General features: G+C 51.9%; 163 protein-coding genes across 184 annotated transcripts; 87 read left to right on the plus strand and 76 right to left on the minus strand.

The window, feature by feature from the left end:
- Positions 1-318: 318 nt before the first annotated feature.
- On the plus strand, positions 319-1,328 carry PV09_06651 (uncharacterized protein; the record flags this gene model as incomplete). The annotated part of the gene is made up of 1 exon (XM_016360325.1): positions 319-1,328. The coding sequence occupies one exon, from the start codon at positions 319-321 to the stop codon at positions 1,096-1,098; it is 780 nt and encodes a 259-aa protein (XP_016211664.1). The 3' UTR covers positions 1,099-1,328.
- Positions 1,228-2,630, minus strand: PV09_06652 (uncharacterized protein). Its single transcript, XM_016360326.1, has one exon. It carries the CDS (start codon positions 2,502-2,504, stop codon positions 1,452-1,454), a length of 1,053 nt encoding a protein of 350 aa, XP_016211665.1. The 5' UTR covers positions 2,505-2,630; the 3' UTR covers positions 1,228-1,451.
- Positions 2,631-2,933: 303 nt separating this feature from the next.
- On the minus strand, positions 2,934-4,805 carry PV09_06653 (uncharacterized protein). Its single transcript, XM_016360327.1, has 3 exons — positions 3,429-4,805; positions 3,279-3,364; positions 2,934-3,210 (listed from the first exon to the last, which is right to left on the minus strand). The coding sequence occupies exons 1-3, from the start codon at positions 3,900-3,902 to the stop codon at positions 2,976-2,978; spliced, it is 795 nt and encodes a 264-aa protein (XP_016211666.1). The 5' UTR covers positions 3,903-4,805; the 3' UTR covers positions 2,934-2,975.
- A 1,380-nt stretch (positions 4,806-6,185) lies between these two features.
- Positions 6,186-7,319, plus strand: PV09_06654 (uncharacterized protein; the record flags this gene model as incomplete). Its single annotated transcript, XM_016360328.1, has 1 exon — positions 6,186-7,319. One exon carries the CDS (start codon positions 6,186-6,188, stop codon positions 7,317-7,319), a length of 1,134 nt encoding a protein of 377 aa, XP_016211667.1.
- On the minus strand, positions 7,225-8,932 carry PV09_06655 (uncharacterized protein). The gene is made up of 4 exons (XM_016360329.1): positions 8,852-8,932; positions 8,746-8,801; positions 7,609-8,693; positions 7,225-7,546 (listed from the first exon to the last, which is right to left on the minus strand). Exons 1-4 carry the CDS (start codon positions 8,903-8,905, stop codon positions 7,392-7,394), a joined length of 1,350 nt encoding a protein of 449 aa, XP_016211668.1. The 5' UTR covers positions 8,906-8,932; the 3' UTR covers positions 7,225-7,391.
- Positions 8,933-9,069: 137 nt separating this feature from the next.
- On the plus strand, positions 9,070-12,954 carry PV09_06656 (uncharacterized protein). The gene is made up of 3 exons (XM_016360330.1): positions 9,070-9,244; positions 9,296-12,501; positions 12,555-12,954. Exons 1-3 carry the CDS (start codon positions 9,113-9,115, stop codon positions 12,865-12,867), a joined length of 3,651 nt encoding a protein of 1,216 aa, XP_016211669.1. The 5' UTR covers positions 9,070-9,112; the 3' UTR covers positions 12,868-12,954.
- A 26-nt stretch (positions 12,955-12,980) lies between these two features.
- PV09_06657 (uncharacterized protein) lies at positions 12,981-15,782 on the minus strand. The gene is made up of 4 exons (XM_016360331.1): positions 14,696-15,782; positions 14,515-14,633; positions 13,855-14,452; positions 12,981-13,796 (listed from the first exon to the last, which is right to left on the minus strand). The coding sequence occupies exons 1-4, from the start codon at positions 14,732-14,734 to the stop codon at positions 13,089-13,091; spliced, it is 1,464 nt and encodes a 487-aa protein (XP_016211670.1). The 5' UTR covers positions 14,735-15,782; the 3' UTR covers positions 12,981-13,088.
- Positions 15,783-17,364: 1,582 nt separating this feature from the next.
- On the plus strand, positions 17,365-18,341 carry PV09_06658 (mitotic-spindle organizing protein 1). The gene is made up of 4 exons (XM_016360332.1): positions 17,365-17,601; positions 17,655-17,732; positions 17,807-17,898; positions 17,947-18,341. Exons 1-3 carry the CDS (start codon positions 17,518-17,520, stop codon positions 17,873-17,875), a joined length of 231 nt encoding a protein of 76 aa, XP_016211671.1. The 5' UTR covers positions 17,365-17,517; the 3' UTR covers positions 17,876-17,898; positions 17,947-18,341.
- Positions 18,342-18,406: 65 nt separating this feature from the next.
- Positions 18,407-19,743, plus strand: PV09_06659 (uncharacterized protein). Its single transcript, XM_016360333.1, has 4 exons — positions 18,407-18,532; positions 18,596-18,763; positions 18,815-18,918; positions 19,064-19,743. The coding sequence occupies exons 1-4, from the start codon at positions 18,460-18,462 to the stop codon at positions 19,358-19,360; spliced, it is 642 nt and encodes a 213-aa protein (XP_016211672.1). The 5' UTR covers positions 18,407-18,459; the 3' UTR covers positions 19,361-19,743.
- Positions 18,911-19,989, minus strand: PV09_06660 (uncharacterized protein). The gene has a single exon (XM_016360334.1). The coding sequence runs from the start codon at positions 19,925-19,927 to the stop codon at positions 19,547-19,549; it is 381 nt and encodes a 126-aa protein (XP_016211673.1). The 5' UTR covers positions 19,928-19,989; the 3' UTR covers positions 18,911-19,546.
- Positions 19,990-20,091: 102 nt separating this feature from the next.
- PV09_06661 lies at positions 20,092-22,868 on the plus strand. 2 transcript variants are annotated; one of them, XM_016360336.1, is made up of 4 exons: positions 20,092-20,765; positions 20,823-21,212; positions 21,278-22,534; positions 22,584-22,868. In XM_016360336.1, exons 1-3 carry the CDS (start codon positions 20,562-20,564, stop codon positions 22,325-22,327), a joined length of 1,644 nt encoding a protein of 547 aa, XP_016211675.1. In that variant the 5' UTR covers positions 20,092-20,561; the 3' UTR covers positions 22,328-22,534; positions 22,584-22,868. The 2 variants fall into 2 exon arrangements, with proteins under 2 accessions (XP_016211675.1, XP_016211674.1); XM_016360335.1 differs by having other exon boundaries at positions 21,278-22,868.
- A 343-nt stretch (positions 22,869-23,211) lies between these two features.
- PV09_06662 (uncharacterized protein) lies at positions 23,212-24,327 on the plus strand. Its single transcript, XM_016360337.1, has 2 exons — positions 23,212-23,674; positions 23,850-24,327. The coding sequence occupies exons 1-2, from the start codon at positions 23,318-23,320 to the stop codon at positions 24,024-24,026; spliced, it is 534 nt and encodes a 177-aa protein (XP_016211676.1). The 5' UTR covers positions 23,212-23,317; the 3' UTR covers positions 24,027-24,327.
- On the minus strand, positions 24,097-24,972 carry PV09_06663 (uncharacterized protein). The gene is made up of 4 exons (XM_016360338.1): positions 24,909-24,972; positions 24,780-24,850; positions 24,688-24,719; positions 24,097-24,627 (listed from the first exon to the last, which is right to left on the minus strand). The coding sequence occupies exons 1-4, from the start codon at positions 24,909-24,911 to the stop codon at positions 24,305-24,307; spliced, it is 429 nt and encodes a 142-aa protein (XP_016211677.1). The 5' UTR covers positions 24,912-24,972; the 3' UTR covers positions 24,097-24,304.
- A 99-nt stretch (positions 24,973-25,071) lies between these two features.
- Positions 25,072-26,482, plus strand: PV09_06664 (uncharacterized protein). The gene is made up of 2 exons (XM_016360339.1): positions 25,072-25,360; positions 25,476-26,482. The coding sequence occupies exons 1-2, from the start codon at positions 25,175-25,177 to the stop codon at positions 26,265-26,267; spliced, it is 978 nt and encodes a 325-aa protein (XP_016211678.1). The 5' UTR covers positions 25,072-25,174; the 3' UTR covers positions 26,268-26,482.
- Positions 26,483-32,504: 6,022 nt separating this feature from the next.
- PV09_06665 (Ras-like protein) lies at positions 32,505-35,318 on the plus strand. The gene is made up of 4 exons (XM_016360340.1): positions 32,505-33,044; positions 33,306-33,420; positions 33,538-33,813; positions 33,905-35,318. Exons 1-4 carry the CDS (start codon positions 33,033-33,035, stop codon positions 34,132-34,134), a joined length of 633 nt encoding a protein of 210 aa, XP_016211679.1. The 5' UTR covers positions 32,505-33,032; the 3' UTR covers positions 34,135-35,318.
- PV09_06666 (uncharacterized protein) lies at positions 35,172-36,936 on the minus strand (the record flags this gene model as incomplete). Its single annotated transcript, XM_016360341.1, has 2 exons — positions 35,172-36,181; positions 36,289-36,936. The coding sequence occupies 2 exons, from the start codon at positions 36,934-36,936 to the stop codon at positions 35,333-35,335; spliced, it is 1,497 nt and encodes a 498-aa protein (XP_016211680.1). The 3' UTR covers positions 35,172-35,332.
- A 968-nt stretch (positions 36,937-37,904) lies between these two features.
- Positions 37,905-39,218, minus strand: PV09_06667 (uncharacterized protein; the record flags this gene model as incomplete). The annotated part of the gene is made up of 1 exon (XM_016360342.1): positions 37,905-39,218. The coding sequence occupies one exon, from the start codon at positions 39,216-39,218 to the stop codon at positions 37,905-37,907; it is 1,314 nt and encodes a 437-aa protein (XP_016211681.1).
- Positions 39,219-39,905: 687 nt separating this feature from the next.
- On the minus strand, positions 39,906-46,043 carry PV09_06668 (calcium-translocating P-type ATPase, PMCA-type). 3 transcript variants are annotated; one of them, XM_016360345.1, is made up of 5 exons: positions 45,284-46,043; positions 45,105-45,223; positions 44,443-44,566; positions 43,331-44,379; positions 39,906-43,270 (listed from the first exon to the last, which is right to left on the minus strand). In XM_016360345.1, the coding sequence occupies exons 2-5, from the start codon at positions 45,190-45,192 to the stop codon at positions 40,671-40,673; spliced, it is 3,861 nt and encodes a 1,286-aa protein (XP_016211684.1). In that variant the 5' UTR covers positions 45,193-45,223; positions 45,284-46,043; the 3' UTR covers positions 39,906-40,670. The 3 variants fall into 3 exon arrangements, with proteins under 3 accessions (XP_016211684.1, XP_016211683.1, XP_016211682.1); XM_016360344.1 differs by having other exon boundaries at positions 45,105-46,043; XM_016360343.1 differs by having other exon boundaries at positions 43,331-44,566; positions 45,105-46,043.
- Positions 46,044-46,795: 752 nt separating this feature from the next.
- Positions 46,796-47,095, minus strand: PV09_06669 (uncharacterized protein; the record flags this gene model as incomplete). The annotated part of the gene is made up of 1 exon (XM_016360346.1): positions 46,796-47,095. The coding sequence occupies one exon, from the start codon at positions 47,093-47,095 to the stop codon at positions 46,796-46,798; it is 300 nt and encodes a 99-aa protein (XP_016211685.1).
- Positions 47,096-48,928: 1,833 nt separating this feature from the next.
- On the minus strand, positions 48,929-51,304 carry PV09_06670 (uncharacterized protein). The gene is made up of 2 exons (XM_016360347.1): positions 50,803-51,304; positions 48,929-50,750 (listed from the first exon to the last, which is right to left on the minus strand). Exons 1-2 carry the CDS (start codon positions 50,954-50,956, stop codon positions 49,114-49,116), a joined length of 1,791 nt encoding a protein of 596 aa, XP_016211686.1. The 5' UTR covers positions 50,957-51,304; the 3' UTR covers positions 48,929-49,113.
- Positions 51,305-56,628: 5,324 nt separating this feature from the next.
- Positions 56,629-60,407, minus strand: PV09_06671 (uncharacterized protein). The gene is made up of 3 exons (XM_016360348.1): positions 60,253-60,407; positions 57,178-60,193; positions 56,629-57,111 (listed from the first exon to the last, which is right to left on the minus strand). Exons 1-3 carry the CDS (start codon positions 60,345-60,347, stop codon positions 56,812-56,814), a joined length of 3,411 nt encoding a protein of 1,136 aa, XP_016211687.1. The 5' UTR covers positions 60,348-60,407; the 3' UTR covers positions 56,629-56,811.
- Positions 60,408-60,561: 154 nt separating this feature from the next.
- Positions 60,562-62,124, plus strand: PV09_06672. Of its 2 annotated transcripts, XM_016360349.1 has the most exons (3): positions 60,562-60,592; positions 60,654-61,166; positions 61,253-62,124. In XM_016360349.1, the coding sequence occupies exons 1-3, from the start codon at positions 60,586-60,588 to the stop codon at positions 61,732-61,734; spliced, it is 1,002 nt and encodes a 333-aa protein (XP_016211688.1). In that variant the 5' UTR covers positions 60,562-60,585; the 3' UTR covers positions 61,735-62,124. The 2 variants fall into 2 exon arrangements, with proteins under 2 accessions (XP_016211688.1, XP_016211689.1); XM_016360350.1 differs by having other exon boundaries at positions 60,562-61,166.
- Positions 62,125-67,715: 5,591 nt separating this feature from the next.
- On the plus strand, positions 67,716-68,743 carry PV09_06673 (uncharacterized protein; the record flags this gene model as incomplete). The annotated part of the gene is made up of 3 exons (XM_016360351.1): positions 67,716-67,960; positions 68,015-68,536; positions 68,593-68,743. The coding sequence occupies 3 exons, from the start codon at positions 67,716-67,718 to the stop codon at positions 68,741-68,743; spliced, it is 918 nt and encodes a 305-aa protein (XP_016211690.1).
- A 2,060-nt stretch (positions 68,744-70,803) lies between these two features.
- Positions 70,804-71,752, minus strand: PV09_06674 (uncharacterized protein). Its single transcript, XM_016360352.1, has one exon. It carries the CDS (start codon positions 71,396-71,398, stop codon positions 71,090-71,092), a length of 309 nt encoding a protein of 102 aa, XP_016211691.1. The 5' UTR covers positions 71,399-71,752; the 3' UTR covers positions 70,804-71,089.
- Positions 71,753-73,571: 1,819 nt separating this feature from the next.
- Positions 73,572-76,421, minus strand: PV09_06675 (uncharacterized protein). Its single transcript, XM_016360353.1, has 3 exons — positions 75,373-76,421; positions 74,703-75,265; positions 73,572-74,612 (listed from the first exon to the last, which is right to left on the minus strand). The coding sequence occupies exons 1-3, from the start codon at positions 75,439-75,441 to the stop codon at positions 73,745-73,747; spliced, it is 1,500 nt and encodes a 499-aa protein (XP_016211692.1). The 5' UTR covers positions 75,442-76,421; the 3' UTR covers positions 73,572-73,744.
- Positions 76,422-76,624: 203 nt separating this feature from the next.
- Positions 76,625-90,181, plus strand: PV09_06676 (uncharacterized protein). Its single transcript, XM_016360354.1, has 3 exons — positions 76,625-77,004; positions 77,056-89,342; positions 89,398-90,181. Exons 1-3 carry the CDS (start codon positions 76,698-76,700, stop codon positions 89,866-89,868), a joined length of 13,065 nt encoding a protein of 4,354 aa, XP_016211693.1. The 5' UTR covers positions 76,625-76,697; the 3' UTR covers positions 89,869-90,181.
- Positions 90,178-91,818, minus strand: PV09_06677 (uncharacterized protein). Its single transcript, XM_016360355.1, has one exon. It carries the CDS (start codon positions 91,781-91,783, stop codon positions 90,488-90,490), a length of 1,296 nt encoding a protein of 431 aa, XP_016211694.1. The 5' UTR covers positions 91,784-91,818; the 3' UTR covers positions 90,178-90,487.
- Positions 91,819-92,584: 766 nt separating this feature from the next.
- PV09_06678 (uncharacterized protein) lies at positions 92,585-96,045 on the minus strand. Its single transcript, XM_016360356.1, has 3 exons — positions 95,844-96,045; positions 93,527-95,782; positions 92,585-93,422 (listed from the first exon to the last, which is right to left on the minus strand). The coding sequence occupies exons 2-3, from the start codon at positions 95,461-95,463 to the stop codon at positions 93,296-93,298; spliced, it is 2,064 nt and encodes a 687-aa protein (XP_016211695.1). The 5' UTR covers positions 95,464-95,782; positions 95,844-96,045; the 3' UTR covers positions 92,585-93,295.
- A 2,197-nt stretch (positions 96,046-98,242) lies between these two features.
- Positions 98,243-100,709, minus strand: PV09_06679 (uncharacterized protein). Its single transcript, XM_016360357.1, has 2 exons — positions 98,697-100,709; positions 98,243-98,643 (listed from the first exon to the last, which is right to left on the minus strand). The coding sequence occupies exons 1-2, from the start codon at positions 100,590-100,592 to the stop codon at positions 98,467-98,469; spliced, it is 2,073 nt and encodes a 690-aa protein (XP_016211696.1). The 5' UTR covers positions 100,593-100,709; the 3' UTR covers positions 98,243-98,466.
- Positions 100,710-100,888: 179 nt separating this feature from the next.
- On the minus strand, positions 100,889-104,027 carry PV09_06680 (uncharacterized protein). Its single transcript, XM_016360358.1, has 4 exons — positions 103,785-104,027; positions 103,226-103,721; positions 102,380-103,142; positions 100,889-102,324 (listed from the first exon to the last, which is right to left on the minus strand). The coding sequence occupies exons 1-4, from the start codon at positions 103,926-103,928 to the stop codon at positions 101,259-101,261; spliced, it is 2,469 nt and encodes an 822-aa protein (XP_016211697.1). The 5' UTR covers positions 103,929-104,027; the 3' UTR covers positions 100,889-101,258.
- A 702-nt stretch (positions 104,028-104,729) lies between these two features.
- On the plus strand, positions 104,730-108,020 carry PV09_06681. Of its 2 annotated transcripts, XM_016360360.1 has the most exons (4): positions 104,730-105,020; positions 105,350-105,777; positions 105,828-106,433; positions 106,492-108,020. In XM_016360360.1, the coding sequence occupies exons 2-4, from the start codon at positions 105,386-105,388 to the stop codon at positions 107,699-107,701; spliced, it is 2,208 nt and encodes a 735-aa protein (XP_016211699.1). In that variant the 5' UTR covers positions 104,730-105,020; positions 105,350-105,385; the 3' UTR covers positions 107,702-108,020. The 2 variants fall into 2 exon arrangements, with proteins under 2 accessions (XP_016211699.1, XP_016211698.1); XM_016360359.1 differs by having other exon boundaries at positions 104,730-105,777.
- Positions 107,802-109,705, minus strand: PV09_06682 (uncharacterized protein). Its single transcript, XM_016360361.1, has 3 exons — positions 108,813-109,705; positions 108,210-108,716; positions 107,802-108,148 (listed from the first exon to the last, which is right to left on the minus strand). Exons 1-3 carry the CDS (start codon positions 109,374-109,376, stop codon positions 108,002-108,004), a joined length of 1,218 nt encoding a protein of 405 aa, XP_016211700.1. The 5' UTR covers positions 109,377-109,705; the 3' UTR covers positions 107,802-108,001.
- Positions 109,706-110,084: 379 nt separating this feature from the next.
- Positions 110,085-113,133, plus strand: PV09_06683 (uncharacterized protein; the record flags this gene model as incomplete). Its single annotated transcript, XM_016360362.1, has 2 exons — positions 110,085-111,294; positions 111,348-113,133. Exons 1-2 carry the CDS (start codon positions 110,465-110,467, stop codon positions 113,131-113,133), a joined length of 2,616 nt encoding a protein of 871 aa, XP_016211701.1. The 5' UTR covers positions 110,085-110,464.
- Positions 113,134-113,463: 330 nt separating this feature from the next.
- Positions 113,464-115,459, plus strand: PV09_06684 (uncharacterized protein; the record flags this gene model as incomplete). The annotated part of the gene is made up of 2 exons (XM_016360363.1): positions 113,464-113,683; positions 113,739-115,459. Coding segments are annotated over 2 exons (1,352 nt in total), but the record flags the coding sequence as incomplete, so codon positions are not given.
- Positions 115,460-116,289: 830 nt separating this feature from the next.
- On the minus strand, positions 116,290-118,279 carry PV09_06685 (uncharacterized protein). The gene is made up of 2 exons (XM_016360364.1): positions 118,228-118,279; positions 116,290-118,167 (listed from the first exon to the last, which is right to left on the minus strand). Exon 2 carries the CDS (start codon positions 118,083-118,085, stop codon positions 116,583-116,585), a length of 1,503 nt encoding a protein of 500 aa, XP_016211703.1. The 5' UTR covers positions 118,086-118,167; positions 118,228-118,279; the 3' UTR covers positions 116,290-116,582.
- Positions 118,280-118,582: 303 nt separating this feature from the next.
- On the plus strand, positions 118,583-119,167 carry PV09_06686 (uncharacterized protein; the record flags this gene model as incomplete). Its single annotated transcript, XM_016360365.1, has 1 exon — positions 118,583-119,167. One exon carries the CDS (start codon positions 118,583-118,585, stop codon positions 119,165-119,167), a length of 585 nt encoding a protein of 194 aa, XP_016211704.1.
- A 423-nt stretch (positions 119,168-119,590) lies between these two features.
- Positions 119,591-121,397, plus strand: PV09_06687 (uncharacterized protein; the record flags this gene model as incomplete). Its single annotated transcript, XM_016360366.1, has 1 exon — positions 119,591-121,397. The coding sequence occupies one exon, from the start codon at positions 119,591-119,593 to the stop codon at positions 120,968-120,970; it is 1,380 nt and encodes a 459-aa protein (XP_016211705.1). The 3' UTR covers positions 120,971-121,397.
- A 336-nt stretch (positions 121,398-121,733) lies between these two features.
- Positions 121,734-122,882, plus strand: PV09_06688. Of its 2 annotated transcripts, XM_016360368.1 has the most exons (4): positions 121,734-121,866; positions 121,924-122,015; positions 122,076-122,495; positions 122,560-122,882. In XM_016360368.1, the coding sequence occupies exons 1-3, from the start codon at positions 121,806-121,808 to the stop codon at positions 122,427-122,429; spliced, it is 507 nt and encodes a 168-aa protein (XP_016211707.1). In that variant the 5' UTR covers positions 121,734-121,805; the 3' UTR covers positions 122,430-122,495; positions 122,560-122,882. The 2 variants fall into 2 exon arrangements, with proteins under 2 accessions (XP_016211707.1, XP_016211706.1); XM_016360367.1 differs by having other exon boundaries at positions 122,076-122,882.
- Positions 122,883-123,158: 276 nt separating this feature from the next.
- PV09_06689 (uncharacterized protein) lies at positions 123,159-123,848 on the plus strand (the record flags this gene model as incomplete). Its single annotated transcript, XM_016360369.1, has 1 exon — positions 123,159-123,848. One exon carries the CDS (start codon positions 123,159-123,161, stop codon positions 123,846-123,848), a length of 690 nt encoding a protein of 229 aa, XP_016211708.1.
- Positions 123,849-125,300: 1,452 nt separating this feature from the next.
- PV09_06690 (uncharacterized protein) lies at positions 125,301-127,253 on the plus strand. The gene is made up of 3 exons (XM_016360370.1): positions 125,301-125,872; positions 126,142-126,900; positions 126,956-127,253. The coding sequence occupies exons 1-3, from the start codon at positions 125,683-125,685 to the stop codon at positions 127,069-127,071; spliced, it is 1,065 nt and encodes a 354-aa protein (XP_016211709.1). The 5' UTR covers positions 125,301-125,682; the 3' UTR covers positions 127,072-127,253.
- PV09_06691 (uncharacterized protein) lies at positions 127,098-128,130 on the minus strand. Its single transcript, XM_016360371.1, has 3 exons — positions 128,000-128,130; positions 127,925-127,941; positions 127,098-127,694 (listed from the first exon to the last, which is right to left on the minus strand). Exons 1-3 carry the CDS (start codon positions 128,063-128,065, stop codon positions 127,343-127,345), a joined length of 435 nt encoding a protein of 144 aa, XP_016211710.1. The 5' UTR covers positions 128,066-128,130; the 3' UTR covers positions 127,098-127,342.
- A 573-nt stretch (positions 128,131-128,703) lies between these two features.
- On the minus strand, positions 128,704-130,168 carry PV09_06692 (uncharacterized protein). The gene has a single exon (XM_016360372.1). The coding sequence runs from the start codon at positions 130,162-130,164 to the stop codon at positions 128,875-128,877; it is 1,290 nt and encodes a 429-aa protein (XP_016211711.1). The 5' UTR covers positions 130,165-130,168; the 3' UTR covers positions 128,704-128,874.
- A 271-nt stretch (positions 130,169-130,439) lies between these two features.
- PV09_06693 lies at positions 130,440-131,663 on the minus strand. 2 transcript variants are annotated; one of them, XM_016360374.1, is made up of 2 exons: positions 130,829-131,663; positions 130,440-130,737 (listed from the first exon to the last, which is right to left on the minus strand). In XM_016360374.1, exon 1 carries the CDS (start codon positions 131,410-131,412, stop codon positions 130,891-130,893), a length of 522 nt encoding a protein of 173 aa, XP_016211713.1. In that variant the 5' UTR covers positions 131,413-131,663; the 3' UTR covers positions 130,440-130,737; positions 130,829-130,890. The 2 variants fall into 2 exon arrangements, with proteins under 2 accessions (XP_016211713.1, XP_016211712.1); XM_016360373.1 differs by having other exon boundaries at positions 130,440-130,753.
- A 732-nt stretch (positions 131,664-132,395) lies between these two features.
- Positions 132,396-134,107, plus strand: PV09_06694 (uncharacterized protein). Its single transcript, XM_016360375.1, has 2 exons — positions 132,396-132,942; positions 132,996-134,107. The coding sequence occupies exons 1-2, from the start codon at positions 132,438-132,440 to the stop codon at positions 133,490-133,492; spliced, it is 1,002 nt and encodes a 333-aa protein (XP_016211714.1). The 5' UTR covers positions 132,396-132,437; the 3' UTR covers positions 133,493-134,107.
- PV09_06695 (uncharacterized protein) lies at positions 133,500-134,033 on the minus strand (the record flags this gene model as incomplete). The annotated part of the gene is made up of 1 exon (XM_016360376.1): positions 133,500-134,033. The coding sequence occupies one exon, from the start codon at positions 134,031-134,033 to the stop codon at positions 133,500-133,502; it is 534 nt and encodes a 177-aa protein (XP_016211715.1).
- Positions 134,108-135,387: 1,280 nt separating the features above from the next.
- Positions 135,388-136,068, minus strand: PV09_06696 (uncharacterized protein; the record flags this gene model as incomplete). The annotated part of the gene is made up of 1 exon (XM_016360377.1): positions 135,388-136,068. One exon carries the CDS (start codon positions 136,066-136,068, stop codon positions 135,388-135,390), a length of 681 nt encoding a protein of 226 aa, XP_016211716.1.
- Positions 136,069-136,612: 544 nt separating this feature from the next.
- PV09_06697 (uncharacterized protein) lies at positions 136,613-139,149 on the plus strand. The gene is made up of 4 exons (XM_016360378.1): positions 136,613-137,870; positions 137,939-138,258; positions 138,314-138,675; positions 138,732-139,149. Exons 1-4 carry the CDS (start codon positions 137,051-137,053, stop codon positions 138,763-138,765), a joined length of 1,536 nt encoding a protein of 511 aa, XP_016211717.1. The 5' UTR covers positions 136,613-137,050; the 3' UTR covers positions 138,766-139,149.
- A 351-nt stretch (positions 139,150-139,500) lies between these two features.
- PV09_06698 (uncharacterized protein) lies at positions 139,501-145,047 on the plus strand. Its single transcript, XM_016360379.1, has 2 exons — positions 139,501-144,275; positions 144,371-145,047. The coding sequence occupies exons 1-2, from the start codon at positions 139,743-139,745 to the stop codon at positions 144,677-144,679; spliced, it is 4,842 nt and encodes a 1,613-aa protein (XP_016211718.1). The 5' UTR covers positions 139,501-139,742; the 3' UTR covers positions 144,680-145,047.
- Positions 144,826-146,101, minus strand: PV09_06699 (uncharacterized protein). The gene is made up of 2 exons (XM_016360380.1): positions 145,762-146,101; positions 144,826-145,709 (listed from the first exon to the last, which is right to left on the minus strand). Exons 1-2 carry the CDS (start codon positions 145,922-145,924, stop codon positions 145,069-145,071), a joined length of 804 nt encoding a protein of 267 aa, XP_016211719.1. The 5' UTR covers positions 145,925-146,101; the 3' UTR covers positions 144,826-145,068.
- Positions 146,102-146,411: 310 nt separating this feature from the next.
- PV09_06700 (uncharacterized protein) lies at positions 146,412-149,278 on the minus strand. The gene is made up of 3 exons (XM_016360381.1): positions 148,582-149,278; positions 147,979-148,528; positions 146,412-147,927 (listed from the first exon to the last, which is right to left on the minus strand). Exons 1-3 carry the CDS (start codon positions 148,985-148,987, stop codon positions 146,712-146,714), a joined length of 2,172 nt encoding a protein of 723 aa, XP_016211720.1. The 5' UTR covers positions 148,988-149,278; the 3' UTR covers positions 146,412-146,711.
- A 4,017-nt stretch (positions 149,279-153,295) lies between these two features.
- PV09_06701 (3-hydroxyisobutyrate dehydrogenase) lies at positions 153,296-154,961 on the plus strand. The gene is made up of 3 exons (XM_016360382.1): positions 153,296-153,705; positions 153,757-153,914; positions 154,115-154,961. Exons 1-3 carry the CDS (start codon positions 153,573-153,575, stop codon positions 154,844-154,846), a joined length of 1,023 nt encoding a protein of 340 aa, XP_016211721.1. The 5' UTR covers positions 153,296-153,572; the 3' UTR covers positions 154,847-154,961.
- Positions 154,962-156,869: 1,908 nt separating this feature from the next.
- Positions 156,870-160,831, plus strand: PV09_06702 (uncharacterized protein). The gene is made up of 3 exons (XM_016360383.1): positions 156,870-158,806; positions 158,855-159,714; positions 159,771-160,831. Exons 1-3 carry the CDS (start codon positions 158,090-158,092, stop codon positions 160,327-160,329), a joined length of 2,136 nt encoding a protein of 711 aa, XP_016211722.1. The 5' UTR covers positions 156,870-158,089; the 3' UTR covers positions 160,330-160,831.
- On the minus strand, positions 160,645-162,765 carry PV09_06703 (uncharacterized protein). The gene is made up of 4 exons (XM_016360384.1): positions 162,582-162,765; positions 162,245-162,508; positions 161,237-162,151; positions 160,645-161,096 (listed from the first exon to the last, which is right to left on the minus strand). Exons 1-4 carry the CDS (start codon positions 162,672-162,674, stop codon positions 160,980-160,982), a joined length of 1,389 nt encoding a protein of 462 aa, XP_016211723.1. The 5' UTR covers positions 162,675-162,765; the 3' UTR covers positions 160,645-160,979.
- Positions 162,766-162,981: 216 nt separating this feature from the next.
- PV09_06704 (thioredoxin) lies at positions 162,982-163,950 on the minus strand. The gene is made up of 3 exons (XM_016360385.1): positions 163,619-163,950; positions 163,454-163,558; positions 162,982-163,380 (listed from the first exon to the last, which is right to left on the minus strand). The coding sequence occupies exons 1-3, from the start codon at positions 163,825-163,827 to the stop codon at positions 163,194-163,196; spliced, it is 501 nt and encodes a 166-aa protein (XP_016211724.1). The 5' UTR covers positions 163,828-163,950; the 3' UTR covers positions 162,982-163,193.
- A 514-nt stretch (positions 163,951-164,464) lies between these two features.
- PV09_06705 (uncharacterized protein) lies at positions 164,465-165,521 on the minus strand (the record flags this gene model as incomplete). Its single annotated transcript, XM_016360386.1, has 3 exons — positions 164,465-164,955; positions 165,008-165,217; positions 165,272-165,521. 3 exons carry the CDS (start codon positions 165,519-165,521, stop codon positions 164,465-164,467), a joined length of 951 nt encoding a protein of 316 aa, XP_016211725.1.
- Positions 165,522-166,265: 744 nt separating this feature from the next.
- On the minus strand, positions 166,266-167,365 carry PV09_06706 (uncharacterized protein; the record flags this gene model as incomplete). The annotated part of the gene is made up of 4 exons (XM_016360387.1): positions 166,266-166,341; positions 166,408-166,977; positions 167,024-167,076; positions 167,184-167,365. Coding segments are annotated over 4 exons (879 nt in total), but the record flags the coding sequence as incomplete, so codon positions are not given.
- A 982-nt stretch (positions 167,366-168,347) lies between these two features.
- Positions 168,348-169,119, plus strand: PV09_06707 (uncharacterized protein; the record flags this gene model as incomplete). The annotated part of the gene is made up of 2 exons (XM_016360388.1): positions 168,348-168,792; positions 168,827-169,119. 2 exons carry the CDS (start codon positions 168,348-168,350, stop codon positions 169,117-169,119), a joined length of 738 nt encoding a protein of 245 aa, XP_016211727.1.
- A 32-nt stretch (positions 169,120-169,151) lies between these two features.
- Positions 169,152-170,708, minus strand: PV09_06708 (uncharacterized protein). The gene has a single exon (XM_016360389.1). It carries the CDS (start codon positions 170,540-170,542, stop codon positions 169,424-169,426), a length of 1,119 nt encoding a protein of 372 aa, XP_016211728.1. The 5' UTR covers positions 170,543-170,708; the 3' UTR covers positions 169,152-169,423.
- A 1,134-nt stretch (positions 170,709-171,842) lies between these two features.
- On the minus strand, positions 171,843-173,760 carry PV09_06709 (uncharacterized protein). The gene is made up of 3 exons (XM_016360390.1): positions 173,545-173,760; positions 173,488-173,494; positions 171,843-173,427 (listed from the first exon to the last, which is right to left on the minus strand). The coding sequence occupies exons 1-3, from the start codon at positions 173,720-173,722 to the stop codon at positions 171,903-171,905; spliced, it is 1,710 nt and encodes a 569-aa protein (XP_016211729.1). The 5' UTR covers positions 173,723-173,760; the 3' UTR covers positions 171,843-171,902.
- A 1,074-nt stretch (positions 173,761-174,834) lies between these two features.
- PV09_06710 (uncharacterized protein) lies at positions 174,835-175,661 on the minus strand (the record flags this gene model as incomplete). Its single annotated transcript, XM_016360391.1, has 2 exons — positions 174,835-174,933; positions 174,990-175,661. 2 exons carry the CDS (start codon positions 175,659-175,661, stop codon positions 174,835-174,837), a joined length of 771 nt encoding a protein of 256 aa, XP_016211730.1.
- A 1,816-nt stretch (positions 175,662-177,477) lies between these two features.
- On the plus strand, positions 177,478-178,007 carry PV09_06711 (uncharacterized protein; the record flags this gene model as incomplete). The annotated part of the gene is made up of 2 exons (XM_016360392.1): positions 177,478-177,697; positions 177,775-178,007. The coding sequence occupies 2 exons, from the start codon at positions 177,478-177,480 to the stop codon at positions 178,005-178,007; spliced, it is 453 nt and encodes a 150-aa protein (XP_016211731.1).
- Positions 178,008-179,559: 1,552 nt separating this feature from the next.
- PV09_06712 (uncharacterized protein) lies at positions 179,560-183,433 on the plus strand. The gene is made up of 5 exons (XM_016360393.1): positions 179,560-180,094; positions 180,158-180,351; positions 180,409-181,661; positions 181,722-182,120; positions 182,178-183,433. Exons 1-5 carry the CDS (start codon positions 180,026-180,028, stop codon positions 183,002-183,004), a joined length of 2,742 nt encoding a protein of 913 aa, XP_016211732.1. The 5' UTR covers positions 179,560-180,025; the 3' UTR covers positions 183,005-183,433.
- A 606-nt stretch (positions 183,434-184,039) lies between these two features.
- On the plus strand, positions 184,040-184,865 carry PV09_06713 (uncharacterized protein). Its single transcript, XM_016360394.1, has 2 exons — positions 184,040-184,432; positions 184,531-184,865. The coding sequence occupies exons 1-2, from the start codon at positions 184,157-184,159 to the stop codon at positions 184,768-184,770; spliced, it is 516 nt and encodes a 171-aa protein (XP_016211733.1). The 5' UTR covers positions 184,040-184,156; the 3' UTR covers positions 184,771-184,865.
- Positions 184,866-186,040: 1,175 nt separating this feature from the next.
- PV09_06714 (uncharacterized protein) lies at positions 186,041-188,457 on the plus strand. The gene has a single exon (XM_016360395.1). The coding sequence runs from the start codon at positions 186,081-186,083 to the stop codon at positions 188,241-188,243; it is 2,163 nt and encodes a 720-aa protein (XP_016211734.1). The 5' UTR covers positions 186,041-186,080; the 3' UTR covers positions 188,244-188,457.
- On the minus strand, positions 188,138-191,238 carry PV09_06715 (uncharacterized protein). The gene is made up of 3 exons (XM_016360396.1): positions 189,924-191,238; positions 188,648-189,874; positions 188,138-188,560 (listed from the first exon to the last, which is right to left on the minus strand). Exons 1-3 carry the CDS (start codon positions 190,738-190,740, stop codon positions 188,544-188,546), a joined length of 2,061 nt encoding a protein of 686 aa, XP_016211735.1. The 5' UTR covers positions 190,741-191,238; the 3' UTR covers positions 188,138-188,543.
- Positions 191,239-191,495: 257 nt separating this feature from the next.
- On the plus strand, positions 191,496-193,547 carry PV09_06716 (pantoate-beta-alanine ligase). The gene has a single exon (XM_016360397.1). The coding sequence runs from the start codon at positions 192,237-192,239 to the stop codon at positions 193,374-193,376; it is 1,140 nt and encodes a 379-aa protein (XP_016211736.1). The 5' UTR covers positions 191,496-192,236; the 3' UTR covers positions 193,377-193,547.
- A 54-nt stretch (positions 193,548-193,601) lies between these two features.
- Positions 193,602-196,402, plus strand: PV09_06717 (uncharacterized protein). Its single transcript, XM_016360398.1, has 2 exons — positions 193,602-193,709; positions 193,767-196,402. Exon 2 carries the CDS (start codon positions 195,005-195,007, stop codon positions 196,229-196,231), a length of 1,227 nt encoding a protein of 408 aa, XP_016211737.1. The 5' UTR covers positions 193,602-193,709; positions 193,767-195,004; the 3' UTR covers positions 196,232-196,402.
- A 777-nt stretch (positions 196,403-197,179) lies between these two features.
- PV09_06718 (uncharacterized protein) lies at positions 197,180-199,011 on the plus strand. Its single transcript, XM_016360399.1, has 4 exons — positions 197,180-197,446; positions 197,499-197,569; positions 197,631-198,098; positions 198,193-199,011. Exons 1-4 carry the CDS (start codon positions 197,331-197,333, stop codon positions 198,690-198,692), a joined length of 1,155 nt encoding a protein of 384 aa, XP_016211738.1. The 5' UTR covers positions 197,180-197,330; the 3' UTR covers positions 198,693-199,011.
- On the minus strand, positions 198,917-199,761 carry PV09_06719 (uncharacterized protein; the record flags this gene model as incomplete). Its single annotated transcript, XM_016360400.1, has 1 exon — positions 198,917-199,761. A coding segment is annotated over one exon (769 nt), but the record flags the coding sequence as incomplete, so codon positions are not given.
- Positions 199,762-199,798: 37 nt separating this feature from the next.
- Positions 199,799-200,538, minus strand: PV09_06720 (uncharacterized protein; the record flags this gene model as incomplete). The annotated part of the gene is made up of 2 exons (XM_016360401.1): positions 199,799-200,036; positions 200,215-200,538. The coding sequence occupies 2 exons, from the start codon at positions 200,536-200,538 to the stop codon at positions 199,914-199,916; spliced, it is 447 nt and encodes a 148-aa protein (XP_016211740.1). The 3' UTR covers positions 199,799-199,913.
- Positions 200,539-200,868: 330 nt separating this feature from the next.
- On the minus strand, positions 200,869-205,842 carry PV09_06721 (uncharacterized protein). Its single transcript, XM_016360402.1, has 2 exons — positions 203,423-205,842; positions 200,869-203,362 (listed from the first exon to the last, which is right to left on the minus strand). Exons 1-2 carry the CDS (start codon positions 205,656-205,658, stop codon positions 201,102-201,104), a joined length of 4,497 nt encoding a protein of 1,498 aa, XP_016211741.1. The 5' UTR covers positions 205,659-205,842; the 3' UTR covers positions 200,869-201,101.
- Positions 205,843-206,161: 319 nt separating this feature from the next.
- On the plus strand, positions 206,162-207,832 carry PV09_06722. 2 transcript variants are annotated; one of them, XM_016360403.1, is made up of 4 exons: positions 206,162-206,587; positions 206,654-207,249; positions 207,311-207,474; positions 207,551-207,832. In XM_016360403.1, exons 1-4 carry the CDS (start codon positions 206,322-206,324, stop codon positions 207,701-207,703), a joined length of 1,179 nt encoding a protein of 392 aa, XP_016211742.1. In that variant the 5' UTR covers positions 206,162-206,321; the 3' UTR covers positions 207,704-207,832. The 2 variants fall into 2 exon arrangements, with proteins under 2 accessions (XP_016211742.1, XP_016211743.1); XM_016360404.1 differs by having other exon boundaries at positions 206,654-207,474; positions 207,566-207,832.
- A 708-nt stretch (positions 207,833-208,540) lies between these two features.
- On the plus strand, positions 208,541-210,921 carry PV09_06723 (uncharacterized protein). Its single transcript, XM_016360405.1, has 3 exons — positions 208,541-209,799; positions 209,854-210,389; positions 210,447-210,921. Exons 1-3 carry the CDS (start codon positions 209,447-209,449, stop codon positions 210,779-210,781), a joined length of 1,224 nt encoding a protein of 407 aa, XP_016211744.1. The 5' UTR covers positions 208,541-209,446; the 3' UTR covers positions 210,782-210,921.
- Positions 210,922-212,232: 1,311 nt separating this feature from the next.
- Positions 212,233-213,063, minus strand: PV09_06724 (uncharacterized protein). Its single transcript, XM_016360406.1, has 2 exons — positions 212,981-213,063; positions 212,233-212,921 (listed from the first exon to the last, which is right to left on the minus strand). The coding sequence occupies exon 2, from the start codon at positions 212,860-212,862 to the stop codon at positions 212,473-212,475; it is 390 nt and encodes a 129-aa protein (XP_016211745.1). The 5' UTR covers positions 212,863-212,921; positions 212,981-213,063; the 3' UTR covers positions 212,233-212,472.
- Positions 213,064-213,178: 115 nt separating this feature from the next.
- Positions 213,179-215,007, plus strand: PV09_06725 (serine/threonine-protein phosphatase 4 catalytic subunit B). The gene is made up of 4 exons (XM_016360407.1): positions 213,179-213,429; positions 213,485-213,608; positions 213,688-213,959; positions 214,048-215,007. Exons 1-4 carry the CDS (start codon positions 213,413-213,415, stop codon positions 214,913-214,915), a joined length of 1,281 nt encoding a protein of 426 aa, XP_016211746.1. The 5' UTR covers positions 213,179-213,412; the 3' UTR covers positions 214,916-215,007.
- A 576-nt stretch (positions 215,008-215,583) lies between these two features.
- PV09_06726 (uncharacterized protein) lies at positions 215,584-218,111 on the minus strand. Its single transcript, XM_016360408.1, has one exon. The coding sequence runs from the start codon at positions 217,977-217,979 to the stop codon at positions 215,706-215,708; it is 2,274 nt and encodes a 757-aa protein (XP_016211747.1). The 5' UTR covers positions 217,980-218,111; the 3' UTR covers positions 215,584-215,705.
- A 76-nt stretch (positions 218,112-218,187) lies between these two features.
- Positions 218,188-220,398, minus strand: PV09_06727 (uncharacterized protein). The gene is made up of 3 exons (XM_016360409.1): positions 220,293-220,398; positions 218,555-220,078; positions 218,188-218,504 (listed from the first exon to the last, which is right to left on the minus strand). The coding sequence occupies exons 1-3, from the start codon at positions 220,386-220,388 to the stop codon at positions 218,328-218,330; spliced, it is 1,797 nt and encodes a 598-aa protein (XP_016211748.1). The 5' UTR covers positions 220,389-220,398; the 3' UTR covers positions 218,188-218,327.
- Positions 220,399-224,347: 3,949 nt separating this feature from the next.
- PV09_06728 lies at positions 224,348-226,106 on the minus strand. 2 transcript variants are annotated; one of them, XM_016360411.1, is made up of 3 exons: positions 226,073-226,106; positions 225,369-226,010; positions 224,348-225,318 (listed from the first exon to the last, which is right to left on the minus strand). In XM_016360411.1, the coding sequence occupies exons 2-3, from the start codon at positions 225,885-225,887 to the stop codon at positions 224,437-224,439; spliced, it is 1,401 nt and encodes a 466-aa protein (XP_016211750.1). In that variant the 5' UTR covers positions 225,888-226,010; positions 226,073-226,106; the 3' UTR covers positions 224,348-224,436. The 2 variants fall into 2 exon arrangements, with proteins under 2 accessions (XP_016211750.1, XP_016211749.1); XM_016360410.1 differs by having other exon boundaries at positions 225,369-226,106.
- Positions 226,107-226,360: 254 nt separating this feature from the next.
- PV09_06729 (uncharacterized protein) lies at positions 226,361-228,878 on the plus strand. The gene is made up of 5 exons (XM_016360412.1): positions 226,361-227,048; positions 227,103-227,313; positions 227,363-227,721; positions 227,771-227,972; positions 228,026-228,878. The coding sequence occupies exons 1-5, from the start codon at positions 226,709-226,711 to the stop codon at positions 228,813-228,815; spliced, it is 1,902 nt and encodes a 633-aa protein (XP_016211751.1). The 5' UTR covers positions 226,361-226,708; the 3' UTR covers positions 228,816-228,878.
- Positions 228,879-229,000: 122 nt separating this feature from the next.
- PV09_06730 (uncharacterized protein) lies at positions 229,001-230,673 on the minus strand (the record flags this gene model as incomplete). The annotated part of the gene is made up of 5 exons (XM_016360413.1): positions 229,001-229,420; positions 229,474-229,730; positions 229,793-230,021; positions 230,071-230,261; positions 230,313-230,673. The coding sequence occupies 5 exons, from the start codon at positions 230,671-230,673 to the stop codon at positions 229,001-229,003; spliced, it is 1,458 nt and encodes a 485-aa protein (XP_016211752.1).
- A 3,741-nt stretch (positions 230,674-234,414) lies between these two features.
- PV09_06731 (uncharacterized protein) lies at positions 234,415-237,134 on the plus strand (the record flags this gene model as incomplete). The annotated part of the gene is made up of 5 exons (XM_016360414.1): positions 234,415-234,751; positions 234,811-235,000; positions 235,175-235,390; positions 235,447-236,274; positions 236,379-237,134. 5 exons carry the CDS (start codon positions 234,415-234,417, stop codon positions 236,890-236,892), a joined length of 2,085 nt encoding a protein of 694 aa, XP_016211753.1. The 3' UTR covers positions 236,893-237,134.
- A 524-nt stretch (positions 237,135-237,658) lies between these two features.
- Positions 237,659-238,901, plus strand: PV09_06732 (uncharacterized protein; the record flags this gene model as incomplete). Its single annotated transcript, XM_016360415.1, has 2 exons — positions 237,659-238,013; positions 238,090-238,901. 2 exons carry the CDS (start codon positions 237,659-237,661, stop codon positions 238,773-238,775), a joined length of 1,041 nt encoding a protein of 346 aa, XP_016211754.1. The 3' UTR covers positions 238,776-238,901.
- Positions 238,902-240,459: 1,558 nt separating this feature from the next.
- PV09_06733 (calcium/proton exchanger) lies at positions 240,460-244,199 on the plus strand. 4 transcript variants are annotated; one of them, XM_016360419.1, is made up of 5 exons: positions 240,460-240,768; positions 241,118-241,352; positions 241,509-242,301; positions 242,477-243,396; positions 243,469-244,199. In XM_016360419.1, exons 2-5 carry the CDS (start codon positions 241,349-241,351, stop codon positions 243,567-243,569), a joined length of 1,818 nt encoding a protein of 605 aa, XP_016211758.1. In that variant the 5' UTR covers positions 240,460-240,768; positions 241,118-241,348; the 3' UTR covers positions 243,570-244,199. The 4 variants fall into 4 exon arrangements, with proteins under 4 accessions (XP_016211758.1, XP_016211756.1, XP_016211757.1 ...); XM_016360417.1 differs by having other exon boundaries at positions 241,118-241,133; XM_016360418.1 differs by having other exon boundaries at positions 240,460-241,352.
- Positions 244,200-245,173: 974 nt separating this feature from the next.
- On the plus strand, positions 245,174-249,645 carry PV09_06734 (the record flags this gene model as incomplete). 2 transcript variants are annotated; one of them, XM_016360421.1, is made up of 5 exons in its annotated part: positions 245,174-246,950; positions 247,002-247,389; positions 247,444-249,159; positions 249,236-249,482; positions 249,544-249,645. In XM_016360421.1, the coding sequence occupies 4 exons, from the start codon at positions 245,174-245,176 to the stop codon at positions 249,375-249,377; spliced, it is 4,023 nt and encodes a 1,340-aa protein (XP_016211760.1). In that variant the 3' UTR covers positions 249,378-249,482; positions 249,544-249,645. The 2 variants fall into 2 exon arrangements, with proteins under 2 accessions (XP_016211760.1, XP_016211759.1); XM_016360420.1 differs by having other exon boundaries at positions 249,236-249,645.
- Positions 249,646-249,843: 198 nt separating this feature from the next.
- On the plus strand, positions 249,844-253,692 carry PV09_06735 (uncharacterized protein). Its single transcript, XM_016360422.1, has 5 exons — positions 249,844-250,382; positions 250,484-250,505; positions 250,637-251,665; positions 251,717-252,085; positions 252,141-253,692. Exons 1-5 carry the CDS (start codon positions 250,184-250,186, stop codon positions 253,216-253,218), a joined length of 2,697 nt encoding a protein of 898 aa, XP_016211761.1. The 5' UTR covers positions 249,844-250,183; the 3' UTR covers positions 253,219-253,692.
- Positions 253,693-254,281: 589 nt separating this feature from the next.
- PV09_06736 (uncharacterized protein) lies at positions 254,282-256,535 on the plus strand. The gene is made up of 2 exons (XM_016360423.1): positions 254,282-254,707; positions 254,762-256,535. The coding sequence occupies exons 1-2, from the start codon at positions 254,556-254,558 to the stop codon at positions 256,260-256,262; spliced, it is 1,653 nt and encodes a 550-aa protein (XP_016211762.1). The 5' UTR covers positions 254,282-254,555; the 3' UTR covers positions 256,263-256,535.
- An 894-nt stretch (positions 256,536-257,429) lies between these two features.
- PV09_06737 (uncharacterized protein) lies at positions 257,430-260,940 on the plus strand (the record flags this gene model as incomplete). Its single annotated transcript, XM_016360424.1, has 2 exons — positions 257,430-257,811; positions 257,909-260,940. 2 exons carry the CDS (start codon positions 257,430-257,432, stop codon positions 260,938-260,940), a joined length of 3,414 nt encoding a protein of 1,137 aa, XP_016211763.1.
- A 526-nt stretch (positions 260,941-261,466) lies between these two features.
- Positions 261,467-263,161, plus strand: PV09_06738 (uncharacterized protein; the record flags this gene model as incomplete). The annotated part of the gene is made up of 2 exons (XM_016360425.1): positions 261,467-261,894; positions 261,955-263,161. 2 exons carry the CDS (start codon positions 261,467-261,469, stop codon positions 263,159-263,161), a joined length of 1,635 nt encoding a protein of 544 aa, XP_016211764.1.
- A 12-nt stretch (positions 263,162-263,173) lies between these two features.
- PV09_06739 (uncharacterized protein) lies at positions 263,174-264,382 on the minus strand. The gene is made up of 2 exons (XM_016360426.1): positions 263,630-264,382; positions 263,174-263,568 (listed from the first exon to the last, which is right to left on the minus strand). The coding sequence occupies exons 1-2, from the start codon at positions 264,344-264,346 to the stop codon at positions 263,203-263,205; spliced, it is 1,083 nt and encodes a 360-aa protein (XP_016211765.1). The 5' UTR covers positions 264,347-264,382; the 3' UTR covers positions 263,174-263,202.
- Positions 264,383-265,042: 660 nt separating this feature from the next.
- PV09_06740 (uncharacterized protein) lies at positions 265,043-267,833 on the plus strand. The gene is made up of 2 exons (XM_016360427.1): positions 265,043-265,482; positions 265,544-267,833. Exons 1-2 carry the CDS (start codon positions 265,182-265,184, stop codon positions 267,805-267,807), a joined length of 2,565 nt encoding a protein of 854 aa, XP_016211766.1. The 5' UTR covers positions 265,043-265,181; the 3' UTR covers positions 267,808-267,833.
- A 473-nt stretch (positions 267,834-268,306) lies between these two features.
- PV09_06741 (uncharacterized protein) lies at positions 268,307-270,743 on the plus strand. The gene is made up of 5 exons (XM_016360428.1): positions 268,307-268,683; positions 268,750-268,836; positions 268,887-269,164; positions 269,216-269,858; positions 269,936-270,743. The coding sequence occupies exons 1-5, from the start codon at positions 268,546-268,548 to the stop codon at positions 270,692-270,694; spliced, it is 1,905 nt and encodes a 634-aa protein (XP_016211767.1). The 5' UTR covers positions 268,307-268,545; the 3' UTR covers positions 270,695-270,743.
- Positions 270,744-270,977: 234 nt separating this feature from the next.
- PV09_06742 (uncharacterized protein) lies at positions 270,978-271,905 on the minus strand (the record flags this gene model as incomplete). The annotated part of the gene is made up of 2 exons (XM_016360429.1): positions 270,978-271,844; positions 271,891-271,905. 2 exons carry the CDS (start codon positions 271,903-271,905, stop codon positions 270,978-270,980), a joined length of 882 nt encoding a protein of 293 aa, XP_016211768.1.
- A 1,164-nt stretch (positions 271,906-273,069) lies between these two features.
- PV09_06743 (uncharacterized protein) lies at positions 273,070-274,174 on the minus strand (the record flags this gene model as incomplete). Its single annotated transcript, XM_016360430.1, has 2 exons — positions 273,070-273,965; positions 274,021-274,174. The coding sequence occupies 2 exons, from the start codon at positions 274,172-274,174 to the stop codon at positions 273,070-273,072; spliced, it is 1,050 nt and encodes a 349-aa protein (XP_016211769.1).
- A 480-nt stretch (positions 274,175-274,654) lies between these two features.
- Positions 274,655-276,569, minus strand: PV09_06744 (the record flags this gene model as incomplete). 2 transcript variants are annotated; one of them, XM_016360432.1, is made up of 3 exons in its annotated part: positions 276,549-276,569; positions 276,010-276,214; positions 274,655-275,947 (listed from the first exon to the last, which is right to left on the minus strand). In XM_016360432.1, the coding sequence occupies exons 2-3, from the start codon at positions 276,175-276,177 to the stop codon at positions 274,655-274,657; spliced, it is 1,461 nt and encodes a 486-aa protein (XP_016211771.1). In that variant the 5' UTR covers positions 276,178-276,214; positions 276,549-276,569. The 2 variants fall into 2 exon arrangements, with proteins under 2 accessions (XP_016211771.1, XP_016211770.1); XM_016360431.1 differs by lacking the exon at positions 276,549-276,569 and having other exon boundaries at positions 276,010-276,249.
- Positions 276,570-276,678: 109 nt separating this feature from the next.
- Positions 276,679-278,099, plus strand: PV09_06745 (uncharacterized protein). Its single transcript, XM_016360433.1, has 2 exons — positions 276,679-276,862; positions 276,927-278,099. The coding sequence occupies exons 1-2, from the start codon at positions 276,815-276,817 to the stop codon at positions 277,851-277,853; spliced, it is 975 nt and encodes a 324-aa protein (XP_016211772.1). The 5' UTR covers positions 276,679-276,814; the 3' UTR covers positions 277,854-278,099.
- Positions 278,100-278,111: 12 nt separating this feature from the next.
- Positions 278,112-279,789, minus strand: PV09_06746. 2 transcript variants are annotated; one of them, XM_016360435.1, is made up of 5 exons: positions 279,604-279,789; positions 279,464-279,548; positions 278,998-279,407; positions 278,759-278,941; positions 278,112-278,585 (listed from the first exon to the last, which is right to left on the minus strand). In XM_016360435.1, the coding sequence occupies exons 1-4, from the start codon at positions 279,674-279,676 to the stop codon at positions 278,793-278,795; spliced, it is 717 nt and encodes a 238-aa protein (XP_016211774.1). In that variant the 5' UTR covers positions 279,677-279,789; the 3' UTR covers positions 278,112-278,585; positions 278,759-278,792. The 2 variants fall into 2 exon arrangements, with proteins under 2 accessions (XP_016211774.1, XP_016211773.1); XM_016360434.1 differs by having other exon boundaries at positions 278,112-278,941.
- A 524-nt stretch (positions 279,790-280,313) lies between these two features.
- PV09_06747 (uncharacterized protein) lies at positions 280,314-282,567 on the plus strand. The gene is made up of 4 exons (XM_016360436.1): positions 280,314-280,476; positions 280,546-280,976; positions 281,025-281,775; positions 281,837-282,567. Exons 2-4 carry the CDS (start codon positions 280,746-280,748, stop codon positions 282,481-282,483), a joined length of 1,629 nt encoding a protein of 542 aa, XP_016211775.1. The 5' UTR covers positions 280,314-280,476; positions 280,546-280,745; the 3' UTR covers positions 282,484-282,567.
- Positions 282,442-283,413, minus strand: PV09_06748 (uncharacterized protein). The gene has a single exon (XM_016360437.1). The coding sequence runs from the start codon at positions 283,333-283,335 to the stop codon at positions 282,598-282,600; it is 738 nt and encodes a 245-aa protein (XP_016211776.1). The 5' UTR covers positions 283,336-283,413; the 3' UTR covers positions 282,442-282,597.
- A 2,047-nt stretch (positions 283,414-285,460) lies between these two features.
- On the minus strand, positions 285,461-288,030 carry PV09_06749 (uncharacterized protein). Its single transcript, XM_016360438.1, has 2 exons — positions 287,961-288,030; positions 285,461-287,909 (listed from the first exon to the last, which is right to left on the minus strand). Exons 1-2 carry the CDS (start codon positions 287,995-287,997, stop codon positions 285,604-285,606), a joined length of 2,343 nt encoding a protein of 780 aa, XP_016211777.1. The 5' UTR covers positions 287,998-288,030; the 3' UTR covers positions 285,461-285,603.
- A 137-nt stretch (positions 288,031-288,167) lies between these two features.
- Positions 288,168-290,630, plus strand: PV09_06750 (uncharacterized protein). Its single transcript, XM_016360439.1, has 3 exons — positions 288,168-288,651; positions 288,703-289,981; positions 290,035-290,630. The coding sequence occupies exons 1-3, from the start codon at positions 288,207-288,209 to the stop codon at positions 290,339-290,341; spliced, it is 2,031 nt and encodes a 676-aa protein (XP_016211778.1). The 5' UTR covers positions 288,168-288,206; the 3' UTR covers positions 290,342-290,630.
- PV09_06751 (chorismate mutase) lies at positions 290,327-291,618 on the minus strand. Its single transcript, XM_016360440.1, has 2 exons — positions 291,433-291,618; positions 290,327-291,356 (listed from the first exon to the last, which is right to left on the minus strand). Exons 1-2 carry the CDS (start codon positions 291,501-291,503, stop codon positions 290,627-290,629), a joined length of 801 nt encoding a protein of 266 aa, XP_016211779.1. The 5' UTR covers positions 291,504-291,618; the 3' UTR covers positions 290,327-290,626.
- Positions 291,619-291,725: 107 nt separating this feature from the next.
- PV09_06752 (uncharacterized protein) lies at positions 291,726-294,204 on the plus strand. The gene is made up of 3 exons (XM_016360441.1): positions 291,726-292,006; positions 292,062-293,750; positions 293,834-294,204. The coding sequence occupies exons 1-3, from the start codon at positions 291,938-291,940 to the stop codon at positions 294,104-294,106; spliced, it is 2,031 nt and encodes a 676-aa protein (XP_016211780.1). The 5' UTR covers positions 291,726-291,937; the 3' UTR covers positions 294,107-294,204.
- Positions 294,205-294,276: 72 nt separating this feature from the next.
- Positions 294,277-295,798, plus strand: PV09_06753 (uncharacterized protein). Its single transcript, XM_016360442.1, has 2 exons — positions 294,277-294,515; positions 294,597-295,798. The coding sequence occupies exons 1-2, from the start codon at positions 294,437-294,439 to the stop codon at positions 295,496-295,498; spliced, it is 981 nt and encodes a 326-aa protein (XP_016211781.1). The 5' UTR covers positions 294,277-294,436; the 3' UTR covers positions 295,499-295,798.
- Positions 295,799-296,475: 677 nt separating this feature from the next.
- On the plus strand, positions 296,476-297,895 carry PV09_06754 (uncharacterized protein). The gene is made up of 2 exons (XM_016360443.1): positions 296,476-297,080; positions 297,137-297,895. Exons 1-2 carry the CDS (start codon positions 296,646-296,648, stop codon positions 297,305-297,307), a joined length of 606 nt encoding a protein of 201 aa, XP_016211782.1. The 5' UTR covers positions 296,476-296,645; the 3' UTR covers positions 297,308-297,895.
- PV09_06755 (uncharacterized protein) lies at positions 297,822-300,990 on the minus strand. Its single transcript, XM_016360444.1, has 3 exons — positions 300,655-300,990; positions 298,176-300,603; positions 297,822-298,121 (listed from the first exon to the last, which is right to left on the minus strand). Exons 1-3 carry the CDS (start codon positions 300,945-300,947, stop codon positions 298,002-298,004), a joined length of 2,841 nt encoding a protein of 946 aa, XP_016211783.1. The 5' UTR covers positions 300,948-300,990; the 3' UTR covers positions 297,822-298,001.
- A 221-nt stretch (positions 300,991-301,211) lies between these two features.
- On the minus strand, positions 301,212-303,201 carry PV09_06756 (serine/threonine-protein phosphatase PP2A catalytic subunit). The gene is made up of 5 exons (XM_016360445.1): positions 302,649-303,201; positions 302,534-302,575; positions 302,373-302,478; positions 301,718-302,324; positions 301,212-301,663 (listed from the first exon to the last, which is right to left on the minus strand). Exons 1-5 carry the CDS (start codon positions 302,805-302,807, stop codon positions 301,591-301,593), a joined length of 987 nt encoding a protein of 328 aa, XP_016211784.1. The 5' UTR covers positions 302,808-303,201; the 3' UTR covers positions 301,212-301,590.
- Positions 303,202-303,581: 380 nt separating this feature from the next.
- On the plus strand, positions 303,582-305,487 carry PV09_06757 (uncharacterized protein). The gene has a single exon (XM_016360446.1). It carries the CDS (start codon positions 303,792-303,794, stop codon positions 305,268-305,270), a length of 1,479 nt encoding a protein of 492 aa, XP_016211785.1. The 5' UTR covers positions 303,582-303,791; the 3' UTR covers positions 305,271-305,487.
- Positions 305,488-306,305: 818 nt separating this feature from the next.
- On the plus strand, positions 306,306-309,986 carry PV09_06758 (dimethylhistidine N-methyltransferase). Its single transcript, XM_016360447.1, has 6 exons — positions 306,306-307,107; positions 307,174-307,853; positions 308,009-309,149; positions 309,200-309,474; positions 309,527-309,608; positions 309,667-309,986. Exons 1-6 carry the CDS (start codon positions 306,755-306,757, stop codon positions 309,731-309,733), a joined length of 2,598 nt encoding a protein of 865 aa, XP_016211786.1. The 5' UTR covers positions 306,306-306,754; the 3' UTR covers positions 309,734-309,986.
- Positions 309,987-310,682: 696 nt separating this feature from the next.
- On the plus strand, positions 310,683-312,632 carry PV09_06759 (uncharacterized protein). The gene is made up of 3 exons (XM_016360448.1): positions 310,683-310,819; positions 310,883-311,018; positions 311,066-312,632. Exons 1-3 carry the CDS (start codon positions 310,783-310,785, stop codon positions 312,441-312,443), a joined length of 1,551 nt encoding a protein of 516 aa, XP_016211787.1. The 5' UTR covers positions 310,683-310,782; the 3' UTR covers positions 312,444-312,632.
- A 456-nt stretch (positions 312,633-313,088) lies between these two features.
- On the minus strand, positions 313,089-316,427 carry PV09_06760 (uncharacterized protein). Its single transcript, XM_016360449.1, has 3 exons — positions 315,914-316,427; positions 314,162-315,829; positions 313,089-314,106 (listed from the first exon to the last, which is right to left on the minus strand). The coding sequence occupies exons 1-3, from the start codon at positions 316,036-316,038 to the stop codon at positions 313,365-313,367; spliced, it is 2,535 nt and encodes an 844-aa protein (XP_016211788.1). The 5' UTR covers positions 316,039-316,427; the 3' UTR covers positions 313,089-313,364.
- Positions 316,428-316,938: 511 nt separating this feature from the next.
- PV09_06761 (uncharacterized protein) lies at positions 316,939-319,524 on the plus strand. Its single transcript, XM_016360450.1, has 3 exons — positions 316,939-317,489; positions 317,562-318,648; positions 318,725-319,524. The coding sequence occupies exons 1-3, from the start codon at positions 317,442-317,444 to the stop codon at positions 318,790-318,792; spliced, it is 1,203 nt and encodes a 400-aa protein (XP_016211789.1). The 5' UTR covers positions 316,939-317,441; the 3' UTR covers positions 318,793-319,524.
- Positions 319,525-319,844: 320 nt separating this feature from the next.
- PV09_06762 (uncharacterized protein) lies at positions 319,845-322,513 on the plus strand. Its single transcript, XM_016360451.1, has 2 exons — positions 319,845-320,307; positions 320,374-322,513. The coding sequence occupies exons 1-2, from the start codon at positions 320,112-320,114 to the stop codon at positions 321,867-321,869; spliced, it is 1,692 nt and encodes a 563-aa protein (XP_016211790.1). The 5' UTR covers positions 319,845-320,111; the 3' UTR covers positions 321,870-322,513.
- A 92-nt stretch (positions 322,514-322,605) lies between these two features.
- Positions 322,606-323,885, plus strand: PV09_06763 (deoxyhypusine hydroxylase). Its single transcript, XM_016360452.1, has 2 exons — positions 322,606-323,188; positions 323,253-323,885. The coding sequence occupies exons 1-2, from the start codon at positions 322,716-322,718 to the stop codon at positions 323,776-323,778; spliced, it is 999 nt and encodes a 332-aa protein (XP_016211791.1). The 5' UTR covers positions 322,606-322,715; the 3' UTR covers positions 323,779-323,885.
- PV09_06764 (uncharacterized protein) lies at positions 323,194-324,698 on the minus strand. The gene is made up of 2 exons (XM_016360453.1): positions 323,918-324,698; positions 323,194-323,853 (listed from the first exon to the last, which is right to left on the minus strand). Exons 1-2 carry the CDS (start codon positions 324,313-324,315, stop codon positions 323,835-323,837), a joined length of 417 nt encoding a protein of 138 aa, XP_016211792.1. The 5' UTR covers positions 324,316-324,698; the 3' UTR covers positions 323,194-323,834.
- A 198-nt stretch (positions 324,699-324,896) lies between these two features.
- Positions 324,897-331,291, plus strand: PV09_06765 (uncharacterized protein). The gene is made up of 3 exons (XM_016360454.1): positions 324,897-325,231; positions 325,439-325,625; positions 325,673-331,291. The coding sequence occupies exons 1-3, from the start codon at positions 325,006-325,008 to the stop codon at positions 331,089-331,091; spliced, it is 5,832 nt and encodes a 1,943-aa protein (XP_016211793.1). The 5' UTR covers positions 324,897-325,005; the 3' UTR covers positions 331,092-331,291.
- Positions 331,292-331,531: 240 nt separating this feature from the next.
- Positions 331,532-332,938, plus strand: PV09_06766 (uncharacterized protein; the record flags this gene model as incomplete). The annotated part of the gene is made up of 1 exon (XM_016360455.1): positions 331,532-332,938. One exon carries the CDS (start codon positions 331,532-331,534, stop codon positions 332,936-332,938), a length of 1,407 nt encoding a protein of 468 aa, XP_016211794.1.
- A 581-nt stretch (positions 332,939-333,519) lies between these two features.
- PV09_06767 (uncharacterized protein) lies at positions 333,520-334,315 on the plus strand (the record flags this gene model as incomplete). The annotated part of the gene is made up of 2 exons (XM_016360456.1): positions 333,520-333,588; positions 333,659-334,315. The coding sequence occupies 2 exons, from the start codon at positions 333,520-333,522 to the stop codon at positions 334,313-334,315; spliced, it is 726 nt and encodes a 241-aa protein (XP_016211795.1).
- Positions 334,316-335,092: 777 nt separating this feature from the next.
- PV09_06768 (sulfite reductase (NADPH) hemoprotein, beta-component) lies at positions 335,093-340,900 on the minus strand. Its single transcript, XM_016360457.1, has 4 exons — positions 340,057-340,900; positions 339,832-339,971; positions 335,373-339,749; positions 335,093-335,310 (listed from the first exon to the last, which is right to left on the minus strand). The coding sequence occupies exons 1-4, from the start codon at positions 340,085-340,087 to the stop codon at positions 335,281-335,283; spliced, it is 4,578 nt and encodes a 1,525-aa protein (XP_016211796.1). The 5' UTR covers positions 340,088-340,900; the 3' UTR covers positions 335,093-335,280.
- Positions 340,901-341,081: 181 nt separating this feature from the next.
- Positions 341,082-342,903, plus strand: PV09_06769 (uncharacterized protein). Its single transcript, XM_016360458.1, has 3 exons — positions 341,082-341,681; positions 341,799-342,210; positions 342,317-342,903. The coding sequence occupies exons 1-3, from the start codon at positions 341,434-341,436 to the stop codon at positions 342,602-342,604; spliced, it is 948 nt and encodes a 315-aa protein (XP_016211797.1). The 5' UTR covers positions 341,082-341,433; the 3' UTR covers positions 342,605-342,903.
- Positions 342,904-343,269: 366 nt separating this feature from the next.
- On the plus strand, positions 343,270-346,375 carry PV09_06770 (the record flags this gene model as incomplete). Of its 2 annotated transcripts, none has more annotated exons than XM_016360459.1 (3): positions 343,270-343,547; positions 343,622-343,636; positions 343,708-346,375. In XM_016360459.1, exons 1-3 carry the CDS (start codon positions 343,490-343,492, stop codon positions 345,987-345,989), a joined length of 2,355 nt encoding a protein of 784 aa, XP_016211798.1. In that variant the 5' UTR covers positions 343,270-343,489. The 2 variants fall into 2 exon arrangements, with proteins under 2 accessions (XP_016211798.1, XP_016211799.1); XM_016360460.1 differs by having other exon boundaries at positions 343,604-343,636; positions 343,708-345,989.
- PV09_06771 lies at positions 345,987-347,809 on the minus strand. Of its 2 annotated transcripts, XM_016360461.1 has the most exons (4): positions 347,269-347,809; positions 347,037-347,050; positions 346,357-346,973; positions 345,987-346,288 (listed from the first exon to the last, which is right to left on the minus strand). In XM_016360461.1, the coding sequence occupies exons 1-4, from the start codon at positions 347,360-347,362 to the stop codon at positions 346,213-346,215; spliced, it is 801 nt and encodes a 266-aa protein (XP_016211800.1). In that variant the 5' UTR covers positions 347,363-347,809; the 3' UTR covers positions 345,987-346,212. The 2 variants fall into 2 exon arrangements, with proteins under 2 accessions (XP_016211800.1, XP_016211801.1); XM_016360462.1 differs by having other exon boundaries at positions 346,357-347,181.
- Positions 347,636-350,135, plus strand: PV09_06772 (uncharacterized protein). Its single transcript, XM_016360463.1, has 2 exons — positions 347,636-348,288; positions 348,354-350,135. Exons 1-2 carry the CDS (start codon positions 347,799-347,801, stop codon positions 349,163-349,165), a joined length of 1,302 nt encoding a protein of 433 aa, XP_016211802.1. The 5' UTR covers positions 347,636-347,798; the 3' UTR covers positions 349,166-350,135.
- PV09_06773 (uncharacterized protein) lies at positions 348,961-350,882 on the minus strand. The gene is made up of 3 exons (XM_016360464.1): positions 350,579-350,882; positions 350,161-350,359; positions 348,961-349,955 (listed from the first exon to the last, which is right to left on the minus strand). The coding sequence occupies exons 1-3, from the start codon at positions 350,659-350,661 to the stop codon at positions 349,479-349,481; spliced, it is 759 nt and encodes a 252-aa protein (XP_016211803.1). The 5' UTR covers positions 350,662-350,882; the 3' UTR covers positions 348,961-349,478.
- A 159-nt stretch (positions 350,883-351,041) lies between these two features.
- Positions 351,042-352,452, plus strand: PV09_06774 (uridine kinase; the record flags this gene model as incomplete). The annotated part of the gene is made up of 2 exons (XM_016360465.1): positions 351,042-351,212; positions 351,268-352,452. The coding sequence occupies 2 exons, from the start codon at positions 351,042-351,044 to the stop codon at positions 352,450-352,452; spliced, it is 1,356 nt and encodes a 451-aa protein (XP_016211804.1).
- Positions 352,453-353,386: 934 nt separating this feature from the next.
- On the plus strand, positions 353,387-353,752 carry PV09_06775 (uncharacterized protein; the record flags this gene model as incomplete). Its single annotated transcript, XM_016360466.1, has 1 exon — positions 353,387-353,752. One exon carries the CDS (start codon positions 353,387-353,389, stop codon positions 353,750-353,752), a length of 366 nt encoding a protein of 121 aa, XP_016211805.1.
- Positions 353,753-354,514: 762 nt separating this feature from the next.
- PV09_06776 (aspartate-semialdehyde dehydrogenase) lies at positions 354,515-356,298 on the plus strand. The gene is made up of 4 exons (XM_016360467.1): positions 354,515-354,633; positions 354,795-355,227; positions 355,295-355,561; positions 355,642-356,298. Exons 1-4 carry the CDS (start codon positions 354,582-354,584, stop codon positions 355,997-355,999), a joined length of 1,110 nt encoding a protein of 369 aa, XP_016211806.1. The 5' UTR covers positions 354,515-354,581; the 3' UTR covers positions 356,000-356,298.
- A 2,471-nt stretch (positions 356,299-358,769) lies between these two features.
- Positions 358,770-359,959, minus strand: PV09_06777 (uncharacterized protein; the record flags this gene model as incomplete). Its single annotated transcript, XM_016360468.1, has 2 exons — positions 358,770-359,425; positions 359,490-359,959. The coding sequence occupies 2 exons, from the start codon at positions 359,957-359,959 to the stop codon at positions 358,858-358,860; spliced, it is 1,038 nt and encodes a 345-aa protein (XP_016211807.1). The 3' UTR covers positions 358,770-358,857.
- A 1,697-nt stretch (positions 359,960-361,656) lies between these two features.
- Positions 361,657-364,013, plus strand: PV09_06778 (uncharacterized protein). Its single transcript, XM_016360469.1, has one exon. It carries the CDS (start codon positions 362,026-362,028, stop codon positions 363,901-363,903), a length of 1,878 nt encoding a protein of 625 aa, XP_016211808.1. The 5' UTR covers positions 361,657-362,025; the 3' UTR covers positions 363,904-364,013.
- A 252-nt stretch (positions 364,014-364,265) lies between these two features.
- On the plus strand, positions 364,266-365,869 carry PV09_06779 (uncharacterized protein). The gene is made up of 4 exons (XM_016360470.1): positions 364,266-364,512; positions 364,850-364,924; positions 365,100-365,227; positions 365,279-365,869. The coding sequence occupies exons 1-4, from the start codon at positions 364,493-364,495 to the stop codon at positions 365,449-365,451; spliced, it is 396 nt and encodes a 131-aa protein (XP_016211809.1). The 5' UTR covers positions 364,266-364,492; the 3' UTR covers positions 365,452-365,869.
- Positions 365,870-366,629: 760 nt separating this feature from the next.
- On the plus strand, positions 366,630-369,202 carry PV09_06780. 2 transcript variants are annotated; one of them, XM_016360472.1, is made up of 4 exons: positions 366,630-367,395; positions 367,584-368,101; positions 368,257-368,539; positions 368,678-369,202. In XM_016360472.1, the coding sequence occupies exons 1-4, from the start codon at positions 367,007-367,009 to the stop codon at positions 368,922-368,924; spliced, it is 1,437 nt and encodes a 478-aa protein (XP_016211811.1). In that variant the 5' UTR covers positions 366,630-367,006; the 3' UTR covers positions 368,925-369,202. The 2 variants fall into 2 exon arrangements, with proteins under 2 accessions (XP_016211811.1, XP_016211810.1); XM_016360471.1 differs by having other exon boundaries at positions 368,257-369,202.
- PV09_06781 (uncharacterized protein) lies at positions 369,029-370,493 on the minus strand. The gene has a single exon (XM_016360473.1). The coding sequence runs from the start codon at positions 370,133-370,135 to the stop codon at positions 369,284-369,286; it is 852 nt and encodes a 283-aa protein (XP_016211812.1). The 5' UTR covers positions 370,136-370,493; the 3' UTR covers positions 369,029-369,283.
- A 147-nt stretch (positions 370,494-370,640) lies between these two features.
- Positions 370,641-372,242, plus strand: PV09_06782 (uncharacterized protein). The gene has a single exon (XM_016360474.1). It carries the CDS (start codon positions 370,798-370,800, stop codon positions 371,818-371,820), a length of 1,023 nt encoding a protein of 340 aa, XP_016211813.1. The 5' UTR covers positions 370,641-370,797; the 3' UTR covers positions 371,821-372,242.
- A 734-nt stretch (positions 372,243-372,976) lies between these two features.
- On the minus strand, positions 372,977-373,848 carry PV09_06783 (uncharacterized protein; the record flags this gene model as incomplete). Its single annotated transcript, XM_016360475.1, has 2 exons — positions 372,977-373,461; positions 373,587-373,848. 2 exons carry the CDS (start codon positions 373,846-373,848, stop codon positions 372,977-372,979), a joined length of 747 nt encoding a protein of 248 aa, XP_016211814.1.
- A 1,637-nt stretch (positions 373,849-375,485) lies between these two features.
- PV09_06784 (uncharacterized protein) lies at positions 375,486-376,994 on the minus strand (the record flags this gene model as incomplete). Its single annotated transcript, XM_016360476.1, has 3 exons — positions 375,486-376,373; positions 376,438-376,847; positions 376,931-376,994. 3 exons carry the CDS (start codon positions 376,992-376,994, stop codon positions 375,486-375,488), a joined length of 1,362 nt encoding a protein of 453 aa, XP_016211815.1.
- A 782-nt stretch (positions 376,995-377,776) lies between these two features.
- Positions 377,777-379,986, plus strand: PV09_06785. Of its 2 annotated transcripts, none has more exons than XM_016360477.1 (2): positions 377,777-379,147; positions 379,227-379,986. In XM_016360477.1, exon 2 carries the CDS (start codon positions 379,236-379,238, stop codon positions 379,938-379,940), a length of 705 nt encoding a protein of 234 aa, XP_016211816.1. In that variant the 5' UTR covers positions 377,777-379,147; positions 379,227-379,235; the 3' UTR covers positions 379,941-379,986. The 2 variants fall into 2 exon arrangements, with proteins under 2 accessions (XP_016211816.1, XP_016211817.1); XM_016360478.1 differs by having other exon boundaries at positions 377,777-378,300; positions 378,392-379,986.
- A 362-nt stretch (positions 379,987-380,348) lies between these two features.
- On the plus strand, positions 380,349-382,640 carry PV09_06786 (uncharacterized protein). The gene is made up of 3 exons (XM_016360479.1): positions 380,349-380,672; positions 380,820-380,983; positions 381,039-382,640. Exons 1-3 carry the CDS (start codon positions 380,483-380,485, stop codon positions 382,416-382,418), a joined length of 1,734 nt encoding a protein of 577 aa, XP_016211818.1. The 5' UTR covers positions 380,349-380,482; the 3' UTR covers positions 382,419-382,640.
- On the minus strand, positions 382,562-384,358 carry PV09_06787 (uncharacterized protein). The gene is made up of 2 exons (XM_016360480.1): positions 383,860-384,358; positions 382,562-383,701 (listed from the first exon to the last, which is right to left on the minus strand). The coding sequence occupies exons 1-2, from the start codon at positions 384,035-384,037 to the stop codon at positions 382,731-382,733; spliced, it is 1,149 nt and encodes a 382-aa protein (XP_016211819.1). The 5' UTR covers positions 384,038-384,358; the 3' UTR covers positions 382,562-382,730.
- A 134-nt stretch (positions 384,359-384,492) lies between these two features.
- PV09_06788 (uncharacterized protein) lies at positions 384,493-385,574 on the plus strand. The gene is made up of 2 exons (XM_016360481.1): positions 384,493-384,798; positions 384,853-385,574. Exons 1-2 carry the CDS (start codon positions 384,536-384,538, stop codon positions 385,424-385,426), a joined length of 837 nt encoding a protein of 278 aa, XP_016211820.1. The 5' UTR covers positions 384,493-384,535; the 3' UTR covers positions 385,427-385,574.
- A 148-nt stretch (positions 385,575-385,722) lies between these two features.
- On the plus strand, positions 385,723-389,521 carry PV09_06789 (ATP-dependent helicase HrpA). The gene is made up of 2 exons (XM_016360482.1): positions 385,723-388,462; positions 388,529-389,521. The coding sequence occupies exons 1-2, from the start codon at positions 385,775-385,777 to the stop codon at positions 389,471-389,473; spliced, it is 3,633 nt and encodes a 1,210-aa protein (XP_016211821.1). The 5' UTR covers positions 385,723-385,774; the 3' UTR covers positions 389,474-389,521.
- Positions 389,522-389,957: 436 nt separating this feature from the next.
- Positions 389,958-391,131, plus strand: PV09_06790 (uncharacterized protein). Its single transcript, XM_016360483.1, has 2 exons — positions 389,958-390,096; positions 390,147-391,131. Exon 2 carries the CDS (start codon positions 390,179-390,181, stop codon positions 390,956-390,958), a length of 780 nt encoding a protein of 259 aa, XP_016211822.1. The 5' UTR covers positions 389,958-390,096; positions 390,147-390,178; the 3' UTR covers positions 390,959-391,131.
- Positions 390,965-392,417, minus strand: PV09_06791 (uncharacterized protein). The gene is made up of 7 exons (XM_016360484.1): positions 392,088-392,417; positions 391,982-392,029; positions 391,832-391,919; positions 391,710-391,772; positions 391,639-391,659; positions 391,554-391,571; positions 390,965-391,495 (listed from the first exon to the last, which is right to left on the minus strand). The coding sequence occupies exons 1-7, from the start codon at positions 392,249-392,251 to the stop codon at positions 391,469-391,471; spliced, it is 429 nt and encodes a 142-aa protein (XP_016211823.1). The 5' UTR covers positions 392,252-392,417; the 3' UTR covers positions 390,965-391,468.
- A 297-nt stretch (positions 392,418-392,714) lies between these two features.
- On the minus strand, positions 392,715-395,343 carry PV09_06792 (uncharacterized protein). The gene is made up of 4 exons (XM_016360485.1): positions 395,276-395,343; positions 393,366-395,175; positions 393,075-393,306; positions 392,715-393,018 (listed from the first exon to the last, which is right to left on the minus strand). The coding sequence occupies exons 2-4, from the start codon at positions 395,165-395,167 to the stop codon at positions 392,944-392,946; spliced, it is 2,109 nt and encodes a 702-aa protein (XP_016211824.1). The 5' UTR covers positions 395,168-395,175; positions 395,276-395,343; the 3' UTR covers positions 392,715-392,943.
- A 353-nt stretch (positions 395,344-395,696) lies between these two features.
- Positions 395,697-397,344, minus strand: PV09_06793 (uncharacterized protein). Its single transcript, XM_016360486.1, has 2 exons — positions 396,872-397,344; positions 395,697-396,766 (listed from the first exon to the last, which is right to left on the minus strand). Exons 1-2 carry the CDS (start codon positions 397,290-397,292, stop codon positions 396,024-396,026), a joined length of 1,164 nt encoding a protein of 387 aa, XP_016211825.1. The 5' UTR covers positions 397,293-397,344; the 3' UTR covers positions 395,697-396,023.
- Positions 397,345-397,410: 66 nt separating this feature from the next.
- Positions 397,411-398,739, plus strand: PV09_06794 (uncharacterized protein). Its single transcript, XM_016360487.1, has one exon. It carries the CDS (start codon positions 397,520-397,522, stop codon positions 398,504-398,506), a length of 987 nt encoding a protein of 328 aa, XP_016211826.1. The 5' UTR covers positions 397,411-397,519; the 3' UTR covers positions 398,507-398,739.
- PV09_06795 (uncharacterized protein) lies at positions 398,446-399,520 on the minus strand. Its single transcript, XM_016360488.1, has 2 exons — positions 398,988-399,520; positions 398,446-398,932 (listed from the first exon to the last, which is right to left on the minus strand). The coding sequence occupies exons 1-2, from the start codon at positions 399,344-399,346 to the stop codon at positions 398,827-398,829; spliced, it is 465 nt and encodes a 154-aa protein (XP_016211827.1). The 5' UTR covers positions 399,347-399,520; the 3' UTR covers positions 398,446-398,826.
- Positions 399,521-400,845: 1,325 nt separating this feature from the next.
- On the plus strand, positions 400,846-402,233 carry PV09_06796 (uncharacterized protein). Its single transcript, XM_016360489.1, has 3 exons — positions 400,846-400,986; positions 401,046-401,282; positions 401,339-402,233. Exons 1-3 carry the CDS (start codon positions 400,912-400,914, stop codon positions 401,894-401,896), a joined length of 870 nt encoding a protein of 289 aa, XP_016211828.1. The 5' UTR covers positions 400,846-400,911; the 3' UTR covers positions 401,897-402,233.
- On the minus strand, positions 401,821-402,639 carry PV09_06797 (uncharacterized protein). Its single transcript, XM_016360490.1, has 3 exons — positions 402,493-402,639; positions 402,317-402,442; positions 401,821-402,230 (listed from the first exon to the last, which is right to left on the minus strand). Exons 1-3 carry the CDS (start codon positions 402,541-402,543, stop codon positions 402,066-402,068), a joined length of 342 nt encoding a protein of 113 aa, XP_016211829.1. The 5' UTR covers positions 402,544-402,639; the 3' UTR covers positions 401,821-402,065.
- A 432-nt stretch (positions 402,640-403,071) lies between these two features.
- Positions 403,072-405,590, minus strand: PV09_06798 (uncharacterized protein). The gene has a single exon (XM_016360491.1). The coding sequence runs from the start codon at positions 405,541-405,543 to the stop codon at positions 403,144-403,146; it is 2,400 nt and encodes a 799-aa protein (XP_016211830.1). The 5' UTR covers positions 405,544-405,590; the 3' UTR covers positions 403,072-403,143.
- A 1,038-nt stretch (positions 405,591-406,628) lies between these two features.
- Positions 406,629-408,738, plus strand: PV09_06799 (GMP synthase [glutamine-hydrolyzing]). Its single transcript, XM_016360492.1, has 3 exons — positions 406,629-406,706; positions 406,770-408,056; positions 408,108-408,738. Exons 2-3 carry the CDS (start codon positions 406,838-406,840, stop codon positions 408,533-408,535), a joined length of 1,647 nt encoding a protein of 548 aa, XP_016211831.1. The 5' UTR covers positions 406,629-406,706; positions 406,770-406,837; the 3' UTR covers positions 408,536-408,738.
- Positions 408,739-409,194: 456 nt separating this feature from the next.
- On the plus strand, positions 409,195-411,579 carry PV09_06800 (T-complex protein 1 subunit alpha). Its single transcript, XM_016360493.1, has 8 exons — positions 409,195-409,374; positions 409,422-409,450; positions 409,509-409,592; positions 409,645-409,686; positions 409,738-410,319; positions 410,380-410,470; positions 410,531-410,557; positions 410,609-411,579. Exons 1-8 carry the CDS (start codon positions 409,332-409,334, stop codon positions 411,445-411,447), a joined length of 1,737 nt encoding a protein of 578 aa, XP_016211832.1. The 5' UTR covers positions 409,195-409,331; the 3' UTR covers positions 411,448-411,579.
- A 10-nt stretch (positions 411,580-411,589) lies between these two features.
- Positions 411,590-414,166, minus strand: PV09_06801 (uncharacterized protein; the record flags this gene model as incomplete). Its single annotated transcript, XM_016360494.1, has 1 exon — positions 411,590-414,166. One exon carries the CDS (start codon positions 414,164-414,166, stop codon positions 411,590-411,592), a length of 2,577 nt encoding a protein of 858 aa, XP_016211833.1.
- A 284-nt stretch (positions 414,167-414,450) lies between these two features.
- On the minus strand, positions 414,451-419,187 carry PV09_06802. 2 transcript variants are annotated; one of them, XM_016360496.1, is made up of 5 exons: positions 418,222-419,187; positions 417,521-417,709; positions 417,395-417,448; positions 415,807-417,163; positions 414,451-415,604 (listed from the first exon to the last, which is right to left on the minus strand). In XM_016360496.1, the coding sequence occupies exons 2-5, from the start codon at positions 417,686-417,688 to the stop codon at positions 414,973-414,975; spliced, it is 2,211 nt and encodes a 736-aa protein (XP_016211835.1). In that variant the 5' UTR covers positions 417,689-417,709; positions 418,222-419,187; the 3' UTR covers positions 414,451-414,972. The 2 variants fall into 2 exon arrangements, with proteins under 2 accessions (XP_016211835.1, XP_016211834.1); XM_016360495.1 differs by having other exon boundaries at positions 417,521-418,136.
- A 117-nt stretch (positions 419,188-419,304) lies between these two features.
- Positions 419,305-419,604, plus strand: PV09_06803 (uncharacterized protein; the record flags this gene model as incomplete). The annotated part of the gene is made up of 1 exon (XM_016360497.1): positions 419,305-419,604. One exon carries the CDS (start codon positions 419,305-419,307, stop codon positions 419,602-419,604), a length of 300 nt encoding a protein of 99 aa, XP_016211836.1.
- A 421-nt stretch (positions 419,605-420,025) lies between these two features.
- PV09_06804 (uncharacterized protein) lies at positions 420,026-422,569 on the plus strand. Its single transcript, XM_016360498.1, has 4 exons — positions 420,026-420,692; positions 420,761-420,800; positions 420,925-421,367; positions 421,486-422,569. Exons 1-4 carry the CDS (start codon positions 420,518-420,520, stop codon positions 421,953-421,955), a joined length of 1,128 nt encoding a protein of 375 aa, XP_016211837.1. The 5' UTR covers positions 420,026-420,517; the 3' UTR covers positions 421,956-422,569.
- Positions 422,570-423,157: 588 nt separating this feature from the next.
- PV09_06805 (ATP-dependent protease La) lies at positions 423,158-426,747 on the plus strand. The gene has a single exon (XM_016360499.1). The coding sequence runs from the start codon at positions 423,739-423,741 to the stop codon at positions 426,535-426,537; it is 2,799 nt and encodes a 932-aa protein (XP_016211838.1). The 5' UTR covers positions 423,158-423,738; the 3' UTR covers positions 426,538-426,747.
- A 604-nt stretch (positions 426,748-427,351) lies between these two features.
- Positions 427,352-430,783, minus strand: PV09_06806 (uncharacterized protein). The gene is made up of 2 exons (XM_016360500.1): positions 427,720-430,783; positions 427,352-427,631 (listed from the first exon to the last, which is right to left on the minus strand). The coding sequence occupies exons 1-2, from the start codon at positions 430,561-430,563 to the stop codon at positions 427,575-427,577; spliced, it is 2,901 nt and encodes a 966-aa protein (XP_016211839.1). The 5' UTR covers positions 430,564-430,783; the 3' UTR covers positions 427,352-427,574.
- Positions 430,784-431,363: 580 nt separating this feature from the next.
- PV09_06807 (uncharacterized protein) lies at positions 431,364-432,384 on the minus strand. Its single transcript, XM_016360501.1, has one exon. It carries the CDS (start codon positions 432,238-432,240, stop codon positions 431,410-431,412), a length of 831 nt encoding a protein of 276 aa, XP_016211840.1. The 5' UTR covers positions 432,241-432,384; the 3' UTR covers positions 431,364-431,409.
- A 3,363-nt stretch (positions 432,385-435,747) lies between these two features.
- On the plus strand, positions 435,748-438,446 carry PV09_06808. Of its 2 annotated transcripts, XM_016360503.1 has the most exons (2): positions 435,748-436,903; positions 436,961-438,446. In XM_016360503.1, exons 1-2 carry the CDS (start codon positions 436,348-436,350, stop codon positions 437,491-437,493), a joined length of 1,089 nt encoding a protein of 362 aa, XP_016211842.1. In that variant the 5' UTR covers positions 435,748-436,347; the 3' UTR covers positions 437,494-438,446. The 2 variants fall into 2 exon arrangements, with proteins under 2 accessions (XP_016211842.1, XP_016211841.1); XM_016360502.1 differs by having other exon boundaries at positions 435,748-438,446.
- A 779-nt stretch (positions 438,447-439,225) lies between these two features.
- PV09_06809 (uncharacterized protein) lies at positions 439,226-440,559 on the plus strand. Its single transcript, XM_016360504.1, has one exon. The coding sequence runs from the start codon at positions 439,277-439,279 to the stop codon at positions 440,363-440,365; it is 1,089 nt and encodes a 362-aa protein (XP_016211843.1). The 5' UTR covers positions 439,226-439,276; the 3' UTR covers positions 440,366-440,559.
- PV09_06810 (uncharacterized protein) lies at positions 440,332-443,684 on the minus strand. The gene is made up of 2 exons (XM_016360505.1): positions 441,399-443,684; positions 440,332-441,345 (listed from the first exon to the last, which is right to left on the minus strand). Exons 1-2 carry the CDS (start codon positions 443,644-443,646, stop codon positions 440,627-440,629), a joined length of 2,967 nt encoding a protein of 988 aa, XP_016211844.1. The 5' UTR covers positions 443,647-443,684; the 3' UTR covers positions 440,332-440,626.
- A 153-nt stretch (positions 443,685-443,837) lies between these two features.
- Positions 443,838-444,806, plus strand: PV09_06811 (uncharacterized protein). Its single transcript, XM_016360506.1, has 2 exons — positions 443,838-444,041; positions 444,093-444,806. Exons 1-2 carry the CDS (start codon positions 444,009-444,011, stop codon positions 444,405-444,407), a joined length of 348 nt encoding a protein of 115 aa, XP_016211845.1. The 5' UTR covers positions 443,838-444,008; the 3' UTR covers positions 444,408-444,806.
- A 4,424-nt stretch (positions 444,807-449,230) lies between these two features.
- PV09_06812 (uncharacterized protein) lies at positions 449,231-450,533 on the minus strand (the record flags this gene model as incomplete). The annotated part of the gene is made up of 3 exons (XM_016360507.1): positions 449,231-449,514; positions 449,562-449,843; positions 449,897-450,533. The coding sequence occupies 3 exons, from the start codon at positions 450,531-450,533 to the stop codon at positions 449,231-449,233; spliced, it is 1,203 nt and encodes a 400-aa protein (XP_016211846.1).
- A 1,291-nt stretch (positions 450,534-451,824) lies between these two features.
- PV09_06813 (uncharacterized protein) lies at positions 451,825-453,590 on the minus strand (the record flags this gene model as incomplete). The annotated part of the gene is made up of 6 exons (XM_016360508.1): positions 451,825-452,030; positions 452,087-452,429; positions 452,484-452,570; positions 452,632-452,866; positions 452,916-453,382; positions 453,444-453,590. 6 exons carry the CDS (start codon positions 453,588-453,590, stop codon positions 451,825-451,827), a joined length of 1,485 nt encoding a protein of 494 aa, XP_016211847.1.
- Positions 453,591-455,926: the final 2,336 nt, after the last annotated feature.

Below are 455,926 nucleotides of genomic sequence, written 5' to 3' on the forward strand. Positions count from 1 at the left end.
CTTGCATCCACTAACAAACTGCGACCATTTGCACTCAGACCCTCAGAGGGTTTTCGAAATAACGGCATCTAATTGGTGCAGGAGTTTAAAGGAGTTTAGTGCGAAAAGCCTTACCCCATAGGGTAAGGCACGAAACGCCCTCTGAGGGTCTGAGCCTGCTGAGATAAGAGAAAGTGACTTGAATGCTTGCTGAGTCACGTGGCATCATTCTGACAAGAGTGACCATGTACCACTCATCGGCAAGCTACCATGATACAAACAGCGCCATTAAAGCTTCAAACCAACACGTTGACACCCGTGTGCGCCAGAAGAGAAAACATGGCTTCTTCTGAAACGGCAAGCACGAGACTCTTCAGAAGTCCTGAACTCGTCGATCTCGTCTTCGAACATCTGAACAAACAGTCTCTATTTCAGATGCAGTATGTCTGCCGCTTCTTCAATTCGCGTATCAAGCACGTGAAGTCTCTTCGCAGGAAACTGTTTCTCTACGCTGATCAGTCTGAGATCATCGATAACAGGGGCAATAACACCACGCGGATCCACAGTCTAAAGTTGAACCCGTTCCTCTACTCCATAAACGCTGGCCATAAACCACATGATGATGATCCAGACTCTGTGTTATGTAGGCTGCCTTTTCCGCAACGCTTGGTCGTCTCACCTGACACGAGTATCCGCTGGGCCATACATAGGACATGCTTCCTGCTCTTTGTTCCAGCCTCGCTGAAGCACGACGTGGTTGTTAAGGCTTCCTACCGTGACATGTATCTGACTCAGCCACCAGTCACGCGAGTTCTTCTTTACTGTCCTGACAAGGTCGCCATCGATCGTGGCGGCATCGCTGACCGTCAGGCTATTTCGACTCCGTTGGATAACGACGCTGGGATTAAGGTCGGAGATGTCATTGATGCGATTCTCGAGTATGCTGACCGTGAATATCTGCGAATTGCACCTTACGCGATTCAAGTCGTCTATTCAAACTTAGGTGAAGACGGACGCAAGTTGTACAAGACACTTGTCGAGCAACATTACTTCGATTGGAAGGCTGAATTTGGGCTCGGCCGAACGCACGAGGCTCTCGCTTCAGATAGTGAAGAGTGAACGATTTGTCTTGGGACCCTTTGTGCTCGCCACAATACAAAGTACCAAAAAGCTAATCAGGAGAAGTGCAGAATTCACATCAAATGCAGATGAGCAGCACTCTATCACAGAAACACGGCTTTAACCCTCACTCGTAGCATAATCTTTAGCTAGCTTTATGGACTAGAAGGGTCACTTTTCTCCATCCACCACACATGCAGTGGCGTCGCATGCTTGCAATGCTCCGGTAGGAAAGTGCCAATGCATTGATTTTCACAAAACTGACTGGGACAATATCACACTTCTCTCCAATAACTAGGCTCTGTGTGATAGCAGATAAAAAGGAAGAAATAGGGAAACAAATGAAGAAATTATCATGCTACGATGCTTCTCCTTTGCGTTGCCACTGGCCTATCCTTCCAATCTGCCCAGCTATCCAACAAGGCCAACACCAAGAAATTGAAAAACAGGAACGACCCCATGCTCGCGACAAAGGATATACTCCATATACTGAACCATCTGAATGCGTAGCCCATATGCGCCCATCCAGCGCCCAGCCCGCCTCCGAACCCAGCTTCCGGCAGATTGTTGTGCGCGTCAATTGGTGCTTCCGACTGTCTGACGGCAATGGCAACTTGCATAGCAGAGAGAACGACGGAGAAGGTGGCGAAGACGAACAAAGTGGGGGCGTAGAAGCGGGTAAAGTATGCGTTGTACCTGTTGCGATGTATGCGAAGGTACAGTTTGCGGTGACGGAAGCACGACGCGCGGTTCAGCGTCTGCAGTTGCATCTCGCCCAGGGTGTAGCGCGGGGTGACGGCCGAGTCGGGCAGGTCAGCGAAGTGCTGCAGAAAGAGAACAAGCGCGTCGAAGTCCCAGTCTTCGGGGATGAGGTGGTGCTTCCTCGCGATGTGAAAGTCGGACGGGTGCGTGATGAGCGTCGAGTACGAGCGCAGGAACCCGTTCGCCGCGGCGACGAGATCTCTGTGGGAGGACCCTGCGGCTTGGGGCACGGAGAGGAAGTGCCAGAACGCGTGCGAGGCGAGATACGGCGGGATCGGTTTGATGAACATCTTGTCGTCGTCCCAGACGCAGTGGAGCTTTGGGTTCTCCGTCACGACTATGGACCGAGACAGGACGGCATATTCTGACAAGGAGTGTTGCTTCTCGTTGCAGAGTCGAATAGACAGCCGTCCACGGGCCAAGCTGTCGAATTCAGGCGTGCACAGTTCTTCCGAGCAATACTCGACTACCCTCGCTGTGTTGTACAGTTCAATCTGCGGTCGTCCCGGCAGTCTTGGCCGTCTGAAGTTCTTGTTGCGCAACCCGAGTTCCTTGGCTATGAACTCGAGATCGTCACAAAGCTGTGCGGACGGGGGGAAGGGCGGCTCCCCATGATAGTCTTCTGCGAATGATTCTTTCTTCATTGTTCTTCTGTCAATTTCCCGACCTGGAACTTCGCAGCAGCTGCTGAAAGGCCGAGCGAGTCGAAGATCAATGTGAGCTGTCGCGGGGACATCGTGCTCGACGTCTCGATATGCGCGATTTAAGCTTGGAGCGTGACGGTGATCGTTCTCGTATTGCTCCCTTTGGTGGGGTTTCTGTATTGGGGAATCACTGCAGCCTTGCGCTGCTTCACACCGAGCGTTAAGGGTCCAAAAGCAAAGGACCAATGAGATGAACGGATTAGGAAACAAGATTTCTCGTCATAAATGCTTCGCATTTCATGAAGCACACGCCTTTCCCGTGCTAAAGAAAGCTGTGAGCTAAATGCGATGTAATGGTACAAGCGGCCTGTCCCATTCTCGAAGGGCAACAATGCGCACTTATATACAATGGTAACATCTCCGAGAAAGAAACCCCCCCCCCCCTTTTACTACCTATTTCACTCCTCCCATTTAGTTGCCCTTGTTGCCCTTGCCCGCTGCGCCTGCAGCAGCGCTGGCAGCGGTTGCGGCACCAGCCTTTCCTGCCTTGGTAGCACCGTTTGCGGCACCTGCGGCACCGTTTGCAGCACCGCCCTTTCCAGCCTTGGTCGCGCCGTTGGCGGCGGTCGTCGCAGTAGCAGCGGTTCCAGCAGCAGTGGTACTCGCCTTCTTACCTACGACGGCCTTGGCAGCGGCGTTAAGAGTGCTGCAAAAATCGTCAGTCACATATTTCTTCACCTAAAGGTTGTGTCTCTCTTTTGAGCAAGGACTCACCCGCCGGTGCCAGCAGCAGTGTTTGGTAGCTGGTTTGTCTGGGCCTTGGCGCAAAGCTGCGAGTAGGCGGCAAGCGAATTTGGACCCTTTGCCCATTGTCAGCGGCGAGTTCTTTCTAGGAGCATCCGCTCAAGCGGCTGATACACTTACGCTGCTGGCTGGGTTGATGACGCCAACCATGTTGACCTGGCAATGTTGGGCCTGCGCGCAGTAGAAGACCTGGGGCTGCGTCGAGGTAACCTTGTAGACAAAGTTGGGCAGAGTGTTCTGGCGAACCTCGAGAGCACTGCGAGAGTCAAAGATGTTGTTCATGCCACGGACGATGAAGTTGCCCTTGGTCTTTGCGGCATTGGCGCCGGCGGCGTTGCCCGCGTTGGCAGCTGCGCTGGATACGGGGATGAAGCCGGAGTTGAAAGTGCCATCTGGGGCGCAGCCGGTGTTTGGAGTGCCGGAAGTGACGGTATGGTTCTGGGTGAGGAAGGTCCACGTGACGGTGTCGCCAACGGCGGCGTTGACGGTCTGTGGCGTGAAGGTGAGGCCGCCGTTCAGGCCGACGAGGATGTTGTGGTTTGCCGCGAGGGCGGTGGAGGCGAAGGCGACAACGGCTGACTTGGAGAAATGCATTGTGACTCGAGGGATCTTTCTAGCGTTGTAGCGGGTCGTGAAAGAAACGTGGGTATATGCCAAAAATCGGACAAAGAATGTGGTTTATTCAAAGAATGACTAGCCAGTAGTTCTGCAAGAATCGAAGCGAAGCCAAGTAAGAAGTCGAGCACAGCTCTGATGGAAGAAGGTAAACGAAAGTGAAGCGGTTGAAGATGGGAAGCTTGAGGGATGCCCAGAAAACCGTCTTGGCTCAGCACACTTATATACTGTGTCGAAGGCATCTAAGCTACACCGCTTGGCTATGGTCTGTACGCAGATGGGCCATCAAGATTCAGTAATGATGATCTCCCTGTTTGGCTTGGACGTCAGACCAGCGCGATGCTGGACGTCTAGACGGCAGTTTCAGCCGCATGTTTGACAGGCCCCGACCGACTGCAGCGCCGTCCAGAGCCATCCAGAGAGCAGTGCTGAGTGTTGTGGTGATGGTGTCGCCTTTGGGAAGCAGAGGCCCGGCGCAACGCCCGGCAGTCTTCGTCCCGAGCGGAGTGCGTTTCGTGGCGTCGAGCCTCTCCCGCCTCGCACGCTGGCGACTTGAAGCAGTGCCTGCGTCAAGCAGGCGGAGACAGCTGCCAACAGGCCAAACATAACCTCGCACAAGCACTGTCAGCCATCCTCTCGGCGTCTTGTGTTTCTGGGCGCTGAGATCATGTTTTGCGCGGGAGTCACAGACCACGGACGTCAGCGGGCCTTTCATCAATGTCGCCCTCAGCTGGCTGCAACGCGAGAGCCAGGGTTTCTCGCGTGCTCGCTCGTCCCGGCGACGCTCAGGCGACGCTTGGGATCCTGGCGAGGAGACTGCCAGCACCGCCTTGGAAACAGGCGGCCGTGATCAGAGCTGCTTGACCATCTACCCCACAATTCTAATTATCCCTCGCTGTGGTGTGTCCGCGGGTGTAAAACTGCTTCACTTGGCGCAAGGCTTGGCGCAAGGCTTGGCGCAAGGCTTGGCTCATGCTCATCAAAGGCTTCGCTCATGCGTTGACGACGCCGCCAGAACTCTGCACAGAAAGGACGTCGTCGAGTAAAATCTGAGCACTCTGCCGCTGCAGATGCCGTATTGCTACGAGTCTGCAACAAGAAGGTACGGAAGCACAAAGACTTCTTGGACAGCGCTTTTTCGCCCCCGTGGCTTTGCTCCTCACGGTGCAGGCCGACGCCTGTGGCAGACTCGTGCAGATTGGCGGAGCCCCTTGTCTTCTGAGACGGCCTCGGTCTCAAAACACCACACACACTCACACACCCTCACTCTCTACGGACCCGCCTGTGCACCGTTGGGCTGACAGCCATCAGAAAGCGCTGTGGGCCGGTGCGAGGTGATTAGAATGTTATGCAAATTTTCATAATCGCTACAAATACAAACAGGCCCGCTCTTAGACTGAACAAAAGTCAATTTCGTTCGTTCATGCTACGCTTCGTCCTCGCCGTCGTGAACGCCGGCCGTTTTGCTCATCCTGTTGCAAAAAGGGAACTTCGTCGAACTTCATTACGGTCTCTTTCCCATCCGATCTGCCTCTTGCATACGGAATTGCTCGTTCCTACACGTTGTTGACCTCACCATTCCTGAGGGCGCGTTCCGGCCTAGTGATCGCGGGCGCCACGTTCCCTTATTTGGATCCTCCTCCCCTCCCCAGTCTCCACCACCGTTTCGACTCTTTCAAAACGAATCGCCATCAGGTTTAGAAACTCAAATTTTAGTCACGTCGAGGCCCAATGCGGTAGCTCAGAAAGACCCCGTGTAGCAAAGCAGCGAAACCTCTTTCGTTCGTGTGATGTTCTTCTTCTATTTCCCGATTCCATCGGCCCTGCTGGAAAATTGTCGGGTAACGCTCTAAGGTGCTTGCACTGAAGTGCTTGGCAACCCCTTCGCTTAGAATAATTGTCACGAGATATGGAGAAACCCTCCTCACAATCCCTATCCATCTTGCATCCAGTGCATCTAGTAGAGTGCTTAAACTCCACCCATGTTCAGCGCTGGGCTGAGTTCTGCTTGATAATGCAGTGTACGTGATGCGTCTGGTTGTCACCTGGGCACAATGAACACTCGTTAAGTTAGTACGAAAACTTTCCAAAAGGTCTTGGTTCGTAAACCCAAAACGGTTCAGCACGTGATACGTTATGTCCGATATCGTCCTGTTCTTCAGAACCTTTTTCCATCGGTCAGTCTCAGGAAATTCGTTTCGCCTCAAAAAGAGATCCGACATTACCTAAAATAAAAATCCCTGGACCAAATCAAAACCGCCAATGGCCTCCAACCCTTTTCACCTCGCCCTTCGGACTAGCTTGGGGATCCTTCCCTCCGATCTCCTAGTCGCGATCCAGGTTACCATCGACGACTTGGTCGAGTCAACGCCAAAATCGTTCTCGATCTACTGTCCGCTTCTCCTGCTGCCGAGCCACGCCTTTGCATCCGACAAATGGATGCGGCTCTTTGAGAAGTTGGGAGGTGAGGGGAGAGACGGCCTGATGGAGAGGCTTGCTGCGAACATGAACGTGACACACATAGCGCTGAACGCACCCATAGCGCCGGTGCTGAAAGCGACGGATCGCGAGGCCGCGAATGTGCAGCGCAGACCCAACATCGCGCCGCTGTTCGGTGACTTCGGTCCGTTCGTCGCAGAGGCGCCCACCACGCAGGATCTGAGCTGCGCATTATGGGTTTCCACTCGCCAGAACGGCATCACGCAGACGTGGGCCCCGCTGTACACCATGTTCTCGCGAGGTAATATCACCGAGAAAGCCCGCCTGCTCGGCTTGCCGGCTGTGAAAGTCAGCGTCGAGGCACCTCAAGGGTGCACGGCCGTGGACATGTACGCCGGGATAGGGTACTTTGTTTTCTCGTACGTGAAAGCCGGCTGCGAGAAAGTCTTGGGGTTTGAGCTTAACGCCTGGAGTGTGGAAGGATTGAGGCGAGGTGCCGGGGTGAATAAATGGTCGTGCAGGGTAGTCAGAGCGGACGAACTTGGTGCAGACCTTGACCTTGACTTTGCGGATCGCGTCACCGTTTTCGAGATGAGCAACGAGATTGCCGCGAGCGTCGTTGCTCGGAACAGAGGCAAATTGCCGCCCGTAAGACACGTAAATCTTGGGCTGTTGCCCACGTCGAGAGGTGCATATGCCGGTGCGGTGCAGTGCCTCGATCCTGAACTTGGAGGGTGGCTGCACGTGCACGAGAATTTTGCTACCAAAGAGATAGCTCTGAAAAGTGAGGACGTGCGGAAGCGGATACAAGTGCTGGTCCGCGAGTCGAGGGGCAGCGAGTGGCGGGTAGAGCTCGAGCATGTTGAACGAGTAAAGACCTACGCCCCGGGCGTGATGCATTGCGTTCTCGACATATGCGTGATACCAACGGAGAGTAGAGAAACAACTGGTCACTAATATTCTAGGCACACATGTTGCAATATGATACCCAAGCGGAACTCCTTGCTCGCTAAACACTTGGGCCTGAATCTATTTCTTCTTGAAAAAATTCATGAGGTTGCCTTGGCCCTTCGGCACCGTAGCACTCTTCTTCGCAGCATGGGGAGCGGCGACGTTGACCTTCGGCTTCCTCTGCTCGGGTTCCTCTTCGCTGAAGGATTCCCATACAGCCTCTTCCTTTGTGACTATGCTCAATGTCAGCATTGCCCAAGCAGAAGCCGTGGCATACAATCGAAAATGGCCTTACCCAGATAACCGTCCTCATCCTGATACGTTCGTTTCTTCATCACTTTTCGTCGTCCTCTTCGCCTGCCACCTGAGACCGTGACTTCTTCCTTCTTCTCTGGCTCTTTGGGCCTGTCCAAGGCGGCTGAATCATCGAGAGCCTCAGGTGGCAGCTCCTCGGCAACTGCAGTGGAGTCTGCCATCTCTACATCATCATCATCGTCCATCATCTGCTTCAGCCGCTCCTCCTTCTCCTTCCTCGCCTTCCTCGCTGCATCCGCCCTTTCAGCCTCGGCAGCCATGGCCGCCTCGTCTATGTCTGATGGAGGCTCATCTTCGGACATGCCCAGCATTTCTTCATCCTCCTTGTCTACAGGGCTCGGGTTCAGGGATCCTGAGGCAGATGTAGCGTTGCTATCTGTGCTCTTCAGTTTGGGCGGCTTCGATTTTGCAAAAGACTTGAACAGATCCGACGATTGACGTTTTATGTTTGCAGGTTTTACGTTCGTAGTAGACTTGGCTGAATTTTCCGCCTTTATCTGCGGAGCACTTGTTGCTGCCTGTGGCTTTGCATTCGCAGATACTGGCGCTGGCGCTGACGCTGGTGTCGCATTCGGAGGCGGCCGCGTACCAGTCCTTCTTCTGACATCTTTGTTTGTGATGAGGCCGTATTTCGGATATGCTTTTAGCGGGTCTTCCGCCCAGAATTCCGTAGTTACGTCTCGATTGCACTGTGCAAGAAGTTGGAAATCTTTCAGCGGTCCTGGTTCAAGACTATACACAAAGATCGAGTGTATCTCATCAAAGTCTGCCTTAGACTCCTCTAGCTCCTCTTCCCGCACTAGCAAAACAGTTGTGTTTTGGACAGGTTCTTCTGTGGGCTCGGCGTCGTCGCTTTCGAAGGAAGGTACCGGGTCTGGCTCTGGGTACGAGGAAGGAAAAGGTGAGCTCTCCATTGGAGTATCTTCGTCAGGTTGTGATACCGGCTCATGGTTTGGCTTTGCAATTTGTTCCTTCTCGGAGCGAAGAATCCCCGCAATATAGTACGTTGCGTGCACAGTGCCCGATTTCTTCGCATTCTGCGTGTGATGGAAATCATACAGCATCCTGAAAAGTGTCAATATGCACATCATCCCGCGGATCAATCGAGCTAACGTACTGCTTTGCGAGGTGCGTATGAACCTTTAACACTCTACTCAATTGCCGATAATTGATCTGCGGAGCCATTAGCCTCAAATGCTGAGTACATGCGATTCACGTCATACAATTGCATCTTCATTAAGGACCTTGGTGGCCAGGTATTTTCTGTACTCGTTCATGGTGCTCGTCTCATTCACAAGTTTTTGGGGGCAAACAGCTCGAGTATAAGACGCGTGCTGCGTCACGTATATTCCACATACGCTATCCGAATTAGGAATGGTGATTGCGGGCTTCCCTGCGTCACCTTCGAAGTCACGGGGTCAGGTATCATCCAAGTTATCCCGTCAACATTGAGACAGTAACAACGGCGGAGCTGCAGATGGGAAATGGATTCAAATACCGACGATGACGACATTACTCTACTGCGACAATCTCGGAAGTTCCTGCAAGAGCTCGGTGATGCATTTGCTCACGTTGAAAATGTTAACGAGCGAGATCTCGAAAGCATCATTCGCAAGGTAGATTCGATTAAACGGCATTTCCCTCTTCCACCCTGACAACATGCGTAGATCGAGCCGTATCAAGAAGACCCACAACTTCTGGATGCGGAGTTAGGAAGGTTTATTCCCCTCCTCAGTGACAAGTTCACGCAAAATTTGCAAAATCAAGATGCACTGCAGAAAATGTCCAAAATCTTGTACACTTTTTGCAAAGTGCGTGGCGAGAAGGTTATCTTAGGTCTTTTCAACAACGAGCCTAGATGGATTGAGCCGCTTCTCGCGGTCTTCAGTGAAAATGAGCAGCTGCCGTGGGAGCAAAGCTACATCCAACTGCTTTGGATGGCCCACTTGATGTTAAGCCCTTTCGACCTTGCCACCATCTCATCTTTCACGGACAATGACTTTCAAGTCGATCCGAGGTTACCTGATGGCACCCCTAGTATCACCAGCCAGGTCATCAAAATTTGTACAAAGTATCTCAGCGCTGCAACGATCGAGCGGAAAGCAGCCGCGAAGCTTTTGGTGCGAATCTGTATTAGACAGGATATGTTGAACCTCGGGATTCTCGGAATCATGACAAAGTGGGCGATCTCTAAGTTCCAGAAGGCAGCGCGAGAGTCACAAATACACACGTGCTTGGGCAGCCTTACATTTCTTAGTGGACTCGTTGCGTCAGGAGACCAAAAGATGCTTGGGCCGTTCCTTGCTTCGATCTTTAGGCTCAGTCAAGAAATTTTAGACGGTGGATCATTGGAAGCTATCAGAAACTCGGCTATGGCACGGAAACTTGTCATAAAGATCCAACGAAGCACCATCATTCATTGCCTTCAAGCGGAGCAGACCGAGCTCGACACAACTGAAGTCGTCGAGCAAGTCATCGGCTCCTTGATAGAGTTGCTAGCAGATGTAGACACACCTGTGCGCATGACTGCCTCGAAGGCTCTGAGTCTGGTCACGCTCAAGTTGGATCCAGAAATGGCCGCTGAGGTGGTGGAAGCCATCATTGCCTCATTCACAGAAGAACTTAATGGAGATGATACGAAGGCGTTTTGGTCTGTCAATGCAGCTAAGTGGCATGGAATCGTTCTAACGTTTGGTCATCTACTGCATCGACGAGCTGTTTCCATCGAGCAAGTACCTGAGGTACTGAAGTCAATACTTTATGCGCTCTCATTTGAGCAAAGATCGACAACGGGCAAGTCAGGGGGCTCAAACGTCCGTGATGCTGCTAATTATGGACTCTGGGCGCTTGCTCGGCGATGCACATCGAAGGAGCTCGAATCTATTTCCACCAGCCTATTTGCAATCCGAGATGAATTTCGGACTTTGAGTTCAATACAATACATTGCACTTGATTTACTTCTTTCGGCCTGCTTTGATCCAGATGGGAATGTTCGACGCGGCTCCTCTGCCGCTCTGCAAGAACTTATTGGGCGACATCCAAATACAATCATTGAGGGCATTTCCCTTGTGCAAGTAGTCGATTACCAGGCGGTCGGACTTCGTCCAAGGGCTGCTACCAAGATTGCTCATGGAGCCGCACAGCTGGACAAATTGTATGAGAAGGCGTTCATTTTGGGTCTCTTTACATGGCGAGGCCTCTTTGCTGCAAGCTTATCAAACAGGAGTGACTGTTCTCTTTTTTTGGGCCAATTCATTGCTGGCCATTTGCTGGGGAATGGTATAGACGTAAAATTGGTACAGAATTTACACGATCTTTCACAGACTGTCAACGAGCTCTTTGTTCGAATCCGGAAAGAACTATCCAAGCTCAGATCGCGGGACCAGGAGGAACGGCAAGGTTTGATTTTGGCAGCGTCATGGATATTGTCGGCTCTGAACTACAGAATAACCAGCGACATATCATTTTTCAATGGAGATCACGCTGCCATTGAACACTTGAGTACCTCCCTGTTGAAACACGATCCCTTATCGACGCCTGAGTTTGACTACGTTTTATCCGATGATTTCAAACCACGTTCCCCTCGCTCCGAGCTCGTCATATCTGCTGCTTTGCGGCTTACGGGTCAGTTAGCAGGCTTTTTGCGAGTCTTACAGGCTCTGGATCCTGGTCTCCGTTGCAATTGGGATAAGCGAAAATATTTTGCACTAATTGACAGATGTCTTTCGAGAAACGACGAGATTGTGCTCGAACAAGTCCCTGCTGCCGTTAGACTCTCAGTCTCCCTACTAGGCCCGCTCAATTCAGCTGAGTTAGTGCAGCACTGGCTAAATGAGCTTGCACCCGAGAACCGTAAGTCGGGCCAGTCGGCGGATGCGCGAATTCTTGCTCTCGGGGCTGCCTTCAATGAGATTCCCTCAGAAGCCACAGGTACGAACATAGATGTTCATAGAGCGATCTTGCAGTTTATGCTACATCGATATGTTCACGTGGACACGGAAGCAAGGATTTCAATATTGGAAAGCCTGAAACTGATACTACAATCATTTCACCAGCATTTCTTGCTTAATTCGCAACGAGAGAAGTACGTTCCTGAAATTTCGACGATTTTGCTTCTTGCTCTACACGATTACACCATTTCGGAACGAGGTGACGTCGGCTCCTTAGTCAGACTGGCGGGTTTGGCTGCGGTGCGTGAAGCTTGGTCACACGGTCTTCTGCTTTGTGGGAAAGTAATTGAACCACCTGATGGCACGAATATAAAGTACCTTGATGCCCTGCAGTTGCACCATTATGCTGCCGGCGCTTCACAGTCTGAGCACCTCCTTGCTACCGTACTGAAGTTGAGCCTGGAAAAATTAGATAGAGTTCGTTTAGCCGCCATTGACTGCTGGAACAGCCAAGGCCTTGTTTCCGTGGAAAATGAGAAGGTATCTCCGCAACCTCGACTTTCAGATATTATCATCGATCATGATACACTGCACCTGCTCGAAAATGGTGCACCGCTACCGCCGAAGACGCAATCGTGTTATGACATCTATAGCGTCAAGTACTTCTACTTCTTTCTCCAGCTCCTCGTTCGGAAAACGACTCAGTCACTGATAAAGCTCCGCGTTATGGAGGGCTTCTGTTCCACGGCTGGTGGCTCAGGTTCTGGGGCCTCACAAAATCTGCTTAATGCTAGACAAGCCTTGGAGTTCTTTCTTTCAGAACCAAACAACGCGGAAATAAATTCTTCAACGGTACTACAGTTGCTGAAGGAGATCACAGATATCAACATCAGGCTAGAAAATGATCAGCGCCTTGTTGCCATCTTGGAGGTGGTCGCTTTCACACTTGATACAGGACTTTTGCTCCAAGCTAGTGCATTACAGTAAGTTTGAAGTATTTCGAAACTGTCTATTCAGAATACTGACGTGCTTGTAGGTGGAGACCCTTTTTCATGAGCGTACAAAAGGCACACTACAAATCAAAGAACATCACAAAATTGCATGTCTGCCTGGACGTATACCGCGGGCTCAGTAGAGCATCAGAGATCAGGACTGAAGCGATAAGGAAGATTGCGAGGATGCTCTTACATCCTATTCCCGCAGTGCGAGTTTATGCGGCAGAAACACTTGTTACCCTGTGCGATGTTAACGAAGCTGTAGATTTGCTAGAGAGGGAAGAGTGGACAAAACCTGCCAAGGATCTTAAGGAAAAGGTGGAGAGAATACGCACAGTCCTTTGTGAAGAGTAGAACATATTTGAGGTTTTCGGCACATGATACGAAGTTCGCTTTGACATCCATTCCAACAACAAATCTGCCACGAAAGTAGAATCAACAATATTTTAAAATTTATTACTGATATACTCTGAATTAATTTGAGATTCCATTCTGACAGGTATCATTGAAGATTAGCATCACAGAGCTAACCCAGCCTTCAAGCACGTGTCCACCACGAACAATTTGTTCAGCCTCTAAGCTGTCTTGGTAGTCTCCTTGACATGCTCCGCGTCGTGGGTGCTGCCAGCGGAAGAGACTGGTTGACTCTTGCCGTGAACAAGAGTAGGGGCGGCCTGCTCGAAAGCAGACCAGTCACCAATCTGCTCGTCGAAGAACTGATCGATATCCAGACCCATCATTTCGGCCTCATCAGAGACACGGAGATGCATGAAAGGTATGTACTTGAGGATGAGGAGGAGAAGAGCTGAGACAACGAAGGAGTACGACGAGATAGCAGTGATCTCAGCGAACTGCTTGCCCACTTGTACACCAACACCGTCGAGGCCACCAGGAGCGAGGGTGGCACCATCGAGGGCAGAGACCCATTGCTGAGCAAAGATACCTGTGAAAAAGGATCCACACATGCCACCAATGCCATGGAGCTTGAAGACATCCATGCCTTCGTCGATGTGAAGCCACTTGTTGATGTCCTGAACTGACGAGCAGACAATGGCTGTAAGGAAACCGATGAGAGCCGCGATCCAGGGCGAGACATAACCTGCAGCTGGTGTGATGCCAACAAGACCGGCGATAGCACCAGAGCAAGCACCCACGACAGAGAACTTGCCCTTGAAGCGGATATAATCGACGATAACCCAACCGAGAACGCCAGTGGAAGCCGCGGTGTTAGTGTTGAAGGCGGCAGCCATGGCACGAATGGAAGCGTTCAGCGCAGAACCGCCCTGTGATACGATGTTAGTTCCAATCATTGCGTGTAGGACAGGCGGGTAAGAAACTTACGTTGAAGCCGAACCAGCCGAACCAGATGAGGACTGTGCCCAAGAAGACTAAGGTCGGATTGTGTGGCTTCTGGTGCGAGGCCTCACCGACGTGCTTTCTCTTGCCTAGGACGAGAGCATAGGCGAGAGCAGCCCAACCGGAGGCAATGTGGACAGGTCCACCACCGGCGAAGTCAAGCGACGGGAGGTTGAACAGCCAGCCATTGGAGTTCCAGGTCCAGCAAGCAATTGGGCAGTAGACGATGGTGGCCCAGAAGAAGCCGAAGACAAGGGATGGCAAAATACGGCCACGCTCGAAGCTACCACCGATGACCAGCTGCACGGTACAAGCACAGAAGAGAAGCTGGTACAAGCAGAAGACGATCTCTGGAATGTTTGGATTGCCTGGAGATGGAGCGGACATGACGTTCTTCATGCCAAAGTTTGCCATGTCGCCAATAAAAGGACCAGCGGTGCGAGAGTAGGCCAAGGTGTAGCCCCAGAACATCCACTGGAACGTGGTGACGGCGGCAACCATGATGGACTGGAAGAGTAGCGCGAGAGCGCTCTTTCTACGCGCGAGACCGCCATAGAGCAGGCCGATACCAGGGATAATCAGCCTGTGGGCCTTGTGTTAGAGATATGCCGATAGCACCTATGGGGCTTCCTTGATACAACGTACCAGACGATGAAGCCGCAAAAAACCAGATATGTATAGTGGAACTCAACACCGGCATACTGGGCGTTCACGTCGACGTCCAGAGAGTCGCCACCATTGGGATGAGCGGGATCAAAGGTCGGCTAGGTATAGTCGCGATATGTCAGCAATCGCCCTGTCAATCTGCTTTCCGCGGCCTACTTACAACCGCTGGGTAGGGTGCAGCTGATGTCTCGGTAGCCATGTTTTTGGCCAAGGTCGGCTCGGGACCTGATTAACGAAGCAAAATAGATAGAAGACGAAGGGAAAGGAACGGGATGAAGAAGGAACAGACTTCAACCACAATGTTCGGAGAGAACACAATCTTGTCAAGGGGCCCAGCTACTGATATAGATATTACCATTGGGACATTTGCCCAGCAACATCCTTCCCCAAACATTCCATTTCTGATCCGTCTCCACCGTAGTCGAAGCTTCCCGCCTCGCTACCAGCACCGGACCACGATGCATCGCACGCCCAGAGACAGCGGCGAGATGGGTACTGAGAGCTTGGCGAGATAAGGGCAGCGCGTCGGCCAACCGTGCGCTCACAGAGAGAGCGAAGGAATCGGGACAAGATCCACTCGTGGCCGAGACAAAGCGTCTTGACAGGCAAACTCAAGCCTCTTGCCAAGCAGATAATCTGTTCTTAAAGTATGGGGCGTTCGTACATGTATGGTTGGAACGACGTTCGACAGTGGAGGCGATGAGCAAGGACCCTGTCGTCGTCTGACAAAGGCTGGCTTTCTGTCCGACGCCGAAGTCTCCCGCTGATAAGCAGCCGGCAGCGTGGCCGCTTGAGGGTGAGGTGAGACTTGGCCGGGCGCTGGCGCTGGCGCTGCAGACGATCGCGTCGGCTCTTCCTCGCTCGCGCGCACTTGAGGTTGACAATGCACGCTCGCGGAATGGTCCGTTGTCCGCTGCTTGTCTCGACTCCAGGCCGAGCAACCTTCCAGAACCGCCAGACGGCCTGCATATCACGTTCCGCGCTCCGCTGTTCCTGCGAAGATCCCACGCTGTAGCCTGCCGTCCCGCCCCGTAGTGTCTCCTCGCTCGCTTACGGTCTTGGAATCAGCCAGAGTGGAGGATCCGGCGTGCAGCGGTCGAGTCTTGAGGCTCTTGGCGGCTCTGCTTGGCCCAGCTCGCTGGCGCCAGGGGCCGCTGAGGTGCTGGTCATTCCTCGCTGTCATGCGCTGCGCCGATACGAGCGCCGGACGATAGGCACGCTTGTTGTAGTAACATGAATCGTTTTCATCCGCAAAGACAATCTGATATCGCGCCACGCCCCGGCCCTTTTTCCTCCGCCTTCATTGGAGCGCATCGCCAGATGACGACCGTGCCCCGGGTCCCATACGGTTTTTCACACCAACATCGCGGAAAGACAAGACCGAGGAGCCCAAAATGTCCGTCCTTTCGAGGTCTCCGACAAAAGTCCACGCTGCAGTGCGCCTCTTTCGGCCTTAGCTGCAGGCCTTGGTCGACTGATTTGTGCTCTTTTGACATTTTGGATCATGATCTTGGTTTGCGACCTCTTCGCGTCGCTATCTTGCCATGCCAATCCGTTCGCGTAATGTCGTCGACTTCACCAGCGAAATTGCCATGTCCCAAAACGCTTTTCAATCATTGGCCATGGCGTGCCCCGTCTGTGCTTCCGTCTCTCCTGCCCTACAGTCCTAGTTTATCGAACATATCTTTTACATTCATTTTCTTTTGTAAAGCGTTTCTCGCGTTGATATCGGATGAGTAGATGAAATTGTATTCATCAATACTTCTTCCGCCTGGGTATTGACTATTCCGCTCTCGTCGACAGACTCGGCAGAGTAAAGAAATAAAAGCCGAAAAAAATGCCACTTCCAGCAAGCAAATCCTCAATGAAGGACCCAGGTTCAGCGTCGATTGAAATAAGAATTTGTTCACTAGTGTTCCAGAGAAAAGTTTAATGGTGACGTCTCTCATATTCGTTGTGGTGGTATTATTGCCTGGACGCAAAGCATTCAACACGACTACCCGTCAGCTTGGCAAAAATCCAAGCGAATACCCAAGCCTTATATTCTATGTCGACTCCGCGATGCAATAGCTAGGTGATCCACTCTATCTTCTCCACGAAACTCGTCTATTTTGGACCCTTCGCCTTTGTGCCTCTCGAACAAAACCGCGTTCTGCCATGGTGCTGGCAACGCCTTCAATGGTTTTTAGCCAGCGGCTCATTCATGCCCCGTGGCTGCCTTCTTGCTCTCCAGTACGGCAGGCATCTCGTTACCGGCGCCGGTGATGACTTCATTCATTATACTGACACCTTTGTGAGAGCATGGCGTGTCGCTGAAATCATGGGCGGCACCCAGATAATTGAGCCCCTTGACAAGGTGGTTTGAAGAGTGAACTTAGTTGAAGATTGAACTTAGTCGGTGCAAAGATTTGACTTGATGTTACGGGCTTGGTCTGGATCAGATGGAATAGAAATTTCATCCCTGACCATGTCTTCCAGGAAACCACGTTGTGAAGTGTCTAAAAGTGGCCTATAAGGCCAATGCATCGGGCACTTTCACTTATAAACCCTTCTCAGTTGATGGTTCTTAGATTAAAGTTACTGGAATGGTTTGAATGAGGCAACAATCATTGAAATGGTTTAAAGTGCTTAAACTCAACTCCTGTTCCCCTTAAAGCCTTTATTTCATACACAGTGGCTTTTCTAGCTTGAGATGGTGAGATAGCAATTGCAGGCTGGAGAAAACGTAACAAGTATGCAGCCTATAAGGCTAATATAAGATCGCCAAATGCGATTTCTCGACAGTTCGCGAGTCCGCCACGCGGGTCGCTTCCGCCACCAATCAGCCCACGCGTCTGCGAACAACAAACGCCTGCATCATTCACCACAGCAACGACATGCACCCTTAGATCGTGCAGCGGGCGCATTGAATTCCTTTGATCATCTTTCAATTCCTCGCTGTGGATAAATTCAGCGAAGCATCTGCAAAGCGACGAGTTGATTATGGCGCCGTCACTAGAAGTAGCGGAGAAACGTCAGGCAGCACGCGAGGTTATAGATATTCTTCATGAGATAGCAACTCTCCTGGTATCTATATACGCGAGAGAAGTTAGGGGATATCTCATTGACATCATATTCAGAACACCGGGTTGAACCGTCAGCAGCTTTCGTACTGCGTTTCGCTAATCGAGAATGGCGTTAATCCCGAGGCTCTGGCTGTGAGTAACCATTCTAATACCACCTCTAAATTTCACGCACATGTTACGGTTCTTGGTGCTGACGAAACTTGTAGAATGTCATCAAGGAGCTTCGTAACCGATATCCGGAGCCTCCTCAAAGCGAGGGCGAAGAAGCGGCATGAGCGAACGCTCTTGCAGAGTCTATGTAGTTGACGTGCTTCAACTGCAAACTTTCTTCTTACAAAGCACTTAGGAGCAGCCGCGGTATGGAAGGAAACAGAGAGTGCCGTGCTTTCATTTCGCTTCACGAAAGAGAGCCAGAATGCCCACACCAGAGATGTAGCGAGCCTGTCCCTCAGTGGATCCCGAATCAGAAGGATTAGAGCAGATATATGACGCGTACCGAGTTTGTTTTTGATCATCAAATGTATGGTGGGTGATGATACGTCCGGCTTGGTACGAGTTGAGAGGCAATGAATAAAATCTTGTGCAAAAGATTCTATGGGCTCGTATTGCGGTCCTGGAGATGTCGCCACTATCACTTGCGTCTTTTCGAAGTTCGTGAAGTGATCAGCTCTACAATATTCATCGTATATAGGTTGCTCCAGTCAACAACACGGCCACAAACCTGTAGCAAAGAAATGCCGAGTTTTGATTGGCTCACGTACGAGGTCACGCTTTTTGCAACTTCTCGGCCTGTGACTTTTACCAACCTTCGGCAAAGTCCCACTTAAGGCCCCCGTCACCCTCATTCGTCTTTCTCAGTATGGTGTATTATTTTACAAGCAACGTGGTGGACCCTCCCGCGTTCATCTATGTAGGCAAGGACAAGGTCGAGAGTCAGTTTCAAATATCAAGCTTGATCCAATTTCGAAAGGCTGACGAACTCCATTTGTGACTAGACGAAGAGCTGATCAAATACGGATGGGAGGAGGATGTGTGGTTTCACGTCGACAATTTGTCGTCTGCCCATATCTATGTGCGACTGAGGGATGGTGAAACCTGGGACCAGATACCAAAGGACCTCATTACAGACTGTGCGCAGTTGACCAAGGCAAACTCCATAGAAGGTACATACAAAGCTGTGCTAGGGTGTTGAGCTCTGCTTTGACAACCTTTAGGAAACAAAAAGGACAACGTTACGGTTATTTACACACCGTGGTCAAATTTGAAGAAAGATGGCAGCATGGCAGTAGGTCAGGTGGGATTCAAGGATCCGAAGAAGGTGAGTGATTCATTTGATTCTATTTGTAGCTAATTCGTCCATATTCACCCTTATATCTTTGACTCACTTCTGGCCATTCTTGTTGGCCTTCCACCAGTCTCCTTTATGAACGATCCTTCGCAGAAAGCTCATAAAACCCTATCAGGTCAAAAGAGTCCACGTCGAGCAAAGACTGAACCATATCGTCAACCGTCTCAACAAAACTAAGGTCGAAAAGTTTCCTGATCTCCGTCAGGAGCGTGAGGATCGCAAGAAGGAGCTGCGAGCCCGTGACCGAGCTGCCCAACAGCAGCGGCAGAAAGAAGAGAAACGCCTGGAGCAGGAGCGCAAGAAGAAGGCGTACGAACGCGACCACGCCTATGATTTCATGAATGACGAGGAGGCAATTGCCGCTAGCAGCAACCAAGATCGCGCAAGTGATTTCGAGGACGACTTTATGTGAATGTAGGTGGGAGCGAGTACGTCTCGATTCCGCGATCGACGTAGTCGGTTAGAAGCTTCACGGTGCCTCTTGATGTTTGCTCCTCCATGCCCTGAGTGGAAGTCCTTCATGTAGACAGCTCAAGACGTTCCGATCCGTCCAACGCTCTTCTGGAGTGTATTACAAATGTAGCCATCCGCGACTTGCTCACTTAAGGCATAGACCCATTGATTCATTCAACATCCTCAGCGTATGATGAAAGCAGTCATATGCCCTCATGCGCGCAACCCTGTCAACCTTATCCCTAGCATTCCCTCTCTTAGCCCACTGGTAAGGCTCAAAGTACCAAGTCATTAGCAAGCTGCGCAGAACTTTATGCTCCAAACCATTGCTTTTACGAGCACCATCCAAGAACTCGAGGGTATTGGCGATGCGATGTGGCTCGAAGTCCTCGATGGGGCATTCACGAAAGGCTCGACGAAGACGATCGCGAATGGTGTAACGCGCAGGTGCGGAGTATTGGACGGCACGAAGACCCGAACGGTACAGAGAGCGGTATGCACCGATGATCGCCTCTTTGGAAGCCATTATACAAAGAAAGAACGAGAACCCTTTCCAACAGCAAATGCTGCGTACATGTCCAAGATTGTGTAGGAACCAGAACAAGCTTAGCGCTACGCCAAGGCACGACGCCGCCACCTACAAAGTTCTTCCGCGCTTGACTCCACCTCCAACCTCCTCCAACCTTTTATCCACATCTGAAATCCTCGAAATCTAGAGCTTTTGCTGAGCCATTCTGAGACTGGCGGCCCGCTAGCGTCGAGCGATATCGATGCGTATTGTTTTCGTCGATCCATCGTTTCCGATGACATAGCGGTTGTTCACCATCTCGAGCGCAGGCGAAAGAGGCCACTGCAGACACCCCGTATAGCCGGCTAAGTTGCCCATACCCAAAGTGACGACCATCGAAAGGACGCGGTGAAATCAGCTCCTCTCTTCTGGTCTTGTCTTTCCCCTTTTTCGTTCAGGCTGTTCTCTCCGTACTCCCTTTGACCTCGGCAGCTGCCTGCGCCGCAAGGCAAGCAAGCAAGCACGACGTCTTTTCTGATCAGGTGTTTCTTCTCGGAATGTTTTGAACCCGTCACAAATATTTAATCATTGGCATAATCCATTTCGTTGCTCTATTTCCTTGCTAACACGTTCTGCTTAATGTTCTTCCAACATGTCCACAACTCTTATTGCGCCCATGAGCGCTTCCCGTGCTGTAGGTGTCCATCAGGCGAACAGTGTATACAATCAGTTCAGCACCATCAAACGACTACGCCACGATGAGACTTTTCCCTCAAGCGGAGAGCCGCCAGCAAAACGGTATAAATATAAAACCACGATGACAGAGGTTCAAGTGAAGAAAAAACCCTTAGAACTCGTTAGTTGCAGTAATCACAGGCACGTTGGAGCACTTGTGCTAACTCGATCGCTTTAGAAATATGATTCGAATGTTCCCTCAGACTACAGCCTTGTTAAGTACGGTCGTAAGGATGTTACAGAGTTTCTTCTCAACTTGTCTCGCAAGCATAAAAAGCCTGTCTGGGTTGCCAATAGCACTGTGCAGAGTCAGCGCGCAGAAGCTCAAGCTCCCGACACGTCTCGTTCAGGCTATCATGTAGGCCGTGTCGGATACTATTTCCACAAGGATCTCATTGCAAATGCCTGCAAATGGTTCGAAATCCGTATCCAAGGGGGGCAAATCAAAGATGACCGAAATGCACACCGACCTAAACTGACAAAGAATGACTTAAAGGCCTGTCTGGAAGAAATCTATCCACACATTCCCGATAGAGATCGCAACACAATCATTGGTCGACTTAACCCGGTAAAAGCGCAGCCTCTTTAAGATCAATTTCAGTCATACATTCACAATTGCTAACTGTTGTTTAGAAAAATGGGTCCTCGATCGGCAAGGCTGCCAATCTCAACCCTTACAAGCAAGTAGAGTTGGCCGTCATTTCTCATATCCGACATGCGCATACAGACTATGACAAGTTGCTACGTTATGGCAATAAGAATGAGGCTCGCAAATCCATACAGCCTGAGCTTCTTGCTAAGTTGGCTGAGTGGAAAGGAGAAGACAAAAAGGACGAGTGGGACACGGAATTCCAGGAAGTTGTTAATCTCGAAGAGGAGCCCGAAGTGGTCCTTGAAGAGGATGACGAACACTACTCACCTCCCCTCCCACAAGATTGGGTCCAAACAGGCCGTAGCACAGAGACTCCAGGAGTTCTATCCAGACCAAGTACAAGACACCATGAGGTTGAACAGCCCAATCCGTCCAGAGATCCATCACCAGCTCATTTTGGGACCCATGGCCTTCAGGGATACCAATTTCGCTATCGGCCATTGCCTCAAGTAGTTGATTTGACAAATTCCTCACCTATTCGTCCCGGTGTGTGTGTTGTTGATGAAAGCCCAAAGTTACCTCAGCATTATACACAACCACATCCGAATGGACAGCATCCCGCCGCCCGTCTCTATTTTCGGAAGCTATCCCCTACTGAAGAACTCCCACCTCCACCTCTACCGTTGCAAGAGCCACGTGCGAAACTCCATCGTTCTGAGAGGCTTAGCTGGGTTCCACGTGATGAGGATCCGTACTCGCGGCATCCGCTACCCCCACCCCCTGTACCATGGAATGCTTCGGGAACAGGTTCAAAGAACAACTTGCATATGGAGTCTAGCCTTGCAACTCCTATACATCCGAATATCCACTGGAGGCCACTTCCTCCAGTGAACCAACCAGCAATCCGCCTTCGTCCATTACCAGGCGGAGAGGGTGAGTTCCCAGCATTACCATCGGACATGAGATTTAGGCCGGTGACTCCGGAAAATGTATTACCATCGAGAGAGCCGCATTCACCACTCAACCCTCGCATGCGAACGAGACCAGCTGGCTTCGACGACTACCCCAGACGGCTCCCTATCGGCCATTAGAGGCCACAGTGCTTTAAAGGATATGCGCATTGTTATAAGATGTCGCATTATTTGCCTTTACAAAATCTACCGCCTTTTGGTTATTGCTGATAGCATTGTTAGCAAAGGAGAACATGGGGCTATCTTTTTGGTTGATGCGTTGAGCAACCACAATCTTTGCGTAGTCGCGTTGATTAATTAGACATAATCAGGCGATGTTACCTTCTGGTGAGTCTCTCTAGTCTTTATTCTATTATGCAATCTTCTCATTCTGCAGCGACGTGTCTACTTTTGGATATCACTCTCTGCATAGAAAAAAATTCTGTGCGGTATTTGGCTCCCCATGACGAGCTTAAAAGAGTTGGAGTCACAGTTCAAATGTTTTGCATAGTCACGGCGTTCATCTTGAATACGAGAGCATCTGATATACCCAATATGCATAAAAGCATAGGACGCTTTTCATGAAAGCAATGACGGGCATCAAACCATGTGTGATTTTACTGAGGTCGTCCTTGGTCGAGTTATCAAGCTCGAATCTCTACAACTCAGAGCTGTTTTGGGGGGGGGGGGGGGGGAGCACATGTTATCACATGTAACTAAATATACAATATAACAGTAATGATGAAAAGCTTTTGAGAATGCCAATATCACACGTGCATATTTATCTCCGGGGATGACAAGCAGAGGTGAAGTGGACATTGTCAAAGTTCGGCTCGTTTTTGTGTCGATGGACTGATTGAACGGAGTGAAGATCTAAGCCCCCAGAATATGTCATTGTCTCAAAGGCCAAGAGCGCGTGTAGCGAATCGTTGGGTGCTTCAATTATAGACGCGTTCGATAACTTCACGTCTCCGACACATCAAGTATTCTGCTTTTTCTCTTTTGAACGTGGTGGTGAGCCATTGCCGTGGCATGGGTAGCGGAGATTTACGTCATCTGCCCAACACGGAAATGTAGGAGATTTGCTAAACCTGTTGGCGCGCAACACCTAGAACCAATGCAACAGCAAAGATGATCATACAGGTCGCGCGGGCGACCGCCCGCTCTCTCCTTCCCGACGTCGCGCCCGCGATACGACGCCAATTCGCCACCTCGAAGCCGGCGCTCGCGAAGAATCGTATCTACAACCCGCCGAGAAGCGAGGACGAGTGGTCCACATTGCTGCTCCTCTCGACGAGTTCTCGACGGCCGCTGATCACGCTGTGGACCACGGCGGGGTGCTCTTCGTGTGCGGTTGTGCTTCCCATGGTCAAGAGCTTGATCGAGGACGAAGGAGTGGGTGAGAAGGAAGGGGGCGTTGGCTTTGCGGAGGTGGACGTCGAGAGCGTGTTGCTAGGTGGCGCGGCGGGACTAGCAATGACCTACAGCGTACGTTCTCCTTCTCCTTCTTTCGTTCTTCTTCTTCTTCTTCGTCATCTCCCCCAACACTCCTCGATCGCACGCAATCGCAGATCTGTACACGAGCACGGCTTGCAGACATGTTACGCTTTCCAAACGGCTAGGGGATTACGTGGATATGCTAACGGGTCGGGTCGGTGAGCAGATCAACTCGATCCCGACGCTGATGGCGTTTGACAAGTCGGAACCACAGGTTGAGACGAGGGTCACGAATCTGAAGGATCTGAAGAGCAAGGACTTCTTGAGGAGCTGGATCGAGAAGGAAGCAAGCAGGCAGGGTCACGGAGGTGCGGGCGGCAAATTCTGGGGGCTGTTTGGATGAAGCTGTGGATCAGACGGCTGGAGAGGTAGTGATTTTGGCGGGATTGCACGCGCGGAGTCCAAGGCTTGTTGGCTCACGGTGGCTTTGTCTCTCCGGAGGACGATCGGTCCATTTTCAATGGTACTGTATGATCAAGAAACAGAAGAAAGACATTCCTCTGACATGTCATTGCGGTCGTGTTCTGCATCCTGCGTGCATCTAAGCCCAAAGCCCATCTTGACCAGAGCTCTGCGGCATACATGTGCTTTTCCGTCCCCGTATTTACATCCGACTCAAACTCAATCTTCGCCCTTAAGCTTCTCCTCAATATCCTCAACCTCCTCTGCCTCAGTGATCTCAATGATCTTATTCACCTCCGCCGTGTTACGCATGAGCTCTTTTGCGCCGGCGTACAGCATCCTAGTCTCCTGATTCGTCGTCGCCGGTAGATAATTCAACATGACGTACGGAACGCTCATGCGTCCGCTAGACAGCGTCATGGGATATGAGAGGAGCACGAAGCGTGGGTTGTTGTCGGGGAGCTCATCGGAAACGTCCGTCAACTTGGTAAAGACCTCGTCGGAGGCAGGCTTTATCTCAAGGGTCTTTTTGTCGATTTGGTCTACTCCTTGCGGAGGCGGTCAGCGGAATTGCGACGAGGAACTGAGGTGACAAAGTGTACAGATGACTGCTTGCGGATCTTTGGCTCGAGACCTAGGTACAGTAAGTTAGTGAACTCAGTCATGCCGGCAGCAAGAGCAACTTGTGTCGTACGTTCCAAGTCGAAACTTTCGCAGCTTCTCTTTCGTGTCCGAGGAGAATGTGTAGAGCCGGGCTTCGGAAGCCTGTGTCATGAGTTAGACTCAGGACAGCTGTGAATTAACGCATCCAGTCATTACGTACCATTACGACTGCGCGGCCGGAAAGGTCTCGTGTAGCGAATCTACGATGTTGAAGTATGCAAAACTCATTGCCTTAAGACTTCTGCGGAGCCTCGAGCCCCACATCAATCTATAGTGGGGTGGGTGGGCGGCATCGGTAAGATCCACGTCCCAATCTATGATGTCGTGCATGAACGGAAGAACATTCACCACTGCGTCCCCAACTATACAGCCCTTGCGCGGGCTCTGCTCATGTCACAGCCTTTCTAATGTGGAGCTAGCGTCCATATGTTCAGTCGACTGAATCAATTGGCCCGGCACCTCTCGCGACCACTTCCTAATTACGCGCACCTATCTGCCGCTTCGCCTTCCTCGGCAGCATTTGCAAGCACCCAGAGCACAATGGGAGACAGCAAGAGGTTGATACAAACGGCGGCTTGTCTGATCATAGGAGATGAGGTGCTGGGCGGCAAGGTGCGTGGTACTTTGCAGATGCTGCCCGTCGCTGTCAAACCGGGCGGCAGCGCAAGCCGAGCCTTTCTTTTTCGTTTAAAGCTGCACTTTATTAGGCTGACGCGACGGGGTGCAGACGGTTGATACGAACTCGGCGTATTTTGCCAAATTTTGCTTCTCCCTCGGCATAAGCCTCAAGAGAATAGAGGTCATCGCGGACGACGAGGACGAAATCATAGAGGCGGCGAGGCGCATGAGTGAAAAGTACGACATGGTTGTGACATCGGGAGGCATTGGCCCCACCCACGACGACATAACGTACGCCTCCATAGCGAAGGCCTTTAACCTGCCTTTGATCCTTCACGAGGAGGCATTCGCTCGCATGAAGAAACTGTCGCGTCCCCGCCCCTCACAGCAGAACTTCGACTGGGAGACTCCCTCCGCCGCGTTGACGGCGAAGAAGCGCATGGTCGAACTACCGATCGACACGTCAAAGCCCATCGACGAACAGGTCGTGTTCGTGTCGGACGACCTGTGGGTTCCACTCGCGATAGTCAACGAGAACGTGCACATCCTGCCTGGCGTGCCGCGGCTCTTTGAGAAGATTTTGGACTGCTACAAAGAGAAGATCATGCCCAGGCTGGCGGATCCAGAAGGCAAAGGCGTCTACAGAATCTTGATCAGCACGCCGTTGCCCGAGAGTGAAGTAGCCGAGGCGCTCACGACTCTAGCAAGAGAAGTTGAGCCCAAGGGAGTAAAAGTAGGGAGCTATCCGAGGTGGGGCAAAAGTCGTAATACAGTTACGCTGGTGGGGAGAGACAGAGAGTACATGGACAGTCTTGTAGAGAGAGTTGAAAAGGATGTCAAGGGACGGCGAATCATGGTGGAAGGTGAAGACGACGATGCAGGAAGTGATAAAGACGCGTAAAATGACTGCCAGTCTCTTAATTCCAACAGTCAAAAGACCTTCTCATGTCATTTGTTTGCTTGTTTTTACTTTCAGTAGCGTTCTTGGTTATAAAACATAGAGCAAGAGGCTGTTGAGTAATTTTCTATTTACGCCATGATTTGGGTATTACAGGCAGCGTGAGGATCCATTGCTACTTTCAGTATCAGCATTATTCTGATTTTATTCCTCCCCCCCTTCTCCTGAAGAACCCGTTGGCCGAAATGATCATTTTACGTGCCTCTGAATCTTCTCATTGAAGCCAATACTCTGCAAACATTTGAAAAGGGAATTAGAGGTTCAACGATCTTGATTAAATTGAAAGCAAACTAATCTTTGGTCTGTTTGCCGCTGTCGTTTGACTCGCGATCGGCGTTCTCCACGATTCGAACAACTACAGCCAAGGCGTTTCATGATGCACAGGTCGAAGGTAACGATCCATGTAAATCGCTATGTTAAAATTGGATACCCAGGACGACACAGTTACCGTATGAGCAAGGAAACAAACTGTTCGTTGTGGGCCTCTGTGGGTGGTGCTTGTTAATGTGTTGGCGCCAGCTTGGCGCTTGGGTGAAACGACATGTTGCAGCTCGATTTTGTGCATCTGTATTTCTTTGAACAAGTTTTCGGTTTCTGTGACTTCTTGTTCGCATCTTCGGAGTAGACATCTTTGCTTGAAGAACAGAACGCTTACTGGATCCTGCCTGCTGTATCATAATCTTGTCAACAGTCTGGACAAAGGAGTGAAGTTAGCGCCTCTTTTGATGAAAGACTGCTCAATAGTTTCTCAGAATCGCGTTTTGAGGAGAACATTGTTTGCAGGCTGTTTCCAGGGAATAAGAGACTGTGACGGTCGAATGCAATCCCTTGGCATGGCTATCACGCTCTGGTACAGCAGGCTGTTTCGTGATAAATTCTCCAGGAAAAGCGTCTTCTGGACCCCTTATATCCTACTTTTAAAGTGATTTCTCTACGCCGTAAACGCGATTCTCACCTGTTTACACCAATAATGCAGCACATGACCCATACCCGTCGGCAGTCTTGAGATGATAACCAAATTCAAGTCAAGTCTATCCTTTAGAGGGTCAGCACGTTGAGAAGTCGGAGAACCACTCCAGAAAGGACGATTATCGCTTCAAAATATGTTTGAGATTGGGTAGGCAGGGATTGAACTCCCGTCAAGGGGTCGTCAACAAGGCTGCATGCTTCGCTATGTGTTCTTTTTAAGGAGTAAATGCATGTGTAGAGAAGAGTTGATCGTGAGATCTCGCGACGTTCTTAGCCTTTTATACAGGAGAAGATGACATTGAATTTACTTGGTTCGGCCGAGAATTTGGGGAGGCATAGCAACAAGATGCTATCGAATGGTGAGAACTTAATCTGTGATTTGTCCAATTACGAGCTTTTTGTATGATGGGATACCCGGCGCCAACATAAGTCGTACTGGAGCCAGAGAGATATTCCTATTCTAAGCAAATTAAAAAAAAAAATTCGAGCAGCTTTGATTTCCCTAATACGCTTCTGATAAGGTCGTACAGGAACCATGATTTAGCCAGTGCGGAATGAACAGAAGGTTTCCTAATCGATCAACACCGGAGACCTCAGCCTCTCCATATGGCTGGCTTGTTGTTGCCATGGACGACTTTTTCTATCTGTGCGTATAGCCTAATTGTCTGTAGAGCGTTGCCAGCTGCTCTTGTCAGCTGGTTTTCTATGCATAGGGGTACTTATGCCCCACATTGCCACGAAGACTCGTCCAGGACTACGTAGTCAAACGTTTGAACCAGGGCATTTCCCCGTGGGGAGAAAAAAAAAGGAGTCTTGGAGAAATATATTAACCTCAGCACGCGACACCGCGCGTTACCATTATCCATGCGTTCGGTTAAGGATTTGGGTTCCAGAAGAACGGGCTACCTCGGGGACATGAGGATGTGCTCAAGCGAAAAGCCTTGCTTTTGCATGTGAGGCCGTTCCCACAGGATTTTCGAATCCGCTCTTGCCGATCCTTGCAGTGAGGAATCTGAACTTGCAACGCAAGGCTATGTAAACATGGTCTGAAGCTAGATCGTTCCTACAGGGCTTTTGGAAAAAAAAGAAAAAAAAAAGAAATCCTCAATGCCGGTGATTTTCTCACCGTTGATGAGCTGGCATCAAGGGTTCTTTCCCTGTTTATATCTTTTCTTCTCAATGATTGCTTTGTCTACTCCGTTGCGGGTTACTAAACTATCTTCGCAACTGGCCGATCGGCATATCCCAATTAAATGTTGGTTTTGGACATTCTGATCTTCAGTCTACGTTTTCGTTGCTACTGGATAGGATTCGTCGCGTTAGGGAGGAATTTTTCTTGGAATACAAGGCTTGTAGAACCGAATGCTATGGCAATTTACTATAGAGACACGGAAAATGTCTTGGTGATGACATCAGGTAGAACCTCAGGTGGTAGTACGCATCAGACGGCCCAAGCATCCATATCCATTCACTAGTCGATTGTTGGACGTCCAGACCTAGATGGCAATCTACATCCTTTCAGACGGTGGCCAAAAGTGCTCCGAGGCGAGTAACATGCTAGTCGTCAGTCACCGTAGCGACTGCAATTGGGGAGACGGCAATGCACGTATGAACTCCCGTTGTTGAAACAATCATGGAGCTGATATATCGATGCCTCTTTGTTACTATATCCGCTGCTAAAGGATCTACCCGAATAGTCCAACGAATCATGGTACGCTAACGCAGGTTGCGATCATACCACTCCTGACGTTAGCTAGAAGGTTGAGAGCTTCGAAGTGGTAGCTGTCCGTGCTCTTGTACGTCACTGACACCTGGTGCATCGGTCATGACTGAGCTCGAGGCGATTCTCAGGTTTGCGGTAAGCTAGCTGTGGGAGAGCATCTTTCGTCAGAGCAGGCGTGGGCTGGTCAGCATTCTGATTTCTAATAAGGGGCGAAAAGGCTGAACATTTCCGCGACAAGGTGCACTGTTTGGATAGCTTTTGATGAATCATTACGAGAGTCGCTCTGCCGGTCAGGCTTAATGAGAAGCTACGGCCATCCTCGCCCTCGACGATGCCTAAAGAAGTTGAACAGTAGTGGCGCCGCCGCGAACCGTATCTTGGCGCACCACGGTGAACTCGCAACCGCACAAGACAGGAAAAGGAAAAATAAAAATAATAGAATGTCCCACAAACTAGCTGGCTCGTCGTTGCGCATCAAATCTCCGGGCCGTCAACTGAATTCGTTGTCTTACGGTCTCGGGAAGTTGTTCGCGATCCAAGGCCAGCGGAACACAACGGAAGCGAGGGGACGGGCAGGTCTCACATGGCACGTAAGCCGTTATCCAATGTCGACGTGGAGCGCAATAGCAGCGTGGAGGGGGAAATAAAAAAGAAGCAAAATAACGACGACACAACGAGAAGGAGAACGAGGCTGGGAACGGGATGAGCAAAATCGGAACATGGGCACCAAACAGGGAAGGAAGGATGGGGGAGCGGCGCTCCACAAGCCAGATGACGCCCATGGCTAGTGCGGGAGCTTCGGAAGACGGAAGAGCACGCTCCCACGGCGGCCCAAAGCCGTGATGAGCGGTGGTGTTGCCTGAGGAGGGGACGAACAGGCGTGCAAGAGTAGTAATGGCACAGGAGCAGTAGCAGTAGCAGCAGTGGTGAAGAGACAAGGTGTTGTTTTTTTGCCTGGACGGAGCATTGCTTGGTGGGTTTGCCAGAGGCGTTGGCGTCGTGACCTTTGCCTCCGTTAGGTCAGAAGCACGGATAAGCCAGTATGCAGGCACCCATCGAGCGGCGTAGCCTCTCTCTCTCTCCCTACTCTCGCGGACGGGAGGCATAAATTGGCTAAGAGAAAAGCGAGCTGGCGCGTGGCGAGCAGGCATTGCGACGAACAGGCCGGCGAAAAAAAAAATCCAGCAGCGAACGAAGCACAGGTGGTGCGCTGGGCTAAAGAAACACGCACGACATGGGAGGAACGTGGGAACGACGGGAGCCTGGGACGGTGATCCAAGACTTTTTGTCTGCGATGCTGGAGGGGTGTGTTTTATTTTTTTTATTTTATTTTTTCTTTCCGTTCGTTTCTTTGTTTCATCCGGGATCGTTGTCGAGAAGAATGGCTGCGAAGATCAACGTCGAGTAGTGTAAGCAGCGGACTTACTCGCGCGCGCATACAAGTATTATCAGCGAATGGGACGAAGAAGGGGGAGGGCGTTTTGGCGAGGAGAGGGGCGCTGTTCCGCTGCCAACGGAGCGTGTGGAGATGGCACCACGGGGCGTTGCCATACGACGGCTGCTATCGCCTTGAGAAAAGCGTTGGCATTATTCAGTTTGTAACGTTTGTCCATGATTGCCTCTCTATCTCGACCGTTTTTGCCTCTCGGACTGCCACCCGCCGCAAAGGGAAAAAGCAAATAATGCCGTTGCTTCTTGCTTGTCTTGCGTGTCCACCACACGGACTTTCACAAAAACGCTCGTGGTTGTCTGCGCTTTGAACTTCAGTCCGGGCTTTGAGGACGACGGGCCGTTGCGACACTCGATCTGTTTCGCCCCATGAAAGGCGCGATGTGCGAGTCTGTTTAGCTCACGACTACGCAGGCCGCTTCATTCTTCTGTGAAAGTTGACGGTGGTAATGTTTTCTTTGGTGGCGCAGCAAGGAAAGCGCTGAGAGGGGGAGGCAAGCGAATGATAAGGGCCAGAGAGGGGTCTTCAAGTCTAAACCAGGAAAGTAAGCGATCGATGGTCACAGAAGGCGGAGATCGTATCATATCAAACATCCACTCGTTGCAGAGGAATCAGCCCTCGATGGGGCAGTGGGGTGCGCGAGGCTGGAATGAGGGCGTGTGGTGGTGGGCCAAGGGCACAGAAACAGAAAGAACACCGTACAGAGCGCGAGACGGCGAAGAGTCTGAGGATGTGCGCTTGTGTGAGCGGGTGATGTCCGACTGGCTCGGCTGGGGATGGGCAGGCAATGGGCGATGGTGGGCGCGGTTACGATGGAGAGCCACAGGGCGAAAACACCAGATCATGGCCACGCTGTGCACATATCCATCCATCCACCCACACACGCACGCTCGCACACATACCCACACGCTACTGCACACGGAGAACGCACAATATTGACCGTCACTCGACCAGGCGAGGCGCGTAGCCGACCAAGCGAATCCGCAACGCAGGCACACGCTGCAGGGCCGAGGGGTTGGATCGTGCCGTGGAAGTTCTACGTTCTGCATCAGAAGGACCTTTGCAGCGCATCCTTGCTTCCTGCGAACGATGTCGCCCACCTCCCTTTGCACCGGCTGCTTAGCGCGTAGCACACAGGACGGCGGCCGGGGGTTGTGCGTGGTGGGCTGGCTGCTCAAGGCCGACACGCCACTGCTGTCCTAATCTGCGTACGCTTCGATGCGGCGCCTGTCATTGCTCTGCGTGCCGTGCCTATCTGCGTCGAACGCATTCTGCATGCTGGAGCAAACGGCGGCGGCCATGGCCGTCGTCTTTGCCAGCCTCGGGGGCTGAGAACGAGCGGGTCTGGCTCATGGGGGGGAAGTGATGCCGGATGAAGAGAAGGGAGCTGCCCTATGGAATGTCCGCGGGCACGTTTCTCACTTCGTTGCGCGCGGCCGGTCGTGGGCAAGGAGAACAAGCGGTAGCAAGGAGAGCAGCCAGCAGCAAGCGATGCGCGCACACAAATCAAAGTCTCGACTCTGTGCACGCAAGCACGGCAAGGGCCGAGGGGTAAGGGCTCGGGAACAGCAAGACGCATGTAGAAAGAAGGTAGCTCAGATGTGCATCACGATCCGTGGAGAACAAAGAACGAAGCGTCGTTCAAGGTGGTTTCAAGAGCGTTCCATGCTTGCCGAAGACCGCAGGCCGGCAACGACTCGGTAGCGCGCCAGGCGTCGAGAGTCCAGCCGTGGCAGCGGGCCCACGGCCCCGGCAGCATCGGAGGGAGTGTTGCTGGCACAGGTGCGCAGCGCGACGAGCCAGAGCCAGCGCCCGCGCCAGAGCCAGCGCCAGAGCCATAGCCGGAGCCAGCACCTCGCTGCCCCGCTGCACCACCCAGCTCGCTCGCTCCAGCACAAGCACGCGCGCTTCCCTTTATGCTTGTCCAGGCGCCATGCCCAATTCGGCAGCCCTGCTGGATGCGAAGAATGGGGGGTGCTGGTTGTGGTGGTTGGACCATGCCCGGCCGTCCCTTCCCCCCCCCATCCCTACCTACCTACCCAACCTACTGCTACCCTCTGAGAAAACCATCCACACTCACTCCTCTTTTGGGCCGATCCTGACTTGCTGCGAGCAACCAAACATCGTCAGCAATTGCGCCAGCCACCCAAACACACCTCCTTGCTTCTTCCTGCTTGCTCTTCTTCTTCTTCTCCTTCGCCTCCGCGCCACCGCACGCCGACAATTGTGCTCCGCCGCCCCCCTTGGATTGTTGCTACTCCACCTGCGCTTCCGACCTCCTCCTCCTCTCTCGAACACCACAACCAGCGGCTTCTCCTCCTCCTCTGCTCCTCCTCGTGCCGCCTCTCTTCCATTCGCAACTGCATACGGCCGCTGCTGGCTCTGTCTTCGCGAAGAGACTGCCGCACTACCCCAATCAGCGCTTTCTCTTCCTCTTTCTTTTTTTGGGTTCCATTTTCCTCACTCAATTCCCACCTAGTGCTGTGCACGCTCTCGCTACGACCCGCCTATCCTCGGTTTCTGGCGGTCGAGAATTTCCAGCAACGATTATACCCAATACGCAATCATGGCATCAAAGGTTGCTCACACCCGTTTTTTCCCCTTCCCTTCTCCTCGCTTCTATTCCGCTTTTCCTTTCTTGTACCGCATCCGCCTTGGCTCATGTGCGAACGTCGCCTCCACATTCCTAAGCTCGCCGCGGCAATGTGTTTGCGCTACGAGCTCCGCTTTCCCTGGTCATTCTTCTCCTGTATCTTGAACGCTCGGCCTACTGCCAGATCGGAGCGTCGGCTTGTTTGCGAGGATTGAGCTTGTGCTGACCAAGTCTCTTTGCCTGCAGTTTCTTCGGGAATACAAACTTGTCGTAGTCGGCGGCGGCGGTGTTGGCAAGTCATGCCTGACCATCCAGTTGATTCAAAGTCACTTCGTCGATGAATACGATCCGACAATCGAAGGTACGAATTCCAGCCCTTCTCTTGCGCACCCTGCTCGTTGCGCCAGACCTCGCGCAATGTTTCGGTACAAAAAAAAGATCTTCTTTTCAATTCGCTAACAGGACTGGCGTGCAACAGACTCGTATCGCAAGCAATGCGTCATCGACGACGAGGTCGCGCTCCTCGATGTCCTTGACACTGCAGGTCAGGAAGAGTACTCGGCTATGCGGGAGCAGTACATGCGCACGGGCGAGGGGTTCCTGCTTGTCTACTCGATCACGTCGCGCCAATCGTTTGAAGAAATCCTCACATTCCAGCAACAGATTCTGCGCGTCAAGGACAAGGACGTGTTCCCCATGATTGTGGTAGGCAACAAGTGCGATCTGGAGAGCGAACGTGAGGTCACAACAGAAGGTACGTACTCGAAGCTGGCAACTTTCGCTGCAGCCTAGTCGTGTTTGCCATGAATCCAGAGCGAATACTCACACAAGCTTAAATATCACAGAGGGACAAGCCCTAGCGCGACAGTTCGGATGCAAGTTCATCGAGACATCGGCCAAGTCCCGCAAGAACGTCGACCAAGCCTTCTACGACATCGTCCGCGAGATCAGACGGTTCAACAAAGAGATGAGCTCGTATAACCAGGGTGGCTCCGGCTCTGGCGCTGTCGGCGACAAGTTCGAGATGGACGGCGAGAAGGACAGCAAGTCGTGCGGGTGCTGCACGGTCATGTAAAAAGGAGATGCAACTCCGTCCATTCCATTTTTCTTCTCTCCGTTCTTGTCTCTCTTGTCTTGTCGACCGACCTGGTTGAATTTGATGAGCATGGGCACTTTTCTAGGGCAGCAAACTGGGCAAACGGGAATCTGACGTTTTTGCTATTGCTTTCTCCAAAAAGAACATGGACCGAGCAGCCTCTGGTCCCAAGACGTCGTTGGGTTTTTCATCTCGCACATATCATCACTCTCACTCTCAGCACGCACATACACGCGCACGCAGACATATATCGATCCATACATGACATGCTACCTGCAGTCGCAGTAGTATGAGGGGTCCCAAGGAACGCATGGGGAAGGAGCCCGCTGTGAAAGGTGTGGACGTAGACATGCAATCATGGTCGCGCTTGGCCAAGACAGGAATGAATGGGAAAGAAGGACGACGGGATCGGTTGGATCGCTCTTTCTTCTCTCGGACATCATCTTGTTCCGCCGGGCAGGCACGAAGGATGGGGATGAAAAAAGGAAACATTGTCCACGTGATGGATAAAGGCCTCGAATGGCGGCGCTGCATCAAAGTTTCTTCTCTTTTGCCCCTCCCCCCAATGCTTGCTTGCTTGCTCGCGTCCTCGAATGCGCCTTGTTGTTTCTAACACTGACGACATCTCTTCTCCCCCTCTCCGATCACGTATCTAGGCTTGTGGCTTTTGTACTTCTTTTATTTCCCTTCTTCAACCCCCCTTGGCCAAAAAAATTCTTTTCTCAGCCACTTCTTATTTTCTTATCCACGGTTGAACGTTTCTTCCCAAGGTTACTCTTCACATTGAACGGGGTTCTTGGTGTCTATTACGGATCAAGAATTGGTGTTCGCACGCCGCCACTACGAGGATGCCATTCGTGGTTCTTTTCATAGGATAATGTTGAAAGATCTCTTTACCCTGCGATCTCCTTTTCTACTGTCGTGCTGAACTGCTTACTTTTTCTCTTAGTTGTTCTCCTCGCCACTCAAGTTTACTGACGCAGATGAATGAGAAAAGGGAGCTGTTTCCTTCGGGGAAGAAGTCCAAGAAACTCTGATTATTTCAAGGTTGGCATAGATTACACTCCTCACACTAGGAATGCTGATTCTCCACACGCACGCAGCCACGCTCCAACTATCAAGACATTGCTACATGCAGACATGCGCACACAAGAGAAATAAAGCCCTTCTACCCGACTCACTTGAGTCTGTCCGTCAAGTCAGCCAGCATGTCATCTTCCTGCCCGCTTTTCGCAACTTCACGTTCTGTCTCCTCCTTTATCCTCCTCCCAAGGTCTTCCCTTATCCTACTGAACATGCCGTACGTCCTCTCCCTGACTTCGGCAACGGCTCCGCACAGATGGACAGCCACGTTGTGCACAAAGTGGTCCTGCTGGCCGTCCTGCCTGCCCAGCACGTCCCAAAGCCAGCCGGCCTGGATGAAGTCCTCGTCCGTGACCTCTTGCAAGTCGTATGTGGCCTTACCAACCCACCGCTCGTGGGCGACATTTGTGTCGACGGCCTTGTACGTGAGCGGTGCAAGAGGCGACGGGTAGTTGGGCGTTGCGCCGTAGTTGCCATTTACGGCCCCAGAGCCGTCGCGCTGAAAAGGGCTGTACACATGTAGCGGCCTGTTTACGGGGATTTGTTGGTAGTTGACACCAAGGCGGTAACGCTGCGTGTCGGAATAGCTGAACAAGCGAGCCTGCAGCATGGGATCAGCACTGGGTTCGACCCCGGGCACCAGGTGCGCAGGCGAGAATGCGATCTGCTCGACCTCGGCGAAGTAGTTGTCTGGGTTTCTGTTCAGCGTCATTCGCCCGATCGGCCGGATTGGCACCTCCCCGTGTGGCCAGATTTTGGTCACGTCAAAGATGTTCCAGCGGAAGGTCTCCGCTTGCGCGGGACTCAAGACCTGCACGCCGATGTCCCAGGAGGGAAACTCGCCGCGGGCTATTGCCTCGAAAAGGTCCTGAGTCTGGAAGTCCGGATTGACGGCATTGAGGCGGGCGGCCTCTTCGTTGGTTAGGGTTTTGTTGCCTTGGTTCTGGAGAGCAAGAGCAGCAGCACATTAGCTTTGATAACGGCTCGTTCAGACATTTGCGTGTGCGTGCGCGTTTGATCGCGCAGAAGATAGAAGGGGGAGCAGCTCACCGATATAACGTGGATCTTTACATAATGGTACGTGCCATCCTTCTTTGTGAACTTGAAGGTGTGTCCACCATACATATTGATATGTCTGTAACTGAGCGGCGTGCCGCGGTCGCTGAACAGCTGCATGACTTGGTGCGCGCATTCTTGGTTCGAGGACAGCCAGTCCCAGAAGGCGGTCGGATCCTTCAGGTTCGTTTTTGGATTGCGCTTCTGGGTGTGGATGAACATGGGGAACTTGACGCCGTCTCGGATGAAGAAGACGGGAGTGTGGTTGCCGACAATGTCCCAGTTGCCCTCCTCGGTGTAGAACTTGACCGCGAAGCCGCGCGGGTCTCTGGCCGAGTCGGACGATCCCTTTTCGCCACCCACGGTGCTGAAGCGCACTGCGACCCTAGTCTTCTTACCGATCTCACTGAACACGTCGGCGTCACAGATATCGTTGATGTCGTGCGTGACCTCGAACTCGCCAAAGGCTCCGGCTCCCTTCGCGTGCACTACACGCTCGGGAATGCGCTCCCTGTCAAAGTGGGCTAGCAGGTCGATGAGGTGGAAGTCCTGGAGCAGGACTGGGCCGCGGCGGCCAACGGTCTGCGAGGCCTTTGCGTACGTGACCGGGCGGCCGTTGGACGTTGTGTACACCGCCGCCATGTCGACCGATTGCTATCCCAATCGTCTTAAATGCGTGACACGAAGGTGAATGAAGTTTGTTAGAACAGTGGAATGTTTGACTTACGATGAAGTTGTACTCTCGGCGAGGAGAGGAGACTGGCGGCTGAAAAATGGCATATCATATATACAAACCCCACATTCAGCGAGCGAGCCTGAACTTGCAACGATCCAGCGTGCGATGAGCCCGTCAAAGGTCTGGCCCATAAGCATTGCTAATACCGCTCAATCGAGCCAGGCAAAGACAAAAAAAGTCGTACGCACCCAGCCTTTCTTACCTCTTGTCCGTTGTCATTCCGTTCCGTTGCCACGTTCTCAAACGGGAGGGAGCCTACGATTTGGGATTACTCAAAGGCTGCAGCACGCGCGAGGATTATATATCAGCGAGCCCGATCTGGAGAGCCGGTGATGGTCTCCTTGGCGGCCATCCTTGCTCGAAAGACGTTTCTTGAACGGGACGTACGTCTGAAGGCTGAGCCTTTTCTAATCAAAGGTGACGTTGGGATGTTTCTGCCGGCGTCGGAGCTCTTCGCATGAGGAAGTCAGGATTGTAAGCGCTGAGCAGAGAATCGTGGGAAAGGTCCGCTTTCAGGGATCTGGTGAAGACCGGAGGGCAAATACAAGGCCAGCGTTCGCGAAAGCACAAACGCGACGTAATCTCGCATGACATTCCTCCCCTTAGAACTTCTCCGGCTGAGTGTTATGCAAACAGCGTGCGAGCCGGCCGAATATTTCAGACCACTCTCCAGCCGAACGCTCCTCACTGAGCAAAAAGTTATACCTTTAGGAAACGCGCTTAGAACACGTTTGATCTCGTTTCATTCTACGTACTCATTATCACTATGTACAAAGGTCGTGCTTGGCGCTTTATACACTGGGGTTTAAGGACGTCGTGCGAACGGCAGCACGTCCAAAGAGCCTTGATCTTTCTCATCCTGCAGCCCACATGTTTAAACCTTATACTTGGATGGGTCAGGGCCAGCCAAGCTGAAGCAGTTGGCAAAGTAGGTCACGGTCGAGGACCAGTCCGAGAACAGGCCGATGATGCCGATCTCGTTGCCCAAGACGTTGAGCACATCGTACAGCTGGCCATCATACTTGGTGGCGTCAGCGATGGTGAAGTAGTAGTAGTCGTCGTTGAGACCGGCGCCTTTTAGCGGGCCCGAGCGCTCGAAGCTCCAGGCGATGATGTCAAGGCCCGCAGCCTTTGCAGCAAGAGCATACGAGGATGGGACGATGGTGCTGTTCTTCTTGTCGCCGTAGGTAAGAAGATACGGAAAGGGAGGGGAGATGATGTTGACACCCTTAGCCTTGAGCTCGGGCAGGCGAGCGACCGCGGCGGTATAGTTTGGGCCCGGAGCGTCGTCGCCATCCTCGTCAAGAAAGACGGCCTGCTTGCCAAAGGCAGGGTACTCCTTGATCCACTGATAGATGTCCGGGGGGTTGAACGACTGTGCGTAGACTCGGTCTGCGTCGATGCCCTTTTTGATAAACATCTCGATCATGTCGCGTGCGTACTGCTCTTGGGTATATCCATTGAAGGGCATCGGCACGGCTGACGGGGGAGTCTTGAGTTCCGGGGTGAAATTGCGGTATCCCGGGAGCGAGTCGACCAGGTCGATGTAGCTTTCGAGCGTCATGACGGTTCCGCACGTGTCGTACAGCTCGGTCCGCCATTTTGGTGTTCCGTACTGGTAATCCTTTGGCGTCGTTGCGCTCGCGTTGAAGCCATCCTGCTTTCCACAGAGAGTAGTGAACTCCTTGAGAGTGATGTCGCTTGTGCAGCAAAGCGCACTGGCGGAGTGTGTGGCATTGGCTGGGGTGAATGGCTTTGTGCACTTGGCCGCTAGCTCTGGTCGGAGCAAGATATCCGTGGTCGTATGAAGATCGCAAAGAGAATGGCGGCAGACGAGCTGCTTGTCTTTGGTGAAAGCGACGTCGCACTCGAGAATTCCTGCGCCCATACGAGCACCGGCGACGGTGCTCTCCACCGTCTCCTCAGGAAATTGGAGGGTACCACCCCCACGATGACCGATTGACCAAGATGAAATCGCAAAAGGACCATTCTCGCAGCTCTCCAGCTTACTTCTCAGCGGACCCTTGGTCATGTTATTGATTATATAGTAAGGCCGCGGATCAAAAGAGACCATATAGTCCGTCTTTGGCGTTTGTTTGACAGCAGGCGTGTGGTACCAGGGAAGCGCAGCGACTCCATTGGCAAGCAAGGCCGACGCCGCCAGGCTGAGTGGAGAAGAAATGTGCATCGTGTTAAATGAGCTGGAGCGCAGCACAACAGCAGCCACAGAAGATCGACAGATCTACACTAACCTGGTTCTTGAGGAGATCGAGTTGATGATTCAAGACCATGGGGGCACATCTTGAGAATCCAATCCACCTTTTGTATCACGGTCATGCTTCGTGTCGTGATAAGCAAGCGATGTTGAGGCCTAGTCTCAATTGCGACATTGTCAGGTTCCATCCGCGTAGCTCTGGCCCACGTGTGGTAAGGCAATGATTTGAATGCATCCTGCTGGTGAGGTCAATCTCGTGTTACTAAAAGCACGCGTGCATCATTACTGAGCCTGAAAGATAGAAATAGTATATGATAGCCAATCAGTGCTCCTAGCCTTTCACCGTGCCTATCTGTGCCAAGGCGAACTCTGGGTAGGAATAAGACTTGGCACCTCTAGCTTCTTCGCAATACAGGTTTTGGGAGAGAAGTCGGTGGTGCTGAGAGCAGCCGAGGACAGAACCTGAGGCTTGAAAGTTCCTGGATACTTGAAGCTCAGCTCTTCCTTCCGCTCGCGCAATCTCGAATTAGGCTAGCAGCGGTGCTACCATCAGAAATGCGAACGTAGCGTCTCGTAGAGCTGACGAAAACGTTATATCTCTTTACAGCCACGACGCTGTAAGGCAGCGCACACCATGTTCTCGTCAGCGAGAAGTCAAGTCGGAAAAGAAGAGTCATTTGATCACAGCGTCGACAGCCAACCTACGAAGAATCACAGCGGACAGCCAATATGCACAGGCCAGAGGTACAGTATCCAAAAATAAAAGTCTTGTTGTGCGAGATGTCACACAATCTCGCTTTTTGCCCAATCAGAAAATATTTTTTTACATGAAGAATACACGGCGTTCTTTCTAGTGCCGTACTCAAATGCGCCGCCTCGACACCATGCCCATGCTTTCTGTATGCTGCTAAAACGTCTGTGAAATGACAAAGCGAGAGTGTGCGGTTTCGACCATGCTATGTGAGATGAGATAAGGATTTGTGGGGCAATTGGATGCCGTCTTGGTTGTGAAAAGCATTCCTGTCTCCGCAGACAAGAATCCGACCCGTGTCATGTTTAAGATATACACAATCCACAGAGTCCAGCGCGATTTTGGTTTCTACCTTTCGGAACCCATAGCGTCTTCCGATAAGATCTATAAATTCGGCATTGGTAAGTTGAAAGCTACTTCCTTGCACATGTTGTGCAAAGGCTGCAGCGGAGGCGTTCGTGATAGAGCGGCCAAAACTCTCAGGCAGAGACCGCGAGGTTTCTGTCCATGATGGCGGGTGCCAGGATCCTGACGATTTTCTATCCTCAACTTTGAATGCAGCATGATACGACGGCTATCGTTGATGCTGAAAAGCAGGATGCTATTTAGCACATTGTTCTCCACGATCTGTGGACGCGGATGCATGCTTGTGTTCCTGTTGACACGTTTGTGTATCAAACATGCTCTCGAGGCTTTGCCTCTCCTGCCGACTCTGGACTCAAAGTACTGTGATCTCTAGAGTGTATTGGCCGTTCAATTGGACTCAGCCCGGCAATGCTACCAGCTAGCAAGCCAGGCATACCCAAGGCGGACTGCATTGGCGAACTACTAAGCCGGCTCCCAGAACGTGAACGCTGGAGAATTTCTTTAGGATGTTGTATCTTGTGCTTCAGCTGATTGATCCTGCCGCCACGGACCCGCTTGAGAAAGGCAAGATCGTCACGAACATCGAAAAGTGCACGCGCAAGATCGTAGGAGCCACCTTCAGTATCCTCAACACGAACACGTCTGCGTCGTAATGCTTCCGGGATAAGCTTGTCGATGAACTTCGAGATCCACCTATCTGGGATTAATCTGACTAGAAGACCACACGGGATAGATAAGAAGCCTAGGACAATGGAGATGCCCCATTGAGGGCCTGTGAGCTTCGTGACGACGAAAGCTTCACCGCCAACGAAGATGATAAGAGTCTGACCACCAATCATGATAAGCAGAATGACTATGAAGATCCAGTTCTTGAAGAAGCCCTCGAAGATGTTAAAGCTGTTATCAATACGACGAGCATTGACAGCGTTGAAAATCTGCATCCAGACAAAGACGTTGAAGACAAGAGCGGCTTGCTGACGTGCTGGGTAGTGGAACCAACCCGGACCCGCAAAGTAAAGTATGAATGTGACAACGAGCTGGAATATGCTTTGTCCAATAATCATCTTCCACATGGTGAGTGAGATAAGGGAGGAGTTTCTTGGTTCGGGTTTACGATCGAGCAGAGATCCTGCAGGGGGATCCGTAGCAAGAGCCAACGCAGCAAATGTGTCCATGATAAGGTTGACCCAGAGAAGTTGCACGGCATTTAGCACAGCTTGACCTTCATCGTTGGCAACAGCCGAAACAAACGTTAGAATGACGGCGGTGATGTTGACCGTGATCTGAAACTGCAAGAACTTCTTAACAGCATCGTTGATTGTGCGACCCCACATGAGTGCCTTGACGATTGACGCGAAATTGTCATCCATGAGGATAATGTCCGATGCCTCTTTTGCGACTTCAGTTCCCGTAATTCCCATAGAAAACCCAACATCGGCTGCCTTGAGTGCAGGTGCGTCATTCGTACCGTCACCCGTGACAGCGACAACCTGATGGAGTCTCTTGAGCGCCTTTACGAGGATACGTTTGTCTTCCGGGCTGGAACGAGCAAGGACGCATAGATCGAGCACTTTGGCATCCATCTCCGTCTCGGAGAGTCGTCGGAATTCGGGGCCTTCCATGACCAATCCATCCTTTGGAAGAATATCACATTCTCGAGCAATGGCTTTGGCCGTTTCGACGTTGTCACCAGTGACCATCTTAACACGAACCGAGGCACGTTTGCAGTCCTGCACCGCCTTTGGCACGCTTGGTCGAACAGGATCCTGAATACCCACGATGCCCATCCATATCATTTCGCGGAAGGCGAACGAGAATTCTACCAGATCCGGGTTGTCCTGCAATCTGCTCGCCTTGGCTGGCGGCCACTGCTCGTAGTCTGCATACGAGAAACCAATCGTACGCAGAGAGAGCGAGGCATAATGAGACTGGATAGCCTTGATTTCATTCCTGTGCGAATCCCGGATCGGAACATCACTAAGCTTCTCCGATGGATCCTCCAAAATTCGATTGCACTGAGGAAGCAATATCTCGGGTGCACCCTTGAAGAACACGCGATACGTGTTATCAGAGACTTTGACAACGACACCCATACACTTGTGTTTCGAATCGAACGGGAACAACTGCACGACCGGGAAGTTGGAACGTTCAACGCTGAGGGTGCCCAGGCCAAGGCATAGCTTAGCCCAATCCAAGAGAGCAGTCTCGGTTTTCGTGCCCACGAATGCAAACTTGCCGTTCTCTTCGCCTTCGAAAGCAGTCGTGTTGATCGCAATAGCCTGCTTAAATAGATCTCTCATCTCGGGGCTGAGCTTGTTGGAAATCTCGTTCATTGTGACCACCACGTGAGGGCTCTGCGATGAGGCCACGGACATCCGTTTCTTTCCTGAATCAGTAGAGGGACGTCCTTCAATATCAGAGACTGGTGAGATGGGATCCGCTTCGCCGCCGGTTGGGCTGCTTTCGTCTGAAGCAGCAAGGTTCGGCTCCCTTTCATCCGTTGTCTCGTTGGCATCTTCAGGCACTTTATTCTTGTCGCCAAACCGAAAGCCACCGGATCCAAGTGTGCCCACGACCACGGTCATGACATTCTGAGTCAAAGTGCCAGTCTTATCGGAGCAAATCACCGTAGCGTTGCCCATGGTCTCACACGACTGCAGGTGTCGCACCAAGTTGTTATCCTTAGTCATACGTTTGGTGGCAAATGCCAAGGCGAGCGTGACTGCAAGAGGCAAACCTTCAGGCACAGCCACGACGATGATGGTCACAGCCGTGATGAAGAGGCGTAGGAATTCCTGTGCTTTGCCTTGTGCATCCTTATCGTTATTCGGAAGGCGGGCTAGGAATTCGATAAAGGTGACCGTGAACAAAAGTAAGCCCGCTGCGGAACCAAGTTTTGCAATGTAGCCTGTGTTCTCGTTAGGACACCGATGTGGATGTTAAAAATAGTGAAATGATGTTAGCTCACCAGCAAGGATATTCAGCTTGTACTGGAGAGGAGTCACTTCGTTGTCCTCCCTCAGAGCCATCATGGTCTTGCCGTAACTCGAATGCACACCAACAGCAGTGACGAGGAATGAGCCAACACCTTCAGCAACCTTCGCGCCAGAGAGTATGAATGGATCCATCTTCTTTAAACTGCGACCTTCCTGCATTGCGCGCCAAACCTCATTTGCTGGCGTCTTCTTCATGAGATCAGACTCACCCGTGGCTGAAGATTCGTCGCAGCTGACATTGTAGCCGTCGATAAAAATGCCATCAACAGGCAGAACGTCGCCCTGTTCGAGAATCATAACATCGCCTACGAAGCACTCATAGACGCTGACCTTCATCGTCTTTCCCGATCTGATGACCTTCACAAGCCTGTCGTCCTTCTTCTTGTTTAGCTTCATGAACTGCCTCTCCTTCTGCCAGTCATTCACAGCGCCAACCATCACTACGATAAAGATAGCCACAATAATGGCCACGCCTTCAACCCACTCGACCTTGGCTCCAGGCTCGGTACCCGCAAACGTTTGATACAAGCCAAGTGCTAACGAGACGACGGCGGCAACGCTCAACAAGATCAGGATCTTGTCCTGCAGCGCTATCCACGCCAGTTGCAAGATGTTTTTCGGCTTCTTTTCCGGCAGCCTGTTCTCGCCAAACACTCGTCTGCGATCTTCAAAGGCAGATTTGGCCACTTTCGTAGGCGTGATCGCGTCATCACCACCCGAGACCGCAGGCTTTACCGCTGATTTTCGTGTCGTATCTGATGCTTTGGCCCTTGCCTCTTCTATTGTGACCTTGCCGTCCAGCTTTTGCTCGTCAGGGCTCAGACCTGTCTTGATGTCCGTTCGCAGGCCGTACTCCAGACCTCCTAAACCCCCGACTGCCTTGAAAGCCTCCAAGCTCTTTGGGTTGTAGAGACGGGACATCTGACCGGGCACGAACGCGAATGGATTGTCTTCGATGTTGAACGTCTCGTCTTCTCCCTCCCGGGGAGCTAATACATCCTCTTCGCCCATCTCGGAGTAACTGGATCTCGATCTTTCAGAACTCTGATATTTAGATGCTGATGCCGGAATGGACTCAACGTACGTTTGACTACTAGCTCCGGCTGACGAGAATGAATCCACAGAGCCTCCTCTCGTTCTGTTTCCGGTCGGCACAGCTAGCGTGTTCGTGTTACCGGAGAACGTGGATGGCGAGTTAACTTCGATATCTGGATGAACCATGTTAGAAAAAAAAATAGAGAGCAACGTCATGTGGCAAGATGTGTGGTTAAAGTTCATGCTGCCTTTTACGGCCGGTCATGCAGCGAGGATTGAAGAATGACTGCACCGCAAGACTTGGCATATGTGGCAAGAGATCGCAAGAGAAGCCGCGGCCGGCCAAATGTGCAGCAGCCATCGTTCGTTTCGCATGCGGATGCTTTTGTCGACGAAGTCGCGATTCGCAAGACCGCAGTCAAACTGGCCTTTGCTTCGGCACATGCACACTGATTCACCTCGCAGGCACGCACATAAGCACAAGCCTTGACAGGCTTGCGCCTTCCAGCAACACGTAACTCCTTGCGGCTTGCAAGCCAGACGGCAGCATTCGCCACGGTGTGCTCTCTTGGCGCTCATGGTAATCGTGCGCCACGAATCGCTGAAGCTGTGATGCGCAGCATTGCCTCATTCTTCCGGCGTTTCCAGCGGAGTTCTCGCAGGCCATCGAACGGACCAACCATCGAAAAGGGAACGAAGATTTTCACATACCATGATGCTCGTTCACGTTGGACGTGTCGACAGTTATTGTAGGAGCGCGCGGCCGCCTCAATGCCGCCGGCTTGTCTTTGTCCCCCATATCGAAGAATTGTCTCCGTACACTTCCAGCCCTACGGCTCTCCGTTAGCCTTCACAGCGGGCACAGCACAGTAGCTATCCTGTCTTCTCACTGTCAGATGGCCGATCTGCCCGCTCGACTTGCTACGGTCGCAGCGCGGGTCCCGTTACGTTATCGCTGGAGGCGGCACCGCCGTCGACCGTACTGAGCAACTAGGGGTATGATCCCTCTTGAAAACTGGATTCCAAGGTGGAAAAGCATAAATTAGGGGGTTTATCAAAAGGTGTCGAGCTCTTCTGACCGGCAACTGGGTGCAATCCGATTGACGACGAGTGGTGCTAGGCTGACGGGGTATCCTCGGGGAGGACGCTAGTATGAGAAGACAAGTATAGTACAAAGAGATGATAGTGAGGTTCGGCCGTGTCCGCAGCGACGGGTTGAGCAATACAACTGTCTGGGTATAGGCCAGGCGCAAACGTGCCGACCGGTATCGACAACACGGGCGCAAGGCTGTCTGGCGAGTCGAATTGGGATTTGCGGGAGCAGCGGAAGTAGAAAAGACGGGAGTTTGTGTCCTGAGATTGTGGCTTAGCTGTGTTGCCGCCGGCACGTCTCCAGGATCAACCAGCGGTTCATGGCAACGCGGAGGCCATGATGTCTCGACTCAAGGTGGCAATCTTGGGAGTGGGAATGGAGAAAAGCGCGAAAAGCAGTGGACTAGAGAAGGTGTGAAAGTTGGAGAGATGTGCTCGAAACAGGAAAGTTGACTGTCTTGCGGGAGCAGCCAAGAGAGCATAGCCTCAATGCAGTCGCGCGCCGAGCTTTGGCGGGTCTGAGGGCCCAATGGCGACACGGCACATACGCCAATCCCAGCACCCTCACGCATGCTCAGGTCGCCGCTCGGACCGGACCCGGCAATTGTGCAATTCACTGGCCTGTCTGGCGAGCGTTGGGCGTGGTGGTGGTCGATCGGCGGAGCACAGAGAGCACCTCTTGCGCGGAGGACGGACGGGCTGCTGCGGCGTTGCGTGTAGCGGATGTGGTCGCAGGAGGCCGTGGTCCAGGCCTGGCATAGCGCGCTTCGTCGCTCTCGCTGCTCTCTCCCAAGGCGTACATAAGCACCGTCCACCGTCGTCTGCGCGCTCACCTGCTTGCAAGCTGATCCTGTTTCCTCCTTCCCTTCCTCGCCCCTTGTCTTCTTGTCCCTCCACGTCAGTGTGTCATCGATGGGCTGCCTCGTCCTTGACGTAGTCCAGCGCGTGTGAGCTTGCTTAGTCGTCCAGCTACTTCGACTCCTGCCAACCCGCCTCGCAAGCGTCGCCGTAGACTGTTGCGGTTTGGTATTGGCCAACACTTGGCAAGACCCAAGACCTGGAATTGTGTCAACGCCGACTTGGCGACTCAATCATCATTTGCACGCTCTCATTAGACATGATATCAGCACCGTCTGACTTGTCTTTAGCGCCGCAGCCGTACAAGCCCAGCTGCGTTGCAAGCTGGGCTTGGTCAACCGCCCCAACGCGAGCGTGATGTTATCCCATGGTATTCGCAAGGCATCGGTTCCTGACGAGCCAGGGGAGCTTTCCACATGCATCCTTTGTCGCAGCAGGACACAGTCGTCATCCTACTCCTCCCACTCCTGCTCCTGCTGCTGCTGCTGCTGCTCCTCTATCTCAGCATCGTCATCGCCAATGTCGTAGCGGGCCCTGTCCTTCAGCACTGCTTCGCCTGCACGTCGCGACGCCACGTCGAAACGTGTGATGCCCTCAGCCAAAGCAGGCGTGCACAAGCGACGCGGCAGTTCCGCCTTTTCGGCCTGGCTGCCTGAGGACCCGCGAGCGGTACTTGAGGGCAGGCAAGAGCTTCCCACCAGTTCCTTCTGCGCGCTGCACAGCCTCGCTCTAGACAAGCTCTGCTGCTGCATGGCAAACTACCGTCAGCTTTCTTGAGAGCTTTGCCTTCTCTTGTGTGCGCGATTAAATTTTTCGTTCTTAACTGTCTCCTGGACACCCTGGCCTCTCAATCTCAGAGATAACACCCAAGAACCTTTGCCTTCGTGGCGCCAATTTCCCCAAGATCCGTTGGGTTGGCCGACGTCGGTGGCACTGGGAGATCCCGCCGCGCGACACAAGCAGCCAGATCAGGACTCTCGCCATGGCGACAAATTTCGGCTGGCCTCGTTGAGTAGCCATTTCCCGACTGACGTGCTGCGATATGCTGGCCAGCGTTGGATGGGTCATCGTCATCTTCATCCGTGCTTCTTCTTGTCCCGTGATAACTGCTCTTCTCCTCTGCTGGGCATTTTGTGGGTGCTTGTCCCACCCTTGGCCGCGTTTCTCAAAAGCCAGGACTGCAAAAAGTGGATTTGTTTCATTCCAGAAGAATTCAGATCCTCGACCCACGCATGCTGACCTCCGTGTACCTCTGAGACGCTCGTGTCCACTTGTTGGACACGATATTGTTGTCTGATCGTTCCCCTGCTAGACGATCTTGATAATCATTGGCGGATCATATGCCTCGTACTGCAAGCGACTTTCCAAATGCGGCCATCTCACTCTCTCCGCGAGCAACCGACCATACCTATACGCTAACCGTACCCACGCACTGGACACGTACAGGAAGTATGTCCCAGTTCCGACTCGTTCTCCATACTGTACTCTGCCTTTTGAGGAGAAGAGGCAGACAACCGCTTATTATGGCACAGCCTCGAGAATCGCAAGCACCCCACCGTGCAAACTGTGTCCCGACCCAGTCTATGATCTATCCTGCAGGTACCATCAGTGACACGCACATGTCTCTGATCTAGCGTAGTCGCGCCTGTGACTTCCCTGGCTGGCCTCGACATTCCAGCAACATTCTTGGATCACCGCTTCAGTTCTTATGTCTTTCTTGGGCACAGAGGGGCTGAGTCGCTATTCATGTCGAATTCTGCCTCGTTTTACCGTGAGCGTCAGGGTTCCTGATACCAAAGGATGCTTAGAACATGGCTTCGTAACCGTGTCTTGTCCGTGTACGACGACATCACGAGTGTTGCAACCAACTTTACGTGTTAACAAGTTCGACATTGTGCAGACGTGGCGAGACGGCCGACTGCGCCCCAATCGGAGTCAGCCGTATTCTCAGGCAAAACTCAGCCCATTCAGCTTGACAAAATCTCTCCATTAGGGAAGCCCAACGAATGAAGTTGAAAACCACAATGCGTTGTCATTGACAAAGAAGAATGTACTCGTTAAGTTTGATGACTTTACGTCGAAGATTCCGTTCCGTGAGTACGCTTGCCCAGGCTTGGCACAACTCGTGTTTAAGTCCAATACACACATGACTAGTCAAGTCCATTTCTTTACCATTTGAAGCCAACGAAGTTCCGCTTATCTCGGACACGATGTGAAGGGAAAATGCTGACAAGAACTACGGGGTGCTAAGATGGTACACAGCCTCTTTTAGTGGATGAATGCACATTTTTCTTCTTCGATCGAAAATCATCTCCTTCGACGCGAGCTATAATATGCTTTGACACGCCGAAGGAGGTGCAAAGATGTCTCACTAGGACAGTCATCAGGGCACTCCGTTCCGGATCACTGGACCAAGCAGGCAGGTTTCTGAGAATCTGTCGTTCGTTCTGAAGAGATTTGAACGCCGAAGGCCAATTTCTGTCCCCCAGAAGCGGAGACTTGCACGATAACTGTCACGCCCTAGTGATCTGCACCGTGAATTTGGATTTAAAACATGCGTAGTGTTGGTCAAGATAAAAAATGCTTTTTGATTTGCAGACGTCGCTGGTATCTGCTAAGCATGACTTCTGTCAATCGCAGAATTATTCATTATACAATAAACATTGAAATCCTCCTGGTATCTCTCACGTAGTTCATCCCATCATAAGTCAAACCCTCCAGAAAAGAAAAAAAAACGCCGTACCGTGTTACGAGTGTTCTAAGCCGAAGCTCAGTACGTCTCCGGGAGGCTACCGAAACTCGGTACCGGTTGCGAGCAGTCCCAATCGTGCTGATAGGCGATGGGCGGCATGAAGCCGCCTTCAAGTGCGGCCTGATAACTCCATAGCGGTGCCGACTCGGTTTTCCACGTCCAGTAAAACCATCCCCAACCTATCTCGAACGCGCTCATCTGGGCCTCCGCAAATGTCTTTAAGAACAGTTTGTAGTCTGCCGAGAAGGTCGACGCATCGGCGTTTGCAAGGTCGCAGCTGCACTGTTTGTCGTGTGTTGGACAGTTGGGCTGGCTCCCGTCTGCGTTGAAGGTGTCTAGCCATCGAGAGCCCATGCCAACGCCATTCAGGTACTTCTGACAGTCAGTGTCCGCCTGCGACCACTCCCCCACCATCGTGGGGCCAAAACCGGTCGCGGTGTTTATGCTGGCGGTCATCGTTTCTTTGTAGGTTTCGCAAGCAAACCCGACCTTTTCCGCGTGGGTCTTGGAGATGAGAGCGTCGTCGAAGAGCAAATACTCGTGGACGTCGAGAGCCAAACTGTTGCCGTAGCCCTGCAGCTGGCCTTGCCATGCGGGTAGACCTCGCAGGGCTTCGCTGAAGACCTGCGTGGAGTTGAACCCTGCGCCGTGGATGACGTTGTAAGCTTGCGATGTCCAGGCTTCGAGCTCGTTCAGCGGAATGTCCTTGCTCGGCTCGTTTACGAGACCGTAGAAAGTGACGACGTTGTTGTATCTTGGCTGCGCAAAGAAGGTTGCAAGCTGCTGATGTATGTCCAGCGAGCGCTGCGCGTTGAGTGCGCCGTCCGGACCCACGATCCAATCGACGGACCCTTGCCTTCCACTGTGGTTCCAGCCATTCTGACTGCCAGGAACGGCATGAAGATCCAGGCTGACGCGAAGACCGTACTTCCGAGCCCATTCGATGGCTCGTAGCAGGTAACGCCAAGACACGTTCGCAACGTACGGATCGCCGTCGTACGTCCTCACCGCCCAATACGAATACGGGATACGGACATGGTCCAGACCGGCGGCGGCGATGGCCTTGAAGTCGTCCTCCGTGATGAACGTCGAGTAGTGCTCCTCCAAAGTCTGCGCGGCTTTCGTTCCCAGTTTCTGGCACAGCGTGTACTCGTCTACCGCTCCGGGAACGGCATCAAATAACGAGGGCGTTATGAACGGTTCCAACGAGAGCCAGCCCCCGAGATTCACGCCGCGGATAGGCAGCGTGCCGTAGGGCCATGTCTGGTTCAAGGCCGGAACGTTTGGATTCGCCCGAGCGGTGTCGTTCCAGGTGGAATTAAGGCCCGCGATTGGGAGTCCGCCGACCATTTTATCGGTGAACGTGCAGTTGAAGTCCCTCATGTCCAACCAGCTCGTCGTGTCGAGCCAGGTCCCTTTGGCGTCACTGGGAATATCGTCGGCGGTAGGGCACGTGCTGACTTTGGAGGTGCTCGTCGCCACGGCAGAACTGGTGGGCGTCGGGCTCGTTGACGTGGTAGGCGACCCACCGTCTGCCGCCAGTTGTGAATCCGATTCCATGTTCGACTTCGTGTGTACGACCTTTGCTGCGAATAGTGCACCTATGGTGGTACCAACGATGGCCACTATGACGGCCATCATAGCGAGCACCACCCCTGTTCTAATGTCAGACACGTCTCCACATAAACCGATGTCGAACCAACGTACATAGTCGGCTATGCTTCCTCGTTCTAACCGGAGGCGCAAATGTGTACTGTGCTGTCACGCCAAACGGCTTTTCTGATCTTTCAGTTGTGTGCAAGATATTGTCGGTACTGGTGTTCCAGTCCGGCAGAGGCCAAGCTCCTTCTCGTTCTGCCATGGCCCGCAGATACCTTTTACACGCCTCAGCAGCGATGCTCAGGTCATAAAAACGGTGCAGCGATACCCAAACTGCTGCTGCGGACCCGACGCTGTGCGTATAAAATGCAGCGAAGCTCTGCGTTTCGTTTTGTCTACACTCGACTGGGCTCTACCAAATTTCCGCGGGGTTGCAAGGCGTCCTAGATGGGCACGAGTTCCGAATTTCTCGTATTCTCAGCCATACGCGAGCAGAGGCATGGACATCACGACTGTAACGACTGGAGGGCGGAGACACGCGAGAGGAAAACGGAAAGATGAAAGGGAACGGAGAAGGATAGAAACTCAAGACGTTGGGAGATCCTAAAAGAGGCTCCCATGGTGCTTTCGGCGGCGGTTGGTCTCTCGCCCAAATGCTACCACCGTACAGGGCGTAATTTCGTGGCGCCACGCCCAGGGCTAATGATTCCGGTACGGAGGGTCAGATCATTGTCAGAGCCGACATTTGCTAAGCATGCACGACGTCTTTCGAGAGCTGTGCAACTAGTCAACAATCATATGTCTGGACATTTGCGGTGCTTTCGCCGCCTCCACTGAGGAAACGAGAATGTGAGCATTCAGCGCTGGCTGTCAGAGTGAGTTGGAAGGCGCAACGCTCAGCCGCATGCGAAGTCTAAAATTCGGGGTCCGGGCGCGGGAACGCTTGGTAAGAGCGATCGGCGCGCGCCCCGACCGTGCCACCAGCTGCACGTGCTTAGGCACTAACCATTTCTGGCTGGCGGTTCTCCTATTCTTCACTTGTGACCTTCCTACCTCTTCGCCTCCCTCTGCTCATACAAGTATGTGCCGCCCGCAGCAGACGGGTTGGCTGCATCCCCTGGTCTGCTAGTCATGATAACTCATTTATTCTCAACGACGCTGCAGTGCGTATTTGGCCGCAAACGCTCAGACATGCGGTTGTCCCATGCGATCAAAGCGGGAGCATGCGAGCTTCATGGCCGTATGAAGACTTTCCGCCGTACTCTGTTCTTCATCACTTTTGACAATTGCGAGAAGATCTACAAAAGAAAATGCCTAAGCCACACATGACTAAGCTACCGAGTGCAAGGCGGCTTTCATAACGTCGAATGGTGTTGTGCTGAGCAGGCCCTTGCTGACTGCTTTGGCTACTCCTGAGTTGACACCTCATTGCCAAGACTAATTTTCGAGTGCACGGCTGAGCAAGGCCATGAGGACAATGTATCGCTGGCATTGAGGGGCATCCACGTGCTATCTCTATCTGGCCTACGTTGAGGCAGCTGACGATGCGAATCAATATAGTAACGAGCACCCTGTAGAAAGCAACATCTCAACTTCAACATGGGTCTCGAATCGTTGGACGTTGTATGAGCACAAAGCATGCTGTGTTCTTCAGGGATTGTCTTGAAATTGTCACACGGCAGAGCCTCATGATGGCCATTACGGAACATCCCAGCATTTCCAACTCTATAGTTGCTTGCTCTGATCCGCGTGGTTCCTCAGAGGTACAAGAATCGACCCAGCAGTCCATCCCTCAAAGGTCTTAAAAGTATTACATACCCGATATGTCACAAAGGGTCTTCTGCAAACCTTTGCACTTGCTATGTGATGAAGAGCCAAATGCACTGAATCAACCCCAAGACATGACTATTGTGCCATCTGACGACTTGAATCATCTCCATTAAGTATGATCATGATCCATGTTTCTTGTTTCAAGAGGTCTTCGCCTAGTTTGCAGCCAACTTTATATCATCTTCTCTTAGAAATATGTCGATTAAGGCTTAAAGGTGCCTCCCATTAATGAAGCTATTTGAAGAGCTGTCACATATCCCTGTCTTCGCCTTGCCCTGCAAGGCTGGTCTAGATGGGCTGAAAGTCAGCGTAGAGATGCTACGGCATGCAAACAAGTATGGAAGGGTAGTCTACCGATTATGGCAGCACAAACGGCGCTGTTAAAGGACACCACTTCTGAACCCCAGTCTGAACTTTGGCTGTTAAGAACAGAGGATTTCGCCTTGCTGGAGATAAGCTGAGAATGTATTTATTCTCCACACGCGCTTTGACGCGAATCATAGGGCCGGGGAGCAAGACAGGGCTTCTTATTACCCTAACGTACGCACTGGATGCAGCAGTCAGATTTAAGCGCTTCATAGAATCCATTAACGCCTAAAATGAAGGTATATCTTTTATGATTCGAGTCCTTAGGACGCTTCTCAAACTTGTATTGTCCTTGTTTGCTAACATCACTTAAGCGGCAAGACGAATCTATCACATCCATCCACATACCGAGTCTTTTCCGAAATTGCCAAATGCTTTACAAATACCCTCCTTTAGCATACGCAACCTGTACCGACATTGTTGGTATGTAGACGCAATGCTACGTGCGATCCCTTTGGCTCAGCCTTGTGGACAAAGGCTAGAAAGCGTAGCTCATCGCGGTAAAATGGCCGCAGATGATTGGTTGGCGAACGCATTCGTCTCCCAGTGCTGAGCTCGTCTCATTAGAACTCTGCCACAACGTCTCCATGACCTTTGCCATCCATCCTTCGCGTCAACGTAAAACATGTTGCTCTTCTAGAGAAAATGTACTGGGGAGAATTGTCTCTACAAAGCACAAATTTCACACTATATTCACGTTGTCTTGTAGAATATTTCAAAATCACCCATCTTCCGTACTTGTTTGCAAAATCTTCACTGCTTCGCAAAATCACTTACCCGCAATTTTAAACCTACATCTGGTATTACCATGGTTTCGTTGCCCGGGAGGTCAGTTACTAGCTCGGCTTGTAATTATTAGCTCTTCCTCCCCATTACCATACATTTTGCGCGTCGGAAATGACGAAAGACCGTTTCGTGCAATTCTCAATTCCCCCATTTTCAAATTTCTCAAACGACCCGTCACACTTCGCGGTCCAGCAAAATGTTGATTCGGATGCAAGGAGTCCACCTTGGGCCAGTGACAAACAGAGTGTATTACTTTCCGTGCGATCGACTCTGCGCCAGTAAGTACCCCTATGAGGTGAAAGTCGTTCGATTATTAGATGAGCATAGCCTAGCTCAATGGCTTTCCTGCTCCGGAGATTTTTCACAAACTATACATAGTACACATACTTTGACGGACTACTGCGCGATCGAATGGCAACTGCGGTCTTCATCAGCATGGTTCATTGTATTAAGCAAGCGACTCTTCTGCGTGAAAACTCGCCCGCAGCTGCAAATTGGCAGACTTCTTTTCCGTGTGCTGATAATTACAAGTTATGCTAAAGATACGACACAGTTTTAGCCCAATGAAAGGCATCCGACGTCAAAAAAGTAAGATTTATTGCTCTTCGTGCCAAAATTATCAAATTTATAAAGCGACAACGTATAGTCAGTACTCTGATTCTATCTCCCACGGAAGCAGCACTCTTTCTCGATCTCTTCACACCTCTCTACCAGTTTCTTACACCTCAGACCCATATCAGGCCTAAGCTCGAATGGCTGCCGCTTACCAACGTCGATGAGTCTCGGACACGATAGAGATGTTTTTCAATGGGGGTAATTGGCCCCAGAGTTTAGATTATAGGCTTGAGTTGGATAGGATTCAGGATGATTCGCACCCTTTGGATCGGTTTCAACCTGCCCAGCCAAGAGAGTATTTTACTCCTCCCTTATTTACATCTCTTTTTAGTCTTAAACACTTTTAGTGCATCGCCCGATCGAGACAAGATTGATTGAGGAGAAAATCCGGGGTTCTTCAACAGTCGTTCGACCAGGCGGAGAATCCGACGAGAATTCTGCAGAGGAAGATGAAATTGACGATTATATTAAATTCGATGTTCAATTCGCCGCAGAAGCCATTCTTTGGCTGATTATCAAGCCCGTTCTGAACAGACACCGAGACCAGGGTGAGAAACTTTGTGTGAACATTTAAAATATGTACTACCTCAAAGAAATTCATCAATCCGTAGCCACGTCAGCGACAATACGTCCTCATCAAGCGGCAGTTCCGGAACCAAGCCTCTGTGCTCACCGAAAAAGATGAGGAAAACCAATTCAGGTGCTCGCCGTAGTATTGCCAATGAGGAAGGTGGAGATGACAACGAGGGAGGGGATGGAAATAACCGCAGAGCCTATGGCCCTAAGCCTCAACTGTCCATAAGAGTGCTTGCAAACGGGCGTGTCCTTTTTCCAAGAACAATCCAGCGAAGTATCAAAATTGGAGACAATGTCCTGGGCCTGGATGGGAAAGTATATCTCGATTGCAGTATGTCTTCTCTGTTCCACTTGTGCCCTCTTACAATGTAATTTTGATTCAATTGCTAATTCAATGCAGAAACCAGTTATAGAAGAAACATCGAAAGCATAGTCAATGTCCAAGGTGCTTTCGGGCATTCGTTGGCAAGGAATTATATGACTAGCATGTCGTAACGTCAGAAAGATGTGAGCCTCAGCCAAAGGTCAGAATCGATGGCATTGACGACAACCAAGTGAATCGCATCAGGAGCAAAAGGCGACGTCCAGGAATCATAACAACAAGCGCAAAGTGGACCAACATTTACAAATTATCCCTTCCGACGCAACGGACATCCCTTTCTCATGTAAGAAACTCTTGAAAATATTGAATTCAGAGTCTAATTTCTTTATGAGACTACCAAAATGTCTCTGACCATCACGAGAAGTTTCGCCATAGGACTTGTCTTCGACTTTGCATAGTGTTTTCGAAAGGCGGCTTAACCATCCGAAAACTCATCGAAAGCGCCATGAACGAAGTTATGGATCTGTCTCGAGCGAAGCACCCAATGTTGCAGAAGAATGCAGAGAAATCCAAATGGGTGATCCCGGACTTTCATGTGGCTCCGAGCTTGCCGATATTGGATACTTTTACTTGCCAACAGAAGGTCTTATTTCTCATTTCTTTACAAAATCAGGACGGACTTTTAGTACAATCTTCTCCATATATACGTAATATTGATTTAGCGGCCCTTCCTCACACAGACGTTGAACTTCTGATCATTTGTATTAAATCGTGATTCTCGGCAAATTGGCGAGCTGCTTGGCCAGAATTTGTTACTCGGGAAGCCAACAGAGCCAACGGTCGTATTTGAGATGCTGCCATGCCACATCGTGGCCACAATGACGAGGGGTGATTGTCGTCATTTTTCGACTCTCAGCCCAACTTCCTCTTTCTTTTGTTGGTGAATACGTGCGTGCCTCGATTTCATGTTGGTGTGGCCGTCAGGTTGTTAGGTAATTTCTGCCAGAAAGGTGTGCGGACCTTTCTAAGATAAGCACTCGAGAATCGGCCGCGGCATGTGGTATTCACGGAAGAAGTTCAAAAACAATCAGATACGACGATGCAAGTGGTTTTAGCAAGTGTGATTGTATTCTGGTTTAGAATGAAAGCGCAACCAGATCGTTTCCCATCTTAGAGCATGGATCGTGTTTCGAATCGACTGTGGATTCGGAGTTCTCTGAAGAAAGCCGCCAAGGAAGCTTTGGGATGGATTTCATTCCAGATTCGTGCTCGAGAGCTTGCAAACGGTGGCTTGATTATCCAGCGGTGTTGACTCGTGATATCAAAGTTGCTATAGGATTTTGTCCAGCTATATGAATGCGCGCTAAGACATCCTCTCAAAATCAGGATACTCAAAACATTCACTTAAGTCTTGTATATCTGCTTACTGAAAGTGCTTCAAGATCAAATATACTATAACGGAGGAGCATAAGCACAGTGTAGCATATATCTTCCTCCCAAATGTGGGTTTCTCCCGTGGAATGGCAGAATGAAAGCTGCACAAGAGACTGATGAGGCCAGCGAATCGATCATCGTGTCATTTTTCTAAGCTCGGGCATCTTGTGTACCTCGAATTCTAACAATCAATGCAGCCTTCGTAATCCTTCCACCAGCTCCTTTACTTCATCCACCCCAATTCCTAATCCCTTCACAGCTTGCAGTTGTACTTCACTGCTAGCATCTAGGAACCTCTCTACTAGCTCTCCATCCACAAATCTTCTAGGTTCTTCCTCCTCTCTGACCTGATTCTTGAATGCCCTGTACTTGTTGAAATCGATTCCACCGGGAGATTGCACCAATTCGGCAAGATTATCTTGAAGCTGGATGAGAATATTCTGATGGGATGGAGAGATAAGTCCAAAGAGGTAAGTGGAGCCCTCGACCTGTAATTTCAAAAGATGTTAGCTTCCAGATGAATGGAATGCGAAAGAAAGTGATCGAAAACATACTGTGCCTAAGAAAGCCTTCGGAATGACAGGAGCTCCATTCTGGACCTGCACATCCACAGACCTGATCCGATTAACCATTTCGCCCAATGCCATCTCGCTGGTGACTCTGAGTCTTCTCCTATCTTCCTCGGTGGCGCCTTCTGTATCCCTTGCAAGCACAAGCAGGTTCTCCTCGCTATCCGCGACCACCCAAGTGTCCTCGTCCACATCACTCACGGCCGTAGTCCAAAGAGTCTGATAGTGCCTAGCCACTTCAACTAGTTCATCGAGTCTGGCTGCTGCTTTGGATTCGGGACGATACTCCAGTATTGATAACGATTTCATGAGATCCGCGACGGCAATCTTATTATTTCCTGATATACAAAGATCGATCGGGGCAGTAGATGTTCGGTACGTCGCATTTTTTTGAAATGTTGGGGTTGATGCAGTGCGATATTGAAAGTCGAATATAACAATGGTCTTCACAAGCGCCGCTACGATTTTGCCATTTGGGAGAACAGCGAGTCTTCGGCAGGCACCACGAACCGGATGTTCGGCTATTTCCTTGAGAATACGGTCCTCCGTGACTTCAAATACAATTATTCTGCCGTGGTGCTCGCTGGCCTCGTCGTCATCGACGATGCTCGTACCCACGATGAAGCGTTCGGCAGTGTCTCCGGTGCCATCGTTGAGTTCAGCACGGATGACTGTTTCCACAATCTCATTATCATGCAATCGATATGTGTCGAGTTCTTTAAACATCACCTCATCTGCTAATTTGAAATGGCTTGTGAGCGTCTCAACTCCATCCCTCAGTGTTAGTTTAATCGTGCCGAGACCAAAAGCTCGAAGTGTAGGTGAATACGCTATTCTCCTGACTGTTTCGCCTACAGCCAAGGTTTGTACATGTGTCGTGCGCTCCGTATCAATTATGGATATTCGTAAGTCATCGGCTGTAGCAATGGCCACGGCTCCTTGGTACGCTGCGGCATCAAAAGCACAAACTGAGACTGCCTTTTCTGCCGTTACAGCTGAGAAGACAATACGTCCTTCGGAGGAGTAGATGAGCGATGGATGGTCGCATGTAGCGAATACACTAAAAAGACCGTTGCCACGCGGTATGGCCCTGAAGCTTGCTTCTTGTGTGCCGAGGATTGTGCTCTTCTTTGAGCTGAGCTGGTATGATGATGAGTCGATGTCAAAGGTAGTAACATTGCCATCAGCCGTGGCCACAAGAAGTGTGGGTGCATGTGGTGCTTCAAAAAGACGGGTGATGAGCAAGTTGCGAGGGATCGCGATAGAGTCCTCGCTGACTTGTACGGTCGCTTGAACGTCAAGGTCGGAAAGCGAAAGAATAGAGACCGAAGAGCCTTGCCATTGTCCTACAATGCAAATTTCGGGCAGTTCTGAGGAGATTGCAACACAAGAAAGCTGCTTGGTTGCCGAAAAGTCCCTTGAACATTGTATAACAAGATTCCGGGCAATATCGAGAACGACCAGCAACGTCCCATCGACGGAAACTAGCACCTTTGATTCTGTTGCTGACACGGCGGTGATTGATCCAGACGATGGTGACCACTGAGATATGCTCATCCCACTTTCCAGCTCGTTGATCACAACAGAGGATGGGGTAACCTGTAACAGATGCCCATCTGCCAAGCTCTTTGCAAGTAATGTTTGCGCGTCCAGACTTAGCCCCTTATGGTCAGGTAGTTCTTCGACGTCACCTTCAGGATGGAAATAAAACACTCTGCTTTCGTTGATGAAGCTAACCAAGAGTGTGTCGTCGAACTGCGAGCTTGGATCCGTTCTCAGGCTAAACAAATCGGTGATGTGACTCATTTCGCCAATAATGCCTAACTCTTGCATCCCCACGCCGCTTCTCACACTTCTTAGACTGCCATCGGCGAAGGCACCACTGCCTGTCACAAGCCTTGCCTGGCCTGAAGAGTATTCATTCGTCTGTCCTTCGCCAGTCCGATTACCCATGTCCATAATGGTAAAGTCCAGAATGGGTGCGATATTCGAGAAAGTCTGGACGGTCTCAATGGCACCTCCACCTTTTCCTTCCATTATTCTAACGACTGTCGAATCACCTTGATGCGAACCTACGAATAAGCAACCAGCATCTAGGTATACTAACGCTGAAGCAACGGGGATATCACCCAATAAGTCTAATTTCCACTCTTGGACTTTATCCTCAAAATCCATGATCAGCATCAGAAGATATAATTTGCCGTAAATATCGCCAAGCACGTATCGTTGATTGTCGATTCGCTCCCACGTTTTGAATACCGTCGCCTCGTCAAGGGGTCGAGTAATGATGGTGAAGTTCTCGTCGTGGAAATATGATATTTGCGTTTCTGCTAGAATAAGAAGCCCGTATGGGGGCCCGTTGATTGGTATCAGGATGTTCGCTCCCATATCCATAGGCAATGACGGTAATCGCTGAGGGTCATCCTCGAACTCAACGGAGGCTTCGCCCCCACCGGCAGAAGTATATGCCAGGTTTCTTATCCGCAGTTTGACTTTCCCTTCATAGTCTTCATACAATAATGCATGTCTCGGCTTTTCGTTCTGTCCTGGTGGTCTTGGTAGAAATGCGGAGCTACGCACTATGAATTCTGGTATTCTTGCCGCAACCGGTTCACCCAAGACTCCACTTTCCAGGATTTCCTTCTTTCTGCCTTTTCGTACGAGCGGGATGGTCGTGATGATACCTTCATACACTTCAAGCGTGAGGAATTCTTCGGTGGGGTCAATTAGGCACCGCTGTTCCGTTTGAACCTCCCTCGCAGTGTTGTCGGCCAGATCCATGTAGCTCTTTTCGGTCCGCAATTGCTTCTCTTCTGGATCCCATGATAGAGTAAAGTACATGTGGCGAGCGGTCCCTACAAAGATATGCTCTCTCCGCGAAGTTGAGGGCTTGATCTTATTTAGTACAGTGATTTTGCCATGCAGCAAACGTGAGTGTCGGAGTTGGAGAAAGCCATCATCTTCAGGAGACTGCGTGTAAAACTCTAGGCGGTTTGATTTACTGCAAGTGGTATCAGTGCTGTGTTCGTCGGTCTGCCGCAGGGAGGATTTTGTGCTCACGCAACAACTAAGCAGTCTTCGTCTGGGTCGAGAAATCGCAGCTTAAGCGCATGCCGGACGCTGCTCGGTCTATGGATGGGCGCAATGTAGGCCATCTCTCTGACTTAGATAAGAGTTGTACTGGTCGTGTTGGTGGTGAGAAACACGGGCAAGCCTCTGTCTATGCGCTTCTCCACTACTTACGTGCATGACGCGCCGGCGTTAAGATGGAGCTACCAAAGCTATGACCAGAACTGCGGCGCGCAAGATGCCAAGATTTCGACCCGCTATAATTTGTCAAGCCTTTGTATCAAATTTGGAAATTCACCACTACAACCACGAAAGGCGATCAAGATGTCTTGTAAGCATACAATACGGAATCGAATACGCTCAAATCTCAGAGCTGACCGTGTTTTGAGCAGCCATGGAGGTCGATTCCGATGACGACCCCGTCGTCGCGGAGTACAACGTATATATTACTCCAGAGCTAAAGGAGCAACTTTATCTCCTTCAATATCCCACACGCAAGCGTCAAGATCCATTCAATGCCGAACATGGCACTTTACCCACCGAAATGCGTGTAAAACCTAAAACAGGATTTCTTGAAGTTGACATCGGAATTACCCCAGCAAGGCGATTCGATAAGCTGAAAGGTCTTCAATGGGGCCAGGCTCTCAAACATGCTAAAGACGCCAAGGCGAAAGGATTTGGGCTGAGCAGTGGCTTTGGGAGAGGGAATGAGTTAGAGAGCGGAATGAAGGTACTCGTCAGTGGCAGTGGATCAGGTAAAGGGAAGTCTGGTTACGAAGATCCCCTAAACGATTTTGAGGCCCAAGTCGAGCGAGGTGGAGTGCTTATGAAGCAGACATTCGGAGGGACGATTAAGAAACCTGATGAAGGAAGGCCGTACTACATGGCTGGCACTTTTAGAGGGAGTGAGTGCTATCACGTGACATAACACCCCGTTGCAGTGCCTCACAACACGATCTCAAGAAAAAACTCTAACGAATCATGCAATCAGATGAGCTCCACCTCACTGAAATCACGGGAATAGTCCAGATGCGGCCCCAATTTCATCACATTGACGCCCAAGCTCAACTAGCCAAAACCACCCTTTCACGAAATGCGTCCAAATCACTTGCCAAGCCACAGCAGCCCGTCTCTGCAACAGCACTTGCAGCGCAGCGCATCAAGGCCGAATCTGACACCCAGGTATCGACGACGTATGAAGCTACCGAAAAGTTCTTGGACGCTGCATCCGACGAGAACTGGGTCAAGCTCGGATATCGAGACGAGGAAGATGTGGCGAGCTTCGAGCTGTTTGACGAGACCATGATCTTGAAGGACGTAAACGGCGCAAATGAGCTGAAAGCGGAGTGGAATGCGACACAGTATCTGGATGCTATCAATCGACCCATCATCGAGGAGAAGAAGGCCACAGCCAAGAAGGCGAAAAGCGTGAAGAAACCTGCTGATCGTCCACACGGCCCGGTGCGGAAGTAGTCTGTATCATTCTCTTAAGATTGTTATCTTGGGAAGGGCGATGTCCGAGAAAGCATAGCGTACGGCGTTTCTTGTGAAGTTTGATCGGAATCAGGAGGATACACGGGATATTTCAAAGGGAAATCTAGGGGCTCATGTAGACGCAATCCTCTTTGAAACGAAGATATCATGGAGATGTTCAAGTGCGTGACCTGCTTATCTAGCATGCAAGCATATATCACATAAGCTGAGGACACGTCAACCAACGTATTTTGTCTTATGCCTCCTTCCATCCCCGCGTTGTCAGTGGTGCTAGTTGGGGAGATGTATGGCGAACCGAATATACAACTCTGTGCGCTCTCAACATATGCACAGCCACCATGCTGCAAGTGAGATGTGCACGACCTTGTCGACGAACCGCGACTCTCGAGAGGCGGTCGAGTCGAACGCGTACGCTGACTGAAAAAGGCACTGTTACGTACGGGCGTCATGTCGGTTCTTCTCCACCAACCGCAGCACAACCTCGTGACATTCGGCACGGCAAAAGAGCGGCCACGTTCGTGCCAGCACAGGAGTTGGCCCTGATCATTAAAAGGGAAAAGGGGGTCCACGCGAGCGTTGGACGGCCCTTTTGTGCGTTCTAGGCACAGCCTTCGAAGGTAGTTCTCTTATGTTTAGATAGTAGGGACGAAGCTGACGCGTTCATACGCTCTTCAGAGGGGGAGGAGGACCTGTATCTACGGGGAGAAGCAATGCAAAGTATCTTGCGGATCATCGGGATGAAAGCGAATGGTTCACAACGCTCTACTCTATCAAGGAAGCCTGTCCGTTGCGCTTGGTGAAGAAGTACCGCTTCGGTCAGGAGAAGCTTGAGCAGTACTAACTCTCCAACGCCGGCTTGAGCAGTCACTAGCCAGACCTTACGTACATCGCTACGTCCCAAAGCCGTGCAAAAAATATCTCAGAGAACTCTGCCCCTTACAGATATGGAATTTGACACTGCAAGTGCGGATTCTTGGAGGGAAATTCACAGTTGGGAACATCCACACCATCCACCTTGCAACTGGAAATACGATCTCAGACGCTTCACGAGCGTCGTCTCTGCGAGGCTCTTCCTCTCATCCTTCTCCGTCCTGAAACGTCGAAAATACCCAATCTACTATGGTCTATGGCATGTAATGCGTAACATCAAGGTCTGATCGAATGTTCCACCGGCATTCATAGAAGATAACGCTCGAGGGACGTCAGTCAAAGAACCGATAACTCGGAAACGACCGTCAAACTTAGCAACAGACGCATCTAGAATCATGACATGCATCGAAGCTTAATTGAAACAGAGAACTTCTCGAATGAGCTCAATCGATCTATGATCGTTCTGCAGGAAACGGCTGTTGGCTGATCAGGAAGTCTTTTAGTCCAAAAGGGCTTGCTTTACGGACGTACATCGAACTATGTTGATAGGTCTGTTCTCAGAGACCTAAGGTCGCTTTTCTTTGGACAAAGCCCATGTCTCATATCGTTCTCGTGTCCATAACCTAGCGAAGTCTATATCTGCAGCACGTCTTCGAAAGTAGTCACAGTATTCACTTCTCACGTCACAGGGCAGTTCTTCTCGAAACAGACTCTTCCGTGATTTTATAGTGTTGTAGTCTCTGGATAGACCTTCGATTGCTCTTTCAGATGTGTGAAGGTCTAACCAACGATGAACAAAGGGGTGGAAGGGGGTTGGTGTTCTAAGCATCGCATCACAACTAGTAAAATGCCGAAGCGAAATTCGATATGTGGAGACACTGGAGATGATTTAGAAAAAGGAGACGCGTATCGCGCTTAAGGACCGACTTGATAGCCTCTTCTTATTTATTTTCTGTTTCCCAAGGGATGTCAAATCCAAGCAAGAAATGTACGCCGAATTGCGATAGCTTGATAAGACGTGCAAAGATCCCAGGAGATCTTAATGTAGCCGCCCATGCGACAGCCATGTCGCCGACCGTACGGGGCAGCGTGAATGCGATTCCCACGAGGCGGTGTATACGAGCTATGCTGGGGAAGCAGCCACAGGCAGCAGTCTACTGGGTTCTTGGATCGGCACTCCCAATCGCTGGCCGTACCAGTCGGAGCTCGTTCCTGGAACTGCATGATCAACAAACAGCCCGTTCGTGTGTCTTAGAAACGCACGGCTTTACGCGTGCCTTCTGACATCCGAGACGGTGAGATCACCCTAAAGTAGCCTGTCTGGTCATCGAACCGACAAAGCCAACCACGCAATGCATCTTTGTCACTCGGTAGAGCTCCATAAAAACATTATCGTTGACGTTCCGAAGATCACGCTCAGGTTCGCGACCAATTTCGAATTCCGTTGCCATCGAAAATCATGCCACGGCAAGGCCGTGATTCGAGAATGGATCTGATTCAACCCCAAGTCTATTTTCGCAAGGCCGTCTTTCCGCTCCGCGGGCGGGCAAGGAATCCTATATACCGCGAGATGCTGGTCCTGGAGCACAACGGATGGCATGGCCATGCTGCGGATGGTGCGTGCGCTCAGATGGGCGGGAAATCCAGGTACCTGGGTAACATAATTGGAAGTCAGGAATATGCCTGAAACGCGGAGTGGATTAGATTTTTTTTTATTTCATTTGGCCCATTATCCTCAAACAGATGCACTCCTTCTCCGTAACAAACTGAAGACTTTCTGAAAGCTCCCCTTTCACTTCAGAGAGTACCTTAATATCACGTTCGGGAATAAAACAGTATGCCAGGCCCTAGGTAAGGAGGGACCATTGTCCAAAGCTGGCTTAAGGTTTATTGGGTGTCAGGGTTCAAAGCAAGGAAATTTCGGAGATATTGTGAGGTCTACCCTAGTCGATGACTCTACGCTCGCGTTTGGACTGGTCAGAACGATGCATTATTGTTGTCACTCGCCGTGATTGTCTTCCCCGGAGCGCAGACTTGAACGGTCTTGGGATGAAGCAACGTCCACAAGACGATTGTAGAACCGACTGCGTGGTTCCAATCGACAGGTGGACTGTGGGTTCGCGGTCGCGCACGGCTCCTCGTGGATCAGGCGATGTCGACTGAGGATGCACAATCAGAACCTCCGTACTTGGACGAGCCTTTCTCGATTGATGTCGGACTGCATGGCGGAAATGAGCACAGAGTGTCAAGATAGCAGCGACTGAATCATATTGTACTCGTTTTGGGACACGTAGGCTGGAACGCAGTCCTCTTACTCGGCAGCCGCCAAGCGGAAGACAGCCCCCTTGGAGAAATCGCTTGGATGCAAACCAGGGTTTGCGGGCATGATTCGCCTTATGACGGACAAATGCGTGCGGAGAGAAAGTTCCACGGGCCCAAATATCCATGTTCAGCGGCAAGCGCGCGTCGATCGTGACGTGTGGGAAATGTTCCGATTGAGGAGCACAAACGCCTTCTCAGTCGTGTTCGCAGCAGACGTTGAGTCGGTACCGACGAAACTGTCGAGTTCCCATCTGCCTGGCTCATCTTTTGTGGCTGAAAGACGAGAGAGATCCCAGGAACCTAGACACGTACAATCCTGCGCACCGCGAAGCTGGGACTAACGGTGAACTTCTTTCGCAACAAGAACGATGTGTTTTGGCCGGGCGCCTACATGCGCAAGCCCCTTTCATGGCCGGGAATGTCATGCGTAGAAGATGAAAAGCCACCTGGTGAGGGTTCGGCCACGCCGTTGGGCCTCACACGTGGAAACGAGAAAGATGATTTGCGAGACAAGATTTCCCCCTAGGACGATCTATTTGTCATGTACAATGGCCACAAGTGCTGCGTTCGAGGCTGGGGATGGATAAGCCTTGTGTTGCTGGCGTTTTTGTGACACGGTGCGAAGCATCCAGGCAGACCATCCACTGCACGGAAGGTCTCTTCGACCTCTCGGCTACGCTGTGTGGATTCTCGAGCACAGGGATCTGGACTGCAAAGCACGATCTCTACCGGACCGCCTTCCCGGAAAAAGCTGGAGCATAAAGGCAAGACTGCGAACGGAGAGGCCGTCCAAGAAGGAAGCTCTTTAAATGACGGGCTGCGATGGACGAGGAGACGGGTGGCAGATTCAATGACGTGTATGGCATTTTTGGCCGAAAGCTACTCGCCGCTCGACCTTCTCTTTTGATTCAAAGCCTCAAGCGCCTGATGCGGGTTGTCAGCCATTGTTGCTTTTCCCAACCACGATCGGCATGAAATACTGGATATACAAGTACAGTATGGCGTGCGCGGTGGGCCACTCGCAAGCGTCCTGGGGCGACGCGGAAGCTAAAATCCATCCCGCCCACGTCGCCGAGTCAAAGCTGCTGCTGCGACTGTTTAGAAGCATTGTCTGGAAATAATCAAGCAGTGGCTCCAAAAAAAAAAAAAAAATTGAAATGGGGTGAGCCGAGCACGTTCCTGCTGCCACGACCGGACGGCCGTGCAGCACAGTGCAGGTCGAGTACAGTCCAGCTCGACACAGCACAGCTTCCGCTCGCGGCAAAAATGCAGCACATGCTTCCACTTTTCTCTGCAGCAGGGAGCACGCCCATCTGCAGCCCGTGTGCCGATAACCGCTGACCTGTCCTACGTTTCGTGAAAGTGGTAGCAGTGCAAGCCCCCGCGAGCGTCCTTTTCGGCAAAGCTAAGTCAAGCTAAGTCACTTGGCTGGGATGACAGGAGGAAGGCTGTACTGATTCGGCGATCCGTTCAGAAGAGTATTGGTAAGGTGGAGCGAACGCGCGCGTGGTGGAGAAGCGAGGGCATGTATCTCTTCGCAGCAGTAAGAGGCAGATTAAGGAATAGGCCCGACGAGGGCTACAAGTAAGACAGTGGTATCGGGGTTCCATGCCCACGAACCACGCTACGATGGTGCCGAAGACAAGCAGCGACCGCCTTAGGCTATAAGAATCGAGAGGGCACGCGAAGGCGGAAAAGGACAGTGCCTTGGCGAATGAGGTGGCAGCGCAGACGCCGCGAAGAATGCGCCATGTCTGGAGAGAGAAAGAGTCGGGGCGGGGAATGCCGTGGTAGCATTTTGGGCTTGTACTGTACGGAGTAGAACCGTATCACTGCCATCACAGCAGCCACGACCGCTACCACAGGCCCAAGTACCTGTACGTTTCAGAACGTGTAAGCGTGGTGAGGATGAGCATAGGGTGATGTAGGGTGCGGCAGGGGCGGTCTCTGGTGGCTCTGGCGTGATCTTCCGTCGCTCGACAGTCGCGCGAAGAATGGGCGCCAGAGCACAGCGGACCATGACTGTTCTTGCAGCGCAAAGGCAGGCGCTTGGAGAGGGACGAGTGGACGGCGGTGCAAGCGAGATGTGTGAATCGAGCAGCGTGCAGCACGCGGTTTCACGCAGCGAAGGAAAAGGCTTCAGCGCGGGAGCGTGAGTGGCCTGCCAGGACCCCCCTACTGCCACCGCGCAGTGCCCCCAATCGGCCGCGCGATCCAGCATGGGCCGTCCTGCCCGACAGGCCCGGGGTCTCCTCACCCGCCCAGCTCGCTAAATACCAGAGCCCATCCCGTCCCAAGTTGCTGGGTCTCGCTTTCGCCACGGCCACCACCACGAACCACCAGCCAAACCACCACCACCACCGCAAACCACTACTTACCCGCCCACCCCCCCTTCAAACACTGCGCTGCTGCTCCTCTCTGTCCTCCTTCTTGTTCCCTTTCCCGCCTCGCTTGTCCTACCTTCGTTTTCGTGTGCGTGCTGCAGCGCTCTGCTGTGCTTTGAGCTTCGCACCGCGCCGTGTCGCTCCGGGCCCCGTCGGCCATTCGCACTGTCCCGCCTGATTGGTGTGCCCCGACCGGCGCCCACGGAGCTCGCTCAGTCGTCGTCGCCCCCCGCTGTGCGGTCGCGCAGCCCCAGTCCGGCCATCCTGCGGCGGATGCTGCAACTTGTTGCCTCCTTTCAGCTTCTGCCTTAACATCCGCCTGTGTTTTGCTTGCCGATCGTTCATCGCACTCGATTTTTTGGGAGTCGAATCTCCTCGGCCGACATGGAGTCTCAACCCGACCCAGCTCCTCCCGCGCGCCCGGTCGAGACCGACCCGTCCTTGAGGAGACGAACCAGCTGCTTCGATGTGCTCAAGAAATTCGGCAAGTCTGCTTGGAGAAAATTCGGTGCCGCCGCCAAAGATTCCAGGACCAATGTGCCTGCACAGCCCCAGCCGCCCATTCAGTCTTTGGTCGTCGACGACAACGAGGAAAATGTCCCGCCCACCGAAAACGATCCCAGCACAGGGTATGCAGAGCACGCTCGATCCTTTCTCGCTGCCACATTGCTGATTATCTACAGGAATCGCTTGGAGGTTGATCCAAATGAGACATTCGAGTTAAATTTCAAGATTACGCCATTTTCAACTCTGCCTAATGCCGCCACTCGTGAGCGTCTCGCTGTGCTGTGTGCTCGTTACGGCCTGCAGTACGATGACGGAACTTCAGACGCTCCGGGCCAGCTACGCGTTCCAAGGAAGACCAAGCAACGCGTTCGTGTGTCGTGCCACGTCTGCAAGTCCGTCTTCAAAGGCGAGCGTGTTTGCCAGAAATGCGGACACGGCAAATGCGAGGATTGTCCGCGACGGTCTGTGACCGAGCCCAGGCCAACACCTGAAAGTGCCGTCGTTGTATCCATCGATTCGTCTTCGGATGACGACGAGCAGTCGGCGAAAGGCGCGAAGGATGCGGAGCCGCGGCCAGAAACCTCAAAACCAGACGCTTCCCTGCCAATCGTTGAATTTTCCAAATACACTTGCCACAAATGTTCTGGCGAATTTGCCTCTGTTACGAACACACCTTGCAGCAACTGTGGACACGAAAAGTGCACTCGCTGTCCTCGTGAGGTTGTACACATCTCGTACCCCCTCATTGAGGCAGGCGGTCAGGTCAATGGGCCACAACAGCTCCGAGTATATCGACCATGCAGGCAAAGGGTACGGCATTTTTGCCATCAATGTGGTACTTTGTTCGGGCCAAGGTCGAGGACCTGCAGCCAGTGCATGCATACTCGGTGCAAGTCCTGCACTAGACAACCAAGCAAGAGACGGAGACTGGAGACACGTCCCGAGCCTACCGCCGCGGAGGAGACAGCACCAGCACCAGAACCAGCACCAGCATCAGAAGCCGTCGCTCAGTCAGTGTCGTGATGTGCAGAGTCCGTCATCGGAATACGAGTTCATGATTCTTGCTTGGTTTGATGGAGTTTTTTTGAGCGTTCTAGTGGCGTCAAGATATACCTGTTTGCAAAATACGCAGGCACGTCGTTGTTCAAGTCGCTGCATAATAACTCGTAGATCAAATTACAGGTGGACGTTGGGGCCGGGTGCTTATGGGAGACACTTTGGCCGAACCAAAAATGTGGAACAGAAAGAGGGACAGGGCTTACGGTACGAAAAGAATGGTCAGGCAGACTTGAGACTGTGCTATCATGAACACAAGAGGAAGAAAAGGGAACCCCATCTCTGCCTCTCAATACAGAGACTCATCGCTCTTGCACATTTCCGCCTCGAAACTTCCACCTCTTTACCAAATTGTTTCTCCATGATCTTCGCATCCATCCACTTGAGTCGGCTTGTGCACACTTCCGTTGGCCCCCATCCTGATGTTCGATCCGAATGCGGGTTCGAGTTCTTTGTCTTTGCCGATCCATCCTCGCGTTCTGCTTGGTGTGGCTTTGCATACGTGATTCAGATGGATTTCCCTTCGAAGTCGACAGGTGGTCTGATCTTGCTCGTCGGTGGTAGGGGGGTTCGGTGGTCCAAGCTACTTTGGTCTGGATGCTATTGGCGTGTGTACCGTGTCTCTGCAGTGTAAGTTGCAACTACGAGTCCGGCGTCTCTGTGCTTCTGCTAGGCGCCACGGAACGGTGGAGACGTATCCCACGCCGTGCCAGTTGTCAGTGCGTGTGGAACTTCTCTCAGGAGCAGACAAAGTCTCCACGACCGTGGCTCGTGAAGTGATCTTAGTGTCCTCTTGACTGAAATGGAATTCGTTTCAAGGCACGCTACCTCTGCACTCTAAAATTGTTCGCTCTGCACCTGCCTCCGAGGGAGCGCCATAGAATTGAATACTCGTCTGCATGCGTGAGAAGCTCTGCCGTACCTGAAACAGGGAACGGGCAAAGGCGATTTCAAATAGATCGAGCGTTGGCGATACGCTATTCGTTCCGATCTCGACGTTGCCGGCCGTTGGGAGATGGGCAGCACCGACGAGCAGGACGCTGGGAGAGACGGCGCGGCGGCAGCAGTGCGCTGGTGCGAATGCTTCCTGCACTTTGTGCATATTGCAATTTCCCAGAGGGATCGAGCAAGCGCACGATGCAGAAACGAGCTTCCCACGAATGCAGACACGGTCCTTGCATGACCGTGAAACTCGAGCACGAGTCGACGGCCAAAGTCGTGTTGAAGCCGTCTGAGCATTGTGATACTGCATGCGCTGGTACAGTAGCGCTGGTCCACCCGACGGCGTGGTAGAGAGTCATGGGCGCCCACGGTAGGGCACGAGGTTTTACTGATCAAACGACGTTGGTGGCACTGTTGGAGAGGACAAAGAAGGGCCGACGTGGTGAACTTCGCCACCGCCTCGACGACGGGGTGTACGTACCGGTCCCCAAAACCGCTGACCTGTGGCTCGCCGTTCTTCTTCTTCTTCTTCCCCCCAACCCACGCGTTTGGGGTCAAAAAAGCACAAATGCGCAGGGAGCAAACAAGCAAAAGCGAAGGCCGGGCCTCGGCTCCTGCCGCTCGTTTGTCCCAAACAAGCTTGGGGCATCTGTGCCCATGCCTTCCCTGCTCCTGGGCTGGCGCCATCGTTCCGCCTTTGGCTGGCTCCAGGAAGCCGGGAGAACTGGAAACCTTCGGGAAAAGTGGAGGCGACCGGGCCACGGCGCCAATGAGCGGGCTCGGGCGTGCACGTCGCCCGAACAGGGAGCGGAACGAGATCGATGCGTGTGCTTTTGGATTAGCGCCACGTCTGGGGGGAGGGACGCCCATGTCTGCGCCAATTGATGACGACGATGGTGATGATGATGCTCCTCGCAGGCGAGCGTGCGGACGGGACGGGAGTACTTCTGTGTTCTTAGGAGTAGATGACGATGGTCACGGCTGGAGAGGCTACACGAAGGGTTGAATAACGACGCAAAATAACGTCCTTGTGTCTTGGAAATCCTTCCACCTCATCCAGGCGACTCTGTAACACCACGGACCTTGCTCACATTGACACATGGCTTTAAGGCCGACAGTATCCTCACCAATCCCTCCGGGTGACTGGCCATGCAACAGTGGTCCCCAGCTAGCTCGACCCGTCCCTAGCTGCTCTTCCGTCCTCAAGCACTGCCTTTAAGCCGCCGACTTTGCCGCTGTATAGTCTTGTGCTTTCATCGATTTGTTGTTGCAGCCACGTTGAAAGCAACACGCGCCTTGTCGAACTGTATGAGCCTGTCATGGTTGGCCTGTTCGTTGAAATGCGTTCGGAATTCACATGTAGTGTACCTGCTCCTCTTTCGAACGAAGTAGAGGCAGCGGAGAGACATACGCTTTATCGTCTGCGACCTTTGAACCGTCGCCGTCTCCCATGACCAAGTCCTGGACAAGCATCCCGGTTCCTGTGGACAAAAGACCTGCCGGATAGACAAAAGATGCCTCAAAGCCTCCCGTGTTCCCTTCCGTCGTTCCACTATGCCCATGCCTTTGTCTGTTTCTTCGATCACCAACCCGCCCCTAGAAGTTTGCTACCAGGAAACGACGTGAAGCCGCTTGGGCTGCAGAAGGAACGAACTTTGCTTCGCATGCGCTCTGCATCGTCTTCCAGCCGGGCAAGTCGCCCTTTGCTCACTTGCCCGCGGACGGAAGGTCGACGAGATGGACCTGGTCGCCCTGCCGGTGAAAATTCCGCCTCGACGTCGTCGAAGAGCAGCCCTTGCGCCCACAAGGAAAAAAAGGCGAGAAAAGCAGCCCGCGAAAACGCACAAGAACGCAAAATTGTTCACACGCCCGTTTGCCATTCGTGTTGATTTTCGCATGGCGAGGCGAGTCTACGGGCATGGGCCGGCCCGGTTCTTCTGGCGAAATCTTGTTTGTACATGTTTTTTAAGGTTTTGGAGTGGGGGTGGGAGGGGGGGTCTGGGCGGCACAAGAACATGATTTCTACGACCACCGATCGTCCCCGCCGCGAAAAGAAAAATTAAATTAGACGAGAAGCAAATGGGGCTTCCATTTCTGACGTGCATCGGGACGCATCCTTCTGGAGCGGCATCGTACAAAACAGGTTTGCAGGATCAGTCTGGCGGATGTACTCCGCATGCTTGACAGGTTGTCGGGCGTGGAGGCAGAACATCACCTGCTGATGTCCGCATGGGGAGGCGCGGGAGGAGCGCTGCCACCCGCTCCGGCGAAAAACTACGGGGCCTCCGATCCTGCTCCGCGGAGCGTGGCGGCAGCCCAATGAACAGCCGATCGTGGCCGGAAGGCGGCCAACCTTCCCGTCCGCGAACCATCGTCTGACTCGGCAGCGCCCCAACTACCGCATCATACCTGTGCCGTGCAAGTAGCTGATGGACCATCGTTCTCGGCGCGGGATCCGCGCCGGGTGCCATCCTTTCTGACAGCTTCACCAGCACCTCTTTGAACTGTTGGCCTTTCGCCGTTACGAAAGGTTTTCTTTCTTGCGCGCTTATTTTTCCCCCCCCCTTCTTCTTTCGGTGCGCGCTCCGTCACGGCGAGCGTCCCGCGACGAGACCCCAAAAAAGATGTAGGCAATAATCAATGTGCGCAGGCAAAAAGAGAGAAGGAGAAATTCGGCGTTCGCGTACGGTTCGTTCGGGTGCGCGGAAACGCGTAGCGTAGCCGATGGGCGTTTGCAAAGCCAATCCTCTTCCGAGAGACTTTTTTCGCGATGCCTGCGCACCGTTCTGCCGCAGTGCGCAGCTAAACGCATCCATTTGCTCAATTTCTTTCTTTCTTTTTTTATTTTTTTTATTTTTTATTTTTTTTATTTTTATTTTATTTTATTTTTTTTCCAGGCTGCGCGGAAAGGGGGATCTTGCTGAACGATGTCATCGTTTGTTCATTACGGTATAACTTAGCGATTCGTGACCGAAAAAGGGCGAGCGTCGCTTTGACGCACCAACATCAATGTTGCTGAGAGCCGGCCCGTGGCTTGCGTCCACGACCGTTACAGATCGCTGCTCGTGGAAGCCTTGCGATTCTTCATTCGATCCTTCCTATGGCGCTCTCGCACCATCGCTGCGAAGGTATATCGCTCCGTGTCCCTGACCGCGTCGCCAATCGGGATCGCCCGTTCGAAGCTCGACGAAGAAAAAAGAAAAAAAGTGATATCGCCCGCAAAATGCGACCCGAACAACGAGGCTGAAAGTCTTCGTTTTTGCACTCGCCAAAGAATAATGACGATCGTCGCGTTCCGCCTGCGGAACGTGAGACCCGCGTCGCCGCCCGCTCTCGCCGTTCTGCGGTAGCTACATGTACTGCTGCGTGCTGGAGGCTGGCCGCGGACACGACCTTCTTCGAGAAGCAGGCGCACCGAAATGAATAAAGTTCTTCCCCCCTTTTTTTATTTGGTCGGACTATCCTTTTGGGAAGCTTTTGACACGTGGAGATAGTTCCTTTTGGGGGACTCTGTCGTGCTGAGAATGGAAGTGATCGTCGCATTGCACGCACAAAAGGGAATGGGGCAGCTGGCCACTATCCTTATTGCGCTATTCTTCCAATTCTTAGATTACTGACGTGAGGCGAAGCTTACTAGTTCCTGCTGTCGGATCCAAGCAAAGCGCAAAAGGTAAGACCAACCCTGTGACGGAGGACGTCCTTTTGTTTCTCACGAGATTACTGTAACGTTAAAAAAAGGGGGAGATAGGGAAGGGCTCAGGTGGAGAGGAGCAAAATGAAAACGAAAAGCAAATTCACCTTGTCATTACTCGTAGCGCTACTCTCTTGCCAGCTATGGCGGGGGATAGCGCACAGCTGGCTGATATTCGTCTCTAGATGCAGCTGCGAAAGCGTCGTTATGCAATTCGTCATCGGCGCTTTACCGTCAATTTCACCATCAGCGGCGGCTTCTCATACAGTATGAAGGCTTTCTGCTCTCTCCAATTTCTGGACTCGTCGCAAAGTTCCAGGTCAAAGTTCCACAGGAGCCGAGCCAGAATGATTCTCATCTCCATGTAGGCCAGGTTGCGTCCCACGCAGTTTCGCGGTCCGTAGCCGAATGGCTGACACGCGTCTCGGACGTCGTTTGCATATCGCGCGTCGCCAAGCCAGCGTTCGGGGACGAACGCGTCGGGGTCGCGAAAGTTCTTGGGCGAGCGGCATGCGGCTGTTTGGTAGACGGACACGGCGGTACCAGACGGCACCCACGCGCCGTCGATTATGGCACCCTTGTCACCGGGAACGGCCCGGGGCAGAGCACCTGGCACGGGAGGATAGCAGCGTAGCGCTTCGTTGAGGACTGCAAGCAAGTATTTCAGGTTGGACACGTTTGCGAACGTGATCTCATTTTCGCTCTTGAAGCTCGACCGGATCTCCTCCACGAGGGTTTCCAGCGTCGCGGGGTTGGTGAGCAGATAATACACGCAGCCTGAGAGCAGTGTCGCTGTGGTTTCTGAGCCGCCGATGATAATCACGTAGCTGTTGGCTTGGATCTCTTCTACGCTCATACCGGTTTCCTTGCCGTTGTGCTTGATGATGTAGGACATAATGTCGTTCCGGTCCGTCCTCATGGCGAGACGTTTGTTCGCTTGTGCCACGGCCAGTTGCATGTGCGCCTGGCCCTCTTCTATGACCTTCTTGGGCGTGATGGACATGAGCAGTTTTGTGAGACCGGGTATTTTTCTCGCCGCATTGCCGTAGACCATCAGCTTCAGGTTGTTAAAAATCATTGAGATCCTGTCGCCCGTGTCAGCAAGCGTTGCAAGCTAGTACACAATGCTACCGCCCCTCCCACTGGACGGACTTGGGGCGCAGCGGTAGACGTACCATGGATGATACTGCGACTGCTGCAGGCAGTGGAACGACTCGCTAAAGGCAAGGTCGCCCATTAAATCGAAGGTGGTAAAATTGAACCACGAAACAATGTCGATTTTCTGGCCAGCGCGCTCGTGCAGCTTGTCCATGAGCAAGTCGACATACTGCTGAATGATTGGCTCCTGCTCCCTCATGGCTTTGTCGGAAAACGCATGAGCAACCAGTCTTCGCATCCTCGAGTGATCTTCGATGGTGGCATTGGTCATGTTCAGCCTTCCAAAGCCCTCCGAATTCTTCTCTGGACCGCCGTGTTTAGGCATCTGGCCCAAGCCTGGTCGCGAGCTGTAGATATCACTCCACGCCTGAGCGGTGTTGTAGGACAGTTCGTTCGGAGCTATGCGCACGACGGAGCCGTACTTTTCATGTAACGCAGCGACGTCCCAGGCAATGTTGCCCTTCACGGACGAGAGTATTGACGGTAGTTCGGAGGCGCCCCAGGACTTCGGTCCTGGATATTTGGCCAGCGGATGGAAGAAGGCATTGTAGAAGAGCCGGCCAATGAAGAAGGCAACGACCTGGTTTGGCACGTTAGATTGGCTCAATTGTGCGGCGCGGCCGTTGTTGTGTCACCAGCGCTTGAGAGGCAGAGAGAGCGCGAAGCTCTCTGTAGAGGGGCACGAACCGCAGCGACGGATCCAAGCAGAGCCTGGAGCGACGTGACGTTTGCCACGAGGTCTCTGTACTGTGTCATGGCATTCGCACACCGGTGTGAGGTGTCGCAAGCTCCAGCGTGCGTGTGTGAGAGAAAGAGAGGCTGCAAGTGCAACTGCGAACAAGAGGCGCATAACCATTATGTAGTATCACGGCCAACCGGTTTGCGTCCTAATTCACGTTCTGCGCTGGAGACACCAGAATCCAGTGATCGGGAACGTCGTCTGTGCCCTCTCGTTTCTGCATCCTCCGTAGGCTAAAGGCCGCTAGTTTGGGGGGGTTGGGAAGCAAGGACTTCCCGCCTGGCCAGCCTATTCCCTCTCTTGTCGCCAGGCTTTGAGAGACTTTTTGTCACTGCTCGACCTGCAGCCGGATCTAACTCACAAAGTGTGCACTGTACTACTGCCCGATGGTTGCACGCGATTCGCTAACCTGCCTGGGAAGATAAGGAATGCCGCATCGCGAGAGCACAGGACCAGGGACCGTTCGGAATGGCCTCTGGCCCCGATCGAGCGAAGGCGAGTGTGACAATGGCAACGCTGAGCGCATCGACAGGACTTTACTGGCATTCCCCAGATTTTTTTTTTGTTTTTTTTTCGTTTGCTGGCGCATTGCGAGACATGTTTGCGTGGGCTGTCTTTGAGGTTTGACGTAGCTGGGGCTGTTCGCCTTAATTATGCTGCGGTAGAGAGGTTTCTCTGTGAGAGGAAAGGGCGCTGTATTACACGACAAACAACGGGTCAGCAGCAGGCTGAGGACAGTGCGCTTGACATTTGCATTCGCGTATTCTTTGGATCCTTCTTATGTCATTATCGCCGTTGAGCTGGACCAGAGGTTCAAGAGCTATTCTTCCGCTCCCCCTTGCGCTCTAGACAGACCTGGGTAAACGCAAAGAGGGAGTTGGACATGTGATTGAGACTTTCGCCAAAATCGACGAGCGCGATCGTTGAGGCCAAAGTTCGTGAGCCACGCCTCCTGTCAATTCTTCCCAGCAAGCGCGTCTTTCATCACGACGGAGCGAGAGAACGTGTATGTATCCAGTACACAGCCTTCGTCGAGGCAAGGTGAGCGTGGCAGAACCCCGAGAATTGTCTTGTGTCAGCATCATGTGATTTGGCTTCCCAACTCGTGCTAGCGTTCCTGGAAGTAAGCTAAACTACTTTCACGCGACGCGAGCTGTGATACTCCCTGAACTCAACAATCCCCATACTCCCCACGCAACTATTTTTTTTGAAGCCTCACTCGAGAGCATCAACTACATCTATGCGCCGCCAGCCGAGTCGGTAGTGTCGCAATATGGATGGCCCGGTCGCCGTCGTCACAGTTAACGGCAACGGGTTAAACGAGACCGTGGCGTCGACTATCGATCCAGAACAGCTGGTCTCCTACCTCTCGAGCGTCCTCCAGGCACTATTTGGAGCGACGGAACACGACTTGAAGGCGCACGGAAGTCTCTTACACCCTCTGAGACGGCCGGAAACACTCCAACGATGCTCGCGATTTGCCCAGGAGGCCCAGGCAGCCGCGTTGTACATTTACAAGACACACTCCCTGAGCGAACCCACCGAGGACTCGGACGAAGATGGCGTGAACGGTGTCACTGGTGCGTTCTACGCTCCTAGCAAAGATTTGTCGTCTAACTGTGCCGTCGTAGATGGATTCTCAGATTACTCCTATTCGATATCGTCAGACCTCGCCTACCCCCCTCACTGCGTTGCCTGCTTCGGCATCTTCAAGGATGGCTCGCCACTTGACATGAACACACCCCTTGCGAACCAGGTACGGTTCATGACGCTGCCTGCCTTCGATTCCTCGAATGCCGAGCGACCGTCATCGTCCTCAGGCTTTGAAGACTTCCATTCCATGCTGCGGCTTGGTTTTGCACCTTCTTTTGACGCGTACACGAAAAGAAACGATGCCGCCTCACAGCAGAAGGCCTATGGGCGCGGTGAAGACTCACGAGTCGGCGGGATTCCCGCCACGCGGAAAAAGATGGAGGAGCTCATACAGGCTTTGCTCAACTTACAGCAGAACATAGATATTCCTGCACCTACACTTCAGGTCGATCCGATAATACAACTTGCGTTAGACGAAGCGGCACGAAAGGGCGTGCCCCCTTCCATAGAGTTCATAGATGCGAAGCACTTGTCCGACAGTTCTTTCATGAACCGCCTCCAAGGTCAGGTCAACGGTTGGATTCAAGAGATACAGAAGACCACGAGAACTGACCGTGACCCGGCCGCCGGGTCGGCTCGGCAAGAGATCAATTTCTGGCTGTCTATGGAACATGCTCTCAAGCTTATCGAGGAGCAACTGAAAAGCGAGGGAGTCGTTCTCACGCTTGAGGTTTTGCGACATGCGAAGCGATATCAGGCCACTGTCAGTTTCACAGCAGATACCGGGTTGAAGGAGAAGTTTGATATCGTCGAGAAGTATAACCTAGTTATGCGGGACTTTCCTCTGGACGAGCTGGAGACTGCTACAACCCTTGACAAGGTTGCTGAGGCCATTAGACTGATCTTCAGCCACCTTAACAAGAAGATTCGTCTTAGCACTTATCCAATACGCAGGGCCTTACCCCTTGTCGAGGCCATATCTGCAGACCTAGACACGCGAATTCACTCGATTCTGAATGGCCGTATGCTTATGCACTTCGACTATCCTCAGTTCCAGAAAGAGATGGCAGAAGCAGAAGCAGTGTTCCGCGCGTGGAATGAACACCAGAAGGAGTTCACCAACGTTGCCCGAGAAGTGTTAAAACGACGAAACGAGAAGTTCATCCCTATCAAGATCAACCCAAAACACATGGGAACCAAGGATCGACTTGAGTACATCGCCAGATTCCGAAACAACCACGAGCAGCTGCAGCGGACGATCGTCAATGTGCTTGGCGCATCTGCATTCAAGGATGGAACATCCGGAAACGACGGCATCGGTGCCGTCATCGTCGACGAGCTCGGCGATGTTGATGCCGTGGAAGAAGTTGCACAAGCATATGCGGCTCTGAAAGACGTTGATGTGCTTGACTTGTCTCCAGAGGGCACCAGGATCTGGGAGAGCGCAGAAGCCACCTACGACGAGCGGACTTCACGAGTGGAGAATTCGATCATTGCGCAGCTTCGTGATCGTCTTGCCACCGCAAAAGGCTCCGCAAATGAGATGTTCCGTGTCTTCTCGAAGTTCAATGCCCTGTTTGTGAGACCAAAGATTCGAAGTGCCATCTCTCAGTACCAGACACAGTTAATTGAGACGGTGAAAGAGGATATTGATAAACTGCACGAGCGTTTCAAGCAGCAGTATGGTTCTTCGGAAGCGCATGCCATGGCTCAGCTGCGAGATTTGCCGCCTGTATCTGGCGCCATCATATGGGCTCGACAAATTGAGAGGCAACTAGAGGGCTACATGCGGAGAGTGGAAGATGTGCTTGGTCCTGAGTGGCGATTGCATACGGAAGGCGAGCAACTCGATGCAGACAGCCGAAACTTCAGACAGAAGCTTGACACAAAGCCGATTTTTAACACTTGGTATCAAGATGTTGCTAGGAAAGACATCGCTATTCGCGGACGTCTCTTCAAAATTGAGAGAATCCGTTCGCTCGGCAACACCTACGAGCTCATGGTGAATTTTGACCCACAAGTCATCACACTGTTCAAGGAAGTCCGAAATCTATGGTGGCTAGGGTTTCAGGTCCCGCACGCCATCAACAACGTTTCCAAGGACGCGAAGCGGGTCTATCCCTATGCCGTCACGCTAATGGAAACTGTTCGCATCTTTACGCAAACGGTGCGCAATATTGCAGATATCGCCGAAGTGTCGCCCCTGCTTCACGGCTATCAGAACGAGTCCGAAGCGCTCATCCAGAAGGGTATTGCGTTGAAGTGGGAGTCATTCGTCAACGTCTACGAGGTTGTAACCAGAAGCACTTTCTCTGGTCCTGCTGCAGCTCCAGTCGGCAAGCGAAACGAGAGCATGCACGTCAAGTTTGTGCAAGACTTCGCCTCAGCCATCTCAACGCTACAGACGAAGACTTCTACGCTTGCATCAATACACGCTACCGTGCAGACCACGCTGAAAGATCTGGAATCGTGTCCCTATGTTTTTAAGGAGTTCGAATCGAAGCTACAGATCATTCAGAAGGCGGTAGATCAGCTCAGTCTTGAGAACTACTCCAATCTGCAATGGTGGGTAGACCAGATGAATGCTCGGCTGAACGAAATTCTCATCAGCCGTCTGAATCATGCCATCAAAGACTGGCTTGAAGTCTTCGAGAGTCCGGACGGGGAGCATAAGCTGCCTGAAGCGGACTTTGAAGAAAAACAGAAAGTCCTACCCCAATTCGAGCCACTTGCGCACGAGATCTCTATCCGCAACCAGACCATCTTCCTCAACCCACCCTTGAACTTTGCGGAAGCACGATGGCTCGTCAATTTGGAGAACTGGCTTGCTGTTGTCTGCTCGCAGAAGCAGCTCAACGCTTCCCGGTACAAGCTACGGCTTGGACTTGACGTTGAAGAGACAGAGTCTTACTTCTCACACTTGCCTGCACGATGTGTGGACTCGCTGCTGAACGTGCATTCCGCAATCAAGCGAAAGCTTGCCGTTGTTGCGGAGTATGTTGACATCTGGCTGCAGTATCAATCTCTGTGGGATCTTCGTCCAGAACAAGTCTTTGACGAGCTGTCGGAAGACCTGTCTAAATGGCTTCAGATCATCTCGGAAGTCCTCAAGAATCGAAACACTTTTGACACTTCAGATGTTAGCAAGGAATTCGGACACATCACGATCAAGTATGAACAGGTGCAGAACAAGGTCAACAGCCGCTTCGACCAATGGCAGCAGGAGATTCTGGTCAAGTTTGCGCAGTTGCTCGGTGGACGTATGAACCTGCTGTACTCTGAGATTTCTGAGGCGCGCAAAGATCTAGAAGGTCAAGCTCTGGAGGCGTCCTCAACGCAGCAAGCCGTTACCTTCATCACAACTGTGCAACAATGCAGACGGCGTGCCAAGGCTTGGGCTACCGACGTGGATCTCTTCCGGCAAGGCGAAACCACGCTTCGACGACAGCGCCGTCTACCTCAGAAGGATTGGCTGTCTATGGAGCAGATCGACAATGAGTGGCAAGCACTCACTCAAGTCCTTGAGCGAAAGACCAGAATCGTGGAGGAACAGAGTGACGCTCTGCGGGCCAAGATTCAAGCCGAAGATACACTCGTGAACCAAAAGATTGAAGAGATCAAAATTCAGTGGGCTGAAGACAAACCATTGTCTGGCACCATTCCTCCAGATGAGGCTCAGAAGGTGCTTTTGGACTTTGAGTCGCGGCTTACGAAGTTGCGAGATGAAGCTGAAGGCGTGTCCAAGGCAAAGGAATCGCTCGACCTACAGCCCTCCCCCGAAAACATTCTCCCATCTGTGCTTGAGGAATTGCAAGATCTCAAATCTGTCTGGGCAAGCTTGAAGACCATCTCGGATAATCTCAACGAGCTCCGTGATCAGCTGTGGGCAAGCGTTCAGCCCCGCAAGTTGCGTCAGCATCTTGAAGGCGTGATGAAGATGACAAGAGATATGCCACCACGAATGCGTAACTATGCTGCCTTCGAGCACATGCAAAACAGAATACGTCAACTGCAGAAGGTACAGCCGCTCTTGAATGACCTTCGCTCGGATGCCATGCAAGACCGACATTGGATCAAGCTTTTCAAACAGCTAAACCCAAGCAAACGCTACACCAAGAGCTCGCTGACGCTTGGCGATGTCTGGGATCTTCAGCTGCTTGCTAATGAGGCAACTGTTAAGGATGTTCTCGTGCAAGCCCAGGGTGAACTTGCACTCGAGGAGTTCCTCAAGGACGTTCGTAAGACGTGGCAAGAGTACAGTCTTGATCTTGTCATGTACCAGAACAAATGCAAACTCATCCGTGGCTGGGACGATCTCTTCGCGAAGTGTAGCGAGCATCTTAACTCCTTGCAGGCCATGCGACATTCGCCGTACTATAGGGAATTTCAGCAAGAAGCATCGCGATATGAAGACCAGCTTAACCGAGTCCACGTGCTCTTTGATGTATGGATCGATGTACAGCGTCAATGGGTCTATCTTGAGGGAGTTTTCACTGGTAACGCAGATATCAAGCACTTGCTGAAGACAGAGAGTGCACATTTCCGAACGATAAACAGCCGCTTCTTTGACATCATGAAGCAGGTCGCCAAGTCGCCCAACGTCATGGATGTCCTCGACATCGAGAACATCCAGAGCCGTCTTGAGGAGCTAGCCGTTCTTCTTGGGAAGATTCAAAAGGCTCTCGGAGAATATCTGGAGCGCGAACGTTTGTCATTCCCACGATTCTATTTCGTTGGTGACGAAGATCTGCTCGAAATCATTGGCAACAGCTCGGATACAACGCGTGTGTCGAAGCATCTACGGAAGATGTTCGCTGGCATCGCAAGCCTCGTCACCGATGAGGAAGACGAGTCGAACATCGTCGGTTTCCTGTCGAAGGAGGGAGAACTAGTGTACTTGCGAAAGGAAATCTCTCTTACGCGAACTCCCAAAGTCAACGAATGGCTTGCTGCTCTTGAGCAGGGCATGAAAATGTCTCTTGCTGCACATCTGTCTGACGCGGTTAAGGAGTACGCGGACATCATGCAAGCTGAAACCGTAGACTCCGAGGACTTTGACCAATACATCAATGGCTATCCCGCGCAGATCGTCGTTCTTGCTTCACAGGTCTGCTGGACAGATGAGGTTGAGATTGCTCTCAGCGAAGGTGGCGCGTCACTTCAGCGCTTGTATGAACGACTGATTTCCCTACTACAGCTTCTTGCCAATGCTGTACTTGGAGATTTGGAGCCGCTCACCCGTCGCAAGTGCGAGCATCTCATCACTGAATTCGTTCATCAGCGAGATTGTGTCGTAAAGCTGCAGAAGGCTGGCGCGGACTCCCCGCAACATCCATCATGGCTGCTTCAAATGCGCTACACGTATAGACCCGACAATGAGCCTCTCGACCGACTACATGTCAAGATGGCTAACGCCAGTATTGTTTACGGCTACGAGTATCTCGGCGTACCAGATAGACTTGTCCGCACTCCACTGACGGATCGATGCTTCTTGACTCTGACTCAGGCTCTGTGTCAGCGTCTTGGTGGTTCGCCCTATGGCCCCGCAGGAACCGGAAAAACCGAGTCGGTCAAAGCACTTGGTCTTCAGTTGGGTCGCTTCACTCTCGTCTTCTGCTGTGATGACACATTCGACTTCCAGGCTATGGGTCGTATCTTCCTTGGTATCTGCCGTGTCGGCGCCTGGGGCTGCTTCGATGAATTCAATCGTCTCGAGGAGCGAATTCTGTCGGCCGTGTCTCAACAGATCCAAAACATCCAGCTCGGTTTGCGTAAAGCTGCAATTGATAACAAGGCTGAGATCGAGCTGATTGGCCGCAATCTGAAGGTTCATGGAAACACTGGTATATTCATAACCATGAACCCTGGATATGCGGGTCGATCGAACTTGCCGGACAACCTCAAGAAGTTGTTCCGCAGTGTGGCCATGTCTAAACCAGACAAGGAGCTTATTGCTGAAGTTATGTTGTACTCTCAAGGTTTCTCGTGTGCGAAGGAACTTTCCAGGCAAACTGTTCCTTTCTTCGACCAGTGCTCCAAGAAACTTTCTAAACAGGCACATTACGACTTCGGTCTACGTGCATTGAAGAGTGTTCTCGTCAGCTCCGGTGGCTTGAAGCGCGCTAGGCTTGCTGTCACACAGAAAGAAAAGATGAAGGATGACGTTGTCGAGCCTCAAATCATTGTTCAAAGTATCCGAGAGACAATTGCGCCAAAGCTCATCCAGTCAGATGCGGATCTCATGCGTGGCATCCAGGAAGAGTCTTTCCCTGGTGTCGAATACATTCCTGCCCCTCTTGACGCCCTACAGGATGCAATTCGTGCCGAGGCCGCGGAAGCTAAGCTGCTTGCCTCTGATAACTGGATGACAAAGGTGCTTCAGCTGTATCAGATCCAAGGGTTGCATCATGGTGTTATGATGGTCGGATCCTCAGGCTCGGGCAAGTCGAGCGCTTGGAGAATCCTGCTCAAGGCTCTTCAAAAGGTTGATGGGATTGAAGGTGTCTGCCATGTCATTGACCCGAAAGTCATGTCCAAGGAACACTTGTATGGCACGCTGGACAGCACAACTCGAGAGTGGACCGACGGTCTTTTCACCAACATTCTACGCAAAATCGTGGACAACCTTCGAGGCGAAGACTCCAAGCGCCACTGGATTGTGTTTGACGGTGACGTGGATCCCGTGTGGGTCGAGAACTTGAACAGTGTTTTGGACGACAACAAGATGCTTACCCTACCAAATGGCGAGCGTCTCAATCTGCCCCCGAACGTCCGCATCATGTTTGAGGTCGAGACCCTGAAGTATGCAACTCTTGCTACTGTCAGTCGATGCGGTATGGTCTGGTTCAGCGATGACATCGTCTCAACCGAGATGATTGTGTCCAACTACATCTCTAACCTCCGTGAGGTGCCTTTCGACGACATTGAAGATGCCTCACTTGCCCCAGGCCAGCTTAATCAAAAGCTTTTGGCGACGCAAGGCCAGGTCGCCGACATTCTGCAAAGGCGTCTTACTGAAGGAAACTTTGTACAACACGCGCTTGCCAAGGCTAGCGAATACCGGCATATCATGGATTTCACCAACATCCGCGTACTCAATACCTTGTTTTCGCTTCTAAACAAGGCTTGCCGAAATATCATCGAATACGATATCCAGCACTCAGACTTCCCGTTGGAAACCGGTCAAATTGAGTCCTATCTATCGAAGAAGTTGCTTCTCTCCCTGGTCTGGTCACTGACTGGTGATTGCCCACTGGCAGACCGCAAGAGTTTTGGCGACGACATTGTGAACATGACCACTGTCGATGATCTTCCTTCTCTCAACGAGAACTCGTCACTCATCGATTTCGATGTAACTCTGCCAAAGTCCGAGTGGTCGTCGTGGCAGAATCACGTCGTTAACATTGATGTCGACACTCACGCCGTCACCGACACCGAGGTGGTCATTCCCACATTGGATACCGTCCGCCACGAAGATATTCTGTACTCGTGGTTGGCAGAGCACAAGCCTCTTATTCTCTGTGGTCCTCCAGGTTCAGGAAAGACGATGACCTTATTCAACTCACTAAAGAAGCTAGAGCAAATGGAAGTCGTCGGCCTCAACTTCTCTAGTGCCACCACACCAGACCTGCTTATCAAGACGTTCGAACAATACTGCGAATACCGGAAGACCCTGAATGGTGTTGTGCTCACACCGTCACAAGTCGGTCGATGGCTAGTAATTTTCTGCGACGAAATCAATTTGCCCGCCCCAGACAAATACGGTACTCCCAGAGCGATCTCTTTCCTGCGTCAACTCGTCGAACAAAATGGTTTCTGGCGCACTTCTGACAAACAGTGGGTTACCTTGGACCGTATCCAGTTCATCGGAGCTTGTAATCCACCTACCGACCCGGGACGAACTCCTCTTGGCCTGCGCTTCCTTCGCCATGCGCCAGTCGTCATGGTCGATTATCCCGGTGAAGTTTCTCTCCAGCAGATTTACGGCACGTTTAACAACGCCGTGCTCAAGATCATACCTTCTTTGCGCGGCTACGCTGATCCGCTCACCAAGGCCATGGTTCAAGTTTATTCTGAGTCTCAAAAGCGATTCACTCCGGACATTCAACCACACTATGTCTATTCTCCTCGTGAGCTGACGAGGTGGGTTCGCGGTGTGTATGAGGCAATTCGTCCGTTGGAAAGCTTGTCGCTTGAAGGCCTCGTTCGAATCTGGGCACATGAAGCATTGCGCTTGTTCCAGGATCGTCTCATCGAGGAGGAAGAGCGAAAATGGACCGAAGCTGCTATCAACCGCATTGCTTTGGAACACTTCCCAACCATTGACGAAGAGAAGGCTCTTGGCGCCCCAATTCTGTTCTCTAGTTGGGATTCTAAGCACTATGTTCCAGTAGAGCGAGAGCGCCTTCGTGATATTGTCAGTGAGCGCCTCAAGACCTTCTGTGAGGAAGAAGTTGATGTCCGCCTCATTCCCTTCAATGACCTACTGGAGCATGTCCTTCGCATTGATCGTGTCTTCAGGCAATCACAAGGACATTTGATTCTCATAGGTGTGAGCGGTTCAGGCAAAACTACGCTATCACGTTTTGTTGCTTGGATGAACGGTCTGAAAGTCTTCCAGATCAAGGTTCATGGCAAATACTCCGCCGAAGACTTTGATGAAGATTTGCGAAACGTGCTTCGACGTTGCGGATGCAAGGGTGAAAAGATTTGCTTCATAATGGATGAATCAAACGTTCTTGATTCTGGCTTCCTTGAACGCATGAATACTCTGCTTGCCAATGCGGAGGTGCCAGGTCTTTTCGAAGGAGATGAGTTCGCTACTCTTATGACACAGTGTCGAGAAGGCGCGCAGCGTGAAGGCGACAAAGGGCACATGCTCGACTCTCCAGAAGAGCTTTACAAATGGTTCAAGGCGCAGATTGCAAAGAACCTGCACGTCGTCTTCACCATGAACCCTCCCACAGAAGGACTTTCATCTAAGGCTGCAACTAGTCCTGCTTTATTCAACCGTTGCGTCCTGAACTGGTTCGGCGATTGGTCTGATCAAGCTTTGTACCAAGTCGGCTCTGAGCTTACGCAGAGCATTGATCTCGATCGTGCCAATTACACGGCGCCCGAGGGTCTTCCAGTTGCTTATCGTGACCTTCAACTGCCCCCAAGTCATCGTGATGCCGTGGTCAACGCCATGGTACATATCCACTACTCTCTACATCGTACGAACGAGCGCTTGGCTAAGCAGCAGGATAAGATCACGTATCTTACTCCGAGACACTACCTTGATTTCGTTGACCAATTTGTCAAGCTTCACCGCGAGAAGAGAGAAGACTTGGAAGAACAGCAGCGCCATCTCAACGTCGGTTTAGATAAGTTACGAGAAACAGTGGACAAAGTCTCCGAGCTTCGGCGTAGTTTGGCTATTAAAAAGGCAGAGCTGGAAGCGAAGAACAAAGAGGCAAAGGAGAAGCTGAACAATATCGTCGCGAACACCCAAGAGGCGGAGAAGAGAAACAAAGCTTCACAAGAAGTGCAGGTCAACTTGGAGAAGCAACAAAAAGCTATAGCGGAGCGCAAGGTTATTGTAGAAGAAGAGCTTGCGCAAGCAGAACCAGCAGTCATCGAGGCGAAGCGAAGTGTCAGCAACATCAAGAAGCAGCATCTTACCGAAGTTCGTTCTATGCAGCGTCCGCCAACTGGTGTACGTATGGCCGTGGAAGCTGTTTGTGTACTGTTAGGACACAAGGTTTCCGACTGGAGCGCTGTCCAAGCCATCATGAAGCGTGACGACTTTATTGCGAGCATCGTCAACTACGACAACGAACGACAAATGACCAGGGCCTTGGCGATAAAGATCCAAAACGAGTACCTATCCAAGGAGGATTTCAGCTACGAGCGGGTCAACCGTGCGTCCAAAGCCTGCGGTCCCCTCGTTCAATGGGTCGACGCTCAAGTCAAGTACGCTCTTATACTGGAAAAGGTTGGCCCTCTGCGCAATGAGGTTAGAGAGCTCGAGGAGAGTGCACTGGACACAGAGGCGTCGGCGAAGGCGATCGAGAATAAGATCGCTGAGATCAACCAAAATCTCGAAACCTATCAACAAGAGTTCTCACTGCTTACTTCGCAGATTGAGGCTCTGAAGTCAGAAATGACTCAAGTCGAATCCAAGGTTGATCGTAGCATGAGACTGCTTGATAGTTTGTCATCGGAACGTAGCAGGTGGGAGGAGACAAGCAAATCCTTCGAAACGCAAATCGACACTCTCGTCGGCGACGTTCTCGTTTCCGCGGCTTTGATGGCGTACGGCGGCTTCTACGACCAGCAATACCGGCAAACAATGATGAATGATTGGCTCAGCCATCTGGCAGCGTCGGGAATCCGCTACAAGGAGCACAATCCTGTCACAGAGTATCTGTCGACTGCTGATGAGCGCTTACAGTGGCAACAGAATACCTTACCCGTAGACGATTTGTGCACTGAGAATGCCATCATGCTCAAGCGATTCAATCGCTACCCGTTGATCATTGACCCGTCTGGTCGGGTAACTGAATTCTTGCGCAAGGAATTTGAGGGTCGTCTCACCGTCACAAGCTTTTTGGATGATTCATTTACCAAACAACTGGAGAGTTCTCTGCGTTTCGGCAAGCCGATCCTCATTCAGGATGCTGAACATCTTGATCCAATCCTGACCCACGTGCTCAACAAAGAACATCAGAAGACTGGAGGTCGAGTGCTCATCCAACTCGGTCGCAACGAGATCGATTTCTCGCCGTCCTTCAAAATGTTCTTGTCTACACGTGATCCATCTGCCAATTTCGCCCCCGACATTTGCAGTCGAACTACATTGGTCAACTTCACGGTTACAAAGAGCAGCCTGGAAACACAGTCACTCAATGAAGTTCTCAAGTCCGAAAGACCAGATGTCGATGAGCGCCGCTCAAATGTCATCAAGATGCAGGGCGAATTCAGCGTCCACTTGCGCCGTCTGGAGAAGGAACTTCTTCAAGCACTCAACAATTCTCAAGGCAACATTCTCGAAGACAACAAGGTTTTGGAAACCCTGGAGCGATTGAAGAAAGACGCTGCTGAGATCACCGCCAAGGCGGCTCAGACGCAGGGCATTTGGGCAGAGGTTGAGAGCATCACGCAACAGTACAAGGTCATCGCTAGCTCTTGCGCCGCTATCTTCGCGGTCTTGGAGCAACTACATCGTATGAATCACTTCTACCAATTCTCCCTGCAGTATTTCACGGATATTTTCAAGGACGTGCTCAGTCTGGCAAAGAACTCGCGAGAGTCGAACAACAATGCACGCATCGATGTCATTGTCAAGGAGCTCTTCATTAATACATACCGTCGTACCTCGCTTGCGATGTTGCAAAAGGACAGGGTCGCTCTTGCGATGTTGCTTGCCCATGCCACGCCATTCAAGCTGGACCGTAGCTTGATCGACTTATGCTTGCGAAGTGACCTTGAAGGCGTTGACGTTTCAACCGAACCAGAACGTCGAAATGAGGCTATGCAACGTGCCCAACGGCTGCGACCTCTGAAGGACGTACTCAGTGTTATTGACAACGCTGCTTGGGACAAATTTTTGGGCTCGGAGCTCGCTGAAGACAACATTCCAGCTTCATGGCCTGCTGGCACTGACAGCCTTGATCAACAACTTCTTTCGCTTATCTTGATCAAGTTGTTCCGAGTTGATCGATTCGTACCCGCTGTTGAGCGCTTTGTCACGGCAGTTTTCGGTCGCGGTCTGCTTGACTTTAGTGGTGACCTTGGTGACATTGTCAAGCAAGTTTCAGCTGTCACACCGATTGCCCTCAGCTCGACTCCCGGCTTCGACGCAAGCTATCGTGTTGAGACTCTCGTTGAGCGAACCAATGCAACATGTGCCAAGATTGCCATGGGCTCCAACGAGGGTGTTGCCACAGCTGACAAGGCAGTCAGCAATGCAGCAGCAACAGGCTCTTGGGTTCTCATCAAGAACGTCCATCTTGCGCCTGCATGGCTTCAGAGTTTGGAGAAGCGCATTGATTCACTGAAGCCTCATCCCGAGTTCCGTCTGTTCCTGTGTATGGAAACCAGTCCGAAGATACCGGTCAACTTGCTCCGTGCCTCGCGAATCTTGATGAATGAACAGCCAGCTGGCATACGCGCCAATATGAAGGACTCGCTTTCCTCCATGTCGCTAAGGGCTGTGAAGCAACCTGTTGAACGTGCCCGTGTCTACCTACTACTAGCGTTGTTGCATGCCGTGGTTCAGGAACGTCTACGCTATGCGCCTAACTTGGGCTGGAAAGGCTTCTGGGAGTTCAATGATAGTGATGTACGTTTCGAACAAGTCAAAATTTTACCCATTCGCTTGCTAACGACTGTCTCAGATCGAATGTTGTGCTTTCATCGTCGACACTTGGATCGAATCCGTCTCTCAATCAAGATCCAACATCAACCCCCGCAACATTCCATGGTCGATGATTCGTACTCTTACCACGGAGATGTATGGTGGCAAGATCGATGACGAGGGCGACTTCAATATTTTGAGCTCATTGGTTCATAATTTCCTATCACCCCAGGCATTTGAGGATGAGTATGATATCATCGCAAATATTCAGCCAAGCGGAGATGCCGGAAAGGACAAGTTGATCTTGCCAAGCGGCATTGGCTGGAGAGATTTCACTGGGTGGGTTGATGAATTGCCGGAACGTGAGCCTCCAACGTACTTGGGTCTGCCGGCAAATGCTGAGAAGCTGTTGCTCGTCAATCAAGCCAAGGAGATCATTGACAAGCTCAGCTTAGTCATGAGCATTCTAGAAGAGGGGGAGCGCGTTATGGAAGAAATTGTAGAGGGATAAGCACTCATTAAGTGTGAAGATCATTTCATTTGTTGTATTATGAAGATTACTCTGCTCTTGGTTGTACTGCATGGCGATGGGGTCAAGAGGGGAGGCCCCTTAGGTTGTTTGACTGGACCCGAAACCATGGGCCATGGAGTTGACGGTTTGACTTTCTAATGGCTACATGGGTCAGAGATCGGATATACCCACTGCACGCTTCTTGTATGTGTTTTTATATTTGCGAATGGGTGGTGTGCTGTATCAGATTGTGCGTAGTGTGAAACAGATTCAATTTGGTAGCAAAATTACATTATTCGATTGTAAGACCTCACTGTATGGGAAGAGGAAAAACTGCAATGGGGTATTCGCAGCCAAGATCCACTATGCACCAATATATGTTCACGAGCTCCGCCAAATTCCAAGTCGTGATCCCTACGCTGCGAAGGGGCAGCCATGCTTCTGATGCTCATATGCTCTAGCAATCTAATGTGATCCAGACACGCAGCTTCGCGAGAAGAAATAAATGCTCAGATTCAAAAGAATTCACGCAGCTTCGAAAGAAGAAACAAATGCTCAGATTCAAAAGAAATTGACTCGCCGGCTGTCCGCTGATGTAACCAGCCCAGGCATCTCTTGTTCAAGACAACGGAATCAAGCGAAGCAGGTCGCGGTGCCTTGGCGGTGGAGGCTGGGCATTCCTATTGAGAAAGCCACTGACCTTGATGGGAAAGTGTTGTGATAAAGTTGCGTCACCAGCGTCATCCTCCACGGAAACGATGAACTCGTCGTCGCCGCCAGCGGTCCAGTCGATCAGCACGTCCACGGTCTGCCCGGGACGAAGAACACCGACGGACGTCGCCCGCTTCGGCTGCACCTTCTGGCCGCCATCCATCTCAATGATGGTCATGTACGTGCCCGGAATGGACACGGAAATGCCGGAGGCCGTGCCGGCGTTGACGAGTCGCAGACGGTAGACTTTGCCGGCGTCAAACTTCATGTGAGGGCGGCTCTTGCCTAGCCTGGAAGCGCAGTCTGTCCTGGCATCTGGAGGGAGCTGAGAGCAGTTATAAGCACCTTTGCCGTTTACCAGCACCGAGGCCGGTGGTCGTGCACTTGTCGACGGTTCGTAAGGCGAGGCGAGAGCGGAGGGGAGCCAGTCGTTGAGGAGAATGACTCTCTCTTCGTCCACTGTTCCGTTGAGGATCTCGGCGGCCGGGTCTGCCACTACGATCGCCCCGAATACACCGCATGCCGTCAGGTCCCGAGAGGCGGCGCGATATGCGAAGGTTCCCGTTTTGTCACTGGGGACTTGAACTTCGTAGATCTTGGTCGAGCCCGCCGTTACTGGCTTCTGGGCAGAGCCCATCGCCGCCCATATGTTCTTGCTCGAAGGCGCCAAGCCACCAAATGTCAAGTCAAGCTCGCCGTCAAAAGAAGACGTGACCTCTAGATGAATCGTATCGCCAGGTAGTGCTTGTATGGTAGGGCCAGGAAGCTCGCCGTTTATAAGACAGACCATGGAGTTCAACCCATCCGGTCTTCTTGCGCCTCGCGACACATTCCAGCGGAGTCCGACTACATCCCTTCCGCCTCCGGGACGTACGGTCGATTTCAGGACTAGATCGAGGCTCTGCGACCCGAAGAATTGGCTATTCAAGGCATCGAGCGCGGGCAAACGGTACCAGGACGCCTGAAGCTCTTCGATCACGACCGCGACGCTGAAAAATGTCGCCGCCAGCAGCAGAACCCAGATCGTAATGTTTTGGACGCGTTGGCTTGGTTTCCAGACCTGAGTGATCGGCATCACCCTGGAGGTAGCCGCATCGAAGGCAGTGTCTCGCCTCCTCCCGGGCTCCGGCGACAAACCGTCTTTCCGTTTGCGCAGGCCGTCTTCGAGCACTTGTTCCGGTGAACGCTCCGTTGCTGCACCCATGACTGATCTATTGTACGCAGATAAGGATGTAAAGAGACAAGATTGCGTCCTCAGAAGAAGTTATGATCGTTCCATACCTCTTGTCGAAACCTACAACAGACGGAAAGGCTAGGCAGGCGGTGCGAGTCGGCTGACATTTCTGCCTTGGCCAGCTCTTTGGTGATATTTGACAAACCAAGAGAAAGAGAGAAAAAAAAACAATTCAGACAGTCGTCGGAATATGGTGTGTGAGGCTTGGGTGATCCGGCGCAGGTCACAAGGCTGATCTGGGATGAAAGCAGCCAATCGTGACGCCTTGCGCAACACGTGGTGGTTGGGAAGTACCCCAACGACGATAAAGAACATCAATAGTGTTTTAGCAATCTAATCGCATCACCGGCGATTTCAAAATCCGGAATAGAGTAAGCTTGACTTAACTGAACTTAGAAACGCTCTGATCAAATCGTTTTTGCGTGCAGAAAAATACAATCGAGTCGACGGACTGTCTCGTGTGACGAGAGGCTGTTGTCATGGCCACTCTGTCAAGCACACAGCCTTTGGTCGTTGCTTTCGTTTGTTCATCTCTCCACAGCTCCGTTGAAGGCATCGTCCCTGTCACCGGAGCTCGGTGACAGGGACAAGGCCAACTCGTCGGCAGTCTTTCAGGCAGCGTCCTTGGACGCCAGGGGAAGACACTGGCAAAGGAATATTCATTAGGGCTTCTGAAATGTTGAATTTTGACCAAAGGTTGAGCAGCAACGGGGATCGTCTCATGCAACGAGACGTGCTCGCGAAGATTGTTCGCTCAGACTTGTGACAGGAACACGTCAAGCCTCTTGGTGGAAGATACATGCGAGAGGAGGAAAATTTGAATCTCAAGACGTCAGGAGACCAAATTGATCTGTACCGTTACGTAGAAAGAATGCGCATTCGGTGAGAGGAGGGGAGAAGAAAAAATAAATGAAGAAGACGAACCCCTTCTTTTTGAAGTAGACGGAAGAGAGGAAAAAGCTGTAAATGGAGAACTGTGGGATGAGAAGATTTATATTGCGTCTGGTCAGGAAAAGAAAAATTTATGCCCAAGATATTACTCAGCCACCTTCCGTAGAAGCAAAGACGTCTTTTAACGCCCGAGAATGCATGGCTATGCTGTACCAAACCAATAACCCGACGTATGTGATCGGGGGCTATCTGAACGCCACTGGCCTGCCCAGCACGCCCAGTCTTAAAAAATGGCATTCGTAGTAGCAGCAGTAGACATCCGGGTTGCAAGCCCAAGGAAACCCGTTGAATGAGTAGCAAATTTGACCTTAAAAAAAGCCTTAAAAAAGATTCGCCAAGAAAGACGTTACCAAGAGAAAAAAAAGGAAATCATGAAGTAGCCGTACTAGTGTAACATCCTCGAAGAAGCCCGAGCTCCTTATGTGTTTGTTGCTGGTCCCGTTTAGTTCATGTCGTTTGTCGTAAGAAAGAATTCATCGCTGCACGTAACAAGTCGTCAATTTTTACGTCATGAAAAATGAAGAGGCGTTCTCATTGTCGAGAGTAAGGCTTGTTCATCGCTGCGATCTCGCGTGCAATGGTCGCCCATTCGAGTTCGCGGCGAATGGGCTCGCCGCGTTTAACCTGTAGCGTCTCCTCCCACTTGAGAAGTTCATATCTACGCGCCAAATCGTCAGCACTCGGATTCTTCTTCTTCTTCTTCTCCTTTTCAGGAAAGTGTCTGGATCCTCCGGGGGGGGTTGGGGGGGAAGGAGAGCTTACGTGAATCTTAGATGCGGCTGAATGATCACATTTAACCTTCTTGCCCTCACAAAGCAGTACGCCTTGGGAAAACTGAGGCCTAACTCGCTCATTACCTCTGCGATGCAAATCGTGGCGCTCCTCGACACGCCCACGCGACAGTGTACCAATGTTGCACTGCCGTCAAGTTTCCCCCTTTCGATGAACTTGAGACTCCGTTCGAACTCGTCGGTAAGCGAGTCCACGCCGTTGTCCTGCACACGGTCGATGTACATAAGATTATCCGTTCCCCAGGACTCGAGATCGGCCTGGGACCACGCGAGGGACTCGCCAACGGAGAGTATGCGAGTTATTCCTAGCTCCCGGAGCAATGCAGGATTATTTGCGTGGTTGAGGTTGCCAAGGTACATATAAGGGAGTATGCGGGAGGGCAGACTGCCATCGAGACGACCAAACCAACTGGGCTCCTCGAGCTTGAGGATGTTACCCGTGAAAGCTGGCGATTCCTGAAGGATGCGGACCTCGATCGATTCGAGGAGTTTCACGTCGGTCGGGTAGGCGAAAAAATTGCGGCCCCGCTCTGTGTGGAGGCGCACCCACGCCTCGTGAACGGGCAAGCCCTCGGCATACATGAAATACGCCAGGCCCAGTAGTGATGTCTCTGTGTAGCCATCCGTGCAATGGATGAGGACCTTTTTCGCATTGCTTAGCGTGCACAACATGATGCTGTCACCATCGTCCTCCGTGGATTCATCCAGATTAAGTGCATGAGACACTTCATAGATCCATTTGCACGTGGCTAAAAGGCCATCCACCTCGGCGTGTGACCATGTTGGAGGCATGATGCTGCCGCTAGATGGGAACTCGATGTGCAGCTTCGGGTGGCCCGGTTCCTGCAAAGTCAACTTCAGCTGGTCCAGGGCGGTTTTCGTTGCAACCTGAGCCAGGTCCGTTGCTTCGATGAAGACGTCGAAATCTGGGTCGTCGACGTTGTACTCCTGGAGTTGAGGGTCAGGCGTCGGTCCTAGATAGACGTTTTTGCTGATCTCCGAAGCCTTGGACATGACGCACATCTCTTTGCGCTCCAAGAAGAAGAAGTCCGGCACGTTTCCGGTCATGGCGCCTGTGGAGTCGATGGCGACCAAGTGTGGTTGCTTCCGCTCGATCGCGTCGAACGAGTCCGTCAGAACAAATGTGTGGAATGTTAGTGGCTCGGAGCCATTGGCTATCTGCTGCGCCTTCCACGACTTCTGCGCCTGAGAGAGGTTTCGTGCTAGCTCCATGACCTTCTCGCGAGAGGTGTCGACGTCGCCGTAGACCACAATGTCCGACACGGTCGCCATTTTGCATGCCTGGATCTGAAAGTTGCGCACGGAAAAGCCATCCCGAGGATCTATCTCTTGGAAGCACGGGGTTTCCTTCGGATGCGACGGCTCGCGCAGCAGCTCGTTTGGCAACAAGGCTCCTTTAAGCTTGGACGAGCTGAGATCTCCTCCACACTTTACTATTGCGATTCCACGAAGACATTGCGGGATCTTGCGCACAGTCTTCTTTCGCGCAGTGAAGAAGCCCAGCTGCATAATATTGTCCGCATGCAAGCCGTGAAGCCATGGGAAGACGTTTTTAGTGTCTGGGAGCGGCTGTGACGCTAGATGGTCGATTGCCTTGGATAGCTTTGCGGCGCTAATCTCGTAGACGGGCGGGTCGTTCTGCAGCCGCCTGTGTCCTGTGGGAGGGTCTAGCAAGGAGGATGGCTTGAGAAGAGAATTTCCAGAAGGAGGCGAAGAAGGCGGCGTCTCAAGACCGTGGACTGGCGGGGGGCCGGGCGAGCATACCGGGAGGTGCTTGTTCGGTACTGCCGCCGGCGTACCTCGCGATGATGTGTTTAGCTTGAGATGTGGTGGGGGAGTGGACGGGCGGTCTGGTATGGCTGGTGCTCTTGCCACAGCGGCTGCCATGCTCTTATCTATACGGCTGCCGAACCCTGACAGCGAGGGATCGAAGTGCCGCTCGGAAGAGAATACAATCTACGCCTGCGATGACGGGAGGCCACGAGATCTGACACAATGACGGCCTTTGGGAGTTTCAGGCTTTGACAAAGAGGTGTACCGTCGTGATTACGGGATTTCGAGCACGTTTGGGACAGGAACGGGTGTTATCGCCGTCGACCACGGCAGTGGGGTGATTTGGCGGAGGCTGGACAAGAACAAGCCGTCGACAAAAGTCGTCGAGCGGCCTGCAGGGCTTTGTTTCTTTCGTTCCCTGGGACGGCAACGTCTGTGAAGTTCGAATGTCAGCGCGGACGCAGATACTGTTTCACTGGGAGACGGGAGCGTACAACGGCTGGCGGACCAATGCTGTGTTATCGCGGTAGCAAACGGGTCGCAAGCGCTGTTTCGCTCGCGCGGTAGGGCTACGAAAGGCTCATTGACAAGGCAAAACGGGCGAGCAATGGCCACACCTTTTGAGATGCGCGTTCACGCCGGCCGCTTCAGGACGAACAGAAATCAATTGTCGAGATCTTCGCGCTGCCGTTTGCTGGAGGGCGAGGAGCAAGAGGAAACGAGCGGGTGGCTCGCACCCCGCACACTCGCCCTTCGTCTGTCCTGGGCTGATCAGCCTGAACGCTGGGGCCAGGCGAGCGAGCAGTGGGCCCAGCCCGCGCATCCAGCCAATCGCCGCCGACGAGCGATGCAGAGCCACCGGCCATTCAGGCGCCCTCAGTTTGGCGGTCCGCGACGGTCATCGACAGTCAGGACCAGCGGCAGAAGCCTCCGTCCTCCTTGCCCAGCCAAACCTTATCGCAGGCTTGGGCGTGTCTCGGCTTGGTTGGCCATCCCCCGGGCCAAACGCGATCTGCAGTTTGCTCATTTGTGTGTGACACCTTATTTCTTCTTCCTCCCCTCCCTCGCCGCGGCGCGCTCTTATCGCTCAGCTGTCCGCCAGAGGGTCTGCCATCTCCGATGGCTGCTGCTCGTTCCTCGCTTTTTCGTTGCTCGTCTCTGTGTGGTGCTCCAATAGATAGCGGGAGAAGCGACAGGGTATGAAGTGAATGGCATCGATGGACAGCTCGTAAAAAAAGTTAGCATCGCTGCAGCCTCCTCACGGCAGCGGGGCGGAGCCCTGTAACAAGGCTGCCCCGCAGTAAACGACTGGCTTCTCGCTGCTGAGTAGTGGGATTTGTTCCCATTTCCCTTCTCCCCTTCTGGAAGCATGGCGTGCCACGAGGGCATGGCGGGGATCGATGAAACGTCATACCGGAGAAGTCAAGAAAAGGAAAGAAAAGCATCGAATTGATCGCCGAGTGTCGTGTGCTCTCGATCGCTTTGCGGTGATTCTCCATCGCATCACGTGCGCCCACGCAAAGCCGCTAACGTAACTTCACTGAGGATGTTCGTGTCGCTGGGCACGCGGAACACACGGGACGGGAGGTTTAAGTTAGTCGAAGACGCAAGCAATGCATCGGCTCAAAGCATCCCTGCCTCCGCATCTAGATCCTCTGGCCGCTCGCAGTAGTCGAAACCACCAGGTCGTCGCTCTAATGAAAAGCACGGAAACGCACAGGGGACGGCAAACCTTGTCCCCCCACGATGATGACGATGGCTCTCCATTACCACCCAGAGGTTATCCTTGACTGACCTTCGAAAGGGAAGACGTGTGAGGCGGAGGAGCTTGATCTTTGCTACCATAACGGACAGTGTTAAGGGCGGCTTCTTGTGCTCAGAGCCTCCGCATGTTAGAACTCGTGCGACCCTGACTCCATTGTGACGCGTCTGCATTGCTGCCATACTTGTTCCGCCAGGAAGATCCCTCTTTCTCTCTCTCTCTCTCACTTCGTCCCTTGCCGTCGGATATGCTGCACCTGCTCATCATCGAACTCAGAAAGCGTGCTCTAGGCGACATGGCCCTGCCCAAGAACCAAACCGCCCTCGCATCGTTGCACTTACGCTCGCTCATGTGCCTCGGCATCATATCCCCGATGGCCCTGGAACCTCTCCAGCAAGCTCCGACCAGATCCAGAGCCCTCTGTCAACGTCGTCACCCGCAGTTGGATGCCTCTCATCCGACGACATTATTGAAGAGTTCTACGCCAGCGCCAGGTAGTGCGTACCTGCGACGCGGCGATTGAGCATCGCGCTCCGTATTCTCACATTCGAAGATCATGTTAGACATATGCGACTAGCGTGAACACGTCGTGAAGCAGCTCACGAATCATTCTGCTGCATGTTGTGATCGCACTGTCTGCGCATCGGGTCAGCCTAACGTCCATACATGGTGTCAACCCGAAGGTTCGACGCGAAGTTGCTCATTCTCTGAAGCCGAGATCTACCATAACTGTACGAGGGGATAAGAAGCGCCTCCATAAAGTCATACTTGGGCACAAAACCGCAAGAGACCTTTATGCCGCGCTGCGGCGCACGGAAGAAAACGAACGGCGAATAGATCCCATGAACGGATTTTTCGTTCAACAAAGTCATCCAAGCTCGGCTAGAGATGCACAAGCTGTTTTTAAGAACAAGGCATTCTTAGGCATAGCGGTCTTGGCCGATTGTGATGGTAAGGTTGCCATGTTCGTAACGCGTTTTTCGACGTCGCTCGGTGATCATGGCCTCTTGGTGGCTGGAGCAACGGATCTATGCTATTACAGTTGTCAAAATCGTGAATCAAGCGGACGTTCATTGCTTGTTGGTAGGCAGTGTGAATCTGATCCCGGACCGACTCGCTTTGTACGAGTAAGTGGACGTAAACGCATAGGAGGGGAGAAGGAAAAATTTCTGTACTGGTTGCCAAGGGGATGAACCGCGAGAGATGGGTATTTGGCGCTACTTGAAGTCTAAACATCTACGTGGTGAGCACTTCAAAGATGCCGGAGTCGCTAGAACGCTCAGGTTGTGAGATCCTGAGGATGCCTTTGCTCTCAGCAGCCGTGAAATCAATCTCTGGCGAATCTGTCTTATTCCTCAGCCCATTACGTTCCTCTTTCTCGCTTCTTCGACGGCTTGCTCCCAAGATGTTCTGCGAATGAAGTATGCTTCGATTGCGAAGACCAATCCCAAGCCAATGGCAGGACCAATCCACAAGCCAATCAGGCCCCAGCCCAAGCCGAAGCCTGTAGCAAAGGAAATAGGCAACGCGACCTTAATCCAGTCAATAAAATGGACACACGTCTTCGACTGACGACACAACTTACAGCATAGTAGGCAAACAGGTTGACGTAACCGCCAATCTCTTGTCTCCCAAGTCCGCGTAAAATTCCATTGCAGCACGCAGCGAGCGCGTCAAACAGCTGGAAGGCCGCGCATAAAGGCAGAATATCCGCCACCAACTTCTGCACGTCCTTGTCATTGGTGAAAAGTAGAGGAATATATGATCGTAGACTGCTCAGTAACGTGACGTTCAGTATGCCGACGAATACTGCCACGACTACGGCGACCTTGGCGGCCATCTTTGCCGGTTCAGATAACGTGGCACCAATCAGATTCGCTATCCGGGTTGACGCGGCAATCGAGATGGGGAACGGGATTTGGAAGGTGAGAGCGGTGATCGTGCTGAGCACGCTCTGCGCGGCGAGGTGCGTGCTTCCGATCCAACTGGCGGCCAGCGTCAGGATCTCGAAAGCGAGAAACTCAGCGAGAACCATGACCAGACCGGGCAGTGCAAGACGGACCATGGGGACCCAGTTCTTGAACGCATTCCTGGAGAAGCCACCCCAGCATTGCTTGCCGTCCACGAAGTACACGTACAAGAAAAGAACAAGCGGCAGCAGATTGTCGATGATGGCGACGGCGATCGGTGCACCCACGAAGCCCCAGCCCAAACGCCAGACGAAGACGTAGTTCATCAGAGCGTTCAGCGGAGCGCAGACGAGAAGCACGTACAAGTTCACGTGAAACAAGCCCTGCGCCTGAACGAAGCGCTTGCCCGACTCGAATGCAGCGTAACCAGGAGCGCCTAGCAAGATGATCTTGAGGTATAGCCCGGCGAGTCGTGCGGTTTCCTTTTCGGGGACGATGGCGGAAAGGATGGCCGTACCAGCCAGCCATACGATGCCGATTGGAATCGTCACGAACCACAAGAAGTAGACCATTCTCTGAAGCTGGAGCCCCACAAGCGTCTTTCTCCCGCTGCCAAACGCCTGCGCACAGAGCGTGTCCAGACTCGTAGCCAGGCCTTGGTACACCGCGTAACCCGTGATGTTGGCCGTCATGCTTGCCAAACTGACCGCTCCAAGCTCGACCTTTCCGATATGCCCAACAGTGAAGATCGAAGCCATGGTCAGCGAGTACTGCAGTATGAACGTGAGAATCAGGCTGCGCGAGTATCTACCCAGGACTTTGGCCTCTCTCTGCCAAGTGGTATGTATCATGCCTTTCGTGACCGCTTCCTCCCACCTCCTATCGATGTTCTTCGGACTAGCCTCTCCACCGTAACTGGCATGTGGATCTCTGCCCAGTAGAGCGGAACTTTCGTTCACAGGTTCGCCGTTCTCGTCATTACTGATCCTGATGTTCGGAATTCCCGCCTCGACATCCCCGCTCTGTCCCTGACTCTTCGTCTTCCTCAATCCACCTCCGAGGCTGAACTTCTTCTGAAGCCTTGACCCGATATTGTCCTCACTGGCCCGATGTCTAGGATGCTTTGGCGGTATTAAAGCATTGTCCCTCAGCAGGCTCCTCTCTTCCTCTCTCATCCTCTCGCGCTCCTGCCGACTCAGATGAACGGTTTCTCCAATGATCTGCCCGCTTAGCACAGTGCCACGTGATCCAGTGGCAAAGAAGCTGGGTCTCCGATATGCAGTTGACATGCTATGGGTTCCAATGGGCCGCACAGTGGAAGCATCGGACTCTGACTCGGACTCGGAAGGAGACGACGGATTCTCCTCAGCGTCCTGGGCGATAGCCTGTGCAGCGATTGGCGAAGCCATGGTCCAAGAGCCCAGTCCTTGTCGCCAACTGCCAAAGCTGGCTGTATTCGTGGGAGCACTGGTGGACGAGATGTCAACTGGCGCAGCGGTATTGGGGTTCACCTCGTTGCTGTGAAAGCTGAACGGATCCAGTCCGTTCGCCGAACTGTTGTTGCTCGCCATAACGTGTATCGTTACTGATTGAATGACCTAGCAGAAGATGCCCAAGTGCAGGGCTTGGGAAACATCGAGGAGCAAAACCGTGCAAATTCATGTCTTCTAGATACAGACTGCGGTCGGGATATTTATCATGGAGCTAGCGGCGAATTCGCATCTGACTCCCCGCTTGAGGCTGCGTCGAACTGGTAGCTATCCGGAATAGGCAGCTGGAACCGTTCCTCTTCGGATTCCACGGCTTTACTGGGCGATCTCCTTCGCCCGATCACGTGCGCCTCGACATGGGACTGCAACCCCTTCGATGAGCGAATACTAGCTTTTTGATAGAGAAACTACGGTGTATGATAAAATTCCTTCTCATGTATAACCAGATCAACTGGTGTTGCTTTGAAGATATCTGATCGTACATGAAGTCCATCAATTCGTGTCCACTTCTTGAGATCATTCCGAGTCATTTCCTCCACGCTAAGATGCACACGCAAACTCAATACAATGTTTAGGATAGAGCGAACGCCGTTCCACTCAGAAAGAAGAGACAACCTAGAAAACAGAAATATTGTTTGCAAATGCTATGTGTTTGTCGGCAAGAGACCACCATGGGTGACGGTATTATCTTGGGAAACAGAATTTGCTAGCAAGAACGAGCGAAAGAAACGAGCAGTGCCAGACAGCTCAGTAGCCTCGTCCATGGGGGTATAAGAATGCTTGAGAAGCATTGATCATGTGCTGAATCTGGCCTGTGCCTTGTGTCTCGAGGTTGTGCATCAATTCGGAATGCTGTTGTTGATTCAGCCCCGAGGCGGTTCGGTCAATGTCGAAAGAGGAAGGTGGGTACAGGTAGTCGGAGTACTGCACAGGCGCCTGAAGTGCCATGCTTAGGTTGTTCATTCCCGAGGCTGGCTGATCAAAAGGCGACAAGGCCGGAATGTTGGCCGCCGCACCTCCCGTGGTGAGGTTGAAACTTGGGTTCCAGTTGAAATTCGTGAAATTTTCTGGCAGGGGATTTGTGTACCGCGAGGGATCAAAGGTTGCGTCGAAAGAGTATTGAGAAACATTGCCAAATGAGCCGGTGGACGTGCGTCCGTTTAGGAGTTGGTTCGACGTTGACCCTTCCGATATGATGCTCATTCGGCCCATGCGATCAGGCGGGTTCATATTTTGCGATTGCGATGGGGAACGGAAAGTTGTCTGGTCCGGCACGAAACCAAACGGTGCGACATTCCTTTCTTCCGGCGACGGTTGCTGCTTGACGGCCGTCATGTCTGGCACAAGTGTTTGGAAGACGGGGCTCGTTGTTTGAGAGCGATCATCAGGACCAGCTTCTGGGGGAGATCCTGCAGCGATGGGAATATCTCCGTCTTTCTCGTAAATGTTCATGCAGGCCTTGATCAAGTTGCCATAGAGCTCGATGGCGGATGCAACACCTGGCCACCTTTCAATAGCTTGCTTGGTGCATTCCAAAGCTACGTCAAGGTGAGCCTGGACTTGTTCCTTCGGGTGAGCGACGCGTACCTCGTAATACGAGAGCGTCCAAAGTATGGTGTTGATTGTCATGAAAATCGCCTGCGTGAAGATCCAAGTCATGTCGACATTACGGGCTTGAATCTGCGCTCGATGCATATAGATGTTTGACACGACGGCATCGTAGCATCGCATAGCCGCCCTCGGCGTTGGTCGTGGTATTTGTGGCGTCGGTCGGAACATCATGGCGATCATTGTGTTATAGCGACCAACAAACCTTGGCAAAGTTGAGTATACACAAAACTCCAAACATCCGATGCGCAGAGACTTACCAAGCTTTGTCTAGACCGGTGCCCACATCAGTCTCAGGGCTTGCGTCCTTCCATTCGGTGATTTTGCGTTCCATCTCTATGAACCACGGGTCATTCTCGTCTTTTGGCGTTTCTCGTTTTCGCTGATACAACTTCCTCCGGATTTCTAGTTGATGCAGCCGCATTTTGTGAAAATGGATCGAAATCCACTTCTTTAGCGATCCTGGTGCGCCGGGCTTCACGCCTTGAGGGGTGATGAACTGATCGTCGACAGTTTCGTACCATTTCACGTCAATGTGCTGCTGAAGAGTGGCAAAGCACGAAGAGCGTCCCAAGCTATGTGCTAGGCCGTAGTCCATGTTGACCACACTCCAGAAGATGCGTCTTCTCATGTCCAATTCGATTGCGTTGGGCTCTTTCCCGTTCAGAGGCAGTGACAGCGTCCTTTCCTCGCAAAGCCCTAGAGCTTGTGCCAGTCTCACTGCCAGGCCAATGACATAGTAAACGGCAGTCCTGGTTGGTGTCAGCAGCGAATAGGCTCCAATGAGCATGAAACACTGGATTGTCTGCACGTTCATGGGTTTGATCGCAGCTTCCATGTATTTGAGCGCAGCAAGATAATAGCTGTCTGCCAAGCCGGCATACTGCGTGTCCATTCGTTGAAGACTGACTGCGATGATCATGCGAACGGCAAAATTCTTGAACGGATCATCGGTGTTGTTGTAGACATCTTCGACGTCTTGCGCAAGCGTGGGCTCATGGAAGAAAGGATACATGGCCATGACTACGGTCAGGTCAGCTAAGGTCTGTCCAGGCGAGTTTTGCGTCCCCATGAGAACGCAGGGGCGCTTTTCCGTACGTACGTACCTTTGAGGTTGAACAACTCGACCAGCAAGTTGGTGAGATTTCGCTGGGGTAATTCCTCGGCGGCGACGTCGCTTATCAGCGGATACACCTTGGACGTCGGTTTTTCTTCTTCCTGCTTGAACTGCTCTTTGATGTGCGCAGCTTGCTGCTGGTCCACGATTTGGGTGATACTCGATGAGTCTGTGAACTGCTTTGCCAGTTGCATCACCAGGCGCGTTATCGCGATGCCGCTGGATGGGCCGAGGAACTTCGACTCGTCGTCTTCCTGGATGTGAACGCGCGCACCGTGGCGCACCATCTCCTCCGGCTCTGGCTCCAGGTCATCCTTCTCAAGCTCTTCTAGCCGGCGTTCAAGCTCGCGCACTTTGTGCTGCAGGTGGACGACATAATTTCGGGGTATCTTTGTGCCTTTGGACTGATCGAAGTATTCGCAGTGCGAGTTTGTGCGCTCGCAAGGCCCGCAGCGCGGCAGGCCTGGGTCGCATCGTGTCTTTCGCTGGAGCCAACCTGTCAGCGGCCGCGAACGAGGTCGTGTGAAGAGGTGCTCTAGAACACTTACCGTTCTGCATCGGCAGCAGGCAGTCAAGGTGTGCGCAATTCGAGGCGAGTCGGACGAGGGCCCCGCGGGCGCGGTCCCCTCACGCTTGATGTGCATTGGTCTTCGCGGACTGACTGCCGTCCGGGCAGCGACGTTCTCTGCCATGTCGGCTGTATATCAAGGGCCAGCAGGTCTTCAAATTTCGTGTGGTGAGCCTGCGCAAGCCGGCATCATTCGACCACGGCTGCAGGTGAACAATCAGATTCCTCAGCCACGAGTCGGCCCACGGTGTCGGCGCAGCTAGCGCGAGTACCGAAGCTGAAAAGGCGGCGACCGACTGGGCGACTAAGCCTAGATGGGACTGGCGACGTCTGACAGATGCTGGCAATCAACGCGGCGGCAGGTCAAGGGCCCGGGAGTTGCACATGCGAATTCTGGCGACGGTGGACGCACACAGGAAAGCGGCTGGCCCTGTGGGCAGAGACGATCCAGCACTGCGGCGGCTCTGTGGAAGGTGGTGAGAGGGGGCGGGTCTGGAGCTGGAGCTGGAGCTGGCGCCAGAAGGGATGGTTTGCCGCAACGATTTTATCCTCCAAGCCGAGCCCGGGCCAGAGAGCTACGTTGCGTCTGACTTGTCAGGACGAGAAGGGAAAAGAAAAGGATGGGCGGGCTCGAGCTGGGCAATGGATTCATCCCTCATCGCCGGCCTCGCGCACGCATTCCCCTCGCGCCGCCCAGAAGCACTGACGCGGAGTGGAGACGCCCCCTTCCACGCCCCCTATCAGAACGGGCTGGGAGTCGTGAGCCTTAGCATAGGGCAGAACAGGACGTCGGCGGCAGCACGGCGCGGGCGGGAAGGGGGAGGGAGATTCGTTCAGTGCGGACGACGCCTGGCCAGCTGCGTCCTCGCTAGGGACTGCCCGCGCCCTTGTCCCGGCGAGCGCGCAGAATCTCACCAGCGGTGCTGTCGAAAAGAAGCAAAAAGCGTTGCCGCTCTCCCCGAAATTCTCAACACCATCCCTTCCCGTCCCTTACTCCCAAGACCCAGCCATCTTCGCGGTCGCACCGCTTGCTGCAGGCATATCTGCTCCCCTTTCGCGCGTTTCGGCCAATCGCAGCGTGAGCCCTCTGCTGCAACGGCGGTCAGCTCGCTGGAGGCTGTGCTGCTGGGGACCTTCTTGCGCCTCCACGTGCAGGCTCTGATCTCGCCTGTTACTGTCTCGCCGGCGGTCATATACACCCGGGCCCTGCGTCAAGGTAGGCTGAGAGCTTTTTTGATCTGTGATTCACACCGTCATTCATTGCTGTTGATGAATCCCCCCCCGTTGCCGCGTCGCAGCCCGCTGTCCGACGGGTGCAAGTCTCGGCCTCTTCTGTCAAGCCGACACAGCCCACCCGTTCGCGTGAGCGTCATGGACGTCACATATACCGACCGTGGAGATTCAAGAATTCTCTAAGCTTACTTCGCTTGCTCGCTCCATCTCAAGCACATGCCGCCACTGCTGCCGGACACCCCGCAGCTCGGTCATCACAGTCATCACTGGGTCTTTTGCTCAAAGTGCGCCTGCTGATCCGCCATGTACAAGACAGAAGACTTTGTTTTCCCAGGAGCAGAACTCCTCATGCCTTTGGAAACGCCTCTGCTCAAGGTGAGCCGGCCCGTCGCCGCCTGCCAGCGGTGTCGGCAAGCCAAGATCAAGTGCGACGGCAAGCTGCCTGCCTGCAGTGCGTGCGAGCGGTCGAACCGCGCATCCGAGTGCTCGAGCACCAACGACCAATTCGCGCGAGGGAAAGAAAGGAGCTACGTCGCCACGCTCGAGAACAAAGTCGAGAAGCTCGAGCGCAAGATCAACGAGGCCCGTGCCCGACGGAAATCGTCGCTGCAACTGCTTGACGCCGCGCTCTCTCCCCGCAGGATCTCCGTGGATGACACGGGCAAGCCCAAGAACCCAAGAGCCGCCAGGCGGAGAGAGCTTGCCGACATTGACGAGCTCGTGTCGGACTTTGGCTTCCTGTAAGTACGCGTGTACCCTCCACGCCGTTGTCCAAACTCATCGCCCTTAGAACGGTTAATGCGACGTCGAGAGACTTCTACGGTTTCACGTCGGCCATCTCGTATGCCAGACTCATTCTGAGTGCTGCAGGGCGCGAGCCCCTGCCGGAGGGTCTAAGGAAAGATTTGCCACCTAGATTTGCAGCGCAACCTCTGGTACAGCATTATCTCAGCACGCTTCATCTGATCCTACCGATCGTAGAGGAAACCAAACTCTATGCCTCTCTCGACGCCGTATACCACCAAGACACCACCCTGGCCTCGAATCTTGACCACTGGACAATACGTCTCGTACTTGCCATCGCCTCAGCCATGAAATCAAACCAGCGCGGCGACGCCATGTACTCGGACGCCGTTGGCCATATTTGCTCAGCCTTGGAAGTTTCCGAGCAAGTCCTCCATCCGGGCTCAGTATTTAGCATCCAGGCCATGCTCCTGTTCGTACTTTACGCAATGATGGATCCAGCGCACTTTGACAGCTGGACGCTGATCGGGGCGGCCTCCCGGATGATGATCGATCTTGGCATGCATCAGGATCCGTCCAAGTCCGTCCAGATGCCCAAACCAAAACTTGAATTGCGCAGGAGAGTGTTCTGGTGTGTGTATGCTCTTGACAGGTAAGACATCTGCCCAAGGTTACGAACCGATTTACTGACTTTACTGACCATGCCGTAGGTCAACATCGATTGTTCAGACACGTGCTTTCTCGTTTTCTGACGATGGTTCCAATGTCGCTATGCCTTTTCCAAAACGAGGGACCAAGTCAACGCCCTCAAGTCCCCAGCAGGAGCGCAGCCCTTGGCTCTCTGCAAACAACACCGCCCTCGACTTCTTCAAGCTCAGGTCCATACAGTCCTCGTGGTATACCGACCTTTTCCAGTCTGGACGAGAGGCTTGGCGCGAGCCCTACACCTACATCTGGCAGAGGTACGAAGAGATGCGCAATTGGTTTAATCAGCTGTTGCCAACAACACTGCCCTCCATCCGTGACTTTTTTGAGCTCGAACTACTCTACAGCTACATCTATCTGCTGTCTCCAAGTCCGCGGTGTCCACACCCCAGTGAGCACGCCCAAAGGCTTATCATTGAGCATGCTATGACATACGCTGAGAAGATACATTCCATCGTATCGAATCCTACCGAAGCAAAGAACCCGATGTCGTTCTATGATGCGATAAGAGTCTACATGACTGGCCGACATTTCCTCGACTGTTTGGCCAAGAACATGGAAAACCTGCTGAAACCGAGTTCGACGACACCTCTATCCAACATTGGCGGCTACTCAACACAGGATGCTGAAGTCGATCCAATGGCGGCAGTATCTCCTCCTCCTATTCCTAGCCCTTCGGCTCTAGAGCCCGGCAGTATTCCGAAAGATCCAACAACACGAGCAATCGACGCAGTGAATCACTTCATCGAGGTGCTCTCCTACTTTGGCACCAGGTTTGGTTTTGTCGGGGGCATCAGCTACCGCGACCGATTCCAGCGCGAGTCGCAACAGCTGCTCTCGCAACTCTACCAACGCAGGGCCAGCCTGCAGTCGATGGACTCTGCTTTTGGAATGTGGAATCCGTCCAACGCTCCGATGACGCCCCCGACCCATCTGGCCTCGCCTGGTGCATCTGCTTCGTTCTATCCCTCGCCCGCCTCAACGCAATACTCCCCTGCCATCACACACGTCCAGCACGATCACAATGCCGTGCAGCCGCCGCAAGCTTGGAACACGATGTCGCATGGACAAGATCAGGCGTTCATCTCATCAACAATGGCTGACATGCCAGTAGGAATGATGGCTTCTACCAGCCTGGATGTGCTCGGTATACCGAGCTTTGTTGCTTATGAAACGCTGCCTGGTGGAAACCTTAATGTGCGGTTCCCAAGATGATGTTTCACGAGAAGGTTTGACGGATTCCCTTGTTTACTTGCTATTGTCTCTTTCCATGTCTTTTTCCGTCTTGGAAAATTGTGAAGATTATGGCACGATGGTGGGGAATTGCCACGTTACTTCTCTCCCTTTATTTTTTCAAGAAGGATCATGTCTGGGGTATCCACAAACTGTTCACGGGAGAGTTAGAATTTAGATACCACAAAAGTATTCTTATGATGCCTTGTTTTTTGTCTTGGCTTTTCTCCCTCCGCGGGTTGTATGTATGCAGCATTCTGATTCAATACATCTTTATTGCCGCTATGCGGATGCTCCGGCACTCTTGTCGATGACCTTGATCTCCGGCCCCTCTATTTTCTTTACTTTTCGACCTTCCCACCATGACATGAGGCCGGCAAACATGGCCACACCGCAGCCCAAGCCAATGAAAGTGCCTGTGGCCCAAGTCTGCAACAAATATGCGTGAGCAAGCATGTTCGCGCCAAACGCTGACGGGCAGAAAACTTACGGGGCGATTGATTCTGTTGTAGTGCCACATGAAGAACGACAACACAGCCTGCAGCAGCGTGTTCAAGACCATCATCCAGATGACAAAGGCCAGCTTCCACCACGCGGTCGGCTTCGCCCTCTCGCCCGTGAAGGTCACCGGCATTTCGATCCTCTCCTCACGCACCGTGACTCCTTCGTTTTTCGACCCAGCCTCGTCCCCGTCGGTGGGCGAGCCGTCTGGCTCGTTCGTGGCCCAGGCCGGCGGGCGGAACCAAGCCTTGTTCTGCTGGTACAGCCTGGCGACGGCGCGGCGGTTGCGGAAGTACCTTGCCTGCACGTACCAGTACAGGTCGCGGAAGCGCCAGGGGGCGAGGCCGAAGCCCGTCACGCAGAAGAGCGCGTTCAGGACCTGGCTGTCGATTTCGATCCAGATCTTGCGCGGCGAGCTGTCGGCGTCGCCGCCGTCCGGGTGGTTCATGGCCGGTGCGGCCTTGAGCAGCAGGAAGAACAGCATGGCCCCCCAAGCCTACAACCCCCAAGGGTTCACTTGGTCAGCAGGTCCTCGGACTTGAGATCTTCGGCGACGGTTCGGAAAGAGAAGAAAAAAAAACCAAAGACGTACTACAATGTTCAAGAAGTAGATCGTGATCACGAACCCGGACGGCGTCTTGAAAAACTTCCAGAAGGCCGCCGCGGCGTTTCTCACCGTTGGGCCCCACTTCTCCTTGGAGTCCGACTTGTGCTTCTCCTTCAGCGTTGCCCTGCGCCTCGTCCTAAACTCGTGAGCGCGCTCGTGGAGATCGTGGGCCCTTTCGTGGATGGTTCGATGGCTATGGTGATGACCCTGTTCATCAGGGCTCTCGCCCTTGCCGTCCTGTTCGGAGCTCGCCTCGCCATCGCGGACAACTGGCATTTCGACCGTCTGCGTCCGAGATGCTGACTTAACCAGGGTGAGCTCGCCGTCGGGCTCCTCGACGGCTGTCCGCATGGAATGGCCGTGGGCGTTGAACTCGATCTTGGCTCCGCCTGACTCGGGATCGCGCAACTCGCTGAGGTTGGGCGCCTGTGCTATCGCAAGCCCCGAAGCTTGCCACATCCCAAGCTGTGGGTTGGCGTTCATCAGAGACAAGGACGCGCCGCGTACGCGGCCGATGATGCCCTTGTTGCTTGGTGTTGATTCCTCCATGGCGTCGTGGGCCGGCCAAAGTCGACTTCGATTCAGAGCGGTCCGCGGGAAGGTACTCGAATTTGGACACACACACACACACACCAACTCGCGATATTCCACGTCCCCAGGCCGATGGACTTTGACGATCGCTTCCTTGTTATTGCTTCCGCAAATCGCTCCTTTATACTTGCATCCTGCGGGTGGTACTCGAAATTAACCGTATGGAACAATGGATTATGTGAACTTCTGGAAGTGATGAAGGCTGGGAATCGCAACAATACAGCCCTCTTTGAGCCTCGAGGTTTTGGATCCAAGATTGTGGAGGATAGGACGTTCGTCAAGTTCGTGGACAAGCTTCCCGCGTCCGTTTCTTGGCTTCAAGAGCTGCAAGGAGCCTTGAACACGCAGGCTAGTTCTAAACTGTCTACCCAATGGCAGAGCAGGATCTGCTGACATGGCGGCCGAAATTGCTTAGCAAGGACCCGGACGCCCTTTGGATCAGCCAATGGGGGATTTCGCAGCTGCGCCCGTCCGTACACTGAGATTGCATGGCAGATCTATGCCCGCTTTGCACATACTAAGTGTTTTCATCTTGACCGATCAAACGTCAGGCCTGCGCTTTACATTCTTCCACGCAGTTACGCTCACAACTTTGTACGATCCCTCCAATTCTCCTGCCCTTTTTCTTTTAAAAAAATTTACAATCTTTGCAAAATTTGGAGAAGAGACGGATCCCGCCCATCGCTGCATTGTCACGACTTTCTCTGTGTAGCCTATATGGGTTTCCAAAGTAATCTTTGCGAAACTGCCTACTCGGAACGAACTGCAGGCCTGTGTTGTTAAGTAACTTATTTCCGCATGTACTGGAACTAAGAACAGCTTTTTGGTATGCCGGTGGCCAGATCTTGAACAGCGAGCTTTCAGATGCACGGGGGCATCACTCAATCAAAATAACGTTCGTATTCAACAAGCGTCGTAAAAGGAATCGTCACCTTGGTAGTTTCCAGCACCAAAAATTTTTTTTCCTTCAAGTATCTTCGATTTTAATCACCTCAGGAGGGTCATCGGACGAACAATATATACCTGTCGTTACAAATTGGCACGCCATGCCTCTCAGCCTACTTACTAAGAAGCGTCATGACCATGTTCAAATTCAAGACAAGGTCAATGCCACTGAATCGGCGGCGAGAGTCAACAGCAATGGCCAAATTGATGTCAAGTTCCACTCCAATCCTACTCAATTAGCAGAGTACTTTGAGCGCTTTGAAGAAGCCTTCGCTCAACGTCCCGAGAGGAGGCCGAAACAAAAACACAAGTTCGAAGACCCAGAGAGGCCTGAATCAACACCTCGGCTGTGCATCGCTATCCATATTGTGGGCTCCCGGGGAGACGTCCAACCATTCATTCCCATCGCGCAGCTTCTCATAGGTTATGGGCACAGAGTACGGATATGTACTCATCTCAACTTTAAGTCCTTTGTCGAGTCAAATGGGGTCGAGTTCTTCAGTATTGGGGGAGACCCAGAAGCTTTGATGTCTTACATGGTCAGGAATCCTGGCCTTCTTCCCAGTAAAGAGTCGATCAAAGCTGGTGAAATTGGAAAACGCAAGCGTGAAATGGCAGAGATACTTGAAGGTGCATGGCGGTCCTGCATAGAGGCGGGAGATGGGACTACAAGGACTAGATTGGTGGCCTCGCACGTCAAGGACGTGAAAGACCTGTTCGTGGCTGACGCAATCATTGCTAATCCCCCGAGCATGGCCCATATCCACTGCGCAGAGAAGCTGAATATACCACTCCACATGGTATTTACGATGCCATGGAGCCCAACAAAAGTTTTTCATCATCCACTTGCGGCTATGGAGTATGACGAAGCAGATCACAGCGTTGCAAATTACATGTCTTTTATGCTGATGGAACTGCTGACCTGGGAAGGGCATGTTGGAACACCTTTTAAGTCTGGTGACTGCTGGCTGACCTTGATGATAGGCTTGGAGATATTATCAACGACTTTCGGCGAAAAACATTGAAATTGGACCCAATAAGCCCGATGTGGGGCTATCAGCTGCTTCCAAGGATGCGTGTGCCATACACGTACCTGTGGTCGCAAACCTTGATTGCAAAGCCGTACGATTGGGATGATCACATCAAAATCACCGGTTTCTCTTTTCTTGAACAAGCCAGCACTTATACGCCGCCTCAAGATCTTGTAGACTTTCTGAAAGAGGGACCAACGCCCATCTACATTGGTTTCGGGTCTATTGTAATCGATGATCCCGAGGCACTAACCCAGCTGCTCTTGGAAGCTGTGAAACTCGCAGGGGTGCGCGCTATTGTGTCCAAAGGCTGGGGAGGTGTTGGTAGCGGTGATATCCCCAAAAACATCTATCTCATAGGCAATTGCCCACACGATTGGCTATTTAAGCAAGTTTCCGCAGTTGTGCATCATGGCGGTGCTGGCACAACAGCAGCTGGTATTGCTCTTGGACGGCCAACGGTCGTCGTTCCGTTCTTTGGTGACCAACAATTCTGGGGTCAAATGATAGCAAAAGCGGGCGCTGGGCCTGCTCCTGTGCCATTCAAGAAAATGACAGCTGAGTCGCTCGCGGAGAGTATAACGTATGCACTCAAGCCCGAAGTTAAGAAGGCAGTTCAGGCTATGGCGGACCAAATAGCTTCTGAAAATGGCGCCAGGGATACTGCAACTGACATTAACGAGCGCCTTGATGTCAGTGACTTCAGATGTGACTTATTTCCAGACAAACTGGCCGTTTGGCTTCACAAAAAGACCGGGTCGCAGTTGAGTGGCATGGCCGCCAGTTCCCTCATACAAAACCACGTTATCAAATATAACGAGCTGAAAGTCCTAAAGAGACGCCATTGGTACGTCGACGAAGGGGCAGAGCATCCCATTATTGGCATAATTGCCACCGGAACGAACTTCATCAGGGCCATTGACGGCGCCGTGACTCATTTCAAACGCCGCGCGATACGGCCCGAGCTAGTCACGAATGACCTAGAGAAGTCGAAAATTCGAAAAGCGAGCGTTGTCCAGATTGAGCCGGAAGAGTGGCAAGCTGGAGAGGAGATCACGAATCGTCAGATCGAGCAGCTAGCACGAAGGATTGCGAGGAAGACAAGGAGAGAGCGAGCGTATGACTCCATCCGGGCCAAGATTGACGAAAACCTGGCCGAAGACAGACATAAGCCGACCGTTCCCTTCTACAAAGAAGAGAAACCGCATAGCCGCCCAGTGGAGGTCACAATCGCGACAGGTGAATTGGTCGGTGAACTTACACTTGCCGTTATTAGTATTCCCATGTGGCTGATGTACAATCTTGCAAACGGCTTCCATAACATCCCAAGCTATTCTTTATGGTCTGTTCCTGTCCGCCGCCGTGACGAGATCACAGGCTTGGGCACAGGTTTACGAACGGCCGGCAAAGAATTCATACTCGGCCATTGGGATGCACTTCGAGGGCTTGTAGTATGGCCCTATAGGGGAGCAAAACAGGGAGGCGCGAAAGGTTTCGGAAAGGGAGTGTTCCAGGCGTGGAGGGGCTTTAGTACGAATATCGGCGCAGCAGTATTTGGACTGTACGGATACAGCACGAAGGGATTATATGAGGAGGTGCGCAAGAGACAGCTGACTAGTATCAAGGCTGAGATAGCACTCATAAGATTGAGGCAGAGTGTGGAGGATTATAAAGCTGCATCGGAGGAAGAGAAGCTGACAGCTGTTAAGCGCTGGAAGTCGCTGCAATGTATGGCCTGATACTTTCTTTCCAAAAAAAAAAAAAAAAAAAAAAAAAAAAAAAAAAAAAAAGAAGAAGAAGAAGAAGAAGAAGACGCTTGAAATTCTGTACGCAGGATGAGCCATACCGAAGTAGTCCAAACGAGACACCCGGCCATGCTTGAGGCGCTCTAGCAAGGCTGCTGGTCAATTAAATTATTTAGATCGACTTACGTGATGTGAAGAGAGTTGAAGCCTTCCAAGAATAGACTAGCGCAAGTTTCTAACCCTGCCTTAGAACTATCTGCCAAGCATCGCCCGATCCGCACGATACAACGACCTCTCTGCTCAAGATAGTCGCACCCTACGACACAATGAACGCAGGTTCGCCGACATCACAGCCTGAAGCGCAGCCTGAAGCACAGCCTCTTGGATCTCTGCATCAATCTACCACCTCAGCCCTTGTCGTAACAGATCCCCCCAACTCACCTTTAAATCGCATCCCTCTCGACATTGGCCATCATCGTCAATTACTGTTTGACCTTGTAACTCCGGTCCAGTTTGACCAAAATGCGTGGGATCGTTATTGGCCGTAGGAGACTCTCCGGTCTTGTCATATGCCCTAGTAGCTAATGTGACTGGTGCAGGTTCATCGACAATGTGTGGTGTCTCCACAACAAGGCTGATGTGAGCGCGCATCTTCCCACAACCGGAAAGACGGAAAAATTTTGGGGAGGATGCCGACTTCAACGCCAATGGAAGCAGCAAGATCGAGATCCTACGAATTCTGGTGGGCGTAAGCGCAATAGGCGGCAGCCAGGCCAGTGTCCCGCTAAGTTCAGGGTGGTTTTGGAGCCCAATGGCATACGAACCCTGGAGAGAAGCAAAGAAGCTCACAGCCATGATCTCGACTATATAGACTCTATCAAGCGTTGTAGTGGTGTGCGCGCTCTAGTTGCCGATCCGTTCTTCGCCGGCTGGGAAAGTGGATCCATACTCGCCTATCTCAAGGATCCTGCCAATGCACCTCCGTCATTGCCTTTCCTCCTCGACCAGGCTGGAGGTAAGTACCTTGAGCGTCGAGAAATCATAAATATCTTCTCTCAAAAATTGCGTACGGCCTACCCAGGGCTTGATCAGACCACCCTCAAGAAGCAGAAAGAGAAGTACGAGGGTGTGAAGACTTGCAATGTAAAAGGATGCAACAGGAGTTTCAAAGATGCGAAGGAACTTGCGAGACATAAAAAAGACGAGCATGAGCAGAAAAAGCACGACCACAGTGACAAGATGTTTACGTGCCCAAGAAAAGATTGTCACCGACACAAGCGGAGCAAAGGTTTTGCAACGAAGGTTGCCCTGAGAGAACACATGCTTCGCATGAAGCATTGGGGCTTAGCAGGGTATCATGCAACTGACGGGATGAGATTGGTTGAAGTGATTACCGAGAGTGAACGGGCAGCTGTTGAACGAGGAGAAGATGTTGAAGCGGAGCCATTAGGACGCTCTCCCTTGTCAAATGACAGCATGGAAATGCAGCATACGCTCCAAAGTTCGCCTCTCCCATTTTTGCCGCCATCTGCGTCAACAGATGACACCGCACCGCTGGAAAATCTGTCAGGCCACGATGATGGCTTGATGCAACTCGCCTCTACGTCCTCTCCAATTCACGATCTGCAGCATAGGCAGGCAATGATGCAGCGATTGCAGGTCCTCGAGATGGAACGTGCGCGAATGGAGCAAGAGATGGAGAGGCTGAGGACTGCATTATTCGCTGGGTGAGATTCGGGAGACTTTGAATAAATTCCTGTTAAGAAGTTCTATTGGCTAGACAGCCTGGCCCTCGGACCGTCTTCTGTTTGTAGGTGGTCTTTGCTTCACCAAACGAGAGAGATTGAAGCCCATACGACCATCCACGCAAATGGAATTGACCATTCAAATGCCGATGGAACAATCTCGCTTGGATTCAAGGTGACTGACGTGACGGCGATCGGGGGAACTAATCCCTTCAAGCCCCATAGCCAGTCTATCTGGACAGGCGGACCTCCTTATCAAAGTTTCTCGATTCTTTAGTCCGCCGGTTCCATCAAAAGCAACGACTTCCTCAATGACGAATAAGGCAACAGTGGATTACTTTCTCCCTGTGGTGTTATCGAAAGGGGCATGAACGTCTTCATTCCAAAATGATTTAGATCACTGTCCAACAGAAGTTCTGAATATACGATATGCAGAAACGTAGCTTTTGCCATACTAGCCTCTCTGGTTCTAGGTAGTTTCATGGTCGTAGTTGATAGGATGGCTATAACCACACAAAGAACCACAAGAAACGACAACGCAAAGAATTCTGTAGTACATGCGCTGATTCCTTCAGTTGTGCGAAGTTTTCTTTTTCTTTCTCTTTTCTTTCTTGATAAAGAGGAAATCCGAACAATGAAGCTTTTGATGGAAAAAACTCCAAGAATAACAACGGGAATGGCAAGAAATAAAACGAGCTCGAGGTTCGTGGCGTAAGTTAGGCTAAAATAAAATGTGTGCATCAGAAAAAGGGAGGGAGGTACGACGATGAACCCTGTGATCGCAGTATACATTCTGTCTGTCGAGGCCGACAAAGGGCCCATCACTAATAACACTAGGCGTGTCATCCTGTACAGATGAAGTCTGCGGTTTTCTTTTCATCCTCAAGACGTCTTAAATTCCTGAATAGCACTCGCCACGTGATAAGATGTGGAGTTTGAAGATGATGAGTGTTTATATGGATGCCGTAAAAGCACTGGATTTAGGTTTCTGATCGGTCTCGCCGACCGGCCCGCACCAATTGCACACCGTTGCATTGCAGCAAGTTCCTGGATTCTTTCATGTATCCGCGACCGAACACAATCAATCCAGAGTTGCTCAGAGGTGTTTTGCCAGGCGATAACGTAATTTGGTTGTGATAAGCGCTGCATGACGGGTCATAAAGCGTTGGCTGCTACCAGGCGCGAATATGATCATATCAGATATTATGCTGTGTTTTATGAAAAGGAGGGGTGAAAACACGAAAATGAAGTGAGGCGCCACCACCCGATGGTTTCAAATGCCCTATACTTTGGTTGATGATCTAATGAAAGTTCCGATGGTGTTTTTGCCCGTATTGTCATTTCACGGAAAATACGCCGTAAGGTTGTCGAGCTACGAAACGCAGGTCGTCCCGTCTCCAGTAAGCAGCATGAACAATAAGGTTTGGAATTAATATGAGATTATAATTCAGCTTTAATAATACCTTCGCTTCGTGGGTATAGCGCTAGAAAAAAAATCGAGTAGAATACCTTTCCTATATCCCCAGAACAACATACCACGAGAATGACCAATACCTGCACATGGCTAACCTGATGTGCTGTCGGTAGTTCGACTGCAAAGCCAAGCTAGAAGTGTCGTGTGGTTGTCGACAGGAGTTTTCGATTCACGTACAGCATCAAGAACAGAATTCCGCCTGCTTAGCTTGGGGATATCACACATTAAAGATCTTCCTCGTCGTCAGTCAGCTTTAGGTCGTCGAGATTCTCAGGGATTGCCTTCTTGATCTTCAGCAGATGGTCGCGACAATGAATCATTACGATTGCCAGTGCAAGCGCGTTCCAGACATCGTACTTCGGCTTTGACATGTGAAAGAAAGCGATCGTTCGCAAAGCATCTCGAGGAGATAACGGCTCATAGGCGACCAGCGCGACTACCGTTTGCTTTGCAACCACGCCGTACAACGTAGGTGGCTCGACAAGGTAGGCTGAACCATCATGCCAGAAGAAGTCGGAATCGCGGCGCGATGTGTCCGCCACTCGTAAAAGATCCAAAACCTTTTCTTTCCGCTTGCGCAATCGTTTAAGAGCCAATTCCTCCAGCTCATCTGCACTCTTCTCCGGGTCGCCAGGTGCATAGCAGATTAAAGACCACAGCTTTTTCTTCTTGATCGGAATCCATAGTTTGCAGTCTTTGTGGATGAATTTCATATAGTCCTCACAATATTTTACCACCATAGCCTCTGCGCGTCGTCCATACCAGGCGTTGATGCGAATCTGATTGCGCATATGGACTGGTAGCTTGCAAAGATTCTGAAGTGCCTTGTTCATAATGAAGTCATTCTCGGGTCTGGTGCCTCCAAGAAAAGCTTCCTTATAGTCCCATGTGAAAACATGCCACGGGAAGAGAGGAAAATCCATTTTCCAATCGGCTGGCAAAAGCGGTTCAACAGTTCTTCGATCAACCAAGAGATACAAATCTATTGTGTTTGGGTGCCAGCCTTCGCGCTCTAGCTCAATGTACGCCTCCTTCTGCTCTTCAAACTTAGCTTGCCGATCAATCTCGAGCTGACGTGTTGCTGCTTCTAGCGCAGCTTCTTGATCCTCGGCAAGGTCAACGACATTTGTGCCTTCGTTTGCGTCACGAATATCAGCTTCGTCATCAGCATCGTCCTGAGAAGTCTCAGATCTCACTTCGTCAGGTTCGGTTGCTTGTTCTGATTCGCCTTCGGCCGTGGTCTCCACTTTTCTATCGTCCCCGACCTCTGATGCTTCCTTGCGTTCTTCGTCGTCTTCTTCAGCTTCCAACCCCTCCGAGACCTCATCATCGATAAATGTCGATTCATCTTCTTCACTCATGGTGTCAACAGCCCCTTCCTCTCCGGCATCCTCCATCTCTGCATCTCCATCGTGCAAAGCAGTCGATGCAAGCTGGTTTTCAATGGTGTCAGCAAGCGGAGAACTCGGAGGGGCATCTTCCCAGGGGATGCTTCCGGAGTTACGGCCCTTACGACGGAATGGTACATTTCCAGTAGCCACATGGGTCGGTCCTTCGGTAATTTGTTTCGCGGCAGCAATAGAGATCTGCGTCTTTCGCCTGACAGCTGCAGTCACCGCTGGGGATTTGAGGTCATGTGATTTAGATGATTTTGCATTGCGTTCGTGCGTCTCGCGCGGCGATATCCAGCCGAATAGGTTATTCGACAGGTTCTTGAAAATGGCCATGACTCTATCGCTAAGTACTGTTCATACTATGTCGTGCTGTGTCGCTGTTGACGTGAATGTCGAAAGCACGCAGGGTTGAAGACTGCAGGCTGTCAGGCTCAATGCCGCGTGGTTGAGTGCGGAGAGGAGAAGTTGCGCATACAGAATTGAAGAAATTATCGGAAGCTTGGACTATTGTTTCAGCAGTGCATGGCAATAATTGTGTGAGAGCCACAGGATGATCGAGGTCACGTCCGTTGCCTGGCACGCAAGTGAGTGGCGTGGTCCAATCAGAGGCTAGGAAATTACAGGGCAGCTTGAGATTAGATCTTTGTGTTGCATCTCCGATTGAAGATTCCGCGGGCGGCTCCCACTGGGTTGGAACAAAACTTTGGGACCCAGATAACGACTGTGCGAGGTGTCTTGCTAGTAAGAATAAAAGTCAAGGAGCCCTGTTTCAATCCATTTATCGCTCATCCGCATCTTTTGCATCTGTCATAACGATCGCTTGGTTAAGCATGGCTACTCGGTTCGATAACACGATTGAATTGATAGACAAGGCGCACTCAGAAGATCCGAACAAGATCACCGTTGACGGCAAAGAAGTACCGTACGAGCTACATTATGCCCAAAAGATGACCCACTACTTGACCCTACGCTCCTCCTCTGCTTCCGAAACCCTTCGACTCGCAATAAGAAGCCAGCACTTCCGTCGATGGGAGGTTCCTCGCAATTCTTACCCCATGACAAAGCTTGGCTATCACTCATGGCGGACATTTTTAAAGAAGAGGCAAGCGGAGCAGGTAGCCCAGATCTGTTTGGATTGTGGGTATTCGGCAGAGGACGCCGAGCGTGTGGCTGCGCTGATTAGAAAGGAGGATCTAAAAAGCGATGAGGAGACACAGATCCTCGAAGACGTGGCATGCTTGGTATTTCTAGATGACCAATTCGAGGCGTTTCAAAAGGATCACGACGAGGACAAGATCATTGGCATACTGCGGAAGACATGGGGCAAGATGACTGAGAAAGGGCATGAGCTTGCTCTACAGATACCGCTAAACGGACGGCCAAAGGAGCTTATAGAAAAGGCACTTGAAGGATGAATCACGCAAGGAAAGAAACGTAACGTTATGTATGAAACGAACCGTCTCATTGGGACTATGGAAAACCCCATCCAGCCCTGCAAACCAATACAGCTTGGACATTCTCAGACTTTGACGTCATGTTCATGCTCCACCTTCGCGTTTGGCATATTCCTCCTCAATGCGCTCTTCATAGAGCTTTTCGGCAGCAAGTTCAGCTTCGGTTTTGCTAGTATGTTGTGCGGCACTTGACTGTTGGCTTGAGACTTCAGCGACAGCGTGAGATCCCTTGCTGGATTCACTCGCATCCGAGGTGGATGATTTGTCGGTGGTGGGAATTGGAATAGGCATGGTTTTTTTTGATTGTGGCTGTTTTTGAAGTTTGAACAAAGATTCGATTCGAAACAAAGTCCGGAATTTATACAACCGATCTCAGTGTTCAAGATGACTGGAATGTACGAGCAAGTGCTGCCTTCTGTGGCCAATGACGAAGCTACGTCACTGCACAGCCACATAGTCTACCCGGTCTTAAGCGTGTGGCGCGAGTCGAGACCCCAAAAGCCGCCCTACGCTTTTCGATGTTTTGCAGTTAAGAATGGATTGCTATACTCGATGACTGCGCAGCGGCAAATACAACAATCTCAGCTGCCTCCAGCGCAACCAGCCTATATCTTGCGTGGCCATAAAGCACAAATCCATGCTTTGCAATTTCTCCGAGGCAACAGCAGGCTTCTGAGCGGAGACGCTGATGGCATCATTATAATCTGGGATGTTTCCATCAAGCGTCCCAAAGCCGTCTGGAAAGGCCACGCCGGGGCTATCCTTGGCTTTGCCGTGTGGAGCGATGATCAAATCATCAGCCATGGACGCGATGGAAAATTGAACGTCTGGCAAATTCGGGAAAATGACGAGAATTACTTGTCGAGAGAGCTACCAGTGGAAGAAAATACCGAGGGAGACTGGAAGCAGCCATGGCTTTTGCATTCGCTCCAAGTACACACATTGAATTTTTGCGCCTTTTCCATGTGCCGAACCCAAACTGGCGATGGGATCTTGGTTGCGACCCCGGCCGCAAATGAAGGTTGCACCGTCATACATGAGTTGCCATCAGAACAGGCGAAGTACCTCCTGCCTCCTGCAGAGACCGGTAAGACTGGTATGGTTATGGCGCTGCGCATCCTTTTCTTCGAGGATCGTCTACATGTCGTGACTGGCTACGAGAGCGGCTTGACAAGTGTTCAGCGTCTCAAGGCTGGGGCTGATCATGACTGGGAGACTACATCTATCTGCAAACCGCACACACAACCCATTTTGTCCTTAGATGTGCTTCCAAACTCAGGCGTATATTTCACCTCAGGTGCTGATGCAATCATTGCCTCAGTGAGCCTCAGAGCGACAAATGAAAGGAAGCCCTTGAAGGTCAACAACACGAAGCATTCGGGTCAGCAAGGTTTAAGCGTGCGATCAGATGGAAAAATCTTTGCAACAGCTGGTTGGGACTGGAGAATAAGAGTCTATTCTGCGAAGACGCTGAAAGAAGTTGCTGTCTTGAAATGGCACAAAGAAGGATGCTACTCCATTGCTTTCGCACAATTGGAAGACGTTGACGGGTCCATGGTTACTGTATCAGAACCTGCAAGACTAGAAAGAGATGATGAGATCAAAGATGATCATGAAAATCGCGCTGAGCAGAGCTTGACCGCTACATTCAGTGGCCAGAATATTATTACTGTCCGTCAACGGCGGGAAGATCTATCGCGCAAAACACATTGGTTGGCGGCTGGAAGTAAAGACGGCAAGATCAGTCTTTGGGATATCTACTGATTGCCTCCGTGGGTTTGCTCTTATTCCATTACCCTCTAAGAGCAGGCGGGTCCAGGGTATATCACATCGTCATTGGCGTTGTGGGCAGACTGCATAGCGGAGAACCTGATTCCAAACGTAGTCTTAAGTCGATTTTGTGAAAACATGTTCTGTGCCTCGGAAACTCACGTACATGGACTTGTGTTACTGCTCCCAAATTCGGATATACAGATTTAGCACAATTGCCTGTGGGTAGCCTCGTACGTTCCAGATAATCAATCCATGGAAACTATATCTGGAACGTAAAGGTTTGGTGTAGAAATACCGACACTAATAACTCCTGAACCACAACAAACTGTTAAAGCCAAATTGGAAAGTTGAACAATGGAGTGTGCAAGTCCTGTCATCATAAAAACGTAAGCTTTATTTTGGAAAAGCAGATGGTTGTCAAGAGCATTCCGTCATCAAAAGCTTGAGGTACTCCTTGTTTGCACACCCGTTCGAAGACGATCAGGCTCTGTCATGCAGACGCTAACAGATGCTTTGCAATTTCATAATACACATTCTCGTCATTAACGCGCCACAAATCACTGAACGAGTTTTTGGTGAACATGACGACAGCGATAAATTAGATGGGGAAGAAAAAGCCATCTGAGCAGAAATGGAGGGCAAATTTTTCGAGAAGATCACGAGGGGCTCCTTTCGCACAGCCACATCCGTGCGTCATCGCCGCTCTCCGAAGCTATAGAATTGGCGGGTGCCTATCAGGCGATCATTCTTAAGTTACCATTCACTCAACGAGTCTCTCCTGCTCTACCTTTTCACCTATTGAACGTCCTAATTGCTGGGATCAAACATGTGCGACGGGCTAGATTTGTTTCTCTGCTTGCTTGCAGTCCTATTCCCGCCCGTCGCGGGTATGTAGTCTCTCCACTCCCGAATGCTGCCTGGGAAGAGCTAACAGTGCCGGACAGTGTGGGTCAAGCGTGGCATTTGTAGCGCAGACTCGATAATTAACATTGCTCTTTGCTGTCTCGGCTATCTCCCTGGCCTTCTACATGCATGGGTGAGTGGCTCTGGCTCTGAACCGGATCACCCAGCGTGAACTAACGTATGAGTGCTCTAGTATATAATATCGTCCTACCCAGATCCCAGCTACGAGCCGATCCAAAATGAAGAGCATATTGTATACTACGTGCATGCTGCTCCAGCAGGCGGGTATGGCACAGTGACACCGCACGGCCAGTTCCCAGGCCAGCACTCCGGCACGGCGAACGCTTTCACAAACCAGCAGCCTGGCAAGGCACCTAAGATGACACCTGCACCACCGGCGAATTCGTATGCGGCGACATCTTCAAGCTCAGCACCGGCACCGGCACCTGGAGCTGAGGAGGCCGCAGCCCACAGCGTGAATCCTGATGCGCCACCCCCAACTTATGCGGATGCGGTCAAAGGCGACTACAAAGTCCAACACGATTGAGCGGGCCAAGGAACGATCTGACGTACACGATCATTGAGACTACGGTAGCGATGTCGTTGGATAAATGTGCGTAATTAGTTCTCACTTTACAAGTGGCTTAATTGGGCTCTAATTCTGCAAACGTACGAAGGCCAATCTCACGGCGGTTTGACCAGACTTGGCGTGCTCGGGAGTCAATGGCTTGATCAAGTCGCACAGGTCTGTAACTACATCAAGTGTGCTTTTATTCTTTGGGCTATTCGTCTTGCAGTAACTAGCATGTGATATTTTAACCATCTTGCATAGCGTACTTTATTCAATGCGTGCATCTCTTCTTCCTTTCAATGTCTGTTCTTCAGCAACAATCCTTCGGAGGATCTGTTCTGATCACGTCGTGGCTATTGGGTTCTTTGTGATAAGGTCTATCGATGACGTCGATCTGTTTCATTCTGTCTACCAAGAGTTCATGTTTCCCACAGTCCGACAGCGAGACTGGATGAACACCGCAAATGCCCAGAGAAAATTCTCGGTTCCAGCATCATCCGCAGTTTCAGCTCTCCAAAGCGAAAATGCTAAAGCTTACAATCCCTTTATCTGAGGCAGTTGTCTGCAAAACCTGTAAATCCATCCACGTCTTTCGTTTTCCCGGTGCTGGACACTCCTTTTGACCATACAATAGTTGAATGCGCCGAGCGCATGCACTCAGTCGAGAACCTGGGATAATACCACTGGAGAAGGCTATTAATTAATATGACTTCGAAGAACTTCGCGGCCCTTGCGGCTCTAGCGACGGTTGTAGCCGCACACGGCAATATCACTTCACCACCCGCGCGAACGCCCGGCCCAGCAATGGCAGCGGCTTGTGGCCAACCCGCTGTTGATTCCGCATTGTCAGACGGGACGACGCCACTGGAAGACATAGATATGTCTGCCGCCACCGCAAGCTGCCAACTCAGCCTGTGCCGCGGCGCCACCTTCGAAGACAACCGCGCGAACGTGCAAACGTACAGCGCCGGACAGACGATCCGCATGCTTGCTCAGCTGCCGATTCCGCACGAGGGCCCGATGAATGTGTCCATCGTCGACACAAGCACAAACACCGTGATTGGAGAGCCGCTGATCGAATTCGCGAGCTATGCGGACGAAAATCTGCCCGCGCTGCCGGCAAACAATACGGACTTCAGCGTCACGATGCCGCAGCTGGCGGACGGACAGTGCGCCCAGGCCGGGCAGTGCACGATACAGTGGTTTTGGTTCGGGACGAAGGCCCAGCAGACGTACGAGAGCTGCGTGGATTTCGTGATGGCCTCGGCGAATGCAAGCGCGATGACCTCGGCGGCAACTTCTGCCACGGGGTCGGCGGTGCCGGCAGCCGACGCCAGTTCTGGCACCGCGAGCGGGTTCTCGTTTGTGTATCGGGCAAGGCGATTTAGAGTATAGAGCCCTGTCCATATAAAAGTCGGACGATATAACTTATATGCAAGAAAATAATTCCAAAAAAAAGCGTTTGCAATCAAGGCATTTCACGAGGACGCGTGGCATCACGAGCGGAGAGTCTCGTCCTACAGTGAAATCCATGTGACTCCCCACAAAGCTCAAAATAACGGATGTCACATATTCAGTGCTCAGTGCTGCTACTTGTTTACGTGGATCTTAGCACAGGGTATAAGAGGAGTAGAGAACGGCCGTGCCATCGCGAAGAAGGTATATTAGCCTCACGTTAATGGTATTCTAGACTAGGCTTACGATGGGCCATGCCTGCAGCGGTTAGCTCAGACCGTAAGGCTGAAACTGAGAGGCTTGCGCGAAGTGCGCAAGTTTGATGGAGCAGTGCAATGATTGAGACTGGTCGCACGTTGCTGCTCATCACTGAAGTAGGATATCGACAGGTGTCTCTTTTCCCGAGCTTTTGATGCAATGCCCTGGCTCACACGCCATCCCCTTGCGACAAGGTTGATCTCATCGTAGGGTTGCGTCAATTCGAGTGCATCTCGCGCAACCCTACGCTGCTGGTGTGCGGAAGATCGATGGAAGATGAACAAAAGAAAGTGCTGAGGCCCAATCGGGTGACACAGAGGCAAGGACGAAAGGAGACGCTGCAGCGTGATGTCAAAGCAGCAGACACGCGTACGAACGAGCGGGACTTGGAAACAATGTAACAGCGGTCCGAAGAACACTGGAGCCGACAACGTAACGCGGGGCCGTAGGGCAAGAACGAGCAGAATGAGGAGGCAGCACGTCGAGGAGACGCAGGCGTGCGGTTTCAAGGCCGCAAGCGGTCCAAATGGCGAGCTTGTGCGCGCGTGTTCGAGTCGCTATCGCGTGTTATCGCGGTGCATGAAGTCTGGCGCATCGCAGTCGTCTGCCTTATCTGACACGCAACTAAGCGACTTCAGGGCCTTGTAGCACGACGGGCTGCGTTTGAAACGCCATAGTCCGGGGGAGGGGAGGACAGTCAACGTCAGCGACAGTGGGACCGGCGCTCAACGGCTTGGCCGCGCGTGAAGTGTCACAGCTCAGACGGTGCGGTCACCGTCCGGCGATGGAGCAAGACGTATCGAGACGAACGGCGGTGGACGTGTGCGCAGGAGGGCAGCCATCGGCACTGGAAGGGAACGTCGACGGGCAGCGTTCAGCTCGGCCGATGGCTGACGGACGGGATCTGCTGAGCTCTGGCCAGCGGCGACACGCCATGGGGGAGACGATCCAAGCAAGGAATGGTCACGCCTATCAAACGGAGCGCTCTTCTTGAGAGCTGTTTTCGATAGCAGCACCTGGGAGAGCCTCCATACGTTCAGAAATACTTGTCCTTGTCCACCGCGAAGCTTAAAAGTTTAATGTCCCGTCTCCGATTTCTCCCTGTCTGAACAGCTTCCCACACTGCTCCCTCCCCCCTCCCCTTGATCGTCAGGAATCCCACTCACGGTCGCTCCACCACGGCCAGAAACGCTACTTGCTATTGCCGTCTGTATTACGCGCCGCCACTCGTACAAATTCTTTGGCTGCGCCTGAGGCGTTGCTTGATCTACTGTCGGCTGCTGCACGACGAGCTTGGCAAAGGAACCTATCAGAATGGGAACTGATAAAACGTGCATCCCCATTCATCACTCTTAGACACGACTTTTGCCGCCCTCTAAGGCTCATTTTGGCTCGTTCAAGTTGCGCCCTTGCTTTATTCGCACCTTAGTTTTTCCTTTGGGTCATCAGACGGCGCGCTTGAGCCGCGTGGGTGGATCCCTGTTGCGAGCTCCGTGCGGTCGCTCACAGAGAAAACATGGTCAATCGCTCAGTGGCCGTGATGCGAGGATTTACTTCGACAACGACTGCAGCAACGACAGCGCCGCCCGCCAGCGTCTTTGGCAGACTCGACGCCTTGAGCGTGCCGAGCTGGAAGAAAGGACATGCGTCGAGGGGATCCGTCGGGGAGCGAATTCAAGTCATACCGGGGTTCAAAACAAGCGCTGGTGAGTAATTTTTTTTTTCTCAAGTTTTCTTATTACGGCAGGTCTACTTCACAAGTGCCTCGCTTTTGACAGGAAGACGAGCTGAGGAGGAAAGAAAAAAGGAAGGAATAAAAACGAGGGGAAAGATTAAGAATTATCCTGGGCACCCTCTGCTCCAACATCAAATTCCAATCTCGCGCGGCAGGAACCGCGAAATGAGACGCGCTTGACGGATACTTGATGCGTAGAATACGGTTGAATTGTCCTTGTTAACAGCATCCTTTCCACAGCGTTTCTAAGCTCCCTCAGCGCAAACTTGCGTATCGCAGACGACGACCTCTTTCCGTCTCCAGGTAACACGCCTGTACTGAGACCGACCATCTACGACATTCCGCACAATCTTCCGCCTCTGTCTCCTCTTGCAAATACCGTCATGACTGACCACGACGCGGACGACACCAGCAGTGCAGCGGGGTCGCAGCAGCATGATCCACTTCAAGGCGTTCCTCCCTTGACCACAGAAACCGCAACGAGTGAGGAGGACGTGGTGGCAGCTCTCAAGCTGGTGGCAGATAGCTTGGCTCAGCAACGCAATGTTGCCGCCAGAGTCCTCATCTTTCACCCTTTGAACATCGTTGTCTTCACAACCCTGCTTAGTGTCGTCATGCAGTACCTGTATCAGCCCGGCAACATCACGAAAATGCTCACCACGGCATCCGGCATCATCATGGCTGCGTTGGTCCTGGTGCGGCAGATGACTTCAGGATACATCTTCGCCGCAGAGGCGATCGGAAAGAGCTGGCTTGACGACGATCAGATCTTGATCACCAAGTTTGGTGACTCCGTGATTGCGGCGCTCGTGCTCGGCTGGGAGAAGGGTGAGGGCAGGGGCAACAGAAGGAAGAAGTGGGGCCGAGGCGTCGTGCGAGCGTGGACGGTAAAACTGCGATACAGAGGGAAAGGCGTCGGTACTGAACTCTTGGAGGAAGCCGTCAGAGAGACTCAGAGGCGGGGAGGAGAGGAAATCGTTTTTGCCGACGACCATGCTAGTAAGTGGCCCTTTTGACTGCAACCTGTCGACAACTCGCTCACCTCCTGTGCAAGACTCGAACATGTTTTTGCCGCGATTCTTTCAAGCGCCACTGGTCCGGAAAGACATGAAATATCGCAAGCAGTTGGAGGAATTCTCCAACGCGCATCTTGGGAAAGGAAAGAGGTGAAACAAGAAGGGTCTTCTTTCGTGCTTGTTGGTTTCGAAAACGATTTACGATTCTCTACTCAAACGTCTTCCATGTTGCTAGATAAGATGATACCCCTCTTAGAAGCGAACTCTACGCTGTCGCTATCGAGAATCGCGTCCTGTCTGTTTGATTGTGCAATTCAATTAACTGCTTTTTTCATTGGGCGTTGCTTTATTTTCATGCCGTCCACGGCCAAATCTGGCGACCTAAGCTTCACTGGCGTTCCGATTTGAATTTATGAAGAGAAGAGTCAAGCTTTAGACTCCGCCACTTTCGAATGAGCATTTCCCATCCCGACGAGGCTGTTCGCGCCCTCGCACGGCGAAATCCAAGTCAGCCGGCGCTCAGAAAAGCACTCCACACTGGGCTTTGCACCCTCAAGGCCGTCATGGTCCATGAGTCCCATTCGCACGACGTAATTGTCGCCAAAGCTTCCCCGGCCGTAGACCGGCGACCCGCAGTCGCCGCAAAAGTAGTTTACGATCTTGTTTCCGCTGTCGGCGACCTTGTGCCACGCCTTTGGGGTTCCCGTCACGTGAAAATGCTCGGCTTTCACGACCGCGTTCACGGTGAAGGCGCTTCCGCTGACTTTGCGACAGTCTCTTGAGCAGCAGTCGTTAGCGCGAGACACCCAAAAGCAGAGGGAAAAAATAGAGAAAAGAAAAGAAAGAAAGAAAGAAAGAACCATCATGCGCTTGTTGGGAGAAGAAAGAGTAGGCGTTTCATTTTGGTGGCGTAAACTTGTCCAGCGCCAGCACAACTGAATGATTTGATCCTCTTTCGACTGAGGAGCCCTCATCGAGAATGAGATCGGTCTTAGGACGTGACGTACAAGCAGTGGCATAGACCCTTTGACTTTGTCGTTAGCATTACAGGGCTTTCGAAGGCTAGCAGACATGGAGGATACCTGCGCAACCGGCTCTCCTTCGACAGAGACCTTGATCTTCCCACAGGAGCACGATCCAGACGGCATGGTGTGAACTCGAGTGGATTTTAGGCGTCTTGATTCAGCGGATACGCCAGGCTTTCAGAGATTGCAGAGCAATGGCTTGCTGTGCTTGTGTCCTCTCTCTCGATATATATATCCTGAGCGCGCGTCTCATTGTGGATCCTTTTCCCTTGCTGGACATGCAGAAGAAGGCTGAGGCTGAACGCCTAACGTCTTTGGGACTAGCGCGCGAAGGTGCTCGTCAGAATTTCCTAAAGAGGCATCGGTCAACGTCTACAGGAAATCACCGAGTGGTGGGTTCTTTCTTCCCGAACGCATGCCAACACTTCACTTGCCTTGTTTCATTTATCCAAGTGGGAATGATTTGTGACCAAAGAGAATCTCGGTCTCGTCGTTGAGATGCTTGTCGTCACGCATGCTCCACCCTTGAGGCTCCGAGATAGAACTTCACCCGGGGGACTTCCCAAACTCTCCGTGATGCGAGACAACTACGGAAGGTTTGTGGCCGAGTTTTCAGACCTGCTTTGGAGGAAGATACAAAAATTTTGGCGACCAGGTTGCCGCAGTTGGTGTTTGCATTCGCGCCTTGTGATCTGATCGGAGGGCGTGCTTCTATTGCTTCGTCAGGCAGAATGAAAATGCACGAATCTGGCCCGTGATCAGATCGCGCGAACGTGCAAGTTGCACATATATGTCAACACAAAAATTTTCTAAGTGATATTCTACCCTGCCCAGGATGTGATCGGTACTCAGTCCAGGATCTGGGCACCTGTCTGAATTCAAACCTAAGGAAAGGATTCGACCGCAGATAGCTCTCAAAGATGAGGCCCTGCCTATCCAGTCGAATCGACTTCATCACCTGTCTGTCTCAGCAACGGTCCTTTCTTCCACGGCTCACTCATCGGGAATTCGACACGAGGGGGTAGGACATCTTGACTCCAATATAGCGTTGCGTGCCGAAACCATGCGGCATACGTTCCGGGTTCGACGTCTGAACCTTCGTTGGCTCTCCACAGGCTTCCCAACGTTTCTTTGAAAACCTCCAGGATCATTCCGTGCGCGAGCTTGAAGCCCCAGCTTCGCCGCAAAATGGTCTGAAGCACCTCCCTCGCCTCTTTCTGTGCCTCGCTCTCCTTCTCCCCATCCTTTGGCATAGAGAGAGACATCAGCTCAAACGCTTTCCTCCCGTTGAATCCGGTTATCTCATTGATCAACTGGCTGCCGCTCATAAAGTCTATTCCATATACGTGCTTTTCGACATATTCCGGTCCGTTCCAGCCGTCCTCCTCGTCAACAAGTCCCATCACCATAGAGATCACTTGCCCTTGGATGATGTAATCAGTCAGCATCTTCCCCGCCTCCTCTTTGCCAATCGTTGGCTTTCCTTCCTCCACGATCTCGAAAGTTCCCCCTTGCATCGGCACGCCTCTCAGCAGTGGATGGGCGTGCAGACCCGTTGTGTCGGTTCGACGCTCCCATAGCTTGAGCAGGAGTTTGTGGCAGCGCATGAACAATTGGTTCCCCTTCCCACAAGCCAGGAAGTAGTTGGTCAAGTTCCTTCCGTTTTGCTGAGGACCTCTGTAACTCAAAACCTCATAGCCTGAGGAGGGGTCTCCGATCGTCTTGTTCCAGAGACGGTCCAAATCACCGATCTGTATCATGCCAACGTCGGCATATACCCCGCCGTACTTGAGAAGCAGAGGCCAGCGAACTAGGTCCGAGGTGTGCTGTGCGGCGTACTTCCCGTCCATGCAGCCATTTCTAAATGCCTCGGGGAAATTTTGCGGGTCGTTTACATCAACAAAGTTCTCGATGTTAAGTGGATCAGAGTCCTGCCGGTTGACGACACGAACGGTCCATCCCTTCTTGGAGAAGCGACGGTGCCACGCTCGGACATTTCGTTTGGTATATGGGTGCAGACCATCGAAGCCTGAATGCCAGAAGAGCCAGATGTTCTTCTCGCTCGAAACAGGCCTAAAGAGCGTCAACTCGGCGTCGACTTCGTGGTCTGGTCGCAGATCAAGTTCTGCTAGAGGGACAACGTGTAGATTCTCTGGCACGACGTAATTTACGTCCATCGTCAATTTGCACCCATCCGTCAATTTGCCCTGCAACTGTATCATGAAGGACTTTCGGCTTTAAATGCAGCCGTCCTCTTTAACCTACTGTCCAAGAACCGACATCGGCAGCTAGTATGTGATTTATTATGAATCATTCTGAACAGTGTTGTTTAAGATATTAAGCTACGTTTGGAGCGATAGCCATCCAACAGCAAGATATATGTTTTGCACTATTTCTCTTACTGCATTTCTGATGGCATTTTGATGTTGAACGCAGTAAGACTACGAACTGCGAGCGCTATAGTGAGCTCAAGTACGTTGAACATGTTATTTCAGCTCATACTTTTGTTAGGTTATAGTCGCGTTGCGAACGAAAGATAACATTGATATACTAAACAGCACCAATTAGAAGAATAGAATAGATGGTTTTGTTCAAGTGTCAATTCTGTCTTAACTGCTCTCGCCTTCTGCAATTTTCACTTCTGCTGGAATTTTGATTGTCACACGGTCTCTCATTGATGTAGTTAACCTCTTCATGTACAACTTTCGTGTATAAAGGACGAACGGACAGCTTGACTTCAGTTCCTTTATCTATCAATCGTGCATCACGTGGTCCGGTCTGAGTTCGCGGACGATCTTCTCACACATGGCTCTGTTTCAGATTATACGTTTCAATTCTTGTATTTGATAGGTGGAAGCTGGACTTTGGGACTTTCCTGTAACTTACCTGTAGAACAACTGGTTTTGACGCATAGCAGAATGCCTATCCTTCCCAATCCATCGCTGAGATCAGTCATCCGGCTGCGCTTCGCACTTGTGGCTACAAAGTCCACATTTGCAATCGCATTTTGAAAGACCTTGGTAGCCTGGCATGACTATCTTTCCATCTAAGAGCATGTCTTCCTCCCATCCCAAGGTTGTAAAGGACCTCGTGCAATCAAACAGGTATGATTCGTCCTCGAAAATCGCTTTGCCGAAGATGGGTTCCCGCGCAACCTTCAGCCAAGTCTCCCAGTCTGGCACCCAGATTTGAACAATGGCATCGAACGGCATGATCTCGAACTTGAGCTCGCTGTTGGGGTTGTCCTTCCTAGCTTGCACCATAGGGCTGAGCAGTCCTCTTGTGGCCTCTGTGCAATGGTACTGCGTATAGCGAATAACACCATGTTTGACCATAGCCTCTAGAGGATTTCGAGAATGATGGTTCCTCCAGTGGTCGTGGAATTCCTCCTCGCTCAGCTTCGGATTCTTGAACAAGTATGACGTATACTTCAGAACTTTCCCAGGAGGGGCACCTCCAGTCTCTGGCATGATGAAGAGGAACGTTCCGCTAGGGGTGCCTTATAACGCGCTGTAAACTGTAAGAAAATGATGAGCGAAAGATGAAGCTTCCGTTTTATACTGGTGGTGGATACATTTACGTGCTGGGATGTACCCCGCATCTAGTTTCTTTTCCAGTGCACGGGAAATATTAGGCTTCCTATCTCCATCGTGCTTGTCTTTTTTTTTATGAGCGAATACGATTCGCGCCATTTCAGTTTCCCCAACGTCGAACAATCACATTATCAGTATTCGGGATCGGGGGTTTTTGGTGCGTGGGGTTTGACTTATCGTAGAAACTGGAGGAAACATCGGAAGATGTGGCAAGAGGCGATGTTTCGACTTCCTCCAGGATCTTCTTACTTGAAAGAAAAACTTTTGAGACTTGGCTATGCTTCCAGTTCAACAAGTGTTTCCTTGCGGATGGGTTTGGAGAAATTGTATTTCTCACTTACCTCGATCATGACCAGACTTATTTTCTAAGGCTTAGTCTTGCGCATGTACGTCTTATTGGAATGTTGCATAGCCTGATACAAAGACTGTGTATAAAATGACCAAGAAAATCCAAGACACATTCCTCTGACTGATCTGGCTCAATATCTCTTTTCATCGTTTCATTTGAGAAAACGCCGTCAAAGTCGTTCAAAGATTCAGTTCATCCGCACTGATTGTGGGATACATTCACATTGCAACGGCTACGGCTGAAGCTAGAAGTAATCCCTTTGCGCATTTCTGTTTCAAATCAATGAGCTTGTAGGGTGATATGTCTCAAAATTTCTTGATTTGATCATAGACTGCTCTCACCGTGGTGCTGTAAGCAACAGCCTCTGCTTATCGAATTGGACCTCCTCCGTCAGTTGAACCCCGTTTTGATCGACAGGCGACCCACACTTTTGAGGATGACTTGCATAGGGCGCACGAAAGAGAGACGGTACAAAAGGCACTCGTGTATGTTTCGAATCGTGCAGACCGAACGAACTGAAACCGAAACTCTTCTTTTTAGAAGAGAAAAAAAAATGCATCACCATGTTGTTGGGCTCGAAGCTATACATGTACAGTATCCCGAAATCGTTGCGCAGCCACCCCACACTGTGACTCTAACAAGTTATGTCAACACTTCTGCGGAAGACCTCAAAGACCGTGTCAAAGATGCAACAATCGTCATTACTAGCGTGGTCAAAATCACGGCGGAAATTTTGTCCCCCGAAGTCACGCCGAAGTTGCAAGCCATCGCGGCAATGTCGACTGGGACGGACCATATCGACATGAAAGCAGCGAAAGCGCGGGGGATTCTTGTTTTCAACTGTCCTCACGCCAGTGCTGACGTCGTGGCAAATTCCGCCATTGGACTGTATTTTGCTGCGAGACGTCGGACGGTCATGATGCATAATATGGTTATTCGAGAGCCAAGCGAGTGGAAGGAGAAAGGATCTATAGTCAAGTACATGAAGACTGCACGAGGAGATGCTCCTCTAAGTTGTGAAGATGAGATATGTGGAATTATTGGCTATGGGGGTATCGGTATGTGTCTCAGTTTCGCCCTCAAAAAAATTATGCAGCTCATCCTTTCCAAGGCAAACGAATCGAGGCACTTGCCAAAGGCCTCAGGATGCAAGTACTCCTGGCTGATCGAAAGGCCAACGGTCAAAAGAAAGGCTCACAGGGACGGATCCCCTTCTCGGAAGTGCTTGCCCGCAGCACCGTTCTCATGATCCTCGTTCCCAAGACTCCAGAAACACTGAATTTGATCTCAACAGCGGAGTTAGAGACCATGAATCCTCACGCAGTCATCGTGAACATCGCTCGCGGCGGCATCGTTGATGAAAGTGCTATCGTGACAGCACTCAAAGAAGGGCTGATCGCAGGCTACGCAACCGATGTGTTCGAAATCGAACCCGCAGAGGGAGCAAAGGACAGTCCCCTTCTTGCACCAGATGTCCAATCCTTGAACTTGACTTTTTCTCCACATGCTGCGTGGTTTGGAGAACGTACGAGGCATAATCTGATCACGATGCTCAAAGCGAACATCGAAGCGTTCATAGCCGGCACACCGCAGAATGTGGTAGCATGATTCATCTCTACTGCCTTTTCCACTGCTCTCTCGTCAGAGATAGATCGAGGCTGTCCACCCAGACTCCACCGATCTCGAATGTCTTTTCGCGTTGACCGACCACCTCGAATCCGAACTTCTTTAGAATGTTGATAGACGCCGCATTCCTCGGATCAACGTCGGCAGTGATCTGTTCCAGTTCAAGATCGTTAAAATAATATGTCAGAGTTGCCGCTAGAGCTTCCGATACAAGCCCTTGCCTCCAACGTGATCTTGCGATCATGAAGCCTATTTCGCTGCCGCTCCATATACCTATTTTTCCAATGGCGGTATTGGATTGATGATCGACTATTACAAAGTCGGTATAACCATTCTGCGAACTCGAAACCATACCTTGTACCCACTCTTCAGTCTCCTCGATCGACTTGTGAGGAAGAGTGGACCAGTATTTCATCAGCTCGTAGTCTGAGAAACACTCGAACAAGCTTTGCGCATCACCATCCTTGGCACCGCGCAGGAGCAGCCTCGAAGTCCTCAGTTCTTTCCCGTGACTCTTGTCCATTGAGGCAGAGTACCTTGTGCGATTATTTGATCGAGGTTTGGATATAATGAATTACAGGCCAAGAAACTGCGCAGACAATGTGTATTTATTAAGGTAGCGATAGGGTACCGATTTGGTCACCGCATATGTGCTAGCGCGTGCTGTTTTCGAGGCTGTGTCTTAGCTTCGAGAGTGTCATCCTGCTTAGCGATGCTACGCGCGGCCCCAAATCCGCCCAGCACTTACGTGCGTGTACTATGCCCTGCCCTAATTATAGCATTTTATATATTTACAATGCATGCATTTAATTACTAAATCAGACGTACCAAAAGCTAGCCGCAAGTAAAATGGTAACTGAAACTCCGATGTTGGCCATGATACGTGCTCCGACTGAGCCCGGGGAGCTAACCGCACTTGGACTTGTTGAAGAAGATGCTGTCGCGGTCGATTTCAAAGTCAAAGATGATGTATGACCTGTGAGAGACGATCCCCCAATCAACGAAGGAATACTCGATGCCGACTCTGTGCTTGTAGACCCTGAGGCCGATGACGTTGTTATCGGCGGTAACGTCATGATGATAGAGGTTTCTGTTTCACCTGAGGCCGACGCTGAAGACGTAGCCGTATGGGGGCCATGAAAAGGTGTTGCGACTGAGCCCGTAGGCGAAGAGAGTTGGACACATTCTGCGGATGCGCAAGTCTCACAGCTTTGGACAGTCTGTTGGCATACCTCGTCGGCGGCACAGGACGGGCATGTGGGTATTTCGCTGGGGCATTGGACACAACGTTTGAGAAGCTGGCTTTGCGCGAAACTATTAGGCAAGGGTCAGCTGTGGAGGGACGATACGACATGCAGAGTGGAGAGCTTACACAACCGAGAGGAGCGATAGCACAGTTAGAAGGCTCCTCATGTTTATGTCGTTCTGGACAGACACCTAAGGTTCGCCTACACATTCAAATAATGTATTTTCAAGCTTTTCCGTTCACCTCGAATCACGGTGCAGCGCGAAAGAGGCGACATGTAAGTGAACTGGACGCGTTCGGAATTTAAGTGTGGAGTGAGAGGGTGCCTTCTTGTAAATGCCGCTCCCCTCACTGCCTTCAATCGTATACAGCATAAACTTATATGCCAGGTTCTGGGCCACAAAGAGCAGTTTCTCGCCCATTTTGTCGAGAGAATCGCCAGGGGGAGCCCTGTTCTGCCTACTCCTCGAAAGCTTCGCTTTGAATGATTGAAACAAGGGTCCAATAAAGTCAACGCATAATGTAGCTGCGTGTGACTGATTGAATCAATTCTCCAAACAGGTCTCTCAGCATCCTAGGGTCGTACGCATAAGCGTGATTAACGCATGAACTTGGAGCGGCCCTGTCATTGCTAAGGCTCTTCAAAGTGGCTGCTCACGTGGTGTGCGACTGCTTCTTCGTCGCCTTCGAAGTCGCCACAGACCGGGCAAAGAATACTTTGGGTTGGATTGCCATCAACGTGTGCTATCGCTTCTCTCTCACCCCATGTCATTTGCACGGGGTTCGACTTCCCCGCTTTTGCGGGCTTCTTCTTAACGTAGTCCATCAAGTTGATAGTCTCCCTCTCCGCTTGGCTTGACTCATAATGGTAAGCGTTGTTGAATCGTACATCCCTGGACCGAGCCTTGGATCCTCGCATCGTCACTGCTTGAGTAGTGACATCTCCTGCAGGTTCACCATTACGACCCAGATTTGACAACCCAGCAGACGCTAGCTTTGCCTCTTCCTCGGACACGATGGACTGGACGCGACCTACACGTCCATCGACAAGTCTTACTTTGATACCACGTGGATGGTCGCCTCTACCAAGCACTTCTGCGACTATGCCTTGCACTTGTCTACCTGTGGGCTGATCGATTTTCAGGATGATGGATACCCCAGCACCAGAGACGACTTGTTGTGCTGATGGGACAGATTCCATCTTACCCTGTGGGTTCTCTTGTCCGCAACCTCGACCATATCTGTAGTTAGATCCACGCACATGTCTTCGATTTTTCACGGCGTCATGACCGCGCCTTTCTTGTCCACTCATGATGGACTTCCTGTAAAAGCTCTTTCGGGATGAAGATGTAACGTGCGTGGTAGAGCGAGCAAGTATTGCTTGATCATACAACTGGATCAGGGATTGTTTGACGTGGAAAACTGTTCCGTTGAAAATGGCCAGGCAGTGAAGGCGATGATCGTGTGGATGGGAGTTTCGTGAAATCCGATTTGAGACGGCCAATCTGTGGCTGGATGAGGCGCGATCTTCGGCAGCTGAACAGAGCCTCGTCCCTGTGCACCATGCAAATTAAAGGGCTCTTTATTCTATGGAGACAGCTGGAGAAGTGAAGAACCACAGGGCAGACTGAACACGCATGGCTGCCCGAATTGAGCGAAAGCATCATTAGTATCTTGTGAGCACTGCGCGATCGTCCAGGCCGTGGCTTTAGGTTATCGATCTGATGTACTACGGCGGGTTCCACGTAAGCGTTTTCTGCTAAATTCAGCCGTTAAGGGCGGTGTTACGGACTTTCGGCGTTCCACCTCGTAAAGAACATCAACTCTCTCGGTGGGTCGCTCACTTTGCATCCCCATGTGAACGTCCGGTCCCGCGCATTTTGGGCCTCTCATCTTTTTCCATCCAGTCTTCATATCAACCGGCCGGGCTTGTCTGCAGCCGTAAAGAGGCCATCGGCGCCCGTATCTGGCTAGTGCAGCGGCAGCCTTCCCAAACGGGGCGCGAGCAATCGCGGACGGTGTGCAATCACCACATACACAACATTTGGTGCCCGCTTCCTACGCTCTCCTCCAATTCCTTTCGCTCGCTACACAACCGTGTTCGTTTCGATTTATGCCTGAAAGAGGCGGATTCCTTATCTCTGGACAACGAAGATAGTGGCGCTAACGTAGAGCGTTTGCCGCATCCATCCTCCCCCCCGAGGCGGGCCAGGGTGTCAGGAGCAAAAGGCGGCAGTTGCAACAGTACATACCACGAGGAAGAAGGCATCTTGCTCGCTCGCTCCGCTTGCTGCATGCTTCCACTGTACAGCAGCTCCTCGCCCTCCAAGGGGAAGATGCTGCGCTCCAGCTACTCCGGCGGCGGCAGCGGTGCGTACCCGTATAGCGGCAGCACCCATTCGCAATTCAACTTTTCGAGCCATAAGTTCCAGCCGCGAAATCACACACCTGCCCTGCGGCGACGAAGACAACTTATACTACGGCTTGCTCTGTTAGGATGTGGCTTGCTTGCGGTCATTTCATTTTTTTCTCCTGGGCTACGGGCGTTCCTCGTGGGCAGTTTGAGCTTCGGGATTCTAAGTGCAGGGGGAGACGACTTCCAGCTTGAGACAGTACGCTACTATGACTTGAACAACGTCCAGGGCACAGCCAGAGGCTGGGAGCGCGAGGAGCGGATACTGCTGTGCGCGCCGCTGAGAGACGCTGCTCCCCATCTCCCCATGTTCTTCTCGCATCTTCGCAACCTGACGTATCCGCACAATCTCATCGACCTGGCCTTCTTGGTCGGCGATTCGAAGGACAATACACTGTCCCTTCTCTCAGAACTATTGGAGGAACTCCAAGCACACGAGAACCCCAAACAGAGGTATGGCGAGATCAGCATCATGGAGAAGGATTTTGGACAGAAGGTTAAGCAGGACGTCGAAAGTCGACATGGATTTGCGGCACAGGCTAGTAGACGAAAGAGCATGGCTCAGGCACGCAATTGGCTGCTCAGTGCGGCTCTGAGACCGACGCACAGCTGGGTCTACTGGAGGGATGTGGATGTCGAGACTGCACCGGTCACAATTTTGGAGGATTTGATGAGGCATAACAAAGATATCATCGTTCCTAGTACGTTCTCTATTGCGCATTCTCCGTCCCGTGATTAGACCCACCGGCTGACTGAGCAACCTTCACAGATGTTTGGAGGCCTCTACCGGACTGGCTTGGAGGCGAGCAACCGTACGATTTGAACTCATGGCAGGAATCAGAGACAGCTCTCGCATTGGCGGACACTCTTGATGAGGATGCTGTCATCGTTGAAGGCTATGCAGAATATGCGACGTGGCGACCGCATCTGGCGTATCTTCGCGATCCATATGGCGATCCTGATATGGAGATGGAACTAGATGGTGTGGGAGGTGTCAGTATCCTGGCCAAGGCGAAGGTTTTTAGAGCGGGTGTGCACTTTCCAGCGTTCAGTTTCGAAAAGCACGCAGAGACAGAGGGCTTCGGCAAGGCAAGCATGATCGTTCTGCACTCATTATCTGGCTAGCGCTAACGAAGAGACTCAGATGGCAAAGCGGATGCAATTCTCGGTGGTTGGTCTGCCCCACTACACAATCTGGCACTTGTACGAGCCTTCTGTAGAGGACATGAAACATATGGAAGAAATGGAAAAGGAGCGTAAGGAGAAGGAAAAGAAGGAGAAGGCAGAAAAGGAGCGCCTCGCAAAGATCAATGAGCAGTTTGAGAACCCATCCGGCCAATGGGATAAGGACAAGAACGACATCAAGAATATTGCGATGAAAGACCGCGTTGAGAAGAGTGTAAAGAAGCAGCAGCTTGAAGCGGGGAAGAAGAATAGCGAGGAGAAGAAGCCTAAAGGTCCAACATTGCAACAAAAGAGTGATGCGGACGAGAGGAGCGGAGAAAAGTATGTGTCTTAGTGCAATGTGCGCCTCAAACTTTGGCTTGCTAATTCCACCCCAGGAGCTCCGAGAAGGAGAAGGCGAAGGACGCATAAGCTCCTTCTTCCTACCCCGTATGGAGAGACCGGACATCATGATACATGACAGGCCTACCGCAACCGCTGATAAAGCAGCGAATGCGTATAAGCTCATACGTATACTTATATCATATTTGCGCATGGGACACGGTGTTTTCATTGGTGGGAGTATGGCAGGACCCTTTTTTGTGTGGCTTTTACTGAGTGACGGGTTCAAAAGAGAACAAAAAAACCCGCCTGCTCTTCGTGTAGAACATCCAAGGACTGTAACGCAGCGAACTACAGCGTCGCTTGCGATAACGACGGATCATGGCGTTGTAAGAATAGAAAAAGCTAGTATCGTTTACACCTGTGCAAAAGCAGCGTGGGAACAACACAGTTGAACGTGAAGTACGTTTACCGCCATGGTCAAGTGCACTTCCCATCCCGAAAACGTCGGTCGATGTAGTTTAGTATATTGCCCAGCCTCGTTCATGACCTACAGGTCGAGCAAGAGCAGCGAGTGGAGTGAGCTGCAGAGTCTGCGTGTGCCGTAGCGACGCGTTTCTTGTGGCTCCAGAGCATTGGAGTCATTTGTAGAGTGCCCGGCACGTGCAATTCTCGTGTCTCTGACAGTTGCACCTATGTTACCTTGACTTACTCGTTGTTTCCAGGGAAGGTAGGCTGACCGGGTCTAACCAGAAGTAGTAATCGCGACGTTCATTTTGGACCCTTTCACAAAGTCCACCTTGACCTACCTTGGGTGCAAAGAGCCACCGTTGAATGCTCTCGTCTGCTCTTCTAATTCCTACCATCTGGAATCCCACGCCGCGTATTCCTAATTCTTAATAGCGCACCCGACCATTGCCTGGGAGACATGAAAGCGGATTCCACTTGCCACATGTTGACTGTTTAAAACCACTGTCGCCGCTGCAACGGGCTGCCGCAAGTAGAGGCAACGGGGCCTTACTTCCACAAGACCATACGTTACGTATATAAAAATCCGGCTGAAGAACATGGCTATACGTCAGAACGTGGCGCCGAATACAGCAGCGACGGCGGCCCCGGAATCCTCTCCCCTCCCTCCAACGCTTACGCGACACGCACCCATAACTATCGCTGTCGACCCAGTCGCACTCGTTATAACAGAATGCATCACCGTTACCTCTGCTATGCGCAAGCACCCATGGTGGGCCCAATCCTCTGTTTCTGCCATCCTCGGCGGGGGACCGAATCAGGCTTTACCTCTGGACACCAACACACGCAGGGTCGTTGCTCCCGTGATCCAGGACGAAGACGACGGAGGTTGGAGATGGGGCAGCAGGAGCAAGAGGGGGAAAGAGGTCAAAGACAATCCGCTCATCGCTGCATTCACAAAGCTACGAAGCGACTTGAGGGCATGTAAGGATATAAAGAGCTTTGACACGCCCAGCCTGCTACACCCTTTCTTGCAGGTAATCCGCAGCAGCTCGACGAGTGCTAGCATCACATCGCTGGCACTGATAGCGGTCACCAAATTCCTATCGTACGGCGTTATTGGAGGAGATTCACCAAGGCTGTCTCCCGCAATGCAGCTGCTCGCCGCAGCTATAACGCACTGCCGGTTCCCACCGAGTCAGCAAAATGCCGCGGACGAAGTGGTATTTATGCGAATACTCAAGCTGATGGAAGCTCTGATCTCAGGGCCTGTGGGTGACATTCTTAGCGACGAGAGTGTGTGCAGTATTATGGAGGCAGGCTTGAACATGTGTTGTGACCCTATGCGGACGCAACTGCTACAGCGTAGCGTGGAAATTATGATGGTCAGCATGTGTCAAGTCATTTTTCAGAGGCTAAAGTACTTGGAGTGGGAGGCTGGGGATGAGCCCGGCGCTTTGGATGATCAAACCAGAGCTACCATGGACAGCGTGAAGATGGAACCTGCATCTTCCAGTGTGTCAGCTAATACCAATGGTAGCCAAACCACACTCGTTGCAGATGGTGTCGAGACCAATGGCAGTGCGAAACCATCTCTAGACGGGCCGGAACGTGAAAAGGCGCCGTTGCTGGGCACGGAGAAAGCTCCCCAAGATCCATCTAGCAGTACACTTGACTTGACTGCCGGTGTGGCAGAATCGGGTGAAGATGATGGACATATCAAACCCTATTCCTTGCCTTCGATCAAAGAGCTCTTCAGGAGTTTAGTGGATTTGTTGGATCCTAATGCGAAGGAATATACGGATACACATCGTGTCATGGCACTCCGCATGGTAAACGTTGCTCTTGAAGTTGCAGGACCGTCTATTGCAAGCCATCCGAGCTTAGCGTTCCTAGCCAAGGACACTTTGTGCAGGCACCTGTTCCAACTAGTGCGGTCTGAAAATATGGCGGTACTTAGTGAATCATTGCGAGTTGCTGTCACACTTATCGCAACATGTCGGTCGGTTCTCAAGCTGCAGCAGGAGCTCTATCTGGACTATCTAGTTTCGTGCTTGTATCCACGAGCAGAGATACCTCATGATCCCAACATTGACCCCAGACTCTACGAAGGTGTTCCTTTAGCACCAAGCTCCATCAAACCTATCCCATCACTGCAACAAAATAGCAGTGGACGCTCTACTCCTGTACCCGTCAAGGACAGGGCACGGCTTGGTCTCGAAGGCGGGGCGCGCAAACCAGATGCGAAAGAAGCCATGGTGGAGAGTATCGGTGCTCTGGTTAGGTTACCTGGTTTCATGACTGAATTGTTCGTCAACTATGACTGCGAAATTGACAGGCATGACTTGTGCGCAGACATGGTGGGCTTGCTGTCACGAAATGCATTCCCAGATGCTCATGTCTGGAGCACAACCAACGTGCCGCCATTGTGCCTAGATGCTCTATTAGGCTTTGTCCAGACGATAGATGATCGACTGGATGATCCGCCAGTCACGGAAGGCCTCCCGTCCTTGGAGAAACTACGGCAACAACGAGACTTGAAGAAAATCATCATTCGTGGGACGAACAAGTTCAACGAGAATCCAAAAGCAGGCATTGCATTCCTCGGAAAGGAAGGAGTCATTGAGAATGTCGATGACCCTACGCATATCGCTCGCTTCGTCCGAAGCACCGCACTTGTTGACAAGAAGACTCTAGGCGAATTCTTGACGAAACGAGAGAACGAGCGAATTCTTGTCGCCTTCATTGACCTCTTTGATTTCAGCGGCAAAACAGTGGAAGAGAGCTTGCGCGAAATGCTGTACACTTTCCGCCTGCCAGGCGAGTCGCAGTTAATCGAGCGCATTATCACGGTATTCAGCAAGAAATATATCGAAGATGGAAATCACGATAACATCGCAAATGCTGACTGCGTCCTTGTACTTTGCTACGCAATAATCATGCTGAACACGGATCAGCACAACCCTACACTAAGCAAACAGAAACGAATGGCACCCGAAGATTTCATGCGCAACCTGCGAGGCACAAACGGAACTGATGAGGAAGGCAAACCAAAAGATTTCGACCCAGAATACCTGCTGAATATATTCACAAGTATTAAGACGAATGAAATCATTTTGCCAGAAGAGCACAACAACAAGAACGCATACGACCATGCCTGGAAGGAGTTGTTAGTCAAGATTCAGTCAGCAAGTGATTTGACAGTGTGTAACACGAATATTTTCGACGCGGATATGTTCGCCGCGACATGGCGACCTATCGTTGCTACCCTGTCCTACGTATTCAAGTCTGCGAGCGAGGACGCGGTTTTTTCGCGAGTGTTCATTGGATTTGCACAATGTGCACACATAGCATCTCGACACGGGATCACCGCTTGTCTAGACCAGATTGTGTTCTCTCTAAGCAGCATCAGCACTCTGGCGCCGAATCTCCTGCCCAGTACTAGCCTGAACACAGAGGTTCCGACTGAGGACGATAAGCGTATCATGGTCAGCGAGACGGCGGTACGTTTTGGACGTGACGACAGAGCTCAACAGGCCGCAGTCATGTTGTTCCGCGCACTTGAAGGCAATGAAGACTTCCTTCGAGATGGATGGGAGCACATCGTCAAAATTATGCTCAATCTCTTTGTCAACTCACTGATTCCTGCTCATTTCAAAGCAATCTCCACAAATGAGTTTGATCTCCCACCTATTCCGCTGCATCCACCCGCGGCAGTAGTTGATCGTGAGCAGAGACAAGCTGAAGGTGGTTTGCTTTCTGCGCTTTCCAGTTACGTGTCAAGCTTCGCGAATGACGAGCCCCCAGAGCCAAGTGAGCAGGAGATTGAAAACACGCTCAGTGCGGTGGACTGCATATCGGAATGCCATTTTGAAGACTTGATACGACGGATCGGAACATTATCCGTGGAGAGTCTGAGGTCACTTGTTGACACGTTGCTTAGCCAGATTCCAGAGGACAGCAGCCCAAGGGTCATTGTTGTCAAGAGCGAGAATGTACCTCCACTATCTCCACGACCGGTAAACAAACGAAAGGCGAACGCCCCGACCTACGATCCAACGCTGGTTTGGGTTCTTGAGCTAAGTACATTGCTGGCCGTACGGGACGCCGCAACAGCTGCAGAATTGGGCAAGGATGTGGCAGTCGCACTACAGACAGTTCTAAGAAACGTTGCAGACCTGCACTATGTGACTGTCAGTAGGCTAGTATACTACCTCCTCCAACTCTTGCGTGTGAGCGACGAGCATGATTTCTTGAGAGCGCCTGTCTTACTTCACGCATTTGCTGCATTTGATGACGAGCTGCTACAGCATTGCGCAGAACCACTCATCAAGGGAATCTCAGAGTGTATGCACGCATCTGCGTCACTGCGCAGCGAGATGGCCACATCTCCTGACTTTTGGGATATTCTGCATAAACTACATGCCATTTCCACAGTTGCGCCGCATGTTTTCACCGTTCTGGAAGAAATGGGTAACGCAGGACAAAGTGTCATCACAGCGGACAATTATGAAAAGACGATCGCATTGCTTGATGACTTTGCCACTGCAGCATCTGTGGGTGCAGTCGATGAACGGAGACGAGATGAGGCGCTGAAGCAAAGAGGCAAAGGTTCCAAGATGCCCAAGCCAAAGCACAGAGACGAGGTTGCACGAGGTTATCAAGCACTAAGTCTGGTTCACTCAATGACTGCGCGCGTCCCATCTTTCATCCAACAGTCACATCTAGAACCTGGAGAGGCTTGGACCGCATACTGGAGCCCTATTTTCCGTGCCCTTACGAAACAATGTCTCAACCCCTGTCGAGAGATGAGACATCGTGCTTTTGCAATGCTTCAGCAAACTCTCCTTCACGCCTCACTAGTTCCAGAGGTCGGAGACAGAGACAGGGAGTGGAAAGCTATTTTTGACGAGATCCTTTTCCCACTCATTGGGCAATTACTTAAACCTGAGGTCGTCGCAACGGATTTACAGGGCATGGCTGAGACGAGGATTCAGGCTGCTCAAATCTTGTGCAAGGTCTTCTTATATTATATCGGGGCACTGAGTGAATGGCCAGGTTTGGTAAAGTTGTGGGCAAAGATTCTCCAGGTAATGGAGCGGTTAATCAAGAGTGGACAAGGTGACACCTTGGTATGTCCGTCTGCGCGAGAATATAAGTTTCCTTAAGGAGAGCTGTGTTCAGAATTGTGAACTTTAAGAAACAGGAGCTGATCATTTGTCTACAGGAAGAAGCTATTGCCGAGAACACGAAGAACATTCTACTTGTGCTCTCGAGCCAGGGCATCCTTGTCCCGCCAGCAGAAAACAGAGAGCGTGAAGCCCTGTGGAATGAGACATGGAAGAGACTTGATAGATTTCTTCCGGATCTTTTTTCTGAAGTATTCCCCGAGGAGTTGAAAAAGCCGCGATCTGCGGCGGTGAAGACATCATCTGAATCGTCTGTGTCACAACAGAATCCAACGCAGACTCGCACGTCTCTGGAAAAGGGGGACGACAAGGAAGTTGAAGGCAGTGAGAAGAAAAATGAATCGTGATGACAAGAGGCTGCTTATGCGGCTCTTCATTCTTATTTAGGTCACAGAAGTCGAAAAGATAGACGCACCTGTTCGGGCGCATTTTCTTGCGTTGGCGGCGTGATCAGCAGTACCGAATACAGAAAAGATGGTAGGGAGGAAGAAAGCAGGGAAGATGCATCTGTAGTATACCACCACACAGTCCTAGATTGGTGTCTCGTCGCTTGGAAAGACTTGCGCTTGGATCCTTGAGAACATTCTTCCGTCAACATGAAATGCATCGCTGGCGAACTGCGCGGAAAAAGACCGTGCTGAACATCGTTAGACATGGATCCTGTCTTTTTGCAGTCATTCTTTATCCTTCTTATACTATGGAATCCCGTCTATGGATGGGATTGAGCTGCTAGTCGCTATGCGTCCATCTTTTTTCGCTGCTCGTATATTTCTCCAAACTGTTTGAACCACGCTTTCACACCCATCTTTGCCATCCCTGCTGCAACTGTAGTGTCACCCGCTTCCCAGCCTTCCGCAACATCGGCTATAAATGCTTCCAGGGACATGGATGTAGGACTTTTGGTTCTCTTGTTGTTATCAGGATCACTATGGTCTCGATGAAGATCCGACTCAACCTGGGGCGGTACGATTTCAATCACATTGATGTGCTTCGTGCTGTCATCAAATTCAAGCTGCGTGCGCAGGTTCATGGTGAAACTGTGCATGAAGGCTTTGGTCGCGCAGTAGACAGGGCATGAGGCGAGGACAGGGACGTAGGCCAGGCCAGAGGTCACGTTCATGATGCAAGGATTTTGTTTGGACTTCAGATGGGGGAGCATGTGCAGAGCCAGCGCGATGGGCCCACGGATGTTGATGTTCATCTCGCTGGTGCCGAGACGCATGAAGTCCTCTGGCGCCATTTTTGTCGCGAACAGAGGCTTCTGAATGCCCGCGTTGTTGATCAGACAGTCGACGTCGGGATGCTCCTCGGTCACTTGGGCCACGAACTTGGCAATGGCGTCGCTATCTACGTCTCCCGTGTCGAGCACATAGTATCCTTTTGCCCTTCGTTAGCATATCCGTTTGCCCAAACTGTGGCGAGGTCGAACCGGCCGATCCAATTTCTTTATGCGTCTTTTCTAGCTTTGACTCCGTTCGCCCAACCAATATCACCTTCTTTCCCGCCTTGAGGAGATACTCTGCGATCCCTCTGCCTAAGCCTCCAGCGCCGCCGGTCACAATAGCGCAATTAAAGGTGAGCGAGGAAGGCATTGAACGTTTGGGAAAAAAAAAACACAGAATGGAGCAGAGCTGCTGAAATTTCGAAGCTGGATTTAGAATTTGAGAAGGAAGACGACGGCAGTGGATTTGGCGAGGAATTCAATTTATCGCGGATAGCTGCTTGCGTTTCCATGACGGAGTTTCGGGGTCTTGCAAGCATACTTAAACTCCGGCCCATTCTAGAACTGGAGACCATTAACTCCGCGAACTGACGGTGCTTCATGAAATGTAGTTAGGATGGTCATCTCGATTTCTTGCACAGAGTGTCATTACCTTCCAAGCATGCGGAACTTGAGATGACATCGATTGGTGCAAAGGAGGAAATTATTCATCAGTGACCTACTCGGGTGCATGGTCGGCGCCACAACAATTGAGCACAGCCACATATTCATGACCTGACACCTAGGGGCACCTAGGTGATTTCACGTTTATCACCCGTCCACATTCACTTTTCAAATGTTGCTAGCCATGAACATCATGCTCAGATCAATCGAATGAATTGGTGTCTATACCAGGCGCCTCGCCATGCATTATTCGTGATCATTAAGGAAAATTAAATAGTTATGACACCCATATAAGTTTTGTGTAGATTGGCAGCGAAAATGCCAGATCAAAAAACGAAGAACGAGTAGACATCTGTGGGTATAGATATATATACTGGAGCATGACCCTGCAATGGGCTGAGTTTCTCTTGCCTCTTTCTATACACAATGGATTCATCATACCACAACAGGTGCCTGCTCAGAGAAGAGAAACGATCGGCTTAGAAAAAGGACGTTTACAACATGAAAACAGCCGCAGCAGCAGCAGCAACCATGACAACCACGCTGGCGAAAGTGGTCGAGGCACCGTTGGTTGAAGCTAGGACTGGCTTGTAGGTGCTGGTGCCGTTGGACAACGACCACGAAACGGTACCGCTGGGCTTAGCACCATAGGCACCCGCAACAGCAGACGAGCCAGCAGACGCAGACCAAACTGGAGCAGCGGCGGCCGAGTAGCTGCCGCTGGAAGCACCCCAAGCCGGAGCAGCAGCCGAAGAGCTACCGCTGGAAGCACCCCAAGCCGGAGCGGCTGGCGCAGAGGCGCTACCGCTAGAAGCACCCCACGCAGGGGACGCTGATGCCGTGGTCTTGCTAGTGGACCAGGAGCCAACACCCCAGCCAGGAGCAGCAGATGTCGTGGCAGGAGCGGCGGGAGAGTTCCACGGGTTGCCATTCCACGATCCGCCCGAGACGGGAGTAGCAGTCCATGGGATGGTCACCGTGACTGAAATTGGCGATGGCGCGCAGCCGGTGCTGCAGACCTTTACAGTCTCGGTGAAGCCCCAGTACGGTGAAGTTGGGTTCTCATGGCACATTGGGCAGTACTTCACAGTGGTTGTGAGAGTTGAGGTGGTCAAGCCCGTCTCGCACACATCAACAATCTTCGTGGTCAGAGTGGTCGAGAAAGGAACCTTCACTGGGGAGCAGCCCGCTGGTTGGTTGCTGCCCCAGGTCGAGTGGCCCTCGTACTTGTTGCTGCTACCATATGTGCCTGATGACTTGGTGGCGCTGGCGCTTGGCACGGGTCGGGTGATGGAACCGCCATGACCATGTCCGCCGTTTCCATGGGACGATGCAGTTGGACGGATACTTGGGAAATTGAAAGTGGCAGAGCTGTTGCGAGCGCTTACCGAAGCGAAGGAAGAAGTCGATGGCGGAACTGAAGAAGATGAAGACGATACGGCAGCTGGTGCTGAAATGACTGGAGCTGAGCTGGCTGGCGCGGAAGATGCTGGTGCGGACGATGCAGGAGCTGACGAGGCTGGAGCAGATGATGCTGGGGCCGACGAAGCTGGAGCAGATGATGCTGGGGCCGATGAGGCGGGAGCAGATGATGCTGGAGCCGACGAAGCTGGCGCTGACGAAACCGACGCAGAGGATGAGGCATGGCAAGCACCCGATACTGTATCTGTAGTCTCGCCATAGACCTTGATGGAGTTGACCTCCCAGTACCTGCATCGGATTTAGCGACAAGAGCATGAAACAAAATTGCGACCTGCTTACTGGTTGGCAAATGCACTTGGGTTTTCAGCAACAAATTTGCGGCAGTTGAGGTCTGGCGTATCCAGGTTGTAATTAGGACAGCCCAAAGCGTATGTCTGGTCATACACGCCGACGGCACCAGCCCACGAACCACAGAAGTTAGTGCTGAAAACAAGGTGCTGGTTGGAAATACGGGAGCCGAAGTCACAACCGCTGAAGTACATATCCGGAGTGCCAAGAGTACTGACGTCGGGAACGTCACAATCAAGAGTTGCAGGCTTGTTAGCACGTTCGAAAAACCAGACCTTGATGAAATCATCAGTCCACTGGGTGATATAGTAACCGCCGTTGACTGCATTGAAGGGAGTTCCAAAGCTGTTGGGCTTGCCAGAGTCAATACCGCAGCCACCAGTGTTCTCTATCTTACCGGTTGTCGGGTTTAAGGTGTGGCAATCGGTGGCAGCGACGGTACCCGTCTCAAGCGAGCCCTCGTCAGTGAGAACGCAGGTGCCCAGACCAGTGTGAAGAGAAGCCTTATTCTCAGTCATGAAGTTGACTCCTTCGATCATGTCTAGGGACGGGTTAAACACGCTGCGCATGTTCATCATCATGGGGAACGCCTACCGATTTCACCTTGGTATGGCCAAGGGTTGCTGAATGACCAAAACGCTGGCCATGCACCGCATGCATTTCCAGGCATATGCTGAATGTCTGCGACAATGATGCCCTTGTCGTAATTAGTGGTTCCTTCGAGACGAACAGACGCACGACCGCTGCTGGTCGTTGAGACGGTGTGTAAGTAGTCGGCACCGAACTTGACCGAGCTTGAACCTGTGCTGATCAAGCCAGCAGCAGTGGCACCAGACTCGGTCTGATAATTCGCGAAACCTCCAGTGCCATCGTCGCCCGTAAAGAAGTCAAACTTGCTGAAGAAGTTGCTTGGAGTGTACGAGTCAATCAACTTGTAGTTAATTGCGGCAGCTGAAGCTGCAAACTGGCTGACGCCAAAGAGGATCGTGTTGGAACGCATTCCGAAATAACGAACGACTGAAGACTGAGTTCAAACGAATGGACGCTCAGAAGCTGAGCAGTGATTACACTAGAGAATGCAGTCTTAAGGAAAGGAGAGAAGAGAAATGTTAGTCAGGGAGCGATATCGTTGAGGTATATACAACTGGACATCTTTCGCAGACACCATTTCCAGTGCCGTTGGAGCATTACCCCTTTGGTGAGGACTATTGAAGGATAAAGCTTGCTTCCACGTCCTAACAACGCCATGGCAATACTCCTGGCGTTAGCCTGGGCATGTCCTTGGAGAGGCGGTGATGCTTGGTAGAAATTGACCAATAATGATCACGTTCGATTGAGACCGCGCGCGTATGTGATGCTTTTGCGAAGCCATCGCTGCAAATGTCAAGGTTCCTGGATCATTATACTAGCTAGATTAAGTTGACCGGCAGCGCCACAATGCAGGAACATACGGCCCTCAAGTTCGGTTGATCTCTCAGTATGCTAAGTGCCGGGCTTGACAGCCCAGACAGTCTGTTGTGGAGCCTCCGTCTATCATGCATTTCGACTGATCCGCAGACTCTGCGGAAACGAGATGACAGCACTTTGTCTACACAAATAGCGCAGCTTTGGAAGTCGACTAGTTGTAGATAGGAAGGACCGAGGCAGGGCTCGTGAGCGCTATTCTTAGATCAATCATATCAAGGACACATCGTAACGCGAGCATGAAAGTCCATTATTAATGTGCCGTCGATACGTCGTGGTATCCTCGAAGCGGCGAGTCAAAGCGGCGAACACAGACTTGTCGTCCAAAACAAAATTCCCCGTGCCGCTCATTGCCCCTTTTGATGTGGAGTCGTTCCACAAGAGGCAATGTCGTGTGGCGTTCTTAGCCCAGCCTTCTCAGAGAGCAGACATTCTCCTGGCAAGTTCTCCCACCAAACCGGCTTAGATCTCCACGTGCTCTCGCTTGCGGGAGATGAACGTGGGTCAGAGCTGATAAACATAGATTAGAATGACTTTGTCCAGGATGTCATGTTCCATTGGCACGGATCAACTCATCCCATGTTTTGCTTCCCTTCGAGCAATGGCTCAACGCAGAAAACGCGAACATGTTTTCGAATCACGCTGCTTGACCTGATGAAGCCGTTCAAATCCTCTGCTGTTTTCTTCCGCGGCCGAAAATTATCCCCCTCCCATCTCGAGCCGGTTTGGATGATCCACATTCGACAGCCGAAATGAGCACACCTTCAGCTGCCGTTGGGCGCTGTGACCCGCCTGAGCTTTCTCCAGGCAGAACCCACGGTGTAAATAATCCACTTTTTCTTTTGCATGTCCAGACCTAGCCCATCCCTGCGAACGCGACGACCAAAATCGTTTTTCATCCAGAAGAGCCTCAGAGCAGTCACAGACGCAGGACGCGTAACCTAATGACCCGCTACGGCAGCCCCGAGTGTCAGTCGCGCGAGTCGAACAGCGCGCTTGAGGAGCTGAGCGACCCCTGCCATGCGCTGCCGGCCGAGCAGGTCCACAGGCGCGATCAGAGATGCTTTCTCCAGGAGATTCCTCTGGGCTACCCGCTCCAATCGATCTGAGATCGAGGCACGCGTCGATCCTTCTGAATTGCGTAGACTCAAGGAAATGAAGATCTTCACCCCAAGCGTACATCAGCGTCATCAACCTGTTTTTGTGTCCCTCAAGGCTGAAAATTCCTTGATATGTCCCGGAAGGGGCAGATTTTGTGAGACCACGTATATGCGCTTCTTCTATTGGCCAAATCCGAGCGCGATGGGTGACAATTGTCTAAGTTGGACTCCTTTGTCTACAACAGGACAGCACACCGTTCTATGGATACAATGAAGTTGGACTTCTCAAAAGGCGCAAGTATGGTCTTTTCCGTGAAGTGTTTCTTGCAATCTATGCTTCTTTCGCGCCCTGGTCATCCAAAGAGACAGATCGTCATTGTTGTTTCCCTAATATTCTCGAGGTTATTTCATTTGTTGTTAGTCTTCCTGCCAATGAGACGCAAGCAAAACCAACTCTTGTCATGTGATTACGACGTGCAAGTCGCAACATTCGTGAAATGCAACATGTATATCGACGGTAAACTGAAGTATCTACAGTAAGAAGCTGGTCATTGGATTCTCACCCATGCTGCAATGTATTGACTATTGAGTCTGGGCTAGGTTCAGGCTATGTTATCACGCTTTCAACAGCTTTTAGGTCCTGAAGTTTTTACCATGGATCGTTCTGAAGTTTCCTCGAACGCGACCCAAAAAAAAAATTTAAAAAAAAAGACGAAGACAAAGTCGTCTCATAATGACTGCTACGTGAGTTATGCACGTCTTCTTTTTTTTTTTATTTTTACTTTTATTTTATATTTTTTCTTCTTTTTGTTTTTTCGTTTTTCCATGCCGCTCCTATCTTCGTTTCCCCGTTTGCGAACGCGTACCATCGAGTTGCAAGTATTCGACAGTATGACCTAATGGCACGCCGACAGGCTATCGAATGGCTATCAACGCCTGTGATCAACAGATCTTCAGCGTCACTGATGTGGAAGTGCGAATTGTAGCTGTGCAAGTGTCCGTGTGGTATTCGCCAAGCCGTTCATTGGAGATCTTAGCTCCATTCTGCATCACGGTATTGAGCTCATGTAGAGCAGAGCAATCTGATCTTGGTGCAAGCAATGTGCCTTCCAGTCTGGGTGGTCTCCGCTTTGTTGTAGATAGCGTAGGCACTGCCTAGCAGTTGCCAGGTATCACCAACTGAATGAAACAAGCATGAGAAGGCATGTCGGGCTTTCGTCGTACTCTAGTAGATTATTCTATGATTAAACTCCTGAAGTTGACAAATTCACATCCCGCTTTTAGGCAAATGAACTGGAAATGGCGAAGTTGAGATTTCGACTGCGACAGCGGTTGGTGTTAACTCACGCATTATGACCATCCTTTGAAATCAAGCACGCTGATATATTTGCAATCAATAAAGTTGGCCTTTATCTCAGGTGTGGAATCTTATTACATACGGAATCAACCCCTACGGGAGGAATTCTATCTTCGCTGCCTGTGCTCTGGATGTTGACGCCATTGGTCATCTTCCTATCAATCAGACTCGAATTCGCAAGTTTTTGAGCACGAATAAACGCTGTGCACAGTCTATCATATACCTTTGTCAGATCAACTGTCTTCAAGATCTCATTGATGTCTCTCCATCAGCGTGGGTGTTGAAGTCAAAATTTCGAGGAGGTTTTGAGCAAATACGAAAATCTCTTCTTCGGTTGAAATATCTCGCTGCTTACCAACCTCGAGTGTTGAATGTAACAATGTTAAAGCAGGGCGCGATGGCTTCAGCAATAGCAGGTAGAAATCAATGTTGTGTACAGGCAAAAGCAACTTGATCAAGAATAGCCTATGATCCTTCCATTCTGGCAACCAGACTGTTGCTTTTGGCAGGCTCCTGAACTCGATTATGTATCTAAATGCGAAGCCTAAGGGAAATATAGATTATTGTTCAATCGTTCTAGAAGCTGAGCTCTGTCTACGCACACATCCTCTGCGCTTTGCCTATCGTTGGCGCTAGCACTACCGGCGAGTTCCCAACTGACACTACATCTTTGCTGAGTCCATCTTCGATACGACTTTAGATCTTCTTTTGTACCCTATGATGCACCCGATCATATATGACTTCGTTCTAACCACATTCCACTTCGACTAAAGGGGCAATTCATTTACAGCGCTGAGAATGGCTATTATGACTTGATCGGCCACCAAGAGTCCATGTTCACAAACAAAGCGGGATTGGACGCGCTTCACAATCTAGACTTGAGTGATGCCTTTGGGGACGTGGGTGCTCGGTGCCCCGGCTTTCCGGACGGGTACTGGCAAAGTTGAGAATTACAATGGCATTTAATGTGGTCACTACATCGTGCCTCGGGAACTAAGGGGAGATAAGTATGAACCTCTTCATCTAATCAAGTAGTTCAAAATTCTACTCATCAGTAAGAAAAGGGAAATCAGGAGTACACAAGTGAAGAATAATAAATAGTCTGTTAAATCAGGAACAACAATTATTGGAGCGCGAAGCGGCAATCAATATGGCGCCGCACCGCGTGAAAGGGGTGTAGGAACTAGCTGGGATCAGTTCATACCGTAACTTGCAAGTTTTAACGCCAGCTTGTCACCAGCAATTGTGCCTATATTACTTTCGCAGTGAAATGAACACTCTGATGTTCAAGCTGTGGGGCAGGGGCACGGGGAATGGATGTCTGAGGCACAAAGGCGATGAGCACAAACTCCGGCGAGATGGAAATTCTTTTCCTGTGCCCACGTCGGCATCGAGCAGATCATGCCCGGACCGACAGCACGGCTAGCAGCGGCCGCTGCCTCTCAAACGTCTTTGATGAGGCTCTTCAGACAACATGAGCCTCCTTGACCTCACTGTATAGGCTTGCTTTGCACTGCGTGTTTGCTCATTCCCCATTCGAGATTTTTACTCCGCACGTCTCACGGCAACTTCGGCTCCGTGATCAAGGGGGCCATCTCCGCACCCGGCTCTGTAGCTTCTTGGTTGCACCTTTCTCCCTGCCTTGTAGTTCTTCGAGGGTCGCGATGAGAGGAGTCACCCGTTTAGCCTCGTCCTCGTGGCGGGCCGCTACAATTCGCAATGTTGGGGCGAGGAGGTGTTTCTCATCGACGCCATCTCCACAGGCAACGTACGGCTTCATCGGCCTCGGCCAGATGGGTAAGGTACTTTCAACACAATGACATGACCATGATCCTAATGTCTACGCAGGGTATCGGATGGCAAAAAATCTTCGACAGAAGCTTCCCGAAACAGACACAGTCATCGTCAACGACGTCAACAAGGATGCCGTTGGCAAATTCGTTGATGAGCTCTCTGGTTTCACAGTTCTAGCCGCCGAAAGCCCTAGAGAAGTTGCTGAGAAAGCGGTAAGTAGCTTACTCGTTTTCCTCCTTTATCGCTTAATGATGATCATTTTTGTCCTATCCATGACTAAGTCGGGGAGTTGCAAATTTTTGTAGCTTCTTCTATGATTTCAAATCTTACTACAGCCAATCCTCTGATACAAGTTACATGCCTTGCTTATTCTTCGGTAATTTGCCCATGGCGCCTTACTGATGTTGTGCAGTCTACCATTATTACGGCGCTACCAGAGCCTCAACATGTTAAGGCCGTGTACAAGGCCATGTTGGAGCCTGCCACTCTGTCTACGGAAGGAGAGAAGGAGCGCTTGTTCATTGATACCTCAACAATTGATCCTATGACTTCTACGGAAGTTGCCAATCTCGCTCTGTCGACTAAGCAGGGCAAATTTGTCGATGCTCCTATGTCTGGTGGTACTGTTGGTGCTGGCGCAGGAACTTTAACTTTCATGATTGGCTGCCCAGACGAGCTGGTTGGTAGAGCCACCGAGGTCCTGTCTCTGATGGGACGGAGAGTGCTGCATCTCGGAGGTCCCACGTCAGGCTTGAAGGGAAAGCTTGCAAACAACTACCTCCTGGCTTTGAACAACATTGCCACATGCGAGGCCATGAACATGGGCGTCTCGTGGGGTTTGGATCCAAAGGCGCTGGCTGGTATGATCAACATCAGCACTGGTAAATGCTGGCCAAGTGAGGTGAACAACCCGGTTCCCGGTGTCGTTGAGACAGCGCCGGCCTCCAGAGATTACGAAGGCGGATTTGGCGTGGCATTGATGAACAAGGATTTGAAGCTCGCGATCAAAGCTTGTGAAGAATTCGGCGTGAACATCAAAATGGGACCGCTTGCCAAACAGATCTACGATGAGGTCCAGGCGAAGCCTGAATTCAAATCAAAGGACTTCTCGGTTGTGTATAGATACCTGGGAGGCAAGGAGTAAGTGGAGAGCAAAAATTCATTTAGCCGCCCCAAAAATTAAATCACACGGTTCTCTGTTTTGATATTCTCGAAAGGCGCCATGATGTAGCCGAAGTCTGCAGAACTCTCCCTTTCAACCATGTTCTTTGGTGTGTCCACATCTGTGATAATAGCGTACGTTCGACCACGAAAACAATATTCAAAGGACACTGCTGCGATAGCTTCGTATGCAGTGTGTGAGAGCAGGTGGAAAAAAGTGATCGAAAAAAACATTGCTTATGCACGAGATAGGTCCTTGAGACAAAGCCGTGAATCGAAAGAAGGTGCATTCCTTCAAATGAGTGGCTCAAGACACATTTACTCGAGTTCAGAGTAGACTTTGGGCTCGCGATATCTACGCGTGTAGATCGCCTATGCATAGGCACCGGCAATCCGACGTCGTGTCCGTCCCAGTTGCCCGCTACAAAAGATTCCAAGGCGAAGTTCGAAGCCGTCTTTCTTACGTTTACGACCATATTGACATTTGTAGCTTGGATTTGCATTGCACAGTTAGCATCAGATACACGCTGTAGGAGCTCGGCAGCGTTCGTGTTTGTCGGAAGAGAACGACGTGATCAGAGCCTGTCGGCATTATTCCATCGTTTCAGCGGCGGCCATGCTGTTCATGCGATGCATTCATTTCCCCGTTCAAAAAATTGGAAAGATTGGCAAGGAGTCTTCGGAGACTATTGGATCGAGGTACTACAGGAGTAACGTGGTGTGATTCAATCGGTCCTTCCATTCAACGCGGGAACACCGATGCGCCGCTGCATGGCCATTCGTCGTCTGCACTGTGGGCCGTCTTCATCAAGCAAATACGGATACGTAACGGCGAGAGACTGGCGGTGGTTTCCGAGCATGTGGTGACTTTCACATTGCGGCGGCACTGACGACGTGCCTCGCTCGAAACGAGCCGCCGTTTGGTTCGATTCGGTCATCTCTTCCGCGGCCGACGTTTTGCGAGATCTTATTAGACGAGGAGGCGAGCGAGATCTCTATGGCATGCCAGCTCAGATCCTCGAAGAGCGAATGACGGTCAAGAGCGAATGAAACAGCGCGGCCCCGACAACGTCGAGTCCCGACGACGAGAGGCCGCTCCCGCATCGTGACGTGCTACATCGCGAACTTTGTCTGGACAAAACGTCGATTCGCGTTGCCAGCAAAGACAAGCGGCGCATGGGGGTTTTGACCCATTTCACTACGAGCAGTCCCGTTCTTGTTCTTCCCACAAGATAAGTGCCTCGGCGCAGCACGAACCGTCAACCGGCCATTGTGCAATGTGGCCTTCTGTGTCTGTTTCTGGATCGAGTCAAGGAGAACATGTCTGTTGCCCCAAACGGCGCGGTCCTTGGAGGCGTGGACGGCGGCGAGTGGGCAGAGGAAACCGGCCAGCTCGCAGCTGTGGATCTACGGTCTGGCTGGCAGCGCGAGCAGCCACGGAAGTTTTGCTAGCTTTTAGGGACTTCGCGACGTGCATCATGCGGGACCTGCTGATCCTGCAGCAGCAGCAGCCAGCTGCAGAGCGGTAGTTAAGCTACTTTTGTATATTTCCGTCGCTCAAGCCTAGCGAGGGCCCAGGGTGACTGCACACGTTTTCTGGGCAAACGCCGTCGCTGAAGCCGCGCTACAGAGACGGGACCGTGGCAGAGCACGTCACGAGCACCGCGACGGCGGCCCATTGGCCTACGTTCGCGTATGGAGCTGCTTGCTCTGATGCTACGTAATGCCGAGCACGTCTAGTGCCCGCGCATTACGGGACGTGCAGCAGGAGGTGTAGAGCGTTGTGTGAGCGACGACGAAGATTTTCCAGCGACAGCTCATCGCCTGGGCCGTAGGGCTAGACGTGCCGGGGGGGACTGGCCACCGCTGGCGAACCACCGTGCTACGCCGCAGCAGGTGGGCCGGGAACCGCCGGGGGCGCCCCCTCTGGCGCAGGGCCCCTCCCCCCCCCAAAACGCCCCCTGCTGGGCCGCTGTTTTTTCCGCGCCCCAAGTCGCTGAGATCATCTTTTTTTCCCATCGCAGAAACTCATCTGCGTCCTCCGCTCTCACCGTCACCGCATTTCTTCGCTTGCTCCCACGCTCGCGTCCGCTTCGCATCGCACAGCCGACACCACTCTCGACTCTTCTCATCCACGTTCCACAGCGTCCTTCCCCGCCTCCGTCTCGCGGCCCCGGCGAATTGCTTCTGACGTGCTGTCTTGTGGCGCCACAAGCACTGACCGTTTTCCTCGTTCTACAGTTCCTTTTGCGCGCCGCATCCTTCCGTTCTAACGGGCCCACCAGAAACCGACCTGCAGCATCCGCCTCTTTTGAGACCGTCCTCCAACACCAAAACGACGCTGCTTGCACCAGGAGATCTGCGTCCGCCTCGACTGAACTGCTGCACATCCGTCTGGGTAGCCTGTGTTCCCAACTCCCAGCGTCAAGCTTGCGCCTCACCTCACCCACGTTCCGAGTTTCTACCCTGGTTCTCAAACATTGCATCCGACGAAACCGAACTCGACACCCTCGTGGATCGTTTCCAAAACCCTCGTCCGACGCTTGACCGAGAGTCGCAAACGCGTGTTGTGTATGATGTGTGCAGAGGGTGACGCCGACGTGCTCCGATTATAGGTACGTTTGTCGCTCCGCATACTCTACCTGTGCTGGGCGCAGTGCAAAGTGGTGACTTTTGACAATTGGCGTGGTGTCTTTGCTACGACGCCTGCGAGTGCAAATCGACACATACCCGTTGTACGCCACACGTCAGCTCTCTCGTTCGCCTTCTCTCTGTCTCTCCCCTCTGTATGTGTGTGAGACGGAGTGCGTGTCTGGGCCTGCTGGAATCACAGTCTCGCGCACGGCATCTTTGAGTACGAGTACCCTCGAGACGAATAGTCGAAGCAGGATCATGCATCTGCTCAAGCAAGCTATATAAAATTGCCTGGTCACCTTACGACCAAACCCGCTGCAAACTCGTATCTACCGCTGCCACCCCCAACCGGCCATTCTGGCCAGCATTCAACGTGGCGGCAACGTACGAACCCAGCGGGGTGCTACAACCCTACCCCTACATTTATGCCAGCGACCCGGCAATCTCGCCGTCGACCGCTTCGGACCTCACAATCGCGGCTGAGCGCGCCAGCAAACGCGCCAGCTTGGCTGGTTCCCTCGACAGCCCCAGAGCGACCAAGAGAAGCAAGAAGAGCCATTCGGAGGCCGATCACACCAACGAAAGCCCTGGCATGATAATCTCACAGCATGGCGTGAACCAGATGATCGCCGACCCCGTCCTGATTGCGACAGAGAGCAGCCCGACAAGCAAGCCGAGGAGAGTGCGGACAGGATGTCTGACTTGTCGCGAAAGACATCTGAAGTGCGACGAGGCGCAACCCGTTTGCCAGAACTGTAGGAAGTCGAATCGACAATGCAAACGCGGGGTAAGATTGAACTTCATCGACACACAGGTGCGCACGCCTCCACGAATGGCCCCTGTACGCGACTGGAACGTTCAATTCCATGACGAGTCGCGAGAGATCGCTTCGGAATACAAGGGGGGGCTGGCGAAGTATGGTCTTCCAGAGGAAGGCGAGCAGTTATCGTATCGTGTTGAGAATGGTATGCTGTTCGACTTCTCTGGGCCAACATCTCACTCGGGACAACCACCGCCTCTGCCAGCCATACATGGCATCGTCCAGGATCCCTACGCGGAAGAGCAGATGGCACTTGCACAAGAACGCCAGCAGCGCGAGACATCGCATCACTATAACCATTCGCATTCGGACTCAGCATATTCTGGATCTAATGTGGCTTCTATGACGGCGCCTTCGTACGCGCAGGTGGAACATCCCGTGTCGGCCGAATCCAGAGATTACATTCGGGACCCAAAGGAATTGTATTGTATGCAAGCATTTGTTGAAGAAGTTGCGCTGTGGATGGATTGCTTGGATGCCCACAAGCATGTAAGTCATCGCCACGAGACATTCGAACTTCACACTGACACCGTAAAGTTTTCAGAGGAACTGCCCCACCGTGCGCTTGCGAACAATATGCTCTACAATTCCTTTCTCGCCTGCGGAGCGCGCCACCTTGCTCTCGTGCACCCACAGGAACAATGGGACGAGAATGCGACGCAGTTCTACAACACCGCAACGTCGTACTTGCTCCAGAACCTGCAAAATGACAAGCGTGACACGTTCATGTGCGCAACCACGGCTACGATCCTGAACGTGTATGAGGTCATGTCCGAACGTTACATACAACGCATGAACCACATTAAAGGTGCCCGGGCCCTGATCAAAGAATGCGGATGGAACGCGAAGTCTGCTGGTGTCGGGGCGGCCTGTTTCTGGATCAACGTGATGATGGAGGTCTTGGATTGTATGACCAAGAACGTTCCGGTGGCCTGGGATCCGGCGGATTGGGGTGTTGACATGGATTTCGCCTCTAACACGACGGCACCTCAGAGTGACGAAGTATGGACTCAGAGGATATTGTACATCATGTCCAAGATTGTCAACTTTCGCGCGCGCAGCAGCGCTGAGGGAGACTTGCCATTGGAACGACAAACAAGAATGGGCGAGTGGCAGCACCTAAAGTCACAGCTTGACACGTGGAATCGTCTGGCGCCACGCACAATGCATCCGATGGGCTGCGTCGATGCGTTCAAGACCACGATAGGATCTGTGTACCCGGAGGTTTGGCTCATCAAACGGACGGCAATAATGGCTCGTCTCCTCTACCATACGGGACTCGTGCTGCTTTCTCGGTTGAATCCGATGGATCCCCGCAACAAGTCGGCCGAGATGCGGGACATGGAGCAGGAGAATGCGATGATGATATGCGGCATAGTGACGCATACCAAGGACAGGTGAGCGCTCTGCCTACACACTTGATGTGGAACATCCTTACTAACCACAGCATTAGGGGTGTAGCATGCGTGTCCATCCGCTCCATGGCCATTGCGAGCGAGAATTTCACGGATGCCCAGCAGCAAAACGAAGTTCTCGCGGTCATCAAATCCATTGCAGAGAGCTCGGGGTGGAACTTGGGTGCCGTACTTCCCGGGCTTTTGAAGCAGTGGGGGTGGACGGCTCCTCCTGATTCCCCTTCGAGTGTAACGAGACCTCCACAGCAGCAGCAGGCTCCTGCTCCCCCACCTCTTCCTACGCTACCGCAGATGCCGCAACATCCTCAGCCTTCAGTCGCCGGGCCCTCTGCAGCACCAATCCGTGTACAGAGCTTCCCGCAAATTGGTGTGCATGCCCACCAGCAACCTGCACCGTCCCATCAGCAACAATCGATGACGCCTCCGAGTCAAGGGCATGGCGCTCTGCAGCAGCAATCGCCATCACAAGCACGGAATCCGCTTCCCGTAACGGACTTCAACTTGTCCCAGCAATCTTATCAGCCACATTATGTAGCACAGAATCCAAACATGGGCAGTGCTTCTATGTCGAGGCACGGCTCGTCTGGCTATTTTTGACGAAGTGAAGTGGAAGGAGATGTGGACCGGAAATAAGTAATTGGCACATACTTGTGCATATTCAAAACTTGGAGTTTCGTAATCCGTCTATGGAAAGATGACAGAGGAACATAAAAAAGGATTTTTAGGATAACTAGGAGGGGGGTTTAATTTTGCTGGGGTTTTATTTTATGTTCGAATTGTGTGCAGGAGCGACTCGAGCCGATGACCTACGAATCGAAGAATTTCTACGGACAACCGCATTGGAACACGGCGTCGGCGACACAACGAAAACATCTCGCATGGCGTAAAGCCATATATCTTATCTATTCGATACGTCCTTCTTGGGTGGGTGTCTGATAACAGTCTCAGGCTTATATGGGTACTTTGCATGTATGGTTAGATTCACGACATCAAGGATAACGAGACCCAAAACGCTCAGCAAAAGAGCAAGAAAGCCCGATTGGCTTTGTCTTATTATTAACAACAAACCAAGAGAGAAAGAGCATTTCTCAAGAGTGAGAACCGTTAATTCGTCCTGTGTATGTGCCGTGATCCGTGGTATCTTCTTAGTTTCTCATTTCAGCACCGTCCCATCACAATCCTCGGTACCCAACCAACGCCATTTTCATGTGGAAGAGTGGTCAAGACATGTTCCAAGAAAGAAAAGACTAGGTCATGGCCTGTTCCATCTCATTGATGTATAATCGGATATGACTTTCCATCTTCACGTATTCCTCCTTAGCGGCCTGCACTTCCAGCTCAATCTGCTCCTTCAGATCGGCCATCTGCACAATCGCACGTCAGTACTGCCACCAATTGCCTCTTTCAAGGAACGACTGAGGAGGTAGGAAGGGTAATGATGAGTGAAGAATGAGAGACGAAAAAGAAGTGAAGAAAAAAAAAAAAAACTAAAAAGCTCACGTACCTTCTTCTCCAGCTGCTCGATGCGCACCTTTCTTCTCTCGACCTGGCGACTCGTCTCCTGCTTCTCCTTCAGCAGCTCTGCGATCACGCCTCTCAGCTCCTCCATGCGCGCCTTGGCCTCTTCGCTCTTCTGATCGGCGTTCCTCCGCATCTTCTCCGTGCGCGCCGTTATGCTCTCGAGCTGCTTCTGCATCATGCGCTCCTGGCGCTCGACGTCCTCGACGCTGTTCGCGCGCTCCGACAGGGCGTCCCTGTGCCGCGCCGCCTTGGAGGCCTCCTCCTCCTCCTTCTGCAGGTCCGAGGCCAGGTCCGAGAGCAGCCGGTGCAGCGACTGGACGTCGGACGCGACGGTCGCGAACGAGTCGGACGACGTCTGCAGCGCGCGCGTCCTGCGGTCGAGAAAGTCGATCTGCGACCGCTCGGCGGCGAGCGTCGCGTTCAGCTCGCGCAGGTTCGCCTCGAGCGTCTCCAGCTTCTGCAGCGTGTACGGCTTGAGCCGGTTGGCCTCCTCGCGCAGACCGTCCAGCGCCGTGGCCTTCTCCTCGTACGCTTGCTTCAGCCGGTCGAGATCCTGCTGGCACCGGTTCCACTCGTCCTGCAGCCGGTCCTTCTTCTCGATCAGGTTCTTGAGGTTCGGCTTCAGCTCGGCAAACTGCTGCTCCTTCTCCCTGTTCGCCTTCTCGACCCCGGCCCGCTCGCGCTGCAGCTGGGCGAGGCGCGCTTCCAGGTTCTCCTTCTCGGCGTACAGCTGCTGCACCCGCAGCTTGGTACGCTCCGCCTCGTCGAAGTGCTTGTCGATGATGCTCGTCTGCGATTCGCGCCAGCGCACAAAGTTTATGATGTAAGACAGTATCTTGGTGACGCGCCCGTATGTCGGCCGGTACAGATCGGCGAACGTGAAGTCGTCAATCGAGCACTGCATGTCCGGTCAGTTCGCCATCCTGTTCGTGTACTGCGACGGGAAAGCGCCGAGGAAGACGCCGTAGACTTCTTCGGCGGGGTAACGTACCTCCATCAAAAGCTTGCGCAGCATGACGAAGAAGCCCATGAGGTCTCTAGTGTCTGCGCTGTACAGCCGATCTGCATCCGGCCCCACGATTTCCTCCGCTGCGGCGCGCATCGCAGGCGAGACGACGTCTCTGGTGATGTTCATCAGGATGTAGGCAAAGTACTCGAATATCTTCTGAACGTGTTGCGGGTTCGGTCTGCGAAGGTCGTCCACCGTGCACGGGATACCGATCTCTGTGATACACAACGCGAGCTCTGAGTCGGGCTGTTGAAAAAGGAAAAGGCCAAAGCCCGTCAGCGTCTGCGCATTTGCTCTTCGACCATGATTCTTCTCTCACCATCATAAAGGCATCCTCCGGTTCTTGTTGTTTGCGACCCCCGCCCGGCGCTTGCGACGAACGCGCCATGCTCATCCGTCCATTGAAGTCCATTTTCTCTGGCCTTCAAAGGATTTCAATTTATCGTATTTTGGGACAACACAGAGGGTTACCTCAGTTGTGCAATGTGAGGTGTGGTGGCTGCATTCTCATTGTTTTGGTGTTTTCGTCTCCAATGTAAACACTTCCGCGCAGGGTTGCTATCACGTGATCTCATCCCTAGCGCCATTCATGACGATTGCCAGACTAGGGGAGCTCTGACGGCTATACTAAGTTTTTATGGATCAGAGGCGGTAAAGAGATCGTTTGTAGTCCTTTCTTTTCGCGTTTACTGCATCACTGAAATACTTCAAAAGAAAAGTTTCGAAAAAGGATGTGCGCCCATGGAGGCGACAGCAATGCATTTTTTTTTTACTCATGTGTGCTTCTAGAGGCATCGGCCGCCTCATCATTTGTACCGTTTCATAGTTCTATCAAGCTCATGATCAAAATACCATCGCCTATAGGTGTGCGCTACGACTGTACGCCATCAGATGGTGCTTTGCAATTCACCGCCCAACACGAGGAAGCGGCTTACGCGTGCTTTTCGATGGCGGCTTTGATGGCGTTCGGGTTCGCGCCGACGACCTCCTCGACCTTCTCGCCGTCCTTGAACAGCAGGAACGTGGGCATGGCGCGGATGCCGAGCTCCTGGGCGACGTCCGGGACCTCGTCAACATCGATCTTGTAGAATCGCACGTTGGTGTACTCCTTGGAGAACCTGTTTGAACACATCACATTGTCAGCATCGCGCGACGAGGTCGTGGGTGGGCATTGTGGGGGAGGAAACGTACTCGACGACCTTGGGGGCGATCATCTTGCAAGGGCCGCACCAGGTTGCGAAGCAGTCGAGCACGAGAAGGCCCTTCTCCTTGAGAACGTTCTCCCAGTCCGACTTTCTGGTTGAATTGTTTTGTTAGCGACCCAGCTCGATAGAAACGGCACTACCCTCAACGTACGAGGCGAGGTTGTGGACACCGCCGTCCTTAGCAGCTTCAGTGGCCATGGCGAATGCTCTTCTTGAGGCGTAGTTTATGTTCTGGAATGCGTGAAAGCTCGGTCTCGATGAAAATCGGGATGCGAGCACCGTCGTCGTCGACGTGGACAGTCTAAGTCGTGGCGCGGATGTGAGCAGTGTGCGTTTGAGGACGGCGAATGGGACAGACATGTATATATGCAAGTGTTGGAGCACACGCTGCAGGGCAAGTGAAACAAATGGAGTTATGCTAGGTGGGGGCGGGAATGGTGTGCGGTCAAGACTGTGATTAGTTGGATGTCTGTTCTGCGGTTGGGGCATTGATTAGCAATTCGCAGTTTCTGGCCGGTGACGCCATCGGCGCAAACGCCGTCTGCAAAAGTGGGGGACCCTGCCTAAGCCACTTGATGACTGCTGTGTCGCGTTTTTCTTCCACCCAGGACCACTTACGTGAGCTTTGATCTTGTCGGAACGCTGAGCGAGAAGATTAATCAGGCGATTTCTAACATTCCACTCGAAGAAACGGTCATTGGGAAACTTGACGGGATGTTCAGTCAGAGCAGCGAGGATCCGCCGAGGAACAGTGTAGCACAAGCCAGACTGTTTACAACACGCCATCTGAAATATGCAAACATTCGTAAGGATAGATATTGACTCTACATTGCGACGTAACCCCGAATCTGTGGAATGAAAAGGTGCGTGTACATCGTTGACTTCTCATCGATATGTTCGCAGCTTGCGGAGGCCAGGTCAATCTTGTCAGAAAACACCCCACAGCATCATATATGCTATAACCCATTCTTCTCAGATTGAATCAGCTAAGTTAAAGCTAAGGCTTCCCGACTGCGTTCAATACTGGGCGTCCTTGGACCAGTCGTTGTAGATTCAGCTCGAGGATGTCCAACACCCGCTCCCAGTAGCTCATTGATTTCCAAGACACATGCGGTGTAATGAAAAGATTTGGTGTCTCCCACAATCGATCTTTCTTTGGAAGTGGCTCTGGGTCCGTAACATCCAACGCGGCACCACTAATCCAACCTTCTTCCAGAGCTTTGATCAGAGCCTCTCGCTCGATCAGTTGGCCTCTTCCGACATTGATCACGAAGGGCTTCTTCTTTTGCGACATGATATGGAACTGCTCTTCAGAAATTATATGTCGCGATGACGTCGTCAGCGGCATGCAAAGCACTATCACGTCTAGATCCTGCTTGAGAAACTTGTTGATTGTCTTGGTGTCTGTGCCATGGGACCATGATACCGGAATCTTACCATCGGGATCCCCAGTTGCAGGAACACAGTAGCTTGTGTTAATACGGGACTCTGGTGAGGATCTTTCACGTGCCGTGTGCGGGAAAGCATGACCAAGCCCGACCGTATGTAGAGTGAGCGTGGCACACAACGTTGATATCTGGACGATGACGGTGAATCGTCAGATGAATTATGAACCCAGCCGTGTTAATCTTGGACTTTGATCCTTCCACATACTTGCCAGCGGCTGTCACGCGGACCGAGTCGGATACACATAGCATTCCAAAGTGCTTTGCGTAGGGATTGATCCAGAACTTGTCCGGTTCAATAGGATCTATGCGACATGTTTTAGCAAGTACAGTGCACATTCGTGTTCAACTATGCATACCTCGCAAGCTTATGTGTCCGTTAAAGCCATCTGCAAACCCGTGTCTTGCAAACACACGGAACACTCCTACCATCGGCTCTTTCGCCCACTTGCGCTCTTCTTCTTTCGACGAAAAGACAGGAAGAACATATACTTTTGTTGTAGGGTCATCTGAGTCGTACCTGGCGGGTTTTTTGGGTACAACCTTATCAGCAACGGGTAGAATCATTGGAAGAGGCAGCTGCGTGATTACTTCTGTCGTTGTTGGCATTCTAAGCGTTCGTATTCCTCATAGAAAAATTATTCTTTTCTCGGGGTACGATGTTGCTTGGTCGAGCTCAGTCGTAAAATGGAGACTTTGGATTGGAAGCATTGATAGATAGCCGCTTGGATTCATAAATGAGACTAGAATCGCCGCCCAAAAAGTCGTTCTAGGCCTTGAGACTATTGATGCGTAGATACGCATGTGGTAGCTGCTAGCGGCGCCTCTATTTTCCCGATACAGAAAGCTTTGCGCCTTTCTAGGATTGCAATTACAAACTTCACTCGCTGACTCTAGTGCTGGTCTTGGTATGGATGGTTTTGTTAAACGACAAGCTAATTAACGGCTGAAGCGGATGACTTGGATGACTAGCGGTCTATCTTCAAAAATCTAAGATAACATTCTGATTCAAAAGTCTGGTAAGATGCCGACTAATGAATTTCCTCCGAGCTGACCAGATCGTGAAGAGACTTCTCTATCACGCCCACTCCGAGCCACAAATCTGCTTCTTCAATGATCAGTGGAGGTGCAAGTCTGATACGACTGGGATAGCTGTATGCCAATATCCCCCTTTTTCTCGTCAAAGCGCAGAGTCGACTTGCTGCTATCCGACCAGAAGGATGCGATTCATCCAAATGGAGACTTAAGAACAATCCACGACCAGTTACAGATAGTGAAGTATACGGAGATTTGATCGATTCTAATCTCTTCTTCAACTCGATGCCAAGTCTCATTGATCGCTCCGAGAGACGCTCATCCAATACAACATCGACCGCTTCTGAAGCTATTGCACATGCCAGAGGGTTTCCCCGAGAACGTCGAACTGTGTCTAAGAGTTATAAGCAAGTAGTAACGGCAGCAGGGACTAACGCTTACTGTTCACGAAGAAGCAGACCGAAAGCTTCTTTTCTTCCTAGTACCATTCTCATTGAATATGCGCCACCAGTTAATGCTTTACCTAGTGTTATCATATCGGGTTTAATTCCAGCTGCTTGATAGGACATCAAATATCCAATGCGACCGAATCTAGTTTGTATCTCATCTGCAACAAATAGGGCATTGTATTTCTTGCACAATGCATGGGCTTCTTTTAGGTAAGCGTTATCCGCCGGAATGCATCCAGCGTAGCCTTGGACACACTCTAGTATTACAGCCCCAGTACGGTCTCCTTGTTGTTCAAAGGCATGATTGAGATCTTCAATATTGCTAAATCGCATGATATGGCCATCAATAATTGGACCCACACCTGGAATATAGGGTCCGAACCCATCTCGAATGTACTCGTTTGACGAGGCCGAAAGAGGTCCAAGACTTTTACCGTGATAGTTTCCGGCTATAGTAACAATAATTGACTCATTTTCTTCCACACCTTTAATTTTTTGTGACCATTTTCGTGAGATTTTGATGGTAAGATCCACCTTTCCGACCCTGAATTCATTGGAAACGTGAGGTCGAAGTCCAAAAGCTGCCACGAAGTTAGCTTTCCTGCTACAAAACGAGTGATTACTGACTTGCCCTGCAGAACTTCTCGCAGAGCGGTCCATAGTGCCCGTTATGAAAAGCTCTGGAGACTATTGTATCTTCTGACACTGTTCGATCATGGTCTTCAAAATGCGGGGATGGCAATGTCCTTGATTCACCACCGAAAAAAAGGACAAAAAGTCAATGTACTCCTTGCCATCAATGTCCCAGACTTTTGCGCCCTGACCACGGACGAGGACAACGGGCAAAGATTCCAAGCCTTTGGCAGTATATTTTTCTTCGGAAGCTATTATGGCGGTTGCCTTGGTATGTTTTAGGGTTTTGAGAGTTGTTTTCTGTGCAGTTTGCGAAATGAGTTCAGTAGAAGACATGGCTTTGGTTCGGATTATATGAAAGAGCTTCTTTGTTGGGACAGTAGAGTAGCATTCAGATTAAGCACAAGTTGCTCAAGTTCGTGACCAAACGAGACCAGAAATCTCGTTTTAGCAATACGACTTTACAAACACGTGCACCGTAACTATATTTGCACGATAATTCGTGCTTTCCATGCTGGGTGATGGGCATTCTGTTGGATGCGATAGCAATGGTTTCTGAAACGACTATGCGGATAGTTGATCTGTAGTTTCTCTGCCTCGAATCGCCTCTCCGAATTCGGCAGGCTGATTCGCCAGATCCACCTTCTGAGCTTAAGCATCTGATTATGCAGGCTTGTTGCCGCATGGGACATACAAGTTGACTCGAAACCCTAGCCATTACCAGCGCAAGACCGGGTATGAGCAACTCATCCGTGACATTCCTCAGCTTAGCCTCTCAAATATCGGTCATACAGCGGCTAACTCTCCCGGGCGTCATTGTCCCTGATAGCGAATTGCTCAACGTTGATAACGAGTATTGGAGATGAGAAACATATATGCAGAGCGACAATCATCTCGGTTCCAGAAATTTTTCACACGACAGCCAAGTTTCTACCCAATTTTTACCTAGATTTTTCAACCTCTACCATGGATAAAGCTAACGAGACCATTGATGTTTGTTGGCTCAGCCTCATAGACTGCTGAAGGTGATGTAATTGAAGTCGATGCTGAGAAGCATCAGCACGTCGATGTTGCACTTATACGGACTATACTTATCCAGCACTTATCAGATGGAGCGGTGCTCAGGTTCATTGCCATCCGCAATAGGCAAATCGTCTCACCTTTGATCCATGTGTAAAGAACATATCCGACCCTCTGGTTACAAACTAAGCATCATCTTTGTCCATCTAGTGGTATATAAGATGTTTCATTTATCAGTTTATAAAAACATAGTGCATTAAGTTCCGATTAACGTACCGCACTTTTTGAAGAACTCGCCATGTCGACTACCATTACCGCGGCCACTCAGCCATCTGTTGCCTCCGTGCCATTGGCAGCAGCAAAAATATATACAAGCTGCGTGCCGAATCTCGACTTTGTCCCTCCGCCGGATTTCAAAATACCAGAGAGCCTGCAACAGGTTCCCATCAATCCCCGTGGTCCTACTGAGATTCCTTTGAAAACTCAGCATGACTACAGTACACAGGACTACAAAGACAAGGCCTTTTTGCCTTACAATACGTTAACTTCTGAAGATCCACTTACTCCATACGATCACATAGATGTCGCTTTGCGTGCAGACCCTGAGAAAAAGGCGCTCTTTGCAGCAATTCCCTCTAAAAAGGACATGACTCCAAACATCGGGACCGAGGTTCGCGGTTTACAGCTTACGAGTTTGACGAGCCAGCTGAAGGATGAACTTGCTTTCGAACAAAACCAATCTTGTGCGCCGTCCAGGAACTGATACCGTGCATCCAGTGGTCCGTAAGCACCCGGTTACGGGCCGCAAGGCTCTCTGGGTTAACCAGGAATATACGACGAAGATTCTTGGAATGAGGAAAGCGGAGTCAGACATGTCGCTCAATTTCTTGTTTGACCACATCCATCGCGGGTTGGACTTTCAAACACGTGCAAAATGGGAGAATGGAACAGTCGTCGTTTACGACAACCGCATGGTGCAACACTCAGTCACGCTGGACTATCCTTTGGGAAATGGAGCCAAACGTCATTTGGTCAGAGTAACGCCTCAAGGCGAGGTACCAAGTCTGTGAGTTAATCAACGTGGTTCACTCCAAAATTTTCGGTGCAAGATGACGTAGCATTGATACAACTTCGAATGCAAAATGTTTGGACGGGGGCTATTCTGATCTGAATGATTGCAAGTCGATTGCTATCATTTGATAATAATAACTCCTGCAACAAAAACACCGTATTCGAGTTATCTTCTTTGACCGTTGGCTGGGGCTTCGAAGACTCATGGGCCTTTTTGATAAAAACATTCTAAGGTAAGCAGCGTCATTTCCGCCCGGGCTTGTCACTAAAAGATGTGTGACGAACAAATGGCGACGACGAACATTAAATTACATCTATATCTTTCCTTAATGCAAATATTGTGTCGAAATCGTCCCTGCACATGTCTGGATTCGCTTTCGTAGAAGCTTGATTGTTTGTATCGTAACCGTCGAGGAGTGACTCGTGGGGCGCCAAGGAGTACAATGGATCCAATTGTCGCAACCGTTCTCGAACAGCTTCAAGGTACTCTAGTGGCTTGCGCGGTTCGTATTTGATGATCTGGCCTAGCGACTGCTCCAGTTGCGAGGTAATCTGAACTTTCAGTTGCTGAAAGGTCTGTTCACAGATCAAGACACACGATGAACCTCGTCGGCCGGCAAGAACATCTTCCAAAAGAGTGGCGTCCGCCCCATGCACAGCGCAGCTTCTTTCAAAGCCGTTTACAGAGATCTGACAGCCCGCTGCCGGTCCACGATATCCGGCACAAACCTCTTGGTGCTTCTGCAGATGCAGGTCCCAGCCAAAGGACAACCCACACAGTTCACATTGGTACGCGCCAAACAGGATGCTCTCGAGATGGTCGATAAGATGACGAACAAAGGAGCCGACATGATTTGGCAGTCGTTGTGCATGACATATCCTACATTCCAGTTCTTTCGCGCCTAATGACTTGGCTTCGGCGAGTATTCTCGCCGTTTCGTCTCTCAAAAGCAGTTCGACATTTGTCGGCCAAGCCATTCGGGACCAGTTGGGAGCGTGTGCATTGGCGAGCGCGCTTTGCAATGCTCTGCAATGGTCTTGGTGTGATTTGAGAGTCAAAGCCCTGCTGAATCGCTTGCCGCAACCTCGTCGTTCCCCCAAGGCAAGCACGTTGCACACAAATTTGGTCCCCCTGTGGACTTCTCTTTCATGGCGCTTGAGGTCGCTTCGTCGAGTATATGCCTTTTTGCAGTCTGCGCACGCGTAAGGCTTTACGTTGTCGTGTTGCGGACCTTTGAGATGATCCAGGAGACTCTCCTTTCGCATAAAGCTCGTTCCACATAAATGGCAGATGAAGCTCTTCTCGGCGGCCGGCTCGTTTTCAACATTCCCCGTCAACGACTTCGCAGGCTTTGTAGAAAGTCCTATTGCTTCAAATTGTGCGCAACGTGAAGCTGGCTGAATGTGGAACGTGGTGGACATGGTGGTACCACGGCGTGGAAAGGTGGGGTTGCGAGCATGAGGAATGCTAACATCCTTAACGAAGTTCGCCGGCTTAACTTAAGAAACCTCCGACGACCAACTCGGGCAGTTTTTTGTCGCCAACGGCGACCCCGACATTCTGGGTGAGGCAAAGCTGCCTGAATATCGCGGGCCAATATGACATCGTGTCCGTTGCGGGCTACCAACGCGGTCTCGGCGCAGCCTCGACGTCTCGGAGTCGCCGTCGCCAGGGAGCCAAAAGAACAAAACTTTTGGCAGCGCGCCATCGTGCTAGTCGGGGTACTTCTGCCAGAGAGAACGACGATCTGGCGCCTTAAGGCCTCCACCCGAACCCCGCGATCGTGCTAGTCGCATGATGATAATGCTTTAGAGAGGACCGTCCTTGCCATGAACGACCCCTTTTCCATCCGCCACTCCAAAATGATCCCCGTAATAAGCTATTTGTGGTGATGACGGGGCCTCGGCAGCGCGCCGTCTATATCACTGGTCTTCTCTGCTCCCGAATGGACGTTTTTTTCTCTTTTCTTTTTCTGTCTTACTTTCTGCTCAATGGCATTTTTTTTTTGGCGAAATTTCGACTGTCGCCGTCAGGAAAGACAAGCCGCGATTGGCGGGGATCAGTTGGCCTTCTGCCTGGTCTCGTACTTTTCGCTGTTAGATAAAAGAGAAATAAAAATTTCAAACGGATGGTACGAGCTTCTTTCATCAAAGGTTCTCACACGCACTAGAACAAGGTCGAGCTACATTTAGCCCTCGTGCAATTGTTGTCGCGCTGATCATCCGTGCCGTCTTGGATGCGTCGGCAGCGACGAATCGTGCTAGCTCGTGACCCTCTTCGACATTATTGTTTGCCTTCTTGACGATCTTTGCGACCTTCTCTGTGGCAATTTTCCTTCGCCTGGTGGATCAAGGAAGAAGTATCAAAGTTCGCTGGATATTGGCAGCGGCCGAATCGATTTTGTTGGAGGCGTAGGAAAAATACCCTGCAGATGCGTCTCCCCAATCACGGGAGCTCCTTGTGCCAATGATGAGCTGCACATGCTATATGCAGCATGAAACTACAGTGTCGAGGTTGTTGGGCAACCGTACTACGTCCAGCAATAAGGCAAAGTTGTGCGACTGCCCCAATCTCTAGACCGAGCATAAGCACTACTGTCGTCAGTCGCTTCAGAAGCGATGCCAGACGTCCCTTGATGGACTAAAACAAGGACGGAGAGAGATCGTTGATCCCCTTCACGTGGATTTATTTCAAGGCAAATGGCCTTCATTGGGTTATGAAGGCTCATATACATGTACATACATATGTGTACAGTAAAGAATATCCCAAGCAGGGTCTCAACTACTCAATGTCCCAAACCACGTCCTCCCTGTTCCGGATGTAAGGAACGGGAATGTTTGGAGCGTACTTGTCTTCGCTAATTGTCCTTCCGTTTCCTAGAAAGGCAAATATGTTGTCCGGATCGTTGTACTCAATCTCGTAATGTTCATATCGCGGCCGCTTCATGAACTTTAGATGATGCAGCATCGATCCCGACCAGATATACACCCTTCCGTCCTTCGTGTTGTCCTTGTACCACGATCTACAATCCTCCGACCAGATGGAGTGCTTCGCGTGCCATGCGTCTTCATACGCGTTCAGCTGATCTGTCACATTCTGCTTCGGATGCATGGACTTGATCCGGTCCTCTTGCATCTTCTTCGCGCATTGGATCGCGTATTCAACCTGCACCTCGTGCGACGGCAAAGCGCAGCCTTGACCCCAATTTCCTCGCGGGCCGTTAATGACGAAGTAATTGGGGAAGCCAGGATGGGCTATCGAGGCGTATATGTTGGGATCTTTTTGTTCCTGCATGATTCGGCCGCCAATGCCCTTGATGCGGAAGTGCGGGAGATATTGAACGTCGAATCCAGTCGCGCAAATGAGTATGTCTACTTCCACCTCTCGTCCCGACTCCGTCACCAGACCTTTCTCGGTAACCTTTGAAATCTCACCCCAGATAGTTTCGACATTGTCCCTTGTTAAAGCTTCGAGGTAGCCCTCCCCTGGAGTCAACCGGCGGCATCCGGGGCTCCAATTAGGAATGAGCAAATCCTTGATGTCGTCGCGTGTGCCTAGACGTTCCCTCATTTGGTTTTGCGTAAACTCCTTGAACTTCAAGTTCAGTTCGGAGCCTCGATAGAACATGGACCATCCTCCCGCGAATGAGCTCTCCATACGCGTGCGATAGGCTTGCAAGTATTCTGGATCTTCTCGGAACCGTTTCTTCTCCTTTTCCGTATATCGATGTTTCCCAGCAGCCGCGGGATCCTGAGCGTCCGGATCCGCTTCTGTGTTCGTGATGTTGGCGCCAAATTGGGGAGCTATGTAAGTCTTGTTGCGCATAAAGACGGTAAGCTTCGAAGCTGTTTCTGCGACTTTGGGCACGGTCTGAATTGAAGAGCTGCCAGTGCCTATGACCGCCACTCGCTTGCCACTCCAGTCTAGGCCCTCGGGCCAGTTTGCTGTATGTGCGAGCACTCCCTTGAAGTCGTGTAAACCTGGGATGGATGGCCACTTCCACTTTGTGAGAACGCCAGATCCGTTGATCAAGACATTGCAGGTGTCATAGAAGATGCTGCCATCTTTGCGGTTCTTCAACTCGACCGTCCATATGCCTTTCATGCTGTCCCATTCGGCCCCCGTGACCTCTATTCCAGTTTTGACGTATGGCTCTAGCTTGTTCTCATGAAAGAACCTCAAAAAGTACTCATGAATTTCGGGCGCGTACGCGTAGTAACCACTCCAATCCGGATTCGGAAACCAAGGAAATGTATACGTATGCGCTGGAATATCGCATGCGCAACCTGGATATCGGTTTTCATACCTGCACGATCGGTCAATATCTTTAGCTCGCAGAGACAGACTCATGTTCACAATAACACACCATGTGCCTAGATGATGTCAAATTGAGCACTTTCATCGTCGCTGTGAACGAACTTACCACCAACAGAATCGTTTTTCTCATAGCACACGAGTTCAAAGTTCTTTAGCATCTTCCGGGCCTTGAACGCGCAGAGCATGCCTGCAGCGCCCATGCCAACGTGAATGATGCGGATCTTCTGGGGATCGCATTGAGGGCTATCTGGCACTTCCATACCTAATTCCTGAACATGAGGCATGACGACTGTCAATAGAAAGAGTGAAGGAGTCAAAGGCGGGAAGGATTGTTTCCAGAAGAGTTCAAAATGCACAACTCTAAGATTCCTGCGAATGCTCGAGGCCTTTGCAAGATTCAAATGAAGCTGGAGACGTCGTGTCTGGGGGTCTAACGAAATCAGAAATCATCCTTTCCGCCGTACATTAAATGGTCGTGGACACACAGAGACCCCGCGTTGGCAACCTCGGGATTAGACACCAACTGCCATGAGATTTTGAGCATTCTAATTTTCCACATCTCAGATGTCGAGGAGCCCATATTGTGATTTCAATTCGCACACTGAGGAATTTGTCTGCTTCCACTCGTGCACTACTTGGAGATCTCCAGTTGCTCAACTGTCCTTCAACGCGAAATGATGGCACGCAGAGATAATATCTGGCGAAGACCCAATTTTAAATTATAAGAACCGTCACGTCAAAACCTAAACGCCGAACTCACCATTTCTTTTTCTCGAGAATCGCTGATAATCCTCTTAAGCCCACTGGTGATGGCATCCGAAAGACAAAGATTACAAGATCGTCACCGTCTTGAGCAGTCTGTAGTTCTCTCTCGTTCTGTACGTCGAATCCCGATGAAGTGTTATCCGACGAGAGACCTGCTCTCTACAAAGACATTTCTCAAATGCTCGCTCACATCGCATTTGCGCTGCGGACTGAAGGACATTGCTATACGCTTCGAATGTCGTACACACTGGATATTTCCGAGTGTACAAAGAGTGAACAACGATTGATCCACGCTAGAAAGGCAAAGTTTTTGAGTTCTACGACCTAGTCGTTCGTCTTGGATATTCCAGGTTCGGAAAATGAGAAAAAAAAAGATACTTAATTCATTCAAGCATTGCGTCAAGCTGTACATTGGCCCGATGACGTGGAACGAGAACACGATCATTGTAGGATTCCGCTTTTGAACGCTAGTTGGTTCGTTATATGTGCTAACCGGTGGGGACAACGGGACACGCTGGGAGAAAACAGCAGCGGATAGATTCCACTGCGAGCAGTCCTGCGAAATTCGACAGGAGGAGCGTAAGAGTCACATTCTGTACGCGAATGTACCGTATCAGGATAGTCAATCTACTTAAGCCTGGCAGATTTCATAAGGTCGGAGGAAGCTGAGGAGAGGTTCGTAGAGGTCCTCCTTCCAGCAGTCAAAAATTGCACGTTTGAGATTTCGAAGCTGGCTTTCCGTCAACGCAAAAGAAAGGGATCCCGCAACCGCTCTGTGGGACTTACCCCCTCCGTGTCGGTAGGCAAATCGTACGTGGCCAAGTCCAGACGAGGGACCCAGGTCTCGTCGACGCACTCGGTGTGTTCGAGCTGTCGTTCCACGACGAGCGTCCTGTCGTCTCTTGGCGCATCGATCCAGACGGTGAGAACGTGGACCCAGAGCGCAGCCCAGAATTTGCTGAACAGCAGCACGGTTTCCGTGGTGGCGTCGCTCCAGCTGCCTGCGGTCCCCAGCAACGCGTCAGCGTCGAAGGCCGACGACGACGGCGACGACGACGACGAGTCGCCAGGTCCCATGTCGACGGCGATGGACTCTACGATTCGGAACCTGAAGCGCACGCGCTTGATCCTTTCCAGCACGCCGTCCGGCAGCAGCGCTCCCTGTATGGACAGCCCGAGCCCGCCGAACTCGAAACTGTACAACGGGGCGTGGAGATACAGCTCGGCCCTGCCGACGAAGGGCAGCGCTTCGGCGTGGATCTGCCGGTTCACGAGCAGGATGGACGGGGTCTTCTTGTACTGCTCGATCAGATGCGGGTTCCTAAGGACGGCCTTGTAGTCCGCGAACACGTCGTTGTACGCGTCGATGCATCGTTGGATGCCGTCAAAGGAGATCAGGTAGCCGTACACCATCTCGCGGATCTCGACGGGCAGGTCAAGAAATGGGAAGTACGACATGGCGGACAAGGATGACAATTTAAATTTTTTTTTTGGCGCGTTTGAGTTCTAGTGTTGTCGCGAAGGGCTTCAAGCGGACATGCGAGGCCAACAGGAACCTGAAGCTCGTTGCTTCGCCTTCACCCGATCGACCTTCAACCAAGAAGCCGCCTTGGGTGACGAACTTTCCATGCAAAAGCGCTTACATAAGCCACACCAAGCAACACGCGTTTCGCGGTCTGTCCGAAGCTTCGGGATTTTACGATTAGCTCACTGTTCGACATGACATCCGCGTACAAGAACGGAGCTTCCGACTTTTGGCGGCGTAGAAAAAGCAGGACACTCGCAACAACGGAAGGCGTGCACTTTATTGTTTGTCAAGACTCGAACATGGTTTTTTTGCGGGCGAGCGACGTGGCTCGCTTTACGTGCCTCTCTTTTCGCCACGCCTGGTACAGACGAGGCACTGATGGCCTTGGACCTGAACGCTGGCCTATATAATGATTCAAGATTAAGTTGTCCAGGCCAGCGTGGCATTCTTTGGGACAGCTGCAGACCAGCACTTTTCCGACGGCACATGACCGCGAGAGCCCTCTTGTGCCAGCGTTGTGATGCCCACACGTCCGGACAGTCAGCTGTCGTTGTACCTCATGTGCTTCGTACAGGTGCTCCGAAATGAACGGCTGAACAGGCGCTGAACGCCGTCTTCGATGTCAGCCTCTGTCTTTTGATTCGGAAGAAGGCGGTGTCAAGTTGCAGAGTCTTTGCTGGCGCCCCAAGTGCTAGACAAAGGAGCCCTTCAGCACCTACGGACAGAGAAATCACCGCGCTACTAAGCATGTGCCTATAGGACAACCATGCGTCGTGTAGCACATCGCAGTCTACGAAGAGACGTTTGTTACACGTCGCGTAGTTCCTGTGGTACGTTGTTATTTCACCCTGCACGCGCCGGGTTCGCCAATGGGAGAAAGGCCGAGACGGTCTCTTGTTAGCGCATGACTGATTCTTCTACATGTAGCGGATCACCAAACTTATAATCGAAGAACGTTTGATTGCGCTCTCCGTCGTGGGACACGAGCCATGGTCGAATGAAGCGCTGCAATGATGAGAAGTGACAAATCATTCTCTTTGTACATCTCCATTCCGTCGGAACACCATATCAGCACATCTCAATTTCCATCGACGATGGATGGCCAATCGGTCAACTTCGCAGTAAGCTCGAGCAAGCTCTACTTACTTAGACAGCGTCGTACGTGCACTATCTTATATGTTACCATAAAGGGCCCCAAGCTTTACTTCTGTCTAGAGCAATGCCGTCTCAAGCAGGCACCTCGCCTTAACTATTTCAAAGAGGAACGTACAAACTGATCGAGCGTCATCTGATACGTGAAAATGCATATTCTGTCCTTTATTTTAGCTCTTGCGTGCATGCTATGCGTTGACTGCAAGCTTGCCCATTTGTAACTCAGAATATCAAGACCGGCTGGATGTGGTGTTTCGTACACTACCTGGCCCGAACAAAGCATCATGTGGAGCACTAACCGAGCGCTGAGTGGTTCCTTTCTCCGTAGGAGAATTGTGCCTTGCTCCTTGATGTGACGCTTCAGTTTGCTTAGGCAACTCAGTGGCCAGATGCGCCGGACCGTAGGAAAGCCACGAGAAGGAGGCGTGACATGCAATGCCAAATACACGTACGTGCCCTTTATGCATATATATAGATTGATCGGCCGAGATGAACGATGAGGATTAAGAATCCACACAAGAACGCGCGCACTTGAGAGATCTTGTTACGAGAAGAGACAAAGCTTGGTTGAAACTACTCGGTATCGACGTTACAATGCGCTTCGCTCTCCTTGCCGTGTTTGCTTTTGCAGTCTCGACCCTGGCAGCGCCTCCATCAGAGGTAGATGCGGCAGCGGCAGCCGCCGACAGCAAAGCCATCGCAGTCAAGGAACGCGCCGCCTCGCTCGACGCCCCTGTCCTGGACGAGCTCATCGAAGCGTCCGAGGTGGAAAAACGCACGGCGAACCTGTCCCCGATGAACAACGTCAAGAAGGGTATGACATGGCCTCAGTTCCGAACAGGACTGCATCACGTCGTCGTGCTGTCGCCAGTCGCTCACTCGTAATGACAGGACTGCTTCCGCGCGACTGCACTGCGGGCTGCAAGTGCGCAAAGGGGCTCAAGCCGGGCCTGTACTGCGGATATTGCACGTCTCCGCACAACGCAGTCATCTCGTGCACAGCGGCGAACGAGGGCGACTGCTTCGACAAGGTCTACCAGTGCAACAGCTCCGGTGGGTGCTGTGTGTACGGGTACCGGAAGAGCTGTGCGCAGCGAAAGGGTCCTTGCAACGGCGAGGACTAGCAGGGCCTTATTACAAGGTGGTTGTGGCCATGAATGAGGAGGCAAGAGGACGTCCAGAGCTGCACGTTGAGAGATGGTCTCGCACACATGTCTAGTCCGCCACTCGTTTCGTTCGATCCTCTTTTGTCGCTCTGTTTTCCATCTCGTTTAGCTGGCGTCCAAATCTTGCTCCACAAAAGGCAAGGGCGCGACGAATCGCTGGTTCGTTTGCGGGCCTCTGCAGCTCGTCGTTGTATGTACGATAAGCATTGCAATTCAAGTCCAATTGAACGCCGGAAAGCCGAGCAAGGGAGCCAAATGCTGATTCGCCCGCCCACGCTTGACACGTGCAAGCGTCCTGTGATGACAAAAGATGCGCTCTTACCAAAGCGGCATCTGAGCTCGAGACTGAGGCCAGAAACAACCGGCTGGACGCGTCAAGGAAGCGAAAGGCCAGACGAGGCAAGACGACGGCATCGTGCAAGCATGATGGCAAGATGCGTCAGGACGCGTATGTTCAGCTCAACACGGCTGCTCGCGCGTGCACACCCGTAGTCGTAGTCGAGCGGCCTGTCAAGAAATACGTGGTGGCAAGAGGATTAAGCGCTGCGAGCGCCGGGGCCAGAACCGGACGCGCCGCACGCGGAGATGTGCACCGCCTCATGGAGTCTCAAGGGTAGAGCACGATGAGGCTCGCACGACTGCATCCACGCCTGGTGCAGGTGGAATAGAAGGGGAATTTCAAGCACCAGGATGGCATGCGATGCAGGGCGGGCGAGAAACACAGACAGATCCAGAGCGCTCTGCGACGCGGGAGATTGCTGCACCGCCTCATGCTGAAGCACAGGGTCAAGCCACACATCACAGGGCGGCCCGCAGGAGCTCCATCGAGACGCCCGACTCGGCGCCGCGAAATTGGAGGTGGCCCCGGGTGGAGAGATCCAGACTCGTCTTTGCACGTTGCTCGGCGGGCATGAGTTGGAGGAGCAACGACGGGGGGGGGGGGGGCGAGTGGTGCGTCGACGGGTTGACTGCGAGTTGACCGCGGGTTGACTGCGGGAAGGCGATGTGCATGCAGGTGTCAACGCGCCGTGAGTGTGACTGCTGGAGCGCGATGGGCAGACGGCGTCGTGCATGTCCTGCTCAAGCACGACGGCCACACAGCGAGCAGACAAACCAAAGCGACACACGCCTCTGTCTCCCTCGATCTGGCGGACGGGCGACATGTCAAGTCCCGGAGGGGAATAGCGCAGCAACGGCGGCGCTGGCCTGTGGCTTGAGACGATCGCGCGGACTCGTCGTGAAGCGGCCCCCGGCGCGCAGCAGATTTGCTGGACAGGGGACTTGCCTTGGTGCTAACGCTGCACGTCTGCGTGAGCGAAGACTTTTTTTTCTGTCGCTCAGCTGGGCCGTGGTGCGACGGGAGAGAGCGAGTGCGTGTGTGTGCGTGTGTGTGCGTGTGTGTGCGCTCGACTCAGCCAGCCGACACGCTCTTGGAGTGCATCTCCGCGCCCGTCACGTCGTGCTCGCGGCGCTCTCCACCGCCGCATAAAAAGGCCGTGGCAGCATCCGCAGTCCGCCCTTCGAGCTCGCCGTGCCCAACGACACTCTCGTCCTTCTGCTCGGCGCCAGCGCAAAGTCGTCCGTCGGCTCACGCGTGCATTCGACCAGGCCTGGCAATCGATCGAAGCCCCCCCGGTCACGACTCGCCGGCGTTGCGTCACTGGAGCCTCGCACGCGCCGATCGCCCCAATAGCGCCAGTGCGTGCGTCCCAATTTACCAAACACAGCGCCCAAACAGACCTGTATCGACGTCGTCGTCGTGCTCCTCCACCTGCTCCTCGTCCGTCAAAAACCCCCCCAGGCCGCCGTCCGCTCGTCCAATTGCTGGCTTGTCATCCAGACTGTCTGCAATTGACTGCGCGCCTGTCACCACCACCATCGCCGCCGCCATCCTCTTCTCTGCTCCAGAACCGCAGCCGTCGTGTCCACCTTGCTGATACACAGGGGTGCGACAAGGCCTCGTCCGCAGCCTCAAGATGGAGGCCGTGCATCTCCATCTCGCCTTCGAGGAGGCTGCAAAGTATTTTGTCCGGCGACAGGCTGTTGTAAGTTGACCATGCTCATGCACTGGATGGACCAGGCCTGGAGCTGACGCCCGGCGCAAACAGAGCCAGAACAACGACAGCAACATCGGCTCTTCGCAGAGCAGCTCCAAAAACTCCAACTCGGCCTCGTCGCTTCTTTCCACGCTCGTCCCCGTCCTTCTCGTGGCCGCCGTCTGGCTCGGCATCTTCCTCGTCATCCGTCCGAGAGCTGCGTGGAAGTATGCGCCGCGCACCCGGTCCAAGACGCTGCAGAAGGGGTACGTCATGAACACACACCGTCCAGCCCGCAACGATGCTAACCTGCCCTCTCGCAGTGATTACTCGCCCGAGCTCAGCAGCGGCCTCTTCTCGTGGATCTCAGAGCTCTGGAAGATTCCGGACACCTTCGTTCTGCAGCACCAGAGCATCGATGCCTACCTGTTCCTGCGCTTCATGAAGATCGAGGTCGTCACGTGTCTGGTCGGATGCCTGATCACCATGCCCGTCTTGTTCCCCGTCAACGCGACCGGCGGGGCTGGACAGCACCAGCTTGACATTCTCAGCATGTCCAACGTAGAGAACTCGTGGAGGTTCTTCGCCCACGCTGGCTGCGCCTGGATCTTCTTTGGCTTCGTCATGTTCATGATCGCGCGCGAGAGCATCTTCTACATCAACCTGCGCCAGGCGTATCTCCTGTCCCCCCTGTACTCTCGCAAGCTGTCCTCGCGCACTGTGCTCTTCACCTCTGTCCCGGACGACTACCTCGACGAGAAGCGTCTGCGCGACATGCTCGGCGGTGCGGTCAGGCACATCTGGTTCCCCACCGACACAAAGGAGCTTGACGACCTGGTCGGTGAGCGTGACAAGGTTGCTTTCAAGCTCGAGGGCGCAGAGACCAAGCTCATCAAGACTGCGTGGAAGAACAAGTCCAAGCTTGACAAGGCCGCTGCGAAGAAGGGCGAGGCTGCACCTGCCTCCGCCGTGGCCGAGTCTGGCGACGCCGAGGCCACAACCACCGGCTCCATTGCCGCCCGATGGGTTTCGCCAAAGGACAGGCCGACGCACCGCCTCAAGTTCCTCATCGGCAAAAAGGTCGACACGATCAGCTGGTCTCGCGAAGAGCTGGAGCGTCAGATCCCCAAGATTCAAGAGGAGCAGCAGAAGCATCGCGACGCTGCCGAAGGCGTCTCAAAGGTTCGCGCCGTCTTCGTCGAGTTCGACAGCCTTCGCGAGGCCCAGGCTGCCTACCAGAGCTTGACGCACCACAGAGTCATGATGATGGCTCCGCGCTACACGGGAATTCACCCTCTTGACGTCATCTGGAGCAACCTTCACATCAAGGGCTACGAGCGCTTCATCCGCTATTCTGCCACCCTTGCCGTTGTTGTCGCGCTCATCATCTTCTGGTCCATTCCGGTCGCCTTTGTCGGCGCCATCTCTAACCTGAACTACCTGACCAACATCAACGCCTTCAAGTGGCTTCGCTTCATCAACCACATTCCCAGCGTGATCCTCGGTGTCGTAACAGGCCTGTTGCCCGTCGTTCTGCTTTCCCTTCTCATGTCCTTGCTTCCTCCATTTTTGCGCTGTAAGTGTTCCTCACGACCATCATCAGCCAGCTTATTCGTTAGTTGACACAACGCTCCAGGGATGGCCCGCCTCGGTGGTGCTCCCACGTACTCCGACGCAGAGTACACGCTTCAGAACTACTACTTTGCGTTCCAAGTCGTCCAGGTCTTCTTGGTCGCCACACTCGGTTCGGCAGCCTCGTCCGTTGTCACCCAAATCATCAACGATCCCACCATCGTCACCAGCTTGTTGTCCACCTCGCTGCCCAAGGCATCGAACTTCTACCTTAGTTACATCGTCTTGCAAGGCCTCGGTGTCTTTGCCAGCATGCTTGTCGGCCTCGCTGGCCTGATTGTCACTCCGATTCTTGTCAAGATCCTCGGCTCGACGCCACGCAAGATCTTCTTGCGATGGAACAGGCTCGCCGGTGTGGGTTGGGGCCAGGTCTTCCCTATCATGACCAACTTCCTCGTCATCGGTATGTCTCCTGCGCTTGTCTTGGTACTGAAACAAAGTTGCTAATGGCACGTGACAGCTATCTGCTACTCCTGCATCGCGCCACTCGTCCTCATCTTCGCCGCCATTGGCATCTTTTTCTTCTATTTTGCGTACCGCTACAACTTCCTGTACGTGTACAACACCGGCGTCGACACCCGCGGTGCCGTCTATCCTCGCGCCTTGCAGCACCTCTTTGTGGGCCTGTACATTGCCGAAATCTGCTTGCTTGGCCTGTTCGCGACTCGCCTGAACTCTAAAGGTGCCATCGGCCCGTTCGTCCTGATGATCCTGCTCCTGATCTTCACTGCCCTGTTCCACGTTGGCCTCAACAGTGCCCTCGAGCCTCTCATCAAGTTCCTTCCCAAGTCGCTGGAGGCTGAGGAGCGCCTTAGCCTGCTGCAGGTCGAAGAAGGCCAGACAACGGTCCCGCGAGACGGCGAAGCCGAGAAGGCCGACGTCGAAGCCCACAACGGCGTCAAGAACGGCGCAGCCGTCGTCGACGGGCCTGCTCCGCACAAGAAGCCCAACATGATCACCAAGTTCCTAAAGCCTCACATCTACAACGACTATCACACCATGCGCCGGCTTGTTCCGGACATGATACCTGAAGATGACGAGTTCGACGAGGGTATGGTCCGCGACGCGTACCTTCCCCCATCCGTCTGGTCAGACGTCCCCATTCTCGTCATCCCGAAGGACCCGCTCGGCATCTCCGCGCAAGAGATTCAGCAGACCCCCCGCGTGATCCCCATCACGGACGAGGCAGCCACGCTGAACGAGCAGGGAAAGATCATCGTCGACGACGAGAAGATGGGAGAGATCTACTTCTCGGACAAGACAAACATGTTCGCCGACAAGTACTAGGTCCTGGCAAACCTCCAATTGCGGTTTGCCCCCGACTCATTCGGCGGGACGATCAAGTCGAGGAAAAAAAAAAAATAAAGAGTGAACATATGAAACACGGTAGCATGACTGCCAGATGGGGGAGAACTTGAAGTAGGTGTGCGTTAGGATCCTTTTCTTTTTTGGTTTTCTTTGGTATGGCATGAGTCAGTGTGAAGGGCGCGACATCGATACCCGGGCCAAACAGAACGCCTTTTTATTGTTTGATTTGGCCTTTGTTTCAAATTTTTATTTTTTTTACCGTTCTTCTTGTGAAGCCCATTCGCCCAAGCAACGATAGGTTTATCGCACGAAGCGAGCAAAAAAAGCAGTCATTGAAAGCCAAAAAAAGGACTATTACCACACACATATATATATCGAATGAGGTGCACAAATGCCGTTTTTTTTTAATTTATTCTTGTTTTTTTTTACCCTCGAAACTATATCCTGCTTCCAAACGCACGTCTCCTTTACATGTTCGTGGGGAAGGTCACACAGATTGAAACATCGACAGACGCCCACAACGCCACTGGTCCCCACCCCGAGCGTTTTCTGACAGGCTTGTTTCCGAAGATAAGAAGGACAAGACTCGCAAGCTCAGCCGGCAGGCTTGCAGAGCCCATCCCGAGCTGTCGAGCGGTCGCTCAAACCGGGGAGTCGTGGAATAAGTACCAAAGGGCGCAACGATCTCCCGGGGATCGATGGGTGGGGGGTTGCAAAACCGTCCTTGAACCCACCAACCGCCTCGCGCCCGCCGACCCCCGTTTCTGCTGATCAGTAAACCAGGAAACGCAAGCGTCTGCGCGGAGGAAGAGAGAGAGAGAGCTTACGGTCGCTGACCACAGACGTACGTCATATGGTGGCTACCCCGCTGCAGGCTCGCGCGAGTGTTTTAAAAGAAAGGGGAGGATAGAGAAAAAGAAACGCGTGCCGGTTTGCGGGACATATGTAAAAACGGCCTCCCCACGTTCCGCCTCTCAGCCTGGTTACCCGGATTTTTGTATTTTGCCTTTTTTGTTTTCTTTTTTTTTTTTTTCCCCTTCACACATCATCCGTCCCGTATCGTACAAGAGAAACGACAGCCTTTCGGAGCGACGAGTCCCAGTTCACAGTTTACCCAGACGCGGCCGGATCATGCCTCTCTACTTGGTGTCGCACGCGCAGGACCTGACGGACGAGCAGCGGGACAGGCTGGCGCAGGGCATCACGAAGATCCACACGAGCATATTCACCGCGCCGTCCCTGTTCGTCAACGTGCGCTTCAGCCCGGCTTCTCAATACGTCGGCTACGTGGGCGGCAAGCGCTCCACCGTGAGCTCCATCACAGGCCACGTGCGACACGGACCTTCGCGCACGCAGGTCATGTACGATGAGTTGACGAGCAGCATCAGCAAGCTGTGGGCCGAGACGGTAAGTCACTTCCATGTTGGGTTGATGTCGCGAAAAGGGCCGAATGATCTTGGCTAGCGTGGACCCGGGCTGACAATAGACGTGTTCGCGGCCTCAAGGTCGAGAGTGACCGCGACATACGTATTTTCATCATGGGCGACATTGTGGCTGGATACGAGCAGGGCGTATCTCTGCCACCGGCTGGAGGGGACAAGGTCTGGTTGAAGAACAATCTGCCCTATTTTGAGAAGAAGGCCGCGGAGGGAAATCAGCAGATGAAGGACCTACTGGAGGAGATCAAGGAGAGGAAACTGCTAGACTGGAGTCCGGTTGCTGATGAGATCGTGCGCAAAGAGTAGACATGAGGCTCCTTTCTCTGCGTAGCAAGTACTTTGTAATCGGCAACTGAGCATAAGAGAGAGAGAGAGAGAGAGAGAGAGAGAGAGAGAGAGAGAAGCGAGAGAGAAAAACATGAAAATCAATGGGAAAGGTCACAATGATGTTCTTGCAAATGACATATCGTGCTGACATGATGGATTGCAATAGCCATGATTAGATCACGTAAATTCCTTCGTCATTTCCCTCCAAACAGCCGAAAGTCGACCATTTCACCCTTTGCTGGAATGTACTGTGGATGATCGCTCGACGTTGCTCTTGCTCTTGTCTTATCAGTCGAGAAATACATTGTGCGCCGGTCATGGTAGGCGTCCTATTCATGCGCCCTTGGCTCACGTGTCTGGCCTCCCAGTTCGTCAGAAGCACGCACTTCGATGTCCTCTGGACGAGTACTCATATTCCGCCTCCTGAAACCCATCAGCAGTCCAACACTTGTCTTCAAAACTGGGGAGAGTATACCTGAGCGATCTATTCGCACCGTGAAGTCATGTTCCAGTTGCTGGTTCCGTCCCTTCTCAGCCATTGCTCTTGACTTCATTATGAAGTACGATCCACCGAGGCCGAGGACAGAAAAGAGCAGAACGCTTCGTCGTCTGGAGCGCAAGATTAGCGTCGACCTTTTGATCGTTTTTGCCACCGTAGGACCGATAAGAGGGCCAGACTCACGTGAATGCGCTGTGCCAGGCCATGTTGGTTTCTCTCGTGATTAGCTGCTTGGGTTACTGCGCGGGAGGCTCGCTGCACGGTCAGTGAAGATCAATTGTCCGAGAGGAAAATGACGAAGCAGAAAACGTTGGGAAATGGCGACGAGGACCTGGGCCAACTCTGCGCGTCATAAGTTGCGAATGTGGAAAGGCGATTGGTAGTAGCAATCGCGGGGAAGCTGCCGCGTCGAAGGGAAAAGGGCCGATCTAGATTACACTTTTCCAAGCTCATTAGCTGACCCTGCGGTGGAGCAGACCAGGACATTTGCGTCCCATGCTCTATTTATATGCCGAATTATCATTGCGATTCGAGGCCGCGAGGGGCGTTCAAGACGGAGAAGGAGTTGAAGAGACGCCTCGACGCCCGTCACCACGCACGTCACACTCGCGCGAACTTCCCATGCGTCGTCCGAGCTTCCTTCCGCTTTGGGATCTGCGGGCAACGAACTCTTGGCGTGCTGGAACCCTGGCCCGCTGTGGCTGAACTTTTTTCGAGGCTGAGGCGCCGAAAAAAATATCGGCGACAAGAGTTACCCATACGCAGCATTCAGCGACAGCGCGCACGCATCATGCCGTTTCCCAAGCAGAAGAAGCCCCTCGGGCGCGCTTCGGAACCGCAGTCGTCCAAAGACAGCGCCGATCCACGATTCGCGAGTCTCAGCACCGACCCGCGCTTTCGTCTGCCATCCAAGAAGCACACTCGAACCAAGCTCGACAAGCGGTTTGGACGCATATTGAAGGATGACGATTTCTCCAAAAAAGCTAGCGTGGACAGATATGGCAGAAAATTGAGCAGAGATGCCGGGAGAAAGGAGCTGGAACGGTTGTACAAGCTCGAGGACGAAGATGAGCACGACGAAGACGAGAACGAGGGTTCCAGCGACGACAGCGGTGACGACGAAGTCGACGTCCGTAGGGAGTTGAAGCGCATGGACAAAAAGTATGATCCTGCACGTGACGGCGGCTTTTCCGAGTCTTCGTCGTCTGAGGAGGAGAGCAGTGACGAGGACGAGGTGGAAGAGGCAGAGCTCTACGCGACAGAGGAGCAGGTTGCCAGTATACCCACTGGAGATGTAACAAGGCGAATAGCAGTGGTGAACATGGACTGGGACAACATACGGGCAGAGGATATCATGGCTGTTGCGATCTCGTTCCTGCCTGCCGAGGGACGAATAGAAAGTGTTACCGTGTATCCCAGTGAATTTGGACGCGAACGCATGGAGAGAGAAGAGATGGAGGGGCCGCCAAAGGAAATTTTTGCGAGCGCAAAGAAGCACGAGTCAGACGAGTCCGTATCCGGCTCAGAGGAGGAGGATTCAGACGAGGAGGAAGAGCGCATAAAGAAAACCCTCTTGAAGGAAGACACAGGCGAGGAGTACAATTCGACTGCGCTTCGGAAATATCAATTGGACCGGCTGCGATACTTCTACGCCATCATTGAGTGCTCCTCCTTGGAGGCCGCAAAGGCCGTGTACGACAACATGGATGGCCGGGAATACCTATCCTCAGCCAATTTTTTCGACCTGAGATTTGTGCCTGACGACGTTACGTTCGACGAGAAGCCGAGAGAGAGCTGCACTGATGTTCCACGTGATTACAAGCCAAACGACTTTGTGACCGACGCGCTGCGACACTCGAAGGTCAAGCTCACATGGGATGCCGAAGACCGAAAGCGAAAGGAGGTGCAGAAACGCGCCTTCAGTCGCAAAGAGATCGATGAAAACGATCTGCAGGCGTACATTGGCTCGGCTTCGTCTTCAGACGAGGAGGAAGAAGAAGAAGACGAGCCAATTCCGGAGGGTGTTGATATCGACACAATGTCCATGGTGTCCAAATCCACGGTCAACAGGCAGGCACGGAGAGAGGCCCTGCGTGCAGCGTTGGGGCTTGACTCAGAGCCTGCGCTCGCTCGAAAGAGCAGGAAAAAGGATGACGGCCCGGTCGGCAACATGGAGATCTCGTTCACGCCGGGGATCTCGGCTGCCGAGAAGAAGGATTCCGTCTTTGAGAACGACCCCCGCGATGCCGAAGAGACAACCTTGGAGCGCTACGTGCGCCGCGAGCGGGAGCGCAAGAAGCGGCGAAAGGAGCGGATGAAGGCCCGTCGGGAGGGCCGCGACCCGGATGCGGTCGCAGCCTCCGACGGAGAAGACGCGACGAACGGTGCCGCCGCGGAGCCGAAGGACGATCTGGGCTTCGACGATCCCTTCTTCACGGACCCGCTGTACGCGGAAAAGGCGCAGAAGAAAGCCAAGAAGGAGGCGAAGGCGGCGCGCAAGGCCGAAGAGGCAGCGCAAGAGGCCGCGTCGGCTGCGCAGCGCGCCGAGCTGGAACTGCTCATGGCCGACGACGAGCAGCAGGGGATTCGCCACTTCGACATGCGGGAGGTCCGCAAGGCGGAGAAGGCCAAGGCGTCGAAACACAAGAGCAAGAAGGGGAAGAAGGGCAAGGACGACGCGGTGGCGCAGGACGACTTCAAGATGGACACGCAGGACCCGCGCTTCGCCAAGTTGTTCGAGAGCCACGAGTTCGCCATCGACCCGACGAACCCGCGATTCAAGAAGACGGAGGGTATGAAGCAGTTGATGGAGGAGAGTATAAAGAAGAGGGGAAAGAGAGGCGAAGGCGAAGCGGTCGGCGGAGACGCAAAGAGGAATGAGAAGAGGGTCCGAAGCGACGGAGCCGAGCTCAGCGCCTTGGTCGAAAAGGTGAAGAAGCGCGCAAGGACGTAACGAAGATGTCGCGTCGAAAGCTTTGTCCTTCACGAGACACCGGGACGCAATGAACGAGGCCCAGCACCGGATCGCAGATGAACGCCCCTACCACGCGGCGTGGAGACACTCCTTTTCGTCGCCGGATTTCAAATCTCTAGCAGATTTTTATGTACAGTATATATAATCTCTCTATGCAAAGGCAAAAAGCATTGACAAAAGCTCGAAAAATCACGCTCTTGACACAATTAAAAAAAAAAAAGGAAAATTGCACCCTCTAGACAGACCGCCTCTATCGGCTCTATGACCATGTCGACGGATTTAGAAGTTCATCAGATCTGTTACCACGTTAGCACACACGCACACGCAAAGACACACACAGACGTTGCAACGCGTTGACGGTTCCAACAGGGGCTGTAACTCACCTCTACCAAACAAGGCCCTCTTCGTCCAATCCATGGCGAGCAAAATTCTCGTGCGCAGGCTCACGCTCTGGGCAAAGTAGATGCTGCGCCACAGATACACGGCGATCAGCCCACCTCCAAAGTTCATTCCGTTGAAGTCGAAGATGGCGGCGTTGCCAATGTACGCCAACGAGCCAAGGTGTCTGTATTCGAAAGCCTTGTACACCGCTTCGTCAAGGTCGCCGTAGTCCACGCCGTTCAGTTGCAAGCCGGGTGCCGAGTGCGCCATCTTGTTGAATTTGCGACCCAGGTACTGACCCTGCTGATGCGCCCGCTGTGCTGTTGCGGGCAGACTTGTCAGCTTGCTGTCAATTTGCCTGAGCAGCTCTTGCAGCTCGCCAAAATCGAGGGTGCCGGACTTGTCCTTGTCGTAGGCTTCAAAGAGCTTGTCAAGGCGCCTAAGATGGTCGCCTGACTGGGGAAAGCGCTTCTTGACTTTTTTGGCGACCTCGCGCCATTGCCCGTATGTTATCTTCATGTTCTGAGGCTCTTTGCCGTGTTCCCAAGCCAGCGTACGGAGAAAGGTTATGATGTGCTCCGAAACATTGTTCTGGACCGTAGCGCAATCACCGATGGCGTAGACATCTCCCAAAGGTGCGCCGACAAGTCGCAGGTGCGTGTCTGTCTCCAACGCATGGCGGTTGTTCTGGCCATCTAGTTTCTTGGCTAGACGCTGACAGAATTCTGTCTGCGAGACGCCGGTCGACCAAAGACAGAAGCCCATCGGGAGCTCCTTCACGATGACATTGCCATTCTCGTCTTTCTGAGTGAACTGGATCCGGTCGGGGAAAACTTCCTTGACACGCGAGTTGGTCAGGACATCGACGGAGTCATGGGCAAAGCGCTGCTCAGCGTACTTCGACAGCGTCTCGTCGTACGTGTTCAAAATGTGGCTGCGAGATTGAATAACGTGCACCGAGATCTCAGAACGCAAAAGTTTGGGGAACCACCTGGTAAGGTCTTCGTTAAGCATGTCGTACAATTCGGCTGCGAATTCGACACCCGTTGGCCCGCCACCGCTGATTACGAAAGACAGCAGGCGCTTGCGTTCCTCGTCCGTAGTTGTTGGAAGCGACGCTGTTTCTAGGTTCCGCACGACGGAATTCCTAATGAGACGAGCGTCCGAAATATCCTTAAGAAAATGGCAATTTTCAAGCCCCTTGACACCGTGCGGGTTCGTGACGGAGCCTTTGTGTTGTCAGCGAACAGCTATCGTATGCAAATGGAGTGAACATACCGACGCCCAGAACGAGCTTGTCGTAAGGCAAGTAGAACCTCCTCTCCTTGCCATCTGGACCAATGGACGAACACTCGATCAGTTTCTCTGAAAATTCAACGTCTTCAGCAGTCGCCTTGAGGAAATGACCCTTCACTCTTGCCACGATCTTCCTCACGGGTTCGGCAAGCGAACGCAGCTCTAATGTACCAACTGTAGCAGACGGAAGCATCGGGGTGAAGAGAAAGTGGTTGGAGGGGGAGACGACGGTGACGTGATACTCATCTGGGTGCAGCGTCTTTAGCAAGGCAACGCTGCCCCAACCGGTGCCGAGTATGACAAGCTTGGGCTTATGTTTTTGAGCTTTCTTTTCCGGCGTCTCGTCATCATCGATCAGATGCTCTGCTATAGGCAGATTTTTTGGCCCACCTCTTCTGGGGCTGAGAGCTATCTGGGATATCTCTAGCTCGTCCACTTCGGGATCGATCTTGTACGTCGTCGCATCGTAGATGAAGAACAGCACGATAGCGCCAGTGACAACGGAGATGCTAATACCAAGCCACGCGGCGGTACGGTAGCAGAAGAGCAGAAGCGGAGACTCGTACTTGGGTAATTGCTTAGCGTGCAACTGTCGGACGGACTGGGTGGAGTGAGTGAAGAACTGGGGTCGTGGGCGTCGGAAAGCACGCCCGTTCGGCTGCTTCACGCTGCCTAGCAGGCGTATCTGGGAATTCGCAGGTCGAGACGAAAAGCTGTGCAGCCGTAGAGAGGGTCGAAAGGCTTGGCCGAGAGCTCGAGATGACGAGCGAGCCGGAGCAATTATTCTTGCGTAGGGCATGGCTGCGGAAGGCCCGGTCCCCGCGATCTGGTGACCGCTCCAAGCTGTACGATGTCCGCGGGCCCAATTGACAGGAGAACTATGATGTGTAGAGGGTATATCGTGTCAAGACACAGTACACGGAGGGGATCCCGAGTTCAACGGCCACGAGAGTGGAAGAATTGAAGCCGGATCGTTGTCGAATTTCACGCGAGGAGCCAACGTGCAAGGCGTGGGTACCTCGACGTCACAACGTTGGACGCCGGAAGCGGAAAGGTCGCATCAGAGTCGCATTCAAGTACACACATCGTTAAGCGCTGGACGGGACAGGGCCAGCGAAATGTTGTGCTTCCACACAAACAGGCGCTATATATCCATTTCATGTGAACAAGCTCACGCTTGAGTTACCTCCTTGCCGCAAGTCCAGATCCTACCCGGCTTCCGTTCTACACGCATGCCCACCGCACGCTCCGGCCGTTTGCACACATGGCCCTCTCCACCTAAGAAAGCTGAGCTGGGCCAGCCGAAGCTACGACGTCATAGCTAGTGGCGTTTGTGTCGCTCCAAAGAAGCAGACGAGAGAGGATGTCCACAATGTGAGACCGAGAGCGCGACAGCGTGTTCAAAGAGGCACGAGTGGTGCGCAAGCGCGTCTCGTAGATTGCGTCGGCCTCAAGCAGACAGAAATGTATTCGAACGACCGAGATTGCAGAGAATCAACAAGTGCCTCTCGTAACTATCTTTCCGCCGATGTGGAGTGCCCGTCTTGTGGTTGTCGCCACATAGCAATGCGACAGCCCGATGTCGTTACAGAGTGTTTCTGTGATTGGAATACATGTAGCCGTTGAGTGACGCTGGGCGTTCTCATTACAGAGCCGCTCCAAGTGGCCTGATTGTCACGCAAGCTCGTCTTTCGACGGTGCAAATGTTGAACGATTCCATACACCACGGCGCCTATGCTGCCGCTCTGGGATGCGGGCCACGGTCGACTTTGCTGCTTCCTGCTCGAGTTGCGATGCCACGATGCCGCAATAGTTACTCGCGAATGCATCACTCAGATCAGCCTGGGGATGAAGAATGCTTCGTAAGCCTTGAGGATCGTCTTGGTGTTGGGTCGAGCTGGCCTCGCGCATCGGCGCCACATCGACTGTACTTCACGTGTCGACCGGCCGTGCAGTGACTGTAGAGCTTGCAGCCTCTACGCGAAAGCCCTCTTTGACAAGCAGCAGCCTGGAAGCAACCATGTCCTCTGTAGAGATTCAGCTGGTGCCCGCCAGGACGAGCAGGGCGTCAACCCCTCCTTTGCAAAGCTTGTTTGGCATCTGATGCAATGCTTGGCATGGCAGAGGCCAGGATGCTAGCTACAGCGAAGCTCGAGGTTCAAGTTGAGCTTTTCTCTCCATCATCCTCGGATTGAAGCTGGAAAATGGCCCGCACCGAGGTCACAACCAGGCAACCAGCTCCAGCGACATCCACACTCCCAGACTGACCGATAAACAGCCGCCGACTTCTGCGCAATGGCTTCGACGGCAGCTCGCATGCGTCGTCCCTTGGCGTCGGCCGCCTTTTTCAAGCTCGCGCCCTCGCCGGCATCCACCCCTCGCACGACGAGAACACCGTCGAGAAGCAATGCCAGCTTCAGGCCCAAATTCGAAATCTTCCACGATGTCCCTCCTCTCCGCTCCTTCCGCCGCAATCTCCTGTTCAACAATCGCACCGTCGGGCTCGTGCCCACGATGGGTGCCCTGCACGATGGGCACCTGTCCCTCGTGCGCATGGCTGCCGCAGAGAACACAGACGTGGTGGTCTCCATATACGTGAATCCCACGCAATTCGGCGTCAATGAGGATCTGGCCACCTACCCGAAGACGTGGAAGGAGGATCTGAAGCTGTTGGAGACGGTGGACAGAGAGCTCGCGAGCACGAGCGGCAGTGGCCGGATCAGCGCCATTTTTGCGCCGAGCACCAAGACTATGTATCCCACCCTTCCGCCCAGCAGTGAGGTCGATGGCAAGGGCAGCTTTGTGACCATCACACCTGTTGCCGAGCTGCTGGAGGGTGCTTCGAGGCCAGTTTTTTTCAGAGGCGTGGCTACCGTGTGCATGAAGCTGTTCAACATCGTGCAGCCGGAGCGCGTGTATTTTGGCCAAAAGGACGTCCAGCAGACGGTCGTCATCAAACGGATGGTGCAGGATTTTCACGTGAACACGGAGGTCCGGATTGGGGACACAAAGCGGGAGGAAGACGGTCTCGCAATGAGCAGTCGCAACGTTTACCTGGGCTCGCGCAGAAGGGAAGTGGCCGTCGTTCTTTCCCAGGCGCTTTTCAGCGCCGAAGCGCAGTATCTCAAAGGCAAGCGATCACGAGCAGATATTCTATGGGTTGCAAACGACGTCGTGAACAAGAGCATGCAGAAGCAAGACGAGCTGCCGCCGGAGAAGAGGGCGCGCTTTGAAGTTGACTACATATCGCTGGCGGATCCGGACTCTCTAGAGGAGATTGACGAGGTTGATCCTGCAAGAGGAGCCGTTCTCAGCGGTGCCATCAAAATGCTACCACTTGAAGACCCGCAGGACGGCGAAGACTGCGGATTGGGAGGAGGAATCGGCACGGTCAGGTTGATCGATAACATTATCCTGAAGCCGGCGATTGCATGAATTTGTTCAGTATTCCAAATTATGAGTGGCTTCCTGTCTCTCCCGACTAGCTCTTGACAAACTGTAAATAACAACGTCCCTGGTGAAATCCAAAAAAAAGTAGCTTTCAAACGCAGTCGGCGAGGCTAGCGGAGTTCTTCAATCTCGAACATAGGTTGTCATATCGATAGTGTCTACCTGCCAAACCCTTCACGGTGCGTGATCTTCCGTAGCACTATGCCGTCGGGATTTTTATCATTCAGTCGTTGCCGTCAATGAATCATGCCTTAGAGCTGGCCTAAAGCTCTTCAAAAGTACAGCATGATGGGACATCCAAAGTTTCAGGTCATCGGAGTACGACCTCTGTTCTGGGAGTTTCTTAACCTTGCGAGGCTAACTGACGATCACAAGGGCGACCTAATCGGCGCACGAAGACCACCATTGCTTCTGCTGAACAGCAATTTCTACAAGGTAGTGGCTGCAGTGTGGCAGCTGTTGAATCTGTTAGTAAGACGCTAGAAAAACGACGGGGCCTCCCTCCTTTCAAACGAATAGGCAGGCAAAAATGTACCGGCAACTCTGTACGTCCCAGCTTCTATCCAGCTTTGCGTTCTTTGAATTCCATCCAGCACGGACTGTTGCACAGGCTGTTCATCGTGGGTTTATGCTACGCGAGATGCTCGCTAAGCTGAAGACGAGCCGCTCTATTCTCCCTCCACGGTGTTACCATTTCTACATTGGAGAAAACAAGTTGAAACAGACGTGAATTCACTCGTATTTGACGTCAGTCGAACAGCTACAAAGACACACATGGCCATCCGTAGGTTGCTACTCTATTTACTATCTCCCTTCGATGCGATTTACACAGGGTTTAAACGAGCATGCTGAACCGGCAGCGCGAGACGACCTTGTCGCATGTTAATGAGCGTTTTCGAACACAAACAGCAAACTGCAACCGAGGAGGATTATGGCCCAGCGATGCCTGACGCGGAGCAGGCCACAACGCGGGTAACAAGGAGTCCGGGGCGAGGAGAGACGTGCGCTACTGCTGAGCAGGTTAGATTTCCGCTCGGGAATGATCTAACTCTGACGCAGAGCCTGGGTTCGAATGGCGATGTGAACGGCTGGAGCTTGCTTGCGCTGTTTCAAACATGGTTGATGTGATAAAAGGGACGCCCAATCAACAGGGAACTGCCAATCCAAAGCCAGCACAACGCAGTCCGTTGCCGCAAGGCCGCCTTGCAACGCTCAGTGGCTGGAGCACTTGGGGATGATTTCGAGCTGGCAGCCAATGCTCCCGTCAAACATTCACGAGCGCGAGAAACGATGATTGTCCAGGGTTGCAATTGGCATCTGACGCCCCTCCACTCTAATGCCGTGTTTCCACTTTGTCAACAGGGAAAACTCCTGTCGGGCCAGTCGAAAGTTCCAAGTCCAGTGTAGAACCATACAAAATGGATGCCGGGTTCTGGGCTGCCTCGTAACTCAACACCATGCTCGCACTTTCACGGGTATGCGATGCCTATCCTTTTTCTTTCTGCTCTGAAGCACTTGTAATACGTGTGCCGGAAGGCATTCATTCTCACGAAAGAGCCGAAGGGAAGACTCTCTACTCTTAATTCCTTCTTTCACCGCAATCGGGCAGCAGGATGGCCCAAATCACGCCTGGAGCTCGATTGGATGGCGGCAATGTCCTGCGTCGGGATTTCGTTTCTCTCTTGGGAGCTGGTCAATCCTTCTTCAGCTCTTTGTTCTCTCCGGCAATCGCCACCAAGGCTCATGGCGATCCTGCTGATTCAAATACGACGCCGGCGCCGGCGCCAGCGTCGATACCGACACCAGCGGGGAACGCACCAACGGTTGTTTCGCAGACTGAACCAGCCGTGCAAACAACACAGCAAACCGATCAAACTGCAGCTCCAACAACACAGGCGACAGAAGCCACTTCGATGCCTGACGAGACACCTACAATAACGGACGTTGCGTCAACTCCTGTCACTTTGGTGACTGCGACTTCTTCAACTCGAGATGCAAGCAGTGCTGAACTTGGAAATACTCAACTTGTTTCCAGCACGCCTGTTCTGGAGAATACGTCGCCAACATCGACTGTCTTATCTCCGATTTCGACTTCCTCTCCAAATGTTGCGTCTACTACTGTCTCCCACAAACATCCGTCAAATGCGGGGCTCATAGCCGCCGTTACGACAGTTGTACTTCTCCTTTTGATCTCTATCGCGGCATTGGCGTACTTCTACGTCAGAAGACGTCGAAGGAGAAAGGCGGCGTTGGAGCATGTAGAAAGCAAAACAATCGATCGACGGGCCTCGTCAACGACCATCTCCTCGGTGGACCAGGCGGAGTCTTCCATAGAGAGAGCAGAAGCCGTCTCGCTACCCCTGTATACGCCCTCAAAAGCCAATCTGGTCATCCCTCCTGCGCGGGCGCGACTTCGAGAGCTGGGGTTCATCCGGCCGGACAGCGTCGTCTCGCGCGATTCGCGAACGTCACGCGCGGCTTCGTGGCGTGACAGCTCCCCTCAACCGCGATACGGCCCTCTTCAGTCCCCAGCCCCAGATTCGGCTTGTCGCCACGGCTCCAAGGTCGGGGCCGAGCTCGAGCAGTTTAACAGCCTTGTGTTGCCGCCGTCTCTCGTCGCAGGGCAAAGACCAGCTTCGGGAGCAGCGGCTCCAAATCGGTCAAGCGTGTACGAGTTGTGGTTCCAGCCTCTGAACCGGCCGCGGCCTCCCTCCGACCCAGGTCCAACGCAGGGCGCTGGAGTGTCCCGTAGTCCAGCGTTGAAGACGCCTGTTGAGGATGGCAGGTGGCTCACGAGGAAGCCTGTGCCCGCGCAGCTGGATCCAGCGACTGATGCATAGTTGGACACTGGCATTTTTGCAGCCCAAGTTCCCTTTCGACTTCTAAAGTGGCAAAAACTACTATTGCAAAGCGACAGGAAGGACGCTCAGGCTGTCTTTTACGGGTGCTTTGCCTAGATAATGTAAACGTACTAAGAGAAGAATGCAAAGTGCTGGACCCGATGCCACTACTACGATACTTATAATATATAATGCAACAATTTGCGTTCCAAATGGCTCAAGTGCGACTTGCGCGCGGGGTTTTGGACCCGATCCGAATTTTTTCTTTTTTTTTTGGCTTTTTTTCCGTTTCTGTTTCCTTCCCCCAAGACTCTGACTGTTTAAAAAGGCGTTACCAGCGACCAGGTCGAAGCCCAGAGCAGTTCGGAGTTTAAGCTCAGTGGCGCGACACTCGAGCAGGGATCTGGACGTCTTCCATCATCTGTTTGAGGAATTCCAACGTCGTTGCTTATTAAGTCCAGTCCAGAGTTCATCCCGAAAATCATCGGGCCATTCTTGGGATGTTGGAAGAGACCAGCATGTTCTGACCTCGCCGGCGAAGGCTTCCATTTCAATTCTCGCTATTCCCTTTTTTTTTCATTCAAGGCTGTTCTTCTGGTGCTTTCTGTTCTTTTGTTTCCCTCTGGCCTCGAGCCCAAAGGTGTGCATTTTTTTGCCGACATTTTGTTGTTCGACACTTCAGCCTCGTCCGGCCTCGTCACAAAGTGTACAGCGCGGTGTGTCCACCTGTACAATCTCCACAGCCGTGCCCCACCGCCATCGAGCTTCAATTCCCTGCCCGCCATACCCGGACGAGAAATTTCGGTTTTATGTGGACTAGAAACGTTCCGTGGCAGAGACATTCGTCCACAAAATCCGATAAACACCGATAAGTTCGAGTCGGGTCGGTTGCATCACGAATCGCCGCACCTCCATGTGAGAGTCCAATCAGGTGCATGACAGCAAGCGTGCCCTCATGCGGGAACAGTTAGTGATAGCGCACAATATTTAAGCACCCAGAGCCCCGTTGAGCTGTACACGTATCCAATTCTTTCTTTGAAAATCAATCCGACCATTCCTGCACTGAAAACCGTGAAGAAAGTTAGAGCCGCAGTAAACCATGTTCGCGCCAAAGCCAAAGCCAAAGACTGCACTGGGTTATCACCGCGTGCTGGCTCCGGTAGCTGGCGTGCGCGTGTCACCGCTATGTCTTGGTGCCATGAACTTCGGCGAGAAGTACGCCCCTCTCCGCGTCGACGTCGTTGTAGCATACTGACGTCATGTTCAGCTGGAAGCAGTACATGGGCGAGTGCACAAAAGAAACCGCCTTTGAGATGATGGACTACTTTTTCGAAAACGGTTCGTACATATCATGGATGTGACATACGGCGCGATGGACCAGCTAATGAGCACGCCCCAGGCGGTAACTTCATCGATACGTCCAACAATTACCAAGGCGAAGAGTCCGAAGAATGGATTGGCGAGTGGATGGCCTCACGCAAGAATCGCGAGCAGATGGTCATCGCAACCAAGTACACCACCTGCTATCCCAACCCAACAGGTCCAAACCCGCCAAAGTTGACGGCCAACTACCAGGGCCAGCACGCTAAGTCGCTAAAGGTTTCCGTGGAGGCCAGCTTGAGGAAGCTCCAGACAGACTACATTGATCTGTTGTACATCCACTGGTGGGACTTCACTACGTCGATTCCGGAGATCATGCAGAGCCTGAATCATCTGGTTGCCCAGGGAAAGGTTCTCTACTTGGGAATCAGCGACACGCCCGCCTGGGTTGTTTCCAAGGCGAACCAGTACGCTAGAGATCACAATCTGAGACAGTTCTCAGTGTATCAGGGCAAGTGGTCTGCGGCGGACCGCGATTTCGAGCGAGGTACGAAGATGTTTTCTTGTTGCTTGTTTTCTCTTTTCTTCTTTTTTCCAAATATTGATTCGCCTCATATGGGGATGTGCTGACCAGTTTTAAGACATCATTCCAATGTGCCGTGACGAAGGCATGGCCATCGCGCCATGGGGTGCACTTGGTCAGGGACAGTTCCTGACCGAGGCGGACCGAAAGTCGAAGCAGGGTGGTCGTCAAAACCAAGCTACAGAGAACCACATCAAGGTCTCGGGTGCTCTTGAAGCGATCTCAAAGCGCAGGAACAACGTGCCGCTGACCTCTCTCGCGCTGGCCTATGTGATGCACAAATATCCGTGGGTGTATCCTATCGTCGGCGGCCGCAAGATCGATCACCTGAAGGGCAACATCGAAGCCCTGCGACTGGAGCTCAGCAAAGAGGAGATCGAAGAGATCGACAACGCCACCGATTTCAAGGTCGGGTTCCCGATGGACTTCCTCTTCGAATTTGGAGGCGCCCAGAAGTACAGGACGGACATGACTGGCAGCGACGTTGCGCTGTTGAAATCGGCGGCCAACCTCGACACGGTGCCATGGCCGGCGCCGATTAAGCCACATACGTCGTGATTTTAGACGGCTTTTCATAAGATACTTAACGATGTGGAAGCAAAATGAGACCATGGACGTGAGGTCGCCCTCCTTGTATCATCGAAGGGCCTTGATCTACGCAGCCATGCTCGGCACGAACTTGGTATATCTTCAGACGGAATCATTAAAGATCATGAAATATCTTGGGGAGGTAGGCAAAAAAAGAAAAACAAACACAGTGGGCATAAATCATATTTTCATATGCTTCATTCATCTGGATAGGAGGGCCTTACACGGGCTACCTCTATATAGCGTTTCGAATTGAAGAGTGCACCTGTGCTACGTTCTCCATCTGATACCCCAATCTCCTTTGGCAAAGCTTGGTTCAACAACGCTCCCATTCATGATCGCCTCGCACATCCTCGTCGCCTCCTGCTCGCCATCTGTCCCCTTCAATCCGAACACGCACGCACGTCTTGCGGCCCGTTTGACAAGCTCTCTCTCGTCCGCAACACGCTGTCCTTCTCGCCTGCGCCGCTCTCCTTCTTCGTCTTGAGCGCTCCCTTTGCTCTCATCATTTGCGTCCTCTGCGGCCCCGTCTCTTCCAACACGATGGCCGCGTTCCCGAACCGATTCCCGTCGCGCGCCGAACATCAGACATTCCACGGCTGAGCAGGGAACCACGAGCCCGCTCTCGTTCCTCGAACCGACGCTAGCGCAGAGCTCCAGCATATACTGCGGCACAGCCTCGCCGTCAAACCTGCGTTCGCCGTTCAACAGCGCCGCGAACGCAGCCTCTGCCCTGCGGTCTCTCGCCCCGGGTCTCTGGCTTCGACACGTCGCCGAGCAGTATTTCGCTTCCGTCGCCTGACGCTTGTGGCTTCTCCGCTCGCTGACCACCCGTCCGCACGTGCGGCAGTACTTGACGTCCGGGCTCGTCAGGTACAACGGCGGAGGCGGCGCGCGATATTTCGGGACGCGCGACCACGAGGCCATCGGCGCCGTGGACGAGTAGGCGCGAGTCCAGCAGTGTTTTGGGGTTCCTTGGACGACGCTGGACCGTCGAAATGGCAGCGCGCATCGGGATGGGCGGAAGGAGTGAAACATGAGGCGTGCGGACAGCACCATGGAGCGTGTCTGCGTCTGATAGAAAATGGTCTTCTTCTCGATTGCTACTCAAGATCTATGACGTCGACACTAACGAGCTCTTTTATTTTTTTGTTCTCTTCTTTTCTTTTCTATTTTCTCGATCTAAATTTCCTACGCCGACGCTGACGGATGGAGAGGCGCATACGGAGGGTCCATTAAATGCTTTCCGTCGCCCGTCTTCCACGTTATCTTCCCGTCCGCGATCAGATCCTCGATGTTGTCGAAAGTGTTGATCTGTCTTGCACTTAGCCAGCAGTATCTCTCTCTCTCTCACACACACACACACACACACACACACACACACACACACACACACACACACACACACACACACACAACACACGCAGGAAACCTCCAAACCCAACCCAACCCCCCAAGAACATAAATATGTAAAAATAAAAAAAAAACCTACGCTGACGGCCATCCTCTTGCTGATATCCGGATTCGGCACGTCCTTGAAGTCGATCAGGACGCTCGTCCCGCACACGCCGCAGAAGCGGTGCGTGCGAACCTTCTTGCCGAACACGTACGCCCGCAGCTCGCCCTCGCCTCGCAGAAACGTGACGTGCTCCCGCAGCGGGTACACCAGGCTGTAGCCCGACTTGGTGCAGATCGAGCAGTTGCACCGGGTCACGGTCGAGGCGCCCGTCTCGAGCGGCGGGATCGTGACGGTGAAGAGCGTCGCGTTGCAGTGGCAGCGTCCCGTGTACGTCTTCATGTCCGCCGGCGCGGCCATGGTCTAGCTTATCACGCTCGCTGAAAGGAGAGCCGGTCGTGGCGGACGAGTGGGCGTTGACTTTCGGGGACTGGGTGCTTGATCGCAAAGCGTGCTAGACGTGCGGTGCTTGCGCTATATATGAGCCCCCGGATTATTTTTGTCCCGGTTGCGTTTCTTTTTTGGCTCGTTCGTATTGCTCCCGGTCACATTCTCACACACCGGACGAGAACAAGGGGTGAAGGCGATCAGCGCTCATGTCCCGCCCTGGTACACGCAATGACACGCAAAAGGGTTGAGTGCCCCACACGGTAACTCGTTTTGAAGCACAAGCAAACTGGTCTGGTCAACTGTGTAGAAAGATGAACGCATATTCATACATTGCTATGTGAGCCCTTGTGAGGGTATTCGGGTCATGATCTGCTGCCGTTATGCAGTGCCTGTTGTTCCCATAGCAGAGGTTGCTGCCCCATCCCCAACGCCGTGGCTGAATGCAAAAAAGAATACAAGAATAACCTCGTCAAGCCCACCGTCCACGGGTAAGACCGTTCAGTGAATCACGACGCTCATGTAGTATGTCGAGCTTACTCCCGCAGCTGCGCTTTCAGCCCGACGTTCTCTCTCCTCAAGCGCTGGTTCTCCTTTCTTAACCTCGCGTTCTCATCTTGCACCTCTACAAAACGCTTCCGCAACTCCTCGATCCCTTCGCCTCGCCGGATCTGACCAGATAATTTGGCAAGCTCCTCGTTGAATCTGGAATACAGGGCCTCGTTCTCTGCGCTGGTCTCCTTCCACAGATCGTCGAGTTTCTTGTATCGCGACTCCGAAACTTGGAGGCTGGAATCGATGTCCTTGGACAGCCCTTCGAGCTTCGACGTCAGATCCGCCATCATGCTCGCATGACTGTCCGCCAAAGCCGCGACCTTGGCTTCGAGCGAGCTTGTGTTGGATACGGATGCAGGCCTGCGCGAGCTGTTGATCTCTTCCGTGATCTTGGCAATCTCCTCCTGGAACGCAGCGCCCGCACTTTCGAAAATCTTCTGGTTATTTTGCACGCGCTCCCGCAACTTCTGAGGACTTTGCATCCTGAGCTTCATGACTGGCTTCTCTGGAGAGCTCTGACCGGCCGGCTGGGGAGGCAGTTTACGCACGTTGGCCGAATTTGGCCGCTCCGAAAGCCCCGGAACTGGCGTACGAAGCTTGGGAATACCGGAAACGGACGACTTTGCCCGCCGATGGCCAGGCGTATGTGCAGGAGTGACGGCAACTTCGTCCGATTTTGCGGATGGCGTGCTATTTTTGCGCACATTGAGCGGCCGAGGCAACGCGCGCGATGGCGATCCTTCCCGTCTAGGGGGGCTGTTCCCACTCGAGATGATCGGTGCTGGCAGTAGAGATGGTTTGGACGGCGATGGCGTGGCTGGACTAGGCGCTGGAATGAAGGACCTCTTTGCTGTAGGCGTTGTCGGGCCGCCGACGAAGCTCGGTGTATTCCCAGCTGAGGCTTGCAGAGTTGCCAAGTCAGATAACGAGCTGCGACGCTTCTTCCGCGGCGGACCGATGGGAACGGACTCTCCGATGGTAGCCAGTGGTGAGTTCTCAAAGTTGAATGCCCCAAGAACCGTGGGGCGATCGCGGGACACAGGGCGTTTGGGAGAGAAGCCCGTCGGGACGTCCGTGGAGTTCGACCGTGTGAGAGGAGCGGCCTTCGACATGCTGCCGGATTTATCGTCGCTCTTGGACTTGCTGAGCGCACGCCACACCGATCCGACGTCCGTCTTCTCGTCTTCGTCGCGCTTGCTCGTTTTGCGTGTCAAGGCACTCAGACCAAATTTCTTGCGCAGCGACGTGTTGGAAGACAACGAGATCGAGTTTTGGTTCCGGTGACGACTCACCGTGGCCTCAGATACCGAGCCATGAGGCGTGGTGAAGTTACTCATCATACTGTTGTCGAGCAGTGGATCGACATCCTCGACTAACCGATCAAGGACAGAGACAAAATCCGCTGGGTCGCCCTCAGGAACCAGGACTTCAGCAAAACTTGCTGTGATCATGCCGCGGTCGCCATCGTTGCCCGTGCCTTCCAGCAGCTCGACGAGCAACTTCACGCAGGCACGAAACGCTCGCTGGTTCTGAGGCGAAAGGTCGCTCAAAGCGCCGCGGAAGAAGTCTTCAAAGTCGCTGGGATACGCAGTGTCGAGCTTGGCTTGGATCTGCTTCCATAATGCAGGCGAAATGATGGGACCGATTCTGTCGTGCCACGCTATCTTGACAAATTTCTCGAAAGCGCAGAAGAGGACATCGACCGAGGCCTGCGCCACGATTTCGTAGTTTGTGGGATCCTCAAGCAGGGCATTGTAGAGCTCATTGACCGTCAGCTCATCCGCTGCGCCGCGCATGCGGAGCACTCTGCCGACAATGTTTCCCTTGCGCGCTTGAAGAGCCAGGATGTAGCTCGACAAGGTCTGCTCCAGTTTTGCCAGCGCGTCTGCAGCCGCTGATACGACTTCAGTCGGCGTGCTCGGCTTGGACGGAAGGTCGCGGGATGTGCGTCGAGTGGGCTGAGGAGGTCGGAATTGAGGAACGACGCCTAGGCCTGACTCTGATTTCGTCGAGTTGTGCTTGCGCAAGCTTCCTGGCTCACGATTGATACTACCCCCAAAGATGCTGGACAGCAGCTTGACGGGCGACTGCTGTGATCTACTGCTACGACCCTGGGCCATGTCCTGATACGAATCGTCGAGGACGACGTTAAGAGATTGCAAGATTGTTTGATTACGCTGCAGCAACACCGACACCAACGCGGGATTCTTGATCTGACTCTGCATTTGCAAGAAATTGTTCACTGCGGGAACTAGATAAGCATGTTTTTCAAAGCATGTTTGGGAAGTCAGATTTCACTTACGCCTCTTCGCAAGGACGGGCAGGAACTCTTTGGCAGTAAGATGGTCCTTCGTGACAAAGTCGTTCGCGCCAACCATATCGAGCTTGTAAAACCCTTCGTTAATTGTCGTCAGGGTAGCAGCAATCTCGACGTCTTTCTGACCGGGCCGGACTATCTCCACGTGTTTGATAGGGTCTATGACAATACGTACGCGTGAAGTCGTCGGTCTCTCTGTTAAACCAAGTCTGTCCTCGAACACAGCGCTGAAAAGCGAAAGATCGGGTGCTGCGGCACTGTGAACCTCCCATTTGGGACTCTCCCGTTCAGCCTCTGTGAATCTGCCTTCAACACGAGCCTTCACAAGTTCTTCCATGAAGCGGCTTGCTTTTGACTCATATGAACCCCCAAGGTGGTATACGTGTATGCAAGCATCTCCACGCGGGGATCCAGGACGGGAAGAGCCCGACCGCCGAGAGCTCACAGACTGTCGCAGATTGGGCCTTGTTAAAATCAGCTGAAGTTGTTTGCCTTCATTCATTTCGGTAACGTCGAAGGCACTCAATGGGAACGAATCTTTGTAAACGAGGTCTCCCACGTTCAGATCGTTGCGCAAAACGTCCGTGCCGTCCAACTGAGCCAGAAAGCCACGAGCCGCAATCACCTGCTTCGAGGTCTTTCGAAGGACGACAAGCTGATCAGTAAAAAGTAGCATGATGCAGAAGATAGCTCTGGAGTCATAAACTTCGCTTCTGTACGGGGCTGCTAGCTCAACCGCGTCGACTGCCGTGATCAAACGGCCGGTCGGACGACAAGCCAGAGGCCAGGCAGCGACGAAGCTTTGCAGCCTCTCGAAAATCTGATCGGGCCCAGCGTTGGTGACATCGTGGGAGCAGATGTCCGAGATCAAATCCCTAGCCTTAAGAAGGCCTTTGACGGCGGCATGACGCGCGGGGAGTTGCTTGAGGATGTTGTCTATGTACAAATTGTAGCGGGGAAGCCGCTGCACCGGCTCGATGAGCATAGACATCAAGCGCTGCTCGCCCGTCTCCTGCATGCGCTGAGAGAAGCTCGAGCCGGCGTCGCGCATAAACTGTCGGAGGTGATAGGACATTTGAGAGTGCGCCTTTGTATACTCTGTGTAGCACTGAGCGAATTGAGGGAACCAGCTGCGCATACATGCTGCCAGTGACAAAGTGCCAGTGACATCTGTTCGACTAGGCACCTGGGGCATGACTGAGCCCCCATCCGGCGTGTTTTCAATATCGTTGATGGCATCATTCTCTGTCTCTTCGACGACGCGTCTCAAATCATCTAAGAAGGCCGAGTTGACCTTTAGAATCTCGTCCAGGCTGGGAGGGAACAGGCCTTCCAATGCTTCCGCGCTTGGGCTCGAGCTTGTGGGCGATTTGACCTTCGCCTTCTCTCTAAAGTCGGCCGCGACACTGTGCACCAGATCGTACAGCTTGCCAACATAGTTCTCCTCCGTGTCGAGGAGCTCACAGAACTCCCGTCTGACACTTTCCTTCTGCGCTCGCGTGAAGTTTCCGTTGCGATTCTGCAGCGTGGGCTTGGACGGGCGACGCTTTATCCGCGAGGTCGGCAGGAAGGCTGCTTCGCCAAAAAGCTCGACGATGGGCGCGTACTCGCCAAAGCGGTAGCGGTTGACATCCTCTTCGGACGGGTCGGGAAGAATGGAGTCTCGACCGCCCATGTCCAGCTCTTTCATTGATCCGGGCGGCATCACCACGTCGACATCCAGCCAGGAGACCGACTGCTCCGCCAGGGCCTGACGAACATCTGAGATGACGTCTGCCAGGTTGTCAACCTTGACCATGCGTTGCGCAATGATGGCTGCGTGCGCGTCGCTGAATAGGGTGGGCGCAGAGCGCAGGCCAGCGACCGTGGATGACTGCGCCTCCCATTGCTGCTTGACGTTCGCTGGGAGCTCGGAGAAGTACTTGAACAAGCTGTATGCAAGGCCGCGGCATATGTCGTCGCCTTGCTCCTCTCTCGGCAAGCAATTGACGGCCGAGTACAGCGGAGAGCTGGGCGACACGGTCAGGCGAGGATACGACTGAAAGCCGGCTGCAGTGAAAACGTGGGCTTGAATGCGCGAGTTGTTCGCGGCGGCGGTCGGCGTGCTTGACGGGCCATAGAAGATGAGAATCGGCGATCTCGCCAGCAGGTCGTCGACGACGTAGAACAGAGTCACGACGTCCGGGGAGAGGGAGGGAGGTGGCGCAACCACGACGACCATCTTGTCGGGCGCAGGACACGGTCAAATTTTCATTCAATGTTTCATCCGCCGTTGCGCGCGAGCGATTGCGGTCGTCGAGCTACCGACGTCCATGAAGTTATGGCCGGACGGGTTGTTTTCGTTGTTTGCGGGATGAGCTGGAGCAGTGGACGGATCGGTGGCGCGCTTTGTTGACAGCAACAGGAATAACAACAACGCGCGGGATGCAAGTGCGGGAAGAAGCGTCAGCCTTGGCCACGGCACAGAACACAACGCTTTCGTTGGAGGCCTAGGGTGCACCGTGTAGGGAGCGGCTGCGACTGCGCTGCGACAGTAATAATAGCCGTAGTAATGGTAATGGCGACTAGTTCACGACTGGCAAATGATCGCTTCATTCGTCGCCGCCGCTCAGGGCGAGAGCAGCAAGCTGGGGCGGGGGGCGCGGGCGCGTTGGGCTGCGACCCGGTGGCGTCGCTAGGCCGGGCCACGGCCAGCAACGCGGCCAGACTGGGCGTCGCTACGATCACAGCGCTCGCACGCCAGACGCAGGAGATAGAAAGAGAGCAAAGCAGAGTAGAGGAGAAAAGGAGAAGGACAGAGACGGACGGACAGACCGAGATTCACGAGTAACACGCCGTCGCTGCTCGCCACCGGGCCCGCAACGCCATCTGCAACGCGCCGTGGATGCACATTCCGTGGGACACGCAGTGCATACACACACACATATATGTGTGTACGCGTATACAATACAGTTCTGTACGCGTACCTGAGCGCTGCTCGCTTCGCAATCCGTCGCCCTGCGCGCGGCCGCATACAGACGCTACCATGTCCACGCAGCAGGCTCCCTCGATCGACTTCTCAATCGCCCGGAATCTGACCAACTTCCAGCTCGTGGAACTGCCAGACGAGCTGGTGCAACTGATCGCGGGCCACGCCGGTCCGTCGCCCGTGTAAGACCGCAGCCAAAGCCGTGTCGCCGCTGATGAAAGAAGCCGACAAACTGACTGCTCGATCAGACTGCAGCTGAAATCCGAAGCCGAATCCGGGCACGCGGTGCTCTGCTCAAGCAACAAAACGTTCCCCGTCCGCTCCGTTCAGACGTCCAATTCATTGTTCGTCGTGCGACCGGCTGTGACACGCGGCCATGATCCGGACGCCGTGCCATCGCACGGCATCCGAGCCATTTCCTCGTGCGGCATCACGCTGGAGCTGTCCCAGTCGACCGAGTCTGCACTGCCCTACCTGAGAAAACGGCTGCCAGAGTACTCGTCGCGCAACTCGGACGTGGCCGCCGCCGCCAAGGCTTCGTACGAAGACGTGTGCAGCGACATCCCCCTTTCGAGCGGTGAGATCCACGACGCGTGGCTCTCCATCTGCGCGTTCGAAGAACAAGGAGCCATCTTCCGCCCAACCGCAGATGTGCTCTTGCAGCTGTGGAGGTCAATCGTGACGGCAGCCGTAGCCGCAAGCATCGACATGGGATCTGCATTTCCCACCGAAGACTTGTGGAGATCGGTGGAGGATGAAGACTTTCCGAGAGGAATGTTTGATGCTCTGCTACGACGGATGGAAGATCCCAGCGTCATGAGCGACGAAGACAACGGCTCCAGAAGTACGGCTACAAAGCGACACGCACGTGAGTGCGCGCACGAAGCGCTGACCGTTTCATCTAGGTTGTTCCATTGACCAGACGAGGTGCGCACAACTCGTCGCTGCGCTGCTACTGGAAACAAGCGCTGCGGCCGACCAGGCGATGCAAGTCTCTGCGTTCATGGAAGCGTGGAAGGACACTTTATTTGAGAAGTGGCGAGGCGATCTGAGCCTGGATCTTCTGCAGGTGCGTACACTGGTGTATATATCCAACGGAGAGCTGCATGCCTCTTGGCTTCACCGTCATCGCTAACCCGCTCAAGGACATCATTGCACAGCCCACGGCCGACACTGTTGTATTGAAGCCCGAACACATGCTCGCAGGCTCGTCCAGCGCAGCCTCCCATGGTCTCGAAACGAGGCCTCCATCAAAGGTTCGGAAGTGGCATGAGAGATTCAAGAAGGGCCGGACTTGAGCAGCCCGCTCGTAGAGCTGCAGTTGAATACGTTTTTTTTTTGTGCGCTCCATACAGGCAGGCTACGCAATATCAACCTAGAGAGATCATCTATTGTCTTTGCACTCGTGAGTGGACACGTGTTTCGCCTCACAATAGTCTCGACTGCACCGCTACTTCGTTTCTCCTCCACGAACAACAGATTCGCTTGGAAAAAATTTTTTTTATTCGCCAGCTTTCGGCGGCCCCATTCAATTTTTTGATTGAAGTGCTGGAGAGCTTGAGAAACTCGGGAAAATGTGGTGCGATACTTCCTCCCTCTTCAGCGTGCTTTTGATAAAAGGATACCGAGATGGAGCCCAGGCCTGTCTCATTCCCCCTGCAAAGCAACATTACCCCCATCACCCGTCGCTCTACGACGTCGAAACAGGTGCCGTTTTCATTTGTGCCACTTCCGACTCTGCGAGGGAGGCCAAGCCTTTGAAACATAGAAAGCTGAGGCTTCTCCTGCGCCAGAACGAGTGGCTTTTCTAAGGATCGGAGTGGCGTCCTTATGCGTTTCTCGTCGCCCCAGATTTTATTTTTGAACCTTCGCTACAACAGCGAGTGAATACGCGGTCCGCATGGAGAGGCTCTTCTGATGTAGTTGATGACGGTGATTTTTTTTTATTTTTTTTATTAAAAAAATCCCTCCTCCTAGACGGACGATATTCTACCGGACAGTTGTGAACACATGAAATCGCTGTTCCAACTGTGGATGACAAGCTACGGTAAGCTTGGTTGCCCAGCGCCTGTGCGGTGAGCTCGAAACAACCACACTTCCATCCCGGCTTAGGATGAAAAGGCCCTTCCACAACAAGCAAGCATCATCAGAAACGTATGAGGCAACTTGTTGCAAGCATCTGATCTGATGGCGGCACCAAAAGTCACGTTTTCTTTGGTACGTAACCGGCAAGAGGAGCGAAAAGCGAAAAGCACCACTCAACAAGCTGAAACGACTCCCGGGCGCTTGAAACTCCCTTTGCGTGCCCCCTGGCTGCCCAGCCAAAACACACGCACATCTCATGTCCAATGGTCACCTGAAGACGTGTTTCCTCGGTGGAGACAAAGTGCTCCAAGATTTCTCATCTCCTGCTCGTCGCCTCCAATGATGTTCCCCGCGTCCGACAGGTCGATGCGCGTCATGGCCCAACTTGCAACGCGGACCTAGTGGTGTCCTTGCCTAAGCGGAAACCGTCGACTCGCCCTTCGGCGATAATTCTCTACAACGCAATGTGTTTCCAGTCGAACAATATGGCACAGGAGCCGCAGACGTGCGCGTCCCTGCCCGCCGCCCGGCCCCATGTAACGAATGGCTTTCGGATGTTTGCTTTGCCTGGGGTCAACCTGATCGAGTGAAGATACTAATGCTTGCGAAGCCCAGAGCCTCGACGAAGCTTCTTTTGTTCTTCATCCTATCCTCTCTTCCCCCCCCTTCCTCTCGTCTTATTCCCATTCCATTCTTAACTTCACTTTCGTTGTGCGGCCAGTTCGCCACATTTCTTTCTTTGTGGGATCTGTTCTTTCATTTCTTGCTTAGCCTTGCATTCGGTCAACGGCATTGTATATTTGGGATAAACCCATTGAGGGCAGCACCAAGGCATATCAGACGCCTGTAACTTTGATATCCTTCGTCCCTCCCTCCCTGTATAGTCTTTGGGTTCTTTTGCTGCCGGCCAGCTTCATTATCACTCTTCTCGACCTCCTCTCAAATTTCCCTCAACCATGCATTCTTTAAGAACCGTCCTCTTTCTCGTCTCGCTTTTCGCGGCTGTCGCGCTCAGTGCGCCCGCGCCCGCGCGGACGCTGAACAAGCGCTCCTTCACCCATTATGTGAAGCGTTCCATCAACAGGAGAGACCCTACCGCCGGCCCAAGGGCTATGGCTGCGGCGTACAGAAAGTTCGGCTTCTCCATGCCAGCGCGTGCTGCCAATACGACCGCGAGTAGCAACGCCACCGGTTCTGGCACTGGAACCGTTCAAGCTGTACCGGAAGCAAATGCTGCGGAATATCTCTCTCCAGTCAACATCGGCGGACAAACTGTTACCCTCGACTTCGACACAGGTTCCTCTGATCTGTATGTTCTCCCTTGCTTCTTGACATGTGACTCACGCTAAACTACGTCACTTAGATGGGTGTTCAGCACTGCTCTGTCGCAGCGAACAATTGGCCAGCATACTGCTTTCGATCCAAACAAGTCCCAGACATTCAAGTTGCTCCAGGGCTCGACCTGGCAAATTTCTTACGGCGATGGCTCCGGTGCCGCCGGTATCGTTGGCACCGACACAGTCAACATTGGCGGCGCAACCGCCACTAGCCAGGCTGTTGAACTCGCTACCGCTGTCTCTCAATCCTTTGTACAGGACACCCAAAACGACGGCCTCGTCGGTCTCGCCTTTTCAAAACTCAACACCGTCAAGCCCACTCAGCAGACCACTTTCTTTGACACGGTCATGCCGCAATTAGCCATGCCGGTCTTCTCTGTCGACTTGAGAAACGACTCTACAGGTAGCTACACATTCGGTGCTATTGACCAGACCAAGTTCCAAGGCCAGCTCACCACCGTCCCTGTGAATTCTTCGTCGGGCTTCTGGCAGGTCACCTCTCCAGCTGTCATGATTGGCAACCAGAAGGTCACCAACCCCAACGCCTCTCCTGCTATTGCTGGTATGTCATTTTTTTGGGGCGTCTCGATTGCTTTCAGAAGCTAACAAGTCTGTCTAGACACCGGTACTTCTCTCCTCCTCGTTGACGACGCCGTCGCCAACGCCTACTACTCCAAGGTCCAGGGCGCCACGAACGATGCGACTGTTGGTGGTTTCACCTACCCTTGCAACGCCGCGCTCCCGGACTTTGGTGTCAACATCGGACCCAACTACATGGCTGTCGTTCCCGGCTCCGGCATCACCTTCGCCCAGGTCGACGCTAACACGTGCTTCGGCGGCGTCCAGAGTAACGGCGGCTCCAACCTTCAGATTTACGGCGACGTCATGTTCAGGAGCCAGTACGTCGTGTTCGATGGCCAGAACAAGGCATTGATGATTGCGCCCAAGGCATAGAGTTGCGCGCCTTACGTTGAAACGTTGCATGGGCGAAAGCAAGTCAGGATCGGGTCGCCGTTCGGATCTCCCGTTACATTAAAAACCTAGATCACATAGTGATGAATAGAAATGCCACGATAGGATCATTTAAAAAAAAAAACCCAAAGTTCCTTCTGTTTATTTTGTTTCCGTGTGCAAGTGGCTTAGGTTTGTGAAGATCGAGGGCGGCGCAGCCGGGTTATCTTCTCGAACTTTGTAATTTCTTCTTGCTCTTTTCATTTTTATTTTGAATTGCATGTTGACCTCGTTTTATTTTGCCGTGGCAAATAACAACAGCAACAGCAACGCGAACCAAGCAGTGACGAATGGACGCGTCTCCAGCGGTCATGTTCATCATAAGAACATTCTAAATTGAACCGCGCGGATAAAGGCATGGCAGGCTCAAGTCGACCGTGTGTCGTTCTGTCCGCGCAGCCGCAAATGTGGCCTGGGACTCCTTTAAAATTTGCAATCGCTCCATTGACCAGGCGGAGACGACGCAATTGCACTGGGGCGTTAGTTGTCCTACTTGCTTGAGAGACGCCATCAAATAGCATCTTTAGCTCTGTGCAGTTTTCCTAAGATGCTGAGTGCTTTACAGATGGAGACATATCCGCATGAGTCAGGTTCTATTGTTGTCTACATACACACATATATATATATGCATCTTTTCTACGAAGTGAATTATTTAAGCCTTCCGAGGGCTTGTCTGCTGGTGTCAGTAGGACGGCTTGAATTTCCATGCATTCAGCCGCTCGACGAATGGGAGAGCAGAAGATGTCTTTTGGGAATAAGAAGAGCAGAGAAGCAGAGAGGAAGGCTAGAAAGAAGGGAAGAGTTAAGAAGTCGATCAAGATGAAATCTGCGTCGGATCGAACTAGGTCTCCCAAGGTATTGTGCTTTTCACAATGCACGCCATGCTCGAGGATTCTGCTTCGACTTCGGCAAGATAAAATAAAATAAAAAACATCAACTCGATCTTAACAATCTACCTGGATCTTCTCTGACCTTTTGCAATTCGCAACGAAAATTGGACGTTGGAGCGCTCAAATGTTTACCCCTTGGCATTTAACGGGCCATCCATCAGAGAGGGACCGTGGGTTTTCAAAATCCACGACTGGGAATTAGGAACTTTCGGAGTGGCCATTGTATTCGATGAAGACGTGTCTGACTTGTTATGCTCTACGAATATGCTCATGAGGCCGCAAAGTATAACTTTTACCGCGTCAAATTCGAAAGCTTGTTAAACTTGAACATCAAAAGCAGCGGAAACATTAGGGAAGCGCTTGCTATTCGTTTCATTTGGAGTCAAGTTCTTGAGAACAGTGTCCAAGCACGGAAAATGGGTGAGAACGAATTCAGGAAAAATGAAGGTGACCATTGCTGAGGCCGAAATCGACGTCCTTCCGGGGATTGGATGTCGTTTACGTCCCAAGGCTGTCAAGTCTTTGAAGAGTTCTTCGGACAGCTCATCATGATCTCACGAACTGTTCTGCAATTGCATTTCTTTAGGCGTATTGCGTACACCATGGCGAAACATGGATGTACTGCGATGCCTTCCTATTTCTAGTATGCGCCGTATAGGCATTGCAAAGATATTACAACATTAGACATAGGACTTCATCGCAATGTGCTTGTATGTGTATGCCGGGTTATGAGGACGACCTGCATCAACCTTTCCCATCACCCTCTTGCCCCGCTATTCTTCGTATCCTAGGTTCGAACTTCTCTATTCTCACTACTGGCTTTTCTGGACTGTCGTCACCCTTCGTCAACCCCAGGACCTGGCCGACAAGTCCTCCCGGCTTTGGAACAGGACATTCTCTTCGCCTAGTTATTTGCGAGTCGCTCAATAACGTGTCATCTCCCGCTGTGCTAGAATCGTCGGGCCTGCGTCTTCGTTGCCGCCTCGGCAGAGGCGTGCCGTCGTCGGCGAAAGCTTGAGGCTGTACAGGACATGGGACAAGGTGTGGCAATCCTACTACCAAAAAGGACAGAGCAAGAGTAGAGGAGAAGAGTGTGAGCGTCATCGAAGAACGAGGGTGCAGTGCTGGCGGCATCTTCACGAGTCGAGCGATTCGTGAGGACTCTGGATTTGGACTAAGAGAAGCGCATTGATCTGATTCCGGATCACAACATTAGTCAATGGCCACATAAAAGTGTCAGCACAGTACGCACCAGATGCCTCTATGTTGAGAAAGACAAAAAGACTATGCGCATGTTTGGAGCCTCAATTGCTTTGATGTCCGGCTTGCTCGACGAATGTACAGCGGAAGATCGAGAAGAGTGAAAGACTTTTCTGTTCTTGGTTAGCGTGAATTTCGCACCGCTTCACGCTCTGGATCCCAGCAACGGCGGCGACGCAGCACAGCAAGAAACGCAATTCACTTTTTGTTTCCTTTGCGTTACCAAGGATCTCTATATCCCGTTCTTGTTGCGACCAACTTCGAAGGCTTAAGTCGCGCATTCGAGTCCACTTGCACTACGTTCCCGTAAACCTAAACGCCAACAAGTCCAGTTTCGAGCTCTCCAAGTCCACACGCGCGCAATTCTGCATCAATCCAGCCATCTTTTCAAGCGAACTTGGCCAGCCGTAGTGGCTGCGCAATCATGAGTGATCTTGACAAGTGTGTTCGACGTGGTCTCGAATTTCGGGATCTACTTCGCTGACAGCCTTTACAGGGCGATTGCCCAACTACGAGCATGTCGACCGATACCCGAGAATCAAGTTCGAGAATTGTGTTACAAGGCGCGAGAGCTTCTCATAGAAGAAGGCAATGTGGTCGGGGTAGATGCGCCCGTCACGGTACCTACATCCCTCTGTTTTACCAACAAATTGTAGAAATCGGGCACGCGAATAGAATCGCTAACCACTCCTTGACCAGATATGCGGTGACATTCACGGCCAATTTCATGACCTCATGGAGCTCTTCCGCGTGGGCGGCGATGTGCCAGAGACAAATTACCTCTTCATGGGCGACTTTGTCGACCGGGGATTCTACTCGCTGGAGTCGTTCTTGCTCCTTCTTTGCCTGAAGGTTCGCTACCCAGATCGTATCACGCTTATAAGAGGTAACCACGAGTCGCGCCAAATCACAACGGTGTATGGCTTCTACGATGAATGCATGCGGAAATATGGGAGCGCCAATGTGTGGAGGTACGTCGCTGTCTATCCCTTAGCTCTAGAGACATCTTTTGCTCTAGAAAGCGTGCGTGCGTGATCCATATTTCTGACCTTAACTTAGATATTGCTGCGAAGTGTTTGACTACCTTGCTCTTGGCGCTCTTGTCACGGGCGCAGCGACGAATCTCGAGCCTACAAAATCAGATTATGCCAACGGCGCTGGCGCCGACATCGCGTCGTCGCAAGCAACGATGACCACGAGCATGGGCCTTGAAGATGAGGACATCGAAATCGAAATTCTTAATGCAGACGGTCAAATAATATCACGTTTCCCGCGCAACGCTCCGGAGGATAAGCCGTTGGATTCGAGCTCACCCCTCGCGACGCCCGTGAAAACTGGTCCAAGCGGAACGGGCGCTTCCGGACTCAGCGACGGCTCCTCATCGAGCCCAAGCAGTGGTGCTGTACTTTGCGTGCACGGCGGGTTGAGCCCGCTGATAGACACAATCGACAAGATTCGACTGTTGGATCGTAAACAAGAAGTTCCTCACGAGGGCGCCATGTGTGACCTCCTCTGGTCCGATCCCGACGAGATCGACGGCTGGGGACTCTCCCCGCGAGGTGCCGGCTTCCTCTTTGGCGCTGATATCGTGAAGTGTTTCAACCACCGCAATGATCTCTCTCTAATTGCTCGTGCCCATCAACTCGTGATGGAAGGTTTCAAAGAGATGTTTGACAGTCGGATCGTGACCGTGTGGAGCGCTCCAAATTACTGTTATAGGTGTGGCAATGTGGCCGCGATCCTGGAACTTGGCGAGGACGGGAGCAACGGCGGGTATGTGAGGAGGACGAATGGAGATGTGGATAGAAAAGAAGGCGTCGGCGGAAGCCCAATAGGTCCCGGGAGAAGATATAGAGTTTTTGAGGCAGCGCCACAGGATTCAAGGGGAATGCCGGCCAAGAAACCGGTCGCTGACTACTTTTTGTAAGAAGAACATGTCCTTGCATAAGGTGGCCGAAATGGCCGGATCTTTGATGATAGGAAGCGCAACTGAAACGCAAATATGATACCCAGTTTTCCTCAACTTGTCAATCTAGCACGCGTCTTGGCCTGACCAAATCGCCATGAGCGCCACCAAAAGAGCGTCTGCTTTTGAGAACGTACTAGGCGCAGACGAAAATGAACGGCGGTGACGCCATCACATGGCTGCAGCTCCATCCGTCACAGCAGTCGTTATCAGTCCTACAGCCTTCTTCATAAAGGTTCGATCAGAACGGCTCATGACGCATACTCGGTGGGTTACCGTACCACGCGCCGAATGGCACCGCCAAGGTAAGCTGTCTACTTCACCGCGGACCAAACTCGTGGCTAAGGGGACTCTTGTTCATCAGCAACACATCGGCGTCATGTTTCTCTCTAGGACGATTCACCTGCAAACGAGACCGCGATGTGGAGGTAAAAAATGATGAGCTGTGCGTGCATTGTGATTGGTTGACAAGCGACGGTTCTTGGAAGCTGCGTGGTGAATTTTGATTGGGATGCTTCCACGAGCTTAAGGGCAGATGCGCGTCGAAAAGTGAAGAGGGAATTAGGAATTAGGAAAGAGGATCAGAAAGAAGATCATGGGCTCCAAATAGATTCATTTGTTCACCGCTAGGCACGTCGCGTATGGCGTGGCAAGCCGCTATGGTTCCACATATCAGGTTACTTTGGTATTATTCTAGGTATGCTCGTGTTAACGTTTTCATCTGTAGTGCCTGCTAACTTCGGAGTCCAGCTTAACCCAAATTGAACTCATTTGCCCCTACGCTCATCATCTTGGCTTTCATTCTCATCATCCGCCTTGCTTCCTCGGCATCCTGCTTTTCTGATACGTCCAAAGTATCTTCGATGTCGCTCTGCTTAGAATCCCCGTTGGCACTACGTTTCGTGCCGCCTCCAGCTTTTCGTCTTTCTTGCTTGACCTTTCCAGCATTCTGTCTCATTCCAGGCACATTAATGCTTCCAGGTTTGTCTCTGAGCCCGAACGCCTTGCATAAATGACCGAGGTGCAGTTGTTTAATGTCAAAGATGTGTCTTTCAGCCGCCACGTGAGTAGCATAAGCTCTGACATGACTCTGGAAGGCACGCCGAGCCATCTCCAGCATCTTGGGTGAATCCAAAATCCATCGTTCTATATCCAACTGCCATTCCGTAGCTCTTTCTTCCCATCCAGCTTCCTTTTCCCTCCCTTGCTCATCCTTCGTAGCAAATCCTTTTCTCAGGAGATCGTTTGCAAGGTGTCGTATAAGACCGAGACCGCCATCGTGACGTCCCTCCTTCAGAATGTCGATGTAACCTTCCTCACAACCCGGCAATAAGAATATAGTTGCCCTGCCGTCGCGCCCAGCACGGGCTGTACGGCCAATACGATGGAGGTGCTCCTCTTTGCTGAATGGAGGGTCGTACTCAACAACAAGATCGACATTGGGCAAGTCAAGGCCACGAGAAGCAACATCCGTACAAATAAGAACGGCAGGGTCTGAATCTCGACTAAAGCTCCGGAGAGTTTGTGTGCGTACTGCCTGGAGGAGAGATCCATGTAGTTTGTAAACCCTTACGGTATTCTGCGGGTTAGAGAGGAGAGGTGACGTTCCAATAGTCTGAGCTTCTGTGCTTGATGTTGACTTGTTGTTCTTCTTGTCTTTGATGAGCTCCGCATCGGGTTTCTCCGAGCTTTGGTCATTTGTTTGTTGTGCAGCTCCAGCAGCTCGTATGAAAACTTCGAAATGGAAATCCACAGTGTCTGCACAAGACATGAAAACGATAACCTTCGATACAGCGCCCTTCCGCACAAAAGTTCGCTTTAAATGCGCAACGAGTGAGACAAGTCGTAATTTTGCCGGAACAATGCCGTATGCTTGCTTCAGCTGTGCCGGTGCGGAAAAGGTTTCTCCGGACGTGGTCCCGTTCATGTCTGTCTTTGTGGAGTGGCTGGAGTCTGCTTGTATGTGTACAGCATTGTTTAAACTGATTTCCCCTAGTCGCTGGACATCCATTCGCATCGTTGCCGAGCATAAAACGTTGACTCTCTTTGTCGGTAGATTTGTAGTGTCATGATTCCTCGACTTCACAGCGGAGTCGAGCTTACTGACAATCTTCTTAATGTCCTCCTCAAATCCAAGTTCCATCAGTCTATCGCCTTCGTCTAGCACGAGCCATCTCACTTTGCTAACATCCAATGCTTCGGTATGGTCTAAATGATCGGCAAGTCTTCCAGGCGTTGCAACCAGAATGTTCACACCCTTCCGTAAGCGTGCTTTTTCCGACTGCTTTTTCTCGCCGCCAACGACAATACCCGGAACTACCCAGTGAGCGCATCTCAGAACGTGCTCAAGCACGACGAATATCTGTTTGCTCAATTCACGAGTGGGAGCAAGGATAATCGCGAAAAGCCCAGAGTTTCGATGTATCCTTTGTTCCTTTTCTGACATTTGCATGATTCTCTGGACAATTGGCAGAACGTACGCTAGTGTTTTCCCTGAACCTGTCTCAGCTTGGATGAATGCATCTGAATCTGAAGTGGCAAGGGGACCTATTGCCGCTTTTTGTATTGCCGTTGGAGCACTGATATTCATCTTGTTTGTGAGATGAGTTGCAAGTCTTGGAAGCAATCCCAAATTGACGAGTCCTTCCTGTTCCGCTGTTAAAGGTGCATTAGTTGGCTCGACCGGAGCGATTTCAGCGCCATCTTTGGATCCTTCTTGGGTCGTTGGTAAAGGATTAAACGAAAACAAGGATGAAATAACCTGCTTTGGCTTTTCTGATGTCGCTTTTGGGTGGCTATTTGAACGACTCTCTCCATTCAAGTCCTGTGATTGTATCGTTCTCTGTCTTTTTGACGGCCGTTCGAGTGCAGACTCCAACTTCGGGTCTTCATTAGGACGATGTTGTTCTTGTTTTTGGACTCTCCTCCTGGCTCTCCAGGTTCCCCCCTTGAGGTTAGAGCGACTGATAATCGGCGTATCGCCGATCGAAAAATTAAGAAGTAGACCGTCGTCTGCCATTGCCATGGGATTGCTGAGGACCTATCATAGATCCAGATAAGCGAGGCCTCTTTATTTTTTGTAGCTCTAGAGGGACTACAGATAAAGAATCACAAGCACGTTCGTTCAGTCCACGACTTGGGAAGCAGCAGAGTTTGGGTATGGTGTTGCAATGTTTCCCGGCAAAGGGCGACACCAAAAAAAATTGAAAGAGGATTAGCTTGAAGAGCCAAGTCCGAGCCAATCAACGAAGGCCTTGTATTACGTAATCTGACTATTAACCTCATGAACGGAAAAGGTTGAAAGGTCAAATCAACCGTTGATCACGATTTGGGAAACTGAAAATTCACGATGAAAGCGCCCAAAGCGCTCATTCTACCACCAAGACGGACGACACAGTCTCTTATTCTCCTTCTCAATCCAGTCCTCACTGCCTACGCAGCTCAAACACCATAATACTCCTGTTGGATCGTATTTGTCCTTAATTCTGCGAAGACGAGGATAGTTCTTGCTGAAAAAAGTATACTGCCAGTCTGGCTCATACGGATTCATCTGAAGATGTCAGTAATTGCTATATCAAAACACGGTTGTAGACGTGATACCTCGTTAAAGTATGCGCCTGCCTCTGGAGAGATCTGCTTCAAGGCGTATGCTTTGACACTCATTGTTTCCTCCTTCGCCTTCTCTTTAACATCGGGCGGGTCACCATCGCGGTACTCAGCTACAACCACAACGTGAACTACGGTATCACGCCATCCAGGATTCAGGGCGCTATCGAGCCGACGATTTTTGTCATTAGCGATCATATGGCCAATCAGTATTGGACCGGCTTTCTCGAACGCTTTCGCAACTGCCTGGATGTCCTCTGTCAGAGCTCTGCGTGTCAATAAGCGCGAAGCCATCCATCCTCCCCCTGTTGCTACAGCCTCAAAGGCTTGTCCCGTTGATGCGTTCCATATATCGAAAAAGGTTGGTGCCGTGTAGGTGAAGAATGTATAGTTGACAAAATCTTTGTGCTCATTCAATCTGTCGAGAACCGGTCTCCATAGGCTATCCACCGTATCTTTGTCGGACTCGTAATGATAGGTGAAGAATTCGAAGCTTGGAAGCGCAACAATTGGAGGGGCAGAAACAACGTAGTACCCCTGGGCCCCGCCATCCTTGATTGCTGGAAAGTCTGCATGCAGTTCTGCTATCAACTGCCACCAGCGACTTGTTAGATTCGTGCCATCACCTGGTAATGAGGTGACATTCAATAATGTTATTGTTGTCTGAGGTGTTGGAAAGGCCATCATTGTTGCCTCAACAATTACGCCAAAAGTCCCCGAACCTCCACCTCGAAGAGCCCAATAAAGATCGCTATGCTGGCACTCATTAGCAATGACCACGTCTCCATTCGCTAACACGACCTTTGCTTGAAGCAAATTGTCAGCGCCCATTCCGTACGATGATGAAAGGGGGCCGTGGCCCCCACCAGGAAACCATCCCATTATTCCGACACTTGGGTTCGAGCCACCGACTACTATTGCACCATGCTCATGCGAAAGAGCATACACGTCACGGTCTTGCATTCCAGCCGCGAGAGTAGCTGCCTTCTGTTTCTCTGTCGAATTGGTCGAGGAACAGCCGATGGGTTTCCAATCATCATGGTACTGGAAACCACGCATGTTATGAGTCCAGATTGACAGGCTTGCGTAACCAGTACTGCGCCCCGCAAAGCTATGCCCAGTATTCTTCACAACCAAGCGAATGTTTCTGGAGGCCGCCCACTTTACAGCGGTGCTGATCATCTCTGCACTACTCGCATTGACCGCATACACAGGATAATAGCCCAATGTGCACCCGCGTGAGCCAGAATTTGGATCCCCAGTCAGCGAGGTTCCATTGGGAAATATCGGGTTACAAGAATTATTTGCCCATTCTGGATAGTCAATACTTATTGGGCTTTTCGCATGCCAGTTGCTGTCGAACCACGACGCGAGAATCAGGTTGCATGCGTCGGCATTGTATGATTTTCCGGGATAGCAAGCTTCTGCCGGAGGTACGCTGGCGATGAGACTACCGTTTATCGTTTCGTTGAATGCCGACCAATCTTGCATTGAAGGCCAGCATGGGTCTCCAGGTATCTATTTTGGTCAGCTATAGCCATCAAGTGTGATGTGAGTATACTCCTCCAAACTCATCTGGCGAATTGAATTCTCATAACAGTGTCGCAAATTGGCTTGAAAGTTTCAAAAATTCTTTAACAAGATAGCCCTCGTATTGGTGTTTTAACATTTCATACATGTGTATCACGCAGGAAAGAAACAAACCTGTTGCGTGACAAACAGGCAGACTTACACATTTGCATTCTGAACCGTCAATCACAGTCGAAAGAGCAGATTTTGGCAAAAAGAGCGTAAACAAAATACTGGTGGCTATTTCAAAAGTCTTCATGTTTGTACAGTTCGCGAAAAATCTACTAGTTGAACTTGCTTTGCAAAATGCTCGCATAGATATAGCCAATGCTACTCCAACTCGGCTTTGACACAGTGATCCATAATGACGATGCCGAGCTAAAGTAGCCAGACTAATGGCCGCATTCCATCCGCTTTGCTGGGCTGAAGCGTAGACCTTCATCGCTGAATACGACGGGTCACATGTAGTCCTTGTATCCCTTCAGTTGACTGCAGGCAAATTTCGCCAATGACGGCGATGCAGTGGAGATCCCTAGTAGTTTGTACCCATTGCATTGCAGATCACGTTGCTTTTACGAGGCATAGTTTGGTGACAATCCCCGTAACCACTTTTGGTAATTCTCTGGAATACGCCAAACAATGCGCAATGGCCTTTGCATGCAGGCCAAGAGAAAAAAGAAAACAACAACCTTAACACATGTCTGCCGCGCCAAGAGTCTTCGTATTCTGCGGCGTGCCCAGTCTTTTCAAGGTCTCCGTTTTTGGGGCGTCAGGTTTCTCGCAAAAATGCAATCATTAGGACTCCCTCTGTAAGAAATTTATTGGATTCAAGACATTCCACTTCTGCCCTAGGATGGCTAGAAATCAGAAAAGCTGAAGACGTTATCGAGTATTTGCTAGATATGCCTAGGGAAGCGAGAAGGAACATGGTGAGGTTTTGACACGTGTTGAAGTAAAATCGAAGCTAAGCTACCGTCTTTCAAATCTCTTTTTAGTAATACGAAAAAGTCTACTTTGAAGAGTCTCACGCATAAGATCTATCATAGCTGTCTCTAGTTCTCCCAAATTCCTGAGCACTATCTGCCGAGTTTCGACAAGAATGGTTTGTAGAATTCAATTCGTACGTGGGTGTGGACTCGTTCTCGCCGGCAAGTTCTTCCAAGCTCTTCCCGCTCGTCTCCGGTATAAGGAGAGAGGTCACTGCTCCACAAAGCATGAAAAGGGCGAAAATCTGCATGACGTGGTCAAGCCATGGATTTTGGGACTTGGCTGTGGCTCCACGCTTGGTCATTGGAGCAAAGACGAGCTGCGCAATGACAGCTCCAATTTTCCCGGACGCAGCCGAGAAACCATGAGCAGTTGCGCGAAGGCGAGTCGGGAAGCACTCTCCAGGAACAATGAACGTGGTTGCGTTAGGACCTAGCTTGTTAGCATTGTTCAGTGTTGTCAGAGTGGAACATATCCTACCAAAGTTGAAGAAAAACTGCGCGAGAATATACAAGGCCAGAAGAGATTTCTGGCTGAGTCGATCTAAACAGAAGCCAATGACAGCGAAAAGCAGGGTCAGTATCAGGAAACCTGCAAGCTGAAGAGGCTTCCTGCCGATGGTGTCAACTGTAAAAACAGTAACCCAGTATCCTGGGATTGCGCCTGCGCAAACTAAAACGAGCTGGCCAAGTGCCGCATTATGAAGGCGATGATAAATGGATCCATTGCTCGCAAAACCAATGGCTGACAAAATCGTCGGCGTGTTCAATCCTAGGCCGTAAAAAGCGATATCGAGGAAGAACCACGACCCTGCTGTTCCCAGTAACTGCAAAAAGTGCTTTCTTTGCGAAAAGTATCTGTAGAACTCTGCTAGCGTTGGCGGTCGCTTATGATATTTGCGCATGTCAACATTGGCCTTTGCTTGTTGCAACCCATCAACCCTAGCGCTACCTTTTCGGCCGGATCGGAATCTCGCAGCATTTGCGGATGCTTTTTCAAGGTCCTGTTGAACGTCGAATGTGTACCTCGGCGTCTCTGGTATGGTCAATCGGTAATACAATGCGAACCAGCCGGGGATTCCACCAAAACCAAGGACGATTCGCCACATGATATCAAGATCCTTCTGGCAAGCAGCATCGCAATTGCCAAGATTTTTCGCATTGTCTAGATTGCCTTTGTGGGCGATCGTGACAATGAGCGCGAGGACCGCCGCGAAGAGTTGACCTAAACCTTGCATAGCAAACACTGTAGCTACCATGCCGCCTCTCCACCTCGTAACTGCCATTTCTGAGGTGATTACAGCAGATAAGGGATAGTCCCCACCGACCCCTATACCGATAATAAACCTCCAGAAAACTAGGACTCCAACAATGCTCATTGCCGGAGAAGGCGATGTGAGACTCTGTGCTAAGGTACCGGTTATTATGATGAGCAATTCTATGCCGTACATCTTCTTTCGACCAAGCAAGTCGGCAAGATAGCCAAAGACTATCTGTCCAAACACAGTGCCAATAGAACTAGCTACCTTGATCGCGGTATCCGCCGAACTTGGAAGAACGCCATGAGAGTCAGAGTCTTGCCAGTATACGATACCGATCATGGTGGACGCCAAGCTGATTGCGAACAACTAAGTCGCCGTCAAAAAAGTGTCATTCAAGGCAGATGCGTACGAAACAGCATACCGAATACGCGTCTGTGAAGAATCCGACACCAGTAACAACGACAAGTCGAAGATGATGCCACCCCAAAGGTGATTTATCAACCTCAGCGAGGGCTAATCGACGACGCTCATTTGGGTCGCTGATATGCGAGTATATCCCGCCGAAATCTTGATACGCGGAGTTGCCAATCTTTTCCATGCCGACTATGCCCAAGGGAAGGTGAATATTCTACGAACTTTGATTAATAATACCGTTCCGAGGGAGTGTTTATCCTCAATGGCGTTTAAGTGCAGGTTAAAAGCATTGTAATCCAAGGGATATAGCGTGCTGCTCCCTGAATTCCTATATAGATACCGGAGAAACGCCGCAATCTCAGGGATAAACTGAACGATGGACAGGAGAAACGTGGAGAGGCAAAAAAGAAGAAAAAAAGAAAAAGAAAATACTTCCAAGGCCTTGGGCATAATCATTGTCTTGGAATGTACTCATTCTCGTTCGATGCGGATATGCAAGGCACGTTGCCGATAGGTAGAAAGTAACCTGCGGGATCGATTTCAAGCAACGAGTGGTTGAACGCGAACATGCTATTCGTCAATTAAGTTACTGCACCCCTCGTGGCCAGACTTCGTTTCTTGGCTTAGAAGTGGGTCCATCAACATGCGAAGCCCTGCGGGAAGACATTTCAGGAGAAGAAATACAAGATAGAGGCACGAACCGGACGCTCGCATCTCATAGGGCAATCGCTCATCTGAACTCTCTTCTGTTGATGTTCTACAAAACAAGCGCGCAGTAAGAACTGGTTGAGACTTCTAGTGTGCTTACCTCTCTTGTGGGAAAGAAACGAATTTTGAGGTTTAAAACTCGGCCGTATCACATCTTCCCTTTCCATTTCTCGTTACCGGGATTTATTCAATTGTGCCATCTGGCATCTTGATCGGACAAACACATCCTTTGGGATGGTTGCGGGGTCAGTCCTCGTTGTATTTGTGGCGTCCACAAGATGAGCAGCCACACCGTTTCGGCTACGCAATAGTTGACCACATTTGAGCGCAGAAGTCGCCCACGTTGTCATAGCTACTTCTGAAATCTCGCGCCCGCTCGATTCTAAGCCAAGGCCTATGAGTTTAAGAGCATCGCCAATTCTCGACCACCATGGACCAAATAAACGGAAAATCTCGGTTGCAGTATTTGAGGCTTGATAAGCGTAACACCATGAGAGAGTGCCTTTTTTTTTCTGTAGCACCGTATCGGCGACACAGGATAGGCATCTAGCGAGCTAGAACGAAATCGAACTAGACAAAAATACCATAGGGCCTCGTATTTCGAAATGCTTTCCCTGTTGGCATTAAACATTGATTAGCCGAGTCCTGAGAGCCATGGGACTTTGACATTCTTTCAAATATGTTGACTTACGCCCTGTCTAATGCGTCCTTCTCGGCACTTTTCTTACATTTGAATCATATTTCGAGCCTGCCTCAAAATCCTTGGTGTCCTCGGTGTATATATATGAGGACGACACAGCAAAATGATGAAAATGGTCATGCATGAAATAACAGAAACCTGAGAAACCTTTTTAGGAACTATTGGCTATGTTTCATTGAACTATTCGTGTCCAAAATTATTAAGCATACCAGATCTTATCACTAAAGACGACGAATTTTAGATCATAGCTGCGACGAGAGCTCCAGCCACACCGGCCACACCAGCTACACCAAGTGCCGGCACATGAGTTGCTGCTAACGCTTTTGATGATGCACTAGATGCTGTACCAGACCCGCTGCTGCCACTTGCGGAGGTACTGCCTGAGGAAGTAGTGCCGCTTGATGAGAGACTGCCTCCGGTTGTAGGAGTACCGCCGTTGTTGTTGTTGTCAGCAGCATCATATGGGTATACGTTGGTATAGTTGTAAATTGGGGTCGTACCATTCCATGTTGAGACGACCGAGGACAAGACTCCCTTGCCCGAAGCGCATGAAGCCTTTGTTAAAGGAGCTGGCCACACCGGCACATAGAGCTTGCCGGATAGTGGACCAGGGTAAGACGAATTGAAGTACAGGTGGGTTGTGTCGACCTGAACATTCTTGTATCCGGTCTTGTTAGCGACGATCTCGAACACATTGGCTTCGCAATCCCAGCGACCTAGGGACGGCAAGCCCCAGTTCACCGAGACGGTTGAAATGGTAGAATAGTGGTTGTAGAAGGTATTGTCGGTTGTGCCGTGCAGCTCAGTTGGAATTGCGCCACCAAGCAGGATCGAATAGACCTTGTTTCCAGAAGTGTATGTTTCGACTTCATCGAAGGTTATTAGTATCAGAGTGTCATTCATAAAGTACGAATTGTTCAACAGAGGGGTCAGGAAGTTGCGCGCCCACGTCGAAGCAACACCAATGTTTGAGTCGTGGGCGTCATTGGTCATATTTGGAGTTATGAACGCCCACTGCGGAAGCGTCTTGTTTACAACGTCACTGTGGAACGCATCGAAACCCTTGATCAAAGATAGTCGAGTCGAGTTGCTTGTGACAGACTCATATAGCATCAGAGGCTTGAGTCCTGGTCAGCGATTGGCATTCAATATTCAGACGCACTACTCACGTTATGCTTGCGCACATAGCTGTTGTTGAAAGTCTGCTGGTTGCTGTAGTTAAAACCTTGGAAGCCGGGGTACGGAATATCTTCTTGGTACTCGCCCCAAGCAATACCCTTTGTATCCAACAGATCAACAACCGTTGAGATGTTCTTGGGAATAGCGTGAAACTCGTCATTGTCCATGCCGAAAATGTCGCCGCCCACGGAAGCAGCATAGTTAGGCTCGGAAGGATGGGTGACCGCCCAATAGTTCGTCAGCGCAATGCCTTGCGATGCAAGAAACTCGAGATCGCCATTTCCAGCAGCAGCGGCATAGTCCGTATTCTCGAGCCAGATCTGGTAGAAGCGACTGAAACCAGCGCCTTTTACATTCGAAACGGGTGATCGTGCAACGGCAGTTGCAGCTGCAGATTGAATTGCCGCTAGGGTGGGTTCAATTGTGCTCTCTGGTGGTTCAGATGCAGATGTTGCTGCGAGCACAACGCTCTGCGTAGCAAGGGTAGCGAGCAGCAAAGACGACAGCATGGTGTTAGCCTTGGAAGGTTGGAAAGACCTGGTCGGATGGGTTATGACCGCAACGCCGTGACCCAGGCTATTATATCTTGCCTGTATACAACAGACCACCCACGTGTTCGAGCTTCACCACCCCTGTGATATATTAGGAACATCTTGACAAAAAATAAGACGTTATCGGATGGGATAAACAACACCGGAGGTAACATCAGGATCGCGCGACGGCGTGCATTCGGCGTTTATGGTGTTCGGCGCACAAGCAACATCAAGCGTCTCAAGCTTTTGCTTAGCTTCCAATTGACCAATCAAGACGTGTTCATTAAACATCATCCGAGGCCGCTGCCCGTGAATTGAGTGGCAAAATGAGATGGACAACCGGGGCCGTCAAGTTCGACAGACCAATCAAAGCCATGCCAGCAAACCTCGTGGGTCGAAACAACCCCGTCCATACGTTGCATGGTTTTCACCAACATCCCACGACGGACCGGAAGATCCTTTCGTCTTTAGACCTTGTGCAGCAGCGACTATGGTTGCATTTCTAAGGCGCCAACGGCCACGCCCTCGCGTAGCTATCAAGCAGCACGGGATACGTACGGATGGAACAAGGAAGAAAAGGCATGCGGACCGTGGTTCTGGATCCCGTTGCAGCCCGCATTATTGTGGCCCGGGAATACCTCTTGAAAACAAGAATCTGCGAAAGCGAGCCATCATCTGGGAAGCTATTCAAGAAGCTTCGCTTTCTTATCATATCTGATCATCTTGCCATTCCCTCAGCAGCCTCGTAATCGATCTTTCTTTTGTCTTACGATATAGACCGTCTAGATGTTAAAACAATGGTCGATGGCAAGGATGAGTCTGAAAAACCAGCACTGGCTAGGCGAAGCATTAAAGTTGTGTTGATCATCCTTCTCATCGTAATCAGTGTGTTAGCTCTCGCCCTTGGATTGGGATTGGGGTTAGGACTCAAGAAGCATCATGCGCCTACGACAACATCCACGCCGGCAACCTCAGGATCAAACAATACAGCGAATTCCTACGCTTCTACGAACGTCCAGTCGTGGAGGTCGAGCACCTTAGATTATAAGCTTGACTTTGCTAATTGGGATCTGAACGCCGAGCCCACGGTGCGAATTTACAATCTGACCGTTTCAGAGGCGAACATTGCACCAGATGGTATGTTATTTTCGCACTCCGTGCCGCACGAATAAGGAATCTGAAGACCCTCAGGAGTAAATCGTACGGTTCTTACGATCAACGGTCAGTTCCCTGGTCCGATCATCCGGTTGAATAGAGGAGATCGTCTTATAGTCAATGTCACCAATGCGATGTCCAATGCGACTACAATGCATTGGCATGGACTGTATCAGAATGGCACAAATTGGTTTGACGGTCCCTCTGGTATTACGCAATGTCCGATTCCACCTCAGCAGTCGCTAGTGTAAGTTGCGGGATGTGTCGAAGGCAATCGCGGAGACTGATCAGCAAAGATACAATTTTACCATTGAGAACCAGTACGGCACGTACTGGTATCATGCACACAAGGACACGCAGCTTGTGGACGGAATCAGCGGTCCTCTTATTGTTCATGCACCCGAAGAGGCAGAAACCCAAAAGCTGTACGACTTTGACCAAGTCATTATGGTACAAGACTGGTATCATGATTTGACTTCAGCTCTGTTAGGGCAATATCTGGCTCCTGGAAATGAAAATGCAGAGCCTGTACCTGACAATGGACTTCTTCAGGGCACAAACTACTTCAATTGCTCTTCCTACGATGGAAGCAGTGGTTACACGTGTTCGAATGATTCGGCGCGTCCCGTATTTGAGTTTGAGGCCAATAAAAGATGTAAGAAATCGACCTTCCCATTCTAACTCTGCGAAACTCACCATTGTAGATCGTTTACGCTTCATTTCTGCAGGCGCATTCACAGCCTTTCAGATATCAGTCGACAATCACACTTTGGACATAATTGAAGCAGATGGGATCGTCACGGAACCACTAGCTGTGCACAGATTCGAGATCGCAACAGCTCAACGCTACTCCGCGATTCTGACAGCAAATCAGAGTGCGTCCACGAATTACTGGTTAAGGGCACAGTAAGATCGACCATTACAGGTCAAGGTCAAACTTGGCTGATGACATCACATAGAATGAACACGAATTGCTACGCTGCTGATAATAGTGTTCTGGATCCTTTGGTCCTCGGCTTGGTAACCTACAAGAATAACACTGAAACACCCACCGCGTCGATCGACTGGTCTGACGCTCTTGACGAAACGTGCGGAGAGCTCAATTACACGCTGCTTGCGCCCGCCGTCAAAGAGCAAGCCCCTCCGGCCGACGTGGTTTTTGAGATCCAATTCTTCTTCGAGATTGGAAGCCAGGCATTGGATCGCGCCAATGTCAACGGCACGCAGTGGATCCCAAGCCTGCAGAACCCTACGCTCAATCAGGCCATCGCCGGTCTGAATTCCGCAAACAGAACCAAGTTCTCCACGGCCGGTGTCAGCGCAGGCTTCAGCAGCAACCAATATGTGATCACGATTCCTTCGTCGGCCAAGGTCGTGGATCTCATCGTGATGAACTTCGACGACGGCTCGCATCCCTTCCACCTTCACGGACATCACTTCTGGGTCATGCATAATGCCGACTACCTGTACTTCCCCTGGGACACGGATCTGTACTCGCAACTGAATGCGACCAGCACGAACAGTTTCAACGCAAACCCAATTAGACGAGACACGATCACGATAGCTCCGTACGGCTTCGCTCTCATTCGTTTTCTCAACAACGTTCCAGGGATGTGGGCTCTTCATTGCCACAACGCATGGCATCTTCAGGCGGGCTTGCTCATGCAGTTCATGGCCCAACCAGATGTGATGCAAGGTTGGACATTGCCAGATCCGGTCGCTCAGTTATGTACAAATTCGACCACTTAGAAGTATGATGAAGATTTGATATTTAAATTGAGAAGTCGTAAAGAAGAAGAAAAGTACTGTCACATATTATTTTTTTTTTTCTTGAAAAGCATTTTCGCATTTATTTCATTAATAGACTAACGCTCCCATTTGTTACTGGGATAATTATTACTCATTGCCATTTAAATGTTAGTATTAACTGTTGCTTAGAAGCCATCCAGGGGCTTTGTCTTCTCCAATACGGCACCAGTCAGCTTGCTTGGGTCGAGTCCAAGAGCCTTCAGAATAGTTGGTCCGATCTGCTTTGTCTCGACGTACGTGTTGACCTGCTTCTTGGCAAGCTTAGGGTTGCTTACGATGCAAGCAACATGACGATCGTCTTGAGAGAGACCACCATGCTCCGCAATCTTGGTGGCGGAGGTGGTGTAGATGACTCCGAGAACAGGCTTGATGATGATGTCAGGCACGGCTGGATCCTTGGAAGGGTCACCGAATCCGAGGTCGATCAAGCGCTGACCGTAAATGATGTCGTCGATGGCAAGAGCAGCCTTGTTCGCGTTGAGATTCTTGACTGCCGTGTTCAGGTCCGAGGCGGAGCTTAAAAAGACAAGCGCAACGTCGTCCGTCTGTATTGAAAATTAGCGCCGTTGTCGAAAAAAGGACACACCATGCTGCGTACAGTAATATGGTCGGTTTTGACACCAATCAAGCTTGTGAGGTTCTTAGGGTCAATCTTCTTGAGCTGGGTCGGGTCGATTGGTGCTTGACCATGCTTCGATGCCACAATGATCAGCGTGTCGTCAAAAATGCCCTTGGCTTTCAGCTTGTTAATCAGAAGGCCGATAGAAGCGTCGACAAAGTCGATGGCCTTCTTAAGATCCGACGAAAATGCCAGACTGCCAGCGACGTAACCCTTGGTCTTCTGGCCAACCGAAACTATGAAATGAATATCAGTGTCCGTTCTTAGATGGAAACATCGGTTGAAGGGGGTTGCAGACCGGTTTGGAAGTTTCCTCCGAACAACGCCGGAATCTGGCCTCCAATGTCTCCCTCCGCATTGGGTTGATTCTTGCCGTCTAGCCATCCCAACCAGGCATTGACGTGGAGCTGGTCATACTTCATGCAAGCCGTGACGTTGTCTGTAGGATTGCCAGCCCAATTGATCTCCGGGAAATAACCGGTTGTCAAGCCTGTTCCAGATGGACCGCGAACAATGTCATAGGCAGGCTAAGTAAGAATCAGAGCATGCTCCTATTTGAGAGTTTCGGATCCTTACATGTTTGTCGGTATATGCAGTCCTCAGACCGGCAGCAACTGCAACTTCAAACACGGTGTTGACTCTGACACGCTTGTGGGGATAGATTGGTGTGCACTTCCCTCCCACAATAGCTCTTGGTAGATTCTCTGGATTGATCCCTCCAGAGAATAGCAGCGTGTCATTGTAGTCAATGCTCTCGTCATACACCACTGCGTGCCGTTAGCAACGTGCAAACTAGAATGCTCATGTTCCTAGTTTACCTTCAGCACCAGCAGGACCGCTGCAGTTGGAACCTGGGGCATAGTATGTTCGATCATACGTATCATCGTACCAGACGCCATGCGTCCTCGGAGACGCTCCGGTGAACTGAGCTAGAGTTCCTGGGAAGGAGTCGGATGGAGCTGAGGTCCAAGCATTTGTGAACTGGGTGCCGTGTGACAGAAGAATGGAGAAGTTGGAAGGGCCAAGGGCAACGTATTTGTCAATGTCGCTGGCATGTAGACCGTCTGCGCTGATTACAGCAACATGCTTGTATGTTGATCCGCATTCTTCTTTGTCTTCACGTCGGATAAGACCAGCGGCGACGCCGGCCACCGGCAGCAACAAGAATGAACGTCTCATAGCGATCAGACACGCGGGATAATTCAGAAAGTCATTGCATATCGGCGAGCTATTTATACTTCTTTCATGTTTGGCGGCTGGCTATGAACATCGTATTCCCGTGTCTTCGCGAATGGAATGATGACATCCATTATTATGTTATGATGCACAGCTGTTCGAGAATGTGTGGTCTTAGTGGCAAGGCAAATGTAGTTGGAGCTCTCAGCCAGTCACAAGCTACATCAATGTCAGTTGTGGCTCATCACCCACGCGAGGACGAGTGAAAGGTGCCGTGCGATTGTTCAATGCGGAACAGGCACGTTGCAAAGTTGAAGAACGTTATTGGAAAGCTAGACATCCCATGCTTTTTATATGTCGACACTGGCTTTGGCTTGATGCCATCGGTTGTGGGGAGGCCGGTTCTTGGCTTCTTCGGCGACCGACTGCTAGGCTCGGGAATATTTGTTGAGGCTGCAGTTGAATCTTGTCTGACCTTCCACCCATTCTGAACCTGAGAACGTGCGACTTTGCACGGGCATCGTTTCTGATTCTCGTCTACTACTGGATAACGATAGCCAGTATAGACTTTGTAGAGTTCGCGCTATCGCCATGCCTCACTTCCTCGTTGCTTCGTCGATTGGAAGTCGGCTGGCACCAGTCCTGTGAAGATTCGTGCATGGCCAAGAAGCCGCTATCGAAGCTCAGCTAAGCATTGAGATCCCCGCCGCCAGGATCAAATCAAGTTGAGTTCGATAGTCACCAGCAAAAGCCCAAGATTTTTCAGGGCGGAGTTATGCAATATCGGTATGGTATGCAGGAACCTTTGGTTCATCAAAGCGTTTGAACGAGTGGGTTAAGCGAGAGGCAACACGAGAATTATGTAACAAAATGCTGTTCACAACCTCAAGCCGGCGCTCCAAGTATGTCAAACAGCTTTCATAGAACCCGCGCGTGTCAATGCGCAGTGGCAGTCTTGCAAATTTCAAGCCGGCCGTGATTTTCGCCCCTTTTAATTTCTGAGCTCAGCCTGATCGGCCGTAAACTCGTTATTTGTCGACCGAAGATTTGGTCGATTAGCAGAATTGTATCAACGGCTGGCACCCAAACATGCAATAACTTCCATTCAGTTGGCCCTAAAGACACCCGTGCTTGACCAAGTCCTCCAAGCCTGCCGCCTGATAAGAAAAATTGTCGAATCGATTCGCCAACCTTGCGAACAAGCAGGTCTAGATCGTCCACGTCTTGGAGCTGCTGCTAAAGCACGGTTCGCAGAGCGCAGGGTGGCTTCCAGCGACATCTGCAAGGCTATGTATATATCAGCAACTTGTCAATGACGGAACTAATGCGAATCACGTCATTGCAGAGGATACTGGTACATGTCGAAGTTAGCGCCTACTTGAGATGCTAGCAGTATGTTCTTTATTGGTGCTAACAATCGCGCCAGCTTGGGAAACCCAACTCTGCTCTTTGTTAGATTTCATTGCCTCAATGCCAGTCCAGGTACGTGTGGTTTCAAAACCAACATCGGAGCACGCTCACATTACATGGTGAACATTTTCTAACATCCTCCATACTGTATGCTTTGCGTAGCCTGTTCATTCCCATACATCCTTTACGGCCGCTCTGTCATCGAAAGCCGTGGGTCTTTCGACTACGCGATAGCATTAAAAAGCAAGAGACCCTCACTCCGCCGATTCAGAACCAGTATGTTCATCTCCATTTTTTTTAGGTGCTCATACCTTGAACGTGTCCAGCCCGACCGTAGACTATTGGGAGCTTCGATGAACCTCCCTCTGTTTTCTCCATTTCTGAACATGACTTCTGCTTCAGCGCGAAGAAGAAAATAGTATTGGACTGACGCCTCGTGCTTGAGTTGCCTAAAAGGATCAGATGGGTCTCTGCGCGGTTACAGTATGCCTGCGTGAAATAAAAGCACGTACAGTCTTTCTCCAAGTACAATTCCAGTTCGTGCTCCCATCTACAGTGAGCGTGAATAGACATGCTTAACAATGCCAACATGGGACGCGAGTGACTCTCCTCCAGTGTCATCGCCCTCGCGCTGCCACGCTTCTGAATTTGGAGACCTCCCGCCCATTATCCCGCATTATGGCGCCAAAAGACACGAAATGTTTCCACTTGCTGAGCGATGGAGATCCGCTATTATTAATCTTTTTCCCAGCTGCTAGGGAGGTTTTACGTCGCACACGGATGACCATGTTAAAATTATGATATTGTAGGGTCTTAGTCCAATAGCTAGACCTGGTTTTCTTCAACGGAAAGACGTAATAAACGTCGGTTTATGTGGGATATTCCGTATGCCCATCAACGAGAGCGTCGTTATAGCCTCGAATACAGACACGTGACACCAAACTGTTCACCGCATCTGCCAAAGAGCTTTGGACTGGTGTTAGAAAAGGGGGCACCTAAGCTCAAATTCTGGTAGTCAACGGTGCACCTTGGCTATCAGGAGCTAGGGGCGATCCTGGGGCCTTTGGTGGTCCACCGAATGTGAGACTCCGCATCAAGCAGACGCTGAGGAAGAGAGAGCTGCTTGGTCCCTTGTGAAAAGCAGGTCTGCCCGGAGCTGACGAAAGTCAGTGCGAATCGTGTCCTGGACTGCAGCAATACCGCAGTCTAAGCAAGCAGAAGAGCTGGTTCGTTAAGCAATTGAAACTGCGCGTTCTCACGAAGCTTAGACTGAGGTCCAACCGCGCTCACCACCAGTCGCTTCCTTCAAGCATTCTTGGCAGCGTCGCCAAGCAGCACAGGACAAGACGGGCCAAGAAAATCTAGATCTTGCGGAATTCCCTCGCTGCCCTGGACTCGATGATGCTGCGGCCAAGTCCGAAGGTGTCGTTACAATAAGAACCACATATCATTTCGTCCTTGTGGTTTTCGTTTGCAAGGAGATTTACCTTGGCCGATCTCTTCCTGCCCTCACGACGCGAACATGTTGTCGATGTTTTCGATCTAATGGGGAGGATGCTTGGAGCTTGTTGTTTCGCTAAAACGCGGCAATTCCAGTGGCGCCAACATCAGCCCTTGGATGCGTGACCAAGCCAGCAGGCGTCTTCGCCAAGTCGCAGTTTTGTTTTCCATTGGAGCATCTGCTCCCCAGATACATGACGCTTTTCTCAGCACTAGCACCTCGTGGACGTTCTTATTCTACGAAAGATAGCGCAGTCCTATCGGGAGCACTTGTTCCGAAGGCGCATGCTCAGCCCAGGCACTTGATGTAAGTATAATTGGATTGTGACGAACGCACAGCTTCAGTCGGATACGTACAAACGTGTCGTGAAGGTCAGAAATACGCCATGCAAGAAGATATACCGCGATGGCATGCCTGTTTACACCGTTTGTGCGCGCAAGAAAGAGTCTCCACCAGTGCGGCTGAATCCGAACGTGCTGTGCTGGTTGCGCCTGCATGCAGCTTGGCACTTATGCTTCGACTCTAGAATAGGCGATATGCCGCCAAGAGCAAGACAGTTCTGCAGCTGTGAGGATCCCTCAGAATAGCGTGGCGTTAATCTGTATACCAAGACATCAGCTGTGGTACAACCTTTTCAGCAAGTCCTTTCTGGTATAAGACCAGCAGAATGGCCGGCGGTTCGAGCTCTCTTGGCTTGATTCCCCATCCTTTGGTCCCGACAGCTTTTCCAATCCTAAAGGCTGTACTGCGCTCGCTGCTCGCAGACACAGTGATTTTTGCGAACAGTATCGGTCTAAGCGTCTAAGACTGCCAAGTGCCTCCCGTCAACGGCTATGGATTTCGGCCACTTCCTCTCGGTGAGGGGGCGAAAGCCAGCAGTCAAGAGTCTCCCTCACAGGAATGGCGACTCTCGAGGCCATCTACCACTGATATCGTCACCTTTAAACGCGACCGAAGACATCGTTTCTGAACTTGCAGATTCTCCCGACCAGGACAAATACAAGTCGCGAAGACCTAAAAGCTTTGACACCATCTCAACGACGAGTAGTGGCAACCCCAACATCTACAAGTCCCACCATGAAGCCAGCACGATCGAGCTGTTCTACGACCTGTTCTTCGTGGCGAACCTGGCGTACTTTACGGCGATGCATCAGCACGTCGATGCTCCGTGTACGTGTCTCGAGCACAGAGAGGATTACCGCCCAGCGTACTGATTGCACCCACGGCAGCCGTTCTCAATTACTTGAAGCTATTCACGCTGATGTGGTTCACGTGGCTGTCGACAATACTGTACGACGTGCGTTTCGTCGCAGACTCCGTGTACAACAGAGTGTGCAAGTTGGTGCACTTTGGGGTCATGGCCGGATTTGTCTTTGCGGGACCTGTGTTTGATAAGTACGATAAGGCAGTGGACCAAAGGTATGTGACCCCTTTCCCTTTTCTTTTCTTTTCTTTTCTTTTCTTTTCTTTTCGTTCTCCATTTTTTATATTATTTTTTTAAGGGACTTTTTTGTCGGAACACAATGGCAGAGCGTGTCAATCTCGTTGTCGTTGATGATACCAAATACGGTGCTGATTCTAACCTGAAACTAGATACTATAAGGCGTTCGCGCTGGTCTTGTTCGTGTCCAGGATCGTTATTGCGGTACAGTATATCGTGGTTATGTGGCAGAGCAGACGGTTCAAGAAAGCTCTGCTTCCACTGGGCATGACGGCAGCCGTGTACATCACAACGGCGGTCCTGTACTTGATCACCCATTTCTCATTCCCAAGTGCAGGCCCTATCCTGTGGTACGAGCTGTTTGTTTGGTGAGAAGAACTTTGTCCTCTCTTGTTTTCGATACGCTCACAGTTGATCTGATTAGGTTCGTCCTGTCCATTGGAGAAGGTGTCGCCACCATGCTCATCGCAATCTTCTTTAGAATCATAAGCTTCAAGTACACGCATCTCGTTGAAAGGATGGGTCTCCTCTCACTGATTCTTATGGGCGAAGGTATCATCGGGATGGTTAAGTCCGTTTCGTGCGTAACCAAGGGACAGGTGACGAACAGCGGCGCGGAGATCGGCACAGTCGTTTCGGCCATCATCCTCATCTACCTGATCTGGATCCTGTACTTCGATGCCATCGATCACCATCGGTTCGGAACAATCAGACAGCAGATCTGGGCGCTGCTGCACTACCCCCTGCACATTGCTATCCTCCTGACCGTCGAGGGAAACACTGCACTCATCGTGTGGAACAGCGTCGTACAAGGATTCAAATTTGTCTGGGCACGTCAGCCTCAACCTGCAGACGCTCCCGGGACAAACTTTGCGTCCAGCCAGGACTTTATCAACTTCATTAACGCGTCCATGGTCGCTATCGACAAGCAATTCTCATCCAGCAAGTGGAGCGTCGAGTACCCGTGGCGAGGCAATTTGACGGCGTTGGCAAACATTTCGAGTACGTATCCGTTCAAGTCTGCCGAATGGAACAACGCCACAGCCGCTATCGTGAACAGAATGTTCACGTCAGCAAAGCTCTTTATCGTCACGTCTCATAAGGAGACGATGGACAAGATAGTTGCCATTATGCCGACCATCACGGACGACCAGGCGGCGTTGAATTCAATATATGGAGTCTTCGATATCGTGGTGCTATACTTCTACGTTTGTGCCGGTGGCATGCTGCTGATCCTCGCGATCATGTATTGGTACGTAACGATTTTGCTATCTAGTACGGGTCACCATTGAAGAGGTTGTCCAATAAAAAAAAGTTTCAAAAGGATGGAGAAAGCGCGCTAATATTCGTGCTTAGGTTTGGGAAGCTGCACAAAACCAAGTACGAATTCGGTGAAATGATCAACCGGACAATCATGGGCTTTGTCATTCCCGTGGTCGGGGTCACAGCGTCGTTGACGAACAAGTCTGAGACGGGTTTCAAGTTTGTCGCGAGCAACTGGCTCATCCCGACAGTGATGCTAGGCTTTCTGATCGTCGTGGTTCTAGACAATGTCATCTTGACCGTCGCTCACCTCACAGACAAGCACCGCAAGCGTTCGAGCCGCTGGTCCGGAGGCACATACGTGCGGTCTCCGGATGCCGAAGACGACGATGACACTACAAATCTGGTTGACGGGTCCAAGATCCGGCTGGCCGAGCGTGACACCGTCTCTTCGACGTACAGCCGCGACACCGCCTATGAGCCATACGACACGTATGCCGCCCAAGTCAGCGTATCAGACAACCAGCGTGGGACTTCTGGAACTGAAGGGTTGAGTAGAGGTACCTCGCCGCATCGGCAACAGATTCCGATGTCCATGGTGATGTAGAACAAACTTCCGGTCGGGCCACAACAGAAGCGGACATGCGGCTTGTGCGGCGACGAAGTCGAATGTACTCGCAGCATCAGATCAACAAGTGCCATGGCCGTGCGGCGGACGCGAGGCTCAATCAGTGAAGCTAATTGCCTTTGACTCGAAGCGTGGTGCGACACATAACAGTAGATAGCGCGACGAGGTGACTATCCTTAACAGGTGTTCGATGCAAGCAATGGCGAAATGGCAATCCTGAGAATTATTTCGCAGCTGATTTTGTTAAACAATTTTCCGGCTCTTCTGATCCGGGTGGACTGTTTGTTCGGACGTACTGTACGAATATTACTGGTGTCGTCATTACAGACACAACATGCATGCCGCGCACGGCGTCTGCCCTGCACGATGTAGCAAATTGAATTCTTATGTCCTCTAACAGTCGTGGTTTCTTGCGATTTCACAAGGGAATGCAGTTGGGAAGAAACGAATAACGCCGACGAGGCTGCTGAAAGCGACGCGCCAGGCTGAGCAGCTTCTCAGCGGAGGCTTAGGTTCCGGCTTTGTAATAGGTCGACTCCTGAGAGTTCGCTCCGCATTGCGCCAGCCAACCAGAGTCGAGAAATGCGATTGCTAGTCGTGCTAGGCTGAACAGCACGCTTCACAAGGCCACATATAAAGCCGCGGGGAGGTAATTGAAATCAAAGTCAGTACGCCTTGTGGCCAAATCGAAAAAGAAGGAAGAAAAAAAAAATAACATAAAAGGAACGTCGGAAACATTTTCGCCATGGTGTCGCTGGACGTGGTGAAGGCTTCGAACGCGACGATCAAGACGGAGCTCAGCCCAGGCCTTGTCGCTGTCTTCGTGGGCGGAACGAGCGGCATCGGCGAGATCTCGCTGAAACAGCTTGCCAGGCTGACGGTGCGGCCCAGAATCTACATCGTGGGGCGGTCGGCGGCGGCGGCGGAGCGCATCCTTGCAGAGTGTAGGGCGCTCAACGGGGAAGGCGAGTACGTGTTTGTGCAGAAAACGTTGGTGCGGATGAGGGACGCCGAGGCGGTGTGCGAGGACATCAAGCAAAGGGAGAGGCACGTCAACGTGCTGTTCCTGTCCGTCGGCGAGGTCGACATGAGCGTTGAGAGTAGGTTTGCCGCCCCCGAATACGCAGTCTCTGCGACGAAAGCATGGGGGAACTGACGTCGACTGCGCCGCGGCAGAGAACGCAGATGGACTGCGGCCCATCTTCGCGCTGACGACGTTTGCGCGCTACCTGATTGCGCTACGGCTGCTGCCCTTGCTCCAGAGAGCACCGGGCCTGCGCCGCATTGTCGACGTCGCCGCTGGCGCGCACGAAGACCGTCTGCTGACCGACGACTGGCAGGCGGAGCGGCTCACTGTGCGCGACCGCAACAAGCTGCGGGGCCACCTGGCCACGATGAAGACGCTTACGTGGCAGCGACTGGTCGAGCAGGCGCCGGACGTGTCGATTGTACAAGAGTTTCCCGGGCTGGTGGTGACACCGTTGTTCCAGCGGCTGGGCGGCTGGTTGGGCGTCGCATTCCGGCTCTTTGTCTTCCTCTTTGGCTGGCTGCTTGCGGTGCCGCTGGACGAGAGCGCAGAGAGACACGCGTTCATGGCCACGAGCGCTGCGTTTGCTCCACGCGAGGGCGACGCGAAGGGGGCTCCCCTCGTCGCGGGCCTGGGCGTGCGCACCGGCGCAGACGGCCACTTGGGCTCGGGCATGTACTCTGTGGGCTGGAACAACGAAGGCCCCGGAGAAGAGGCGATGGCGCTGCTCAGGCGGTACCACGAGGACGGAACGGCCGCAGCGCTGTGGACCTGGATGAAGGGCGAGTTTACACGTATCTTAGGTGCTGACTGGGAAGGGATGTCTGGCTGCTGACAGGGCTGCAGTCGGACACGCTGCGACTCATTGGATGTATGCCCATGGCGGAGTAGATGCTATTGTAAATGCTTTCAAGGGAACACGGGCTCTTTTGTTTTGCCGAGTGGTAGCCAGGGGGTGAATAGGAAGTGCTATGTTCTTTCATGCCGGACGCCCCAATGAAAAGCATCTCGTATACGAGGAAGCTGTGCATTGCTCATGAGTCCAAAGAAAAATATGCCGTCCTCGGTAAGCCCGGAGAGCTGGCGCACCTCTGAATGGTTGCGCACCACGATTCGCACTGTATTCTCCATTTGGCAGCGCTTTGGTTTGGCTTAACTTACAGGTCTGCGTGGCACGAGCACGTGATTGACTCTGCTTGCACGGAAGCGTTCTGGTGCCAAACCAGGCCTGCACCAAAGTTACGGGATGTGCTGACGGCGCCACAGAATCAGGCTGGGGAAAGATGTAATCTAATCACAACGCGGGATCAGTCGCGGCATGCACTCGATTACGAATTTCCCGAGCCATAAAGGACGTAAGCAAGCGGGGCAGAAAGGAGTGCACAGCCACGTCGTGTGGGCGTGTGGCCGTGCAGCCGCGCACTTTGAAGATCATCTCTTCGTCTCTCCGGACTTGACCTGGATCCAGCCGGGTTCTGGCCCATCAACGCGCCTTGGCAGCTCCGGGTGTGGCGGTTCGAACATGCACAAGATCGGTGAGGAGAAAGAGGAGGCGTGGTGCAGCAGAAAAGGTCGACGCTCGAGACTCTGTTTCACGGCCGAGCGTGTGTGTGCACCGGCGGCCAGGACAGATCGGCGAGTTGATGTGAGGTTCGAGCGAGCGCGAATCGGTGCCGGCAGCCCTGGTCTTGAGCGTCGTAGCCGCGCGCGACAAGTGCTCGCAGCAAGGGGGCAAAACAAAGGCGTGTTGGGATCAGGTCATCGCTGGCGGCTACGCGGTAATGGTGGAAGCTGGAGCGAACAACGGGGGCGGCAACGCAGCGAGTGGACGTGAGTGGAGGCATGGCTCGTCCGTCGCGGGAGATCTCATCAAACCAACGTCACTGCGCGTGTTTCGCTTGGATCGACCGGGCAAGAATCATCCGGGCTGTCGTGCTTGCGGTCGCATCCTCGTGGAGCCCAGGCCCGGCACAGCGACAGCGGTGACGCAAGGGCACTGCTGGCCTGCGAACAGTCAAGGCAAAGACGCAGTCGTGGCGACCAGCTGGCGAGACTCTCCAAGCACGCTAAGGAGCAGGGCGCGCAGCGAAGATGCGGCGAACAATGACGAAACAGGGCGCAAACAGGCTCAGCGCTGGTCGTCTCGGCTGCCAGCGCACGGAGTCCCTCAGCTGGGATGGTCTTTCGGGGCGACAGGTGTGGCCTTTTTCCATTGTCGCCCAGCGATGACCGGACGCAGACGCAGGTCAGAGGGCACCGAGGGGACGAATCAGGGCCGTCGAGTTTGCGGGCGAAACAAGCGTTTTGGCCCAGCAACAGGCAAGACAAAGAAAGCTAGCCGAGAAGTGCGATAGCGCGGGCTTAGACGATCTTATCGACGGCATCGCTGCGTTTGCGTAGCGAAATCGTGTACGACAGCCAAGAACGCAAAGACGGTAAAATTGCACCAAAAAGCTTGGAAAAAACCGTCGCGACGATCCCGCCCCTGCGACGCTCACGCAAACTGACACACGCCGGCCTGGCCAAGGTCCTGCTGCTGCTGCCCCTTCTCCTACTAAGTTGCTCGCCTTTCGCTTCGTTGCTTGCGTGTCCGCTGGCGTTTTCCCTTTCCTTCCATCTCCTCCGCACCACGCTCCCGTCGTTGTGCTGTGACCACGCGCTTGTCGCTCCTGGGTGTCCTTCGACCATTGCGACATTGAGCATTGCCTCCGTTAGACTTTCGGCTCTCGGCCAGCCCTTCCCTGCAAACCGGGCGACGACAAAAGGCGCATCCGCATTTCGTGCGAGCGAGCGAGCGAGCGAGCTAGCCAGCGATACGCGCTGGGCAGGTAGGTCACTCTGTTGACTCAGCCCCAGCACGCCCCGTACTCCTCTGCCCAACATGCACAGCTCAGCCTTCCTCTTCGTCTTCATCAATTGCGTCCGCTCGCCTCTTTCTTGCACAGCGAGCAGATCCCTTCGTCAATTGCGCAGTCTGCTGCCTGGCTTCTTTTTGCCCCCCTTCCTGTCGTCCGCTTCGGTGCCGGAGCCGGCTCTCTCACTCCAGCCCCTTTCTAGCTTGCGCCACATCGCCCATCATCCTCGTGCTGCGCTCTGTGGCTTTGGATGGCAGCGCATGGCGAATGCAAGCAGGCCGACATTCACTACAAGAAGGCTAACACGTTCTGTATCGCCTAGATGAACTACGGTAAAAGTCTGCCTCACCAGTAACAGCCCTTTCTTGCCACCCTTCCTAGAACCTCCTCGCCGTGTGTGAGCGCGTAGTGCTGCCTCGTACAGCCTCACCCGAGCAGGCCAGTCCCTCGTACCTGGACGTGGTGTTGTGTTATTATCTCCCGACACAGAGCAACGTCCGCGCACGAGAGCCGCACGCGCACACAAGTTTTCTCTTCATCTTCTAGATCAAAGATGCGTATGTCGACTTGTTTATCTTCATTTTTGGATCTCGGATCCGCTGCCCCTTCCGCCTTCCCTGCTCACGCTCCCCTGCCCACTCATCACACAACCGCCGCATACGCTCGTGATTCCGCGAGTTGTTCGTCGCAAGAGACGCTGATCCTCGATGCAGACAGAATAAAAAGCGCCGCTCGCAAGGCCGCGTGGAAAGCAGATACAAAATGGGATGAGTACAATCCCTTCAATCGCACAGTGTCGCGTACCACCTCCCGAACCCTTTCTGGGGGCCCCGGCTATGACGTCGAGGCCGCAGCCGGTAACGGAAGGGCGGCAGCGAGCTCGCCAGGCTACAACGTGGACTCCGTGGGGCGGGATCGCGAGGTGCCGACGGAGCCCTATAACGACGGAACCAGCACCGAAGAACAGAACGGTACGAACGTCCCCTCGGGCTCGCCGACGTCGTACACCGACGTTGAGAGCCATTCCGGTGCGGCTGCCGACTATTATCACCCCAGTGTCGGCGGCAACTCCAGTCAGTCAGACACGCTAAATGGCGAAGCAGTCTCGCGAACGGGGTCGCACTCGCACAAAAAGACCCACGGTCGCAGTCTGGACGGCGTGCCCGAGGGCAAGGCGGTCGACGGTCAAGAGAAGCCCTATCCGCGCAACTCGGACGACATTGAGGCCGAACGCAAGCGCAGGCGCGACGACGCGTTCAAGAGGAAGATCCCCATCTGGCAGCAAGTCCGCACTGTTCTGTTTCCCAGATGGATCACCATCAATTGGCTGATCCTAGCTGCCCCGGTCGGTATCGCGCTGCATTTCACGAGCGTCGACCCGCTTGCCGTCTTCATCGTGAACTTCCTGGCCATCATCCCCCTTGCGGGCCTGCTCAGTTTTGCGACGGAAGAACTCGCTTTGCGTGTGGGCGAGGTGCTTGGCGGTCTTCTGAACGCTTCCTTCGGGTGAGTTGTGTGAATCCAATTTTTTTTATTTTTTTTTTTTTCTTTTTGCTTCTTTTACTTCCGTCGATCAAAACAACCCGCCAAGAAATGACCTAAAATTGGGCGGGTTTACCTACTTTCGGTCTTTCCCACGTGATCTGCGGCAGTCAATCTCGTACTAACAGATGATTTGTAGCAACGCGGTCGAGTTGATTGTCGGCATCATTGCCTTGGCCAAGAAAGAGATCATCATCGTGCAGACATCCCTTATTGGAAGTATGCTTTCCAATCTTCTTTTGGTCATGGGCATGTGCTTCTTCTTTGGCGGCCTCCAGCGTATTGAGCAGCACTTCAACATGACGGTTGCGCAGACAGCAGCCTCGATTTTGGCGCTTGCTGTAGGCGGAATCCTGATTCCGACTGCCTTCACGTGGGGCGGCGGTGCCGCCAACGTGGACGGTAATCGCGACGAGAAGCTCTCGTATGGCACCGCTATCATCTTGCTCATCGTGTATGCTTGCTATTTGCTCTTCCAGCTGAAGTCGCACAAGGAGGTATACAACGCGCCCAGCAAGAAGGTCGAGAAGCGTAAGGGTGCCAAAAAGTCCGAGGGCGAAGCCTTAGCCGCATTCGCGCAGGTCGGTCACATGGGTGTTGGCGCAACGGCTGGCCAGAAAATCCAGCAGGGCGCGTATCACGAGCCTGAGGAGGATGAAGAAGAGCCTCAACTGACCATGATTGGTGCGCTCATCGCGTTGTGTGCTGCCACCGCTCTTATCGGCGTGTGCGCCGAGTTTCTGGTCGACAGCATCAACGAGGTTACCTGCAAGTACCACGTGTCTCAGTACTTTGTCGGTCTGATCCTGCTCCCGATCGTCGGAAATGCCGCAGAGCACGCCACTGCTGTGACGGTGGCCGTCAAGGACAAGATGGACCTCGCCATCGGTGTCGCCGTTGGCTCGAGCATGCAGATTGCTCTCCTCGTGTTGCCGCTCATGGTCATCCTCGGCTGGATCATTGGCGCGGACATGACGCTCGTTTTTGATGACTTCCAGATCGTAGTCCTTTTCATGGCGATCGTCTTGGTCAACTACCTAATTGGCGACGGCAAGTCTCGTAAGTCCAGATCATCAACCCCTTTATCTCTCTCTCTCTCTCTCTCACTGAGATGCTGACCCGCTTTTCTAGACTGGCTTGAAGGTGTTTTGCTCATGGCTCTTTACATCATCATTGCCGTGGCCAGCTGGTTCTACCCGAAGGAGCAGCCAGGCACCTGTAGCGGCACCTAACCGTAAACTCACTTCCATCTCCTTTTCCTTTCTATTACGGCCTCTTTTTTTAACAGCACGTCGGCCATCACATGGCCAACCGACTCCCTCGCACGCCGTCAGGATCTAATGTTTGTCTCGAGCCCAAGCACGGTCGGCGGCGCGTTCAAGATTGTTCTCTTTTTAAGATTCGAAATTTTGGACACGTTAAATATCCCACATCTGTGTCCCATTTCTGGACATCTCTTATCAAAATACATTGCGGTAGTGTGCCCGGCTCGTTTCTACCATCAGCATTCAGCCGAGTATGTGGCGGCGGACGGGCGTTGGTCGCTAGGAAAACTTTCTCTCCAGCCGAGATTTAACTTACAGCTGACTTGTACTGAAATCTCCTTTTGAATATTACGTCATATTTTGCAAAGCGCGAAGGTAGACATCTGTCTATCGCAGTAGGAAGTTCCGTCACAAATAGGGACAATTGTAATTTTAGTTGCTCAGGTTTCCCTGGAGAAGGGAGTGCAAGCGGAGAAGAAAAATGGTTAGACTCCGTTGGAGACCAGCAGGCATCTCTGAAGATCACAAAAGGCTTGGTGTCTACAACAGCAAACTATTTGGTGTATCATAGCAATGCCACAGAGTTGCGACTCTTCATCCTTCATTCCACAACTCAGTCTCTATCTGGAGATTGAGACCTTGCAGCGGTAGACCCTGATGATATGTTTTGATCGATTTGAGGTTAGTCTGTGCTTTCTGGTTTTAACATGTCGACCTGGCTTTAACGAGCTCGCTGATGGTCAAGCCTGCTCGTAGAGTGCAGCGGTGCGTCCGACTTCAGCAGCACGGCCATCGAATCTTTTGCTTGCGCCTTGGCCCCCGCTTTTTTACCAGGATTCTGGGGGTGTTACCCGACCAAGTCGCTCCTTATCAAACCGTGCCCACCGTTCGCAGCCTGCGTTCTCCGATGAAACATTTAAGACGACGTATTGAGAGCCTACCCACATGAGCTTCAAGCTTTATGGGAGACATTTTCACGGACTGGTTTCTTGCACCTTAACCCGCCCGCGTCTTCACCCCACAAGCAAGAGCCCTTCTGTCTTGGTTGCGGGCCGCGTGCGTCGCCGGGTCGGGTGTTTTCTTTTTTGTGCTTGATCGCATTCGCTCCCCCTTCTTCTTCTTCTTCTTCTTCTTCTTCTCCTTCGTCGCCGCTGCTCGCCTCGCTGGATTGCGCTCTCGTCGCTCAAGCACACGCGGACAGCGTGTCAGCGTCGCGACTCTTGCGGGTCCACAACTCGTCAACGCATGCGCGGTCCAAAGCACCTCGTCTTTGTCTACCCGGCCTTGGCTACATCCAAGACCCGACTGCCCGGCTCACTTCCTCTTCACGTTCAGCTCACCTTGACAGATCCGTCCGGTTCACTTTTCTAATTCCTTCTTCCACAAGGGCACGGGATCCTCCCTACATTGCTTCCTTTCCACGCCCACGTCGTGCGCTCTGATTTTTGAGCCACGAGGAAGCTTGCCCTCGTCTACGCGACACTTTTGCCATTTGAGAAGTTGCAGGACACAGGCAATAGATCAGGCCAGAAGCTGACATGAACGAACTTGAAACGAGACACGGGTCCACGATGATTCCGGACGGCGCGGTGGTCCTCGATCTGGATGAATGTCCAGCATTGGGTCATCAATCGGCCGAAGGCATGACGCTGGTCAATCACGAGCCGGTGTCTGAGCAGACGGCCGGCCGCAGCACGTTCCCGCCTACGAGCCCTGCCCCAGAACACACTTCCGCCGGTGGTCTAGGAAGTGACATCTGCGGTGTCGCAGAGACCGAGGCAGGCGACGGCGAAAATGGGTCTCTTGGACAGAGAACCAAGCAAACGATTCGAGAGACCTTGCAGAGTGCGCGTAAAAGTGTGGCCCAGATTCTGAAAGCGCGGCAGCTTGCGGCGAGGGAAGCGCAGGCGGGTCAAACGCACGTCGCGGCCAACGAGCAGCAGAGCGAAGCGGCTGGGTTGCTGTTCTCGACGCCCCGGTCGCGCTCGCGTGACAGCCGCTTGTCTTGCCAACGTGAAGTCTGCAACGACCAATTTGGTCCGTGTTCAGAACCAAAAAGGGATGTGACTACGGGCACGCTGCTGGTTGCTGGATCTTATGCTTCGGGGGAGGGGACGCGTAGTAACAGAGATAACAACGGATTCTTCAACAATGCTTCCTCATCATTATTAGAAGAACCGAATAACCCAACATATCCAGATGCTGCGGAACAGGCTGGACCTCAAGATTTGGAAGATGGAAAGAATCATGTTAAGGACGACGGCAGCTGCTTGTATGACTCAGATGAAGGGCTTTTTGTGCCATACGACGACAACAGATCGCCGGGCAAAGATATCGAAGATGGAGACGTCGATGCAGAAGGAGACGCAGTCGCAATGGAGATACGGGAAGACGATGAGTTTTCTGCTCTGGAGACACGATATAAGGATGTCCTTCGCCAGATCAACGAGAAGAAAGCAGTCAGCGAGCTTTCAAGCCTGGAAGAAGTCGAGTTCCTTCGCCTTGAAAAAGAATACCTCACCGCCGCGTGGAGACGCCAGAACTATCACAAAAGTAGTGACAGGCAAGAGTCTGAGGAGATGAGCGCGTCGCCTAACTTCAATGTCACGGTTGAAGACGTCGACGACAGCAGCGATGAGTTTTTCAATGCTCTTGGAGGATACCGGGAGATGGAGCCTACAAAAGTGATTGATTCTGGAGATTACGAGCATACGCAGGATAGTTTTGATCAGGAGGCATCAAAGACGACAGAAAAACGAGGAGAGGCAATCGAGGAGCCTGGAGTACATCGTCTGAGAAAGCGAAAGAGAGGCACAGGTGCCGCGCCACCTCGTAAGAGGCATTCAGAAGGAGACAAGTCACAAGAAAAGGACAAAGAAAAGGCGGAAAAGGATTGCGTTGAGAAGAACTGTACAAAAGAGAAAAAGAAAGGAAAACGGTCGAGGACCAAGGCTGTTCCAAGAGTCAGCAACCCGTTGCTCAATATCGGCAGTCTCCTGACGAGCAATATCATTCACGACGCGCGCGGAAACGAGAATTTGGGCACGCTGCCGGTGTTGAGCACCACTAACCGCAGCCTGGCTCTTAAGCGGCTCGTTGCGTCACTGCCGCCGGAGCATCGGGCGGCGGCGCGAATCGACAAGCGCGCCTTGCTCGACGCCATGCGGGACTTCTCGACCTGTCGCTCGATCAAGATCGTTCCGGGCGAGGACGGCGGGTATCTGCTCAAGGGCATGGTGACTCCGTTGAAACCTCATCAGCTCACTGGCGCAGCGTTCATGCGGAGGCGGGAGAAGGATACAATTGAGCCCCGAGGAGGCATATGTGGTGACCAGATGGGACTTGGAAGTAAGTACAGCATTTGCACCGTCGAGCGCACGGGTCATTGATGAACTGCAGAGACCGTGACGATGATCGCCAACATTCTTGATGGCATGCCGTCCAAAGGCGAGGAGGGCCCAAAGACCACGCTCATCGTTGCCACTAACGCGCTCGTACATCAGTGGTACTCAGAGATCGAGAAGCATACGAAACCGATGAGGAATGGGAAGCATCCGCTCAAAGTCTTGATCTATACGCACAAAACAAGTCTGGTCAGCAACAGCGCGACGGACTGCCTGTTGACCTTTGATGCCGTGTTGACGACGTACAGCGAGGTTCGAAAGTCGTACCCAAAGTCGAAAATCCCCGTTGAGCTTCAAACGGCCGAGGAAAAAAAGGCCTGGTGGAACACCTACTACGAAGCCAACCGGGGCCTCTTGCATCGTGTCAAGTTCCTTCGCGTGGTGTGAGTTTGTCCGAAACATGCTTTGGAAGTTCCTCAACTAACGACCTGGTCCAGACTTGACGAGGCGCAGCATATCAAAAACCACAAGAGCCACACGTTCATCGCATCTTTCGGGCTGGAGGCCGAGTTTCGGTGGGCTCTTAGTGGGACGCCTATTCAGAACTCCGCGCAAGAGCTGTATCCTTATTTCAAGTTTCTGAGGGTGGAGCAGACGGGCTCGCACAAGATTTTCTGTCACAACTACATCGGCACGTCATCGACGCCCAGCGAGTTGGGTCTCTTGCGTCTCAACCAGATTCTCAATCGCATCATGATTCGCCGCACGCACAGGGACAAGGTCCTTGGAAAGCCCATTGTCACGCTGCCAAAGGCGACGGAGCAGATACGGTGGGTCAAGTTCAATGCGCTCGAGCGCACCATCTACGAGCTCGTGCGAAGCCGCATGATCAAGCACGTCAACCAGCTGTCACGCTCGAGGAAGCTCGAAGCTCACTATAGGAACGTGCTGACGATGCTGCTGCGTCTCCGCCAACTCACGGACCATGTTCTACTCGTGGAAACCGTCATGAGAGACCTGGTTGAGCGCGAGGATTACGAAAAGATTTATGACCTTGCTCTCATTGAAGGTTCGCAGCCTAAAGACTGTCTTCGCATCAGGCACATCAGGCGTATCCGCGCTATGATGGCAAAGGGAGCCAAAGAATACGAGAATTGCTCAAATCGCAACAGTTTTCCCGGCGTAGGTGGCATGAACAAGCCCTACGGAAAGTCTATCTTGGAACCACACGAGGCCAAGAAGGATTCTGACGACGGCTATGAAGACGACGACGATCTAGAGCTACTCTCCGATTACGAAGGCGTTGGAGGCAGTCACGGCCTTCAATTTAATTTTTTGAAGTACCTGAAGACCTTGCGCAAGGATGAAGATCTTCACAAACTCAACGGTCGCGCGATTTGTGCGTACTGCGGCGGCCGACCCGAGGATCCTCACGTCACATCGTGCTACCACATATACTGCAGCGCCTGCCTTGAGTTAATGATGACAGAAGATGCCGAAGTCGGGCTTGACGGTCCACGATGTAGAGAATGCGGAGCTGTGTTCACTGGCACGTCGCCTTGCGACAGCATGGACTTTGACAGGTTGGATCGTGCTCCAAGAAATCATCTCCCGCCACCGGCGAGGCGGTCCGAGAAGGAAGGAGACGGCGAAGATGTGTTGGCCAGCGAAAAGGAAGAGAAGGGCCATGGGAAGAGGCATGATTGGATCGATCAGGAAGGCGACGACATTCTTCCGAGCGCGAAGACTGTAGAGATCAAGGCCCAGATTCTGAACTGGATAGCGGAGAACCCGAAGGTCAAAATCGTTGTGTTCACGCAATTTCTTAACATGATTCGCATCTTGGAGAAGGTGTGCCGTGCCGAAGGGTGGGGGTACACATCGTATCATGGCAGTATCCCTCAGGATCTTCGCCAACACAATATCGAACGGTTTCGGGACGAGCCTCAAGTTATGGTGCTGCTCATGTCTTTGAAGACTGGTGGCGTTGGGCTCAATCTCACCATGGCACAGAAGGTCATCATAGTCGATCCGTGGTGGAACTCAAGCGTGGAGCAGCAAGCTTTTTGCCGCGTCTTTCGCATCGGCCAAGACCAGCAGACGTCGCTCACGCGCCTAGCTGTCGAGCACACTGTTGACCAGAACATCATAGAGATGCAGCAACGAAAGCAGGAGGAGATCGATCTAGTGATAGATGGAAAGCCAAACAGAAGGTATGTGCTCCGGACTATGTCCTGCCGAGTAACGCGGTGCACATGATCTGGTGACGCTTGAAGCTGACCTGAACAGACTCAACATCAAGGAATTGCTTGAGTTATTTGGCGATGACGTTGGTGAGGATGAAGATGGCCAACCTTTCATCATGGTGAAGGACCAGCAGACTAGGCCAAACCCCTGGGCGGACGATGAAGGCTTTCAAGATGAAGAGTGACTGGATTTTGGGTTGTCAACGACAAGAGATGCTTTAACTGCCAACACCTTTTGAACTTGCAGGGAACGGCTTCTGCCTGCCGGAGAAACCAAGCGGCTTCATACAGTATGTGACTTATCTAAAGTGCTAAATTGGACATGATTCTGATGACATATCGGGGGATTAGAAATGGGCCACAGTCGAGACTCGAGTACCACAGCGGGATCCGCGATCTTCAGTAGAAAAGACAGAATGGAAATATTCCGCTGAAATATGCCGTCCAATGTGATGTCTTTTGCGCCATTTAATTTTTCAATGCCTTTCAAGTAAAGCAATGTGATGTTGTTGGAGTCTCCGGTCGGCTGTAATATCTCTCGGCAATCCCAAAGCGGAGGTCTGCTCAGTAAAGCACAGACTTGATTGGAGCGCGTCATGCCCTTATCGACGCCACAATCGACGTCAACCTTTGACCTGTCCAGTGGACAGCCCGCATGTTCTCGCGTCAGGCTTGCTGCCAGTGAGAAAAAGCAGAAACCGGACGGGTCGGCGCAAGCAGCCATGAACGGGCGCAAGAGATTTATTAGAATTGCACGTCTTTCTTCTCCAGGCCAGGCTAATCGTCGAGCTCTCCCAACACAAGAAGCGCGCCATCCAAGCGGGGTTGGCTTTGACTAATCACCTGCAGGCCAGCAGAAAAATAGGTAGCGCGTCGGCATAGGCCTAGAGGCGAAGTCTGGCTGCTGCGAGCGCCCGCGGAGAAACACCACGCTGGTCCGCGACACATCACCGGAAAAGGCGAAACCTTCGAGTGACGGACAGATTCATTCATGGACGGCGTAGATCTGCCCACTGCGGACGAGCAGCAGCAGCAGCAGGTACCCGCTTCTGCGGAGAGTCAGTCAAAGCCTGCGTCGTCCACGTCTACGCCCAAAGCTCGCCCTCGCAAGGGCAAGGGTAAGACCGAAGGTGGCAGCGCAGCAGACGGCGGGGACGGCAAGAGGAGGTGCGTTAGCACCGCATGTATAGGTACGAGCACGTTTCGCCTGCGTATCCCAGAACGAGGGACTCTTTTCTACAGATTTATGAGGACGGATTGTGGCTGACCGGGTAACCCACCTTGCGTGCAGCGTGTCGAAGGCGTAAATCGAAGTAAGTTTTGTACACCACGTCTCGCCCATCTTCTTCCTTGTCCCAACGCGGTGTTCGGCTGCGTCCCGTGTGACATACAAACGCCACTGCTTCTTCAGGCTCACCTTGTCTAATGCACAATGAACATGCAGATGCGACGGCAATCTCCCTGCATGCGCCGCGTGTTCCTCCGTTTACAATACCGAGTGCGTGTACGATCCCAACTCTGATCACCGTCGCAAAGGTGTATACAAGAAGGATATAGACAAGCTCAAGACCCGCAACTCAACATTAGAGGTGCTGATCCAGGCCATCCTCAACTCGACTGAAGATGAGGTCCCTGCCCTCGTCAAACAGATACGCACATGCGAAAGTTTAGACTCGGTAGCTGAAAGTATTCTGGCCAAGGAGGCTGGTCTGGAAGAGGAGGATGAGGAAGTAGACGAGGGCGGAGGAGGCGCGGTGGGTCATTTTGAGGGTGCGCTGAGTGGTAAAATGGGCCAGTTGCAGCTTGAGGAAGGGTCGACACGGTACCTGGGCGGCACGTCGAACCTGATATACCTCACCAGCGAGGCCGAGGATCTTGATGCAGGCGGTGCCGTGGGGGTGCCAGAGCAATATGATAGCCAACAGGAGGCTATTGTGAGCTGGACGAACGTGACGATCGACCCTGAGCTTGTCACGCATCTCATTGAAATGTACTTCACCTGGCACTACACATACTTCACAACGCTGTCCAAAGCGGCATTCTACAGGGACTTCATGCGGGGAATGCCTCCTTCCGGGGTGAGGAAATACTGCACCCCCTTGCTTGTCAACGCCATGTTAGCTCTTGGATGTCATTTCACGAGTTGGCCGAATGCCAGGGAAGATCCTAACGACTCCGCTACTGCAGGTGATCATTTTTTCAAGGAGGCGAAAAGGTTGATCATGGCGAACGACGAGCACGAGCATCCGAGGTTGACAACGGTGCAGGCGTTAGCCTTGATGTCTGTGAGGGAGGCGGGTTGTGGGAGGGAGGCCAAAGGCTGGGTCTACAGTGGCATGAGCTTCCGCATGGCTTGCGACTTGGGCTTGAATCTTGATTCTGGAACACTCTCTGGCTCGCTGGAGTCGGGACTGGACGACGAGGAAATAGACGTAAGAAGGATTACGTTCTGGGGTTGCTTCTTGTTTGACAAGTGAGTTTGACTTTTGTTACTTACGAGTTCTAGCAGCATTGACATTGCCAGGTGTTGGTCAAATTACTTGGGACGTCTACCACAGCTTCCTCTCTCGATCGTCACCGTGCCAAAGTTCGAGGTGTTCCCGATGGAGGACTCGGCCATATGGGCTGCATACACTGACTCCGGTGTCAACCAGTCGCATGCGCAACCTTCAAGGACGAGAGCAGTCGCCTTGCAAATATCAGCGTTGTGCGAGATTTCAAGCGACCTCATGAACAATTTTTACAATCCCATTGATATTGACAAGTCTAAAGGGAAGCAAGCCGAGCTGAAGAAACTCAGTGATATACATCAACGACTTGAGACGTGGAGACGAAATTTACCGCAGGAGCTAGAGCCCAAAGAAGGTGGCTTGCCGAGTATGTTGGTCATGCAGTGAGTTTTCCTCAAAACACCACATTCATGGCACAATATAGTAACCTTTCCTCAGCATGTTTTTCCAGTTGCTATACATTCATCTGTTTCGGCCTTTCTTGAAATACAATCAGCAGAACTCTCCGCTTCCGCAAAATGTTTCTCCACGACGACTTTGCACGCAAGCCGCGGGCATGATCTCCAAGTTAATGCGGCTTTATAAAAGATCTCATGGATTGCGACAGATTTGCAACATTGCCGTTTATATCCTTCACACTGCTTGTACGATACATCTTCTCAACCTCCCAGATAAGAATGCGCGCCGAGACATTACACATGGTGTCAAGCACCTCGAAGAGATTGCTGAGGGATGGCTATGCGCTAGGCGCACCCTAGCCATTCTGCACGTTCTCTCACGCAAGTGGAAGGTCGATTTACCCGAAGAAGCAATCACCGTCTTGCAAAGGACGAATAGTAAATATGGCGCTTGGGGAATTGAAACGGCGAAGACACCGTCTCAAAAATCAGAAAGCTTGTCTCCCTCAGCCATGAGTCCGCCAGAAGCGATGTTCCAACCCGTGTCTGCAAGCTCGAATTTCAATTCTCAGACGCAAAACCCCCAGACCGCTCAGATCGGTGGTGTATCGCCCCATCCTGTCCAAGGATCAAGCGAAATAAATACACTTCCTCCTCAGACAGTAGCAGAAATGCAAGCTCGTCTTATGCACACGTCGCCAGCACAAACTACACAACATGGCACACCGGTATCCCGCACGAGCATCGACTCGAACATGACACCTGCGGGCAACTCTCCTTCCGCCCTTTTTGGCGGTGTAGATCAGTTGCTGCGCGACAGCCAGGATTGGTGGTTAAGAGATCAAAGCCAATTGGCGCTAGGATTCGAGCAATGGCCTGTTGGTGACACGGATTGGTCGCTTCCCATGCCGATTAGCCCACCGCCTGCACAGCAGAATCATCATTCTAACGTGAATGTAACTTCCTCGCCAGCTATGCAGACACAGAGCAATGGCGGGTATCACACGACAGGAGGACAGTATTCAGGGCTAAACGGAGCCAATGGATTGAACATGCAGCCGCAGGGCTTCGGGAGTGGAATCCAGCAGTATCCTGATGAACATCAATGGTACTCGTAAACCTAAATTAGAATTTCCTTTTGCGGTCAGTTAAGCGAAAATGTGGATGGTTTGGCAAACGGTGTCACGGTTCTGGACGGCTATGTGTCTCTATTATAGATGGGATCTTTTGGCGGTGTTTATGATGCGTACGACGTGATGTGGCATGAGAACTGGTGTCTGGCGGAAAATTCCACTTGTGCTCAGCAATGGACCTGCTCTGTGGGGTCGACTACTTCGCTCTCATCCTTCACTTTGATATCCATCTAGTTCATGGTTTGCGATTGTTTAGCTTGGATTGAACAGAAAGGGTTGATCTCATTCGAATGGCCTTTTGCATTTCACTCAGTTTTCAGCCTTATGCAAACTTGCTTAAGTTTCGTTGTATCACCTCATTGGTCTTTGTGCGTCTTGGTGCGTCTTGTGTCTTGAACTAGGGCCTTCTTTTCGCTATTAGAATCTTCCTTTTCTTGTCGCCATGATTGCTCTGGGCAGTATGCACTCCAAGCTGTCTGAACCCCACCTGGTGTAGAATAGGTCCTGTTTGCTTTAAACATTTATGTGTCACGCTTCAACGATCTGGCTCCCCATTCCATCATCCGAAACTTTGCGCTTGGCGAAGTAGAGGGAGCGGCCCATATCTTAGCGTCAGACCCATCCCATGTGAGCCACTCAGCGTTCCAAACTTTGTCTTCCGGTGCGACGGAGCTTGGGACCGTTTGTTGCCAATGCCGTCTCTGCTAAGTTCTTACGTCTGTATGACAGCCATTTCGTTTGTCTAGCCCATGAAGACCTGTGGTCGAACCAACGTCGACGCCGCACGAGACACACCGTAGAAACCCAGGTCTGTGGTTATAGCTTTTGGCCGGACAATTGCTGAAGCCAACGGATTGCTCTACACAACATTACGGAGTGTGGGTTGTTTGCACGTCGTTGGAGAAATTCTGGTCACCCCATGGTCATAGAATCCAGCGTGGTGGAGAAAGGCTGTGGGCCAGGCTGCAGAATCGGGGGGAGGGTCATAACTAAGCAGCTCTGTTTGTCGATCAGCGCGGGGGATCGTTGGGTTGGTTATACCTCCTAGCGCACGCTTCATGTCTGTTTGGACAGCACTTGACGTAGGAATGCGTCACACAAATCATCCTGGCTGTTGATATTTTTCGTCCTGTCTAAGAAGTCGTTGGCATTTGAAGGATCGCGCAGCTTCTGTTCGCTACCGTCGCGCAGCTCCGATCTTGAACTCCCCCTTTGCCCTTGTTCTTAGCGCCCGATTGCTCTTCAATGTTTCAGGACATTTAGATATCTTGCGCACACGCGCTTTCCAGACATTTCATCGAGCCTGAGACTGTTTCTGGAAGATGAGTAAGCGTTATCATAGCCTCTTACTACTTGCTCTGAGCACGACGGTCCCTGCGGTCGCGCAGCAATATCGGTATCAAGATACTCTGTTCGAGAAGGAGAAGTATGCAGCAGCATGTCCAGATTACCGGACATACTCCATGTATGGGCAGTGAGTTTGCCTCGTCTCGCGCTCTTACGATTCAGAAGCTCATGGTTGCAACAGTCCGCCATACAGTCAAGGCCCTCTCAAGCTACCATTCCAACGACCCGCAAAGCCTTGCCGCACTTTCGAATCCGACCTTGTCGAAGAGGTGATTGAGTATATGAATGCGAACCTAGTAGACAAAGATCTGGCGCGCATATTTGAGAATGCGTTCCCAAACACGTTGGACACAACTGTGCGGTGGCACGTCGACGCGTCTGAGGATCTAGTTCCGGACTCCGGAAAGTGGAGAAAGATGAACAAAGGATTGGAAGGCGACGCACCGTGGACAGGACCCCAGAGCTTCATAGTCACCGGTGACATAAATGCAGAGTGGTTACGTGACAGCACGAACCAATTGGCGCAGTATCAGACTTTAGCCAAACGGGACAAGAGGATAGAGAAATTGATCTTGGGCGCAATCAACACACAAGCGGAATATGTGATAGAAAGCCCATATTGCAATGCCTTTCAGCCCCCTCCGCCGAGCGGTTTAGGGCCCACGAGCAACGGGCAGACAGACCAAGTGCACCCAGCGTACGAACCCAGCTTCGTGTTCGAGTGCAAATACGAGCTGGATTCCCTTGCAGCCTTTCTCAGTCTGAGCAACCAGTTCTTCGAAAGCACGGGGAACGACCAGTTCCTCACGAGCAGATGGTTCACCGCCCTCGAAACAATCCTTGAGACGTTGGACGCCCAGTCCAAAGCAACGTTCGACAAAGAGACGGGCGACTTACACCGCAACGTGTACACATTTACGCGAGAGACGAGAGCAGGAACCGAAACCCTGTCTCTCAACGGTCAAGGAAATCCATTGAACTCGGGCACTGGCCTTATCAGAAGTGCTTTCAGGCCCAGCGACGATGCCACAATCCTTGGTTTCTTCATTCCCGCTAACGCAATGATGGCTGTCGAACTACAGCGGACAGGCGAGATGCTCAAGAGGGCAGGGTTCGCTGGTGCAGGCCGACAGCTAGGCATTCGGGGGAAGAACCTTGAGGATGCCGTTTGGGAGCATGGTGTCGTCACGCATAAGAAATACGGCAAAGTATTTGCGTACGAAGTCGACGGTTATGGATCGCACGTCCTTATGGACGATGCAAATCTTCCATCCCTGCTTTCTCTGCCACTCTTGGGCTTCACCAAGAAAGACAATGAGATCTATCAGAACACGCGCAAGATGATCCTTTCACTTGACGGAAATCCATATTACCTCACTGGCAAGGACTTCAAGGGCATAGGTGGACCGCACATAGGTCTTAGCAATGCGTGGCCCATGAGCGTGCTCGTTCAAGCAATGACCAGTGATGACAACGAGGAGATTATGGACTGTTTGAACAGAGTCAAGAACGTGAGCATACTTGGCTTGATCAACGAGAGCGTAAACGTCAATGCCAAAAAGGACTACACGAGAAGTTGGTTCGCCTGGGCGAATAGCGTCTTTGCCCAAACGATACTTGATTTGGCAAAGAGGAAGCCTGACCTGTTGTTTGGCGATGGAAAAGACGCATACATAATATGATATCAGAGAACTAAAGCTAGATCGTAACTCGTGATACCCGGAAATCTTTGTTTTGTCCCATGGCAAACAGTCGAAGCTGCTGAGTGCACATCTCGTATCGTATCAACGGGCAGATGCAGAAATCTAGTCGCCAAGCAACTGGGACACAGCTTAGACGTGTGAAGATGCCATTTACGGAGTCATGGTAAGAACTTGACGAAGAGAGGATCCTTCATCTGCCTGAAGGTGACTTTTGCTTACCTTACATTTCGCTGTCGAGCAAGTCAAAGCCGTGTGTTCGTTCGTATGTGTCATTTAAATGCACTTTTTTTTTTTTTCAAATATTTCTTGTTCCATCCATCGAATTCCCATCCAGATCCTTCTCTAAATCCCATCCGCTCTCTCCAACGGCTTTTTGGCCCTGCCGTTGCGCAAAAAACTTACAAGTCAAGACTGTACACGTAATATCCTACTGTACGTGCCCTTCAGCACAATGCAGAGAAGGGGAAGTGCGAGCTGTTTCTTAGTGGATAGAAACAATGTCAGAGCTGAGACTTGGTTCGTTAAGGTGATCTCTAGTGGTGTTATCAAAAGCTATGACGGTCGAGACGGATGCATGAAGTGTCTGATATGATGTGTTCTAATTGAGGATCCGAACATTTCAAGCCTCGACTCTATTCGTTCTTCGAAGACTATACTAAATGTACAGTCTACAAATAATTGTCTTGGCTATCATGGCAATGAACGGATCATTGGCAATTGTAAATCAACGACACTCAAAAGTAGTTTCCTCGGGCTATGTATACATCTCACGACGAGCATTGGTTTCATATCGTAGATCGATTCGATTCATTGAGTCCCAAAAACGAAATGACGAGATTAGACTCCGGATCAAGTACGTAAAATGCGCCTCGGCACGTTCTTTGGGTGGACTGATTTCTTCAATCAAGATGAGTTTGCGCTGGTTCAAAATCACGTGATCTAGCCATTGAAACGGAAATCGCGTCGTTACTTTATTAAGGACGTGTTGCCTCTTCGCTCTTCTTTTGTACACAGAACCCAACCACCAGCGCACACTCCTGGCTGCTCCCAGAACAAGCGAATATCGTTCTCTTCATCCTTTTAGACTGGATCAACACCTTGTGATTCAGTCTCAACGCACGCAAAGAAGTTTTCGCAAACCGTTTTATGCAACCAGAGTCTAACCATTCTTCTCCAAAAGCTTCCACTCGAAGAACCAACCCCCGTACTCCTTCACCCCAGAACCAGCATGGCCTTCGCTGTAGTGGCAGCCCAGCTTTCCACGGTCTCTCCAGCAATGGGGAACCAGGAAATGCTGCTGCAGCACAGTTACGTGGCTCACCAAACGCCGATAGCGGCAGCATTAAAACCGAACGGCATATACAGAAGCATCCTGGACTCCTGAAGACGAGTTACAATGACGAAGACGCTCAGGATGACGGCAAATTCACGTCTGACGGATCTGACATACACGCGAAGAGCCTCAAATTTACAGGCAATCCGAATCACCCTCCGCAGGGAAGTTCTCCGATAAACAAATTGCCTAATGGTATGATTCCTGGCCCAATTCTTCGCGTTCTCCATTTTTGAAAGATGGAATTCAAACAAGAGTATTAGCATATATAGGCTTAACTGACTGCGAGCAGAGCTCTTGACGCATGCGCTTTCGCACTTGCCTCCCAACGATCTCTCGTCCTCTTCTCTAGTTTCAAAACGCTTCCACGCCCTTATTACATCACCCCACGCCTGGCGTGCTGCTTTTGCTCGCTATTTTCCCGGTCCCGCGACAATTGCACCTGCGACAAAGACAGGACTAGGTAAAGGGGATAGTTTCCAATCCGACAAACGTGCATTCTGTCGCCTGACCGCGCTCTCAACATGGAGAAGCGAATACATCATCCGAACACGTCTTTTGCGCTCACTGGCAAGGGGCAAACCTTCAGTCTCATCCACGACATCAACGCCACGTGGTTTTGCCGGCTCGGGTAGTGCTGTAGTAATGTACAATTCGCAGCTGTTAACCACAGTGAATCACATAGATGTGAACTGGGGATCTGGGCTTGCAAAGACTTTCCCTCGCTTGATTCATGGAGCCGATGAATTTGGAAAGGCATGTGCAAGTGACCCAATAACTGGAAAGGTTGACAACAGAGGCATCATGGATCCACAGGGATTCCGTCAGTTTTCTGACATTTATGGCGGAGCTACGATGTATGGTCTTGGACCCGGCAATGTCATAGGAATCCGTAATGTCATGGATGTGAGTCAACCACACGGTATGGTTTACGGCGAGGGACTACCGGACGGCGGTGTCTATTACCGCGCCACGGATGAATCTCGCGGCCGGTTCTTGCTTGCTCCTCTCGGCTTGTCGGAACCGGAGGTCGGTATTCCTAAGATAACACGTGAGATCGAGGCAGTATCGGCAGTGTGGATTGCGAAAACGGCTGCAATTCCTAGCCTCACTGAGGGTCTTCTCGGTATTATGGTTGGATCTTCACTTGGTGTTGTGAGCGCATATAGTCTTGGCTCTTCGGATTTGCGTCATTTACGCTTTTCACGTGGAGAACTTACCGCAAGATGGGTGCTTAGCCCCGGTGTTCCTATTATTGCCCTTGCAGTCGACGAGAATTATTCTCTGAAGCGCCAAGCCCAGAACCGCATCTGGGCGATAGCACTCAACGCGCTCGGTGAACTTTACTACTTGACCAAATTTCCCAAGCGGCAGTCTTTAGCACGCGACACGAAGCTTGATGCCGCAGCCACGGAGCGAATGGCTTGGAGTACAGGCCGATCCGTGTATTGGAACTTGGTGGAACCAAGCCGTCGCATGTCTAGGCCAGATCCTTTTCAAGAGTTTGAAATGGATGGTAGCTACTCTCCAAGGACTTCCTGGACTGGAATGTGCTTGACTGGCGACCAAGTCAGGGCGGAAACTGTCGAGATCGAGGCCTTTTTGAAGAAATTCCCGTATGATTTCCGCAAGACTTGCTATGGTTGGGATATGCGCCGAAGAATTGAGGTCGACTTTGCAGGTGATGATGGTAATTTCGCCGGTGAATCCATTGCAGTCTTTGGTTGTGGCCTCGATGAAGATACTGCTGCTAGCGTCAAGCGGTACACGCGGTTCAAAGTACCTGAACACGAGGGTACATTGACCGAAAGCTCTATTCCTACACCTGACGATGACCGTACTCCCGTACTCGAACGCGAATCTATCTTTGGGCCATCAAATCCACTGCAGACTCAATCAGCAATATTTTCTCCGTCCGATAGCCGAGGTCGAAGTTTCGCTTCCGTAGCTTACAGCAGTGTAGACGTTTCTCCTGAAAGGATTTCTACCATTGAGGAATGGCGCTGCTCTCTCTTCTCTTTCAATAATGCCAAGGGCGTACAAATCTCTACCACTGCGATTGACTGTTCGACATATGCCACCTTGACCATGTCCGAAGATCCGGCACTTGGAATGCTGGGGTCTTCTGAAGCGTCTTCGACTTTTGGCTCACCATTTCGTGGCGAGGATCGCCCGGCCACTCCTTCTGATCTGCCTGGACAGCGCTCCCGCTTTGTCGCTGCTGGAACGAGTTCCGGAAATGTTTTCATCTGGGACTGCCGCGCTGCCATGTCAAGGTCGACGGATGTCATCAATGAAGTTGAACCTGTTCGAATCATATATACAGATTCGCCCGAGATTTCCTGCCTTGCTCTGACCGCTCTCCAAATTGTCGTCGGTGGTAGTGACGGGCTTGTTCAGGCGTGGGATCCACTCGCATCTTCCATGGAGCCTATTCGCACGTTTAACTCTCGATTTTCATCGAGGGCACGACGTCGTCTAGCCCAAGCTCAGGCTTCACCAGCGGGCGTTGGCATCAACATGTTTGCGGCTGGTGCGATTTGCCTTGACCCAGATCCAAGTGTACTCCGCGGCGTTGTGTCTCTTGGAAATCATCTGCGTTACTGGAGCTATAGCTCACTCTCGGCGGAGCAGTATAAAGGCACGAAGCGTCTGAAGCGTCGCTCTGAGCGCGGCAGCAATCAGCATGGAGGAGACTTTGTAAGCATTCGGAACAGTAATCTCAAGTCCTACATTGAAAACGAACGTCACGAGCTTGAGCAAGAGGATGAGCGAAGTAGACGCGAGAAAGCGCGCCTCAGGGGTCGATTCGGCATCGACATGATGGAGAGTGAGGAACAGGCGTTAGCTTATGCAACTCTTCTCTCAGAAGAGAGTATGATTGAGGATGAACAACGCCGAAGCAGCAAGGCCAACACTCCTGCGTTATCCTCAGGCCGCTTTGCAACACCTACCAAAGAAAAGGCTTCTGATGAGATCGATGCCGATCTTGCTGAAGCCATTCGCCAGAGCCTGGAGAGTACACCCCAAGATGTGGGTTCACGGGAGTATACTCCTCCGTACTCGCCTAGTCGCGTGGCGTATGATATTCCTATCCGCATGGGCAAGAAAGGGCGCAGAAGCACTCCCAAATCTTCATCAAGAAGTCCGCCAACACCGCTCATGAACGTCCCGGAGGCGAGCAATCGGCAGGAGATGGATGATCTAGAATTTGCTCTACAGCTAAGTTTGGCTGAAGAGCAAAGTCGAGGGGATTCCAATCGCATCGACCCTGAATTTCCAGGGCTTCCGAATGAGAAGGGTAAGGGAAAGGCGACGAAGTAGATGCTGCTTTCAGTTTCGGACATTTGTGTTAACATCTTTGCGCGTCGCTTGTAATCTAGCCAGCAGTGTTCAAACTTGGTCCCAGATACGACTACCTTCTGCGATCAGCGGACACTAGCGGTTGTTCCTCGATGTAATTGACCTTTTCTTCCACTTGTTTAAGACTGCTTAGTTGTGGGAGTTCGAATTTGGCCGTGGTTCGTTCCGTATGTCAGCTTTTTTTTTGACTTGCAATTGGGTCACCGGAAACCCGCATTGTACTCACGTCAGCCTGCATTCGGCACTGGAAGAACGTCATGAATGGCTAAGCTTCTGCGGCCCGAGCGCCAAGCCACGCCACGGCCTCCCCGCAATACGAGTACATACGTCGAACTTCCTTACTTGTCGCGTGACAAGCTGAACTGTGCTGACCACGACGTAAGATGGCAAGTGGAAGCCATCTCATTGTCTTATAGATTCCTCACTGTATGACGCCGTTTCTTGGCCGCACCACCAAGAGCTAAGTCGTGCGGGAACGCACGAGACCATGCCCTCTGCCGCCCCTGCTGGGGGATATGAACGCGTCGCTTCTGGCGAAGATGCAGAATCAGCGGCATCGAGCTCCGCAAAGAACGCGTCAGATCGAATTGGAGACTGCCGGGAACATGACTACAGCAAGGGAACAACAGCAACAACTCACCACGAAAACGACGACAGCGGCGCTGGACTTCCACCTGACCAAGGAGAGCAAAGTTTTTCTCCCGTAGATGAGCTGCAGGTGTTGAGGAAGCTCGACAAGCGCGTGGTTCTGTTCGTGGCCTTCCTGTACTTGCTAAGTTTTTTGGATAGAAGCAATATTGGGAACGCTCGCATCGCGGGAATGGAAAAGGATCTGAATTTATCGGGCAGGCAGTACGACATGCTACTGACCGCCTTCTACATCACGTACATTCTGTTTGAGTGGATGGCGTTGCTGTACGTTCTCTTGCTACATGATGCTACGCGACATAATCTGAGCTAACACGAAAGAAAAAGGTTTCGGCTCATCAGGCCGCATATATACTTAGCATCCTGTGTTATGGCCTGGGGACTACTGGCTTCTTTGCAGTCCATCAGCAGCTCTTATCCCTTCCTCCTGGTCCTCAGAGGTCTTCTTGGCATTTCTGAAGCTGCGTTCGCCGGCGTGCCGTTTTATCTCTCCTTCTTCTTCCGAAACGATGAAATGGCCGCCAGGGTTGGGATCTTTATATCTGCAGCTCCTCTGGCAACCGCATTTGCGTCGAGCCTTGCCTGGTTGATCACGTGGTTCGGCGAGAAGACACGTGTTTGGGCGCCTTGGAGACTCCTCCTTCTGGTTGAAGGATTTCCCAGCATTGTTGTGGCGTTCTGGGTGTGGAATTCCTTGCCTGATAGCATCGAAGAAGCTAGATTCCTGACCAAAAGAGAGAAAGAAGTCGCAACTGCAAGGATCGAAGACGAAAAAAGCTCGACCACAAATATGGACGAGAAGTTGGCGCAAAACAAAGGTTCCAGGCTCAAGGCTCGCGAGATATTCGAAGCCTTAACTGATGCCAAGTGTTACTTGACAGCAGTCATGTTTTTCAGCATCAATGTTGCCTTTAGCTCCATGCCGGTCTTCCTGCCTACAATTATAAAAGAGATGGGCTGGTCTTCAATCATGTCACAGGCGTTATCCGCACCCCCATATCTTGTTGCCTTTGTTGTAGTGCTGTACTCAGCACATGCGAGTGACAAGGCAAAGGTTCGCTCACCATTCATAATGTTCAACGCCTCTATTGCCTGTCTAGGCTATCTACTAATATTTTTGGCTGGTCTACTCGGACTCCCAAGCTGGGTTCGCTATCTGGGCGTATATCCTGCGACCGCTGGGTTTTTCGCATGTGTCACGCTCATCATCACGTGGACCCTGAATATCCAAGAGAGCGATTCCAAGAAAGGAACTGGTGTAGCTATGTTACAATACTTTGGTCAAATGGGTCCTTTGCTAGGGACGAGGCTCTATCCCAAGGATGAAGGACCACTGTATCTCAAGGGAATGGCGGTTTGTGCCGGCTTCATGGCGCTTGTTGGAATCCTTGCCTTGTGCCTAAGGTGGAAGCTCCAAAATGCGAATCTTCAGCTTAGAAGCAATGAACCGAATGAAGATGGCGAGGAGGACGTAGAATTGCTTGCTAATGGTCAGGAAAGGCGACCAACGAAGACCTTCACGTACTTAATATAAACACATAATGGAAGGAAATGTAATTCGCGCTATTCGGCACCTCATGCATCTGCCTCCTCGACATTCACCAGATGGACGAGTTCAGGGAACATTTTCGCCCACTCTCTGCTGACCCGCCAATTTTCGTATTCGCTGATCGCGGATATGAACTCGTCACTCAACTTCACTTCTCCGCCATTCCGGCTAAGAAAGCTTCGCTCCTTAGGCCATCTAAAACGAACATGAGAGACGTACAGATTAACGGTGTGTCTTGGATCCTGCCCCGAGTGCTTGAGAACGTGGTCACGCAACGGTGGCCAGGGAATATAATCAATGCAAACTGGGTGCGGTTTTGACGTTTGTGTCATAGTTGGGCGTGCCCATAGCGGAATTTCAGCGTATGACTCTGCGTCAGGATATGCTCTCCACTATCGATCTTGTCAGCACTCTCGCCTGCCACGGGGTCTTAGTGAGAAGCATAGAGCTTACTCTGAGATATCGGTACATTAGGAAGTAAGATGCCACCATCGTATGTAATTCAATGGAAGGTACGCTTTTGAACACCGAGTTCAGCAGTACAGCGAGTGGGTTACCCTCGTCTGAAAGTAGCAACATATTCGCGATGCTCGCATTCCGCGGCAAGTCTTTGACATGACAGTTGCCGTTGCTCAGATTCTGGTGCGAATGCAACAAGATGCTGAAGGTCGACAGCTCCAGACATTCGCATTCCGTCTCGTGCGGCAAATCGCATCGACATACGACGGGAACATAGCCGGTGTACTGCCAGCCGGATTCGTCTTTCTGGCTGGTTACGGGGATAGGATGTTGCACGGGACATGCCGTGCCATGCTTGCAGCGAACTTGAACCGCGGGTGCGCTGATCGACCAAGGGGAGGCGTTAAAACCTGCTGAACAATCCTGCATAGCGCGACTACAATTACTTGGGCTCCATGAGGGTCTTGTACCAGGCATTCCAAATCTTGGAATCGTATCAAGCGTGATCCGCAGCGCGTGCATCTCATCCATCAGCCTTCGAACGTCATCCTGTATTTGGATTGTGTTCGCCTGGATATTTTCAAGCTGACTCTTGGTCCTCGCTCTTTTCGCCTGGTTGTGCATTCTATCGATGCTTCGCTTCCGCGCCAGTTGAGCGTCCGACCGGACGCGTGGCTTCGAAGAGCCCTTCATTGTTGCTTGGACGGCCATGAATATACGACTGCAGCAGCAGTCTTACGGGCCGACGCTTGCGCGTGGAAGTTTTCTAGTACCTGCAGATTCACATGTGAAAAGATCAGCCTTGCAGCGATCCGAATTGCGGGGGAACCGAGCCGTCCGTGCAGTCTACGATGTTTGCTCACGAGACCCAGATGCAAGTATCCTCGATATTTTAATCTCCGTACCATACTACATAAGTTCATGCACAATTTGCTGTGCATGGGGGATAAAAGGTCGCTCTCTCTCCGGTGCACCGAAACCCTGCTTTACGTCGAGGTCAACATGTCTACGCACATTAAATGGTAAAATGCACCATCCACGAGCTTGTCCCGCTAGAGCCGACACCTTACGGAGGATTTCCAAGTTTGGACGTGAAATGACTCGCGAAGATGAGAAAGCCGAGTCCAAATAAGTGATTTGCGCCGGGCCGATGATTGTTTCAGTTTGCCGTAGCCAATGAATGGGCACAACCTACCAAGGACCGTGGTCGACCAACGAAGGTGCCCAAATCCCCCCCATCGAGGAGCTTCCGTTCGATCAAGATTGTAGCTTCCATGGAGGCAAAGATTGATGGTGAAGTTTCACGAATAATGAGATCAACCATTCGACTTGCTGGCTCGAGGCAAGGGGTGCTTGAAGTGAACGGTGAACGTACTTCGCGTTGACCTGCCTGCCCATGGACGAAGTGCCGACTAACGATTTTGCCCTTCTCTGACCCTGTGTCACTCACTTCGCTTCTGTGTCAAAGGATGCATAAAGATATTGATGGACCTGTGCAGCCACCTTCGATCCATCTTCGTCTTCTGATCCTTTTCCGGTGGTGAGGATGAAGTTTCTGGGCGGCAAATGCCGGTTCTTCCAGGAGCCTTGTTCCTCACCCGGCCTTCTGGAATTCTTCTTTCTCTGTCTAAGCATTTTTAGCTTTACTGCAACTGCATTGCCTCAAGCATCTCTGACTGGTATAGCGAATCTGCTGTTGAATCTGCCAGCGGAATTCGTGCTCGCCGCAGATAGCATCGCAGCGGCTGTAATCAATGCGTTCATTCAAGGAGCTGAAATTCTTAGCGGACAGCCAAATCCCGAACTTTATTGGGCTTATGGCCGTTCGCCACCAGTATATCCTTCACGTGCGTATTTGAAATTTTATTGATACCACGGAAGGAGAGTAAGGTGTTGACGTCGTTTTAGCAAATGCCACAGGTCAGCAAGGTTGGCAGGATGCTTTCAGCCAGGCGAGAGCACTGGTAGCTCAACTAACCATCGAAGAAAAGGCCGGAATCTCGCTTGGGAGCTCGACAACAAAGGGGTGTTCTGGCTTTATTGGTCCCATCGACAGCGTTGGGTTCCCTGGTCTCTGCCTCAATGATGCAGAGAGCGGCGTTAGAAACGGAGAACTTGTATCTGGCTTTCCCGCTCAAATTCATGTTGGCGCTTCTTGGAATCGACAACTCGCACAAGAACGCGGCCTCTATATTGGTCGAGAATTCAAAACAAAGGGCATCAATGTTGCTCTTGGTCCTGTGGTCGGCCCGCTTGGAAGGCTTGCGAAAGGAGGCCGCAATTGGGAGGGATTTTCGAACGACCCGTATTTGGCGGGGAGTCTAGTGTATCCAACCATTAACGGCATGCAAGAGTCGGTGATTGCTTGCGTCAAACACTTCATAGTGAACGAGCAAGAGACGAACAGAGCCCCATTTTTCCTGGGATTTATTCCGGGTCTGGCAAATCAATCAGTGTCCTCGAATGTCGACGATAGGACCATGCATGAACTGTATTTGTGGCCATTCTATGATGCTATGAGGGCGGAACCGGGTGCTGTCATGTGCAGCTACAACAGGATAAATGGCAGCCACGCGTGTCAGAACAGCAAAGCCTTGAACGGGCTCTTGAAAACAGAACTTGGCTTTCAAGGTTTCGTTGTCAGCGACTGGTACGGGTCGCACACGGGCATTGCTGCTAACAAAGCCGGTCTTGATATGGTCATGCCGAGTTCCCAATTCCTGTCAGCATCCACCCTTGCAACAGCTGTAAACAATGGTTCTTTGGATGTCTCAAGAATCGACGACCAAGCTACCCGGATCTTAGCGCCTTGGTTCCGTTATGCCAAATTCAGTGATCCTGGAATGGATGATCACGCATCGGTGGATGCCCGAGAAGCCGCAAGCCAGAGCACCTTGTTCCAAGCTGCAGTGGAAGGGCATGTACTTGTCAAAAATGTCGATGCTGTTCTCCCGCTAAACGCGCCGCCAGCTCTATCGATTTTTGGCTATGATGCCATAGCGGGAGCCAACTCTTCTTCTGATCCTCTCTTTCAATACGGTCTTGCCAACACCCAACATTTTGTGAATGGAGCACCTTTCACAATCGTTGATGAAGACCTAAACATGGCTTCGGCTGCAAGTGCTTCGCATCGTTGTCCACAGGTTGCCCTTGATGGTACGATGAACACTGGTGCAGGTTCTGGAGCGATTACACCCGCTACTGCCGTCTCCCCGTATGATGCTCTCGTTCAGCAGGCCGCTTTGGACAATACCACGCTTTATACGGACTTCAAATCTCAAAATCCGAATGTTGCGTCTTCGAGCGGGCCATGCCTGGTCTTCATCAATGCACAGTCACCGGAATCCTGGGATCGCACGGAATTGCAGAACGAGTACTCAGACACGCTTGTGACGAACGTTGCGTCAAAATGCAAAAACACCATTGTAATCATACACAATGCTGGCGTGCGTTTGGTTGATGAGTGGATCGATCATCCCAACGTGACTGCAGCCATGTATGCACATCTTCCTGGTGAAGCAAGCGGAAGCGCCCTTGTTGAGATTCTCTATGGACGCCAGTCGCCATCTGGACGCCTCCCATACACTGTCGCGCATAATGAAGCGGATTACGGTGCTCTGCTCAACCCTGACTATCCTACGGTGGACAATCCGTTCTATTCTCAGTCTAATTTCTCCGAGGGACTGGCGATTGACTACAAGCATTTCATTCTCAACGGAATCGAGCCACGTTTCGCATTTGGCTACGGGCTTACGTATTCCGAGTTTGAGTACAGCTCCCTAGAAGTGTCCTGGAATGCTTCGGCAAACATGCAGTCCCAACTGCCAGACCAAAATACCACACCAATTCCTCAAGGTGGTTACGACTCGCTATATGACATACTCGCAACAGCCACGGTTCAAGTGACCAATGTTGGACATGTTGCCGCTGCAGAAGTCGCTCAATTGTATGTTGGCATTCCCCAAAGCGGGGTCTCAAAAGCTCTTCGTGGTTTCGATAAGCAATTGCTCCAACCTGGAGCTTCGTCGGAATATGCCTTTCCACTTCGAAGAAGAGACTTAAGTGTTTGGGACGTTGATACCCAACAGTGGGTTCTTAATCGCGGCAATTATTCATTCATGGTTGGCAAGAATGTACTTGACATTGTCCTAACGCAGAGTCTCGAGCTTTGATTGTAAACAAAGAAGCCGAAGTATCCATTAAAAATACTTAATACTAATAGTAATTCAATATTGTACTTTCACACCGACGGCGCCATTCAATTTGATAAATATGGAAATCGAGATTCTATGTCGGGTGATTATTGATACCAATTGCTTGTGGGTGGCGGAGTTTCACCACGTGTACCCCTTTGTATTGCGGTCCTAAGTGTCACTTATTTACTGGTGAAGAATACCAACTAGAGTCCGCATGATATCAATAATTCTTCTCAAGAAGACCCCCAGCGTTGTTAAGTTGCCCATTAAACCGATGAAGAATATTTTCATTGCAAGGATGACAATACGGAAGCCTTGATTGTGTCGAACGGCAGCTCTGTGCAGAAGGAATATGCTTTTGCTGGCTGAAATTGGGAGATGATCATACCAGCTGTCTTGGGTTAGATCGCCGATGCAGCATCAGTACGTCCTACCCTGTCTCTCCGGCATTGTCCCCATTTTCCCCTTGTATGACGGTAAACCCAAGGTGAAATAACATAGGTTATATTTCATATCTGGCCCAGCAATAGGTGCTTGAGTGGCAGAAACGTGGTATGTATGATTGACTTGCTTTTGTTGGTTAGATACCAGCAATAGAACCGGCGACAAACACGACGTGGATTATGAAGGGTTTATCAACACGTTCTACTTTCTGAAATCTTCTTACAATCCCTCACGCATTGCCGTTCTTTACATGTCAAATAGTACTTCAGCATGCTACTCAAGTGGTTGTGGTTTGCGGGCGCCGCGAGCGCCGCCGTTGCCTCGCTCAATCATGGACTGGCTAGGAGGGATACTGTTAGCGATATCCTAGCAGACATCGAAAATGCTGCTACATGTACTAGTTGTCAGGTCGGGATATTCCCTCTGAGTGAATCATTTTGTCGACTTGTCCAATGCTGATGATTGTGCATATAGGCTCTTTTGCTTGTTCTGCAAGCAATAGCACATGCTGGAAATTCTGCATTCGTTGACGTTATTACTGAAGTTTGCATTCTCGCTGGGGTCTGTTTCGAAATATGGCCTCGTCCTATTCTTGCTGATAGGAAACGTAGATTGAAGATGCCGACGTTTGTGAAGGTGCGATAGCCGAGCAAGGTCCCATCCTCGCGCACGATCTTCGCCAAATGACCATCGGATCACATACAGCCACACTCTTTTGTGCTACCATCTTTGGACTATGCGACTTTCCTGCAGTGAGAGAATATTCCGTAAGCTTCCCGTCTACAAAGAGTCCAAATGCTACTCGACCACCCCCAAGCGGACAAGCCCCTATCCAGGTCGTTCATATTAGCGACATTCATGTTGATCTTTTCTACGAAGTTGGCTCCAGGTGGGCAGGCCGTGTTCCGGTCTTAAATATATCATGTTAATCACAACATAGTTACAATTGCACCAAGAACATCTGCTGTCGTCCTTATACCGCGGCTGACGCCCCAGGGAATACTAGCTACCCTGCTGGCGAATATGGCAACCACCAATGCGACTCGCCCTTGAGCTTAGAGGAGAGCATGTATGAAGCAATTCAAACATTCGCTCCGAATGCAGCATTCACAATCATGACCGGTGATGTTGTCGAAGGCGCCGTTTGGCTCGTAAACCAGACTGAGGTGACCAACGATCTTAACGACGCCTACGTGACGCGGATGCCTACATACTTGAACCTAGTTTACGGAGTTGTAGGCAACCACGATGTTGCACCAGTCAACTCTTTCCCACCCGCCGCCGTGGACACCACAATTAGCAGCCAATGGGCATATGATACCCTCTCTTCGGACTGGGCGCGATGGATTGGATCCACCGCGGCGAGTTCGGCCCAGAACTTTGGCGCGTATTCTGCTAAGTATCCAGGAGGAAACTTGCGGTTGATATCTTTCAACACCAATCTCTACTATAAGCAGAACTTCTGGCTTTACGAGAAGAACATGGAGACTGATCCAAGCGGGCAATTGGCATGGTTAGTTTCCGAGCTCGATGCAGCCGAGGCAGCCGGTGAAAGAGTTTGGTTATTAGGACACATGCCAATGGTGGGTACATCCCCGAATGGCCTGTGAATGGCGATAATTTTGCGCATACAAAATCGTCTAACATAGTAAACATTCAGGGAGCAGGTGATGCTCTTCATGACGGCTCGAACTATTTCAATCAGATTATCCAAAGGTACGACGCGACAATCGCGGCGGCGTTTTACGGACACACCCATAAAGACGAGTTTGAGCTCGCATACTCTGACAACGCGAACCCCAGCGCAAGCACTGCGACAATGATGTCGTATATTGCTCCAGCACTCACTCCCACTTCTGGAAATCCTACTTTTCGTGTCTATTCTGTGGACCCTGTGACATTTGGAGTACTGGATTTCACGACATACATTGCGAACATGTCGGATCCGACGTACCAAACGAAGCCCACGTGGGAAAAGTATTATTCTGCAAAGGAGACATACGGCTCGCTGCTCGTGCCAGCAGTAACGGACGCTGCCGCCGAGTTAACTCCCGAATTCTGGCATAACGTGACCACTCTTTTTGAGAACGACGATGGTATTTTCCAGGACTATATCAGTCGGAAGTCAAGGGGTTGGGACGTCTCTGCATGCACTGGAAGCTGCAAGACGGATACAATTTGCCAACTGCGCGCAGCCGAGTCTCAGTACAACTGTGTAGTGGTTAGTCCAGGTATAAATCTCAAGCAAAGGAAGCGTGAGGTGGACTATTCGTCACATTCAGAGCAAGAATGTGGAGCTTCGATAGTAAGCACTTTGTTTAATGACTTCTCAAGCGGCATTACTGCGCTTCGAGCTTCTGCACAGAATCATCTGGGGGCGAACTTCTTGGACACAGTCGTCAACGCGACGTCTGTGTAATGACATAGTTTTCAATGAAGCCCATAATTTCGTCACAATATTACAAGGCTAACTAGTCATAACTTAATTAATCAAAATCTATATCAAGTCGAGCAGTTGGGAATTTCACCCTTCTACGGGAGAATTAACTATAGCATTAGTTCACTTCTTGTCTTTTCTTCTTGCGATACAGAAATCATCTCTGGGAACATCGACGCATCTGAAATTCGGATCAGGAGGCGACAATTGTGCTATATTCGATTTCCGTATTGCATAGAGGTTACGTACATAAGCCGAAAATGCGCTATTGATAGACTTTGATCGAGTTGATCAACCAGTACGCGTCTGAATATGCTTGTGGGTTAGCAGCAACAAATGCATGGCACGTGGCTGCGGCTGATGCACATGAACCCGAACTCCACACTAACCCAGCCCAGTTGCCACAAAAGGCGGTGTTCACAATCTCTATCAATGTTAGCCCGGGAAGCACACGAGGTTCTATAGATCCTACAATCTGCATGTTGTTCATGAGCTGTGAGAAGTCACATCCAACCCAATTTGCGACGGGAGTGCCCCAGCTCTCGGGCCATGGTTCCCCCCTGGAAATGTCTCCAGGAATCTGACCTCGCGGAAACTGCCATACCTTGATAGCGGACCCAGTCCAAAGAGCGGCATAAATACCTCCGCCCACTTGATTAAACCCAGGAGCCCATCCAGTGGATTTCGTGTTGAGGACACCACAACCAACATCGCCTCCTCCAGCACCACAATCCGCATTTGCGATGATAGCTCCGGTTTGGCCCTCCGAGTCCACATATGGAACACACCCTGGAGTCGTATGAATGGTGACTTGATTTTGTGTCGCCTCATTTACGCCTTCGAGGATGTCAATTTCACCATTCGTCGGCCACTGCGGGCCAACCATCCAGAATGAAGGCCAAATTCCGCACACGTTGGAAGTTATATGGGCAAAGTCACCGATGATCAATGTTCCAGAATTGTAGTATTTATTGCTCCGGATTCGTACACTAGCACGTCCTACGCCGTTAGGATCCAGTGTCGACCAACTATCGACTCCGAGATAGAGTTGTCCATTTTTATTCTGGACTAGGCCGCTCGATACAGCGGCTTCTTTAGCGAGATAGTTTACAAATTCGCCATTCATAGCCTCCTGTATGAACTCAGCTCAATCTGACTGAAAGCACAATCCTGCTCACAGTTTCAAAGTACATATTGCTAGACCAAGTATTAGCGTCGAATTTATCGATCATACTCCAAGAATAGGCCAAAAACGGGCAGAACGTCAATATTCTGATTATAATAAACATTCTGGAAGACATCGTGTGTTGAAGGGTATGCCGAACGAAGAAGGGAAAAGAACGAGATGATTGAAAGCCAGTTTTGCAAATGGCTACCTCTACGGATAGTACATGCTATATGCGTCGGGAATAGGAGGCATAGGTACATGAAGGCAGAGCAACAAAGAAGCAATATGACCAAACACTAGCTGAGTTCCATCGCATGACTCTAAGAGACGCACATTCGTAGCATAGAAAGCACAAAAGCCCCATCCTAGCGAGAGAATCCCTTGGAATGGCTCACCTAGAATTCATGCACTCTTGCATGTTTGTCGGCGTAGTGGGTCTCATTACCTCGGGAGGCGAGGGCCGTCGCTCAATCAGCTGAACGATTGAGCCCTAGGTATGGCCTTGGAGGGCTCCACGGCGTTTCGCAGGCATCACGGTATTTCATATCACCATTCGTATATCGTCGCTACGAGTAAGGAGACACGGCAAACCAGAGGCAGATATTTGGTGGAGCTGGTTATTTAAAGGAGAGGGCCAAGAGGCTGGCGAATATATACAGGAGTGTCAACGTCTCGCGGTTCGTACGAATAGGGATCTGGGCCAACCCTGAGTGATCGTCACTAGAGGTTTCAGCGATCTGTTCGACATTTCGGATTTTCTTTGACAACAGAAGGCGGAAACTAGATGCAAGTCATGTTTGAGCGTCGAGAACGTGCTGTGATTTCTCGTCGCTCACTCTAGCGACCCTTGCGAATTTCCGAGGTGAAAGCCGGACTGTTTAAAAACCTTCGACGTGCTCGGAAGAAAAATTCATGATTGGATAGCAAAGGGGTTCGAATGCGTTTTTATAGGACCTTGATAACATCAAAACCAAAACTCTGCATAAGTTGAGTTCTTCTGCGCTGACGATGGTTTTGACATAAACTATTGAAGATTGCTCTGATTAGAACTCAGAAGGCCCAATGACGCTGTCACGTGCTTTCTCAATATGATCATCGTCATACAAATTGTATTAATGCCGTAAAAGCCATTATATGATGAATACATGCCCTTGCCATTCGCTTTGAACCGCTTGCAACCGCCCTATTTTTACTTTTTAAATATATTCTTTGTGACACCTAATGGTGTTAGTAAACGCTGCGGCGCATACTGCTTTATCCAGTTCGTTCGAATCTTCCGCTTCAATATCTCTACAGCCTCTAGGAACCCTCTGCAATACGTTTCTCTGTCCAACGCAGAATACGTCTCACACATCTCTTCCATTTCTATCCATATAAATTCTACTTCATCTTTCACGCGCAGATGCTCCAAGCTTTCAAGTTCGTGTACAACGTCTTTGAAGGTCAGATAGTAGCCCTTTATGGCAGTGCTGTACGCCCTGAAGGTCAACCGAAGGCTTGTGATCTTGCAGAGATCGCAGCTCTTGGCAATCATCTGAGGGATGTTGATGAGGTACTTGACGTCAACTTCGAGCCGATTAACAGCTCTTGTGAATCGCACCAGCGGAAGCGTGAGGCTTGCCGTTCGAGGTGGATAGAAAAAATCGTCGCTCGCATCGTCTCTCTCTTGGAACCAGCTGGTAGTCGTATCGTATGTCACAATACGCAACCTATACCGCAAGATGAGCCAATGAACGATATCTTTGGCCACAAAACGACTGGTTGCGAAGATATCCGTTTTCCTAAGCAGCCTTGTGGTACGGGTGACTCCAGCCGAGTCTTGGTAAATCCAAAGCTGAGTCGGCTGAGCCAGGATAGCATCGCGTTCTGCTGGTCGCACGACGCGAATCGCTGCATCTTCTTCCAAGCCAAAGTATTGATCATATATCTTCTCTCGAATATGGCTTGGAAGAGCTGTGAAAGATGTGAAGTGGCGGTCGTTACGGCCATGGCCAGTTAGAGGCACTGGCCATTTCTTCCTTACGCATGATGCCGGAAACACACCCTTCTCGTGCGTCCCAATAAGACGGCCAAACCACCACTTCTCTGACGAGTTTGAGTATCGCTATAAAACTTCGATCTCTTGAGTTGAGGGCCTTACCGTCATCTCTGAAGATCACTTCGACTTCTTCACCCACCACCAAGTCGAGTGTTATCTCACTCGAATGAAGAAAGTCAACCACCACCACGTATTCAGTGACATACGCAATCACAGCTGCGTAGTCGCCAGATTTTAACATATCCAAATGCGCCATTGTGACTGGTAGACGATTGGAAGCGTTGTTTGTTCAATGGCTTGGCAAAGATAGGCTATGAAGCTTGGATTTGGACGATGTAGTTGTACCTTTGATAATATGTAGTGTTTGGTGACTTAGATGAAAGGATTTTGATCTTATATGCTGACTGGCCAGGAGCCCGTCATCAATGATATGGATCAAAGTAAGTGCAGAGGTTCTGATTGCATGTGCAAAAAATTATCAAGCACAACAGGTAAATCAAGAGATGCGTTGATCTCACTCAACTTAGCCATTTTCACATCGAGATGAAGGCGGACCTCTCGCTTGCCAAGCGTTTGCATATATGACCTAGTATTCACTTGAGAATTACGAAAAACTATTGCGCGGTGATTGACACCGGGTATAAACGCCCAGCACGAAGTATGTTTCCACAGAGGATCGCACTTGTCCTAGACGCTCCTGCATTCACTTTAGAAGTACGCATTTGAAGGCTAGAAGCTAATCATTATATTCAAGCTTAGCCACAAATTCCGAGCTCTTGCTATGCATGACACCCTTCCTTTCCGTCATATTTTTCAAGTACACATCGAAGAACGCACTTGAGTAAACCTCATACACAGTGGCTTTTTCTGTAAAGTTCGCCTTATCCTCCGCACTGATTAAGGAGCCAGGACCTTTATTGAATTGGTAGGCTTCACTGACTAGTAAGTGATCGGTATTATCTATTTCGACTATATATTTTGGCGTTGTAGCAGAATCATAGACTTGTTCTTGAGGAGCAAGAGTAGATTCTAGCTTTGGATCGTTGCCGGTTATGATCATCATGGGTGTTTTAATGGCTGCTGCCGCTCGTGAAATCTCATCCTCTGACTGGAAGAACAGAGGAGGAGCGAGGGAAATTATTGCTTTTATGCGTGGGTCGTGTAGAGCCTGCGGAGAGGTGAGGTTCTTAGCCTCAGGCCACGCACAAATGCTGATTTCGGTGACAAGAATATTCTGAGTATTACTCTCTGAGGCTGATAGTGGTTTATCACAGTATATTGCCAAGCCGCCTCCCTTAATCAAGGTGTAGAAGCCGCCCAAGGAATGGCCGCTCATTCCAATGTTGTTCGTGTCGATCATACCATTAAAGAAGGACGATGAATTGCTAGCAGCCGCGATGGCCTGGTCGAGGATGAATTGCTGCTCTTGTGGGCGATAAGTGAGTGCAAAGTGTGTAGATCGGAACCAGTTGGAGTATATCAGCCAGACGGTCCAACTGGAATTGTTCAAAAGTGCTTGTACAATGGCCGAAATGTATGCGATTGGATTGGCAGCAACAGCAGCCTTGGTAGCATCCAGGTGATTGATACTGACAACGATATATCCATAACTTGCAAGGTTCTGACAGTAAAAGAAGTAGGTGTCATCATGAGCAGCAAGGCCAGGTGAGAACAGGATCAGTGGGTATGGTCCACCCGATGTATCCAACGGCGCTTCCGAGCAAGCAGTACCGTATATGCCGCCGCTTTCGAGATATATCTTGCAACCAGAGGCTGTGTTTGCTGGGTACCACCAGCTCACGTTCAACTGACGATCTTCGAAATCGTACGTCTCTCTTCGAACGCCAACACCGTAAGTACCCAGCGGATCCGCAGTCTTGACAGGAGGGTCCAATGGCGCCAGAGCACGAGCGCCGAGGCTGAATCCTGTAGACACATTCTGTGCCAAAGCAAGCTGGATATGGACCAAGATGACGGTGGCAATGCTTCCGAATAGTTGACCAGCGGAAGACACCGCCATTGTGAAGTCCTGCTAGAAAATTAGCGTGAATTTCCGAATATCTCAGCTTGGATCTGAACGAAGTAGCTTGCCTTTATTGAAGCTAAGAGATTCGACTTGATATCAGAAGCAGGCAGAGAACTAAGACATGTGTCAAGCAAGAACAAGAAGTCGATCGTCGAGGTTTTCCACCAGCTGAACAGTCCGCTTCCCAAGAGAATGAGGGCAGATATGACGACTACCGTCGTCTGTCCGGCCATGACTCCTTATAAGATACCGTTTGGCTCGAAATAGTATCTGCAATCGAGCAAAATTAATTTAATGAGCCAACTGTTAGACTATGAATCGCTTGTTTCACGAGTACACTCTGATTAGCGCATGATCAGGCATACTGGCCCAGCCTACAGGCTATCTAAAGGCCATTCCGAGGCCAAGATCTATCGTTTTTGGCTAGTAGCATTACTGCGTGCTGGAGAGGAGGCGAACCCCCCCTGCGAAGATTACCCAGCTTAGACGGACCCATGCTGGTGCACGTGTGAGCTGAATGGGGAAATACGTGCGAGCAGCACTACAAAGAGAGAAAGCATCGCATCACGTGTGTATATGGTGTGGTAGTGGAGTGAATACTGACAGCACTATGCGAGCAACTTCTGAACAAGCAATCTTGTTCGCAACCATCTCAAGATTGAAGGAGACTGGTGAGCTAGAACTCCATGTGCACGGCGGACTCTGATTCGCTGACCGCTCCTTCATTTCTTGGCAGTGGCTACATCCGAACCTTCCGCCATGAACAACATACTTTCTTCCCTCATGGCCTAACTGCCCACCATAACCAACAACGTTGCAACCGGCCCGCCTGTCCGATTTGCGCCTCGCTTCCTCAAGCAAACTCATATCATGGCGCTCCGGCTCGGGCGGTCGGCGCTGATGGTGCCCCGACCTACGGTGCGTGACCCTTAAAAAGGATTGCAGCTTACAGGACGTGATAAACTGATAAGATTTCATGCAGAAGTTCCTGGTGTTCATGTCATTACGCACTGGAGTACAGCTTATCCTCCTAACTCACCTCATCAACAAAGTCACTGGCCTCTACGGTATCCTCGCCCTCCTTACCGGGTACCCAATCTCCGCGTTTCAGCTTTCCATGTACATCTATTCTCTTGTTGTCCTCGCTGCTACAGTCTATCTGTCACCGCATATCAAGACTGGGTCAGCATGGCATTGTCTTGCCTTTGCGCAAATGTACGCCATCGACACTGTGATCAACGCTGTATACACCGGATTCTTCGCCGTCGCATGGTTCATGGTTGTCGCTAGTCATGACAATCGCACAAGTACGCCCGGCGGCAAGACCTTGAGCGATGCGAGCGGATTCACGAACCCGAAGCACAATGTCAGCCATGTTGATGTGATTGCTACTCCAGCGGATGGCGCAAAACCAGCCCAAGATGCGGTGGTTGGCGGCTATCCTGCAGATTCACCAGCCAGTGGAGGACCTGGCCTATGGGCTGCATTTACAGGTCCAGGAAGCATGATGAGTCTTGCTATCATTGGCGGCTTCTGGATTCTTCGCCTCTACGCTGTTTTCGTCGTTATGGCTTATGCGCGCCAAATGCTGCATCATCACATCCAAGTTACGAGCACGCACAATTACAACCTATACGATGGCAGCCAGAGCTCAGATCTTGCCGAGAACCCGTTTGAAGCGCATAAGGAGGATGGCCAAGGCTGGCAGGGCAAGCTTGGCCGAGTTATGGTTGGCCTTGGACGCAGCTACTGGCTTGGTCGTGATGCCGAAGACGATATTTGGCTGCGAACCATGGGCAGTAAGTTTAATCGTAAGCATGTGGATGTAAGTCCACGTGAGCGTGAGAGGCGGCGTCGCGCGGGCACTGGCCCCCCAAAGCCGTCACCGCATCTGGTGAAGAGCCCGTGATCCAGATGGCTTTACCTAGAGAGATCTCATGTATGAACCACGAGGAGTGATCATGGAAGCTTGCTGGGGTTGCTATAATTGCAAAGGCATTTGGCGTGGCGTTCTGCATAGGAAATATTGGACGGTAATGCTGGCCACGCGCTCTATTGGATTGCGCGCTCGCCGTCCTCTCGCTGTTTTGATAAGCTTAGAATTGAATTGAAAAATCCCTCAGACCTGTCCACAATGTAAATGGAGATCTCTCGCACTGTTTTCGCCCACGACGCTAGTATTTGATATGTAATGACGTGAAAGGTTACTAAGAACTTCAATGATTCCCACCTTGCTCTAATCGATTTTTTTTGGGAATACGTTTGACTCGCCGAATTGCCAAGGCCGTGATCTATCCTCGTTGACTGGGAGTCTCTTCACCTTGCAGAGTTGAGCCAGTTTTTGCTCAACGTAGCCGGTCAAACACCTAGACATTTTTTGATCAAGATATCCAGTCATGAACAAGACCCTCTCTTCATGAGAATTTTGCTTAGGTGATGGCCTCCGAATCTCGTTCGAAGCTCTTATACATGAAAAAAGAGTCATGAAATTCCCCTGAGCAGGGTTCTGCATTCATTAATCATGAGATGCAATAAGTGCTCTGTATTGATAGTAGGTATTGTATCTACGATGTTTCAAAATGCTCAATTTATGCCTTAGAATATTGAAATCGGTACAGATTGTTGCTAGATCTAGACTCGGCTTTGCCTTTCAGCGCCCATGTTCACGAGAGGGAGGGAAAGGGAGGGAGAGTGAGAGAGGACAGGGTACAATCACAAGGACAATTGCTGACAACGAGATGCTTTGACGCGGAAATATCAAAGGTGAGGTTACCTTTTTCAGCTTATGCTTTGATATTCTCGAAGACAACTTACATGAGTAGTTAGAGCAACTAGAGTTATGGCTAACTTAATGATCGTCCCTTTCCAGCCATTCCCGGCACGCGTCATAAAGCTTCAGCAACTCTGGTTCAAGGCCAACAAGCTTCTGAAATACAATTTCATCAGCCCTTTTTAAGCACTGGAGGGCACCAACGGTAACGAAATCAGCATAGGACGCTAGAAGTTCGAATCAGATTTCATCGATGCCTGCTTCGTAGACAGACTACACTCACGATATGATCCCATGTAGTACGGGCCTCCACTGGCTTTCAGAATCGCACCAAGCTGCTCAGCGACAGGCTTTACTTGCGACCAGACCTGCTCGGTTGCAAAATCGCTCTCAAGCTGCTCCAGAGGCATGCCATGTCTCTCAGCCCGAGTGCGTGAAAAGTACTCGGCCGATCGTGGCAAGAGGACATTTCGCGGAATCTTAGCTTTCCACCAGGGTGTGGTGATGTCCAAAATTTGCGTCGTTTTCTCGAATACCTTCGGCAAAGTCTCCCAATCGAGATGCAACGATGGCGTGGGATATTCCTTCTCGAGAGCCTTCGCAATTGGAAGGGAGTCCATCAGGTATGTTCCATCTGTAAGGCGCACTGCAGGAATTGTATACTTTGTCCCGGATTTGTTTTCTGGAATGCCGCTTTATTTTTAGGTCAGGTCCAGCTTATGTATACCAAGGAAATTGAGTGTACGAACAAGGACTTAAATTTTGGGGCTATATCCGGATATTCGATCCATTCTGTTTCGTAGTCTAGATTTTTGAAATTTAGGGACAATCGGGCTATGTTGCAACATTAGTCTAAATTTTACTGCCTGTAGAGGATTTCAAAGCTTGCTTTTCCACGGGTTGTAAGACCAGCAGGCACATCGATCTTTTGAAGGGAGGTCAAAGAGAACAATTTGCGACATGGCTGAAGTACTAGCAACAGCATAGATTCCATTCCAAGAGGTTGAAACTACAAAGTGAATGTGAAGTGTCGTCGTGATTTGTAATCAAGAACTGAGACTAAGTTACTTGTCCGTTGTTCCTTCGTGTAAGACGACCGTCTCAATTTGGTCATGATGGGCGTGTCAAATGCCGAATCGGCTGAACAACAAACCTTTCGGGCTTCGGGCTTCCGCGTTCATCCAAAAAGACGATTAATTCAAATTTAAGAGGCAAGTACTGATATAGGACACTCATGCAAGCATAACCTCTAAGAATTTTGAGAATTCTCCTAGTTATGCTAACGACGCAGAGAGATGATGCATGTTCTCTGGGATGAAGACGGTAAATGACTCGTAGACCAGTTCCGCGGACTATTTTCTCCTCATGAACGCATGTGTCAGTCTCCTAGCTGAACCTCAGGTTAGTCTCATTATATCGCCAGTGAAATTCATAGAAAGCACGTTTACTTATGCTGGCGTCCTGATGTAATGTTTTTCTACATCCTCCGATCCCGCGTGCTATCTGTGAGTACTAACCTAGGCATTCACTTAAAGGAGCATTCAGATGCCTGCTTGTTGGATTTCGTCTGCCTAATAGAAACTTACCTATGCTAACCATTCAGAATTCACGCAACGCATCCCGTGTATGCCGTAGTGAAAACCGATAGGCATCTCTGTTCACACCACCCTCCACTCAAATAATTGGCCGAACGTATCAACAAGCTGCATAACCCGTTGTGAAGTTGCAATCAGTAATCAAACCATTGCTGTTTTTATTCAAAGTAAGCCGCAAAAGGAAGATGCACCGACATAAAAGCCTTCCCCGTATGCAGATCTGACATAAGCTGAAGCCAGGGTAACACCCATTGGTAGACGAATGGTGAGACATTTCATTCATTTGCAAAAACTTTAATGTTACGACTTCGATATAGACTGGCATCTACGGTCTGCATATCAAACTTTCTTTCCACATCCTATTCCATCGTTCACTGTAGAATTTCAGTGTGGCTGAGAAGATACTTTTGTTTTCGACTTGCTCTGTTGCACCAAGATGCCATTTCTGGCAAAGGAACATGTGCCAATCCCTAAAAAAGACCTCATATCATGGATCTTTGATGATATTGGCTATGATTCGGATATGCCAGTCTATATAGATGCCGCAGATCCGTCAAAATCGATCAGCGCACGACAGGCAAGGTCGATGATTCGGCGTCTTGTAGCTGGCTTCCACAGTGCAGGATTGCAAAAGGGAGACGCGGTGTGCGTGCACTCCTTCAACAACGTGGGTTTAGAAAAACAGCTCCAAATCTCAAAGACTGATTTTGCCTAGTTATACTATCCCATAACTGTTCTCGGTATCATAGGGGCAGGATGCGTTTACACGGGTACAAACCCGGCGTATACGCCGCGCGAACTCACTCATCATATTTCAGTCACGAAAGCAAAGCTCTTCTTAGTAGAACCTGAGCTCTTATCACCAGTGTTGGAAGCAATGAAACGTTCTAGCATCGACAGCTCGAAGGTTTTCCTTTTCGACCCCTACAGCCAGCAAAATAGTGAGCTGCCTAGTTGGCAAAGCCTACTTGACCATGGTGAGCAAGACTGGGTTCGCTTCGAGGACGAAAACGAATCTAAGAACACCACCGCAATGCGGCTTACCACCTCGGGGACCACGGGACTGCCTAAAGCGGCCGAACTGTCGCACCACAATCTCGTCTCCCAGCATACGCTGGTGTGGGAAAGCCAGATCCCAAAGAAACCTTACGATCTTCGCACCATCATAGCTTTGCCCATGTTTCACGCTGCAATGGCCCCAATGGTGCACACTTCTGCACTTAGATCCGGATTTGTAATGCACCTGATGAGAAAATTTGACGTGGACGAATTCATGGCTGCGATACACAAGTACAGGCCAACGGAGATAATGGTCGTGCCGCCCGTGGTCCTCAGGATCGTCATGAGCCCTAACGTCAAGAACTATGATTTCAGCTGTCTGAAACGTGCCACTGTTGGAGCAGCGCCGCTGGATCCTGATCTGCAACAGCGGTTTGAGAACCTCATCGATGGGGCAGTCACGCAAGGTATGATATACTCCACAGTCACAAATCTATATAGCATGTAGAATTGACTTGATATTGCTAGTTTGGGGAATGACTGAGTCTTCCTGCGTAATCTCAATGACACCATATCCGGAATCAGGTTTGGCTACGGTGGGCTATCTGCTCCCCAATCACGATATTAAATTTGTCAATGATAATGGCGAGGAGATCCTGGAGTCTAACGTGCCAGGCGAAATGTGCGTTCGTGGACCTAACATCATCCGCGGCTATTTCAATGATCCAGTGGCAAATTCCAGAGATTTTGACGCGGATGGCTTCTACCACAGTGGAGATGTAGGATATATAGAGAAAAGTACTGGGAAGTTGTACATTGTGGACCGTAAAAAAGAGCTAATCAAGGTTCGCGGCTTCCAAGTTGCACCGAATGAGATCGAGGGAATTCTTCTGTCTCATCCATCAATCATCGACGCCGCAGTTATTGGACTGTCGCTGCCTAGCAGTCCTGATGCTGAACTTGTCCAAGCACGCGTCGTGCTGCGAGAAGGCGATGAACTATCTGAAAGGGAGGTGTTGGACTATGTACAGCCTCAGCTAGCAAGCTACAAACACTTGACAGGCGGTGTCAAATTTGTGCCCACCATCCCAAAGACTGCTAGCGGAAAGATATTGAAGCGGTTGTTGAGAGAAGAGGCGCTCAGAGAGATCAAAGCCGAGACTGCAAAACTGTAGATTGTCAAAGGTCTCATCAGAACTTCACATATACACACTAATTGTACAAGAGTAACCGCTGTTAACAGAAATGAAAGTCTTTACACATTCACCAGACCACCTTGCGCTTGATAATCAGTGATGTATGCATCTACCCCAACCAGGGAGGCCACAACCCATGCCGACTAGTAGGTAGATCAGAAAGACAATGACGACACACAACAGCACCATCAACTTGACGTTCTTCCACCACATCCTTCGCCTCAGTCCTCTACTTCTCACCCTGAAATCTCTTGCGCTGCCACCCAATCGATCCGTCTTGTCCACAAGGAGATCTATCCGTTCCCCTCTCTCGAGAACTCGCTCGATGTTCTCACTCATAATCTCTCGTACGTCGTCCATCTCCCGCTGCACATTTCTGATCGCGTCATTCTGCCCCGCCTCGGTTGTTCCGTGACTGATCATCAACTTCTTCATCGTAGTGTTGAAAGCTGCGCAGCCATACGGTGGAAGACTTGCGAAGTCTGTAGATTCAGGCGCATAATCGCCGAGGAACTTTTTCTTGACTTCGAGGAGGTATCCAAAAGGCACACGGCGGCCTAGCGATTCATTGGCAACGCACAGGAAGGTCAAACCACCCGCTGACGGGGCATTCGGGTACTCCGAGGGCGCAAGGGCAATATAGTGTATAAAATTGGATCCACTTGTGTATGTGAGTTTTTGTGGTTGCTGATGAGTGATTTTTGGTAGGATGAGGGAGGCAAGGCTGCTTGTTTGTGAGGAAGCCGACGTCGTGTGCTCGGCCAGGATGGTGGTGTTATAGGCGATACACGAATAGAGGAGCGGTGAAGATGCAGACGAAGACGAAGCCATGATAGCACCTATGATAAGAGATGATCAAATAGGCTCGAAATTATGCTTGCTGTAGCGTACTGCTGGTGAAGAATGCATCATGTACAAGACTGGAAGTGACGTATTCTCATGCGCCACATAGCGCAGTGAACGGGGTAACAGCACAGCCACAATAACAAGGCTTTGAGGCATAATACCAAATGATACAGCGGTACGTCGACCACCGAATACAATAGCCACATTTACAAATCGACTCCTTAGAAACACCTAGTTTGCAAAACAGAAGCTTTACTGTTAATGATCATGAAGTTCATTATTCATTGACGCGTTTGCTTGGAATTCTCATTTTCAATTAGAATAGAACCGTGGACCGGCGGTCTCATGCTCGGCGGTCTCATGCTCAGCGGTACCGAAGTGATGTCGATCATTATCGGTTATATTCATTAAGGATTACAGTAATTATGCATTCCCCCCCAAGAAATGGGAAAATGGTAGAATCAATGTATATGCTTGTCATCACAACATCTCTCGGCTGGAACCCCGATCTCGTGTTAAAGGGGGGTTCTCCATGGCAACACTTCAGGCACTGTATGTCGCCATGAAAAAATAGCTTTGAATCATCATGATTCCAAAGTACTACTGAGAATGTGTTGACATCTTAGCGTACTCTGCTTTACAATTAAGCCTTGTTCACACCTATTGCCTAGGCCTCGGCCAGAGCCATCAGTTCATCAGCTACTAATTTTGGCTGAGAAACTGTTATACCATGCCCGCCTCCCTTCACTAAGATGCATTTTATGGGTGCACCCATCGCATTGGCTCGCTCGTACATCTTCTCCTGCTCCATTGGCGCGATAATGAGATCCGCCTGAGGGATGATGGTTGTGCCCCGAATATCTTTCCACGCGGCGTATGATGCTTTGCCACTATACGTATCCGAACTTTGTCCGGTCATAGAACGGCCATACTTTGAAACCTCTTCGTGATCGGCTACATCGTTGAAAGTGGCCGCCGCAACTTCAGGAGGCACGGGTGGAAAATAGCCTCCTGGCACTCCGACTTTGTAGACTTCAGGAATATATGCATCCATGATTGAGCGCACGCTCTCGCCCACGTCGGGTAAGAACGATGCGGCATACAGTATGCCAACAACTGCAGGACTGCCATCTCCTCGATCTTTCTTGCTGAGTCCTTTGCAAGCCTCGCTGCCCGGAATCCCGGAGTACGACTGCAGACAAAGGACGACATTTTTACCCGAATCAAGAATGGGCAGGATATGAGACCTGATTTCAGTTGCATCATCTTGCATCTGTGGTGCAGGTTTACGGCTGCCATCATTAGCCGAGAGAAGCTCAACTCGCTTAACAGTACATCCTCTCTCTTCGAGAATCGGTATGACTTTGTCATACATCACTGTTGTGGCAAAGGATCCAGGGACCAAGACGAAGACGACATCTTTTGTGCTGCTCATTTTAACTTGTCCAGGCAGGATATGATAAGTACTTTCGGCAAATAGCCAGTATTCTGTGCTCAATGTGAATTGCACCTATAATATCTACGCTTTTCTCTGATGTTTGCAAACTCGGCATTTATGTATTCACTCTTGTCCGGCCCCCATTTTCTTGGTATTGGTAAGCTAAGCGTAAGACGCTCTCGAAGCTCAAGCTTCAGGGCCACATAATTGGCCAGACTCACGTCGATTTGTATGAAGGTTACTTCAAAGTCAGTTTAAGCGCTTGTCGAATGCTACCTAGATCTGACTGCATGAGTTTAGCTGCTTCTCGCTCTTTGTGGCGCTGAAGAAATATATGTATGCTTCATGTTTATTGAGGAGAAGAAAATATCCCTGGAAATGCACGGCAAGTTTTGTTCCCATCAATTCTTGTTTCTTTGACAGCACGCTATACCTATAAAATAGTTAAATTAACTCGACACCCAAAAACAGCTAACGACACACGTCTGATGCCTAGCATCTGGGAGGGAACTCCATTAGTACCGGTCTATATAAGAAATAACAATATAAGATACCATGTAACAGAAGAAAATATCGAACAGTTGCCAGCCCGTGATTCGTCACACGTGTTGGAAGCAGCTCTTATTGCGGGGCAAATTATCATACAGTTTTTCTTTAGAAGCCCCTATTTTGGGACGCCGAAAATGAATTTTTTATTTCGAGAAAGTCACTCTCTGGTGATTAGCAGAAAAAGCTGACTATCGGAAAATCTTCAACAGTCGCGTATAAATCAGCATAAGATGTTCAGGTCAATCACGTAAGACGGTTTAAGGACATTATATTTCCACCAATCTTGCACCGCTCACCGGCAGATCTTGCTTATTGCCTTTCCGATCAACTTTCTCATCTCTTGGATCGAAACCTCCATTCCCCCAAAGGGCCCACTCTGGAGTCGGGTCGCCAATGTAATCTTCCGGCCCAAACTCCTTTCCACTCTCTAGGCACTGGAAAAATTTTTCATACCCAATCTGAGTGTGCCATCTTCCATTTATCAAGAACCGATCTGTATCACCGAGTAGCACACAGCAACTATGTGCATGCTCAGCTGCGATACCGTACTTGAGTCCTCGATTGGACAGCGCCTTCGACAGGGCTACGACAAAAGCGCATACCTCAGAATAGAAGGGAACATTTTGCATCGTTAAACCTGCAGAGGATGATGTAGATGTACCGCAGAAAGTTACTCCTTTGATCTCAACGAAGCACGGCAATCCGCGAGCAACGAGATCTGCGTACCCTTCCGCCTCGTCGTCGATGTTGAAGCCCTTCACGAGGGTGAGTCGGAAGACAGTGCGTTGAGTGAATCGTTTTTCGCGAAGAATGTCCAAGCAGCGTATGAAGCGTTCCCAGAAGTCGCGATGCAGCGGACGGTCAATCTTGCGGAGGGAATCTTTGTTAGATGCATCAATCGAGACGTACAATTGTGTGACGTGATTTAATGCAGCCAACTGATCGGGGTGCTGAGCATTGCACACCAAGAAGGAAGATATATGTTCCTTGTGAAGCATCCTGGTGAACTCGTTGATATGCGGATAAAAAATCGGCTCACCGACCAGACTCAAGGCGCAATGTTTGATCTGCATTGCTTCTGCGAACCGGTCCGCCCTTACTCCAGGAACACCTTTCATCATTTTGATCTTTTTGTAATGACCCTCCTTAACGCCTTCAAAGATCATCTCAGGAGGATCAACCTTCCATCGCCATGTCGTTCCCACGGGATTAGTCCCATGCCGCCAGCAGAACACGCACTTATTACTACACGATAGCGACGGTGTAGTCTCCATGCAAAGGTGCGATTTAATACCGTAGAACGAATACTTATAGCATGAACCCCGTCCCCTTAGCGCAGATTTCGTCCAACGGCAGATTTTCACCCCGCTGTGAGAGCCGACAATGGTGTAGCCTTGTTTAGTGAGTGCAGCGTAGGTGGGTGATGTTTTTGGTACCATTTCCTTAAGAGGTGTTGAATCAGCTGGTTTTGAATTGGAGTTGTAGTTCGTAAAGTCAACAGGCACTGGCCCATTCATACGATTGCGATATGATTTCCAGAGATCTTCCACGTCGTCCAGCGATTGCGATGCATTCGCTTCTTCGGTATCAGTATCATCTTCATCACTCTCGATAGCATCCCCGCTACCGACAACACCTTCGCCTAACCCATTACCCTTGGCAATCTCAAGAACCACATCCTGTAGTCCTGTTCTCCATTCGAACAGTCTCTGCTTGCCGTCAAGCTTCATGTCACCCATTCCAAGAGGAAACGCGCGCTTTCTTCCCGTCAGCTTCGCCATCCATTTATCAACTTCCCTGGCTTGAGAGCAAAATCCTTCTTGCTCAGTCGGCCAGCCCTCCCTGTCCCCGAGCCCGAAAACAGAGTAACCTAGAAGCGGTGAAAGCGGTGCTGTATCAATCCGGAAGTCATTGTGTGTCTCCTTGAGATGGTCCAGAAAATTGTCGAGAATAGAATCAATGTTGTATGTTGGAAGCAGGATCGTGTAGAAATACTTGGGTCGCTTATTTGCACTTTCGACCTTGCTATCTGCCGGAGGGGTGACGAAGTACTCTTCATACTCAATGTAAGATAGATCGAGTATTTCTGGCTCCAGGATGCGGTCTTTACAAGGGGCGTCCAGAGTTTTTCGCCACGAGTTGATATCGGCGGCGAAGTCTTTTGCAGCCTTTTCAGTATTGCCTCCCAGAGAGCAAAAGAAAACTAGGGGCTTGACGGAGTCTTGCTCAGGATCGAAGCCCTGACTGGGCAGGTTAGAAAAAGGCTTTGCCTGCCTCTTCTTCCCATTCACTCTTTTCGGGCTCAACTTGCCACGAACTTTCGACGTTTTAGTCACATCAGCAGCTTTAAAATTATTATCATCGAAGCCAAACTCAATCGGAGCATGATCAATTGGTGGCTTATGATTCATGGTCCGCGTTTCCGCGGAGTCGATGGATTTCTCTCTGTTCAAATCGATGATATCTTCTTGATCTCTGCAGGAGAACCGTATCCATACCCGGAAGACAATGAGAATCACGGCTATGGCCAATATAATTGGTGTTCTGTGCACATGCCATAGCTCGAGTGCTTCTATAAGAAAGATTAGCGGCTTCTCGTAATGGCATCTCTCATTGAACTTGCCAGATGGAAGACTCCCGATATTGAAGAGAGAGAACATTTTTCACGATTTCATATGATTTTGTTCAAACTCATTTAATTCGTGAAGGGCACCGATCCAGATTCGCTCATAATTTCTTGAGCCACACGACAAGTTCATCGCCTCAGGCCGCAAGCCTCAAGCCGCGCGGATGATGTACCTCCCGACATGCTCCTGCCAGCTGGTATGCAATTGACGACACTGCATGTTTTGACTGCACCTCTGGCGCCATGAATTCAAGCAAGTCAGATGAAAAAGAGAAACGGGGCATTTCCCTTCGCAAGAAACGCACCGTCAAACCCAAGATCAGCGCACCTAAGCAGATCTCCGGACCGCTACCGATCAACGCTTCGACCGACTCTCTGAGCAACAGCAGTGTCAGGACCAAAAATTCTGTAGAAAGGCCTGGTCTTCCTGGTGCACCTAAGCCACGCCCAAGGCCACAGAATGGAGATACTACGGCAGATTTGATCCAGCGGCGATATTCGACGCGGTTTGCGAACCTCCCGCCCGACTTTGATGCTTCGGCGCCGCCGGTACCAAGCGTGCCCAAGATTACCGGTAGTTTTGCTGTTCAGCCGCCTTCAAGAGATGGGCGGCCGTCCACGGACTCAGGTACAAGAATTCAAATAGACATCAAAGCTTTATCCAACCCAGGCCTCAAGCCAGATCAGTGTAGGCACCCACAGCTGATATGCGGTTCTCTTGAGCTAACATGCCTCACAGACGTTTCATCACTACTTGCTGACGCCTCCGAAGAAGCAATCCAGAACTACCAATACGATCTACGCGAAGCTAAGAATAGGACCTCGGCCGACCTAACCCAGAATGTATTTCGCAATCGCTCCCAATTCATCAAGATCAGCAAGGAAGCAGAGAAACTCAAGGGCGAGATGCGTACTCTGCGGAACCTGATGGCGGAACTTACAGGCGCATTGGGACAAGCCACACTTGCTAGCGGTGGTTCCAATAGCAACGCCAGCGCAGACACTAAGAAGGTACGCCGGATAGCGAACAGAAGCTCGGTCGCCAACCTCGAGGCTCTATGGAACACGCAATTGGCAGCGCTGTGGAAGCGCGTGGAAGGCTCGCAAAAGTATCTGCCCGCAATACCCGGCAGACATATCGTGTACGAGAACTTTCGGTGGGTAGAACTGAATTCGGCAACGTGGAAACCTAGGAGACGAGTATATATTATCCTGCTGAATGACCACTTTCTTGTTGCAGCAGAAAAGAAGCGTGCTGACGGCCCTGCACCCGGGGGTAAGCAAACGCAAGGCCAGGGGCAACTCGTAGCTGTTCGTTGCTGGCCACTGCAGGACGTACAACTTGCAGACTTGTCCACTCGAGCGCTACCTGGTGGAGCGGGCCAGAAATCACCCTCTTCCAACGCGATCAACGTGCGTGTGGGCACAGAATCATACACGTTCGCAACTGGCAGCGCTGACGCCGAAGTCAAGATGCAACTCTTGACCAACTTTCGACGCGCGCAAGAGGACCTGCGGAAATCTCTAGAAGAGGAGGAGAATCTCAATCGTGACAAGAGATCTGACGTTGCTGGCTATTGGGCTGGCCGAGACCCAGGTGTTCTCCAGAATGCGGAGCTTGTAGAAGCAATTACCGAAACGAGCACGCCGCGCTCAGATATTCTCATTGATGTGGACGGCAAGCCGCAATCTCTGCGGTGGGTCGAGTCCCAGATCGACGAACTAGATATCGACATAGCCCTCCAGCGATTTGAGGCGGCAGTCTCCCGGGTAGAGAAATTTAGACGTATCGCGAAAGGCATTAAGAACAACAATGTTGCGCAGAGTCTAATCACGTTAAAGCTGAATGAACGAGCGGCAAAATTAGAGCATGTCATCGTAAGGTATCTCAAGGATACGCCAAGTTGGATGACTGCGACCAAAAGGCATGTGGATTGGCTGGTGCGTCTCGGATTCGAAGATCGCGCACGGGAAGCGTATCTTGAGGCACGCACAGAGACCATCAAAAAGCACATTCGGTACGTATTTCTGTGTTGCAGTAGTGTTCAACATGCTGAACTGTGCCGAACAGCCAAGTCATCTTCGAAGGCGACCTCCAGCATTACATCTACCAACTGGCTTTCATCACATTCACATCCCTCAAGGACACTGCGCTTATTTACCAAGCATGTTTCCCCATGGCTATGATGTCTGCTTGCGTTAAGTGGGTGAAGGAGCACGTCGATGATTTCAACGCGATGCTGGAACGACAATTGAGCAGCGTGGAGAAGGAAAGCGAGACATACACGAAATGTATGGAGATAGCGTTGGAGCACTGCGCCGTTCTAGGGGAAGCGGGGCTTGATTTCAAGAACATGGTTGGAGTCAAGTCAAAATGAAGAGTGAGGGAACCAAATGGGCCCAACGTCTGGGATGATAGGCTGAAAAACGCCAAAGTCAGTATTTTGTTGGTTAGGTTAGCCTTGCTGTTCTAGCGCGGTATCGCCCTTTTGTTTTGTTGTAGCGTTTAACACGATACCCATACGTTAGATGCGAATTGCACTGCTGCATGTTCTGCTGTCAAGCAGCGTCTAAATGTGGATCATCTATGCGGTTTCGAAAAGGAGAAAAAAAATTGGATGCAAACCCGAGCAATCTAGTACAGGTCTCTCGCAAGCAATCCATCACTCCCATTCTGTGCCCTTCAGCCGTTGCAGCAGATACTCTACCTCTACAACCTTGGTAAGCGGAATGACATAGTCTCTGTACATGTCTACTACTGCCTCTACGTTTATCTTCCCCTGGTCGTTGCTGGTAAGGTCCGGATCGGTACCGTATGTCTTCGCCTTCAGCCTCAGCCGCTCGAGCACCTTTTTCTCCACCTTAGCATCCGTGATTGCAGCGTCCAGACCAGCGATGTCCTTGGCTTTGATTAAAGAGACAAACCGAGCCGTATCGGACCGAAATTTGGACTCCGCCACGAACTTGCCGTAGTGGATGCGCCGGGAAAGAGCCTGCAGACACAGCACGTCCATGGTCGCCGCAGAGCCATAGTTCTCTTGGTCTTCACCCCTTTCCGGGCGATTCGGCTGACTGCAACACGCGGGCAGGATCTTGTTGATGTATGCTTCCTTCAATCTGTCATTCACCACCACGTTGTTCTCGTGCAGAACCTTGGGGTAAGACAGAGGCTTGAGGATGGGCTCTTCTATCGCCTCCGGGAAGAAGGGGTACTCATCCGGAGATTGGTAGCGCCGCACAAGAGAGTGCAGACGCTCGGTATCGCGCAGGATGAAGTCGAAGAGGGAGAGGTCAGAGTTGGGTATAGGAATTGCACCAGGCTTGTAGATTGCGGAGTTGAGGGGGAATTGAACACGCTCTATTAGGTGGAAGGTTATCGTATCTTCGAGACGGCTGGATTGGAGAGTCAGCAAGCAAAGCAAAGGCCATAGGCGAGTCCGGTCAACTGGAGAAGGCGGCGAAGTCGTACATAAGCTGGAAGCGGATGTTTGACAGATCGAGGATCTTGGAGGGGTCTCGGTGCTCAATTGCCGAGTCCATGGCTGGACGAGTGTCTTTGGTGCAGCTCAGCAGAGTTTCTCGCAAGATCCAAGAATAATATGGCAGAAGCAGAGCGTCCTGGTTGTGGTGACTGCGGCGGCGGCGGTTACGTGCAAGGAACACGGCAGAGCTCGTCTGCGGGGCCGCTGTTGTGTGGCGTTTGACGTGCGGCGCACTGCACAACGACGGGCGCTGCGGGAGCGACTCGGCCGCAAACAGGCTGTTCAACTTTCCTATGAGGAACATCATCGTCGCTAAGACATGCGCACACGCGACCACCCCCGTTGACTCTCCGATCTCCTACGCCATCGCCGATATCCTCGCCTTTTCCTGCTCTTACAATCATTAATAATGACGCGTGCTCCATAGCATTGGCTGCATCTGTCCGAGCATAGTCTTCGTTCTGCTACTGGGCATCACAATACATGTAAACCATGGCTGAGGGCCGTTCACACAGTGCGCGTCCATCGCTGGGCGGCTCGGTCGATGACTCCATCCTCCCTGTATGCATCTCTTCTACTCCATGACCTGGCTTTGGAAGTTAATGATCCAACGCAGACCCGCCAAATCGAAGCCTTCTCGCGCAAAGTTACCGCCACAGCATCGCACCTGATGGGCCCCCTTGAGGGCAGCGGGTCGATCTCACATCACTATCAGAATGCACTCGGCGAGATCCACAGGGAGATGCGCCGCCCTATCATCCAGCGCTCTATGTTCTCCTTTGCCCAGAACTCGCCCAAGGAATTGATCCGCAACGTGAAGACGACAGAGATACAGCATAGGGCATTGGCATACCTTCCCGATGAACTGTTAAAGAACATACCGGAAGCAAACAATGGCTACAGTCTTTTCGAGGGATTTCAGGCGAGCTTGCCCGAGGACCGAGAGAGTCTTTTGAGGAAAAGGATAAAAGGCAGGGAGGAAGGGAGGGGAAGGAAGCTACTCACGGACGCAGAAAGGGCTGCGCGTGACGAGGATGAAGATCTAGATGGGCCGCCAGAACTGGTAGAGCTGAAAAACGAGAAGTTCACGTTGAGACATAGACTGGAGATGCTGGGCATACGCAAGAACATGTGCAGCTCCGAGATACGAGAGATAGACACCAAGATCTCGAACCTGAATACGATGCGGAAGATTGTTCTGGAGCGAATGGCAAACCTGGAGCAGGAAGAGGTGGATCTGGAACAGGAATTGCTCGGCGTCGACAACAGATTAGAGGATCTGCGGGAAGAATTGGAAGATGCAGCTGCGCTAGCACGCAAGAGTTCGCAAGCCACCTCTGGAGGGGATGAGGAAAATGGTCTCGGTGAAAGAGCGGGCGAGTTTATGTCCGAATCGATATATGAGAAGTTGCCCTCCCCAAGGACAAGGCGGAGGATGAGAGTTACGAGAAGAATTTCGATGCCGATATTGCACGAATATCTAGAGCCTGGCTCAAAAATACGAGAGATGCAGGCGCATAACGACGTCATCACAGCTCTGGACTTTGACTATCCCTACGGCACGCTTGTCACCGCTGCCCTAGACGACACGGTGCGAGTATGGGATTTGCACGCTGGACGTTGTATGGGTATGCTGGAAGGTCATCTGTCCTCGGTCAGATGTCTCCAGGTTGAAGACGAAATCGTAGCCACCGGTTCCATGGACGCGACGATACGGCTTTGGGACTTGAGCCGTGCACAATACGCACCCAAGGATACGAATCACATCCACAAACATGGACACGACGAAGAAGATGAGGAGGACGAAGATGACGGCCTTGGGTTCCAGAATGAAGGAGACCAACCTCCGCCTCCTCCTCCAAATTCCATGGCAGACTGCCCTCTCTTTACCCTCCAAGCACACGTCGCCGAAGTTACAGCTCTTCATTTCAGAGGGAACACCCTTGTCTCAGGCTCCGCCGACAAAACATTGCGGCAATGGGATCTTGAAAAGGGGCGGTGTGTTCAAACGCTGGATGTACTGTGGGCGGCGGCCCAAGCCTCGGCCTCACACGGACTGCACGATGGACAGTGGAAAGGTATCATTGGTGGAGGACGCCTTCCTGATCCTGATGCAGACTTTGTGGGAGCGCTGCAGTGCTTCGATGCTGCGCTTGCGTGTGGGACGGCGGACGGAATGGTCCGACTGTGGGATCTGAGGAGCGGGCTTGTGCATAGGAGTCTTGTGGGACACACAGGGCCTATTTCAAGTTTGCAGTTTGACGACGTCCACCTGGTGACTGCTTCGCTGGATCGAAGTATTCGCGTAAGTTTCTCCGGCTCTCTTGAGCATGATTGTTTTTCGCTTGTGCATTCAAGCACACGACTGACATTTTTTCTTCTCTGCAGATATGGGACTTGCGCACAGGTAGTATATATGACGCCTTCGCGTACGATAACCCAATTTCAAGCATGATGTTCGACACTCGTCGCATCGTGGCGGCAGCTGGTGAGCCTGTCGTGAAGGTCTACGATAAAGCAGACGGGAGACACTGGAACTGCGGGCCAGGTGTGCAGGAGGATAATGAAGGCGCTGTGGCGAATGTGGAGAGAGTCAGGATAAAGGACGGTTACTGTGTAGAAGGACGGAAGGACGGCGTGGTGGGAGTGTGGAGCTGCTGACACATTGGAGAATTTGTAGAAGATAGAGGAAGATTGTACATGCTAGAGGTCCGTATGTATGCTATATCTGACCTATATTCTCGTGTGTTTTGAGACAACTGTTTTTTTCTTTTGCGTTCTTCTCGTGAATCATCCCAATCGAAAACGCTACCAACAACCTTCGAGTCAATCAAAAACTTTACCTGCCGAATGTGATAAATTTTCGGGCCAACCGACACTGCCGCGACCACGAAAAACGTAAATCAAAACAAAGGAAAAAAAAAATTAACGAATCGAATCACAACCAAATCTCCACATCGTACATTATATAACCTTTTGCTTTGGGTGAAGATGGGAGAAGGCAGCCTACCCGCAGCTGAGGCCGAGGCTTTGATACCTCAATTCGTATTCGAGAGGCTGCTCAATCAAGGTGACTAGAATCGTCTCGTCTGAAATCGCCTATAGAGAATAAATAAAATATAAGCTAATGTACCTTTCCGTCCATCAACAGACCAAGCTGGACGTCGCATATCGCTCTTGGGTAGCATAGCGTCCAAACCAGCGCTGCTTGTGGTAGAGAGAGCGCCGTTCGCAAACGACGTTGCGCACGTCTCGTCGCTTGCCCAGTCGCTTTCGAAGATCAAGAATCTGGGTAACAATGACATCTACTTCTGGTTTATGGCCTCGTCGTCGACCTCGGCAACGTCCACGCCTGTCGAGGACGGCGCGGCGACCAAGCAGCCGCCGGACCTGAAGGTCAACCTCATCTATCCGTGCACGCCGAAGCACGTCAAGAAGTACTCTCAGCAGCTGCTCCGCATGGTCAGCGAGACCCCGGAGGTGTATCGCAAGTACGTGAGGCCGTACATGGAGAGGCAGCGGTCCGACGGACGGCTGGACTGGATGTACAACATCCTCGAGGGCCGCACCGAGCAGGACGACGTGTTCTTCCGCGAGCCCGGCCCGGACGGCTTCCTCATCCTCCCGGACCTGAACTGGGACAGGACGACGCTGCTGAACCTACACGTCCTCGCGCTCGTCGAGCGGAGGGACATCTGGTCGCTTCGCGACCTCTCGCACGCGCACGTCCCTTGGCTGAAGGACATGTCCGCGAAGATCTTGAGCGCCACCCACAAGCTGTACCCGGATGTAGAGCGGGACCAGTTGAAACTATACGTGCACTACCAGCCCACGTACTACCACTTCCACGTGCACGTCGTCCATGTCATGTTTGAAGCCGGCGCAACGCAAGCCGTGGGCAAGGCGTTCGGTCTGGACAACTTAATCGGGCAGCTGGAGGCGATGGGCGAAGGTAAGAGCATGGCCGACGTAACTCTGGGATATCATTTGGGAGAAGCCAGCGAACTATGGACGGAAGTCTTTGGGCCGCTGAAGGAGGGAAAGCTACCATAGCTTTACCAGAGACAACCACAAGCTTGAACAAGTCGCCGCCGTCAAATGCCAAAAGTTTCCACTGTGGGCGCATACATAGTGCAACGCTAATACCACTTCAAGAACAGTGCTGTTTGGGATTCAGAAAAATTTAGGAGCATAGATATTCGCGGTAAAATCGAGGAATGGCATGATCGATATATGCTAGAGTTAACACAAGCTCTAGATTTGGCTACCATGCAACGCAAACCAAAGTATTCAGATGTTAGGTCTCATCTTATCGCGTCAGCCTATTCAAAAAACGGAGCATTAAGCAAGGCAACATTCTTTTGATTTTGACTCTTGAAAATATGCATTGAAGTGAAGTTTTTGAGCGCAAAATCCATTAAAATGTCAGGCCATAGCAGAATACTTGGAGAGGCTGCGATGTAACTTCGTCGAAGGCTTGATCTTTGTCCCCGTTTGGCTACATGCGATAAGTCGTGTAAGAAGGTTCTTTCAGGAACTGGTATGCCTTCATCTACGAATCCGCAGACTTCCCATACCCTTGTCGCAATCCAAAGGTGGCCCAATATCAGCGACTCCGATGCTCACGTGTCCGAGGAGAGCACTGTCTCAGAAGCACTGCGCTCAGCCAACTTTGTTGACTCTAGACCCAAAATCGGAACAGTTCTCCCCGTAGCCAGTAGGTGGTGACAATCAAAACTAAATCATATCGTATTGTACCCTTAACCGCGAAAAGGCATGGCTGATGCCGTTGAAAGTGTTGCAATCCGTCATTGGGAAGCCTACTTCGAGGGACATGAATCTTAAGTAGTCCTGAGACGGACCTTCAGAGCGGCCAACTTGAAGGCTTTCGACGACGACAAATTTCGAGGCGGCATATTATTGCATCAACGAAGCGTCAGGAAATGAGCGGGTTCAGACTTACTGTGCCAAAGGAGGACAACTAATTGTTTGCTTGGTGGTCACGCGTTGACGCGAAGCGTCCAAGGCGTTCTTGGCGTCGGGGTCGCGTTCTGTCACCTGGGAAACGAGCGGACCGTGCTCACTCACCACCGCGGCCAATGCCTGTGAACGTCACCACCAAAAAGACCGGCCAGTGTTTCTCACCACCGCAGACCCCGTAGCATCCAAAGGGAAGACCGACGCCGTGACTGAATAAAACATGCCCGCAGCAAAACGCCGCACATCGGGTGGCCCGACCGCGTCCTCGAAGGCGAAGTCGAGATCGCAATCTACCCTCGCCTTCCATGGCAAGTCCAACAAAATCACCAAGCCCGGGAGTGGGATCGCATCGGGCAAGCTAAAACAAGATTCGCCGGCTTTGGGCCCTGCGGATGCGATTGAGATTCCGACCGAGGCGGAGCCCGACGTCAAGAAGTCGACGACTACGGAGGTTTCGATCGCGAAGCAAGCGAAGACAGAAGCGGAGGCGCCGCTGACGCCAGAAGAGGTGGAGGCGAGCAAGGTGAAGGAGGCGCAGATCAAAAAGTACTGGCAGGAGAAGGAAAGTCTGAGGAAGGCGCCAAGAGTGCATCAGGACGGCCTCAGTCTGCACGAGAAGATCTGTAGAGAGTTCGACACGGACGGGCGGTATGGCGTACGTAACTACAGCTTCTCCCGTCCTCCGATCTATAAACTAACCTGAAAAATTAGCCGTGCGTAGGAATCGCACGGATAAAACGATGGAAGAGAGCGCATAAGTTAGGCTTGAAGCCACCAATCGAAGTCTTGGCGGTCCTTCTGCAGGAGCAGGAAGAGGAGAACGTCAAGGCACAACATTCGCACGTGGATGAGCTGATGAGCTCGAGGTTTGCTGAAGTTTGATTTCGTACGGATTTTTTGCAACGACGAAGAGATGTTGGCGCTCGTTATTACGATCGTGTTTCGGATAGCTCGGTTGCTAAGGTTTTGATCAGCATGCGTCAGTTCTCTTTCTCTTATCGTGCGGTCCATCGGATCGCATGCCCATGGACAGACAAGTTATCATTTTCATGGCAATGGATGCTGAATCGCGGTACAGTGCATCCTGCTGGGTCTAGACTGGGACATACATATCCAAGCAAATCTCGGTCCAAGCTTTAGTGCGACCATCTTACTTGAAGGATCCCTATTGACTGAATGCTTGCTTCTTTTGAACATGAGGAAGTGGATTGCATCCACGTTCAGTTCATATTTGTTGGTAAGCCATGTGATACTCCAGTCTTAGATTTAAATGATAAGCAACTCCGTAACGTCTTCAACAAAATGAGCATGAAGGATACTGAATGACGGAGATCGGTCGATAAATGCATCAGCCTTCATTTCTTCACGTTGCAACGACCGCCAAAGCCAAAGGGATGTCGAAGACGAGATCTAGATTGCGAAATGCGTTTAAATAATCTAAGCGATTTGCTGTCATGCAGCCAATGCACCGACTTCGTGCGCGCCATTTTCCATCACATTGCCTCGTTATTCTTTGCTAACAGGTATCAATTACATCATCCGTTAATCGCTTAAACTCCATATCCAAATAACCATCTCAGCCCATTTCTTCGACTGCACAATTAGGGTGCAGAACGTACTTAACCTTGCCCTGTTCTAGTGGCTGACCGTTTTCATCTGCTAAGCCTTCGCCACGGATTTGCATGAGGATGTTGTCCTGTAAATCATCTATCAGCTATGTTTGAGCTGAAATAAAGTGCTGGGGACATACCTTGACCATCCTTCTTAGAACCTTTCTGGCTAGGTCTCTTTCTGTTTCAAGATCCTCTTGAGTCTCTATCTCTTGCTCACGTTGCTCCAAGTACCACACAAGTAATTCCTCTTCCTCAACACCATCTTCAGCTGACAACTGATCTTCATTGACACGTCTTACCATCGTGTTAAGAATGCTCATATATTTGTCGTACGTTATCTTCGTCTTCTCTTTCCTTGGTGCTGGTGTGACTGATTCTGCTCTGTCGTTCACACCATTCTCCATGGTTTGGTCTACCTCACCATTTCGGGAATCACCGGGTACATCATCCTCTTCGACCTCAACGTCATCCTTCTCAACGGAGATGATTGATTGACGGAGCAGGTTGTATGCCTCACGTACAAACTCAGGGGTGACTTCGGTGACGCAATTCGCCTTTGCGATAGCTTCGCTGAGACGGATCATACTCTCAAGTTGACGCACGGTGATTCTGTAGCTGTTCCGCCCAATGCCACCTTGAGCATCATCTGCACGAAGCTCTTTGTACTTCTCAACAAGGGTTACCTTCGCCTCAGGTGTGAATTCTGGACGGAATGTTCGCGCAAAGCGGATGTAACGCTGCAACTGCTCGGTACTGAATTCCGGCTGTACGGCATCATCCCGTAAACGATGGACACCAACAATGTGCTCCGCGAGATGACGATCGATATTCTCATCACACTCATCCAGAACCACAAAGAACAAATCAAATCGCGACATGATTGGGGCGCTCATGTTGATGTTCGCTCGGAGAGTAGCCTTTCTATTGTATCGGCCACCAACTGGGTTTGCTGCAGCAAGAATGCTTGTTCGTGCATTAAGAGTAGCCTGGATGCCTGCTTTGGCAATTGAGATTGTCTGTTGTTCCATTGCTTCGTGGATCGCGACTTGATCAGCAATGTCCATCTTATCGAACTCATCAATGGCACATATTCCATTGTCTGCCAGCATAAGTGCGCCTGCCTCAATGGTAAATTCGCCAGTCTCCTCATCTTTAACCACAGCAGCCGTAAGACCTGCCGCTGAAGAAGCTTTGCCTGAGGTATATACAGCCCGAGGTAGGAAGGAGCAGATGTACTTGAGGAATTGTGACTTGCTCGTAGATGGATCACCGACTATGCAGATATTGATATCTCCTCTGAGAGCCATACCTTCCTTGGTAGACTTGCTCACACCACCCATCAGCTGTAATAAAAGACCCTTCTTGATTACCTGGTGGCCATAAACCATAGGTGCAATGGAGTCAACCAGTCGCATGAAAATATTCGGCATGTGAACCATATCCCTCAAGTCTTGGATCTCTGCTGGCGAAAGTGTTGCAAGGTACGCGGCCTGAGCTTCTTCGCCAGTGCTGGAGTCTAGAGGTACGGACTGTCCGAGAGATGCCAGGATGTTATCTGCTTGGCCATTAAGCTGTGCCGTGCTCTGACCTGGTGTTGACGTGTCTGGCGTGACCATACATGCCATAAAAGCAAGCCTATATGTAAGATCCCGAACGCCGAGCGCTTTGAGTCCAGTAACGCCACTACCACCAACATCAGCGCCCCTTGGAGCTCCGGAATTGTCTCTTGTTGCAGTTACACGTGTACCTGGAACTCTGAATTGACTAACGTCGGGAATGACGATCAATGTACCGGTGAAAATGCATTTCTCGCCAGCTTTAGCTCTATCAACCATCTCACCTCGAAGAATGACATCCATAGTTCGAGGCATGCTTCCAGTAGGAATTTCGGAGCTGTTCTCCTGGATACGGACTTTTTGCCAGTCCACGAATGTGCTCTGTCTGACATCCAATCTCCAGCCCGTTCGGTTGCCGCAAGTCAGATTGGGGCACTGTGTAGGTTCGGTATAGCGGAAAGTCTGCTCAATGTTGGGTACCACCGTGTTGCAGACTTCGCAGATAAACGTTGCAGAGGAGAGTTCGGGACGAACCTCAGAGGTTCTTGTCACGGTTCCAGATATTGAAAGCAGATGGCCAATCTGATTCGTTCTTAATTGGCGAACACGGGTGACTAAAGGCAGATTGTAAAACGCGAGCGTGAACAGCTTGTCCGTAGGTTGGTTAATTGTGTCTTTTGCCATATCTGAGGCTTGTGTGTCTGCATTGCCTGCCAGTGATGCAGCAGAAGTGTTCGAGTTTGGTTGCCTGTGCTGACGGTAGTACTGTGGCTCATGCTCGGCAATCTTGTTGTTCAGCGCGCGTGTCATATACGGTAAGAACCTGTAGTAGTGTCCCAGAACGGCATCCGATAGTTCGCCGCCATTGTACCGCATAATATGTCTAAAATCAACATAGAGCGTCGAGAGGCCATATGTGCGCAGCCCATGTATCTGAGCGATGTAATATTTATCTGTTCCTAACACACTAGAAGTCGGCACACCCGACGAGGATGGGTCTTCTGTGTAGCTGCATACAGTAAGTAAAAGGCGTAGTGCGCATTCTATTCGTAATACCCACTTCTCAAGGAATGTCTCGAAAATCCCCACTAGTGCCTCCCCTAACCTGTCAACCACCTTGGGGATATCGCCTGGGGGGCCTCGAGGCCTTGGAATTGTGCCTCTGGCACCAACAATCTCGTCGTCATGGAAGCCGTCGATCTCACTCGGGGCGCCGGCGCTCTCAGATGGCGGACCCCTTGGTCTTGATGATGAGCGATCGACTCTCCTCCTCGCCTGAGGAAGCCCACTCGAAGCAGGCGTGCTTGGATTGGGCTGATCTGAGCCAAATATGCCGTCAATGAAGGAAGACATGGCTGCGGTGGTTGTAAAATTGGAAAAGTGGTCACTATTCACGATGGAGAGTAAAGCAAATTGTGAGGGAAGGTGCGACGCGTCCAAGTCGCGCTTGCCAAGCGAAATCTCGGGCTAGCGCGATTCTCTTATGCCACTCACGTGACATATTCAATCATATTGCTAGATCCGGCGACGACGTCTTCAACCCTGGACTTTCCAGGCAAATCAACCGCTTGGGATGAAATGCGGGGAGAGGGCCATCAGAAGCTCGAAAGATAACGGCCATATAACTGATCCAATAGCATTAAGGGAGAGTATTCAGCGTGACAACTGCTACACTTTTCGAAAACGCCGAAATCATCCATTATTCCTCAAGTCATTTTGTCTATTCTTCATGCTAATCGTACAGACAGCCAAATGCACAACCACCTCCTCATATGCAGCAGCAACAGCCACAATCGCAGTATTCGCTGCCCAAGGATCCTCCTAGAGACCACATGCTAAATGCGGGTAATTTTCTCGAAGAAACGCATGATCGTGAATGCAGCCTTCCTGTTCACCACCCGGGGCGAAAAGGGGTGAGACGTCTGGGCTCAACATGTACACTTCTTTTGGTGCGAAACAGCCCTGTAGTGCAATATGTATGATGATGGTGCATTGATTAGAGGAAATAGTCGGGCGTCCTGCGCGAGACCATTGGCTCACCAGCTCTTGGGCACGGGTCGAATTGTAGGCTGTTGCACTTGTTAGCTATCGATTCGTTGATGTTGCCGCAGCGTTAAACTTACAATGTATATTTTAGATGCTCATCAATCTCCATTATCGCTGCCTGATTACCGCATCTGTAACAGTAATTTGGCGCGGAGAAGATGGTAACCACATTCCTGTCTTGTGACCAGTTATAACCTTCCATAACTAACTGGTGGGCTCTTGCAACCAGCGTCAAGCCGTTGTTATGATTGAATGCTTCCGAGATATCCTGTCCAAATGTATAGCCCGCCCCCCGTGGCGAGATACCCCAGCCACAGCGATCATCCGGGTCGGACCAGAGCAGATCGCACATGGGACCTTCGTGAGGAACCTCCTGTATTCTGTCCAGAGCACGTATGTTGTCAAGGGTATCGATGCTGGGTGAGAGACCCCCGTGAAGACAGAAAATTTGGTTCTCAATCAGTGCAGTGAGGGGAAGGAAATCGAAGAGATCAGTGAAGTACTTCCACACATTGGCATTTCCGTACTTCCTGAGGCACTCATCATAGAAGCCATAAACTTGAGTGATCTGGCGCGACTCGTGGTTGCCTCGCAGAATGGTGATTCGTTGAGGATAACGAATTTTGAGAGCTACGAGAAGGGTGACAGTCTCAACGGAGAAGTATCCACGGTCAACGTAGTCACCTGATTCGATGAGAACGAGCTTTTAGGCGACAGTTGACGTATACATACCCATGAAAAGATAGTTGGTATCTGGATTTGGGCCACCAATTTTGAACAGCTCCATCAAGTCGTGGAACTGCCCATGTATATCGCCACAGACGGTGACTGGACATTTCTAGCAAAGCATTAGGCCACGAATGATCACCATGTCGCTGTTTCCTGGTACTTACTACTGGCTGCACATTGGACTCCTCTTGCAATATCTCTCGAGCCTGTCGTGTGCTCATATTAGCTCAGCAACAAAGATTCTCCCCACTCCCGGACAACCTTTAGTATGATTCATACCTTGTCGCAAAGCCTCTGCACATCTTGCTCCGAAAGCTGCTTGCAGTTCATTAAGCTTTCAATCCACCCGTCAAGTGTGGGAATGGTTGTTGGTTCGAGGGGAGCCGACGATGCTGCCGGCTCTGGAATCCGGTCGACATCCTGCATAGGTGAATCCATATTGCTTGTATACTCAGTTGCGGCGGTACTATGGGTATCACTTGTCTAAGCCTTTATGAATATTGTCGTTAGTGACTTGTGCTGTCGGCCCAAGACTACGCAAGGATGAAGCTCAAAATAGGAGGATCGGTCGTAGGCAACGTGGTGTCTTCGACGAGGCGACGAAGAAGCTCAAGAGGCGCAGGTAGATGCGGGAAAGGCACTCCTCGAATATGTTCCGGTTGGGTATCTTGTCTATTTCTTGTCGTGATGGGCTTGTACAAGCTCAACCTGGTAGGTGTTGTTTGGTGTCTCGTCATTTGCTGCCTGCACGCCTGAGGCATGAATTTTCCTTCTCCAGCTTCTAACCCTCATCTCAGCCACGGTCAGCCTCATCTCAGAGGCCCAAATCCCCGAACATTGCCTGCAATATTGTGGCAAGACCACAGCAGACGTTATCGGCTTTTATGGCGATACTATGACCCGTATTTGTAATCTGGCTCGTCCTTTCGGGTTCATTCGAGCTGCCGACGTGTAAAATCCTGAACACTGCACATCGCCGCCCACCGGCATCTCTTTTTCAGAAACGCGTTCCAGTCAATGTCTTTTTGCGGCTATGATTTCCATATCGACGTTCTTTGACTGTCACGATGGAGCTACTTTGCCGGGTCATGAACGGTTGTCAGTGCATCTGTACCAATGGTTGATCTACCGCTCGCTGTACAATCTTCCGACCAGGCGGAAGGATGTCCGTTTACAGTAACATCTTGGTCTCGATTGGATCCACATGGCATGCACCAACGTTCAACAAGTCTGAAAATTCTATGAAAACTAGGGTAAGAGTGACGATAGGGTTTGACATGTGATGAATAGGGTCCCATTTATGGTGAACAGCCAGCTGCGAGTGTTCAATGCTGTACCTCTCCTCTCGTTAAGAAGATCTTTCTGTGAACAAGAATTTGTTCTCTTTTTTTTGCCTGGTACTGTTAAAAAAAGTCCAGCATTATGACTTCTCACTTCGGCGCGCTGGTCACTATCGAGTCACGACCCAATGAAGTCAGTCAACCACCAACAGCGCATGCAAAACACTTTCCTCCGCCTTCGCCACTGGAATTAGACAACCTAGAATTCGGCATTCTGAACAATGATACCTCGGGCTCGCAAACGGGTACACAGACACCAATCGTGCCTGCAACGCCAGGGACTCAGCGAGACTATTTGATCAGTCGGCCTCCAACGCCAAGCGAAGACCTCGCCGTGCCTATTGTTGCTAGCTGGTGTAGTCCGCCCATGAACAAGTGGCGAGTTCCGTGTGTATCCCTCACATATTTTGGAAATGGGTTCTCCGACGGCGCAGCTGGCGCTCTGATTCCATACATGGAGACACACTATAACATCGGCTATGCCGTGGTTTCGTTAATCTTCGTCACGAACGCAGTGGGTTTTCTCAGCGCAGCGTTTGTCGCGGATATGATTCTTCACAAAATTGGACGAGCAAAGACCTTGATGTTGGCAGAAGCTCTGCTCATTGTTGGCTATACCATTACCGTCTGCACTCCACCGTTCCCGCTTGTTGTCGTATCGTTCTACTTCCTGGGCTTTGCTTTTGCGCTTACGCTTGCCATGAACAATGTGTTTGTGGGTACACTGGCGGACTCGACCGTCTTGCTAGGTTTCGCGCAAGGGGCGTATGGAATCGGTGCCACAGTTGGCCCCATTGTTGCTACTACAATTGTCTCGAGGGGCATACTGTGGTCAAGATTTTACTGTGTCGCTGTTGGACTGAGGGTCATCTGCTTTCTATTTGACGGATGGGCGTTCTGGGACTATGAGAGGGAAGCAACTTCACGTCTACTCCATGCTCTACATCGCACGGCTAGTGCTGGAATGCCTAGCAAGCCTCGCTTACTTGCCATGGCCTTGAAAAGCCGTGTCACTCTGGTAGGCGCACTTTACACATTCGCGTATCAAGGCGCCGAGGTGTCGATTTCAGGCTGGGTCATATCTTTCCTCATCAATTATCGCCACGGAAACCCCAGTAGCGTTGGATATGTCACAGCGGGCTTCTGGGGGGGCATTACAGTCGGCCGATTTGCATTCAGCCATGCGATCGGCCGTCTAGGCGAGAAGCGTTCACTGTTTGTCCTGGCCATTGGAGCAATTGTCTTCGAGCTTGTGGTCTGGCTGGTTCCGAATGTCGTCGGTGATGCAGTGGCCGTGTCAATTGTTGGCCTGTTGCTAGGTCCGATTGCACCCTCGTCAACCGTGCTGTTCCTGCGGCTGTTGCCGAGCAATATTCAAACCAGCAGCGTCAGTTTTGTCTCAAGTGCTGGAAGCTCTGGAGGTGCTATTGCTCCATTCATGACTGGCTTGGTAGCTCAGGCTGCTGGGACTTGGGTCCTGCATCCGATCTGTATTGGTCTTTTCGCGGTTATGCTCGGTTGTTGGGCGTTTCTACCAAAGAAGATGAAGAGAGATGAATAAAAACCTGAAAGACTCAACGATCTGTGATGATGGAAGAAAATTCACGGCTGGGGGAACTCGGGGAAATCTGAAAATCGGCGTCGAGAGGAGTCTTAGCGGAGCACGGAGTTTCGTGGCACACTACACCATATGATATTCAGCACCACTATTGAAGTAGTATCTGTGGGGATGGGAGCGCTGGCCGCTTGCGTATGTAGCAATGCAAGTACCCCCGTATTCAATGAGCATACCAGATTAGGAAAACGTGCAGGCTGGAAGAGGAAGTCAGCTACGTTCTGTACCTCCACCATCCCGCGTCGTTTGCGAAACCCGAGATTGATGGCCCGAATCTCACGCTTTCCACCCTCCGGCAATTTGTCATCAAACACTGGTGAGTCACCCATCTCGGCGGCACTTCTGGCTGCAAAAGGTCAATATCGCTGGTGCTTCGTCGATTCCTAATCGCAGATAAGCGAGCGAGCTGCGGTTCCATCCATCCCAGTATCAAGCACGGCAGGATGCACGAGCTGTACGCGCTCTCACCTGATCATCTCCGTGAGATCAGCCTTACGATATCGATCAGACTTCGCTTTTGCCTTGCGCATAACCTCGCCACACTTTGCCGCATCGATCGACGTCCTTGTCCAGGTTGGAATCTGATCCGAGCTTCACGTGCTCGTATCCATCATCTCAAATTCGGCCAGAACGGTTTGGCACGCTCGCTCCCCGGATCTTGATCTGCTGCACATTCCTTCGTACCTGACAACTTTTCGGAACACCGCCCGAAAGGGGGCCAAATCAATCTCTCTGAAGTTTCGTCTTCGCGGCATGATTATCTTATCATTTTTGTCAATGTTCCTCCGCCTGTATCCGCGACCCCGCATTTCATGACGCGAAAAACTGCTCATTACGGTCTCTAAGGGGAAATCTGGTTTGTACCTGTTACTTAGCTGCATTTACCCTTGTCCTGACTTGCATAACTCTCTTCCAATGTCCTTAAACAAGGTTCGTTGTGGAGCGTACATCCTTGAGCATCTTTACGGCTCGAGACGTCATGGACAGGTCCCGTTAGACCTTCTACTGCGGAAACTTCCGCCACGAGGGGAACCTTATTGGCTTTGAGCAGCTTGCCCTGATACTAGCTTCCAGGCAGTAAACCATGGATGCACGCGTCGCGAGAATGTTGTGCTTCTCCGGAACAATGGGCTGATGACCTTATGCACATGCTAGAGCGGCACATTACGGCGTTGCTTACGCTTCGTGTTCTTCAATTAGCGTTTTTGCATCTAGAGACACCGGAGTTAATGAAACTATATATAGTCAGCCTACTTCGTTCCATGAAAACCCTTAAATTCGACGACCTGAAATCGTACATGAAGAATAACGGATAAAATCTTGGCGAGTCTACCTCTGCCCACTCTAGCTGAGCTCGTCCAATTCTTTTGGTTTTAAATATCAGTCTCGAAACTAGTACCGGACTTTTTGCGAACGTTCTTACGAGAATCATGATTGGAGATTCTGCAGGGCTTGGTTTTGCTGATTTCTCTTCTAGCAACGTGCACACCAAAGCCGCCAAGCCTCACAGCCCGTTGTCGAGCATCATTGAAATCCGTCAGGATCGAGAGGAGCTTGATTTGCTCATAGATATCAAAAGTGGGCTACGTGCTTCCGGACCTGGGAGAAAGACTCTACCAACTCTGCTTCTGTACGATGAGCCAGGTTTAAAGCTCTTCGAGAAGATTACCTTTCTCGACGAGTATTACCTGACGAATGCAGAGATCGAAGTTTTACACAAATGGGCAGGCAACATTGCGGATCGAATCAGCCCAAACTCAATTGTGCTGGAACTAGGTAGCGGGTGAGAATGACACGCGAGAGTTGTGGGGATATATGTTTGCTAGTAGAAGAGGCTAATGCAGAGCAGCAACCTGAGAAAGATCAAGATCCTCTTGGACGCCTTTGAAGCAGCAAAGAAACCAGTGGAATACTACGCCCTTGATGTCTCCCGTGTTGAGCTTGAGAGAACACTTGCTGCAATCCCAGTTGGTGCTTTCAAGCATGTTAAGTGCTTTGGCCTTCATGGAACCTACGATGACGGTCTTCAATGGCTTAAGTCAGAGCAGATTGCCAAAAGATCCAAGGCCATACTTAGCATGGGCTCGAGCATTGGAAATTTTGCCAGACATGAGGCCGTGCGGTTTCTGAGAAGCTTTTCAGATGTGCTGCAGACCAGCGACGTTCTCTTAATTGGCATTGATGCTTGCAAGGATCCTGACAAAGTTTTTCGCGCATACAACGATAGCCAAGGAGTAACACACGAATTTGTCCTCAACGGTCTCCAGCATGCGAACCAGCTGCTGGGTCACGACGCCTTTGACGTCGAGAAGTGGAGAGTAATTGGCGAGTACGATGAGGTTAATGGGAAACACCACGCGTTTGTATCACCTGTGCAGGATATGAACATCGACGGGATATTAATCAAGGCTGGGGAAAGAATCCGCATAGAAGAAAGCTTCAAATATGACTTGATTGACAGAAGCAGGCTCTGGGAGGGCGCCGGCCTCATCGAGGGTGCATCCTGGACCAACGCTGAAGCAAACTACGGTACAGTTTTGTTCCTCCCCCTGCCAGCCTTGCCCCGCTTTTTTTGTAACTTGGCTTGCATGAATATTGCATGATATTTATGTAACCACTTGTGTGTACTCTTACCTACGTTCAACCAGGTATCTAGAAGCAGATCAGCAAGCTGATATTAACAGGTCTACATATGGCATACAAACCAAAAGTCCAGTTCTCCTCTAAACCAGAGGAATATGCAGCATCCGCGGTGCCGACGCTCGCTGAATGGAAGGACTTGTGGACCATCTGGGATTTGGTTACCCAGCAAATGATTCCAAAGGAGGAGCTGCTCGCTAAGCCAATCAAATTAAGAAATGCGTGTATATTTTACCTGGGACATATACCAACGTTCTTAGCGATTCATCTCGAGAAAGCCTCATGCGAAGGAGTGGCTGGATTGCGCGACTACCAACGCATTTTTGAACGAGGCATTGATCCGGATGTCGATAACCCAGAGCTGTGCCACGATCATAGTGAGATACCAGATGAATGGCCGCCGGAGGTCGAGATTTTAGCGTTCCAGAGCAAGGTCAGGGATCAGGTGAAGCAAATTTACGATTCTAGAATGCATGAATCGAGTCATGCTATTCGTAAGGCGCTTTGGATTAGCTTTGAGCATGAAGTTATGCATATAGAGACCCTTCTTTACATGCTTATTCAAAGCGAGAAGACATTGCCTCCTCCGGGGGTGATCCACCCTGACTTTGAAGCACTGGCGTGCGAAGCGAAAGCGAAGACTGTTCCTAATAAGTGGTTCACTGTACCATCTCGCACGGTCACTTTGGGTCTCAACGACGACGACAAAGACACCACAACAAACAGATATTTCGGCTGGGATAACGAAAAACCACAAAGAAGGGTGAAAGTCAAGTCGTTCTCTGCACAGGCCCGACCCATCACGAACGGGGAATATGTGGAATACCTGAAGGCCATTGGTTCAGAGAAACTGCCCGCATCTTGGTCGAGCACCAAGTCAACGCCAAATGGTCATTTTAACGGGCATATGAACGGCGACTCGAATGGAGTAGCAAATGCTGCTGTTAACGGTGAAAATTTTGTTGATGGAAAAGAAGTTAAGACCGTATTTGGATCCATTCCACTCAAGCTAGCGCTCGACTGGCCGGTTATGGCTTCCTACGACGAACTTTTGGGCTTCGCACATTGGGCTGGTGGTCGAATCCCCACGATGGAGGAAGTAAAGAGCATATATGAATACGCTGAGGAGCTTAAGGTGAAAGACTTTGTGAATGCACTGGGAGAGACCATACCCGCGGTCAATGGGTACGTAATCCAAAGTGCTACACGGAATCGTTTGCACTAATACTACTCAGTCACCTCATAAACGACGGTGTGGAAGAAACACCACCGCACCGCCATTCAGCCAATGGCGAGCCCAGCGCATCTGTTGGTCCTTCCCCTCATCGTCTTTTTGTTGACCTTGAAGATGCGAATGTTGGCTTCAAACACTGGCATCCGCTGCCCGTAACTGCCCATGGCGACAATCTTGCAGGACAAGGTGAGCTCGGTGGTGTTTGGGAATGGACTAGCACTGTGCTGGAAAAACATGAGGGTTTTGAGCCCATGCAGCTGTATCCCGGCTACACAGGTAAAATCGTATTTCTTGGTGCTTCACCTACGGGCCACTAACGACGGAGCAGCGGACTTCTTCGACAAGAAGCATAACATCGTTCTGGGTGGGTCCTGGGCTACTCACCCCCGAATTGCAGGTCGCAGATCCTTGTTAGTCACGTGTTTGTTCCATTTAAAAACATAATCTTCGGGCTGACATTAAGAATAGTGTCAACTGGTACCAGCGGAATTATCCTTTTGTTTGGGCGGGAGCACGCCTTGTGCGAGATCTTTGAAATGACCATCGGTCAAGACGTGGCCAGAAGAAAAAAAATATCGGAGGGCAGCACTGGCGCCACGTTGGAGGGTTCGTCTAACTTTCTTAGCCTTAACGTCAGCCTTGTCGGTGCGTGGGCAAGCCTTGGTCTCGAATCATCTGCTGAACAAAAACTTCTCCGGGGAGGATCCTTTGCGCAGATTTCCCACTTTATGACGCTCGTTAGATAGCTCCTCGTGCATGAAATGAATCCAACTCAAAAGTGTCGCCAAGCTTTTCTTCCATGCTTCGATGTGCTCGATTCAAAGTGAGGCACTGTAGATCTGTGCAAACACACAATCACGACAGGTCATATCACGTCAGTAGATTCCTGCCGCTTCCCGTCTTTCCGGCGTCCATGCAACCACGCCGTTGGACGAGGGACTGTAGCGGAAGAAACCAGCGTCCCTGGTCGTGCAACAAGCCGTCTCAGCCTCGTTGACAACACCACCATGGTCCGTCCCAGCTCGGTCTGAAAGCCCCGTTGATTGATTCCCGAGATCCCTTTCTGTTTCTCAAACGGCTCGCAAGACATGATTCTAGTTTCTTTCTGCCTCCGTATAGCCATGTGTGGTGAATGCATTCATGATTGCGCGATTTACTCTGTGCGAGAAGTTAATATCAACACCATAGTTACCGGTCCGCTGTCATCACCACGAGGCCGCCGCTAAAGCACGCTGGCCTGCAGCTAGCCTCTTGTGATCAGCAAAGGAAAGAAACAAGGCGTCGGGGTCAAATATCTTCAACAGCCCACTCACCGTTTTTCTTTCTTTTCACTTTCACCGCGGCTCTGATCCAGCGCTTCCTGCACCGTCGCTGCTCGTCCTGCTGGAAATTTGCGGTCTGTGGACACGATCAAGTTCAAAAACCGACAGCTGGGCTGACGAAAGCCAGCCTTTAAACTGACCCGTTTCTGTCATTCTGGTTCGGGAATCCAAACGGAGTCTTTGCAAGTAGTCCACCACACGTCGACAGGGACGTACATCCAGCGTGATCTTCTCACACCCGTTCTTGCCTTCCACTCACACTATGCATCTGCCAAAGTTTGAACAGATCAGTGCACTCAGTGAGCTACCTTGCTGCTCCAAGTACGTTTGAATGGATCGTGCTCGGCTAATTCAGCTGCCAGAGCATCATTGCGGCGTCTGCCAAACGCCCTTCAGTAATCCCAGCTCCCTTTCGACTTGTATTGGCAAGCATGAGGTTATATGTGCGAACTACCATTTCATGTTCCATTTCATCGGCAAGGCTCATACGTGTAGAGCGTAAGCGTGAAGTGCAAGCCCATGGACAGTGGCTGACCATTGCGCAGATGTGTTCACGCAAAGGAACAACAGGAGAAGCGTCACCGAACTATACTCCTTCTGATGCAGATCTATCAAAAGGAGAACGAAGAGGCCGAATCTGAAATCGTCACAGGGTCTGCTGCTGCTGCCTCGGGGCATCAATACGAAGGTATGAAGAAGAAGGAAAGAAAAGCCCTCAAGAAGGCTGCTAGGACTTCAGTTAGGCTGGATATCATCACCCAGGCTGACATATCCCGCTTGCATGCCATCATTTATCCGCCCGACAGCAACACGGAAGACGCCAACAAGGCACTTGCACGTGCTCTTTCGGTGAAGAGTTCAACGACCATCTTGTCGGAAAAAAGCATGCTCGATGCGCTTGTGGCGCCTCCGAAGAAGAAGCCCGACCTAGAACTTGAGGCCCGCCGCGTGATTGCAAGCTACAAGATGGCGGAACCTCGAAGCAAGCAAGCAAAGTTGGCGCTGGAGAAGATCAAGTGCGCCATCATGGACGACGTTGAGATCCAGTGGAAGACGGACCTGGAGATGAAAAAGCGGCGCATCATCTACGCGCAGTGGGTTACGCAAGGGGCGGTCGAGAAGATGGCGCTGCACCATGAGAACTGGGATATCAACACGAGAGAGAGGCTAAGTCGACGAGACGAGGGGGATCGATGGGATGTGGACACGCTGGGCGAGGTGATCGAAGTCGAGGGCAACACAGACGGCGAGGACGGTTTAGACAACGATGCCTTGAAGGACACAGATTTCACCGAAAGATGCCCGTTCGCGGCTGTGGACGACGCAAACACTTCAGAAAGGCGCTCTTCCACGGCAGAATCTGGACAGGAGTCTCCCCGGAATGACAGGCGTCGCGGAGGCCATGTGTTGCATGCAGCACCTCGCTTGCCCTCACACCTGGCCGAACGTGTTCGCGCCGAGGAATTAGAGAAGAACCGCGTCACGGCACCAGCTTCCCAGACACCCCTCGTTCTACGCATTGTCGATAGAGCGGGGTGTGGCACCGACTCGGCCTGGATTTCAGACGCCAACAACGCTCACGACGTCGCCGTCAGTACGCAACGGGCCATTTCCAGGATCGGCAGGAGAGCTTCGGATCAAGTCACCGATCTGAACTCAACAAGGGCCGGAAAATCGCCGTCAGGTATGCGGATCAACTCGTTGCCCTTTGCCTCAATCTCTCGATCGACAGCAGGCGACGATGCGCTACGTGACAAGGCTAAAGATCGTTCTATTCCGAAGATGGTGCCGGTACATGAAACGCTAAGGAGGGAGAGACTGGCTGATAGTGTTGACCACGACGACGACCACGACGACAGCGAATGGGTCCCTGTGGTTGCAAAGGCCAGCGCTAGACGCACGAGAGCTATGAAAAACATGTAAACGCAAAGTGCTCATAAGCACGCGGATGCTTGGACATCAGGTATTGTAGTTTGCGCATAGATACATTGGAACTCTCGTAGCGGAAGAAGCCAACGGGGTCCTATCAAGGCTACGCAGATCAATAGTTTGGCAGTAAAGGTAGTGTGTAATCATCGTGTAGAATGGAGAATAATGCTTGTGGGCACGCCGAAAGGGAGTGAGCTATGACTGATGCAACGGCCGCCTATCAAGGTGAATGTTGAAGTAGCGAAGATGGGATTTGGAAAGACGAAGACAGGGGACGAAGCCGGTGTCAGGTCGTGGAACTTTGAATAGCTCAGCAGCTATGAGGGGGATTTACCACTGTCTCACATACCATAATCAGGATTATTTGACCACTTGAGCCACTAGTGTAAAGTAGTGTGCCTTTTAACCCTCTCCGGCAACCATTCTTCCCCTCTGAAGAGGGAGCTGCGAGCAGATGAGGATTTCTTTTTTTTTTTTTGGACCGTAGTCTCTATGTGTGTTCCTTACAGCTTAGAGTGGTCACCAATTTCACTACAGCCAAAAAGTGATTTGTACGCCTTATAGACGCATGCGGAAAGCCAGCAGGCGGATGTAAATATACATATTTTATTTTTATATTTATTTATTTATTTATTTTTTTTTTTTTTTAAAAAAAAAGAGAGGAACATTTCACGGCAACATAATCTAGACCATAACTTCCGCGTTTGGCTTTTTAACTCACTTTAGGCACCGCTATTGCAGTCCCTTACTACCACTACATGCTACAATGCATTGCAAACGCTGCTATGTGGACGTTGCAAAGACACTTTCTATCATTGAGGCGCATTCACGCAGGGATGGGCCCTACGCTTAGACCACGCTTGGTATTTTTTGTTGGCCGTCGCCGCCTAGAATTTTCTTCGACTTCTCCGCCGTTCAACCTCCCAACAGCTCTACATCAAGTCCGATAGCTCTCATAAACAGATTGACGTGGCCCAGTCTCTGCTCCCCCATGTCCCTGGGCAGAGTTCTCGCAACTGCTACCGTCTCCATGACCCGATCCTTCACCCCGATGACCAGTCTCTGTTGCTGTTCCGGGCTGGCACCTACGCCCATGGCCGCAAGGAACTGCCACACGTGCACGTCATCGGCCTCTGTAACTTTACCAGGGAAGATGTGCGGCAGAGCCGGCTCCAGAAGATCGAACAGTCGATTGTATAGCTCATTCCAGGCAGCCCAGTCCTGTGCACCCTCTGGAGATGACGGGGGAGGCTGCTGCGACTCACGCAGAACCTCAGCGCGGGAGAGAACCATAGTCAGCACGGACAAACCGATCTTTGTCAATGAGATGAGTGGTACATTGGTGCGATCGATAAGCACACCGATGATACCTGAGATGATCGACAGGGGACTTTCTCCAACAGAGCTGAACAATGCGGGCATTACCGTCTGAGAGAACAGGTCGATCTCCTCGCGCACCGGTAGCGGGACAGGTGCGTCTGGCTTCGCCGGGTTGGGAAGTGCCTTGGCGACCACATCAAGCTGATCGAGGGACACAAAGATCATGGTGAGGGTTGTGAGACGCTGCTGATCATCTAGATGACGGAAGACACGAGGCATGGCTTTCTTGCCCTTGGCGTGGGAGAGCATGGCAATGAACGGGTGCTGCGAGATGGAGCTGCGCATTTGTATTAGTGTTATGAAGTCAAGGAACGTTGTGAAAATCAACGTACTTCGGATCTATGGCCTCCATGATCTTGAGGTCAGCCCACAGCTTGCCGTTCAACGCGGTCAGTTTTTCGCGCCACTCCATGTGCCTTTGGATGGTCTCTGGGTCGCTCTCCGGCGTCAGTCTTGGTGGTATCTGCCTCTCGTGATCTTCAAGCTTCATCAAATCCATGTACACATTCTCAATGTCCCTTAGCGTAGCCCTTCTCTCGGCCGCAGGGTCGTTTGCCTTCTTTGTTGTCGAAGCGCTCTTGGCCTTCTCGGCCTCGGGCCGCGTGAAGTTGAGTAACGGCTTCGGCGTCTTAGCATTGCTGTACGAGATCTTGCCCAAGCTGCCCTCGATGACGAGCTGCTTGTTCTTGGGCTTCGCTTTGGCAGCCTCCACTGCACGCGCGACCTGTTGCTCCATTCTGGCAAGATGGCTGTCCCCGTGGCGCATGCCCCGCCGGTGCCCGTAGCGGCCACCCGTCTGGAACAGATACGTGTGGGCAAACTGGCTGGCTGGCTGGTTCGGGTTTTGGCGCGTTGCACCGCGAATCTGCGCGTACACTTGGTAGTAGAAGTCCTCGTTGAGTTGCGACTCTGGGTCCTGGGCGTCGAGACTACCCGTGGCTGTGACAAGCTGTTGCAGCTGGATGCGGGTGATGAAGTTTTTGTCTTGAGGTGTCATGAGCCCGTTATTCTTGGAGAGCAGATGGATCTTGTGGTTGCGCTTGGCACGGCGAGCTTCGTCTTGCAGGAATGCGGCTCGATCCTCGTCCGAGAGCTGGAGAATCTGCTGTGGGTTAGTGATCACCGGTCCGTTGTAAGAGGGACCACGATGGTGTGATGAGCCGTGGGGGGGAGCACTGCGCAAGGGCGCCAAGGGCTGTCCTGGCCCGGAGAGACGGTTGGGGTTCTGCAAGATCTGTCGCGGTTGAGGCGAACTACCCTGAAGACCACCCCTCTGCGCTTGAACAGCCTGGGGCCCTCGTGTCGGCCGGGCTTCCTGTTGTCTCGGCCTCTGCAAGATCTGTGGCTGGTGCATGCTATAGTCAGGAAGCTCAGGTTGCTTCGGCTGCGAGCCTGGCAGCTCCTGCGACTGCTGTTGAGGACGGCGCTGCAGAATTTGAGGCGGATGCGAGTAGTTCATGGGCTGCTGAGGCGGCGGTGGCTGGCCATAGCCGGGCTGCTGCGAATGAACCGGTTGTTGCTGTGGATGGCTGAAGCCGGGCAGCTGCGACGGCTCGGCGGGCGGTTGAGCGGCTGACGCACTCTGTCTTGCCAGCTCGGCCTCGACTTCCTCCAAGCTCAGGAACTTCTTCCCGGCAGCGGACGCAGTCTGACCTGTCTGACCTTGATTCGAGGCCGGCTTCGGCGTAGGTTTGGCCGGCAAACCCCAGATGCTGGCGTCAGCCTCCAGCTGAGGAATGTAGCTCTCGTAGCCCGTGCGACGCGGTTTGGATGCCTGTTTTGGCGGACTGGCGGCTCTGGGGACCTGACGCTGGGCAGCGAAGCGCATGCGCTCCTCTTCGATGGCGCGTGCGACGCTGTCGGTCTGACCCGAGAAGTCGAAATCCTTGCCTATGCTTGTCTGGGTCGCAGGCCCGCTGCCGAAGGTGTCGTCGTTGAAGGCATCGTTGTCCTCATCAAGCTGCGAGGCGAGGCCGTCGTATGTCTCTTCGAAGTCGAAGCTGTGGTCATAATTTCGAATTAGCAACCCATTTTCAGAACCGCTGGGCTGTCACCGTCAGCTACGTGGACGCGTGGTTACTCACGCCTCTTCGTCGTCCGGGTTGCCGGATAGACCCGCAAAGGCATCCTGCGGCGCGCTGAAGCCGAGTCCAGATGTTTGATGGGCCTTGTCCCTCGGCAGGGTGGTGTCGAAGCCAAAGAAGGACATGACGGCAGAGGAAGCTAACCAAAAGCTTTGTGTGCTAGACTATTTGGAAGTGTATGCAGGGAGCAATTGGGAACTGGAACCGAAAAGAGATGAGAGGAATGCAGTTGGAACGCTGGATGCGCTCGCGACGGCTTTTGAGTGCAGAGCAGGTCAAAGAACGATTAGAAAGTGACACGAGAGCGAGGCCACAAAGGACCGGGTCCGACGGGGACGAGAAGCATGCGCGAAAGGAGAAGAGGAGGGACGATGCCAAAAAAGATGAAAAATACTTGGTAGAACGGTGTGGGTGACTTTTGTTGTTGCGGTTCCTGTTGTCGCTGTCGCTGGGGGCGATGGCGGTGGTGAGGACGGTGACGATATTTGGATTCAACGTGGGTCTGATACTTGGGGGGAAGTTTTGATGTTCTGAAGGGAGCTGGTGGGAGGTCTCGCTCGGCGGGAGTGGGGGGCAGCCCGCCCCCAGCAGCGGGCAATCTCCGCCGCAGCCAGGCGGGATGTAGAGGGGGTCCGCTCGGGTTTTCCGGGCTGTGTTCTTCCCAGCAGGCCGCACGAGCTGACTGCTGCTTGTGCCCGGCCATGCACGCCGGGGGCGCCCGCTGCCGTGTCCAGGCTCTGTCCGGCTCTATTCGGGCCCCGCTGGGTTCTCCTGGGCCGCCTGCGTTGCTCGCTGGCTTAGGGCCCCCCCCCCACCAGGCCACCCTCTAGACCAACGCCGTCCCCCCCCTTCCGGCGCCCTCCCCTTTTCGGCTCATGCACCAGCGGAAGTCGCACTAAGCCCGTTGACGCAAGCCGCATCCGCTCCTTGGCTCTCGCCGCCCGCCAGCTGGCCAGTGGGCGTGCGCATAGAAAGTCCCCTGCGAACTCCTCTCTGGCCGGCTTGCGTATGCTACACGCAACTACGTGTGCTCTTCATCACCTTTTATTGTCTCCCCTTTCCCACTTTCTTTTCCATCTGCGTTCGATTCTCTGCGCACTCTTCTCTCTTCCCTCTTCCCTTTGTGCGGCTCGGTACATACCCTCATCGAGACTGCAGAGCGCGCTCCTGTTCGTCCTTGTTCTCTCATCCTTCTCCTTGGTGTTCTCCCTATTCTAATAAGGCACACACCACGGCGCGTTCCACCTGTCCTAATCGTGCAGTCGATCTCCACCTCCCTCCTTTCACACCCTCTGCACTTGAACCCATAAGAGAACAGCTTCTTACTTGACTCCCAAGTCGCTTTTTCGCCCTCAGCCGTCTTCCCTTCTCGTCGCTCCTTCTTCCTATTTACGATTCATTCGACGCCAGTGTTGACTGCGCAAAGCCATCGATTGAACTTCCGCATCTTTGGCCCAAGCTGGATTCTTTCAAGGGAGCGTTTGGAGCTGAGAAGGGTGGCCGCTTCTCATCCCCGAGTCGCAGGAGAATGGCAGGCTCACAGCGCTATGTGCGCTACATCGGCTTTGCGCTATTTGTACGTCACCGCCAGCTTTGGCTCCATTGAAGCACACTCGGCCGGCATCTCCAAACTGATTCGGATTTGTAGTGCATAGCCGTCCTGTACTTTATCACCTCGTCCTCACCCACGCCCGGTTTGGGCAGCCTCACACCTAGCACGGGTGGTTCCAATGCGGGCTTCGCCCCTGAGAAATCCTCTGGCGACAGCCTGGACAAGGGTACCACTCCGAAACCTGTTGACACACTCGTCGGAACCGCCCCTGGCAAGCGCATGAATGCCACCTTTGTCACCCTCGCCCGCAACAGCGATGTCTGGGAGATCGCGCGCTCCATCCGCCAAGTCGAGGATCGCTTCAACCGCAAGTTCAACTACGACTGGGTCTTCCTCAACGATGCTGAGTTTGACGACACATTCAAGAAGGTCACGTCCGCCCTGACTTCTGGCAAGACCAAGTACGGCAAGATCCCCAAGGAGCACTGGTCCTTCCCCGAGTGGATCGACGTCGACAAGGCGGCCAAGGTGCGCGAGGAGATGCGCGAGAAGAAGGTCATCTACGGCGACTCCGTCTCCTATCGCCATATGTGCCGCTACGAGTCTGGCTTCTTCTTCCATCACCCGCTCATGCTTGACTACGAGTGGTACTGGCGCGTCGAGCCATCCATCGAGCTGTTCTGCGACATCAACTACGACACGTTCAAGTTCATGGCCGACAACGGCAAGAAATACTCGTTTGTGCTCTCGCTATACGAGTACGTCGAGACGATCCCTACGCTGTGGAACAGCGTCAAGACCTTCATGAAAGAACACCCAGAGCACATTGCTAAGGGCAATTCCATGGCCTTCCTGTCCGATGACGGTGGCGCGACGTACAACCACTGCCACTTCTGGTCCAACTTCGAAATTGGCAATCTCGACTGGCTGCGCTCCAAGGCCTACCTCGACTACTTTGAGCGTCTCGACAAGGACGGCGGCTTTTTCTACGAACGCTGGGGCGACGCGCCCGTGCACTCAATTGCTGCCGCGCTCATGCTGCCAAAGGAGGAAATTCACTTCTTCAACGACATCGCCTACTACCACGTCCCGTTCACACACTGCCCGACAGGAGAGCAATATCGCATGGACCACAAATGCCACTGCAACCCGAAGGATAACTTTGATTGGCAGGGTTACTCTTGTAAGTCTCATTCCCCGGCCTATCATGCAGGTAGAAAAGAGCAAACGGTTCGACTGACGACATGAATCTTCAACAGGCCTGACCCGCTTCTTCGATCTCAATGACATGCACAAGCCTGCCGGGTACGAAAAGGAGCAGTCCTAAATCTGGACATTCACTTCTTTTTCTCGATCTCGCGCACGCTTCTATCCCTCTCTTCCCTTTCCATCCAACAAGATCTTCTATATATTTTTAGAACGCCTGTCTTAGGCGAAGTCTGCCGTGGTTTTTAATATGGGCTGATCTGCGTCGTGGTCTATGCGGGGAGCTCGATGCAAGTCATCACACGCGTCGTCTTCATCCTTGTGTCCATCATGTATATCATAGGGCATCTGGCAGGGACTATGCACTGGCTGGTGAGTTTCGACATCATTCCCTTCCACGGTCTTCTCCATAAGTCGGTGGTGTATGACAAAACATAATCTGGCGTTTTCATGGGGTATATGGGATTTTCTGTCGAAAGTGAAAATTTTGACACCTTCTCCTTTTCCTATATCGTGTACATGAATTATAGAAGTTGTTTCCGCTTAGGGGGGAGGGAGAATCACTACTGGGACAAAGGGGCACATTTGATACGAGTGCTTGTCGCATGAGTCTGCCGACATTCGGAATTCTCTCGCTGAGCGCGTTGCTTGCTCTTACTTTGTTGCTTTTTCCATACGGTCTCATGTATGTATGAGCTGTATTTCGCGATGAACGAGAGGTCAGGACATACAAAGAATTAGGTGTTGAATATGAGAACGGGAACTGTATATTTTTTTGGGCTACTTTGCGCCTTTTGACGCTGGCGGGAAGCCTTTCCGAGGTTCCTTTGCAATTTAGATCTTTCTGCTTCAACGACTTCGCAGCATGGATTGATAATGCTGGCCGCATTGGGGGAGTACGACGCAGCTATTGTGCGGAGGCATCTGATCCAGTCGCCAAAAAGGTAACACTAGAGACCATAATCCGAATGTCACAAGTAGAAAGGTAAGGACCACGGCAGTCGTAGCTTGATTACGACAGCCTGCATGCTGGGCACGACAGCTGAAAGACGCTAGTGTTGCCATGAGATCTGAGATGCGCAAAGAGCCCCCTGTGATTGGGCCTTTGCGCCAACGCCGTCGCTTTCATGACATACGGCAACAAGCACGCTGTGCGAGACTTAAGCTCGTCATCCCCCAGGCGATTCTTCGACAGGACTGCGCTCTCTCGTCCGTTGGTCCGACTCTCCGTCTGCGATTTTCTTGGCTCGCAAGACGCGTTGCGTCGAGAGGCGTTGCTTGTGCGTCTGGAGAGCGACGCAGATCCGATCTCAAGATCGGCCGATTCGGATTTGGTCCAATTCTCTCCGTGTCCCCGGGGTTGTATACGCCGTTTTTAGGCAGATTGCGACGTCTTGTGGCCGTGCTGGATGCGCTGACGCGTATGCGCTGGCGACGAACATGTACTACCCGTCTGGGACTTCGGTTGCAGCACTCGCTGTGCTCGCATCGGGCTGCGTGTACCTCTACCGACTGCTGATATGGTACCGCGTCGAGCAGTTCAAGTCTTACTTGCGGCTTGAGCCGCACTGGTTTTGGGGCCACCTCAAGTGGATCGGTGAGACGCTGCCGTCCCTGCCCAAGGGAGCGCATAGCGGTGAGTGTCGCTCAAACACAGGTGATGTGAGAGACGGCGCAAGTTAACGTCTCGACCACCTTTTAGACTATTCCTGGCAGATTCTGCGGAACAAGTATGCGCCGGATGCTCCGTACTTGCTGTTCGACATGCGCCCTGCTCTGGGCACGCCGCTGGCCGTCGTTTTCTCGCACAGCGTCGCCGAGGAATGCTCCAAGCCGTCCAAGCAGTTCAAGTACTCGCTGCCCAAGTCGTACACCAACAAACGGCTCGCGCCCGTGCTTGGCGATCTGTCTATGCTGACGCACGAGGGCGAGTCCTGGAAAGCGCTGCGCAAGCGGTTCAATCCCGGGTTCGCGCCCGCCCATCTCATCACGCTGTTGCCCACGATCTTGGACCGCACCAAGCGTTTCCTTCATCGGCTGGACGAGCGCTGCGAGACAGGTGAGGTGTTTGAGCTGGACGACTTGTGCACGACGCTCACGTTCGATATCATCGGTGCCGTCGCGTTGGATGTGGACTTCAATTCGCAGCGTGAGCGCCAACTACAGCACCCCATCGTGAGCCAGTATGCGAAGCTCATTGATCTTTTTGCGGCTCGGAGTGGCGCTGCTGCTAACTTGACGGCGCCGTGGGTACGGTGGAAGCAGAAAATGGTCGCCAAACGCGCCGACGCCGAAATCAAGAAGGTCGTCGCCCAGAAGTTCGAAGAGCTTAAGGCGGCCCGTAGCAGGGGAGGCACGTCAATCGGCCGTAGTGTCGTCCAGCTTGCCCTACAGGACGTTGAAGAGTTGACACCAGAGATCTTGCAATATACCGCCGACCAGGTGAAGACCTTCCTGTTTGCGGGCCACGACACGACGAGCACGCTGCTGCAGTGGGTGTTCTACAACCTGTCCATTCATCCCCGTGTCCGCGAGAAACTTTTTGCGGAGCTGGACGAGGTTTTTGGGCGCGGAACGTCTCCAGACGATGTCGCGCGGCAGCTGATGGAGAGAGGCGAGGACGCGGTCAGAAAATTGCAGTACACGAGCGCTATCATCAAAGAGACGCTGCGACTTTATCCGCCCGCGGGATCGGCACGGATCGTGCCCGAGGATGAGGCATTCATGGTTCATGATCCTAAGACGGGCGCCGAGTTGCCCCTCTTCGGTATTGTGTACTTGTGCCACTACATCATCCAGCGAGACGAGAGTGTCTACGGGCCCACAGCCAGCAAATGGGTCCCCGAACGCTGGGTGGGAAATACAAACACATGGATGGAAGCCGACGAGCCGTCGGCGGCTCGGCAGGAAGGCAGCGCAATTCCGGTGTCAGCATGGCGGCCGTTTGAGCGCGGCCCAAGAAACTGCATTGGCCAGGAGCTGGCCAACATCGAGGCAAGAGTCATCATCGCGTGTGCAGCGAGACGATACGAGTTCGAAAAGGTCGGCCTGGGCGAGCTGCAGCTGGATGAGAACGGCCAGCCCGTGCTGGGCGAGGATGGGACGCTCAGGCTCAAAAGCGAGATGTACTCGACGCATCGCATCACGAGCAAGACGGTAGATGGGATGAAGGTGCGAGTCCGTCTAGCCAAGACTTGAATGGCTGTACAATTTGAGCCACCTTTCATCATTAGCACGCATCTTGTCAGGATGTGGCGGAGTATTTCCTTCGCCGGCAGAATATGTGTTAGATTCACAAGAGTGCAGCGCTTCGCTGAGACTGCCTATTTCGAGAGACGCGTACTCTGGCAGAACCTGAGTTGGGGAATCAATAACCTTGCAGAGCAATGCCCTTTAGTTTCTGTGGTGTGGTCGTCGGATGCCTTGGCGTCGAGATTCGCAGATATGCCGAATAGCCAGGGCGTCACGTTGTCGTTGACTGCGGATAAGAAACGCCAAGTGTTTTTTCGTAAACAGAGAACAGAAGTGCGATGATTGTGGCGGCAAGTCTAATGACAAAGTGGACGACAACAACTACGTACAGGAGCTAGCCTGTCGCGTTCCACCACATGCATGTATTTTGTTCACATTTCAACCCAGCCTTGGACATCAGGGGTGTGAACTCTCTTGTTTCTTTTGCTTTTAAACATTCGCACCCTCAAGGCGATTTGGAACGAACGGCTTTGCCGGATAGGACAAAGCAGATTGCTCAGCAGTCTAGGCTGCGGACGTCCTGCTTGATTCCAAGCACACTCAATCGAGACCAAGTACATCCAGCCTGTTCCTCGTTATGTGATTTAAGACACGCAGCCTCAGCCTCGTTGATGGAAGACAGGACGCGGAAGCGCCACATCCGATATCGGAGCTGCGCCCAAGAGCCCCCTCCGCCAAAAAAATTCCCATGCACGTGCAGGCTCGTGATAGTTTCGCAAGCGCTCCTTCAGACAGTCGAATAACTTCCTTCAGACACAGGATCCTTTGCAATCGAAAAGACAGAGAAGAGCCATGGCCGTCCAGGAAGACGCCACCGTCGCCGCACTCCGGGACACTCTGTGCTCCGAGTCCACGCCGCTGGCAAAGCGATTCCGTGCGCTCTTCTCCCTGAAGCACCTCGCGTCCGCCCATCCGCCGACTGCACAGACGCTCCCGGCCATAGCAGCCATAGCCGCAGCCTTCTCATCCCCGTCCGCGTTGCTCAAGCACGAGCTGGCGTACTGCCTCGGCCAGACACGCAACGAGGCCGCCGTGCCGTACTTGACAAATGTGCTGAAGGATCGGCAGGAGGATCCGATGTGCAGACACGAAGCCGCAGAGGCACTGGGCGCGCTTGGAGACGTGGGAAGCCTGCCCTTGCTCAAGGAACTGAGGGATCGGGAGGACGAGGAGGTTGTGGTCAGAGAGACGTGCGAGATCGCGGTTGAGAGGGTGGAGTGGGAGCACGATGCTGAGAGACGCAAAGCGGAGAAGTTGAAGCAGAGGTACGCAAGAGGACGGCCACTTGTTTATTGCTAAAAATGTTGGAAGAAGTCTAATATACCGCAGTGACTTCGCTTCTATAGATCCGGCACCTCCTTTGCCACAGGATGCGGAACGGCCGTCCATTCCAGAGCTGGAAAAGACGCTTCTCGACACCAAGCTGCCCTTGTTCCAGCGGTACCGCGCTATGTTTGCGCTGCGCGACCTCTCCTCTCCTCCGGATCTTCCCACAGCCATACCGGCCATACAAGCCCTCGCCAAAGGCTTCACCGACCCATCGGCGCTTTTCCGCCACGAAATTGCATTCGTCTTTGGACAGCTGTCACATCCAGCGTCGATACCCAGTCTTGTCGCCACGCTAAGCAACAAAGAGGAAGCAAGTATGGTTCGGCACGAGGCTGCGGAAGCTTTAGGTAGCCTGGGTGAGGAGGAAGGCGTGGAGGAGGTGTTGAAACAGTTCCTGAACGACGCTGAGCAAGTGGTGAGGGAGAGCGTCATTGTGGCTCTGGACATGGCCGAGTATGAGCGTAGCGGCGAGACTGAATACGCATTGGTTCCGGAATCAGCGAAGCAGATCGAGGCATCGGCATGAAGATAACGATATAAAAGTTAGAGGAGCGTGCATGTCCAAAAGGCGTCGTTGGTAGATCAATTGTTCGTGTTCCATCTGTAGCAATATACCATCAGCATGATACCCAATCTGGCAAGACAGGCTCAACGTCATGACGTACTTGTGGCCGCACTTGTGGCACGTGTAGAATACCGTGCTACCTTCGTCTGCGCTTCTGATTTGAAGAGTGTGGAACCTGACCTCGTAGGCGCCACATTTCTCGCACGGCTCGCTGGCTTCTTGCTCGTTATCCTTGGAAGATTCACCGACGGCTTGAACGTCTCCGGACAGCTTGTCGCGCAGCTTCGAGGGGAAAGAGGTCGGCTTCGAGACTGTCACGATCGTCTTGGCCGAGGTGTCTGCGACAAACGGGTTAAGACGGAGTTGACCAAGGACGACGTCACACCAGGTGCAAAGAGACGGCGAGGGGAGGACCATCTCAGGTGCAGGAGGAAAGGGTGAAGAAGATTCCGGTTTGCGGGCTACGAAGAGCACTTGGATAGCCGTCATCCTCTGCATGGCTGCGGACACAGTGCTGGTCTCCTGCACAATGTCTTCCTCGGCACCGCCGACGACAACAAAGCGCACCTACAACATTACCCGGCTCCCACAAACACGCTGACTTGGTCTCAGCTTCGGTGGTTTATCGACGTACCTTTGCACTTGCAGCCACAAACGTCGCAAACCAGCTCCACAGTGTCGTCGCCGTGCGCGCTGTCGAGCAGGTTTCCGCAGTCGGTGCAGAAGACAAGGGATCCTATCGCCGCCATCTCCTGCTCGGCACCTTCGAGCCAATCCAAAAAGTGAGTAGAGGCTCTCCGCTTCGCACTTGGAGTCAAAGACGGAAGGCAGTCGTCCGTGCCGTTGTCGCGCTCTGTAGATGAGTCTTTTGCCGGCTCGAGTTTCACGAGGAAAAATTGACGGGAGGGACCAGGCACGTCGCACCCGCCACACGTTCTGTGGCTCGCGCTCGCTAGCGATCCGCTCAGCCTCCGCGTGATTCGTCCACTGGCTGGATTCGTTGGTGGCCTCATGAGCGACCGCGTGCGGCGTCCGTTCAATTCTTGAGACTGTCCTTCTCGACCCTCGTCCTCCCGTGTCCTGCGCCGACTTCGCCTCCGATGGCGTCCTCCCACGGCTGACACCCTTATCTCCTACACGATCGCGTATGTTGGACCTTCGGCTGTCGGCATCACGACGTCGCCCACCATGAATCCCTTTGCGAATTCACCCATGTTCGGTGGTTCTGGCTGGAGGCAGCCCAGCCATTCGATGCAGTACAGTACTGCCCCTCAGTACCACACGCATGGCGCGACGAGCAGCAGCAGCGACAGCAACAGCCAGACGCCCCAGTACAGCTCCAAGTACCGCGCGCCCACGGTCCTGGAGGCTCTGCCTTTCACACCACTGACGAGCGTTGTCCCCGTCACCCCAGGTATGTTCTCTTCCAGTCACACGACTGACTCGGACTGTTCCTCAGCTGCGTCGCAAAGACGACCGATGCAGCTTGAGTTCTTTCCAAGTTCGGGGGCCTGCAATTCGCTGAATTGCATTCTCGACTCCCCCTCACCGCACGCGAGTGTTGTCTTTGGTCACGTTTCGAGCCCGCCAGGAAACAAAGAGCTAACGATTTCTCGTACAGATTTGCTCACAATACCAACACCTGCGTCGTCTTCAAGGCCAAGCCTTTTCGCAAACGAGGAGCAACGTCGGCTCGCTAGATCGCAGCTGGAATCCCTAGACAGGGAGGCGGCAAGCAATTCGGAGCTTCACGTTCAGTGCTTACAAAAGGTCAACCAGCTACTCAAAGGGACAAATTTGACGACATAGTACGTGGTTAGATCACAAATGCAAAGGTGACGCTCACGATGTGCAGCGACTTCAAGCTTCCCAGCCATCCTGGTCCGCCTCGACCGAGCAAACAACAAATCCAAGCTCAGGAAGAGCGGCATTCAAACCTGGGTCCGTTCGCTCGTGCTGTCCTAAACAGTGCGAAAGTGCCGTATCGTTATTCAAACCCAGTGGAATCAACAGCCTCACCTTCAGCTAACACAGCCACGACCTTGCCAGACTCACCATCCAGGAGACATGTAAACCAAACTAAGGACAAAATTAAGACAGCGCCGCGTTTGCCGCCTCAGCGCAGTGGCGACACGCAGGGCGAAACAGTCGTCGCACCTCCGAAAAACAAGATGGTCTTGGATCGCATCGAAGTCTCCCCCCGTCAATCGCACAGCTTGCTCCCTTACACCACATCAAAGCCAACTCTCTCGGCACCTGCTCCTGAAATGCCTCTGACGATTGATCCAAGAGAACTTCAACGTCCTCAGCCTTTTTCAACGCAAGTACAGAACAACTTTTCCTATCAGCAAAACCAAGTTGTCTCCGCTATTCCCGCATCATCATCACAGCTCTCCACGCTCGCGTCGTCGCAATTCTCAACACCAACCCGACAAAGTGCTACTCCTCCACCCATGTCGCAACCACCGACACCAGCGCCTGCTGTGGTGATTTCTGCGCCCGCCCCAACCATGCAACGTTCAGACTACCAGGACTTTTCGTCTGTCAGGCAGGACTCTGCCGTGGGTCAGAAGCGGAAGCGCGAAGTCAACGATGAGGGACTGGATATTTGCATTGATCAACGTGCTCGATCTGAAGAATCATTGAAGGCGCTCGAGCGGACGATGTATGAGATTGGAAGCATGGAAGAAAAACTGCGGAACAAGGTTGCATACGACACATCCTTCTACTTCGCACAGACCGCGTACAACGAAGAGGATACTCTCATCCTGACTCGTCAAATCCAAGAACGACTTGAAGCTGCCATTGTCAAGGCTGTCGATTCGTCATGCTTCAACAAAGCGCCTGTTTCTAGCCTGGTCAAGATGCAGAAGTTATGTGAAAGCACTTTGAGCTTGATCGAGGCTTTAGCGCTTTCTATTGACTCAGAAGCCTCATCAGAAGACGTTGAAGAGTGGCTGCAACGTGTTAGGTTAACCGAGAACTCTCTTCAAGCAGCTCGAATCCTCCTTCGAATCCTAACTGCCGGCCGTGAGGATAAGGAACTTTACTCAGAAAACTCCCTGCAAACAATTGCCGAGTGCCTGGACCTTGTCATGAATAGAGCCATCATTCCGGTTGTCGAATGTCGTAACTCCGGCAATGAAGAAGGCCTGTTCAAGATATATTCCGCTAATCGCAAGCCGCTCAGCTCGTTGTTCAACATGTATGGCCAAACGCTACGGCTTCTGAGTGACTTGGTTGCCAAGGTGGATGTCGATGCGGTTATCTCCAAAATTCAGGATATATCTACGAAGTTGATCTTCGTCGAAAATGCGTACACAGACAAAGATTCCACCCTTGGAATAGCCCGCTTCGAGAAGCTAAGAACGAGAGCAATGCACGTTGTTGCATCTATCTACCATCGCTACCCTGCACAGCGACAGATTGTCTTCAACGACATCATCACCTCGCTGGAGAAAGTACCTGTGGCTCGACAAAGCGCTCGTCAATTCAAAGCTCACGAAGGAAAGTCAATTCAACTGGTCTCGGCTTTACTGATGCGACTCGTTCAAACTAGTGCTACGAGGTCTACGAGCATTAGAAAGCATGTCGACTCACAGCCAAAATCAACCGAGGATTCATCCGAGGAAGACAATGATTCTGTGCGGGAATCTTCACCGGTCATGGCAGTGCAACATGGTGACATGGAAGTAGACGACGATCTCGACACTGAAGCTGCTAGCTACGACCTTCGCAAGCTAGCTGAACCGCTGTACTCCAGTGCCATGACAGACGCATCCTACTTAATCTCGTACCTAGTCAGTCGAGCGCAAAACACAACGAAGTCTGGCGACCAGCCGTATAGAAAATTGCTTGAAATTTTTGTTGAAGATTTCATCAGTGTGCTAGGGCTTCCCATGTGGCCGGGCGCGGAAATGCTGCTTAGAGCGCTGTTGTCGAAGCTCTTCCGAATCTTGAGCGATGACAAGTCCTCTGGACCGGCTAAAAATATGGCACTTGAGATTTTAGGCACGATTGGAAGCGGTATCATCGATCTACAGATGTTCGTTGAGCATGCAAGTCACACCGCTGAAAGCAGTGATTCACCATTGGGTGCCACGCTGGCCAAAATTGCAAGTGATTATTTGAACAACGGAGATGAGCAGCAGGTCAACAAGTTCCGTGGACCGTATCGTGTCATGATGGAGTATCTCCATTCGCAGTCATTGAGTGATGCCCAGGCGCCAAGCGCACGGGGTCTCCATCTTACACAGTGGGCCAAGACTACGCTCGTGTACATGGACCGGGAAGATGAAAATCGACCAGAGGTCGCAGCAGACCTGCCTATGCAACTTCGAAACATGATTCTCGACTCAGAGTGGCTGCAAAACAATTACGATGCGGTTGAGACCAGCATCACTCCAGCTCAGGCACGTCTTGCCGCGTCTATCATCACCATCGCTTCGCCAACGGGCCAACATCTAGCATCTATTCTGGACAATCTCGTAAAATTCATGACGAGCCCCCAGAGTAATCTCAAGAGCCGAAGTCTTAAGAGTGTGACTGAGCTTATTGAGAAGGACCCCGCAATCTTGGAAAGAAACAGATCAGTTCTCCACAGCATTGTCAAAGGCATGCAGGATTCGTCACCACAAGTCCGCGATTCTGCGTTGATGCTTCTTGACAAGTGTCTAGTGCTCCGACCCAAGCTTGCTGACGGGTTCGTGTATTCGCGCATCATTCAGCTTGCCTCTGATGAATCCAAGTCTGTTCGCAAGCATGCGATGAAGCTCTTGAAGGATATCTATCTGCGCTCCAAAGATCAGAATCTTCAGGCCCATATTTCTGCGGCCCTGATGGCCCGTATCCACGATATCGAGCCAAACGTCGCGGAGATGGCGCAACAAACTTTTGAGGAACTCTGGATGGTACCATTCTATCGAACGGCACGCAAAGATCCCGTACAACGCGAGATGGAGCTGAAGGCTCAAGTCGTGCTCATCGTCAAAACGGTTCAGCGTGGTGAAGACGCCGTGCAAGTGCTGGATACGCTTCTGCACAATGTACTCAGTCCAGAGTCGAAAACTCGCAGCGCAAACCTTGAAGTCTGCAAGGACATGGTGCGACTTATATTTGATGAGATCATAGACAACGAAGAGCGACCGGATCGCCCGTCACAGCAGCACCTAGCACAAGCCCTAACGGTCTTTGCCAAGGCAGAGCCGAAAATGTTCAGCAGCAATCAGCTGAAGCTCTTGGTGCCTTATCTGCAGAATCTAACAAGTAATGAACATTTGCTGTTATATCGATTCTGCGCTGTGATAATGCGATATGTCGTTCCCACGCTGTCGGCGGCAGATCGTGATCTTCTTCTCGAGATACAGGCCAAGCTGATGGCTCCGATTTCGAAACTACCTAAAGAGGAGCTGGCCGAGGCGGCGGCCTGTCTCTGGGTACTACACGGCATTGTAAAGAACGAGAAGATCGTTGCCCTCATGCGGTCGGCACTTGTGCAAGTCAATCAACGCAAGGAGCTGGACTTTAAAGATCCAGCAAATGAGAAGGCACTTAGCCATGTTAGGCGTTACATGGCGATTGTTGGCTTTTTCGGTCGTGAGTGCAATGTCGACGAACACGCTGAGCTATTCAGAGCAGTGCTTCCCTTCTGGAAGGGCAAATCTGTTTCTGGTTTGATCATCGACCTCTTCTGCCCGTTTACGAGGCAGAAGTATCCTGAGCCCCTGAGAGAATCCGCATTGGATAGTATCGCTACTGTTTGCCAGGGATGGCCGCAACACTACCAACGACCTGACGTCAGCACTGCGTTTGATCTCGTGTTCCGCAATGAAGACCGACGATTCATGCAGGTCGTACTCAGTGGCTTCTTGTTGTTCTTCAAACAAGAAGAAAGGAAGTCGGAGACTGGCGCGGAGACTAAGGTTGGTCAGGGCGCAGCCAAGGGCCATGAACGTCTGCAACAATCCTTCATTTCCGGAGATGGCGATGCAGGAGCCACGACTATTGCTCAGAAATTCCTTCCACACATTCTTCGGGTCGCTCGCTCTTCTCTTGATGACCTTGCCTTGACGGCTACGCAGGTCATTGCAAGTATTAGCCGTCAGGGCCTTGTGCATCCCAAGGAGTGCGGAATCACCCTCGTGGTATTGGAAACGTCAACAAACAAAACAATAGCGGAAATTGCATACACAGAACACAAAATCCAACATCAACGTCAGGAGAACGTTTTCGACAAAGAGTACATGCGCGCTGTCCAACAGACGTTCGAGTATCAACGCAATATCATTCACGATCCTCGCGGTGTAACTTTACAGCCTACGCAGCCGAAATTGCACATGCTTTTTGACGTCTTAAAGATTGGAAGCGGGAAGGTACGTAAGCGGTTCCTTGGAAATCTTGTTCAGCGTATGGATTTCGAGCTGCCAAAGCTGGAACTTGATGGTGAGATTCCAACTGCTTTACTCTTTGCGCGGTTCGTTTTGGAGAACCTCGGGTTTTTCGATTATGTGCGCATTGACGAACTGCTCCACCTTGTGTCGTGCCTCGAGAAGCTCGTTGTTCATGGCGTCGGTACAACCGTGGCCCACGCCATTGAGGTTGAGATCTTGAAGGTACAACTACCGCAGGGTGCCCATGGGGCAAACACTTCTTTACCAACCGGAGCTGATCCCGGATTGTTTTCGATTCAAGACCCGCAAAATCCTATCGCCGTGCCCCTCCCTACTGCTGAGCGCCTCAAACACCTGACTGTCGCTTCTATGATTCTGTCAATGGTCTGGGAAACGCGCACGCATCTACGACAACTCTGGGGTTTGGCGAAGCAGAATAAGAACGGTTTTAAAACGCAGGCCAAGGATCTTAACAAACCTGCAACGAAGACGCCGTTCTACAGAAGTGAGCTGTTGGAGAAAATCGAATCCATCATGTCTTCTCTAGATGATCCTTCAGCGATGATTGCGCAGTGCAAAAGCTTTGCCGAAATTGTTGCAGTGGATCAAGAGCACAAGATTGCTTCTGACGAAGAGAACGATGAAGCTGAGCTTGCTAAACAAGCGGCTGGGTACGAGACTCCTGACGAAGATCGAGAAACAGCCAGCAACGCCGGCAGCACTGGAAAAGGCAGAAAAAGAAGAGGCTCTGTGGGCCCCATGGGAACACCTTCTGCTAAGAGAACGAAGAACATGGGAGATACGCCGAAGAAGAAGCATCGGCCACAGGGTTTGCAAAGGATGAAGAGCAAAGGCGGCAGCACAGATGAGGATGACGACTTCTGAGTCGAGGTTCATTTTAGAGCAAAGAAAGCCAATTGCTCGCGGCGTTTTGGTCGACTATATTGGGCATGGCTAAGGAGTGAATTTTGGCAGACGCTTAGGCGGATCTCCTCACTCGGAAAGTGAAGTGACATTGACACTGTATTTTGATACCCCATAACATTGCTGCGTGAACGGCGCTGGCGATATGAATGCAATTGAGATATCAATAATTTTGCTGCCTAGCAAAAGCATATTCACGGAATGTGAAGTTCTCGAGCAGTGGGTGCTGACACTGCGTATCATTTCTGTCGGACTAAATTGTCCGATCCATTTGGCCTTCGTTGTCCGACATCGGCAAAGAAACGTCATATTCGTTAAATATACAAATTGATCCGCAGCGAGTAGCATTGGTTAGCATCAGCCTCTGGACCCAAAAGCTGAGATCAACAACAGAAACCACCATGTCCGTCGAAAAGCTCACTACAATCTCGCCATCGACGAACAAGCCCATATTGGAGCGAAGTGGTCTGAGCGAGCAAGATCTTAAGGACCTGCCGCAAACCGCCACCAAAGCGTTTAGCTCCTTTCGCCGGACTTCGCTTGCGGAGCGACAGGCCATTGTCAAGAAGGCGCTCAAGCTTCTCGGCGACAAGAAAGATGAACTCGCGAAGGAGCTCACCGAGCAGATGGGGCGACCCATCTCCTACACTGGCTCGGAGATCGCCACCGCGGTGAAGCGTGGCGAGTACCTTCTCAAGATCAGCGAGGACGCGCTGAGAGATACGCCGGGGGAAGAGGAGAAGGGGTTCAAACGATGGATCAAGAAGGTGCCCGTGGGACCGACGCTCATCCTGTTTGCGTGGAACTATCCGTATCTCATCCTCGTGAACTCGCTTGTCCCCGCCATCTTGGCGGGCAACAGTGTGATCCTGAAACCGAGCCCACAGACGCCCACGATCGTGGAGCACATGGCCAAGATATTCGAGGAGGCCGGCCTCCCGGCCGGCGTGCTGCAGTACTTCCACTCCGGCAGCTACACTCAGGTGGAAGCGCTTATCCGGAACCCAGAGATTCAGCTGATTTGCTTCACTGGCTCTGTGGCTGGAGGCTTAGCTGTTCAGAAGGCGGCCAGCGATCGTGTCGCTGTGCGCGTAGGGCTTGAGCTGGGAGGGAAAGACCCTGCCTATGTGAGGGCGGACGTGGATCTGAAGTGGGCCGCGGCCGAGATCGTGGACGGCGCCGTCTTCAACTCTGGCCAGAGCTGTTGCAGTATTGAGAGAGTGTATGTGGCCGACAGCGTACACGACGAGTTCGTGAAGGAAGTCCAGGAAGTGCTCAAGGGCTACGTTCTCGGCGACCCGATGGATACGAAGACACACGTTGGGCCGGTCATCTCGAAACGCTCCGCGGATACGATAAGAGGGCATATCAAAGACGCTCTCGAGAAGGGAGCGAAGGATGCGACTCCGGAAAACGAGAGCTTCAAGAAGCCGCCGCCGGACGGCAATTATGTTGCCCCGACACTGCTTACGAATGTGAACCACGACATGCTGGTTATGACGGAGGAAACCTTCGGCCCAGTGATTCCAATCATGAAGGTCTCGAGCGACGAGGAAGCCGTCAAACTCATGAACGACTCCGTGTTTGGTCTCACGGCTAGCGTGTGGACGAAAGACGTTGCCAAAGGTCAAGAGCTCACCGAGGACATCGAGGCTGGCACGGTCTTCGTTAATCGGTGCGACTACCCAAGTCCGGATCTGGCGTGGATTGGATGGAAAGATTCCGGCAAGGGACAGACGCTGAGCAAGTTTGGGTTTGACCAGTTTGTCAAGTTGAAGAGCTATCACGTCAAGGACTACCCAAAATAGAGAGCCTTACCGCTCCACGCATGGGAGGGGCCCAGGGATGTGTCCAGTACGACTGTTTCCCAGATAAATGTGGTGACCGCCGACGAGAAAATCCAAGAATTGCCACTTGAAAGCGCAAAACATGGAGAAACTTCATCCGCAAAAGGTTGTGGTTGTGGGGAACACGCGTGCAGGATCTCGACCGCGTTTATTTTCGACTACCGGCGAGGCAGCTTTGGATTGGACGCTCAAGGCACGAAGTTTCTAACATAGGACACAATCGACTATGAATTCTTGGATATTATGGATTTTCGCTAGGCATGAAGCGTAGAAGACGGCAATGTCGTGACAGTCAAGCGTGTACAGTGAATGGTAGTACATCGTCATTCCAACGTAGTATTGTCGTCTACCTGCGTCACACAAACTTGCGCATAGAATAGCAACAGCGGATTCGACTTCATCCACAGGTTGAAGGACCTTCAGAACGCCTTTTTGGCATCTCATTTGCGACATCTGTATCTACGGTTTTTTTTTCACCTCCTTTTTCTTTACTTTGATGGTTGCCGCGAACGAAGTTCCAAGTCGAACAGCTTGGATCGAACATGGCCGCACGTTCGCCAGCAAAGGTGCCGCAACGCAAGCCGATATCTGGGTCTACCATTGTCCATATAGTACGCGAGAACATAGAAGGCACTCCAATTCTGTACCGCTCGTTCACTCTCGGCTGACCGTGATTCGCAGCCCAGGCATTCAGACGACACGCCGAGGCCGCCTAAGATTGGCGAGGACGTTGCGATGCGCCTGATTCAAGTCAACAGAGTGGTCGCCGCGACGGAGCGCGACTTGCACCGGGCCAAACTGGACATCTACTCTCGCCGATCCGCGCTCTTCGAAAGCATCGACCCGGTCCTGCTGCCTCTGAAGCTGCTGCCCGAAGAGCTGCGGAACGTGCATGCCTGTATCCGACAGGCGCTGGAATGGAACTACCTCTCCTGCCAGGAGAAGGAGGTCTTGGAGGCGGCCTTCCGCGAAGCCTGCGCTGAAGTGAGCTTCGCCGTCCAGAACGTCGCGTTTGAAGAGCAGAACTACTTCCTCGGGCACAAGAACGAGCTGATCTACTCCGCGACGGAGGAAGACCGACGGAGATGGCAGAGCGTGATCCTGAACATGGCCGACGTCGACGATTTGAAGGCTCTGGTGGCCCAGATGTTCCCCCTCGGCGAGCAGCTCAAGAGTGAGGTGCAAAGACTGGGAGCGGCGCTGCAGGGTCTGACGAAGCTGAGGATCAGGTGCAAGAAGCTCTTGTACGAAGCCATGGAGGAAGCCATGCAGATGGACGAAGCTCTGGGCAAGACAGGAATCACTATGAACGTGCTGCTCCACCCGTGGTGGAACTAGGCGCAATTTGAACAGTGTCTTTTTTTGGTCTGTTGCTTGGTAAACCAAGTCCTCCGTCTAGTCTCTAGGTTGTCGTACCTCAAGGACCAAGCGCATATCCAGGTAGTTCACCGCCGTCCGTCGCCTTTTTATTTTTCTCCCCCTCCCTTTCTCCCTCCACGCTCTTCCCATGCAACGCAATCGACTGACATTGGCAAGGTACGTGACCAAAATTATGTTCCGGAGGAGATTACGAACTTCGCTGCAGTACATTGTCTATTGTTCTTCTGATCATAATCTCGACATTGACCCCATTGGCGCGATCGGTCTCGCTTGTTACCTTCTAGGCCTTCCAGCACATGGAGAAGCCTGAAGATATCAGATGTGCGCTTTGACATTTGAGCAACCACCTAGCTGGCGGTTGTGAGGGACGCAGCGGAGCCAGGCTCATGTCATCATGATCCTGTCTTCGAAGCGGATATCTTTTCCCCCCCAATATTTCGAAGGAGAGTCAGTGCCACACCATAATCGACCGAACGGAATGAAGGATGACGGTAAGGGAGGGATAATTAGCACACAGTGTGATAAGATAGCCCAGCTCTTCTTCAAGATTCGCAAGGAAGACGTGGCGAATTGCACGCGGCAATCGTTAATAGATACGAGCGCCAGTGCCCTCGTGTTTCTGAGAAGACGGTTACTCCGTTACATTGGGAGGGAGTAATGGACACAACAGACGGACAGCGTGAGACGCCCAGACGGTCAGAGAGGAATCTGAAAGTAGACAAGTTGAATGAAAGATTGCAATAACAACAAACTTTTTGATTCTAGATGCGAAGATGTCGTTAACAACAACCCAAATTTGCCGACTAAAGCGCCTGCCAAAAGACGTGAACGCCGCACATGCATATGCAATATTCTCACACGCAGTCCTAGAAGATCTGGGGGGCCCGCACGACTGGCAAGCGCCCCCCAAAAAAGTCCATTGCCTATTCCTCGTCTGACTCCACTTCTGCCGTCTGCAAGTATCTCCTGTTAGTTTGCGCCCATAACCCTTTAGAATGTGGACGGAGAAACTCACATTGTCATGGAAGTCCGTTCCCCACTTCGTCGCGACGATGATGCCAGCGCGAATAGTCCAGTCGCCGAAGTGCTCACCCTCGTGCCTCTCCTTCGCGTAGCGCTTGATCATGGGCCTCATGATCTCCAAGATTTCGTCTTCCTTGATGCTGCTCCTATACAACTTGTTGAGACGCTGGCCGTGATAGCCGCCACCGAGGTACATGTTGTATGCACCGTACGCCTTTCCGACGAAGGCAACTTCAGCGAGCCAAGGACGTGCACAGCCGTTCGGGCAACCTGTCATTCGCATGACGATGCTGTCTTGGCGCAAGCCAGCCTCTTCCAGCGTTGACTCGAGCTTGGTGATCAATTCTGGGAGATAGCGCTCCGACTCCGCCATTGCGAGGCCACATGTTGGGAACGCGACGCAAGCCGATGAAGAGAGACGCAGGCCTGAAAAGTTGGTGTTGTCGAGCTTGTACTTAGCGAGCAGCGCCTTCATCTTAGGCAGCTCTGCGTCCGACACGTTCGACAGAATCAGGTGCTGGTTGCCTGTGAGTCTGAATTCACCCTTGTGCGCCTTGGCAATCTCGCGCAGCCCAGTCTTCATCTGGAAATCGGCAGTGTCCTCAACACGCCCGTTCTCGATGAACATGGTGAAGTGGTTCATGCCGTTCTCGTCCTTCTGCCAGCCAAACGTGTCGATGTTGCTCTCGAACTTGAAAGGACGTGGCTCCATGAACTTCCAGCCGAGTAGCTCCTCCACTTTGGCCTTGAACACGTCGAGACCCATATCGTCAATGGTATACTTTAGCCTGGCGTGCTTGCGGTTCTTGCGGTCACCATGATCACGCTGGACCAACATGATCTTTTCGCAAACAATATGCGCCTCCTCCGCAGGGACGTATCCGAACATGCGACCGATCTGAGGGAATGTCTTCTTCATGTTGTGGGTAGCACCCATGCCACCGCCGGCAAGAATGTTGAAGCCCTCAAGATGGCCATTCGGCTTCTTGATTGCGATAAGCCCAATGTCATGAGCATACACGTCAGTATCATTGTGTGGAGGAATGGCGATTGTGATCTTGAACTTTCGCGGCAGATAGGTTGGTCCATAGAGTGGCTCGTGGTCCACGACAGCGTCACCAGCAATCTGTGTCTTCTTGTCATTCTCGTCCGCTAGCCAGATCTCATGATACGCCGTTGTCGAAGGGAGGAGATGATCTGATATTCTCTTGGCAACCTGGTGTACCTCCGCATGGTATTTGGACATGGTTGGCAAGCTGCTGCACATAACATTGCGGTTCACGTCGCCGCATGCAGCAATAGTCGTCATCAGAGCCCGATTGATCGCTTGCATAGCAGGACGGAGCTTGCCCTTAACTACGCCGTGGAATTGGAAAGTCTGACGCGTGGTGAGCTTCATCGTTTGGTTGCCAAGTTGTGTGCTAATGTCATCCATCTGCACCCATTGCTGCGGCGTTGCGACACCACCAGGCAGACGGCAACGGATCATGAAACTGTAAGCAGGCTCAAGACCCTGAGCCTTACGTTCGTCGCGCAGATCACGATCGTCCTGCATGTATGTGCCGTGAAACTTGGTAAGCTGCTGGTCGGCCGCTGATATGGCGCCCGTCGACGTGTCACGCAAGCCCTCGGCGATGGTACCGCGTAGGTAGTTCGAAGCAAGCTTGATGTCTTCATTAGTCAGTGGTGGAGGTTCCTCGGGCAATCCCTCAACGTTCGCAACCCCTAGTGCTTCCCACAGCTTTGGTTCCCACTCGGAGTAGCCAGTCTGATAGGTATCCGGGTCTTGGTCGTCTCCAAGCCCAATGTCCGTGAGTGGCTGGCCTCCGAGGGCCAGTAGCCGGGCATGCAAGTCTTTGGCAGGCTTGTTGTAGTAGATCTTGTCCTCCTTCCTGGGCCAGTAGTGGCTGTCGCCGAGGCCAAAAACAGCGAAATGTACGGTTGCGAGGTCGATGTCCGTAGAGTTCTTGACGCCTTCCCAGAAGGCTCGCCCATTCTGTGGGAATTCGCCTTGGCCTGCTGTCGAGGTAATCAAGACGATGTTTTCCTCTGTTCCAAGATCCTCCAGAGGATAGTCATCCATAGCCATTACGAGGGGTTTCAAGCCTCTAGCCTTGGACCTGTTGCCCAACCTCTTCGCGACATTCTCAGCATTTCCATTGTCAGATGCGAAAAGAATCGTAACCGGTGCACCTTGCAGACCTTCGAGCAGCTGATCGTACGCATCCTTTGCCCTTCGCTTCTGCAGCTGTCGAACTTCGGTGCCGTACGAGCCCGACAAGTTGCTGGCAAACTCTGGGTATCGCTTTGTCAGCTGGGTGAGGTAGTTGTCGCGACGTAGGAACTCTTCGAGCTCCTTCTTAACACGCTCTGACTCTAGTTTGAACTTCTCATCGCCACGCTCCTCCGCCGAGGGGTCCCATCTGTACAGTGGCCAATATCCGGCATCGACGGCCTTCTTAGTCTCTTGCAGCACAGTCAGCGGGCTGTCGTTTTCGCTGAAGTACGGCAAATACGCCAGAACAACAGATGGGCCTTCGAATTGCTCCGCCTCAAGCAGGGCAGCCAAAACCTGCGTGTACGAACTGTACACGGCGACAGAAGCGACGTACGCATTGCCAAAGTTCATGGCATACAGTCCAATGTCCTTCTTCCTTCGCGTCGCGTCGGCTGAAGCACGGTCGGAGTACGGTTGCGAGTCAATGACGAGCATGTTAACATTGGCGCCCGACGCAAGTGCATGATGAACCGCCGAGTTGCCCAAATCATAGGCCCATGCATCTGAGCCAATTAGCCACTGTGACTCCTTGTACAAGAATTCTTTATGCTCGAGAACGGAGTTTGCCGCTGGCGATCCGTCCGCTGTCAGCCTTGCGATGACTTCTGGAGCGAGTTCATTCGCCTTGCGACCCTGCTCAGCAACGAGTAGCCATCGCGATAGCAAGTCCTTGGAAGCACTGGTCTCAAAACTCGAATTTTTAGTCGCCTGCTGGACTTCTTTAACAAATCCTGCGCGGCGCTCCTGTCGTGCGAAGAGAGCACCGAGGCCGAACTCAGGCGTGGTTCTGGTCTGGGTTGGAAGTCCGCTAGCTGAGTTTGCGGATGCGTCGTTGGCAATGAACAGCTTCTCGCCAAAAAGCTGCCTCAAAACCTTCATATACGCATTTTCAATGGCTGGCTGCTTCAGTTCGACCCTCTCCTCTGGTCCTTCAGTCGAGCCAATGTGGATATTCTGTGCGGGTGAGCCACTCTCAAGGTTCTGATAAACATCACGGAGCGCCTGCCTGACCGTGGATGCATCCACATATCCGAGCTGGAAGCCAATAACGCTCCGACCCGAGTCCTTGAGAGACATAAGCACGTCAAGCAGTATAGGACCCCATTTAGTGGTACGCCTTTTGATCTGCTCCAGCACGGCGATCTTCTTAATCGAGGCTGGCAGCATGGAGGCGAGTGAGGCGCCCAACCATGGTCTATACACTCTGGCCCGCAGCACAGCAGCTCCTGCGTACAGGTCAGAAGGCCCTGCACTGGCAATTGTTTGCGCGATCAAGCCGCTCGAGCTGCCGAACACGAAGATTGCAGATTTGGCCTTGGCGTCGCCAGTGTACTCAAAGGGCTGGTAGTTACGTCCAGTGGCCTCGGCAAGAGTGAGCCATATATGTGACAGGAAGCTAACAATGTCGTCCGTGGTGACAGGTTTGCTGACGAGAGACTCGACTGAAGTGACCGACGAAGCAAGTGCGCTCTCCGTGCTGCTTCCCCTCCTCGATGATTCGACTGAAGAATCCTTTGACGTGGCATCCTGCGTTAAAGCACCCTCGCCAGCACCATTGAGACCATTTGAGGTGCCGTTTGACGGACCACTTGTGGATCTTGATGCACTGGAAACGACCTTCAATGACGCTTTCTTACCGTCGTCGGCATAGATGGTTGATGGACCCGATGGCGCTTCTTGGAAGCGGCGCACAGAATCGGCATCCAGCAGCGCTCGCACAAGCTCCCTGCTCTCTACGGGGATCGCTTCGTTCCGCTCGACAGCAGCGGCGTCGAAGAAGTGCAAGACACCCTTACCCGACTTAACGGCCAGTGCATGAGCAGTCACAGCAAGATCCTGGACCTCCTGCAACGATTCGGAATGAAGGAATGTAAATCCTGTCTGTCGAACGGAGGCAACGTCGAAATAGTCGGGGAAGCCGGCCGGGTGCAAAGCCACGTGCAGGACAACTGGGTACTGAGCCAGTTTATAGAGATGGGGTATGGACTGGAGGAGGACTGACGAAGATGCCGTGACAGAGGTGACTTTACCAGCCCGCAAAGAGTCCAAAGCCGAGAGGAGAGGGTCGGTGTTAGCTCGCACCGAGAGGACCTGGATTGCGTGGATGATTAGTATCAAATGCATCACTCCGACTGACTGCCGCGCGGAACGAGGGACGCAATAAGGCACGTACCTCAGGCAATCCCTTTGCAACCAAGCCAGGGGTCTTGTTGGCAGCCAATGCCTTCAAGGAGGGTGAGAATTCCGAGTCCGAAGCCAGTGACTGCTGGACGGACACTACAACATCGCTTGCGAGATAGGCGATGCGGGCGACTGAGTTCAGCAGATGGTCAGCTATTTCGTACAGGTAGACACAGAAGAAAGGGAGGCAAGACGGCTCAGGTGAACGATGACATACCGGCATCGCCAGCGGCAGAGATTGTGGCCATAACTAATACTTTTCTTTCTCTCTCTTGGTATACTTCCTTTTCCCCTTCGGTTCTTCCCCCTCCAGAGATTTGGGGACGAGAAAAGGCAAGCAAAACCAGAAAGGAAAAAAGAGAAGCCGCGAGACAGAGAAGGAGAGAAAAGAGAAAAGAATCGAAGCCCTCGAGAGCAGAGGTACGGAATAATTGATTTCTTCTGGAGAAAAAAGTGCTATGGTCCAATGGCGGCGTAGATGTTTTTCATTGTCAGTCGGCCTTGTCGATGGCGCAATGGCGTGCTCCGCGCCTGGACCCTCATCGTTTGCCAGGTGATTATTCAACCGATACACGGCGCGGACAGGAGTGCGCGTCTGGGCCGGTGTTCCTCCACAGAGGTCGTGCCTCTAGGAACGACAACCCGTCATTGCGACAATGTGATAACGCAAGACAGCGAGAACGAGGACGACATCAGCGCCTTGCTTGTGGGTTGCTTGTGCCTGGTTTGTGGTGGAAGCTCCAGCGCAGGTTTGCGATGCACAGCCACAGCTTCGGCCAATCGGCAAACGCTGATTCGTTTGCGTGTGGCGCAGAGCTTCGCGGGAAGGCCGATATCGGCGTTCATGGCAGGTGCACCTTTCGGTGGCTTGGGATCGCGTCATGTACGTCGGAAGAGCAAAAGAAACTCATGAGCGGAGCGAAACAAAGAGAGAAAATGGGGTTACAAACGAGCTTCGGAGTATTGGCCGAAAGGGCCGGGTTGGCTCGCAGCGAGAGACAAAGCTTGGACTTGGTCCGCATAGCTGGCGCAGGCTTGGTGCTGACGAGAGTCGAGTGCGGTTTGTTGTTTGCGGCTCGGTGACCGTGACCGCGAGCGGCAAACGGGCTGAGATCTCGGCTACTGGGTCAGTGATGTTCGGGGAGGGGACGCCCAAGACTGGCGGGGTGGCCGCGGGAAGACCGCGAGCGAGGCGCGGGTGCGGGACGAAAAAGGCCCAAGGTAAAACCTGCCCAAGGCCGCGGCGATTCCATCTACTTCCAGTCCGTCTACTTTCGAGCACCTCGACGCCGACTCCGTCACCGCTCCTCGTCCTCCCCGCCCGTATGAGTCTTCCCTGTCCAGCGATCTTCCCCTGACGATCACGACGTGAGCCCGGAGTCAGTGTGCGCGGCAGGAAAATATTCACCGCCGCAAGTACTCTCCTCCCTCGAGCCGACAGTCTCACCTATCCTTTCTCCCGGCATCCAATACACCAAACCATACGATGTCGCGCCCCTCGTAATCTTCCGCGTGCTGCCTCCTACGCTGCTCTCGCCGCTCTTATCGTCTCCTTCTACCTCTTGCTCATGTCTGAACCACTCGCTTTCCTGCAATGCAATCCTCCGACCAGCGGGCTGCCGTCAATACTCAGGCCAACGGCGTGGACGTCGACGCGCTGCCCATCGCCACCACACCCCTGCTACCCTCGCACCCAGTGCCGCTGCTTGACCTGTGTCGCTCCATACACGAACGCGTGTCTCTGTTTCTCGCCCAAGATGCGCCCTCCGAGCGTGTGCGCAACGTGCAGCAGCAGACGCGGATCTCGCTCGGCGTCATAGCGGAAGCCCTGAAGAGATATACGTAGGAACCACGCCCTCCCCGCCCCCACCAAGCTCGCATCCCGCTCATGGTGCCACCATGACTGTGTCTATCTTTTGATTCTCTGTGCGAACCGAACTAACAATGGCTACCCTCCAGGCTCCCCGAGCTTTCCCTATCATACAATGGCGGCAAGGACTGCCTCGTCCTACTCATCCTCTACCTATGCGCTCTGCACGATCACCCCTCCCTCACATCCTCCCGTAATACCTCTCACGCTATCCAGAGCGTGTACATAGTTTCCAAGCATCCCTTCCAGGAGGTCGAGGATTTCGTGGCCTCTTCTTCGAAGACGTGCTCGCTGCAGCTGGTACGTTACGCCAAGGGTATGAAGGACGCCTTCACGGACTATCTTCGCGACTATCCCTCCGTGAAAGCCATCTTCGTGGGCACGCGAAGGACCGACCCGCACGGTGCGAATCTGACACATTTCGACCCTACCGACCACGGCTGGCCGGCCTTTATGAGGGTTCATCCCGTCATTGACTGGCATTACGTGGATGTCTGGACGGTACGTCTGCAATTCCCATCTCCTATGTCCCAACCCTTCCTTCTCAGAGTGCGACAACTGCGTTGGAGAAATGAATTGAAGGCTGATGTGATACCCGACTACATAGTTCATTCGACGCCTTAACATTCCGTATTGCCCGCTGTATGATATGGGCTACACGTCGCTTGGCGGGACTACAGATACGCACCGCAACCCTGCTCTGCGTCGCCGATCAGTATCCGGTACGGGTACGCCCCATGTTGAGTTTCGCCCCGCGTATGAGCTCGTCGAAGATGACGAGGAGCGGCTAGGACGAGACTGGGAGCGAAGGGGAAAGCCGCCAGAGGGCGAGACGACGCCGAACTCAGAGCGGCCTATAGAAGTGGATGGTGCCATCGCTGGCTCGGATGGCTGAAGTGGAATGAATTTCACGCACGTGATGACAATTTCTCGCCCAGTGGGATCAGCGAGACAAAAAGAGCATTCACCGCATACACTGCATACATAGACCTTGGCTAGACATTTTTTCAAATTTTGGGCCTCTACTGACTCATGAGCCTTCAAGTGGATGTCTGACTTGACGCGCGAAATTTTTTTTTCAATATATTTTCCGATTAATTGTACATGCCACGGAATACAGTTTCGGTGTCAAGGCCTAGATGAAATTCCGAGATCTCCTCGTATAGCAGATCAATGCATAAATGTACGAACAACCCCGGTGGATTGGTTGCTGAGCTACATGTCATGACAAACACCATTGTCACAGCCAAACGGTGCATTCGTATACATGCAAGCAGCGGCAGAATGGGAACCCCCCCTTCCCCCTCCACCATCTTCACGCGGTGTATTGGTACCTTTCCCACAAAACGTCAACCAAGCGGCAGCAAGAACATGGCCTGGAAACTTTGGCACCTTAGCCGACGCACCCGACCCACCCTGCCAGCCAATTACGCCTAGTTAGTGCGGATGGGATCTATTCTTGGTAAGCCGACATCCCCCGCAGCCAAATGCGCCCCCGCGCGGGGGCAGTGTCCAGCAGAGGGCTTAAGTCCGTGGCTTGGAGAATCAGCGAACGACGATCGACACAGGTTTTGAGGCTTATGGCACGGCAGAAGCTTAAAATCGACGTTCTGCCCTGGGGGCGGTCGTCGTGGGAGCTTCAGCCTGACCTCCTGTGGACAAGCGACAACTATACTGCACATCATCACGCATATACGCGCACGACTAGTCCACGTACGAAGACGCGACGCGATACAGGAGTATGTTTGAATCGTGACCGGTGCTGCCCCTACTCCGCGCCATGGATGCGGACAAGATTCGAGACGTGGAGAGGCTGGCTAGGGCGGTCTACGCGAAATGTACGTACATATTGGAAGCGCTCGAAGGAGCCATTCCCTAATCAAAAGGCTTCTAGGCTGACCGGCCGTTGTAGGTCGCAATTGCGAAGGTGCGCCAAAGTGCTGCATGCATACTTCTCCGGTGAGGTGTTTCGGAGCCGCTAAGATGTTAGGTACACAGGCGAGTACAAGACGTTTACAAATCATGTTCGGGCCGTGCAGAACGGCCTGCAAGACGTCGACGATACGCTTGCTCAAAGTCCTGCGGACATTACGATCAACGACGACCTAAACGGTATCATTGTTACCTGCGAAAGCGCTCTCCATGAGCTTGCGGACCTAGTCGACAAGTTCAACAGCCTGCCACTCCAGGCGCAACGAACCTGGGATCGAATGAGCTGGGGTCAAGCCGACGAGATCAGCCTGCGGCAGCGTCTTGGCCAACTTCCATTGCAGCTTGAGTCGTTATGCAACAGGCTACGAGAGTCGCCCACGGCGCAGATCGACCGCGCACTGCAGGTCCTCGCAAGGGAAGTCTCGAATGGACGACACGAAACCATGACGGCCACGTCCCTGAGTACCACCGCTCTCGACCCGGATGACGACGCTGGCTGGGCGCAGATCACCCGCGACCTTGGTGACTTGGGCGTCGCGCACAGTGTCATAGCTAGTCACAAGGACTACATCATTGACTGGATTCTACGCGCGATCAATGCCGGCGTGCTTACGGATGAAAAGATGCCCGTCGAGTCTGCCACCTTGCAGCTGCCCCAGGTGCCACCACCTCGTCCACCAAAGACGCCCGTGATCGTGACCAGCACGGCCCCGACGCTTGTCCACTCAGTCTCCGTCGGAACGCTTCCTGGTCACCTACGTCCGTCATCGATGAGCAGCCCTCCGGAGTACTCTCGCGCACAGTCAATGAGCGGGGCCCCGCAAATGGCCCGTTCTGCGTCACCTCCCATACTAGCGGCCGAAATAAGGCGTCAACCATCAGTGTCACCACCGTCCCTGCGGCCGGTCGTGTCGACGGACGTGCTGAACCATGCGTCCACGATCAATATGGACGAGCCGCCGTCGCCCATAGAACCAGAGCCTCCAGAGAGCAACATTTTATGGAACGCCCAGCGCATCAGCTACCACTGGAATCGGCGCGAGTGGCGGCAGGCGCGAGACAACATCGAGGCCCAGATCGCGTGCGTCGAGCGCGGCGAGATCGTCGATGTGTGCGGCTTCCCGCAGCAGCCTGATGAGCGCATCCTCAGGCATCTGCTCGGTGTCTGCCACAGCCTATCTGGTGACTTTATCAAGGCGCGTGAGGCGTTTGAGTCTGTGCTATCCGGGCCGAATGTGTCGCAGCTGGTCTTCGATGATGGCGACATTGCCGCGGCGAGATGGCTCGGCGAGACGTGCATAATGTCGAGCCAAGTCGTCAACGCGGCGCTGGCATGGGCCGTCGCGTATTACGCTACCTCGAGGAAGATTCCGCAAGACAAGGCCGCCACACTCCACATGCTCGAGGACGTACACGAGCTCAACTTGCACACCAGCGGCCTTATAATCCTCACAAACGCCTTCACAAACTCGAATCGAGACGCCAGCACCATCCTGTCCAACTTGGCCAGTACACACAAGTTCACCATCGTAACGTCCACGTTGCAAGATCTGAGCCGGCATCAGAAAAGTGAGTACGTGCCGCGACGGATGCAGCAGAACGTTTCCATCGCTGAGGGCTTTCTCATCCAGCCCCTGGTGGCGCAAAAGTCCTGGCCACTGCCTCAGGATCCATTCTTCCAAGTGAAGAGCTCGATCAGACTGCTCTTCGAGCTCAGCCGGCCGCGAACGCCGATCAGCACAACGTCCATACCGTCTACGTCGTTCGGAAGCTCGAAGAAGCTAGTATACGTGACAAAGAACTCGATCGAGTGGCTCGTCGAGGCGATCCGGTACGCGTTGAACACGTACGCCGTCGAGTGGAAGATACGGCACTCCGAGTATTTACTGCGGCTTTCACAGACGCACGACCGCATCGCCTACTATGAGTGCTTCGTCATCAAATTTCGCAAACTCAGCTTTCGCAACCTGTGGGGCTTCAAGCTCACCGAAAGCGCCTATGCGACGCGCAAATTCACGTCGTCGTTCCGCCTCCGCGAGGACGGAACGCCGAGCGCCGTAGTCGCCTCTGCAGAGGAGCCGGCGCGCAAGGAGAAGCTGAGGGCAGAGCTGGCCGATCGTCTGAAAGAATACGTGAAGCAGGCAGAGATTGACCTCGCAAAGGGCAATTGGCCTCCTCCCGCGGACGAAGAGCTTCAACGCGCCCCATACGAGGTCGACTCAACACCATCGATGCAAAACGAGCTGGGCGATCACCGCGCTGGCTGGGAGCTTTCGGGACAGAGCGCGGTGCGCCGCAAACCGATTCACGAGCCGATGAGCTACGAAATCGCGGAACTTCCGGGCTGAAAAGAGGCATTCTAATGGCCATGGCATTTGTCTATCTGGTCGTCTACTATCTACCGTCTAGCGCGTGCTACCAAGCTCGCCGTTTGCGGAATGATCGTCTATAGAGAGAAAAAGTAAAGAAAGGAAGAAGACGAGGCAGGCGCCGTCTATGTAATGATGCGAACGTGATGCGGCGGTGTGCGGAATGCGGCGCTTGCGTGACCGGGGGGACACGGGGTGTAATCTACGCAGTCTTCAAGCTCTGCTTGTAAAGACTATATCCCTCCGCAGCCGCTTCCTTCACTGTTGTTTTTCCTTCGCTGCAGATAGCCGTCAGTCCAAATGTCACCGAAACGGAAAACGTCAAAGCGTAGAAGCGGAAACGTACACAATGTCCTTGACCTTTGCGGTGATGCTGCTCCAGTCTTCGAACAGGGTAAAAGGTACGTCCTCCCGCACACAATACGTGACCAGGTCCTTGCCCTTCTTGGCAAACAGCAGGTCCGTCTCCCGCGCGGCGCTCAGGTCGCTGACGCCGTCGCCGGCGTAGAACATGGTGGGCCTCTTGTCGGCCGGCAGACTGGCGTACGGGCGGATGGTGAGAGATTTATCGTGCCCAAAGCCGCTGTCGTCATGGAAGACAATCTGCCAGCCGCCCTCGTCGTCGAGCGTCTTACCGGGCCGGGCTTTGACGTCGTTGGCCACGATAGCGATGTCGCGGCTCAGATCCTCGCCGACAAGCTTCTTCAGCAGCGCCTCGATGATAGGAGCCATGCCCGAGGACAGCACCACGACGGGGATGTTGTTGGCGCGGGCATACTCGAGAAACTGCGTGAAGTAAGGGTCCAGCTGAATGTTGTCCGTGAGGTACTTGATGCACTCCGGGAACGGCTTCGAGATGGAGTCCATCATCTCGGCGAACGACTCGCGGAACGTGACCTTGTTTTCCAGCGTGTCCTTGTTTCCCTGCCGGCGCTTCTCGGCCCCAAATCCGATGTTGTCGGTCTGCGTCCAAACCGCATGTTAGCTTTCATCCCGCCATGCCAAGTCGTGAGTTTGCTCTCTGACCATGTAATCATTGCCTGTCGACAGCGTTAGCATAGAAGCTCAGAAAGGGTAGAATAAAACAAAGCACGTCACAGAGAATAGTTCAGCTCGTGTGAATATCCGGTGTTGATGTGTGTCTGACTCCACGGCATGCCGAATCGGGCAACTATCCGAGAGGAATGAGTGTTGGGAAACAAAAAAAAAACCTCCCCCAAGAGGCTGTTCGAGGTGGTGGAAAAAGAAGGGATCTTACTGTCTTGCAAGGTGATTGTGCCATCGAAGTCCGTAAAGAAGATGAACTTGGGGTCCGTCTTCAGGTAGGGCAGCTCTTCGATATGCGATCCCATCTTGAGGCGCGGAGCGAGAGTTCAGGCGAAGCAAAAAATGGAAAAGGCGAGGTGACGCGGGAGCAAAGCGATGGCAGGAGTGCTACTGGTAGATGAGGGCGGAGTGATGAGGAAAGAGCCCGAATCTTCGTATCTGATAGCTTTTATTTTTCTCCCTCCTGCTCACTCGACCTATGCGCTGTCAGAGATTGGCAGAGACGGTGCCCGAATTGCTCGAGAAAAACGGGTCACGAATTGCGTCGTGCCTTGCGTCTACGCCGCCAAAGTTCCGAGAGTGCCCACGCCAAACTGCGCCTCGAAGCCTGCGACCCGCGTCGAAATTTATCAATTTCGAAACGACCTCGCTCTTTTGGTTTTCTCTCCCCCGTTTCACCATCAATTGTCGCCTGACTTCTGGCTCTTCACCTTGTCTCCGCCTTTTGGGTAGGAGAAGGAGATGAGGTCGACGCTTCACAATGCGTGGGATGTAGCTGCACGCACGACGCTGTGCGGAACACGTTCGGCGGTCTCGCTACGTCACCGGCAGCCGTTTATATGCCGGCGGTGCCAGCACCTGGCCGGTCTGAAGAGCGTCGCCGTGAACGACAGGTACAAAAATGTGGTTACGCGGTACGGGCATCGAAGAGGTTTCTCGTGGACGGCGGGCAAGCGGCAGGACGAGGTGAAGAAGGTCGACGCAGAATCACCATCGACATCTGGAGAATCGGAACAATCGTCAGCGGCATCGAACGGCACTGTTAGCCCTGCTACGCGGGACCAGCTGCCGTCGCACAGAGAGGAGATACGATGGCGAGTCTCAAAGTACATGAACAAGGTCATGGACAACCTCATGCCCAAGCTAGCCCTGGCAAGCCAGCGGATCAACACCTACACCGGAACAGATTACTCCGGCATTGAGGCCCTGCGGAAAGAGATCATTGAGCAAGGTGCCTTCTGACCCCGGCGGCTCCTCACGCACGTAACGGGCATCGGCAGCTAACCTTCGTTGCAGAGAAACTCGTCAAGTTCCAGCACGCACAGCTCGTCGAGGCCAAGGAGGCGCTCGAATCCGCCCGCTCGGCCGAGTCGCTGTCCCGCAAAGAGGTCGTCTCCCTACTCGAGCGTCGCCACTCGTGGTCCGACACGGACCTCGAGCGCTACATGTCGCTCATCCGCTCCGAGCATCTCAACGATCAGGCCGTGCAATCAGCCAAGGACCGCGTCGCAGATGCAGAGGCCGCGCTCGCTGCCGCGCGTAACAAGCTGGAAAAGATGGAGCGCATGCAGTACCACGAGGAGCAGATCTGGAGCGATACGATACGCAGGAACAGCACATGGGTGACATTCGGACTCATGGGCGTCAACATCTTGTTGCTGCTCGTCACCATGGGAGTCGTGGAACCGTGGCGGCGGAAGCGGATGGTCAGGGAGATCAAGGCTGCCCTGGAAGAGAGCAGAACGCTTCCCCCGGCAGCTACATTAGCGCAGCCAAGTGCCAATGACGAGCCGGGCGTAGCAGAAGTTGTGGAGGACGATTCGCACCACGAGAGTGAGCCCAACCCCATGCCGATTGAGGTCGAGGCTGCCACTGGCTTTGTTGCTACATCTACAGTGGGCCCGGCTGAGCCTGTTCTTGATACCACGGCGCCAGGAGATTTAGAACCCCTTGCCCCGCAGACCTCTATCAAGGAAAAGGTGGTAGATCTCTTCAGCGAGCGTAACATTACAGTTCGCATGGTTGATATGAGCACAGTAGCTCTGGAAGGAGCGGTCGTCGGTGCACTAATCACCGCGATCCTACTGGGGCTCCTCCGACCACGCTGATGCAAATCATGTATGTATTATTCATACAATCATTCCAACCTTCCCATCTCTAGAATTACGGGCATTTGCTCAATCTTAATCATTTCAATCGTTCGTGAACTCATTTCACTCATTCACTCATCATTTCTTTCCTCTTTAAAACGATATTCCACTTCTCCTTGGTAACCATGATCGGAGACCAAACGCACTTGTACCTTCAAATGGTAGCGCCGAGAAGGGCATCGTACGGCTTTGTCCGGTGGGAATCAGGCAGCTCGAGCTTCTTTGCTTCAGCAGCAGGCATTGGCGAAGGCTAAATAAAGATGAAATTTGGTCATCCCGAAGTGACCATAGCATCTCCATTCGCTTCATCGTATTGAGGCTCTTCATCCCCGTCAAGGCCTATAACTATCCGCGATGGAATATCCTTCTTCGTCTTACGAGCATATTGCTCTGCCCAAGTGCGAGCCTTCACCCACTCCTTGATCCTCGCATCAACGTCGTAACCTTGTCTCTTCAAGATTGCCGAATTGACGCGGTCCGCAACTTCGCGGCGGAGATCAGGCTTGAGAAGAGCAGCAAGTTGCGGGCTAAGGGAGTCGGTTTGGAACACAAGCAGAGACATCGTCTGCTCGAGGTCGTGTAGGAACTCACGGTTGATGCTAGCCCTGGGAGCAAGCTGCTCTTTAGCAAAGGTAATGGCTGGTGATATATCAGGGTTGCCTGAAGCATTAACAGAGCATGAGCGGATGATTTCAATCAGCTGAAGCCGGAGGAGAGCGAAGTGCAAAGGCGCATCCAGGTCGAGGATCTATTGCCAAGCACGAAGTCAGTACGATGACTAAAAGGATTGAAAAACAGCTAACAGAAAATATTGTTGTAGCGTTCAGGTCATACTGAGGACTGAAGTAGTTTCTTTTTTCATCAGAGCTCGGAAGCTATGAGTGGTGCATGAAACATAGATAATCATAGAGAACAGATTGCTTTAGGCGAGTGGGCGACAGCGCGAGACATACCTCAGGATCCAGTTCGTTGATCCGCTCGATAGCCGTCTGAATCTGGCCCGAGTGAATCGCATTCTTGACCTCTACCCTCGCCCTGATGGCCTCCTCATCTCTGGCGCCTTGCTTAATGTTTGCTTCGAGTGCAAACTTCCTCGCCGAGTCCGGGTAGCCCTCTTTGATCAGATAATCCATTATCACGCTATTAATGTCCCTATTTCGCCGGTGAGTTGTTAGCACATCCACCTGGTACATAGCTCTACTCAAAAAGACGTGGTAGTCATGATTTCATCAGAATTCAAGATATATTTGTTTTCCACAAGCTTAATTTCTCGGAGAGATTCCCATCTTGTTTGTTATCACATCATTTGAAGTCGTGGGCTACTGTCTGCCACCGCACATGGCAACTAGAGACAGAAGGGGCTGGACTTACGTTTTGGACGGCTTCTGATCCTCCACAAGCCTATTGAAGCTGTGGGGTGTCGGTGTCGGCATCGATGCGGTAGAGGAACTCATCCTGAACCGTCGTACACACAAGCACACCGCTTCACACGCGAACTCTCTCACAAGCACACACAAACCCACACGCACGCACGCGCGCGCACGCAAGTCCTCACGTACAGGACTCTAAAGGTTAGAAGCCCCAGGATCCTACGAAGTGCCGGCTTCGCGAGGGCAGTGGGAAGCTTCTTTCCGGTCAAAGTTTTGCTGGAGAAGTGAAGCTGCGGAAAAGCTTGGGTGTTGGATGTTCAGAGCGAAAAGCAAAGAACTTAAAGAAGAGCGCCCGTGCACGATCCCGCCGAAGCTCCACCTTGGCGTCTCGGCAGAGTAACGTCACGTGCCCGGGCCTCTAACTTATCAGAAAATGTACTTTTGCTGCTGAATCCTCGAAGTTAATGTCCGTCCGGCAAAGGAAGAACAGTATTACGCAGCGCGCTCATTATTGTCCGCCATGGAACAATACGAGCATCATTGGTGTTGCTGGCAGCTCTGGCTCTGGCAAGACCAGCCTTGCTCTGGCTGTCGTGTCCGGTCTTAATCTGCCTTGGGTCGTCATCTTATCTATGGTACAGTCTCGTTGCATGTCTGCTTGCATGTCGTAGTATGCTGAGGTCCTGGCAGGATTCGTTCTACAAGCAGCTTACACCAGAGCAGTCCAAGGCAGCGTTCAGAAATGAGTTCGATTTTGACTCTCCCGACGCCATCGACTTCGATCTGCTTGTTGAGAAATTGCGTGAGATCAAAGAGGGCAAAAAGGTTGAGGTTCCAGTCTATTCCTTCGAGAAACATGCACGCGAGGAACGCACCAGCACCATCTACTCGCCTCATGTACTTATCCTCGAGGGCATCTTCGCTCTTCATGACCAACGTATCCTCGACATGCTCGACCTAAAGGTTTTCGCTGAGGCCGATCCAGATGTCTGCCTTTCACGTCGCGTACTACGTGATGTCAGATACCGTGGTCGTGATGTCGAAGGTTGCATGAAGCAGTGGTTCGCCTTTGTGAAGCCCAACTTTCACAAGTACGTGCACCCTCAACGCGAGGTTGCCGACATCATCGTGCCCCGAGGTATCGAAAACAAAGTCGCCATTCGCATGATCTCTGATCAAATTTCCAAGACGCTCAAGGAAAAAAGCAAGATGCATCAGTTGGAGCTCAGCCGTCTCGGCAAGAACGTCGAAAATAATCCGCTCAGCGAGAATGTGATATTGCTGCCCCAGCGCAGACAAATATTGGCGATACATACGCTGCTTATGTCGCCCACACTGCCTCGTGAGGAATTTATATTTTATTTCGACCGCGTAGTTGTCAATTTGATCGAACGTGCAACAGCATGTCAGGAATACCAGCCAACGCAGATCATGACGTCTCTCACGCCATATATCGGCCTTGAGGCTCAAGGAGAGGTTTCTGCCGTAGTCATTCTACGTGGAGGCTCTGCCCTCGAGACAGGTTTAAAGCGAGTAATCCCCGACTGTCGGACAGGCCGGCTATTGATTCAGACCAATTACCGCACCGGCGAACCGGAGTTGCACTATCTAAAGCTTCCGAACGATCTCGACTCTCACGGATTGGTTCTTTTGCTCGATGCGCAAATGAGTAGCGGCGGCGCCGCGCTCATGGCGGTAAAGGTGTTGGTTGATCACGGCGTGCCAGAAGAGAAGATCGTGTTCGTCAGCTACATGGCGGGCAAGATTGGAATAGGCCGTCTGATGAGTGTCTTCCCAGATATAAGAGTAGTGGTCGGCCGAATTGTGGATGACCAGGAAAGCAGATGGGTTGAGGAGCGATATCTAGGCTGCTGATATACGAAAGATTCAGGTCCGTTTCTCGTGTACAGTACTGTATACGCTTAACCGAAAGCAACACCAATGGGATAGTTTGTAAGCAGAATTTGTCATTTATTTGCAGCCAGAGTCGTAGATCTCGAGGAGCAGTCAGATCTAAGGTCTGATAAGAGCACAAGACAAGCTAAGAGGGCATATCCGGACTGCGTACGACCAGCGTCGGAAACCGCTGAAAGAAAATTTTGAGAGTCATCGCGTGGTCAGACACACCAACCTCATGGCAAGGTTCCACAGGCGATCTACGGTCTCTTTGGTTGGTCCAGTTCTCTCCACAGCGCTTGCACAGCTGGGTTATCAGACGAAGCGCAAGGCTGTCGTTTCGGTGAACCATTCGCGCTTTTCCCCGCCTTTAGCAGAAGGTTCGAGCTTGAGACGTCCCAAATGGGATTCGTACTGCATCCAAGGTCCTGCTCGTCGTTGTTGCCACCCTCTGGGAAGAGAATGCAAGAACGACAATAAAAAGCGCGCCACTGCAGCCTCCAAGGAGACCCATCCAACATCTTCTCACGTATTGTTGGCGGATGCCCCTAAACCCCCCTTCTGCTCAGCACAAGGTGTTTCCTACTCGCGCTCTGTCCTCTTGAGAGTCACATTTGGACGCGATTGGCTGTTGCATGTCGTTGTGCCGAGAAGCAACGGAGCCCTCTTTTTTTTTCTTCAGTCTGCTATCACACCAGGATCGAGAAAGCCAACGCAGAACCAATTCCTACAGCTCATAACTAGGCGAAAGGCGTATTAAGAGAGTCAGCCTCGACCGAAACGAGAATCGCCATTTCATCCTGCAACCAGAAAAGATTTAGGTTTAAAAAAATACAACCTTTCAAGTTTCAACGGCCGATCCTTGAAAACTCGCTGGTATCACACGCGCTAGAAACACTGTGCGCGCTCCAGCATGGCGACACATCGATCGAGACCGTGGCAGATCCTCGCACCCTTCCTGCTCATTGCGGTGCCCTTCCTGTTCGGTCTCGCCGTCTTCATATTCGCGCAGATAAAATGGCCGTATAACGAGCCGAATCGGGAGAAGGGGAAGGATGCCGAGGATCAACACCAGGCCGGCATACACATCCCCGAGGAAGAGCAGACTCTGGGCTCGGAGTCTGTCGAAGGGTCAGAGCTGAGGAAGTCGACTGGGAACGAGGCTGAGGCTCCTGGATCGGGTGCAGAATCGAGTGCCAGCCGGGCTTTTCCTTCGCTGCGTCTTGCACGAGAGGCCAACAGCAGTTGTGTTGATGTTGATGCCATCACTCCGGTCTAGGATGCTTTCGCTTTGCCGGCAATAAAGCTTTGTCGAGGGAGATAAGATCAGGTTTATCGAGCACTGAAACCATTCTCTTTACCGCCTTTCTCATTTCTACGTTCTTCAAAGGTGGAAATATTTGTTTCCCCGCTTCGCGACGTTAAGAGTCTTTTTAGGCATTTACTTTCGACTTGTTGGAAGAAGCGCCAGGCTTGGAACGTGAGGACAAAAGTATACTGATGTCTAGCAGGAGTCTCGTCTACCAAAATACATTCATCTATTTCGCAAGGAACAGCATGATTGACTCGATTTCACATAGTGACGTGCGCTAAGCACTGGATTCTCTCCATATGCTTATCTGCTGAGCGAGCAATTAGCGCCAAGAAGGAATCGCCTGCCAGCTTCGCACCTTGCGGAGGGGTCAAAACGCTACAAGAACGTCTCGTCGTCTCGACGGGGGCACCATATGCGGAGATGCAGTTCTCCCTCGATCTAGTGTATTGCCCATGAGCAGTGGGCTTTAACTAGGTGCTCTCTGGCGAACCCATGGATTCGGCATGACGGTCACTGTCACGAAACTGGCAGCATCAGAAATACAGTTGTACAATCATGTCAATACATCTTTTGTTCTGTTGAAGCAAAACATATCAAAAGTAACCAAACAGAAATTTGACAGCCTTAGGCAGCCGTGAAGACTCCAGTGGTCCATTAGTGGATGGTCCTGAGACGCTGCGAGCTGTGTGCATTAGAACTAGTTCCTTAAAAATCCCCTTCCGACGTCGGAATTCGTGAATGACTGTCTTCATTTTTTCGTTCTGCTGAGAACACCTTTTGGACACGAACAGTCATGGCAAGTCAATTCCTCTCGAACGAGCAGAAAGCGCCCAAAAAGCGATGTGGTACGCACCAGCCTTCTTTGTTTTGCTCGTTCTTCGCCCCGGACTTTGGTCCTCAGCCTTGTCCTCCGACAGTTTTCGAGCAGTATATTGTTTAGGTCCACGGTCCACATCGCGGACGTTTTGCGCCTTACTTGATACATGTGACTGATCATCTCCTTTAGGCATTCTCGGGGCCACAGGCGCCGTTGGCCAACGCTTCATTCTTCTTCTGTCTGAGCATCCATATCTCGAGATTGCTGCCCTCGGCGCCTCTGAGAGGAGTGCGGGAAAAAGCTACGCAGAAGCCGTTCAATGGCGTCAATTAGAGCCCGTTCCGGCGTCAGTTGCGGGTCTTACTGTGCAAACTTGCCAGCCTGAACACTTCAAGGGCTGCGATATCATCTTCTCAGGCCTCGACACAGCAAAAGCGCGAGAGGTCGAGCCGGAGTTTGCCAAATTCTATGCAGTTTTCTCGAATGCTTCTGCATACAGAATGGATCCGTTGACGCCTCTCGTCGTCCCCACGGTGAATTTGTCCCACTTGAGCATGATTCCGTCTCAGAGACAGCATTTGAAGTCTGAAGGAAAGGGCTTTTTGGTGACGAATTCAAACTGGTAAATTATCTATTCTTTCCCTCTCTCAACATCTTACGTTCACAAAAATGATTGACCTTCTCCTTAGCGCCGTGATCGGGATTGTGATCCCTTTCGCGGCTCTCCAAGCAAAGTTCGGTCCAATCTCCGACGTTAGTGTTGTTACGCTCCAGGCGTTGTCGGGCGCTGGCTATCCAGGCGTTTCATCCATGGACATTATCGACAACATCGTACCGTATATCGCCTCCGAGGAATCCAAGATTGAAACAGAAGCCTGTAAGATTTTGGGCACTTTGAACTCCGAGCAGAATCAGGTTGTGCCACAACAGATGCGGGTGTCCGCAGCCTGTAATCGGTAAGCTCGAACCTTGATGCTTCTTCCTATTGCAAGCCCCGTGTTCGACTTCCGCTTTGCTGACTGGCCTTCCTATACAGTGTCCCCGTCCTTGATGGCCACACTGCTTGTGTATCTCTCCGTTTCGCCACACGTCCACCACCCTCTGTCTCGGCTGTCAAAGCTGCACTGCAGTCTTACGTCAGTGAAGCGCAAACCCTTGGATGTCACTCAGCGCCTGCGCGCGCCATCGTTGTACACGAAGATCCGACGCGGCCACAGCCGCGACTCGACCGCAACTTGGAGCGCGGCTATGCGGTTAGTGTAGGGCGTGTGCGAGAAGATGAGTCTGGGATCTTTGACATCAAATTTGTGGCGCTCAGCCACAATACGATTATCGGAGCGGCTGGTAGCAGCGTGTTGAACTGTGAAGCAGCAATTTTAAAAGGATATATTTGAAGACGGATAACACTTGTTCCGCCTGTATCGTTAATACATGATCTACCTTTAATGATCATCAATAGTCACGAATTCTTGCGCAGATCTCCGTGGGGTTCCGTCGGGCGTTCGAGCCGTGTCGAACATAGCGCACTACTTTTAACAAGCTACTTGTATAGCTGGAGCAGGACAGTGTCCGACGTACGAGACAACCAATGAAATAGCTGACCAGATATGAGCACGGTTAGAGCGATCTTGCGAGGATCACTGGCCGTAGTTCCTAAGAGGCTCCAGTGGCTTGGCACCACATCAACAGAATAGTGAAAGTCCGTCAATGCACTGCATCAGTAGACTTGTCCATGTCTACGATATCGTTTACAGGCCGAAGAAAAATATGAAGACCTAGCCGACAGTGTTTGTGAGCAATAGCAAATGTCAAATCAAGAGAGACGCCTTTCTCGCTTCTTTACCTTAGAAGCGCAGAATGGAGGCGACATAGGTAGGTTAGCACGGTAGAGTGAGGACTCAATTCCGTAGTAGACCTCAAGCCGCCTGTGCCTTTGGAAATTTGATTATGTAGCCCGGCCTGGAAAGAGGAAGAAAACCAACGATACGTACACTGTTGGTGAATGTATCTTCCGCATCGACGACGCCTCAAAGCGGCTCCATTTCACTTCTCTCCGCATCAACCGTGCCGTTTGAGATCTCGTCGTTCTGGCGTCAAAATAAGATTCTAAGGACACGAAAAGAGCAGCTATCACGTGCTCTAAGCTGAAAAGGCTCCTCTCCACTGCGCCCAAAGTCTTTGGCCACGATGCTGCCTCGTGCTTCTGAGAAGGATCCATGGACGGAGGACATCGACGGGTTGTTCTCCTTTGTTTTGACGCTCGTTGTCTAAACAAACCCAGTTTAGAAGTACGGAGACTGTCCTTGTTCAGATCATGGCCAGAAGGAGGTCGCTGTGCGTAAGATCTGCACTGTGCACGCGTCGCCGAGTGGATCCTCAGTCGCACAATGCAGGCACGTCAACTTTTGCTACTCTCTCGAGCGCTTGCCGGTGATAGGTACTTTGCAACGACAAACGAAGAATCTCGTAGGGGGAAATAAGCAAAGGGCCAGAAGCGCGGAAGGCCGCGCTGTCCCCGATGCTGACTCCCGCGGCCACGAGGTCGATGCAGGTTGATTTGCAATCCAAAAACCGATACGTAGGGGGGGGACACTGGACGTCGGCATCGTCTCAAGAATGCGCGCGCACTTCAATCTCATTCGGCAGCCCAGACTCCGGCCGTCGAGTACGCTGCCGTCCAGCAGATGCGAACGTACGATGGCATCATCCAGGACGTCGGCTGGACCGTCTCAGACCAGCGCATAAAAAGCGCAGCGCAGCATCACGCGCAGGCCGCCACGGCACTACGATATGCAAAGCAACGAGACCATCGCGATGCTGCGTCAGGCACAGGCACCGACACAGGCACGAAAAGGCGGGGAGGGGTCGACCGCAGAGGATATTGATGAGGGGAACTCGTTTGGCGTCGACCCAGACTGCGGGCGCTGCTGCAGGGCGGCCGGAGTTGCAGGCCGAGATCAGTTTCTATTTTGGCGCCACAAAAACGCCCACCGCAGTCGAGTAGACCTGCTCTGTCCAGTGTCTGGCCACCGTTCCCCTTTCCGTGCGGTTTGCTGAAGCCAAACGCGTCCATCCTCCAGAACGGTCGGTAGTGCCATGCAAGCCGCACCCTTCTGACAGCTCGATGCGGTCTGCACTCTGATGTGTCACGCAGGCAACGCCATGCCTTCATTTACCTTGTTCCCCTGGCGGTGTGTCCGGCTTGGCCGTCGTGCTGTACAGGAGCTTGCCAGTGTCTGGCTGCGTTGTTGTACATACACTTCGATAATGTATTGTGGCGCTGGAAATAGCAACGGCCCGGCCCAGCTGATTCACTCAGCTTCGACAAGTATATAGAGATCCAGACACTCTTTCCCCCCCAGAGCTGCGGTGCAGCATACACAGTTCAGCAATCTCCATACCCAAAGCATATTCAGACTTTTTGTGCAGCCTCACCAGCGCAAAAAAAAAAAAAAACCCCAACCCCACGCAAAGCTTCTGTGCGGCTTGGTTGCTTCCTCGAGCATATCGAAAAGGCAAACTCTATCATCGATCGATTTGTTTTTTTAAGTCCCCCAACCGGCCTCTCGACTAGACACAAGTCCAGCCGAGCCTCAACTGCCAACAATGGGTGTAGCAAAGTACACCTCGTTGTACGCATATCACTCATCAAGCGCGCTTCAAGAAGAATGGCTCCTCTCGCTCTTCCCCACACCACCAATGAGCCCACGCACATGGCGAATGACAAGCACGCCGTCATCTTCGCGTGATTCTTCGCCCGCCCTGGACAACACAAGCCGTCGCGCAGAACCTTTCCACCGTCAAATCCGACCATGATCAACTCCCCATTCCCTTGGCTTCGAACACGGCCCAATTCTCGGCCTGGCAGTGTGTTGGCATTGTCTCAGAGATCGAACCTTCAGCAGAGATACGAAAAAAATGCTTTCAATCACTTGGGAGCATCGAGAGGATGTTGTGCAGGGTTCTCGCCTGGTAAACCCGTGTGGCGGTGAACGGGAGACTTGGTGCATTGAACCCCCCAGTCAAAGGCCGATGGCGGAGGACGGAGAGAGCGCCAGGAACACGATTCAACAAAACTTATGATCAACGGAGGCACAGGGAAGCTGTGTACCAACATCTTCGCGCTTCTCATACGTGTTTCAAGCTTTATATGTTTTTCGGTCAGCTGTACGAGGCGTTTTCATGGCGGTGTATTTTGGGCAAGCATCGGATAGTATACCCCCGTAGAGCGCTTAACGAATCTCATGTACCATTATCTGTTCTGCTGATGTTCTGCTCCGTATGACTGCCCGTTCGCTCTGTTACCGCCTAGAAGGGCAGAAGTTTCGTCGCTTCCAGAATCTGCGTCTTGCTCTTCCAGCATTCTCTTGCGTCTGTCCCTCAGCTCGAACCGGATGCCCATGGCAAGCAAACACCCTTGCAAGCACCCAGTGACAATGTATACACCCCACGCACTCCAACCTCCTGCGCCTAATCGAATGGCCAGGCTGGCTGCGAACACGAAGCTGCCTGGCGTCTGGATGCACATCATGGGAATGCTCAAACTCATGACATGCTGCAATCGCCACGTCGTCCACAGTTGAGGGATGTACTGGATGCACGCGAGCAGCGCTGCACAAATCCCGAGGAAGTTCGCCCAGCTTCCAAGCAAGTTCGGGTACCACAGTTCAAAGACTGCCGATATGATCACGACGACGACGAAGTGGACCACGCAGGTGAGCACGACGACGAGGGCGTCGCGCCAGGTTGGCGGAGGAGGCGCGCCCGGAACATGTTCTTCCGGTCCTGGAGTCGGGAAGAAGATAAGAAAAAGGAACATGCTAGAGGTCGCGTTAGCACTCTGAGTCGACCTTCTTGGTGTAATATAGTTTGGAGGATACGTACATAAGGCTGAAGCATCCCCATTGCACGGCCACCTGTGCAATGCCCAACAGGCCAGCCATGCAGGCGAACCTGCTAATCTCCCTGCAGCATGCTATGTCCTGCTGGCTCTGCGGAAGCGTAAGAATGTTCGCGATGGCGAAGGTGCTCGACGTCGTTCCCAGGAGAACGAAGTACGGCGACAGGCCCTCGGACGAGCGCCTAAACACGATGCGCAGGTGCTGCGGCAGGTAAGAGACGAGAATGCCAACGACGATGAAGAGCGCTAGCGCGGTCGTGGGAACGGACGGGTGGGCGAGCTCGCTGCATCGCGGAGAGGTGGGATCTTTCATCGTTGGCGTAAGAATGAACGGCTCTCCGGCGAAGTAATGGCGGATGGTGCTTATAGGTGAATGCTTTGGTTGTCCGGTGACGCAGGTCAGGATGCAAGGGTCCGATTCGACAACAGCAAGGCTGGCACGGATGCAGCCCATCGTTTAACTTAAAGTTTAGCTGATGAGATCAAAAAAGGCCTGCACCACGATATGTCCAAGGCGGGATTCACGATTTCGCATCTCCTCATTTTCTCTTCAGAATAATATCTCCAACTGTTGACGAAAGCCAGATATCGCTTTCGGCTCCGGCTTTGGTTGCGGCGGAACGAGAGGAACAGCTGGGGAGAAGATGACTTTCAATGGCTGAATTTAGATGAGGACCGAGTGCCGTTCGACTTGACGCGATCTGGCCGGAACCAGATCGTCGAGGTCAATTGAGCTGTGGACAAGTTCCACCGGAGGCAGAGTAGAGGCGGAGTTGAGGCATCTTACAATAGATGCATCTTACATACAGCATTGACCTGACTTAGAGGACTACCTTTCATATCCGGACGATCCTCGGCATGATTGTGGATCAAGTGAAAATCGTCTTAGAACTGCTCCTCTCTGCCAATTATGCATCGGACCGAATGACCTCGAGTGGACCTTGACGTCGATTTTAGCTCTTCACGATACTTTCCTAATTGATCCTGAAGCTCGCAGTATTCACGTGCTTCACGATCTGACCATCTCAAAGGACAAGCGCAAGTTTCATTTAAGATCGCCAGGGAAGAGCTTTGCTCAAACAGATCTGATGGTGCCTAGTGCTCGTTTCCACCACCGAAGTTGAAACGAGTTCGGCTGACCAGAGGAGCAGATCCTAAAGTTAAAAGTCTGGAGCACTGGTTGAAGAATTCATGGACGGACCGAAAATTGCGCCGATGATAGTAACAACGACCTCGTCTTTTGTTGCAACATCTTTTAATGGCAAATGCCTTCTTACATGTTGTTCATCTTGCGTAGCTCAGAACTATCTGACAAGCCGCTGCGTAGAGACTCGATTTGTTTTTTTGCAAACACTGCCAACAACTAGAAACCTTTCATTAGTGACGGCTAGTCTACTTTTCAGAAAGACTGAGGCAAACAGGACATGATCGTTCCGTGATGCGTTTCATGCGATTTGTTAACTACCGTTATGAACCCGTCAAACGGTGGATTTCTCAGAAGCCTTTTCCTCTTGAATCTGGCGGAGTTATGTCCTCCGACTGACGAGTTCGCCCAAAATTTAGGACCGAACCTTCAAGTCCAGGTCTTTTAAGACGGCGATATGCATGTTATTTTCAGACCAGATGCAATGCATGTTGGTGCTGTCGTTTAAGAATGCTCTTCCTACTTTTTCACATTTAATGTTTTGAATCTTATTAAGACGACACATGTACACTAGTTACTCCAATTTTTTAAAAATTCTCTTCAAGGAAGTCCTGCCGTTTCTTTCTCCATGTATTCCATTGGCCACAAAGGAGGGACAGCTAAGGACCAACAAAAGCTCATTCAATGGACGGTCCTTGCCTCGATGCACAGTGTGCAGTCACTGGAAGCATGATTTACTGAGCACGTGACACCCGGTTTGCCAGACTTCAGGCTTAACTAAAGAAATCTTGTCTGAGGTCGAGTCGCACCGAGTTATCTTTGGAAAGTTATATAAATAGCTTACTGCCATGCCCCATGATTTCTAGGAAATTACTCGGGATCAGCGCTCTGTGTTGGGGGGGAGTCGATGCCGATGCCACAGGTCGGCGGTACCTGGCGAAGATGCGCATCTCGGCCCAACGTGGAACCGCTCCATCCGATCGAACTTCGATTTATCATCAACTCATCATTTCTCCGCCGCCAGCAAATTACGAACTTCCCTTAGCTTTTGCTTCCCTTCGCAGCGAATCTTCTCGTCTTAGAATGCTGGAAAGCATATCTTCCATCACCAATCTTTCATTTCACACATCCCGTTCGTGGCCGACCACTCCGGATCCTTAAGGTTTGCAGTCCTTAGTCAGGCGCGAAATTGACCTTTCGCGCTTGCGTTTCGCAACCGTCGTGGCTGCAACGAACGTGTTAGACGTGCACTGCGGTCGCGCATCGTGGAGACCTTCGACGTATCAATCCAGAATTCGCGCGACGTATTTGAACCAGTGAATCCGTGCTCCATTCTCGAACCAACATAATCGCCCACGTGTTCGGCACTTGGTGTAATGTCTCGATCAAGCAGCAGGAACAATCGCTCAAGGCGTCGACATCAGCCTGACGAACGTGACCCGCTTCTTTCGGGTGCAGAACGAACCCCGTCAGTCGCCGCGTCCTACCGATCATTTCCAGATCATGAGAGCTGGGCGTCGAGTTCGACCGTCACGCCTTCAAATGCCAAGCAAGCAGCAGAAGCCGACGACGCCCTCCCGGAAGTCTCTTTGAATACTGACGTAGACGATGATGGAGAGCAGGATTCGGAACTTCTCGAGTGGATACCGACGTTTACTCGAACACGAGCCATTCTCATAGTGCTTTCGATGGCAGTGCTACTGTTTCTTCAAGCATCCAACATATCACTTCTGACGACCGTACAAGGCGTGATCGCCGAAGATCTCAACGCGTACGACTCGACGACGTGGTTCATGTCGTCGTACTTACTCGCTATGTCAAGTACAGGGCCGGTATATGGCAAGCTTAGCTATATCTTTGCGGCTAGATACGTGATAGCATTTGCTGCGACGATCCTCGCCATTGGATCTCTCACTTCTGCTCTGACAACAACTGTAGCACCATTCTTACTTGGCAGAATCCTAGGAGGAATTGGAGCTGCGGGCATTGTATCCGTCACTCAGGTGCTGATCCAATACGCCCCTGAGAAGCAGCGGGGATTTGCACAGGGTGGTGTAAACACAGGTTACACAGTGGGTGTGGCCTCTGGAGCCATTCTCGCTGGTGCAATTCAACCGCACTTGGGCTGGCGAGCCATCTTCTGGTTCCAGCTACCACTTACCATCGTTTCTGCTCTGGTGCTTGTGTTTGCAATCCCATCCAAACTCAAGGGCCTCCTTCCACCAGGCAAGGAACGGAACGACACAACTGTCCTCACGAAATTGATACAGATCGATTATCTTGGAGCGTTTTTGCTCGTTGCCAGCATCAGTCTTCTGCTATACGGTTTTGCAGCTCCAGGATTTGGATTGGTTGAGATTATTGCTATGGCCCTCGGCTTCTTCGTTTTCCTACCTCTGTTCATCTACCAGGAGTCTTACAGGCACCCTGATCCCGTCGTTCCTGTCAAAGTGCTTCGCAACCGGTCTGTCTTCTTCGCGTGCATGGCGACGCTGGGCTACATGATGGCCAGATGGGCTGTACTCTTCTACTCCCCGGTATATGGAACAGCTGTCCGCGGTTTATCTCCTCCAGAAGCTGGCGCAGTTCTCATACCCACAAACATCGGCTTTGCGCTAGGATCGCTGCTCAGTGGGCTTCTTCACATCCGGCGTGACGGCAGTTTCTACGTCGCGTGTCTGAGCGTGTTTGCACTCTTTCCAGTCAGCATTCTTTGGCTGGCCGTTTCAACCACCGCTACGGTTTCCATGGTACTGTATTACTTCATCCTACTTTGGAATGGTCTCTGCGCCGGCGGCGGCATGAATTACACTCTGGCTCATATTCAGCATCTCGTGCACACGGACGTGCGACTCATTGCCATATCGATCTTTTTCACCTTCCGCGGATTTGCAGGTACGTTTGGAGCCACGGTTGGCGGTGGTATTTTCAATCGTGCCCTCAAAGCCGCGCTCATACGCCGATTCAACGAAGAAGATATCGTCCTTCCTGACCCTCTCCTGCGCAAATTGGTCGGCAGTCCAAGAGCGGTGCAGACTTTGAAGGGGTTTGCTTTGAAAGCAGCCGTGCAGGGCTATGTCGACGCTCTGCGGACACTTTTCCTTGCTGGCGTAGGTCTGGCAATTGTTACATTTGTTCTACAAGCTTGCACGGGGTGGAAGGGTGCCGAAGAGAAAGACAAGGAGAGAAGACTTGAGGCAGAGGAAACGGATGATGCAAGAGACGCCGATCCGCCATCACCGACCCGTAGATGATATGGATGCATTTGAATACACAAAAGTGCACATGGTCAGCATGTAAACTAGGTACGACACAATATAGAGCGCGATAGGGACCAGAGCCCAAAGCATAGGCTTTTCCAGAGCTGTACAAGCCACAGGTCGATGAACAGTTTCTAATTGAAACGTGAGTGAATTCAGTGCAGACGGAGATCAACTGATCAACTCCGTCTACAGTAATTAGTGGTAAGCGTGGGCTTCTGCCTGGTGAGCCAACCGCCCAGCTGGGTGTGCAGTTCGTGTGACGTCGTGGCCACATCCATGGTCAGGGGCCCAAGCTTGGCCGTGCTCGAAAGCGCAACCTTGCCATTTCGTTTTGGGAGCTGCCTTGCGCAAACCACAAAGATCCCTCCCGTCTCTTCTTTAACTACTACTTTTACAACAAACAAAACGAGGCTGCACCTGTCCGTGTAGTCCGTTCGCGCCCTCCATCTGAGCCGACCTCTAACGCAAACCCCGCGAAACGTCGTCACCGTCTCGTAGCCGCCCGCCCTTCTCCCCAACCGGCCTTCGTCAAGCGACCCTTCTCAACGGAAGTCTTTTGTCTTGGAGCAGCCCCGGCGCAATGGATTTCTCGGACGCTTTGTGAGTCTTTGATCCAATTCACTATGAGCTGGATGCATGGCGGAGGTTGGCTTGTCTCAGTCCGTATCTGCTGTGATACCGTCCTGTATCATCCCACGAGGTCGCAGGCCCGCGCTGATGGCGCTGTCGCGCGTCGCTCTCGTTGAGATGGATGAGATGCTCGCCTTATCCTAGTCCTCTCTTTCGAAGTGTTAGCGCTTTGATCTTAGATTTCTCCCTTTGAGACCTCGATTGCCGACACTGTCCGTGTTAGGAGGCGTGATACGTTTCGCAATGTCTGCCGCCGTCCTGCCTCATGCGTTTGTAATATTGTGACTCCGCTGACCTGCTCTTTTAGTCGAATTGTCAACCTTGGCGTCGGTGTGCTTATGGTGCTAGGTGGCATCGGCCAGTTTTTCCCCAGCATTGGAATGTAAGTATGCGAACCGACACCATACCTCTTATCGCCATTAGCCCGACATCGACTGGTGAATAGCCAGTGCATGAGTTTCCAACTGTGAGATTCATTGCTTCTCGTCTTCGGGCTGACAACTGCACAACAAATGGCGAAAGAGATGAGAAGCAGCAAACTGACGAGCCTTTCACAGTCAAAATGTCATTGTTGGATGTTACACCATCATCTTCGGGCTTGCGACGGCCTTGCTCGAGTTTCAAATACCGCCACAAGTGTCGCGGTATGCTTCTTTCATGTTCTCTTTCCTCGGGAGGGGAATTTGTGAGTAACCTTTGCGAACGGCTTTCTCGAGCGCTTTGCTGATGAGCGCAGTCTACATCTTCATTGGCAGCATCATTGTCGGCGACCATTGGACAAAGTATGTAGCCGGAACAATCATCGGTATCGTCGGCATCGGCTACGCCGTCCTCGAGTTCATCCCCTCAATCGAACCACCGGCGAACATGCGAGAAGCGGACGCTGGCTGGGGTGCAGAACAGGTCTAATACGCTGGGATTTGGACGAGGCGGTGAGATTCAGGCGTGTGGAAGGGCTAAGGTGTTCGATCTGTCTGCTGCGATGAACGTTAGAGTTCAGTCACGAACAGGCCGATCGCTGGAAGCATTTTTCTTCCAGTAGGAGGTCGTTCTCTGCACTCGGTCTCATGGTACGGTTGGGCTTTGTTGAGATCATGTACAGTATGGACACTTGTACGATCATTGTCAGACGCGTGTTTGGAAGACGTGCATGTTATATGCCAGGACAAAATCAAGATTCTTGTCTGCTCTACATTTCGACCACTTGAAGACTCACTTGGACCTCTCTGAGCTGGCTACTTTACAGAGCACATAGAATTTCTGTCCCGTGGAGGTACGCTTTTTGACGCACCAACCAGAGTGGAAAGGTTTGTGGTAACAACCACCATTGCTTTTGCTCCCCCCAAGCTCCATCACGTCCCATGTCCAAGTCGGCTGAATTAGGTCTGTTGCACTTGCATTCACAACTGGAGAAAATAGCGCGCAGGCGTCTGATCGCAAAGCCTACTGGAGTAGAGCTTCATGGTCTCGCTAGCCCGTTCCGCGGATCCTTGCCTCCAATGCCGTTCCTGAGACCTGACGGGACATCAGACATGGGTGAACGCTAGTCAAGGAGCTGGAAGGAGGCTTTTTCTCAAGCCTGGTGATGTGGAAGTGGGACTTTCAAGGAGTCCTCTCAGCGAGCATTGCGTTAGCAGGGAGATTGGTACAGCGTGCGGACGATCCCAGGACTATTGGCCCTCCATTCAACGACAGCATCAGCGCCTATCGTGTTTCAAGTGAGAGCATTCCCTGCCTTGAATGGATCCTGCAATAGAGTGAACGTCCTGTGTGCTGAAACTCCACCTTCGTCGACAGCGTCGTTCGGGCGTCGCAGCTGGACGACGTTGTCAGCACGCAGCAGCGACGAAGGCCGCGCAAGTCGCTCGACAAGCCAATGAAGAAGCACGCGCTCCGCAGCAGAGGCACAGTCTCACTGCACTGCTCGTTCTCAGCCGGGCGAGAAAGCCGAGCAGATGTCGTGAACGTTGCGCCTCGCTCGCGCCATGCAGCTCGATCTCCGAAAAGCCGGCGGACGCGCTAATCCCGTTTCGGCTCGACCGTTGAGCAGAGATGTACGCAGATGAGAAATTGGCGGGTGGCGATTGGCCGAGTGATACAAAGCCTCTTGTGTCCGACCTACTCTTCCCCAGACTTCCAAATCCGCTCTTCTGGAAGCGCCATCTCTCTGCCAAGGTCGTGAAAGTCGGTCTTGGGCCGCCTGTTCGTGCTTCTGCTCACCTGCAGAGCACATTTCAGAACGTCTTCTTACATTTGAACGGCCTGTTTGCAGTCGACTGGATCTCTCGCGGTTGTGCTGGAGCCTGGACCCGCCCCTCAAGATCGAGGACAAACCATAGGTTGACCTCCGCTCCGGCCGCGAATCACGCCTCCCGTCTCGTGATTCTGCTTCTTGCCGTGAAAGCTTCATTCGCTCACAGATCCGCGAGTTTTTCCATGCTGCAATAACACCGAGGTCGACGTCATGCCTGCCATCATGGCGGCCACCTACTCGTCGCCGAGCACCGCCGTTCCTGCAGCTTCAACAGCGTCCGACTTGAGGACGCAGGCCGAGAGAACACAAGACGAGCGATCTGACGCTGAAACGTTGCTTGCCCTCAAGCGAAGCACAGAGCGCAGGCATTCGCCAACGTATGCCAACAGTTCCCGGGAAGAGCGTCAAGGCTCCGGATATCCACCTTCTCCGTCGAGGAGTTCGAAAGCTTCCGAGGTCCAGGAGTATCATTCATTGGATGACACCGTCAGCTATTCAAATCAAGGAGATCACCCAAACCGTTTCCACGACGAGTCCGGTCCATCCTCAACGAGTGCACATTCTCCAAGTGCCGCAACAAGCACCGGTCAAGTGTGCAGGTAAGCTATGATTGAAAGCCCGCAATACGTCCAGGCCGCAAACGAATGGAAGTATCAGCGCAGCGTGTGCTTGCAAGCCACTGGTCACTGTTCAAACATCTTCCGCTCCGAAGAAGCTTTGGTTATTGCACTCCTCAAACAAAATTTTTTTCTTTTCGCGGCTAAGAATCCATACTGACCCGTCTCAGCAACTGTGGAACAACGAGGACGCCACTATGGAGGCGATCACCTGAAGGCAAGACGATATGTAACGCATGCGGCCTATATTACAAAGCACGAAATCAGATGAGACCGACGAATCTCAAACGCAATCTCCAACCCACAGCCAACACTGGAAGTTCCAGCGAACCAGGTAGTCAAATTTCAAACTCAACAAGTACGCCTCAGGCCACCTTCGTTCCCGTCGAGACGTCTTTGCCAGGAACTTGCCCTGGTGGTGGCCGTTGCAACGGGACTGGTGGCCATGCTGGATGCAGTGGCTGTCCAGCATTCAACAACCGTATAGCGAAGACCCAGCAACTGGCATCTACCTCCTCAGCAGAAACACAGCTCACACAGAATGGCAAGTCAGCGTCTGGCCATATGAACGGAAATCTCCCAGCGTCTGGCACCAGTGTCGTCGTGCCTGCTTGTCAAAACTGCGGGACCACGGTCACTCCACTATGGCGTCGCGATGATAACGGCCATACGATCTGCAATGCTTGCGGTAAGTTTGTCCTTCCCTGTCTTTCGCTTCCTCTTCTTGTCAAAAGCTCGCCGATATCGCACATCCCCTAGCAAAACTGTTAGCATCGCATCCTGGCTGTGCGTGTGGGAAATTTTATCAGATCAAAATCTAATCAATCTTATCGTTTAAAACAGGCTTATACTACAAATTGCATGGACGGCATCGGCCGTCTGGCATGAAGAAGGAACATATCAAGCGTAGAAAGAGAGTAATGCCCGCGACCTCTGGACACACTCCTCCGCACGCTACCAACGATTCTTCTGTTTCACCTGACCCTCAAGCCGCACCGATAAACAACACCATGGCGCGCGACGAGTTTACACCAAACCAGCAGCTGAATCTACCTCATCATGATCGGCCTGCGAATGGAGGTATTCAGCATGACGCCCAAAGGTTGATGGAACCCCCAACACAGTCGTACGGGCCACCCCCCGTAGACTTCACACATTACACTTCAGCCCCGGTGCCCTCAAGGTCGCACAAGGAGCTTCCGCTTCCGAATCCTTCATTTCATCTATATTCCGCGGATGTCTCCCGTACTAATGCGAAAAAAAGAACATTATCCGAAACAGCAGATCGTCAAGTTTCGACGTTTGGCGAGCGTTCGAATGCGGAATCCATCGATCCAAACCTGTCTAGTTATGCGAGACGTGCAGAGAGCCACGTTGATGCTATGAGCTCAGGGAATCAGGAGACCAGGGAGGAGAGGATGGAGCGCATTAGGCGCGAGAGGGATCGGCTGGCGGAACAGGTTGCTGCTATGAATAGGCAATTACAAGAGATGGAAGAGGAAAGTCACTAAATCGTTTCAGAAACGTCTCATTTCCTGATTTCTTTGACGCAATTCTCCTTTTATTGCGAGGCGCTTGGGAAAGGCTTGCAACGATAGGAAACTTCCGGGAAATACCCGTTCTTATGGCATTTTCTGGTCGGGCTTACTTTGAATCGGGCTGCAGAGATAATAATAGACATGCACAGAGTCCTCGTCGGATGTGCCTCCAGTCATGATTTTGTGCATAGGCTACATGTACACTGCAGAAACTTCCAAACGGTGCCTTGCTCATCAGGACCTGTCCTTCGACTCGTTCTTTCGTTTTCTATTCGTTCATTGTGGGTATCTATCAGTCACGAAAACGTCCCGTTGTGCTTGAAACACCCCCTTCATTGGAATTCGCCAAACTCGCCGTCATCGAAGCCAAGCTCCTCGGCGGTGGGCTGTTTCCGATCGGTCGCGGTCGCTCCGCTCTTCACGTCGCTAGCACTTGGCGGCGGCGGTAGGACTGGAACACTTGCACTGCCTGAGCCCGAGCTCTTCCCCGGAGGTGGGGGAATAGCAAAGAGGCCTCCTCCACCGGTGCTGCCCTGGCCAGCAAAACCAGAGGACTTGCCTATTCTGCTCTTGCCTCCTATGTTGACCGTGATCGTTTCGCCCTCCTTCAGACTGAAGTCGCGTTTGACCTCGGCGACAGCGGGCTTGGGCGCAGTCGGCCGTCCTGGCGGCCCTCTCCTGGCTGATTGGGCCTGGCCCGCCTGCCCACCAGCAGGATCCATGCCAAGGATCCGCCGCACGTCCTGAAGACAGACTCCAAAGTCGAACGCCTCGGGCCTCTCCTCCCATCCGATGCCCAAGGTGGCTTTCATGCCGCCTTCGCCCGCAACGCGGATGGCGAAGAACCTCGACGAATCGAGCGCCTGTTCTACGACGTGTGGGTTGGTGTACGGCGCGGCGGCGAACAGCTGGCCCGAGTTGGGGTCTTCCAGCAGGATGTTCACAAAGACCTTTTCGGAAGCGTCAGCGGGGGCGTTTGCGGGAGGAGGGATGGCCGTCTCGACGACGCGGAGACGGCAGGTGAAGATCAGATCCTTGGGATTCTGGGTCCATGACGCGGCGTTGAAGCCTTTGGTGGACGTGATGGGGGGGATTCGGTAGACGTGCACTTTCTTGGTGACGTAGAGGATACGCTGGATCGCGTCCGACGGGTAGGGTCGACCGGTAACGGGGTCTTTGTCCATGATGCTGTTGACCGCCGACGTTTTGCGTTATTTGGTTGGAAAGGGCGAAAAGCGCGCAGGTCCCGGGCCGACAGCGTTACAGCACTGATTATTTTTTTTTTTTTTAAAAAAAAAAAAAAAAGTGAGGAGGCTTTATTCGTCACCGTCCCCGTTTCCGTCACCACTGCCGGCAGATCCAGCGTCGTCACCGCCCACGTCGTCTGAAAGCAGATGGTTCAGGCCGTAGAGGATGCCGACAGAGAGCAGGCCGCAGATGGTCAGGAGAAAACCCTTGTCCCAAGCGGTTGACTTGTAGGAGCAATCCTTCTTGTTGGGCATCGAAGAGTAGGAACACTCAGCTTCCTCCGATCGGTTGTCGAATGGGGACGCGAAGCTAGCCGCAGATCCACCGCACCGTACTGAATGTCGGCGAGCGGAGAGGCCGCCGAGCCCGAGCGACTGGACCGTCTGAGCTTCAAGCCACCAGTTTTTTGTGTGGAGAATTCTTGCAGTTATGACTCTTGAGATTTGATACCTTTTTGGCCGCGATCGCAAGAGTCCCCGACTTTGCCAAACAAACTTGCCGGCTCCTCCTGCTCGTATCGTCGCGCATGTGTTCCAGTTGGATGTAGAGTCGCGTCCACGACACCGCTGGTTTTTTTTCTTTCGCACCACGGTTCAAGATGCCCGGCGCAACGACCGCCGTCGAGAGCTTCGACATTGTGGGCACGTACAAAAGCCTGCTTCGCGATGACCCCGACCTGACCATGCCCGTTGCCGCAATTGAGTCTCTCGTGCTCGCTCTGGCACACCACCCCACTTCCACAATCACGGAGACGCTCGAGTACCTCAAATCCTTGACGGACCAGCTGATCGCGTCCACGCCGAACCCGATCTCGCTGTCCGCAGGCACGGACCTTTTCCAAAGATATCTCATCGCAAGTTTGCGGCCGGGCAGCGGACTAGGCACAGGGGACTTTCAGCAAGTCAGGCAGCACTTGCTGAGCCACGGCAAGCAGTTTGCCGAGAGGGCGAAGGCGGCGAGGGATCAGATCGCGGCGTTTGGCACACACTTCATCCGAGACGGATGCACGGTGCTCACGACCGGCGGGTCGAGAGTGGTGGGCGCGCTACTGAGAGAGGCTGCAGAGGCCAGCGGCGGAAGTGTGAGGTTCAAAGTCATATACGTGTTGCCCTCGGCGTCGGCCGAGGGTAAGGAACTGGAGGGCTCGAATATCGTTGCTTCACTACGGCACAAGGGCGTGCCTGTAGCTACGATACCAGAAGGCGCGGTAGGATATGCAATGGGGAAGGTGGACATGGTCATCGTTGGTGCCGAAGGCGTGGTGGAGAACGGCGGCGTCATCTCAAGGCTGGGCACCTACCAGCTTGCCATGCTCGCAAAGGTCACGAACAAGCCATTCTACGTTGTCGCCGAGGCACACAAGTTCGTGCGGCTCTTTCCGCTTGGTCAGTACGATTTGCCCATCGACCAGCGCATAATCGACTTCAAGACCGAGGCGGACGAGAAGAAAGCCATCGAGGGCGGCGAAGAGGGATACTTTGCAAAGTCAAGAAGTGGAAGCAACGGCGTCAGCGAGGCTGTGGACTTCACTCCGCCGGAGTACATCTCGGGCATCATCACCGAGAGCGGTGTTCTGACACCGAGCGCAGTCAGCGAGGAATTGATTAAAATTTGGTTTTGAGCAGGGCGACGCTCAAAAGCACAAATTCTTCACTCGCCCTCGAGTCGCATCTTGCGAAGTGTCTCAAAAACCACAGGAGAGTTTGTAAACTCTTACCTTGGCGACAGCTTCGAGCTGTTCACGCATAAAATGCAAATATACATTGAACGGGAAGACTAACCGCCTTTAAGTCTGCTTCTAGCCTTGAGGCCGAGGAAGAGACACTGGCAAGCGATTGAATGTAGCTGGATTTCCGTTTAATCGAAAGATCCACAAAGCAGAGGGCTAGCCGTCATCAAATACCGACGCGCTGTGAACTTACAGCTAGTTCGCACGTAATTCGTATCTTACTTGGTTCTCTACGCAATTTTTGCTCTCCTCTTCATCTTGTCCTTTTAACATCGCATTCTAACTTTATGAAATATAAAACATGAAAATATGGCCCGCCGATATTTTTTTTTTTCGTATTAGCTTACAAAAGCCAGTGGCTCTCGGCGTGATACATGTCTGGGAAAGTCACTTGTACCAACTGCAGGCAAAGTTGATCGGATCGTTGGCACGTGGTGAGAATAGGTAGGATTACTATTTTAAGTCTCTCTAGACGCCCTCGGCTCTTCACAAGGCGCGTTGGTGATCCTGAGCGCATAGCGTCGTTATTTCGTACCATCTTCGTGAGGTCCAAAGCGCTTTGTACTAGTACAAGTACATTTTGGGGGGTTGAGTTCTATGCAAGAGGTACGACATGCCCTTTTCTGCGTAAAAAAGTTCGGCGGCGTAGAGCTCGAAATGTATCTGGTTGAGCATTCATGCGTCGCGTGTACAGGCAGTGCTAAATGCGTTCAAAAAAAGAGTGTGCAGTGGAGATCAAAGAGACAAGTTTGCGAACCATCTTTCTCGAGCCCATCCCAACGTTGATCAATATGACTGACTATAGAATTACTGAGCACGCGCTACCTTGATCTGCTAGCAGAGGACCTTGGAGTCGCAGATGTAGCGTGAACTGTTTCGACTCAAGGCAAGATTTGTGATCGAATTAATATAATGAGCCATATGGCAGATAATGAGCATTATGGTCCAGCCCTTGAAATACACCGTCTGTCTGAGACGTATGGCTCAGCGTCGCATTCCCTGCCTCGCCCAATCTTTAAGCCGTGAACCCAAACCAAGAGAATGCACCTCATGTAGGCGGTGTGTTCGGCCGAACTCTATACCTGTCGTAATGTTCAGCAGGAAGTTCAACGGGCGGCAGCCGAACCGAATTTGCAGTCTTCTCGTAAACTTCTGGCTGGACCGGCAATTCCTTGGCGTGTTCTGAAAACATCTCGCTGACATGAGGCCTGGTATTCTCCGGCGGTCCGTCGTCGGCATTTGCCCTGGTGACGCTCCTTCGCGTGAAGTATACAGTAGCGCCGATTATGGCAGCTAGACCGAGCACACCTCCAACCACGCCACCCACGATCGCGCCGGTATGGCTAGAGGAGCCGCTTCCATTGTTTTGGGAGTTCGACGACGACGTCGAGTTACCCGAACCTGCAGCGGCAGGATCGCAGAAATCGATGCTGTAAAATGCCCAGGTCGAATTGTAGCAGACGGCGATTTGTGTATGCTCGTCTTGGAAGCCCCCGCAGATATCCGTCGTGTTGTCAAACATATATAGTGTAACTGCGTAAAGCACCCGTCAATACTCCCAAATCTGGATAGAGAGGAGAAGACTTCGAGAACGTAGCTTTGAGTGAAAAGAACCAACCACACGTGGGCTCGCTTGCGCGAATATGAAAGTATCTTACCTGTGCAACCTGGATCAAGCCCTACAATCTGAAAGCTACCGTACGGACCGCTCCTCCGAATATCTGTACATGTCCCATTGGGATACCCATTTGGCCCGTACAAGCTGGTGACTGAATCTTGACAGTTGCTGTCCGAAAAGGTCGAGATGATACTCGCGGATAATACACGTTCGGAGAGTAGAACAGCGCAAAGCGCCAGCAGGCCTGCCCACTGCATCACGGGACGCCGGTCATCAAAAGACCTGAACGTACACGCTGGCATTCAGAAAGCAAAATACCAAACGACAAACAGCGATAGAAGGTAGACTCTGGGAGAAGACCCGGCAAGATAAAGGAAAGGAATAAGCAGGACCCAAAAAAATTAATTAGGTTCAAAAGCGGTGGAACGACAAGGCCACCGCCACAGCATTTTATCACAGTTCTGCTGCTCACAACCTTTTGTGGATCGCGAGCCCAGTGTCTTTGGTAGTGCGGGCCAAGATCTGAACCCAGAAAACAAAACCCGAGCGCAAGACGACGGATCGCAGGAGCACGTTGTCTGGCAGCCCACTGAGCCTCGTTGACTGGCTCCTCCCCTTATCCTGTCGTTCCAGCCGACGCGCGCACACGTCGATGTTCGCTGGGCATGGGCCGTACGGCAAGATCCGCCTTGTCGCTTGGGTTGGCGCACAGCGCGCGGCGCCAATGCTTCTCGCGGTACACAGGACAGAGGTACTCTTCAAGCCAAGATCGTGAGCAGCGTTGTGTCGCGCGGCTATCAGATACAAGCTGGGGTCTCGAGTGGCGGCTGGTCTGCCTTGCGGAATCGTGGAAGAACAAGATTCAAGCAGCAACCGTGTCTGATGAGACGTTGCGCAGAGAGAGAAGAAATGGTTTGCGTGAGGTTGGATCAATGTCCTCCATACCGTCTCACACAAACGCGAAGATTCTCTTTGGGGGCGAGAACCTCGAGTCTTTGGAGTCGGTTCACAACATGAGCGGCGCAGTCACGTGTTTAGACTAAGGATGGCGCAGTGTCCACGGCTTATGCCGAGAAATCAGTCTGTGGCCTGCTACTGGAGGGGCAAATGCCGTGGACAAGAGTATAAAGTAGGACAGCTAGCCATGGGTGTAGCAAACTTGCAGATTCCATTTCTGCTGCCTTTCAAGTCCAGTTGGCTCTTGAATTTGTCTTATGACTGCGAGATGGAGGGTTGGCTAACAAGTGTGCCGAGATAACAAAGACACGGATTTCAGCCCATCCTCGTTCTCAAGATAGATGCGACTACGCACCTGAAGTCCGCCATGCAAAGCTCAGCTTGTGGTATACCAGAACATGATCACTTTGATCACGTCGTCGTGTCTCGCCCGGAGGCTCCAAGACTTTGTTATAGTTCAGCCATCCGTCCAACGCCTCGAATGCTTTTATGTGAAATTACCAGCCATGTCTAGACTCTCTGTTGGGTGAAGAAGCACACGCATGACTACCACACGCCTTCCTGCTGCCTCCTGTGTATGGGGGGCTTTTTTTTTCCAGACGCCATCGCCATGCAAAAATACCAAGAACGCCTTTGTCGCTGCTCGCTTTGCCGCTTCGCTTCGCTCACGAAAGAACGGAGCAGTATGCAAGTACAATATGCCGAATAAAGTGTCATGCAGCTCCGTCAACCGATGGATGAATGGATAGATGGGTGGATGATGCTCTTTACTCTTCTGGGTATCATTGTGCGTAACGTTTTGCGCGTTTACCATGAAATCGAAAAAAATTGCAATCCATGCCTTCTCGTCTGCGATGACGAGAGAGCGGGAAAAATGATGACCTCGAGTTCCTTGCTGAAGTTGCGTCGTGTCTGCTGCGTCGGAGTAATGAGCTCTGGGAATGCAGTGGTGAAAATACGCATTATGACGCACTAGATGAGCTTAAATGTACAGCGTTTTCATGGGGCCGTCGACATGACTGGGGGTAGACGAGCCGGTTGCACCGTCACCCTTTGTGAGGATAGGAAGCTGATCCTGGCCAGCAGATGCTGTCTTGCTGTCCTGCTGGGCGCGTTTTTTTCGATCCTCCTTCTGCTGGCGTTTGCGGGCCTCCTTGCGGTCGCGGGCCGTCATGTTCGCCCTTGGACGGGGACCTTGGTTCCGTACCTGTGTCTTGCCAACCTTGGAGTTCGTGACGTTGATTTTCAACCGCGCTGGGCCTTGTTGAGCGGCTGAAGAGACGTCCTGCGGAACATCGCTGCTAGATGGCACCCATTCATCCTCCTCGTCGAACGGCGCGGGCGAATTGTCCTTGCTGTCCGGTATTTCAAGGTCTGCTACGGCCTTGCTGACGGACTCTTGCGAGCCGTCATTCCGGGCGAGCTTTGCGGCCATCTCCGCCCTCTGTCGATGCGAATCTTTCATCAGGTTCCGAGCAACCCGCGACAACCGACTTCGGTTTGCACGCTTGTTAGGGCCCCATATCTGTTCGTCATCGCTGTCGTAATCACGCTCTACGCTGGAGCTCTCTTGCGTTGACGAAATGCTGCCTGCCTCGTCGGCCTCGATCAGCATCGACACAGCATCATTGACGTTGCCTCTGCATTTCTCCAGGGTGTGCTTTATGGTCTGAGAGTCGGTGAGGAAGGGCAGCGAGCTCATAACGATCTTAATCTTCCACGGCTCGACATAAGACTTCTCCTTGGCGTGTGACGCCGCGCGTTGATTCAATCTGCTTTCCTGCTCTGGATCAATCTTCTTCCACTGCACGTGAGGGAGACCAGTGTGCGGGCCATCGATGTTCCGTATCGAAGAGTAGTGTTCCCATTCCTAGAACGCGTGTCAGCATCAGAAGGCGGAGAGGAATCGTCACTTGTATATCCGATGGTCTTACGTGGTACGCGATGTGTGCTATGCCTCGCGAGCTCTCGTCGCCTTGGCCAGGCACCATGTATGTAAAGTCGGACATGTAGATCCGCACGTCTGTGTTGAAGGCGGCAGCAAAGGCCACAATCTCCATGTTGTCGCCCCACGTGCCACCCTTGGCCATGCGCTGTATGTGCTGCTCGAAGGCCCTATCGATCTCCTCGGGCGTGGGAGCCTTGTAGGTGCTGGGCGATGAGTAGGCGCCGGCATTCTTTCGCTTTGGGTTGCGTCGCGTGCCGCCGCCGGGCTGTACGTCGAGAAATCCCTTGTAGTAATCGGCATGTTCTCGCATAAATTCGATCACACGAGCGCGTATGTCGAGGTGACGGGTCTGGTCGCCGTAGATTTGGTCGGACAACGCGTTGAAGAGACAATTGCCTGGTGCTCAAGGTCAGCGTATGCTCCGGAAGCACCGGCCATCACGGTTGCACAGTCTTGCGAGGGTCGTGCATTCGACATACCGTCGCCCTTGATATCAGCAGCATACAGTCCCAAGTCAGGCAAAAGCGGGAACTCGTCCGACATAGTGGGCGAGCGAAAGCAGACGATGAGAAAGTCGAGATGCAGAAGGGCACGTCATCAGCGATGCCCTTGAACTGTCTGCATCCGACGGTGGGATAAATGTCCAGAGGGAGACGAGAATTGGCAGGCAACCTGTTTAGGCGGAGAGAGCCAAAGTTCACGCTGGTGTATGCTTGCCTGCGTTGGTTGCTTGGGAAGAGCTGGCGGGCGAATCAGAGCGACGCCGGGATGATTAGGGGGGGGGGCCTACCTGCAGTGGGGATTGCAGAATCCCCCTTTATGCGGGCGGCGCCTGCTGGGCCCAGCTGCTGGGGATCCGCACACGGCGGTGCCTCAGCTTGTAGGGCGAGCCGGTCCGGTGCGGATGCCGACTGTGTGTGTCATTAGGACGCAAAGGCGAGCCAGCAAGCCCGAAAAGGCGCAAAGCCAGTGGCGAATCGCGTCTGTTCTGGACGTTCTGAACACGCGGAACAAGCACCGAGCTGGCACGGATGAGCCAGAAGCTTAGCTGTCGCGACGTGCCTGCGGTAGAACTACCGCACCGTACAGCAACGTCCTTCGTGCCAATCTACTGCATGACCCGCGCTGCCTTGGCCCGTAAGGAATCTCACAGCTGCACTGGACGCCAACAATCGAAGGCCTGGCTGCGGGCCGGCGGGGGGTCCGCATTCAGTTCTGGCTGTGGAGTGCTGCACAAGTGATGGATGTACCTCGAAGCTTGTGCTTTGGCGCCGTGTCGACGACGTAAAGAGCGCTGTTCTTATCTCCTGATGATCTCACCCTACCGCTTTGGCTGTACCTGATGCCCGACGTCTGGTCCTGACTCTGTCTGTACACACAGTCGTTGTCGCTTTCTGTTCCTAACCTCGTCCTGTCATCGTTGTCTCGATCTTTACTGCAACCAGCCATCTGTCCATCCGTCCGTCCGCAGCCTTGGCCCGGCGATTGAATTTCCTCCTTCTCTTCCCATCGCCGTAATCCCACAATGTCTCGACCCGTTTTGACTCGTTAGCGAGTCCGCTTGACTTTTGACGTGGCCTGTTTTGGTAAAGTCACACCTCTCGTCAACGGTGGGAACAGAAGGCCGTCACCAGCACATCTCGCAAAATTTCAAGCTCGAGGCCACTCTCGTTTAAACGGCCGGGACAGTCCCATAATTCCATTTGTCATTCGATGACCTCATCACCACAAGAGTCTCTTGTTGGTTCTCTCAGTATTGCACGGAGTGCTTGCTGCCGTTGGTGTTTGCCGAACCCGTGCGTGAACCCGCTTAAGCTATGGCTAATCGCGTCAATGTGTCGGTCCTCGGGTTCGTGCTCGCCTTGACCTTTCTGCATAGCATAATCTCCAGAGAAAAACGCATCTGTGCGGTGAACTAGTTCGGCTGAGATTGACCGCAGAGCCGGCGTTGTCGGGCTAACGACAGCCTTGCTGTTGTCCAGCGACAAAAAATACACCGTCACCATTATCGCGAAGCACATGCCCGGTAATTGACTTTATCCCACTAACCACTGCTCTCTTTAAAAAAAAAGAAGAAAAGGAAAAATGAACAAGAACCACAACAACTATTGCTCAAGGCTTGTGAGGCTTTTTACTGACAGCTACCGAAGGTGACTATGATATCGAATATGCGAGTCCATGGTATGCACCTCGTGCTTTGGCCTGAACATCTCGTCATTAGATGAAACTAACAGTGAGACCGCCAAAAGGGCCGGTGCAAACTTCCTGCCCGTAAGTGCTATATTCGCTCAAGAATGAATGAGGGAATTTGTCCGTCGCTTTTCGCTATTCCTCAGTTTCTCAGCGACATCTTCTCCACAGAGGATAAGCATGCGTGCTGAATTTCTTCAAAAGTATCTGGAAAGGAAAATCAAAATAAAAAATGAGCCTGTTTCCTTGGGCGACAAGCAGCAAAGCATCGAAAGCTCCTCGGCTTATTAAAACATCAGGTTGGCACACCCGGGTCTCAAAAGGCTCAATTCGAACGGGAGACATGGCCAGAGCTAGCTCGCCTCGCTCGAGCCGTTCCAGAGGCGGGAGTCCATTTCCAAAGAACCACGGTGTACAACAGGAAAAAGGATGTGGGCACACATACGGGCCACTGGTTCGCTGAGTTGCTCAAAACCGACGCGTGGTTCAAAGACGTAGTACCAAACGTGAGTCGTAGGACGCATACCTTCTGCGAAGATTGCCAGAGGCACGTGACAAGAGTGACATGTTGATGGACTGGAACAGTTTCGTGTCATGGAAAAATCAGAGTTGAGGACTGGCATGGACTCCGCAACCGAGTTTTCATCAGTCTGCATCAACACGGCCATCTATCTTCCCTGGCTTTTGGGACAGTGTCTCAAGAACGGTGTGGTCGTTAAGCGGGGTGTTTGCAAGCATGTGAACGAGGCTGCAGACATGCATCACAGCGGGCAGCGTGCTTCCATCGTGGTGAACTGCACAGGTCTCTCATCGCGGTTCCTTGGAGGCGTGCAAGATCAGAGCGTGTATCCAGCCAGGGGCCAAATCGTCGTCGTGAGGAATGATCCTCAGGTCATGACAGGCACGTCGGGTACAGACGATGGGGGCGATGAGGTGTGCTATATCATGCAGCGCGCAGCTGGCGGGGGGACGATACTCGGGGGAAGCTTCCAGCAGCACAACTGGGAGTCACAGCCAGATCCGAACTTGGCTATACGGATCATGAAGCGCTGCGTGGATTTATGTCCCGAGCTCACAGGAGGAAAAGGCATCGAGGCCTTGAGCGTGATACGACACGGCGTGGGATTGCGGCCGCTGAGAGATGCAGGCCCACGAGTTGAGAGAGAGAGAATTGGGGACGTAGAGGTGGTGCATCAGTACGGGCACGGAGGCTTTGGCTATCAAACCAGCTACGGGTCGGCACTTGAAGCTGTACGATTAGTTGGTCAGGCGGCTTTGGCTTGGCCGCCAAAGCTGTGAGTTCGCAAAGGTATAGATGAACTATCAAAACATCGTCTATGCTTCACAACGGCTTCAAAATGATGACAATCCTCCTCGTACCTCATCGTACCGGCACCAGAGCGCTACCAATGCAGATGTGTTTGGCAGTGCTTTGCCGTCGAAGCTGCATGATTAGCGAAAACGCAGTACTTCGCTCGTGCATGGTACATCCCAAGACGCGGGATCAGAGTGCGCGCGAGGCCACTTTCAAGTGCCCAAGACCATTGGTTATAAGCTAAGCAACGACCTTTCTCCTTTCTCAGGAGCAAATCCAGTCACTGGATTTCGCGTTTCCTGTCCCTTCCGTCATCGGATGATCGGCGTCTGAGCGCTCTGGTGCCTCGTCACATCACACTGGACCCTGAGGCTTAACCTTTGCTCATCAATTATTCCAGGCTGCGCAGTAGCTCGCTCGCTTCCCTTGCGACATATGATGATACCAGCGCATTAGCTCGCCCACAGTCCCTCCCTTCATTCTCCCCCCCTTCTTCTGTGTTTCTCCTTTTGCATCGAGATCCAATATGGCCACAGAGGGCACAACAACCCCGCCAGTGTTGCACGGCCCGACTGCGAAGGAGAAGAAGTATGATAGACAACTACGGCTTTGGGCGGCGAGTGGCCAGGCAGCCCTTGAGGAGGCGCATTTGCTGCTTGTCAACGCTGGCAGCGGTGTTGCTGGAATAGAAGCACTAAAGAATCTGGTCTTGCCTGGTAAGTTTAACTAAAGACTTGTAGCTAGGGTCAAGGATGCCCGCGGACCTTGTCGTGAACGTTGGGCTCTCGATTGTTAGAGAGCTCTTAATAAGACATTGCATATGTCCTTTTGAGGCGTACATAGCTGATCCTCACTCCCTGTAGGTATGGGGCAGTTCACAATCCTGGATTCAGCCACGGTTCGGGAAGAAGACCTCGGCGTCAACTTCTTCCTGGATGAACAGAGCTTGGGCAAGTCGCGCGCGGCTGAGACGTGCAGATACCTGCAAGAGCTCAACCCAGACGTAAGAGGATTTTCGATATCAGAGGTGCGGTTCGCCTATTCGAATGGCGTTGGCGAAGCTAACTTTTCTTTAATGACAGCCTGTAGAGACCTTCATATCTCGACCCGATAGCCTTACACGCTACTCCCACATACTCGTCGCCTCTCCGATAGCTCCTGTTGTCCTAGAGAGTATATCCGAACATGCACGACTAACTCACAAGCCGGTTATCTATATTCACTGCGTCGGCTTCTACGCGCAATTCTCCCTGTACCTCCCTCCCACCTTCCCGATCGTCGACACACATCCCGATCCCGCATCTACCACAGACCTACGTCTATTGAAACCATGGCCGGCGTTGAGTGAATTCGCGGCACTTAAGTCTGCTGGTCTTGATGAAATGAACGATCATGATCATGGACATGTTCCCTATATTGTAATCTTGCTGCATTATTTAGAACAGTGGAAGGCAATGCATGACGGCAAGCTTCCCGTTACGTACAGGGAGAAGACCGAGTTCCGGGAACTAGTGCGGGCAGCAATGCGCACAAAGAACGCTGAAGGTGGTGAAGAAAACTTCGAAGAAGCTATCGCCGCTGTTCTAAAAAGTCTTAACGAACCTACAGCTAGTTCCGGTATCAAGGAAGTGTTTGCCGCCGAAGAGTGTCAAAACCTGACACCAGATAGCGCGAACTTCTGGATCATTGCTAACGCCATATCTCAATTCTATGCTTCAGAAGGCGTGTTACCGCTTCCGGGCTCGATTCCAGATATGAAGGCACAGTCTGCTGATTATATTGCCCTGCAGAACGTGTACAAGACAAAGGCGAGGGAAGACGTGCAGAAAGTCCTCTTGACCGTACGAAATTTAGAGCAGCAGCTTTCTAGATCAAGACCGTCAATTCCCGACTCTGAAGTAGAAGCTTTCTGCAAAGGTGCAGCGCACGTCAAGCTCATCCGTGGTCGTCCGTTGCATATCGTTAAACCAGGAGAGCAATATGCTGGTCTTACTTGGGGTGATCGAGCGAAATTCGCCAGTAATGCTCTGGTCGATGACTCGAGCCTGATCTTGTTGTACATTGCCTTCCTTGCCTACGACGAATTTTGTGCCACGAATCGCACAAACGAGAATCTCCCTAGCCCACGAGCACCTGGTGCGGACGCCGCCGGCGTGGAAGAAGACACACAGACTCTCGCCGACATAGCTACAAGAATCATTTCAGGCATTCTGGCAGAAGCGGGCAGGGATTACAACTCCGATGGCGAGAAGGAAGAATGGGAAGGCATAAAGCAGCGCCTGACTCAATATTGTCAGGAACTTACACGTGCGGGTGGCGCGGAGCTGCATAATGTGGCCTCGCTCGCGGGAGGCATCATCGCGCAGGAGATCATCAAAGTGATAACGAAGCAGTACATACCTGTGGACAATACGTGTGTCTTTGATGGCGTCAAGAGCCTGAGTGAGGTATTCAGAATATAGCCAGCGACAGGCTAAAAGTTTCTGTTCATATCGTCACCCCCGACTGGCCAGATTTTTGAGATGCACATATTTTTCGAAGTGATGGGCTTCCACTATAAAGATCTACTTGAGAGGAAACTTGAGCAACGCTCGTATATATGGAACTGGAATGATAGCTATGAAATCTTTACGTTTTACGTGAACACTTTGAATTCTCTCGTTTGTTCATTACATACATGAAGCATGATAATTTTCACATGTCACACGTCCAGATGACAAGATCACTATTCGACTCATGCTGGGAGAATTAGCAAGCCTGGTTGCCACGTGCGCTCAAATGAAATCACCACCTCCAAATCCACCGAATGGATTAGAGGATCCGCCACCACCGAATGGCCCTCGGTGTCCCGCGCCGGGGAAGTGGCCCGGTCCGCCCCTTGGATCTCCGGGGTAGACAGGATCGTACCTTGCGCCACCCGGGACCTGGGGATCACCCCTTCTCTCCCCCTGGCCGCCGCCAAATATAGGGTCGTCGAACGTGGGGTGCATACCGCCGCTGCCACCGAGACCCCCTCTCATGGGGCCTACACCTCCGCCGTAGATGGGATCGTGAGGTCCCAGGCCTGCCGGATACAAATCGTCGTGACCGATGCTGAGCGGGTTGCGCGGTGGGCCTCGGCGTCCACCTGGCTGGCGGAGGATGTCGTATTCGTCTTCGAAGCCAGGAGGCTCCAGACCAGGTGGAACTGGAGGTCGACTCGGTTGTGGGATGTTTGGGTCGTTGAACGGGTGCGGACGGGTTGGTGGGTTGTGAAATTGCGGATCGTGCAGGGGGTTGTACGACGGGTGTTGGGGCTCACGCAAATTGGGCTCGCCGGTCTCGTTGGGATCCCTGCGTTGCGACGGGCTTGCAGTGTTCTCTTCCTCGTAGCCTTCCTTTGAAATCCCTGGCGCGACTTTCTGGATTATTTTGAGCTTCAAGAGTGAGCCTAGATCTGATAACCGGCCGGCTGAGATAAAAACATCTAGCAGCTTTTGTTTGGATTCTTCCTCCTTCGTGGAGTCGGTCATGGGGTTCGATGGTAGATTGCTGCGAGAGACATAGTCGTAGGCTGTAATATCAAATGATGCGCGCTTATCATCTCCTATGGCGATGGCGTCGACGGTAGCTTTCGATCCCAAGCGCCCAACTTTGACAACGAATTCCATACTCGACTGAGGATGTGAGTATCGGAATACGTAGTTTGATGACGCTTTCCACTCCGCAGGCAGCTGTTGCGGAGCATCTGAATCCGCCGATGCCTCTAGAGAAAGTGTTAGCAAATATGCGCTAGCACTCCAAGAGTTTAAGCCGTTGTTCTATGTCGAAGAGAGTGCACTTGAGGTACCTGCGCAAATCAGCTGCAGGGAGCTGGACAAGCACTCAACGAACATGAAGGATACCGATGGAAATAGTACATACGTATTCTGTGATCCTCTCCGAGGCCTTTGAGTCTGAATCCCACTGCAATCATTCCACTGTGAACTGCCAATGCGATCGCTTCGAAGGCATTCTCGATAGAGGCGCCGCTTGGCAAGCTTTTCGCCATGATCGTCGACAGCGAACCAGCGCTGAGCGGATTACCAATTGTGGAAGACATGTTGCAAAGTGGCGAATAAACTATAAAGTTGATGGTTATCGGTTTTCCGTGCAGGAAGTCGAAGTGGGCAAAGGCCTTAAATGCTTGAGGCCTCAAGACCGGGCTGTGCAATGATCAGGCTGCAAAGGTGACGCTGATATCCGGTTGACTGGGTTCGGAGCGGAACGTTGCAAAACAAGCGCGAACTTGTAAAGCTCGATCTTATATGAATCTCAAATTCCTTTCTGAGATTCAGCAAAGGAAAGATATGTCAGATGGCGTGTGCTGGCAGAGTATTCTTTCGCGTTCTGCCTGTGCTTTGGTGGTGATGAACGAGCGTTCGACAAACCCCACAAGAGCTTGAGAGCGAATTGACGCCACAAGCGCGGGGAATCATCGCGAGCGAGCTTTGTTCGCTCGTGGCTGTGCAGACCCTGGAGTGCGCCACATCAACCGTCCAACCGCAGTAGTCCAGTCTTGTCCATCATTTTGTCCTCGTCGCGTTCAACAAACGCCGTCATGAACGAGAAACCATCTCTGTTGGGGGAGCTCGCAGAGCCCCCCGCTGTTTCACCGCCGCGAAGAATCAGGAGAACCAGACTGAGTTGGGTGCTGAGATCTCTGTTCACCCTAGCTTTGGCACTCTTGCTCGTGATCGGTTACGCACACTTTGCGCTCGAGGGGGACAACCAGTCGCCATTTAAGCAGGAAGATAAGGCATATTTTGACACTGTTGAGGCCAGCTACACTGAATGGAAGGTCCCGCTCGATGTCCACATCATGTATGTTCCGCTTCGGATCGTTTCGTTTGCCGGGCTAATGATAATACTGCACAGGTCCAAGTGTCCCGACGCCCTGTATTGTTTGCAGGAGCTTGTTGTGCCTGCCATGTCTCGCGTGGCTTCTAAAGTAAATTTCACGCTGTCATACATCGGAACGCCTACAGAACCCGACGACGGTGTAGCCTGCATGCACGGCCCCGGCGAGTGCTTGGGCAACATCCTTGAGCTGTGTGCCGCATACCTGTATCCGGATCCCAAGATTTACCTTGGTTTCACACTGTGCATGAGCAAGCAGTATCCTGATATCCCCAGCAGGGAGCTTGTGCATGACTGTGCTTTGGAACATGGCATAGCGTTCGAAAAGCTCAATGAATGCGCTAGTCGAGATGAGGGCGCATTCGGCACAGGGCTGCTCCGATCAAGTGTGAGACATTCGAGTGAAGTCGGCGTAACCATGAGTTGTACGATCAGACTGAATGAGAGTGTAAGGTGCATTCGAGATGCCAACGAGTGGAAGCAGTGTGAGAAAGGAAGTAGCGCGGATCGTTTGGTGAGCGAAATAAACACGCTCTGGAAAGAGAAGAACGCACCGAGAGATGATGATTGGCAACGTGTATTCATTCGCTAGCTTTTTGTATAAAATGATACCCACTGTACAATTGACACTTAACGCGTGATGCAATAACGGAGTAAACTCCGACATCAGGCCGCGACAACCTCTAATCACTTTACCTAGGCTTGACTGTTTATTTGCACATATATAAAATGGAAGTTTGATACGCAATGTAGTGTTATGATTATCAAGAGGCCACGCACGGTTCTGCAGTATCTGAGTGGGGTTGCCACTTAGCGAAACAATAGGTAGCTGTTTAGTCGTATAACCTTGCCAGTTACTAGGCGCGTTCCAGAAATTCTTAAGCCCGACGCATTCGCTCCGACACCTTCTGCCGTCCATTTCTTGCATGTCAATATCGCCATGGACGATCTTGAAAATCTAGAGTTCCTGTCGCTCGTTGCAAAAGTCACTTCTGAGCTACAGAATCACCTGGGACTCGGTGACAATACTCTTGCAGAATTCATTATCGACCAGCATGTCAAGGCAAACAGTTCAGAGGACTTTAGAAAAGCCCTCGATGAATTCGGAGCGGAGTTCCCTCCCAGCCTAGTGGAATCCATCGACAGGCTAGTAAAGACTCTGCATCCCAAGTATAAGAATGTGAGAGCGGAGTCGAGTACAGAGTCGAAGATTGAAACGAAGAGGTCAGCAACTATATTCAAAGGCCTTGCAATCCCAGATCAAGAGATGACAGTAACAAAAACCGAGGACGAGGGAGACGCGTTGGATGATACATTCGCGGCGCTAGAAGGGTTAGCAGGCAAGGCAAGTCGCAAGAGAAGTGCTAGCCCCGATGACAGAGGACGGGGAAAATATCTCAAGCGCTCGAAGCACGAGTCACGGTCCAGCTCGAGATCACGGTCTGTGAGCCCATACAAAGACAAAACGAAGCTACGCCGAAATGGTGGCACACACGACTATGTGTTTGATGACGACGAGTTCAGGCAGCCGCGCAGAGATAGGAACGGGCATGCCCACAGTAAGGATGTTCGCAGAAGCAGAAGAAGGAGAGACAGTTCAGATGAAGAGGCATTACGAAGAACACCTACTCCAGAGTTAGACGATACCCCTGAGTTGTTCAAAGTCTACACTGGTAGAGTAACTGGGATCAAGGACTATGGCGCATTTGTGAACCTGCAAGGCGTACGTGGAAAGGTGGACGGATTGGTTCATGTCTCACAATTCATCGACGGACGTGTGAACCACCCTTCGGATATTGTGTCACCAGGTCAAGAGGTTAAGGTTAAGGTCATTAAGTCGGAAAATGGAAAGTTCAGCTTGTCGATGAAAGAGGTAGATCAGCGGACGGGGAGAGATCTTCGGCCAGAGAAGCGATTCGGTACAGGTGCGAATATGCAAGGTCTCGGCAGGAAATCAACAAATGACGACGAGGACTTCACATCCATGGTAGATCCAGGTGTGCCAGTGGTTGAGGATGGCTACGATCCTAGGAAGCATGAACGTAGGAAACGACTGACTACACCTGAACGCTGGGAAATCAAGCAGCTCATCGCTTCTGGTGCGATATCAAGAGATCAGTATCCGGACATTGATGAGTACGATAACCACAACATGAACGCGTCAGGCGAGATAGAGGAGGAGGAAGATGTTGACATTGAGGTCAGAGAGGAGGAGCCTCCTTTCCTGGCCGGCCAGACTAAACAGTCGCTGGAGCTATCCCCTATCCGTGTCGTCAAGGCTCCTGATGGCTCCTTGAACAGAGCCGCCATCCATCAAGCCGAACTTACTAAGGAACGACGAGAATTGAAGGATCAAGAGGCTCGTGACAGGGCTGCACAAGCAGCGAGCGGAGAGGAGATTCAAGCATCGTGGCAGGATCCTCTTGCAGAGCGGAAGCTCGCAAGCGAGCTTCGCCAGGCACGCGCCAACGCAGCGAAAGAACCGCCACCGGAGTGGAAGCGGATATCGCAAGGGCAAGAGAGGGAGCTCGGCAAGAGAACAAACATGTCTATTGCTGAGCAGCGCAGGTCTCTGCCTGTGTATAAATTTCGCAGCCAGTTAATTAAGGCTGTTCAGGACCACCAAATACTCATTGTCGTGGGCGAGACTGGATCAGGCAAGACGACGCAATTAACTCAGTACCTCGCTGAGGCGGGATTCGCGAATAACGGAATAATTGGATGCACACAACCCCGTCGTGTGGCAGCTATGAGCGTTGCCCAGCGTGTTGCGGAAGAAGTAGGCTGCAAGCTGGGTTCAACTGTTGGCTACACCATTCGATTTGAGGACCACACAAGCGCGGAGACAAAGATCAAGTATATGACCGACGGCATCCTACAACGTGAGATCTTGCTAGACCCAATGCTTAGCAGGTACAGTGCTATCATGCTCGATGAAGCTCACGAGCGCACCATTGCTACGGATGTCCTTTTTGGTCTTCTCAAAAAGACATTGAAACGTAGGCCGGACATGAAACTGATCGTTACATCCGCTACTCTAGACGCGGATAAGTTCTCAGAGTATTTCTACGGCTGCCCCATCTTTTCGATTCCAGGTAGAACTTTCCCTGTCGAAATTCTGTATTCGAGGGAGCCAGAAAGTGACTACCTCGATGCGGCGTTGACAACTGTCATGCAGATCCACATTGCGGAGCCCCCAGGTGACATACTCTTGTTTTTGACCGGAAAGGAAGAAATTGATACGGCTTGCGAGATTCTAACAGAGAGAATGCGAGCCTTGGGGAAGACCGTGCCGAATCTCATTGTTCTTCCTATATACGGTGCGCTTCCTTCAGAAACCGCGACCAAAATTTTCGATCCCGCGCCGCCAGGCGAGAGGAAGGTGGTCATTGCAACAAATATCGCAGAAACTTCAATAACAATCGATGGAATTTACTATGTCGTCGATCCAGGTTTCGTGAAGCAAAACGCGTATGACGCGAAACTAGGTATGGATAGATTACAGGTGACGCCAATCAGTCAGGCACAAGCGAAGCAAAGAGCTGGAAGAGCTGGGAGAACCGGACCTGGAAAATGTTTTAGGTTATATACTGAGTCGGCGTTCAACTCCGAAATGACGCCTACAACTGTAAGTTTCTCTTTCCCAATGGCTTCGATTGGCGGTGCCTAGGCAACGAAGCTAACCGCTATGTAGATTCCGGAAATCCAGCGTCAAAATTTGGCCAACACGATTTTGATGCTGAAGGCAATGGGCATCAACGACCTTCTCCACTTCGACTTCATGGATCCGCCGCCAACGAACACGATGTTGACTGCATTAGAGGAGCTATACCAGTTGGGCGCTCTGGATGAAGAAGGGCTGTTGACAAGACTCGGCCGTCAGATGGCGGACTTCCCTATGGATCCAGCACTAGCAAAGTCATTGATTGCGTCGGCGAAAATGGACTGCTCCGAAGAACTTTTGACCATTGTTAGCATGATATCAGGACCCGCGAACATCTGGCACAGGCCGAAGGACAAGCAAGAGCAAGCCGACAAGAAGAAGGCCAAGTTTCATGACCAGCATGGAGATCATCTCACTTATCTTAACCTGTACAACGCCTGGAAAAGATCGGGATACTCCAAGCCATTCTGCATCGAGAACTTCGTACAACCACGGAACATGCAGCGTGTACGTGATGTACGTGACCAACTGGCGCAAATCTTCCAAAGGCACAAATTACCAATCATATCGTGCGGACGAAATACGATCAAGGTTCGACAAGCCCTTTGCAGCGGCTTCTTCCGTAACGCAGCGCGCAAAAGTCCTGAAGGGAACTACACGACCCTAGTGGAAGGCACACCTGTCTATCTGCATCCCTCCTCAGCGCTATTTGGCAAGCCTGCCGAATATGTCATATACCATAGCTTGGTGGAAACTACGAAGGAGTATATGCATATGGTAACCGTAATCGAACCAAAGTGGCTGGTTGAAGCGGCCCCAACATTCTTCAAGGTCGCGAGCGCGGAAGGTGGCATGAGTAAGAGGAAGAAAGCAGAGAGAATTCAGCCACTGCATAACAAGTTTGCTGGAGAAGATGACTGGAGGCTGAGCGCGCAGAGGAGAGCAGGTAGGGGAGGAGGAGGGACATGGGGTTGAATCAGATATCAAAATAAATATACACACAATGCCAGCAAAAGACTTCCTGCGCTTCCCGCCATGTCTTTCTCCTGATTTTATTCCCGGCAACGCTTTAATCTCTATTGAATATAAAGGACTTCAAGGAAGCTTTGCAGGAGCCGAACAAAATATCACGCGAAGATCACTCAACGCAATTACATTAGGCTTAGCTACGATATATTGATGTCGAGCCGTGAAGGCTTTGAGTGGAAGCTGAAAAGTTCATGGTCACCTCCGCAAGTATTGGAAACTCCTCGGGACCGACTTCGACATTTAGCTGATGACAGCCAAACTTTTGTAGTTGGAACTTTGCAAATTTTGAACTGGGCTACGTCCTGTACGAAATCTGGTTGAAGGTAGCTCGGTGCAAAACGCACCACCGAGCACGCCTTCGGAAATCGAACGTTCGCCGTACGATTCGGCTCCGTCCATCTACGCGACCTTCATCCCATCGTTCGCAATCCAACGTACATGGTTACAATGCTGTTGCCTAATTCTTGGGCACGCAGAGATACGTCGAAAGTTATGGTACCGTCCCTTGTAAGGCATGAGAGTATAAGTATGGTGTACTTTAACGAGAAAGAGAACGCAAGAACTACTTCGTAATCCATACAACACTCCTCGGGCCGCAGACCTAGGCTGACTTCTGAAGAGCATTTTATTCATGTCGTTGAGTCTGACACGATGACTTCTATCTTACCATCCCTCATGGCAGTGTTCAATTCTTTGCGTAGCCACGCGACACTCAGCTTGGCCACGACGGCTGCTTTATTCGGACTCGTGATAGCCTATCGAGACTATCGTGCGTACGTCGCCATGGGACCGCACGGGCTGCCAGACAACTTTTACGGTTGGCAGCGGCAGTTGATGATGGCGCGCAGGGCTCGCAAGGACGTCACAGCTCATGCTCCGTACGATGAATCTGTTGTTGCAAAGGCCCTCGGCGCCCATGCGAAGACCTCCTTTCTATCGAAGCCGCTGACCCCCCGTGTCGGGGAACGGCCTCGAATTCCTGGGTTCGTTGCTCCCCAACGCCAAGTTACTGAAATCGCGACCGAATCGAGAAAACGAGACATGTTTGCGTACATAAAGTCGTTGGTTGAGATGAATGACTCTATGTTGCAATCAGAATTATCTTGCCTCGAAGGTCCCGTTCCGGCCTTGCAGCTCAAAGACGGTGTAAACGGGCCGAGTTTCCTCGACAAAACCCGTGGGGAAATCGCTCACATTCACCCACCTGATGGAAGCACGCATCTGGTTTTGTCCCTCGCCGATTCCGAGGAAGTCATTGCAAAAGGTTGGGGACAAAGACATAGACTTTCAGGTGGCTTTTTGCCCTGGACGTATACATTGATATATGCACCACGAACGGACGAGGAATTTGAGGTTTGGAAGGACATTGTTATTGCCGTTGCTAGGTTTTGCTGCAAAGATGAGGGGGACATTCAAGCTCCTCGACTGTGATGTGAGCAACAGCAGCAATTTCTAGTTTTCCGGAGTTCCTCCATACTAAATAAGTCTTCATTGCTTTGCTAAAAGTTGTGCAAATCGGGTTTAAGTGTTCGAATTCACATAATGCAAGTGCAGAACACCAGTTGTTTCGTCAAGCACTGCTTCACCATCATTCAATATTCGGCGAGTTTGGTGAAAGTTTACTATCTATAATATCATTCCTTGCTGCTGACTTCAACCTGCGTCCAGAGAACCTTCATTCCCATCTCCTGAGGTATATGTATGTAATTTGCCTTGTGCCTTGCTTTCGCAAATTGGGTGCGTAGACTGCGAGCCTACCAATCATGTCCAAGAGACGGTTGGAAGAGGAGAATCTAAGCTGGATTGAGCAAATACTTGGGCAAAGTCTCATTGCCACAAAAAAAAAAACTATCAAGTTGCTGTCTCGACAGATCTGAGGGGTATCTTTGAATAGACGTTGAAAAGGAGTACAAACTAAAGCAACTCGTGTTTGCAGCGAAACTACGGCTTCTGACGAGATTCAAACCCCTGTGAAATAACAAGTTTTGTCAACATTTGTTTTTCATCAGCAGTCTAGCTTACTTACATAGATGGGAGTGCCAAGCTACAAGCAGACTGTTAGTTGACCTATCTCTCGCATGTGAACAAGCAAAAGGACAAGTTAGACATACTCTGTTCAGAACGAAGATAACCTAGCAGAAAGTTAGAATCAGGCCAGCAGAAGATGAAAGTTATCACATACATCCAGAGCAGTGACCGTCTTGTGGAGGCGATGCTCGGCGATGATGGAGCATTGTTGAAGTATCTGGAGGTGTCAGTCGAGTACTAAAGACTTAAGGTGCCAGGGCCAAGTTGAAGACGCACCTCCGTAAGTCTGGACTTGATCACACCGCGAATTTCGTCGTAGATGCCGGCGGAGATTCTCTTCACGCCTCCTCGCCTTGCGAGACGCCTGAAGTTTGTGTCTGGTTGGCATCGAGTCCTTGCGTTCGATCAAGGTCGCGTGCTCATTACCTGATTGAACCTTTGGTGATACCCTTAATATTGTCGCGTAGTATTTTTCTACACCGCATCAGCTTCGCAGGAAACGACCCTTTGGACGAGATCAGTTCTGAGATACCGATGTCTTTTCATTCCAAAGCCTTTACCCAGACCCCCCGAGCCTTTGCCACGACCCGGCCCAAATGCTGGCGTGGACTGGAGCACTCTGGCGCGGGCGTAGGCAGAAGACTGTGGGCCTGGATCACCTGCTCTTGATGACGATGACGCTGACGGTGTTGCCATTTTTTTTTCTTTTTTCGGTCTCGTTCTGAAGCCAAGCTCCTCTTACATACCGAACAAGAAGAGCATTACTACTTTGAACGAAGAGCGAATGGCAAAGACTGGTGCAGCGTTGATGGGGTTGCGGGAGTGGTAGGATTTAAATCACAGCGGCAGATGTCGATGCCTAAGCGCGGGACTGAATCCTTTTGCAATGCGGGCGTGGCACGGCGGCGATTGTCCCGACTGCATATGGCCCGAAACGGATGAGAAGAAAAGAGGCTGTGCCGAAATCCAGCCTCATTGCATGAAGAAGGTTATGCAAGGGTTGTTTCGAATGGAGTCGACAGAAACCAATAAATCCTATGCCGCAGCTTCGTTGCAGCGCTTGGTCCAATCTTTGCCGATCTCACTCGCGCGACAATGAATGGAGGGGGCGGGGAGCCATCAAATGGAAGAGATATTCAACGCGGAGATGGAGAACTGATCGGTCAAGTTTACATGTGGACATGTGTTTTTCTCTATATTGGTAATGCAGCTACATAGTTTCTTTATATTTGCGATCGCAGTTTTGCAAGCGGGACGGCATAATGCCCTACTATGCAAATGGCACATCTGAGGCAGTGTTGTCCTCCTAATAGCTAGTGCAGCGTCCTTTCGCAGCTTGAAAAGGCCAGACCACAATGATCACGTTGCAGAAGATCACAGGTCCACAGCTACTCTGAGCTCTCCAACTTGAGAACCTTTCCAATAGCGATCGTAGTTCCTTGGTCACGAAGTGTGAATCGACCCTGTTGGACTGGTTAGAAGCGCTCTGTTCCCACAAAGTGAAATAGGCGATAGTTACCATTTGTGCATAATCCTCGTAACGTTCTAGACACACTGAACCTGTGCCACCAATGACCTCAAGCCTGGCAATAATCTGCATACCCTTTGTCGCAAAACCTGGGGGCTTCTTGCTTTTTCTACCCGTTCCCTTCTCCAGTTTATGTAGCAGCGCGCTGAACGTTACTTCGACTTGTGCCGTGTGAACATGCATGACACAATTGTACCCAGCTGAGAGAATGGACTTGAGTTCCCTATACAAAGCGCGTTAGCTTCTAGATGACATCGCAAAGAATATTTTTTGGGAACATACGGGAGAATATGAACTTGCGCTTGAAATGCGGAGACGTAATTGACAGGTCTCATCGTCGAACAAAGCACAAATCCCGGTAGAATATCTTCTTCCTCCACGCCACGGATACGTAGGCGCACCTGATCGCCAGCAAAGGCTTTTCCACCTTCAATCTCATCCTCTTGCTCCCCGTAAAGAGCGGCGATAGAGATTTGTTCGCGGTTTGGCATCATAAGATAGGTCTTCGTCTTGTCAAGGATGCCGGCTTCAATCTTACCCTCAATCATAGTTCCAAGGTCACGATATTTTGCAGCGATTGGCATCATCAACGGTGCGGCGACCTTGCGCTCGAGTGCTTGCATGTTGTCCAGGTACTCGAGTAGTGATGGGCCTTCCCACCATGACGCTGTCTCCTTTGGCACTCGGTCCTTGATACCGGTCATTGTCTGCGCTGACACAGGCATGAAGAACAGATCGTTTTTGGGATGGTATCCGATTCCCTTCAAATACGGCGTAATCTTGGAAATGACCTCATCGTATCGTGCCTTTGACCACTCCACAGTCGGGTCGTCCATCTTGTTGATGACAACCACCAATTTGTTTACACCCTGCGTCTTTGCTAACATGGCATGTTCTCGGGTCTGACCTCCTCTCTCAAAGCCCGTTTCGAATTCGCCTTTCCGTGCGGAGATGACGAGTACACCAATGTCCGCTTGAGCAGCACCTCCCAGCATATTTGGTACGAAGTTCTTGTGCCCTGGAGCATCCAAGATTGAGTAGCGCCGTTTGTCCGTCTCAAAAAATCCTCTGCCGACCTCGACAGTCTTGCCTTTTGCACGTTCTTCCTTGGTCAAATCTAGAGCCCACGACAAATACCAAGTCTCTCTACCCGCCTCTTTAGCGTCTCTCTTAAATTTCTCCAATGTTCGCTCATCGACCATTCCAGTTGACACCAGAATTGAGCCACCAAGTGTAGACTTTCCAGCATCGACGTGGCCCAGAAAGATGACGTTCACGTGTTCCTTCAGGTCCATCTCCTTCAAAATCTCGGCGTTGGCTGCTGACTCCATCTCGATCTGTACGGCGTTCGAGCTAACTGCTGCCTTGGAAGATCCCGTAGTTGCACGAGAAGGTGACTCCCGGCCCGAGGACGGAGTTGGGGAGGTCTTGCCGGTAGGCTCGCCAGTCTTTTCAATCGCCTTTGTCGCGGTTGCTTTGGCGCCCGCCTCTGCCGCTTTAGGACCCTTTGCATCCTTTGGCTGTGTGGGTACACCGATGCTCATTACTTTTGTCGTTCCAGTGCTCTCAACCTTAGGCTTTGGCGGGTCGGCGGTTATGCTGAGTGTCTTCATTTTTGGAGCCACTGAGTCGCCCGAAGCAGCTGCTGTCTTAGGGGCAGCAGCAGAGGCAGCTGTTCCTTCCTCTGTGCCATCCCCACGTTTTGCAATGGTAACAGGTGCTTGGGCTCTCTGCTGGCTGCCGACATTCGGGTGCTGATAAGTCTGTTGGGGGACAAAATTGCCGTACTGCTGCCCATACATTTGCTGTCCGTATTGAGGGAAACCCTGTTGTGCATAGGGCTGTTGGGCATATTGCGGATATCCACCTTGCCCGAAATTCTGGTTGTATGCTTGATTGTACTGGGGATACTGGCCGTAACCGCCGTAATGCTGCATTCCAGGTTGGAAGCTCTGCGCGGTGGGCTGAAAGCTCATGGCTCCGGGCTGGAATGTGTTGCCATCTGCTCGCATGCCACTGCCCTGCTGCGGCTGCTGCGGCTGCTGAGCATCCTCGTCTTGCTCCCAGCTGTCTAGGTTCGACATGTTGGTGGCTGATGTTTGTGTTAGCACAAAGCCAAAATTTGGGCACCTCGTCGATATTGCCGTGCGGGGTTCTGTGATCAATGTCGGCGCTGCCTGCAGGTAACATACCGGTTGTATTTCAATGTCAGCCTGGACGCAAAGCCAGAGAGGAATTGTTATACGCTGCGATTCACGCTGGCAGAGTGACGACAATTTGTATCTGCGTGCCCAATATGAGGCTCGATGCTGCCCGCACTAGTCCGGATCAGGAAGTGGATCCTCGCGGAGTTTTGTCTCGCTCAATCACGGACGTACACCTACAACGCTCCAGCATTCAGCTCTCGTTTGCGTTGACTCAATGCTCGGGCTATGATTTCATTCGCTAAGCGTCTCTGAGCACGCTGCAAAACCAATCCCTGGAGGCTGGCGGGCATCTGCTGATCGAGTCAATGGACTCCGGCCCGGTGGAGGTTTTCGTCGACTTGAGTGCCAAACAACCAACCCTCGGGCACCTATCGATTACTGGGCGTTCCCTGGATCCAGCCATCGTCGCCATCCATCCAGCCTTAGCCACACTTGGTGAGGTGGCAGCCAGCCTGGTCTCAACAATCATTGTCTGCAAATGCCTGACAGCACGTCGGTTGTTATCCGACGTTGCACATGATTCACATCCTCATCATAGGACTCCGTGCATTTGGTCTGGCTATGCGTCTTCGCAACTCGATGATTACATCATGCTTTCATATTAAGACCTTCAAGTCAACTGGGCCGTTCATCAGCTGCCCTTTCTCTTGACGCATTTGATCTCCAATTAGTTTACACGTCGTATGGTCCCTGAGTTTGTGTGATGCTAGTATGCACATGAGTTTTTCGGTTGTCAAAACTCCAATTTATTGCTTTCAATGGTGGAATCTCCGTCGTGCGCCGTGTCCTTTGTCTCCCCTTCAAGAGGAGGTAGATGGAATGGCCTTATCAAAAATCTCCTCCGACCAACTGCAAACGCCATATCCTCCCCACTTCCCAAGCCGACTCCCTTTTCGGTCAATACTGGCAGTTTGAGCATCTTTATCAAGCCCTGCATTTTCTCTTCCGTCTTCACCTTCTCGTTGCTGCCACTTCCGCCCTTGATGTCAAGATCAATGGCTTCTATACTGAAGCTATGTGGGAAAGGATGGAGCGCGATCACTCCGTCGGAGAGATGCCGTGCCCATCGAGTTAGTGGATGTGTGTCTGGAAACAGTGCCAAGGGCCATGAGAACATAGAAGTGAGTACAGTGCTGTGCTTGCGAAGAAGTGAGCGTACGCTATGGAGGAAGCCCAGAAGCATTTGAGGTTGACAACATAAAGGGCTATAGATGAGTGGATTGAGCAGAGAGGGGATTACGAGTCGAGTTGGTGTTGATGGATTTGCGTCCAAATGAAGCGCCAGCGATTTAACGATGGATGCAAATGGCGACGAGTTCTCGTCTGTTGGGTTTGTTGGCGCTATGTACGCAGGTGGCCTCCTTGAAGGCGGAACGCTGAGCCGCTTGGTAAGGTCGAAAGTGTGACAGAATGGCTCTAGCACTTGATCTTGTACACCCGAGCTAGCATTGATCGGCTTTTGCTGTTGAGTAGAACCTGCAGACCAATGATAAGTGACGAGAAAATCGTAAATTAGGTCATGGTAAAAGAGAGAAGCTTTGATTTATTATAAACAAAGAGCACAGTATGGGCATGACCGACCTCTTTCTCTTTCACCAAACGTCCCCAATCTCTCATACCGCCATGCAATCTTCATTCGTTCACCTTCTGGGGCCTTGTTCCTTTGAGCTGTCATGTTTTCTTCAGCAACTCCGGGCATTAACAGGCTGCCGTCCGGTCCCACGACGAATACAGCATGTCCCTGCAGCACACCTTCTGCGGCATAACATGACAAGAGCGACTTTGCAAACTCCGTGGCGCCATCTTCTTCCAACATTAGGTTGGAGCCGAGGGCCAGGCCTCCACCTAATGCAAGCAGCTTGTCCAGTGACTCGGTGCCAGTCGATGTAGTCGGGTGACCAGTAACTGGGCTTGGACGCACGCCCGGGGCGGTTTGCTTTTGTGAAACTGTTGGATTTTCGCCTTTCTGCGCAAGAACTACATTTCGTTTGCGAAATGACATGATGAAGAACAAAGTTGGCTGTGCTAATGCCAGTAAATCTTATCAAGCGATGTTTGTAAAATTCCTTCCGCATATCGGAGTGTTCGTCTGCCACCTATGTTAAAGCTTGTTTTTGTTACCTTGACACTCACAGTTGTATGCTTCACACTTTCTAAAAACCGCAATTGAAAAGCATATCGCACAAATATCTCAGGGGGTATTCTTGGCATGCTAATGAACCTCTGAGCATGGCGCCCAAGAAATCTCATCTTGATCTACTGAAGGAGTGCGACTCATTCCCGTACCCCTCCACAGACCCCGTGCTTTATAGTCAGCACATCGGGACATATTATCACCTCCGTGTGGCCGCATATCCAGACGTTACGCTTGGGTTTCTTTTACCATCAGTAGCATTAACACTTCGTGGCCTCCCTGATTGGGAAGTTTCCGAGGAAGATGCGCAGCCTCGAACCATTACTCTGATCAATGGCACAAACGAACAGGAGAGAAGTGCGATTGTCGCAAAGACTGTGACTGCAATGAGGCAGACGGGACATTGGAAAGTCCTTGAAAAGTGGCGGAACGAGCTGTACGCAGTGTATGGGCCTGATGGCGATATGGCTTTCGCGATCGAGCGTTCTGCGAGCCCGCTCTTCGGCGTTGTTACCTACGGCGTCCACTTGACATGCTACACGCGCGATGTGGACAGTGGAGCTATGAAGATATGGATTCCGCGACGGGCCAAGAACAAGCAAACGTACCCGTCTATGCTGGATAATTCCGTCGCCGGAGGCATCGCGGCTGGAGAGGAGCCATTTGAATGTCTTGTCAGAGAAGCCATGGAGGAGGCGAGCTTACCCGAAGCGATCTCACGGAAGGCGAAGGCTGCGGGCTGTGTCACATACTTTTATATCAGAGATGAACGAGCTGGTGGAGAAACAGGGCTGCTGCAGCCTGAATGCCAGTACATATATGACCTAGACTTGACCGGCGCGAAAGACGAGCATGGTGACGGCGTGGTATGCAAGCCGAACGACGAAGAGGTAGAAGCCTTTGAGCTGCTCGATGTAGAACAGGTAATTACTGCGTTGGGAAACGGCGAATTCAAGCCCAACTGTGCGCTCGTTATGATCGAGTTTTTGGTACGACACGGATACATTACGAAGGAAAACGAGAGGAACTATGCTGAAATTGTGACTCGATGTCATAGGAGGCTGGAATTTCCGATGGGCTGAAAGATTTCTGAAGGAAAGGGATAGAGTAGAACACCCCATCTCTTTTTCATTTGCGTATCTCTGTTTGCACTGACACCGGTGCTGTTCGCAAGCAAGTTTGATGGCTGTTTTCCATGGATACTGCTTCTGTGTAGAAAAGCATCAAACAGCTCCAACACATTGCTCTTGAATAGGTAGACATCTGCGTATCCTAGATTGCGTCTATTCAATGACAATAGCTTCTCTCGCGCCAACTCAGATTCACAGTACGTGTATAGCCTGCTTTTGATCATTCATACGACGCCCTGGGAAAAAAAGTGAGGCTTGATGATCTAAGGATCTCATTTTTTTATCAAGAGATATATGTCATCCACACGTAGCGATGTGAGTTTCCTGTAAGGGCCTTCCAAATACATGAGAAGCCCGCCGAAGCTCGCATACATCTTACTGTTGAATTGTCAGCCTCTGTTGTGAAAGCGTACGAACCTCGTTACAAACACACATCTCTTCGCCGTCTTTGCCCTCGTCGAACTTGTATACCTTGCCGTAACACACGTAGTCCCATCCGTCGCTCAGATCGCTCTCGCCTGGTTGCTTTTCCCTCCAGCCACCGCTCTTACCCTCATCTTTAGTTCCGTCCAGATTCAGCGTGCTCGCCAGGCAGAGGTCGAATTGTGTGTCGGGGCTCAGTGTGTAAAGATCCGTGTTAACATCTAGTATGAGCTTTATAGATGCATCACCGGTACTGAGGGCTGTATAGCGTGTCACGCGATCGTAGCGAGCTTTGGACTGCGTCTCAAGCGCCGCGGGGGAGGTGTCGAGTTGGAACGAGGAGATGAACAGTTGCGCATCAGTTGCCATTGTGCTGATCGAGTAAGACAAAGCTGCCGGACGCGCAAATGTTTAGATTTTTCTGGGCCTTAAGAGCCCCACAAAGGCGACAAGTACTGTATCGGTGTTGTACGGTTGTCGAAGGGTTGGCTGCGGCCTCAGCATCGTCAAGTTAAAAAAAATGGGATGCGACCGAAGGACCCTGCGTCAAGCCACCTGCGTCGACGTGGAACTAAGCAACGAGTGGAGTAACACGATCGGACATCGTCATGGTAGTTATAACTATTCTTCTTGATTTTCGCAGACCATGTGGTTGTTCACGGCCGTGAATCTCATGCGCTGCGTAAATGATTAGCCGCTCAAAAATCGTTTTCTAGCAAGGGGCTGGGGAAGCCGTCTCAGGATGCAATTTTATTTCCCACATATTCAGAAGCATCAAGGGCGAGAAGTCCAGTCCTTAATGCATTTCACGTTCGCTGAGAAAATATCTAGTTCGAAAAGCAATCAACTCTTGGTGAGAATTTGGAGGGATCATCCTGACGGCCCGAGAAGACCAAGAGAACTTTGGTTGATCCAGTTCAAACTACTAGATCTTGAAACTGCGAACTAAGAATCCTTGTACTTTTCATTCCTAGATGCGTCCACAGACAAATGTGCTGAAATGAATCGCCCGGCCAAAGATTCTTACTTGATCGCTTGTGAGCCGCATGCCGCATGTTCGTAGTGATCGCATTCACGTACTACATGCCTGCCTATTCCTCCAGTTTTATCCTCGAAAGATTAGTGGAACCACGAGTACCAAATCTGGCGGTATTGCTGACGCAATTGATAGGATTCTCAAAAACGCTGATATCATGCGCAAAGTCCCTTTTGACCTTGCGTTACTCCTCGTGCCATCAGTCTTATCTCACATACAGCTAATAGCATTAACATAACCAGTGCTCGCGTTTACTGATGAGAGCACACGCGTGTCCAAACTTCACAGCAAGTGGATACCAAAGTTAGGTCGTGGAATTTTCACCTCCTGTATAAATTGGAAATATTTCATAACCTGAACATCGTCAATAGCGCCGTTGATGAAATTTTTGACTGAATTGACGGGAACAGCCTTCGATCGCATACAATTGTTGCTTTTTTTAACAGAAAATTTTTGGGTTCTTCGTCAGTTCCCTCCATCATTGAGGAGCCTGTGTATAATATCGAGCTAAATCGACATCACGCTATTGAGCCAGCGCTTTCTGCACGTCGTGGTGATTATCGGCGAACACACGGAACGACTTCATTCTGGCCTTTGAATGCTTCCAAACATCTTGGATCCTCCAAGACCTGTCCGACATTGTACGCGAACATAGATTATGAGTACATAGGTAAGCCGTGTGCTCGTAATTTGAGACGTAGTAGGACTACTGCCCAAGGATCAACAGCTGGACCATCTCATCTTATCGATAGTTCTACCGGCGACGTTTCCGGCTGCTGCACTAGCCCAACTCGGCAGCTTTAACTCAAAAAACACCCAAAAGTTTTCGGCGGCGACATCAGCCCGCCGAGTGTCAATTCGTGTTCGCAAAATTGCAAACGCTCTCGACCCAAGCAACATGCCGAAGCGAAAGAGCGAAAATTCCAATCCCCAGAGCAATGGCCGCGGCCAAGACGAGTCGGATGATGAGTCGGTAATTCAGGCTCTCGAGCTTTTTCCACCAGAGAATTTCGTCCTAACCGCGCTCAGCAGGACTTGGAGATGCTCGATGTAGACTTTGAATGGTTTGATCCTCAGCCGCAGTTTGACTTCCACGGATTGAAGACGCTTTGCCGGCAATTGTTCGATATTGACGCGCAATTGTTTGACTTGTCCGCACTGGTGGAATTGATTCTTTCGCAGCCGTTGCTGGGGTCGACGGTCAAAGTGGATGGCAACGAGACGGATCCGTATGCATTCCTCACTGTGTTAAACCTGCATGTGCATCGAGTAAGCCATGATCTATATTTTAAGCCATACAACCGCGTCTGCTCACCCCGATCCAGGAGCTCCCAGTCATCAAGAACCTTACAAATTATCTTGCGAGGCAAGCTTCCGGCCATCTCTCGAAGTTACCAGATCTCTTGTCCGCCGGTTCCAACTCACAGGTTGGTCTCATCCTCACCGAACGTCTACTGAACATGCCTTCCGAGATATCGCCCCCTATGTACACCATGCTTCTAGAGGAAATACAATGGGCCTTGGAAGAGAAAGAACCATACGAGTTCACACATTATCTTATTTGGTCAAAAGTGTATCATGAAGTAGTTTCAACCTTAGACGCGGAAGATGCTGAACGACCGAAGAAGAAGTCCAAAGCGAGCAAACAGGGCATGAGTGATGAAGTATTCTACTTCCACCCCGAGGACGAGATCCTACATAAGTACTCACTTGCCTACGGTAACTTTGAGTACGAGATTAAGCAAGATGATGGGGCGAGTGACGCCAGACGGGTGTTCAGCGAAGCTGGTATCAAGCCCATGGGTCACTTGATACTTATCGAGGCTTCAAGATTTGCGGATGCAGTTAAAGCAATCGCCGACTATCTGAAGCCGCCATCGTAGCAATTTGCACTCGTCACGGGATTGCAAATCGCCAAGGTCTGGCCATGAAGAGAGAGATGTGAGGCATATTTTTCATGCTCCATTTGCATATGAGCGCCATATCCATCTAATGATGTTTGTACAAATCTATTCGGAAACACCAAAAACGTGATGCCCACAGAAGAAAATTTTACTTCTTACCCTTCCGCGCTAGCTCTGCCTCTTCCTCTTCCCTCAATTCCTGGTCAATCTTTGCTCCTTTACTGGGCTCGTTGCCGTGTGCTCTGGCTGGCAGAGTTGCATCCTTGTCCAGTCGCTGCTTCTCTAGACTCTTTGGTTCGTCTTGATCTTGGAACTTTGTCTTATGTATCAGCATATGTTCATTCAACTCTAGGAACATTGGGCGGCTGGGATCAGAGATCGTGGCGTGCACAAGCCTACCTTCTGGGCTGCGGCGAGCTTGTTGGCAATGCTCCGCTCGTCTTTAGAATCATTGAGCTTATGCGAGTTTTCCTTGCCCTCATTGTACCGATCAGACTCATTAAGTTCTTCATTTTTGTAATTGCGCTGTGACTCATGTTAGACTGTGCATCTTATCGACCACTTTTCAACCTTACCTGGTCTCCAGCCTCGTAGACTTGAGAGTTTCCGACCTTTGATTGAGACATATTGATTGAATCCAATGCTTGTGGTTTTATGAGACCCTGTACTTTCGCCAGAACCCCGATAGAGGATTATATAGTGACACGGGAAAGGAATTGGTCTTGTGCTTGGTTATTATCTTACGCTGTTGTGACATCATGCAGGTCCACATAAGATCTGCACCAGCATATCCAGGAACCACATTCCAGAGCATGACACCTCCTTGGATCCTCTCATCGATCTGCAGGATCATCATTCTAACGGGACATCTGCCTACAAGTAGTACTTTTAAGACGAACTTCTGCCTTGAAGCGTAAATTTAATAAATATTTCAATGCGTTAATGTTGCAGGCGCGTCAATAAATTCAAGTCCGAGCAAGTTCAACACCATATCGAGGCTTAGCAGAACATATTTGTGACGTGGAAAAATATGAAAATCTCACTCCCAAGAATTCCAAATGAAATTGAAGGGCGTTGAGAGTCTTTGCAAAGAGTGATGATGACACCTTGTGTCGTGAGAAGCAATAGCGATTTTCTAAGAAAACGTCACAAAATAGTGCCACTGTATCAAAATGAAGACTACCTGTAGCCTATCAAGAAACTATCTCTGATCTAAATTACTTCTATTAATTACGGCTGTCGGCGAGCAAAAGTTCCATGATTGGGCCGATTAGCGTATAATCAAGTCCAAGACTGATGAGTCTTGCAATCTTAGTTTGCTTAGGCTGCTTAGCCTCGATTATTTCCCATATCCTGTCTTTCGTACTAAACTCAATTTGATAGTCAAGTATGAGATCTGAAATAGCCTTTGTGTGATCCCAAACGTTTAAATGAGGAGTTTGACCTAGATTAATCTCAATCTCGGTCTCTGAAGAAATAGCCTTTGGGACTTTCACGACTGTGCAAGGAACGTCACCTGTGTATCCGATCTCTATCTCTATGTTTTCAGCAAGTTGACTCCCGTGCTTCACTTGAATTCTGTCCGCTTCAATGCTTGCGGAAATGAATCGAAACGTCCACGACTTTCCTGCACTAGCTACTGAAAGTCGACCGGAAGTGTGATCATACTTAATGGGAATTCTTCGCAAACATTCTGACCGCGATTTTGTGCCCGTATCGTCCCGGCTATTCTCAACAATCTCAAAAAAACCGTCGGACCCAACAATAACAAGCACTTCAAAAGAGTCGGGGTTTGGGCAACCATTAGCTGGTACGATCTCTCTGTCAAGGGGTATGATTGCACCCTCAGGTGCCAGGGCAGGAACTTGGCCTAGCGGCCGGAACATATCGACTTCTTGTTCTCCATCGTAGACGACGCCAGAGAAGATGTCTACGTATCTTCCTGGTGGTACCCAAACTTGAGTCTTTGCAAGATTTGTTCTCTTGTCTCTTTGACTAAGCACAGGGGCCACAACTAGTCCAGGGCCGAAATAGTATTCCGCTGGATGACGGTATGCTGCCACTTCCCGTGGAAAATTCCAATACAGGGGCTGGATCAACGGAAGATTGAATTCCTCTTGGATCAAGCTAGATGAATAAATGTAAGGCACCAAGCGATGGCGAAGCTGCATGAACTTTCGAATGATCTCTTCGCACTCAGCGCGGTAGAGCCAAGGCTCTTTACTCATCCATCGATTCTGCGTCGAGTGCAAGCGCATTATGGGAGAGAATACGCCTGACTGCACCCAACGGACGGTGCATTCGTCATCTCGAGAGCCGAAGATATGACCTCCAATATCATGACTCCACCAGCCAAAGCCTATGTTAGAAGCTGTAGCAGTAAACTCCGGCTGGAAACGAAGAGATTCCCAGCTAGATATCGTGTCACCTGAAAATCCAATTGGATACCTATGACTTCCTGGACCGGCATATCGTGAAAAAATTATGGCATTGGACGAGCCCATGTTTTGTCTGGTGTCTAAATATTGAAAATGATTCAATAGCCAGAGAGGGTCGAAACCGGGCACACGTGAGAAGGAGCCCTGTTGCCAATCGATCCACCAAAAATCACAACCTTGCTTCTCCAATTTGCGATGGAGCACGTTCAAAAATGCGTGCATGAACTTTGGAGATGTTGGGTCGAATAAGATCGGGGCCTTGCTACTGGCATCATGACCTAGGACCTCTGCCAACTCCTCGTATGCATCTTCGTGAGAATGGACGCCGTCACGAGGATGATCATTCAATGTAACCCGAAGCGCTCGATCGTGAAGCTCTTTCTGAAACTTCTCTGGGTTTGGGAAGAGCTGTGTGTTCCAAGAATAACCGGTCCAGCCAGCATGGGGAACAAACGCTTCCGAAACCCAATGCCAGTCCATGTCTATGACCGCAACGGAAAGCGGAATTTTCTGGTCTTTGAACTTATCAATCAACTCGAGATATTCCTCTTGTTCGTAAGCATGGTATCTGCTCCACCAATTTCCAAGACACCAACGCGGAATAGCTGGCTGTTCACCCGAAATAGCATAGAACGACTTCATCGCGGCTTTGAAGTCCAAACCATAAAAAAAGAGATATCCGTCGATGCGATCACCAGGGCGACGTGTAGTGACAAATCCATTCCCGTCAAATAACATGGAATTGGTGTCATCAATCTCAGCATATCCAGCTCTGGAGATAACGCCCTGTCCCATGTCTATACGTCCATCAATGTCGTCTAGCGTCCTCGCCGTACCGCCGAGATTGAACTTATCCTTGACCCCATACCGCCACTCAATCCCCCACTTGAGCTGTTTTCCATTGACTGCAGCAAAAAGTCCGTTAGGACTGAATCTTTGCTTGTCATACGTCAGCTGAAAAGGTGGCGTAATGATTTCGAGCTGGTGCTCTTGGTCCACGACATGAAAATTGGGCTTGGGAAAGTTCCGATTGATTACGAAAGTCGAGGCTCGATCTTCAAAGACCCCATCCGCAGCCCATTCATATCTAATGACGTTGTTGTTTAGCAATGAAAATCGATAGTTTGGACCTCTCACAACTGCCTCCGGATTGGCAATTGGTGATGACGGAAATTTGTACTGGTCCATTATAGTCAAGCAAGTATTCAATTACATAGACATCAAAGAAGTTCAGGAAATTCTGAAGCAATAATTGAATAGAAGTACCATGATCCGGTGGACTACGTAACGACACCGCTCGCGGTGGATCGCCCCGAATTCGGCATGACTTTCGTTGGTCTCAAGTCGGCAGGAATCAATTCTTGAGGTAAATCGGAGTCACGAGGTGATCCAGGTTGCATAAATGTGGCCCCTTTATCGGTGATAACGCACAGTTGGATGCAGACTTGTCGCTTATGTCAGTACGGCAATTTGCCTCATGAACTGTCAGATTTCTGAACCCTCTGCAGATGACTGCTCCAGAACGTCCACGATTTTAACTTCCGTGAAACACCACGGACATTAAGTTCGGGTGAGGAACGTATATTGTTACCAGTTCTATTGATATCCAGCGGGTCGTTTATTTATTATTTGGAGCAGTGTCTGCTTTCCTTATCTGGGCTGCTACAATCCGCAGCTCGTAGCATCGTGACAGCCGCAAATCCTCTTGCTCGGATACAACGCATTTGGATAAGTCTTCCTGGAAAAACAAAATAGCCCATATTTCCTTTATGTTAGGGTTTGTTGGGCTCCACGTCTCTGCGTAGTCGACCTCAATTTGAGCGTATTTACTAGGTCAACGTGAAAGACATACAGGACATTGTCTGCACATGACCATTTCTAAGTCCTTGTCAACTTGACTCAAAATAATTTGATCTTGCTTCCCTATTGCAATGCATTGCGAACTGACCTCTTGTATCAAACGAGAAGGGCCAAGAAGAAACGGAGAGTCTTGTCGTCGTTGGCGATTAAGCATATTGCAACGTAAACCCATCTGACGATTTTTTTCTGTGAAAAAAAGGCTGGATATCCAGATTGCGGCCGGAGAGTAGTTTTCCACGCTTGTAGTGCGGCTAGTTTCATATTTCAAGTGCTGAAGTGAAACTTGCGATATGCGATCAGCGTAAGGACCTTGGTCCCTAGTCACCATTCCAGTAGAGCTAAATACTGCACTCCGATTGGTCCACAAAATTTGATAGTCAAATCGAAGACTCATAATTAAGTTGCTGTGGATTGATACATTCCAGCACGAACCTCGTCGAAGCTGAATGTCCAGATTGTAGGTACAAAACAGTCGAAGGAATTACCAACATGTGAGTTCTATTTTGTGGCTTTGTTCTAAAACCGCTTCCCTATAGTGACAAGTTTCCTGGCAGCTTAAATTTTTCACCTCGCTATTTTGTGCTGTATTGCGTGAATAGCAAAATATTCAGCGCATTCAAACATGGCGACCAACAATGTAGATGCGAACGAAGCGGCCGTCAAAAAGGAGGCTCATGAGTTATTCGACTGTGTGCTTGTTCTAGACTTCGGCTCTCAATATTCCCACTTGATCACCCGTCGACTTCGTGAATTCAATGTTTACTCGGAGATGCTCCCGTGCACGCAAAAACTAGCGGACTTATCATGGAAGCCCAAAGGTATTATTCTGTCAGGTGGCCCTTATTCGGTATATGAAGAAAACGCGCCCCATGTCGATCCTGCCGTGTTCGATGCGGGCATACCCATCCTTGGCATATGCTACGGATTGCAAGAGATTGCCTGGCACTTCGGCAAAAACGTGTCGGCCGGAGAAAAGAGAGAATACGGTCACGCATCTCTAACGCTCAATCCAAGCCATGACGGCCCCGCGCATGTTAGATCGCTGTTCAATGGAATCGAGGGACCCATTGATGTTTGGATGTCGCACGGCGACAAGCTGTCACACCTTCCAGAAGACTTTGTCACCATAGCGACAACTGATAATGCCCCCTTTGCTGGAATTGCTCATACTAAGAAGCAATATTACGGTATCCAATTCCACCCTGAAGTAACACACACTTCCAAGGGTAAAGAGATCATTCGCAACTTTGCGCTTGATATCTGTCATTGTTCGGCAGATTGGACGATGGGAAATTTTGTCACACAGGAAATCGAAAGAATTCGAGCATTGGTCGGACCAAAAGGCCAAGTTATCGGTGCGGTGTCTGGAGGTGTCGACTCCACAGTTGCTGCAAAATTGATGCAAGAAGCAATTGGAGATCGCTTTCACGCTGTTTTGGTTGACAATGGTCTCCTCCGCCTGAACGAGGCACAAGAAGTAAAGAAAACCCTTACTGAGGCGTTGGGCATTAACCTCAGCGTCGTTGATGCTGCGGACCTTTTCCTCGCGAGACTTGAGGGCATCTCGGATGACCCCGAAAAGAAACGAAAGATCATTGGCAACACTTTCATCGATTGCTTCCTCGAAAAAGCGAAGGAGATTGAAGCGGAGGCCCACAACACACCAAATGCTGGAGAAATCGAATTCCTACTTCAGGGCACGCTATACCCTGATGTTATTGAGTCAATCTCATTCAAAGGGCCAAGTGCCACGATCAAAACGCATCATAACGTTGGAGGCTTACCAGCGAAGATGAAGCTCAAGCTGATCGAGCCTCTGCGTGAGCTTTTCAAAGATGAAGGTATCTTGAAACGTGACAGGATACGGGAATGGTGCTGACAGGACAATCTAGTGCGCGAGCTCGGAACAACTTTAGGTATTCCCGAGCATCTCGTCTGGCGTCATCCTTTCCCAGGACCAGGTCTTGGTATCCGCATCGTTGGCTCCGTTGACCGCGAAAAGCTTCGCATTGTTCGCGAAGCAGACCACATCTTTATTAGTGCTATTCGAGAAGCCGGCCTGTACCGTCAAATTAGCCAGGCGTATGCAGGGCTGTACAGCGTGAAAGCCGTCGGTGTGGCCGGCGATAAACGTGTGCATGAGTATGTGGTAGTGCTTCGCGCAGTGACGACGACAGACTTCATGACGGCGGATGGGTTCGAGTTTGATTGGAAGTTCTTGAAGGCAGTCATGAGGCGGATATGCAATGAAGTCAAAGGCGTGAGCCGCTGTGTGTATGATCCGACCAGCAAGCCGCCAGGGACGATCGAACAGGAGTAGAGATGAGATGGCACAATGGTCCACACCCTGTGTTGGGACACAAGATAGAAACTAACTGCGACCTTCTGTACTGGAGAGGAATTAGATATACAGGCCGATTTAATGAGGACACTAGACTCGGGATTCGTACTCGTTAGACAAAATATGCAGTATCTCCGTGCACGAGATTCACGAATAAGCTCATTGTCCTAATAACACTGGTGCAACGATTTCATGGCATCAGTGCTTAGATCTCTTAGTTCTCCATCGCTCCCGCGCAAAGACTATATGGTTTCTTCTCCATAACTTTCAAACCCTTGACCTGATTCGTCACTGTCAAAAATTGAAATTCCTTTCGCGTTGGACAATGCTTCCAGCAAGATCGGCCCGTGGACTTAATGTCTTCAAGCACAAGTTTCCGTCTCGATGACGCATGCAAGGCCACAAGGCCACATGAGGACCCGTTGATGAAACTCAGGACTCAAAGATGTTGTGAGCAGGAGAGATCTGGGAGAAAAGGTACAGGATAGAATTGACTTTGAAAACAGACACAAGCCTTGGTTCATACCTCCGTCTGCGAATGGACGAGGCAGGCCAGGCATGGTCCGTGTGGCGGTGCAAGGCTCTGAACGCTTGTTCGTCAGGCATCGATTCGTTTCGAAATCCCTCAGTTTTCTGTACGATACAGTAACTAATTGTGGCACTAGCTGAGACCGCTGCCAAAGCTGTGGTGCTGGCGGGCTAACTTAAGAATTTTGGCGCACGCGTTCGCGTTGGCAAAACTTCACCCCACACCGACGTTTACGAAGCAAACAGCATGGCAGCCCTATTTGACGTACCCAGACAGTCGGGGACTCTGTGTAAGTTGCCCGTAGCTTTGGTGATGCAGTGTTTTGACATGGAAAAGTCCTCGGCGGAACCAAGAAAAGCGGACAGGTACGTTGCTCCATGACCGTCGAGAGAGTTGAGTATACTGACCGCTATGTTTGTACAGGATGTTCGAGACGAGTTCGTGCTCGCTACGCAGGCCATAAGCAACTCCCTCAAATCTTCCTTTGGACCAAGTGGGCTTGACAAGGCATGTTCTATCTATGCGCCCTTCTTGACGCACTTGTTCTGACCCAGTCCAGATGATGGTGGACGATGTTGGCGATGTGACGGTTACAAACGATGTATGGGTGCTGCGCTCTCCCGAGAGTTCATTTCGTGCTAACTCCTTACAGGGCGCTACCATACTTTCCTTGCTCGATGTACAGCACGCTGCCGGGCGCATACTAGTCGACCTCGCTCAACAGCAAGATAAGGAGGTAGGTGATGGGACCACCTCCGTCGTCCTCATCGCAGCTGAGCTGCTGCGCCGTGCCAACGAATTGATGAAAAACCGCGTTCATCCCACTACCATAATCACCGGTTATCGTCTAGCACTCAGAGAAGCCGTGCGATATATGAATGAAAACGTGTCCATCACAGTGGACACACTTGGGCGAGAGCCTCTTCTCAACATCGCCAAGACTTCGATGTCATCGAAAATAATCGGCAGCGACTCGGATTTTTTTGCCAACATGGTTGTAGACGCTATGCAAGCCGTGAAGTCTGTGAACCAGAAAAAGGAGGTTAAATATCCCGTCAAGGCTGTTAATATTCTTAAGGCACATGGACAGTCCGCTCGGGAGAGCATTCTCGTCAAGGGATATGCACTCAATTGCACAGTCGCAAGTCAGGCCATGAAGACGAGGATAACTAACGCTAAGATCGCATGCTTTGACATGAATTTCCAGAAAGAGCGCTTGAAGTTGGGGGTGCAGGTAAGTGCTATTTCGCACCTATGTTTCCATGTTTAACCTCTTGGCTAACTATGGCACAAGGTGACTATTGACGACCCAGCTCAACTAGAGAAAATTCGCGAGAGAGAGGCTACTCTTGTATTGGATCGCATAGACATGATTCTCAAAGCAGGTATGTAGTATATCGGCTGTGAAGTTACTGCTTCGCAGCATGTGCTGATCCTTGTCACAGGTGCAAATGTCATTCTTACGACTAAAGGTTCGTTCTTATTCATTTAAGCCGTCTTTTTTTGGCGCTAATTCGCTACAGGAATTGACGATCTATGTTTGAAACGCCTCGTTGAAGCCAATGCTATCGGCGTGCGTCGTTGTAAGAAGGAAGATCTACGGAGGATAGCTAAAGCTACTGGTGCTACTCTTATCAGCACTTTGTCCAACTTGGATGGTGACGAAGTCTTTGAGGCATCCAGTTTGGGTCATGCCGACGAGGTCGTGCAAGAACGCATCAGCGATGATGAATGCATTCTCGTGAAGGGTACCAAAGCCTTCTCGAGTGCATCTATCATCCTACGAGGCCCAAATGATTACTCCCTAGACGAAATGGAGCGGTCCATACACGACTCGCTGTCTGCCGTAAAGAGGACATTGGAAAGCGGCAAAATCGTACCCGGAGGCGGCGCAGTGGAGACTGCTCTGCACATCTATCTCGAGGAGTGGGCAACCAGTGTGGGGTCACGCGAGCAATTGGCAATCGCTGCTTTTGCACAGTCGTTGCTTATTGTTCCAAAAACCCTCGCCATCAATGCAGCACTCGATGCGTCTGAGCTTGTCGCACAGCTGCGCTCTCGACATGCACTCTCTCAACGCACAGACGCAAACCTACATCCCCCAGAGCGAGGAGAGTCACAACCTTCGAGCACGGAGGATGAGAAAACTCTAGCACGCAAGAAGAATTACAAGAACTACGGACTGGACCTAACCAAAGGGCGTGTGGCCGACAGTATCAAGCTCGGTGTATTGGAACCTAGCATGAGCAAGGTGAAGCAACTAAAGAGCGCGGTGGAAGCGTGTGTGGCGATCATGCGTATCGACACGCTAGTGAAGCTGGATCCTGAGCAAAGAGCCGAAGATGACGGACACGGCCACTAGTTAGTGCAGACCATAATATTCAGCGTCAACAAGAAGCGAAGAACAATCAAAAAAAAAAGAATACAATAAATTGATAGAAATGCTAACATGGCTGAAGACGATCCATCATATGAAGATAGCATTTGTGTCGTCTACGTTTCCATCACTCCGGATACGTGATCCTCAAATCCGACTTGCTTTCGACGTCAATGTCTTGATTGCCTCGAAACCGGACGCGTGCAACTTCGTCCGTTCTTCGAGTCCAGTCTTGCGCGCGTGAATATGACCCGCCCAAGGCTCGGGGATACTTCACCAACGCGGTTTGGTTTGCCGGTTGTCCGAGGCATGACTTGGGGGACGGAAACCGGGACAGGAAGTGGCACAGCCCGCTGAAGGCCCGCTCGACTCGAGACCAGGTCGTCTGTCTGTATTCGAACGCGTCGGGGAATCCAGTGCAGGAAGAGCACGGCGATGGCGGCAGGGCGGTTCTCACGGGCGTCCTTTTGCACGTCTTGTCGAGCCTCTGGAGCAGTCGCACCTGCGCGTTCCAGTACGTGCAGGCAGCGTCGAGGCTGACCGTTGCGTCGTCGGGCAGACGCTGTCTTGACACACGGCGTCGCCGCGACGCCGAACCCCGTCGCGCCTGGACCAGCATCCGTTCGCGGATCGTCCACGCGTGGTGCCGGGACAGCTGCAGCCGGGACGACTCGGAGTAAGAGGGCCGGAAAGGGCGGTGGTGCGACGACGCGATAGACCTGGGCGCCGGTGCAGTCGGCGCGGCCTCGCCGCTCGTGACGGCGCCTCCCTTGATTGTTGAGGCGCCCGAACAGGCCCCGTTCACAGATGGCTGGCCAGGCTGCCTAAACGGCCGAGAGAAGTTTTGCGATTTCGTAGAGCTTGACGAGGAGCGCGAGGCCGCGACCGCGTCAAGGATCTGGCCTCTGTTTCCTACCGCCGTTTTCGCATCCATCGGCAAGGCTGGATTTGGATCTGACCGCAACGACAAGCCGGATCTGAGCGTTCTATTGTTCTCTGCGGAGCGAGAGCTGGTGTTGATGAGCACGACTTCAGTTGGCTGAGACGCGTCTACACTGTTCCTCTCGAGGTTTGGAGGATATTCAGAACCGCTCGTAGCTCCTCTGGCCCGAGTTGGTTCAACAAGTGGCCTTGCAGGACCTCCCAAGCGGTTCGACGGCTTGCTGGTTCTTTCACTTGCCCATCGAGAAGACTGAGAAGAACTACAATCGGGCGGGTTTCTGGTCTGGTGACGAGTCGTCAATTTCAGTTCGTAATGCGCCCGTAGAGCCATGTTCCGCCCGTACTTCTGCCACCAGGCCCTTGTCGACCTCAAGCGTGGGAATTGGGGGGGATTTTCAACAGCAACATGCGTCTCCACGGGTGCCACCTTCCGCGCGGTTGGCTGCTGCAGATAGCTGTTGACATGCCCGGCTTTCGAACGACCTTGACAGCTCGAACCAGTGCAAAAGCCACCCTCTTCATCGGCAAGGCCAACTTCGCGATCCAGCTCGCACTCGACCATGCCCAACTCAGGGGCCATGAGCGTCAACATACTCTCCAGGCTTGACCTGTAGTTGAGAGGCCGCGTCGCGCGAGGACCGTGATCGGCTTCCGTCTCAGAAGAGTCCGAAGAACACAAAGGCGCAAGGGCGCCGTCTCGGCTCTGTTCGGAATCGAAGCGCGCAGTCCTATACCTCGAGCTTGTGGGCTTGGATTGCACAATGCCACCAGCAAGAGGAAAGAGTCTCTGTATGCCGCCGGTGAGAGACGAGACGCGCTGGCACTCTTCTTCTTCTTTATCGTCGTCGTCGTCGACGTCGCCGGCCGCGGCGGCGTCGCTGCTGTCGTTGTCGATGTGGAAAGTAACACGCTTCTTCCGCCTCGCGAGTTTTTGCACGAGCGTTGCACCATGGTTATTTACGGTGTCGGGACTCAGATCGGAGGAATACAGCGACGGCGACACGTTCGCCAACGACGAGCAGGCATCTTGGCATCCGTCGTCGTCGCTGCAGATCTCTACCTGGGGCGGTGAGCCCCTGATTTCGCTCCTGGCACTTGACATGGCTTGTTTGCCGTCTGGGTTTGGCACTGAGAGCACGGTGGGTCGCGTCGTCGACTGGTGGACAGGCGTAGTCGCTCTTGGTCCAACTTCGACGCCTTCACAGCGTCTTGAACCGCCGCTCTCATCGTCGCCTGCGTGCTGTCCCGGAGACGGGCTGAGTGTCGTAAATCGGCCGTACAATCTATCACCCGGCCTATGACGCCGCGACCAGTCGGCCTCGGACGATGCGCTTGGTGAAGAGTTCGAATGTCTGTTCACCGTCCTTGCCTTCGCTTTCGACAGAGCCAAGCAAGGACTTCTGGCCACCCGCTTCTGGTTCCCTTCAACACTGTCTTGTCGTCCGACTGACCCAGCCATCATCGTGCTAGCCCGTCTTGAGGCGACATCATCGTCTTCGCGTTCGTTCGCATCACCAGCCTCGTAGGCACCGCGTTTCCTCAGGAGCTTTTTGCCATGATCACCACCAGCGGAACCAGTATTCTGACGTGCTTCCGATGGGTGCTCGTCCTCGACCGGCGTGTAGTAGTGCTCGTCGTTATCGTCGCTGACGAGCCCAGAGCTATGCTCGTCCTCATTGCCTTCCCTGTTTGTAATTGTCTCCCATGCACTGTCTCGACCTAACAGATCTTTGTACAGCTCGGCTTCCGATTCGCCGCCCATTTGCTCTTTTCCGGCGCAACAGCTTAGATACGTTCACGGAGACAGATTCAAGAAATACGGCGCCCTTTCGCCTTCATTTGTGATTACAAGACATAGACTGTGGTAGGGCATGCTTTTTTTTTTTTTTTTGCCATCGGGGCTCACCTTCGCCTCCGAATAAACTTTGTACTGATCGTGGGTCGTGAGAGCTCAATTGGCTCACTTAGACTCCACTGTCGAAAAGTCAGTTTGCCATGAACGCAGGTAACGATGAGGGAGAGTGTTAGGATTAGGGAAAGGGGGGATGTAATCGACAAGTTTGCGTATGCTAGTCCTTGATTTGCGTCGAATGACAGAACAATATGATTAGCTACAGCTCGGTTAATAAACACCAAAACATTTGAACCCATCAACCCTCTCTTTGAACCGTCTTAATTCATATGTACATGTGAATCGTGGCCGCCTTTTCGCTCTCTCTTCGCCGAGCGAACGTATGAGTAGTGATGTCGTATTTACCCTTTCCAAACAAATTTTCACAAAAAGGTTTTTTCCAGCTCGCGCTGCGCGCGCACAGAGATGTATTCAAGCACCTTTGCAGAAAGGAATAATTATTATCTTTTTTTTTTCGACACATCTGCATTATGAAAGAGAGGGCTGGGATAATGAGAATTGACCTCACCCAATCGTAACACAATTGCAAACCCTGACTGCTCTATCGCCTGCTTCTGAATCAACTCGCTCTCTGGCTCGCTGTGACTTCCTCTCTACAGATAGTGCGTGCTCTTGAGCGTGCTTTTTTCTTTGCCCTCTCGTCTAAATTTCGGGGTTTACTTTGCTTTGCTAGGTGGTGCACTTCCTCCACCACCCGGCTCCAAAGTGTGCTCGTGACCTTCACCTCGGTGGATAATGCCATTCGGATCTTGCGAACACACTCTGTTTGCATGCATGTTGTTGTACACCCACGGATCGCTGAGCACCTCTTCGAGCGTAGCTCTTTTCTTGGGGTCTATCTCCAACATCCTTCCGATGATGTGTCGTGTCTCCCGAGGCAGGAGCCTGAGCAGTCTCCATGGGCCCTTGATCGTCTGCGGCTGTGCTGGCGTGGATGTTTGTGTGCTTGCCGTGCTTGAGCTTGCACGTTTGTCTTCGGGCTCGGACTTGCCGGCTTCGCTCCCTTCCTTTCGGGGAGGCTCGCCTTGGTTGGGACCTGATTGCGCACGTGATGCAGGTTCGGAATATGGCCTCTGCGGGTAAAGACCGGAACGACGTTCCTCCTCGGACGGCTCTGTGATGAAAAGTTTATACGAGTTGTCAGACACGCGGGGAGCTTTCCAGGGAAAGCGACGGAGAGTCATGCAACAGAAGATGATGGCAAGCGACCAGATGTCCGTGGGCCGGGGGTCGTACTTGGGAAGCTCATACACTTCGGGAGCAAGGTAGGGATCAGAGCCAACGATGCCTATGGGTGCGTAATAAGATCAGCTTGTCGTGCACAGCCAAAGAAAACGGAAAAGGAAAGTAAACATCTGGAAGAGCGAGGTTCGTCCGTTAGGTAAGACGACATTGTTGCGAAACAGCGTCGGTGGACTGTTGAAGGAACGTTGGGGGAGAGGAGTGATGTGCAGTAAGACAGCGGGGATTCAGGGTGGACGGTTACGTACCGGTTGCAAGGACGATGTCGTTCTCGAAAGGATATCTAAACACGACAGCACTGCCGAAATCTATGATCTTCATGATTCCATGTTCGTTGACGACGACGTTATCAAGCTTCAGATCTCTGTGGGCGAGACCCATACTGTGAAGGTAGTGCACGCCGGAAATGATCTGGAGTGTACAGCAGCAGATCTCCTCCCTCGTCATCTTTCCCGTCATGACAATGGCGAACAGGTCGTACGGTGCATACTCCATGACCTCATACCACTTGCCCTTCTCCTGGATGATGTCCATCGTCTCGATGATGTTGCCGTGGTGCAGGGTGGAGCCGATACAGAACTCGGCCGTGACCTTCTTGTTGTACTCACGCTCCGATTCGTACGAGTGGCGATCTCTAAATTGTTTCACGGCGAATGTCACGCCATCGCTCGCACGCTTCATCAACCGGACGGACCCGCCAGCACCAGACCCAAGCACCTTGCCAAATTTTCCGTACTTGGCCTCAATGCCATGGTCGTCGGCAAAGGGTAGCGCAATCGAGCTGCGCGCGGACGGGGGTGTGACGGCTCCGGCCTCCGGTGCAACGACAGAGGAAGGGGGCCGGCTAGGCGAGCTCTGCCGACTCCTACTTTCGTGTTTCCTGTCCTTCTTGCCGCCAAACTTGAAGAACCGCTTCAGGTCGGACATGGATCCATGGTGGGACTTGTCTTCATGCCTCGAGAACAGTCCGGTGTGGCGCTTGTTGTCAGGTTTCAGCCCACCGGCACCATTGGAACCAGGGCCTCCATACATGCTCCTCGGTCTCGTATCGCTGCCACGAGCTCTCGGTATGCGTTCCTCGAGATTCTGAAGAGCGCGGGCGGCACCATACGGGTCCACCGGCACGACGGACGTCGGGGTTTGCGGGCGAGGTGAGTGAGCCCCGCCGGGTGTTGACGGCGTTCCCGGCCGGGGCGTGCTGGTTGGACTCGGGTCCTGCGATGTGGCAGGCGAGTCACCTCGCGGGAGGATGTGCGACGGCGGTTGCTTCGGATGCGTCGGCACGCCTGCGGAGCCTTCAAAAGATGACCTGGAGCGGGCACCTGAGGAGCGTGGTAATCGCGCCTGCGCGGCGGCGGACGGTCTCTGCTCGTTGGACGAGATGTTCGTGGTCGGAATAGAGGTGGGCGGCGCCTCATGAGGTGGAGAGATCTGCGGCGTCATCACTGAGGGCGCTGGCCCTTTGTTGTCGGCTCCGGCTGCAGCGCGTACATCTCTAGAGTCCGACGCGGCTGGCGTGAGCGGCGGTGTATGTACAGCGGAGATGGATGGGCTATGGTGGGGCGAAGCGCGCGCACTTTGGTGCTGACTGGACTCGGAAGGGACCTGCGTGGTATGAGGTCAGCCTTACTCTGGCTGGCCAAGAACATCTGAAGTTGCCCATCCACCTCGCACACAGTGCACAGCTCCAGCGGCATGTCTTCGTCGGCGTCCACGAGGGGGCGACACCGGGGGGAGCTGCGGCCTTTCCTCCTCTCTCCGTGGACAGCAGGGCGGAGGGTAAGATCTGGGGCTACGAGATTGAGAGGGAGGGGGAAGGTTAGATGCGAGACTCACTCGAGAGACGGGTAGAGAGACGGGCTCGTAATTGAAGTTCTGCAACCTTGTCTTCTGCATCGCTCGTGTCAGCACGCGCAGCGTGACATGAAGGGACCGGAGTCAGCGGTGCGCCCCCAGACATACTTGCATGTTCACTGCGAGCGACCTCAGCTCCTGTCGCGCCTCTGGTGAGAGCTCTTCACGGCCATCGTGGCCGGTGAGGGTTCGCACTTGGTCGAGCGAGTGCTCGGGCTCGATCTCCTCGACCTGTGACTCGAAGCGCACGGTCGGTTCGGAGGGTCCGGTGCTCATGCTGACGAAACGTGCAGCGTCCTACAAAGACGAGGAGTCAGTCATTGACGGCAAACAAGAACAGCCGAACCGCTGAGGAATATTCATGACCAAGGGTGAGGGTGGGATGGGGACGAAGGGAAATCCAGGCCGAGCAGACACACGAGCACGCACACGCGCAGACTTGGAAGCAGACTCGTGGTAAGGCGCCGAATGCACATCTATGCCAGACACGACTATATTTGCGATGCGTGTTCGTGTACTAGGAGTTTGGGCGCTTGCGATGAACTTTGGCGTGGGTAAGACCCAGCATGAGTGTTGACATGTACCCCACCTGCAGCACAGGGCGAGCGCGTGTATGCCTGTTCATGCGAACGTCTGCGTGCGTTTTCCATCCGATGCAAAGGCCTTCTTCTTCTTCTTCGACTCCTTCTTCTCCAGCCGAAGGAAGATCTGCCAGCGCCGTTTTCTGTGGGTATGAAGGGGTCGGCGATTTTACATATGGAAGCGTGTGCATGCGGAAATGTAGCAGTGTGCTGGATGGATGTACGTACAGGCCGGACTGTGGTCGTGAATGAAGTCGCACGAGGTTGAGAGATTGGTCGAATGGAAGGACCAGAGAAAGTGGCAGAGACAAAGAACGTGCCAAACAAGAAACCTGGTGCTTAGAGAGTGGGTTGGTGGTGTTCACGCCGGTTGTGTTCGTTGTGAATTTGGTGGACGGAGGGAATCAGTAGAGGGGCGGCGACGTAGGTGGCAGCGGAAGTGGAAGCGGCCGGAACGTCTGCTTATGGGCGGGCTGCAGAGCACGTACGCGCGCACGCTCGCTCGCTCGCTCGTCCGCTCACTCGTACGCACGTAGGCACGGCTCCGAATAGAAGGCGGGAGAGGCGGAAAGAGAGATAGAAGGGCTGGGGAAGGGGGACGGAGCAAAAGGAAAGACAAAGATAATGAGAATAGCGCGGGGCAGCGGAGGGAGAGAGGGCTCTTTGAGGCGGGAGGAGGTTGTGGAGCGGGGCCTAGATACAAAACATGCCAGCAGAACAGCGGATGCGTGTGCCAAACCCAACGTCCCGGTGCAGAGCAAGGCGGCGTAGCAGAGCAATTGACCACGGCGCGTCGTCGCCGTTGTCGGGTTTGGGGGGGAGGGGAGGATGAATGGGGCCTCGGAACAACAGAGGCCGGCCTTTCTGACGGGCAGGACGAGGGAGGCCACGGATTGGCTGGCGGCTGCGAGTGCGGGTGCGGATGCGAGAGCGGACGGAGACTGAGACTGCGAAAGCAGGTGGGCGGGCGGACGGCGAGGCCCTGGGTCGGGGCGGAGAGGAGGGAAAGGATCAAAAAGAAAGGGAGGGAAAGGAAAAGAGACAGTAGAAGAGCAGAAGATTAGGCGCTTGTGAAGGGCGGATGGGATGCCGGTATGGCCAACAGAGATTTCACACGCCGGCCGGCCTGTCTGACTGGAATTTTTTTTCGTCCGCTCCTCGTCTTCGTCTTCATCGTGCGCTTGTGTAGTTGAGTGGTTCCTCTTACGAACAGGCCGTGGCCGTGCGCCCCACTCAAGTCCAGCTTAGCAGCGCTTTCCAGCTGCCTTGGGCGTGCACAGACGGCCGTGCAGCCTGACGGGAGGGAGAACCATGTCGGCCGGAGCAGAAGATCAGGAGCGGCGGGACCACGACGCAACGACGGCGACGGCGACGGCGACGGCACCAAGCGCAGCTGTGCATCACGGCGCCGGGCCGTGTTGTGGCCATGCTGGCGTCGAAGAGCGCATGGCGCTGTCAGGGCAGTCCAGTGCTGCCACGGACCTTCCAACGCCCTCGAACGCGTACCAACCGCCTGCGGACGCTGATGCTGTGGCCGAGGCACACCAGTGTGACGCTGTTTCTACCACACACCGGGCAGGCGATGTCCTGCTCCTCGTCAGTATTCTGTAGCACGCCCCGGCACCTTTCAGCATGGCCCACTACGAGTCCTCCCCCCAGCTTTGATCTTGCGCTTGTTTGTTCACAAGCCGACAGTGAGCGCTCCACGCCAGCTGCACGACTGCACCGCGCCTCTTCCGCTGTGCTGAGGCGACAATGCCATCACAATGCTGTCGCCGTGTAGCAGCCCCCGGCTTCCGCTCTGCAGTTCTCCTGCTGTCGTACGTGTCTGCTCGCAGCCGGGCTCGTCTTGAGACCCGTGTTTCGCGCGCGCGTTAAACCAGAGAAGCAGACATAGGGGGGCCATGTGAAGATCGCTTTGCTTCCCGTATGCACAGGCACGCACCGTACAAGTACGGAACCAGTCAAAGCGTCGCTGCGGGCTCCACGCGCACACAAGCACACACACAAGCACGCGCTCGCACACATCCACATACACACACCAGATACGTCCGCACCACGCACACACTCACACAAACACACGCTCCGCGCGCTCTTTCTCCCCTCTCTCTCCGTCAGCCTCAGTCTCGCACGCTCGCGTCCTGCGTGCACACTAGGCCGACTACGCAGCGTTGCCGTCCCGTCATCCAAGAGAACAAAGAGAAGCCCAGGCCCGAAACCCCCCCCGCGTTGGACTCTGGTCGCGGCTGCTGCCGGATACCGCGCGCTTGTCGTCACCGCCTATTCTTCTATCTGATCTGACATATCGTTCGCGTGCTCTTGCCACTCGACTCCTCCTGGCTCTCCGCCAAAGCCTGCAACACACCTGAACTTCTTTTTCGTCCTCGTCGTCGTTCAGGTCCTTGTCGCTTCTGCTCCGCCGCAGCCTCTCGTCTCTCCCAACTCTCCCCGCCGCCTCCGCTCTTGACTCCTTCTTCAACCACACGTATCCGCTACGCACACGCGCCAATCCCCGTCTTTCGCCATGTTCAACTTTGTGAAGAAGGCCATGGCCGACATCGCCGGCACCGAGGAGCCCCTCTATGGCCCCGAAGCCATCCAGCCCGTCACCAAGCAGGGCGTGCAGTACACCGAGTTGAAAAAAGACGACCTGAAGTGGAAGGGTCTTGGAGGCACAAACGTCGAGACCCAGACCTTCTGTACGCCTGCCTCTGCTGATATCTACACTCTCTTTCTTCGGCTTGTGTGTTAATCTTTTGCTCACCAGACTTTACCGCCGACAGCGGTCACATTGGCATGGCTCAGATGTACGTCTCTACTCCTCTCCTTGCTATTTACTTTTCTGTCCGCTTTTCCTTCCCTCGTCGCATTCTTAAACTCCGTCCTCAGCTTGCCGGCTTCACAATCCCACTGACCCATGCCCGGCTGCAGCATCTACTCCGTCGTCATGGGCGTCAAGACGACGTGCCAGTTCAGCTCCAAGATCTTCTATCCAGACAACGCCACCCCTCCCCTGTTCTCGACCGACCCGCTCGACAACCACCGCATCTCCGATGACCGCTTCAACTTCTACGCCGACAACGTATCTTTTGAGTTGTCCGAGGACGGCTCCACGTACTCGCTCAAGTCCTCGCGCAGCACCAAAAGCATTGTCGACATCAAAATCACAAAGGTCGCACCTGGCTTCATGGCTGGCAGGAACGGCACGTCCACCTACGGAACCGACCCCAACCAGCCCTGGGGCCAGATGTTTCACGCCTTCTGGCCCAGGTGCCGCGTTGAGGGCAGCTTTATTACTCCTAGTGGGCCCATTGATTTTGCCGGCAAGGGTGCATATAGTTTTGCGCTTCAGGGCATGAAGCCGCATCACGCAGGTATGTAGTGCAGATGGCTTCACGCGTTACCTCTCTGGTTCCCTCTCCTTGGCCCCTCTCTTCCGCTTTCCTACTCTCTGTCCTCTCGCCTGGTTTTGCTTAATGACATGACGTGTAGCCAACCGGTGGAACTTTGTCAACTTCCACTCGCCAACCTACAGTGCGCTCATGATGGAGTTCACAACACCGCCCTCGTACGGCAGCACTGTCGTCAATGTCGGCGGAATCGCTGCCGATGGTTCCATCCTGTACGCCGGCGTCGACAACACGGCCGAGCATGTCGAGAAGACGGAAGATCCCGAGGCGCGATGGCCCGAGCCGACGGTGACGAGCTACTGGTGGAAGGGCACAACTGCAGATGGGAAACCCTTCGAGGCGCACCTCATGGGTCAGCTGGGCAAGAGGCAGGACAGAATAGATGTCATGGCCGAAGTGCCCGGCTTCATCAAGAAGATTGCTGAAACGGCGGCAGGCACGCGCCCGTACATCTACCAGTACACGCCAAGACTCAAGCTGAAGCTCAAGATCGGCGACGAGGAGAAGGAGGAAGAGGGTATTTTGTTCACGGAGGCAACCTTCATCTCGTAGGCTCTGCGAGGTCGTTCCAACACGATCGTTTCAGGCTGAGTCTATGACCGTGATTGCGAGCGGTGACCCCTGTCATGTCGGACAGGACCATCGCCCGTGCTCACCATTCTTCTCCAGATTCGCCATCCCAAGCACTGCATTCCGTGCCGATTTGATGGATTTGTTTCTTTACTTTTGTTTTCTTATTTTCATCTTCCCTCTTGAATTAGGGACGGCGTTTTTGCACCAAAGACAGAGGTGGACTGGAACAGCCGGGTAATGGGCAATTGAGACCACGTTTTGCATATGTTGCCTTGGGCAAGACTTTTGGGAGAAAAGGGAGGGGGGGATCTCCGGATGCATTGATGAAAATGCCACGATAGACATCTCTACCACGACCATCGTTCAGCTTGCTTGTTTGCTTTTTACACCATGGGATGAGGGAGGAAGGACGACGTGTACATAATCACAGCTTCGGACACTTTTGAATGATCAAGGCACCGTGAAGGGTGAACCTTTCGACAGGTGAGGTAGAAGATATGAAAGCAAGAGAATACAACGCTGCACGGTGACGTCTGATCTCCTCGTCATTCATTCGCTCGAGCAGGACGCAGGACACAGGCCACGGATCGCAGGTTCCGGCGGTCCTGTGATTCCATCTCTTTGCACTATCTTGTATGGAGCCTTTGAAGCCCCGGCGATTCAGTGTCCAGCCAGCGAGCCAGCGGCCCAGAGGAGAAACAAAGCGAGCTTGGTCTCTCTTCGAGTCTCAGACCGCGGCATGACAAGGCAGCAGTCGGAACGCACGTCGAGCGCACAAACGAGCGCACGATGACGCATCATCAGGCTGGACTCCATTTTCACGTGCGCGACGCGGACGCTGGCTTGCCAACTTGTACAAGTAGTTCGCGCCGGTTCGACCCCGCAGCTGGTTCCGCCGACGCTCCAGGTGTCGCCAGCCGGGTTTCCACCGGCGGTGCAGCCACAGCAGCAGCAGCGCTGAGGGGCGAAAGACGTGGGGGGCGGGATCGCGAGAGCTTCTGGGCACATCGGGCTGGAGCTGCAGAAAGGCGGAAAGGCGAGACAGGCAAGATGGTGATCGAAAGCAACGGGCTGGCCGCGCGCGACGTCTGGGGGCGAGCCGAGGATGTCCTGCTCAGAAACCGCCCGCACGCCCACGGATCGGCCGTCGGTTCTGGCTCGAACGACCCGAGGAGAGACAGAAGTGTAGGCGGACGCGCAGCGCCGTCGTGAACTCGCTGGAACGCTCTCGAACACCACGCCGTCTTCATCGCACCGACATCGTCATCACTCAACCTCCATTCTCCCTCTCCTCCCCCTCCCTCTCGTCTGCCCCGTCCTCTCTGTCCGACCATTTAACGTTCTGCTTGCCAATCCGCTCGTCCTCATCCGGGCGCCTCCTGCAGCCTTAATCTTTTTGTCCCTTTTGTTTGGCTGACTGCTTCTTCTTTTTGTATATGTGAAATACATCTACCGCCATCTGGCTCTACTCTTTTCTATCTTTGCTCGTGCGTACGCGCTTCCGCATCTGCGTCGCGTGCCGTCGCCCCATTTCTCCACTTTTAAAGCCGAGCTGGTCTGCTGGTATCAGTATCCGGCTATCTGGGCGAACAGCCGCATCCTCATCCTCGCATAGCAGCACCCACGTACAACCGCACACCCACCACATACGTGCCGGACTGTTCGCACTCGACAGATCAGATCTTACACTACCGTCGTCCTCAACCCGCCCGCCCAGCGGACGTCGCTTTGTAAAAGGGAAAGGAACACCGAGCATCGCACCATGGGCAAGGCGAGCTCCAAGTCGCGGCTTCTGCCCGTCGTCCCGCTTCCAAAGGGTCAGGTCCTGCTGCCCGGAGTCTCTCTGCGAATCTCCGTTGTCAACCGCCCCGATGTCGCCGCCTTGCTTGCACGTCTGTACAGTACCTCATCCTCCCAGCGCTCTGCAGCCGACGACACTGTGACCGTTGCATGCGTGCCCCTGGGCTCGCCGCTTCTCAGCCCAGACGGCAAGCGACTGATCGATGCTGCGGTGCCAGAGGGCAAGGACAAGCATATGACCCAAGATGTCCATCCTGCGGTTGCCCGCAAGGAGGATCTTTTCGGCCTCGGCTGCGTCGCCAGGGTCAGTGGCGTGCAGCAAGGTCGCGGACACACCGGCTTGAGCCTAATCGTGGAAGGTCTGGAGAGGTGCGTGGTCGAAAAGGTCGTGAAGGAGAGGCCCTACTTCGAGGCGTACGTCATTCCGCTGCAGGATGCGGACGTCAACCCGACCGACGTCGCCATTCACACCCTGTTCGGCGAGCTGAAGCAGCTGAGCCGAGAATTCCTGGCCCTCATCCGGCTCAGCAGTCTCCTCCCGCGCCCGCCTTCGCTGCAGCTCACGCCCCTGCTCGCAAGGCGACTGGAGCTGTACATCGCGAGGAAGGACGTGCAAGAAGCCGGCAGCCTGGCCGACTTCATGGCCAACATCATCGAATGCACCCACGACGACAGGCTCCTGATTCTGGCCGCGCTGGGCGTGAGAGAGAGGCTCGAGCGCGTCATTGATGTCTTGCAGAAGCAGATATCCGCACTGCAGGGCAACGGTCGCACGAGCGTAACCCTTACCTCGAACAACGTACGAGACGCCCCCAAGGAAGGGCCGGAGATGGAGAGGTGGCTAAACGCGCTGAAGAACAGCACGATCGGCGGCCTGCGGAACCCGGCCGCCATGATGCCGCCTGGTATGGGGGGCCAGGGTCCGGGAGAGGAGAACGAGCTGGAGGAACTGAAGAAACGACTGGACGACGCAAAGCTGACGCCCGAGGCATCTAAGGTCGCTCAGAGGGAGTTGGGTCGCTTGCAGAAGATGAACCCCGCCATGGCGGAGTACCAGGTGTGCCGTAACTATCTAGAGAATTTGGCCGAGATCCCGTGGTCCAAAGTCACGGAGGACAACCTGGATGCCGGTGTCTTGGCACGTGCCCGGAAGCAGCTCGACGACGATCACTACGGCCTGGAGAAGATCAAGAAGCGACTGTTGGAGTACCTGGCCGTGCTGAAGCTCAAGCAACAGGTCAATGCCAACCTCGAAGCCCAGATCAGAAAGATTGTCGAAAACAGCAGAGGCTCGGTCGAGGAAGAGCGACAGCAAGACCCCAGGGACAGCGAGATGAGCGACAAGGAGATTGCCATCCGGGAGAAGAAGAGAATGGTGGACAAGGCCCCCATCCTGCTTCTCGTCGGCCCACCTGGTACCGGAAAGACGTCACTGGCAAAGTCCATCGCGACCGCACTCGGTCGCAAGTTCCATCGCATCTCACTTGGCGGTGTCCGGGACGAGGCCGAAGTCCGCGGCCACCGACGCACGTACGTCGCCGCCATGCCTGGCCTCATAGTCAACGGCCTCAAGAAAGTGGGCGTTGCTAACCCCGTGTTCCTACTCGACGAGCTCGACAAACTCGGCCACGCCAACTTCCAGGGTGACCCAAGCGCGGCCATGCTGGAGGTGCTAGACCCGGAGCAGAACCACACCTTTGTCGACCACTACGTCAACATTCCCATCGATCTGTCCAAGATCCTCTTCATCGCGACCGCCAACTCGCTGGAAACGATCCCTCCGCCGCTCCTCGACCGCATGGAGACCATCCAGCTGAGCGGTTACACCACGCTGGAGAAGCGCCACATCGCCATGCGACATCTTCTACCCAAGCAGATCATGTCCAACGGCTTGCAACCGCAGGACGTCAAGCTCTCAGCCGAGGTTATCGATGAGATTATCACCGGCTACACACGAGAAAGCGGCGTCCGCAACCTCGAGCGTGAGATCGGTAGCGTGTGCCGCTACAAGGCCGTCGAGTATGCCGAATCCGTGGAGTCGGAGAAGACGGGCAAGGGCCACGTCAAATACAACCCCGAAGTCAAGGTCGAAGACCTGGAAGAGATCCTTGGAGTGCGGCGCTTCGAAGAGGAGCTCGCTGAGCGGACGGGCCGTCCCGGTGTTGTGACGGGTCTCGTCGCCTACTCCACGGGCGGGCAGGGCTCGATCCTCTTCATCGAGGTCGCCGACATGCCTGGCACGGGACGTGTGCAGCTGACGGGCAAGCTGGGCGACGTGCTCAAGGAGTCCGTTGAAGTCGCCTTGACATGGGTCAAGAGCCACGCGTTCGAACTCGGTCTGACCAGCTCCGTGGAGGAAGATATCATGAAGTCGCGCTCCATCCACGTGCACTGCCCGAGCGGCGCGATTCCAAAGGACGGGCCCTCCGCCGGGCTTGCCCACACCATCGCGCTCATCTCTCTGTTCAGCGCTCGCTCTGTCGACCCCACCATCGCCATGACCGGCGAGATCAGCCTTCGCGGCAAGGTCACGCCCGTCGGTGGCATCAAGGAGAAGCTGATCGGTGCGCTCAGGGCCGGTGTCAAGACGGTCATGATCCCGTATGGGAACCGCAAGGACGTTAAGGACCTCCCCGAGGAGGTAAAGACGGGTCTCAAGATTATCAAGGTGCAACATATTTGGGAAGCGTTGCGCGTCGTCTGGCCCGACGTGCATTGGCCTGGTGAGGGCAGGTGGTCAGGCTTTGATTCGAGATTGTAAATCATTCCTCCCCTTTTTTTGGGAGTGGGAGAAGAAAGAAACGGTCCAGACGATGAATTTATATGTGGTATGAAATTGCCTAAGCGTTATTAATTTTTATTTTTTTTTTAAGAATTTTCTTTGTTGATGCTGTTCCAAAGTATATATAGTTGTGGTAAATCGCACTGTACACACCTGGAATTGGTCACCAATCTCAAAATGTCCCCAGCGTTTCCAGGAGAGGATCTTTTTTTTTTTTTTTTTTTTTTTTGAATCCATCCATACACCTGCGTGCAATGCCGAACCAGCGTTTTGTCGCCCAACATCTCTCTGTACGTTGGATAGTCCGTTCCGCATAGTCTGGACGGTCCAAAAAGATGCACACACGGGACCTCGACACGGCACCTAGCAAGCCAGCCCTCCAAACTTGTGACGCGGACGGGCGCCTCAAGCGCCTGTAGCAGCTGGGCACAGTGTCTTTGCGCTTCTCAGCAGTTTGCCAGAACGGGAGAGCCAGGATGCAGAAAACCCCCCTCACCCCTTCTCTTTGACTGACGCCCGTTCAGCACAAGCCAGAAGCTGCGTTGGACACGACGGAACCGAGCGGGCGGCATCTACGTTTGGCGGCCAGTCATGAAGGCAGAGAAAGGCCACGAAGAGAGAGATGGCTGTGACAAAAGGGTAGGGACGAAGTTCCTTTAAGCGACGAGCTCAATGAAAGCACAAGGACAGCGACCGACGAAGGGACGGGAAGAGGCAGACACCAGCTCACCGTTTCTGACATGCCCGTGTGTGCTTTCTGACGGAGGCAGGCTCTGAGACTTCTAAAATAGGGTGGAAAATAAGACTATCGTGCGATTTGATATCTTCTAAAGGGGGAAGGGGGCCTATTGCAGGGGTTTAAAAAAAATAAATTCTAAAACTACTTTTCTTTTCTACTTCTTTCCTCTCCAGTTCTTCCTTCCGTTCGATTTTCTCGTCTACCGGCCATTGGCAGTATGGCGACCGTACGTCAGTGATTTGCCGCTAGCGCGTGCATGGTTTTGTACTGTTGCATCTCAAAATGGCTCGCTCGGTGTTGACGTGCCCTTCGAAGGCGATAAAGAGTACGGTGCCTATTGTTCGAAGCTGTCAGCGCATGGTTTATCGGGCTTGCTTGCGTCGGCCCCGCCCCCCCCAATTCCACTACCCTGAGATACGTACCAAGACTCTCTTTGCGTTGCAAATTCTCCAGGCAAGATTGCGCACGTTCCCGTCCGCCTGCACGACCTCTGGCGCAAACTCAATTCCAAACATATGAGCCACGGCGAACACAACCCTTCGGCTATACTTGTCGTCTCGTCTCACAAGGCTTCCAAAGCTCTCGTCCACCGTGCTGGGTGCGATGTCCGGGTTACGATCAAAGCAGTTTTGAACAACAGGGAGAAGTGCTTGCTCGACCGCACGGCGCATCGGCCCTCCTTGCTCATTGGTGCCGAGATTGCTGAGATCGAGCTCGACATCGTCCTCGTCGAATTTTCCGACTCGAATTTCGAAGGGGTGCGAGATTGCCATGACGGTATGCTTGCCGTCGTGGTGGTAGCGGAACTCAAACACGCCGGTCGTCCACCAGAGCTTGTCGCCCGTGAACACGACCTCGCCAGTGACGAGTTCTTCGCCCAGAACGCCCCTTGCCTCGACCGGCGTGTCGCTAGACACGATACCGGAATCAGCGCGGGCGGAATCGTACTGTCCCTTTGTAGTCGCTACCCAGCGTCCGCGGCTCGATACGCGGGTCACCTCCCGGTCGATCGTGTCGGAGACCATGTACAAGCCGATCCAGTCCTTCCTGCCGTGGTTTTTGGGGGCCGTCCAGCGCACTTTGATAGGAGCGCCGTACTCGAAGATGTGCGGTCTGAACGCCGAATTCGTCCTGACGGGTGGTTGACGTGCGTCTTCGCCTTCGCGGCCACTGCGTCGATCCAGCCAGGCCAGGTCGGAGGTGGGCGTGCCTTCGATGGACAACGTGTACGAGCTTCGGTCGAAGCCGTTCAGGTCTTTCGCCTCGCGGGTCAGCTGGAGCTTCGCAGGATTAAAAAGCTGCTTGGAGTCGTTGACTAGCGACACGTAGTCGGAGCTGATTTTGCTGCGCAGTTGCGCCATGAAGTCCTCCAGCCGGTCGCCCGCTCGCATGAATGCCTCGTCAACGCTCGTCTGCCACGCCCGTACTTTCGGAGGCAGCGAGCGTTTGATGCTCTTGCTGACTCCCGAGTCCTGTCGGATGCTTTCGCCATACAGTTTCTGCATGTGCGGGCGTTCCACGAACTGGATGAACATGAGCGTGAGTGTGTGGCTCATGATAGCCAGGAGGAAAATGGCCTTGCTCCACGTTATGATGGCCAACCCCCACACGCCAGCCAGCCCGAGAAATCGCTCCGGATTGTTCAAGAAGCGATATATGCCGCTGTAGGTGAGCTTCGGCGCGTGGTCGAAGAAGAAGTCGCCGTAGAACCAGCCGAACTCGCCCAGGGAATCGTAGATGCTGATGATCGTCCACAAGTGAAGAGCAATCAAAGCTGCGCCGAGCACGTGTCGAAGAAGGACCATTCCGTACGACCAGTTCTCCGGAAGTGTGTACATCTTCCAGGCGGCCGCGATGAAGCTGGCATAGCACATGGTCATGCTGAGGTGATAGAAGCCTTTCCACTGGCGCCACGCTTCTTCCGTGCTATCTCCGTACTTGATGAAGTGCCTGGTCCACGCCTTCTTGTTGGACTGTCGGTTCAAGATGAAAGCGATTCCGACGGAGAACCACAGCCTCCAAAACACGGCGTTGAGCACGAACAACGTTTGCCAAGACGTGGTGGATGGCGTCAACAGGGCTGAGGTGAAGATGTAGAACTGCAGAAGCAGAACGGAGGTGTCGGTGACGCGATGAAGGTCTAGGTTCTGAAGACCCAAGAGCTTGTGGATGTCCGAGGGCTTGATGCCAGAGAACCTGGACTTCCTGCGACCGTCGTCCATCATGTCGCGGAGCTTGTCTTCCTCGGTGCGCGGCGGCGGCTTGTTGTACGTCTTGTCGATGTGCGGGTTCTCGACCAGAGTCAGGAACGCAAACTGCGCTGCGTGGGCGAGGATCGAGATGAATAGCACCTTGTAGCTAGCCGTCATGAGCGAGATTCCGTAGTAGCCAGCGTATCCGACCGAGTACATAGGGTGGGGCGCCATTTCGAACACGCCATCGAAGGTGAGCTCTTGGTCGATGAGGTAGAAGAAGTCACCCCAGTACCACGCATAGTCTTTGACGACGCGATGCGCATCAAGCTTGACCCAGAGGTTGAAGAGAACGAGCACGATCCCGCCGAGCCAGCGACCCAGGGTGATGTACCACGTTTCTGCGGGCGGATGGCGCATGCAGGCGATCGCAAAGCAGCAGTACGAGACGAAGTCGCACATCAGGATCAGGTCGACGAGGCGGCGAAAGGTAAGCCAGGTGTTGTACTCGCTGGGTGCCTCCTCGAACTTGTAATGCTTGGGGATCTTGGTCTCCATCTCCCGCTTCAGGAGCGCGTGCAACCTTGGGTGTGGATTCTTTCCCGTCGCCGGGTCTTCGAAGATGCCGGACTTCTTCGCCCACACGACCAGCAATCTGTCGTCGGACTGCACTTGGAGCAGATAGCCGAGGCCAGCATTGTAGCATGCTCTCCAGAACAAGAATGTGAGCGCGAAGAAGGGTACGCGGATGCTGCTAGGCAGGACCACAAGCAGGAGGACGAGCACGCCAAGGACGGCGAGGATGACGAAGTCGGACAGATTCTTGGGTTGCGACGGCGACAGGAGCTGCGAGACCATGTCGTGCGTTTCCGGCACCGTGAATATGGTCCCGTCCGGAGTTCTGCCATACGTCCTCTTCTCCTTCTCAGCGTCCTTCTCTTGTTCGTCGTTCAGAGCTTGAACCGTCCTCTCCGCCACTTGCGTCGACTTCGCAAGCTGGGGAGCTTCGGGATGACAAGTGAGCCTCTCCCTTAGCTGGCTCTCGTCTAGGCCATCTCTGCCGCTTGATGCCATCTTGTAAACGCCTTGTCCAGCTTTGAGAGCAGAACAACACGGCAAGCTCGCACGGCAGCTTAGTTTCTATTCGCTGAAGGTACGTCGGGGGTGGGGACAAAAGCTATCCTCATCCAAATTCCGCTACGTGGTGTAAGCAATTGGAAGCGAACACCATTGGTCTGTACGCAAGCACTGGTAGACACAATCGCCTCAGTTTCTCTCCGTTTGTAGTTGAAAGTCGTTGGGGCTCGTTGAAAATTGACCTCCAGCCCGCGGCGCGCCGAAACCGCTGGCTCAACCTTGCCGAATCCCATGTGGAAGCGCGAGACCGGGAACGTGCCATGGTGGACAGTGCTGGATCGAGGAGATGAACTGCGGAAGCCCCTTTACAACTTCACCACGCCATTATTTGGGCAGCGCAGAGTTAGATGAGGAGTGAGAATCCGAGTTGAGCGCGAAAGATTTACTGCCGGCTCCCTGTTTTTTCTCGCTCCTTCAACACAGCGGATCAGGGTTGAGCCAACCCGGCTGGTCTGCTGGGTTTGGCTCCTGGAGAAGACGGAACTGATAAGAGGGAGCATTCGCTCTAGGTTGATACGAGGGAGTATTCGCTTTTAGATATCCACGCCCACCCCTACGTGGCGCCGGATGCATCTAAGGTCGACCCCGAGCAAAGCTTCTACGTCAGCGGCCTGACCCTTCACGGTTTCTTTGCTCAAGCTGCCCCAAAGTGCTTTGCTAGGACCAGGCGCTGCGGTGCAGAGAGAGAGAGAGCGAAGGAAAAGATGGCGCGAAGAGAAAAAAACAAGATTGAGAATGCGTGTCCTTTTTTTTTTCTTTTTTGTTTTCTTTATCTAGTTTAATCTAGGGCCACGTCTCCGTAGTCGTCCAACTGTCGGAAGACGGGTCGTACTCATATTGATACCGCCGGGCTTGCTCTGTGCCGCTCACGTCGGTCTGCTCGACCCAGTCCGGCTTGATGATCACAACCCTGAAGTTTTCGCGAGCGGCGGGCTCGTGCAGGTCGTCGACCTTTGTGGCGAGCCTGTTCTTCGTCTCGTCAAACGGCTGCGACGTGGGCCGTCCGGGCGGAGGTGACTTGAAGCTGCCTCTCATGCCGGGACTCAGGTTGCCAAAGTGGCCGTCGAGCTCTCGTTTCCAGCTCCAGCCGCCCTCCTGGCCCGGCTGCACCGCTCTCATCCTCGCGCCGATTTCACTCTTGACCGTCCGCACGCCGCTGCTCTCGCTGTTCTCATCAATGTCGTCCGCCACCACGTACGCGTTGCCTCGTATCCGCCATTGCGTGCTCGTCTCCTTGACCCAGAACACGGCTTCGACGGGGCCTCCCCCTCCACTGCCCTGCACTAGCTCGTGTCTGTCCGCGCGTCCGCTGCTGCTGCTAAACAGCTGACCGACCTTCTGCATACGTACGTCGGTGGTAAAGGTGAGCAGGTCGCTCTCAAACACCCTGGCGTTCTTCTGTGCCGGGTTGTGCACGTTGTCCGGGAGCTCTGCCCAGAAGCCGCGAAATATGCAAAAGCGTGCTCGCGGGACGTACGGAGTGGCCGAGTTTTCGGGAGCCTTTGCCAACGTCGAGAGCACGAATTCGGGCGAGCCAACCTTGGCGATGTGTTCACTAAACGCTTGTTTCCACGGCGGCATCGACGAGGACGCACGAGAGCTGGTGGACGACATGGCTCGTGCGAGACAGATGAGACGTGCAGATGCTTTTTGAGCCAGCGTCACGCTCTTATCAATGACTCCGGTTGCTATGTGTGAACAAAATATTTAGGTCAAAAGATCGGGATGGAGGGCGACATGCAAGGGCGCAGCGGAAGCTTGGTGAGCTTTACGTCGAGCAAATGTAGTTAGTTACTGGGGTGAATGACTTCATCACTTGCTTTAACTCATAGTTATATTTCTAGATTGGGGTTGACAAAAAAAAAAAACCCCCATAGAAGCACGTCTTGGAGAGTGAGCACAAAAGCAGAGTATTCTTTTGTCCGATGTCGTTTTGAGCACACATGCGCTCGAGCTTACACAGCGATGCATATGCTGCGTATAAAAGAAACATTTACTTTGGGTGGATGCATAGCGGGTCCTTCGTTTGATGCAAACGCTGCAGCGAGCGTTAACCTAACTTGAAATGTGTTAAGAGAAGGTGACTGGGCCGTCAACGCAAGCTGAGCGCGTAGAAAATTGCGGCGAAAAGTGATCTTTCTTGCCAACGTCCTGCATCGGCTATCCGGGGGACAGATCCGGATCAGAAGCTTGACAAATACCGTCCTTCAAACATATAGAGCAGGAGGCAGGGTGTGTTAGCAATAGCGAGCATTTCAGCAGACACGCCAAAGACCAAGTGATTGACTACATGGTGCTCATCGTGAGCATGGTTGCCGTACGTTAGAATCACGTAAACGATGTGAGACGACTATTCGACCCGAGTGGACGTTGTTATCCATGGGTGAGTGTGAGATGCATCTGGGCTCATCAACTCAGCTCATTGTCATTGACCATTTCGGAATGGGGCCTGAACCGCGGCAGCAGTAGACGGGATCATCGGTATCTACATGCACTACAAGGGGGCCGAAAGATCGCAAGAGATAGAGAAAGAGAAGGAGAGAGAGAGAGAGGGTGTGTTCAATCCGAGTAGATGAACGTGAAAATGTGCTACGATATTTTTGTGTGGAGAAAGGCTCATCAGGCCTGTCGAGCCTGAGATCCGCGTGCCGGTCGAAACGAGTTGAACCTGGATAGAGCCAGCGCAAGAATTAACACAGCACATAAAATGAAACAAGTCTCTGTCGGGGGAGGCGGGCTTCACATGAAGTACAGGGCATCATCGGTGAATGGCTGTTTCTGAAAGTCGAGTTACATTGCCACGTTTGCGCTATGGCGAGCATGACAATTAGAAAGGCTCAAACACACAGCTGGCCACATGTGGGTCGACCATTATTGGCATTGACGGCTGGGATGCCATGCGCCCTTTATAACAGGTGATTGATGGGATATGAAGAATAGGAACTAGGCAGGATTCACGTCACCCATTTCCGGATGCGGCTTACAGAACAGTCTCAAGCGCGGCAAACGGAGGCGCGATGGCTGGCTTGTGAAGAACAGGCTGCAAAATATGCAGCACGCCAATTACGGCATGCATATTTGGAGAAAGTCGACTAGGTCTGCGAAGGTCAGATGAGGTGCACGGGAGAAAAAACCGGCTTGGTGCTTTCGCCAGAACGTGCATGGACAGCGTTCAGAAGAGGGCGTCGTCGCACGGAGGTGCAGGAGTGTACGGAGTACACACAAACACCAACGGCTCGGGTCTAGTCGCCGACCAACTGCCCGTCACGCTGCTTCAGGATTGTGATGGCGTGTGTGGTCGACCATCTACTCGGGAGCACACGTCGGCCGGGCGGAGTCAGCGAGCTGGACGAGGGTCGGGGTCGGAACGCTGCACCGGAAGAACTGTGAAGAGGAAGCAGTAGCAGCAATAAGCAGCAGCAGTAGCAGCGGAGGCGGCGGCGGAGGAGGAGGAGGCGGGGAGAGACTCTGCAGAATCTGGCCGTGTGTTGTGACTGGTTTTTCGCACAGGAATATGATCGCGGGTAACTGAAGTGAAGAGCAAGTCCAGAAAAAAATGGGACGGGCAGAAAGGGGTTAGAGCAAACGGGCGCAGAAGGACAACGGGCGGCGGTGTGTCGAGAGAACGAGTCGTATGTGCGTGGATGTGCAAAGCACGAGCGAGAGTGTGCTAGATTCAGCGACGTCCCAGATACTTGGGCATCACCCTGCGCCGTACGTGTAAGAAACTGGTCATGGCTTGATTGCCACAGAGATTGAGGGGAGAGAGAGGGCACGAAATGGGCGGTGTGGACGACGAGATAGTCTCGGCGGACAGGACCAGCATGATCCTTCTTCAATTCTCTGTTTCTCCTTCTTTTCTCCGGAGCAGCAAGAGCAAATTTCGAGCACCGAGAGGCCGGTTCAGTCTACTGCCCCCGCTGCTGCTGCGTAAACATAGGTTGAGGCAGCTAAGCAACTTGCCAACGACAGCGATGGCCCGGGGGTGGTCGAGCATGCAACGTCGGAAGCAAGCATTCTGACAGACGACGCATGCTGAGAGGCAGCGAGAGGTCAAGGATGGTTGGGTGGCTGTGTGTGGTTTCATGTGTTGCCAACCGGCGGCTTTCTCTTGCCTCTTTTCTTTTTTTCGTTGCCATCCCACCCCCCTCCGCTGTACGTGTACTTCTCTCAGTTCCTATTTCGCAACGCAGAGCTTGACGCCTCTAAGCGCGGTGCATGGGGGGGGCTCAACGGCAAAGCCTGGGGCGGAAACGTGGGCCGGGGTGGAGGACGCTAGTAAACGAGCAAGCACATGAATTCCTGCGTTCCAGAGCTGTGGATGGGCTTCTTCAGCGACGGCAACGTGGACAAAAGTTGGCACGCGTGACCGAGCGTTCCTTCGTCAAGGCGTCCATTCCACACGACAGGTCGGGCAGGTCGACAGGTACTGTTGCGTGCTTGGTGGATGCCTGCACCTCGACGTTGCGTGCGCGTGTGCGTCAACATGGCTCGGCACGAATCGCACATGCGGGGGCGTTGTGCATGTGCGACAGAGGGCGACGGCGAGAGAGACGGGCGGCGACGGCGACGAGAGACAGAGAGAGAGATTGAGAGCGCGGGTGGGCGAGCGAGCGTGCGTGTCCAGCGTGTCAGTGGGCGTGTGCGCGCTTGTGTGAATAACGCACGTAACGTGCGTGGGGCAAGCGACGAGCGGGCGGATGCCAAATCCTTCGTGGATCCTTCGCGGGCGTGCAGCATGCCCGGCCGACGAGGGACATGCGACAGAGACGCACATGGCGGTGCTGGCGGTGGTGCTCGCCGCGGCCGTCAGAGAAGGACGGCGACGGCGATTGGCGGTGCGCGGGTGCGGGCGCAAGCAACGCAGGCCGGCGCAGAACGCCGCCGTCGACGCACGCCGGGACAGACGCACACAAGAGCGCCGTGAATCCCTTCTCTTGCGTCTGCGCGGGCCGAATCTTCGTGCCAACTCGACCCAGCCCTGCTGCAGCCGCCATCCCAACCGGCGTCCGCTCGGCGTGGTTGACTGATGAGCTGAGCTCCTGACGGGCCTCAGATCGACTGGTTTGTCTGCTTGCTGTGCTTGCGTCCTTGCTTCACCTCCACCAACCTGCTTTGTTATTATCGTTTCTGCGGCCCGCTCACTCGGTGCCCCCTCTGCTGGCCGCCCTCCCCACGCTCAACCGCGCTCTCTGCCCTCGCGCTCTCTCTCTCCCTGTCTGTCTCGCCCTCAGACCGCAGCTCTCGCATGAGATATCTCTTCGCCTGCCTTGACCGCGTGATTTCCGCTCTTCCTGCTCGCTGACTTGTCTTTTCCCGCCATCTTCCCCCTTTGCTGTCTCAAGCCTGGGGCTGCCCTCCGTTTCCCACGCTCTGCAAGGACGCCCAGAATCTACCCTAGCCCTGCTACTGAACGCCCTGGACGCTGTGGTCCAGCCGATCACCGCCCTACTTTGCAACCGATCGGCGCCAAGGGCTCCCGCGCCCGCTCCCGCGGCCTACACCCGCCCGTCGAAACTCCAACGGCTCGCCAAATCCATCCCGTCTTGCTGCTCCATCATATAGGACTTGCTCACACCCCGCCGCGCTGGCAGCGAACCTCTTGCTCTCGCGGACGGACGTCCTGCGCTCACCGACCGCGTCCCGTTGCACACAGGAACCCCCGCTCTCACGTCTGCCACCGCTCCCACCGCTGCCATCCTCCCAGCGCCTCCCCCAGCCATGACAGATGCTCGTTTATGTTTGCAGTATCTGGCCGACAACGCGCCCTTGTGGATCAAGAGCCTCGACGAGCTCCAGGCCAGAATACAACGCCGTCAGATCGAACTTGCCAGAGTAGCCGTGCCCGCGGTCCAGAAGGTGAAAAAGACGTCTTCCAACGAATCCCTCCGACACAGCCGCCCCGAAACAAGCACTCCCTCGACCGGTCTGGAGCTGACGTCGGCCCCGCAGCCGCACGATGGCCAACAATCCAATACCGCAAACGGCCAGATGATCACGCCGTGTCGCAAGCGAAAGACGGCCTCGCTCCTCTCCGCCGCGTCTGGCACGCACAAATACCGCTCTCGCGCCGCCGTCACCGTCTACTACGACAGCGAAGTGCAGGACGTCTTTGACCGCATCGTCCGCAACATAAGCACGGGACGTAACAACATCCGAAAGTCGCGCTTGGCCGAGCGTGTCGCAAACATGGCAAACATGCACAACACCGCCAACCAGCCCCCCTTCTCGGGTGAAAACGCCCTCCCCTTGTTGAGGACTGTCAGGAGCGCTTCAGGTATGCCAAGGTTCAACGCGTACATCGAAGAGAGCCTCCGCTTATCAGGCCGCCTAGCAAGTTTGAGACCGCCACCAATGGCCCAACTCGGCGCCGAGGTCAAATCAGACACTGCCGTCAAGCGGACGGATGCCAGGGAGGAGGCCGACGCGGCATTGGACAAAGCCCAGGAATTCTGTGAAAAGGGCGCCCACCAGTTTCTAAGGGACGGTGATTGCGGAGAAGAGTTGGCCGGTGCCAGGGCTGCATTTGAAGAGGTCATCGCTATCAGCAACCGCGAACTCGAGGAGCTGGCGCGAAAAGCTGCTGCGGATGCCAAGAGAGTGGAGGGTGAGAAGGAGGATGAGAAGGAGGATGAGAAGAAGGAGGAGGAGGAGGATGGGGAAATGATGCAACTCGAGAGGGACGGCCAGGAACAAGATGGGAAGCACAAGGAGCGAGCACACTTGCAAAGCAGCAGCATCAACCAACACCCGGCGCTGATCCAGGCAGCGGGCATCATCGAAGCTGATGACGACGAAAGCGATGGCGACTACGACGACCCCAGCTTGCTGCCGTCGCCACATTTTAGACTGATGGCTAGGACGTGAGATCCGAGCATCCGGCACATGCGTGGCCATTAGACTTTTCGCAGTTTGGATGTCGCTCGTTTGTGCCCTCCTCACACGCTCAGAACTGTTGACACAGGTAGGCAGCATGATGAAGCGGCCGCACACATGAACAGACATTGAACACTCTCAGTTTCTGGTCTTGAGAGGGCGAGAAAGAGAAGGAAAAAAAAAAGAAAAAATGGAACGGTTGGCGCTTACTTGCCCCCCCTAATATTTCGAAAGAGGATCTATCTAGGAACAGTAGCCATTGATCGACCTGTCCTGGATTTTGACAAGGCTAATCTGTCGCGCCGTTCCCATATGCCTACGGAGGACGCTGGAGTCAGCCATACGGCCAGGGAATCGCGTTTTGGGTCGCTGTTGCTTGCACGTAAGACCTATGCGCGGGGAATAAGTGAACTTAGATTGCTCATTCCCCATGCACGGAATGCTCGTTGCCAAATCTACATCATGTTCCTCAAGCAGACATACCGACAAAGCGATACGGTTTTGATTTGCAGACGATACGGTTGTGGAGCTCTCCGAAGTATGTACGAGGTGCATGTACATTTTCGGTCAAGGGGGTTTACAACGGTCTGCATTCGTAGAGCAAAAGGATCGGACTAGGAAAAGGTCGAGATCGTAACAAAATTTCACTGAATGTGTTTTTTCTTATTTTATGTTTTTTTTGTAAAAGAATTCTTTGAGTGGCACCCTGCATGCCTTTACTTTTCCATCTGCTGTCAGATGACAACAAGGCCTTCTTTGTCATCGACAAGGCCGGATTGGCTTTACGGAGCAGAACATCATCACCACGACGGCTTCATCCCACGCTGGGCTGCACATTGGTCATCGTTGTACTGATCACGCACAACATGACGAACACCAAGTCGTTGACTTTTTTGGAAAATACTATCCAAAATCCCACCAAGACAAGGCTGGGACTGTTTTTTTATTTTCTCATTCTTTTTTTTTTCCTCCCGCACGTTCCGAGCCTCCTAGCGAAAACATTGTGTGAGAGGAACGAGACGCTCAACCCGCCAAAGGAGTTCAGGGCGCATGAGATCTCGTGTCATTCTTGGGCCGAATTTCATGATACCGAACGTTGACTGCTGTCCGCGGTCCAACTCTCCTCGCTTGATCATGTGAGATCGAAGCTCAAGGTCGAACGCAGCTTGGAGGCCCAAGAGCAGAAGGCAAGCCGATCTGAGTTCAAGACGTCGGGCTTCTATGATCGCGTGGGCCAACAAGTGAAATCGGATCGAACATGTCTTCCTTAACGTGATTGTAGTCATATGCCAGGTATTGAAGTGTTGGATTTTTTTTTTGGGTCCAAACGGTTCTCCGAGTGGCTTCGATGTGTCCCAAAAGTCTCTCGGATGGCCATTTAGACAAGATGAAGCATTCAAGAAAAGGGCTCAGTGCAGTGCCCGTCTTTTACAGGTGCTTTGCGAGAAGCGACACGCAGTGTTCAGATCATACTCTGTTGCCCCACGTCTATTTACGTAGTGAGCGCTCACGAAGAAAAGATGATCACTCATCCTGCCACCATGTCGTGCGAAATTTTCCGTTTCCCAGGTAATTCCCATGGCACAACGAAGGGTGAAAGTGTTTTGTTCTTTATCGAGATCCAAAGGGCTAAACTTGACCGTACGGGGAACATGTCATCCGGTGTCCAAAGTAGGTAACCACTCACAGAGCGGCGAATTCTTTCCGGACTTGAAGAGCGAAGGACGAAACTTTTTTCTTTTTCCCAAAATACGTTCACGATTCTGCACACGCAATGGACGACACCATTGCCGAGAAGATCAAATGCACGCTTTCGAAAACGGACTGGAAGGTTTCACGACTGGAGCGCATCGCTGGTGGCAATGCAAATTTCACCTATAGAGGCTACCTTGAATCCGGGAACGGGACAATCGTCATAAAGCACAGCGAGCCTTTTGCGGCCTTGAACGCCGACTATCAACTCGACGTAGGACGCTCAGACTACGAATGGTTCATGCTATCCACCCTGTCCCCAAAGCCCCCCGCAAGAACCGACAGCTTCCTGGTTCGGTCGCCAAAGGCTCTCGGGTCGTTTGAGCACACGAAGCTTATTGAAGACCTGCCAAATTCGACAACCGTGAAAGCGTATCTCTCCAAGTACGGAGCTGACCTCCAGAGCGAGGTTGCGTCCGAGCTTGGGACTGCCATAGGAAGATGGCTTTCCTGGTTCCACGGCTGGATTGACGGAGACGACGAGGAAGCCGTGGCTGTGCGCAACAAGATTCAACACAACCCCATGGCGGGACCGCGTGAGTATCTCTACATTGGTAGCTACCGAGATAGCATGGCCCAGTTCCCTACCGAGGTCGACTGGCCGTCTGACGAGCAAATGGGGCGGATTGAAAAGGCTGTCAGGGCCATGTACCAACGCCGTGAAGGTGGCATACACGGAGACTTTTGGACAGGCAACATGATCCTCCCCGACAGAGCTCCTGCAAAAGAGAATCGAAGCCGAGAAGGGGAGGTTGACAAGATCTTCATCCTCGACTTCGAGGTTTCCCAGCTAGGTTCCCGTTCTCAAGACCTTGCCCAGTGTCTCGCTGAGCTCTGGATGGTGTATCATTTTTACGAGGCGCAAGCGCCTCTGCACGTCATGCGCGGATTCATCTCTGGCTACGCTGCTGGGCAGGACGAGCAGTTTGCATTGCAGATTGCAATGCACTTTGGAATACACATCGTGGTCATCTCATGGAGGTATGGATGGCCAAAGGGGGATAAGCTCGTCGAGTGTGTCAGATTTGGAAATAGCTGCTTGGTGAAGGGATTTGAAGGCGACGTGGACTGGTTCAAGGCCACTTCCCTTCGGTTTCTATTTTCGTCGTAGGGCTCGGCAGCGAAGTTCGTAGTAGTATGGCACCGTGTCATTGGTGAGGTTGACTCAGGCAAAACTTTAGACCTTTTTCATGATAAAAGCTATTGCACGCGGCATCAGCCGAATGATTGCAGCCATGAGAAATGCAATAACAGCACACTCGCTTTTAGGGTATCCTGATAAAGAGCTGCGACATGTTACACAAACCACCTCAGTGCTGGCGCTAGTTCGTCCATGCAGGCCTCTCTTGTTTTGCCGTTTGTTTGCTCTTGCTCACGTAGGCAGTGTATTCCTACTTTCGTCCTTCTTTTCCTTCTGTTTAGCTCTCCATTGCCTCATCCGAGTTCGCTGGTCAGACTGCAGTTTCTCCTTCGCGTCTACATCTGCTAACGACTTCCTGTATCTTGCTCTTCTCGCTTCCCGCATTGCCTCTTTCTCCTCATCTGACATGTTTGCCAATTTTCTCTGCCGGGCTTCTCGTGCCTTTTCGTTCCTGGCACGACGTTTTTCATCCGTGAGCTTCTCACGCTGCCGTTGGGCTGCTCGGCGCGCTTGCTCCCTAATCCTCTCAACGCGGTCAGGCCGACCCTCAAGATACTTTGCATTCCTCTCACGAGAATATTGTACCCGCTCCTCTGGTGTCATGCTGGCCGATCGAGCATGCCATCTGATACGCACTTTTTGAAGTCTCCTCTCTTTCTCTTCCGGTAATTCCGCAGCAAGAGCTAGCCGTGATCTGACTCTCTTCCTTTCACGCAAGACCTCCGGCTCTTTAACGCTAATGGCACGGCCATTGCTGGAAAGCTGCGCTCGTTCTTTGGCGCTCACTTTTGACAGTCTGACATCGAACTCGCTCTGGACCTGGGCCACAAGAGCGTCAATACGTGCAAGACGAGCCTCCCGCTCAGACTTCGTCTCCTTGGGCCAATCATCGCGAGAAGTAAGTGCTTTTAGAGCCTCGAGTTTTTGTTTGCGCCGTTCTAGCGTTCGACCTAGCCTACATGAGTTTATTTGTCCGGTGTAAGGGTTTGCGAGAAGGGCTTACCCACTTTCTCACCCCATATCTCCTTCCAACCAACACTGTCCAGCTCTAGCGGACCATTGAGATGTCCAAAGCGAGGCACGCCGTGCCCGCTTTCCGGCAAGCAAATCCAGTCTCTTACACAGCCTGGAACCTCTTCCTTCTTGTGACTCACCACGATTAAGGCTTGGCTGTTTTGTAAGCCTCGAATCTTGGCCATCCCAAGCCTGCTCAAGTCGCTTCTCGTGATTTTTGGCATATCAGCTCGCTCACCCTTTCGCTTTAGATGGAATATGGCCTCTTCACCATGGCTCAAAAATAAATGGCACTTGTCCCTTGCAAAATCGTCCATGCCACTAAATGCTTCGTCCAAAACAACGAGATCGGGATTTCGGATGACCGCACGTATGAAAAGAGCCACTCGCTGTGCAGAGAAGCTGAGCTCGCCAAATTTGATTTTGTCAGCCCAGTCTTCGTCTTCCATCTTCTGTAGTTCTTGCATGATTGCTTCACTCGAACGCCGTAGATGGTATCTTGCTCTTTCGGGTACTCGCGGCTCGCCGTTTGGCTCAAAGAACCCGCTATCGACGCCTTGAACAGCACGTTCCATCTCCGTCTTCATCCAACTGGGAGGCCCTAACGACGGTACAAGTTCGCCTCGAAACCACATGAGTGCGGCGTTGACTTTATCGTCCAGATCGAATGTCAGCTTTGGTTTCGTGAGTGGAGTTTCTGCCCATGCAGACTCGATTGTTCTCCGGAGAGAAAGATGTTTAGGGAAAAAGACGTGAACTTCAGGGCTAGAATGACCAATCCGCTTTTGCAGGTCAAATATGCTTATTCCAGGTTCGCCTGGCTGAGGCAAACGTGTACGTCCGAAGAGCTTGATCGGAAGAGAATAGGTCTGTGGATGATCCGATGTAATTAGTGATATCAGCGTCGTCTTGCCCGAGCCGTTTGGACCAAAGACACCCCATCGTTGACCCTGTCGGACCTTCCAGTATAATCCGTCCTTTTTGTCTCCCTCGGCACCTTGACTCCAATTTCCGAGGACAATTTTTTCACCATATTGGACTTTCACCCCCTCCATATCGATCACGGTATCTCCTGGGGGAGGTGTTGGTGTGTCCATACGAAAACCGTCTCTCGAGATTACTTCGATCCCAATGTTCCTTTTAACCTTCTTCTCGCCTTCTTTGTATTCTTTCATGAGCTCTCTATACTCTCGGTGATAAGCTAATTCCTCGCGACGATCTGAAAAAATGGTATTGGAAGGGGTGTGCGCCCAAAGATGACGTGAAACTTCGGCATATTCGACACATTCCTCGTCCAAGGGACTCGATGCGGTCACCTTATTCGCCAATCTCAGCTCTTTTGATCTGTTGTGAATGAAGCGTATAACGTCATTCCGCCTTCCAGACGCCGCCAGCTCGTATCTCTGTGTGACGAATGCCATGTGTGTGATCCAGTCCGGGATATGCTCATCAGGTTTTAGCGATAAAATGAGTCTCGGAGATTGTGCTTCCGCCAAGTCGCCCAACATCTGTGACAGGTGCTTAAGAGTTGGCGGATCCAGGCCCATGAAGGGGCCATCCAGTAGCAGCACTTCAGGTCCGCTCAATAAAGCTTTTGCGATTTTCGCACGTCTAGTCTGGCCATTGCTTAAATGGGTAACCGGCATATCAGCCAATTCCTGCAGCTTCAGATCTTTCATGATCCTCTCCAGAAGACGTGGGTCCGGATGTCTTGCCAATCTCTCGTCTGGGTTCAGCTCCGTATTTCCCATCAAAAAGTCCAGTAGGGAAAAATCGGTTTCCTCTCGTAGGCTCTCGTACCGCGCTGACAGGTACGCACCACGCATTCCACTACCACTGGACTGGCCCCGCTCAGCATCAAATCCAACGTATTGTATAGCATTATGCGCACTTCGTAGTCGAGGATCCTTTTGTGCAACCTCATCCGTCGCAAGATAGGGATATGATCGGGCTGTCGGTGGTATGCATATATACTGCCCTCGTAAAACGTGCAGCAAGGCAGTGCGCGCGGCCGAACTCTTGCTTAAAACACTCCATTTTTCCACGGGTGAAGTGAAGGCCGGAAGGGTGAAGCTCAATCCAGGAAACAACGTTTGGCTTTCATTGCTGATGGCATTCAGCGATTGTCCTGCAGAAGGATGGCTATGGTAGAATGTGCCATTGGCGATGCGTATTACAGGTGGCCTGTCATTTTTGGCGATTGATTGTGCAACTCGCAGCGCCAAAGTTCTCTGCATCCCGCTTCCGGCCTTGCAGCAACATACGCGCTCAGAGGGTCGTCTATGAGAAACAATTGAAGGTCTTTTCCAACGCGCTTAGCATGGTTGCCATTCTGCCTGAGGCAGAATACAGTTCTACCACGTGCTAGCTTCCAACTGTCAGGCCCAGGTATTGGTGGGAGCTGCGTAGTTCGATGAACAGCGCAGTAACTTACAGAACAATTGTTGGATCCTGAATCGAGCCCTCTGGTTCCGACTGCTCATTTCAAGCAGCAACGTCATTCGGTCTAGTGCCTCGGTTGTGTGGTGGAGTAGCTGACATGCTACCGCAGAGACGAAAACATCCATCAGCTGTATGCAGCATGTGAGCCTTAACAACTATGATACAGGCTTTGCAACCACACCGGCCCCAGGTAAGATAGCCTGCTGGTGCGGTTATTTGATCTATTTTTGACGGTCGACAGGTTGTCCAAAATCCACGTCCTATCTCCAACCCTTTAAGCGCTACACAGCGTCGCCATACGGGCAATATAACGCCTCCTCCCACCTCCCACGACCACAAACCCAAAAGTCAGATTGAGGCGATGCCGCCTGCACTGACCCTCCGGACAGCATTCCAGCCATTCGATCCCGCAAAGTGTCATCCCGTCTTTTTCACCCCAGCTCTTCGAAAACCTCCATTCCCCATGATCGGATTCAACAACGGTCTGGTCAATCCGGTAGCATTCGGCTACATAGCTGAAAACTATGTCAAAAGAGAAGGATTTGCAAAACTATGATTACAAGACATATCTTAACCCGAAATTGTTCGAATCGACGAGTTCATGTGGCATTTACGAGGCAACATAGGAGAGCAGCCTTGTTATCGAGTACATGTAACTGTTCCTGCCTGCAAGCATTTCTGCGCAGGATGTCGATGCTTGACTGGTCAGGGCAGTAAAAATATTTATTGAACTGATCGCGGTGATTTTGGTACTTCTTTCTGCCTATCTGTCTCTCCGTAATTTGGCCTGCTTCACGACGACATGTATTTCTGGGTGCTCTCTTGATCGAATATTTCTGTAAAGGCTACCAAACATGGTCTAAGTGTTCTAATAGAAAAGAAGACATAGTGCCAAGTGTTTATAGTGCATTCGAATGAAGCAATTCTTTCACAGCAGCATTTCGGCTGCCAATTACTTTGGTTTACCTCTATTGCATTTTGCATGCCTGCAAATTGACGTCTGCCAATGCCCTTTGCTCTGATACGAGCTGTAAGACTCATAGCTGGTCAAACAAGACCCACGAGTATTATCCAAGTCAGAGACCGTTCTAAATAGTAGGCTATTACACCCTCGGACATCACTTTTACTCAGCGTGACACTGTTTGCAGAGGTATGCACGTGTAAAGTCCATTCAAAGATTTCATTGATTTGGAGTGCCATATATTTTATCAAGAGAACACTTCCAAAGCGATGAAGAGCTTCGCATTGTAGAAAACGGAATCAGCGATTTTGATTGGATTTCATTTTTGGGGGGTTGATAATGCTTCTCAATTGGAAGCCTCATAGCGTCGCCCTCATTGTATACACTATCTTGTTTTTGCTGGAGGTATTCAGTGTGTGTGAACTCAACTTCTCATTTCTTAGAATCACTGGCAAGTACCAGTACCTCAAAGTGCAAAACGGCTGCGCTGCGTTGGATCATTTATCTTGCAGACACCATTATCAGCCATATTTTCACGTTATGGCATCAGATGATACAATATTTGAATAATACTAGAACAATTGTTTCAAGTCAAACGCTCAAAACCTAAAATACACAAGCTTACGCTGCTAAATATATTCGTTAAAGTAGCTGAAGCAGCTGTCATAAGAATATTTATTCGTAATTCATCAAATCTCCCTACATCTTTCGCTGCTTCTTATCATATCTAGCCACTATAGACTCACACGGGTGACATGAGGAGTTCAATTTTGCAATAATACATTGATCAGAGGCTCCTCTGAAGCTCAACTCATACATCAGCTACCGTTGTGCGTATCGTGTATGTTCTAGGGCTGAGCACTTATTGGAGCCGGTGACACCTGATGTCAAGGCCGCTACTGAGATAAGGAGACAGAGAAGAGATTCTATCCTAGGCAAGAGGAATGAGGCTATAGCTAGGAAAAAGAATGGAAAGTGCTTATTCCTAGTTTTCAGATGTGAAAAGCATCCAGTATGGCTTAATAGATAGACAAATAGTATTAACAAGACTGGGACAGAAAAGAATAAGTCGGAGCAAGGGGGAATCAAAGCAGAACGAAAGCAAAGCAGGATAAAGAAAGTGAGAAACAGCAAAGTGAAGTGAAGGAAAAGTCTCTCTTTCCTCTCTTGCTCCCTACACCCCCGTTTCATCGTCTCTCATATCTATATCCAATTAAGTTTAACTTCGGTAATGCCCTATTCTATTAACTCTTGATAGCAAATGGCCTCGTACTTCTCATTCTGTACCATCATTTCCGTGCGTCAACATCCTGTAACGCGTGCCCCAGTACAGTGCTCCTCTCTTCGACCTATGTTTACATTCGTTCTTTGTACTAATTCAGCACGATCATTTTAATCCTTTCTTATATATCTTCCTCTGATCTACTAGGGTTTCTTTTCGCATACGGATATTGGAGTACTTTCTGTAAAGTTGTATTGGATAAAATACAAGTAAGCAATTGTGCAAAAATATTCTTTGCTTTTGTGCATTGTAGATGCCTTGTTCAGGTTGATATCATTCGCCTTATTACTTCTAGTATAAAGTTTGTGCACATTAAGAAACATGATGTCACTTAGTGAATAATTTTAATTTGATATCATAAACTAACTAAGCAGTCGATAACTGGGGAAAAACTTTTCATTTTGAAAATTGCTAATTTTTTGTTCGTATTAGACCTTATTTCTAGATTACTCAAACTAGGTTATGTTATTTAATAGTTTGGTGCTGCGCATGACGGACAGGAAGTAGAAACACTTGAAAATTGATCATAACATGAATTTGGTGTTGGCTCATCGAGTTTTTGATTTAGGTCATTCCATGAACAGTTGCTCCCATTTTCTTTCAATTGGATTCAATTCAAGCGAGTATTGATTGGATAGAGGTAATGATTACTGCCTACAAATTGAGCATTTGCACGGCATGAGATAATTGGGAACGAGAAGAGCCTCCCTACTCGGCCAAAACAAATAATTGCTTCCTAGGTGAAGCCGGTAATTAGCCTCGTATACCGGTCGTAGCCATACTATTTTACGTTGTTCAACATATGATCTTCACGCAGCCAACATGGGGTCAAAGGAAATGAAGAAAAGGCCACCGGAAAATCGGGAAATAGTATATATCCATATAGCGTCGGCTTTTGCAGTATTATCATGGGTCGCTCCGCTCATCTTTGCTAGCATATTCAGGAAAAAAAGTTAAAATCGCATGCATGGCTACGGGAATTAATACAAAAGAAGCAGGGAAAAACACAATGGCCACCAAAATGCTCGGGAATGTGAACCTGAAGGAAATGTTATCATCTCTTCCACCGTTACTATCTACTGACTACCGCACCAAAACCAGGGAGCTGATAGCCACTTCGTCCAAAGAGTTGCCAATACTTGTCGTTCTTGACGATGATCCCACCGGTACACAAACATGCCACGACATTATTGTCCTGATGGAATGGAATGTGGAAACTCTTGCGGTCGAATTTAGCCGAATTCGACGTGGAGGTGGCTTTTTCATTCTGACGAATTCACGCGCATTACACCCACCAGAAGCTTATGAACTGATCACCACTATCTGCTATAATCTAAAAACGGCAGCGAAGCAAGTTGGAGTTACGTTTGAGGTCGTACTTCGTGGAGACTCTACATTACGCGGCCATTTTCCGACGGAGCCGTTAGCCGTTGATGCCATACTCGGAGCGCCTGACGCATGGATTTTGTGTCCTTTCTTCCTGCAAGGAGGTAGATATACCATTGGCGATGTGCATTATGTTGCCGAAGGTGAAATTCTTGTCCCAGTAGGAGACACAGCATTTGCAAAAGACGCCTCGTTCGGATACAGAAGTTCCAATTTAAAAGATTGGGTCGTTGAAAAGAGCAGAGAGACAATTCCAAGAGCAAATGTGCTGTCGTTGTCTCTGGAGGATATTAGGAAGGGTGGTCCGGCTCAAGTATGTAAAGTTCTCACAGACTGCGCAAAAGGTTCAGTTATTGTTGTCAATGCCGCTGCTGAGGAAGATGTCGACATTGTAGTCGTTGGTTTGCTAAATGGTAATTGCTCAAATCTAGAATCTTTGCAGGGTACAGTGATAACATACAAAAAGCAGCTCCAAAAGGCAGGCGCTTTTTATTCAGGACAGGAGCAGCGTTTGTCTCGGCGCGTCTGGGTATATTGCCTATTCCACCTATTTCAGCATCTACACTGTCACTTTCAGACGCTACTGGCGGCTTAATCGTCGCTGGAAGCTATGTTCCGAAGACTACCGCTCAGCTTGAATCTCTTACCACTGGGCGAGGAGCGAAGCTAACTAAAGTTGTCCTCAACGTAGAAAAGCTTCTCGCCTCACGAGAGGAAGCAGAATTGGTCCTTAGAGAAGTGTTAGATAAGGCACGAGACGAGTTAAAACGTGCTCAAGACGTACTTATAATGACAAGCAGGAAGCTTATCAGAGGTTCGGATGAGAAGACGAGTTTGGATATTGGTGCAAGGGTTGCAAGCTCGTTGGTGCTATTTATCAAAAAGCTCGAAACCAGGCCGAGATATCTTATTGCGAAGGTAATGCAATCTTCCGTTTCGCTTCCTTTCACAAGAGACTTTGCTTTCAATGGTGGCTGATTAATACTTTAGGGTGGCATAACTTCCTCGGACTGTGCGACAAAGGGTCTACGAATGCGCCGCGCCGTGGTCATTGGTCAGGCTGCTCCAGGAGTGCCTATGTGGCAGTGTGACGAACCGAATAGCAAATGGCCAGGCATGCCTTATATCGTTTTTCCCGGAAATGTTGGAAACAACGACACACTGCTCGACATAGTTCGACGATTCGATCCTCGCTCCGATAGATAGACTCATATTATTCGCTAGGAAGGTAATAAAGCTACAATTTTCTAGTAAGAAAACTGACTGCTCAGTAAATTATATATGTCTTGTACCGATTCACCACCAAAAGACTCCCAGATCATGTCATTATTCATGATGGTGAGGTCATTCAAATTACTTTCAGTTGGCCTTCCACTCTCATTTAAAATCAGTCTGGAGGAAGGTGAATTCCAAATTGGCCCTGATGTTTGGTCCGAAGAAAAATGATGAATAGTAGTTAAATTATGATGCTCTCGACTAACCAGCCGGGCTTCGCTATTGGAGGCGTGCTCTCCCGAATTTATCGGCTGCTGTGAGAGGTCGTGTTGTGCCAGCATCTTTTCCAAGCCTGCCGCAATATGGTATAGTAGGTGGCGTGACGATGTCACTGACTCTTTTAAAAGCTGTATCATTCTCTCTATCAGACTCCAAACGAATGCTTGCTCAACATTGAGACCGAGAGCCTTATTCCACTTCGTTGTCACTTTCAATAGGAAAACAGACGCGAAGGCGATCATCGTATGAACATATCTATAAACTGGTTAGTGGGTTGAAGTTAAATATAAGAACCAGACAAATAACTTGCAATGGAGTACCAACAAGTGCTCTTCGCAGATCTTCTTCCTCAAGCACAAATGTCAAGATACTCGCGGCAGCAGATATGGCCATATTGGCGAATTCTTTCCGTTCCGTTGAAAGCCGTCCATGTCCAATCCCGATACCTCTGATCGCAAATGCGTTTAATTGAAGTTTAGCAAAATATGAGTAGAGAAGAATGCCTTTGGGAGGAAAAGTTCCAATGTATGTGTTATTCCCTTTTAGCGATTAGTTCATTCTTTTGTAATCCAAGATTCATGCATACTTTGCATGGAGTGCCATTTGATTCTCCATTGATCAATCTCGAGATTGAAACTCCTCATTAGTGGAAAATCCTCTTCTGATAGCAAAGCTCTACTAGCATCATGTTGCTGTGGCAATCTGCGCTCAGCAAAGCTATCGTGAACTCTTGTTAGGATATGCATGAGTGCTACTTGAGAAAGAATACGCTCATCAAGGGCATTGGCATGTGGATTCTGTAGGAATTGGTCGATCTGACGAATCTGTGGACTCTCACTTATCATGGGCGGCCGTCCGTAAGCAATACCTTCACATCAATGTTAGCTGGGGACTCTCAAAAATTGGGACTGATCAGCTTACTGAAGTGATGATCACATACATAGAGCATGTACCATAACCTAGCTCTTAGAAAATGCTCGCGATCTCCTTCCAACGCTTTGTAGAATGACTGGTGAATATTTAGCTCTGTAGCTATACGTATTGCATGGCCTGACAGCTTCCAAGATACATCCGAAAGCCAAAATGCAGCAATTACAAGCGCTCTAACGTCGTCTATGGCATGATATCGTGAGAACATACTCGAGGAAACTAACTCAAGGAATTCTTTGTAGCATTTATCAAATGTCTCTGTACTTGTCGGGACATGCAATGCCGTCACAGTAAGAATAGTGGCTGTAAGAAGCGGACTCGATCTGCGCACCGATGCGAAATCTGCGTGAATCTCCTCAAGCCCTACCCACAAGTAATGGTTTAGAGATGCATGAAAAATTTTGTACAGCTCATACGCTTCGGACTCGCTTAATAGACCTCTGCTAATGAAGTCACTTGGCTCGCTCTCATCTCGTGTTTCAGATCTGTAGGTCTTCGATTGGTTGCTGCGTATATTTCGAAGCCTTGTTACTTCGTACAAAGATCCCATTGGTTCTGTAAGCGATACGGGATCTTGTTGATCTTCCCTCGTCGTCATTTCTGGGCTGTTCTCGCGGGTCATATCCATTCTAGTGTTTTCTGCTGTCTTGGTCGAATGAACAGATTCGGAAGCATTGCTCATTGAAGTAAGAGGACCATTCAAAGCAACACGTTCTGAATGTAAAGATAGTGGGCTTGTTGCTTGTGCGACAACACTGACTGCTCTCGTTTGCATAGTGGACGGATCGTTTGCGGTAAGTTGCTCCGTAAATGTGTTTAAAGTTTGTTGCAGTTGCTGGATTTGATCGTACATAAGATCAATCCTTGCTCTAAACTACGTGAGCGTCTACACAATGCTTGACCGGGGGAAACCAAACTCGTAATGTTGGCTCAGCAACTGCTCTCGAGGTTGCCATGACCCCCGATTTTGAATGCAGTCTAAGTGCCTTCGAACACAACGCGTACATTTTGTATTTCCTAACGTGGTTTCACACTTCATTTTCAGCCGCCTGCAGTTCTGACCTGAACAATTTGATCAGCCTGCTGTGTAACATCTTACTCAGGATGAATTTGTTCGTTGCACATACAGGCCTTTGACTTCCGACCAGGTCCAGACGTGGATTTTCCACCTGCGCTGCTAGGCTGGCTAGATCGAAACTCCTGTTCAGCCATTTCTAGTGTCGCAATTTGACCAACTTCATTTTGCGCATTGAACGAATCTACGCGTGCACAAATCGCTGGATAGTCCGGCTGCATCGCGGTGACATGGCTCGATTGAACGACTTGACGTCGGTTGCGCAGCACATATACCGGCCGCTTCAATACCCGGATATTATGAACCGCATAGCTGGCTCTGGGGTTTGTGAGTGGCAATCTTAAGAGCAAGTTCGCATACGAACTTGTCCATATTGAGTAAGTTATACACCGGGAAATCGGTATTTTAACCGAGGACTGATCCGCAAGCGCCGAATTTGTCGGCGGTGTTGTGGCCTTCAACCAGCAAAATCGGATAAAGCTGACTCACAATGGTCAGAAATATCGTGCAACGGTATTCGCTGTTCGTCAGCCACAGCACTCAGGACCAGACTGTCAATTATTTCATCCCTGCTACACGGAGTATTAATGTTGGATTATTTTGCTTTAAATCAGGCCGTGCATTTTCCGCTAAGTTAACCAAGTTAAAATTTATCCGAAAGGGATCAAGCAGCCACTATGAAAGACAGCTCTTGAGAACAAAAAAAATGAATCTTTCAACACCAGCAAATACGACTGATCAAATCGTGATTCAGTATGTGCATAGATAGTTCTTCAACCTCTCGTTACATTGACAAAACACCGGTGGACTATATTATGGCATTATTCGATTGAAATCCATGGTCCTAGATGTCATAACGAGCAGCAAAACCGGAGCTTCTTGCATGCTCGTAGCGCGTATTAATCCCGTTCTTTTCCCCTGCAGCGTCTCGGGGAACGAATTCGGCAGCTTCTATCTGATCCATTTTCTTATTGTCTCTCCTCAGACAGAAGCTAAGTATATACGTGGAAACGAAAACAACGACGCAGAGTGCAAGATTAACCGACCACGCTTAGTGTTTTGTCAGTTTACTCTCAAAGGTGTCGAAAGAAGCCTCAGAAACCTACCAACAGTGTATTTAGGAGCTGCTGTAGACGGATAAAGATAAGGAGTCCACACAAGGGCCGTGTTGCCAAATGCATTGTTCATTGCAAGCGCAACGGCACGCTTCTTTTGGGGTCGCGCACCAATATTGGCCATCCACGCATTTGATATTTGGAAGCAACCGTAGGAACCAGGCAACATGAGAAAAAGGGAGAAATATCGTGCCGCAGTGTTGGTCGTTACTAGGGTGATTATAATGCCAACTGCAGCCACAGCAATCGGAGCCATGATGAAAGGTGAACGTCTTGATGTTCTATCTGAAAGATATGAGCTGCAGAGGCAGAAAATCGCTGTGAAGAGGTATGGCTACTAGTGTCAGCTGACTGTATTAATTTTATAAGCAACTAGATGTATCCTTACCGGTGCAGTAAGCAAGAGAGTATGCACAGTGGAGAATCCGAAGGTTGCGACAAGAGACGGCAGAAAGTTGGTCAAAGACGCGACCGCCTGCACACCCATCTGCAATTTGTCAGACACAAGGCTGCTGAGGTATCGTTTTGCTAGGTACTGTTACCTGACCAACAATGCAGAGCCATACACGATAGTCTGTCAATGCCATTTTAAATGCAGCAAATGTCTTTATCTCGGTCTCCTCATCTCCCACGTCTTCAATAAGCCGAATCATTCCGAGCATTTTCTCTTCTTCGTTTAGCCACTTCGTTGTAGTTGGCCAGTCGGGAATGATGAACGCCGTCGCTACTGCAAAAGCTACCGTTGCAGCACCCTCTATAATGAAGAGCCATCTGAAAACTTATCAGTACTTCTCTGAAACGTAAGTCCCGGGTCACATACCTCCAACTATGTATGTGGTTATGCTTGAATCCTGCTGCTATTCCAGCCGCAAAAAGCCCGCCAAATGCTCCAGAAATCATTGCACCACAGAAGAAAAGTCCTAAGCGCTTTCCTAACTCCTTTCTAGTGTACCAGCCACTGAATAAAAAGGCAACCCCGGCGAAGAAAGGGGCCTCAGTAATACCGAGAAAAAATCGACATGCCGCTATGCCCCCAAAATTCTGAACAGCACCAGAGCAGCCACTTACAATTCCCCAAAGTATCATAACCATAGAAAGATAACGACTTGGTCGAAATTTTCCCAGAAGCATGTTGCTTGGAATTTGCATAAGAATGTAGCCAATGAAGGTAAGAGAAAGAACAATGTTATACTCGACACCTTTCAACCCGATGTCTTTGACAAGACCTTGAATTCTGGCTTGAGGAAGAGCGTTTCTGTCGATGTAGTTCATAATGTACATGACAATCTATAATGCGACTTGTTACTCCTCTCCTATCCTTTGGCTAATTCAGATAGCCTGAACTTACAAGTATTGGTAGTAATCTTAGATCAATTTTCCGAATAAGTTTTCTTTCTTTCTCTTCTCTCTCTACTGGAGACCATGCGGCGATTTTTTCCATTAATCGATTTCTGGATACGATTTCACCAGATGGGGTATCTTCAACCTCTTGCATCGTGGAAGATTTGTTCTTATTGGAAGACATTTTAAAAATAGCACAACCACTGAGAAGATATTATAATCTTTCGGGGATGAGAAGGCAAATTTATAAAAGTCGAAAATCGAGCAGCTGTTGGTTCTACATATTCGATATATGCAATGCTCAAATAGTACTCAACCGGGGTTTCGGCGAGACGAATCCCGGAGAAAATCTGGGGTATTGATATCCTTGAAGATAACTAAGGACATGACTACTAGATTCTCCGGGGTAGTACAAATTTGTGAAGAAGTATGGGACGCGAATTCGGTCTGTCGGCGGGAAATCGGAAAATCATCCGATCGGATTCGCGGACAGGAGGTCAAGATCAAAATAAGAGATATATATTACGATTGGAGAACTCAGTTTGGCTATCAATCACTTAGATCTAACTTTTTTGCCAAAACTATTAACAAGTTTGTCATAATTAAAATTGAAAAGACTTCTATATCCCATCAAAATGACAAGCCTTTCGACGAAGCTCGCTGAGCTTGAGGCGTTAGGCAAACCCATTCAAGTTGGCATCATTGGCGCTGGCAAATTCGGCTCTATGTTGTATGTGTCATCAAAGCTTCCTGGGCACGATGAAAATGCATAACATGTAGACTTAGCATTTCGCAATCACATCGCACAACAGGTCTGAGGCTAGCTGGAATTGCAGACTTGTCCAAAGAACGCGCGCTGGCGTCGCTAAAACGCACGGGATATCCGCCAGAAAAATATGATGAGACAACTATAATGACGCTGGAAGAGGGAATGAAAACTGGGAAGACAGTAATCACGACAGATTCAGCTGCATTAATCGCCGCACCAGGGATAGACGTTATCCTTGAAGTAACAGGCAACCCTGCTGCAGGCGTTCGCCATGCTTTACTTGTAAGTTTTATGAAAAGATTTTGACAACAAAAACCTTACAACTTTAGTGCTGCGAGCATAAGAAACATATCGTCATGGTAAATGTCGAAGCTGATGTCCTCGCTGGACCGTTGCTGGTTCGTAAAGCAAAGGAAGCAGGCATCATATATTCCATGGCTTATGGAGATCAACCAGCCTTGATTGCGGAAATGGTCGACTGGGCACGCACTGCAGGTTTGTGAGTTTAAATAGAATCATTGCAAGAGAAAGTGTTTGAAAGCTTATAAGTAGTACAGTGATGTAGTTTGCGCGGGTAAAGGTACTAAACATATGCCTCAATATCATTTCTCAACACCAGATACCGTTTGGATACATTACGGCTTTACAGAAGAGCAGCTAGCTAGCGGGGATTTCAATCCTCAAATGTTGGTGCTTTTAAGCCTAACATATTATATTACGCAACTAAGTAGAGAGATAGGTTCAATTCATTTTTGGACGGAACAAAATCGGCACTCGAAATGGCAGCAGTCGCTAATGGTTGCAACCTTACCCCTCCAAGTAATGGACTTCAATTTCCACCTTGTGGTATCTGGGATCTGCCCGAAGTTCTCAAACCGAAATCATCCGGTGGACTTGGCCAACTAGAACAAAAAGGAACAGTGGAGGTAGTATCATGCCTAGAACTTGATGGAAGAGAGGTATTCAACAACCTGAGATGGGGTGTGTATGTTGTGATAGAAGCGCCTGGAGACTATCAAAGAGACTGCTTCAAACAGTATGGTCTCAAAACCGACTCTAGTGGTCGCTATGCTGCACAATTCAAACCTTATCATTTGATAGGGCTAGAACTTGGAGTTTCAATTGCCTCAATTATGGTTCGCGGCGAGCCAACGGGTCAAACCAAGACTTGGTCAGGAGATGTTGTTGCGACGGCCAAGAGAGATCTAAAGGCCGGGGAGATTCTTGATGGTGAAGGTGGCTATATGGTATATGGTAAGCTTATGCCTGCGACAGCATCACTGGCTCTGGAGGGTCTGCCAATAGGATTGGTAAGAATATTATGCATATATATAGCAAATGATTTAAGCTGATAATTACAGGCTCATGGACTTAAAATAAGGCGAGACATAAAGCAAGGACAACGCCTGAGCTGGGCTGATGTGGAGTATAGCGAGAAAAGCCAGGTGGTTGCAGTCCGTCGTGAGATGGAAGCCACTTTCCGGCGAGAAATGACTTTATAATATATATATAAATAAACTACTATTATAACTTAGATAATATTTTTTTTATTTTAACATGATCCACAAGCTAGTGCGTGTCATGGGGTCACCCCTATGACACGTGATTGGCACCATCCTGTTGCCTGTAGGGTTAGGGTTAGGGTTAGGGTTAGGGTTAGGGTTAGGGTTAGGGTTAGGGTTAGGGTTAGGGTTAGGGTTAGGGTTAGGGTTAGGGTTAGG

Source organism: Verruconis gallopava (assembly GCF_000836295.1).
Source record: "Verruconis gallopava strain CBS 43764 unplaced genomic scaffold supercont1.24, whole genome shotgun sequence".
Taxonomy (NCBI): domain Eukaryota; kingdom Fungi; phylum Ascomycota; class Dothideomycetes; order Venturiales; family Sympoventuriaceae; genus Verruconis; species Verruconis gallopava.

What these genes read in the sequence shown, in the direction of transcription:
- PV09_06652 (XM_016360326.1), bottom strand. Translation starts at nt 2,504, where the DNA reads ATGAAGAAAGAATCATTCGCAGAAGACTATCATGGGGAGCCGCCCTTC.
- PV09_06653 (XM_016360327.1), bottom strand. Translation starts at nt 3,902, where the DNA reads ATGCATTTCTCCAAGTCAGCCGTTGTCGCCTTCGCCTCCACCGCCCTC. An exon ending in TCATCAACCCAGCCAGCAGC is followed by an intron (nt 3,365 to 3,428) that starts GTAAGTGTATCA and finishes CAATGGGCAAAG; the next exon opens with GGTCCAAATTCGCTTGCCGC. An exon ending in ACTGCTGCTGGCACCGGCGG is followed by an intron (nt 3,211 to 3,278) that starts GTGAGTCCTTGC and finishes CGATTTTTGCAG; the next exon opens with CACTCTTAACGCCGCTGCCA.
- PV09_06655 (XM_016360329.1), bottom strand. Translation starts at nt 8,905, where the DNA reads ATGAACGAGTACAGAAAATACCTGGCCACCAAGGTCCTTAATGAAGAT. An exon ending in CATACGCACCTCGCAAAGCA is followed by an intron (nt 8,694 to 8,745) that starts GTACGTTAGCTC and finishes GACACTTTTCAG; the next exon opens with GATGCTGTATGATTTCCATC. An exon ending in GGATGAGGACGGTTATCTGG is followed by an intron (nt 7,547 to 7,608) that starts GTAAGGCCATTT and finishes CATTGAGCATAG; the next exon opens with TCACAAAGGAAGAGGCTGTA.
- PV09_06656 (XM_016360330.1), top strand. Translation starts at nt 9,113, where the DNA reads ATGGATTCAAATACCGACGATGACGACATTACTCTACTGCGACAATCT. An exon ending in TCGAAAGCATCATTCGCAAG is followed by an intron (nt 9,245 to 9,295) that starts GTAGATTCGATT and finishes CAACATGCGTAG; the next exon opens with ATCGAGCCGTATCAAGAAGA. An exon ending in CTCCAAGCTAGTGCATTACA is followed by an intron (nt 12,502 to 12,554) that starts GTAAGTTTGAAG and finishes ACGTGCTTGTAG; the next exon opens with GTGGAGACCCTTTTTCATGA.
- PV09_06657 (XM_016360331.1), bottom strand. Translation starts at nt 14,734, where the DNA reads ATGGCTACCGAGACATCAGCTGCACCCTACCCAGCGGTT. An exon ending in CTGCACCCTACCCAGCGGTT is followed by an intron (nt 14,634 to 14,695) that starts GTAAGTAGGCCG and finishes GACTATACCTAG; the next exon opens with CCGACCTTTGATCCCGCTCA. An exon ending in TTTTGCGGCTTCATCGTCTG is followed by an intron (nt 14,453 to 14,514) that starts GTACGTTGTATC and finishes CAAGGCCCACAG; the next exon opens with GCTGATTATCCCTGGTATCG.
- PV09_06658 (XM_016360332.1), top strand. Translation starts at nt 17,518, where the DNA reads ATGGCGCCGTCACTAGAAGTAGCGGAGAAACGTCAGGCAGCACGCGAG. An exon ending in ATGAGATAGCAACTCTCCTG is followed by an intron (nt 17,602 to 17,654) that starts GTATCTATATAC and finishes CATCATATTCAG; the next exon opens with AACACCGGGTTGAACCGTCA. An exon ending in TTAATCCCGAGGCTCTGGCT is followed by an intron (nt 17,733 to 17,806) that starts GTGAGTAACCAT and finishes CGAAACTTGTAG; the next exon opens with AATGTCATCAAGGAGCTTCG.
- PV09_06659 (XM_016360333.1), top strand. Translation starts at nt 18,460, where the DNA reads ATGGTGTATTATTTTACAAGCAACGTGGTGGACCCTCCCGCGTTCATC. An exon ending in AGGCAAGGACAAGGTCGAGA is followed by an intron (nt 18,533 to 18,595) that starts GTCAGTTTCAAA and finishes ATTTGTGACTAG; the next exon opens with ACGAAGAGCTGATCAAATAC. An exon ending in GATTCAAGGATCCGAAGAAG is followed by an intron (nt 18,919 to 19,063) that starts GTGAGTGATTCA and finishes AAACCCTATCAG; the next exon opens with GTCAAAAGAGTCCACGTCGA.
- PV09_06660 (XM_016360334.1), bottom strand. Translation starts at nt 19,927, where the DNA reads ATGGCTTCCAAAGAGGCGATCATCGGTGCATACCGCTCTCTGTACCGT.
- PV09_06661 (XM_016360335.1), top strand. Translation starts at nt 20,562, where the DNA reads ATGTCCACAACTCTTATTGCGCCCATGAGCGCTTCCCGTGCTGTAGGT. An exon ending in AGAAAAAACCCTTAGAACTC is followed by an intron (nt 20,766 to 20,822) that starts GTTAGTTGCAGT and finishes CGATCGCTTTAG; the next exon opens with AAATATGATTCGAATGTTCC. An exon ending in TCATTGGTCGACTTAACCCG is followed by an intron (nt 21,213 to 21,277) that starts GTAAAAGCGCAG and finishes ACTGTTGTTTAG; the next exon opens with AAAAATGGGTCCTCGATCGG.
- PV09_06662 (XM_016360337.1), top strand. Translation starts at nt 23,318, where the DNA reads ATGATCATACAGGTCGCGCGGGCGACCGCCCGCTCTCTCCTTCCCGAC. An exon ending in GACTAGCAATGACCTACAGC is followed by an intron (nt 23,675 to 23,849) that starts GTACGTTCTCCT and finishes GTCGGTGAGCAG; the next exon opens with ATCAACTCGATCCCGACGCT.
- PV09_06663 (XM_016360338.1), bottom strand. An exon ending in CGAAAGTTTCGACTTGGAAC is followed by an intron (nt 24,720 to 24,779) that starts GTACGACACAAG and finishes TACTGTACCTAG; the next exon opens with GTCTCGAGCCAAAGATCCGC. An exon ending in AGATCCGCAAGCAGTCATCT is followed by an intron (nt 24,628 to 24,687) that starts GTACACTTTGTC and finishes CGCAAGGAGTAG; the next exon opens with ACCAAATCGACAAAAAGACC.
- PV09_06664 (XM_016360339.1), top strand. Translation starts at nt 25,175, where the DNA reads ATGTTCAGTCGACTGAATCAATTGGCCCGGCACCTCTCGCGACCACTT. An exon ending in ATGAGGTGCTGGGCGGCAAG is followed by an intron (nt 25,361 to 25,475) that starts GTGCGTGGTACT and finishes GACGGGGTGCAG; the next exon opens with ACGGTTGATACGAACTCGGC.
- PV09_06665 (XM_016360340.1), top strand. An exon ending in ATACGATCCGACAATCGAAG is followed by an intron (nt 33,421 to 33,537) that starts GTACGAATTCCA and finishes GGCGTGCAACAG; the next exon opens with ACTCGTATCGCAAGCAATGC. An exon ending in ACGTGAGGTCACAACAGAAG is followed by an intron (nt 33,814 to 33,904) that starts GTACGTACTCGA and finishes TAAATATCACAG; the next exon opens with AGGGACAAGCCCTAGCGCGA.
- PV09_06668 (XM_016360343.1), bottom strand. Translation starts at nt 45,192, where the DNA reads ATGGGGGACAAAGACAAGCCGGCGGCATTGAGGCGGCCGCGCGCTCCT. An exon ending in CAACGTGAACGAGCATCATG is followed by an intron (nt 44,567 to 45,104) that starts GTATGTGAAAAT and finishes TGGTTCATCCAG; the next exon opens with ATATCGAAGTTAACTCGCCA. An exon ending in CAAGCTGAATATCCTTGCTG is followed by an intron (nt 43,271 to 43,330) that starts GTGAGCTAACAT and finishes ACGAGAACACAG; the next exon opens with GCTACATTGCAAAACTTGGT.
- PV09_06670 (XM_016360347.1), bottom strand. Translation starts at nt 50,956, where the DNA reads ATGGCAGAACGAGAAGGAGCTTGGCCTCTGCCGGACTGGAACACCAGT. An exon ending in GAGGAAGCATAGCCGACTAT is followed by an intron (nt 50,751 to 50,802) that starts GTACGTTGGTTC and finishes ACATTAGAACAG; the next exon opens with GGGTGGTGCTCGCTATGATG.
- PV09_06671 (XM_016360348.1), bottom strand. Translation starts at nt 60,347, where the DNA reads ATGGCCTACATTGCGCCCATCCATAGACCGAGCAGCGTCCGGCATGCG. An exon ending in GAAGACTGCTTAGTTGTTGC is followed by an intron (nt 60,194 to 60,252) that starts GTGAGCACAAAA and finishes TACCACTTGCAG; the next exon opens with TAAATCAAACCGCCTAGAGT. An exon ending in CGAAGGCTTTCTTAGGCACA is followed by an intron (nt 57,112 to 57,177) that starts GTATGTTTTCGA and finishes TTGAAATTACAG; the next exon opens with GTCGAGGGCTCCACTTACCT.
- PV09_06672 (XM_016360349.1), top strand. An exon ending in GGCTGGCACTTTTAGAGGGA is followed by an intron (nt 61,167 to 61,252) that starts GTGAGTGCTATC and finishes TCATGCAATCAG; the next exon opens with ATGAGCTCCACCTCACTGAA.
- PV09_06674 (XM_016360352.1), bottom strand. Translation starts at nt 71,398, where the DNA reads ATGGGCATAGTGGAACGACGGAAGGGAACACGGGAGGCTTTGAGGCAT.
- PV09_06675 (XM_016360353.1), bottom strand. Translation starts at nt 75,441, where the DNA reads ATGACACAGTACAGAGACCTCGTGGCAAACGTCACGTCGCTCCAGGCT. An exon ending in TGCTTGGATCCGTCGCTGCG is followed by an intron (nt 75,266 to 75,372) that starts GTTCGTGCCCCT and finishes GTGCCAAACCAG; the next exon opens with GTCGTTGCCTTCTTCATTGG. An exon ending in CAGTCGCAGTATCATCCATG is followed by an intron (nt 74,613 to 74,702) that starts GTACGTCTACCG and finishes CACGGGCGACAG; the next exon opens with GATCTCAATGATTTTTAACA.
- PV09_06676 (XM_016360354.1), top strand. Translation starts at nt 76,698, where the DNA reads ATGGATGGCCCGGTCGCCGTCGTCACAGTTAACGGCAACGGGTTAAAC. An exon ending in TGGCGTGAACGGTGTCACTG is followed by an intron (nt 77,005 to 77,055) that starts GTGCGTTCTACG and finishes GTGCCGTCGTAG; the next exon opens with ATGGATTCTCAGATTACTCC. An exon ending in GGGAGTTCAATGATAGTGAT is followed by an intron (nt 89,343 to 89,397) that starts GTACGTTTCGAA and finishes CGACTGTCTCAG; the next exon opens with ATCGAATGTTGTGCTTTCAT.
- PV09_06677 (XM_016360355.1), bottom strand. Translation starts at nt 91,783, where the DNA reads ATGGGTGCAGCAACGGAGCGTTCACCGGAACAAGTGCTCGAAGACGGC.
- PV09_06678 (XM_016360356.1), bottom strand. Translation starts at nt 95,463, where the DNA reads ATGGCAGCCGCTGTGGCAAGAGCACCAGCCATACCAGACCGCCCGTCC. An exon ending in CAGCCGCATCTAAGATTCAC is followed by an intron (nt 93,423 to 93,526) that starts GTAAGCTCTCCT and finishes TTTGGCGCGTAG; the next exon opens with ATATGAACTTCTCAAGTGGG.
- PV09_06679 (XM_016360357.1), bottom strand. Translation starts at nt 100,592, where the DNA reads ATGGCGAGCAACAACAGTTCGGCGAACGGACTGGATCCGTTCAGCTTT. An exon ending in ACCTGTTTGCCTACTATGCT is followed by an intron (nt 98,644 to 98,696) that starts GTAAGTTGTGTC and finishes GACTGGATTAAG; the next exon opens with GTCGCGTTGCCTATTTCCTT.
- PV09_06680 (XM_016360358.1), bottom strand. Translation starts at nt 103,928, where the DNA reads ATGGCAGAGAACGTCGCTGCCCGGACGGCAGTCAGTCCGCGAAGACCA. An exon ending in CCTGCTGCCGATGCAGAACG is followed by an intron (nt 103,722 to 103,784) that starts GTAAGTGTTCTA and finishes GGTTGGCTCCAG; the next exon opens with CGAAAGACACGATGCGACCC. An exon ending in ACCGGTCTAGACAAAGCTTG is followed by an intron (nt 102,325 to 102,379) that starts GTAAGTCTCTGC and finishes AACTTTGCCAAG; the next exon opens with GTTTGTTGGTCGCTATAACA.
- PV09_06681 (XM_016360359.1), top strand. Translation starts at nt 105,341, where the DNA reads ATGTACAAGACAGAAGACTTTGTTTTCCCAGGAGCAGAACTCCTCATG. An exon ending in GTGTCGGACTTTGGCTTCCT is followed by an intron (nt 105,778 to 105,827) that starts GTAAGTACGCGT and finishes CATCGCCCTTAG; the next exon opens with AACGGTTAATGCGACGTCGA. An exon ending in TGTGTGTATGCTCTTGACAG is followed by an intron (nt 106,434 to 106,491) that starts GTAAGACATCTG and finishes ACCATGCCGTAG; the next exon opens with GTCAACATCGATTGTTCAGA.
- PV09_06682 (XM_016360361.1), bottom strand. Translation starts at nt 109,376, where the DNA reads ATGGAGGAATCAACACCAAGCAACAAGGGCATCATCGGCCGCGTACGC. An exon ending in TCTACTTCTTGAACATTGTA is followed by an intron (nt 108,717 to 108,812) that starts GTACGTCTTTGG and finishes TGGGGGTTGTAG; the next exon opens with GCTTGGGGGGCCATGCTGTT. An exon ending in ACAACAGAATCAATCGCCCC is followed by an intron (nt 108,149 to 108,209) that starts GTAAGTTTTCTG and finishes TATTTGTTGCAG; the next exon opens with ACTTGGGCCACAGGCACTTT.
- PV09_06685 (XM_016360364.1), bottom strand. Translation starts at nt 118,085, where the DNA reads ATGGCCATTTTCAAGAACCTGTCGAATAACCTATTCGGCTGGATATCG.
- PV09_06688 (XM_016360367.1), top strand. Translation starts at nt 121,806, where the DNA reads ATGTGCGACGGGCTAGATTTGTTTCTCTGCTTGCTTGCAGTCCTATTC. An exon ending in CCTATTCCCGCCCGTCGCGG is followed by an intron (nt 121,867 to 121,923) that starts GTATGTAGTCTC and finishes AGTGCCGGACAG; the next exon opens with TGTGGGTCAAGCGTGGCATT. An exon ending in CTGGCCTTCTACATGCATGG is followed by an intron (nt 122,016 to 122,075) that starts GTGAGTGGCTCT and finishes TGAGTGCTCTAG; the next exon opens with TATATAATATCGTCCTACCC.
- PV09_06690 (XM_016360370.1), top strand. Translation starts at nt 125,683, where the DNA reads ATGGTCAATCGCTCAGTGGCCGTGATGCGAGGATTTACTTCGACAACG. An exon ending in GGGGTTCAAAACAAGCGCTG is followed by an intron (nt 125,873 to 126,141) that starts GTGAGTAATTTT and finishes TCCTTTCCACAG; the next exon opens with CGTTTCTAAGCTCCCTCAGC. An exon ending in TTTTGCCGACGACCATGCTA is followed by an intron (nt 126,901 to 126,955) that starts GTAAGTGGCCCT and finishes CTCCTGTGCAAG; the next exon opens with ACTCGAACATGTTTTTGCCG.
- PV09_06691 (XM_016360371.1), bottom strand. Translation starts at nt 128,065, where the DNA reads ATGCCGTCTGGATCGTGCTCCTGTGGGAAGATCAAGGTCTCTGTCGAA.
- PV09_06692 (XM_016360372.1), bottom strand. Translation starts at nt 130,164, where the DNA reads ATGATACAGTTGCAGGGCAAATTGACGGATGGGTGCAAATTGACGATG.
- PV09_06693 (XM_016360374.1), bottom strand. Translation starts at nt 131,412, where the DNA reads ATGCCAGAGACTGGAGGTGCCCCTCCTGGGAAAGTTCTGAAGTATACG.
- PV09_06694 (XM_016360375.1), top strand. Translation starts at nt 132,438, where the DNA reads ATGCATCACCATGTTGTTGGGCTCGAAGCTATACATGTACAGTATCCC. An exon ending in TATTGGCTATGGGGGTATCG is followed by an intron (nt 132,943 to 132,995) that starts GTATGTGTCTCA and finishes ATCCTTTCCAAG; the next exon opens with GCAAACGAATCGAGGCACTT.
- PV09_06697 (XM_016360378.1), top strand. Translation starts at nt 137,051, where the DNA reads ATGCTTCCACTGTACAGCAGCTCCTCGCCCTCCAAGGGGAAGATGCTG. An exon ending in CAAAGATATCATCGTTCCTA is followed by an intron (nt 137,871 to 137,938) that starts GTACGTTCTCTA and finishes CAACCTTCACAG; the next exon opens with ATGTTTGGAGGCCTCTACCG. An exon ending in AGACAGAGGGCTTCGGCAAG is followed by an intron (nt 138,259 to 138,313) that starts GCAAGCATGATC and finishes GAAGAGACTCAG; the next exon opens with ATGGCAAAGCGGATGCAATT.
- PV09_06698 (XM_016360379.1), top strand. Translation starts at nt 139,743, where the DNA reads ATGGCTATACGTCAGAACGTGGCGCCGAATACAGCAGCGACGGCGGCC. An exon ending in GTGGACAAGGTGACACCTTG is followed by an intron (nt 144,276 to 144,370) that starts GTATGTCCGTCT and finishes ATTTGTCTACAG; the next exon opens with GAAGAAGCTATTGCCGAGAA.
- PV09_06699 (XM_016360380.1), bottom strand. Translation starts at nt 145,924, where the DNA reads ATGCCTTCCTCGCTCACCTTTAATTGCGCTATTGTGACCGGCGGCGCT. An exon ending in TAAAGAAATTGGATCGGCCG is followed by an intron (nt 145,710 to 145,761) that starts GTTCGACCTCGC and finishes GAAGGGCAAAAG; the next exon opens with GATACTATGTGCTCGACACG.
- PV09_06700 (XM_016360381.1), bottom strand. Translation starts at nt 148,987, where the DNA reads ATGCGTTCCAACACGATCCTCTTTGGCGTCAGCCAGTTTGCAGCTTCA. An exon ending in GCCATACCAAGGTGAAATCG is followed by an intron (nt 148,529 to 148,581) that starts GTAGGCGTTCCC and finishes ACCCGTCCCTAG; the next exon opens with ACATGATCGAAGGAGTCAAC. An exon ending in CCAAGTGCATTTGCCAACCA is followed by an intron (nt 147,928 to 147,978) that starts GTAAGCAGGTCG and finishes AATCCGATGCAG; the next exon opens with GTACTGGGAGGTCAACTCCA.
- PV09_06701 (XM_016360382.1), top strand. Translation starts at nt 153,573, where the DNA reads ATGAGAGGAGTCACCCGTTTAGCCTCGTCCTCGTGGCGGGCCGCTACA. An exon ending in CATCGGCCTCGGCCAGATGG is followed by an intron (nt 153,706 to 153,756) that starts GTAAGGTACTTT and finishes ATGTCTACGCAG; the next exon opens with GGTATCGGATGGCAAAAAAT. An exon ending in GAGAAGTTGCTGAGAAAGCG is followed by an intron (nt 153,915 to 154,114) that starts GTAAGTAGCTTA and finishes GATGTTGTGCAG; the next exon opens with TCTACCATTATTACGGCGCT.
- PV09_06702 (XM_016360383.1), top strand. Translation starts at nt 158,090, where the DNA reads ATGATAATCTCACAGCATGGCGTGAACCAGATGATCGCCGACCCCGTC. An exon ending in GCTTGGATGCCCACAAGCAT is followed by an intron (nt 158,807 to 158,854) that starts GTAAGTCATCGC and finishes GACACCGTAAAG; the next exon opens with TTTTCAGAGGAACTGCCCCA. An exon ending in GTGACGCATACCAAGGACAG is followed by an intron (nt 159,715 to 159,770) that starts GTGAGCGCTCTG and finishes CCACAGCATTAG; the next exon opens with GGGTGTAGCATGCGTGTCCA.
- PV09_06703 (XM_016360384.1), bottom strand. Translation starts at nt 162,674, where the DNA reads ATGGACTTCAATGGACGGATGAGCATGGCGCGTTCGTCGCAAGCGCCG. An exon ending in CGGAGGATGCCTTTATGATG is followed by an intron (nt 162,509 to 162,581) that starts GTGAGAGAAGAA and finishes CTTTTTCAACAG; the next exon opens with CCCGACTCAGAGCTCGCGTT. An exon ending in TCGAGCAGCTGGAGAAGAAG is followed by an intron (nt 161,097 to 161,236) that starts GTACGTGAGCTT and finishes GCGATTGTGCAG; the next exon opens with ATGGCCGATCTGAAGGAGCA.
- PV09_06704 (XM_016360385.1), bottom strand. Translation starts at nt 163,827, where the DNA reads ATGTCTGTCCCATTCGCCGTCCTCAAACGCACACTGCTCACATCCGCG. An exon ending in GGTGTCCACAACCTCGCCTC is followed by an intron (nt 163,559 to 163,618) that starts GTACGTTGAGGG and finishes CAATTCAACCAG; the next exon opens with AAAGTCGGACTGGGAGAACG. An exon ending in ATCGCCCCCAAGGTCGTCGA is followed by an intron (nt 163,381 to 163,453) that starts GTACGTTTCCTC and finishes GTGTTCAAACAG; the next exon opens with GTTCTCCAAGGAGTACACCA.
- PV09_06708 (XM_016360389.1), bottom strand. Translation starts at nt 170,542, where the DNA reads ATGTCCACCACGTTCCACATTCAGCCAGCTTCACGTTGCGCACAATTT.
- PV09_06709 (XM_016360390.1), bottom strand. Translation starts at nt 173,722, where the DNA reads ATGCCTCATGTTCAGGAATTAGGTATGGAAGTGCCAGATAGCCCTCAA.
- PV09_06712 (XM_016360393.1), top strand. Translation starts at nt 180,026, where the DNA reads ATGGAGGCCGTGCATCTCCATCTCGCCTTCGAGGAGGCTGCAAAGTAT. An exon ending in TTGTCCGGCGACAGGCTGTT is followed by an intron (nt 180,095 to 180,157) that starts GTAAGTTGACCA and finishes CGGCGCAAACAG; the next exon opens with AGCCAGAACAACGACAGCAA. An exon ending in GACCAACTTCCTCGTCATCG is followed by an intron (nt 182,121 to 182,177) that starts GTATGTCTCCTG and finishes GGCACGTGACAG; the next exon opens with CTATCTGCTACTCCTGCATC.
- PV09_06713 (XM_016360394.1), top strand. Translation starts at nt 184,157, where the DNA reads ATGCCTCTCTACTTGGTGTCGCACGCGCAGGACCTGACGGACGAGCAG. An exon ending in GCAAGCTGTGGGCCGAGACG is followed by an intron (nt 184,433 to 184,530) that starts GTAAGTCACTTC and finishes CGCGGCCTCAAG; the next exon opens with GTCGAGAGTGACCGCGACAT.
- PV09_06714 (XM_016360395.1), top strand. Translation starts at nt 186,081, where the DNA reads ATGCCGTTTCCCAAGCAGAAGAAGCCCCTCGGGCGCGCTTCGGAACCG.
- PV09_06715 (XM_016360396.1), bottom strand. Translation starts at nt 190,740, where the DNA reads ATGCCCTACGCAAGAATAATTGCTCCGGCTCGCTCGTCATCTCGAGCT. An exon ending in CAAGCTCGTTCTGGGCGTCG is followed by an intron (nt 189,875 to 189,923) that starts GTATGTTCACTC and finishes GACAACACAAAG; the next exon opens with GCTCCGTCACGAACCCGCAC.
- PV09_06716 (XM_016360397.1), top strand. Translation starts at nt 192,237, where the DNA reads ATGGCTTCGACGGCAGCTCGCATGCGTCGTCCCTTGGCGTCGGCCGCC.
- PV09_06717 (XM_016360398.1), top strand. Translation starts at nt 195,005, where the DNA reads ATGGCCCAAATCACGCCTGGAGCTCGATTGGATGGCGGCAATGTCCTG.
- PV09_06718 (XM_016360399.1), top strand. Translation starts at nt 197,331, where the DNA reads ATGTTCGCGCCAAAGCCAAAGCCAAAGACTGCACTGGGTTATCACCGC. An exon ending in GCCATGAACTTCGGCGAGAA is followed by an intron (nt 197,447 to 197,498) that starts GTACGCCCCTCT and finishes CGTCATGTTCAG; the next exon opens with CTGGAAGCAGTACATGGGCG. An exon ending in GGACCGCGATTTCGAGCGAG is followed by an intron (nt 198,099 to 198,192) that starts GTACGAAGATGT and finishes ACCAGTTTTAAG; the next exon opens with ACATCATTCCAATGTGCCGT.
- PV09_06721 (XM_016360402.1), bottom strand. Translation starts at nt 205,658, where the DNA reads ATGGTCGTCGTGGTTGCGCCACCTCCCTCCCTCTCCCCGGACGTCGTG. An exon ending in GCCCGTCCTTGCGAAGAGGC is followed by an intron (nt 203,363 to 203,422) that starts GTAAGTGAAATC and finishes TAGTTCCCGCAG; the next exon opens with TGAACAATTTCTTGCAAATG.
- PV09_06722 (XM_016360403.1), top strand. Translation starts at nt 206,322, where the DNA reads ATGCACATTCCGTGGGACACGCAGTGCATACACACACACATATATGTG. An exon ending in CGAAGACAACGGCTCCAGAA is followed by an intron (nt 207,250 to 207,310) that starts GTACGGCTACAA and finishes CGTTTCATCTAG; the next exon opens with GTTGTTCCATTGACCAGACG. An exon ending in TGAGCCTGGATCTTCTGCAG is followed by an intron (nt 207,475 to 207,550) that starts GTGCGTACACTG and finishes AACCCGCTCAAG; the next exon opens with GACATCATTGCACAGCCCAC.
- PV09_06723 (XM_016360405.1), top strand. Translation starts at nt 209,447, where the DNA reads ATGCATTCTTTAAGAACCGTCCTCTTTCTCGTCTCGCTTTTCGCGGCT. An exon ending in GACACAGGTTCCTCTGATCT is followed by an intron (nt 209,800 to 209,853) that starts GTATGTTCTCCC and finishes TACGTCACTTAG; the next exon opens with ATGGGTGTTCAGCACTGCTC. An exon ending in CGCCTCTCCTGCTATTGCTG is followed by an intron (nt 210,390 to 210,446) that starts GTATGTCATTTT and finishes AAGTCTGTCTAG; the next exon opens with ACACCGGTACTTCTCTCCTC.
- PV09_06724 (XM_016360406.1), bottom strand. Translation starts at nt 212,862, where the DNA reads ATGCCGCCAGCACTGCACCCTCGTTCTTCGATGACGCTCACACTCTTC.
- PV09_06725 (XM_016360407.1), top strand. An exon ending in GGGTAGATGCGCCCGTCACG is followed by an intron (nt 213,609 to 213,687) that starts GTACCTACATCC and finishes CTCCTTGACCAG; the next exon opens with ATATGCGGTGACATTCACGG. An exon ending in GGGAGCGCCAATGTGTGGAG is followed by an intron (nt 213,960 to 214,047) that starts GTACGTCGCTGT and finishes ACCTTAACTTAG; the next exon opens with ATATTGCTGCGAAGTGTTTG.
- PV09_06726 (XM_016360408.1), bottom strand. Translation starts at nt 217,979, where the DNA reads ATGGCAATGGCAGACGACGGTCTACTTCTTAATTTTTCGATCGGCGAT.
- PV09_06727 (XM_016360409.1), bottom strand. Translation starts at nt 220,388, where the DNA reads ATGAAGACTTTTGAAATAGCCACCAGTATTTTGTTTACGCTCTTTTTG. An exon ending in ACGGTTCAGAATGCAAATGT is followed by an intron (nt 220,079 to 220,292) that starts GTAAGTCTGCCT and finishes TGACCAAAATAG; the next exon opens with ATACCTGGAGACCCATGCTG. An exon ending in CAGGCGCATACTTTAACGAG is followed by an intron (nt 218,505 to 218,554) that starts GTATCACGTCTA and finishes TGACATCTTCAG; the next exon opens with ATGAATCCGTATGAGCCAGA.
- PV09_06728 (XM_016360411.1), bottom strand. Translation starts at nt 225,887, where the DNA reads ATGCTGTCGTCTTTGCTGCTCGCTACCCTTGCTACGCAGAGCGTTGTG. An exon ending in GCTATGTGCGCAAGCATAAC is followed by an intron (nt 225,319 to 225,368) that starts GTGAGTAGTGCG and finishes CCAGGACTCAAG; the next exon opens with CCTCTGATGCTATATGAGTC.
- PV09_06729 (XM_016360412.1), top strand. Translation starts at nt 226,709, where the DNA reads ATGGTCGATGGCAAGGATGAGTCTGAAAAACCAGCACTGGCTAGGCGA. An exon ending in GTTTGAGGCCAATAAAAGAT is followed by an intron (nt 227,722 to 227,770) that starts GTAAGAAATCGA and finishes TCACCATTGTAG; the next exon opens with ATCGTTTACGCTTCATTTCT. An exon ending in AATTACTGGTTAAGGGCACA is followed by an intron (nt 227,973 to 228,025) that starts GTAAGATCGACC and finishes GACATCACATAG; the next exon opens with AATGAACACGAATTGCTACG.
- PV09_06733 (XM_016360416.1), top strand. An exon ending in CTTCTGAACGCTTCCTTCGG is followed by an intron (nt 242,302 to 242,476) that starts GTGAGTTGTGTG and finishes GATGATTTGTAG; the next exon opens with CAACGCGGTCGAGTTGATTG. An exon ending in AATTGGCGACGGCAAGTCTC is followed by an intron (nt 243,397 to 243,468) that starts GTAAGTCCAGAT and finishes CCGCTTTTCTAG; the next exon opens with ACTGGCTTGAAGGTGTTTTG.
- PV09_06735 (XM_016360422.1), top strand. Translation starts at nt 250,184, where the DNA reads ATGGACGGCGTAGATCTGCCCACTGCGGACGAGCAGCAGCAGCAGCAG. An exon ending in CGTTAGCACCGCATGTATAG is followed by an intron (nt 250,383 to 250,483) that starts GTACGAGCACGT and finishes CCTTGCGTGCAG; the next exon opens with CGTGTCGAAGGCGTAAATCG. An exon ending in GGTTGCTTCTTGTTTGACAA is followed by an intron (nt 251,666 to 251,716) that starts GTGAGTTTGACT and finishes TGACATTGCCAG; the next exon opens with GTGTTGGTCAAATTACTTGG.
- PV09_06736 (XM_016360423.1), top strand. Translation starts at nt 254,556, where the DNA reads ATGAGTAAGCGTTATCATAGCCTCTTACTACTTGCTCTGAGCACGACG. An exon ending in ACATACTCCATGTATGGGCA is followed by an intron (nt 254,708 to 254,761) that starts GTGAGTTTGCCT and finishes TGGTTGCAACAG; the next exon opens with TCCGCCATACAGTCAAGGCC.
- PV09_06739 (XM_016360426.1), bottom strand. Translation starts at nt 264,346, where the DNA reads ATGGCCGTCCAAGCAACAATGAAGGGCTCTTCGAAGCCACGCGTCCGG. An exon ending in TAATGTACCGATATCTCAGA is followed by an intron (nt 263,569 to 263,629) that starts GTAAGCTCTATG and finishes CAAGATCGATAG; the next exon opens with TGGAGAGCATATCCTGACGC.
- PV09_06740 (XM_016360427.1), top strand. Translation starts at nt 265,182, where the DNA reads ATGAAGTTTCTGGGCGGCAAATGCCGGTTCTTCCAGGAGCCTTGTTCC. An exon ending in GCCACCAGTATATCCTTCAC is followed by an intron (nt 265,483 to 265,543) that starts GTGCGTATTTGA and finishes ACGTCGTTTTAG; the next exon opens with CAAATGCCACAGGTCAGCAA.
- PV09_06741 (XM_016360428.1), top strand. Translation starts at nt 268,546, where the DNA reads ATGCTACTCAAGTGGTTGTGGTTTGCGGGCGCCGCGAGCGCCGCCGTT. An exon ending in CTACATGTACTAGTTGTCAG is followed by an intron (nt 268,684 to 268,749) that starts GTCGGGATATTC and finishes TTGTGCATATAG; the next exon opens with GCTCTTTTGCTTGTTCTGCA. An exon ending in AAGTTTGCATTCTCGCTGGG is followed by an intron (nt 268,837 to 268,886) that starts GTCTGTTTCGAA and finishes TAGGAAACGTAG; the next exon opens with ATTGAAGATGCCGACGTTTG.
- PV09_06745 (XM_016360433.1), top strand. Translation starts at nt 276,815, where the DNA reads ATGGCGCTCCGGCTCGGGCGGTCGGCGCTGATGGTGCCCCGACCTACG. An exon ending in TGATGGTGCCCCGACCTACG is followed by an intron (nt 276,863 to 276,926) that starts GTGCGTGACCCT and finishes GATTTCATGCAG; the next exon opens with AAGTTCCTGGTGTTCATGTC.
- PV09_06746 (XM_016360435.1), bottom strand. Translation starts at nt 279,676, where the DNA reads ATGTCGCAAATTGTTCTCTTTGACCTCCCTTCAAAAGATCGATGTGCC. An exon ending in GCCCCAAAATTTAAGTCCTT is followed by an intron (nt 279,408 to 279,463) that starts GTTCGTACACTC and finishes CTAAAAATAAAG; the next exon opens with CGGCATTCCAGAAAACAAAT. An exon ending in GTACTACATGGGATCATATC is followed by an intron (nt 278,942 to 278,997) that starts GTGAGTGTAGTC and finishes TCGAACTTCTAG; the next exon opens with CGTCCTATGCTGATTTCGTT.
- PV09_06747 (XM_016360436.1), top strand. Translation starts at nt 280,746, where the DNA reads ATGCCATTTCTGGCAAAGGAACATGTGCCAATCCCTAAAAAAGACCTC. An exon ending in GCGTGCACTCCTTCAACAAC is followed by an intron (nt 280,977 to 281,024) that starts GTGGGTTTAGAA and finishes GATTTTGCCTAG; the next exon opens with TTATACTATCCCATAACTGT. An exon ending in CGATGGGGCAGTCACGCAAG is followed by an intron (nt 281,776 to 281,836) that starts GTATGATATACT and finishes TGATATTGCTAG; the next exon opens with TTTGGGGAATGACTGAGTCT.
- PV09_06748 (XM_016360437.1), bottom strand. Translation starts at nt 283,335, where the DNA reads ATGGCTTCGTCTTCGTCTGCATCTTCACCGCTCCTCTATTCGTGTATC.
- PV09_06749 (XM_016360438.1), bottom strand. Translation starts at nt 287,997, where the DNA reads ATGTTCTCTCTCTTCAATATCGGGAGTCTTCCATCTG. An exon ending in TATCGGGAGTCTTCCATCTG is followed by an intron (nt 287,910 to 287,960) that starts GCAAGTTCAATG and finishes TCTTTCTTATAG; the next exon opens with AAGCACTCGAGCTATGGCAT.
- PV09_06750 (XM_016360439.1), top strand. Translation starts at nt 288,207, where the DNA reads ATGAATTCAAGCAAGTCAGATGAAAAAGAGAAACGGGGCATTTCCCTT. An exon ending in AGGCCTCAAGCCAGATCAGT is followed by an intron (nt 288,652 to 288,702) that starts GTAGGCACCCAC and finishes CATGCCTCACAG; the next exon opens with ACGTTTCATCACTACTTGCT. An exon ending in ACCATCAAAAAGCACATTCG is followed by an intron (nt 289,982 to 290,034) that starts GTACGTATTTCT and finishes TGTGCCGAACAG; the next exon opens with CCAAGTCATCTTCGAAGGCG.
- PV09_06751 (XM_016360440.1), bottom strand. Translation starts at nt 291,503, where the DNA reads ATGGACTCGGCAATTGAGCACCGAGACCCCTCCAAGATCCTCGATCTG. An exon ending in AACATCCGCTTCCAGCTTAT is followed by an intron (nt 291,357 to 291,432) that starts GTACGACTTCGC and finishes TCTCCAATCCAG; the next exon opens with CCGTCTCGAAGATACGATAA.
- PV09_06752 (XM_016360441.1), top strand. Translation starts at nt 291,938, where the DNA reads ATGGCTGAGGGCCGTTCACACAGTGCGCGTCCATCGCTGGGCGGCTCG. An exon ending in TCGATGACTCCATCCTCCCT is followed by an intron (nt 292,007 to 292,061) that starts GTATGCATCTCT and finishes GATCCAACGCAG; the next exon opens with ACCCGCCAAATCGAAGCCTT. An exon ending in CGCTGGATCGAAGTATTCGC is followed by an intron (nt 293,751 to 293,833) that starts GTAAGTTTCTCC and finishes TCTTCTCTGCAG; the next exon opens with ATATGGGACTTGCGCACAGG.
- PV09_06753 (XM_016360442.1), top strand. Translation starts at nt 294,437, where the DNA reads ATGGGAGAAGGCAGCCTACCCGCAGCTGAGGCCGAGGCTTTGATACCT. An exon ending in CGAGAGGCTGCTCAATCAAG is followed by an intron (nt 294,516 to 294,596) that starts GTGACTAGAATC and finishes GTCCATCAACAG; the next exon opens with ACCAAGCTGGACGTCGCATA.
- PV09_06754 (XM_016360443.1), top strand. Translation starts at nt 296,646, where the DNA reads ATGCCCGCAGCAAAACGCCGCACATCGGGTGGCCCGACCGCGTCCTCG. An exon ending in ACACGGACGGGCGGTATGGC is followed by an intron (nt 297,081 to 297,136) that starts GTACGTAACTAC and finishes CTGAAAAATTAG; the next exon opens with CCGTGCGTAGGAATCGCACG.
- PV09_06755 (XM_016360444.1), bottom strand. Translation starts at nt 300,947, where the DNA reads ATGTCTTCCTTCATTGACGGCATATTTGGCTCAGATCAGCCCAATCCA. An exon ending in TTCGAGACATTCCTTGAGAA is followed by an intron (nt 300,604 to 300,654) that starts GTGGGTATTACG and finishes TACTGTATGCAG; the next exon opens with CTACACAGAAGACCCATCCT. An exon ending in TTCTAAGAAGGATGGTCAAG is followed by an intron (nt 298,122 to 298,175) that starts GTATGTCCCCAG and finishes GATGATTTACAG; the next exon opens with GACAACATCCTCATGCAAAT.
- PV09_06756 (XM_016360445.1), bottom strand. Translation starts at nt 302,807, where the DNA reads ATGGATTCACCTATGCAGGATGTCGACCGGATTCCAGAGCCGGCAGCA. An exon ending in TACCAACTATCTTTTCATGG is followed by an intron (nt 302,325 to 302,372) that starts GTATGTATACGT and finishes TCATCGAATCAG; the next exon opens with GTGACTACGTTGACCGTGGA. An exon ending in GAGCATCTAAAATATACATT is followed by an intron (nt 301,664 to 301,717) that starts GTAAGTTTAACG and finishes CAAGTGCAACAG; the next exon opens with CCTACAATTCGACCCGTGCC.
- PV09_06757 (XM_016360446.1), top strand. Translation starts at nt 303,792, where the DNA reads ATGACTTCTCACTTCGGCGCGCTGGTCACTATCGAGTCACGACCCAAT.
- PV09_06758 (XM_016360447.1), top strand. Translation starts at nt 306,755, where the DNA reads ATGATTGGAGATTCTGCAGGGCTTGGTTTTGCTGATTTCTCTTCTAGC. An exon ending in CAACGCTGAAGCAAACTACG is followed by an intron (nt 307,854 to 308,008) that starts GTACAGTTTTGT and finishes TGATATTAACAG; the next exon opens with GTCTACATATGGCATACAAA. An exon ending in ATTGCAGGTCGCAGATCCTT is followed by an intron (nt 309,609 to 309,666) that starts GTTAGTCACGTG and finishes CATTAAGAATAG; the next exon opens with TGTCAACTGGTACCAGCGGA.
- PV09_06759 (XM_016360448.1), top strand. Translation starts at nt 310,783, where the DNA reads ATGCATCTGCCAAAGTTTGAACAGATCAGTGCACTCA. An exon ending in TGAACAGATCAGTGCACTCA is followed by an intron (nt 310,820 to 310,882) that starts GTGAGCTACCTT and finishes TTCAGCTGCCAG; the next exon opens with AGCATCATTGCGGCGTCTGC. An exon ending in AAGGCTCATACGTGTAGAGC is followed by an intron (nt 311,019 to 311,065) that starts GTAAGCGTGAAG and finishes ACCATTGCGCAG; the next exon opens with ATGTGTTCACGCAAAGGAAC.
- PV09_06760 (XM_016360449.1), bottom strand. Translation starts at nt 316,038, where the DNA reads ATGTCCTTCTTTGGCTTCGACACCACCCTGCCGAGGGACAAGGCCCAT. An exon ending in AACCCGGACGACGAAGAGGC is followed by an intron (nt 315,830 to 315,913) that starts GTGAGTAACCAC and finishes TTATGACCACAG; the next exon opens with CTTCGACTTCGAAGAGACAT. An exon ending in ATGGAGGCCATAGATCCGAA is followed by an intron (nt 314,107 to 314,161) that starts GTACGTTGATTT and finishes ACAAATGCGCAG; the next exon opens with CTCCATCTCGCAGCACCCGT.
- PV09_06761 (XM_016360450.1), top strand. Translation starts at nt 317,442, where the DNA reads ATGGCAGGCTCACAGCGCTATGTGCGCTACATCGGCTTTGCGCTATTT. An exon ending in ACATCGGCTTTGCGCTATTT is followed by an intron (nt 317,490 to 317,561) that starts GTACGTCACCGC and finishes TCGGATTTGTAG; the next exon opens with TGCATAGCCGTCCTGTACTT. An exon ending in TGATTGGCAGGGTTACTCTT is followed by an intron (nt 318,649 to 318,724) that starts GTAAGTCTCATT and finishes AATCTTCAACAG; the next exon opens with GCCTGACCCGCTTCTTCGAT.
- PV09_06762 (XM_016360451.1), top strand. Translation starts at nt 320,112, where the DNA reads ATGTACTACCCGTCTGGGACTTCGGTTGCAGCACTCGCTGTGCTCGCA. An exon ending in GCCCAAGGGAGCGCATAGCG is followed by an intron (nt 320,308 to 320,373) that starts GTGAGTGTCGCT and finishes ACCACCTTTTAG; the next exon opens with ACTATTCCTGGCAGATTCTG.
- PV09_06763 (XM_016360452.1), top strand. Translation starts at nt 322,716, where the DNA reads ATGGCCGTCCAGGAAGACGCCACCGTCGCCGCACTCCGGGACACTCTG. An exon ending in GCGGAGAAGTTGAAGCAGAG is followed by an intron (nt 323,189 to 323,252) that starts GTACGCAAGAGG and finishes AATATACCGCAG; the next exon opens with TGACTTCGCTTCTATAGATC.
- PV09_06764 (XM_016360453.1), bottom strand. Translation starts at nt 324,315, where the DNA reads ATGCAGAGGATGACGGCTATCCAAGTGCTCTTCGTAGCCCGCAAACCG.
- PV09_06765 (XM_016360454.1), top strand. Translation starts at nt 325,006, where the DNA reads ATGAATCCCTTTGCGAATTCACCCATGTTCGGTGGTTCTGGCTGGAGG. An exon ending in CGTTGTCCCCGTCACCCCAG is followed by an intron (nt 325,232 to 325,438) that starts GTATGTTCTCTT and finishes TTTCTCGTACAG; the next exon opens with ATTTGCTCACAATACCAACA. An exon ending in GGGACAAATTTGACGACATA is followed by an intron (nt 325,626 to 325,672) that starts GTACGTGGTTAG and finishes CACGATGTGCAG; the next exon opens with CGACTTCAAGCTTCCCAGCC.
- PV09_06768 (XM_016360457.1), bottom strand. Translation starts at nt 340,087, where the DNA reads ATGGCCACAATCTCTGCCGCTGGCGATGCCG. An exon ending in TTGCAAAGGGATTGCCTGAG is followed by an intron (nt 339,750 to 339,831) that starts GTACGTGCCTTA and finishes CACGCAATCCAG; the next exon opens with GTCCTCTCGGTGCGAGCTAA. An exon ending in GAACGGACTTCCATGACAAT is followed by an intron (nt 335,311 to 335,372) that starts GTGAGTTTCTCC and finishes AGATACTTGCAG; the next exon opens with ACGGCAGAAGTGGAGTCAGA.
- PV09_06769 (XM_016360458.1), top strand. Translation starts at nt 341,434, where the DNA reads ATGCAATCCTCCGACCAGCGGGCTGCCGTCAATACTCAGGCCAACGGC. An exon ending in GAAGCCCTGAAGAGATATAC is followed by an intron (nt 341,682 to 341,798) that starts GTAGGAACCACG and finishes GCTACCCTCCAG; the next exon opens with GCTCCCCGAGCTTTCCCTAT. An exon ending in ATTACGTGGATGTCTGGACG is followed by an intron (nt 342,211 to 342,316) that starts GTACGTCTGCAA and finishes CCGACTACATAG; the next exon opens with TTCATTCGACGCCTTAACAT.
- PV09_06771 (XM_016360461.1), bottom strand. Translation starts at nt 347,362, where the DNA reads ATGGGATCGCATATCGAAGAGCTGCCCTACCTGAAGACGGACCCCAAG. An exon ending in GCAAAGGTCAAGGACATTGT is followed by an intron (nt 346,289 to 346,356) that starts GTACGTTTCCGC and finishes GGCTATCTGCAG; the next exon opens with CGAAGGAAAAACAACAGTGA.
- PV09_06772 (XM_016360463.1), top strand. Translation starts at nt 347,799, where the DNA reads ATGAGGTCGACGCTTCACAATGCGTGGGATGTAGCTGCACGCACGACG. An exon ending in GAAAGAGATCATTGAGCAAG is followed by an intron (nt 348,289 to 348,353) that starts GTGCCTTCTGAC and finishes CCTTCGTTGCAG; the next exon opens with AGAAACTCGTCAAGTTCCAG.
- PV09_06773 (XM_016360464.1), bottom strand. Translation starts at nt 350,661, where the DNA reads ATGAGTTCCTCTACCGCATCGATGCCGACACCGACACCCCACAGCTTC. An exon ending in GATCAGAAGCCGTCCAAAAC is followed by an intron (nt 350,360 to 350,578) that starts GTAAGTCCAGCC and finishes CCGGCGAAATAG; the next exon opens with GGACATTAATAGCGTGATAA. An exon ending in TCAACGAACTGGATCCTGAG is followed by an intron (nt 349,956 to 350,160) that starts GTATGTCTCGCG and finishes GCTTGGCAATAG; the next exon opens with ATCCTCGACCTGGATGCGCC.
- PV09_06776 (XM_016360467.1), top strand. Translation starts at nt 354,582, where the DNA reads ATGGCAAGTCAATTCCTCTCGAACGAGCAGAAAGCGCCCAAAAAGCGA. An exon ending in AGCGCCCAAAAAGCGATGTG is followed by an intron (nt 354,634 to 354,794) that starts GTACGCACCAGC and finishes CATCTCCTTTAG; the next exon opens with GCATTCTCGGGGCCACAGGC. An exon ending in GTGTCCGCAGCCTGTAATCG is followed by an intron (nt 355,562 to 355,641) that starts GTAAGCTCGAAC and finishes CTTCCTATACAG; the next exon opens with TGTCCCCGTCCTTGATGGCC.
- PV09_06778 (XM_016360469.1), top strand. Translation starts at nt 362,026, where the DNA reads ATGTCTCGATCAAGCAGCAGGAACAATCGCTCAAGGCGTCGACATCAG.
- PV09_06779 (XM_016360470.1), top strand. Translation starts at nt 364,493, where the DNA reads ATGGATTTCTCGGACGCTTT. An exon ending in ATGGATTTCTCGGACGCTTT is followed by an intron (nt 364,513 to 364,849) that starts GTGAGTCTTTGA and finishes CTGCTCTTTTAG; the next exon opens with TCGAATTGTCAACCTTGGCG. An exon ending in TTTTTCCCCAGCATTGGAAT is followed by an intron (nt 364,925 to 365,099) that starts GTAAGTATGCGA and finishes AGCCTTTCACAG; the next exon opens with TCAAAATGTCATTGTTGGAT.
- PV09_06780 (XM_016360471.1), top strand. Translation starts at nt 367,007, where the DNA reads ATGCCTGCCATCATGGCGGCCACCTACTCGTCGCCGAGCACCGCCGTT. An exon ending in AGCACCGGTCAAGTGTGCAG is followed by an intron (nt 367,396 to 367,583) that starts GTAAGCTATGAT and finishes GACCCGTCTCAG; the next exon opens with CAACTGTGGAACAACGAGGA. An exon ending in TACGATCTGCAATGCTTGCG is followed by an intron (nt 368,102 to 368,256) that starts GTAAGTTTGTCC and finishes CGTTTAAAACAG; the next exon opens with GCTTATACTACAAATTGCAT.
- PV09_06781 (XM_016360473.1), bottom strand. Translation starts at nt 370,135, where the DNA reads ATGGACAAAGACCCCGTTACCGGTCGACCCTACCCGTCGGACGCGATC.
- PV09_06782 (XM_016360474.1), top strand. Translation starts at nt 370,798, where the DNA reads ATGCCCGGCGCAACGACCGCCGTCGAGAGCTTCGACATTGTGGGCACG.
- PV09_06785 (XM_016360477.1), top strand. Translation starts at nt 379,236, where the DNA reads ATGGAAAAATCAGAGTTGAGGACTGGCATGGACTCCGCAACCGAGTTT.
- PV09_06786 (XM_016360479.1), top strand. Translation starts at nt 380,483, where the DNA reads ATGGCCACAGAGGGCACAACAACCCCGCCAGTGTTGCACGGCCCGACT. An exon ending in AAAGAATCTGGTCTTGCCTG is followed by an intron (nt 380,673 to 380,819) that starts GTAAGTTTAACT and finishes CACTCCCTGTAG; the next exon opens with GTATGGGGCAGTTCACAATC. An exon ending in GAGGATTTTCGATATCAGAG is followed by an intron (nt 380,984 to 381,038) that starts GTGCGGTTCGCC and finishes CTTTAATGACAG; the next exon opens with CCTGTAGAGACCTTCATATC.
- PV09_06787 (XM_016360480.1), bottom strand. Translation starts at nt 384,037, where the DNA reads ATGTCTTCCACAATTGGTAATCCGCTCAGCGCTGGTTCGCTGTCGACG. An exon ending in CGGAGAGGATCACAGAATAC is followed by an intron (nt 383,702 to 383,859) that starts GTATGTACTATT and finishes CACTTTCTCTAG; the next exon opens with AGGCATCGGCGGATTCAGAT.
- PV09_06788 (XM_016360481.1), top strand. Translation starts at nt 384,536, where the DNA reads ATGAACGAGAAACCATCTCTGTTGGGGGAGCTCGCAGAGCCCCCCGCT. An exon ending in CCGCTCGATGTCCACATCAT is followed by an intron (nt 384,799 to 384,852) that starts GTATGTTCCGCT and finishes AATACTGCACAG; the next exon opens with GTCCAAGTGTCCCGACGCCC.
- PV09_06789 (XM_016360482.1), top strand. Translation starts at nt 385,775, where the DNA reads ATGGACGATCTTGAAAATCTAGAGTTCCTGTCGCTCGTTGCAAAAGTC. An exon ending in CCGAAATGACGCCTACAACT is followed by an intron (nt 388,463 to 388,528) that starts GTAAGTTTCTCT and finishes ACCGCTATGTAG; the next exon opens with ATTCCGGAAATCCAGCGTCA.
- PV09_06790 (XM_016360483.1), top strand. Translation starts at nt 390,179, where the DNA reads ATGACTTCTATCTTACCATCCCTCATGGCAGTGTTCAATTCTTTGCGT.
- PV09_06791 (XM_016360484.1), bottom strand. Translation starts at nt 392,251, where the DNA reads ATGGCAACACCGTCAGCGTCATCGTCATCAAGAGCAGGTGATCCAGGC. An exon ending in ATCACCAAAGGTTCAATCAG is followed by an intron (nt 391,920 to 391,981) that starts GTAATGAGCACG and finishes CACAAACTTCAG; the next exon opens with GCGTCTCGCAAGGCGAGGAG. An exon ending in AGACGGTCACTGCTCTGGAT is followed by an intron (nt 391,660 to 391,709) that starts GTATGTGATAAC and finishes ACTTTCTGCTAG; the next exon opens with GTTATCTTCGTTCTGAACAG.
- PV09_06792 (XM_016360485.1), bottom strand. Translation starts at nt 395,167, where the DNA reads ATGTCGAACCTAGACAGCTGGGAGCAAGACGAGGATGCTCAGCAGCCG. An exon ending in GCGCAAGTTCATATTCTCCC is followed by an intron (nt 393,307 to 393,365) that starts GTATGTTCCCAA and finishes CGCTTTGTATAG; the next exon opens with GGAACTCAAGTCCATTCTCT. An exon ending in ACGAGGATTATGCACAAATG is followed by an intron (nt 393,019 to 393,074) that starts GTAACTATCGCC and finishes CCAGTCCAACAG; the next exon opens with GGTCGATTCACACTTCGTGA.
- PV09_06793 (XM_016360486.1), bottom strand. Translation starts at nt 397,292, where the DNA reads ATGTCATTTCGCAAACGAAATGTAGTTCTTGCGCAGAAAGGCGAAAAT. An exon ending in GTTTGGTGAAAGAGAAAGAG is followed by an intron (nt 396,767 to 396,871) that starts GTCGGTCATGCC and finishes ATTGGTCTGCAG; the next exon opens with GTTCTACTCAACAGCAAAAG.
- PV09_06794 (XM_016360487.1), top strand. Translation starts at nt 397,520, where the DNA reads ATGGCGCCCAAGAAATCTCATCTTGATCTACTGAAGGAGTGCGACTCA.
- PV09_06795 (XM_016360488.1), bottom strand. Translation starts at nt 399,346, where the DNA reads ATGGCAACTGATGCGCAACTGTTCATCTCCTCGTTCCAACTCGACACC. An exon ending in GGCAAAGACGGCGAAGAGAT is followed by an intron (nt 398,933 to 398,987) that starts GTGTGTTTGTAA and finishes ACAATTCAACAG; the next exon opens with TAAGATGTATGCGAGCTTCG.
- PV09_06796 (XM_016360489.1), top strand. Translation starts at nt 400,912, where the DNA reads ATGCCGAAGCGAAAGAGCGAAAATTCCAATCCCCAGAGCAATGGCCGC. An exon ending in ACGAGTCGGATGATGAGTCG is followed by an intron (nt 400,987 to 401,045) that starts GTAATTCAGGCT and finishes CGCGCTCAGCAG; the next exon opens with GACTTGGAGATGCTCGATGT. An exon ending in TAAACCTGCATGTGCATCGA is followed by an intron (nt 401,283 to 401,338) that starts GTAAGCCATGAT and finishes ACCCCGATCCAG; the next exon opens with GAGCTCCCAGTCATCAAGAA.
- PV09_06797 (XM_016360490.1), bottom strand. Translation starts at nt 402,543, where the DNA reads ATGTCTCAATCAAAGGTCGGAAACTCTCAAGTCTACGAGGCTGGAGAC. An exon ending in TCTACGAGGCTGGAGACCAG is followed by an intron (nt 402,443 to 402,492) that starts GTAAGGTTGAAA and finishes CATGAGTCACAG; the next exon opens with CGCAATTACAAAAATGAAGA. An exon ending in AGCTCGCCGCAGCCCAGAAG is followed by an intron (nt 402,231 to 402,316) that starts GTAGGCTTGTGC and finishes CATAAGACAAAG; the next exon opens with TTCCAAGATCAAGACGAACC.
- PV09_06798 (XM_016360491.1), bottom strand. Translation starts at nt 405,543, where the DNA reads ATGGACCAGTACAAATTTCCGTCATCACCAATTGCCAATCCGGAGGCA.
- PV09_06799 (XM_016360492.1), top strand. Translation starts at nt 406,838, where the DNA reads ATGGCGACCAACAATGTAGATGCGAACGAAGCGGCCGTCAAAAAGGAG. An exon ending in TGAGCTTTTCAAAGATGAAG is followed by an intron (nt 408,057 to 408,107) that starts GTATCTTGAAAC and finishes AGGACAATCTAG; the next exon opens with TGCGCGAGCTCGGAACAACT.
- PV09_06800 (XM_016360493.1), top strand. Translation starts at nt 409,332, where the DNA reads ATGGCAGCCCTATTTGACGTACCCAGACAGTCGGGGACTCTGT. An exon ending in GAACCAAGAAAAGCGGACAG is followed by an intron (nt 409,451 to 409,508) that starts GTACGTTGCTCC and finishes ATGTTTGTACAG; the next exon opens with GATGTTCGAGACGAGTTCGT. An exon ending in AGACATGATTCTCAAAGCAG is followed by an intron (nt 410,471 to 410,530) that starts GTATGTAGTATA and finishes TCCTTGTCACAG; the next exon opens with GTGCAAATGTCATTCTTACG.
- PV09_06802 (XM_016360496.1), bottom strand. Translation starts at nt 417,688, where the DNA reads ATGAGCACCGGACCCTCCGAACCGACCGTGCGCTTCGAGTCACAGGTC. An exon ending in CGCTCGCAGTGAACATGCAA is followed by an intron (nt 417,449 to 417,520) that starts GTATGTCTGGGG and finishes CGAGCGATGCAG; the next exon opens with AAGACAAGGTTGCAGAACTT. An exon ending in TCTCTCTACCCGTCTCTCGA is followed by an intron (nt 417,164 to 417,394) that starts GTGAGTCTCGCA and finishes CATACCACGCAG; the next exon opens with GTCCCTTCCGAGTCCAGTCA.
- PV09_06804 (XM_016360498.1), top strand. Translation starts at nt 420,518, where the DNA reads ATGTTCAACTTTGTGAAGAAGGCCATGGCCGACATCGCCGGCACCGAG. An exon ending in CACATTGGCATGGCTCAGAT is followed by an intron (nt 420,801 to 420,924) that starts GTACGTCTCTAC and finishes GCCCGGCTGCAG; the next exon opens with CATCTACTCCGTCGTCATGG. An exon ending in CATGAAGCCGCATCACGCAG is followed by an intron (nt 421,368 to 421,485) that starts GTATGTAGTGCA and finishes CATGACGTGTAG; the next exon opens with CCAACCGGTGGAACTTTGTC.
- PV09_06805 (XM_016360499.1), top strand. Translation starts at nt 423,739, where the DNA reads ATGGGCAAGGCGAGCTCCAAGTCGCGGCTTCTGCCCGTCGTCCCGCTT.
- PV09_06806 (XM_016360500.1), bottom strand. Translation starts at nt 430,563, where the DNA reads ATGGCATCAAGCGGCAGAGATGGCCTAGACGAGAGCCAGCTAAGGGAG. An exon ending in GCAACGCAAAGAGAGTCTTG is followed by an intron (nt 427,632 to 427,719) that starts GTACGTATCTCA and finishes TTCGAACAATAG; the next exon opens with GCACCGTACTCTTTATCGCC.
- PV09_06807 (XM_016360501.1), bottom strand. Translation starts at nt 432,240, where the DNA reads ATGTCGTCCACCAGCTCTCGTGCGTCCTCGTCGATGCCGCCGTGGAAA.
- PV09_06808 (XM_016360502.1), top strand. Translation starts at nt 436,348, where the DNA reads ATGACAGATGCTCGTTTATGTTTGCAGTATCTGGCCGACAACGCGCCC.
- PV09_06809 (XM_016360504.1), top strand. Translation starts at nt 439,277, where the DNA reads ATGGACGACACCATTGCCGAGAAGATCAAATGCACGCTTTCGAAAACG.
- PV09_06810 (XM_016360505.1), bottom strand. Translation starts at nt 443,646, where the DNA reads ATGCAGAGAACTTTGGCGCTGCGAGTTGCACAATCAATCGCCAAAAAT. An exon ending in GATATGGGGTGAGAAAGTGG is followed by an intron (nt 441,346 to 441,398) that starts GTAAGCCCTTCT and finishes CATGTAGGCTAG; the next exon opens with GTCGAACGCTAGAACGGCGC.
- PV09_06811 (XM_016360506.1), top strand. Translation starts at nt 444,009, where the DNA reads ATGATACAGGCTTTGCAACCACACCGGCCCCAG. An exon ending in TGCAACCACACCGGCCCCAG is followed by an intron (nt 444,042 to 444,092) that starts GTAAGATAGCCT and finishes GACGGTCGACAG; the next exon opens with GTTGTCCAAAATCCACGTCC.